Source organism: Acanthochromis polyacanthus, chromosome 5, assembly GCF_021347895.1.
Source record: "Acanthochromis polyacanthus isolate Apoly-LR-REF ecotype Palm Island chromosome 5, KAUST_Apoly_ChrSc, whole genome shotgun sequence".
In the NCBI taxonomy this organism is placed as follows: Eukaryota; Metazoa; Chordata; class Actinopteri; family Pomacentridae; genus Acanthochromis; species Acanthochromis polyacanthus.
This window is the reverse complement of record NC_067117.1, coordinates 5,793,459-6,211,969: the sequence shown is the minus strand read 5'-3', so window position 1 is coordinate 6,211,969 and position 418,511 is coordinate 5,793,459. Positions and strand designations below refer to the sequence as shown.

General features: G+C 38.8%; 4 protein-coding genes and 1 pseudogene across 4 annotated transcripts; 4 read left to right on the top strand and 1 right to left on the bottom strand.

Moving 5' to 3' along the window:
- Window positions 1-24,709: 24,709 nt before the first annotated feature.
- Window positions 24,710-356,267, top strand: dcc (DCC netrin 1 receptor). Its single transcript, XM_051948843.1, is given in 30 exon segments — window positions 24,710-25,307; window positions 127,166-127,528; window positions 148,379-148,666; window positions 159,531-159,681; window positions 161,201-161,337; window positions 185,757-185,911; window positions 187,876-187,996; window positions 211,538-211,697; window positions 218,159-218,313; window positions 218,981-219,129; window positions 219,221-219,359; window positions 227,388-227,437; window positions 249,936-250,077; window positions 252,871-252,981; window positions 254,413-254,607; window positions 257,035-257,130; window positions 264,975-265,213; window positions 267,544-267,682; window positions 274,301-274,408; window positions 275,221-275,415; window positions 275,500-275,532; window positions 281,462-281,527; window positions 289,751-289,913; window positions 292,027-292,250; window positions 293,471-293,587; window positions 300,630-300,731; window positions 300,734-300,778; window positions 311,852-312,157; window positions 330,612-330,760; window positions 345,183-356,267. Coding segments are annotated over 30 exon segments (4,521 nt in total). The 5' UTR covers window positions 24,710-25,174; the 3' UTR covers window positions 345,273-356,267.
- LOC110967165 (tripartite motif-containing protein 16-like) lies at window positions 294,219-296,854 on the bottom strand. Its single transcript, XM_051948846.1, has one exon. The coding sequence runs from the start codon at window positions 296,558-296,560 to the stop codon at window positions 294,884-294,886; it is 1,677 nt and encodes a 558-aa protein (XP_051804806.1). The 5' UTR covers window positions 296,561-296,854; the 3' UTR covers window positions 294,219-294,883.
- Window positions 356,268-364,545: 8,278 nt separating the features above from the next.
- On the top strand, window positions 364,546-367,950 carry LOC127534239 (tripartite motif-containing protein 16-like). The gene has a single exon (XM_051948847.1). The coding sequence runs from the start codon at window positions 364,777-364,779 to the stop codon at window positions 366,448-366,450; it is 1,674 nt and encodes a 557-aa protein (XP_051804807.1). The 5' UTR covers window positions 364,546-364,776; the 3' UTR covers window positions 366,451-367,950.
- Window positions 367,951-376,279: 8,329 nt separating this feature from the next.
- Window positions 376,280-382,234, top strand: LOC127534161 (tripartite motif-containing protein 16-like; annotated as a pseudogene).
- A 10,877-nt stretch (window positions 382,235-393,111) lies between these two features.
- LOC127534160 (E3 ubiquitin/ISG15 ligase TRIM25-like) lies at window positions 393,112-398,521 on the top strand. The gene is given in 5 exon segments (XM_051948670.1): window positions 393,112-393,173; window positions 396,611-396,713; window positions 396,748-397,052; window positions 397,329-397,518; window positions 397,520-398,521. Coding segments are annotated over 5 exon segments (1,101 nt in total). The 3' UTR covers window positions 397,961-398,521.
- The last annotated feature ends 19,990 nt before the right edge of the window (window positions 398,522-418,511 follow it).

Genomic DNA, 418,511 nt, shown 5'->3' with positions numbered 1-418,511 from the left:
GTGAGGCCAGTAGCCTACGCGAGCCGAGGTTTGCGGCCCACCGAGAGGAACATGGCAAATTATAGCTCCATGAAGTTGGAGTTTTTGGCCCTTAAGTGGGCTCTGACGGAAAAGTTCAGGGAATATTTGTTGGGTCATAAGTGTGTTGTCTACACGGACAACAACCCATTGAGTCATCTGTCCTCCGCTAAATTGGGCGCCACCGAGCAGCGGTGGGCAGCCCAACTTGCTGCATTTGACTTTGAAATAAAGTACCGGTCGGGGAGGAGTAATAAAAATGCAGACGCCCTCTCCCGTCAGCACCCACCTGGCCCTCAGGATGTGGGAGCTATGCTCCCAGGTACTGTCATTCCAACTGCGTTGCAACAAGCTTTGGCATCAAAAGAGGTTGAGGTAAATTTAAATGCAATTTCTGCCTTACCGCAACACACTCCTTCTGACATTTGTGCCCTTCAGCAGGCTGACCCTGTTATTGAGGAGCTGTTGAGGTTTTGGAGGCGAAGGCAACGTCCCAGCCACGAGGAGCGCAACAGTTGTCGCTACCTGCGTTGGCTCTGCTCCGGCAGTGGGACCGCCTCATTGAGAAGGATGGTGTTCTTTATCGCCAAGTGTTTCGTTCAGACGGTGGTGAAGCTGTGCTGCAGTTATTGCTACCAGTGGCACTGACCGACGAGGTTTTGACTCAGCTTCACCAGGAGCATGGCCATCAAGGGGTGGAGCGAACGCTGGCCCTCCTGCGGGCTAGGTGTTATTGGCCTGGCATGTCCTCTGCTGTTGCTCAGTGGTGCCAGACCTGTGAGCGGTGTCAGGTTGCAAAGGATGTCCACCCAATAGCTCGCAGCTTTTTGGGGCATCTGTTGGCATCACGCCCAAATGAGATCCTGGCAGTTGATTACACCTGTCTCGAGCCTGCCCAGAACGGCATGGAAAACATCTTGGTGATGACAGATGTTTTTAGTAAGTATACCGTAGCTGTCCCCACCCGCGATCAGCGTGCCTCCACTGTGGCCAAGGTCCTTGTGTCTGAGTGGTTTTATAAGTTTGGCGTACCTGCTCGGTTACACTCAGACCAGGGTCGTAATTTTGAGAGCGCTTTGATCCAACAGCTTTGCAGCCTGTATGGTATTGTTAAATCGCGCACTACCCCGTACCACCCAGCTGGCAATGGTCAGTGTGAGCGATTTAACCGCACCCTCCACAACTTGCTGCGCACTTTGCCAGTCTCCCGGAAAAGGGACTGGAATTCATGTTTGCCTCAGGTTCTGTACTGTTATAACACCACTCCCCATCAGAGCACTGGAGAGTCGCCCTTCCTCCTGATGTTTGGCCAGGAACCGAGGCTCCCAGTGGACTTCCTCTTGGGTCGAGTTGAGAACCCGGTGAGTGGCACCGTTCATGAGTGGGTCCAGGAGCATCAGGCCCGCTTGCAGGTGGCCTTTGATGGAGCCAGAGGACACTTGCAACAGGCAGCTGATCGTAGAAAGAGAAACCACGACCAGCATGTGAAAGATGTGCCTTTGAGTGAGGGTCAGTTGGTGTATGTGCGTGATTTCAGTGCGAGAGGTCCCCATAAGATCCGGGACCGGTGGAGCTCTGCAAGGTACCAGGTGTTGAGAGCCCCTAGGGGAGGTGGTGCTGTATACACCATTGTGCAGATGGATGATCAGTCCAGGGTCAGGCAGGTCCATCGCTCGATGTTGAGGGCTGTGGTTGGGGTGGATCCACCTGCCTCTGTCTCTGTGTCCGTTTCACCACCGGTCAGAGCGTCATCCTCCGAAGATGGGAGTTTGGACTGTGACTTGATGGTTCTGAGGCAAGAGACCCCTGGGCCCCCAACTGTCGTGCCCTCCACTCGACCAACTGCAGTGACCCCTACTACACTCCAGTACTGGTGTCACCATACGACCGAGACATTTCAGAGGGTGGTCCGTTGGCAGTACCACCGTCCGAAGCATCAGCGCCTTTAGGTCTCCCCTCCAGAGAACCATGCTGGGCCTGTGGTGTTTGTCCCGCGCAGGACTGCAAGGTCCACTGCCGGCCACCACCCTAATCCCCACCGTCTCCCACAGCCAGTTAGACAGGAGGTGGTTGCTCCTCCTGTGGTTGTGTCAAATGCGGCTTTCGCTTTGTTTCAGCCTTGGAATTAGCGACCGATGCTGGCATTGATTCGTCCATCGTCGGGCGACGATGCAAGGAGGAGGGATAGAATGTGGCAGTACAGGCATCAGTGGGTGGTCATGCCTAATTGGCAATGACCTAGCCAACCACCCGAGGCGCACCCACTTATAAGAGGGGCGATCCCTACCTGCCATCTCTCTCTCGCTGCTCCTGACAGGTGATGTCATTTCCGGGACCGGACGCTTTGCTTCGGACAGGTAACGCGGCTTGTCTGCTCACCTGATGCTTTGTCTCGCGTAGCAGGGAGCTAATGATTTTGTTGTTGTGCTACAGAGTGGCCGACTTGGTGGCTCTCCAGGCTCATGTGTGTGTGTCATCTGAATGGCCTGCTGTGGTGAGTGTCTTCCTCTCTGCCTGTTACACGGCTGATAATTACCCGTGGCTAAATTATAGCCTGATTGTAGGTGGACGCTGGTAGCTGTGCGGTACCCTCTCCCTCTTTCGTGGTGTGTGTGTCATACTGGTTGACCTGTATGGTAGGTAGTTTCCTGCACTCTCTGATTTTTGTATACAAACGCGAACTCATTAATGACAGATTCGTCGGGTCCTCAGATCCCTCTGCTTAATGGTGCGAGTGACGTCTGCAAATGGTGCGTGAGTGACGTCAGCATCTGCTGACCAGGTTTGCGGCCAGAACTCGAAACTACATAGCCACCAGCTACGGGGGACCGCTGCTGCTTTGTCTTGTTTCCTTTTATGCTGCTTTTGCTTTTGTTTTGTCTCTTGGTTGTTGCTTTTGCACCAAGGTTTTAATTGGCATTTAATGTAGGTATTTTAATGTGGCGATTGTGAATAGTGGGGTTAGATCCCTCTCCACATTTGTTTATTTCTTTCGTTTTTGTTCTCATTAGTTACTTTATTCAGTTTCTCTGCCTGTTTGCTTAATTTGTTATCTAATTTCTTTTGGTTTTGATATTTTGTCTGGGCAGAGGTTATTATTTTTGTTAATTGAATTGTGTTAATGTGACCCCACTAATTTCTTTTGTTGTTGTCCCTTTAGTTGCTGAGGTCCGGTGGTGGTGGAGGTGACCTGGTGGCGGGGTTCCCCCCCCCCTTCTTGTGTGCTGTGCTTCCCTGGGTTCTAGGTCTCCTCACTGAGTGTGTGCTGTGTGTGACTGTCACGTGTGCCTGGGTGCTTATATTTTGGTTGGGATTCTCCACCAACCTGTAGCCTACACACCCCGGTAAGCCTCAGCGTTAATTTAGTTTCCCCCGTTCATTTGTCCCTGTGTGAATGGTATTTTAGTGTTTTAACTGTTGTTAAATAAAGAATATGTTTTTTTTTGAATGGAAACGTGTCTCCTCGCCCCTGAGTAAAACGAACTTGTTGTGCCTTAAGGGTGAACTTGATTGAAAACTTACTTCCTGGGGCGAAATTCCCAGGTGGCGTTGTCGGTAACAATTATAGTTAGTGTATGATTTGACCAAGACTGTCATACTACAGCCGCTCCGTAACACCCCCTCGTCTCGCCAATTTACATTCCAGTTTTCCTTGTCTGTCTTGTTTGTGTTGGTTTTCATGCCTCTTCTGGAGAGTTTTTGTCATTTTTTCGGGGGGGGTGTCTTGGTTTTTATTGGGGTTTTTGTGTCATTTTGTGTCATACGCGTTTTGTGATATTTTGTGTCTTGTTCTTTTTGTGTCTCATTTTGGTGGTTTCTGTCTCATTTCGTTTTTTGCCTTATTTTTGTCATTTGTGTCTTTCTGTCCTGTTTTGTGTCAATTTTTTGTCGTTTTTTCTCAGTTAGATCATATTTCATAGCTGATTTATCTTTTTGTTATGTCACACGCACTTTGTCTTGTTTTTGTCAATTTTGTGTCTTGTTTGTGTTAATTTTAGATACAATTTCTTTTCTGTCTTGTTTGTGTTGTTTCATGTCATTTTGGGAGAACTTTGTCTCATTTTATTTGACATTGTGTTTGTGTCTTTTCATTCATTTTGTGTCTGGTTTTATTCATGTTGTGTCCCCTTTTGTAGTATTTTTTCTAGTTTTGTCATATGTGTTGTGTCTTTTTTCATTGTATCTTGCTTGTGTCTCGTTTGTGTTTCTCTTTGTGTCTCTGTGTTCTTTGAGTCATTTGTGCCGTTTTGTGTTTCTTTCTGCCACTCATTCTTGCTATTGGCTCCATTAAAGCTTCAGATTTGACACTTTTAAACAGTATTTTGGGGGAAAAAACAACAAACTGAACACTTGTGGAGAATCTGTCTGTATTTTTAAGGTAATTTATTAAGTGGACTTTCTGAGCAGAATGCTTCTATACCTGTTAGATTTATAAATACATAATGCTATAAAAATCAGTTAGAATAAATCAGAGTTAACCTTTACAGAACTCCAGGACCAGCTTCAGTGTTTCTGTTTAGCTTTAGTGGAAGAACCGATGAGCTGTAAATCTGACATTTCCATCCAGAAACCCCTCAGTGAGCTGATAAAGGAGACATTGTGTCTTATCTGAGGTTTTATCAGTTTGGTGCTTTATGTCCTCTTGGTTTATTGCTTTATTCTACATTTGTAAGTATTTCTGTCAGCTGGATAAAATACAGCTTTTATATGATTTATGGTCTCTCTTATTGTGGTCGTTGTGGAGGTTTTTGACACTTTTATTAACTTTAACGTCTTCACACCCGCCTCATATTGTTATTCTACGTACTGCTGCGGTTTTAACCTGAAGTCATTGAATTCTTTGTGTTGTAAGTTGACTATTGGAATTATAATTTCAGTCAGTCTGTCCATATAAGAGGAATCCCTCGAGCTTTATTTGTTGTTTAGTTTATTTTCTTATCTAAGTTTTTGAGACTGAATATTGAGGTCTGGACTCCAGAACTTCCACCTCGTTGTCTATTTAAACCATTTCTGAGGATCTTTGTCTGTTTACCTCGACTCATTATCTGGATGGGAAAACTGATCTTATCATGATGCTGCCTCCACCATGCTTCACAGTGGAGACAGTGTTCAGTGTTTGGTGTCCATCAAACATATCATCTACTCTGATGGACATAAAGCTCCATCCTGGTCTCCTCAGACCAAAGAACTTCTTCCAGGTTGTCTTCAGAGTCTCCACACGTCTTCTGGTGAACTCTAGTCCACATTTAATTGGAGCTTTTTCCATCAGAGTCTTTCTCTTTGTTTCCATGAAGCTTTGACTGGTGAAGACAGACAACAGTTGTTGGATGAACAGTCTCTAACATCTCAGCTGCTGAAGCGGGACTCCTTCATAGGAGTCATAGGAGTCTTGGTTTCCTCCCTCTTAGTCTCTTCTTCTCAGTCTGTCAGGTCTCGAGGACGTCCTGCTCTAGTCAGATTTATTCATGTTCCATCTTCCTCCATTTTCTTAATGATGGATTTAACTGGACTCCAGGAGATCTTCAGGAACTTTAAATGTTCTTGTATCGTCCTGACTGATGCTTTTCTCACAGTTTCTTGGTTCTTTAGTCTTCATGGTGTAGTTCTATCCAGGAGTTCTGATCCACCAGAGACTGGACCTTCCAGATCCAGGAGTCTTTATCCTACAATCAACTGACCTCAGATCATCTCCATTTCTTATTTTCATGCCTCTGTGCTTAAAACCAAATGGTATTAATGAGAATCGTACGTAACTTAATGGAGCTGTCATGTCTTTTTAGTCTATATAAGCTGAATGAGACTTAAGCTGAAGCGATGAAGCTGAAAGATGCTGGAAACGCTTCAGATTTGTATGCTGCATTTCTTCATTGAATTGATTTAATCTGGATGTCAGCAGCTTTAAAGACCTCAGTTCTGCTTGATTTTATTTGACTTTTAGTTGTTTTATAATGTCTCCATCCTTTCCTGTGAATCTTTTTTTCTTGTTTATCCAATTTGAATCACTGGAACCGTGGACTCCACCAGTGACTATAATCACACAGTCGGGTTCTGGCCGAGGAACCACAAATAGAATCCAAGAAGAGAACGATGAGCTGTGAATTCATATCTTTTGTTCTGGCGTCTCTCGTTTTATTTCTACCATTCTGATGCAGTTTTATGTTGTGTCATTTTGTGTCAGATTTGTCGATTTATATCTTGTTATGAATAGACTGGTCATTTGTCTCATTTTTTTGCTTTGTCTCGTTTTTGTTGTTTTGCCTAATTTTTGTTATTTGATGTCGTTTTTATTGTTTGTCTCGTTTGTGTTGTATGGGATATTTTGTCTTTATGTCTCATTTTTGTCGATTTATGTCTTGTCATAAATTGTTTGTTGCCATTTTTTGTCTCTTTGTTGTCATTTGTATCTTGTGCCAGTTTATGTCTCTTTTTTGGCATTTTGTGTCAGATTTTTATGGATTTGTGTCACCATAAATCAATTGCTTTAAATCGTTTTTGGCGTTTTGTTTTAGATTTTTGTCTTTTGTGTCTCACTTTTTGGTGTTTTTTGTCGATTTATGTCTTGTCATAAATCAATTGTGTCATTTTGTGTCTTGTTGTTGTTTTGTGGTCTTTTTGTGTCTCGTTTTTGTGGTTTTGGGTCTCACTTTTTGTAGCTTTGAGTCTTGCTTTTTGTTTCTAGTGTCTCTCGTTGGGTTATTTCTACCGTTCTGATGGAGTTCTTCCCTTCGTTTCCATCACTGTCTTCCTCTCTCACATCTCCTTCAGTCTTTTCGATGCTCTCTCCACCAGCGACCACATGCCGCCTCGGGCTCTCATTAAGTCTTCATATTAGCGCCACGTCTCACTGACGTCGCTGTAATGACTGCGGGAACTCGTCGTATCTCTTCATTTGCTTTCAGGTCGATTCTCTACGCTTTACGTCCTCATTTCCCCTCCATATGTCCCCGGCAGGGATTTATTAGCATCTATCGGTGGCTCTACTGTATCCGTGACACAGCCGGGGCTCGTTTGAACTGTAAAAGCAAGGCTGGGAGAGCCAAATCTGCCCACATGTAAAGGCTTAATCCACATTGATCTGCAGATAGAACCCAGATCAGAGGCAGATTAGATAAGGCTTGTTCACCAAAGATCCGACCACCAACCCCCGCAGCCGCCCGGCTTCCTGCTTCATCAGCCGGCTCTGCAGCTGGAGATGAAGGCAAACATGAGGCTCGTCTCACAGCTGGAGCTTTGTGAAGACGAAACTGCTGGAAGAACAATAACCTTCAGCCGTCGGAAAATACAGGCGACAAACTCCTTCAGAGGAGTCGTAAGAGAACAGAAGAGACGACAGTGAAGTTTTAGGATCAGTTTCTTTATCAGCAGGCCAGAGTCAGGGTTGAAAAACGGAAGCAAAAATGTATGTTTTTACCTCCGCTTAAATCAAAGACTCAATGTCAGTGATGCAGAATTTACAGAAGATGTTCAAAAATTTAGTCCTCCAGGATTTCTCTACACTTTTGTTGCATTTATTTAACCTCTAACTTACAAGCCTTCCAAGACCTGCTGCTGAGGAACATCATGATGCTGCCACCACCATGCTTCATCATGATGCTGCCACCACCATGCTTCACATTCATGATGCTGCCACCACCATGCTTCACATCATGATGCTGCCACCACCATGCTTCATCATGATGCTGCCACCACCATGCTTCACGTCATGATGCTTCCACCACCATGCTTCATCATGATGCTGCCACCACCATGCTTCACGTCATGATGCTTTCCACCACCATGCTTCATCATGATGCTGCCACCAGCGTGCTTCACGTCATGATGCTGGCCACCAGCGTGCTTCACATCATGATGCTGCCACCCACCATGCTTCATCATTGATGCTGCCACCACCATGCTTCACGTCATGATGCTTCCACCACCATGCTTCATCATGATGCTGCCACCAGCGTGCTTCACGTCATGATGCTGCCACCAGCGTGCTTCACATCATGATGCTGCCACCACCATGCCTTCATCATGATGCTGCCACCACCGTGCTTCATCATGATGCTGCCACCAGCGTGCTTCATCATGATGCTGCCACCACCATGCTTCATCATGATGCTGCCACCACCATGCTTCACATCATGATGCTTCCACCACCATGCTTCATCATGATGCTGCCACCACCGTGCTTCACGTCATGTGCTTCCACCACCGTGCTTCACGTCATGATGCTTCCACCACCATGCTTCATCATGATGCTGCACCAGCGTGCTTCACGTCATGAGTGCTGCCACACCATGCTTCACATCATGATGCTGCCACCAGCGTGCTTCACGTCATGATGCTGCCACCACCATGCTTCAGAGGAGTCATAGGGTCTTGGTGACCTCCCTCACTTGTCTCTTTTCATGTGACTTCTTATATTTAAATAATTATAATTTTGCTAATTTAAGACAGTAAAAACAATGCAATTTTACCCTATTCACTAAAAAAATGACCATTTATGTTCATCGTTCTAAAATGGTTGTATTTATATAGCGCTTTTATCCAAAGCACTTTACATGATTGATATGTCACATTTACCCATTCACACACACACACACATTCACACACTGATGGCGGGAGCTGCCCATGCAAGGTGCTAACCACAACCCACCAGGAGCAATTAGGGGTTAGGTGTCCTTGCTCAGGACACCTCAACATGAGCACAACAGGCGAGGATCGAACCGGCAACCTTCCAGTTACAAGACGGCCACTCTTACCCACTGAGCCATGCACCCTGGTTGTTTTCTTCAGGGTTAACATGTAAATTAATTCTTTTTTCTGTGATTTCTTTTAATATATCTGTAATTTAACAAAACTGAAAATAAAAATCGAGAAAATAACACAAGAGTTATTTCCCATTTTTCAATTCCTAAAATAACACAATTTATTCTCGAATAAAACTCATGAACCTTTTAAACCCGGAGTCATGCGGAGTTCACGAGGTGGTGAACTAGCAGAAGATGAGATGAACCGACACTGACCTCAATGTCAGAGCATTAGCAGCCGCTGTGTCTGTTTCCAGATGTAGTAGAAGTAACACAGCGTGGCGTTTATTCTGTCCTGCAGGTTTACAGTGGTACAGTTGGACTGTGTGCAGAGATGAAAGACGGCACTTTCTGTTCTCAGATCCAAACTGACACAGTCAATAAGAAATGCTTTCCTGTGAAACGGAATAACAGGCGTCCTGCTGCTTCACTTTAATAATGAAACAAACATCACATGCCGACTGTGTCCAAACATCAGGCCTGCTGAGGTTGTGTCAGCAAAAAAGTATGTTTTATCACAAATAAATACAAAGTAAGCTTGAAGACAAGAACTGTGACAGCATGTTTTACATTTTTTATCAGCAATGATGCATGAATAGATGAGGACAGTTGGGGAAACAAATCCTTCTAGAAAAAAAATACTGGAAAATCTGGCTTTGAATGGAGCCAGCAAAAAAATGATAAACTGTTGAAACTGTGATAACAAACTAAAACACTGAAAAGAATCTGAAACTGTCTTTAAAACAAGCTATTTAATCCAGTAAAAAATATATATATGAGTGCTGTCAAATGATTAAAATGTTTAATCAGATTATCACAGGGCAGCTGTGGATTAATTTATTTAGTATTAGTAGAATTTATAGTAATTTCAATTAATTAAAATACATATCATTCATTTTTAATCTATACTAATCAGGTTTCATTTTGATGAGTAACAGTCATGAAAGTAGAGAATATAGATGTACTTAAGGTGTGTATTAAATGCATTTAAAGATTATCACTGCTTCGTGTAATGTGGGACTTTTAATTCTGGAAGTGCTCAGTAAAACAACCTCCTTCTGCAGTGTTCATATTATGAATGTTGGGTCCACGTCTTGGAGTTTTTGTATTCGATTTCCCACCAGAGGGCCAACCGTGATTTTAGTAGGATCCGGTCCGATCAATTTAAAAAGTATATAAAGAATAAAATAATTTATTTTTTGGTCCCTTAAAGCCACAACAACAAAGACATGAATTACAGGCAGAACATTTCACTGTTGCACTATACTTTATCATTTAAAATCAGTTTAACTTTACCACCAGAGAGGAATTTCCAAGTATAAAACAGCAACAAAGCATTAAACCTCTGGGAAATTATAGACCCTTAAAAAAACGAGTCAATCTATAAATGAGTTTGCAAAAATACATCTGGTCTAGTCCTGCTTGTTTTTTTATATATATATATATATGTATACAGTTTGTGTATGTGTGATGGTACAGGTTAGCTTACAGTATTGTACTTTTTGTTATGATTGTCTATGCTGACTGATTTTGGTGTTATGAAGAGAAATAAATCATGTTTTCAGTAGTCTGCAGCATCGATCCTGTGTTGTTTGGTGAATTCACCATGTTGTATATTTGTTACTTTCTCTGTGTACTTCACTGACAGTAATCTAACCACTGAGAGGTAAGAAATGCTCAAAGGGTTTTAAGTTAAACACAGCAGTAAGTGCTTCAGACAGAATTAAGCCTTATGAAAGGTGTGGTGGTTTCAGATGGTAACAGAATCATTTTTATAAATGTGTTTCCTTGTGCACAGGATCTGAGTGTGTTCTGAATATGATGTGTGTGATTGTTTTAATTGTGTTGTTTTCAAAATTGTTGTGAAGCAATCGTTTTTTGATACTTATAATTATTAGATTTTCGTTTATCCAACAGTATATCCGTACATAGAGTGGCAAAAGGAATAAATCATGCACCCCACCATTCACCCACTCCACCTCCCCTAGGCCATCCCACCATAATCCCTCAATTTCCAACACAATAAAAAAAAAAAAAAAAAGTTCCATACATTATATGATCCAACACATGTCATTGATCCATACATGTCCAGTTTTTTTACGATTGCTTCACAACATGGACATGTTGTGAAGCATCGTAAAAAAACTGTAAACACACAAGGACATCATTCAACAGCATTTAATGTTTTATGAGAAATAAGAGTATATCGATGTTTAATCAGAAAACTCCATTCGATGATGTATTGTGAAAGTAGCTGTGATCAAGACAGCCCGATTAATCAGTCACCATTTACCGTCTCATGTGGGAGCTGCTTAGTTCTGCCAGATCAACTGAACATGCATGATGCTATGCTAGTGGTTAGCCATTTTTGTATATTTTCTTGCATGTATATTTAAATATGTTGACATTTTTGTTTCAGTTCATGTGACATATTTATATTATATGTGACATGCATCTCCATTTGTATAAAACTGATGATGTTTAGAATTCTGTTTTACGGTCAGATTTAGTGATTTCTGTCTGATTTCGAACACACTTTAAGTTTATTAAAATCAGATTTCGGTGCGACAGACTGGTGACCTGTCCAGGGTGTCCCCTGCCTTCGCCTAAGTCAGCTGGGATAGACTCCAGCACCCCCATGACCCTAGTGAGGATAAAGCGGTGTATAGAGAATGGATGGGTGGATATTTCGGTGCATTTGTGTTTCTGCAGCAGCGTAAATGTCAGAGCGGCTGCAGAAGATCTTCATTCCAGATGTGACTGAGCTTCACCAACACACAGACTTAGTTTCCATCAGTCTGCTTCATCTTCTGGCTCTTCGTTCAGCTGCTGCTGTTTCCCTATTTCCCTCTGCACTGACCTCCTTCGCTGCCGTTAATCCTCTCAGAGAAAACACTCGACGAGGTGGACGCCTGTCGACGCTTCTGCTGTCGTCTCTGAATGAGTTGGAATATGAAAAGAGAAACAAAGCGGTCATGAAAAGTCCTGTCTTTGAGCTCACATTAACAAAAAAAATGATAGTACTCCATCAGTGATGAACCAACAGACGAGAGAAAACATTTATCCATCCATGACATAGTTTATTAAAAGATCTACGTCTAAACAGACCTCTTCATCTGTTATTTATCATGGGAGGAAACAGAAAGATCAATACATAACATCCATATTTATTCATCACCATGTATTGATCTGCCAGTCTATGATAGATGGATGTTTAGAAGAGAGAATTATATTGAATTAATTGCATTTAAACAGATGTTTTTCACAAATGTTACAACGAACCATCTACCTGTTATAAGAAACTGTGGGGGAAAAAGAAAACACAGTCAATCCTAGAAACAAACGGTGAGTTTTCATGTTGCAACGCGATGTTGTCTTGATTATATATGAACATGATTCATGTAACTTGATGTTTTTTAAATTATTCTGCCCCAAACCTAAATGTGTTTGACTCATGTTGTATTGTGATCCAGCGGTGTGGTTTCTCCAGATGTTTGGGATTGAAGTTTACCCTTTTCTGATTGATTCAACAACTTTCAGCAAAATAAAACAAACAGACACAGGTAGAAGATGCTTTCATTTTATAGAATTGCAGCTGCTGTCTTATTTCTTCTGCTTGTGCATTTGTACCAAACAGAACTACAATAGTACATTAATCTTGATAAAAATCTGTTAGAATGTTTAGTTTTTATTTTAGAATATTTAGTTCACCACATAAAATCTGCAGCATCTCTGCTAAACTATGCTAGCTATCTTTCTGAACTACTTTTTATACTTTTATTTCTATTTCTAGGCTTAAAAAATGTCTCTTTTTACTTACATGATACTTGTTAGCTTAGAAATACTAGTGGCTATCCTAAGAATGTTATCTGTTAGACTAGGGATGCTAGTGGTTTGTATAGAGATGCTATTTGTTAGCTTGGTAAAGCTAGTTGTTAGTCTATGATTCAGATGTTAGTGACTATCCTAGCAATGCTATTTGCTAGCCTACGCATGCTAGTTGTAAGCAGAGTGATGCTAGTTGTCAGCCTCAGGATGCTAGTTGTTAGCCTAGAGGTGCTAGTGACTATGCTAGGAATTTTATTTGGTAGCCTAGGGATGCCAGTTGTTAGCAGAGTGATGTTAGCTTTTAGCCTATGGATGCTAGTTGTTACCTTATGGATGCTAGTTGTTAGCTTAGAGATGCTAGTTGTTAACCAAGGGATGCAAGTTGTTAGCCTAGAGATGCTAGCTTTTAGCCTATGGATGCTGGTTGTTACCTTAGAGGTGCTATTTGCTAGCTCAGAAATGAAAGTTGTTAGCTTAGGGATGCTAGTTTTTAGTCTAAGGATGCTAGTTGGTGTGGTTTCTCCAGATGCTTGGGATTGTAGTTTCATTTTTTTATGGATTGCTTTAAACAATTATTTAAACAGCAACAGGTAGAAGATGGCGTCCAAACATGCAAATTCCTGTGACTACAGCTTCACATTCAGTGAATTTTTTTGTTAAGAAGTAAAAAATATTTGCTGAAAAAAACAGTAAAATTTACAAGAAAAGGTTTGCAGTTTGAAGAATTTTAGGCGTTCCTTGCAAAACTTTGATTTTAGAGAATTACAGCAACTGTTTCTTCTGTTTTTTCTCAAACTGTGAGAAAAACCTTCACAATTGTCAGATTTCTCAGATTTTGCTTATCCTGTAACAAACAGCAGCAACAATAAAAGCAGTTATTACTGTAAATCCACCTGTTTCCCCAGAAAATAAGCCAGTATTTGTGTTATTTCTCGTCCTGAATGCAGTGAAGTGACGGCTCCTCCAGAAAAGCTGTAATTTTGGGCCATCTGCGGCATTAATGTTTCACTTGAACATTGTCGGTTTTAAACCTGCAGGATCTGTGACAGCCTGTAATCACAGTCTGACACTGAAATTCACCCAGAACCGACTCGTCTGTCAAACAGCCCAGAATTACCGCTGTCACTGACGATGACGACTAGAGAAGAGAAGAAAATGATTCTGATGGACGGACGGCAGAGTCTGACTGACGGACGCTCACCCTCAGTTTGTTCTGCTCTGAAGGTTTTTCAACAAACATCCTGGAAAACATTCAGTTTTTAACAGATTTCTGAATATTTTGTATTAAGTCACAAATAAATGTTGTAAAATCACAGGAAAATATGATTATTTACATGTTAACTCTAAATCTCCACATTAAAATCTGTTTTTGTACAAACATAAACTCATTATTTTTATATATTATTGTGTAGACGATGGCAATTTAGTAGATTTTCTTGCCAAGTTGCCAAGAGATGCTATTTGGTAACTTAGAGACAGTAGCTGCTAGCTCAGGAAATGTCACTAGCCTAAAAATACTACTAGTTAGCCTAAGTACACTAACTACTACTGAGATAGGGCAGTTTCTGGTGTAGAGATGTTAGTGACAAGAGTAGGAATGCTATTTACTATCCTAGACATGCTAATCACCAAGCCAAGGGATGGTAGTGTCTCGCCTGGGTGATTAGCTTAGTAATGCTAGTTGTTAGTCTAGTGACATGTCTATGGATGCTAGTGATTAACTTAGGAATGCTAACCTTAGGTCACTAACTCAAGAATGATAATTCGGTAGTTGAGGAATGCTTTTTACTAGCATAGGGAGGCTAGTCACTAGCATAGGGTTGCTAGAATAGTGATGGCAGTTACTAGGTGGTAATGCAATTTGCTCGCCTCGATATGCTAGTTGCTCACATAGAGATGCTACTTGCTTACCAAAGGATCCTAGTGGTTAGTGTAGGAACGGCAAAAAAAAAAAAAATAGTTGAGGGAATATTAGTGGCTAGCCTAGAAATGCTAGTTGCTAGTGTAGGGTTGCAAGCCTAGGGTTGCTAGTGACTATCCTAGAAATGGTATTTGTTAACTTGTTGGATGTTACTTGTTAGTCTAGAGATGCTAGTGACTATCCAAAGATTATCATTAGTTAGCATAGGGATGCTAGTGACTATCCTAGGAATGTTATTTGGTAGCCTAGGGATGCTAGTGGTTAGCCTAGGTATGCTAGTGACTATCCTAGGAATGTTATTTGCTATCCTAGAGATGCTAGTTGTTAGCCCAAGAATGCTAGTTGTTAGCCTAGGTTCCTCTGAATGAATCTTCAGACTCAGTAAACTGGTGTCTGATTGGTCAGTAATGAGGAAGTGAAGCTGTGAGTTTCCACCAATCAGGAGCTGCATCAGAGGTTTGTCTTTTAGCAGCAGGTTGGCGCTGCTGGTTTTAAAATGACAAATTCTAACATGGGGGTAATGTTTGGACGTCTGCTGCAGTTTAATTTGAACATAATTATCGTTGAGTTAACGGAGTATCAAAGCTCAGCGACTTCTTCTGCTCCTCGTTATTCTGGCCTTCGGCTGCTTCTCAGTCTCTCCACGTCGCCTCGGCCGGCTGTTCGATGAGAACATTCAGCTAAATGTCTGATCGATAGACGCTGGCAGCGCTGCCTGATGCTGCTGCTGAATACTGACGAGGTTTGAAGCATCAGGAGACGGGAGCTGCTGTCGGTACGTCGGCTGAACTCTGACTGCACCTTCAACTCCACATCCTCACCGTCTGGATCCACTTAATCCGAACACAAACGCCACACACGCCTTTTATTCTCATCCAGCTTCATGTTGCATCTTTTTAGGATCCACATGTTGATATAAAACATCGTAATGAGTCACCTGCAGACTTTCCTTCTGTTGTTTTCTGCTAAAATACAACAAATACACTCACAAATCTGGTTTTCAGCTTTATCTGGTGAGTCGTTGCTAATACACTGATAACACTCCGACTATTGACTCGTCCTGCAGCCTCATAATCACCAGCAGGAGGAAGTTTCAGCTGCAGGAGGCTTTTACATGTCGGAAAATACGAACCACAAACCTGAATATTCCTCATTTCTGCTCAATATTTAAATAAGCACACAGCACAGCAGGTTTTAAACTGATTTCTGTTGGTTTCATCCATCTGTTTCATTCATTGATCTATGGAGACTTTGCCTCACGACACCTAAAGGATTTGCCACTGTCCTGGTGTTGCACACCTTGGTCCAGTGGGTCAGAACTGTTCTGTTGGTATGAGATGGATTTACCCAGTCTTTAACCAGTGGCTTTAATGTTGTGGCTGATTGGTGTCTATACTTTCTGTGGTGCAGTTAAATTTGATCACAAGTGTTGTGGAACTTCAACTTGAAGTTCAACTTGTCTTGATTTGGACTAAACCCTTAAGTTTGTGTCTTGTTCTTGAACTCTCTGGTTTTTGGTCGTCACTTGAGGTTTCTTGACCTTCAGCACTAGTCCAGATATAAATATGAATTAGAAATAATTTAAGACCGTTTTTGAGTATGTTGCTAACAGACAGACGACAGACGCAGATTGTCACATGACTTGTCCGAGGCTCCGCTTCTTTGGCAAAGAAAAATCAAGTTTTTTTACAGTCCAAAAACAGGGTTTATTCCTCAAAATATGTATATTCATGACTAAAACACACCATATTTGATGCACACAATGCATTAAAACATCCAAACCAAGACAAAAATATGATTAACGATGTCTTCACTGGATTTCTGATTCATTTATTGTATGTTCATTGAAAAACTGCTTTTCCTTCAACATTGAGGACATTTCTAAGTGACTCCAAACTTTTGAACGGTACTGTAGGTAACTGTGTTTAAAGAGCAGCTGTTCAACAACTGTGTTGAATTTCTCAGCTCAGGAATCAGTAAATGCAGAAACAATTTCCATAAACGTCTACAAATGTCTTACAGGAGAATGTTCTAAGTTGTGTTCTGTCAACAAAAAGGTGAAATGTTCCACCTTCAAGCCATCCCCTTTACAGGACGTCTTCTACAGAAAGTTTCTTCCTTCTGAGATGAACTCTCCTCTGAGTTTGAACTCCAGTTGAACATTTAAATGTTTTACAGCTTCATAAAGGTTGTTTATTAGTATGAATATTTATTATAATTTGTCTTCAGACTGAATAATTCTGTGACTTCTAAACTAAAGCAGAACTGGACTCATAAAGACAGAGCAGAAAAGTTTGGAGTCGGTCTGTGACATTTAGAGATGGAAATCACTGATTGTTGTGTTAATTAACGAGGTGAAGTCTTTATTTGCTCTTAATGAGTTCTTCTGTCTGAATAAACAGAAAGGTTCTGAATTGGCACTGAAATGTTTAAACATCCTCACAGAGATGTTAAAGTCCAGACTCCTTTATTCTGACCAGACGAGCAGACTTTTCTCTTTAATTAGAGGATCCACATCCATTAGTTTACATTCATATTTCATATATCTGTTGTATGTGTTGACACCGTTATGAATAAAGGTAAATATCTGAACAATAGTGATATTTAACTGATAAAACAAAGCTAAACATTATTTGTAATTCTGATGTGGACGTTATTTACAGTTTGATCTGTTGTTTTATTTATTGTTTTCAGTGAACAAATATTTGATTTCATTTTATGTGTGATTGTTATCTTCATTTAACAAAACTGTGGAAACCTAAACATATGATCATTTTAAGATGATTTCATGCAGTAAAAATAGTTTATTTTGCATTCAAAATAGCATTTATAAAATAGAGATGTTATTTATAGTTTTTTGCCTGTTAACATGTAAATTAATGTGTTTTTTTTAAACCAGGTATTTAAATTAATTTAACAAAACAGGAAAAATCTGTAAAATAAACGTAAATGAATACAAAAATGACATTTAAAACTCTTTTGAAAAAATATCTGCATTGAATGATTAAGATATTATTTTTAACAATATTTATTTTGTTTGAAAGGAAAATGATTTATTTAGGGATTGAAAAGGACAGTATTTCTTATTGTGATTATATTGTGACATACAGATGTTTCTGTCTTCTCCTCCAGCAGCAGTCCTTTCTTTCTCTTTCTCTTTCTCTTTCTCTCTGTCTGTGTGATCTCCTCTAACCTGGATTTTAATTTCCCGTCTGACATTAATTCCGTCCTCGGCGACGTTTCATTTTGTTCAGCTGCTGATGGAAACACAAGAGAGAAAAGATCCGACACGAGAGCAGAAAACCAGATGTAGAAATCATCATTTACAGCCTTTTGTTCTGTTAGAATGTGTAAATGTGTTTCCGTAGTTAATGTTGATGTCCAGCATTTATGTTTGGTTTTTGGTGCTTCAGTATTCAATTGTGATGTTTTTATGTTCTGTTGTGTTTCGGTTGTGACAGTTATCTGTTGTTTGGTCTCGTTTTTGTTGTGTTTTGTTGTGTTTTGTGTCTCGTTTTTGTGGTTTTGTGGGTGTTTTTGTTGTCGTTTTTCATTTGGTTTGTGTTGTTTTGTGTCACTTTCATGTCGTTTTGTCTCCTTTCCAGCATTTTTGTCTTTTTGTCTCACTTTTTGTCGTTTTATGCCTCATTTGTGTGCCATTGTGTGTCTTATTCGAATAATTTTCTGATTTGTGTGTCTGTAACAATTTTGCCTCTTTTCCAGCATTTTGAGTCTTAATTTTTTATATTTTTGTGTCCCTTTTGCATCCTTTTATGATTCATTTGTGTCGTTTTGTGTCTCATTTTCCTTTGTGACATTTTGTTTGTCATTTGATTATTTTTGTCATTTTGAGTCTGATTTTTGCAGTTTGTGTCTCATTTCTGTCATTTTGTCTCAATGTTTTGTCATCCTGTCTCTGTTTGTGCTGTTTTGTTTGTTTGTTTGCTTGTTTTTGTCTTGTTTATGTAGTTTCAAGTCTCCGTTTTGTCTTCTTTCTAACGTTTTACATCTTCTTTCATCATGTTGTGTCATTTTTCTTTGTGTCATTTTATAGTTTTTTCTATTTTCTGTCTGTTTTTTTTCATTTTGTGTCTTTATTTAGGTTTGTGTGTATTTTTTGTCGTGTTATGTTTCCTTCATGCTATTGTATCTCTTGCCTGTGTTGCTTTCTGTCTGTTTTTGTCGTTCTGTGTCTCATTTTCAGCCTCAGTTTCTACATCTTCCTGTTTGTTAACGTTCATTCCTGATTGTTGGCTCTGAAAAACCTTCAGATTTTACAGCTTTTTACCAGATTTTGGAGAAACAGAACACTGCAGTTAGACTTAATCTGCATTTTACAGTAATTCATTACAGTTTAGACCAACGACAACATATTGAGCAAACAGAAACACAGACTGCTCTGAGGGAAGGCAGCAGCCTGATAAATACATGCTATCAGCTGCATTGTGCTCTAATTGGCTGCTATTGGAGGCTTTTCAATGTGGAACACACACACACACACACACACACACACACACACACACACACACACACACACACACACACACACACACACACACACACACACACACAGTTCAGTCTGCAGTGAGTTCACAGTCTGATAATCAGTAATTAGGTAATTGTGTGTGGTTTGTTATCAGCTGATCGGACTCACACTGACAGCACAAACACACACTAATGATCTGAGTTGTGTTGATTTTCCACCTGAGCTTTGTGCGTCTCTGGAGGTGTGTTTGTGTGCGGCAGTAAAGGTTGCCAACTTTCTCGGAAAGTTTCCAGAGCCGAAGGTGTTTCCTGTCAGACGTTTAAAGCTGAAGCCATAAATCAGGAGTTAAACACCCAGAACACCTGAAACAGAACACCTGAACCAGAACCAGAACACCTGAACCAGAACCAGAACAACTGAACCAGAACACCTGAAACAGAACACCTGAACCAGAACCAGAACACCTGAACCAGAACACCTGAAACAGAACACCTGAAACAGAACACCTGAACCAGAACCAGAACACCTGAACCAGAACACCTGAAACAGAACACCTGAACCAGAACACCTGACTCTGAGCGACTTCCTGTCAGACACTCAGGAAGTTACATCACTTCCCTTTCAGTCCAAACCCAGGACAGAGACCCACCGTCAATGTGTTTAATATCCTGAAGATAATGGATGCGTTAATAAGAATAAAACCGTCCAGTCGTTCTTTTATTCAGCGTCCAGCTGACTGTCAACATTTTCATGGTTCCTCAAGCTGGAAGGAACATCTAATGCTGCTCAGCACTGAATTAGGGCCAATTATGTTCGGCTTTTTGGACGAGAATATCCACAAAAATGTTCAGATTTCTACAAAACCAGACATAAAATTGAATATTCAACCCCTTAAAGTCAACTATGGTTTCGTAGATGTATCTCTGGTTGTAATCGAAGAACTTCCACCTTGTAGCCTAGCCGCGCTAGACAACCCACGGCAACGAATTTAATTCTCTGCCAGGGTGGGTCTAGTTACCCTCCATAAGCCTCGAGGTTGGATGCTCCTAAAACTGGCCGGACCAATCACCATGAAGTGTAGAGTCAGAAGGCGGGCGTAACTAAGTAACGACAGAGGCGCGACGATTCTGACAGAAACAACCGGCGCACAATAAACAGTTATCTTTCGACTCGGCTTTGGCCACAGCCCTTAAAGATTTGAAGCTAAAATTCAACTTGAAAGATAAACAAAGGACGGCACTGAAGTGTTTCATTGAGAAGAAAGACGTATTTGGACTTATGCTGACGGGATATGGCAAATCCTTAATATACCAGTTGGCTCCGCTGGTTGGTAAGCTAATGGGACTTAGCCACAATCCGGCGCTCTAGGAACTACGTCAGCCTATTCGTTGCACTGATTGGTTGTATACCTACCCAATTGCTGCAGAGTGATTTGATAGACAACCTTTTAGCCCGCCTCCCTCCCTGTCGAGAGTTCCTAGACCCTTGTGTCTTAAGAGCTGGGTCTAGCTGGGTCTAGGCTATCCACCTTGTTGTCTTTGAACCATTTCTTTGGAGCTTTGGCTGTTTACCTCGACTCACCGTCTGGATGGAAAACTGATCTTTACGTCCTAATGCTGCCACCACCGTGCTTTAAGGTGAAAGTTGGTTTGATGAAAAACTAAGTTCAAGGCAATTTAACATCTGATCTAATGTTGCAACAAACGAACTTTTAAAAGATTGCAGTTTGTATTCCTGAGAGATCCTGCGACCATGACTGTAGAAAATTCCATTTTCATCCGATAATGAAATAACTGACAGGACGAGTCATTCTTACTGGATCTAAACACATGACCAAACAGTTTCTCACATCATCCGGTTGTCTTTAGCATCATGTCAGGTCTGTGCTGAAGAACTTTGATCCGGTTTGACAATAATGTGAGTTTTTTGAATCATCATTTTACCGTCTCAAACATACAGTCTATTTTAACTTTAAAAGACTCTCTAACCTTTTCACAGGCTTTTATTTCTTCAAGGTTAAACTATTAATATCTGCCTGAAAGAAAAAATCTGTCAGTCGACTTCAGTTCATTCAAAACCCAGCTGCCAGCCTTTAGAATTTATTTTTTCCTTGAATCTTCTTGTTTTTCTCTCAATAATGTTTCTACCTCTTTGAACACTGTTGGTTCATACACCGTGTTGTGTTTTTATGATTATTATTGTTATTAATTTGGTTCCTCTCCTGGTAGAAGCTCAGTGACTGTAACGGTATAAATTCATGAGGGTCACTGTGACTGAAATAAAGGGATGAGGGTCCATCGACTCGTGATGAATATCTTGAACCTATTATCTGCTGCACCGGAGCCACAGGCAACGAATAATTTAGATTAGGAGGAAACTCCAGTGCATTGTGGGGCATATGAAACTGGAGTTAGCTTGGGGACATTATATTGTGATTTAGACTGCTGAGATAGGGGCTGATAACGTATGAAGCAGTATTACTCAGAAACTAAGTAGACAGTAGCAAAGTGGTTGAGGATATTTGGCTTTTTGAAAAGAATTTCTAAAAAAAATACTCTTTTGTGTCAAAGTGAAAACGTATTTCTACAAAGTAATGCCAATAATTCAAAATATAAAATGTAAAATAGGTGAATATTAACTCCCTTTAAAGTGATTAACTGAACTCAGTTGAAGACAGTTGGTTCTAGAAGTCAGCAGTCAGTAAATGGATGATCTGAGGTCAGTGGTTGCAGGATAAAGACTCCTGGATCTGGAAGGTCCAGTCTCTGGCGGATCAGAACTCCTGGATAGAACTACACCATGAAGACTAAAGAAAACTCCAAGAAACTCTGAGAAAAGGTTGTTGAAAAGCATCAGTCAGGACGATACAAGAACATTTCCAAGTTCCTGAAGATCTCTTGGAGTCCAGTTAAATCCATCATTAAGAAATGGAAGGAAGATGGAACATGAATAAATCTGACTAGAGCAGGACGTCCTCAAGACCTGAGAGACCGAGAAGAAAGAGACTAGTGAGGGAGGCCACCAAGACTCCTATGAGTCCTCTGAAGGAGTAGATGTCATGTTTGTTTACTGGACACCAGTATCACAAACACCACCCTCATTGTGAAGCACGGTGGTGGCAGCAACCTCAGATGATTTGTCTGAATCCTAAAGCCATTGATGCCTCTTAGTACCACAAAAAAACTAAATGTTGTTCAATATTCTGTCAGAGAATCAAGTCACACAAGAGAACCAACAGTTCTCAGTGATAGTTCGGCATCTTTAAAGTCACATCTCTAACAAACAAGGTCCTCTTCTGATCTTATGGTGCCAACGTCTGCATTGGACTTCCTCCAATTGTCTTCAGATGGGATGTGTTTCTCATGGATGTAATGCAGTGATTTAATGCTACCTGCCTGTATGAGTCATTTCCTTGAAGGTTGAAATTACTTCCTGTTTTCTAGAGAACTGGTCATTCTTGTAGTTTAAGGTGAGCTTTGAAGATTTTCTTGTGTCTTTTCTTGCATTTGAGCAGCTCAGTGTGAAATCTGAGCTTTTGTGTGGGAGGATACTTTTGCCAATCTGACAGAAAGACGTTAATACAACATGTTGGAAACTGAATATTTAAAATGGTATCTGTGTAGTTTTAGATTGACGTCAGATACCTTTAGAGATGAGTTTATTTGATTTTATTTCAGCTGTTTTTTAACTTCCCACTTTAAATTTGAGTCTGTTTGAACAACAACATCTGAGGAACTACTAAAGATAAAAGCTGAGACTTTGGTCTTGAGGGTTTATTTCTGATGGTACAGAATGCAGATCATTTTATTCGAGCGATTTTGAGAATAATTTTACCAGTAAAGTCAAAAGTACATAAAGTTAAACTTAAATATATGTCAAATTTTGAATGAAATCCCAACAGATCTACGCATTTGGTTCTATTCCTTCAAACAAATGCCTACAAATTAAATCTGATTATAAAAAATATCCCCAATTCTAAAAATATTTTTCTTCCTCATTACTCTAAAGAATCATTTCTAAACTCCAGAGCTCTGCTTGGATCAGATTATCTTCTAATATTTTAGTTTTTGTGGGTCAAACCTGCTCACTCATGTATAAAAGTTCAACTAAAATCACTTTTGTTGGAAGAATCTTGAGAAACCCACATTTAGCTGCTGTCTGTCAACTTCCTGCTTGGGCTCTGATCTGATTGGCCAGTTTGAAGTGGGAGAGTGGGCCACTTCCTCGTATGTATTCTGGGAGCAAACTGGGAGAGAAATGGAGGACTGGTGTGTCCTGGAGGCAGCACAGAAAAGCTGCTTCAAGCTCTGTTTCCCTTTTGGATGCTGCTGGTTGTTTGGAAGCTGCAGATCAACAGATTCTTGGCTCTCCGGCTCGTTTCTTTTCACCAGAATCATGTTTTGTCGTCCACATTCATCACTGTGCAACAACAACAACAACAAAGAAGACAGAAACAGGTTATAGATCCAGATGTTCACCAGTCCAGAGGTTGGAGATGTTGAAGTGCTACACCAACGGCAGGTGAGTGTTTAAAACTCCTCATGTGTGAATGAGAACCTTGATCAGGTTAGACGATGCTGCGCAAAGACAACATTTTGTTTTTTCCCTGTTGGCTGACTTAAAAATACTGTTACATTTTTAGGAAATCTGCAAATACTAAGTAGACACCGAGTATGTAGTGTATGCATTAACAGAATCTCAGACCTGTGATTGGATTTTTGTGTTATTTTACTTTCACTTTCACCCCATTGTGATGTGCCGGTTTAAAAATGGGCCTTTTCCATGCATTTCACTGAATTTTCCTGCATTTTACAGCAGTTTCACCTCCACTTTCACCATAAATAAGGAGTTTTGTTGTACTATTCAGGTTTGCATTGCTAGTTTACTTGTTTTCTAACTTAAAAATGTTATTTTTAATTCAACATTTATGGAAAAAAAACTGCAAATCTACAGAGTATGTTGTGTACTGAGTAACCCAATCTCCCAGCTGTGATTGGATTTTTGGTGCCATTTTACTTTCATTTCCACCTGAAACATCCAAAACTATGATATAGTTGTGTTGTTCGTGTGTTTCAGTGTTTTTTTTCTGTATTATACAGCTGTTTCACCTCCATTTTCACCTTAAATAATGAGTTTTTGAAGGCGTTATTAAAGTTAAAGTTGCCAATTTACTTGCTAACAAACTTAAAGGCACCATTTTTATTAATGTGTTCTTGAAAAAATATGCAAATCCTAAATAGATTCATAAAATGCTGCTTGCTAATGAACCCAATCTCCCAGCTGTAATTGGATTTTTTAGAGAATCTCCTCATTGGAAAGCCTAAAAGTATTATTATGATAATACTGGCCTTATTTTAAAAAATCCCGACTTTTAACATCACGTTTTTAAAAATCTGCATATGTTAAAAAAACACACAGCTCCTGCTCTGTGCTGATGGAGTGATGACTAAAACGTCCCACCTGTGGTTAAAGTGTAAAAGTTCCGGCTGCGACCAGAGAGGGCAGGAGAGTTCAGCTAATCTCTCCCCGCCGCCGAGCCTCCTCTGCCGGCTGCAGCTGCCGCTCCGCCCCGCTCCTCTCTGGAAGTCCCGCTCCGGGCTTTAGCTGCAGCCTCTTTAGATCAATGGCTCCATTCAGCCTCTGTGTCTCTCTACCATCCCTCCCTCACTCCCTCTCTCTCTCTCTCCAGCTGGAGCTCCGGCTCTCTTCCGACCCTCTCCATCCTCCTCCCCGGCAGACGGAGCGGACCTCCGGGAAGGCAGCGTGGATCGGACCGCTCCGTGCCTCTCAGTGACCGGGACCCAGCAGCAGGAGCCGCAGCGGTGATGGAGACTCCGCCTGCATAGTTCTGGAACTTATTTCAGCCGTCAGAGGAGGAGAGTGACCTGCTGTTGGGGAGATCTACCTTCTTTTTTCTTTTCTTTTTGGTGTTTTTTGTGGATCCTGCAGCCCAGGTTGGGTTGTTTTTTTGGGGAGGTTTTCTTTGAGCCTCCTCATCCTCCTGACTCATCACCTCTGGAGGATTTATCACCTGTGATTTTCATTTTCGGCTTTTTCCCCCCTCCACTAATAAAGAGTTGAGTGGAGGGTCTGGAGCCAGAGGACAGAGGGTTTGCTGGAGACAGCATGGAGCTGGCCGGGTTTGGATGTAGGGCTGCTGTTTGGGGGATGCTGGTTCCGAGGAGGAGGAGGAGGAGGACCGGTGGAGCGGACCTGCTGCTGCTCTGCTGCCTGCTGGCTGCTCGCTGCTCGGTGCACGGTGAGTGTCTGCGGGTCGCTGCCTGCTCTGGTTGCTCTGGTTGCTCTGGTTGCTGCAACACAAACGAGGATTGACACATTTGTTGCGTCTCCCGGTTTGCTGACCTGCAGGCTTTGACGGCTCCTGCAGGTTCCTCTGGGCTTCTGCTGCTGCTTTTGGTGGATTTTACTGCATTTTCGTTGCTTTTTTTTTTTTTTTACCTTTAAAATCATCTCAAACTCCTCCAACCTGCAGGTGTGTCTGGGTTTCATATGTTTTTGTGCTACACTCCTCTGTCTGTGTGTTTTAGTGAGTTTTTCTGGATTTTCCAGCTGTTTCACCTTCATTTACACCCTGAATATGATGAGTTATAATGATTTGGGTTGCCAGATCAGACCTTTACTGGTTATCTTGCAGGATTTTACTGCAGTTTCTTCCAGAAAGATCAGATTCAAGCTGTGGGTTGCCAGGTTGGAGCAGGTTTATGTGCTGATCCTGAGCTCTGCTGCTCCTCTGGTCAGATTTTAGTGAATTTTACAGAATTTTTGTTGCTCTTTTACCCTTAAAATCACCCAAAATACCTCCAACATGCAGGTCTGACTCCATTTTCCCCCTCATTTAAGATTTTTAAAGGCTTGGGTTGCCAGATCAGACCTTTGCTGGTTATTTTACAGAATTTTGCTGCAGTTTCTTCCAGAATGATCAGGTTCAGGCTATGGGTTGCCAGGTTGGAGAAGGTTTAAATGGATTTAGCAGAGCTCTTCTGCTCCTTTCGTCAGGTTTTAAGGTATTTTACAGATTTTTTTGTTGCTTTTTTATCCTTAAAATCTGGGTTTCACCAGGTTGATGTGTTTTCTTGTCTTATTCCATCTTTTTCAACTCCATTTTTGCCCTCAGTGACAAGTTTTGAAGGTTTAGGTTGCCAGATCAGAACTTTGCTGCTTATCTTGCAGGACCTTCCTGTTGTTTCTTCCAGAATGATCAGGTTCATGTTGCCAGGTTGGAGCAGGTTTATATGAATCTCGTTGGGTGATCATGAGCTCTGTTGCTCCTTTGCACAGGTTCTAGTGGATTTTACTGCATTTTTTTTTTTTACCTTTAAAATCATCCAGAACCTCTCCAACCTGCAGGTGTGACTGGGTTTGGATTCATTTTCACACTGATGGTCTGGGTTGCCACATCAGCTTGGTTATTAGTGAATTTTGCAAGATTTTACAGCTGTTTCTTCCAGAATGATCAGGTTCTGGGTGTGGGTTGCCAGGTTGGAGCTAGTTTAATAGATTTTTGCAGATCCCTGTCGCTTCTCTGCTCAGGTTTTAGTGAAATTTGTTTCCTCTTAGCCTAAAATTCCTTCAACCTGCAGGTCTGACTGGGCTTTATTTGGTTGTTCAGGCAGTGGGTTGCCAGGTTGGAGGACTTTTGCAGAGCTCTGCTGCTCCTCTGCTCAGGTTTTAATAAATTTTACTGGAGTTTTGTTGCTCTTTTACCCTTTAAACCATGTGTTTTGCTGAGATTTTGTGTTTTATCTTCAGTTATATCCTAAATGTTTAGTTGTGATGCTTTGGGTTGCCAGATCAGACTGATTATCAGTAAGTCTTACAGAATGCTGCAGCTGTTTCTCCCAGAATAATGATATTTATTGAGGCCTGTCAGGTTTTGGCTGGATTTTTGTTGAGTTTTTACCTTTTAAAATCCTCCTAAACTCCTCCAACCTGCAGGTCTGACTGGGCTTCATGCGGTGTTTGTGCTCCACTCTTTTGTTCATGTGTTTTAGTGACTTTTTCTGGACTTTCCAGCTGTTTCACCTTCATTTCTATGCCGAATATGATGTGTTTTGATGGCACTGTTCAGGTTTGGGTTGCCAGATCAGGCTGTGGATTTTACTGCAGTTTCTTCCAGGATGATCAGGTTCAGGCTTTGGGTTGCCAGGTTGGAACAAGTCTATATGATGATCATGAGCTCTGCTGCTCCTCTGGTCAGGCTTTAGTGAATTTTACTGGATTTTTCTTGCTTTTTTACCTTTAAAATCATCTAAAACTCCTTCTACCTGCAGGTCTAGCTGGGCTTCATTTGGTTTTAGTGATTTTTTTCCCTACATTTTCCAGCTGTTTCACCTCCATTTAGACCCTGAATATGATGAGTTTTGAAGGTTTGGGTTGCCAGATCAGAGCTTTGCTGCTTGTCTTGCAGGACCTTCCTGTTGTTTCTTCCAGGATGATCGGGTTCAGGCTGTGGGTTGCCAGGTTGGAGCAGGTTTAAATGGATCTCAATGGACGATCATGAGCTCTGCTGCTCTTCTGGTCAGGCTTTAGTGAATTTTAGTGGATTTTTGTTGCTTTTTTACTCTTAAAATCACCCAAATTATTTCCAATATGGAGGCCTGACTGAGTTTCATTTGGTTATTGTAAGTTTGACTGAATGTTTGTGGGTTTTCCAGTGGCTTCATCTTCACCATGAATGCTGGGTTTTGAGGGTTCGGGTTGCCAGATCAGACTGGCTATCAGTGAATCTTGGTGGATTTTGCTGCTGTTTCTCCCACAGTGATGTTTTTTATTGAACCCTGTCAGGTTCAGGCTGGATTTTTCTTGCGTCGAGGCTGTATGTTGCCAACGTTTACTCGGTTTTTGTTGCTATTTTACCCGAGAACCTCTACCATGATCTATTACACAGAAGAAACCCTTTAAACAGGAATTTTGTTGAGTTTCTTGGATTTTCCAGCTGTTTCACCTTCAATTACACCCTGAATTTGATGCGTTTTGATGGAACTGTTTGCATTTGGGTTGCCAGTGAGATGAATTTGTACAGGTTTTCTTGTATTTTACCCATAATTACCGCCTACTGCAATCTGTTGGATAGACGACTCTTTAAAACTGAGTTTTTTTTTCTGCATTTTTCAGCCGTTTCATCTTCATTTCCACCCTGAATGTTTTGTTTTCATGGTTTGGGTTGCCAGATCAGAGTGGATATCTGTGAATCGTGCAGAATTTTTGCTGCCATTTCCTCCAGAATGATCCGGTTCAGGTTATGGGTTGCCAGGTTGGAGCAGGTTAAAATGCATTTCCCTCTGCTGCTCTTCCACTGAATTTTACCTGATTTTTTGCTGTTCTTCATTTTCATTTTCACCCTGGTTGTTTAGTTTTGATGGTTTGGGTTGCCAGATCGGACTGTGTGTCTTTCTCTTTGCTGTTATTGGTAAATCTTTTCTTAGTTTCTCCTTTGATGATGTTTTTTTACCACAAATGAACAGGTTCAGGCTGTGGGTTGCCAGGTTCTGTTGAATTTTACTTCATTTTTGTTGCTATTTTACCTCTAAAAGTGCCTTAAATCCCCTATCTAATGATCTGTTGGACAAAATCAAACTTTAAATTATGTATTTTAGTGAGTTTTTCTTCATTTTCCAGCTGTTTCATCTTCATTTCCTCCCTGGGTGTTTAGTTGTGATGGTTTGGGTTGCCAGATCTGACTGGTTATCGTTGACTCTTTGGGGTTTCTCTGCTGTTTTTCTCAGGTTGGTGGGATTTACTGAGTGTGTTGCCAGGTTGGGGCAGGTTTAAGTGGATTTCTCAGGCTCTGATCAGGCGTTTTGCTGCTGATTTTCCTGAATCTTCCAGGATTTCTCTGCTGCTCGTTAAGTTTCCGACTGAATCTCTGGAGGTTTTACTGCAGCTTCAGGTTAAAGCTTCTCTTCAAACTGATCCAGGAGAACGATTGATCGGAGGAAAAGTTACAGCAGACGGGTCACATAAGCCCAAAGAAGAAGAAAAATCAAACATTAAAGCTCAATAAATGGAGTTTAAAGCCTCAAATTAGAACTTTAATCCTTAAATCTAACGACTGGAGTGAAGATCGATGGAGCCCAAAGGCTTTATTGGTAGAAACAAATGCTGAAGCTACTAACAGGGCTGAGTAGTTTGGACAAATCTGAAGTCATTTTGAGTCATTTTTGACAAGTTTTAGGTAGTTTTTGATGAGTTTTCACTCCTTTTAAGTCATTTTTTAATCATATTTTAAGTCACTTTGGACACGTTTGAGGTCATTTTGAGAAATCTTGGACAGGCATTATGTCAAAAACGACCATTTCTGGGACACTCTGACACACTCTGACACAGTTTTTGGTAATTTAAGTCATTTTAAATCATCATTGACAGGTTTTGAGTCACCTGGACCAAAGTTGTAGTCATGAATCAAACTTTTAGGTGGTTTTGGATGAGTTATACGCCACTTTTAACAGGTGTTTATGTATTTTAAATAGTTTTGGACAAGTTTGTGTCATTTTAAGGAATCTTGCAGAAAATTCAAGTCATTTGGGACAATTTTTGAATAATCTTTGGCAGTTTTCAGTCATTTGGGATCATTTTTAGGTCATTTGGAACAATTTCTGGATAATTTTGGACAAATTAGAAGTTATTTTAAGCCTTTTTCAGTAATCTTGGACAAGTTTTGCTTCATTTGGGATCATTTTGGGCAAGTTTTAAGTAGTTTTAGACAGTTTATAAGTAATATTTTCACTAATTATGAATAATTTTGGACCCATTTTAAGTCATTTTGAGGAATCCTGGACACATTTCGTTGTTTGGAACATTTGGAGAATAATTTTGGAAAAGTTTTGAGTCATTTGGGTCAATTTTTGAGTTACTTCAGAAGTTTTTTTGTCATTTGGAACATATTTAAGTAATTTTGAATGCATTTTAGGCAATTTTGGACAAATTATCAAGTCATTGTGAGGAATTTTTGAAGAGGTTTTGTGTCATTTAGGATTTTGAACAGGTTTTGAGTCATTTTTGACATAGAATTAGTAATCATTTTGGGTCATTTTCCACAAATTTTAAGTTATTTTTTGGCATATTTTAAGACATTTTTGATCAATCATTCAGAATTTAAGTCCTTTTGAGTAATCTTGAACAAGTTTTGTGTCATCTGGAATGATTTTTGATCTTTTTCAACAAGTGTTAGGTAGTTTTGGGCAAATTCTAAGTCATATTTTGACTAATTATGAGTCATTTTGAACCTGTTTTCAGTCATTTCGAGGAATCTTGGACACAATTTGTTATGTGGAACCATTTAGAGGCCATTTGGAACATTTTAAAAACAATTTTGGGCAAGTTATGAGTAATGTGGGACAATTTTTGAGTTATTTCAGACTGTGTCATTTGGAAATTTATTGAGTCACTTTGAAAAAGTTTATTTCAACAAATTTTATGACATTTCATCAAATCTTTAGCAATTTAAGTCATTTTTAATAATCTTGGACACGTTTTGTGTCATTTTGGATCACTTTTGGGTCATTTTGTACAAGTTATAGGTAGTTTTGCGCAGGTTCAGGTAATGTTTTGACTAATTATTAGTCATTTTGTACCTATTTTAAGTAATTCTGAGGAATCTTGGACACACTGATATTTGGAATCATTTCGAGGTTGTTTGGAACATTTTTGAAACAATTTTGGGCAAATTCTGAGTAATTTTGGACAACTTTTGAGCCATTTTGAGGAGTCTTGGACAATTTTTGAGTAATTTCTGACAGATTTTGAGTCATTTTTAGTAATCGTTCTCTCTCCGTCTTCATGCTTGTTCTGTTTCCGTGGAGCTGCAGGAGTTTAGATTGCAGAGAAAAAGTGAGCAAAGATGTGAATAAAAAACAGCAGAAAGTGCTGCTTGGAGTTCAGAGGCGACCACTTACTTTAACTCGTACAAAACCGGAACGATTTAAAAGAACTGTTGAGTTTGGCAGAACTGATGATTATTAAGCCACAGTCCAATTTGACTGATTAAAGCCCGCTGAAGGAGGTGAAAGCTTCCGTTTCTATGGAGACATTGATCCTGTGGACACGTCTGGAGGTTCTGCTGGCTAATTGCTGCTGCTGCTGCTTCTCCTTTGTTAGTCTTTCAGGTGGCTTTCATTTCACCGTTTTCTGCAGATATTTCTGCTTTCTGCAGGATCGTCACGAATGTTAGGAGTTGGTTTGTTAAATAAACAACTGGAGGAGCCTGAAGTCACAAAACTCTGCCGAAAAGGAGCTCAAACATTTCAGAAAAGCCGAATAGAAATCCTGTTTGTTCCTCGTCTGACTTTGAGAAAGGTCACAGTTTCTGAAGTTTGTGTCGTCGTTTATTATTCACTGAGGCTGTTTCTGTCTAAAAAAGGTTTGGGTTGTTCAAAGTTTCTGGAAGTTTACTCGGTTTTTGTGCATAAAAAACAGGTTTGTTTTCGATGTTTGTTCTACTTGACTGGAAACTGGAAAAGTTCATGCAGTTTTGTTTATAAAAGGAAGTTCGTGATGATTTTACAGCTTAGAAATGTCCTGAAGTCAACATTAAAGCGTCATAAAACACGTGGAAAATATACGTGTTATAGCACAGATTTATGAAGTTACAGATAATAACAGGAAAAGTCCCAGAAAATGTGCATTATTTACATTTTAACTCTGGAAAACAGGCTGAGTCTGTATTTTTACAAATAGTGTACACAATGTTTGACCGTAAAAACACACTTTTTTAATTTACTGTGTTTAAATCAGTAAAAATCTAATAATTCTACAGACATTTGTTGTTGTTTGAAAGATAAATCGTGGATACTAAGGATCAAAATGCTCAATAATTTTACAGATTTTTCTAGTTTTGTTACATTACTGTTAATATCTCAAAAAATGACAAAAAAGTATTAATTTCCAAATTTACCCTAAAAACAGGCTGAAATTGTAAATATTTACATCAAATATCTGTATTTTTACACACGTCAGATGATTCTTTGACAGTGTTTAACTATTTATATGTTCTTTATATAAATTAGCAAAAAAATATTGTTGTTTTACAGTTTTCTGAAAATTATTTACATTTTTTTCTTTTAAAAAAGGTAAATAAGTTCAGTGCAGTCATCGTTTTGTCTTTTTTTTTGTGTAATTCTTGGTCATTTTGTGTGTATTTGTTTCCAAAAGGCGTCAGATTCTACAGTTTTTAGTCGTACTCTGAAAAAACAACACAAAATTTCCGTTTTTACAGTAACTTATTACAGACACTGAACGCCTCACATGCAGACACTCCAATTTACTGAAGTTCCCTAAACGCCTCAATTAAAGCTTCTGGTTTCCATCTGCAGCTCAAAAAGCACCTTCTAACGAGTCTAACAAGATGATTTAATGTCAGATTTAACTGAAATAAAAGCAGATTTCACACCAACAGAAACAATAAACTGGAATCAGAGCTTCTCATTCACATGGTGGACTGAAATATTTCACTTTGGAGCCTCAACGAGGAAAAAAAAAAGGTTCAAATGAAGTAAAACAAGAAGGAAAATGTGTCAGGATGCGACATTCAATTAAAGGATTTCATACAACAGAAAAACATAAAAACATGTCGAATCTTCAGCAGAACATAGAAACAAAAGCAGATTTTTTCATTTCATGTCACACGCCTAAAATAAATCCAGCCGAGGATCAAAGTTCTAATAATCCTCAGAGAAAATAATCAAATAAAAGCAGAGAGAGGATTGAAGATGTCGTCAGTGGAGCAGAAAAACACTGAATTTAGATCAGAACACATCAAATATTTTATATATTATATTCTTTAATTTGAGCCGTTGGTTCTTTAAAAGTCTTCAAAACTGAAATCACAACATGCTGATAACTCCTCCTCTTCCTCTTCCTCCTCCTGATCTATTTCTGCTCTAACTGGAATAAATGGAGGCTCCTTCTGATCAATACCTCCTCCCATCAGTGATAGGTTATCGATCGGCTCTGGGAGAAGCTGCTGATCAAACTGCTGCTGCTGGAAATCATTCTAATTTTTCTGCTGATATCAGAGTATTGATCAGAACCATCTTCCTCCTATCAGTCTGAGCCGATCAATGGCTTTGATCAGAGGATTCTGATCAGATAAAAAGATCACAGGATGAAAGGTTCGGTTTGAAATGAAGCAGCAGGTTCAGGTCATTTGTAAATCTCTGGATCTGACGGTTTTTGAAATTTCCACCTCAAATAAATGCTCAGTTATTTCTGCTCAACCATCTCTGATTGGATGAAAAATCTTGCATAATAAAATCTGAATATTTCTACAGATATCTGTGAATTTTTTGCTTCATATATCAAATACTTACTGAGATATTTTTTAGTAAAAATCACCCATCCACCCACTTTTTCACATTTAAATCTGAGTCAATTTGAACAACAATATCTGAGGAACTACTAAAGATGAAAACCTGAAATTTTCTCTCTTATTTCTCCTCATGTCTTTGATTTAGAATCTATAATACTGGATAAATAGATCAAATAACCTCTGATTACCGAGGAGAAGAAATTAAATCCAGAAATGTGATGGGAGGAGGTTGGGGTGGATGGACGGGTCAGCAAAACGTTGGACTTTATTTATCTGTAACGTTGGACAGGTGGATCAAATATGGAAAAAACAGACTGAAAAGTTCCATCTTTGAGCTAATTAACTAGGGCTCCAGCTAACGAAGCCTCGAGTAATCATTTGAGCACGATACGTCATCAAAAGCGGAAGTCAGTGCGCAATGCAACAGGAATCACCGTCTGACTGGAGTGCAGAACACGGACGGACGTCGGCGCTGCATCGTGCATATATTATGTACGCATGATGCAGCGCCGATGTCCGCGATGTATCGCAAGCGTGGATGTCAGCGTTTATTATACAGCTGTATCTAAACGCGCACATCCGCGCTGCATCGTGCATACATAATATAGCATCGATGTCCGTCCGTGTTCCGTGCTCCAGTCGGACGCTGATTTCTGTTGCATTGCGCGCTCACTTCCACTTTTGATGACGTATCGTGCTCAGACGATTAGTCGACGCGTCGTTAGCTGCAGCCCTATCATTAACAAAAGAAATTAATAATCCACAAGTCAACCAGTGATGTTTTCTGATCCACATGTAGCTGCAGGTCACAATAATAAAAAACTAAACATGTAGAATACTTTAATATGAAATACTTGGTGAGAAACATGGCAATAATGTTTCATAGCTGATTCAGCATTTTTGATGAGTTGTAGCACAAAAAGCTCAAAGATGGAACTTTTCAATTAGTTTTCCATATTTAAAGCACTTTTTGTTGACCCGTCCATCCACCCCAACCTCCTCCCAACACATTTCTGGCTTTAATTTCTTCCCCTCCATAACCACAGATTATCTGATCTACTATCCAATATTCCAGATTCTGAATCAATGACATGATGAGAAATAACTGTGACACTTTCAGGTTTTTATCTTTAATAGTTCCTCAGATGTTGCTGAAGTAACCAGTAGACTTTGTAGGGTACGTATACTGGTGGTGGAGATTGTCCTGTTTAAAAACATCTAAAAACACACAAAAATACATGAAACACACTTGTTAAAGTCTAGTAGTTCCTCAGATGTTGACGCAGATTTAATGTGAGACAAAACCTGATAAAAGCGAGTCTACAAATGATTTCTACAAATGTTTACCTCAGGCAGTATTGCATATATGTAGATTGCATTTTATATATTCATAGTTTGTTATGAAGACGTTTCAAGCCAGTCAGAGATGGTTGAGGTGGAAGAACCTGATTAAAACTGTACATTAGAGGGCAAAAACATCAAACACTGATGCTATTAAACCCATTTCCTGTCATACTCAAACGTGAGTCAGAATAAATCCCTCTTTAATGGAAGCAGATTTAAGAACAACTTATCAGTGAATGTGCTGAAAAAGCAGCAGGTTGGTTGTTTTAATAATAGATGTTTGTGTTCCCAGTGTTTGGACCTCCATAGTGGACGGATCAGCTCTGGAAATATTCATGAAGATCTGTATTAGTGCAGTAATTATCCAGAGGTTTCTGCTTTATGCATCTCTGGTGCTTTTAGAAAGGGGGAAAAAAAGAAATGATTCCAGCCTTGATTAAGAGTCTTTGAGCTTCTGCAGAAAGTCACAAAGCTGCAGCGGCAAAAACAACAAACAGTGGAAGCAAGAGGGAGCGAAATTTAATCAAGAATCACATTAAAGCTAAAAGCTCAAAGCAGTAGAACCTTTTCATTAATACGCCGAGCTGAATAATAAAGTCAGAGACGATCCATTAGAGACACAGCAGGCTTTTAACACCAAGGAGATGTTCATTTACACCTCAGCCTCCCACTATCCACGCCGCTACGCTAATTGTGTACGAAGGAGAAAATACCTGAGTAATTAGTCCACATGAGATTCTTCCATGTTTTAAGTTCCTGTTCAGTAAAACATTTCTAGGCTGGAATTAAACTTAAATAGTCTTTTTTTAGGGTGAGATTGAGAATAAAATTAGCAGAACCTCACGTTGATTTTTGGAACCACAGGCTAACTTAACTGGGTTTTCAATTATGTTTTGCAGGAAATGTGTTTTCTGTTGGTTTGTGTCACAAATATGTTTCTCATCCACATATTTATACTCCTGGTGCTTCAAATGTGCCATAAAAGAGTCAGATTTTAACCCAGACCAGGACGGTTTCCTAAACTCTAACCGAGTAATTTTGGTACCGACCTTGTTGATTTTGACTTGAGACTTTATTTGGGATTTTTCTTTCTTGTCTTGAACCTCAGTTTGATTTTTTCCTCTCACCTTCTCGAACTCGACTTGAAATTTGTTTCATTGTTTGTTTTTTTTGTAAGAATTGACATAAACTAGTAGATCCTGATTTGGGACTCATTGATGTTGACTTAGATGGTTGATCCTGATTTGGTTCTTGTTGGTTTTTTGTTGAGAAGTTTCATGGAACTAGTTCATTTTGACTTGGGACTGCCATGTCTTTTCATGAAGTGCAATCCTGACTTGAGTCTCATTAGTCTTGGTCTGGGTCGCGATGATCTTGACTTAGATTATTGATGTGGGTCTTGTCAGTCTTTTGCTAACAATTTACATGCAATTAGTTACTTTGTCTTGTCAACAAACTTAATTCCAACCCAACAGCTTCTTGATCCTGATTTAGATTTTTGATCTTGACTTCTGACTTGTTGGTCTTTTGCTAAGAATCTACATGAATGTAGTCAACCTTGACTTGGGACTGCCATGTTTTGTCCGACAACTCAATCTTAACTTGGGTCTCATTAATCACGACTTTGATTTTATGATCCTGCTTAGGTCTTGTTAGTCATTTGGTGGAAAATTGCATGGAACTAGTTAATATTGACTTGGGACTGCCACATCTTTTTAGGGTCTTGAAACTCAATCCTGACTTGGGGATTGTTGGTCTTTTGCTAAAAATGTACATGGAACTATTTAATCTTGACTTGGGACTACTATGTTTTGTCTTGAAACGTATTCCTCCACATCTTGTCTTGAAACTCAATCGTGACTTGGATCTAGTTAGTCTTGACTTAGTTTGTTGATCCTGACTTGGGTCTTTTTAGTCTTTTGCCAGGAATTTACATAGAATCAGTTAATCTTGACTTGTGACTACCATGATTTGTCTTGAAACTTTATCCTAGCTTGGTTTTCATTGATCTTAACTTAGATTGTTGATCCACACTTGGTTCTTGTTGATCTTGACTTAGATTGTTAATCCAAACTTTAATCTTGCTGGTCTTTTGCTCAGAATTTACTTGGAATGAGTAAATGTTGACTTGAGACTGCCATGTTTTGTCTTGAAACTTAATCCTGTCTTGGGTTTCCTTGAACCTGACTTGGTTCTTGTAGGTCTTTACTAGGTTCTTGTTGATCCTGACTTGGGTGATCAAGATCAAAACTGTTAGATTCTCAGTGAAAGTATTAAATAATATGAATATATAACATTTTTGTGACAAGTTTTCTTTTATATGAGAACATTTTTATCCTTAATGTCGTCTTTTCAGAGCATTTTTGCTGAAACTGCTGCAGGGATCGATGCAGATTTGAGCTATGAAGTTGCAGACAGAAAATAACCTTAACAGACTCCACTTTTAAAGCATAAAAACCCAATAAAACGTTGTGCTTCAGGTGCAGGAGGCCGAAATGTAAGCAGGTCTGTTCGTACACAAGGAGACTGATCATGAATCATGAAAAAACTCTCAAGTTTAAAAAAAAAAGTTATTTTCTGCTCTAACAAGGATGTGTTTTTTGTCCAACCTGGATTTGTTTACAGCCCGAGAGCTTCGCCGTGGATTTTAATTAAGTCTGTTTCTGTCTCTGCATTATTCACATGAAAGGATGAAAAAATGAAACACTAAACAAAAAGGTCGGTGAGTAATTTACAGAAAGATAATTTGCCTCGGCTCTGAACATTAGCGTTTCATTTACGTCCTGAGCTCTGTCTATATTTAACATCAGCTGCTCACATTCATGAATTATTCATGTTGAACCTGCCGCAGGTTTCTGCTGCATCCTTCACCTCTGAATCCACTCATTAATACTCCTAGAGGCTTTTACATTAATTGCTTTTTACTTATTTTATTCCTTCCTGCCGTGTTTGTAAAAATTATTTCCTGCTTTGCGGCTTTTTGTTGTGCTTTTCATTTTTTTTGTCCGATGAAAAATTAGGAGCTGATTAAAATGTCGAGATGAAAAGTGAACACATAATAAACATCTCCACAACTGGTTGGTTGGTTGATTGGTTGGTTGGTTTGCTGGTTTGTTTGTTGATTTGTTGGTTGGTTTGCTGGTTTGTTTGTTTGTTGGTTGGTTGGTTGGTTGGGTGGTTTGCTTGCTGGTTTGATGGTTGGTTGGTTTGCTGGTTGGTTGGTTGGTTGGTTGGTTGGTTGGTTGGTTGGTTGGTTGGTTGGTTGGTTGGTTGGTTTGGTTGGTTGGTTTGCTTGCTGGTTGGATGGCTGGTTGGTGGACTTCTGGGGAATATATTCATCACAAGAAGTGTGAAGGAAGCTTTCTGCAGAATTGGATAAAAACATGGTGAACAGAGTTGCGTCTTTAAAAGTTAAGAATTGATTATTCCACCCCTCTGGTATGGAAGATGCTGTTCTGGGTGGAAGCGGACCATAACTGTGTGTTTGAAGGTTTGTTAGGGTTCAGTGCAGACGAGGAGCAAATATTTGCTTTAAATCCTGGAATCTAACTGGAAAACTACTTTATTAACACTCACTCCAGAAAGTGGTGAAATCTGTGATTTTGTTCACCAACATACTGAGATCTTCATGAAGCAGCAGCACTTTTCAATGTAATAAGCAATAATCAGGAACAACATTAAAACTACAGACAGGTACTGTCAATAAACTCAAGTTAATGTTATTTATTTCATCCATTTAAAGAAAATGTGGTTGCTTTCTAGCAGAGAATTAAAAGTGACATTAAAAATGGACCTAACAACTTTAAATACTAGCATTAGAAGAAGAAATGGAAGGTTGTCCACTAATCCCTAGAACCAAACTGGTGACAAGTTGAAGTTTAAGTGGAAAACTGTGACTTGAGGTCCAAATCTGAGCCACTTTTAGAAAACATCTGTCAGTTTGCAGCACAACTTTCACTTCCAGATCCACTGTAGGTGGAAAAACAGAACACAATGTTTATTTCAGTCCCATTAAATGTGACCTTGCAGCGTCTAATTATCTGTAATTTGCATCCAGAACACAATAGGTGACAGAAATAGTAGTAAACAGGAGGCTGTTCTCTTAGCCTCAAATTACTCCTGGAATAACTGCACTCAGATGATAATAATAATAATATATAATCATAATAATGACTGCTGATCCCTGCTGTAGGGAGGTAAATGGATATATAGTATCTGCAGAACACCGTGATATTTCTTTGTTTCTGTGACATTTTGCAGCTCTGTTGGCATTGTTGGACCAACCTAAAGAAATCTCCTCAGTTAGTACCACACAGCTGAATTACATTTATCCAGATTAAGTTCATAAGTAATATTAATGTAGCCCGTTTAGGTTAGATCTGCAGAAAAACTTTCAATTCCGCTTGATTCCTCTTAATTTGAAGGAAAGTCAACTTTAGGTTTTAAGCTTTTCTAAGTACCCAGATAGCAAACTATGGGTGAATCAATGTTGAATCTATGTTGAGACCTAATGTAGAAATTATACAGAAAGCGCAAGGTTGATAAAATGTTGAGTCAACGTTTACTTACATAGATTACATGTTTGCAAACATAGATTCAACATTAATTAAACATTGACCTGTCAAACATTTTAATTAAACCAAAATACAACGTAGATTCAATGGCATCTTTTAAACACAAACTTCAATGTTGACAAAATGTTGTTGAATCAATGTTGATCCAACCATCAGTCTTCAACCGTAACCACAATTCAACCTTCTTAACCCTAATTCAACATTGATTTAACATGTTTTGCTATCTGGGTAAAGTGTGATTTATGGTTGAAAAGCAAATGTTGACTCAACATTTTATCAACCTTGCGCTTTCTGTATAATTTCGACGTTAGGTCTCAACATAGATTCAACATTGATTCACCCATAGTTTGCTATCTGGGTATTGACTTCACCCAAAAGTAAAAAGTACAACGTGGTTCTGTCATTGGATTTACTGTTTTTTCCTTTATCTTTACTCTGTGATCGTACTTGAAGAACTTGAACAAACATGGACGACGTTAAAGAAGAAGTAAACCTAATTTTCACATTTCTACTTAAGTAAGAATACGAGTTTTAAAGACAAGCAGGATTTATTTGAAATACTGCTCCAGTGCGTGCTTAAACTCAGCTCTAAAGATTATTGGATTTCCCAGCTTGGTGTGGAAAACGTGAGAACCAGACCTCGTCACCCGACATCAGAGCTGTTGTTTGGGAATGAAAGTCTCTGCAGCAGCTTCAGCATCTGAACCATAAGCAGAATAATGAGTTTGGCACTTCTTACTTTCAGTTTTCTGGTTCAGTTTTGTCACACAGTGTGGTTGAGGTTTTAGGAAAATATCAGACTTTTTTCATCACTTTTACACCTTAGAAGCATGGTGAAGGTTTGACACCAACATTATGTGGGTAGAGTTTGGAAAAACGTCATAGTTTGGGTTAAAATTTGACTCTTTCACTACACGTTTTAAGCTTTTCCTCCATTTTCTGGGTTACCATGGTAGCAAATATGATTGGTGAAGCAGATAAAAACATAGTAAAGACACGTGAATTAGAAATATATCTGTGAAACACTGCAAACAAACCAAATCTGATGAAAGAAGGTGCAAAGTGAAACTGAGAATGCTGTTAAATTGTACAGTAACGTAATTTTGTTTAAACTGAGTTGTATCTTCAGACTTGACATGAAACTTTGTGGACTTTATTTAGGGTCCTGATTCTGTTTTTCCCTCTCAGGCTGTTGATCTCAACTCAGGTCTTGTTGCTCTTGCTCCAACAATTAACATGAAAAGAGATGATCTTGCCTTGGAACAGCCGTGTCTTGTCTCGAATCTCAATCCTGACTTAGATTGTTGATCCTGACTTGGGTGTCATTGATCTTACTCCAACAATTTACATGAAACTAATTCATCTTGACTTGGGACTGTGATATTTTGTTTTGAAGTTCAATCCTAAATTAGATTTTTGATCCTGACTTGGGTTTTGTTGGTCTTTTGATAAGAATATACATGACAGTTAATCATGACCTGAGACTGTCATGTTCTGTCTGGAATCTCAATGCTGACTTTGGGTTTGTTGATGCTGACTTAGATTGTTTATCCCGCCTTGGGTGTCATTGATTTTGCCCCAAGAATTCACATGAAATGAGTTAATCTTGATTTGGGACTGTCATGTGACTTTGGGTTTGTTGATCTTGACCCAGGACTTGTTGGTCTTTTGCTAAGAATTTACATGGAACTAGTTGATGCTGACTTGGGAGTACCACGTCTAGCCTTGAAGCTCAATCCTGTCTTTGGGTTTGTTGATCCTGGCTTGGATGTAGTTCACCTTGACTTAGCTCGCAGATCCTGACTTGGGGGTCTTTGGTCTTTCCTCAAGAATTTGCATGAAACCAGTTAATGTTGACTTCAGATTGTCATGTTTTGTATTGAAGCTTTATCCTGACTTAGATTGTTCATCCTGACTTGGGTTTTGTTGGTCTTTTGCTAAGAATTTACTCAGGACTAAGTGATGCTGACTTGGCACTACCATATCTAGCCTTGAAAGTCAATCCTGACTTTGGGTTTGTTGATCCTGACTTCATGAAACAGTAAAAATGAATGGCAAAGAAAATGATTAGAAACTATTCGTGATATAATACAAACATAATCTGGTGGAAAAAGCTTCAGCACACAGGAGGCAGTTTAGTCGCATAGGAACATAATTTTGCGTTTGAAACTTGGTTGCTGAAAGAAACCTCAAACCTTTAGGAACATTTTCAACCTAAAAACACTGAAATGTCTGCAAGTCTCTCAGAAAATCCATTATATCTTACTGAAGTATTCTTAAAAACATCCCTGAGACTCTATGAAAGCTGTGATTACTGAGCTCTTCATCAGCAGTAATTAAAAACCTAAAGGCGTAAGATGCAAACCGCCATGAAAGCAGATAATACATAAGAGTTCCTGTGGAAGAACAAACCCCAGCCGGCTTCCTGCCTGCGCTACAAACTGCTGCTGCTGTTTTTTTAAAGCAGAATTCATCTCATTTTTATTCTCCTGGAGTCCCATCTAGCTGTAAACAAACGGCCCAATCTGGGGTCCGGAGATGACAGACTGTCGGCCATGTTGGAGGGAGTCCAGGAAACATCTCGCACGGCGCGAGGCTCGACGGCTTCCCGTGCAGCGCCGCAGACCAGATGAATCGGCCCAACTGCAGCAGTTTCCCCTCATAAATATTCATGTGGCGAGGCGTGGCGTCATGCGAGCGAGCGATGAACCCTGAACACCCCACCCTGCAGTCGCCGCAACAGCCAGCTGGATTTATGGCCACTTATAAAGATTAGTGATGCATCCTGATGCAGCTCACACACTGGAACCGCAGGCGGAGGAAACCTGGTATCTCCGTTGATGTAAAGTCTTTGTTTTGGTGATTTATTTCCTCCCCGTCCTGCTGCAGGCCTCATCGACCCACTGAGCGTCCAGCGGAGGTCAAACACATGTCGCCGTTAAACGGTTAAAATGTTCTGTGCTATTGGTTAATGTGCTGGTTTTGTGTTGCTTTTGGTGGTTTGGTGCAGAAGAATTAAAGAACAACACAAAGAAATGTTCAGCGAGGCGCTAATTGGACTTCCAGAGAGAAACACCAGGGAATGAACAAACCTGTCAGGAGTTATTGTGTTTTATTTTGAAGACAGGTGTGCTTTCAACGTCTTCGGTTTGTCTCTTCATTAAATACAAACAGAATGATTAAATGTTGTTTTCCTCAGTTCTGCTTTTTTAAAACAAACACCTGAGACTCAGCTTTGGTTGCTTTTCTTGTCTAACTCTGCTGTTTTTTGTTTGTGCTGTTTGACTTTTGTCAGCAGTTTCTACAGACTGCTACAGATTAGGCTGCAGTTTTTGGTCAAAGAACAAATCAAATTCTGGATTAGCAACAAAGATCTTGATGTTTTTAGACATATTTAACTTTTAACTCCTTCCTTCTGCCCTCAGCTAAAGAACAAATAAAATAATACTGCAGCTTATTTTGACCAGTAGTTAGATTTATATTAAGAGGTGGATGGACGGACCAATGAAACACTGAACTATGGTTCTGTGGGTTGATTTCTTGAAAAATGTTCTTCTGCCTTTGAGTTGCAGGTTTGGCTGCTTGATTTTTCGTGTCAAATCCTTAAGTTTATTGTTTTGGCTGAATTTCTTTTGTCAGCAGGTGTGTTTTGCAGATTAAAGTGCATTTTATTTTATTTTTTCTGCCCTTAACTAAAGGTCTGACTCATACAATAAAAACATAATGCTCTATGTAGCTTGTGGAACCAGCTACTTTCACCCATAGTTACGTTATTTTGACAGACGGACGAGGTCGAGGTGGATGAATGGACCACCAAAACATTGGACTATGCTTCTGTGTGTCATTTTCTTAAAAAGTGGTTGAAAAAACACCTGAGATGCGGTTTAGCTGGTTGGCTTTCTTGTCCAAGTCTTGAGTTTTTTGTTTTTGCTAAATGATTTGGTGTGTTTGCAGATTTTTTTAATTTTTTTTGTGGAAGAACGAATCAAATTCTGACTTGGATTAGCAACAATTATCTTGATCTTTTTGGGCAGATTGAACTTTTAATTCCTTCTTTCTGGCATTAATGAAAAGACTGACTCATACAATAAAAAATGCTATATATAGTTTGTGGAAGCAGCTTATTTTGACCCATAGTTAGATTTTTATTGACAGAGGAGGAGGTCGAGGTGGAGGGACGGACCAACCAAACATTAGACTACAGTTCTGAGTTTTCCTCGTATATGAAAGCAAAAATTTCTTCTGCCTTTGAAAAAACACCTTAGATGCAGGTTTCACGGTTCCTTTTTTGTTTGTACCAACTGGCATTGGTCAGCAGTTCTTTTTAGGTCAAAACACAAATTCTGGCATGTGTTGGCAACACAAATCTTCTTGATATTTGGGCAGATTAACTCCTTTCCGCCCTTAACTAAAGGACTGATTCATAATTAAATTAATAACACTGCAGGATTTTAGGTAAAGTATAAGAACACTTTTAAACAACACTACAGGGTCTTAACTGCAATGTTCAGTCCTCTTCTTTTTTTAAAAAAATGCAGATATCTATAAAATAATGACATTTTCCTGTTTTAAATACAGTAAAATTACATAATTTTGTGGTCTCACAATGTAAAAGAACAACTTACTGTTGGTAAAATCAAAGATTTTTGCCTGTTTTTCTAAATTCTGATTTGTTTTCTGTGATTTTACTGGATATTATCTGTGAGTTAAAAACGTGACAAATCTGTAAAATAACAGTTGAAAAATATTCCTGTTACTATTTTTGATCTTCAATATATGCATTTTAGAAAATATCTTTAAATGTTATTTTTGCAAATTTAAAACAGTAAAATAATGTCATTGTGACATTTATTTAAAAAACCTGGACTTTTAGAGTGTAATGTAAATTTTTACTATTTTTCCTTCTGATTTTACTAAACAAACAGTTAAAATCTGTAAATTGACAGTAAATTGGCATAAAATCCCAGTTAAAACCTTCATTTTAATGCAGCGTGAGAGAAATAAATGTCATGAATCCGGCCTTCGACCTTGTCAGTCTTCATCATGAGCCAGAAGGTGTGGGAGAGGTTCCAACCTTCAGAGAACCTTCAGAGAACCCGTCGCATGTTTCCAACCAGAACGTCTCCGCTGACCTGGAAAACGTCCACATTTCAGTTTGTTCCAGCAGAAACCAAACTTCAGAGAAATGTCACATCGGTCACACTGGGAGTCGCAGCAGAGCGGCGCCCTCGGCCACTTCGCGGGCTTTTCTCCTCGTATGGCGTTAATTTACGGCCCGGAGCGACGACGTCAAACCGAATCAGCAGCAGGAAGTGACAGCGTGGCTGCAGGATGACACGTTGCTGACATCACACAACGCCTCATCATTACCACTGAGGATGGCGTTTCTCTGACTGAAGATTTGGAATCAACTACAGAATCACCAGAAAATTAGTCTTATACAAAGACAGATTAATGTTCCTGTTGTCTTCATTTACAGGCACCAAAAAATACTGTTTCCTTGTCTGAAAAAAATCCAAAAATTCAGCAAAAAATTCCCTAAATTGCTGAAAATGTGCAAAAACTTCAGGAAGAAAAGTCCAATATTTCCTTAAAAGTTTCCCTTTAAAAAATTATTTTAAAAAATCCCAAAAATTTGGCAAGAAAATTCTTGTAAATATTTTCAACAAATGAGTAAAAATCTTCCCCAAAAAAATCCTAAAAAATACCTAAAGTGATGAGATATATATCAGTAAAAATTCAAATGTTTTTTAAAGAACATTCACAAAAAATCAACCAAAATCCAGCGAATTTCGCTGGATTTTAGTTGATTTTTTTGTGAATGTTCTTAAAGAAACATTTTAAATATTTCTTTTTTACACCAAAAATGTTCAAAAAATTTCCCAAAAATGTTGAAAATGTGGACATCAGAAGCTTCACTGTGGATATATATATTTTTCCCCACATTTTCAAACTTTAAAACGAGTCAATTTTGACCCGCAGGACGACACGAGACTGAAGTGACAAAATCCAAGTTAATAATTAGAGACCAAGCTTTTACCCAGAAGTCCGTAGTTTGTGTCTCATGATGGACAAAATATCGTCATTCTGAGAATTTAACTTCATTTACTTTGTTTTCCCTCGTTACTGGTTCAGTGTATTCACAAAAATGACTTGGTTTAGGCCCCAGTTTGAGTTTTGCTACATGTTTGAAGCATCTTCTCCATTTTCTGGGATGTTCTGTTTGATCTACAAACATTCATGCAGCCCAACATCATCAAACACCCACCTCTGTTCTTCACTGTCAGGACTATGCATTCACTCTGGTAATTTTCATGTTTTTGTTTTTGTTTTTTTGGCTGAAATTCGATTGCCAACCTCCATTTTCTGGGTTACCAGGGTGACAGGTCCATCTAATACATGTTTGGTTGGCTGAAAAGTGACAGTGAAGCAGTTAAATACGTGACAAAGACACGTTGGTTAGAAACGTAGTTGTTACAACCGAGCAACGTCAACCGAAACATCGTCCATCAAAACGTAGCTTACATCGATAGATAATACATTGATGAAATTCGTTATCTATTAGCTGACATGCTATGTTTAAGCTAAAACTGTGCTGCTACAACAACCAGTTGTAGTCATTGTGTGGAGACTGTGTTGGTCCTGGACACCATGAAGCTGAAAGATGTGGTAGAACTTCATCCTGCTGGCAGACGTTTGGTCTTTCTTGGCTGTGAATTCAAAAAGCAAAACTTGTGTCATTGGAATGTGAGCAGGTAGTAAATCTGTGCATATTTCTGATTTCAGTCTGGAATCCAACTGATTTCCACAACTGCTGCTCACATTTCCACTGGTACAGAGGTCATTGGGAACATGACAGAAGGTCCTGTTCACTAAAGGCTGCATCGACCTTCTGCTTACTGTCGGCATTGAGCTGAGAAGAGTTGAACCGTCGGGCGTCAGGAGCTGCAGCGGTTACCGAGTTCAACCCTCATTACAGAGATGGAAGTTATTTATGCATCGCTGAATTAAAATGGCTCTCACCACATAAACCGGTTCTGTCTGGACAGCTGCAAGACACTTTATCACTGAAGAAGCCGACAACGTGTGCAGTAACAGAACATGGATGACGTTTAGCACGTATACAACCTAATTCTGCTTAATAAGTGTCCTTATGGAGGCTTAGTGTTGGTTCTTCTCTAACTATGGAAAGTCATAAAGGTTTTTATGGAGTGGTATTTAGAAGAAACCACTAAAGTACTGCATTACACTACAGTAGCTCATGTATGGATGTAGACATTACAGCTCATTCATGGACCTCCAGACCTCTAAAACTGTTCAGTTCTTCTGCAGCTCCCGATGCTGCACTGATTTACTGTTTATATAGTCGGTAGTTACTCAGAACTTTCCACTCAAACTTGTGCTTCATCCACTATTTGGAACTGGTCGTAGTTTTACTTTGTTCTTCTGTAAAGTCTTGTCTTCTTTGGATGTTCTCCTGCTGGAATATTCCTCTTCTCCATCTAGGTCCAAAACTGAGAAGGTTCTGCTGCTCATAGCTCATTTTAGAACCGTGTTCATGCAGTTAGACTGATTGGAAGTCACAGGTGTACATCTACGCCTCCTGGTTTTCAGCTGCTCACCCTTCTTCTTCTTGGATTCGTGTTTGTGAAGTCTGACAAGCAGAATTTTAAAGTTCCTCCAGCAGTTATTTTCCATGTGGAGCCATGATGCAGACATACACACGTGGACAAAATTGTTGGTACCCCTCAGTTAAAGAAGGAAAAACCCACAATTCTCACTGAAATCACTTGAAACTCACAAAAGTAACAATAAATAAAAATTTATTGAAAATTAAATAATCAAAAACAGCCATCACTTTTGAATTGTTGATTAACATAATTATTTTAAAAAAACAAACTAATGAAATAGGGCTGGACAAAAATGATGGTACCCATAACTTAATATTTTGTTGCACAACCTTTTGAGGCAATCACTGCAATTAAACGATTTCTGTATTTGTCAATGAGCGTTCTGCAGCTGTCAACAGGTATTTTGGCCCACTCCTCATGAGCAAACAGCTCCAGTTGTCTCAGGTTTGATGGGTGTCTTCTCCAAATGGCATGTTTCAGCTCCTTCCACATATGTTCAATGGGATTCAGATCTGGGCTCATAGAAGGCCACTTTAGAATAGTCCAACGCTTTCCTCTCAGCCATTCTTGGGTGTTTTTGGCTGTGTGTTTTGGATCGTTTTCCTGTTGGAAGACCCATGACCTGCGACTGAGACCAAGCTTTCTGACACTAGGCAGCACATTTCTCTCCAGAATGCCTCGATAGTCTTCAGATTTCATCGTACCTTGCACACTTTCAAGACACCCTGTGCCAGATGCAGCAAAGCAGCCCCAAAACATTACTGAGCCTCCTCCATGTTTCACCGTAGGGACAGTGTTCTTTTCTTCGTATGCTGGTTTTTGAGTCTATGAACATAGAGTTGATGTGCCTTACCAAAAAGCTCCAGTTTGGTCTCATCTGTCCAAAGGACATTCTCCCAGAAGCTTTGTGGCTTGTCAACATGCATTTTTGCAAATTCCAGTCTGGCTTTTTTATGAGTTTTTTTCAGCAGTGGTGTCCTCCTTGGTCGTCTCCCATGAAGTCCACTTTGGCTCAAACAACGACGAATGGTGCGATCTGACACTGATGTACCTTGGCCTTGGAGTTCACCTTTAATTTCTTTGGAGGTTGCTCTGGGCTCTTTGGATACAATTCCAATGATCCGTCTCTTCAATTTGTCATCAATTTTCCTCTTGCGGCCACGTCCAGGGAGGTTGGCTACTGTCCCGTGGGTCTTGAACTTCTGAATAATATGAGCCACTGTTGTCACAGGAACTTCAAGCTGTTTAGAGATGGTCTTATAGCCTTTACCTTTAAGATGTTTGTCTATAATTTTTTTTCGGATGTCCTGGGACAATTCTCTCCTTCGCTTTCTGTTGTCCATGTTCAGTGTGGTACACACCTTTTCACCAAACAGCAGGGTGACTACTTGTCTCCCTTTAAATAGGCAGACTGACTGATTATGAGTTTGGAAACACCTGTGATGTCAATTAAATGACACACCTGAGTTAATCATGTCACTCTGGTCAAATAGTTTTCAATCTTTTATAGAGGTACCATCATTTTTGTCCAGGCCTGTTTCATTAGTTTGTTTTTTAAAATAATTATGTTAATCAACAATTCAAAAGTAATGGCTGTTTTTGATTATTTAATTTTCAATAATTTTTTATTTATTGTTACTTTTGTGAGTTTCAAGTGATTTCAGTGAGAATTGTGGGTTTTTCCTTCTTTAACTGAGGGGTACCAACAATTTTGTCCACGTGTGTAGACTACACCCATTGGTCCAAAACTGAGAAGGTTCGGCTGTTTCCATCTCATTTTAGAACCGTTGTGATGCAGTTAGATGGACTGGAAATGACAGGTGTACTTCATCAGTTTACAGTTCCTCTGGTGATTGTCTTCCATGTGGACCTATGATGGACGGTTCAGAGGACCATGTTCAGTCAGACTGCCTGAAGTCACCGGTGTAGTCACTTTAGTTTGGGCCCTGGATTGTTCCTTTATTCTTGTCCAATCTTATTAAGTATTTGTTTTTTATTGTTCATAAGAGGAAGAATAATCCTTCTATTGTGTTGCTGCCAGATTTGTTTTGAATGTCGTATCACAAGAATATATTTGGCAGGAAAATCACCTTTTAAAGTTAAGATATGACTGAACCGGTGCCCGGTTTTTGTGTGTTCTTTCCAGGACTTTTGTGTTTCTTGGAGTAGCGATACAGCAGCCTTCAGGGAGCGTCTGCAGGGTTTTAGTCCGCCGTGGCGTCGCTTTGATCTGGATGCAGTTTTTGTGTATTTTAAGCGTTGTCCTGCTGTTGTGCTTCCACAGCAGCTGGCAGCATTTCTTCCTCCTCCTCCTCCTCCTCCTCACGTTCTGGCTCTGAATCAGATGTTTTCTACGTCTGGATTGGCTTTAATTGCGTCTCCTATAGCTTCCCTCCACGACCCTCATTCACGTTCAACAAACTGCATTTCATCTTTTACAAGTCGTTTAATTTTCCACGCAGACTTCAAATCACATTTATTAAGCTTTCCTTTATTTCCCCTCAGGTGCGATACGAGCGGAGTTCCAGTGAACAGTCCCACATCAAACATCACATTAAAAACAAAATAACACAGATTCCAGCCTCATTAGAACATGCAGAGGAAAGCTTTCAAAGTTCCACCGCTGGCGTTCACGTTGAGCCGATCCGAGGCTGATTTCTGCTTCAGAATTACGGATGTTTGATTATTAACGCCAAGCTCTGACTCAGCCACTCTGCAGCTCTTCGTCTGCAGGTTTCTGACAGATTGGACTCTCTAACGAGCTTTTCCATCCTCCCACGCTGACAGCTGATTGGCCGCCGTCCAGCCTCTGTTTTACCAGGCGGCTCCATTAACGTTTCTGTTTGAGGGACTCTCTCAGCAGGTGATAAAGAGCTGATTCCTGCTTTCAAGTATTAATTATCCAGGAGGATCCGTCAGTCAGGCGCTCGGATAATCTGCTCATCTTTTCAGCTCCAGTTTTTTATGTTTTGATCCAGTTAGAAATCTCAACAGGTACACGGGTCGTTTCAAAGACGGAGCTTGAAGTGTCCTATCTCAGCCGGTGGAGCTCAGATCAGAACATTGTGAGATTCTGATCAGAAAACTTTACTGGTTAGTTTTCTAAGCAAACTTTGATTTTTTTATTTTTTTAAACAAAATGTCCACATAAACCCTCTCTAGTAACTTCTCTGTGTTCTGAAATCATTTGTGATCCTGATCATGTGTGAATCTGCAGGTTTATAATCTGTAAAGTCAAAAATCCACCAGAAATTTACTAACTTCCACGCACTGAAAACACAAATATTGGCCCGACTCTTTAATTAACCCTCTCAAATGAGCATCTTTTATATTTCAAATCCAGGCGACTTGTCTTCTTCCTTGTTGGTCAACATTCAAAGTGACAGAGATTTGAGCTTAACAGCAAAATTTATTCATTTTTTAGATTCTACTGTTATCTAACCTACAGTAATTTGGATGATATTTCTGTTTTTACGAGTTCTGAACCCTAGTCGGAGTGAAAAATCAGTTTTATGTCAGAAAAAAGCAAAGCTATGGCAAGAAACAGAAAAGTTTGCAAAATAATTTGTGAATTTATTCTCACAGAAGAAACCGACTAGAGTCTAGAAACTGTGATGGAAACAACTTCCTCACTGTTTCATTGTCTTTTCAACACTGTTTTCCAAAACTTGAGCTCTTTGAACTCCATCATCGGTTTGGTTGCACCATTTTGGAGGTTTGCTGCCACCAGCTGGATATCTGAATGACGGCGTACTCGTAACTTTGTGGCAAAGTTGACATGAAAAGATGCTAAAAGAAGACAGAAACTGATGTAAATATAGTGGATATGGCTTTTTATTATTTTTGAAAGTATTTTTTTGTAATTTTTTACGTCTTCCCAAGAGACCAATCGCACTAAAGGTTGCACCAACACTAGAAAAGATGGTACACTCGCAACTTTGTGGCAACGTTTGATCAACCTTCTGTTGGTTTAAGGAAACTGACTGAGGTTTACATGTCTGAGGGTCTGAAAGATGCTGAAAGAAGACAGAAATGTAAATATAGTGGCTCTGAGTATTTTTATTTATCTTTGAATAATTTTAGACATTTTTACATCCTCCTAAAACACCCATTAAGGATTGCACCAGCACTAGGAAAATTGGTATACTCATAACTTCCTTATAGTCACATAGCAGCAGCAGATTCATTCAAATTTAATTAAAAACAGAGCAACTGCCTCCACTGTGGTGTCTTAGCGTGGCACAATAACAAACCCTGAACATTAAGAAAGTTTTAAATCTCATCCGGTCTGAACATCTGACCAAGGTTTACATGTCTGAGGGTCCAAAAGATGCTAAAAGAAGTCAAGGACAGAAATAAATGTAGTGGTTTTAAAATCAGGGATCTTCAAATAGACATTCTCCCAAAATAGCAATCGTATGAAGGGTTGCATCAGCACTGGGATAGATGGTATACTCATAACTTTATGGTAACGTTTGATCAACCTTCTGTTGGTTTAAGGAGACTAACCGTGGTTCACATGTCTGAGGCCTCACTGTGGGTCCACAAGATGCTAAAAGAGGACAGAAACAGAAATAAATGTAGTGGCTTTGATTATTTTTTTATTCATTTTTGAGTAATTTTAGGTTTCTCAACATCCTCCCAAAACACAGTCGCATTAAGGGTTGCGCCAGCACTAGAAAAGATGGTATACTTCCTTAAATTCAATAAACAGCAGCAGATTAATTCACGTTTTTCCATGCACATTTCCCGGAAGTTAAAATTCAGTGACATTTGCAGACAGCTGTGCAGACTTGAAGCCATGCAGGGCGCTGAACTCGGTCATTTGTGCAAAGATTGACTGCAGTAGTTGCTTGTAATCGAACATAAATTGCTCCTCTTTGTATGAAGCACATCAGATCATGTGATTCTTTGCACATTTAACTTGAAGATTGATCAATTTTGCATGAATCTCCTTGGCTCACATTATCTGTGGAGTGTTTAAAGCAAAGCAGCAGAGTGAATGGAGCTCGTGTGAGTCGGTGATCTATTAAAAACATCCCGTTAAAGATAGATGAAGAAAAAATCCCAGCATGTGTTTGACCTTTTAGTTTCTCTGTCCTCGTCCTCACTGACACATGTGTGCGTCGTCTTTACGTCGCTGTACATGGGATCTAATGATTTATTTAACACCTGCAGATCATCACGGCTGTAAATCCACGTTAACTACAGCGGACGTTAATGGATCCGTTACATACGTGCTACATTATAGTCCAGAAATGGGATTTATATTTAGCCTATAAGCTGAAACATTTAAACCCGCTGTGGTGTTTTCAGACAGAATGAGGCTCCCTTCAGCTGAAAACAAGAGCTCAGACATCTGTTGAAACTTCATGTTTAAAAGCAGATTGTTCCTCTTTGCTGAAGTGGAAAAGTCCGAATACGTGGAGAGAAAAAGTGATAAAGACCGCTGGAGACAGATTTTCATTTTCTGTTTCATGTAATGTTAATAAAGTATTCATATTCTGCTTTTAGAATGTTTAAAAAGTTAGATGTGGGGGAGAGCTGGCAGCAAACGGTTGTATTGCATGAATAGGGATGACTCTGCATGGAAGTTTAATGAAAAATAGAGCAACTGCCTCCACTGTGGTGTCTTAGCGTGGGACAATAACAAACCCTGAACATCAAGAAAGTTTTAAATCTCATCCGGTCTGAATATCTGACCAAGGTTTGCATGTCTGAGGGTCCAAAAGATGCTAAAATAAGTCAAGACCAGAAACGAATTTAGTGGTTCAAGCAGACATTCTCCCAAAATACCAGTCGCACTAAAGGTTGCACCAACACCGGGACAGATGTTTACTCCTAACTTTATGTCAACGTTTGATCTTGTGTTGGTTTAAGGAGAAATGAGCATCATAATCTGGTCAAAGTTCCAAATTTTCCTCATATTTTGGTTATTTCTGAAAAAATAACCTGCTAAACTAATTGCCTAATACTGTGTGTCTTTTGCTAACTAGCAAATGTTAGCATGCTAACACTAGAAACTAAATTGGTTAAGCTTTTTCCCCTTAACTTTGACATTTATGACAAAATTGTATGCAGAACTAGTGATAATCCCTCATCTGTGCTATGTGTTTTGTGCTAACTAGCAAATGCTAGCATGTTAACACTAGAGACTAAATTCTATGGCAATTTTGGTGAGCTTTGAGTTCCAAAATTTTCCCAGAATTTGGTTGCCTATATCAAAATAATCTGCTAACGAAATTGCTTCTTCTGTACTGTGTGTTTTGTGCTAACAAGCAAATCCTAGCATGCTAGCAGAAGAAACTAAATTGGTTAGTTTTCCCCAATAGTATGATTAATTATGACAAAATATTCTACAAACCTAACAACAGCCCTTTAAGTTTTGTCTGCACTAACAAGTATACGTTAGCATGCTAATATTAAAAATGAAATTAGTCATTATGACTAAGTGAATTTCAAAACCAATTGCCTCATCTGTACTTTGTGTTTTGTGCTAACTAGGAAAAGTTAGCATGCTAACATTAGAAACTATTTTTTCCTCATATTGTGGTTATTGTAACAAAACAACAAGCAAAACTAGTTGTGTCATCTTTGCTTTGTGTTTTGTGCTCATTTATTACTGTTAGCATGCTATAAAAGAAGCTAATTTACTTTGGTTATTTCTGACAGAACAACCTGCAAAGTAAATAATTTTATACTTTGTGTTTTGTGCTTAACTAGCAAGCGTTAGCATGCTAACACAAAAACAACTAGATCGGTTAGCAGTTTTGGTGACCTCTTAGCTTTACATTGAGCATCATAATGTGGTCAAAGCTTTGAAGGCTTGCAGGTTTGAAAGTGATAAAATAATTCAACACAGACACAACTGAGTCCCAGAAGCTTTTTAATCAAACGACAACAAAAAAACTTTGCAGAAAACTCTAGGAAAGCAACAGAAAAGACTCGAGATATGGGCGATAATAACATCCAATGGACATCTTGATGAATTAACTTCCAGTAGTCAGCAGTGGATAGAAACGTGGTTTAATTCAACTTCTCATTTGCAAGTTTTCAGTAGTTACTTGTAAGTGAACTACGTCTGTTAATATGATGCATCTGATGTGTTTTGTGGGTTTGCACATTGAATCAAGATGGATAAAATACCTCCAAAGACTCAATAAAGACACAACAGAGCTGTAGAAGCTTCTAATCAGAGCAGCAACAACCAACTCTGCAGAACAACTCCAGAAAAGCAACAGCACAGGTCCAGGTGGTAAAAATAAAACCCACTATGCTGATGATCATCAACCATTAGTGTGTTGATTAAAAAACAGGATTTAATCACCTTTAATTAACACGTTGGAGCTCCAGCATGAGATTCTCCAGCTGTCACCGCAAAACATTATCAAGCTGAAGGTGTATAACTGTGGAAAAAACAGAAAAACTTCATGTTGCAGGAGGTTCTGGTCTTCAGAGTCACAACTGGACCAGCAGAATCTGCCCAGTGTGTTTTTGTAGTCGCTTTATTTCTAGATTTGGAACATGTTTTTCTTAAACGTTGAACCCAAAGAGCATTTTTTGAAGTTTCTGCCTGAACAAACAGCCCTACCTTCATTGTTTAACAGCTCCACAACTGTGAAGCCAAGTGATCGACCTCTGGATTAAAGGCAAATTAGAAGAAATTTGAAAGGCGGTAAAGTCTTTTAGTCCCCATCGAAAGGCCAGAGGGGGGTTAGAAAATTCAATTTGCATTTTTAATTTGGTTTAATCAACACTAGAGAGCAAATCACAGCCAAAGTAAGAAGGAGTCACTGATGTTTCTGAAGCTGGAGCTGATAGTTCTCACCTGTAACTCCACCAAAGAACCAAAATGTGAGACGCTTTGAACAACAATATCTGAGGAACTATTAAAGGGAAAAAAATGAAATTTTCTCTCTTATTTCTCACATGCCTGTAATTAAAATAAAAATGCATTTTCTTGGTTATATATGGAGAACCACGATGAAACTCAAGAGCATTGTTCTACTTGGATCAAGTAAATACTTTTATTTTTGTGATAAACTTGTCAAACCTGCTCAATGAGCTATGAAAATTCCATGAAAATATCAAATTTTCCATTTTTGTGCCCAGCTATTTCATATTAAAGTGTTCTTTATGTTTAGTTTTGTATTATTGTGACCTGCAGCTACATGTGGTTCAGAAAATATCACTAGTTGACTTGTGGATTATTAATTTTGTTGTTATTAAGCTCAAAGAGGGAACTTTTCAAGGGTTTTTCCCCCCATATTTGAACCACTTGATCAATACTACAGATGGTTAAAGTCCAATGTTTTGTTGACCCGTCCATCCACCCCGACCTCCTCCCGACACATTTCCAGCTTTAGTTTCTTCTCCTCCACAATCAGAGATTATTTGATCTACTGTCCAATATTCCAGATTCTGAATCAATGAGTTGATGAGAAATAAGAGAGAAAATTTCAAGTTTTTATCTTTAATAGTTCCTCAGATGTTGTTGATCAAAAGGTTTTCAATTAAACCTTCTGAAAGTGGGTGGATGGTTTGAGCCATACAATCACAGCTATGAGATCCCTGGTTCAAGTCCTGGTCTTAGCTTGTTAGAGTTTCCATGTTCTTCCTAAGACATTCTGAGGTTGATTGTTGGTTCTAAACTGTAAATGTGAGAGTGTTTGGTTATTTCTCTCCATAGGATGAATCCTGTCTCCATCCTCAGTCAGTTTCAATAGACTTCCGCCCCCACAACCATATAGAGGATTAAGTGCTGTGTAGATAATGGATGGATGGATTTCAGGCTTTGATCTTCAGCAGTTCCTGGGATATTGAAGATCAAACAGCCTCAAATATACATTACTTGCATCTGGTCTTGAAACTGTGGTGTTCGTACGTGTCTAATAGTGAAACCTGTCAATATAATTTTGGTCCTAAATTAGTAGGTCAGCTGTTGTTTAGCTAACGTAGCTGGGAGGCATTTAAATCAACAAAATACTGATTGTTTCATTTAGGTTTCATCTGACACCATTTTAGACACAAATACACAAAAACTAATGTCTGCACAGCAAAAAAGAACAACCAAAAAACAAAAAATCTAGGTTGAGAAATATACTTTGGCTTTAAATTGGAGGTTGTTCAAACTGAGTTTGGTTTGATGAAGGTTATTATCAAAGTTATTGTTATTTTCAGTTCATCTGTGGATTATTTCACTGATTGACCAATTAGTTAGCCAAAAAATGATGGAAAATGTCAGAAGAAGAGGCGGAAAAAACAACAAAACTGATCACATTTAACAAGCTGAAATCAGTGAATTTTCAGTTCATTCGTAAATGATCTTTATCTGAATTTAAACTGGAGGTTTTTCAAATGGAGTTTGGTTTGATGAAGGTTTGTTTTAGGGCTGCTACCAACAATTATTGTCACTGTTGAATAGTTGATCAAAAAATGGTGAAAAATGTCCCCAAGTGTCAAAAGATATTCAATTTATTGCTGCAGAGGAAGAAAAAAACAGAAAATATTCATGTTAAAGAAGCTAAAATCACGAACTATCAACACACTCAAGGAATAGAGACCGGCTGGAATAAAGACCTGTGTGTGTGTGTGTGTCTGTTATAATGTGTGTGTGTGTCTTTTAAATGTGTGTGTTGTAAGCATGTGTGTGTGTCTGTGTTGAAAGGCTTTGCCCTCATCTCCATGACAATCAACACTTGTCGCCCCATCTGTCCGGCACTAACACACACTTAGTGACTTCATACAGCGCTGTTAGTCACACACAGTCAGGGGTTGTGGCAGATGTAGATGATGGAAGATGGAGGGGAGGAGGTCGTTGTTGCCTTCTGACCCCCGCCACACAACAGACACACACAACAGACACACAGCGACTCACACACAGCAGATGGGCTCTCGTTAAAACAAAGACTGGAGCTGCAGCGTCGACTAATAAACTGAGAGCTGCTGTCAGGAGAACTTTATTTAAGCTGATCCCAGTGCAGATGTTTGCAAGCGATGCTGGAACTGTTTGGCCTCAAAGTAACAAAAAAGTCTGCAAAGTAACATCAATTAATTAAAAATATGTAACTTTAAATGAAGATGAAGTACCAGAGTCAGTGACTGGAGGATAGTTGTCTTGGTTTCTCCCTCTCTAGTCTCTTTCTTCTCGGTCTCTCAGGTCTTGAGGACGTCCTGCTCTAGTCAGATCCATTCATGTTCCATCTTCCTTCCATTTCTTAATGATGGATTTAACTGGACTCCAGGAGATCTTCAAGAACTTGGAAATGTTCTTGTATCATCCTGACTGATGCTTTACAACAACCTTTTTTCTTCTTTTTTTGACTTTTTCATGTTTCCAGCCCAAGTACAACAAACAAATAAGCTCTTCTTCTTCTTCTTCTTCCTTGATGTTGATTCACGTCTGAGAACCGGGCAGGTGTTTATATGAAGATTGTGATTTTTTCTTCCTGTCAGATGAGTCATCTTGGACTGACGCACTTTGTGTCATTTACCATGCGGGTCTGTCCTACTGGGCAGCATCATTAACTCAGCAACTCACTGTAACAGGAAGGTGTTTTAACCCAGGAGGAAACGCTTTTGGCAGATGTTGCTCAGAAAATTACAATACGACACAAGAAACGCAGCATCTAGTCAAAAAAACAAGATACTCATGATTCATTCCCCCTTTAATTCCTTAATTCTTCTCATTTAAAGACATTTTTGTTGTAGTCTTGTAATATTAAAGTGTACAATTTTGATTAAAAACTGCTTCAGACAAAAAAACCCAGCACAGATGAAAGAGTGAAACCAAAGCATGGGTTCAAATGGCTTTAAATTACATATCCACAGCCGACACTGCGATCTCTGGATTAAGATTTAACAAAAACCTACATCTGAAACAACATTTTATTCAGCGTTTTCAGAGATTAGGCAAACATTGCTCTTACTCTGCAAACTGTTTTTTCTGAAAATCAGCACTTTACCCAAAAACTGAACGTTTCCCTCAAGGCAGCTACGAATGGAAAAATAAAACCAAGAGAGGAGCAGAAAAAGAAATGACTTTCCTGAATGTGAATCACTGTGAATGTGTTCAACCACATTCGTTTAGCGCCTCATAACTAGTGACAGAGCAAGACTGTTATGTAATGATTCAACCTGATTCATTGACATGAATTAACATTTTAATGGTCACAGGATTCAAATTCATCCTCTGATTCTTCTGTGAAGGAGTTACAAGGTCGACTGTGCATAAAATAGCTGTTGTCTGTTGATGGTACAGTTAAGAAATGGAAGGAAAATAGAACAACAGTAGATCTGACGAGAGCAGGATGCCCTCAAGAACTGAGAAGAAAGAGACTAATGAGGGAGATCACCAAGAAGAATTTATTTGTTTGTTGTAGGGCTGGACCCGAATATCCCAAATATGCAAATATTCGTTAACTACGGCGGTATCCGGATATTAATTTTGGTATCCGAATATTCGCCCCCAGGTCGGACGTTACCGTACGAAACGAATATTCGGCGTTACTGTCTTCCCTTTGCCTTCAACCCTCATCGGCTCATCTCGGCTCATCCATTCGTGTTTCTTACCACCACCCGAATGGCTGGGTTGCTGCTGACTCTGACGTCACGCTTCACTTCGTTGCATAAACACAAGACAAGATGCTAAAGGCCTCCGCTGTTTGGGAATTCTTCAGTTTAACTGAAGACAAAACGAAGACAAAATTTGCGTCCGGGAGACCAGACAATAGATCCGAATATTGGGGCTGTCTCTGCCGCATCCCCCCCCCCCCCGTTGGACGTTACGATGCGGAACGAATATTCGGATGTTAGTCTTTAATAGGGCCCGAATATCCGGAGACCAGAAACCACTATTCAGGCCAGCTCTAGTTTGTTGTACTTTTGCTGGTAAACATGAAAAAGTCCATAGTAGGTGTAGATTACAGTGCAGACATCATGAAACCCTGATTCTGAGCAGTCAAAACTATGAACCGGCCTTAAAAAAACTTCACCATAAGTTGTTTTCTGCAATTATCTGGGTGCCTCTGGCGGAAAAGTTGCGACACAGTGAAGGTTTATTACTGGAACCGTCCCAATGAAAGCCGTTTTTATAATAACGCTCCTCTCCACCCACTGCAGGATTCGCTTAAACACCCTAAACAACGCTAAAGAGCCTGTAGGTCCTCCCAGGACACTAAAACAACCCATTTAGATAATCAAAGGACACTAAAAAAGCAATGCAGCATCAAATCACAGCAAACCAGACCCCAGTGCTGCTCTAATACGTCCACTGGCCTCACAAGTGGAGTCGTTTCTATGTTTATGTAATTTCCAAACACATTAAAAAGTTCTTTTCGCTCCAGCGATAAAGCCCATTAGCCCGCTCGTCTAAATGAAGTCTTTTCTTCTTCTTCTGTGTAAAATAACAACAGTCAGCAGCAGTTGGTTCCCGTGGAAACGGTTCAATTTAACTTTAAATAAGTTTCAGTTCTGCTTCATTATACGTGAAAACAAAAGACGAGACAGTGTGTCGACCAGACTCGGTGTTTTACTGTGACCCATTCACATTTAACGAAACTTAACTGCACTCTGAACTAAGTTTAGAGAGGGTTTTTATTTTGAAATAAATTACATTTGTGAGCTGTGATACAGTGGGAAAGATGAGTTTTTAGGAAAGGTAGTTGGTAGTGATGAGTAGAGTGAAGATCTGCAAGTTCCATGTCAAACATCCCAGAATCTGCTGCTGAGAAACATCCTCACATCATGATAATACCACCACCATGCTTCACATCATGATAATACCACCACCATGCTTCACATCATAATACCACCACCATGCTTCACATCATAATACCACCACCATGCTTCACATCATAATACCACCACCATGCTTCACATCATAATACCACCACCATGCTTCACATCATGATAATACCACCACCGTACTTCACATCATGATAATACCACCACCATGCTTCACATCATAATACCACCACCATGCTTCACATCATGATAATACCACCACCATGCTTCACATCATAATACCACCACCATGCTTCACATCATGATAATACCACCACCATGCTTCACATCATAATACCACCACCATGCTTCACATCATGATAATACCACCACCATGCTTCACATCATGATAATACCACCACCATGCTTCACATCATAATACCACCACCATGCTTCACATCATGATAATACCACCACCATGCTTCACATCATGATAATACCACCACCATGCTTCACATCATGATAATACCACCACCGTACTTCACATCATGATAATACCACCACCATGCTTCACATCATAATACCACCACCATGCTTCACATCATGATAATACCACCACCATGCTTCACATCATAATACCACCACCATGCTTCACATCATGATAATACCACCACCATGCTTCACATCATGATAATACCACCACCATGCTTCACATCATGATAATACCACCACCATGCTTCACATCATGATAATACCACCACCATGCTTCACATCATGATAATACCACCACCATGCTTCACATCATAATACCACCACCATGCTTCACATCATGATAATACCACCACCATGCTTCACATCATGATAATACCACCACCGTACTTCACATCATGATAATACCACCACCATGCTTCACATCATAATACCACCACCATGCTTCACATCATAATACCACCACCATGCTTCACATCATGATAATACCACCACCATGCTTCACATCATGATAATACCACCACCGTACTTCACATCATGATAATACCACCACCATGCTTCACATCATGGTGCTGCCTCCACCGTGCTTCACATCATGATAATACTACCTTCATGCTTAAATTCATTTTTCAATCACACAAGACAACAGAAAACAGCAATTATCAGCAATCAGCAAATAGTTGCAGCTTTAAGCATCTTTCATTTGCAGGTTTGTTTGGTTTAAAGTCATTTATGAGTCACAATTTTAATGTATTTGTGCTTCGCTGCAAAACTCACGAGTAAGAGTGCGGTTCAGCTGCATAGGAAGGTAGCTTTGTGGAGACTGTGTTGTTGTCTCAGCCTCAAAATCCTGATTTCTTAATAAATGTCTCTTTAACTCTTGGATTTCCAGACAGAATTACAGCAGCACAGAGCAGAAGGCAGCAGCTGGACAGTCGACATCTGTTCAGTCTTTTAGAAACGCTGACACTGTGTGTGTGTGTGAAGGATTAATTGTTGACTTGACTTTGTTTGCCCGTGTGTGTGTGTGTGTGTGTGTGTGTGTGTGTGTGTGTGTGTGTGTTGATGGCGGATTAGTTGAATCTGACACTCATGTGTATGCATGCATGTGAGTTAAAGAGTGTGTGTGTTTGTGTGTGTTACAACAATAGGGGCGGGGTGGCGGCTCTCTAAAAATGTCCTTAAACCGTGTTGAACCTCCGTAAGACTTTAATCTCATGTAAATTATAATTTAATTAGAGAATTTGAATAAGAAAGCTTCTGAAGTACAGTCACTGTGTGTGTGTGTTAGCTGCTGACTTCACCGTGTGTGTGTGTGTGTGAGATTAGTTTCTTACTACGTGCATGAGCAGCATTATTATGAGTCACAGTCAGAGTGCGTTCAAAGAGCTCCAGGGAGAGCAGGGGAGGAGGGGGTCCCTGGAAGCCCAGCAGGGCAGCAGGTTCCTGGGCACACAGAGCAGCCTCGCCCCCCTAAACCCTCTGGAGCTCCTCTGACCATCTGCATCAGTCCATTCTATCCTAATGTGCTGCAACATAGTTTTAATGATTATTTTATGTCTTTTCCTTTGTCTGGCTTCAGACTGGCTCAGGAGAGATTATCTGGTCCACAGTGAGATGGAAAATAGCTGAACGTTTATGTGTGTCTTAGTTTGTGTTTTTTATGAAATATCTGTGTTTTGGTGGAGGTCCAGGGACAGCAGGATAGTCGGGGAGTTTCTGGATGAAGACAGTAGTTTTACTGGTCCCACTGAGCAGACTGGTCCCTTGAACTCTTTGGAGGATCTTTGGCTCTTTCTTTATATTGTAGTTCTACTACAGTACATCATAATATGCTATAATGTATTCAACTATATTTAATACATACATTATTTGATATTATTCTATATATGTGTATCATCTTGGTAGTATCATTCTGTACAATACTATACCATAATATAATACATTCTACACATATAAATCATTCTATTCTGTATATACTACATCATGTTAGGCTATACTACATTTTACCATGCTATACTCTGCTATGCTATGCTGTCCTATACTATATTATGCTGTAAGCTTTTGTGCTATATGATACTATATTATGTTATGCTATGCTACAGTATACTATACTACTTCATGCTAAACTATGGCATATTAGGTCATGCTATGCTACACTAGATCACATTATGCTATTTTATGGTATGCTATGCTTTGCTAAATTATACTACACTATTTTTAAATGATACTATACGATGTCATACTGCAGTACTCTATGTAATGCTTTGCTAGCCTAGCCATGCTACACCCATGTTTCTGACGGCACAAGGGTCTAGGGAAGCTCGACAGGGAGGGAGGCGGGCTAAAAGGTTGTCTATCAAATCCCTCTGCAGCAATTGGGTAGGTATACAACCAATCAACGCAACGAATAGGCTGACATAGTTCCGAGCGCACCGGCGGATTGTGGCTAAGTCCCGTTAGCTTCCCAACCAGCGGAGCCGCGGAGCCAACTGGTATATTAAGGATTTGCCATATCCCGTCGGCATAAGTCCAAATACATCTTTCTTCTCAATGAAACACTTCAGTGCCGTCCTTTGTTTATCTTTCAAGTTGAATTTTAGCTTCAAATCTTTAAGGGCTGTGGCCAAAGCCGAGTCGAAAGATAACTGTTTATTGTGCGCCGGTTGTTTCTGTCAGAATCGTCACGCCTCTGTCGTCACTTAGTTACGCCCGCCTTCTGACTCTACACTTCATGGTGATTGGTCCGGCCAGTTTTAGGAGAATCCAGCCTCGAGCCTTATGGAGGGTAACTAGACCCACCCTGGCAGAGAATTAAATTCGTTGCCGTGGGTTGTCTAGCGCGGCTAGGCTAATGCTTTGCTATATTGCAGTATATTATTCTATGCTATACTACAGTATATTATGTAACACTATGCTATGCTATACAACCCAATATTATGCTTTGCAATGCTAAACTATGCTATATTATTCAATAGTGCGCTATATTACACTGTAATGTGCTGTACTATTATATCTTATGCTACATTATGCTACTTAACTTTGTGCTTTGCTATTATGCTATGCTATGCAATTGCCTGTTATCCTTTGCTATACTAAGCCAAATTATATTATGCTATGCTACGCGATACTATACTATATTGTAGCATTCCATACAATGCAAAACTATACTTTATGTGATGCTACACCTAACTAAAACTGACTCCACTGCACTATACTATACTATACTATACTCATAAATGTACCAGGAAGTGAAAAGGGGCTTCTGGACGTCCCACAACCGTCTGCACTCTACTGTCAAATAATACCATATAACACAGTACTTAACTACATTTTACTACCAGGGGATATAAATTATACAGTTTCTGAAACAGTTGAATCTTTTGACTCCAGAAAACTGCCTCCAAAGCGTCGATATCCAGAAGACAGCAGGGGTGTGAAGGATAATGCAGGCGAGACAAAGACTTTCCAGGCGTGTGTGTTTTGGCTGGTGTGTGTGTTTGTGTTGGTGGAGCTCCAGAGACGGCAGGGGGTCCTCTGGACTCACAAAGCCCAGCAGGGCAGCAGATTTTGGGGCGCGCCAAGTGTGCCGACCCGCTGAACCCTCTGGAGGCTCAGAGCCACCATCTGCACCTCAGACAGACAATACCCATTGTACTGCAGTATCACAGCACCAGTACTGCATTTCATATCGGAATATCTGTAATTGCTGTTATTTATAAAGCATATTTCTTGGTTATTGTTAGTAGAGATTTCAACTGTAGCTTAGCATGAAGCTGCCACCAGCGTGCTTCACATCATGATGCTGCCACCACCGTGCTTCACGTCATGATGCTGCCTCCACCGTGCTTCACGTCACGATGCTGCCTCCACCGTGCTTTACATCACGATGCTGCCTCCACCGTGCTTCACGTCATGATGCTGCCACCACCGTGCTTCACGTCATGATGCTGCCTCCACCGTGCTTCACATCATGATGCTGTCACCACCGTGCTTCACGTCATGATGCTGCCACCACCGTGCTTCACGTCATGATGCTGCCACCACCGTGCTTCACGTCATGATGCTGCCTCCACCGTGCTTCACGTCATGATGCTGCCTCCACCGTGCTTCACGTCATGATGCTGCCGCCACAGTGCATATTTGAATTACTGTAATTGCTGTTGTCTATAAAGCATCTTTCTTGCTTGTTTTTGGTAGCTTTAGAAGTTTAAAGATTGAAGGTGAAAATAACCTGCGATCAGTCATTGATCACTGTTTTCTTTTGGTTAATACTTTAAAAACTAAAATCACAAAGATTTGTGCTCCAGTAGGTAGTTTTTCCTTAAAAGAAGTCCCCTCTGGAGGACAGCGTAGTGGTGAAACTGTGAGGAAAAGACTAGACGGTGTGTTGGAGAAGCCTCAGGCAACAGCAGCCTGTTTGTTTCATTCATTCTGTTGGTTTAATAGTTAATCCTGTGGAGAGACAGAGCCAGAGATAGCAGGAAGGCGATGACAAAAACCCCTCAGAAAATCCCCACATTTTTATATTTATCCAACTTTACTGTGTTGCCACACTTTCTGTCTGTTGCTTCGGGTTTTCCACTCGTGTATTATGAAGAAGAATCGCCTCAAACTGAGAAACTGCTGTTAGTTTCTGCTGATGTTTTATTCTTTCTCCCGCCGTGGAAATGACTAGGGTTTTTATCTGATTCCGTGTTGGGATCAGAAATGTCTCGTAATGCAGGTGTAAGAACAACACACAAAAGAGTACTCCATATGGAGAAGGCCTGATTGAGTGCTGTGTGTGTGGATCAGGTGTTCAGCCTCCCTTTTGTTCTCTTGATCCCTTTACTTTCTTTCCAACAAAGGCGGTTAATGAACTGCGGTCTGGGCTCGGGAAGGATCTTTTCAGAGCAGGGAGGAAGTATTACGACGAGCAATTACTCTTTCAAATGGCACGTCTCAGACAAGTGACAAATTCAAGGAAAAAACTCACAATGAGCGTCGTAGTGAGGTTTAAAGGCCATCCAACGTAACGGACTAAAATCTCCCAAAGATGTTGAGTTAAAGGGAGAATTAATAAATGTGAAAGCCAGAGATTGTATCATTTTCACTCACTTCCTGTTTAGGGTTAAAACTACATAGTTCTGTTTTGGAAATATCAAACTTCGCTACACACTTTTACATGTTTAAAGCGAGCTTAGGGTTAGGTAAGACTTTAAATTTGTGGTTCACTACCATGATCAACCATAGGTAGGGACCTGAACAGTTCAGGGTTTTAATGTGGTCCATTATTCTAATAATTTACAGGCCGACCTTTGGTTTAGGGTGTAGTGTGAGCCTTTATTTCATTTAATAATTTTGAAATCTTGGTTTTATTGAGGTCTGGACTCCAGAACTTTCGCCTTGTTGTCTTTAAAACATTTCTGAGGATCTTTGGCCATTTGCTTCGACTCATCGTCTGAGTGGAAAACTGATCTTCTCCAAGTCTTAGTTCACGTCATCATCATGAAGCTGCCACCACCGTGCTTCACATCATGATGCTGCCAAAACTGTGCTTCATATAATAATGCTGCCACCACCATGCTTCATATAATAATGCTGCCACCACCGTGCTTCATATAATAATGCTGCCACCACCATGCTTCATATAATAATGCTGCCACCACCGTGCTTCATATAATAATGCTGCCACCACCATGCTTCATATGATAATGCTGCCACCACTGTGCTTCATATAATAATGCTGCCACCACCGTGCTTCTTATAATAATGCTGCCACCATTGTGCTTCATATAATAATGCTGCCACCACCATGCTTCATATAATAATGCTGCCACCACCGTGCTTCATATAATAATGCTGCCACCATTGTGCTTCATATAATAATGCTGCCACCACCGTGCTTCATATAATAATGCTGCCACCACCGTGCTTCATATAATAATGCTGCCACCACTGTGCTTCATATAATAATGCTGCCACCACCGTGCTTCATATAATAATGCTGCCACCACCATGCTTCATATGATAATGCTGCCACCACTGTGCTTCATATAATAATGCTGCCACCACCGTGCTTCATATAATAATGCTGCCACCACCGTGCTTCATATAATAATGCTGCCACCACCATGCTTCATATAATAATGTTGCCACCACCATGCTTCTTATAATAATGCTGCCACCATTGTGCTTCATATAATAATGCTGCCACCACCATGCTTCATATAATAATGCTGCCACCACCGTGCTTCATATAATAATGCTGCCACCACCATGCTTCATATGATAATGCTGCCACCACTGTGCTTCATATAATAATGCTGCCACCACCGTGCTTCATATAATAATGCTGCCACCACCATGCTTCTTATAATAATGCTGCCTCCACCATGCTTCTTATAATAATGCTGCCACCATTGTGCTTCATATAATAATGCTGCCACCACCATGCTTCTTATAATAATGCTGCCACCACCATGCTTCATATAATAATGTTGCCACCACTGTGCTTCATATAATAATGCTGCCACCATTGTGCTTCATATAATAATGCTGCCACCACCGTGCTTCTTATAATAATGCTGCCACCATTGTGCTTCATATAATAATGCTGCCACCACCATGCTTCATATAATAATGTTGCCACCACTGTGCTTCATATAATAATGCTGCCACCACTGTGCTTCATATAATAATGCTGCCACCATTGTGCTTCATATAATAATGCTGCCACCACCATGCTTCTTATAATAATGCTGCCACCACCATGCTTCATATAATAATGCTGCCACCATTGTGCTTCATATAATAATGCTGCCACCACCGTGCTTCATATAATAATGCTGCCACCACCATGCTTCTTATAATAATGCTGCCACCACCATGCTTCTTATAATAATGCTGCCACCACTGTGCTTCATATAATAATGCTGCCACCACTGTGCCTCTTAGAATAATGCTGCCTCCACCATGCTTCTTATAATAATGCTGCCACCACCATGCTTCATATAATAATGCTGCCACCACCGTGCTTCTTATAATAATGCTGCCACCACTGTGCTTCATATAATAATGTTGCCACCACCATGCTTCTTATAATAATGCTGCCACCACCATGCTTCATATAATAATGTTGCCACCACCATGCTTCTTATAATAATGCTGCCACCACTGTGCTTCATATAATAATGCTGCCACCACTGTGCCTCTTAGAATAATGCTGCCTCCACCATGCTTCTTATAATAATGCTGCCACCACCATGCTTCATATAATAATGTTGCCACCACCGTGCTTCTTATAATAATGCTGCCACCACCATGCTTCATATAATAATGCTGCCACCACCGTGCTTCTTATAATAATGCTGCCACCACTGTGCTTCATATAATAATGTTGCCACCACTGTGCTTCTTATAATAATGCTGCCACCACTGTGCTTCATATAATAATGCTGCCACCACCGTGCTTCTTATAATAATGCTGCCACCACTGTGCTTCATATAATAATGCTGCCACCACCGTGCTTCTTATAATAATGCTGCCACCACTGTGCTTCATATAATAATGCTGCCACCACCGTGCTTCTTATAATAATGCTGCCACCACCATGCTTCATATAATAATGCTGCCACCACCGTGCTTCTTATAATAATGCTGCCACCACTGTGCTTCATATAATAATGCTGCCACCACCGTGCTTCTTATAATAATGCTGCCACCACTGTGCTTCATATAATAATGTTGCCACCACCATGCTTCTTATAATAATGCTGCCACCACCATGCTTCTTATAATAATGCTGCCACCACTGTGCTTCATATAATAATGCTGCCACCACTGTGCTTCTTAGAATAATGCTGCCTCCACCATGCTTCATATAATGATACTGCCTCCACCGTGCTTTCCATCATGATGCTAACCCACCAAACATATCATAGGAGTCATAGGTGTCTTGGTGGCCTCCGTCACTCGTCTCTTTCTTCTTGGTCTCTGTTTTTCAGGACATTCTGCTCTCGTCAAATTTACACGTGTTCCATATTCATATTGACATGAAACAGTCACTTTTCTTTTGTGAATTCCTGTCAAAAATGTCAAAATAAATTGACTGTGATTCAATGTGTTTAAACACAAGAACAGTCAGTCCATTTTATAGGCGCTGTGGCTCCTTTCACTGATGCAAATGCAGCTGAAGGGGTTTAAAGGTGCTGCATAAGTGGGAGCGTACACATAGTTAGGCTTTTATAAAGTAGACCGACTCCCACTGAGTGCACATCACAGGTGTACGGTGTTCCCTTTGAATGCACATAAACAAATCTATGGTGCTGTTTCTGAGGCCTGTAGAGCAGAATAGAGCGACGCCTCCTTTCCATTAGGAGCCTCACAGAAAGGCTGGAACACATTCACAATGAAACTTCTGCAGAGAGGGTGGGTTTTGCTTGAACACCGCTGTTTTGTTTGGGCGAACAGAACCTCGGAGTGGCGAATATCCGGTAATGTATATCCCGCTGACAGCAGCGATAGCAGGCTTTTATCGGAGCTTACAGCAGAAAACTGGTCCGGCTCAGCTGCAGATGCATTTTAAATCAGAGGGAAAACACTGGATTTTATCTTTACACGATGAAGTGTGAATCCTCCCTGAAGATTAGCCTCATTTTCTCGTGTTCTCAGAGTTCCTTCATCCTTCTTGTCATTCAGTCGAGCCGAACCCGAAACATTCACAACTTCATAATCACATCCTGCCGACTTCATTTAACCTCCGAGTCTCTGCGTCCGGCAGCTCTGATTAGGATTCAAACGGAGAGGTGCGTTTCATTTATCTCCCGGGACGGCCTGCAGATTTAAAGGTACACAAGCCAGCGCTCATTTATCCTGATTTACCTTGAACATAGCAGCCGCCAGACACAGGATCAGCAGCCGTTCAGTCGCTTCGAGGGAAAAAAAAGTGAAAAGCAGCCGAACAGAAAGCATAAAGTTTCTCCTCCGCCGGCTGAGAGGTTTTTATTTCTCCCCCAAGGATCGGCAGGAATAATGTTTTTACCGTTTCCACTCAATATAACACTAAAAGCTTCAGCAAGGACAAAGAAGCCACCGCTGCAGCAGATCTTTGTTTACAGCAGACACAAATAATTCTCATATCAAGTGTGAGAGCAATCAGACAAAAGGTGAAGAGAGTCGTGATACGCCGCCTGTCAGACGCTCTTCAAAACAAAAGCACGGCAAAGAAAAGAGGTGAAAAGACTCATCTGTAAGTGGAGCATAAAAATCCTCTTTGTGGTAATAATAAAGCAGACTGCAGCAAGAATAATATCAGTTACACGTCATGAAATGAGTTCAGCTGCTGTAGAACTGAACATTAATGCGCATTTTTAGGTGAGATTCTTGTTTCTATCAAGGTTCATTGAGAAAAGATGGAGGTATTTGGTACAAAAAAAAGGGTAAAAGGGATCATACTAGATAAGAAAATAAAAAAAATAAAGACTTTTTCTGGAGCCTTTGACCGTATCTTAGCATGATGATGCCATCACCGTGCTTTACAGTATAATTATGTGGGGATGTTTGTTGATAATACAGGGAAAAGCTGAAACCATTGCAAACTATTAAAGATAAAATCCTGAATTTTTCATTACTGTTTCTCTCTTTCTGGCAGAAAGTTTGTGTTTTTATATTTGCATTAGCTGCTGAGGTGTCCTTCAGTTTTCCAATACGTACATAATGTGGAGTTCTGAAAATGACAGATTTTTTAAAATTCTTTTTTAGTTGTGGAAAAAAAATCTATAGATGGATAGATGTACCCTTGAAACCAACTGCTGCCATTAAAAATTGACTTGGCAGAAAATAACAATCTTCTCCTCCTTTCGTCTTCCTCTAGTGAATTAATTTACATTCAAGGACGTTCCTTCTTGTCGCTTGGAGTCTGACGGATGCGTTAAGTCGTATTGTCTCTGTGCACCTGTGTGGTGTCGATGTGTGGCACTGGGAGACGTCCTGACTTTCATGTCATACATTAGCATGAGCATCGGCAGCAGAATCACCGCTAACATCTGCACAAATATTAGCATCTCCTCGGTGACTTTAGCTCCTTTAGAGGTGTCCTTCAGAGGAGCTGACGGTGTTTACTGCCGCATCTCCATCAGCTCGCTGTGAAGGCACAGAGACAATGGATTTTGCACATTCTGAAGTGTTGAAATCCATTTACATTTAAATCACTGCATGTAATGTGACTGAAAACCTTGTTTCTCAATGAGTTTCTTGTCACGTTTTGAGCACATGTATGTTATTTCTGAAGCGTAAACATGGTATCATGGTTTAAAATTTTATGAAAGTTTAACCTAATCAGACCAGCTATTTAAAAACTTTGCTGTGTAAATTTGTTACATAAATAGGTTTACCTGCACTTTGACTTAGTGTTTTATTCAGCCATAAATATAACGACAAAAGAGCCTTTGTGTGCAATTGGCAACAAGCAACAAACAGAATTTTTTTGCATAAGTAGCTTTCATTGCAATCAACAGACACCGTATTAGTATTGTTTTTTTTTAAAATTATGTTTGGCAGCCACTAAAAACACACCATCACCATAGTGAAGCACGGAGGTGGTAGCATCATGCAGTACTGAAAGTGACCATCTCATCACCACCTTCACATCATGATGCTGCCACCACCATGCTTCATCATGATGCTGCCACCACTGTGCTTCACATGATGCTGCCACCACCGTGCTTCACATGATGCTGCCACCACCATGCTTCATCATGATGCTGCCACCACTGTGCTTCACATGATGCTGCCACCACCGTGCTTCACATGATGCCGCCACCACCATGCTTCACATGATGCTGCCACCACCATGCTTCACAGTGTTTTTTTTTTTGATGATGATCAGTGTTTGGTCTCCATCAAACATAGCGTCTATTATGATGAACAAAAGGCCAGAAAACTGTTCTAAAAATGTGAGATTTCAGGATGTAAATCACGTTGTGGTTCCAACGTTGGAGCACAACAAGCTGTGCATTTTGTGTATCGTTTCACCTCCTGCTCCTCGGGGAATTTGGTTCAACAAGCTTGCCAAAACAACAAGTCGGTTGATTTTGAAAAGAGGCGTCAGCTGCATGCGGTCGGAGGTCGAGCTCCTGTCGACGCTTCGCTCTGGTTTCATTTCTGCTTTGGCCCCGGAGTCGCCTGCATGCGAGGAACAGAAGATCGGAGTGTTAGGGGCGGTTAAATGGAAAAGACCAGCGAAGCAGACGGGCGGCATTGATATTCAGAACACACTCTCACATATGCATCAACACACACAATCCGGTGCTGCAGCTCATTCTGGCTCCTCCACACATCAGTGGCAGCGTCGAATGAAGATTGAATATCCAGAGAGGGAGACGCTGTGAAATGAGATGTGCTGTCGTCGCCCCGGCCGTCCCAGCCTCGCGATTGGTCGGAGGTGTAAATAAATAAATAAACAAACAACGCGCGGCTGTAATCAGAGCTTCTGATTCCTCTCCGCTGCACTGCTTAATTATGCGTGTTTATGTAAATGCGGAGCGTTGATGAGATGGTAATGGATATCCCAGATTGACTTTAATGGATTCTGGAGAGACTGCAAATTAAAGCAGCCTGTCTATTAAAGGGCACCGAGGTGAAGGAACCCCCCGCCGACGCCCCTGTTCTGGCAGCCATGTTGGAGGGTTTTAGCTCAGTGTGAAGCCAGCGGCGTTTAAGTCTTTTCCAGCCAAGTTCAACAATCAAACCTGATCTGTGCATGTTTGTGATCTGTAGGTTTGTGTTTGAGTTTTCAAAGAGGCACCACAGAGATGCAAAAATGATCAAAAGCAGATGCAAAATGGCCACAAGAGGACACAAAACAACCATGAAGAGATGCAAAAGAACCATCAAGAGGCACAAAATTAGGATTAAAAAAAGCACAAAAAGGTGCAAAACTACCACACACAAAAAAGGTGCAAAAAATTACCATATAGAGGCACAAAGTTTCCATAAAAACATAAAAAGTGACCCCAAAAATGCGCAAAACTACCACAAAATATGTAAAATCACTGCAAGAATATTCAAAATGACAACTAAGGAGATGCCAAATCACTATAAAAAAGCTGCGACACTTTCCACAAAAGATGCAAAAATCACCAAAAAGATGCAAACATGACCATAAAGAGGCACAAAATTACCATTAAAAATGACAGTGACCCACAAAAGATGCAAAACTTTCCACAAAAAATGCAAAAATCAAAAAAAGGTGCAAAAATGACCACAAAGAAGCACAAAACTGCCATTGAAAAAGACAGTGACCTCAAAAAGATGCAGAACTACCACAAAAGATGCAAAATAGTTGCAATAAGATGTTAAAGTCTTCACAAAAAGATGCAAACATGACCATAAAGCGGCACAAAATTACCACTAAAAATAACAAAGTGACCCCAAAAGGTGCAAAACTACCCCAAAATATGCCAAATCACTGCAAAAAGATGCAAAACTTTGCACCAAAATAGGCAAAAATCACCAAAAAGTCAAATGATCTTTATTTCTCAGTGTTTTGAGAGGTTGTGTCTTGAGATTTAACGATTTAAATTTGTACTTTTATGTCGTTAAGGAATAATTGTGGTTGACTGAGGAATGTTTAAAAATTAGGCTTCTTTTTCATGCAAAAAAGGAAGCTTTGAAACTTTTTAAAGCAACATTTAATGGAGATTTGCAAAATGTTTCAGGGAGATTTTAAATACTTTTTTGTCAGGATGAATCAAAGAAGGTTTGAGAGAATAATTCTGGAAGTTTTAGGCTTTGTACCTCCCGAGTGAGAATTCTTCGATTGTATTTTAAACCTTGACTCACTGCTTAAAAGCTTCATGATTCAGGAGATATAAATCACTGTCAGGTTGATACCACAGATACTGTAAAGGATTCTTACTTTATAAACGAGCTTCTTACCTTTTCTGACTGCTTTCACAAAAAGAAATCGACAAACACGACTGCACTTTCTGGCTTTTAATGAGTTTTTCTGTACAAAGGGAATTAACGGCTAATTTTTCTGTTTGGATCCTTCAATTAAAATACTGATTTGCTGTATTACCTGTGTTTTCTGTAGCAGAAATGCATCCATGCGTTCTTTAAAGCGAACGGCAGCGGTAAATGAAGTAAATGGCGACTGTGTGAGATGAGCGCTGGGGCAGATTGACAGAGGAATTAGAGGCTGTCTGCCCACACAGAGGACAGGCTGATTACAATCAATAATCTATCAACCACTGCCTGACAAGATGTATTGATCAGAGCATGGAGGGTGGGGGAGGGGGGGGGACGCCATATAAATACACAAAGACCGACAGACTCAAAGCCGAGTGCCGCGAGTCTTTCAGTTTGTTTCAGAGTCGGTTACTGAGTCGAGTCGTTGTGGAGCGACTCGGTTCAAACAGAACGTCCAAACACGGTCAGCTGATTGATTTTTCACACGGTTATTACACAAAGAAGTCCAAATGTCACATACAGATAAAACCTTTTACAAACAAGTCTCCACAAAACGATGTCTCTGTACAGATAAACTCCATTCACGGTTGCTCTGCGAGGAAATTTTCTGCCCCATTCTGAACAAATTCGTTTCCTATCAACACGTATTTTAAGCTGAACTGTTGCTTCTTTTCAGTCAGTCAGTCGTATCTTAGATGGAATGGAACTTGTCACCGTGGTAACCCAGAAAATAAAGGAGCTGCTTCAAACATTTTGGAAGCATGGTGGTGGCAGCATCATGGTGTGAAGCATGGTGGTACAGAATATTGCACATATTTGTCCATAAAAATAACTTTATTGTGTCTGGGAGATGCAACGACAGACAGAATTGCATAAAATACACATAAAATTGCAAAATGGTAACGCAAATCCATTACAAAAACATGTAAAACAGACAAAATTTGACTTTAAACAACCACCAAATGATGTGAAACTGCCAAAATTTGATACAAAACGACCAAAAGAAGATTTAAAACAATCACAGAAAGGTGAATAACGACCACAATTTCATGTGAAGTGACCGCAGTAGGATAGACAACAACCTAAATGTGTAGTAAAATGACCAAAAAGACGAATTAATGATGGAATGACTACAAAAAGACAAAATATGATGCAAAGCAACCACAAAAAGATATAGAATGACCAAAATGTGCTGCAAAACAAAAGGAAAATGACATGAAACAACCGTAATAGCATGAAATTGCCAGAAAAAATCACAAAATCACAAGAAATAAATGCAAAATGGCCTTGAGAAGATGTTAAACCAACCAAACGTGATGCAAAACAACCACAAAAAGATGTAAAATGACCACAATGTGACACAAAACAATCACAAAAGGAGGTAAAATGACAAAAATGTGACACAAAACAACCACAGAAAGACGTACAATGAACAAAATTTACACAAAACAACCACAAAAAGACGTAAAATGATCAAAATGTGAAACAATACAACCATAAAAGGCATAAAATGACCAAAATGTGACACAAGACAACCACAAAAAACACAAAATGACCAAAATGTGACACAAAACAACCACAAAAAACACAAAATGACCAAGATGTGATGCAATACAACCAGAAAGATAAAAAAAAATTACTAAAATCTGACACGATACAAAAGGACAATGACATAAAACAACCAAAATAACGTGAAAAGAGCAGAAAAAGTCGAAAAATCACAGAAATTAGATGCATTACAACCACTAAAACATGTCAAACTAGCCAGAAAAGCAGCTTTTAAACCTTTTCAGGAACAGTTTTTAGTGGATCCTTGACCTTTACGTCATGAATCCTACAAAGTCGTGTGAAGTCGTCGTCTGCAGTGGAGCTCAGGAGTCCGTTCTTGACCTTTCTGACCATCCGGCCGCATGTTAGCCGTCGTTTGATTCCAGTTCTTCCAGTCGGAGGTCTGATTGGACCAAACATATGGTTGGTGTGTGAAGGTCATTAGTTGCTGTCTGCTCTCTGCAGGCGTCCAAAGCCTCGTTGGCTCCACTTCTACCAGATCCGACCAAATTACCACCAACACGGCGCCGGCTGCCAGCAGCCCCGAGCCTCCACCACCTTTCCTCGCCAGCCATACGGTGCTCGCATGGACGGACGGACGGGCTTCAGTTCTCAAGGAAATAATAGAGAAATAAAAGAAGAAGAAGCTGTGATGGTGTTTGGTGGATAAAAACCCCACAGAGGACCATCATTTGTGACATTTAACGGAGATTTGAGGAGAGTTTCGGAACGATTTTTATATTTTATTTAGTCAGGACAACTTTAGGAATGTTTTGAGGCTGTTCTTGAGGAAAAACATTAAATTTATTATATTTATTTTATTATAGTTTCAGAGACATTTGAAGATTTTTCAACCTGATTGAACTAACGCAGATTTGAGAAATATCTTATTAAAATTTTAATATTTTACTTAGTCAGGACGATTTGTATTATTCTGTTTATTCTGTTCTTTTTTATACACTGACATTTAAAAAGTATTTCAGGAAGATTTATTATTATTATTTATTATTATTATTGTTATTATTATTTATTAATGTCAGACAGAATGTTTCAGGAAATGTGAGGCTGTTTTTTAAAAATTAGATTTATTTTATTCTAATTTCAGAGACATTTGAGAATTTTCCAGACAGACTGAAGTATTTGAATTTGTACTTAAATTTTTAATTTAATTTTTTTACAGACAATTTGCAGCTGGTTTGTTGACTTTTTAGTTTGAAGTGGCATTTACGGACATTTGAGAAATATTTCAATATTTATTTTGTCAGGACAATATCAGGAACGTCTGAGAGAATGTTTCACCAAGTTTGAGTTTATTTTTAGTAAACAAATCCCCTCCAACTGTATTCTTTAGTTATACACTGAAATTTAAGAAACGTTATGGGAAGACTAAAATCATTTACTATTTATTTATTTCATTATAATTTCAGAGATGTTTGAGAAATTTTCAGCCAGACTGAAATATTGAATTTGTACTTTAATTTTATGTATATATATATATATATATATATATATATATATATATATATGTATATATATATTTTAGGAAAAATTGTGGTTGATTTTTTTTCGAATTCTCTTTTATTTTGGAGTTTTAAGTGACATTAATGGAGATTTCAGAAATATTTCAGGAAGATTTAAATATTTTATTTTGTCAGGATGATATCAGGAACATCTGAGAGAATGTTTCAGAAAATTTAAAACAGTTTCTGCTCAAAGAAAATCAATTAACTCTTAAATCATTGATGAAACCTCTTGATTCCAGTGACATGAATCATTTAAATGATAATATTTTAACATTAAAACACCGTCAGCAGCTGCAGAGACTCTTCACTTCATAATAAGAATATCTGCAGAGAAAAACTCCCCCCAACCTTTCAATTCTCAGGTAAAATAGTGTAAAACCAGTAAAACCTCCTGAAGGAGAAGCTGCATTTGTGTTTCTTCAGCGTCGCCCGTCGTGATGAAAACCACAGAGGAGAATCGTCACAGCTGGATATTAATGTGTTTCTGCTTGAAAAAACCCCCCAGAATGTTCAATATTTGGAAATTGTGAGGCAGTCGAATCGGAAGAAAATCCAAAAAAGAAGCATGAAAAATGAGAAAGTCAGCTATTAATAAAGGAAAACAAACCGACAGACACACAAAAGGAGACTTCAAACCAGCAGGACGAGATAACGCTCTCTAAGAAGCCATTCATGTGTTTTATTTTGGCGGGATGTCTCCGTCTGGAAGGGCTCCAGCTCTTCCCGCCGAGCCTCCGTCCTCGTCCAGGACGCCCGGGCGGCTCCTCCATATGCCGACAGGACGCTCTGAGCGCGCTCGTTAGGCCTCCATGCCAACTCCAAGGTCAGGAGACGCCTCGTTAGCGGCAGGCCTAACGAGCAGAGATCCTTAACGAAGGAGAAGACGCTAACGAGTCCAACGAGCTTTAAAACGCTGCTGAAGGAGAAGACGTGAAGAGTGATGGATCGGTTTGAGGATGATTAGACACAGTTCAGACGTCAAACACACAACAGTTCCTAATAAATAATATAAGAGCAGGATGTTTAAACACTTATAAAACACAGTTAATATGCAAGAATATCTGAAGTTACGTTTACTCAAATCACCAGCTGCCCTCTGCTCAACCATCTATGACTTTTTATAATAAACTACAGACATTTAAAATGATATTTGTGAATCTTTACCCTATATTGAATGTTTTGTTTTTGAAAACAGCTTTCCTTCCATTTTTAACACAATTTCAGCATTTTTTTTTTGTTTTTGTACATTGAAATTTGACAAATACTATGAAAATATGTTTATTTTCTGGGTTATATTTGGAGAAACGTAAAAACTCCACAAACCTGTTCCACTTAAATCAGACTATCGACCAATATTTTAGTATTTGTGCTTCAACTTGTCAAACCTGCTTGATCAGTTATGAAAATTCAACTAAAAGAGCTAGTTTTAAGTTTGACTTCTGGATTATTCAATATTTTTGTTATGAACAAGTTCAAAGGTGGAAGTTTTCAGTTTTTTTTTTTCCATATCTGAACTACTCGTCCAATATCACAGACGGTTAAAGTCCAACGTTTTGTAGACCCGTCCATCTACCCCGACCTACTACCGACACATTTCTGGCTTTAATTTCTTCTCCTCCATAATCAGAGATTACTGAGCTACTTGTCCAATATTCCAGATTCTGAATCAATGACATGATGAGAAATAAGAGAGAAACTTTCAGGTTTTTATCTTTAATAGTTCCTCAGATGTTGTTGAAGTAACCAGTAGATTTGTAGGGTACGTATACTGGTGGTGGAGATTGTCCTGTTTAAAAACATCTAAAAACACACAAAAGTACATGAAACACACTTGTTTTACCTCAAATGGAAGGTTTACGATGTAATATTTCCCAAAAGAAAGTGTAATAGTTCCTCAGATGTTGTTCAAACAGACTCAGGTTTAAATGTGAGAAAAAATCTGCTGAAAGAGGCTTTTTTCCCCCAAAAAAATCTTGAGTTGACACATCAATCTAAAATTTCACAAATGTCTTTATAAAAATCAACATTTTTTTGCTGTAAAAATTTCAGGCAAATCACAAATGATCTAGATGAAAACTTTTGATGATCTGAGATGCAGTCATGAACATGTTTTCATGCTAATGCTAACACGTAGCGCTGCAGACTTCCAGAGCTGCCGGCATGGAAGTCTCATAACATCCGTTCAGATGGGATTAACATAATATTCCCTGCTGTCTCTTCTAATTTAATTTTCTGTTCTGCATGAGGATTTTAAATTTCACGGACACGAACTTGACTTTTTAACATCCATATTACAACCAGGAGCTGCTAACCGCTAATTCTACAAAGGTATACATACCAACACCTTGAAAGGTCTTGTTTGATCAGTCGATGCATGCTAGAACTGTTTTATGACACTTTATTCATTCACCAAGTACAGTCTGACCTCAAAACTTCAGGAATCCGCATTTAAACACCCCAAATCTGGCTGCATTTGATCAAAACTATTGAAAGTGGTTGCACATGAACAGCAGAAACCATAAAATTTCTAAAGTCTACATGCAGGGAATCGAAATATTGATTCTTATGCATAAATTTGACTATCTTGCACATTGAAAAATGATGTTAAAGCGGTTGTATGTGTGAAAAATATACCTACCAACAACTCTAAAGGTCTTGTTTGTTCAGTCGATACGTGATGGAACTGTTTTATGATAATTTATTCATTCACCAGGTATAGTGTGACCTCTAAGCTTCAGGAATCTGCTCTGGAAACAATCAAATCTGGATGCATTTGGTCAAAAAATGTGAAAATGGTTACACACAGATAGCAGAAAGGGTGAAAAACTCCAAATCTGCAATCAGGGAATCAGAATAATGATTTGTATGGGCCTATTGGATGATCTTGTACACTGATAAACTACGTAAAGGCAGTCGTATGTGTGAAAAGCATACATACCAACAGCCCTAAAGGTCTTGTTTGTTCAGTCGATACATGCTAGGGCTGTTTTTTGACATTGAATCCAGGCTGAATGAACTCTACGGAGCTTCACCTCCTTCATATTCAGTCAATCTGAGGCTACTTCTGTCTCTAGTGTCGCCGTTAAATCTGCTCTCTGATCAGTTTGTTCGGAATTCAGACGGCAGCGGCCTCTTATTAATCAAACGTTTAACGCCACGCTCTCCATCGTCCTCCCGCTGCTTCTCCTCCACTCAGAAGACAGTATCTCTGCCGCCTCATCATCCTTCCTCACCCCCTTCTTCTCCCCCAGCTCCTCCCCTCCCTGCCTCCTCCTCATCCTCCTCCTCGGCCTTGCAGGGAAATAAAAGATTACGGACAGACGAGTCATTATTTTCAGTGATGGCAGCCATACATCACCGAGACTGCACCAGAGTGGGGAGAGAGGCCGAGAGACACCGGCGGTGAATGGGGGGGATGAGGAGAGAGCGAGGGGAGGTGGGTGGATCGAGACCGAAGCAGAATGAAGCCGAGGATGAGCTCAGATCCTTCACCTCTTTGCTTTTCTGCCTCTTCCCCTTCGCTGCTTTGTTCTGCCTCCTTCTCCCCGAACCAGCGTCTGTGAAATTAATGGCTGCTACACTGACCATGGATCAGACGCAAAAAGACTGCAAAATAAAGAACCGACCAGCAGAACGCTCCGTACTGATGATGTGGTTTGTTCAGAATTTACTGTGGTTAATTGACTGGAGACGGACACTTCATTAAGGAGTTGTTTGATTCCATTTATTTTTGACTAGATTTGGGATTTTTTGAGGTCAGACTGTACTTGGTGAATGAATTAAGTGTCAAAAAACAGTTTCGATTGAACAAACAAGACCTTTAGAGTTGTCGGTATGTATACTTTTCACACATACGACTGCCTTTATGTAGTTCTTCAGGACAAATTTCCTAAAATTTTGAGTTGCCAGTTCAAACTACTCCTGGTGAATGAATAAGTTGTCAGAAAACAGTCCTAGCATGTACTGAATGGTCAGACGAGACCTTTAGAGTTTTTGGTATGTCCACTTTTTAGACATACGACTGCTTTTACATAATTTTTCAAGACACAAATGAGCTCAATAGGCCTATACAAATCAATATTCAGAAAAGACTCTAGACACTTCACACTATCTGCTATCTGTGAGAAACCATTTTCAAAAATTTGGACCAGATTTGGAGTGTTTGAGAGCAGATTCCTGAAGTTTTACAGTCGGATTGTACTTCGTGAAGGCATTAAGTCTCAAAAAAACCAGTCCTAGCATGGACTGATTGAGCAAACAAGACCTTTAGAGATGTCTGTGTAGGTTCTCATTCATCCAGGTCATGGTTATCCAAGGTAGTTTAAATCAATCCACTGGACTTTAAGAAAGTTCCTTGAAGACGTTTCACCTCTCATCCATGAGAGGTGAAACATCTTCAAGGAACTTTCTTAAAGTCCAGTGGATTGATTTAAACTGCTTTGGATGACCTTTAGAGTTGTTGGTAGGTATACTTTTCAGACATATAACTGCCTTTACGTAGTTTTTTGGAGTTCCACAGACCTATACAAATCAATATTCCGATTCCCTGCATGTAGACTTTAGAAAGTCCATGCTTTCTGTTATCTGTGTGCAACCATTTTCAAAGTTTTGTAGCAAATTCAGCCAGATCTGGGGTTTTCGAGAGCAGATTGTTGAAGTTTTAAGGTCAGACTACACCTGGTGAATTAATTAAGTGTCAAAAAGCAGTATCAATTGAACAAACAGGACCTTTAGAGTTGTTGGCATGTATACTTTTCAAACATTCGACTGCCTTCACATCTTTTTCAAGTTCGTCCAATAGACCTATACAGATCAATATTCCGATTCCCTGCATGTAGACTTTAGGATTTTCACGCTTTCTGCTATTTGTTTGCAACTATTTTCAAAATTGTTGACAAAATGCTGCCAGATTTGGGGTTTTCAGAACAGATTCCTGAAGTTTTCTGGTCAGACTGTAGTTGGTGAATGAATTAGTTGTCCCAGCATCTATCGATTAATCAAGCAAGACCTTCAGAGTTGCTGCTACTTTACTTTTCACACAGGCGACTGCTTTAACATCATTTTCCAAAGCACAAGGTTGTTCCATAGTCCCAAAAGAATCAGTATTCTGATTCCCTACCTGTAGACTTTGGGTATTTCACGCTTTTGTGAACGTGAAACAACAACAACATCCAAGCAGCAACCTACACGCTTAATTTGGTCCGTTTTGGATCATGCACTAATGCAGCTCTGCTTGGTTCTTTTATGAAATTTTAATGACTTTCTCCCTGCAGGACAATGTTCCACCAAAGCAGCTCCCTCGTTAGCGTTTTACAGGAACGTTGAAGTTGCAATCAAGACAATGCTTAAAGAAACAATCTAGAGTGTGACAGAACTGGTGTTGTGGTGAATATTCTGGCAGCTGAGCGATACACGGGTTTGAATTCATGTCACACAGTCCAACAGTGGATTACTGATGTGTTTTCAACAGTTTGTGGCCAACAACAGAGCTCTATGACGCAGTGGAATATCACATCAGACACATTAGATTGGATTAGATGGAACTTTATGGAGAACTAAGACAACAAAATGCAGTTTAGCATCAAACTGGAAGTGCAAAACAGCAGGAAAGTGAATTATTTATGGCATAAACAATGAACAGCATGGAGAGAATGTTATGCAAACACTAGCATATGAAATTATATGTGTAGATAGAATATAAAAATACATAATCTAAATCTACATGTCCAAATAAATAGTGTTACGAACAGCATAAATAATATATTAGCTGGATATTTTCACTGTTGGTTGTTTTCATTTGTTATCGTCTAAGATTGTTATTGATCTTTTTTTCTAAAAGGGAATCGGATAAGAGTCAAAACTTAATCTAGTGATGAGACAGAGAATGAAGAGTCTCTCTGCGACGTCTTTCACTGTATCGCTGTCGTCATCTTTGACATTTTCCTGACAGTCGGAGCAAAAGGCGCGGCGGTGTCATCATCAAAGGAGCGAGTCGAGGCGGGGGGGAAGCTCGTTTCCGGGCGGAGCAGCTGAAAGGAGGTTACCTGTAGGAGCTCTGTGATGAACGCTTCACACATTCCCTCCTGTTTTCTCCTGGGGAACACCTGCTGGGATAAAATCCACCTGATTGTTTGATGCTGTGCAGAAAGTGAAATTTACCGTGAGGCTCGGTTTTCTAAGCAACAAGTGTGTTTAGGGAGGATGTTTATTTAAGGCTTTTCTGTTTTCCGTATTTGGAATCACAATATGTGCTGAAAAAACTCCCAGTCTTACCAAGTCTGTCTTATTTTTAGTCAACATGTCTCATTCCACTTGATTTAAGATAAATTCACTTAACAAGAGACATTTTAGCAACATGGAGGGACTTGCTTTAAGAGAATGCATCTTAAATATCTCGTTAAGTCAAACAATCTTCAAATTATCTTGTTTTAACCCTCGTTTCAACCTGCGGGTCAAATGTGGAAAACATATATATATTTTCATAGTGAAAACTTCCACATTTTCCAAAACCTTTGAACATTTTTTTTTGTGGAAAAAAAGAAATGTTTAAAAAATATTTCTTTAAGAACATTCATTATTAAAGAAAATATTAGAACTTTTACTAATATATATGGATTTATTTTAGCTATTTTTAGGATGTTTTTTGGAAGATTTTTGTTCATTTTTGAAAATATTTACAAATTTTATTTTTTTTTATTTCCTGCCAAACTTGGGGATTTAAAAAAAAGCTTAAAATGAAAACTTTTAAGGAATTTCCCTAATGAAGATTTTGCAATTTTTTAGAAATTTGGGAATTTTTTTGCCGAATTTTTTGATTTTTTTTCAGAAAAAATTTTTGAACATTTTTTTTTTTTGGAAAAAAATAATTGTTAAAAAATGTGGAACGTTCGGGAAAAAATCCAGCAAATTTCGCTGGATTTTGGTTGATTTTTTCTCCAAATGTTCTTAAAAGAAAATATTAGAACTTTTATTAATATATGTGAAATCAATTTAGATGTTTTTAGGATTTTTTTGGAATGGTTTTTACTCATTTTTTGAAAATATTTGCAATTTTTAGATTTTTTTTCATTTTTATTTTTTTTATTTCTTGCCAAATTTGAATTTTTGGGGTTTTTTTTCAGACAAGGAAACAATATTTTTAACTGCCGTAAATGAAGACAACAGGGGGGTTAAGACACCTAAGGTTGACAATCCTGGTAACATAGAGCTTTAAATAAGTTTCCCAGCTAATTTTAAGATCTTAGTATTCTAAATATCTTATTTCTAGAAATCTTTCTGAGACATTTTTCACTTCTTCTATTGGCAGATTTTTTTCACTCATTTTAGGTAAAAGTTCTTTGAAATAAGTTTGTTTTCTTGTTTTGAGAGGGGCTTTTTTTTTCCAGTGCGTGTTTAAAGTGGTGGTGTTTAGGGGCGTAAATATGGAATGGAAGGATGGACGTTTATTTGAATAACCCCTACACCTGATTCACGGCTCCAGACTGCATCAGATGGAAGCATGTTGGAGGTTTAACGTGAAGCAAAGCAGGTGTAAAATCTGCCAAAGTGTTATCTTAAGCCCCATTTGGACGGGATTTATTCCTCGCTGGGGGGCTGGAGGGATTTTACCTGCCCCCGGTCAGTGATTTTAATCCAGCTGAAATTACTTTGTACTTGTTTTTTAAGTGAATCCGGCTGAGTTTTTTCTCTTTTTTTTTTTCCTCTGCTGTCTCGCTCCTGCATTTTATCTTCTCAGTCTGAAATTCGGCTTTTGTTGTGAAAATGTTGCTGCAGAAACAACATATAGCCTCTTTTGTTGAAACTTTCCTGTAGGCGTGTTATAAATTATGTAAATGTCTGGAGCTGTGTGTGAACAAGCGTTGAACGAGTGAGTAAAATAAATCTGTCTTTCATGGATATACGTATGGGAGCTCCATTTTTAGGCGATGTGCTGAATTTCCATTGTGTGTCTTGACACAGTTCTGAATCTTGAATAACTGAGACGACAGACAGGATTTAAAGCTGATTTATGGGCTGCTTTTAGCCTCGTTTCTTTATGTTCTGTCACATAAAACTGTGTCGGTTGAGGTATTAGTACTTCCTGTTTGTAATGCGCTTATCAGTTCAACGTCACGTGTTTAAAGTGAAAGTGAAAGTAGCATTGTCTAGCTGCAGAAATGACACTACTTTAGTTCTTTAACCTTCTGTTCTATGAGGTTTTTTTAAGATGTGATGGAGTTTGGACATTAAGATCTTTACATGTGAGAAGCAGGATTTTAAATTCTATCCTGGATTTCACTGGAAGCCAATGAAGAGCAGCTAATATGGATTCTTACTGGTTCCCATCAGAACTCTGGGTGCAGTTTTTCAGATAATTATCGGGACATTCTGCTAATAAAGAATTACATAGTCTGGCCTAAAGTTTAGAAATACATGGAGTGGTTTTTCAGCATCATCACCTGCTGAACTTTTAGGGCATTTTCTGAAAAGTACCGCAACAAATGTGCAAATATGAATCTGTAGTAGATAATAGTGCATGTTTGAAGCATCTCCTCAGTTTCCTGTGTTACCATGGCGACGAGTCCATCTAATATGTGATTGATTGGTTGAAAACCCACAGCTACGTTGATTACAAGATAAACATAATAGGTTTTCTTCAAAATGCACTCGAGAATGTGAGTTCATTGTGTTGGAACCTGAATGATCTGAGACTGTTGGTTCCTGACGTGTTTGTTACTGAAAACGTTGGCTTCCGTTTGTCTGAATTTAAAATGTTGCAGGAAGTTTCAGTAAAACAGCTGGTTGACTCTGATTGTGTGTGACATTGACGACAGTTGGGCAGATTCCATTCAACAGATTCAAGAAGAAGGTTTGTTTGTCCTTAAAGCAGAACCTTCTGTCCCGATTTAACGTCTCGCTGCTCTGAACATCCCGTCAAGCCACATCCTCTTCTTTCTCTCTGCTTTTTAAAAACTCTGCTTTTATTTGTCTGAATGTTTACAGCCGAGCGGAAGGTTGGTGGCGTGATGCAGGGATGGCAGCCTGGATGTAAAGTTGTTGGCATGTTTACTTTTGACTGCTTTAATATAACTTTTCAATGTGCAAGATAGTCCCATTTATGTATAAGAATCAGTATTCCGATTCCCTGCATGTAGACTTTGGGTTTTTCACCCTTTCTGCTATCTGTGTGCAAACATTTTCAGAATTGTTGACCAAATGCAGCCAGATTTGGTTGTTTCAAGAGCAGATTCCTGAAGTTTTGATGTGAGACTATACCTGGTAAATAAACGTAGTGCCAAAAAAACAGTCCTAGCATGTATGGATTGATCAGAAAAGACCTTTAGAGTTGTTGGCATGTATATTTTTCATGTATTCGACTGCTTTAATGTCATTTTTCAATATGCAAGATAGCCCACTATGCGTGTAAGAATCAGTCTTGTGATTCGCTAGGTGTAGACTTTACAAATTTAGTGCTTTCTGCTGTCTGTGTGCAACCATTTTCAAAAGTTTTGACCAAATGCAACCAGATTGAGGGTTTTCAAGAGCAGATTCCTGAAGTTTTGAGGTCATACGATACCTGGTGAATGAATATAGTGTCAAAAAACATTTCTAGCATGTATCGTTTGATCAAAGAAGACCTTTATAGTTGCTGGTAGGTACACTTTTCACACATACAACTGCCCTAATGTCGTTTTTCAACATGAAAGATAGTCCACTGTACGTATAAGAGTCAGTATTCTGATTCCCTGCATGTAGACGTTGGACTTTTTTTTTTTTTTTTTTTTAGCATTTTCTGATATATGTGTGGAACCATGTTCAACATTTTTTGACCAAATGCATCCAGATTTGGGTCTTTCAAAAGCGGATTCCTAAAGTTTTGAGGTCAGACTGTACACGATGAATGAATGAATTGTCAAAGAACAGTCCTAGCACTTATCGATTGATTAAAGAAAACCTTTAGAGTTGTTGGTATGTATGCTTTTCATACATACGACTGCTATAACGTCACTTTTCAATCTACAAGGTAGTCCAATAGACCTACACGAATCAATATTTCGATTCCCTTCACATAGACTTTAGAAATCTCACACTTTCTGCTATCTGTGTGCAACCATTTTCACAATTTTTGACCAAATGGATCCAGATTTGATTGTTTCCGGAGCAGATTCTTTACATTTAGAAGCCAGACCATACCTGGTGAATGAATATGCTGTCAGAAAACAGTCCTAGCATGTATTGTTCGATCAAACCAGACCTTTAGAGTTGTTGTTATGTATACTTTTCACACATATGACTTCTTTAACATCTTTTTTCAATGTTCAGATAGTCCACTACGTGTACAAGAATCAGCATGTAGACTTTGGGTTTTACTCGACTCTGAAAAGTCCTTTGGATGGTTTTAAGCAGGCGCTCTCAGATTCATTCCATTAATCTAATCTAAACTAATATCTTTTTTCCTTCCAAATGGCAGAATCATTGGGGGAAGAAAGCCCCATTTTTCATTTTCCAATTTTCGCTTCAGAATAGAACATCGATTTGGATGAAGTTTTTGCAGAATCTTTTCACAGTTTATGTGACTTTTGTGGCTTTTCATATTCAGATGCTTGAAAGAACTCATTTATTCAGCAGCAAAAATCCATGAAACGAGCTGCTAATCCACGTTGGGGCGTCGGTACTGACACAGGAAGGAAAATACATGGAGAATTTATGTTCACAATGCTGTCCTGAGTTCATTCAGCACAAGAAAGACTTTCCAGATCCCGGGTCCTTTCTTTTAGCAGCACGTTGGGATCCTAAAAGCTTCGGCAGGTGGTTTTTATCTTGTAACTGCAGGTGTTAGAAAGCCAAAGCATGTCTGATGACTAATATTAGACGACTGTGTGTCAGCTGGAAGGCCAAGTGCTCGTCAAACGGTGGATATTAATTCTAAAAGCGGCCGGGCGTCCTTTTGAATCAGTCGGAGCTCATCATTAGCGGCCCTGACAGCGCTGCTCTGACATGTTATTGGATGTAAAGACAGGTGGAGTAAAACTGAGAGCTGATGAACCTGCTGCTGCCGTGAGCTTTTCACTTCACTCCATCAAAAAAAAAACAAAAAAAACCACAGCCCAGGAAGGGAAGCAGAACATGTGCTGCCGTGTCTGAGAAAAAGCCCACGAGGGATTTTGAAAACATATTTAAGCAAATTGAAGTTGACAAGTGGACCAGGAGGAAGTGGTTCACATATTTAGATCTCAGCAGTTCTCTGACGGAGGCGGGTGTCTGATCAGTGATGTGACAGTGATTTCTGTTGGCGTTATTATTCCGAGGCGAGTTTGCGGGCGGCTTGTGAAGTCAAACCCAACAAAGCTGAATAATATTTGCTCCTCTGAGCCTGCTGAGGGACGTTCGGGAACAGTTGCACAGGGCCGGGTTTGATTTTTACACTTTTGTCGAGCCGTTATGCTCCAGGGAAAGGTGACAGATACCAGCGGTGCAGAGAGCAAATAACTGGAGGTGAAATTACTCAGTTACCACAGAAATGCTGCATGTTTTATACATTGAGTGTACAGAAGAGTTTCCACCCAAATATGTGCACAAAGTGATGAATCGAACGTGAAAACTGGGCCCGACCACAACCTGATCTGTTTCTGTTGGAAACCACTGGAGCGGTTTGAATGTGGTTTAGCTTTGGTTTGTCTGGTGTTTTCCAATCTGGAGGTCAGGCTCTTCCAAAGGGTGTGGGAGATGATTAATGGGAGAATCAGGAAGAAAAAAGAGTTCAGCTACACATATTTATGCTGATATTTTGGATGTTAATTCTCGTTTTTGCTTTTTTGTGCTAATTTGGTGTCTTTTTCATCCCTAACATGTGATTAAAGGAAATGATGAGAGGAGGTTTGGAGAATGTTCGTTTTTTTTAACCTAAATTTCTTTTCAAAAACTTTGACAATAAAATGTTTTATCAACTTGAAATTTCATGAGTATCGTCATAAACATTGAGGTTTTATGGTGTAAAAATTTGAGGCAAATCAGAAAAGATCCAGAAGGAATTTTTGATGATTTGCGATGCAGTCGTGAACGTGTTTTCATGCTAATGCTAACACTTATCGCAGCTGCTAGCATGAAAGTCTCATGACATGCGTTCAGATGGGATTAGCATAATGCTCCCTGATGTCTCTGCTAATTAAATTTTCGGTTCTGCGTGAGGACAGATTTGACTTTTTGACATTACATTTTATATTTGTATTCAAACAGTGTCAAATTTAATTGTGAGAAAAAAACAACTGAGAGTGAAAACTGGTCCAAACCACAACCTAACCTGTGTCTGTTGGAAACCGACGGAGCAGTTTGAATTTAGTTTAATTTCGGTGTGTCTCGTGGTTTCCAGCCTGGAGGTCAGGCTTTTCCAAAGGGCCGTTTTGAGGGGTTGGGTGAAGAAAAAAGACACACATTTATATTGATGTTTTGGATTGATGTTCTACTCGTTGCCAGTGTTTGTTTGGTGGAAGCTTTCGTCATTCTTTCATCAGTTTTTTTTTCTATCTGAATGTGTTTTACGTTCAATGAAGAGGCTTTGTTTCTGCTGCTTCTTACAGCATTTTAAAAACAGGTTCGGTAGCATCAGTGTCACTCTGTTTGACAGTTTTGAGTGGGCAGAAACGCAAACATGTCAAGTTTTCTTCCAGACTTACTGTATTTCAACATTCTGTCTTGTTGTTCCTTTTCATCTTACAGCTAAAGAATTGACAGTGAGTGAATCTGGAGATGTTGTCTTTGGTGAAAAATTCAAAATACAGCATTTATAAACAGTCTTCTCTCTTAGCTTGAAAAAGTGATATCAAACCTGAATATTTTATTGAAAAAACTGTGGCGCCTGAAGGCTTAAACCTTGATTGGAAATAAATGTATTCATTATTTTTCACAGAAATAAAATGATTTTCTTACATATTCGTAATAACTTGACAACTCCCCACAACCTATTTAGCTGTACTTTAGTTTGTGGGAAGGAAAGTTTCTCATTTCTAGTGATGTAATCATGCATTTGCCGTCATTAGAACCACTTTAACCAGCAGGAATGAGTGTTCCAGTGTCAGATCACATCAAGTCCTTCACTTGTGGTTCTGATGCTGCTGCCTCTAATTAGCGCCTCTTGACATGAATGTAGCTGGAGGTAACAGGGTCAGCCCATACCCAGCTTCATGACACAAGTTACTCAATGTGGCCCATGTTGCACTCAGTGAAGCCCAGCAGAACAATACATCTCACTTTGTGGTACAAGCTGTGGTTTAAAAATAAAAAGCCTCTTCATTGGTGGACGGTGTTGAGGAGCTGACGAAAGTATCTAGGGTAGAATGAAGATGGAAGAAAATCGGTTAATGTTGATTTTGACTTAGGCTGTTGTGATTGTGAACTTGTGGCCAACATAGTCCAATATATGCATAAGAATCAGTATTCTGATTGCCAGGATACAGAAGTTTTGAGGTCAGACTACACCTGGTGAATGAATACATTGTCAAAAAAAACAATCTTGCCGTTTATCGACGGAACAAACAAGACCATTACAGTGGTTGGTATCTATACTTTTCACACATATGACTGCCTTTACACTGGTTTTCAATGCACAAGGTGGTCCAGTAGACCTACACAAATCAATATTGCAATTCCCTGCATGTAGACTTTAGAAATGTCTTGCTTTCGGCTGTCTGTGTGCGACCATTTTCACTATTTTTAACCAAATGCATCCGGATTTGGGGTGTCCGAGTGCAGATTCCTGAAGTTTTGAGGTCAGTCTATACCTAGTGAATGAATAAATTGTCATCAAACAGTCCTAGCATGCATCGATTGATCAAATAAGACCTTCAGAGTTGTTGGTATGTATGCTTTTCAGAGATACAGATGCTTTAACCTAATTTTTCAAGATTCAACATAGTCCACTACATGTATAAGAATCAGTATTCCGACTCCCTGCATGAAGACTTTGTTTTAGTTTTTTTTTTACCATTTCTGCTGTCTGTTTGCAACCGTTGTCAACGTTTTTTGAACAAATGTAGCCAGATTTGGGGTTTTCAGAGCAGATTCCTGAAGTTTGAAGGTCATACTATTCCAAGTGAATGAATACAATGTCAAAAAACAGTCCTAGTGTGCATCGACTGAACAAACAAGACCTTTAGAATTGTCGGTATGTATACTTTTCACACATACGACTGCCTTTATGTCATTTTTCAATGCACAAAGTAGTTGAAAAGACCTTTACAAATAAATATTCCGATTCCCTGCTTGTAGACTTTAGATATCTTATGCTTTCTGCTATCTGTGTGCAACCATTTTCACAATTTTTGGCCAAACGCAGCCAGGTTTGATTGTTTCCAGAGCAGATTCCTGAAGTTTTGAGGTCAGACGACACCTAATGAATGAATAAATTGTCATCAAACAGTCCTACCATACATGAACTGAACAAACAAGACCTTTACAGTTGTTGGTATGTAGACTTTTGACTCATAAATTAAAGCATTAAAATGACCTTGAGAGCTCTGAGACTTAGAGATGACTGTGTCAGGATGAAGCTCTAATTAAAGAACCTGCGGGTGCTGCAGGCCTCCATTCAGAACCAGAACAAACACCGACATCATAGAGTTGTTTACATGTTTGTTCCCTCCTCTGAATCTCTGTCTTGCTGTTCCAACACCTCTGATTAGAAATGAGTTGTGTTTGTTTGTGTCTCCGAGCTGAAGGTGTGCCGCTGATGAATCCCCAACGTCGGTGCTCTAAATGCATATATATCAGCAGCATTTTTACGTTTTTTAACTGTTTACCTTCCGATGTGATCCACTTTCCAGCATCCCGGGGGTTGAGAGCTTCACAGTTGGCGTTGGTGTTGCAGGTTGGCAGGGATCAGGAGGTTTGTGGGGAGCACAGAGGTAGAAATAAGGCTTTCACAGCGGTAGTTTGGTTTCTTTGGTATTTGCAGAGAGGAATTAATGACTCACTCTCGCCTTTTTATTCATGCCCTTTTTAACACACACAAACCAAGAGGTGAAAGATTCATTAAAAATCAAGCTTTATGTTCAGACCTTTTCACTGCAGCTCACTCAGATACTTTCCTGCTAAAATTCCACAGATGTGTCGAGCTCGACTGGATTCCACCTGCTGATTAAACATACATGCATGTCAGATCATTAACTTTAAAGAACAATTTCTGCTCAACCACCTCTGAATTATCTAACAGTTTTATAGCTGAAAATCAGTTCATTTTACACAGATTTAAGTAATTTTGGCCAAATTGAGTGTCTTTTCATATGACTTTTAACCATTTGAGAGAAATTCTGACTGGTTTTGGAGAACTTTCCAGTCATTTTGGACAATTTTCACGTCATTCTGAACACATTTTATGCCATTTTAGATCATTTCTGGGTCAATTTTGGGTCATTTTCAAGTCATTTTGAACACATTTGAATAATTTTGGATAATGTCTGAGGATTCTTGGACAATAAGGGTTTGGAAGCAGAGCTGTGTGACCAAATTTCTGTAGTTTCTGAGAAAAAAACAGTCTTTTCCAGAATGGTCTAACACTGGAAGCGTCACTGTAACGCTGTGTTTGGGTTGTGGGTTAGACCACTCTGAGACTAAAATGTAGACCATAAAATCTTACAGAAATTCTATAAAACTCTGATTTTCTGTGGGCTAGACCACTCTGTTTCTAACTCCCTCATGTCATTCTGCAAGTTTTCAGTCCTTTTTGATCATTTTAGGTTCATTTTGAACAGATTTAATCAATTTTGGTCAACATTTGAGTTTTCGTCATTTCTGACAACTTTTGTGTAATTCGGAACAAATTTTCTGCAATTCTGGATCATTTTCAAGTCATTTCTGGACAAATTTTGCGTCATTTTGAATAATTTTTGAAGCATTTTGGACAAATTTAGTGTCATTCTGTCAATTTTCAGTCATTCTGGATCATTTTTAATCATTTAGGAGAAATTCTGACTGATTTGGATAATTGTCCAGTCATTTTAAACTATTTTCATGTCATTCTGAACAAATTTAGGCCATAAAATATTACAGAGATTATATAAAACTCTGATTTTCTGTGGGTTACACCACTCTGCTTCTAACCCCCTCATCTATCCTTTTATCTCACTCTTGAAAATAAGATAATAAGGTTGAGTTGTTGCTTCAGAAGCAACCTTGTATTGAACAAACATCACATGCTGAGGCTGTTCTCTGAGGTTTCTGAACACATGAAGCCTCCTTATTACTGGTACTCTTTAAAGAACTACATGTGCATATCTGGATTTTCTGGCATCTTCTTTGACTAGAAAGGATTAACGGCGTTTTGTCAGATCAGGGAGTTGGTTCTAAAACAGCTTCTTGTTATAGATTTCAATGCAGCCTGGATGTATTTTGTGTTTCTTGCCATTGAAGTGTGTTTTTTCAGCTCATCTCTTCAAAGCCCCCTTCCGTAAGCAGATAAAATGCTTTTGCGTGAGTCAAACTAAAGGTGCGTCACTCAGAGTTTTGGATCCGTCAGAATCGATTTGCTGCTCTGAGGCGCTCCAGAAACACAGACCCACTTATTTTCTGTTTGTGCGTGATGGATTATATTAACTCCAGCATTCATTTTACATAAAAGTCAGTGTGTCATCACGTTTGTTCCGTGTGTCGGTGTAAATCAGGAGCGTGCGCCGTATGTAGGTCAGAAGCTCCCAGGAAATCTGTGTTCTCCGTTCCAGCGAAGCGAAGCCGTCTGGTTCCTGCATGTTCGGGTCGCGCTCGTTTGTCGGCCCACCAAGAAACAGGCTCATTAGGCTAATTAGTCAGATTAATGCGGAGGTGACCTGCATGGCGGTGGGGGCCCCGGGGCCGAACAGATGGGACGGTAACACCACCAACCTGTCAGTGCTGAGCTCACAGTCGAGGAGTCAACAGTTCAACAACAACAGTGACGAAGAGGTCGAGCAACACAGTGCCCGCCTACGACGTGACGGAGAACCACCACAGCTGAAGGATGATATTCAAACTGCTGTGGAGGAAGCTTTGCACACCCTTGAATAACATAAAAAACACATTCATTGTCTGTGTTTTATCACTGGTAATAATAAAAACAAGAAAAGCACTCAGAGAGTGCAGCACACTAACCTGCTCAGTATCATTTCCATTGTCTGCATTCACACATCTTACAGTTCCAATTTATCTTCCTGTCCTATCTGCTGCAGAGCTTCCATGTAGCATGATGCCGCCGCCACCGTGCCGGCAATGAGCACTGTCTGCTATTAGGCTTTTCTTTGCAACTCCCCCATGATCAGATTATTTAATCTACTTGTCCAATATTCCAGATTCTGAATCAGTGAAAGATGAGAAATAACAGAGGAACTCTCAGGGTTTTTCATCCTTAATAGTTCCTCAGATATTGTTGAAGTAACCAGTAGACCTTGTAGGGCACGTATACTCGTGTACGTCTACTGTTTGGATGGTTTGCGATGCAGCATGTTTTCATGCTAATGCTAACTCTTAGCGCTGTGGCCTGCAGACTTCCAGAGCTGCTAGCATGAACGTCTCATAACATGCATTCAGATGGGATTAACATAATGCTCCCTGATGTATTTGCTAATTGAATTTTCAGTTCTGCATGAGGATTTGAAATTATCCACAGACGTCATTTTAAATATTTGCAGTTTCCGTTCATAAAAATTTCAAGCAAATCACAGCTGGTTTATTAGAAAGTTCCTGATAATTTGAGATAAATTAACCCTTTAACTTCTCAAAGTCAGTGGAAACAGCTGTAGAATAAATAACATTTGCACTCATGACAAGTCCTTTATTTAACCATTCAACATGTTAAAGTTGGATCTTTAATGGTCGTGACCCGTCACAGCAGAACAATGAATCTGCCCTCAGGTAACATATTAATTAACGTATTCATATTTATCTACATTATGTTGTTTTTACATCATGACAGCCTCAGGTTAGAGGCAAATGGCCTTTTCCTCATGGCAGCAGGAGGAGGACGGGTTAATGAATGTCAGCGTTCAAGATAAGGTTGGTGCCCTACAACCCCTAACACGGCAGGGTGCCCTACAACCCCTAACACGGCAGGGTGCCCTACAACCCCTAACACGGCAGGGTGCCCAACAACCCCTAACACGGCAGGGCGCCCTACAACCCCTAACACGGCAGGGCGCCCTACAACCCCTAACACGACAGGGTGCCCTACAACCCCTAACACGGCAGGGTGCCCAACAACCCCTAACACGGCAGGGCGCCCTACAACCCCTAACACGGCAGGGCGCCCTACAACCCCTAACACGACAGGGTGCCCTACAACCCCTAACATGGCAGTTCTTAAAAAACTTCAAGTTATATCTTTAGTTCTGTAAAGGTGTTCCACTATGGGTAAACCAAACAGGAAAAAGATTTCTTTAAAGGTTCAAGAAAGCATTCCCCAAACTGGAAACTCACCAATAAATGACACTTTCCTCAACTCCCTCAACATATATTTGACATTTATTTTACTACTTCACAGCCAACCAGTCAGATATTAGATGGACTTGTCAACATGGTAACACAGAAAATGGAGACGGCGCTTCAAACACGCAGTGAAAGAGTCAAATTTAACGCAAACCAGGATCCATCCATCCATTCTCTATACACCGCTTTATCCTCACTAAGGTCATGGGGGGTGCTGGAGTCTATCCCAGCTGACTCAGGTGAAGACAGGGGACACCCTGGACAGGTCACCAGTCTGTCACAGGGCTACATATACAGACACACAATCACACTCACATTCACACCTACGGACAATTTAGAGTAACCAATTAACCTCAGCATGTTTTTGGACTGTGGGAGGAAGCCGGAGTACCCGGAGAAAACCCACGCATGCACAGGGAGAACATGCAAACTCCATGCAGAAAGATCCCAGGCCGGGATTTAAACCGGGATCTTCTTGCTGCAAGGTGAAAGTGCTAACCACTAGTCCACTGTGCAGCCCACCCAAACCAGGATGTTTTTACAAATTCTAACCAGCTAATGTTGGTGTTAAAGCTTCTATCATGTGAAATAGTCCAACAAAGTGGGATATTTTCCTACCTCTAACCAGAAAATGAGTAAAAACTAAAAGTAAACGACAGAAAATGAAGCTTCATTCTGAGATTGATCAAAGTCTGGCCTCCAAACCTTCAAACATGCAGTGAAAGAGTCAAATTCAACCCAAACCAGGACTTTTTTCCCCAAAATTCTGACCAAGTAATGTTGATGTTTATTTTTAACCGTCCAACATATAAATGTTTCAAACAAAGCCTGATATTAAACCAAAACCAAACGTCAACCTTTATGGTGCCTGAATACTGACAGTAAATGACAGAAGAATTAAACTTTTGGTCTTATTATGGGACCATTCAGTTCCCAAAACATGAGGAGAAACCTCAAACGTAGTGAAAAAGATGGATTTTAATCCAAAACTTGACATTGTTGTTCAAACTTTACCAGGATTCCAACATGTAAAAGTGTCTATAAATTAAAAAGATTTTCTTAGACCTAGTCAGGTAGTTTCGGTGCCTAAACCGAGCCAGAAAGCCAATGAAAACCAAAAGTAAACTACAAAAGAAATCATTACCTAATTCTGATACTTGTGGGTGAAAGTCTGGTCTCTGGTTTATCATAAAATTAAGTTTATTTCGAAATAAAGTTCCCTGAAAAACATAACTGAGAATGCAGGAATGTAATTTTGCAGATACGGCACAAGACTTTTACAATAAAATAAAAAGGTTCTGATGTTTACAGTCTTTCACATGTAGTGAAAAAGTCATATTTTAGCCCAAACAAAGACATTTTTCAAGTCTGATCAACTTATTTTGGTACCTTAACTCAAATAAAAAGCAAATAAAAACCTAACGTGAACTACAACAGAAAGAAAAAATTTAATTCTGAGACTTCTGGGTGAAAACCTGCTCTCTGGTTGATCACAAAATTACATTTATTTCAAAACCAAATTACCTTCAAAACATAGCTGAGAATGCAGGAATGTCATTTTGCAGCTTTTGCTCAAGACTTTTAAAATGAAAAAAACAAACAAACAAAAGTTTCTGTCTTTGATTGTGATTGGCTGATGAACTCACCTCCTCTCTTCTGTCTCTTTACGGTCTTTCACACGTAGTAAAAAAGTCAGATTTTAACCCAAAGACATTTTTCAAACTGTAACCAACTCATTTTTGTGTCTAGACTCAACCAGAAAGTGAATGAAAACCAAACGTAAACTACGTAAGACATCGTTACTTAATTCTGAGACTTCTGAGTGAAAACCTGCTCTCTGGTTTATCACAGATTCCTTTTAAAAATACCTTTAAAAACATCATGGAAAATGCAGCTTAGTCGTACAGGAACATCATTTTGCAGAGACTTCCTTTAAAAAGATGCTTCTTCTCTGCCAAACCCTGTTCCAAGTGCACCGATGAATTAAAAAAACAGAAAAATGTCCATCTTTCCTCTGATTGTGATTGGCTGATGAACCCACCTGTCCTCTTCCTGCTCTTTACGCTCGCTAATTCACCCTCATTTAATTCACATTATTTCCGTTCATGCTGAACACAGAGTCTCCTGTTCCGGAGGTCGCGTTCCTTCGTCATCATCATTATCATCAGTAGTTACTCTGAGGCGACATCCGGACGTTGTTATCTCTGAAGGAGTCGCTGAAATGGACCGATTTCACGTCCTGTTTCTCCTCCTGCACAAGCTGGTTAGCGGTTAGCTTCAGCTACTGGAAAATAATAAGTAGTTGTAGTTAATTAAAGATCAGGTTTATCTGCGCTTTTGTTCCTCGTGTGATGAATCTTCTGCAGATGCTCTTTTGTGTGGAACTCCAGCTTCTATCCACCAGAGCAGATAGATGTTGTGTTCTCGGCTCTTTGGTTAGCGGTTTCCTCCTTGTCATCACTCATAACCTCATTCAGGCCCCACGCTCTGCAGCTTCGTCCTGATTGGTTGTAAATATCTCGCCGTTCTCCCATACGTCTCTATACATCCAGTAGAACAGGAGGGTCAAGCTCATATTAGTTCAGGTTCTGTATTCAGTCCAGTTTGATCTCCAGTGGACCGGATCATTGAAAACAAAGCATAATAACCGAAAAATAACCACAACTCCTCATGTTTCCTTTGTTTTAGTGCAGAAATGTTCACATTTAAGGAACTATCTCTTCACAAAACATCACGAACAACCTGAAATTTCTAAAGAAAAATGAATTCAATTACATCAACATTCATCCTCAGTTTATCATTTCCACATGACAACTTCCAGATCACAGAGTGTCTACAAAGGAACACAACATTTAGTCACATCTGGACCTGAACGACATGGGATTTTACTTAATGATCGAAATGAGAAAAGGCAGACAAAGAAAAACAAAAGCAAGACAAAATTTTATAAAAAAAGAGACACAAAATGGCAAAAATGAGACAAATGACATGAAACATATCAAAAAAAGAGACAAAAAAGCTACAAAGTGACAACAAAATCACATGTTAAAGGAAACAAGACAACAAATATGTGAGCCAAAACGACAAAAATGTCACGGGCTAGGCTGGGCAGACCAACACAGAGAGCACCACTACCAGAACCGGAATGATTGCAAGGATTTATTGAGGGAGGATGAATGTGAAGAGAGTGCAGGGACCAGGGAATGCGGAAGCAGAGGAATGTGGCCGGGTGGGTCCGGAGCCGGGGATCGGCGGTGGTCTGTGGTCCGGGCGGGAGCCGGAGCGTTTGGATGACGGAGTGGATCCCTGGCGGCCAGACTTCAGGGCTGGAAGTCAGCGGAGGAGGCAGAAGGCAGTTCTCTGATGATCCGGGGGGGAGCTGAGGGGTTATCCGTGTCGGCGGGGACGGTGCTTTTGTCGGTGAAGTTCTGAGAAGGGGCTCCGGGAGGCTGAGTGTTGATGGTGTCTGGCCGGTAATGTTCCGGGAGGTGAGTCGGGGGGCCGTGAGCAGGCGGCGTCTGCTGCGGCTTCAGCAGCCGGGAGGAAGGAGGGGTTTCAGGAGGGGGTCCAGGCGGAACAGGGAATCCGAAGGGGCAGGGGACTGGCGCCGAATGGGTTGGGGGGTTCGGGTAAGGGTTCCAGGCAGGGAGGCTCCCGGGCAGCGGGTTCTGAAAGAGGGCAGGAGAAGGAACGTTAGAAAACGTCAAAAACACAATAGACTTCAGGAGGCTAGAAAGTGAACTGACTGAGCAGTATATTTCAACAATCTGGCAGGGTGTGGAGTGCTGAACCGGTATTTATTGCAAGGTGAGTGATCAGGGTGATTTCTTCCAGCTGCCCGGGGCTCGATGAGGAGACTGATTACCCGAGTAGAGACAGCTGTGAAGCCGAGCTCTACTCGGGTGTCGTCCTGTAAGGGAAAACAGGGGAAGAGGGATGGATGGGAGACCAGTGAGCAGACAGAGAGGGAAAACAGGATAGAGGGTAAGGGAGGGGGGTTAGTTTGGGATGCCAGGTGGGGAGGGAAAAGGAGAGGGCCCTGACAAAAAAAACGTGACAAATGAGAAAAAAAGACAAAAAAGAAAAAAAGCATGACAAAAATGAGGCAAACGACATGAAAGAAATCACAAATGAGATGAAAAATGACAAAAAAGAAACAAAATGACAAAATTAGACAAAAAAAATCACAAGAAAGACTAGAAGGAAACACAAGACGACAAAACGAGAAACAAAATGACAAAAACATGAGACAAACGACATAAATCGGACCAAAAACAACAAAAATAAGACAAAATTGTGCAAAAATGAGACACAAAATGACAAAAAATGAGACAAACCACATGAAGCGAAACAAAAAAGGGACCAAAAATTAGACAAAAACGTTCCACAGCGACAAAACAATGGACCCAAATGAGACAATAGATGACAACAAAATGCAAAAAAAAAATAGCCAAAAAATCACACACGAGACAAAAAGGAAACACAAAACAACAAAAGCGAGAAGCAAAATGACAAAACATGAGACAAGTGACAAGTCAGACAAAAAAGAAGACAAAATATGACAAAAATGAGACAAACGACACGAAACAAAACAGAAACGAGACAAAAAATGACAAAAAGGGAACAAAACCACAAAAAAAACACAAGTGAGACAAAAAGGAAACAAAATGACAAAAACAAGGGAGACAAACGACAAGACACAAAATAAAGAAAGAGACTAAAAGTTTCACTGTGGCAAAACAGTGGACACAAATGAGACAATAGATGACAAAAAAGGAACAAAACGACAAAAATAGGCAAAAAACAAACACGCGAGACAAGGAAATAACACAAAACAACAAAATGAGAAACAAAACGACAAAAACAAGGGAGACAAATGACACTACACAAAATAAAGAGACCAAAAGTTCGACAAAAAAGTTTCACTGTGGTAAAACAGTGGACACAAATGAGGCAATAGATGACAAAAAAAGGAACAAAACGACAAAAAATAGGCAAAAACAAACACGCGAGACAAGGAATTAATACAAAACAACAAAATAAGAAACAAAATGACAAAAACATGAGACAAATGACAACAGTCAGACAAAAAAAGACAAAATATTAAAAAAATGAGACACAAAATGACAGAAGAACAATGAACAATCTAGTATTCTAGTTTATTTATTTTAAAAAATGTATAATGTGCAGTTAATGTCTTCTCTGTCATTTTTACACTTTACAAAGTCGTCCCACGGGCCGGATTGGACCCTCTGGAGGGCCGGTTTTGGTCCGCAGGCCGTATGTTTGACTCCCCTGCAGTAGAAGATGACCCTGAAGATAAACAGACTGCAGTGACATGAATTATCGGAAACGTTTCCCAGAGGAACCGTTAGTCCCACGGTCTCCATCCTGAGGCCTTTTCTTTCATTAAAGAAAGAAAGAATTGCATTAAGCAGAACATAAACCCCCGACCTCTGCAGCTTCACACGCTGATTCATCCCACATTTGCTGAACGTTCTTCGGCTCTTTTGAAGACCTCATCGTGACATTCAGTGCCTCGGCAGCTCTTTACTTAAACGATGTGAAGAGGATGCTAGGAAACCTGCTTCTGACCTCTGGAAATGAGAGGAAAATGCTTCTCTAGTGCTTTTAACATCTTTTTTTGAGAATTGCCTGACTTACTACACAGCAGGAGTTCAAAGAGCTCATCAGGTGGGCATCAAATGGCCAGTGGTGGTAACCAAGGTAACACTGCTGTTTGCGAGCTAATCTGTTAGCATTTTTAGAAACGGTGGTGGAAGCTGTTAGAACAGTTGGAGGCCATCCTTGAAGAAAAACCAGAATAGTGACAATATCTTCTAGTAAATGAAGGAATTAGGACTGTTGTTTGTTTTTAGCAAAAGACGAAACCAGGTATTTCAGATAAACAAGGTCAGAACAGAGAGGAGGAGGTTGGGATGCATGAATGGAACCAAAGATAAGGTTTTAACCTGGGAGTTGGTTTAGTGTTTTCTTTCTTACATAAACATTCATGAAGCGGTATAAACTATTTTAAAACTACAGCTACAGAGTTCCTTACATTGTCTGAGTGTGTTGACAGCAAACAGTAGTTTCTTACCTTTTCTATCTTCTATAGAGGCACATACTGACTGAACGGTAATAGATGTACGTTGTTGATAGCAAGCGAGGCCACCAAGACTCCTATGACTCCTCTGAAGGAGTTCCAGCTTCAGACTGTTCATCCAACAACTGTTGTCTGTTCTTCACCAGTCAAAGCTTCATGGAGACAAAGAGAAAGACTCTGATGGAAAAAGCTCCAATTAAATGTGGACTAGAGTTCACCAGAAGACATGTGGAGACTCTGAAGACACCTGGAAGAAGGTTCTTTGGTCTGAGGAGACCAGGATGGAGCTTTATGTCCATCAGACTAGATGATATGTTTGATGGACACCAAACACTGAACATCATCACAAACACACCATCCCGACTGTGAAGCATGGTGGTGGCAGCATCATCATGAGAAGCTTGTAACTCCTTCAGAGGAGTCATAGGAGTCTTGGTGGCCTCCCTCTCTAGTCTCTTTCTTCTCGGTCTCTCAGTTCTTGAGGACGTCCTGCTCTAGTCAGATCCATTAATGATGGATTCAACTGGACTCCATGAGATCTTCAGGAACTTGGAAATGTTCTTGTATCGTCCTGCTTGATGCTTGTAAACAACCTTTTCTCAGAGTTTCTGGGAGTGTTCTTTAGTCTTCATGGTGTAGTTCTATTCAGGAGTTCTGATCCACCAGAGACTGGATCTTCCAGATCCAGGAGTCTTTAGCCTACAATCACTGACCTCAGATCATCCATTTACTGACTGCTGACTTCTAGAACCAACTGAGTTCAATCAGTCATAATAAGATCAAATCGAACAGTCCATAAAAAGGGGGGTTAAATGTTTGTATAGGTTCTGTAACTCTAGTTCTATGTTCACATGAGTAATACAACAACAGACATTGGTCTAAAGGAAGAATTTTACATTTATTTTAAGAGGAGATGTCTGCTGCTTCAGAAGGACATGGACAGGGCAGAAAAAGTGGAATTTGTTTGTCTCAGAGTTCAATCAATGAGCATTTAGACCCACAAAGTAGAGCTTCAGGGTCGCTCACAAGTACCGACCCTGGAGGTTTTCTAACCTGAAAATGGCTCTGAAAGAGGTTCTGCAACTAAAAACTGAGTCTTTAGCTCTAAAATGACATTTGTGTACCTCCAAAGGGTTTTTCTGCCCAGATGATGTTTACCAGAAGCATTTATCCAAGACAGGAAGTGTGATGAGCTTCGAACTCAAGGTTTACGGTTCAGGAAACACGACGAGGAATGTTGTTGGATTTACAGTGACGATCACAAGTCAGTGTTTTAAGCCTCCTGTTGATGTTTCTGTGTCATGTTTAGTCATCCAACAGTGTCCGAAACCAGAAAATCCCAAAAATCATTGTTTACATCTCCATTACTATCAACGGTTCCATGAGGATAATTTACTTGTTTTTCAAAAATGCAACTTGTTTTTATTGTACATTTAAAAGACCTACAGATAAAAGACAATTATACTACATGATAATACTACATGACACGCCTTCTGTTCAGGGTGCAAATATGTGAAATGAACCATTTTATACTTAAGCCAAGCAGAAGAAGTTTCATACCAAAAACGTACTTTTAACAATTATTTTAAAGACTTTTTCAAATTTAAAGTGTGTCAATTTGACTTGCAACACAATAGGAAAGTTAAAACCATCATTTTTTCTGAGAGATTTTGGTGTCCAGATACAACCCTGGAAATGTCTTGAGGTGTTTCTAGCAAATACCGGCGTGAATATTTTGCAGATCCCTTCATTAGAAGTGAGAAAAACCTTCTTCTTCTGCTGCAGCGTCTCTGTCGGGTTATAAATACACCGACATATAAATGTAATTTCTGGGCGACCTGCGAGCTGCTCCGTCTGCTTCGGTGTGTTTTCAGACTCACTCCAGGGACCGAATGAAGCCTGAAGGCCGATCTCACAAATCTGAGACTCCGGAGAGGTTTGAGCTGCAGCCGGATGTGCGCTCGTTGGACTGTGAGGTCTTCACATTGCTGACAGCTACTGCTCAGACTAGCAATAATCCCCGGCAGCACTGTGGCCGGTGTTGGCGTGTTGACCCCTGAATGTACGCTGCAGGGCCCAGCGAGTGTGTTGGTGTGTTTTATTATTCAGTCTGCAGGCGGGGGAAGAGGAAGGAGCACAGATGGACTCCAGCAAAGTGGATAAACTGGAATAAATTTGTTGATAAAGCATCCGATTGGTCAATTTAGCAGCAGGACCAGCGAGAAATTCAAGTTATTTAAACCTGTATGGCCACTTTACACTTCTTTGTTTCAAAAAATATGATATTTATTCCTGTAAAATGTCTTTATTTTCATATATTGTATTTATTTCATGTTTAAAAGGACCAGAATAAAGGCTAAACTTTACTTTTGTAGCTGCTTTCAGAACACTAAATTGTACGAAGCATTAAAAAGCATCAATTCAACCTTTAAAGAAGACGATAAATCATTAGTGCAGTCTTAAAAAGAGCAAAATCACAGCAATGATTATTGAAATATCATCTTATTGGCCCATTTAGCAGCAGGACAAACAATAAATTTAAGTTATTTGACTCTATGTGGTCACTTTACACTTCTTTGTTCCAAAAAAAGTTGTATTTCTCTTAATAAAATGTCTGTATTTTCAGTTTGTTGTACATATATAATTTTAAAAATCTACTTTTATAGCTGCTTTTAGGACAGGAGTTAACATTTAACTTTAAAGACGACAATAAATCATTAGCACAGCCTTAAATGGAGCAGTAGCAGCATTGGAAAAGGTATAAAATATTGCTTAAATGTAAGTCTGTGCAAGTTTTAAGGGCTTTTTGAGCTGACTGAACTGCTCACACAGTAAAAAGGACTTTTTTCCTGCAGCTCTGGGATTAAAATAGTGGAATATTTTATTGTAGTATCATCTGATTGGTCGATTTAGCAGCAGGACCAACAGTAAATTCAAGTTATTCAAACCTACACGGTCACTTTGCACCTGTTTTTTTCCAAAAAATGTTGTATTTATTTCATTAAAATGTTTATGTTCATTCATTCTACATATTTGATGTTGAAAAGGCCCAGAATGAAGATAAACTTTACTTTTATGGCTGCTTTCAGAACAGGAGTTAACATTAAAATATACAAAGCATTAAAAAGCAACAATAAAACCTTTAAAGACGACGATAAAACACTAGTACCGAGCAATAGCAGAGCATCGGAAAAGGAATAAAGTGTTATTTAAATGGCTGTCTCTGAAGGCTTTTAATGCTTTTTGAACTGACTGAGCTGTTCTGACTGTAAGAAGGAGTGTTTTCTACGGTGTTGAGGCTGAAATAAGCTTCCGGTTTGTTGGAAGTCTGAACTGTGGGACTTTTATCGGTGAATAATTGTCAGATCTGAAGGTTTGAGTTGTGAAATGAGGTGTTAAAGCTTCAGAGATGGAGTCAGATTTAAAGATAATCAACAGGAACATAAACTGATTTCTATAATAAAAGGAGAAAATGAGCTGCTCGGTGATGTTTTGGTTTGATCTTTGAGATGTTGGATTGGATTGGATTGGATTGGCCCAGATGTGTTGGTTAAAGTTCAGTTTATGAGTTTCTGGCTGATAGAGGTCTGTTTTTTTTGTTTTGTTTTTTGCAGTCAACATGTAGATTAACACCTTTTTCCTGCTAGTTATTACCTGTAATATTTATGTAAGCGGAGGAAAAAAGTAAAAACTGATGTGAGGAAGAAAAAAATCCTTTAAATTCTGAAGATATAAAAGAAAGGAAGCAGGAAGGAGGAGATCTCTTCATCGTTCCCCACGGCAACGCCCCTCCTCCATCTTCACGCTCCGATGAGTCTGATTGACAGCAACCAACCCCCAAAACACACACACACACACACACACACACACACACACACACACACACACACACACACACACACACACTCTGGTGACTAAACATGGACACTAAATATAAACTGGAAGCCTCTGGGTGTTTGTTGACGATAGTGTGTTTGCGTTGTTTATCAGTGTGTGTTTGTGTTGTTTATCAGTGTGTGTTTGTGTTGCTTATCTGTGTGTTTGTGTGTTGACAGAAAGTGGTGCTAAACCTCTCAGTCTGTGCATTTATGTCCATAAAACATTTATTTTTTACAAACTGCTGCTGTTTGTTTATTTGTCGTTTACATTATTCAGCACAGTTCTCACAACAGACAACAAACGTAGTAAAAAACACGCTTTTGTCTTTTTTCGATGCACATTTCACGCAAATCCTGGTGACTATTGTGAGGACAGATGCTTGCAGTAAAATCCTCACATGTTCCGCTGGTGGTGTAAAAAGAACAAGAAGTTTGTTTTTGGGCCTCATCTGTTGATTTTGATTCACAAATAATAATTAAAACTAAATAAAGAAGAGAAAAATCAGTTTAAGAAATAAAATCTGGGATCATCTGATAGCAGGACGGTCCAAAAAATGCTGTAATACTGTAACATTCATCTGCAAAAAAAATAAAATAAAATAATAACAATGATTTTGATGCTGATTTGAACATAAATAAATGCAGTTTGATTTTACAGTAAAACACTAAAAAATTGGATTCTAATTTGGCAGCTTTGATGTAGACATTGTGTGCAGTTTTATATCTTTTTTTTAGTAAATTAACATTTATTTTTTTCAGATTTTACTTGTATTATTGTTTTTGCAGTTAACAAAACAAATCTATCAAATTACACTTCAATTGTATTTCTTTATTTACCACGTTTAATCCTTAATATACGTAATTTGTAAACATCTGTATGATATGATTTTGTTTTGCTGATTCAAATACAGTAAAACTCCAATTTTATAGTAAAAAAGTGTAAAAGAACAATTTATCTTTGATAAAAAATCAAAATTAAGACTTTTTCTCTCTAAAATTGAATTATTTTTTTCTGTTGTTCAGCAAATTTGTAAAATAACATTTATATTTGATATTTTTAATCTTAAAAATGTGTAATTTTTAATTCCAATAACAGCAAATATCTGTAAAATGACAGTTCCTTGGTTATTGACGTGGACATTATTCAGTTCGGAGGGGATTACTTGTGCAGTGTTCATGTAAAGTATTACCTTTTTTTCTATTATTTTAATAGTTACTGTCTGAAATTTAACAAATCTGTCAAACAATAAATTATTTACAACTTTACAGTAAAAAACTTTAGTTTTAAAAGTGTGGTTCAAGCTTGAGTTGAAGCTACGACAGAAAAGTGACAAACATCAAACTTGTACAAATAAAACGCTTTAAAACCAACATCAGCTGAATATTTACATCCAAATGAATAATAAATCCACCTTCTACTCAATTAGATTCACTGCGACTCTTCAAGGACGTCTCCAGCGCTGACGTCCATTCAGTAAAAAGCTCCACCAATGAGCTTAGAATCATAGAAAAAACATGATTCATGTAGTTTTTCATTAATTTAAAGTCTGTATAAAGGATATTCAGTGATTACTCATCATTCATTTACGAAACTAATTGCAGCAAACACATGAAAACACGTTTCATCCTCTCTATTTACTGAGTTCATCTTAGTTTTAATGAAACGTTACGCTTAAAAACTAGTTTAATGAACTAACAGTTTTAAATTCACTTCATTTTCTCTCCACAGAGTGTTTTCTGTCGACAAAGGCCTTCAGCAGTGAATGAATGAGACGCTCCTTTATGCTGATGACGTCCTTCTTTTCTCATCACAATTTTTAAAAGCTCTCGACCTTCTCTGTCCTCTCCACTCTGTCAAGAGTTTTCTGTGACAAAAACCAGCTGCACAAGTGTTATGTTCAGGGGCTGCTTTGCTGCTGGTGGAACTGTTCAGTTTAGTTTTTGGACTGGTTTAGGTTTGATTTTGGTCCTGGTTTTAGACATTTTAAGGACTATTTTAGGACTGTCTTGGGCAGGTCTTGGACTTTTTAGGAACAGTTTACTTTTGGTTTTGGTCCCAATATTGTACTAGTCTTTGATTTTTTTCAGGAATGGTTCCAGACTGACTTCAGTTCTGGTTTTGGACTGGTTTCTGGCTGGTTCAGAACACTTTTTTGACTGGTTTAGATTTGATTTTGGTCTTGGTTTTAGATCTTTTTAGAACTGGTTTTAGATTGTCTTGGGCGGGTCTTGGATTTTTATTTAGAATTAGCTTAGATTTTGTTTTGGTCCCCATTTGGCACTAGTTTTTGACTTTTGTAGGACCGGTTTCAGGCTGTATTCTGTCTGGTTCTGAACATTTTTTTGACTAGTTTAAGTCTGATTTTGGTCCTGGTTTCAGATCATTTTAGGACTGGTTTAGGACTGTTTTGGGTGGGTCTTTTTTTTTTTAAGCCCAAGAACACCAAACCTGCCATCAAACACGGTGGTGGCAGTATCATGCTCTGTGGAACTGGAGCTTTACACAAAGTAAATAATGAAGAAGGAGGATTACCTCCCCATTCTTCTGGAAAACCTACATTTCACAGCCAGAAGGTTGATCTTGGATGAAATGAACCCAAACACATTGAAAATGAAGAAATGGTTAAATTAGGCTAGAATTACGGTTCTGATCTGGTTATCTTTAAGGTTTAAGTCTTGGGACTTTGTGCTGAAATAAGTCTGAGTCAGAAAGAAAACAGATTTAGCTGAACTGTGAGGAGTCAAAGATGAACCAGAAGCTTGTAGGTGGAAACCAAAAGCACACAATTAAGGTTAAAATGACTTTGTCTATTTTTGACCCAGCAGAATTTGTTGTGTTTCCAGAAGACCTAAAGAACCAACATGAATGATTGTTTCTCGTGCTTCAATGATGGTGTTTTATTATAGAGGGCTTCGACTGGATGAAAGTGTCATTAATGTGTTCTCGTTAGTAAAGCCTATTTCCCCCCTCGGTGTTTCTTCTTTTACACGGCGACCTCTTCCTGCACCCCGGGTCAACACGCCGTTGACCTCCGACCTCCAGTTGCACCTCTTTAGACTTCTTTTTGGCACGCACCCGAACACACTCGGCTTTGTTTGGCGGTTCACCCTGTTGACCTGCAGCACCCAGTTTGTTTCCTGCTTTAATGCGCGACACACACACATTCAGGGCTATTGTGAGGAGGAGGAGGAGGGTCTGGAGGCGATGACTGATGATGGCGAAGAAAGAGCCTCCCTCTGTCTGTTAACACCCATAAACTACCAATCTGTCAGGCCGACACCATATGTGTGCGTGCGCGACATGCTGGCCGTTTTTTTCGTCTCGAGGGACGGCAGTTGGAAAGCCTGTAGCTTCTGTCTCGATTGGTCACGGACGTCTCGCGCACACACTCGGTTTTGTGGTGGCGTTGCGGCGTTTTCCTCGGCAGCAGATGTGTCTGAGCGTTGATGAGTCTTTGGCGTCTGTCGGCGGCAACAAAAGCCCTCGTTTACAGTCGGATAAATAAAGAATAAACACTAAAAAAGCATTGGTTTATTGTGGGAATCGAGATACTGGATGGCAAAATGTAATGAACACTTCTAGAGGAATGAAAAGAGTCAAAAACAGCTCATTCATTAAAACGATAACAACCCAGTGACAGTGATAATGCTACGACTGCAGCTGCTGCTACACGGCTGATATCAGAAGTACCAGAAGAAGGACTAAAAGAAGATTAAGGCTTTAAGACAGGCAGGAAAACAAAAGAAAAAAGTGATTTAGTATGTTTGTAGGGAAGAAGGTGAAGCCTTTAATCTCAACAACACCTTAGCTGCCAAGCATGGTGGTGGCAGCATCATGCTCTGGGGCTGTTTCACCTCCATATTCTTGAGGAAAACTGAAAATCATCAGCCTGAGATTTGGTTTTTGGACACAGTTGGATGTTTCAACGAGACACTGACTCCAAAAACGCATCAAATGTGTTCAAAGAAATGGTTAAATCAAGATAGAATGAAGGTTTTAAACTGTAAAGTCTCCAAAGGTTGTTGATGAGGTTCAAATCTGGACTCTGTGGCTTTGTGCCGAACAAAGAAGACCAACAAATGTAGTTGAACTGCACCAGTTTCATCAGCAGATGTGTCTGAGTGTTGATGAGTCTTTGGCATCTGTCGGTGGCAACAAAAGTCCCCGTTTACAGTCAGGTAAACAGTCTGATAAATAAAGAATAAACGCTAAAATAAACATCGGTTTTATTGTGCTCAGTCACACAATCAAGTTGAGATACTGGATGGCAAAATGTAATGAACACTTCTGGAGGAATAAAAAGAGTCAAAAACAGCTCATTCATTAAAACGATAACAACCCAGTGACAGTGATAATGCTACGACTGCAGCTGCTGCTACACGGCTGATATGAGAGGTACCAGAAGAAGGACAGGCAGGAAAAGAAAAGGAAAACATGATTTACTGTGTTTGTAGGAGAGAAGGTGAAGCCTTTAACCTCAACAACACCTTACAATGTCAGGCACGGTGGTGGCAGTATCATGTTCTGGGGCTGTTTCACCTCCATATTCTTGAGGAAAACTAAAAATCATCAGCCAGAAGGTTGTGTCTTGGACATAGCTGGGTGTTCCAATAAGACACTGACCCCAAACACACATTGAAAGTGGTAAAGAAGCATTTAAACCAGGGTAGAATTCAGGTTTCAGACTGACCCCCCGCTGACAGTGATAATGCTACGACTGCAGCTGCTGCTACACAGCTGGTTTCAGAAATACTAGAATAAGAGCTAAGAAGAAGGAGATTAAGGCTTAAAGGCAGGGAGGAAAAGACTCTGTGGGGCACAATCCAGCCGAGGCTAAAATGATTTAATTTGTTTCATGGAGGGAACACGATACCTGCTGTCAAGCATGGTGGTGGCATTATCATGCTCTGGGGCTATCTAGAAGTGCTTCTGGACTGGTTTCAGACTGTTCGTTGGACTGATTCTGAACATTTTTTGGACTGGTTTAGGTATAATTTTGGTCCTGACTTTAGACCTCTTTAGGACTGTCGTGGGCGGGTCTTGGACTTTTTTTAGGAGTAGTTTAAGTGTAGTCTTGGTCTCAATTTTGTGCTGGTATTTGACTTTTTTAGGACTGGTTTCAGACTGTCTTGGGTCGGTCTTTTTTTAACCCCAAGAACACCAAACCTAATATCAAGCATGGCGATGGCAGCATCATGCTCTGTGGAACTGGAGCTTCACACAAAGTAAATGGAATAATGAAGAAGGAGGATTACCCCCACATTCTTCAGGAAAACCTAAAACCATCAGCAGAAGGTTGATCTTGGACATAGTTGGATGTTTCAACAAGACAATGAGTCCAAACACACATCAGACATGGTAAAGAAATGGTTCCATCAGGCTGGAATGAAGGCTCTAGACTGGTCTCCCCAAACTCCTGACTGGAACCCATCAAGAACCTGAAGGAATAAGTCTGAGTCAGAAAGGTGACAAATTTAAACTAAATTTGTTGTCTTTCTGTCTCAGACAAGTCAGTTAAATTGATAGTATAACAATACCGCCACCTCCATGCTTGACGGTAGGTATAGTGTCCAGAGGAGTCAAAGATAAACCAGAAGATTGAAACCAAAAGAACCAAACTGAGGTGAAAATGGACCAATTTAACCAAACATTAGCAAAAATATTAACCCAGAGCATGATGCTGCCACCACCATGCTTTGCTGTATGTATATTTTTGACCCAGGTGAGGTCTTAAACTGCAAGAATGCCACACCTATTTTCAAGCATGGTGGTGGTATCATCATAAATGTATGAAAGAACCTAAATTCATGATTGTTTTTTCAACAAAGATTCATGTGTGAGTTATAGGGTTCACTGGAGACTCAAAATGGATGTAAAATTTAGTTCCCAGCTGTACATATAAACTGGTAGTTCCTGAGGTAGTTAAATTGATCGTATAATGATACTGCCACCTCCATGCTTGAGAGTTGGTATAGTCCAGCGGAGTCAAAGATAAACCAGAAGCTTATAGACAGAAACCAAAAGCACAAAATTAAGGTGAAAATGACCAAAAGACATTTACTTTGTCTATTTTTGACCCAACAGAATTTTTCATATCTCCAGAAGACCTAAAGAACCACAATCCATGATTGTTTTTTGTGACAAAGATGCTTCAGTGATCGTGTTTTATTATAGAGAATCATTGGAAACTCAAGATTACCATGTTGAACTCGGTCTTTACAAGTGAAAACGTTACATTTTGAGCATGCAGAGGATGTTAGAAATGGTCTCAAGCTCTGTAACTGGTTTAGAACATGAGATTTATATGCTTTTTTATATATAAATATATAATGTACCGCATAAACACATGCTGCACACACACACCGGCGGTATTTGTCAGGATTTGACAGACAGTGTGATAGTGTGTCTGCTGATCTGTCTGCAGCATCCCCCATCCTGTCACACATACATCTACCGCCGGTATCAGAGGGGTCTCAGCGTTTATACTTTGAGATCAGGAGCATGACATGAGAGGCTTCCCCAGAGACCGAGAGGCTGGTGGGTGAACGGAGGCAGGATTGATTCAGGGAAGAAGCAAAGAGAAGGAGGAGGCAGAGGGAGGATGGGAGATGGAGGATGCCAAGACACCTCCAAAAACACATACAGTCGTTTAATATACAGCTCGGCATTTTAATGGCTTTTCCCGCTCGCTGCCGCTTTGTTTTTGTTTAAATCACCGCCAAGGTTCCATCAACCGATGCTTTAAAAGCCCATTTTTTTTGACAGCAGCACTCTCCGGCGTTATTTAATATTCACGTTTTTAACATATTTGTTTGCCTTGTTTCCTCGCACTGCAACAAAAAGACAATTTATTTATTAATCTTGATCTTGTTTTCCGACTTCAACCTCTATTTCCCAGCTGATTCTCATCTTTTACTCCACGCCTTTGATCATTTCTTACTTGCTTTCTTTGAGGTGTTTTTGTTGCTTTTGAGACAGACCTTCACAATTTCCTTCGTACATGGTGTTTAATGTAAGATTCATTCTGTTTTAAATGTAGAGCGACTCATTTATGATGCACACTTGACTGTTTGATGGTCGAAATCTGACGATGATCAGCGAGGATTTGCACGCATACAGTGTTTATGAAATAACTTTGACTTCTGAGCATGTTTTCAGCAGTGATTGTTTGGTTTATTTGAGCTATTAGCAGAGTTGAGCTTCACTGACGGTGACTCTAATGACCCTAAAACAATGGGCAGCTGAAAACAAGTGGAATTCGTTCTTGAATGAAAACAGTATTTTAGTCAGAGAGGTGAGAATGACTGTGTTAATGGGATTAGAAATGTATCGTGCTCAATTTGTCAGGATAGCAGGTAAACACAGATGAAGGTCGGAGTTTCAAGGAAAAACAACTTTATTTAATGCTTAGTAGCTTTAAAATCGCAAAAACCTGAATAATGACTTCTACTGAAACCATTACAGTCATACATGTCAGAAAATGTGTGATAGGTAGATAGATCGATAGATAGATAGATAAACTTTATTGTCTGTCCCAAAATGGTGACAGAAGTTCTTCTTTGACAGATGTGCTGCAGTTCCTGATTGTTCCACCAGGTGGCGCCTTTTCCTGTTTAATAATGTAGAGACCAGAGGACACACAACTTAGTCTAAAGGTTCATGTTAGCAAGCAGAGAGCATTGTGGGAGTTTAGCTGGTAAAGGGACACCACGACAAAGACTTCTATGGTGGTTAATGCCTTCCACCCGGAATTTGCAAACTGGAATTGACTTGGGTAGCATTTATACAACTGAGTGGCTAATGACACCTGTTTGAGGTGAAAATTAGCCTTATTAGCATGTGAAGCAATAACTGCTTGATGTAGTTTGTTTTATTGATTAATTGATTATTGATTGAGTTGGGAAAATGATTTAAAAGCTGTATATCTACGACCAAACTCGAACTAAAAAGATTTGATGAACACACTATTGTTTAAAAGTTTGGGGTCACTTAGAAATGTCCTTATTTTTGAACGAAAAGCATGTTTTTACAATGAAGATAACATTAAATGAATGATAAATCCAGTGTAGACAGTTAATGTGGTAAATGACTGATTTTTAATGAAATATCTCCATAGGGGTACAGAGGAACATTTCCAGCAACCATCACTCCTGTGTTCTAATGCTACATTGTGTTAGCTAATGGTGTTGAAAGGCTCATTGATGATTAGAAAACCCTTGTGCAGTTATGTTAGCACATGGAAAAAAGTGGGAGTTTTCATGGAAAACATGAAATTGTCTGGGAGACCCCAAACTTTTGAACAGTGATGTATGTTGGAAGAGACTTTCGTTGGTCTCAGAATGACAGTGCTGTAGAAAAGACGAGTTTTCTTGCTAAACTTCTGTCTGGATTCACATATAGTGAAAGATCAAAGACCTGCTGCTGTGTGCAGCTATAGAAAAGGTTGAAAACATTCAGCTTACTGCAGTCAGTCGAAGTCAGATACACCTCCAGGGACACCATTTAATCACTTTGTCAGAGTCACAGGTGCTCTTTCACGAGTCGTACTGTAATCACAGGGTGCAGCTCCATGTAGAGAATAAACCCAGAGCCTCAAAAGGAAGACATCTCAGGCTGAGCGTTCACCCACGTCTCAACGCAAACAGAACAAAACAGCGTCGGTTCATGCAGACGGCAGCAGAGATCCCACACAAAGAGCAGCAGATATGATTTACCGGCTGATTCTCGGCAGTCGATCCAATTTGAAAACATCCCAGCAGCCTGTCGAGTTTAAATCCAGCACAGCTGTTAGCACAGTTTATTTCTGCAGTCGACCCAAGGCTTCACATCATTAAGCAGCAGAAACACACTCGTCTGCAGGGAAACACATGCAAACGGCCTTAAAACGGAAACACATGCAGGCTTTTCGCTGCGGCGTCTCGATCTGTCACCCCTCAGTGAACAGTAAAGTGTAGCCGAGTGTGTTTGTGAATACTTGAAGTGAATTAAAGCCATGGGCTCCATCAAAACAGGCTCCTCTGAACTGTCGTCTGCATTTGTTTCTGGTTTCTGGTTAAATTGATGACCTCAAACTGAGGAGTGTTGACATTTCTGAACCTAAAACAAGTATTTAATTATAACTTGATGCTTATTTTACACAAAATGACTGCATTACCCTTCACGAGTAGACTTTTTAAAAAAAAGATGTAGCACAATGGTCTTTTTTTATTCTACAGCAAGACTTTCTGGAGCTTCAGACCTTAAATCTCAAAGGTTTAGAATGAGTAGAACAAGATCTGGCCTCAAGTTTTCTATGTCAAGGGTTTATACCTGGTCTTGTCTTTGTTCTAGCTGTGAGTTCTTTGTTTTCTACTCAGCCTGGCTCCAGATCTCTTGTCCTTTTCCGTCCTCCCTTTGTCTGTTTTCCCTCCTCTTTTGATTTGCAATTACGACTTTCACTTGTATCTTGTCTATAATCAGTGTCTTTCCTTTTAGCTGCTTGGTTCTCCACATGTTCCTCAATAGATTCTGATTTGTGATTTTACTTTTATGAATCCTGTCTCCATGTTCACTAGTCTACCAGTCTTTACGGCTTCGTGGATTATTTCTTTACTTTTGGACCTATTTGAATCACCATCCACCCTTTGTTTGTTCACCTATTTATCTCATATTTTGGACGATTTTTGGACATTTCTAGACATTTTTAAAAGCTATAATCTTAAAGGCGGTAATGCCGAGAAACCTCAAGTCTGGAAAGAATGTACAGCAGGCATGGATGATCAAAAGTTATGAAAATGCTCTGCAAAAGTCTAATGGCCTGGAAATGGTGGCCCCATTTCCTTCCTCCCCTTGCCTGTTTTCCCTCCTCTTTTGACTTGTGATGGTTAGTTTCACTTCTGTCTCGTCTCTGAGATCAGTTCTGTCTCTGGGTTGGGTTTTATGGATTGTTTCACACTAGTTTTGCATTGTTTAGGATAAAACAGAACCATTTTTCAAGGAAGTAGTGCAAACGTTTTTAATATAATTAATCTTTTATGTGTTTTATGTGATTTACCAGAATAGTGTATTTGTTTGTGTTTGGAGTTGTTGCACAATCGTCAATCAAAAAGTTCCAATACAACAAAAAAACCCAAAAACACAAATTTTGCACAGGCAAAGGAAAAATATGCAACCAGGAACCCTTCAAAATAAATCTCCACTTAGCTATTTATCATTTTATTTTACATAAATTAATTCTGCTCTTTTTATGATTTAAAACAACAAAAGGCTACTGAATGATAAAATTTTCTTTCAAATGAAGCAAGAATACATCTACAGTGAACAAATAACAGCCAAAACTAAATATTTTCAGCTTTGTATTTGGGTTTCTCTTGAACTATAATATATAAAATCTTAATTTTAGGAAGTCTAGCCGGCCAGCCGGACCTTAATTTGTGTAGAATACAGCTATATTTGTTTCTAAACATATTTGATGAAGCACTTTAGCAGAACGTAAATCTAGAGGGAGGATTTCATGTCCAACCATTTCATGCCATCACGCTCTGACGGCTCTGGTTCAAATGTGAAGCTCTTTACAGGCTTTTATTTTGGTCATGGAAACTCATCGGCGCTGAAACGTGCAGCCAGAGGTTGAATTTACATAAATCATTTATGCGAGAGGCTCATTTCCATTTTACTGCCCATGTGTGTGTGAACATGTGAGCAAATAAGGTCAAAATCTCAACGTTTCTGCGTTTTATTCTCATTAAATCCAAAACGGGTCAATGCATGCAAGCAGTGAACAGCTTGGAATCAATGTGCAAACTCTTACAGCAACAAACACGCATGTAAATTCAGACAAACACAAAACAACAGCCGCAGCAGAACTGGTTAGAAGGAGACTCGGAGTTCTGATCGATAGTATTGATCGACTCCGAAGGCCGACACTGTGAGGTAATCAGGGTTATGGCTGCACGCTGAAAAGACAGATGGAGGGAAGAACGGATTAGAGGCTGAAGGAAAGGGAAGAAGGAAGCAGAAATAATGTTAGCAAAGACAGGAAATTAAGAAAAAATAACAGGATCTGTGTAATAAATCACTTTAGAGGCTGCAGTTATTGAAACATCGCAGCTAAATGTTGGTTCTCTCAGCTTATCGTCCTCTAGGAGTAAGAAAAGGACAATAAATGGGACAAAAATCCAACCACAAAATGCTGGAAAGGATTCAGCAATCGGATAAAAATTGAACTAATTTCATCAAGCACTCATTGCTTTCAGTTCTTGATCTTCTAGCATGTTATAGCCATAGTTTGTGTCGTATCTTTCTACTTCCAGCTGGTCTTTGTTTTAGATCTACAGTAAGATGTACTATGTGTTGTAGCTCCAGACTTCGTTAACTCAGTTTCACCTTTTGAGACTTGCTCCACAACTTCCTGTCTCCATCTTAGGCCTTCTCGTAGTAGCTGTTCTGTTTGGTGTATCTGTAGGACTTTGTCATTGTTGTAGCTCTGGAACAGTTTGAGTTCTTTGGTTTCTACTCAGTCTGGCTCTAGATCTCTGGTCGTTTTCCTTCCTCCCTTTGTCTGTTTTCCCTCCTCTTTTGACTCACAATTATTAGTTTTACTTCTGTCCTGGTTCTCCTCATGTTTCTCAACAGATTCTGCTTTGTGATTTTAGTTTTTTTTTAAATCCTGTCTCCATGTTTACTCGTCTAAAAGCCCTTGTGACTTCTTGCTGTCTGAACTGTTGTTTTTTTTAAGGATTATTTCTTCACTTTTGGACCGATTTTACCCTAAATCACCATCCACTCTTTGTTTGTTCGCCTGTTTACCTCCCAGTAAATGTCAAGAATTGTCCTTTTTGCCACAGTCGTGCTAATGTTTTTAACCTTTACGTCTCATTTCACTTGGTTTTTCTTGGCCGTCGAGCATTTTTAGTCCTAGTTGTTGTTTTAGCTGCAGTCGTTTGGTCATCTTTTGGGGATCTATAGACTTTTTGTAGCTCCAGACCTAAAATAAATAATGTTTAGATTGAGTAGAACAAGACCTAGACAAAGGTTTTAAACTGGTCTTTGTTCTAGCTGTGATTTCTTTGGTTTCTACTCAGTCTGGATCCTCCCTTTGTGTGTTTTCCCTCCTCTTTTGATGACTGATAATTAGTTTCATTCTGTCCTGTCTCTCTAATCAATCTTTTCTTTCACCTGCCTGGTTCTTCTCATGTTCCTCAACAGATTCTGGTCTGTGATTTTTGTTTTTTGAATAATGTCTCTATGTTTACTCGTCTACCAGCGCTTGTAGCTTCATGTTTTCTGGACTATGTTGGGTTTTTATGGATTTTTCTTCACTTTCAGGCTTATTTTACCCTGAATCATCGTCCACCCTTTGATTGTTCACCTGTTAATCTCCCAGTCCTTCAGTCTTGTTGGTGTTTTCACTCTTCTTGACCTTTTAGCATTTTTATCCCTAGCTGCTGTTGTAGTCCTTCCAGCTGCAGTCATTTGGTCTTTTTGTTGGGTCTACAGCAAGACTTTTTGTAGCTTCAGACTTTAAATCCAAAGGTTTAGAATGAGTAGAACAAGATCCAGACTCCGTTTTTCTACATTAAGGGTTTTAATCTGGTCTTGTCTTCGTTCTAGTTGTGAATTCTTTGGTTTCTACTGTGGATTTTGTGGTAATTGCCGTCCTTAAGTCCTTGTATTGTCCTAATCTCGACATTTCCTCGTCGCCGCTGGCCCTGTAGCCGTCGTATCTGCAGGTCTGTCAGCATTCCCCGGCTCTCGGGCCTCGTCTTTAAGCCACGTTGACCTTTTTCCCGCCGCTCTGGAGGGTTTGTGACGGCGTTCAGATGGAGGCAGATTGCTGCAGCGTCCGACTGATCCGCCGACCTTCCACCTCTGGAAATGGTTTCCAGCTGAAAGACATTTTCTCGGCAACATGGAACCAATTTCTCTTCCTTCCTGTTCGGGGTTTTCTCAGAGACAGAAACTCGACCTGAGATGGAATCTGCGGTTTTACTCTGAAATCATTCACGTGTCCTTAAGACTGACGAGTTTCTGAATAGTCGTTTCTTTGATGAATCTTGAACCACTCGACTTTTAAAGAAGCAAACATGAGAGTAAACAAAGAGCAGGAAAACAAAGATAATAGAAGGAAGGAGGGGTGAAGATTAAAGGAACTCTGAGGAATCTGCGGCTTTCTAGTGAAAAGCGTCGTCTTCTCTGCCTCCTCCTCCCTCGATGATACTTCTTTTCATCCTGATCTTTCTTTTCATCCTGCAGCTTTTAGCCGCCGTGTTTTATTTCTCCAGGAAGAGAATCTGTGATCAAAGACCAATAAGAAACTGCTCTGACACCGTTTTTCACTTCATACTGCAGATTTTATCCTGGAAGAAAACCTCATTCCTCCATCTGAGATCAAACTGATCGACCGGATCGTATTGATTATCAGTGATTATTGCAGAAACTCATTATTGCGTTCTGCGAATATGCAAAACGAAATCATAACGGGGTTAAATAATGAGTTTAGTTGGTTAGTTTTAGCCACAATCAAGAGAAAATAGCTAAAAGGTTTGTTTTTATTACCTTCAAATGACACTAAAAAGTCATTAAGTACAAGAAAAAAAATCGTTTTTTAAATTTAGATCAACTTGTTAAGTTAAAAACATGATTGTAGTGACATGTGTTGATGTAATAATTTTAATTATTGCATCAAGATAATATTTTGTGTAATTTTTATACTGAGATTTCTGCATTTATTGATATTAAACAAGATTTAAGTTGTAGTAATTTAAGTAAAAATAACTTGATAATTGATATTATTATTAAATAACTAAATAAAATATAATTATTGAAGTAAAAATGTATAAGAACAACAACAACAAACACAGCACTAATAATAATAATAATAATAATAATAATAATAATAATAAGAAGAAGAAGAAGAAGAAGAAGAAGAATAAAAAGGCTTATTTTTACAAGTAAACAGTTTTAGGTAGTTAAACTTTAAAAAGTTGCAGCCTTTTAAATTGATAAATAAATGAAATTATTTAGTTTTTTCTGTGATTTTACTCGTTTATAATTTCACAACAGCAAGACAAAAAAATAAAATAACAGTTAAAATAATCTTAAAGTTTTCAGTGTAATGACAGTTGTAAAAAGTTTTAAAAAAATAAATAAAATAAAAACTAACAAACAAAAAACAAGAAGAAGTAAACTTGATAGTTAAAAATGGTTTAAAAACAAATATATAAAATTGATTAATAGTTAAAAAAGGCTTAAAAGTAAATAAATAAATGTATTTATTAATAGGTACAAATAATTCAAGAGTAAGAAATTATGAATATTTCAAACATGATTTAAAAATAAATAAAATTGATGAATTAAAAAAAGATTAAAAACACCTAAATATAATAACTAAATAAAATTGATAAATTGTTTTAAATATTGGCTTCAAAATAAATAAATAGATAGTTACAGTTGATAAATTCAACAATAAAACATTTATTGTGTCAAATTTTAAAAGAACAATATGAGCTGTTTAAAATATATGTTTTTATTTTATAAAATTAAATTTGTAAAATATTAATATTTTTTAAATATGTGTTTGGAGAACTGTTTTTATTTTTGTGCAGCAGATACTTTAATCCTCCACCAATATAAAAATATAATTTTTCTGCCTTGTTTTGTGACATAAATATAAAATTAAAATTATTAAATTGCAGAATATTTAAATAAACCTTCATATCGACTGAGATTAAAGATTAAAGTAAAAATAACTTAAAAAAACCTTCATTTAACCTCAGTTTGCATCTTACAGATCTGATAAATATTCTGACCTTTAGCCTTTACTGAATCTGAAGCTGAAGTAAATTCCAGTTTTTAAAGCGGATCGTTAATAATGAATGCTCTGCTCTGATCTGACGCTTAATTAACGACCTTCTCTGACAGCTGCTCCTTCTAATTGGCTGATTTCGTCTGACAGCGAAGGTCTCCGTTAAGTCGCCGTTTACTGGAGGTTTTAACCTGCAAACAGAAAATTATGGGATTCGTCTCCGGGGACGACGTGTCACGACCGAGTCTGGAGGCAGTTTGACAGAAACACACACAGACGGACCCTTTTCTCTTCGTTTAAACTGAATTATTCATGATTTATTCTCCTTATTCTGTCGTTTTCTGAACTTATTTCAACAACAACAACCAGAACCCGCCTCCTAATGACAGAAATGTGTCATAAAATCAAAGAAATGTACCAAGATACTGATAGAAACGTCAGAAAGAGGCAGAATTATTCATTCATTTTCACTTTTCTGAAGTGTTTTCATGAGAATCTACAGTCATACACTTGATTGTTTCCATGGCGACACTGAACAAATGTCATAGTTATTTAAAATGGCAAAATTATGACTTTGATATGACTCTAAAAATAACCAAAAACATAAATAGTGAAACTATAAAACAGAAAAAATTAAATAAAATCAGCATTTTGTTTTTTGCTTTTAGAATAATTTCACCTCTGATTTGCCTGATTTTTAAAGCATAAAATCTGGATATTTATAAAGATACTTGTGATTTTTTATAAATAAATAATATTAATAACAATAATAATAAATGATTTTTAAAATATTATTTTTTAAAACAAATATTTGTATTTTTTAATTTATTTTCCAACTTAATAGAATTCCAACATTTTCATTTATTAGTTTTATTTTAATTTATTCTATTCTTTTTATGGCACACTTGCTGCCAGATCTTTGCAGTTTATTTATTTATTTATTATTATTATTATTACAATTGTTCTGTGACAAATTAAAGACCACAGACCCTAAACGAAGTAATAAAATGTCTAAAATCATTTGTTAAAGTTGACTTTTCTGTGTTTTTGTCTCTGAAAATAGAAACCTGCTGAATCAAGCGTCACTTTATGAGCTCTAAAGGCTCATAAAGACGTTAATTATCATATTTACCTCGTGTTAGTTTTATTTAAACCAACAGAAATAATAAAAGAACTGAAAAGATCCGAGCATCTGCTGCCGTTAATTGAATTTGTGTCATTAAAAGAAGCGGCTGATTGGCTGTGATGACGGTAATTAGCAGGAGCTCAGCGAGGCGCTAATTAAAGCCGCCCGGTGCAAACAGAGTCACAGTTTGTTTTCTAAAATCAGGTTTGACTGAATGAACGACGAGACGCTGCAAGAAAAGTAGAAATATAATAAAGAGACGCTGAGAATCTCTGCTGGGACGGAAATGAAACTGTTTTAATGCACTCTAATCAGCTTAAAGTGAATTATGCTACAGATAGTTTACTTTATTTAAATGGAAATTATGAAAAATATTAACTGTTATACACACATGAAATAATTGAACAATTTTAAACCTCGTTATTAAGTTAAATTAGCTTAACGTAATCTTTAATTTACTGTTATTTCACAAGAATCTTTCAGGATTTTTTTCCAAATTTGTTCTTTTCTAAACATTTGACGATAAAATGAAGTTACTAAATAAACATTATTTTATGTGTATTTGCTGTTATTTGAAGTAAAAAAGAAAATGGCAAAGAAAGAAAATATTAAATGCAGTTTTAACTGTTATTTAAAATTTTTAATTTATTTTTTGCTATTTTTAATGTTCATTAAATTTATAATTTGTCATTTTAAATGGTTAATTTTCAATATTTGCTATTTGTGTTACGTCTTAACTGTTAATTTTTGTTAATTGAATTTTTTCTTGAATTTTTGTTTTTTTAATATTTTTTTAATTTGCTTTTTTGTCATTTTTAACGTGAATTTTCTGGTTTGTGAAATTACAAATAATATCGAGTAAAGTGACAGGAAAAGTAAAATATTAATATATTTTGTGAGTTAACTGTAAAAATAAAAACTTAACTAATATCCTCAACAAAAATCTTTTCATTTATAAATGAATAATTTGTTCTTCTATACAGTTTTACTCTTTTTAAATCAGCTAAAACTGCAATATTTTATGGATTTTTTAAACATTTTTTTGGCAGTAAAAGTGAATAGACTGAAGAATAAAATAGAATAAATTTTGTTGAGTAAAATCACAGATCATATCCACTTAAGTTACAGAAAAATGTATTTATTTACATATTACTTGCAAAAAAAACCAATTTATTTATCAAAAATCATTGATTTATCAGCAAAAACCCAACAAATCCCTGCTTTCTTTACACATTTTAATGGAAATAAATCAGATGTCCTTTAATGGTACTGAAAATTGTGTTAGAAAATTTAGAAATGTTTTGAAGATATTTGATAAAATCCAACAGAGGGACGTTCAAAACATCGAAATGAGATCCAGATATTTAATTCAGTTTTTATAGTTTTTCCTCCACTTAATTTAGAAAGAAAATTTTATAGGAAACATCTTGAAATTAAGAAATCATTGATGTTTAAGCAATAGGACCAACAAATCTTTTAAATGGGAGAATTTGTACATTTTAATGGGAATAAATTGAGCATCTTTTAATCTTTGGACTGTTGGGAAAACAAAATAAGACTATTAAGTCGAGCATTTTTCAGTTTTTCTACCATTTTATTGACCAAATTAGATGAATAATGTTGGTTCTGACTAGAAAACAAAATGAAATCGTCCAACTTTACAGTTTTTCTGGTTTTTCTGCTTTTGCTGCAACTTCAATTCAGGATTTTTCAGCAGAAAATGTGTTTCAGGATCAGCTCTGGATATAATTTCTGTGAACAAACAGTCCTGATTGTTTTTAATCAGAGAACTTCAGAGTTTTTCTGCAGATTTGTGCTTCTTCAGAGCTTCTTCTCATCACAAACGTCTGAACCAGAATCAGAGACTCTTTATGCTCTGTTTATTTCTCTTTCATGAGGTTTTTTTTCACGTTTTCTTCTGAATCTTTTCACACCTGAAACTGTTGCATCAGGAAACAAGAAGCAAAGACGACGACAGAAACCAGGAGATCGATTTCCATCAGGATGAAAGACTGAATGCAGAAAAGTACAAAGACTGAATAAAACAGGAAGGATTCGCTTCAACCTGCAGGATTTCAGAGCTTCCACTTCTCTGGTTTTTGGAAATATCTCACATTTTACAGTAAAATTATGAAGAAATTTGTATTTATTCCCATTAAAATATGAAAATTCTCCAATTTAAGAATCAGGAACCAGAAATTTGTTGGTCTTATTGCTGATAAATCAAGGATTTCTTAATAATTTTAGGACGTTTCCAATGGAAATTTGATATAAAATCAATATAACTTCGATTTATTTCTAGTAAAATGTAAAAATTCTCCAATTGAAGAATCAGAAACCAGAGATTTGTTGTTTTTTTTGTTGATGAATCAATGATTTCTTAATCATTTTATGATGTTTGCTGTAAAATCAACATAAATTAGATTCATTTCTTGTAAAATGTTCAAATTTTTCAATTTAAGAATCAGAAACCAGAAATTTGTTGGTGTTTTTGCTGAAACATAAATGATTTCTAAATGATTTCAGGATGTTTCCTAGAAAAAAATGCTTTCTTTGAAATTAAATAGAAGAAAAACTGTAAAAATGTAATTAAGAATGAAGTTTTCCTGCAGATTCTGGTTCTTATTATGAAACATTTACAATTTTTCTGACCAAATTTTGCTGTAAAATCTAAATAAATTCAAAATATTACCACTAAAATGTTCAAATTCTCCAATTTTGGAATCAGAAACCAGAGATTTGTTGGTCTTTTTTCTCAAACATGAATGATTTTTAATAATTTCAGTGTTTCCTGAGAAAAAAACAAAACATTGAACAAAGTGTGACAGAATGAATTTGCACCAATAAATTCCACAATATTTTCTAGAGTTTGATTCATGATTTACTCAGATTTCAAACAGATGTTGGATTTTTTCTCTTTTTCTGAGCTACAATCATCAAAATTAGAGTACAGAAAATCAAAAATTTCTACTTTCTTGAATATTTATTAAAATTTACGACATTATTCTATTTTTCTGAGATGCACTAATGTATTTTCACCTTTTTTTTGGTGGTTTTTCTGGATGTTTTCTGAGCAGAAATGAATGGTAAATCAGTGAAAGGAGGAGGTTTGGTTCTGAGATGCAGCAGCGACGGTTTGTGAATAAAAGTGGAGTTGGAGGCGGTGAAGGAGCAGCGCAGTGATACGATCAAACGCTGCAGGACGAGGCGGGACAAGGACACGCTGATGAAGTGACGGCCCGAGAATACAGATAGAGCTGTCAGACGGTGATTTACTGATAGAGCCGGACGCTGCAGGCCAATCAATGAGCAGGAAACCAGCAAGGAAGACAGAGGGGCAGCAGAGGATTCTGGGAGTTCTGCAGGTTAACGCGATGGAGGAGGGAGTTCCAGGGTTTAGTCATAGCCCTGACGGTCGTAGAGATAAATAAGAGGCATTTTTAGTCGTTTTAACTCATTTTCAGTTCATTCTGAGCAGATTTAAGAAATATGGGTTAATTTTTGAGCCATTTTGGGAAGATTTTCTGCAATTTGGGATCATCTTCAAGTGATTTTAGACAAATTTGGAGTCATTTTGGATCATTTTCCAGTCATTTTATATTATTTTCATGTCATTCTGAATTTTTTTTGTCATTTTAGATCATTTCTGGACATTTTTCTGTAATTCTGGATCATTTTCCAGTCATTTTGGACACATCTGGAGTCATTTTTGGATGACTTTTACATCATTTTGGTGTCATTCTGCAAATTTTCAATCAATCTGGGTCATTTGTAATCATCTGGGAGAAATTCTGACTGATTTCGGATAATTTTTCAGTCATTTAACACTATTTTCCTGTTATAACTCATAACATATTACAGGAATTATATAAAAGGTCAGATTTTTGGTTGGTTGGACCACTCTACTTCTAACCTCCTCATGTCGTTTTGCAAGTTTTCAGTCCTTTTTAATCATTTTCAGTTAATTCGAAACAGATTGAAATAATTTTGGTAAATTTTCGAGTCATTTTAGGAAGATTTTTGTCATTTCTGACAACTTTACTGTAATTCTGGACAAATTTTCTGCAATTTTGGTCTTTTTGAAAGTATTGTAGACAAATTTTGTGTCATTGTGTAAATTTCCAGTCATACTGGATCATTTTGAGTAATTTTGAATCATTTTCGTTCATTTTTGAAGCATCTTGGACAATAAATGTTTGGAAGCAGAGTGGTCTGATCCACTTTCTGTCATTTTTGAGATAAATCTGTGTATTCCAGAATGGTCTAACATTCCACTGTAACGCTGTATTTGGGTTGTGGGTTAGACACTAAAATGTAGACCATGAAATATTTCAGAAATGATATAAAACTCAGATTTTCTGTGGGTTAGACTGCTCTGCTTCTAACCCAGTCAAGTTTACCATGGCTTTTATTTATTTATACAACCGCAAGAAGTCGCTGACTGTATCAGGATGGACGATAACTTTTCTACTGAACCTCCTGGGATGTTGAGGAGATGCATAGGTGTAGAAAATATTAGCGATCATGCTGAATCATTCTTTGGCCCGATAACTTTTGAATCTGGTGACCGAGCACCGTTTTAACCCAACAAACCTTCTGATGACATTAGTATATTAGTAGAACATTTGAATTCACACCTGAACTCGTTTAAATTTAGACCGTGGGGCCGTACAGAGACTTTCTCATGTCTTTATTCCAGCTGGGTTTAGTTTGAAACCTGATGTTTCATCTCATCCTGCAGGACAAAGTGCAGCTGTGAAGTTTTTAAAAAAGAAACATTCATAAAAATCAAATAAAACAGCCAAAAAAAGAACATCTGCTGGGCTTCAAAGTCAACTCCAGGTCCTCGGTTTTTCAGACTTTCCAGTAACGACGGCGAACGTTGACTGAACAACCCGCCGCTCTGATGGGGATGAAAGTGTTTTACTTCAAAGATGACGCCGCCACCGTTCACCGCCGTCGGAGCCTCTCACAAGATTAAACACGCCTTAAAACATGAAAACAAAGAACACAACCAGTCGCAGCCGCTTTGATAGCGGTGATGAGTTATCGAGAGGAAAAAACGAGCCGTCGGGTTGGAGGTTAAAGTCTCTGAGTCACGTTCCCTGATGGGAAGAGACGGAACTGACAGAAATAATGACAAACATGAATAAATATGTAAACCAGAGATAAGTAAACAGATAGAAGCAGGAGTTCCAGTCAGAAAGAGCAAAGGGAAGGCATTACAGGTTTGACTGCACCTGTAAACTCGACTGTTTTGTGTGAAAAAGACGAAATCAGAAATCCAAACATCGTCAGGAGAAACTGACAGAAAAATCGAAGCAATTTATGTGTAATCATAGAATTGATCATCATTTTGATTTGGTGCAAGTTTTTAATCATTTATAGCATGCAAATGGATCAAAACCCACGCAAAAGTCACAAAACAGGCTTATTAAAGAAAGTTTGAAGTCTTAAAGAAGCATTGTAGGGAGGAGGTTGGGTTGGATGGACGGGTCAACAAAACATACCAATATTTATCCTGATCTTTAAATTTCATCCTGGACAAGCCATCCCGTTTTCAAGAAATCCAAATATAAGATCAGAAATGGTTGAGTAGAATGTTTGAGATGGAATAAATCAGAGTGGAGACCAAAAAACGCTCAATTAGCTGCTGATCTTCTCTAGTTTTGACCAAAGTTCTGCCATGAACCGTTGATGCATTCATGTTGTAGGTTTCCCCCATTGTTGGAAAATTGGTTTCTGATGGTATTCCACCATAATTAGAGCCAGATTTACCTGCTATATTTGGATAGAATCAACATACCATGACTTCATTCCTTGAGTAAATACGCCTCAACCCAGGACACACCCTTAGCTCCTGTTGTAGTGCGAATACTCGCCCAAATTAGCAAATAATCGGGTTGCTGACATGGAATGATTACAAGTCTCTGGGGCCTGTGGCTGTCAGGTTATGCTGATTGTTTCTGATGTCACATTATGAGAGCAACTGATTTATTCTATTTTCTTGTGATTTATTGTGTCTTGTATTGGATGTGGCACCTCCCCCAGTGGAATCCATTACTGTTAAAAACCCACCTGAGTTCGGTTGCAGCTTGGTTTGTGTGATAGCGAGAGGGTTTGTTTGGATGTTTACCTATTTTGTTGAGCTTTAATCTCATTTCTGACCATATTAGTTGTCTTTGTTAAGCAACCATTAGCAGAGTGCTTGTAGGGAAGAGGTCGGGTTGGATGGACGGGTCAACAAAACATTGCAACATCTTCTACTGATCTTTAGATTTCATCTTAGATAAGCCTGTTACGCCATCCTGCTTAAAGAAACAGTTCATCTGATCTTGTCAAAGTAATTTACATCCAAGGTAGGCGTTGCATAGAAAGCTTATTTTTCTCTGCAGCTTTCTTTATTTGTTTGTGCCTTTTTGTTAAGCAAACTCAAAGAAAGTCCTTGTTGGGAGGAGGTTGGGTTGGATGGATGGGTCAACAAAACATCACAACATCTTATTTTCATCTTTAGGTTTAATGTTGGATAAGCTGTTACGCTCTCTTGTTTTAAGGATATCCATATATATTAGCAAGGAGATATATGTAGGATACAGTATTTTGTTAACCTAAATGAAGACCTGCAACACGATATGCCATGATCAAGACTTCCATCTAACTCGTGTTTTTGCTCTTCCTGCAGCCTCAGATGCCTCCACATCTCCCTCCTCCTCCTCATCCAGCCTCGGAGGTTTCGTGGACTTCACCTTCACCCAGGAGCCTCAGGATTCGGTGACGGTTCGCGGTGGTACGTTGCAGCTGGACTGTCAGGCTCAGTCGGACGTGGCAGCGGCCGGACCTCCAGCCATCACGTGGCGTAAGGACGGCGTTCTGCTGAGCACCGTGGTGGACGAGCGGCGGCAGCAGCTGGCTAACGGCTCGCTGCTGGTTCAGAACGTGGTGCATTCACGGCACCATCGGCCCGATGAGGGGGAATACCAGTGCCTCGCCACGCTGGATGGACTGGGCAGCATCGTGAGCCGGACGGCGAAGGTCACTGTGGCCGGTAAGGAACCGCTCTGCTCTGCCGTCTTGTTGAATAGTCCTGATGAGACGATTCATGGGAACCAAACCAACACTTTGTTACACTTTAACCCATGTGCCTCATGCCACCAAAACAGCTCTGACCAATCAGAGCATGGACACTGGATGTCTTTTCTGGTGACCTGTGGTGTTTGGGCACCAGGACATTGACCCTTTAGGTCCTGTAAGTCATTGGGTTAAACCTCCATGGATCAGGCTCGATCCAGCACCCCCTATACACGATTAATTCAATCAGTTCTGAGGAGTTTGGAATCCAAGTCAATCAATCAGTCAATCAATCAGACTTTATCTGCGCAGTACTTTTCATGCAAATGGAATAGAGCAAATGTTATGTCATAAATGAAGGACTCAATAAAACAGGAAAAGAGGAAAGGCTGTCATAACTAAATGAAACAAGGAAACACCAGAAACAGCTCGAATCTATAAAATTAAAATATGACAATAATGATAAAAAGGGGAAGTGATCAAAGATAAACAAGACATACTAAAATGTATGTCAAAGTTCATCAAAGAAAAATGAAAAAATAATGAAATATTCTGTGGTAAAAAACACAAAGAATCAACTAAAATGTAAGTCAGTATTTGTAATAGTGAAATGACAGAATAATGAAAAGTAGATGTTGAAAGATGAATTAAATGTAGGTTGAAATTAAATAAAATATGAAAATAATGAAAAATGAGAAGATAAAATAGACAAAAAATAAACTATTGAAATAATTATTAATAATAATAACAATAGCAACAACAATAATAGATAAATAGAATCATTCAAATGCCAGAATAAAACAGCAGGTATTGAGTTTACAGCTGCCTCATTATGGGATTTTTTCTTATATTTGGTTTAATCAAAAGGCCGCTACACGAAAAGCTGAAAAAAACAGAAAAACTGGAAAAAAGATAAAGTAAAACCGCTTTTATCATTTAATTTATGGTAGCCCAAGTGATAAATTAAATGTAATTTTCAAGCCAGTGACCAGATTTTCACTCAGAAAACCAGAGTTTGTGTCGTGCAATCGAAAAAGATCATCAGTCCCAGGATTAAGTTTCGCTTTCTGTCGCTCTCTGCTTCGGTTTTGGAATATATCACACTTTGTTGGACACTTTCACATGTTAGAAGCTCAGTTAAGGATAGATCTTAAAACTACATGTTTGGGGTTTGGATGAATGTCCCAATTTGGGTTAAAATGCGACTCTTTGACTACACATTTGAAGTGTTTCCTCCATTTTTCTGGGTTGATTAGAAACATATTTGTGGTACGTTTCTTGACTAATGTAATCCATCAGAAAATGGATTTCCCATTAAAGATAACTGAGAATGCAGTTTATTTGAATAGAAACGTGATTTTGTCAAGACTGGGTTCAAACTTCGTGGTTTTCTGTTTTATTCTCTCCATTGAAACCTGCTATTAATAATATGTAATTAACTGTGGCGTCCCTCAGGGCTCGACTTCTGGTCCTCTTCTTTTTAGTGATTGTATGGTCTCAGCACAATATCTCAGGAATGATTAAAGATAAAAATCTGAAATTTTCACTGTTGTTTCTCACCATGTCATTGATTCAGAATCTGTAATATTGGATAGGTGGATCAAATAATCTCTGATTTTGACCGAGTTGAAATATGAATAAAAAAACATGAAAAGTTCCATCTGAGCTCAAATTAACGAAAAACAAACAACAAAAAGAAGAAAAAACCATGATAATCCAGAGGTTAACCAGTTATATTTTCTGAGGCACATGTAGATACAGGTTATAATAATACAAAACTAAACATGTAGAATACTTTAATAGGAAGTAGTGAGTCAGAAAAATGGCAAGAAAGTGATTTCAGTTGAACTTTCATAACTCATTGAGCAGATTTGACAAGTTGTAGCACAAAAACAAAACGTCCTTTTTTGGCATATTTTAACTGTGGCGTCCCTCAGGGCCCAACTGTCGATCATTTTCTTTTATAGTTTCAGAAATTTGCGACTATGATTCTGCACAATATATACAGCAAATGTTTTATAAAAGAGAAAGTGATATTTCTTCATTCATCATGAATAATTCTCAGCTGTATCTGAGCACCTGAACCGTGAATGGTGTCTTTATACAACATAATAGAGCTGCACTGTGTTCTTTGGCCTTATGAGGGAAAATCGATGCATTTTCTACCAAACTGAATAAATGTTGAGCAGCAGTGAAAGAAGGAAACGTTAAATAAAGAGGAAAGGTTGTTTCTCATTCACAGTAATGTTCCCACAACTCCTTGACCCGTCCTTAACACGCAGAGACGCTTCATATCTCTGAGCTTCCTCCATTTATTTCACTCCTCATATTTATTTAATAGAAGCAGAGTAATTCACCTGTAATGTAATTTGGCAAATGGAGTGTGGCTTAAGATCAATAGAGTTTATGGAAGACATTAATAGACAGAGCGGCTTTAACTGCATCACTGTCATCAACGGGATGAAACGTTTCCTCATTTTACGACCAAAAACCCGATCAATCAATCAATTATTCATCAGCGGAGCCACAAATAGAGACAAGTTTACACTCACTACATAGAACATCCCATAACTGTCAACAGTGTTTGTTTTACAAATATTCTACAACAAAAAAAAGGAAAATTCAACCTCTACTTTGTTTAGTAGCAGCTTGAAGCTTAATATTTACATTCTTTATCCACAGTTCTGTTCTCACATTAAATCTGAGTCTGTTTGAACAACAACATCTGAGGAACTATTGAAGATAAAAACCTGAAAGTTTCTCTCTTATTTCTCATCATGTCAGTGATTCAGAATCTGGAATATTGAACAGTAGATCAGATAATCTCTGATTATGGGTGAGTTGAAGTATGGAAAAAATCATGAAAAGTTCCATTTTTGTGCTCAAATTAACTAAAACATAAACCATAAGTAAACCAGTGAAATTTTCTGAACCACATGTAGCTGCAGGTCACAATAATACAAAACTAAACATCTACAATACTTTATTATGAAATATTTGAACTTTCATAACTTTATTGAGCCGATTTGACAAGTTGTAGCACAAAAGCATATTGCATGTTTAAACTCCTCTAAAATCAGAGATTATTTGATCTGCTTGTCCAATATTTCAGATTCTGAATCAATGACATGATGAGAAATAAGAGAGAAACTTTCAGGTTTTTATCTTTAATAGTTCCTCAGATATTGTTGTTCAGACTCAGATTTCCATGGATACCATTTAAAATATTCATAGTTTATGATCAAAAACGTTTCAGAGCTGGTCAAGCAGAAGGACTCTGATGTTTCGAGATTGAAAAAACACTTTCTAATATAAAGTACTTGATGAGAAAAATGAGAAAAAAACTCATGCATTTTGCAGTTGTGCTCTCAGGCGCTTTCGAGTGTCTCGTGTTCAGCTGGCGGATGGACAGATAAAATATTCCGACCTGGTCGCTGCTGAGCCTCTGATAATGAGGTCGTAGATCCACGGCGAGTATCAGCTGGACGTCCCCTCGGCTTGCTCAGCCCTTTGAGTGTTTTGGTCTCTGGAGTGACTCTCCATCCTCCCAGTCAATTAGAGCCGTTAGAGACAGGAGGCCGGCAGCTGCAGGCTTCTGACGGGAGCAGCACCTGTCCACAAGCACTTTTATCCAGCCGGACAAAAGAAACGGAACAAAAATCAACAACAGCAGATGTAGTCCTACAGCCAAACCAGCACCTAAACAATCACAAGATCACCTAAGATTCTGCATTCATACCATCTTTCTATGTCTCAGTCTGAACAACAGAAAGGCGGCATGATGAGGGGTTCTAGTCAGTGTTTTAGAATGTGTTCTCTGTGCAAAAGAAGATTCAGTTTCAACACCACAACAACTTCTAACCAGCATTTCAATAACCACCAGATCAATTGAGATTCTGCATTCATACCAACTTCATTCGACCCAGTCTGAACAACAAAAAGGCGGCATAATGAGAGGACTTTATAGCTGCTTTATAGCCTGATTTCTTAAATCAACAGCAGTGGATGTAGTCCTGCAGCCGCACCAGTGTCTAAACAACCAGGAGATCACCTGAGATTCTGCGTTTATACCAACTTCATCCATCTAAAAAAAACCAACTAAAGGTGGCATAATGAAGTGTTCGTTTAGCTGCTTTAGAACCTGATTTCTGTGCAAAAAAAGATTTAGTTTCAGCACCACAACATCTTCTAACTCTTTTTATTCTGCAGAAACTCAAAAATCAACAGCAGTAGATGTAGTCCTGCAGCCGCACCAGTGTCTAAATAACCAGGAGATCACCTGAGATTCTGCATTTATACCAACTTTATGCAACTCATTCAGAACAACACAAAGGCGCATAATGAGAGGACTTTATAGCTGTTTTATAGCCTGATCTCTGTGTGCAAGAGGGTTCAGTTTCAGCACCACAACATCTTCTAACTTAACAAAAATCAACTGAGGCAGTTGTAGTCCTGCAGCCAAACTAGCATCTAAACGACCAGGAGATCAGTTGAGATTCTGAATTCATTTCAACTTAATTTGGCCTTGAAGAAGAAAAGGTGCATAATGAGAGGACTTTTTTATAACCCGATCAGTTTCAGCACCACGACGTCTTCTAACTCTTTTTATTCTGCAGGGGCTTATAAAAAAAAATCAAAAGAGACAAATGTTTTACTGCAGCCAAACCAATGTTTAAATGATCAGATCTCTCTTGAGATTCTACGTTTATACCAACTTAGTCTGAACGACGAAAGGCAGCATAATGAGGGGACTTTTTAGCTGTTTTAAAATATGACTAGAACTGGAAAGTAAGACATAATCCTGGCAAATACTGAGGTAGTAAAACTACATCACAGAAGAAAATGAAATGTTGCAAATGAAACTGAGATATTGCAGATGATAATAAAATAGTGAAAATATAATCAAAGTATTTCAAATGAAATTAGAATACTGCATCTGAAAAATCACACAATATACTGAAAAAATAGATTTAGGACTTAAAAAAACTGTTAAAGTGCTGATTGAAGTTGAGATTTTGATCCAAAATAGTTTCTATAGCTGACGGCTTTGAGTTGGTTTTGCTTCATGATGAGGAGTTTTGTTGTCTCAAATTTTAGAGATATAAATCTGTGAGTCATCGGCGTAACGCCAGTAGAAAACTGGTAAAACGGCGAATAAAAATGGAAAAACACAGGGAAAAGGATCCTACAAGACATGGGAAGTTAAATAAGCAAAATTTTCATTGAGTAACTTCCTGTTTGATGAGATAAAAGAGAGAGCAGTGAATCATCGGCGTAACATAGGAAGAAAACGGGTAAAACGACAAATGAAAATGGAGCAAAACAAGGCAAAGGACTGAATCCTGTTGGATCCTACAAGGCATGAGAAGTTAAAAAGGGAAAGTTTATAGTGAGTAACTTTCTTTTTGATGAGGTAAAAAAAGTGAGCAGTGAGTCGCCGGCGTAACGTTGGTAGAAAATTGGTAAAACGAATAAAAACTGAACAAAACAGGGCAAAGAACTGAATTCTATTGAATCCTACAAGACATGAGAAGTTAACGAGGGAAAGTTTATCGTGAGTAACTTTGTAGTTGATAAGATAAAAGAGAGAGCAGTGAGTCGTTGGCGTAACATTGGTAGCAAACGGGTGAAACGACAAATATAAATTGAACAAAACAAGGTAAAAGACTGAATCCTGTCGGCTCTTAAAAGACATGAGACGTCAAAGAAGTAAAGTTTTCATTGAGTAACTTCCTGTTTGATAAAAAGAGAGGAATTTCACCTCGACCAAACCAGCTCCTGTTCAGGAGAAATGGTCTGTTGATATCAAAAGGTCCAAGAGAGTGAGAATAATGAGATAAATGACTCATTAAGACGCCATTTGTTACTCAGAGTGGAGCTCTTTCTGCTCTGTGGTTCTTTCTAAAGCCAGGTGGGGATTGATCAAACCTGTTATTTCCCTCTATCATCCCTAAAAGCTGCTCAGAAACCACCTTTTCAGCAGTTTTTGGACGTTTTAGTTGGACGTAAACCAGGTTTCTTATGGAGACTCTGGATGCGGGCCTGTTTAAAGTCGTCTGGGTTCATTCCAGATGGAAGACAGTCATCCACAGCGCCGAGAAGCCAAAGAGGCAATGACTGTAAGAGGGACAATATCAGATTTACAAGCAGTTCGATGGGAGTTAATGGGAATAAACAGATCCTGCAGATAAAAGCGGCCTTTCAGTCGACTTTGTGCTGCGTCTTACTGTTGATCACAGCGCGACTGTTATTGTTTGATCTCACCAAATACTGTTTACTGAGCCGATATCAAAGAATCCTCCCGAGACGCTGACGCCTCATGTTCTGTCACAAATACAAACTGTGGAGCGTGGATGTAAATGAGAATTATACGGGCTGTGAAATCTGACATGTTTACATGTTTCTACACGTTCCTGCATAAAAGTACAAGACGGAGCTTTAAAAACCAGCCATTGTGACATAATACGAGTACAAAAAGAGCTTTAGATGGCGTGATTTAGTGTTTTTAGGGGGAACATTGAAACTGAATGACATCAGAGCAGATTAGAATCACCCACAAGACAAATGTGAGCTTTATTGAAAACACGCGAAACAGACGGAGACAAGTTTGTGTCAAAACGCCCACGAGGTCGAGATGAGTCAGAAGTAAAGCAGCATGATACGAGTCAAAGCACATCAACAGGAGCGACGACGGCGAAAACATGGAGACGAGACGGAAAGCCGAGCAGACGGAGACGACTTAGAGCCAAAACATGTCGAAATGTGATACAAATCTGAGTCCAAACATCCAAAATTAGAGTCAATCTGTGGTAAAATATCCTCAAAACGAGTCTGACACGAGTCAAAACACAGAAATGATAGAACTCTATTAATCCTAAAAGATAGCCTCGTGTCAGATATTGTTTAAAAAATGACAACATGAGAATAAATGCAGCGCTAAATAGAAAAGCAACGCGATGGAAGCATGACCCATTACTAAAATAAATAAAAAACAAAGAAAAAAGAGCTAAAAATAAGACTGCAGGAGGAAATAAATGTGAAATATTACAAATTAAATGTGATAAAACTGTACATAAAAATTAAATGTTGCAAATGAAAATCAGAAGTTACACATTATACTGAAATATGACACATTAAGCCGAAATATTGCAAATGAAAATGGAATATTGCACATTGAAAACAAAATATTAGACAGGAAATTGAAAAATTACACACGATAATAAAATGCTGCGCATGAAGCAAAAAAAAAAAAAATACACACAATTAAAGATTGCAAGAAATTGCAAATAAAACTGGAATATTATCCACAATAAATAAATATTGGACTTTAAAATAAAAAAGTTACGCATGAAAATAAAACACTGCACACAAAAAATGAAATATTAGGCATTAAAATGAAGAATCAATAATAATGAAAAACTGCAAATAAAATTGGAATATTAGGGACAATAAATAATTATCAGACATTTAAATGAAAAAACATTTAAAATTAAAAATCACAATTAAAATTGTAATTTTGCACATGAAAATAAAAGAAAATACACATAATAATAAAAATTGCAAAAAAAAGCAAATAATTAATATTAGCCACAATAAATAAATATTGGACTTTGAAAATGAAAAGGTATGCACGACAATAAAAAAATCACAAATAAAACTGTAATATCAACAACAAAAAATCACACATATTAATGAAAAATTGCAAATAAAAGTGGAATATTAACCACAGTAAATAAATATTGTGCTTTAACATGAAAAGTTGTGTGTGATAATAAAATATTACACACAAAAATTGAAATAATTGAAAACATTAAGCATTTAGATTAAAAATCGCCAATAAAATTGTAAAAATACTCACCAAATAAATGTGAAATATTCCACAAGATACTAAAACTGAACCTATCCTGAAAATTAATATAGCAAATAATCACAAATATCTGTGAAATAATCATATTTTTGCTTAATTTAAATCCAGTCAAAAAGAATGGTGTCATTTTACGGTCAAACATCTGCATTAGAACACATTGGCATCAGTAAAAATCCAGATGTTCCACTGGTTTTTTTTTAAACTTTTTTCTTTATATGTTGTTTGTAATTTAACAAACAGGAAACATCTGTGAAATAACCGGAAATTACTGAAGGAATTTCATCAAAAAACTGTCATAATATGTTCTTTTTTATACAGAAATGACTCAGCTACATCCAAGTATTACAGTAAACACACACACACACACACACACACACACACACACACACACACACACACACACACATTAACGAACAACAGCGGCTTAAAGAATTCAATTAGCAGCGAAGCCGTGGGTCCGGAGACGACCGTAAACTGTGAATTAATTAGAAGCAGTGAGGAGAGAATTCAGCAGAAACACGACTGAAGACGGAGATAAAGAAGAAAGACGAGGATCTGGAGCTGAGAGCGACTAAAGAGACGTCACACTGGGAACAAAGACGAGCCAGACAGCAGCAGAAAGTACAGGAAGAGCTGGATTTAAACCTGCTTTTATTTACTATTCTCTGGAACAACGACACAGCTGAAGAGTTTGGAGAAATTTAGGGTCGTTTTCTTTTCTAATGCTGAGAATTCAAACTGTAAAATGCACTTTTTGGGTTAAAACTAGTCGTGAATATGAATCATATGCTTTTTTCTAGTTAAATCACGGACGATGATAATCATTTTTGGTGTTTTTATGGATCAAAAACTCAAATTTGTCAACAAGCTACTACAGAAAATTGTTAGTTTCTCCAGAAAAAAAGCCAATTAGTTCATAAATTCATGAATTTACACTTAACATATTAGTTGGTCCATTTAAACCCATCATAACTGCTGCTTTAGGTTTGTTATTTACCACCTAATTATTCTGTTCTACCATCGACATAATTGTAAATTAGAGCACCCAGGATTTAAATAAAGGTTAAATGAAAGCAATCAACCAATTAAATCAGAAAGGCATTGCAATCTGTCCTGATTTGAATGAATGCAACTTAAAAATGAACTCATTCTGCACACAATAATCTGTTCTTTTGGGGAAAATCTGCAAGAAAGTGCAGCTAAAATGGAAAATCGACGTGTTAATAGACATAAAATGCAACAAAAACCAATGTAAACCACTTCTCATCTTAGTAGAGTCCCTTCATTTTGTATTTTTTTATTGATATCCAATTGGTAGAAGACCCAGAACCCTATGGAAGGGTTATAAATCTCATCAACCAGGAGATCTCTTAAGCTAATGAACTAATTCTGCACATAATAATCTATTCTTTTGGGGAGAATCTGCAAGAAATTGGAGCTAAAATGGACAGATAAGCATGCTTATAGACGGAAAACAACAAAATGCAATGTAAACAGCTTCTTCTCTTGTTAGAATCCCTTCATTTGATGCTTTTTCATGGATATCCAACTGGTAGAAGACCCAGAACTCTACGGAGGGATCATTTATCTCATCCGACCCGGGAACACCTCAGGATTCCATGTGAGAAACCATAACTGAACTAAAAGTAGTGGATTCTATGAGGATGAAAGTGCCAGATTTAAAGAGTCCCACTGAAAACCAAACAAGAAAACACAAACGCCGCTAAGCTAATGCTAGCATAGTTCAGTCAGAGCTGCTTGGGTTCGACTTGTGCATTTAACGATGCACCTTTTAGCTCTGAATGATGCATTTTTGTGTTTTAATGCACAGAATTCGACATCCAACTCTTCAAAAGGACAAACCCTGATTTTTTTGTTTGTTTTAAGTGAGATTTTGATACAGAATTATGCAAAATGTGCAAATTTTAAGCTACTTTCAAGTAATTGTAAAGAAAAAAACCTGAAAAAGCTCCAATCTAATGTAAAATAATGTCTGATTGAACATGATTAACTCTAGATGTTTGCTAATTACTGCATTAAAGCTGCTGTCCGGAGTTTGAATCGCAGCGTCTCCCAAAACACTGTTGGTCCCTCCCTCTGATTTCGCCCCTTTATTTGTGCACGCGTGCAGTACATGAGAGAAGTGCCCGGAGTGCTGCAGCATCTCGCCTGTTTTGCTGTTTTCCCCTCTTCTACATTTAGTACATTTAGTAAATAATAATGGAATTACGTTAGAATGCTGTATTGAGTCTAACTTGTCCTAATACCAAAATAACATGAATCTGCTAGGACGAACGAGTAAAGTTTCAATATGTGATTACACTCGTGTATCCCTCTGGATGACGTTGTTTATCAGACTTAGTGCATTTACGCGTGTATATGTGTTACATTGTTTATTTATTTCTATCTGGAGTTCAGAATTGCATGACTCCTCTGACGAAGAGTATGTCCCAGACGCCCCAACATCTTCCTCCAGAGGTCGGGCATCTAAACGAAGCCGTCAGGCGGGCTATGGAGGCCGTGGTCAGGGAGCGACGCGAGCACCCCGAGCCAAAAAACGTCCTGCAGTCTCTTGGCCTGACAAGCCGTGGGATTGGTAACTTTTCTGGAAGTTGCTGATCCCTGATGCTCTCTCCTCCACAAGCAAAACAAATGTGCTCGCGGTTGCGTAGTGCGTAGCTCGCCCACCTCTGCATGGGCTTGCTTGCTGTGCGCGTAACCGTTGATTGACAGCATGACAAAGCTGAAGCTCGAACTTGATTGGTCGGCAGCAACCGGCGCTTTTTGGAATAACATGGGGGTCTATGAGAGGAAGGCGGAGCTCAGGAATAAATTTTCATATCACGTCATACTAACATTATATTATAGTATCGAACTAGACTAACACATTTAAGCTTTGTTAAACAATGATACATAAATTGAAAACAAACGGAAACTCCGGACAGCAGCTTTAATGTTGATGATTGTCTAGCTGCTTATTTCATGCTAAACCTTGAGAGTTCTGTTGTTTCTCCAGCTATCGTTGTTAAACTTCCAAATTCTCGGCGGTGAAACTAAAGACAAACTCGGTCCCCAATTAGCCGTCGACTCTCTGAGGATTTGGACAAAATCCCAATTAATGGCTGTCGTTCTTCAACCACCAGAAGTGGGACTATAATTGCCCCCAAGGCGAAGATCCGGAGCAGAACGTCCCTTAAACCCGTCTGCTGGTCGCCGGTTTGCTCAGATTTGCATGTGATTATGTGGCGGCTGAAACAGCAGCGAGGTGTTCGGTCGGTCAGGACGCTGGAGTGACTTCCTGCTGAGTTCAGGCTCCAAGCTTGTCCTTTTCTTTCTGCCTCAGTCCCGGTGGTTTGACCCACTTTCTTCTCCTCTGACTCTCCATCCTGCTGTGTTCCTTCATTTTCCTCTTTTTATTCTGTTTGATCAGAGCTTTGTCTCCGGCTGAGGATTCCTGAGAACTCTGGTTTATCTCTTTCAGACAACATGTTCTAAAATCATATCGCACAGAGATGCTTCTCTGGACAAAATGATCTTACACATATTACACATTTTTAATTAAATCTGTGGTAGATTTAGCTATGTTTTCTATTATTAGTAGTATTTTTATTAGATGTTATATATTTATATTTTGTTTTCATTTTAGTTTTATTAAATGTAATGCATTTTATTATATTAATCAGTTTATTTTATTTTATCTATTAATATTGTTGCCATTATAGTTATTATTATTATTCAATATTTATTTTTTATACTTATTTTTATTTTGCAAATATGTTAAATATGTCAGCCCTGCTCTGGGGGTCATGAACCAAAACACCAAAAACCTTCAAAGATCCACAAAATAAAAACACATATTACATCATCATCTATTTTGTCGTCATCATCATCATCATCATCATCATTGTTATTATTATTGTTATTATTATTATTATTATTATTATTATGTGTTTATTTTTAAAAAAGCATTTCTTTTTTTTATTTGAAGCATTTTTAAGTACTGGGCAGGGGTCATTAACCACCACATAACTCCCTGTCATGGTGGATTGTTGCTAGCTAAACAAAAAAAATCTAATTTCAAGCACAACAAAATTTCAATAACAAACACAAAACTACTATTGTAACAGTTTGAACATTAACTGTTCGATTGCTGACTGTTCTAAAATAGAACTGCGATGATATTAAACAGCAAACAAACGGCGGTCGTCCGTCTCATTTAACAGTAAGAGGCTCCACCTGCTGGAACAACCCGGTACTGCAGCTAATCTTTCAGACATACATCACCTTCTTTTTCTTCTGCTTTATCGGCTAATGGGGTTTTAATTGTTTAAAATATTCATGATGATTATTATATAGCTGAATATTCATCAAGATGCTGAGAATTTCCTCCAAAAGTCCTGCTTAAAACCAACTAAAAGCACAAATATTTATACAGTCCTGATTTATTGTGCATTTTTGCAGGGTGACCTCCTGTTAACTGCATTTTTTCAGGGGCTTCTCTTATCCAGCAGAGTGAACAAGGAAATCTGGGTTACAGAATGCAGTAAACAAACTGAAGTCATGCACTCATTAAACATTTAGGGCCAACGGAGTGTTCCAGCTAATTTATAATACAGCTTCTGACATGCATGACCTTCTTCTTCTTCTTCTGCCTCACCGCCTAATGTTTTTAATCAATGAAATCATTAAAAACCATAATATTATATATGATATTATGAATATCTACAATAGGTATCTACAATAAGTCTTGATTTGCAGTTTTTCAGCTTCAACCTGATTTTTTTCAGGACTCTTTAGTCAAACCGACTCCAGAAAATGAGCCGAAGCAGCAAAAATGACACTCAGAACCCAACACAGAATCACTATTTATACCCTTAAACCACTGGAAAACAGACTGAGAAGCATAGGAATTCTGGGTTCTATTTACAGGGAGAAAGTACTGTGGCTGCTGCTTCACATTTATTCAGCGATTTCCAAATGGGTCAACTGCTGCTTCCACCGACGGCTGGAGAAACCAGTCGGAGCTTCAGCGAGTAAATTCTGATCTCAGACAGTGATGGATTTGTTGCATAACCAGCAGAAATATGGAAACAAGTGTGGATGAGATGGATGAAAGCTGCATTAAGCTACAGGTCCTTCTCAAAAAATTAGCATATTGTGATAAAGTTCAGTATTTTCTGTAATGTACTGATAAACATTAGACTTTCATATATGTTAGATTCATTACACACAACTGAAGTAGTTCAAGCCTTTTATTGTTTTAATATTGATGATATTGGCCAAAAAGTAAAGAAAAACCAAAAATCCCCATCTAAAAAAATTAGCATATTCCATCCGACCAATAAAAGTGTTTTTAATACAAAAAAAGTCAACCTTCAAATAATTATGTTCACTTATGCACTCAATACTTGGTCGGGAATCCTTTTGCAGAAATGACTGCTTCAATGCGGCGTGGCATGGAGGCAATCAGCCTGTGGCACTGCTGAGGTGTTATGGAGGCCCAGGATGCTTCGATAGCGGCCTTAAGCTCATCCACAGTGGTGGGTCTGGTGACTCTCAACTTCCTCTTCACAATATCCCACAGATTCTCTGTGGGCTTCAGGTCAGGAGAGTTGGCAGGCCAATTGAGCACAGCAGTACCATGGTCAGTAAACCATTTACCAGTGGTTCTGGCACTGTGAGCAGGTGCCAGGTCGTGCTGAAAAATGAAATCTTCATCTCCATAAAGCTTTTCAGCAGATGCGAGCATGAAGTGCTCCAAAATCTCCTGATAGCCAGCTGCATTGACCCTGCCCTTGATAAAACACAGTGGACCACCACCAGCAGCTGACATGGCACCCCAGACCATCGCTGATTGTGGGTACTTGACACTGGACTTCAGGCATTTTGGCATTTCCTTCTCCCCAGTCTTCCTCCAGACTCTGGCACCTTGATTTCCGAATGACATGCAAAATTTGCTTTCATCCGAAAAAAGTACTTTGGACCACTGAGCAACAGTCCAGTGCTGCTTCTCTGTAGCCCAGGTCAGGCGCTTCTGCCGCTGTTTCTGGTTCAAAAGTGGCTTGACCTGGGGAATGCGGCACCTGTAGCCCATTTCCTGCACACGCCTGTGCACAGTGGCTCTGGATGTTTCTACTCCAGACTCAGTCCAATGCTTCCGCAGGTCCCCCAAAGTCTGGAATTGGCCCTTCTCCACAATCTTCCTCAGGGTCCGGTCACCTCTTGTAGTTGTGCAGCATTTTCTGCCACACTTTTTCCTTCCCACAGACTTCCCACTGAGGTGCCTTGATACAGCACTCTGGGAACAGCCTATTCGCTCAGAAATTTCTTTCTGTGTCTTACCCTCTTGCTTGAGGGTGTCAATGATGGCCTTCTGGACAGCAGTCAGGTCGGCAGTCTTACCCATGATTGCGGTTTTGAGTAATGAACCAGGCTGGGAGTTTTTAAAGGCCTCAGGAATCTTTTGCAGGTGTTTAGAGTTAACTCGTTGATTCAGATGATCAGGTTGATAGCTCGTTTAGAGTACATTTTCATAATATGCTAATTTTTTGAGATAGCGATTTTTGGTTTTTCTTTACTTTTTGGCCAATATCATCAATATTAAAACAATAAAAGGCTTGAACTACTTCAGTTGTGTGTAATGAATCTAACATATATGAAAGTCTAATGTTTATCAGTACATTACAGAAAATACTGAACTTTATCACAATATGCTAATTTTTTGAGAAGGACCTGTAACTTCTACCAACAACCAGCTTCTTTCTAGACCAATAGTTTGGCCAAAACAATAAAAAGACAGACAGGAAGACCAGTTTTATGGTGTTGAATTAAAAATATTGATGCCATACTGTGATCAAACAACATTAAATCAGTCAACTCCACAAGCCACAATGAACGAGTTGGGTTATTATCGTCAAATTCTTTGGAAAATCTCTGCTCAGGTGTCTCTGATCTGCCTGAAACTTTAATGGCGTAAAATATGGATGTTTACAAAGATATCTGGGAAATCTGAGCTTCATTTGCTACAGATTTCCCAACATAAAGGGTTTTAAAAGTCTTTCTATCAACAAACTTTCAGCAGGTTTTTACTTAAATTTGAATCTGAACAACATCTAAGGAACTATTAGCCTTTTTTTGGAAAGTATGAGATCTTAAACCTTCCATTTGAGGTAAAACAAGTGTGATTCGTGTATTTTTGTGTGTTTTTAGATGTTTTTAAATAGGACAATCTCCACCACCAGCATACGTACCCTACAAAGTCTACTGGTTACTTCAACAACATCTGAGGAACTATTAAAGATAAAAACCTGAAAGTTTCTCTCTTATTTCTCATCATGTCATTGATTCAGAATCTGGAATATTGGACAGTAGATCAAATAATAACTGATTATGGAGGAGAAGAAATTAAAGCCATAAATGTGATGGGAGGAGGTTGGGGTGGATGGACGGGTCAACAAAACGCTGGACTTTAACCATCTGTAATGTCGGACAAGTGGTTCAAATACGGAAAAAACTAATTGAAAAGTTCCATCTTTGAGCTCATTATCAATCAAACTGATAATCCAGAAGTCAACTAGTGATGTTTTCTGAACCACATGCAGCTGCAGGTCACAATAATACAAAACTAAACTTATAAAATATTTTGATATGGAATACTTGGCTAGAAAAATGAAAAAAAAACCTGTTAATTTCTTTGAACTTTCATAGCCGATGGAGCAAATTTGACTCGTTTTACCACAAAAGCTAAAATCTTAACCTGATTCAAGTCGAGCTCTAGAGTTTCAAACCGGCTCTCAAAGTATGATTTAGGAAATAATTGCATTATTTTGAGCATATTTTCCATTTTTGAACCAAGCAGAAGCCTCCTGATTTAATACTTCTGAGGGCAAACTGAAGCTCCACCACGTATTTAAAGGCTGATGCTGAGATGAAAACAGCTGATTTAAGCTTTCTGCTTCCCACCGGTTGCAGTTTAGTTGAAGTTTCACCTGCAGGAGTAAAACCTGCGTCACCGCTGAGCCTCGGATGTGATGAAAGCTGGAATGTTTTGTGGCTGCAGGCGGCGGTTTGACGCTCACAGCGGCAGACAGCGGCTCGGCTTACATAAGACCAAGAGTCCAGATCGGCGTTTCCGTCGCCTCCGATATCTGTGATGTCACAGGAGGAAGCTGCGTCCAGCGGCGACCAATCAGGAGCTGGTCTGAGCCGCTGTGATGTCATAGAACAGATTCAAACCGGCGTGAAAACATGAAACGTCTCCGCCGGGACTTAAGGCTCCGGGGATTCTGGGAACTTGTTCAAAACTCTGCTTTAAAGTTTAAAACAGCAGAAAATCAACAGATTCTAGACAGAGGAGGCTGGAATTTAGATTTCTGAGACAGAAGGTTCACGAAAGGTGTTAAACAAGCTTCAAGAACACAATTTTTAAACAAATAAAGTCAAGGATTTCAAGTTCCAGGTGTTCTGGTTAACATTTTAGACATCTGTTTAATTAAAAGTTGTCAAATATTGACTAAAATCACTCAAATATGAAACTAAATAACTTAGAGATTTGCCTAAAATGACTTCAATCTGTCAGAAATTACTCACAAACGGTGTCTAAAATGAACCTGATGTTCTCAAAAATGACTGAAAATGAAATATAATGACATAAAAATTCAACAAAATAGCCTCAGACAGTGCAAAAAATGACACGGATGTGACTCAAAAATGCTTGAAATGACCAAAGAAATGTTCTAAAAAACACAAAATTTGCCTAAAACGACAACAAAGTAAACAAAAGAACTTGAAAGTTGCCCTAAATTACTCCAAATTTGTCCAAATCACTCAAAAAGGGTCCAAAATGAATAAAATGTGCTAGCAATGTTTGTTTATTTTTTAGTTTAAGGAACTGACTGTGTATTAAAAAAGATAAATTACCTTCTAGTCAACATTTTGGACAACTTTAGGGACATTTTAGACACGTATTTTATCACTTTGAACAATATTTTAATCATTTCACACAGATTTTGAATCCTTTCAGGAAAATTTTTGTCATTTTCAACAACATTGGTGCCATTTTGGTCGTAATTTTTGAGTAATTTCTGCCAGATTTGAGATATTTTAGACAAATCTCTGACATATTGAACACTTTTTTGAGGTAATTTTTTGAGAAATTGAGTTATTTCAGACACATTTCTGTCATTTAGGACAACATTGAAGCTATTCCGTCCAGTTTTTGTGTCATTTCAGGCCATTTGTAGATTTTTTAAATTAGTTATTTCTTTTGGACAATACTTTGTCATTGTGAGTAGTGTTTTGTCACTTTCAAGTCATTTTAGTTTTGTGTAATTCTGAGTGAGCTTCCTGTCTATTTGCACAGCGTCTGAGTCCTTCGGATGACATTTGCATCATTTTTTGCCACGTTTTTGTCGCTTTAAACGAGTTTCAAGTCATTTTGCTGAACGGTTTTTACTGTTGGGTTTTTTTTTGTCACTTAGGGAAACTTTCAACTCATTTTAGTTCATTTCTTTAATTCAATCTGTCAATTTGCAGAATATTTGAGTAGTTTGGACGACATTTGCATCATCTTGCTACATTTTTTGCCACATTTTTCGAAGCTTTAAACAATGTTTGAGCAAGATCTATGTGCAGGAACCAGCAGCACAACAGCTAGTGAAATGACAGAAAGTCGACTGGCTGAAACTGGGGAAATAATTTCATTTTATGGATGTTTTTAGGTCCCAGTTTTATATGATAGTGAAGTCAAACTGTGGGGCTGATTAAAGACATTTAAACAAACATTTTATAGATTTAAACACATTTCTCACTTATTAAAGGCACTAATTGAACAAAAATAGAAACATTAAGCGTGATCAGACAACATTTGGAGTGAAGCTCAGTACAAAGTGGATTTTAGAGCTAAAACCTGGAACATGAAGCACCAGCACCCAAATTAGCATGAGATTTGCAATTCTGATCTAAATGATGTGGACGTAGATGACATGGAGCAAACCTGGAGCTCCCTCTGCTTCAGGGTCTCTGTTCTATCGTTAGGAGGAGTTTGGCAGCTGTCTGTGTAAATAAAAGAAAACTCTAAATCTGTTCACTGTTATCTGCTGAATTACCACCTTTAAGCAGTGAGTCTGTAAAAATGGTTTATGAGAGAGAAAAACTGGTTTCATGCTTTGCTGTTGGTGAAGCTGAATGGTGAGCTTCTTTTAGGAAACTGTTTTATTCTCTTTTTATAAATGGCAGTATGTTTTTTTCATGGTTGAAAACTTCCTCAGTCATTCAAAATGACTCAAAATTCAATCAAATTATTAAAAATTAGTCCAACATGATGCAAAACAACTCCAGATTCCACTAAAATTACTCACAATTTGTCCACAATTACTCAAAATCTCTGATCTCCAACTGCAAGATTGTACAAAATGATGCAAAACCACTGACAGTGCTTCTAAAATGACTCAAGGTTTGTCCAGAATCACTCAAAGATGGTCCAAAATTATCCCAAATGACTCAAAATCTGTCCAGAGGCACCCAAAAATGATCTGAAATGACCCTAAATGGTCCAGAATGACTCAAATATTGTTCAAAATCACTCAAAAGCAGTCCAGAATTATTCTAAATGGCTCAAAATTTGTCCAAAATCACTCAAAAAAAAGCACCAAAATTACCATAAATGATCCAAAAATGATTTACCATTTGTCCAAAATCACTTAAAAATGATCCCAAATGACTCAAAATGTGTCCAAAACCACTCTAACATGGTCAAAAATAACTCAAAATGTGTCTGGTATCACTCTAAAATGGTCCAATATGACCCTATGTGGTCCAAAATTACTCAAAAGATTGTCCAAAATCAGTCAAAAATGGCTCCAAAATATCCTAAATGATTTAAAATTAGTCCAGTATCACTCTAAAATGGTCCAAGATGACTCAAAATCTGTTCAAAAACCACTAAAAAATGGTCCAAATGTTTCAAAAATTACTTGAAACTCAACAAATGTGACCTGAAGGATGTGTGGATGATTTAATCCAGTTCTATCAGTAGAAGCAGTCTGGCAGCTCTCTGTGTCTGTTTTGTGCTTGTAAATAATATAAAACTCTAAAACTGTTCAGTGTTTTTTGGTAAAGCACTGAGAGTCTTAACGAACAGTTTATAGGTGAGAAAACCTGTTGGTGTTTACAAAAACACTATGAATGGATTGTTGTTGTTGCTTCATGTAGGAAACTGACTGACATCAGTCTGATCATTGTGTTAAAGCAGCTTCCTGCAAACAAACAGCTAAACTCTGTGGATCCTCAACAAACGTGTCGAACACATTCGTCTCTCAGAAAACATTTGCAAACCTGTTTTTTAAAACCCGCCGTTGTTTGCTTCAGTCTTTACTAGTCTGCAGGATTCATCTTTGGCAGGTTCAGAGAGAAGAAAGCAAACAAAACAGCAACAAAAACAGCAGAAAACCAGCTCCGTAGTGCTGCAAAAATAAGAACAAATGCAACAGTTTGCATCATTTTGTTAAGTGAAAAGGAATTATTTTAAATTTATCTTCAACCGACAAAGTAGAGTCAGAGGAATAAACTTTTCCTCTTCAGTCAAAGGTGTTTTTAATGAACACGTTTAGTTTGTTCCAAAATTACTGAAATATCATCCAGAATAACTCAGAATTCATCTAACATGACTTAAATGTTGTTCAGAATGAGGTAAACTGGTCCAAACAAGGTTAGAATAGTCCAAAATGACATTTACAAAACTCTAATTTGTTCAACATTCCTTGAAATTTGTTGAAAATCACAAAATAATGTTTCCACAGTGACTCAAAATTTGTCCAGAATGACTTAAAAACTCTCCAGAATGACCTAAAACACCCAAATCACTTTTAAAAAATTCATTATAACTCGAAATTTCTCTGAAATTATTCCAAAATGGTGCAACATGACTAAAAAGTCGCTAAATTTCTCCAAACTCAAAACTGTCATTTAAAAGTATCCAAAATTTGTGTCAAATGGTCTAAAATTGATCCAAGATGACTCAGAATCTGAAATCTCCAAACGCAAAACAAGCTCATCCAAAATCACTGACGAGACTTCTAAATTTATCCAAAATTATTCAAAATTTGTCCAAAATGACTCTGAATTTACTCAGTTTATTTAAAATTTGTCTAATATGAGACAAACTTTTTTGAAAATGACTCCAGACTGATGCAAAACTCCTCCAAACTCACTGACAATGCTTCTTAAATTACTCAAAATATGTCCAAAATTACTCTGAATGGTCCAAAATGATCGAAATTGGCTCAGTTATTTTCCAAAATCATCAGAATATGAGCTGAAACTGTCCAAAGTGGCTGTTTTTAGCGTTCTAGAGTCCAGTTATTCTCTCTGGATCCTCCATGTTGCTCAAACAGGAGCTCCTTCTGCAGCGTTTCCAGTCTAAACCAGTGAAACCAGCAGCCAGCAGGCTCTCAGGCTGTTTGTTGTTGCGGTGGATGTGATCAGACAGGAAGCAGTGCAGGTCCTGAACACTCGTCCTCCTGCTGCTCACCATCCAACCGTCCTCTGTTTCCACATCTTCACCTGCTGAGCTTCCATCCTCTTTACTTTTCTTCTTCCTGTTGGCCTGAAAACCTCGGCTGTCGGCTCAGCTCTTCCTCTGAAGCGTCCTGCTGCTGCTGCCTTTACCAGCAGCTAAATGCAGGAACAGAAGCTCTGGGTCCAGTTTTATAAGATAACAGGATGTGAAATGCAGAAACCACTCTGGTGTCATCACGTTTTATGGAACTGTTCATTTCTTTAAACATGACTGTATTAGAAAAACATTTTGCCACAGACTGAACCGTGTTTGGTACCAAATGTGTCATAAAAAGATCTGCTGAGGCTCAGAAATGATGGAAAGAGTCCATTGAAGTGAGGATGGACCCTCCTCTATGGATTTCAACATAAAACTCATTTCTCTGTCTCTTCGTCTCCTCTCAGGTCCCCTTAAGGTGGTGGTCCCCACTGAGTCGGTGTCCTCGTACCTCGGGGACACCGCTCTGCTGCGCTGTGAGGTCTCCGGCGACCCGACGCCCGTCATCCGCTGGCAGAAGAACCGGGAGGATCTGCCGCCGACCTTCGAGCCCGAGTCCCGCCTCGCCGTGCTGCCGTCCGGTTCGCTGCAGGTCAGCCGAGTCCAGCCGCCCGACTCGGCAACGTACCGATGTCTGGCCGACAACCCCGGCAGCACCAGGACCGGGACGGACGCCGAGCTACGAGTCCTTCCAGGTAACCGATCCAACACATGGCGGCAGGTTTTCTAGTCAGCTGACCAACATGGGATCGCCTGAGGTCACCTGTTTGCTCAAATGTGTCCCAAACAAGCTAAAAAATTACCAAAATGACTCAGAATGTGTCTAAAATGACTGAAAATGTGTCCACAATGACCTGATGAGTCCAAAAATAACTTCAAATTCATCCACAATGAATAAAAATTTGCCCAGATTGACCCAAAATGCTTCCAAAACTAATTGAAAGTTTACCAGAAACACACAAAAATTGCCCAAAATGACTCAAAATTTGTCCAAAAAAAGTTAAAAATGGCCCCAAAAGACTTCAAACTCATACAAAATTACCCAAGATTTGCAAAGTCAGTTAAAATGTACCATAATGACTCAAAATCTGTCTAAAATTACTAAAAATGTGTCCACAATGACTTGATAAGTCCAATAATAACTTAAAATTCATCCACAGTGACTGTGAATTTATCCAAAGCAAGTGAAAAACTGACCATAATGACTAAGAATGTGTCCTAAATGACTGAAAATGTATCCAAAGCAAGATAAAAATTCTCCAAAATGATTCAAAACTTCTACAAAATGAATCAAAAATGGTCCAGAATGACCAGAACTGGCCAAATTACTCAAAATTCATCCAAGGTTCCACAAAATGTGTCCAAAATTAGTAGAAAATGGTCAACGGTGGCTCACAATGTCTTCAAAATAAGCTAAAAGTTGTGCAAAATGACTTAAAATGTGAAAGATTTACCAAAATGACTGAAAAAATTCTCAAAATATCTTGATGTTTATCCAAAAGAAGTTGAAACATAACCTACAAGACTCAGAATTGTCCAAAATAACTTAATGTGTGGCCAAACTAAGTCAAAGTTCATCCAAAAATACATCAAAGAACTTAAAATGTGTCCCAAATGAGTTAAAGTTGTCCAAAATAACTCAGTTTGTCCAAAAGAAGTGAAAAATTGGCCAAATTGACTCAAAACGTCTGCAAAAATAATCAAAAATGGTCCTTCAAACTAACCCAAAGTTACACAAGATTTGTCCAAAATGAGTTAAAAAAGGTAAAAAGTGACTTAAAATGTGTCGATAATGAGTTAAAATGGTCCAAAATTACCTGAAATTTGGTTAAATAATTCAAAATTCATTTAAAGTTACACAAAATTTGCCCAAGACGAGTTCAAAATGGTAAAAAGTGACTAAAAAATGTGTCCAAAATGAGCTAAATGACTTCAAACTAGTCCAAGATGACTCAAAATGAATCCAAAACTAATGAAAGTCCTTCCAAACTGTCCAAAATTTGCTTAAAATCAGTAAAAATTTGGAGAAAAGCTCCTCAGAATCCATCCTGAAAACGCCACAGCTGCAGTCCAGAGCAGTAAAGTGAAAGAAAAACCAAACATCTGGAGCATATTTAAGTTTCTAGAGCTGCACAGTGAACAAACGCTGGTCTTAATAAATTTGTGCATTTGCAGAAACGTTGCACGACAACGTTTTCTAAACATAAACCCACTTAAGAACACGAGGAAGTTGACCACCAGGCAGTTTTTCATCCTTTAATGGACGGTCTGTGTGATGGGAACACGTCATCGCCGTGGAGACGGAACAACAGAACCTCACTAAGCTTCTTTTTCAGAACCTGTCAAATCTCTTTTCTTTTTAAATCTGTCGCAGTTTAAACCTTTCCTCCTCTTTGTAATCCTCTTTTCTCTTTGATGCGTATAAAGTTTTAATGGATCACATGATTAAGGTTTAATGATTCCGACCACATTACGATTTCATTAACTCTGACTTCATGAAGCTTTTATTAGACCGAGCCGTCAGAGGGACTCCAGGTCAGAAGTCGCAGATTATCAGATGGAAACGTCCAGAAAACGGCTTTCTGTTGGTGCTTTGATCGACGCTCTGCTGCAGATTAATGATGGAAAACAGTAGACTGAAACAGAAAAACCTCGAGTACACATACAATGTACAACAATATACAACAGTATCTGAGGAACTACTGAAGAATGTTAGACAAATAGACCGACTACTCTAGATTATGGCTGATAATTAACAAAAAACTGCTAATTAGAAGTTGAGTAGTGATATTTTCTGAACCACGTGTAGCTGCAGGTCACAATATTACAAAACTAAAGATGTAAAATAACGTTTAAATCTGAAATATCTAATTTTTTATGGGTACATTTTAGGTTTATGTAAAGAAAGTGGCGACTAAAATTGAAAACTGCACCGAGAAAACCGACAAAATGAAGTTCGTTTACAAATAAACTGCATTCTCAGTTATGTTTGCCAACATTAATACCACTCATCAGGTACTTATAATGCACTCCTGAGATTCCTCACCAGGCAGTTTCACCACTATTAACATTGCACATCAGATACTTATAGTCCAGTCTTGAGCCTACTGACCGCGTAGTTTCACCACTACTAACACTACTTATCAGAAACTTACAAAGCTGTCCTGAGGCCCCCCACCAGGCAGTTTCCTTACCATGAACACTGCTTATGAGACACTTATAGAACAGTCCCAAGATGCCACTTCCACCACCATTAACACCATTTATCAGACACCTTTAACACAGCCCTGAGCTCCCTCACCTGGCAGTTTAGCCCCAAATAACACTTCATTCTAATGATACAGTCCAGAAGTCCCTCACCAGGCAGTTTTATCATCGTTAATACCGTTAATCAGGTACTTATAAGTTTGTCCTGGGACTAAGTACTAATTATGGAGTCCTGGACTGCCTCTCCAGACAGTTTCACCACCACTTCTCAATGCTGTCCTGTGATCCCTCACCAGCTAGTTTCAGTACAATTAACACCACTTACTGGGTTCTTAAAATGCAGTCCCTGACCAGACAGTTTTTCTACCACTGACACCACTTATATTGTATTGCTGTAATGAACTCCCCCACCAGGTATTTTCACCACCATCAACACTTTTTACAGTTTTTACAATAAAGTCTTGACCTCACTCACCAGGCAGTTTCACCACCAGTAACACCACTTACCAGGCACTTATGTTGCAGCCCTGACCTCACTCACCAGTCAGCTTCAAAACGATTAACATCAGTCATCAGGTACTCCTAATGCAGCCTTGACACCCCCACCAGGCAGTTTCCCTACCATTGACACCACTTGTCAGATATTTATAGAACAGTGCTGAGATTCCAGTTTCACCACCACTAACATCAGGTTCTTATAATGAAGTCCTAGGAAGTTTTACTACCATGAACACGGCTTATTAGGTACTTATAATGTTGTCTTGAGATCCCTCACCAGTTTCCTCAATATTAACACTACTAATCTGGTCCTTATAATACTGTCTTCAGCCAACTCACCAGGCAGTTTCACCACCATTGATACCACTCATTAGGTATCTATAACACAGTCCTGATCCCCCCACCAGGCAGTTTAGCACCTATAAACTCCATTTATCAGGCACTAATAATGGATTCCAGAGACCCCTCACCAGGCAGTTTCACCTTCATTAATACCACTTATCAGGTACTTATAATGCAGACATGAGACCCCTCACCAGGCAGCCTCATTACCATCCACTCCTTGTTTTACGTGAGTCTGTAAACTGTGTGGTTTTGAATCGAAACCTGAGAACTCCCCACTGGTCAGTTAGAAGCCTTCTGGATAATTTAAAGAACCAAAACACTGAAGCACGTCGGATTGTCTTGACCTGAATAAGTAAGAATCAACCCAAGGCCGACGATTAAACTCCGTAAAAACCTCAGCTAAAATTTCAGCAGTTTAAACCCACCGACCTTGGAAATGTGTTTAGAATGTAAAGATGTGATTCACAGCCAAACCGAGGAGCTTTAGACGTGCACTGTTTAAGCTACAAACCAAACCAAACTCTTCTTTTTTCAGTCCCAGCTTTGCATCTTCTCATTTTCTCCACGTTTCCTGTAAAGAGTGATGCTGATGGACGGTTAAATGCTGTAATGAAGTGATATAAGAACATGATTCTTCATTCCAGAGGATCAGAAGCTGAATATTCGGTTCCTTTCTGTGCATATTTTGTGTTCGGCTACTTCCTCATTGTGATGCGAGCGGCGTCTCGGCGTCGTCTGATTTGCTGACGGCCTCCTTTGGCGACGTGTTGCTGAAAATATTAAAGCAGCTCCACAGTGGAAGCTTGCATCTCTGTGATCCCACGACTTCAAGATAAAAATCTGCTGCGTGGACGATTCTAGATCAGACTGCTTCACGCCTGATTGGTCGTTTGCTTGTGAGGCGTTTACAGGAAATGAGTTCAGTAAAATATATAAACATCTGAATAGATTATTGAATAATGTAATTTAGAAGACCTATAGAAAAAATATATGTTACTGGTCATTATTGATTTAATAAAATTTAAATAAAGAGAATAGAAACAAACAAAGAATAAAACAAATCTGAAAAATATTAAAATTCAGAAAATAAAGTATTCATGTGATTAATTTGTATTAAATAAATTACAATAATACTATATTTATATTTTATGTTATTATTATTATTATTACATTTGTATATTAAATTTGATAGATAGATAGATAGATAGATAGATAGATAGATAGATAGATTGATTGATTGATTGATTTACATACTTTCATGTAAGCTCCCACTTTTTTTCATGTGCTAACATAACTGCACAAGGGTTTTCTAACCATCAGTGAGCCTTTCAACACCATTAGCTAACACAATGTAGCATTAGAACACAGGAGTGATGGTTGCTGGAAATGTTCCTCTGTACCCCTATGGAGATATTCCATTAAAAATCAGCTGTTTACAGCTACAATAGTCATTTAGCACATTAACTATGTCTACACTGGATTTATCATTCATTTAATGTTATCTTCATTGGAAAAAAAACTGCTTTTCTTTCAAAAATAAGGACATTTCTAAGTGACCCCAAACTTCTGAACTACCATTCTACCATTCTCAGACTGGTGCGGTATGTTCATATATTTATATGTGTGTAAACCTTGTTTTAATTTGATTTTCATAGCCTATTTTAAATTAATTCTGTTATCTTATTATATTTGTGCTTCAGAAATGACGAATGAAACACTTCTTTATAGTCAGATTTAAAGGAAGATTATTCGTTTTTAGGTCAAAGGTTTGTGTGTGTGTGTGTGAGTGTGTATGTGTGTGTGCATTTCGTTGCCACGGGGATGATGATGATGATGATGATGATGATGCAACTTCCTGTCTCTTGAAGGAAATCATCTCGTCGCTCTTTGAGGAACCTTCCAGCCCTCAGGCAGACCTGAGGCTGAACCACCCTGACCCAGAGAGAGTGTGTGTTAAAGTGTGTGTGTGTGTGTGTGTGTGTGTGTGTGTGTGTGTGTGTGTGTGTGTGTGTGTGTGTGTGTGTGTGTGTGTGTGTGTGTGTGTGTGTGTGTGTGTGTGTGTGTGTGTGTGTGTTAAAGTGTGTGTTTTCCCCCTCAGGCTTTAGTTTTTATTCCATAAGATCTGGTTGAAAATGTGAATCTGAAAACTTTAAATCTTCATCGTCAAAGTCAAACCGTCAGACTTTCATTCGGCAGCATTACGTCGTCGGTTTGTTCTCCAGGGAAACCATCAGGGTGAATTTCTGGTCGATTCTGGAGGTTTTTAATGCAGCTACATTCATACTGTATGAACATGCCAAGGTTAAAGACTTTGATGTGCCCAAATGATTTAAACTGGTTTTATGTGAGAAAATGAAGGATCTAAAATCATCAACAGTTTCTGCTCATCATCTCTGTTTTGTCTGAAATGTTTATAGCTTAAAATATGGATATTTATAAAGATATCTGTGGAATTTTAGCTTCATATATCAAACACTTTTTGAGATATTTGTTTAAAAATCACCCATCGGTTCACTTTCAGCAGTTTTTTATTGTTTAAACAACAATATCTGAGGAACTATTACAGATAAAAACCTCTTATTTCTCATCATGACATGACAAATAGATCAAATAACCTCTGATTATGGGGGAGAAGAAATGAAAGCCAGAAATGTGTCGGGCGGAGGTTGGGGTGGATGGACGGGTCAACAAAAGGTGCTTCAGATGTGGAAAACAAACTGAAAAGTCCCATATTCCAGTTCAGTTCATCAAAGAACTGATAATCCAGAAGCCAACCAGTGATATTTTCTGAACCACAGGCAGCTGCAGGTCACAATAATACAAAACTAAACCTGTACAATGCTTTAATATGAAATACTTGGTCAGAAAAATGGAGAAAAAACAAAACAAGCTGTTTTCATTGAACTTTAATACCTGATTAAGCAGGTTTGACAAGTTAAGCACAAAGGCTAAACATTAGTAGTCTAGTCCAAGCAGAGTTCATTCTTGGTTTGTAGCTGTCCTGTCATGTACTTCTGTGCATTTTTAAATATAATTTACATCTTTAGGATGACTGAATGCGTTGATGTTACAGATGTTGTCCAAACATGGTCTTAGACTTAAAAAAAAAGGCTCCACAAACAATGTTTGAAAGGAATTATCTCGGAAAGTATTTGATATATTGAATTAAAATGACACAAATATCTTCAGAAAAAACCTATTTTATGCTACAAAAATATGCAGCAGAGCAGAGATGTTTGGGCAGAAACTGCTGGATTCTCTCAGTGAGTCGCTGCTGCTTGGTGTAATAAAAAACCATCCAAAGCTGTCGGATTAAAAAGCCTCCTGGGTCATTTCGTCCAGCCGGGAGCAACCTGAGGGTCGACCTGAACCCACCAGAGGGATTATACATCTCATCTGGCCTCTGGTTCCCCCAGGAGGAACCGCAGAACGTCTGGACGACCTCCTTAACCCTCCTGCTGCCGTGAACAGACTCCTCATCAAAATGACCCAAAAAATGACTCATGGTGTGTCAGAACTACCCAGAACTACAAATGACACGAAGCCTGTCCACGGTTCCTCAAATTTACTAAAATATATTCAGGATGACTTAAATGTGTTGAAAATGTCCAAGATTTGTTAAAAAATGGTTCCAAATGACACAAATCTTGTCCAAGATGACTCAAAATTACTTTAAACTTCTTCAAAATTATTTAAAATGCGCTCAGAATTACTTAAATTTGTCTAAAATGTTCAAGATTCCTTGAAATTACTTGTGAAAATTGTCCAAGATGACTTAAAATGGTTTAAATCACTAAAACTGGCTCCAAAATGGCTCAAAATGTGTTCGGATTGCTCCAAAATTGCTCTAAATATCCTATAAATCATCCCAAATGACATGAAACTGTCCAAACTTTCTCAAAAGGACTTAACACTTGTACAAAATGACTCAAAACTTGTTTAAACCTGCCTCAGACTTGTCCAAATGATTAAAAATTTGTTCAAATAACCTGAAAGTTGTCCCAAATACCTTGTGTCGAAGATTCTTCCAAATGACTCAAATTCTGTTGAAAACTGTTCCAAAAGCCTTGAAAATTACTTATAGCATATGTAAAATTACTTAAAACTTCTCCAAAGTGATTAAAAATGACAGAAAAATTGTCCCAAATTGCACAAGACCTGTTCAAGATTCTTCATATTTACTTAAAATATGTTCAGAATGACTTAAAAGTGTTGAAAATGGCTCCAAACCTTTGAAGAATGACTCAAATATTCCTCCAAATGACCAAACATTAGTCAAAGATGACTTGAAATGACCTATATTACTAAAAATGACTCCAAAATGAGTCATGACGTGTCAAAAATGAGTGTAAACTTGTCCAAAACTACCTAAATATATATATGATATATATGACCTCCAAACAATCCCAAATGACACAAAACTTGTCCAAGATTTCTGAAAATGAATTAAAATTTCCTCAAAAATACTTAAATGTGTTCAAAATGTCCAAGATTGGTTTAAAATCATTTCTAAAACTTGTCAAAAATGACTAAAAAATGTTTCCAAATGAGTGAAAATATTCCAAAATGACTCAAAATCTGCTCCAAAATTGCCCTAAATACCCCATAAATCCCAGATGACATGCAGCACATCCATAATTTCTCAAAAGGACTTGAGACTTTTACAAAATGACTTAAATGTGTCAAAAATGACTCATAACTTGTTAAAAACACGACTAATACCTCAAACTCGTTTAGAATGACGAAAAACGTGTAAAAAAATGACTCTAAAAATTGTTCCAAACTACCCAGAAATTGTCTCTAATGACTTGAAACCTGTCTGAAATTGCTCAAAATGACTAAAATTACCAAAAAATTGCCCAAAATGTCTTTAAATGTGTCCAAAATGTCTCATAATTTGTTGCAAAATGGCTCATAACTCATTCAAAACGACCTCAAACTCTTTGACATGATTAAATATTTGTCCAAAATTGTCCCAAAGACCTTGACATGTCTAGAAGATTCCTCAGAATTACTCAAAAATCGTTCTAAAAGACTCAAAAATGGTTCAAGATGACGTCTGATTGGACAAAGAAAACCGCTGGAGGGAATCTTTACGGGTTAAATTAAAACTCCAGCACAGAACTTTGGGAAGCAGCTCTGAAACTCGGGCATTTTTTCGTCTCATCAGCGTTTCCCAAACACAATTCCAGGAACTCCTCCTGCATGCAGACTTGGAAATGTGGAAGCGAAAGCAGAAGCGCTGACAGCAGCTTCACCGGGATTCCTTTCATGTTCCTGCAGCAGAAAAAACTGCAAAGGTTTCTGCAGGTGAACGGTTGAATTTAAAGGCTTTTGTTTGCAGAAAGAACCTCCAACATTTCTGGTATAAGTTAGACTCGTGTGTGGAGATTTTCTGCTCATGTTTGACCTCAGAACCCACCGTCCCTGCAGCTAATATCCACCAGCCAACCTGCTCTCATCAGATGGAAATCAGGTCATTTATTTCATTTCTCGCCTTCAGGTGTTTTCCCACTGAACCTGGAAGCTTCAGGTTCTCACCTCTCCCTGCTTCAGCATGACAGCGGTCTCCTGCACAAAGCCAGGCCTCTAAAAAGAAAAAAGAAAATGCTTTAGTGCAGAAGAACCTGAAACCTCTGGGATGAGCTGGACCTGACCAGCGTTCTTTCTGCTCAATGCTTACAGCAGCACATTGATCCTCTGAACTCCAAGCAGCACTTTCTGGTGCTTTTTCTCACATTTTTCACTGTCTCATAAAGCTCTGTGGAAACACAACAACCACAAAGGAGAGAGAAGCCAATGTCTTGAAATGTGTCCAAGATTCCTCAAAATGACTCAAAAATTGTCTGAAATTATTGATAACTTATCCAAAATGGTTCAAAAAATGTCCAAGATTTCTCAAAATTACTTAAAATGTGTCTAAAATAAGTTCTAATTGTCAAAAACTACTTAGAACATATCCAGAATGACTTCATATCCATTAAAAATGATTGAATTATGCCCCAAATAGCACAAAATGAGTCCGAGATTCCTCAAAAATGAAGTGAAACTGGTTCCAAAAGTCCAAAAACTACTTCAAACTCCTTCAAAAATAATTCTAGACTTCTTCAAATAGTTCTAAAGACGCAAATTTTGTTCAGAATCACTCAGAAGTGGTCCAAAATTAACCTAAATGACTCAATCTGTGTCCAAAATGATCCTAAATGGTCCAAGATGACTCAACATATCCTAACTCCAACTGCAAAACAAGTTTAAAATTCTACATGATGCAAAACACATCCAAAATCTCCAATAATGTTTCAAAAATGACTCAAAATTTGTCTGAAATCACTCAACGATTGTCCAAAATGATCCTAAATGGTCCAAGATGACTCAAAATCTATTAACTCTAACTCCAAAACAAGTTTAAAATTCTGCAACATGATGCAAAACGCATCAAAAATGACCAATAATGCTTCAAAAATGACTCAAAATTTGTCTGAAATCACTCAGCAATTGTCCAAAATGATCCTAAATGGTCCAAGATGACTCAACATATCCTAACTCCAACTGCAAAATGAGTTTAAAATTGTGCAAAATGATGCAGAACTCGTCCAAAACTCGCAGACAGTGCTTCTAAAATGACTCAAAGTGTCGTGGCCCCTCCCTCCTCTGTGCTACCAGCGCTCAGTCCTGGTGAGAGCACAGCTGAGTCCAATCAGTTAAAGCCTGTCTGGCCCCACAACTCCCCACTGGATCATTGCTTCTGCTGGGGCTCCGTCTGCCCCTCTGTCCTGGTCTGACACAGCTCTGGATCCCCCCGCCTGCTCTGTCCTGCCCGGCCTGGTTTTGGAGCCTTCCCCCTCTGCCACTGCCCCGGTCCTCGCTGCACTCCGGTAGCTGCCTGTTTCTGCTGCTCGTCGGCAGCCCGGCCGTGCGCCTCGTTAGCCTGTCGGCTTCCGTACCGGTCCTCCGCCCCTCCCTGTTTGGACTTCAGAGTTGTGAGTCCAGCCGTTTGTTTTAATTTAGGTCCTGAAGCCCGTGTTGTGGCCAGTTTAGTTGTAGTTCTTTATTATTTTAGGGTACTGTTTGGTTTTGGTTTAAATGACCGTTTTCTGTATGGACTTTGGCTTACGTGGGTTTTTCTTGTGAAATAAAGTCCTTGGTTAAGAGTTGTTTTTTGCCTCCTGTGTGCCTGCACTCGTGACACAAAGTTTGTCCAAAATCACTCAGAAATGGTCTAAAATGATGCAAAAATCACTGACAGTGTTTCCAAAATGACTCAATTTGTCCATAATCACTCTAAAATGGTCTAAAATCATCCTAAATGGTTAAAAATGACTCACAATATCCTAACTCCAAATGACTAATGCTGGCCCCAAAATGACTGAAAACGTCTTCAAATGACTCCAAAATTCTTCCAAATGACTCATAAATGGTCCTGAATGACACTAAACTTGTCGCTGCCCGTCTGAGATCGTCCTCCACCAGGTTCCACCTTTAACCCCACCTTTATTTCTCTTCTTCCAGAACCCGGAGTGACCAGAAACCTCCAGTTCCTGCAGCGTCCGTCCAGAGTCTCGGCTCTGCTGGGAACCGACGCCGTTCTGGAATGTTCCGCCTCCGGATACCCGACTCCCAGCATCCAGTGGAGGAGAGGAGAGGAGCTGATCCAGAGCTGGTCAGGAAATAACGTTATTAATATTTGTACCAGTTATTCCTGCACAACAGTCAAAGTTTTTTAGAACCCCAGAGACGTAAAAGTACAGGAAAGTCAATATAAATCCCAAACTCTGAACAAAACTAGCCGTGCAGCATCAGTTACCATGGTGATGTGGCTGTGCGGCATCTGTTACCATGGTGATGTGGCTGAGCGGCATCTGTTACCATGGTGATGATGTGGCTGAGCGGCATCAGTTACCATGGTGATGTGGCTGAGCAGCCTCAGTTACCATGGTGATGTGGCTGTGCGGCATCTGTTACCATGGTGATGTGGCTGAGCAGCCTCAGTTACCATGGTGATGTGGCTGAGCGGCATCAGTTACCATGGTGATGTGGCTGAGCGGCATCAGTTACCATGGTGATGTAGCAGGTTAACAGAAAGCCGCCTTTGTGACTCTAAAAATTCAGATTATTGACTGAACATAACCCTTAAATTTCGCTTCACAGTTCCACCTTGAAGGTATTTTTTAAAAAATCTTGTAAGCTTTATTTGGAAATTTTGACTTTATTTTTTCTTTTTGACATCTTTTTAACAATTACGTAAACATGTAGGGCTAATAAATCAGGAAAATCTAAGAGTATTGACAGTCAGACTAACACATTGCTAAATTCTGCTGTTTTAAATTCTTGACATTAAATAAATCTAAAGAAAATAAGAAATTTCTCCAAGATGACTCAAAATAACTTAAACTCTTTTTTAAAGAATTCGAAAATTCTTCCAGATGACTCAAAATGGCTTAAATTACCCCAGAAATTTCCAAAATATCTTGAAATGTGTCCAACATGACTCAAAACTTGTTCAAAATAACTAAAAATGATCCCAAGCAGCTCAAAACTGATCCAAAATTCTTCCAAATGATTTAAATGCCTGAAATGTCTTGAATTGTGTCCAAACTGACTCAAAGTTTACAAAATTACTCCGAAAATTGTTCTGACTCGTAACTTGCCAGAGATCATTCAAAATTACTAAAATTACCCGAGAATTGCCCAAAATGTCATAAGATGTGTCCAAAATGACTCAAACCTTGCTCAAAATGACAAAGATTTTTCCAAACGACTTGAAACTTAACTTAAATTTGGTCCAAAATGACTTCAATTACAAAAAAAAATCCCTAAAATGTCCTAAATTTGGTCTAAAATGACTAAAAGCTTGTCAAAAATTTCTCAATTTTTTCCTAATGACCCCAAAATTGTTCCAGATGACTACCAGCTTGTCAGAGATCACTCAAAATGACTAAAATTACCAAAACATTCCCCAAAAACCTTAAAAAGTGTCAGAAAAGCCTCAAAATTTGCTCAAAATGACAAATGTTTTAAATGACTTGAAACCTCACCAAAATTACTAAAAAATGTCTTAAATTTTGTCCAAAATGACTAAAAACTTGTGAAAAAGCCGACTTATCCTTCAAATATCAAAGCTAGATTAAGGAACACACCCTTCCTGATAGTGTTTCTAAACTTTCGTCCTTCCTCTGCAGGAATAAGAAGTACTCTCTGCTGGCCGGCAGTAATCTGGTCATCAGGAGCGTCACTGACGACGACTCCGGCGGCTACAGCTGCAGCGCCTCCAACAAGAACCACAACATCACGGCACAGGCAGAACTCAGCGTTCTGGGTAAGAAAAATAACGAAAACCTGCATATTCTGAGGTGTTGGGGGCTATTTTGATGGAGGCAGTGAATGCACAAAGGCTTCCAGTCAGACGGGAACACACGAGCAGCTTCATAAACCGGTTTTAACCCATAAATACCCTTCAACCCTGAAATGTTCTCTCTGGTTTAATCCTACATGAACCAACACTGCTCCCCTGAAGAGTAGAAAATAGCAACACTCCATCTGTGCTGGTGGAAAATAAAAGAATAAAGTCGCTTCTCAGAGCTCCAGAGGGAAATGAATAATATAATAAAATAAATGGAACCCGACTGGAAGCTCTTAACAGTGTGACATCCAGCGAAACCAAAGAAATAAATATACCCGGAGACGAAGCGGTGGTTCGACAGAAGCTCTGCTGTCTGCTCAGACTGTCCAAGACACCGAATCACATCCAGAATCAAAATGCGGTCATGAAATATGAAGCTGCGGCCGTCTGTTTGCTCCGGGAGGTTGTCATAAATAAGGAATGTTGGTATTTATTGTCTGACTGCTCCTCAGCTGCTCCAGAAACCTGGTTGGAGGCGATTAGCTTCAAAAAACACCAAACTAGCTCTGAAATATCTGAAAAGTTTCATCAGATTTCTGAGCGGTGACCGTCCTCCGACTGTTATTCTGCAGAAAAACCCTTCACTGAACCCCAAAACTGCATTTTTTTTTTTTTTTCAGAAGCCCAAAATTAAACCGTGTTGAGTCCCAGATTGATTCTCTGATGCTAAGGATCGACGCTGGCTCTTTATGACCCACTGTAGTTTAAATTTTGTAAGAAATTCAACATCTGACGTCCTGAAACTCTTGTACTGTTGCTAGTCCCTGCTGTTGGTGGAGGACTGATCAGAAAACTTCCTGCAGAGCTAAAATAATGAGGTTTTACGCTTTAAAAACATGTGTAATTTGTTGATATCCCGTCCTAAGTAAGATATTATCTGGTCATTTTAGTGTCATGTCATTTCATACGTCTTCTTAATTTACTAGAATGTATGAAACCCGTCAAATTTCTCAAAAGGACTGAACACTTGTATATTTATTGAGGAAATAAAGGTGTCCAGTAGGTCACACGTGTTGCATTTTAGAAAAATAAACAAATGAATGTGCAACAAACATGCAAATCCTGCTGGTCGAAGAAATAAGGCGCAACAATAGTTTGTATTAACAATAAAAAAAGTGTTAAGAAGACAAAGGAACTGCATTAAGCATCTAACTACATCTATTTAAACAACACTTTTACAGGTTTTCTCAGTAAATCAGATGAAAATGATGCATAGATTTACCAAATGTTGGGTCTTACAAGGTTCAAGACCTCCTTTAGTGGATTTCTTTACCTTGCTATCGTAGTAAATTGGGGTTTTTATATCTTATGGAAGACATATTGTGAGCAAAATAAGCAGTAAACACTGTTGTGGAGCATTTCTACTTTGAAATCTTGTGATTTGTAGTTTTTTTTTAATGTAAAAACACCAAAGGAACCAATCCTGGGTGGAGTTTTCTGTATCGCTATTGATGTTAAACATTTCTACACAACACTCTTCATTGTGTTGCGTACAGTAGTTTGGTGTGCTTGAGTTGCAGCGAGAGGCATTTTAAGACAGAAAGGAACTATTTTTCAAGGAAAATTGTGACTTTAATGCACACACAAAAAAAGTTTTTAGTGGTTTAATCGTTGATTTTAACCCTAAAAATGCAGGTTTACACAGTTTTACATTCAAGAAAGCTCCCACCAGCTTCCTGGCCTTGAATCTAAACACAGAAACCATCTTTGTTTCCGGTCTGATCACATCTGCACTGCCGCCGTGGTGCAGCCAAACACAAAGTCAGCACAATGTCCGGTTCAGCTCAAAGCACATGAAGTCCCTGAACGCCACCTCAGGAGCAGCTCTGGGCTGGAAGGCTTGTCATGGCCGCAGTCAGAATTAGGTCAAACGACGCCCACTGGGCCAAAAATACTTCATCTTTTCCTCCCAACACACACACAAAAAGAGCTGTCGGTGCCAGTAACAGCGAATTAATTTGTGTCACGAGCAGTTAAACATGAGCGTGGCAGCGGCTTATTTTTGTGGCGTTCGTGTTTGTGGGGAGTCGGAGAGAAATCGGCCAGAGGAGGCGTTCGTGGGATGTTTGACGAAAGACCGCTGAAACACAAACGCTGCTGACAAATGACCGCCACTCACAAATTACAGACTGCTACACTCCCTGATGAGTTAAAAGTGACAAAATTAGAACAGGAGCAGACGATCTGATGCTGCAAATGAAGCTGATCATAAACAGCTAAACTGCTTTATTCAAACTATTCACCCACTCAGGGAGTTTACTACTTTTATTGCTCGTCAACATTAAATGGTGGTCAATTTAATTTGGCTTTTCAACAAAACAGACTCCAGCGTTTGTCCTGTTGGTCTCAGTCAGCCTGAACATCTGGATGCTGCAGTTTTACCTCATTCTTCTTCATAAAACTGATCAAACTCTGTCAGGTTCCACAGGGATCACGAGTGAACAGAACTTTTCAGATATAATTCTCAGTTGGATTGAGGTCAGGAATCCAGAACTTTCACCTCGTTATCTTCAAACCATTTCTGAGGATCTTTGTCTGTTGACCTCGACTCATCATCTGGATGGAAAACTGATCTTATCATGATGCTGCCTCCACCGTGCTTCACAGTGGGGATGGTGCATATGTGATGATGTTCAGTGTCCATCAAACACATCATCTAGTCTGATGGGCTTAAAGCTCCATCCTGGTCCCCTCAGACCAAAGAACCTTCTTCCAGGTGTCTTCAGAGTCTCCACATGTCTTCTGGTGAACTCTAGTCCACATTTAATTGGAGCTTTTTCCATCAGAGTCTTTCTCCCTGTCTCCCATAAATCTAAAGTTTCCTTCAGAGGAGTCATAGTTGTCTTGCTGGCCTCTCTAGTCTCTGTCTTCTCGATCTCTCAGTTCTTGAGGACGTCCTGCTCTAGTCAGATTTATTCATGTTCCATCTTCCTTCCATTTCTTAATGATGGATTTAACTGGACTCCAAGAGATCTTCAGGAACTCGGAAATGTTCTTGTATCGTCCTGACTGATGCTTTTCAACAACCTTTTCTCAGAGTTTCTTGGTTCTTTAGTCTTCATGGTGTAGTTCTATCCAGGAGCTCTGATCCACCAGAGACTGGACCTTCCAGATCCAGGAGTCTTTAGACTACAACCTCTGACTGCTGACTTCTAGAACCAACTGAGTTCAGTTAGTCACTTTAAAGGGAGTGGATATTTATGCAATCACTTATTTTACATTTTATATTTTTAAAGAATGGACATTACTTGTACAAATTTGTCTTTTTTTTAAATTCTTGTCAAAAATACCAAATTAATCAGACCATGATTCCAATGAGACATAAAATACAATCCAGGAAGTCCAATATGATTGAAGATTTTTGAATCTGACAGATTTCATTCATTTTCAATTTAAACAGTAGAAATCCTGTTTTCATGCAGCAGAATAACCCGACTCCTACATTCTGTGGCCATATGGCTGCAGTCTGCAGAAGTTGCAGAACTTTTCCGGCCTGATGACCCGATGTTCTCCTGTAGAAACCTTGCACGTCAGCAGCCTCCCTGCGTTGGCGGATCGGCCTCATTCAATTAGCGGTTTCTTGGCTGCGGGTCGAGGTTAGACTGAACCTGGCCCATAAATAAACCAGGCAGCTTTACTTTCTGCCACTCCTGACTTCACACTCACTTTAGATTTCCTCCCCTGCAGACTGGATCCTGGTTTGTAGCTTTAATGAAACCAGTCGACGGCGTTTCCTCGTGCATGCAGACGAGCTTGAAATCAAACAGAAGCAGCTGTTGTTTGTTCGACTCTCAGGAGAAAATCTGCAAATTAACCTTCGGGTGTTTTTTTTTTTTTTTAGTCCCTTTCCAGCTGGGCCTCTCTCCGCTCGTCTCGGCGCTTTCATGTCTTTGTCTCGGCGTCCCCTCGGAGTCTCTCCTCTGTGTTCTCGTCACATTCGTATTCTGTTTACACGCCGCTCAGACAGCCGCCGCCCGCAAACATGGCATGATGTTCACAATAAACAGGAGGAGCCTCCGATCAGACGATCCTGTGTTCTGACATGCAGACATCAGTGGAACGTCTCCAGAAAACGTGGTTCTGAAAAGGACCACAACTAAAATAAAAACACATAAAAAAAACTCTCTTCTTCGTTGTTTTTCTTTTTTTTTGTTTTTACTGCAGCATGGAACAGGAATGTGTGAAGAGTCAAAGTTTAGCTCCGATTTTTGAAAAACAAGCTTATAAAACCTTTCCGAGAACTATTTCTTCAGCACGATTAGGGACTAAAAACGAAGATAAAATCTTGTCTTTTCACTGTTTTTTGTTCATTTCATCCAATACAGTACTGCTCATAAGTTTACATACCGTGGCAGAATTAGTGAAATGGGTCGTTCCAGAACTGGAGTTCATTTTACCCGTCAAATTTCAAATAATCCTAAAACATGCAGTTGTTTTGTAAATGTTCTTGTCCTGAGACCAAATCTAAACAAACTAGAAGAAAAGAATGTTTGAAAATGTTTATAAAACTACCAAATAAGTCTGGAGTTCCCCATAAATGCCATTTTTCTCTTGTCCCACCCCCCTGATGACCAAAGTGAGTCTCTAATAAAACGGTTCAAATGAAATTTAATTCTCCTTTTTAAAGTATTATTTGTTTCATTGATTTCTCTTGTAATTGTGGAAACATTTGTTTTAATCATCATCCATCCATCCATTCTCTGTACACCGCTTTATCCTCACTAGGGTTGCGGGGGGTGCTGGAGCCTATTTAATCATCATAATATTTGAAATAATAATTATCATGCCTAGAACGTGTGTCCCACAACATGTTAGCATAACCTCTTAATGACGTTTTTGTCATTTTGTGTCTTGTTTCTTATATTTTCTCTCTCGTTTTGTCATTTTGTCTTGTTTCTGTTATTTTCTGTCTGGTTTTTGTTGTTTTCTGTCTCGTTTTGTTGCTTTGTGACTTGTTTTTGTCGTTTTATGTCTTGCTTTTGTCGTTAACATCAACAGTTGTCCTAAAGAATGGGTAGAGCAACACTATGTGCTCTCTTCTAGTTTTCAGCTTTTCATCCATTGTCAGCCTTGATTGAACGTCTCTCTCTGCCTCATATTATCAGGATCAGACTCATTCTTTGGACTGTTTTCCATCAGTGGTCAGCAGTAACAGCTAGCTAAATATCTAGCTTCTACTGCTGAGAGAAAGATCACATTAGCATGGATTAGAGTAGGGTTAGCAAACACAGAAACATGGAATAAAAATGCTCCCACTGATGTGTAATCTGAGTCAGTCAAGTCTTTGATAGTTTATTGCCTATTATTGATTAATATGGAGCAGAAAACTGTAAAAGAGAAGGTTTATTTTTTAAACAGCCCAAATGTCCTCCAGTTCTGGAATGATCTTCATTTTTTTCTTTCAGAAAACATGTTTGATCATGGAAAAACTTCCATGAAAACTACCAACTCAACCAATTTTAGGGGCTAAAAAAAGCCGATAAAAATGTTTTTTTTTCTTTTACTGCAGCAGCCTTCCACTAATATGTAGAAATACTTCGGCTGCACTGGGTCGAACATCATTACTGATGTTTTTAGGCAAAGAAAACATTCAGAAGTTCCTAATTTAAGCCTCAATTTGCTACTGAAACACTAATTCTTATCAAACCTCACTCTGCAGGTTTCAGAATTACATTAGTCGTTTCCAAACGTTAAACAACATGAAACAATACGTGTCTGTCCACATGTTTATTCTCACTTAGCAGATATGAAATGAAAGGAATCAATAAGGTGCCAAAGTGTGACGCTGTGACACATTTCCTCTCTGATGCAGAAATAATTTGAAGCCACTGTTTGGCCACTAATATATATCGACCCGTCTGCGTTTCTGGGATAAATCTCAGGAGGGAGGCCAAAATATAAAGAAATCTAGGGTGTTCATGTTTGAGGTTTGACAGACTTCACTGAACAAACAAAACAAAGTTTCTTTATATTTAAACTATTTTCCCAGTTTTAGGTGTGAGTGTAGCATAATTACTGACTTTATGAGGTGTTGTTTTGGTTGCATGAGGCAACAAATGCATAAACTGCACCAGAGCTGGTAGGAGGAGGTTGGGGTGGATGGTGGGGTTGCAGAAATGCGCATCATGCCCTTAACGTCATATTTTCCATTGAAATTTGACCAATAAATTTAAGTTTAATGATGAGTAGTATTGTGCAATTTTAGGCCTATAACTGGACCACTCCAGTCTACACTGGTCGCTAACTAGTCCAGATATTATTACATGGACATTTAAAATGGTTGGTAATCCAGATTCTGTGCAAAAGTTTGTGAACAAAAGTTGCCATCTACTAGTAAAGACCATAAATATCATGTCAGTCCTGAGTTTCCAATGACTCTTATAACTCTGAACCTTCTATGATGGAACCGTTGAAACACATGGATCATTGTCACAATAAAGCAGTCATGTATTTTGGTTCTTCCATAGATTTATTAAAGGTCTTCTAGAAATATGGCAGAATCTGCTGGGTCAAAAATAAACATACAGCAACTTCAATTATCAATCTGGGTGATGTAGGAAGCTGTCTAATCAAATTTTCTTCGTTTCATGACCTCTTAACTTTGATTATTTGACTACAGCTGCTGACTCCTCTGATCCAGTTTAAATAGAACCCATTAGATCCACTGATTAGACTCAAACTCTACAGTGGGAAAATCTGAGGAGCTCAGCAAAGATCTGAAAAAGCAAATCAGTTACTTGAACAAGTCAGAAAGTCACTGGGAGCCGTTTCAAAGCAGCTTCAGATCCTAAAATCATCCATGCATCTGTGTTTTGGTGCCACTGGAACTGGTGTTTTACAGAAAGTAAATGGAATAATACATTTATTTAGGAGACGGTTGATATCAGACACAGTTGGATGTTTCAACAAGACAATGAGTCCAAACTTGTCATACATGGAGCGGGTTGGACCCGAGCAGAGAGCCACGCATCCAAGACCAGAGGAGATGCAGAATGATTTATTGGAGGGGATGAATAATGGCGGATGGGGAAAGCCAGGGTGCAGGAGCGGGGGTTCCAGGCAGGAGTGGGGGTCCAGGCAGGAGTGGGGGTCCAGGCAGGAGTGGGGGTCCAGGCAGGGGAAACCGGTGACGACTGTCGGGGGGGAGCCGGAGGGGAATGAGGATGGCGGGGGATCCCGGACAGCAGAACTGAGGACGAGGAGCAGGAAAAAACAACGTTAGAAAACAGGCAGAAGCTCAAACGGATTTGTTAAAAGGGCTCGAGAGCAAACTGAACTGCATGGTTCTGGCAGGGAGTGGAAGGCTGAGCCGGTCTTTATTGCAGAGGTGAGTCGTTAGTGAATGATCGTCAGCTGTCCGGGAGCCGTGCAGGTAGTTGATTGCCTGAGTGGAGTCAGCTGAGAAGCTAGACTCCACTCAGGCACCGAGCTGTAGGGGGAGAGACAGGGCAGAGGAGCGGACGGGAGACAACCAGACAAACAGGACAGAGGAGCGGACGGGAGACAACCAGACAGACAGGACAGAGGAGCGGACGGGAGACAACCAGACAAACAGACAGACAGGACAGAGGAGCGGAACTGTGACAAAACTCACATCAGACGTGGTAAAGAAATGGTTCCATCAGGCTGGAATGAAGGTTCTAGACTGGTTAGTCTTGACTTAAACCATCAAGAACCCAAAGGAACAAGTTGGTTAAACTGATAGTATAATGATACTGCCACCTCCATGCTTGATGGTCGGTATAGTGTCCAGAGGAGTCAAAGTGAACCCAGAAGAACCAAAGTGAAGCAGAAATGGACAAACTTAACCACATTTTAGCATTTCTAAATGTATATCTATGACCCAGCAGATTTTGTAGATTTTTATTAAATCTATGAAAAAAACAAAATATGTGATTGTTTATTGTGAAAAAGATTCACGTTTCAAATGTTAAAGGAGTCATTGGAAACTGAAGACCAGCATGTTTTCTATGATCTTTACAGGTGGATGGGAGCTTTCATTCACCACTCTATCTTTGCATTTGCACATTCGTACTGCTTTTTCCAGTTCTAAGTAGCTGTAGATGAATATAAACTGGACGATAATCAGGTTTTGGCAGACGCCAATCACTTTGAGGTGTTTACACCGAAACGGTAATTTCAGATGCACCAGAAGTCATTTAGTTCTGGAACCAGTTCTGCTCTCCAGAGACCGGACTCCCGTCTCTGGTTTATTCAGGCAACAGAAGCACTTTGTTTAACCCCTGAAGCCCTAAACTAGTTTAAAAAATGTCCATCTGGATGAAGTCAGTCGGAGCTCTCCACAGCTGGAGGGATGAAACCTTGGACTGAATGTGAAAAGAGACACTTGGGAGGGTTTTGAAATGCAGCAAGTCTCTGTGAACACCAGAACACCAGCAGGCCGGGATGGATTTTAAAAAACCTCAGCAAAAACTTCACTTTTTCACAATCTAACTGGAATTCATAATTTTAGAGAGTGAAAAACAGACTTGTAGCACCGAGATGCTAATGAACCTGTTGGAAAATAAACCAACTGAAGCAAAACAGACGAGAAACGATGACAGAACCTCCAACTATGACCAGACACATGGACAAATACAAACTATTATGAATGGAAATCACAATTAATCTGCAGATGTTCGACTTTTTTCACTGAACTGCATTAATATATGACTAAAATGCTGTTAAAGTTGGAGACTGGCTGTAAAGAAAGCAGACACTAAAAAGTCAAGACGAGATGATGTTTTCTCCACTTCCTGCGGTTTAATCTGTCTCCGTGTCACTTCCTGCCTTTAAACGTTTTTTTTTTTTTTTGATAAAACATTTCAGAGCTTTTAAACGGAGATTCCTCTTATCATGTCGAGCCTCCAGCTATCTGGGATTTATTTATTCATCCCCCCGCCCCCAGTGTGTCTGCTTCCTTTTATCTGCATCCGCCTCATCTGCAAATTAAATATATTCGATAAGGGGAACAGTTTACTCGCTCGCATCATTTGCACACTTTTCTCTGCATATGTATGGACCGTTGTGAGGAGATAACGAACGTACACATGGAGAGGAAATGTAAAGAGTGTCAGAGCAGCAGCAAATTTACCACCAGGAGTCATCTTATTTTACACAAACGCTGTTCTGATTCACTTCTAATCATTTCTACTGTGAAGCTGTTCTGAAGGATGCTTGTCAGGTCCTACATAGAAGAAGAGTTTTATTCGTCTCTACAAGTTTCCGTTGAGGTAATCTGCAAAACTAAATTCCTGTACAGCTCAGCCGCCTTCTAAAATGCTTTATGAAGGGAAGGTGACCTGGTTTGATGATCTGTGATGTGGTTGGGAAGACATTCAGTTTGAAAAAGCAACAATATTTAAGTAAATATGTGTAAACGAGAAATGGAACGTTTGCCTAGAAGACCGTCAGTCTCAGAATTAGTGTCATTTTCTGTCTTTGTTTACTTTCAGTTATTCAGTCATAAAAGAAGAGTTTTATTGCCTTTACGTGCATCTACCAGGTTCAGTTCAGGTAATCTGCAAAACTACCTTCTTGTACGGCAAACTGCATTCTAGAAAATGTTATGAGGGAGATGTGACTTTGGTTTTTGATCTGTAATGTGGTTGGAGAGGCAGCCAGCTTGGAAAAGCAGCAAAACTCAAGTAAATACGTATAAATGAGCTTGGTTCACGTTCAGCACCAAAATTACTTGGTTAAAGTTTGGAAGAATGTCCTGGTTTAGGGTTTGAATTGATTGTTGTTGAAGCAAGCTAATAGAAAACACAACTGTGAACTCTTGGCATCTACCGGGTTCAGTTCAGGTAACTCACAAACCAGCTTTCCTGTACAACTAAACAGCTTTCTAAAATGCTTTATGAAGGGAAGGTAACCTGGTTTGATGATCTATAATCCAGGTTGAGAAGACATTCAGTTTGAAAAAGCGACAAAATTTAGGGATGTACGTATAGACGAGAAACCGAACTTTCCTTGAGAAGACCGTCAGTCTCACAATTGTCATTTTCTGTCTTGCTTCCATTTTCATTTGCTTTCCAGATCAGGTTAGGCCTTATTTTTATCCTCAAAGCAAGCTTCATGTCCAAATTCACATCCCCTCTTCTCAGTTGAATCGCTATCAAAGTTTTTATTGCAGTAAAATTTTGCGATCGTCAAATGAAAGTGGACAGCTTGACCTTTCTGACCAAACCAGTCATTTGTCTGTGTGACGAAGTGCGAGCAAGTAAAATTAGTTAGAATTTACATTAAATTTAATCAGCTAAAACCTGTATCACCTCCAAATATACAACTCCTGTTTGAATTAAGAAAAGAAAGGCCTTTTATGAATCATATCAGCATATTTTATGATGATAAACACCTAAAAACACAACAATTTCAGAATGTAGTTTTGTTTTCTCTCTTGATTTAAATGCTAACGTATAAAAAGCTGCATAAATTAGCATATCCAATGATTAGAGACATGGATAGCAGAAAAAAAAACACATACATAGCATGTGTGGGCAGACCTGATAATCACCAAAATAAGAGCTTAAAAAGTAAAGTAGCATTGCCCTCTGAGGTCAAAGCAAATGGACAGTCGAGGGCTTGTGCATCATAACTAACAGTTTTTTCTTCTTTTATTCGACATAAATTTATGCCATCGGTCCACATTCAGCCTACAACTCTGTCATTTAAACGTCGCATTAATTGAGAAACTGAGAGGGTTGGTGCATCATAATTAGCACTTTATTCCACTTCCCATACATAAATTCATGACGGCAGCCTCCACATTCAACCTGTACCTCCGTCATCTGGCGCCTATAAATGCTGCATGTATTTCACATCGCTACCTGGTCATTAGTTTCAGGAGTTTTGCAATTAGAGCTCATTATTTAAGCCCTTTACATGTGTTATTTTAGTCCATATGGGGAACACGCAGTCCCCAGTGCTTGTTTCAGTGTTGAATATATTCTGAATATTAAAAAAATAAACGATGTGGCGGTTGTCTGGCCGGCTTCAGTCCCCGTCCTGCATTTACATGAAATGAAGACATCCGACGCGTTGTGCTAATATGGCCCATTACGCTTTGTTTTTGCCAAACGGAGGCAGTTAGGAGCTGATGAATATCGGCGGCCGGGTGATGTATGGAGATGTGCGTGTTCTGACTCCACAGGGCAGCGACCGTGATTAGATGATTAGGATAACGAATGTGTGTGTTGTTTTCCATAATAACGAGTGCAGCCCGGCTCATTAGCCACTTCCTGTTAGCGGCCTAATGAAAGCGGCGAGAAACGAAGCCGCCGCCGCAGCTATCGGTCATGTTGGCTGTCGGCACGGCCAGCGAGGACGCTGATGGAGGAAAGAAGTCATGCAGGCCGGACCGAAAGTTATCCTACAGCCAACGAAGGTTTGGTTCATACGTCAGACCACATCTACGCATAGCAAAGACTGGTGTTAGAAGACTGCTAATACTCTGCTGTATGCATCAACTTTCTATTTGTCTGAATTTTTTAGAGCTTAAAATATGTATATTTATGAAGGTATCTGTCCAATTTTAGCTCCATAAATCAAGCATTTTCTGAGATAATTGAGTTAAAAAAAAACTTTCAGTAAGTTTTTTTTCTCACAACTGAACTGCTTTCTAGTAAATGTTATGAAGGGGATCTGACTTTGGTTTTTGATCTGTAAGGAGGTCGGAGAGACGGGTAGCTTGGAAAAAGCGACATCTAAGTAACAACGTATAAACCAGAAAACAAATGTTTGCCCAGACGACCGTCAGTCTCAGAATTAAGTCATTTTCTGTCTTTGTTTGCTTTCAGTTATTCAGTCATAAAAGAGGAGTTTTATTGCATCCACAAGGTTCAGTTAAAGTTCATTTTCAGCAGGTTGTCTCTCACATCTGAACTGTGAAAATGTATGTCAAAATGAGGGCACTATTAATGCAAATCTAAAACTAACACGATAAAAACACTAAATGGAAAGTTGATTGCAGGTGTGAGGAATATTTGAGTCAGAGTAGCCACCCTGCATTATTTACATTTCCTGCTGTAAAAACGATGGTTTTTGCAGTCAGAACACACAGAAAAGCTCCTGGACTGTTACTGCATCCACAGAATCCTGCAAACCGTCTGATTAGCAATAATTTGAGGTTCCTCTTTGTCACAAATCGTTTAGCTGATAAAACTTTTCCACCGAATCGTCACAAATAAATGTATTTAGATGTCAGCTGTTTAGATTAATCTGAAGCTTTCATCGTGCAAAATTAATCGGTCCGTTTTTGAGTAAAAAATTCTGACTTTCAGTTAGAAGTTTTCAAAGTTCAGCTGAATGAAGATTTTCTCATAAAAAACACACAAAATAAACACATTTTTCAATAAGCCAGAAGACAAAGTAGAGTTTGCAGTAGCAGCGATGAAATGAACCCTAATTAACAGAACTGTACGGGTTTGCAGCTACAACAAAACAGCACTGAGTCATTAGAAAAACTAAAAATAACCTGGTGCTGTGTGAGAACCAGAATAAATGAAGATATTCAGGGAGTCGCTGCTGTAAAAGTACAAACTGGTCATGATGTACGTCTGAACCGGAGCTGTGAGTTTAAAACGCAGCGAAATATTCACTGCAGTCAAATAAACACACACACACACACACACACACACACACACACACACACACATTAACACACACACAAAGTAATTCACAGCAATAAAACAAAGATTGGTTTATTCTCAGTGGTCTGCGGTGATTGTCTCAGTTTGCTGTAGAATCATTAAGTTTCTCAATAAGACACACACTAACACACATTAACACACACACACACACATTAACACACACACCCTCCTGGTTGAGCCTGCGGGGCTCCTCTCCTGATTAATTACCGGCTCTGTGAATTACTGTGGGTGTTTTAGAAAACATTTAACAAGCTGCCAAACTCCCCCGCTGAGCCGCCGCCGCTCCAACAGACCGACGGGCAAGAAAGACGGCGAGGAGATGGCGAGGGGGCGGGGTCAGCGAGCTCCTGTGGAGAGAGGGAAGTCTTCACTAAAGCAGAGGAGAGCAGCCAAGAAAGACCAGAACGTTTCTACAGCGTCAGCATCAGGAAGCTGCCAGGAAGTCCTCCTCGATGGCACATATTTAAAATCCCCTGTCCCCACGACGACGGTCCATGTCGGATAAAAACAGTTTAATACAGAAATAGCACTAATTTGAAGTTTCACAGCTGAAGGGAACAGCGAGAGGAGGAAGTGTTGAAGCAAACTAATAGAAAACACAACTGTGAACTCTGGGCGTCTACCAGGTTCAGTTCAGGTAACTCACAAACCCGCTTTCCTGTACAGCTAAACTACATTCTAAAATGCCTTATGAAGGGAAGGTAACCTGGTTTGATGATCTGTAATGTGGTTGGGAAGACATGCAGTTTGAAAAAGCAACAACCTAAGGAAGGACGTATGGACGAGAAACCAAACTTTCATTGAGAAGACCGTCAGTCTCAGAATTACGTGTCATTTTCTGTCCTGGTTTACTGTCCGTTTCATTCCCTTTGTGGTTGAGTTTAGGCACCAAAACTACCTGTTTTAATATATTTAGCTTTAGGAAAATATCATTTTTATATGCTGGAGGCTTGGTTATGGTTCAGCACTAAAATTGCGTGGTTATGGTTTGGAGCTGGAGGGAACAGTGGGAGGAAGTGTTGAAGCAAGCTAATAGAAAATACAACTGTGAATCCAGTAAAATATTTTAAAAAGCTGTTAAAAATAGGTCAAACATGTAAATAATGTCAAAAATGTAATGTTTTTTCAATCGTAATTAGTTCTTTTAAATAGTTATGTTGCAATACCAAAAAATGGTGCTGTCTTAATGCATTTAAATGAGCTAAAATATTATTTTCACTGTAAAGATGGTAAAAAATCCTGCAGAGAAAACTCCTGACTCATGTCTTCACACCTAAAGGACAGAATAGTAGCCTAGCCGCGCTAGACAACCCAACGACTTTAATTCTGTGCCAGGGTGGGTCTAGTTACCCTCCATAAGGCTCGAGGCTGGATTCTCCTAAAACTGGCCAGACCAATCACCATGAAGTGTAGAGTCAGAAGGCGGGCGTAACGAAGTGACGACAGAGGCGTGACGATTCTGACAGAAACAACCGGTGCACAATAAACAGTTATCTTTGGACTCGGCTTTGGCCACAGCCCTTAAAGATTTGAAGCTAAAATTCAACTTGAAAGATAAACAAAGGACGGCACTGAAGTGTTTCATTGAGAAGAAAGACGTATTTGGACTTATGCCGACGGGATATGGCAAATCCTTAATATACCAGTTGGCTCCGCGGCTCCGCTGGTTGGGAAGCTAACGGGACTTAGCCACAATCCGCCGGTGCTCTAGGAACTACGTCAGCCTATTCGTTGCACTGATTGGTTGTATACCTACCCAATTGCTGCCGAGGGATTTGATAGACAACCTTTTAGCCCGCCTCCCTCCCTGTCGAGCGGTCCTAGATAGACCCTTGCGTCTTCAGAACATGGGTCTAGCGCGGCGAGGCTAACAGAATCGGTCATCTGTCAATAACTTCACAAATTTAAACGACATGAGTCTCTGCACATCTAATGTAGAACAGACTTTCTGCTGGATTCCGTCTGTCTGTATTTCAAAAGCATTTTTAATCAGCATGTCTTTGCCATTTAGCTTCAAACATGCAGTGAAAGAGTCACATTTTAACCCAAACCCGGACATTTTTCCTGATTTTAACCGAGTAGTTTTGGTGTCGAACCTTAACTAAACTTTTAACGTAAAAATGTCAAACAAAACATCATATTTTACTTAAAACTAAACAACAAAAAAAACTTAATTCTGAGACTGCGTTAAGGCTTAAACAATCATGGTAGTCATTTTTTCCCCTAATTTTTTTTTAATTACAGAAAGCATGCTGTAAAATCTCCAGGGAAATAAATACATTAATTTACGTATTAAAGGAAAAAACCGTAAATTCTGTTCATATCAAAAATTTCACTCATAATAATCAGTCCTTTAGCTCTTTAACCTTACAATGACTCTAGTTTTACTGTTAGTCAGCAAATTATTATTATTATCTTATAGATATTTGCTGTTTTTAAAAAGACAAGACCCCAACTGAATTTGTTCACATATTTTTAACTGGTGTTTTACAATTTTACAGACAATGTCATGAAATCAAAGAAAAAATATTAATGCACATGTTGCATGTAAAGAAAAAGCATCCATAGCTGCAAATATAGATCCAAAACCTGTATTTTTACTAAATGTACTCAGATTTTTTACTATATGTATTTAAAATTGTCATTATTTCAGATATTTGTTGTTGTTTTTTTCACTGTTTTTACGCTTTTTGAACCTCCCCGCCTCTTTCAACATGTATTTTCTGACTCTCACTGGCAGACTTTCGCCGTTCTTTTCCTGATCTCTGCTGTAGATTTGACTCGTCACTTCAGAAACGCTGCAGTGTTTATCCTCCTCTGTGTCGCCCTTTCACCCCGTCCTTTGTTAAAACCTCCTCCTCGGTTAATCAGCGTTTTCTTTGTGCACAAACCATCCGGTGCTGCAGATTAAAGCGCCGGCCGGCCGGCCTTTGGTCACGTATGTTCAGACTGTTTAATCCGCTGCAGCTCTTTAATGCAGCCTCCGAGGCAGACGAATCAAATCGACCTGACCGTCCTTTGTCTCTTAAGCTTCGTAATCCCAGATTTAAGCCCAAATCAAAACACGGACGACGCAAAAGGAAAAATGGACTTCATGCGACTTCTTCGCCAAATGTTCCCGGTGAAAGTTAAAAACCAAACATCTGTCAGTTTCCTGCAGATTGTTTGAGAACGGAGAGATTCCTGGTTTCCGTCCTTAATCCTCCATCTGGAACCGATCTGATGAAAAGTGAAGGTGCTTTGAGAGCTTTTTAAATCTGTTAAAGAACTGATATTTCTAACTGATCTAAATGAACAGAACTGTGTATTTTTGCAGAGCAAAGACAGAAAAGCAGCACTGTATACACAATTTACTTCTATTTTACAGATATTTCCATGTTTTAGATGTAGATGGATACTTTAATAATCCAGAGGGAAATTCAATTTCTTTCTTTTTTGCTTTGTTAAAATACAGATGACATCTAGTTTTAAAAAGTATGAATTTACAATAAAACAGGAAAGAAAAAACAGGCCAAAACTGTGAATGTATCTACAGTTTTACAAGTAATGTTCTCAAAAAACAGCAATTTTATCAGTTATTCAACAGATTTTCCCGTGTTTTGTAGAATTACAGATAAATAGTCTTTGATTGCACGTTAACTTGTAAAAAAAAAAAACTGGTCAAATCTGTAAATAATTCTATAATTTTGCAAGTAATAAATTATTTTTTAAAAAGCAGCAATTTTGAGTTATTTTACAGATTTCCCATGTTTTGTTAAATCACAGGTGATATCTAGTTTTAAAAGTGTAAATTTACTCGCTAACTGTAAAAACAGGTCAAAGTTATAAATAAATTTACAGTTTTGCAAGTAATAAATCATTTGTTTAAAAGAAAGCAACAATTTTATCAGTTATTTTACAGATTTCCCATGTTTTGTTAAATTACAGATAATACCTAGTCTTAAGTAACAAGCTAACTGTAAATAAACCGCCTAGTTTGAAGATTTTTCCCGTTTTTGTTACTTTACAGAGGAAAGTATAAGTAATATCACAGAGAAAACTACTAATTTCCACCTTACAGGACCAAACTGTAAATAATGTTCACATCAACAATCTAAAGTTTTACAAATAAAATATTTTGTGTGGTCATTAAACTATTCCTTTTATTTTAAATCAGTCAAAAAAAGTAATTATTTTTCAAATATTTATGCGAATTATGTACATTAAGCACTGAAATACAGTGATAAATGTCATTTTACAGATTTAGTTTTGTTAAATTGCAGATAAGTAAAATTGTGACAAAAGTAATAATTCACATGAAAAGAACACAAAGATTTTATTGTAAATAAGGAAAATGTTATTATTTAGCAGATATTTGCTTTTATTTTGAAGGAAACTTGTATAGACTAAGGACTAAAAATGCTTTTTAATACTGGTGTGACACTTTTTGGGGGGTAAAATACAGAAAATATCTAATAAAAACAAAGAGTATTAATTTAAAAATCTAAGCTATCAGCAAACCAAACCAGGTTGTGTTTTCCATCTTCAACCGTCCAGAGCTTCGTATTTTCATTTCATCCAGATCAGCAGCTTCAGAAACGCTCAACATTCGTCAGCTTCAATGTCGCTGGGTTTTTTTTTTAACGTTTGATGTGAACGTTAAGTGAAGCTGCTGAGCTGCATCTGCAGGATTTTATGCGTGACTGGCTGATTACAGCGGGAACAAACGACTTTTCTGCTGTTTCATGAGTCACGCTGAAGAAGCTTCACACAGATTTAATGTTTGTCTGCAGCTTTACAGCACAACATTTATGTCATTTATCACCGCCACGCTTTTATTAAAGTTTGACACTTCAGCTTAATGAAGAAACAGGATTTTTCACTTTTAAACTTTGACTTTTTTAGGCACAAATTGAAAATATACATAAAAACAGCTGGATGTTGCAGTATTTAGTAGGAGATGAATGAAATATCTGAATTCTACAAAACTTCATTAAGCTTAAAGTATGATTGCATAAAAACTGTAAAAGATGTGAATGCACACATTTAAATGAAAAACCTTCAGAGTCCTGTGAGTCTTTTAAACTTTAAATTAAGTTTCTACAGTAGAATCTTCCAGAGCTGGAGGATTCCAAAGATGTTGGTTTTTACAGTTGTCCAGCCGACATCCCATTCATCTCAATGGGGATCTTTAGTGCTACTTTCTTGAAAATTTCATAAAAAACGTACGAAGAATCACTACCAAAAGTTAGAACACCATTCATGATCGCGGTGCATGTTTTGATATACAGTTTTCTGCTTTATTTATGTAATTTATCTCCTTCCGTTTGGTTTTCATTGATGCTTTTGTTGAACTTTCACCCTTCAGGTTGAAAAATATTCACCAAACAGCGTGTGGATGTTGCAGGATTCCTTCTGCAGAATCCACATTGTGCTGGATTTACAGTAGGAGGTGTTAAATTTGCAGCCAGCAGCGTTTAAAAACGGGAGCAAACCCTTTAAACGGAGTGATTTCTTAATAAAATGCGGCTCGAGTCGCCTCCGGAGTGCAGCTGAATAAAAAGCAGTTTCCTCCTTCACGGGTTTGTTTGTTCGCCGCCGCTGTGACCTTCAGGGCTGCTGTAATCACTCCTCGCTGCTCTCTTTGTGATGAAAAATCATTTTCACAGTAATTCTGTCCACAGAGGAGATTTTCCTTTGGAATAATCTCGTCTGATATTTAAAACTGTCCCCTTAAAAGGCGTTTTTCAGAGTCACCTTGATTTCTGTGGCGGTGGTGACGAAACTTGACTGCAGTTTTGATTAGTTAGATATTTTTCACCCGTTTTTCCTCTAATAACGTCTTTAATGCGGTAGTGTGTCGACGGTGAGAACATGGAGCTAACAGAACTCTGATGGTTTGGGCGTCTTGGGGACGGACGCCGTCAGTTTTCCCCTTTCGTTGCACGTCTCAATTTGCAAATTGATTACCTCTCCAATCTGCTTTGTGCTCACTCAGTAATTCTGTCCAAAATGAGTCCTCTTGTGAAAGAGAGAGAAATAAAAGAAAGGAGAAGACGTGGCCGTAATGAATCCGTCTTGGTTTGAGGGAAGGTTTTGTTTGTTTTCGACGTCAGCAGCATCCGACAGATAAAAAGGTGTTTCGCCGACAAGTTTCCTCTGCTTCTGAAAGCGGAATAAAAGCAGCGGCGTACAGTAGACGACGGGGCATGAAGAGCAGCTGTCCACGCCATCTGTTGTTGAATAATTCACACTTTCTCTAAAGTATACATTTAACTGTCACAGCTGTCTAAAAAAACAAACTAGTTTTCATTGTAATTGTTTGAATAATTTGCTCTTTGTTTTACAGTGTTTCTCCATTTAGTAAAAAGTTGTTAATTTAGACGATGACTGTCAAAAAAAAGCAACATAAAAAAACAGAAAACCTCATTAACCCCTTTTTTTATGTACAGTATGTATTTTTAATACTGGATCACTTCCATTTTGCATCTGTCTCCACAACTTTATGGAAGTACACTGGACTGAAAAGAGAGGCCACCAAGACTCCTATGACTCCTCTGAAGGAGTTCCAGCTTCAGACTGTTCATCCAACAACTGTTGTCTGTTCTTCACCAGTCAAAGCTTCATGGAGACAAAGAGAAAGACTCTGATGGAAAAAGCTCCAATTAAATGTGGACTAGAGTTCACCAGAAGACATGTGGAGACTCTGAAGACACCTGGAAGAAGGTTCTTTGGTCTGAGGAGACCAGGATGGAGCTTTATGTCCATCAGATGAGATGATATGTTTGATGGACACCAAACACTGAAGATCATCACAAACACACCATCCCTACTGTGAAGCACGGTGGTGAATACCAGCTTGTAAGTCCTTCAGAGGAGTCATAGGAGTCTTGGTTTCATCCCTCTCTAGTCTCTTTCTTCTCGGTCTCTCAGGTCTTGAGGACGTCCTGCTCTAGTTACATTTATTCATGTTCCATCTTCCTTCCTTTTCTTAATGATGGATTTAACTGGACTCCAGGAGATCTTCAGGAACTTGGAAATGTTCTTGTATCGTCCTGATTGATGCTTTTCTCAGAATTTCTTAGTGTTCTTTAGTCTTCATGGTGTAGTTCTATCCAGGACTTCTGATCCACCAGAGACGTTATTTTGTTGAATTCACGTTGAGATTAAAGAGACTTCTTAGGTAATTTCTTGCCAAAAAAAGCCAAATTAAATTCAAAATTTTAGAGCAAAAATAAAAAGGAACAGCTGAAACCTTCCATCTACTGTATCTGGCTGAACTGCTCCACTTTAATAAAAAATGAGGTGAATATTACGAAAGATGTAGAAATCAAGGTCAGCTTTGGTGGATTCGGGATGAAAATTAGGTGCTAAATGTGTTTAGCGTCCGGCGGCTGCGGCGTTAGCGCTCCGCCGCTGAGCGATAGCAGCTTCACAGCCCATTAGCTGTTTGAGACACCTCGTGGATGATAAGGTGCGAGAGCAGCCGGCCTCCATGGGTGCACTTAATGACTAATAATTGGCGGTTAAGTGCAGCCTGAAAGAGGCTCGCTAACGAGAGCGTCTGAGTTTAACTCGCAGCGAGTGGGTTTAAAGCAGAGTGTAAATGTCCTTCACTGGATGGTATCATCATCACAAAAACACACAGCGACACACACACACACAGCCAGCAGATGTTCATTGAAACGAACGATGGAGCTGATTTCCATTTGAATGCTGAGTGGAAGTTATTAGATGCAGAGAAACCGCATCACTGATACCGAGTGTGGGAAAATGGAAGAGACTGAGAGAAAACTCTGCTCATGTGCTCGGAAATGTGGATTTAGCTTCTTGTATCGTTTTCTCTTTCGTTCTTTCTTTCCTTTGTTTCTTTTTCTATCTCTCTTTATATACTTTCTTCTTTTTCTTCATCTTTCGTTCTTTGTAATCTTTCTTTCCTTTTGTTTTTTCTTTGCTTCATTTTTCTTTTAATTCCTTTGTTCTTTCTTTCATTTTTTCTATTCTTTCTCTTTTTATTCATCTTTTATTATCTTTGTCTTCATTACTTTTCATTCTTTCTTTCTGTCCTTTGTTGTCTTCTTTCTTTCTGTCTTTTATGTATTTGTTCCTTTGTTTCTTTCTTTCCTTCATTTCTTTCTTTCTTTTTGGCCTTTCTTTCTGTCTTTAATTTGTTCATTTCTTTTATTCCTTCTTTCATTTTATTCTTTTTTGTTTAAATGCTCTCTGTCTGTGTTCCTTTCATTTTCTTTCTTGTTCTACTTCATTCATCATCTTTCCCCCTTTCCTCTTTCATTTGTTGTCTTTTTCTTGTTTTCTTCCACTATCCTTCTGTTTTTCCCCATTTATTTCTAAACTAAAACCCTTAATTCTGTCATTCTACCAAATATTTCCAGTAATTTACCAAAACAGGGAAAATCTGAACTAAAAGTCGAATTTTCAAAAAGAAAACAAGTTAAAACCTTCACTTTTTAAAGCGGAATATCAATCTATCTGCTGCTGTTGTAGAAAACGAGTCACACAAAGACAACGTTTTTGTTCATTTTATCTTTTTCTGACCTCTTTCTTTCCATTAAATGTCTGTTTTTTGCTCTTTTTATCCTCCAGTTCTTTCTTTATTATCTGCCTCATATCAACATGTCCTGTCAGTAATAATAATGATGATATGAGGCAGATAAAGCTGAGTTGAGTCCGTCTGGTTCGGTCTTCTCAGCAGCTAGTTGTTGAAGCGTCTCATTACCACATGAATAGCGGCTCTCAGCCGGCAGGAAGTAGAATCGCATTAATACCACGTCGCTTCCAGGAAACACAACCGCTTTGTAAACACGTCTCCTCAGATGACCAGGTAATCAGTGTTCCACTGGCAGAAAGAAAAAAAAATCCAAACAATCGGTGGACGCTGAGGGAATTCTCCCAGCACAACAAAGGCGGCTGGGTAATCGCTGACGGGGGAGAACCTTCCTCTTTATTCTGTGTTTTTATTAAAAGACTTGTCAGAAACTGGATTATCACCTTGTTTATGATGAATTCATCCACCTAGTCTGGTATTATTCCATCCACAGCTTGTATAATCTGCAGATGTAAAGTATGGAAGCCCAGAGGAGCCAAATAAGTACCTAAAGAGTTTGATAATACGACCTAATTCCAGATCACTCAGTGATTCCTCACATTTTGCCTTTCGTTGAGGTAATTCTAGCGTTTCAAAAAGCTGTCTGCTGATGAGCGTTTTCACCAATTAGAAAATAAATTAACCAATCAGAGCTGGTGTTGCGTTTCCATCATGTGGAAGGAAAATAAGGACGGCAACTACTATAAGACCAAAATGGAGCTTTTTGTTCATCAGACTAGACACTGAAAGCATGGTGGTGGCAGCATCATTATATGAAGCTGGTTCCCAGCAGCAGTCCTTTTTATCCCCCCCTCAGGGTCTGTATGTCAAAGAGAAAAGGATGCTCGGTGTGCTATCATGTTAGCATTATTTGATAGTGATTTTATAGGATTTTACCTAAAAAAAAGCTTCACATCATGATGCTGAAACCAAAAGAAGCTTCCCAGAAACTACTGGGATCCTGAAAAAAAATTAGGGTTTTGCTGTGAAATGAAACTCTGGTTAGCATTGTTGCTAACTTTAGCCACAGAAGCTTAACTGCTAAGAGGAACAACAGCAAAAAAAATTCTGTAATCTCAAGGAAGTAGTGTGGAATTTAAACTTGTTTTGTAAAAACTGTAAGTGCATATATGAGTTTTCCCGACCACTGTAATACATGTATCGTCTAGTGGCTGGTAGAGGAACTGCAGGTGAATGTCTTTTTTTGTTTTTGCTTTTGCTGCTGGTGTTGAGGTTTGTTACTGGTTTGTGCAGTGTCTATGGGCTCAGAGTAATTGCTGCTGTGCTGCTGTGTGAGGCTGATACGTGTGGTGTCTAGGGGCTCAGACTAATTCCTGCTGTGCTGCTGTGTGAGGCTGTTGTCCCGTTAAAGGAAATCGTTGTCTCTTAATTAGAGCATTACTGCTGTGATAAAGTTACACCTCCAGATAATGACGTATCGACGGACGCCTCGCTCCTCCGCTAACTTCCTCCTCTGGCCTCCTCTACTTTCTTTCATCCATATTTCTTTTTCTTTCTTCACTGCTGACTTTCATTCTCTTCTTCCTCTCATCCCTCTTCATCTTCTCTTTCTCTTGTCATTGTATCCCTTCATTGCATCTGTTTGTCTTTCCGCTCGTATTTAAAGTACGAAGCTTTTCCTTTCTTCTCTCTTTCTGTTCCTGATTTCCTTTTTCATTGCTTCTTATGCAGCAATTTCTTTTTTCCTCTCACCAACTCTTTCTTTCTTTCTTTCTTTCTTTCTTGTTCTAGTTGTTTGTTCTTTTTTTGTTGATTTTCTGCATTTCTTTTTTGTTTTTCCTTTTCGTTGTTTTTCTTTCGTCTTTCCTTTTTGTTGTTTTTCATATTTTCTTTCTTGTTTTTTCTCTTTCTTCCACTATCCTTCTTTTGCTTTTTTTCCACATTTTTGTACAAATTAACACCTTTAATTCTGTAATTTTACTAAATATTTTCCGTAATTTACCAAAGCAGGGACAATGTGTCAAATAAAAGTAGAATTTTGGCTTAATTTTTTACAGCGTACCATTAAACTCTCCTCTGCTGCTGCTGTAGAAAATGAGTCACACAAAGACGACGAGTATCACAGGAAAGAAGCTGAAGCTAAATCCTCTTTAGCAGATTATGAGAGTGTCACTTTGATTGACTCTGAAAAGAAAGTGCTAACAATAATAATAATCTGCTTACAGAAAGCTTCAGACCTGCTGCAAACACAAAACCCTTCAAACACAACGTTTACACAAAGAATGAATCACTAAAATATTACAACCCGTCATTGTTGGTGGTGTTGAGTTCACAAAGCTGCATGTTGGAGCAACAAAGGAGATATTTTAAAGCAGGCAGAGATTATTTACATGGAAAGCAAACATGTAAATATGAAACTATGAGCCGCAAACAAGAGATTCTCGGGCTTAACAAAGGACTGGAGTGGGATTTTTTTTTGAGAAGTGCTTCATAAACTCCTTTTTTTTTTTTTTTTGCCATGCTTCACATTATAATGCTACCACCAAAAGAAGCTTCCCAGAAATGACTGAAAATCGGAAAATTTTTTTAGGGTTTCGATGTTTAGAATTCCTGATTTGCTGCTGCATTGAAATGGAACTCTGGTTAGCATTGTAGCTAACTTTAGCCAGTTCAGTCAGCTTTCGGTCTCCACGACTCCTGAACAATCCGAGTTGGGTTTTAAGATTCCCCTGTGCAATGTCCGGCCAAAAACATACACCAGAAGTCACACCAGACCTAATTAATCAAAACTGTTGATGTTGTGCTAATTCAGTTAGCCTGTTAGCGGAGGTTGAAAACAGCAGCAACTCCCCCAATAAACACCTGAAAATGTCAAATGAATCAGCAGCCGTCTGCGGGGTGATGAATGTTAATGATCCTCAGAGGGTAATGAGATCAAAAACATTTAGCTCCTTAGTAATAAGCTGCCGGCTTAGTTGGTAATCGTGTTAATTAGTTTGTAATTAACTGCAGAGACTTGCTAATGTGAGAGACAATCCTGAAGGAAAAGGATAAAGGAGCTGAATACTGGGAAAGAGAATTCAACACCAAAGAAGACCTTGTTGTTTATTTGATCTGTTGTTTTTTGTGTTTCTTTGCAGTTCCACCTCAGTTCCTCAACTACCCGACCAACACTTATGCCTACGAGTCCACCGACATCGAGCTGGAGTGTGCCGTGACGGGAAACCCGCCGCCGACCGTCCGCTGGATGAAGAACGGGGAGGAAGTCATCCCCAGTGACTACTTCCAGATCGTGGTGAGACTTTTTCAACTATTTTCAACAATGTACAACAGCACTGAGGACTCCCAACTTTACTTTTTAGTATCTGCTGTTTAATATTGGTGAGCAGAGAGCATTACGGGGGTTTATCTATTAAAGGGACACCGTGATGAAGACTTCTGTGATGCTTAATGATGTCCAGCAAGCACAAATGGTCAAATTATGTTCCAGTAGTATTATCTAACACCTGCTTTTATGGTCCTTATCATGTGTCTTAATATAAATCAGCATTCTAAGAACAAGACAAATGTCCAGTGTGCTCAAGTTGTGTGATACATTCATCCATTTTAATCTTAGACTCTTGCAAGCGCATGTTTGTGATCTAAACGTGTAAGTGTTTAATGAAAAGCAAGGAATACGTCACATCTGCCTCCTCAAACACTGAGAAATAATGCGAAAGACTGTAAGGGAGGCCACCAAGACAGTTATGACTCCTCTAAAGGAGTTACATGTTAGAATACACCACCGTGCTTCATGTCATGATGCTGCCACCACCATGCTTCATATCATGATGCTGCCACCACCGTGCTTCATGTCATGATGCTGCCTCCACCGTGCTTCACATCAGGATGCTGCCACCACCGTGCTTCATGTCATGATGCTGCCACCACCGTGCTTCACATCATGATGCTGCCACCACCGTGCTTCACGTCATGATGCTGCCACCACCGTGCTTCATGTCATGATGCTGCCACCACCGTGCTTCACATCATGATGCTACCACCACCGTGCTTCACATCATGATGCTGCCTCCACCGTGCTTCATGTCATGATGCTGCCACCACCGTGCTTCACATCATGATGCTGCCACCACCGTGCTTCACATCATGATGCTACCACCACCGTGCTTCACGTCATGATGCTGCCACCACCGTGCTTCACATCATGATGCTGCCACCACCGTGCTTCACATCATGATGCTGCCACCACCGTGCTTCATGTCATGATGCTGCCACCACCGTGCTTCACATCATGATGCTACCACCACCGTGCTTCACATCATGATGCTGCCTCCACCGTGCTTCATGTCATGATGCTGCCACCACCGTGCTTCACATCATGATGCTACCACCACCGTGCTTCACGTCATGATGCTGCCACCACCGTGCTTCACGTCATGATGCTGCCACCACCGTGCTTCACATCATGATGCTGCCACCACCGTGCTTCACGTCATGATGATGCCACCGCCATGCTTCACATCATGATGCTGCCTCCACCGTGCTTCACGTCATGATGCTGCCACCACCGTGCTTCACATCATGATGCTACCACCACCGTGCTTCACATCATGATGCTGCCACCACCGTGCTTCACGTCATGATGATGCCACCACCATGCTTCACATCATGATGCTGCCACCACCGTGCTTCACCTCATGATGATGCCACCACCATGCTTCACATTGGGGATGATGTATTTGTGATGATGTGCAGTGTCTTAGTAAAAAGTCAAATTACAGTGACCATAATTCAATGATGAAAAGCAACGAAAGAGGTGAACTTCCAACTCTGTGATCTCAGTGTTTTCACTCCACGCTAACAGCTTTAAGGCTTTTGTTTAGCTTTCTAAAGTGGAAATTGATGTTTACCTTTCAAATAAACAAAAAGCAGAGAATCACATGCAGAAAATCAATGAGAAGAAGCCGTCAGTTAGGTCCTGGTGTACATATTTAAATGTGAATCATCTTTATAAAGCACAAAACATGTAAAGCTGAAGGGGTTGGAATTAATGAGGTGAGGATAACACGACTCTGCTGCTGTATAATCTGGATATCGCTCATAATCTTTAATCCCATTTTCTACTGGCAAGCGAACACAAACAGAGTTATTTGTTGAGGCTTATTTGATATTTTCTGGCTGGTGTTAAGCTCTGAGCCACTCAGTTGTTTGTTTTTATTGATTATTTTGACTCGTTGTTTGTCTTTGTTTGTCTCCCAGGACGGCAGCAACCTTCAGATTTTGGGTTTGGTGAAGTCGGATGAAGGATTCTATCAGTGCATCGCCGAGAATTCGGCTGGCAGCTCGCAGGCGATGGCTCAGCTGCTGCTCCGAGAACCAGGTAGGAAAACACAAACAAACATAAACAACACGTGTGTCGCCGTACACAAAGAAAACACAACCTGCTACCATCACCTGTCGTCCTCATTTCTGTCGTGACTTCATTTCCTCTGCAAAGTTTTCTTTATGTCTCGTTGTAACATTAACTGCCATGATGCTGCCACCGCCGTGCTTCATAATGATGAGGCATGGTGGCGGCATTATGATACGGCAGTGAATAATTTCTGCTTTTTTTGTGGTGTTGAGTTGAGACTGCAAACTGGGTCAGACACTAAGGGAAGTTTTTAATGCTAAAGCTAGCTAACGTTAGCATGTACAACTAATTTAATCCCATTTATCTGTACGTATGCATTTAGAATGAGTCCATTTTGTTTTGTTTCCTGCGTTTATATTCGTGAGACTGAAAATATGAGGTTGTAAACAATTTCCAAATCATAACTGGAGGAAAATTAATGCAAACCACAGCAGCAGTGATTTAGTTTCTGTTGGAGTTTAGTTAATTGGTTGCAATGTTATTCTGTATACATATATTATTTATATGTTGGTACACCTCGAGGAACAACATGAACACATCTACTCTAATTAATTACTAAGATTTGCTTATGTCTGACCTCTGTGTTTCAGTATGTTTAAGAGGTTATTCTATTATTTTACAGATCAAGATTGTGGGTATAAATATGCAGACGCTAATTACTGGCTATAGAAGTCATAGTTTACAGAAAGTTAAGTAGCAGAAGTTGTGATTAAGAGTCCAGGAAGAAATAATTACGACTTATGGAGGTCGTGAGCTGAAGTTATCAACGTGATAAACACAGATGGAAGTCGTCATTATGCGAGGATTCAGCCTGAACTATTGAAGAAAAACTCTAAAATCAAAGTGTACAAACATTAAAATAAAGATTTAATATCAGTTTTAATGAGTTTCAATTATTTCATCTTTAAGGTCCTGATTTTACATTTAAATTAGAAAATTCCCACTAAAATACATATATTTGCCAAAATTCACTAAATATAAATGAACACTGGCCAAAATGATCAGACTGCATGAGGGCTGCTTTAAACAGACAGAAACTGGATAATAATGGCATTTAGATGCATCAGCATTGGTTTTCCATGCAGGCTGTGTTTAACTTCCTGGAACTGGGCCTGGACAGCTGGTTCTGTGTTCAAACTGGAGACCAGACTTGGAAAAGAAACACAATCGGCGGGAGGTTTGGAGGTTCCTCATCCAGAATCATATAATACTAATTTAAAAATCAATTTCCTGCATTTTCTCACCAGCCTGAGCTGTGGGTTTAGTTCAAGAAACAACCACCTGGGAGTCGTGAGAAACTTTCAGCTTCCCCGTTACCATAGAAACTCCATCCCACTCCATCCATTCTGCTGATGGAGCTTCCTCTGAGCTGCATGTCTGGGAATAAATTAGAATAAAGCAGATTTGAAGATATTTTTCGTTTTCCTCTCAATGATGGGACAGAATGAGCTTCTTAGTTTTTAACTTTGAGATGCTCAGAGAGACTGAAAAGTGTTGGTTGATTGAGTTTCATGGAGAATTCATGAGTTTAAATAATAATAAATCTCTATAGCCACATAATAGTATGTTATTAGCTTTGTTTTATTGTGAAAGCAGCTAATAAATGCTTGTTTCTTACTTCTCAAACTGTCAGACTGCTATGTGGATTGGATCAGTCCATTGAGTTTAATGGATCTGCCTCAAATCATCACATTTTTAGTAAAATTTCAACTCCACTATTTCAGATTTGTCTGAAATTGAGGTAGCATAAAGCATGGATATTTATACAGACACTTTTGAAATTTTAACTTCATATGTCAAGTGGTTTTTAAGATATTTCCTCTTAAATTTAGCCATTGAGCCACTTTCTTTAGTTTTTTTTTGTCACATTAAATCAGTCTGTTTGAGCAACAATATCTGAGGAACTATTAAAGATAAATAATCCAATATTCCAGATTCTGAATCAATGACATGATGAGAAATAAGAGAAAAATTTGCAGGTTTTTCTTTAATAATTCCTCAGACATTAGAAAGTTCTCACATTGACATTTGAAGCTGTTTGGACAACAACATTGGAGGGACTAATAAAAATAAAAATAATTATTGAGCTGACATCATACTATCAACCAGTATTTTAGTTTTTGTGCTACAACGTGTCAAACCTGCTCAATCAGTTGTGAAAGTTAACTTTAAATAACTTTATTTCTAATTGTGTGAACAAGTATTTCCTATTAAAGTATTCTACATGTTTAGTTTTATATTTCTGTGACCTGCAGCTACATGTGGTTCAGAAAATATCACTGGTTGACTTCTAGATTTGTGTTCAAAGATGAAACTTTTCCGTGTTTTTTTTCCCCATATTTGAACCACTTGTCCGATATTACAGATGATTAAAGTCAACGTTTTGTTGACCCGTCCATCCACCCCGACCTCCTCCCTACACATTTTTGGCTTTCATTTCTTCTCCCCCATGATCAGAGATTATTTGATCTATTTGTCCAACATTCCAGATTCTGAATCAATGACATGATGAGAAATAAGAGAGAAACTTTCAGGTTTTTATCTTCAATTGTTCCTCAGATGTTGTTGTTCAAACAGATTCAGATTTCAATAAAAACCTGATGAAGGTGGGTCAAGTGGCGATTTTTAAATACGTGTATCTCAGAAAGTGTTTAATTTATGAAGCTAAAAGTTCACAGATGCCTTTTTTAGTATTCATAGTTGATGATGAACACATTTCAAGTAAATCAGGGATGGTTGAGGAGAGGGACCCTGCAGATTTAAGGTGGAATAACTCCACTTAAGAGTGTTTTCGTGAAAATAAGTTTATTTTTAAAGGACTAAAGGCAAGATAGAGAAACCACAACATTGTTCTCTTTAAGTGAATGTTCTAGATGTATTTTCTCCACCTGTGATCTCAGCTAATCAGCCTGCATCAGTTCAATTAGATCAGCCGGTCTGTTTCTGTTGTCCAGCAACGATATCGACTTTCCACTAATAGCGTCCAAAGATCTGACCGTCTCTGAACCCTGAGTGTCGTTCTGCTGCGACGTTCGGTTGCTCAGTAATCAGATTACAGTTTTGGACGTAGGAACAGCGGGAGGTTCTGGCAAAGAGTCGCTGTTTGTTGTGCAGCGGTGGTGTTAGAATCCAGTTAGTCATGTGGTGGTGGTGGGGGGTGACAGCAGCTACACACACACACTTGCACACACACACACACTTACAAACACAAACACACAAGCAGATGAAGATGCGAACAGCTCAGCCTCTCTGCAGAACACCTGAGTCAGCAAAGTGGAATCACTCTGCATCTAAATGGACCAGTGTGTGTGTGTGTGTGTGTGTGTGTGTGTGTGTGTGTGTGTGTGTGTGTGTGTGTGTGTGTGTGTGTGTGTGAGAATGAATAAGCACTCCAAACAGTGAGCGCAGCTATATTCATAATGTGAGTTATTGTGTTTGTGGATCCAGAGGCTGCAGATAAAACATGGACTTTCTGCTCTGTGGACTAAACTAAGCAGTGATCCTGTTACTGCATTCACAAAGTCAGACATTTTCATAAAAATACAGGAAGAAATGTGCAAATTTAAAGTATCAAAACAGAGTAGAAAAGTTGAAAACGGTCATGAAACCTATTAAACCCATTAAACAGTAGCTTAAGTGATGCTGCTAATTGCCTATCCAATGTGAAAGGAATGATTTGAAGGAAAAAAAACTGCAGAAACTACATACATGATGCATTTGCATGTAAACATGTGCAGGTTTAGTAAATAATGACAAAGTGCGTAAAGGAAAGCAGGAGTAAAGATGTCGATATCTGCAGATTTTGTAAATCTAACAGTAAGTTGTGGAAGAAGTCAGCAAGATTTAGCTTTTCTGGACAGACTTTAATCAAACTAGCTAAATAAATAAAGACATAAATACATAAGCCAATAAATAAAGACATTAGTTAATTAGCATGTAAATAAATAAATGAATAAAGACATAAAAAAATAATATACATTTTAAGTTGACAGATGAGCATACATGATGTGGACGTTATCTTTATCTACAGTTTTGGACATTTTTTGTTTTGTTTTTTATGTCGACCTGTAAATAAACACTTTATATCTTTTTGGGACTTTATTGGAAAAAAGTATATAAATGCTAAGAATTTACAAAGCAGGAAAAATCTGTAAAATGTGTAAAAAAATAAAATAATAAAAAATAATAATAATTTTAAAAATTCTACACGTCAAAGATTGAGGAAACTGATTTTCCGGATTTAAGTACATTGTAGAAAGTGTAATTTCATAGTAAAACATGGTTTAAGAACAAATGAACATGAATAAAGAGCAGAATTTTGACGTGAACAGTTCTGGCGTGTTGTTATATATGAATTGATTTTAATTGTTTTTCAGTCTGCTAATTTAGACTTTATCTAGGATTTAACACACACAATAAACTGTGGAACACCCGCTTAAAGAAACACAACTTTATTTATTAAAAATGATTTAAAAGTTAAGCTTTACTGGAGCAGTTAAGCAGCTGTGTGATGAAAACGGCGTTAAACTCGTTCAAAACTAACTCCAGTGTTCTTCAGGAGGAGAACATTTGCTGTGTTCCGTAAGAACCTCTGTCACCTGGACGTCTCACCTGTTCGTCTCTTTGTCTGGACTTTAATCACCGACAGCAGCACAGATGGTCACTGTCATCGCTTGGTTACCGTCGCCACGGGAACCCCAGCATCCCAGCAGGCCCACAGCGGCCAATCAGAGGTTCCCATGAGAAATCACGGCGGGAAACGGGCGTGTGTGTGTGTGTGTAATTGTCAGATGTCACCCCGTTGCCCTTGGCGACGTCGGGCCTCTTGATCCTTGAAGTGACTCCTCTCAGACACACGATTATACCACAGTTTTGTTCTCCGACGTGCTTCAAAAACTCTCCAGCGGACTCCATTTACACCTAAACACACTCACTCACACACACACACAGACACAGACACAGGCACACACACACACACACACACACACACACACACACACACACACACACACACACACACACACACACACACACACACACACACACACACACACACACGCTTCCATTTATACATGCAGGTGATGATCTGATCTGACTCCAAAACATTTAAAATCTGCACAGAATGACTGTTCTACCTGAAACTTTTATAGCATCAACTATGAATATTTATAAACATATCTGTGAAGTTTTAGCTTCACATATTAAACACTTTCTGAGATAAATGTATTTAAAGACGGTCCATCGACTCACTTTGGGCTGTTTTTGATTGAAATCTGAGTCTGTTTGAACAACAACATCTGAGGAACTACTAAAGATAAAACCCTGAAAGTTTCTCTCTTACTTCTCATCATGTCACTGATTCAGAATCTGGAATGTTGGATTATTTGTCTTTAATAGTTGAACAGGTGAAGCTCACTTGTTTGACCTCAATGGAAGGTTTAAAGATTAATATTTCCCAAAAGAAAATCTAATCGTTCCTCAGAAGTCGTTGTTCAAACAGACTCAGATTAAAATGTTGGACAGAAATGAGCTAAAAGTCTAAAAGACGACGTTCTAGAAGGTGGCAGGAATCAGCAGGATCATTTGATGCTCTGTTTTCTCAAATACTGACAATTTCAAGAGTTCTGAAACATTTGGCGTGGAATTTTAAGTAATAATGGGTTAAAACAAAACTAGACACAATGTGTCACTAACATCTGAACTTGATTGTCTTTTTATATTTACAGACACTTTATGTAGATAGGTAGACGAGTGATTTTTCATAAATAAATCATATTTTAGAAAAGCTTTTTCTTCTCCTTAAACACTTCTTTTAAAAGAAAATGCAAAAAAAATCTACCTCAAATGAGCTTAAAAACTTAAATTCTGGACATTTTTCCAAATTTTGCTGTTTCAAATCCAACTTTTTCTACAAATGTGCTCAAAAATCCACATTAAACCGACATAATTCAGTCGTTAACCCTCTGACACTAAAAATACATTCATATTTCCTATTCGTTCAGTGTTCTCGTGTATAGTTTTCTGTATTTCTTATGTTTAGCAGCCAACAGGATGATTTTCGTGCTGCTTTACAGCCACAACGACAGATGGAGGTTGATGCTGCGTCGGCACTGTTTGGTTTTTATGATGATTTGTTCTCAGATGATCAGAAAAGAGTTAAAGCCTGGTCTGGGTCTGGATCTAAACCTCAGCTCACCTCTGTGTTCCATCTTTTCCTGCTTTCTTTTCCTTCTTATCTCCTTCAGAATCTCACACCGAGCAGTTTTTATTCTTCTCTGACCTCTGCTTTTGTTTGGGCTGAATTAGGATTCTGGTCGTTTTCTCAGCTGATTACTGATAAATTATTGCAGCAGATTCTGGATGGAAGCAGATTCTGTGTGTCTGCAGCTGTTTAACTTTGAGTTTCTGACCATTTAATGAAGGATAATTTGCAATTATACTCATTTAAATTTACGTTTTAGCCTTGAATTAGGTTCAGATTAGTTTTAGGTTTGGGTTCTATCCAGGTAAACGTTTAGATTACGGTCATACGGCCAGGTCTTCCAGCATAAAATATGGATATTTACAAGATATTTGTTCAATTTGAGCTGATATATTCCAACTAAACCAGTCAAATCTGCAAATTAACCGTTAAAAATGTTTATTTACCGTACATACATAATGTACACTATTTTCCTTTAAATAAATATCTGTAAAATAATTGTATTTTTTTCGTTTAAAGCTGGTCTTTTTGTTTTGTGCTTATTTTATTATGTAAGTTTTCACGTTTCTTTGCATCTTTAATTCAGTAAAATAACATCCAGAAAAGACAGAAAAGCTCATTTCTGAAGCGCTGGAGGAGAGAAAAGGTAGCGAGAGGATCAGGATGGATGGAGAGAGAGAGAGAGAGAGAGAATTCAATCAGCTGCACGATGCTGAGGAGAGAAAAGATGGAAGGAAAAAGACAAAGAAGAAGAAGAGGGTCAAGCGAAGGGCAGCGAAACTGAGAGAGAGAGAGGAAGTGTGTCAGCCATGACAGATTTGTATTCCAGAGTGAGACTCTGACCTTAGAAACCATCACAACACACACAATAAAACACACACACACACACTGAAATAGTTTTACTCCATCACCTCAGTGTATATAGGAAGGGGGGATGTCTGTTGCCACGGCGACCACAGCCTCCTCCTCCAGACGAGGGTGTGTGACAGGTGGAGATATATAGTAAGTGTTTGAAATGAGAAAGACGACCAGAAGGACCAGTGGGACCAGTTGAACTAGTAAGACCAGTAGAACTAGTAGAACCAGTAGGACCAGTAAGACCAGTGGGACCAGTGGAACCAGTAAGACCAGTGGAACTAGTAAGACCAGTAAGACCAGTGGAACCAGTAAGACCAGTAGGACCAGTGGAACCAGTAAGACCAGTAGGACCAGTGGGACCAGTTTATACCTACACCTGGGAGCTAAAGTTCACATCCATGTTGAGCCTCCACTGAACCCTGTAACTCACACATGAATCTTTGTCACTAAAAACATCATGAATTTAGGTTCTTTCATTCATTTATGATGCTGCCACCACCATGCTTGATAATGGGTTTGGTGTTCTTGGGGTTTAAAGCTTCTCCTGGGTCACAAATATACATACAGCAAAGCACGGTGGTGGCAGTATCATGCTTTGGGTTCATATTTTTGCTGGTATTTGGTTACGTTTGTCCATTTCCACCTCAGTTTGGTTCTTTTGGTTTCAACCTTCTGGTTTCTCTTTCACTCCTCTGGACACTTTACCTATTGTCAGGCATGGAGGTAGCGGTATCATTAGACTATCAATTTAACTGACTCAGACTGACTAAATTTGTCATCTTTCTGTCTCAGATTTGTTTCTTCATCAGTCCACAGGTTTTGTTGAGTTTAAGTCAGATTATATCTGCAGCTGGGAGCTAAAGTTTACAGCAGGGGTGTTAAACATGCGGCCCGCAGACCAAAACTGGTCCTCCAGAGGGTGCAAAAGTGTAAAAATTCCTCAAAGTGTAAAAATTACAGAGAAGATATTAACTGCAGATTAAAAATTAGTAAAACTCTATTTTTAATTTAAATTTCTAGACCATGACAAGTTGTTCCGATCATGAAGTAGAATACTAGATTGTTCTTTTTTCGTTTTCTGTCTTGTTTTTGTAAAATTTTGTAAAATTTTGTCTTTTTTGTCGTTTTGTGTCTCTTTTGTGTCATTTTTCTTATTTTTGCAGTATTTTGTCTTGTTTTTGTCTGACTTTTGTATCCTGTTTTTGTCATTTTGTTTCTCGCTTTCATCATTTTTTGTCTCATTTTTGTCGCTTGTCTCATTTTTTGTCAATTTGTGTCTTGTTTTTGTTGTTTTGCTTCTCATTTTTGTAATATTTTATCTTGTTTGTGTTGTTTTTTGTCTGACTTGTCTGACTTGTCTGTCATGTTTTTGTCATTGTGTTTCTTGTATTTGTTGTTTGTTGTCTCACTTGTGTCATTTCTTCATCTTGTTTTTGTCACTGTAAATTTTGTCTCATTTTTTGTCCATTTTTTGTTTTGATTTTGTTGTTTGTCTAACTTTTGGTCATTTTGTTTTTCGCTTTTCATCTCATTTTTGTAATATGTCTTGTTGTTGTTTGTTGTCTCATTTATGTCATTTCATGTATCATTTTTGTAATATTTTTTGTCATTTTTGTAATATTTTGTATTGTTTCTGTTGTTTTTTTGTTGTTTGGATAATGAAGTAAAATATCATAGTGATCAGTTCCAGATTCCTGTAGCTAAAAGTTTCGTGTCGTTCTGTAGATTCACTGTGGTGTAAATTGTGATTCCATCAAAAAGGAAAATATTTTCCATGTATATGAAGGAAATCTTTCAGTTTCATTTTCATGTTAAAATCAGTTTCGCTGCTGCCTGGACGATGCTTTCTTTTCTTTTCTCGTCGTTTTGTTGTCTGCAGATTCTCTCTCCTCCTCTTCACTCGTCTTCCTGGTCATTTTCTTCTCCTCTTTCTCGCCTCCATCTCTCTCTCCTCCTCTTCATGTCCTGCGGTGACAGATTCTTCTTTTCTCTTCTTATTTATTTCTTTTCGGTGACAGACACTTTCTGCTGCGACTCTAAAAACAACAACCTCCAACACGACAAAACAAACCCAGACGTCTGCCGAGTGTCGTTTCAATCCACGGCGAGCGGCGACCTGCAGACGCCTTCAGAGCTCCGGATTTAATGAAATTCAGCTCAATAACACTTGTTTGATTTCCAGATAGAGAGAGAGAAACACAAACAGACAAACAACCAGACAGCTGCAGCTGTGAGGTCTGGGTTTTCTCTCTGAGCGTTTTATCAGGAGCAACAGAAGAAACGCAAATATTTCTAAAAGATTCTGCTTTATTCTTATTTTTCAAACATTTTATTGATCATGTCTGCACATATTATTCATGTTTTTCAGGCATTTAAAAGTCTTTTTTGACAACATTTGACGTTTTACTCATATTGCTGTATTTTTTAACATTTATTTAAACATTTTTTACATTTTAGTAATGCTTTATGGGCGTTTGAATCATATTTTGTTGACATTTTACGATTGCTATTTTTAAAAAAATGTTTTTTTTAGATATTCCAAAGAAATAAACAATCATTGTTTTCTTAACAATATATTTTTTAAACTTTTATTAATTATTTTCTAAGAATTAAAAAACATGTTCAGAACTGTCACTAAAAAAAAAACACCAATGAAAAGTATGTTAAAATCAATAATGTCTAAAAAGATATTTAGTAAAATGTCAGAATCATAAATAAAATGTAATTAAAACAAATAATAAAAAGATCTGATAAACAGTAATGCATCAAAAATAATATCTCCAAACAAGGAACTAATAAAAATCTTAAAAAATATTAGAAACATAAATAATTAAATAATACTAAATTGTAAAAATTCTAACAAATAAAGGTCTAAAAATCATATCAAAAATCATGCAAAATATGAGCATGAGTCAAAAACAAAACCATATGTATTTTTTACATTTTTATATTTAAATATCTACAAAAATCACAACATTTAAAAGCCAAATAAATCAATAAATGTATAAAATTTTAAAAATATCAAAAATGACAGAAAATATGAGCATTAGTCCAAAATAATAGTAAAATAAATGTAAAAAAAAATAGTTACATATCCAAGAAATGTTACTAAAAACAAACTAATAAATAAGTAAATAAATAACTAAAAATCACAAAAAGAATATTAAAAAATGAATCAAAAATTTGAAAAATATATTTTAAAAAAAAATATCCAGAAAATATTAGTTCAAAATGAAAGTAAAGTAAAATACCTCAAAATTATTACAAAAATGTTGAAAAAAATAACAAAGAATGAACAAAAGAATGACAGTTTCAAAAAGTCAGGAAAATAAATCAAAAAATGACAAAACAAATGTCAGCAAAACTGTTGGAAATGTATTATTTAAAATGTATTTAATATATAATATATTTTACCAGTCAGACTTCTGTCTTCTGCAGCTTCAGCAGCAAACAGCAATAAAAGACTTAAAACGTAAATATAGTCAGAAAAAAGGAGAGAATCAGTAAAAAAAGTCTGTTCTGAGGTGAATAAAGAAGCTGAACATTATTATTTCTGTTTTCACGTCTGTTTGCTCTCCACACTTTAGAATCATTTTCCTCTTTCTGCGTCGCTCCGCATAATAAAAATAATAATAAATACAGAAAGAAGAGGAAAATATTTATCTTCTCTCCTCTCATAGCTGATGTTTCTGCGACGTCGGCTTTTATCGACCGAAGAAACTGGAAGGTCGTCCGAACGTGTGAATATCGACCAGTTAGAGGCTGGAGGTGTGTGTGTGTGTGTGTGTGTGTGTGTGTGTGTGTGTGTGTGTGTGTGTGTGTGTGTGTGTGTGTGTGTGTGTGTGTGTGTTGTCACCTCCAGCATTGATCCCCTTTGTGATGAAACACCTTCCCATCAGCCCCTTCATCATCACCCAGCAGGAAGGGAAGCCGCAGTCGTTATTGAATAAATCCTGCAGAGTGAAAAATATTTCTTTAAAAATGCATTTTACAAAAAATAAATAAATAAAAAAAAACACACCTGTTTAACCTGTTTGTGTTTCTTGGGCACATGTCGGTTTGTAAATCAACTTTTAAGTGAGACTGTGGCCGCTCTGTGACGAAAAACCATAAAAATGTAACTGGACACCTGCTGCTTGGGTAGTGGATATTTCCTGGAGTTAATGGTGTATTTTCTGGATGTTCAGCTGGTGTCTATTTCCTGGAAAAAGGCAGCCAGTGGTGGTTCCTTCAGAGCAATGAGCGGTTGATTATTCCAAGCAGTGTTAAATTGCAGAAGGTGGTGGATAATTCCTGGATTGTGCACACTTGGTTGATTATTCACAGATAACTGAGCAACGTGTGGTGGATCTCTACTGGATAAGGACTTCGGTTCATTGCATTGTTAATCTATAATTCCTAGACAGCTGTAGCTCCTACTTATTCATACAGGGTAGTGGATAATTCCTGGATGTTTAGTAGCATTTGTGGTACAACTTGGGTTTGTTTTTATCGGTACATATATTGGTAGTAGATATTTGCTGGATGACATGGTAGAGGATAATTCCTGTTTTGCTGAAGCTCAGTTGGTTTTTGTTGGACAACTGCAGCTCGCGGTTGTTTTTGAAAATGCGGTATGATTCCTGGAAAACTGCAGGGTGCTAGATATTTACTGGAACCTGCTGCTTGCACACATTTATACCAAGAAATCCATATTCCCTGGACAGCTGCAGTAGATGGTCCCCATTTATACAGGGCAGTATAATTCCTGGAAAACTGCAGTTTATCCAGAGCAGTTGATGTTGGCTGCAACTTGTGCACAGTGCCTCGGGCAATGGGTATTTCTTGGAAACTAAAGCTTGTATATGCAGAGCCTTGGGTGATGGATATTTACTGGTTCTTATTTATAATCGCCAATTTATGCTGCCTAGACCGCTGTAGTAGCTTGTGTCCATTTATACAAGGTAGACGATAATTCCAGTTGGTTATCCTTGGACAACTGCAACTAGTGTTAGTTTTAACAGGACAGGCGGTGGGTATTTTCTGAAAACTGCAGTTTTGTGTCAATTTATGCAGGGTAGAGGATTATTCCTGGATGGTGGATGCCCGGTTTTAATCAAAGTAGGTATTTGCTAGATGGGGACAGTGAGTATTTCTGAAAATTGCAGTTTGTACCAATTTATACAGGGTCATGAATAATTCCTGGATTGCTTTCAATTAGTAGGTTATTTTTCGACAATTGCAACCCATGTTCATTTTGACAGGCAGGTATAATTCATGGAAAACTACAGCCAATCCTGGTTCATTCAGAGCAACGGGTCGTGGATATTTTCTGGTTGATGGCTGGAACTTGTGCTTATTGCATCGGACAGTGGGTATTTTCTGGAATATGCTCTCATTTATAAGAGCCAATCTATAATTCCTGGACAGCTGTACCCCCTTATGCCTATTTATACAGGGCAGAGGATAATTCCTGGATGGTGCCTGTGATTTGTTTCACGTTGACGGGTCTGTATAATTCCTGGAGCAGCATGTGCTTTATTATTCATGTGAGTGGATGTGCACCTGGCTGCTCATTCATGCATGACGACGAATAATTCCCAGAAGGCTGCTGTTCATGCTCATCCATACTGGGCCGTGGTTAGTTCCTGGATGACGGCGGCTCTTTGCTCGTTTATTTGCCTGTTTGCAGCACACGGTGATGGACACCGCCGCTACCCACGATGCATTTCTTTCTTCTTTAAGTCACACAGAGAATGTGAAACAGATTTTACATTCCTGCAGACGTTTCATTGCATCAGAAGCTCGGACTCACTGCTGTGTTTGGGTTTTATCTCGTGCTGTCAGTCCTTCAGCAAGACTTTTTTTTCTCGTCTACAAAGTGATTTTTGTGGCGAAATTATTCAAAACACGAGGTGCTAAAAACATGGAGCGTGATAAGACGTGACGGCTTCACATCTGCTGGGAAGCCGAGATAGACGGAGGCGAAAACATGAGAGGAAGTGAGATGAAGCCGGATAAATCTGCTGCCACGGCCCGAAAAATCTCTCTCTGCTCCATCCTTTATTCACAGTTTTACTCAGATTAAACATCCAAACTAACGCAGGTCAGAGGAAAGTTCTGCAGCCTCGACACGATGAACCTGAACCGATAAAAACGGAACATTTTCAGCAAAGACTCTAAGAATAGACCTAAAACACCGAACATAAGAATACGTCAAAGCTGCAAAGAAAAAGAATTTAAAGAGACTAGTGAGGGAGGCCATCAAGACTCCTGTGACTCCTCTGAAGGAGTTAGAATCTTCTTATAGCAACATTCGTTGTCCAGTTGTTCTATTTCTGGTATAAATTCCTACTTCCTGTTTAGTTTCTGGTATAAACTCCTACTTCCTGTTTAGTTTCTGGTATAAACTTCTACTTCCTGTTTAGTTTCTGGTATAAAATTCTACTTCCTGTTTAGTTTCTGGTATAAATTCCTACTTCCTGTTTAGTTTCTGGTATAAACTTCTACTTCCTGTTTAGTTTCTGGTATAAATTCCTACTTCCTGTTTAGTTTCTGGTATAAATTCCTACTTCCTGTTTAGTTTCTGTTATAAACGCCTACTTTCTGTTTAGTTTCTGGTATAAATTCCTACTTCCTGTTTAGTTTCTGGTATAAACTTCTACTTCCTGTTTAGTTTCTGGTATAAATTCCTACTTCCTGTTTAGTTTCTGGTATAAATTCCTACTTCGTGTTTAGTTTCTGGTATAAACTTCTACTTCCTGTTTAGTTTCTATAATTCTGGTGTTTTAAGTCGTCAACATGGAGGAAAATGAGTCGTGTTTTGTGTAACCAGGTTAACTATGTTGCCGTGGTTACTCTGAGGTAGCGCTTATTATGGGATGTCCAGCATCTGTCAGGTCACCTCGGGTGTTTTCAGAGTTCTCTTCTGTTTCCTGCTCGGTGGCAACAACATGACAGAAAAGCACCTGGAATTACTGCAGTAACATTCGGCTTTTACTGCAAATGACAGGCAGAAACAGCAGCAGCTCTCAGGGTAAATTACTGCCAGCAGACAGACGGCAGAAAACACACTGTGGAGGAAAGTTCAGCCTCATCTAGAAGCATTTTATCAGAGAACAGTCACAGAGAACTGAAACCTGCTTCATGTCCGTCTGATCAGCTGCTTTCTAAAACACATACATGGAATAAAACACATTAAATAATGCAGTTTATGCTCCACATCTCAGACACTGCAAAAGAAAAATGTCACAGAATACATAAAATACACAAATTAAATCAGAATAAAATCACCTGAAGCAGCTGATTTCTGATTTTATGTGACACAAATGAGAATAAAGATGAAGCAGCAAAAACGGGTCATACAGAAAACTAATGTTATTATTATTGTATGAAATGTTTAGCTTTTTACATTTTTAATTGACATTCTTTTCCTTTTTAACATGGAATTAATACATTTTTCCCCTGAAATTTACTTGATTTTATTTGTAGTCTAGCAGAACAGGGACACAGTGTTTATACTAGCATTTTAAATCCATAATATGAATAATTTAGCATCCAAATTACAGCAAATATCTGTAAAATAACGATTTTTTTTACACTAATCTAAACAGTAAAACAAAAATTAAAATTAAAAAAATTATATTCGGGCCTGTATTGTGTCAGTAATAATTATACAAAAAAATAAATACACATTTTTTTTATGTGGACATTATTAATAGTTATGGCCCTGTTTTTTTTAATTAATTTAATTAATGTGTATGTTAAAAACATGTAAAAATGTTCTCTTTTACTAATTATTTTCTGTAATTTAACAAAACAAGAATACATTTATTAAATCATTACTAAATATTTATGCTATTTTTAAAAAATAAAGTACAGATTTTTCTTCCAAACAACCAATATCTGTAATTAATTAATTAGATATTTCATTTATTTATGTATTTATTTATTTTTGCTGCTTTGAAAATTGTAAATAAATAACGTAATTTTACATTTTTTGTTTTTTTTACAGTTAATTTTGAAGTGGGATATTATTATATTATTTTTTTCTCTCTAATTTTGCTGGATGTTATCTGTAATTTAACAAAACAGTGAATATCTGTGAATATCAGTGAATTATTTAAGAAATACTTAGCTTTTCCAGCGTCCACATGGGATCTTTTAACAGTACAGAAAATTAAACACCAGCAGCTTTAAACTATTTGACAGATAACAGAAAAAAAACAGGATTCTAAAAGAAACTCCTGTTTTATTTCAGGGTGTCTACGTGACTTTCTCCAGCTTTCGGTCATTAAAGTCGCTTTAAAGCTTCGAGTCTCTCAAATGTACTTAAGATGCAGCAGATTCTGGAGCAGATTTCCAGGAATAAAAATCCATCTGAGAGGAATTCCAGGCCGAGCCGGGCTGCGTTTCTCCGGCGGTTTTAACGGCAGCTAGCTGAAATGAGGCCTGAAATTGAGTTCAGGAAGAGAGAAAGGCTGAGAGAGCGAGGTCAGCAGTCTGGTTCTGCATAAATAGAGGTTAAAAGAGACGCAGGGCGAGGATATGGAGAATATTTATAGCAGAGGATCTATTCTACATATCAGAAGCCTCCGTAATGTATTTATGCTGCATTAGTGCTCCAGACAGTGGAGGTGTGTGGACGGATATTTCAGCTTCTACAGAGTTTAACTTGGATTCACCAGCAGCTGCAGCAGGAATTAGACTAAAATTAAAAGTTTATTTTAGTATTTTAGCAAGAAATAAAGATGAAAATTGCAGTTCCTCAAATGTCCACTAGAGGTTGCCATTAAAAACAAATAAATCCCCATAAATGTCAGTGTTAAATGTTGAACTTTGCAGCAAAAAATGTACACGTTTACAGCCAGATTTAAAAACATTTTTGGTCTCTATAGCTAATTTAGTATTTCATTACGACTGTACAGAGGGTCAATTTTTTTATATAACTCCTCCGTTTCAATTTTCTTAAGATTTAAATCACAGAGATTTAAGACAACATCCATAACAAATGAGTGGCTAACTGCAGAGATGAAAAGTAAAACCAATATGTTACTGCCAAAACGTAACTGCAGTTCCTCAAATGTCCACTAGAGGCTGCACCAACCATCTCCATAGACCTCCATGTTAAAATGTTCAACTTTGCAGTAGAAAAATACACGTTTAAAACTGGATACAGAAACAGTTTTGGTCTCTATAGCTACGTTTTCTGTTCATGACGACCATACAGGAAGTAAATTTATATATAACTCCTCTGTTAAGTTTTATTAAGGCTAAAATCACATATAATTCAGACCGTAGCTGCTTTGAGTGCCAAAACCTGCAATTTCTCAAATGTCCACTAGAGGCTGCACCCACCATCTCCATAGGCATCAATGTTAAAATGTCCAACTTTACAGTACAAATAACCATGTTCAAAGCCTGATATAAAACAGATTTTTGTCTCCAAAGCTACATTTCCAAGTCAGGACAAATGTAGAGGAAGTGAATTTTTATATAACTTCTGTTTAAATTGCATTAAAGCTTAAAATTGTGTAGAATTATGAGCGTGGCTTAAAAACAGTAAAAAATTGCGTATTTTGCAGCATTTGCATCATTTTGCTTACAGTTTTGTTAGTTTTTGTAACAGTTAACATGTAAAATAATGCTTTTTTCTGTCATTTCAATAGATTTTATCTGTACTTTAACAAAAACAATGAAATAACAGTAAAATATTATGGTTAAAAGATGTTTTTACAGAGTTACATGTTAAAAACTCCAATTTTACAGCAGAAGTAACATACTTATGGTGTGACATGAATAGAATAATACAGTTTTGATCTCTTTAATAGAAGAGAGAGGCTTAAAGTTCTGAAATCAGATGGACAGATGCTCAGATATCTGCTTTTTCATGTGATCTTCTGCTGTGACATAAAACATAAATAAATCCCTTTGAAATGATCAGAATTCAGCCTCCAAGCTGCTCTTTACCTGACAGATGACGTTTATTTCCCACAGACAGCCTTTAATGTCTGTGTTTAAATTCATTTCAAAGCCGGAAAACAAGAAATGGTGCAGCAGGTGAGACGTTGTCGGCTTTGATAGGAGCCGAGCGCGCAGCTTTTTCCTGCCTATGTAGAACTTCTAATTCTCCAGAGCATTCAAATAAATAAATAAATGAATAAAAAACAGAGAAAGAGAGAAAAAAAATGTGATTTGTTGGCTGCAGAGCTGAAAACAAACAAAAAAAACAACTCTCCTAAAGATCACCCAGGCAGCAGAAACAATATAAATGCAGATGTGTGTGTGTGTGTGTTTTATCGTGTGTGTGTGTGTGTGTGTGTGTGTGTGTGTGTGTGTGTGTGTGTGTGTGTGTGTGTGTGTGTGTGTGTGTGTGTGCAGGTATCATCTGTCGCCGGGCAGACTACCCTGCGGTGTAATTTTCGTCTCTCATCCAGATTGTTTTCTTCTTCGCTGGTGTCTGACTCTGTTATTTAGGCGGCCGTGTTTTTCGGCAGTGAGCCACGCTTTACTGCTCGGCTCTCCGGGTCGCCGAGCAGCGTCCAATCAGCACCTCACACCCGGAAACCTCATTTCAGAGCCCAGAGGAGGCGTGTTAACTCCTCCGTCTCTACGTCCTCCATCCTTATTCAGCATTTTACTTCCATTTCTTTCTACTTCCTCTTCTTTTACGTCCATCTCTTTCTATTTCCTGTTCTTTTTACCTCCGTCTATTTCTACTTCCTATTCTTTTTACCTCCATCTCTTGATACTTCCTGTTCTTTTTACGTCCAACCCTTTCTACTTCCTGTTCTTTTTACCTTCGTCTATTTCTACTTCCTGTTCTTTTTACTTCCATCTCTTTCTACCTCCTGTTCTTTTTACCTCCGTCTATTTCTACTTCCTATTCTTTTTACCTCCATCTCTTGATACTTCCTGTTCTTTTTACTTCCATCTCTTTCTACCTCCTGTTCTTTTACCTCCGTCTATTTCTACTTCCTGTTCTTTTTACTTCCATCTCTTTCTACCTCCTGTTCTTTTTACCTCCGTCTATTTCTGCTTCCTGTTCTTTTTACCTCCGTCTATTTCTGCTTCCTGTTCTTTTTACCTCTGTCTATTTCTGCTTATTGTTCTTTTTACCTCCGTCTATTTCTGCTTCCTGTTCTTTTTACCTCCGTCTATTTCTGCTTATTGTTCTTTTTACCTCCGTCTATTTCTGCTTCCTGTTGTTTTTACCTCCGTCTCTTTCTGCTTATTGTTCTTTTTACCTCCGTCTATTTCTGCTTCCTGTTCTTTTTACTTCCATCTCTTTCTACCTCCTGTTCTTTTTACCTCCGTCTATTTCTACTTCCTGTTCTTTATACTTCCATCTCTTTCTACTTCATCTTCTTTTTACCTCCATCTTGTTGTACTTCCTGTTCTTTTTACTTCCATCTCTTTCTACTTCATCTTCTTTTTACCTTCCTCTCTTCTTACTTCCTGTTTTTTTTAACCCTTGTTTTCCTGCATCTGTTTGTCTTTTTCCCCATTTCTGTTTCATCTAGACCAGGGGTCGGCAATTGGATGTGGCTTCGGGCCAAAATTTGTGTAAACAATCGAACAGCGGGCCAACCTGCGGGGGGTGGGGGGGGGGGGTGCACTCCGATCCCGGAGCGTCTATAGCTGATCGCCGCTGCTTGGGACACACGTCTCAATTCTGATCACAGATGTATTAAAAATGACTCCTGAGACACACATGTTTTGCATACACTGTTGCTCAGTGAAATCTGGCTGGTACAACCGTGTCTGACCAGTAGCGCAAACGCGGAAATGCCCGGCAGCAGCCGACCACGAGAGTTTCGTGTTACGGTGACGGACTGGCTTGGCTCCGTGCCAGTGGAAACCAAACTGGTTTTTAGAATGAACCAACTAAGCTCTGAACTAGCACTAGCTCCTGGAGCCAGTGGGCGGAAACACAGTATATGGGTGCGATCGATTCTTCATTTTTAATAATCTCAAACATTGAAAAAATAAATCAAATTTTCAGAATCATCTGGCGGGCCAAATATTCCTGACGGGCCAGTTTTGGCCCGCAGGCCGCCAATTGCTGACCACTGATCTAGACCTTCCATTTTCTTCTTCCATCTTTGTTTTCTCCATCCTTCTCCTCCTCTTCTTACTATTTTCTTTCTCATTAACTTTTCTCATCTCTTTCTTTTCTTCATCCATCTCTTTCTACTGCATTGTATTTTTCTTTTTCTGTATTTTCTGTCTTCTTCATGCCAATCCCAGTTTCTCCTCTTCCTCCATTTCCTTCCTTTCACTTCCTCCTCTCCTTTCCCATATTTACTCCTTTGTGCTGTCCTGTTTTCACCTCTATCGCCTCGTTTCGTCGCATCATAAAGTGTGAAATCGTGTGAATTCGCTGAAGCTTTATTGACACGAACAGATGGACAGAAGCGTTTTAAAGACTCGACCTCTGACCACAAGCAGAAATTGGATTTTTCCCGGCTTGTGGCGGAGGACAGTCGATGGTGTTGGTTTGGTTTTAAATGACAGTTTTCCATAGTTACTCTTCACACACGTGGAAACAGAGATCACAACTGATGACTTTCTGTACTTTCAGCGTTGAAGCTTTTATTAAAACATAACTAGAGTGTTTCTGTCTCTGTGAGGACTGTTTCTAGTCTCAGACATGAGAATTGAGGAGATTTTTGGAATATTTTAGGGTTTTCCAGTGGCTGTTTGAGGGTTTAATGGTTGACTTTATGACAGAGTTTGGTTTCTTAGAGCGAATTTGCATGAAATCAAATGTGTTTGTTGTTAAAAATGCTTCATACATGTAGTGAAAGAGTCGCATTTAACCCAAAACATTTTTCCGAAACAGCCAAGTAATTTTGGAATCAAACCTTCACTTTAAACATCTGAATATAGTGAAGAATAAGTACTTATATAGTAATATATAGTATATATTTTTGGTTAATGGTTTACACCAGTAATGTTCCCTACAAGTATGCAGGATCCATTTCGTTGTTACTGCAAATTTCCTGATTGTTGGATTAATAAACGAGTATTTTAACTTCTAACATGGAAAAGTATCTAAGAAATCGTGATATTTTCCTAAACCGAATCAGTTTTTGCATCTAAACCAAACCAGAAAGTGACACCAAAAATAAACAAGGACAGAAAACTCATCGTAACCACCCAACCTAATGAGGACTTTGTCTTTCATCATCAATAAAACCCTTTAAAACTGATTCGAGAATCATACAGGAGCATAATTTTTTGGTGACTTGGTTGCATCTGTTAGTATGTTTTTCCATCTTCCAACTCTACCAGCCTGCATTTCTATTCTTAACTGCCTCAAGGAGACCGTTGGGCTTTTCCGTCCACCACATTACTGTAAACTTCCCGGCAGCTTACAGCACTTCTTGTACCAATAAACAGGTGTGAAAATGTTCCTTGGTGGTTGTAAGCTGCTGTGTATAAAACTGTGATCTCGGTGGGTTGCAACAAGAGCTTCAGCTTCCTGTAAAGTTACATCTCAGCGGTATATAATAAAAGAACAAATGGAGCAGAACTCATACTGACAGCTGAAAGTCAGAGTACAAGACATTAAACTGCACTTTTGCACTTGACAGGAGATCTAACCAGATTATTAAAATGAATCTTCTGGAACATGCAAATACGGTTTCTTCCGGTTCGAAACCCCTAATGTTAGTTGTATTATTTATATTCCCAGGAAGTTAGGAACAGATTTCCCAAAATAAAAGTCAAATTAATGCTAAATCTGTCCTGAACACAGATGATTACCAAGAAAAATGTGAAATTATTCTAGGAAAATGCAAAGAAACCTGCACACCAGGTCCAGTCAGCAGGTTTTCTTTTTGTCTTTCCATTTTCTTAAGTTTTTCGTCCTGATCAGAACACTCCATTTGTAACAAATTGACCAGGAGATATTGATTTACATTTTTAGAGTCGGTAAAGTGGCGACATAAATGACTAAATATTTGTGGAGGACATCTTAAATGGATCAGGAGCGAGTTAATAATAAAACTGATTCGATGCTTAGTTTGGTGACATCTAAAAAAGAGAAACTCCTCCTGGTATCTTAAGATGACCCCTTACAAAAGGAAAAATAAATTCTCAACTTGCAAAACCAGATTCTGCATTAGCATTAGCATCCTATCCTCTCTCCTGGCTCTGATTAAATTCTCACAATAAAAAGGTTTGTTCAAAGCAGTGTTTAAATCTGAAAGAAAACCAACTCATTACAGAGGTTCATGTTTTGGTTCAGAGGATCCACAAACAGCAGCTCCTCTGATAAATAAATTCCAAATTTACTAAAAGCAAACCATTTTGAACTCGCTGGGTTTGAAGAGAGGCCAGAGAGTCCAACAGGGAGGATCCTGCTGAAGCCTGTTAGCCACGTTTTGCCTCCTGAATAAACCGTGTGACCTTTTTATTCCATTAGAGACCAAGATAACAACCTTCTAACTGCCGGTTTTCTCGCTCACGCTGAAAAGTCTTTCCTCCAATTCCTTATTGAATTAAGCGATGCTGAGAACACAATGCTGTGGAAAATACATGGTTCAGACATTCTTGGTTTACTCCGCTAACTTTAGCTGTCTGCAAACAAACCCTCCAAACAAGTGGTCCATACATCAATAAGTTTCTTAAATGGGCAAATTCTATAAGGATCCATAGTTACCCTAACATGGTCCCTTGTAAGGTTCTATAAAGTTTTTCTATGTGGGATTGTTGGGAAGCTCAGGCAATCAGATTTGTTTGTAGAATGTTTAACAATGTCGGGTGCAATCAAATGTCGTTACAACCCAGATACTGGCACAAAAAGAGCAACAGTGAAGTAAAATAAATGGCAAAGATATATTGGCTAGTAAAGTATTTTTTAAAAAACAAACAGAATCCGACCGGAAATCTGTTTCAGTGAAAATGTAATGTAAATCTGAGTTATCCTGCAATCAAAGACTGGACTGTAGTTAGTTTCTCACAACTGAAAACAGGTTTAATATATGACTGGTTGGCTATAAAGAACCAACAGTATAGCAGTAAAATAAATGTCAAAGACACATTGATTAGAAACGTATTACATACAAACAAATGTAATGTGGGTTGTCCTGCAATCCTGCCAACCTGCAATCAAGGCCTGGATTGCTGCTAAAAAATAAAACCAAAGTCATGATTATTTCTTCCAGCCATATCTAATGTATGATTGGTTGGCTGAAAAGGGGCGACAGTGAAGCAGTAAAATGCATATTTGTTATGAGCAAACAAAATCTCGGTTGTTCTGCAATCCTGCCTCCCTGCAATCGCGGGCTGGGCTACAGGAGTTTCTCACAACTGGCTACAGATTAAACTGAAATCCTGATTATTGGTCCTGACCATATCTAATATGTGACTGGTTGGATATAAAGACACAACAGTGTAGTAGTACTGTCTAAATGGCAAAAATTTGTTGATTAGAAACATATTTCTTACAAGCAAATGTAAGCTGGGTTGATCCGCAATCCGATCTCCCTGCAATCACGGCCTGGATTGATGCTCATTCCTTACATCTGACAACAGATAAAACAGAAGTCTTGATTTTTGGTCCAAAACCATAAAATATGTGATTGTATGTAATCTCGGTCACTCTGCAATCCTGCTTTCCTGCAATCAAGCATCGGATTGCAGCAAATTTCTCACAATTGGCTATAGATTTAACTGAAGTTCTGACTATTGGTCTTGATCATATTTAGTATGACTGGTTGGCTGTAAAGAAGCAACAGTATAGCAGTAAAATAGAGCTACTTTGATTAGCTCAGCAATACTGCCTACCTGCAATCAAGGACTGGATTGCAGCGAATTTCTTGTAACTGAAGTCCTGATCATTGGTCCTGATCATATCTAGTATATGATTAGCTGCCTGAAAAGGAAGCAGTAAGATACTTTCTTTTTAACAAACGGAGGTAATCTTGGTTGTTCTGCAATCCTGCCTCCCTGCAATCAAGGGCTGGATTGCAGCTGGTTTACTACAGCTGACTACAGATCAAACTGAGAATGCCTTGATGTAATTCTGTGTCTGTTTTCACCGTGTTTACCTCAAAATGTGTGAAGTAAAACAGCATCTGTGTTGTGATGTGAGGGCGGCAGCAGCCTATAACACGACTGATATCTAAATGACTAAACTTCTTCAGATGCTCTTTTGCCGCTTTTTTCTTCCTGCCTGTGATCTTTCTTTACCGCTCTTCTTCCTCCTTTTTTCTTCCTTCTTGTCTCTTCCACGTCTTCCTTTATCTGCTCATCTCATCCGTCCTTTTTGCTCTTTTTCTTTGCTTCGCCGCCTGCACCTCCCCTCCACCACCACCTCCTCCTACCCCACTCCTGTCGTCCCTGCTTCTCCCCCCCCCCTCCTCCCCCTGTAATAGAGCCCACGCCCAGTCAGTTTAGCCCCACCCACACTCCTTCTGGCACCCCTTTGACTTACTCCTCCTCCTCTGATCCCCCACCAGTGTCCCCCAGCCCAGGCGTTGCCCTCCCCTCTGCCCCCCGCGACCTGGTCCCTGTCCTAGTGTCCAGCCGATTCGTCCGACTCAGCTGGCGCCCCCCGCAGGAGGCCGGAGGAGCCGTACAGACTTACGGCGTTTACTACTCCCAGGACGGGGTGGAGAGGTAAGACAACACTCTTTTTTTCCTGTTTTTTGATTGGTCTGACGTTGCTTATAAATCCATCTTTAAGGTCGTTTTGGTTGTTGTTTTTTGGCATCTAAGTTCTAATTCAGTATACTTACTCATCTGCTCACAAACCATAAAATATATACCGTAACATATTTTATAAAATGCTCTTTGCAACTGCTTTTTCACTTCCTGTTGGATGCTAAGCTGCATTTTTTTTTTTTTTTTGCCGTAGTGCAGGGGTGTCAAACTCATTTTCATCTAGCTCAATTTGATCTCAAATAGGTCAAATCAATAAAGTCATAGAGTAATAACCTATTAAGAACCACAACTCCAAATGTTTCCATTTGTTTTAGTGCAAAAAAGTCCAAGTACATTCCACTAGTGTTTTCTATGGCAGGATTTATTGGCAATCTGGCTACTGGTTCACATTAAATCTTAAATATGAGCTTCAAGGTGATGGGTGAAGAGTCAGTGGATCACTAAGGCTATTCAGATACATCCTATGGGAACCATGAACATGAAGTTTTCATAGCAATTAAATGAGAGGTTTTTGTACATGTTGGAATAAAGGATACACAACCTTAACTTCCACTTCCAAAGGGGCAACAGCTGATGAGTAATGGATTAAAATATCAAATATTTCTCTCTAAAATGTTGAGTTGATCTAGTATCAAAGTATTACGGTCATGAAATAAATATGGGATTTCCAGCAAAATTAGTTGACTGACATGTCAAAAAGCAAAGACTTGTATTAAAAGATTTCATCAACAGCGCCATGATGTTGTACCAAAGCTCAGTGTACAAAGATTAAATAAACAAGTTGGTAGTTACTGTTCTTTGAAAATAGCAGTTGTAAAGTGGTGCTGAAAAGTTGGTATACTCATAGAAAGTGCTCCCTCCTCAGTTGGGACTTTCTGGACTTTATTTACAGCCTGGTTCCTTTGGTGGAAATGCAGTTAGAAGAACAGAGTTAGTATTTATTATTTGTGGAAGATTCCTGCAGTAGACATGCATCTATAGTTTCAGGGCAGTTGGGGAGCAGTGCTCTGAGGTTCTGAAAAAGTCATAGTACTGATTTGTTCTTGGATTGTAAAGGCATCGGCTCGAGCGGTTTTGATTTCTAGGTTACATGATGGATCATAAACCGCTGCTGCCACACGTGTGTTTTTACAGTCCATCAGTTTGCGGTGTTTACTTTGGAAGGGACTCACGGTAATGATTTTTAAAGTACATCACAGAGGATGTTGGAACATACGACATGCAACATTAACTTTGACTTCCAAAGGGGCATCAGCTGAGGTATGGTGTGGAGTAGTGGAGTATTTCCCTCTAAAATGTTGTTGTGGAGCAGTGTTATTGTCTTGAAATGTAAAATACTCAAGTAAATACTCAAAATGTTTCAGAAATATACTTCACTATGTTCCACTAAAGCTTTCTGTGGTTGGGTTTATTGGCAATCTGGTTTCTCGTTCACCCAAAATCCCAAAGATGGAACCTTATGGTGCCAGATGAAGATTCAGGGTATCACTAAAACTGTTCAGATTCATCCTCTGGGAATAATAAACTTGGAAATTTAATAGCAATCCAATGAGAAGTTGTTGGACATGCTGGAATAAAGGATACATAACATTAACTTCCACTTCCAAAGGGGCATCAGCTGATAAATAGTGGAGTAAAATATCTAATATTTCTCTCTAAAATGTTGTCGAGTTGATCTAGTATCAAAATATTATGGTCATAAAATGGCAATACTCAAGTAAATACTCAAAGTTTTGAGTGAAACAGCAGATTTCATGGCAATCTGGCTACTCCTGTGCCCAAAATCACAAATATGAGCTTCATGGCACCAGATGAAGACTCAGTGTATCACTACAGCTGTTCAGATTCATCCTCTGGGAACCACGAACTTGATATTTTATAGCAATTCAATGAGAAGTTGTTGTACATGTCGCAATAAAGGATATATAACAGTAAGTACCACTTCAAAAGCGGCATCGGCTGAGTTCGAGATGCGGAAAAGTCGAAAACATCATCTAATATTTCTATCTAGCATGTTGTTGAGTAGTTGTAGTAATAGTATCACTGTAATGATATGGAATTACTCAAGTATACAGTACAGATACTTCAAATTTATAGATACACCAACTTTTTTACAGTAAGATTTCATGGCAATGTAGCAACTAGTTCACACCAAATCACAAATCTAAGCCTTATGGCATCAGATTAAAAGTCAGTGGATACCTAAGGCCTGTTCTGATTCATCCTCTGGGAACCATGATTGTCTAGATATAATTTCTTGACAATTAGATAAGAAGCTGTTGAGATATTTTAGTGCTGCATTGATCTGCATGCTGCTTACATGTCTGGTAAAGGTTGATGAAACCGCGTTGTCGTTATGAAGGTGTTTTTTTTGTTTTTTTTACTTTAATCTGCTTTTGCTTTAATGCTCAAATAGAAGTGGAAACTCTCGACTTGTTGGAGGAATGAAAACCTGTAAACTAACAGCATGTCAAAGACAACACTTCTTCCCTCAGATCACAGCTCTGCGGAAGAAAAAAAAGCTGTGGGTGACACATCGGCGGCTCCCCTGCCGATGTTAAATGGTAACCTCTGACAGTCGGCGCTCCGGCTGAAGGCTTTCACAACCAGCCTTTTAAGCTTTTTTACCTCGGGGACGAACCGGCTTCTCGGGCTCCGGACGAAAAAAGAGCCACTGAAGTTGTGTGACGAGGCGATGCGATGGAGAGATTCTGTCAGTCCTAATGACTTACAGAAGGAACCGAGGCAGCGGTGTTGTCAGTTCTAATGACTCCGAGAAAAATAACCGAGATGGGTTTTGTCAGCGCTAATAACTCGCAGAAAATGAGAAAGGAGGGAGACTGAGAGAGAAAACAATGAAAGATTACAAGAGGAAAGAAATCAGGGAGATGGCCAGAAAAGAGTTTTTTTTGAACACTTGTAATGACTTCTAAGAAATATGACAGAAATATTGAGACATATCAAGAGATCAAGAGAGACAAATGGTCAAAGAAAGAAAGCAGAAGGAATTAGATGGATGAAAAGATGAGTTTTCACTGTCAGGAAACTTTTGGTGGATTCATTTCCAGAATCTGTTCGGGTTCTCTTTATTTTCACTCAGATATCAGTGCTTTGGACCCAATTAGCAGTAAAATGAGACATACTATGTTCTTAGAACTCGATGCACATGTGAACATGCAACCCAACAGTCAATGGCAGGAAGTAGCTTTAATTGACTTACCTAAAAACTGAAGCAACTGATGATGTTGTACAGCATCTATCTTTAAGGATTTGAGGTTTGTAGATTATAAATGACCCTGCAGACCTTCAAATATCCACGTTTTATGAACTGTAACCCTCAAGTTTTCCCTACTTTTAACCAGATGTAGTGTTGCTATGACTGTACCACTCGAGGTCTTTGCCAATCCTTAATAGGATCATAACTACGTAAGTGCATATCATTTTAAAATGAAGACTAAGTTTGGATTTTGGACTGGATTTAAATATCAACAGTCATGCTAGCATCTCTGTGAGGCTCTACCAAGCTACCGGGATGAGGAAATTCCAGAGAACCAGGTCTTGGGACTTCCTTCCTGTTGGTTCCACATATAGCTAAACGTCTTGATGTCCGTTTGTAGATGTCTTTGCTAAGTGTTCTTTGGGTTTGTTAGGTGGTGTTTGTCACTGGTTTTCATAAAGTATATGAAGAGTTCATTTGCAAAAACAGGTAACTCCATTTTCAGAAAACTCATTTTTTTATTGTTGACTTGAGATAATAATAATAATAACACTAATAATTTATTTTCTTCTCTATTTTGTCATGTATTTTCTACTGAGTAAAATCCACTCAACTTCAGTTTGTTTGATATTATCTCAAGGAAACAATTTTTAAAAAAAAAATCTGAAAATTTTTCAAAACGGAGTTATCTGTTTTTGCAAATGAACTCTTCATATGCAGTCCAGGGCCATCTTCATCCAGTTTCTTCTTTGACTAGTAATTGTTTTTAACCATATATAGATTAAAAATAACACTGCAGACTTTCAGACTTCAGCTTTTTATGAACTTTAAGCCTTAAGATTCCCCTAATCTTAACTTAATGTAGTGTTGCTATGATTGTACCTCTCAAGGTCTTTGCCAGTCCTTAATGGTATCATAACTGCAGATGTGCATGTTGTGTTAAAATTAAGACAAAGTTTAGATTCTCAGTTTGATTTAAAGATCTAAAGTCATGCTAACGTCTCTGTGAAGCAGTGCTGAGGTATCTGAACAAGGGAAGACCAGAGAACCAGGTCTTGGGATTTCCTGCTTGTTGGTTCCATGTATACCTAAACGTCTTGATGTCCGTCAGTAGATCTCTTTTCTAGTTGTTCTTTGGGTTTGTCTGGTGGTGTTTTTCACTGGTTTTCATAAAATATACCCAATACATCTTGCAGTTTCTTCCTCTATTGGTAATTGTTGTGTTTTCAACCATAGATCATTGTTACTGATCTTACCTGGCTACTGTGTCTTGGGGATCTTTCTTAAGCAGTTGTTAATGAAGGTCCTGTGGTGTTTTCAGGTAAATGATGCTAACACACTTCTACTTGTGATGCATTTATTCTCGCAGACATTATGTTTGCGGTATCTGGAACTGTACCACAAAGGGACATAGATGGAAACTAGCTTTGGAGATATTTAGATGTACATGAAAGTGCTGGATGCATTTTGAGTAGATGATGGTACAGGAAGAGAAGGGTGAATTTGCATCCATGTCAGTCCATCTAATAGCTGTTTAAGGACATCAAAGTCGAAGGGACAAGTGTCAGCCTCATGGCAACACTAAAGAAAAAGTCAGGGGATCAAAAATATCCTTAAAGACACAGGAAAAACACATTGAAACAATGGTGAAGTCCATGCTCAGAGGTCGGACTGGTGGTATTAGAATTAAATTCTGTGTTTTTGTGGTTTATTTTCAAATTTTATTCAGCTTCTGGTTGGGTTTAGACACCAAACTACACAGAGCTGCATATAAAAGACCAACAAACATAATCCAAGGCAAAATACACATTACTCAAAACATAACTGAGAATGTAATTTAGATGTATAGAAACTTAATTATTTTTTGTAGACTGGGTTGGAACAGTATCTGAGCCCAGAACAATGTGAATTTATAGGATTAGGCAAAATACTCGAAGAAAAATTAACCATGCACCAACAAACTTAATTGAATTTGTGCCGCTGTATTGCAAGACTGTAGTTGATGACATTAGGGTGAAAATGAAAGTCAGGAAGTTACAGAAAGAGTCATAAAAGCAGAACAAGATGAGACAGTCTGACCAACAACAGGAAGGAAAAACCAGGTCATGAGTGAAGCTGTAACCGGAGAAAGAAGCATCTCTGTCCGACGGCGGTTTTCTTCCTTTTCAAGCCGCCTCGGTGACCTCCGACGTTGGCCTTCTGAAGGACAAACAGGGTTCACGCTGGGAAACAGCATCCAGAATGCTGCTAAGCTCGACATCGCTGCCTTTTCCTCAGCAGCCCAGAGGAAAGTATAGATCCACAAACCCCGAGAAGTCCAATCACCTTTTGTGTTTTCTTCAACCTTTGCTGCTTATTTGCTGCTCCGTCAGGTCACCATGAAATTTGCTGTGGTGAAGTTTCCCAGCAGAACATTCTTCAGTGCTGCGGCTGATCTGTGCAGTTTGAATTAAGGAGGAAACTCAGGGAAATGCTGCGTTTGAGGCTCTTTAAACCTGAGCAGACGTGCACACTGAACCCGCTGATGAGCACTAATTATGATTCATTCGTCAACCCCCCTGGCAGCAGCTTCATATTTACAGCAGATTTTCTTGCACAGTCCTCATCCTTCTTTCTGTTTGAATTAACTTGCAATTTTCACAACAAGAAAATGTTGTGAAAATCATTGTTTTTATCAATTCCTTCCAAAGCAGAACCAAATTACATCCAGTTTAAAGCTTCCTTTTGTTGTTTTGTCTGCAGGAATACCTTCAAAACCAGGTATAAAAACTGTTTCGGAGAGATATGTTCTTTGTCATCATGTATATTCGATGCTGTGGTGGCGACATGCTAATCGTCGCAGCTGGGTTTGTCTCGTCTGTGATCTGGTGATTAGTCAGCATGCTGCAGAGGTGCAGTAATCTGAGGATTAGCTGCAGACACTGAGGGATTACACAGATTGTGGCTGATTACAGCTGCGATTATCTGTGCTGTTACAAAGTAAAGATGGGTTTCTCTTTTAAATACAGTGGATCACCTCTAAATCTAAAGCTTTTTTGCTAGAAAACCCTCAATTAATAGACAATAGGGACTGTGCTCAATGAGTTTCTCGTTCAACGCATTGAAATGAAAAATTACATGCTATGATTAATTAAAAGTTGTTTGTATTTGGATATATGGTGGTATTTTTTTGCTTAATGTTGTGTTTTTTCCACCTCAGGGAGCGGTCAGTGAATGTCTCAGAGCCGGAATCACTGGAATTAACGGTTTCCAATCTGAAACCTGAAGAGAGCTACAGCTTCAGGGTTATCGCCTACAACGACATCGGACCCGGAGAAAGCTCCGCCCCCCTCAAGATCACCACCAAACCCGACCGTAAGACACACAACACATATAAAAAATGTTTTATTATCATAAAATAGATTTAAGATGAAGATAAATGTGGCCTCCAGGTCTGAAAATTAAAGTGAAATCAATGCAGATGTGCTTAAAACCTGCATTCTTTCGAACAGCCAGCAGGGGGTGGCTCCTCTGGTTAGATTGTATCGAAGTCTATTACATAATGACCCATTTTCTCACTTGATTTATTACCCCAGTAAACACAATCTTAAAAAAGTTTTTGGCTTTAATTGCTTCTTTAGCGTCTCCTTCAACACAAAATAATGTTAATTTAATAGATTATGGTCCTATTTTAAGTAAAATAGGCAATAAAGCTGGACGTGTTTTTGTGATTGAGGGGTCAAAAAGCATCTTAAATATACACGTATTGGTCACAAACATGGTGTCAAGCTAAATGCTAATTGACTAAAGTTGCAAATCTTTGGCAAAAGTAAATATTTAATAGCCCATGTAGAAGATATAGAAATAAAGACTTGCATAGCTCTCGTATTGCAGTTAGCACGTTTAGCATATGTCACATATTTTAAACAGTCTTTCTCACTTTTAAAGAAACAAGAGAAGACTCCTGCACTGAAAAATGTGTGTTTGGTAAACAGTATTAGCAGTATTTGTGAGCAGTATTTTGTCTCGTTGTGTACTACAGTCCAGGTTCCCAGCCGAGTGGAGTCTCTTCGAGCTGGATCTTTGTCTCCGACCTCCGTCCAGGTGAACTGGGAGCCTCCCAGTCTTCCCAATGGCCCGGTGCTGGGATACCGCCTGCTGTGGACCGAGAGTCCGTCCGGCAAGGAGCAGGTCAGTACCGATCCAGTAGATAAAAAAACATCACAAGTTTAGAAACAGCTTTTTTAAAATATAAAGTCTAATGGTTCTTGTCTATGTTCAGAGCGTGGAGGTCAACGGACTCAACTACAAGATGGAAGGACTCAACAAGTTCACCGAGTACACGGTTCGAGTTTTAGCCATCAACCGCTACGGACCAGGAACCGCCTCAGAACCCCTCAGCATCACGACCCAATCTGACGGTGAGCTGGAATCTAATTATTTACTCTAATAAACTTACTGTAGATGTATCAGTGCTCATCAGGTTTTACTGATGGGGAAACTCAAACCTCATTGTATTTCTGTCCAAAACTGAATGCCTGTTGGTTTTGAAGGATCTTAAATATTATCCATGATCACAGGCAGGACTTTAAAATGCAGAGGTTCTTCTTTGAGATATGTTGGAACTGTTTTTCTGCCATACATTGATTCCAAAGACTAACCAACAGGCTTGCAGCTATAGAACCACATCATTTCAAGGAAGTTGTAGAATTGTGTATAGATTCAGAACATCCAAGACAAAGCTGAAGATAAAGTACAAACCGGGTCGGTTAATGTCAGCATTTCTGCTCCACAAGATCAGATTTTATTCAGAGACCATTTATTTGTTATTTGGAACCCAAAACTAAGTTCTGCGTAAAATATTTTTGCCTGAATTTTAGTATTTTTACCCTCAAAAGACCCAGGAAACCATATCAAAATTATCAGTTCAATAATGTAATTCCCATACCCATGATATTTGCTACTTTTTTCCATTTCAAGGGGAAATTGTTTCAAATTCAATGGTTTGGATCCGCTCGACGCTAGTTTGTTTGTGTTCTCACCCAATTTCATGGCTGTTATTGATATGATATTTGAGAAATTTTTAGCTTGATGTATCAAATAATTTAGGAGATCTTAATTTTAACCGCCTGTTAAAATGTCAGGATGTTCAAACAACAATATCTGAGGAACTATTAAAGATAAAAACCTGACATTTTTTCTGTTATTTCTCATCATGTCTTTGATTCAGAATCTGTAATATCGGACAAGTAGATCAAATAATCTGTGGTTATGGGTGAGTTGAGAAATTAAGGAAAAAACTGAAGTCTTCATGAAAAGTTCCATCTTTGAGCTCACATTAACAAAAAAATGATTATCCAGAAGTTAACTAGTGATGTTTTCTGAAACACATGGAGGTGCAGATCACAATAATACAAAACTAAACATATAGAAGACTTTTAATATGAAATAATTGGTCACAAAAATGAAAAGAAACATTATTTGTGTTGACTTTTCGTAATGGATTGAGCAGGATTGACAGGTTGTACCAAAAGCTCAAAGTTGGGATTTAAGTCGATCATTATTTCGCCGTTTTTGATCTCTATGTCTGATATTACAGATTCTCAACCAATGACATGATGAGACATAGCAGTGATAATTTCAGGTTTTGTCTTTAACAGTTCCTCAGATATTGTTGTTCAAACAGACTCAGATTTCAATGAGAGAAAAAAATCTGATGAAAGTGAGTCGACGGGATCTCAGAATGTACTCAATTTTTAATGTAAACTTTCACAGATACCATTTCAAACAGACATATTTTCTGATAAAAAGGTTTCTACAGAATCTAAAGTGGTCGAGCAGAAGGACCCTGAAGGTTTGAGATGGAAGAACCCCCATAAAAACCAACATGCAGAGGGGCGTTGGGTAATGGAGGAGATTTATAACCAGAAGAGCTGAACAGCTGTAACCTGCTCTTTAGCTGCTGTCATAGAAACCCCCCACCGTCAGGCCTTCATTAGGGGATGTGGGCCTCCTTAATTAAGCAGCAGGAGGACGGAGCTGATTCCTTTTAGCTTTAATACAGTCCTGACACGCTTTATCCTGCACAGATCTCTGGGTTGGAATGGAATAAAGACACAGAGAAGGAGTAGATGAAGTAATTAGTGATAAAAATCAGTATACATGCCAAATACTATGTGGTAATGTATTCAAAATGCTCCAGGTTATATAGGCCTAACAGACATGTTTGCTATATTCAAGCACAATATATATGGATGGAAATGGTGACCAGATGTTTTGTTGAGTTGAGACACAAAATTGTTAAAGTGATGGAAATAAAACGCATGAAATATATTTTTAAAAAATGTTTGATGTTTGAGTCAGAGAAATTCCACAAAAATGACATTAGGATAACAAAATGTATGGTAACAGTAGAACTAAACCAATAATTATTTCTCTATTTCAAGGAAATCTCAGAACTCTCGTCCTGGAGTTTGGCAAATTGAAGTTGCCTTTTCTAAATTTCCCCAGCGTAGGACCAATAAAGTTAATCTGAATCAACATGAATACAATTTAAAAGTAGCTCTCTTACAATGAATAAAGAACAGACTGAAATACATGATTACAGAGATAGTGTGAGAGATGCATTCAACAGACGTACTCCAACGGAATCATCTGTTTTATTGATTCGACCTTAATCCGTCCTCTGCAGACAGAAATGAAACCAGGAAGTTCAAACTGACACCATTCACTTAATGAGCTAATACAGATATTAAAGAGCTTCTATCACATAACAGATGTTGGTGTGATTTAAACTCCCTGAACTCCAAACTGTTTTAGTCACCGTGGGCTCATTTTTCACTGCAAAATCATGGAAAAATAAAAACAGCAGGGCTACAAGATTTAAATCCTCTGCAAAAGTTGACATTTTTAGTGTGGAAGCTGGTTAAAGGGGAGGAAAAGCCACATAAAGTCCAATGCCAGGCTCGTATCTGCAGTCTACATCTGGTAAATCAGGCAAAACTAGTTAAAGGCTTAAAAAAAGCCCATAAATTTCTCAAAAATTCAAATAAAAAGAAACTTTTACAAGGAATGCAAGTCAAAATGTTGAGAAATGTTCTATTCCATGACTGTACGTTTTGCATTTAGCTACAAATATCAAGCTGCTAGTTTCACTTTATGCTATATTCATATGTCAGTAGTTGACTATTGTACTCTGAAATATTACAACAGGTAAAACTGAAGCTTCCTGTCTTGTGGTTTTGCTGGTTAAGTCTCCACAACATTCCCAGAGAACTAAATTGTGCATTCTTAATTATGCTTTAGATGAATCTGGAATAATTTATGTGCTGTGATGGAGCATCTGACCAATGACAGACTTAGTTATAGAATATGAACATAAGTCACAAGAGAAACATGGAAATGATCAAGTGTGTTGCAGGTTTTTTACAGAAACAGCAGGTTTTTCCCCGTATTTGGGGTAGTTTGAATTAAGATTCTAAAGATAACGGAAGTCTGAGACTAGATTTTCAGTCATCCAGGTCACGGGGATCTGAGGAGCTTCACTAGAAAGCTAATAGATTTCTCTTTTTGAAGACCTCCATCCAAGAAGATTCTTCAGTTCTGAGTCTATGCCTGCAAATATTAAACTGAAATGTGGTTTTCCGTCTTTGCTGTGTATGCAGGATGTATACGAAAGTCAAAATTATTTTTACTCCACTTTCCTTTCACGGGAATGCTCGATTATTTCCAAAATTAAACAAAAGAAGAGAGAAAATTTGTAATTGGTGCTTGTAAAAATCCTGTTTAGACGACGTACAAAATGAAAACTTGACCTTTTTTTAAATGAAAGGCATCTAAACAGAACTATAAAATGATCCAGCAAACTAGCCCACAACCCAAATGTTCCCCAATTAAGTTCACCTGGAGCTGATTTGTTTTTAAATGGATCTCCCCATTTATGACCGGCATCAAAGTCAACAGGAGGTTGTTGGGGTGGACGGTGGGCGGATAAAACACCAGTTTCTGGGTTTCACAACCAGACACCATCGGTGGTTTTGAGTCCATCCTATCTCATATGATGTAAAATCTATGCATGTTTTCTGTTATTTCTGACCATTTAATGAACAAATATATCACTAATACTGGAGTTAATGACACTACATTCAGGAAAACTGGTTACAAAGCTTTTTTTTTTTGTCATTTTTGTGCTAGTCAAAAACCTCCAACACTTCCAAAAGACCTTTACCATATCTGAGTTTCTGAAAAGAACCAAACTCATGGAACAGCCTTAATGACAATCTCAAAATGGTGAAAACAAGAAAAGACAGCTTGAAAATAAATCTAATAATGCTGAACAGTAAAGGTGTTCTTGGGGTTTCTTCAGAGACATTAAAGGTTTGACACGAGCAGGAAACAGTAAGATATCAGTCTTACCTTGTTTGACCAAAATCTGTGTGTTTCCTGTTATTGCTGATCATTTAATGAGCAAAAATATCAGGAATACTTGAGTAAATGACATCTCGATTAGGAAAACAAGCCAATTTCTGTTAATTTTTCCTTTAATTACTGCTAGCTAAAAAACCTCCAACACCTCCAAAAGACCTTTGCCATTTTTCTCAAACCCTGTGAAAGACTGTGAAAGACACAAAAAACATAAAACTTATTAATAATTCTGTCACTACAAGCAGGCAATTTGGGAAAAACCTCACAGCAACAACCTCAAACATGCTTTTAAAGATAAATCTTGTTGAACTGAGAACTCAAAACCAATGCAAAAAACAAAAAAGCCAACACTCCCATTTAGCTAAATCACATCTAATATGTTTAGTACTCTTGTTTACTTTCTTCAACTCTTACATCAGTTGCTAGGCTTCACAGTCAGACACTTTAATTAAATGTAGTTCACTCATTCATGCTTTGTTGGACCTTTTCACATGCTAGAAGCAGCATTGGGTTTAGCTCTTTCACTACATGGTTAAAGCCTCCATTTATTGGGTTTCCAGGGCAACAAGTCCCACCTCATCTAACATAGGATTGGTTGGCTGAAAAGGAGCAACAGTAAAAAATCCGTGGATGCAGAAGGATGCTGCCGTTAATAAACTTCCAGTGAAGACCGATCGGAGGCGTCCGTCCAGCCGCGGCAGCATTAACACTAACGTGAAGCGACACATGCTGCATTGTGCGTCTTCCGGCTGCGTCTCGGCGATAACGGCTGACTTGTGGGCTAATTGAATCCACAATAAAACACACACAGGCACCCAGCAGCTGAATCAATAGATAAGCTGCAGACAGTTAATCAGGCATCTGATTGGATGACTCACTCAAACAGGACCACTTCCTAACGTCGCACTTCGTCTCCGCCGACATCATCTTATTTTTTTATGTCTCCGTCTTCCTGGTTTGTCTTTGTCTTGTGTTTACCCCGTCCGGTATTTTGCCGTTTTTCCTTTGCGTTTTTGTTTTTGTCTGCAGCTCCTATTTCTTTCTTCCATCTTCTTCTTTCTTACTCTTTTCCATCATTTCTACTGTCTTCTTCTTCCTTGCTTCCTTCTTAATCGTCTTATTCTTTATTTTGTGTTTGTTTGGGGTCGTTCTTGTGAAGTAGAGTCAGATTTTTAAGATCTTGAAACCGGGACCGACTTCAGAAAATGTCAAACTGCTTCAGACGGATGTGGTTTGTGTGTTTTTTTTAGCGACACCTGTCATGCCTGCGTCGCTAATCTTGTTTTGCTGCAGCGACACGCTCAGATCTCAGTGGCTGAACGCTGTCACGGCGTCCGTCCATCCACTTCCTGTCTGTCCTGATGTCATCACAATGATTGATTGACATCAGTGAGCTGACGCCAAACAAAGTCGGCTCAGCACTCAGCCAACACTGTAAAAAAAAAAAACAATAGAAAAAGCTAATGTTTATGATGTTCTCAGGCCCACAGTGATGCATGATGGTGTTCTATAGGTGCAGTCTGTGATATGGTTAGCCTAGCTTAGCATAAAGACTGAAAGTAGGGGGACACTGCTAGCCCAGCTACAGGGAAACAGAAAAGCATCAGTCTTCAACAGCTCCAAAACTGTTTTTATTTATTTATGTGCTTCAGATTTAGGTAAACAAGAATATGTCCTTGAAAAAAAACATTAGCATCCTCTCCATCCAGGACCAGCCTCAAATGTTTTTAGAACATGAAATGAAGCCTGATGAATACTGGGAGCTCATTCTTTGGTTTAATAAAACCAAGATGTATTCATCGATGCTCACAATTAGTCCAGCATGTTTGCTGACAACCACAGTGAATGGATAGTCCTGACAGTGAAGAACAAAATAAAAAGCTGTGACCTGGGCAAACATATTACCTTCCTTGAACCGAAACAGAATACCTTTGTAGTATTTTAAAGAGAAAAAAATAATAAACAAGCTACCCCTTTATGAGGTCCAGACTGACACATTAAATTTTCATAGGTTTAGGCTGTGAAATGGTTAGCCTAGCTTAGCATAAAGACTGAAGATAGGGGGAAACTGCTAGCATAGCTACATGGAAACAGAAAAACATACATCTTCGACAACTTCCTAACTGTTTTGTATATATTTCTATCCTTAAGATGGGAGTAAACCAGAGATTTCCTAGAACAAATTAAACATTTGCATGGTCTATATCATCCATCCAGACTATTTGTTGACTACCACAGTGAATGAATAGTCCTAACAGTGAAGCACAAAGTGAAAACTATGACCTCAGCGAGTACCTGAACCCAATCAAACAAATTTGGGGCATTTAAAAGAGGAAAAAAGTTAGTCTAAAGACTGAAAATAGGGAGACACTGCTCGACCAGCTCATTCAAAACAGAAAAGCATCAATCTTTGACAACTCTAAGTTTTTACTTAGTTATGTGCTTCAGATGAGTTTAAATGGGAGAATTTCCTTGAACAAGCAAACATTTGCATGACAAATTACATACGAAATGGAAATAAATGCCATCAAACATTTACATAATTCATATCAGCATCTACATCCAAGAAAAGAATACCTCTTGTTTGCTATTAAACTGTAAACACTGCTAAAGAACACGTATGTTGGGTACATGTTATTTAATTGGATAAAAACAAAATAACTCGTTGTACTCAGATAGAGTCCAGCATGTTTGTTGACCACCACAGTGAATGCATGAATCGTCCTGACAGTGAAGAACAAAGGAGGAAAATGTGACCTAAATGGTTGTATTTATATAGCACTTTTATCCAAAGCGCTTTACATGATACATCACATTCACCCATTCACGGCGGGAGCTGCCATGCAAGGCGCTAACCACAACCCACCAGGAGCAATTAGGGGTTAGGTGTCTTGCTCAGGGACACCTCGACATGAGCACGACGGGCCGAGGATCGAACCGCAACCCTCCGGTTGCGAGACGGCCACTCTACCCACTGAACCATGCCGCCCCTTAGGAACAAACATGTTGTTTGACGTGAACCAAAACTGAACACCTTTGTGGTATTTTAAAGGGAAAAAACAATAAAATCTCGAAGAATGGAGGAACATTTTTGCAGAAATCCTGTAACCAAAGAATATCGTTTCCTTGTCTGTAAAAAAAAAAAAAAAAAAATCTAAAAATTCAGCAAAAAATTCCCCAAATTTCAGAAAATTTGCAAAACCTTCAGGAGGAAAATTCCAATAATTCCTTAAAAGTTTCCCTGAAAAGTTATATTTTTAAAAATCCCCCAAATTTGGCAGAAAATTCTTGTAAATAGTTTCAAAAAATTAATAAAAATCTTCCAAAAAATATCCTAAAAATATCTAAAGTGACTACATATATATCAGTAAAACTTATATTTTCTTTGAGAACATTCACATAAGAATCAACCAAAATCCAGTGAAATTCACTGGATTTTGGTTGATTCTTTTTGTGAATGTTCTTAAACATTTTTAACATTTCTTTTTTTCCACCAAAAAATATTCAAAGATTTCCCATAAATGTTGAAAATGTGGACATCAGAAGTTTCACTGTGAAAACATGTATTTTTCCACATTTTCAAACTTTCAAACGGATCAGTTTTGACCCGCAGGACGACAGGAGGGTTAATCAGAACGAGCAGTGGAACAGTTGTCAATTTTCATCAGTTTCCTGATTAATGGTTGAATAAATGAAATTATAAACAGCATTATCATTTGGATTACATGAATAATAGCCTATCATTACTACAGGATAAATTCTGATAATTTTTTTACATATTTTTTTTACCCCAATGGTTCATCAGATTAAAATGTGTTTTGGTCTCCTTGATAAGGAGGTTTGGTATCAGTGTTTTCAGAATGTGTACGTATGAGACGTATGACATTCTGTACATGTATGCCACAATTTCCATGTTTAATTTGCCTCACATCCTGTAAGTGAGCTAATGTTGGTTTTGCTTTTGGTTTCTGTGTTTTAGTTTTAGTTTTTCTAACCGTTTTTCTGTGGGTTTTTTTTGTCTGCAGTTCCCAGCGCTGCTCCTCAGAACATCACCTTAGAGGTTGTCCTGTCCAGGGTGAGTTCAGACTTTCATACTTCTATCTGAACAAACTGCTCCATTCATGGTGAAAAAGCAGCTTTTATCATCTGGAAACTGTCTCACTTCGGGTCTTTGTTGGCTCATTTTAAGATGGATGTTTTGTCGTTTCCCTCGGCGGCCTGAGCCTTTGCAGAACTCTGCGTTTCATGGCGGATTTCCCAGGTTTCCTCGTCCTGAAAGTGACTGATTGCTGTTTATTCTGACACACATCTGACTGGTGACACTTCCATCAGTCAGCTGTTGCTCTCTGGCGATCTGGCCTCATTTTACTGATTGATGGGAACCTAAAACGTGCATAAATACATTTTTTTTAAACGCTCACATTCCCAGCTCATTTAGCTTTCCTGTGTTTACTGTCCAAGCTGCTGGTGTGATTTATGTGACGGAGGCAGCGTGGAGGACGAGGCGGCTAATTTTCATGGTCTAATTCACACATATTCCACACAAAAACAGACATTTTTAGTCGTAAAACAAAAGTAATGACCACAAAAGACACCAACAAAGAAGACAAATGAAGCATTCTGGGATTTGTGCCGCGACATAAAGTTGGTTTTTGTAGATAAAACTGAGAATCATCGTGTTTTAAGTTGTAATTTTAGGGAAAACTTGTCTTGCAGCAGCGACTAAAAGTACTACAGTAGAGTATGAATACAAATGAACATAATTAAAATCAGACTAACTTCCCAATTAGCTCAAACCGGTGGTTGGATTGGTCTTCTGTTATTTCTGACCATTTAATGAACAAAATGATACCTCGATTAGGAAAAATGGTTTAAAAAAAAAGCTAAGTTTTGGTGCCTTTAGTGCTAGCTAAAACACTTTCAGAAGAGCTTTACCATTTTTCTCAAACCTTGTGAAAGATGAGTTTTTGAACAGAACCAAACTAAACAAAATGACAAAACAATTAAAGAATATTTACAAAAAAAACTTATGTTGAACAAGGAAGGTGTTCTTTTGGTTTCTTAAGAGGTAGAAAAGGTTTGATGCAAACAGGAAACAGTAAGATGTACGGACATGTAGAAGTCGGTAAGCTAACTTCCTCCTCGTCAATTTCAGTTTTATTTGTGTTTATTTTTTTTCATTATGAGTTTTTATTTTTTAATTTTTTGCCTTTGTGATACTGCTGAATGTCTGAAATGCACAAAAACATAAAATTAATTAATTCTGTCACTACAAGCAGCTACTTTGGGAAAAAGCTCACAGCGACAACCTCAAAAAGCAGAACCAGCTCTCCCATTTAGCTAAATTCAGTCTAATCTGCTTAGTATCCATGTTTGGTTTCCTCTGAATGGAGCTCCTGCTGAGCTGTGGAGCAGAAACACCTTCTAGTCCTCTCTGAAAGCCTCCACTTCGACTTTCTGCTCAGGTATTTTCAGAAATCACCTTCTTTCAGCCGGTTTCATCAGATGTTTGTGTAATCAGCTTCCACTCTGAAGGCAGCAGCAGCAGAAAATGATGAATGTTTGGGAGCGAGCGGCTCATAATTTATGTCGGTAAATAGAAGCCTCGGACCGTCTGTGGAGAGTTGACCTCATTTAGTTTCTGTCCGGCGTCAGATTGATATTTCTGCCATCAGGTCGAGGCTGATCGATCGCTGATGTCAGAGCTGAGAGACTCATGATAAGTGAGAGCTGGAGATGTACTGTACGTCAATCCTGGTGTTAGATAAAGGTCCACATGACTGGATTCTAGTATGTTCAACAGCTAGAACGTTTCAGTAATGTGTGCAGTGGGAGGGTTTCTTTTAGTTCCTGGAAAGTTCTTATTTAAGGTCGGATAACTAAACATGTTGTGAAAATGTTGGTTAATAACTTTATTAGAGTGTTACCCAGGCAGAGTTATTGGTTCTGAAAATGTTCTAAGGAAGTTCTCTGAGGTTCTAATGGTGTTTACAGGAGTAGGTTTTCTTTTAGTTCCAACAAAATTCTTCTTAAAGGTCAGATAACTAAAGACATTCTAAAAATCTTTGGTTATAACATTACACCCAATTAGATTTTCCTTTTTCAATAAACGTTTTAAGAAGGTTCTGGAAGATTCTGGTAGTGTTTCCAGTGAAAGGGTTTGTTTTAGATCCCGGAATGTTCCTCTTTAAGATCAGATAACTAAAGACCTTATAAACAGAATTTTTGGTTCTGAAAATGTTCTGATAAAGTTCTGAGAAGTTCTAGTGATTTTTGCAGTAGTAGTTTTTCTTTTAGGTCATAGAATGTTCTTCTTAAAGGTAGGATAACCAAAGATGTTCCAAAAATCTTTGATGATACCATTGTTTGACGGTTTACCAACCAGAATTTTTTTGTTCTCAGAAAATTCTGAGAAGTTCTAGTCATGTTTTCAGTGGGAAGTTTTCTCTTATTTCCTTGAAAGTTCTTAAAGGTTGGATAACTATAGATGTTCCATAAATCTTTTCCTGATAACATTGTTTGACAGTTACTCAGCCACACGTTTTCTGTTCTAACAATGTTCTAAGAAGGTTCTCTGAAGTTCTAATGGTTTTGACAGTGGGTAGAACAACTATAGATGTTGTAAAAATATTGTAGACCATCCCAAGCTAGATTCTTTTGTTTTGTTCTAGAAATGTTCTAAGAAAGTTCTCTGAAGTTCTAAGGACGTTTTCAATGGGAAGTTTTCTCTTAGTTCTAGAAAGTTCTTCATAAATTTTTAGTTCCTAGAATGTTCTTCTTAAAGGTGGAATGACTAAACATGTTCCAAAAATCTTTGGTGGTAACGTTATTAGACTGTTACCCAATTACCCCCCCCCCCCCCTTTTTTTTCACAAAACTTCATTTTATTTAATAATATGAAGCTGAAATCTATCCTTAGTCTATTTTACTGTAATTCAAAAACATACAGAACCTCATGTTCTCAGTGTAGCTCATTATTCTTCATGGAACATTACAGTTTTTTGGGGTGGTTATGTCCTGTTGTTCTACAGTAGTTTTTGAAGCTCTAACTGCCAGAAAATCACAGCTTTTCAAATTAGTTCCAGTTGGTATTGAGTGAAATTCTGTTCCTGTCATGCTGTACAGTAATTTACCAACATACAGAACCCTATGTTCTCATTGTAAAGTGGATGTTCTTGATGATGGAACGGCTGGAGAACATCCACACGTCTTTTGTTGTATTTTTAATGGCGCTGCAGGAGAATTTCCTTCTGCGGGACAATGAAGTGGAGCGAACTCTCTTTAAGCTGTTGGCTGCCTTCAAGGCGACTCTGCCGTTTGTGATGTATAATGTAGACGCAGAGTGGAAGATCTGAGGCTCTGGATGGGCAGATGAAGGAGGTAGAACCGGATCTGGAGGGAGGTTTAAACAGAAAAAACACTGGTTCTGAGGAGGTTCTGCTCTGTTTTTCCTAATTATAAATCTAATGTTTGTTTTCCTGCTGCTGCCCCTGACAGAACTTCTTACTTTGTGTCTTCAATTATAAAGTTTCTGCTTCTGTGTGGAGGTTAAAAGTCAGAAAACAAAGCCGGCAAGGATTCAATATTCTGCCTCCTGCAGCGTCTTTATGTTGGTATTCAGCTTCCATTTACAGTAACAAAGACAGTTTTAGTTAAATTGAAGAGAAAACCTCCTCACATGAAGGAGAATTTCAAGAAACAAAATCTTCAAAGAATCAAAACATTCCCAACTAGGAATATTTTAGTTCTAGTAATGTTCTGAGAGAGTTCTGGTAGTGTTTTCACACAAAGACAGAATAACGTTCTCTAGAGACTTTCTACAATTGCTCTTAAGACACTTTTTGAATGTTACATTTTTGGCTCTAACGAACGATGTCCCAGAAGGCTTTGGTGCCAGCACAGTTTAACTGCTCTCCAACCACACCTTTCTTGTTTTAAAGACATTTTACAAACGTTCAGAGAAGTTCTAGTAGCATTTTCAGTGGGAAGTTTATTTTTAGGATGTTCTTCTTTAAGGCATGATAAAGTTCTCTGAAGATATTCTAAAAATGGTTTTAGATTATTGCCACTTATTGCATGGAGAACGTTTTTCCTTTGTTATGTATCGTTATGAGAACATTTTATAGAAGAACGTTCTCAACAGCAACATCAACAAAACATTCTCGGAACATTGCAAGCAAAATGTTCCACTTTTGATAATTTATCAGGAACCTTTTCTGAAAACAGATTCTGTCTTCTAAGACCTCAAAAACGTCTGGAACCATTTGTTGAATGTTTCATTGAGAATGTCCTTCCTTTGTGGATTATGTATTGTGGGAACCTTTTATAGAAGAATGCTGTCAAGCGCAACATCAACAAAACATCCTCAGAATGTTGCAAGCAAAATGTTCTCTTTTGTTACGGAAGCGTTTTATAAAAACAGACTCTGTCTTCTGAGAGATTAAGAACATCTTAGCCTTTTCTTGAATGTTGCACTGAGAACGTCCTTCCTTTGTTATTATAAAACATTGTTGGAACATTTTATAGAGCAACATCAGTAAAACATCCTCAGAACACTGTAGACAAAATGTTCCACTTCTGTTAATTTATCACAGGAACCTTTTACAAAAACAGATTCTGTCTTCTGAGGCCTTGAGAACATCTTGAAAACATCTTTTGAATGTTGTTTTTTCTTTTGTTATTGTAGAACATAAGCAGACAACATCCTTCAAACATCCTCTGAATGTTAAAACATATTATCTTCGTCAACTTTTAACCTTGTGGGTCTAAAACGTTCTCTTTAAGACTTTATTAGAACTGACCAGTTCTTGGTTTGTCACTGCAGGAACTTGGAGGCCGTTTTCTTGCACCCTGAACCTCCTTCAGGTCTTTCTTAAGGGGATAAATGCCTCCTCTAGTGTCGGTGTTTCTGTTTATTTCTGAAAAACTGCTGATTAGTTCAACTTGGAGAAGACAAGAAGATGTATTCCTCCTCCTTCTTGATGTCTCCATGGAGTTCCAGCCTTCTCTTCTCTAAAAATCACCATTAAACAAACCTCTGTTGTTATATTTCACTGCAGCCAACAGCCTGCATTTACTTTATTATCATATTAAAGTGCATGTAAACATCTGACCTCGTCACTCCACAGCATGGAAACTCCAAGCTCAACTCAACAGGGGGCGAATATAATAACTTATCCTGCGGGGGAACCCAGATCCAGAGTCAGACTAATGAAACGCTACGAGCACCGACGGCTAAAACCTGCTAATAATGCAAAGTGCGTCTTGGAAGAACTGCCTGAACCGGCCGGCGGGGTTGTTTCACTTCAATCGGCTCTTATGTTTGGTGTCGTCACTCCAACTATCAGAATACGAAGCTCTGAGCGGCGGGGAGTCGTAGTGACAATAATAATTGGAGGATGAAGATGCAGCAGATTTAAAGTTGTGTTGTAGTAGCAGCTCAGGGCGATGGACTGAACTAGTTTTTGTTGGTTTTGCTTCAACACTCAGATTGACTGTTATTAGTGCTATTCAAAACTTAAAGGCAGAAACACTACTGTCTAATCATCAGTGAGCCTTTCAACGCCATTAGCTAACACAATGTGGCATTAGAATACAGGAGTGATGGTTGCTGGAAATGTTCCTCTGTACCCCTATGGAGATATTCCATGCTAGTTTTTTCAGATAGTATTTGTCTCAAAACAAAAAAGACATTCAAGACATAAAAACACGTCAGATCTTCTTTCTTCTTAATAAAGCATAATAATGATGAGGTGTATTCAGACCATTCTACAGAGTCAGTCCTATGGAATGGTCTGATTGTGTGAGACTAATACACTACCATACAAATGTTTGGGGTCACCCAAACAATTCCATGTTTTCCATGAAAACTCACACTTTTATTCATGTCTAATCATCTGTGAGCCTTTCAACACCATTAGCTAACACAATGTAGCATTAGAACACAGGAGTGATGGTTGCTGGAAATGTTCCTCTGTACCCCTATGGAGATATTCCATTAAAAATCAGCCATTTCCAGCTAGCATAGTTATTTAGCACATTAACAAAGTCTACACTAGATTTATCATTCATTTAATGCTATTTTCATTGAAAAAAATTGTTTTCTTTTAGAAATAAGGACATTTCTAAGTGACCCCAAACTTTTGAACGGTAATGTATGTTGATATATTGCTAGTTTGACTTACTAGAAGTAGATTATGGGGATAGGTCTTTCTTTTTTACTGATGAATGAACAACAACCTCCAAGAAGCAATGTAGCACACTGAAAATTGCAAGTTTTGCTGAAGGTTAGTATTGTAATTAGCAACCATGCTAGTTTTTTCAGACAGTACTTACCTCAAAACAAACAGAAAACTATTCCCATACCATTGTTTAGGTTCAACATTATATTCTTAGCCCTGTCCAAGTTGGGTTCGGCTAAAATTTCAAACATATCATTTTAAATATCTGTAGTGGATGATAAAGATGTTTCCAGTAAATCAGAGGTGGTTGAGACAAAGGAATCTGAAGATTTGAGGTGGAATAACTCAACTCAAAAGGTTGTTTTTCTCAGCTGACTTTGTGAGAATATTTTTTAAGCCAAAAACAAGATAGAGAAACCACAACATTGTATCTTCCATCATGAGAAATAACAGAGAAGATTTCAGGTTTTTATCTTTAATAGTTCCTCAGATATTGTTGTTCAGACAGACTCAGATTTCAACATGAGAAAAAAAACTGCTGAAAGTGGGTCAACGGGGAGATTTCAATAGCATTCATCTTAGAAAGTATTTGATAAATGATGCTAAAATCTCACAGATATCATTTTAAACATCTGTAGTTGATGATAAAGATGTTTCAAGCAAATCAGAGGTGGTCAAACAGAAGGAACCTGAAGATTTAAGATGAAATAACTCCACGCAAGTGGTTGTTTTTGTCAGTGAAAGTCACAAAGTGAGATAGAGAAACCATTGCAATGTACCTCCATGATGAGAGAGAAATAACAGAAAATTTCAAGTTTTTATCTTTAGTAGTTCCACAGATGTTGTTGTTCAAACAGATTCAGATTTCGGTGTGATAAAAAAATGCTGAATTTCAGGCAAATCAGAGCAGAAGTTGTTCTAAGAATGTGATGATTTGAGACGGAACCACCCAATAATAAATAAATGTGATGATCAGGGAAAGGAAATAGTCAAAAGTGAATCCTGTTAGCAGTAGTTGTGCTAATTTAGTTGATACCTTAAGGACTCCACAGCAGGAATTAGTTCATTTTAGTGGTAAAATCTCTAAAAACTACAGCATTCGGATCTCTGTTTAACTGTGACAGTCATGCACAGTGCACGTGAGAGTGCACGTGTCGTCCTCAGTTTCTCTGCCGCTTGTTGCTGAAATAGAAAATGTGAATCTGTTTTTTTTCTCACTCGTCAACTTTTTGCTGTCAGACCGACTTTCCAGACAAACGTGACATTTCCTGAGCTCCTGCGGTGGATCGTTCCAGTTGGTGAGCTGCTTGACGCTCGGCTGAGCACAGAGTCAGACTGGAGGTTCTACCAGGTTCCACCGGGTTCTAGGAGCAGACGGATGATACAACAGCAGGCAGGGAACGTTCCCTCAACATCAGATAACATTACCTATGAGTTCTAATGATCATTTAAAGAAAATGTTTGAATGAAATGATCAAAAAAGAGCATTTTTTCCCAACTCATGTTCTATAATAACAAAAGGAGGAGCGCTGTCAAACCAACATTCAGATTTTCCAGATGTTGTTGAGGTTTCGGATGATTTTATAAGATGTTTCTGTACTGTGACATATTAACAAAAGTGGAACATTTGGCCTCTCGTGTTCTAAGGATGTTTGGAGGATGTTTATGAGGGAACACGTGATGTAACATTCTATAAAACATTTGCATAATGTTTCATGACAACAAGTAAGGAAGGTTCTCAACCCAACATCCTGAAGATGTTTTTTCAGATGTTATGGAGGCCTCAGATGGCAGAACAACAACATTCTACCTCCAATGTTGTGAGGGTGTTCATGAGGGAACACAATAGGATGTTCTTCTTTAAAACATTTACACAGTGTTCCTTCATAATAGAGGAGGAACGTTCTCAAACCAACCCTCACAAAACATTTTCCAGATGTTCCTGAGACCTCAGATGACGTTCTATATGAAATATTTCTGTACTGTGACATAGGTAGAACATTCTGCCTCCGATGTTATGAGGATGCTTGGGGATGTTCTTGAAGGAACATGTGATAAAATGTTCTTCTATAAAACATTTGCGTAATTTTCCCTGACAACAAGTAAGGAAGGTTCTCAACCCAACATCTAAAACATTTTCCAGATGTTATGGAGGATGACAGAACAACAGCTTTCTGCCTCCAATGTTCTGAGGATGCTTTGGGGGATGTTTTTGAGGGAACACGTGATAGGATGTTCTTCTTTAATATATTTACACAGTGTTCCTTCATAATGGAGGAGGAACGTTCTCAAACCAACCCTCGCAAAACATTTTCCAGGTGTTCCTGAGACCTCAGATGGCAGCATTCTTATAAAGCATTCCTGTACTATGTAATTTTAACAAAGGTGGAACATTCTGCCTCTGATGTTCTGAGGGTGTTTTGGGGATGTTCTTGAGGGAACGCATTATAGAACGTTCCTCTCTAAAATATTCACATAATATTTCATGACGACAACTGACAACTATTCTTAAAGCAGGTTTAAAACAAAGTCTGCCTGTAATGTTCTGAGGATGTTTTGAGGATGTTCTTGAGGAACACATGATTAACACTCAAATGATGGAGACCTTAGATGTTAGAACGTTCTTTAGAAGATGTTCCTGTACTGCAACATATTAACATAGGTGGAACATTCTGGCTACTATGTTCTCAGGATATTGTTGAGGAATATTGTTTAATAAAACATTTGCATAATGTATTGTAACAAAGAACAAAAATTCTCAAACCAGTGTTTCAAAGAACGTTTTCCAGTTGTTATCAAGGCCTCAGAGGATAGAACGTTTTAAAACATTCCTGTAATGTGATACAAGAAAAGTGGAACATTTTCCAATTTTGTTGAGGGAACATATTAGAGAACGTTCTCCTATAAGATGTGACATGATAACAAAGGTGGAACATTTCCTTTTAACATTATGAAGATATTTTGGGAACATTATAGAATGTTCTTCTATAAAACATCCAGAACATTCTCAAAAAAACATTCAAAAAGGTGTTATCAAGGATACAAATGACGGAATGATTTTGTGCAGAACATTTTAGAACTTTCTTGTGATGTGACATATTAAAGGTGGAACACATTAGAATGTTTTTCTATAGAATATTCACAGAATGTTTCAAAAATAACAACAGAGGAACATTCTCAAACTAATTTTATACAAAATGTTCCTGAAGGGTGATATGTTAAAGGTAGAACATTTCACCTTTTTGTTGAACAACCTCATTTTTAGAACGTTCTTCAATGAGACATTTCAACAATGACAACAGAGAAGTGATGTTCTTGATGCAACGTTCAGGCACTAGGACATTATTAAGACCTCAGATAACAGAACGTTCTTTGTAAGAAGTTCCTGTAACGTGATATATTTACTAAGGTGGAACGTTACTTCCTCCTACACATTCTAGATTGATAACAGAAGAATGTTCTCAAACCCTCAGAGCAAAACAGTCCAACAGTGTTATGAGCAAACATTTTTAGAACATCTTTCGTTGTACAACCTTTAAGAAGAACATTCTGGAAAATAATAGAAAATGTCCCGCTGAAAACATCAGTAGAACTTTGCAGAAACTGCTGCTCCAACAGCATCTTTAAAGAGAGATTAAACCTCTCGGTGCGTCTCTGCAGGAATCAGATGAGTTTGTCTGGAGCACCTGAAGACTAAATATTAATTAAAAGAACCGGCTGTGAAGAGTCCAGCTGAGCTCAGTGTGAAACATTCATTATGAAAACGTCCACTTAATGTGCTCTACAGAGGGCTGTTCTCGACGGAACCCATCCAGAACCTCTGAACATCCTGTCACAAGTACACTTTTACAGACCGACATGTTTGAATTTTCATCTCCAGTACATATGTTTACATGTTTTCCATTTATAGTCAATGGGATCCAACAATCTAATAATCTGTCTGGTTTTAACCTGGAAATAATGGGAACGTTTGAACGTTTAAGTGTTCCAAAGTGTTCATTACCTGTTAGAATTCCGACTTTGTGAAGTTTCCAGAAGAACATTTCCCCAAAAAGTGTGACAGTAGGAAGCATGAACTGAATAAAGACGCCAGAAGTCTATTGTTATTCTGAACAAAGCAGCAAAATCACAGCTGGAATGAAGGTTTTTGAGGAAGCAGTGCAAGAAATGCCTCGTGGAACCTCCATCAGTTGCATCCAAACTTCACCATCAGGCTTTAAAAGATAATAAAATGCTTTATCGCAACACAAAAATTACTAAATAAAGAAAATAAGACTCCAATCAGCTGCACAGTAGAATAGTGGTTAGCACTTTTGCCTTGCAGCAAGAAGATCCCCGGTTCGAGTCCCGGCATGGGCCTGGGATCTTTCTGCATGGAGTTTGCATGTTCTCCCTGTGCATGCGTGGGTTTTCTCCGGGTACTCCGGCTTCCTCCCACAGTCCAAAAACATGCTGAGGTTAATTGGTTACTCTAAATTGTCCGTAGGTGTGAATGTGAGTGTGATTGTGTGTCTGTATATGTAGCCCTGTGACAGACTGGTGACCTGTCCAGGGTGTCCCCTGTCTTCACCCGAGTCAGCTGGAATAGACTCCAGCACCCCCCATGACCCGAGTGAGGATAAAGCGGTGTATAGAGAATGGATGGATGAAGACTCCAATCAACAAACGTTCAATCAGAAGTGGCATCTCTAAATCACTTCCCAGGTTGGGAAACCAGATAAGACTTGGATGGACTAAAGCAACCCTGTCTCCACAATAAAGAGATGGCTGATAGATACTTTAATCATTATTATTGGGGAAATTCAAGGCATTCAGTAGCTCACACGTTACATTTTTTTTTAAAAAATAAGGAAATGAATGTACAAAAGACTGTGCAATTAACATGCAAATGGTACTGGTTGAAGAAATATAGTTGCAAAAATGTAGTATTTACAATAAAACGAGTAGTAAGTAATCTAAGTTAGTATAAACATAGAAATATTGTAAGTCACTTGGGTCCTGGTAGACACAGCTGAGTTGGCCAATATGACGTTTCTATACCACTAAACTTCAGAACATGGTTTTATTTTTAAATAAATGTCATATCTGACATGTATGTAGTAGGAAAAGGTGGCCAGATTGAAAAAAGTCCAATTAAGGAGGCTGGAGAAGTGGTTGGTGGCATGAACCAGACTTTCAATCAGAAGATAAGACCGTCATCCATCCATCCATCCATCCATTCTCTATACAGCGCTTTATCCTCACTAGGGTCATGGGGGGTGCTGGAGCCTATCCCAGCTGACTCGGGTGAAGGCAGGGGACACCCTGGACAGGTCACCAGTCTGTCACAGGGCTACATATACAGACACACAATCACACTCACACCTACGGACAATTTAGAGTAACCAATTAACCTCAGCATGTTTTTGGACTGTGGGAGGAAGCCGGAGTACCCGGAGAAAACCCACGCATGCACAGGGAGAACATGCAAACTCCATGCAGAAAGATCCCAGGCCCAGGCCGGGATTTGAACTGGGGATCTTCTTGCTGCAAGGTGAAAGTGCTAACCAGTACGAGTACTGATTTTCACTCTTTCTCAGCTTCAATATAGGAAAATATCCCACTTTGACATTTTTACATATTAGAAGTTTAGTGAAGGTTCGACACCAACATTTCTTGGTTAAAGTTAAAGAGAAATTCTCAAGATTTGTGTTAAAATGCAACTCCTTTAGTTCATATTTGAAGAATCTCTTCCATTTTCTGGGTTTTTGGGGGCGAGATTGGCACCAAGACACCTATGACTCCCTCCGACCTCCTTACCATGGTGAAAAGTCCATCTAATATATGATTGGTTGGCTGGTTTAACTGAAAATGCAGTTTAGTTGCATAAAAACATAATTTTGTGGCGACTCGATTGTCTAAGACAAAAAAGCATCTCTCAATTGATGGAAAAACGTCATATTTACAGGTAAAACCCAACATTAGTGACAGTAAGAGTCAGGTACATGCAGTAAGACCAACGTCGCTCTATGAACTCCCTAAAAATGGAAGTTTTCCAGTGGGACTTTTGTATTGAACGCCTATCATTAGTCGCTAGTTGCTAAAGGCGATGCTAGCAGGCGGCTTTTAAGTTAGCAAATTTCCACATAGTACTTTTTTGCTGCAATTTAAGCTACAATCAGTTCAGTTTTTGTGATTGGATCAAAAGAAAGAACTGATTATTCTTGTATTTTACATGTTGTAACCTGGTTTCTATCGGTTTAATTCAGCCAAATACAGATCGTTGACTCTATGATGTGAACTCTGCCGGGGTCATTTCATTTCAGAAGATATTCCTTTATGGTTCCCCAGAGAGAAACAAGATTCAAAATAAGAGCTCCTCTTTTTCCCCAGACAGAACTGAGCTAAATATAACATCAGTAGCAGATCCTGACCAATTTCTTTTCCGTCTTACATTCAGCTCCAGAGGAATAATTTATCTTAAAGGGTTTTTCTCCTTCTCCTGCTGCACTGATCTTTATTTGTGTGAAATAATCGGTGCTTCAGATAAGAGTCAGATACAAAAGAGAACTTAAATTGGCCGTTAAATGAGCCCACACAATGTTAGAAACCTCAAGTCGCTTTAAGATCTGCGTAGAAACTTCAATTTCATGTCAACTTGTCACGAATCTCAATAATAGATGCAGGAATCTGTTCTTCACATACCGACTGCGATACATACAGTCTGTTGAGCAGTTGTTGGGTGTTTTTTTTTGATGATTTCAGAGTTCAGCCGCTGACTCTGATGTCTGCTTTTGCCGATTCTATTACCATAGATTGAATATGGAATATGAAATATTGTTTACTGCTGTTCTAAAGTTTCCAGTTGGTCTCCCATCCAAACCAGAACATTTTTTCTCGACCAGTTATCTTCACACTGCTGAAGATAGCGTTATGGTTGCCAAACACAAAGTTTTCATCTTAAAAGACCTGTCTTGTTTGATTGAAAGCAAAAACAAAACAAAAACAAACAAAAAAACACAAGAAAACATCTTAAGTATGTAAGCTAAACATATTAACTATTTTCCATATTGAGGTCTTTTGTTGCCTTAGCCATTTAGCATTTAGCTCGATAGCATATATGGAGCCAACAAGTGCACATCTAAGACTGTTTTTTGAACCGTTATAATCTATTTTACCCCAAACTATAGCATGAATTCCAAAACAAACATCATATTCAGAAAGTCTTAAAACTGCCATCGAAGACCAGGAACGAACTCAGAAAATGTGTATCGTGGTAACAAATCAAGTAAGAATTCTAACATTTTCAATCAGATTTCTACAAAATCAGACGTCTTTTTGTAACTGGAGGTGTCGCCCCCTGCTTGCCGTTGAAAAGAAAGCAGTTTTAAGACACTGAGATTTGTTTATAGTAATCTATCAGGCAATCTTTTATGTATCTGTGATTGTCACAGCTAAATAAAAACAGAGGAAATACTGCTGTTATGCTCAAAACACTTTTTTAGTTTTGTTTTCAGTGCAGATCTGTTTGGAAAGAAGTTTTATTCACATTGCTTTTGATTTTATAGTAAAAAAAAGTCCAACTTTCTACATTATCAGATGGTATTTTATTCTCATTCGTCCATGTTTTGCTCCATAAACTTGGTAAGGATCAAACCAGCAACTGCTTTTCATTTTATTTACAATAGGATCGAATCATTTGACTTTTTAGCTTCTTATTTCTTTTAAAACAGGTCAATAAGAAGATGAATTATCCGAAAAGATGATTATCTGAAGGGTTTAAGAATCCAATCGTCTAAAATGTGCTTGAACTTTTGCACATTCTTGTATATTTTATAGTCAACATAGGTCTTGGTTTCCTTCTGTCTTCTTGTCCAGTTCACCAACATTGACAAACTCTCTTCTCAGATCAGTTTTGGTTTCGGACTCGAAGCTGAAAAAATTTTAAACTCTAAACGTGAACACGCAGCAGTTCGTTCTTCAGCCATAAAAAGATCTAAAAGTTCTACTTTACACCAAGACACAAAAATGACCTTTTTTCTACACTTTTTTTTCTTAACTGAGTGGATTTAGTTAATTAAAACTGTTCCATTTTCTGTCCAAAGTTAATTCTTGTCAAGACAGAATATCCTCAGGGGTTTTATTTTAATTTTAATACAGTAGTTTAATAGAATCTTGTTTTTGACGTTGTGATAAAAACATAAAGCAGCAGAGAGCAGATGTTTAAAGAAAGTTCCGACAGACGTGACCTTTACTGAGGCAAGAGAAATATGGACCTTCACAATAAAACACTCTACTTCCTGTTTAGCACAGCTTACAATCAGATCACATTCTGTCATTCTGAAACTCATCAGTGATGTCTGGAATGGAAATACTCCATAAAATATTATGTGTAGACAAAGAACCGACGGCTCAGATGCTCCTCGGTGTGCATTTTTCACGTAGTTCGCTCCAAACCTGAACAACCGTTTGGTTTTTCTCCAACAAACACAATGAATAGTGTGTGTGCTGCTGCATGTTGTTGTGTTGCAGAGCAAATAGAGACGTTCTGCCCTCCGTGTGATTGCTTCTTTTACCCCGAGGGCATTAAAACATACGCACGCACGCACGCACGCACGCACGCACACGCACGCACACACAAACACACGAACGCACATGCACACACACAGTCAATGTGATTGCAGCTCTCACCCAGAGGACATGAACAAACAATCACAGATTGAATTCAGGGAGTGTTTACCCACCTGGTCTTTTGTGTGTGTGTGTGTGTGTGTGTGTGTGTGTGTGTGTGTTGTGTGTATTGTGTGTGTAGGTCACAGTGTAGATGCAGTGTTCTGTATGCAGCACTCACACTGCAGGAAAAAAGGAGAAACCTGCTGAATTAATTCCACTTTCAGTTAAAAGTTTTTGTTTCTCCTCGAAGCTTTTTCTCGCCCATCGATCGCACAAACCTTCTCGGCAGCACAAAGAGTCAGAGTACAGCTGGAAAATACAATAACACCCACTGTACTTGTAAATTAAATGCACTCGCGCCGCTGCGTTTCATGCATCGGCAGCATGAGCTTCCAAATGCCTCCTTTGGCATTCAGAACAGGAGCAGAAAGTCTCCAGTTTCCTTCATTAATTTGTGGTTTTGTTCTAGGACAGGAATCCTTTATTGTTTCAGATTAGATAAAATCACTACAACAAACTAAACAGTCACATTCTGCAACATCTTTGAGGTTAACCGATAAAGAGTCTGACTCAGTTACAGCCCTAAACAACTAAACTATGTTCTCCAGTGTGTTTTAAAGTGGGAACAGGCTTTTATTGTGAAAAATAAAGTGTAATATGAACTATACTTCATAGTTGGAAAGATGAGAATTAACAATTAAATGGATATTTACGACAATAGTTTGCATGCCATGATGGACGAGAACCCATCGGTTATAAAATTCCCTGCATCCTGGGCTGAGCACATCCCAAGATGACTGTAATTGGTTTACAAGTGTTTTTCCATCCATAGCAGACTGATAATGAGGTGCAGTGAGATCATTCTACCCTGCACCATGTAGATAAGTTCGGTTGTGTGAGATCAGCCGATATAAATGGGGAAAAAATAGTATGTTTTGAAGAAACGGTTGGGACACCATCCCTGCATCCTGGGCTGAGCATCGCCCAAGATGATGGCAACTGGAACTACAAGCCAGAGTGATTTCCCCTGTACTGGAATGATAATAAGGTGCTGTCAGACCATTCGACTCTGCATTGTTGAGACGAGTTGAAACTAATGGGGAAAGAATCGCAATTTTCTGTCCTTGCTTACTTTGAATTTTTACACGCTTCTGTCTGCTACATATTTCAAAAATCCCTGTTTAAATAACTCAAAAAAAGGCAAATTTTGAGAAGACTTGGAACACCCTGCATCCTGGGTTGAACGATGCACAAGATGATTGTGATTGGTTTGTAATTGTTTTTCCTTCCATAGCAGAATGCTAATAAGGTGCAGTCAGACCATTCTACACTACGCTATGCTGATATGTTGGACTAACTGAAATCAGCGCAAAAAAAATAGGGGGAAAATGGCAGTTTTCTTCTTTGTTTACTTTCAGGTAGTTCAGCTTTTTTTTTTTTTTTTTTTACTGAAATAGACATATATTTCTATCATTTATAATATCTTCAAATACAGGAACAAGTCATTTACTGCTTACTGTCACCACTTACCTAAAAAATGTAGTATTTTAGCAAAGTTTCTGCAAACTAATAAGGTATTAGATTGAATATAATAGACTATGCATGCACTGTAGTTCATTATTTTCCTTTCTAAAGCTACAGATCATTTAAAAAGAAGAAATTTCTTCCCAGAAGCACCTCCAAGGACTCACTGACTTTCATTAAATTAACAGCTTAGTCTTGGTTTAACGAAGGTTTTACTTTCAATAATAGTTGATTTCCGTTGCTTATTTGCAGTATTAGTTTCCGTTCCATTCCTTTACAGTAGCAGTATTAGCATTAGCAGTGTTTTCTGGTGGTAATAGTGATAGTACTGCTGTAGAAAAGGTACTTGTTTGTCCTCATTGACTTTCTGTTATACATGTCTGCTTCCTGTGATCATTAACGTCATTATGCTGGATTATTATCAGCCTCATCTCCATCAGCTTTCTGGAGATCCTTCTCCTCGCGTCCTCTGAGGGAAAATTAAAAGAGACGGAGGCTCTGGGGCCGTTTGAAGCCGGAGAATGAGGCCGAGGCTTCGGCTGCTCCTCGCCGTCAGTTTGCTTCTGAATACAAAGCAGCTGCAGGATGGAATTTCTGTTCTCTATTCCGCTCAGATTGAAAGAATAAAACACTGAGAAATGATTCAGGGTTCAGTACAGCCTCGGGCCACTTCACCTCCGAATCACACGAAACCCTGATGGCCGATTAATGGTTCCATGGAGCTCGTCTAGTTCAGAAAGAGACGAAAGCAGCAATGAACAGAGCAGGCTGTGATTCAGCAGATCTGACATAAGAGAAAGACAACGTTTAATTTAGACTCTAACGGGCATAATAGTAGCATTAGCATTAGCATCAGAAGCCCTAGTATTCATGTTAAAAGCTTCCCGTCAGTGTTAAACAATCCAACATGATTTATTAGAGTTCATTCAACTAATTTTCACAGGTTGGTTTCAGTTATTTTAAGAATATTGATTTAATTAAGTTAATCTAAATGATGACTTATCACTGCAAACATGCTTTTTCTTTTTTAAAATAACCTCCATGGAATAGCTTATTTTGTTTGTGCTGAGTCAACATAATTTATTAGAGTTCATTCAACTTAATTTATTTCAGATTGAACCAACTAATTTTATAGTGTTAGAAATTCTATTTGAAGTGTTTTCACGTCATAAAATAGATTTCCTTCAGCTGTAAGGAATTTTGTTGGGCCAACTTAAGGTACTTCTGTTGATTCAACATCATTTTTAAGAGTTGATTCAACTTATTTCCACAAGGTGGATCCAACTAATTCAACTGCATTGATTTAATTAATCCAAATGATAACTTAATCCAACTTAATTTTTATACAGGTTCAGTCAGCTAGTTTTACATTTTTTAAAACTACACTATAAATGCATTTGAGTATTGAGGTATTTTGACATATGAAATAGATTTCATTCAGCGTTAACCAATTTTGTTGGTCCAACTTAAAGTACTTGTGTTGATTCAACATAATTGATTTGGGTTAATTCAACACAGGTTTGCTGAAGCATAATTTAATGAGACTGAGCCATCTAATTGGCCGTACTGCGTCAGTCCAGTCACCAGGATCTTCATGAAGAAGCCCAGCGGCTCCATCGTCACCTACAGGGTGCTCATCAGTAAAATTATACTATATAATAAGTTGAGTACTTAAGTTGACTTATTGATGAAAAGCAGCTTTCAATCACACAGAAATATTTAAGAAGTGCAAAATCTTTTAAACTTAATTCAACTTATTTTTACAGGTTAGATCCAACTTAATTTAATCAGGTTGGTCCAACTACTGTGGTATCAAAAATGTAATTGTTGCTATGAAGTGTCAGTTTGTTTTTGTGTTCATAAGTACACAGTCAGTTATGAAAGTTCCAAATTCTGACCAAGTATCCGATATTTAAAGTACTAGACATGTTTAGTTTTGTATTACTGTGACCTGTGGTTAAAAAAAAATCACTAGTTGACTCCTGGATTATCAGTTTTGTTGTTAATGAGATTAAAGATGGAACTTTTCAGTTATTTTTCCATATTTGAACCACTAATATTCCAGATGGTTAAAGTCCAGTGTTTTGTTGACCCGTCCATCCACCCCGACCTCCTCCCTACACATTTCTGTCTTTAATTTCTTCTCCTCCATAATCAGAGATTATTGATCTACTTGTCCAATATTCCAGATTCTGAATCAATGACATGAGAAATAACAGAGAAAATATCAGGTTTTTATCTTTAATAGTTCCTCAGATATTGTTGTTCAAACAGACTCGGATTTCAATCAAACCCGCTGAAAGTGGTGAAATTTCCTATTTTATCCTGGAAAGTATTTGATAAGTGAAGCTAAAATTTGGCAGGACCCATTTTAAACATGTTTAGTTTATGCTGAAACAGCTTCCAGCCAATCAGAGAAGGTTTTGCAGAAGCTCCCCGCTGGTTTTAATGGAACAAACCTGACATTAGCGCTACTGTTAGCAGCTAGCATCATGTTGCTGCAGCAGGTTTCTCCCTGTAGACCTTCTCTGGCGTCGTGCTCCTTCACGGATGGTTTCCGTCGTCGTCTCCGTGGGAGTTGTCGCGACACAGAGTTCGATTCCTGCGTCATTTCCACGGAGACCTCGCATCCATAACATCGTCCCGTCGACGCGGCCAATCAGCTAATGAGTCGGTGGAGGAATCTGGCTGACTCGCACGTTTATTCAATTTGTCCTCCACACCTCCCCCCGCCAACCGCCATCCCATAATCAGTTCTGCTGTAATCAATTAGCAGGACGAGCAGCAGCAGAGGGAACAGGTGCAGCTAAATGTTAATGAATTCCTTGGCGGCCGTCGTCACAGAAACGCCGGATGAATGTTCAAAGCGCTGGTTGGCCGGACGACTTCCAGAGAGTCGATCTGATGAAACGGCACGAGTCAGAGAGTTACCGGGATTAAATCACAACACAATTCATGTTAAAAAAAAAAGAATCTGAACAGTTAATTAGGATTAATTAATGAAAAGGATTCAGTCAATCTTCTTCTCACTGCTACACCGCTATTAACCAATTAAACCTGAAAAATGGGATTATTTCTGATGATTACAGAGAATATTGATTAAAATCACAGAAATACATGAATTAATTTACATGATGACACATAAAATACCTATGTAGCAATTTATTCTTTATTATTTTACTATTTATTAATATATTATATTAATTTATGTATTTATTTAAATCCATAAAATATTGTTATTTTACAGATATTTGTTGTTATTTTTGTCATTATTTTTCTTTTGTGAAATTACACATAATATCTAATAAAATCACAGAAAATCAAAGCTATTAATTTACATGTTGGCTCATAAAAAATCAGTTTTTCCTAAATATTAATTAATTCTATATTTTCTTATTTTGCTGTTGACTCATTAATTAATTCATTTAATTTATTTATTTACTGTATTTAAATCAGTAAAACAATATTGTTATTAAACAGATATTTCTAATTACTTGAAAGGAAAATGATGATTTCATGGCTATGTTAAATTACAGAAAATATATTGTAAAATCACAGAAAATAAAGTTATTCATTTACATGATGACATAAAATATATATTCAGAAATAGTAATTTATTCATGTTTTATTTTTATGTTACTTACTAGTTATTTTTATGTTTATGTTTATTTAATGTTTTTAAATTGGTAAATATACTATTTTAACAGATATTTACTGTTATTTGAAAGGTGAAAACTGCTGAAAACTTCATAATTTTCTCAATGTTTGACTATAAAATTAAAATAAACACAGTAAAAATGAATTTATTATATTATATTTTTCTTATTTGAAAGAAGAAAAGGACAGAAATCTTGCATAAATAAGAGTTTGTTCTACAATGTTTTGGTGTATTTAAATCAGCTAAAATATCTTTTTTCACAGATATTTGCCTTTTTAAAAGATATTAAATACTGAAAAATAATAAATCACCTTTTAACTGTTTAAGTCTTTACAAATTTTTCCTATTTTTGCTAATTTACAGATAATATCTAATAAAATCTGAGAAAAATACATATAATTTAAATGTTTACCATAAAAATAGGAATAAATCTACATTAAAAAGTAATATTTTTACAACATGTGAGTTTAAAATGAAACTCAATTCAGCGATAAAAGTTGTTATTTTACAGATATTTGCTGTTGTTTTAAAGAAAAATTATTGAGGATTGAACATTTATAAATAACATATTTAACTCTTATTCTACAGACTTTCTTAAATTACAAAAAATATCTCATAAAATCTCAAATAAAAGTATGAATTCACATAGTCTTAAGTCTCTTCTTCAAATCTTTCAAAACATAAATGAAAATGCATTTTAACTGCTTAGAAACGTCATTTTGTGAGACGGCATTACACATTTAAATCGGCCTCATAAATGCGCTTATTTTAAAATCTTAAACTGTATTTTGACATGCTCTGGTGTTTTCAGTCCTCACATCACACATTAAACCACAATAAAAGCTTCTCTTCCTGTTGGATCATAATTTAAAAAGAAACCTTTTTTCTGGCCGGAGAACATCAGTCTGACTGCAGCCCATTTATCAAACACAGACCTGCGATCTAACTGTAATTTATATTTACAGAAAAAATGTAGCGAACCCCCCAAAAAACGTAGCAGGAGAAGTTGCGAGGAGGTTAACTGATGAGACGATGAAGACTTTCCTCACTTTCCTGATTCATTAATCTTCATTCATTAACGCCGAGCCACCTGACATGCAGCGTTAGAGCATCAGGACACACTGGAGACTCTGCAAACATCTGCTGTGTGTGTCAGAGGTGGGCTGTTAACATGCAAATAACGCAATTAAAATTCATGCAACACGCAGCCAGGCGCGCGCACGTACGGGCATGCACTCGTTCAGACGCACAAAGAGCTGCAGCAGGAACACAACAGAAGCCTCGCGAGCGTCTCGGCTGTAAAAAAAAAAAAACAACAACAAACGCAGAAACGCTCAGAAACGATCCACAATTCACGTCATGTCTGAGTCTGACAGCAGGTGGTTCCGGTTTTCCTCTCAGGTGTCGTTTCATAACTTTCTGATTGCAGTTTCAAATTAATTTTTTAAAATCTTAAACTGTTTGTAATTCCAAACCACTAAAGAGCTCCTAAATGCTGCATATCTGGTAGAAACAGGCCCAAAAGTACCACAAAGGCACGTAATCTAAACACAAACCTGCAATAATGAGACAGAATACAGCGAGAAAAACAGCCAAGACTAAATAAAGAGACGTAAAATTACCAAAATGAGATGGAAAATAACTGTGAAGAGTCACAAAATAACCACAAATGACTCAAAATGACCATGAAGATACACAAAGAGACAAGAAACTGATGACAAAAAGACCAAAAAATGACAACAAACAACTCCAGAGCAGTGCAATGACTACAAAAAAACACAGTATGACCATAAAATGAACCAAAATTACAATAAATTTAACACAGAGAGGCAAAATGACCACTATGACACTCAAAGAATATCAATGAGACATGAAATGACCTGAAACAGACAATAATGACAGCAAAGTGTCACAAAACGACCAAAAATTACCACAAAACCACACCAAAGAGACTTAAAATGACCATAAATGGATGCCACATAACTACAAAGAGAAACAAACAATTTCCAAAAGACATAAAATGAACAGAAACAGACCTAAAAGGACCTCAAATTATCCAAAATGACCACAAATAGACCCAAAATTACTATAAACAGACCCAAAATGGTAACAAATAGATCCAAAACGACCACAAACACACCCAAATGACCACAAACAAACACAAAATGGCTACAAACAGATCCAAAATGTCCACAAATGGACCCAAAATGGCCACTAACAGATACAAAATGACCACTAACAGACTGAAAATGACAACAAACAGTACCAAAATGTCCACAAATGAACCAAAAATGAGTACAGACACAAAATGACCACTGATACACCCAAAATGACCACAAACACAGCAACAATGACAGGAAAACGACCCAAAATGACCACAAATGGACACAAAATGACATCAAACAGACACAAAAAGGCCACAAACAGACCCAAAATGTAGACAAATGGACCCAAAATGACATCAAACGGACACAAAATGTCCCCTTCCTATTGCTCTATGACCCTCGTATTGTTTTGCAGACTAATACAGTTTTTCTTCTGCTGTTTTTGTCTTTCAGAGCATCAAGGTTTCCTGGCAACCACCTCCACGTGGAGCTCAGAACGGCCTCATCACCGCTTACAAGATCAAATACAGGAAGACGGGTCGCCGTGGAGACCAGGAGGCCATTGAACCCAACAACTTCTGGTACCTGTTCACAGGTAAGGAGGCGTGTTTGTTCAAATCTGGATGTTAATTTACTTTTACATATTTAAAACCAAGCCAGATTCTTTATCTTGTTCAGGAAATTGAATTCAAGGAATTTTAAAGAAAACACAAATGGATGTTTTCACCGAGACTGACAGGTTTGAATTATGTAAATGTGCAAATATTGACAAAGAGAAGATTAAAATCCTCCAGATATCTGTATGTGGGCAGGTGACACATTGGTCTGTTGTTTTTTTTCCCTTCCATTTGCATTAAACCTCTGCAGATGTGTGTGTGTTTGTAGATGTGTGTGTTCCTGCATCCAAACTGCCACCAGCTATTATTTCAATTTGAGGTTTGCGGGATTTGAATGAAACTGATCTTCCTTTTCATTAGTTTCCACTGATGGCTATCTCTCAGCAGAATTCATTCCCCAGTGGCAGAACGCTGGTTTTTCTGTGTGTGTGTTTGGAATCTGATCTGCCCACTGAGAGCCTGCTGTCAGGAGGAATCACCGCTTCCTGCTGTCTGATGGCAAAACTATAAAAAATACATTTAATGCAGCTTCACTGTAGACAACAAGAACAGCGGGTTAAAGTTTCATTTTATTGCCTTGTTGGTATGTTGTTACTTAAATCCCAGGACTAGAATAACTTAGTCTCAGGTATAGTCCCATTTTATGACCAACAAATCTAGTCGCAGGTCATGAAGAACTAGCCCTAAGTCAAGACAAACAGGTCCCAAGTCTAGTCCCATTGCCAGACCAACAAGTCTAGACCAAAGTCACGTCCAAAAAATGTAGTTCCTGGCTAAAACCAAAAAATCTAGTCCCAAGATGAACTAACAAGGTCCAAGTCAAGCCATGCACGTCTCTGTCAAGACACCAGGTGTCATTTCCATTACAAAACCAACAAATCTAGCCACAGGTCTAGAAGAGCCAGTCCCTGGTCTAGTCCCATTGCCGGACCAACAAATCTAGACAAAAGTCAGGACCAGCAAATGTAGTTCCAGATGGAGACAAGAAAGAAAAGTTGATTCAAAAGACAAGACCAAAGAGTTCAGTCTCAGGCCAAGATCAACAAGTTCCGAGTCGAGACATGCAAGCCTCAGTCAAGACAAGCAGTCCTATTTCCATTTTATTTTATCAAGGCTAAAGCCAACACATGTTTTACTGGATTGAAACTAAGTAGTCTAGTCCCAAAACAAACAAACCATCTATTCACAGGCCATGAAGAACTTGTCCTAAGTCAAGACAAACAAGTCCCTAGAATAATCCCATTGCAGGACCAACAAATCTAAACCAAAATCATGTCCAGCAAATGTAGGTCCTGGTTGAAACCAAGAAGTCTAGACCCAAGATGAACCAACAAGCTCCAAATGAAGACATACGAGTCTCTGTCAAGACACCAGATATCTTTTCTATTTCAAAACCATCAAATCAAGACACGGGTCAAGAAGAACCAGTCCCAGGTCTAGTCCCATTGCCAACCAACAAATCTAGCCCAAAGTCAGGACAAGATAGACAAGTCGATTCAAAAGACAAAAGCAAAGAGTTCAGTCCCAGGCCAAGATCAACCAGTTCCAAGCCAAGACATGCAAGTCTCAGTCAAGACACTCGGTCTAATTTCCATTTCAAAACCAACAAATCAAGACATAAGTCAAGAAAAACCAAGACAAGCAAGTCTCAGTTCTAGTTCAATGGAAACAAGTCTTAAGTCAAGATGAGCAAGCCAACAAGTGTAGTTCCAGGGTGAGACTAAGAAGTGTAGTATCAAGATATAACCAAAGAGATTAGTCCCAGGCCAAGACCAGCAGCCTCCAAGATGAGACAAGTATACATAAAGACAGGCATGTCTCTAGTCTAGTGGATGGGCACCAAGTCTGAAAGTCAAGGTGAGTAAACCTCAGATTTAATCCCAAGACAAGACCTACAACCTCCAATTTAAGAGAAGCAAGTCTCATGTCTATTTCCATGTCAAGACCAACAAATCTAGTCACAGGTCAAGACAAGCAAGTCTCTGGTCTAGTCCCAGGGCCAAACTAATGGGTCTAAGCCCATGATAAAGCCATTAAGTGTAGTCCCAGGCTCAGGTCAAATAGTTTAGTCCTAGGCCAAGATCCACAAGCTCCAAATCAAATTAAGTGTAGTCTGAGGTCAGCAAGTCCTAAGTCAGGACAAGTCAAATCTAGTTTTAGGGTCAGACCAGCAAGTCTAGCCACGATGTCCAGTAAGTTCCAAGTCTCAGTCAAGAGAAGTGTGTCTCAAGTCCAGTTCCAGGTCAATACCAGTGAGCCTCAAAACCTGTCCCCAGTCAAGTTCCAAGTTGAGGAAGTCTTAAATCTAATCCCAAGACAAGACAAACAAGATCCAAGTCTATCAGTGAATCAGCACTTGATTGTTGCAGTTGGAACTCTTATTTTGCTGGCTTTCATTTTAGGACACTGCGTGTTTATGCCACATGACCTGTAGAGCTTACTTCATGTGGTCCTTGTTATTCCTGCTGCTAGCTGGCGTTTCTCTATAAAATATGAGTCATGTTAGCTAGCAAGTCCTGACTGGTGTTTACTTAAAGTGGCAGGAGTTTACAAAAGAGTGACTTTAAACAGTAATTTAAATGATTTCAAGCAAGTTTCTTTTTCGTGAAATCCAGAAAATGTTTATATAAATAAGCAAATCTGCCTGTACGACCTGCAGAAATACTATTGTTTAGCAGCACAGGTATCCGGCACCTGTGTAGTTAACATATGAATAAATAAAGGTAGCTGGATGTCAGGTACAATGATGTTGTCTCTCTTTCTGTTTCCAGGTTTAGAGAAGGGCAGTCAGTACAGTTTCCAGGTGGCAGCCATGACGGTGAATGGAACCGGTCCGGCCAGTGAGTGGTTCACCGCCGAGACTCCAGAAAACGATCTGGACGGTAAAGACTGAGAGAGTGTGATAGCAGTGATCTATACAACAGCATGTAACTGCCTCCACTGTCCCAACACACATAAATATTTAACCAGTTAAAGGCTGAGGAGGGTGTATGGAGGGGAGGTTTGTCTCCAGGGATGGAGGAGGTGTAGGAATAGTGGAGGCAGGAGGGGGAGGTGGAAGAAAGAAGGAAAAATAAAAGAAAGGAACCGTGTGTGGCAGAATGTTGTTCAATTATAAAAAGTACAGTCATTAAACTCACCTTCGGGGTATTTATAAGTAGTGTATAAACATAAAAAATGCTTCATGAGGGCACAGATCAAGAAAGGCAAACTTTCTGTAGTTCCAAAGTAGTGGCAGAAAAAGATCCCACTTAATGACATTTGAATACATTTTCGCTTTGGGTTCCGAGAGGGAAAAGCTACTTTTTCTCCCTCTGCTTTCTTCTGTTATGTAAATGAAACAACACACTGTTGCGACTCAGAAGTGCATATGCTGTTTCACATTCAAATTAGGCTGGTTCATAATGTATATAATGGATGTGAGTGTGCAGCTATTACGTCTTCTGTACGCATTCATATTCCATGTCAAATTTATTTTACAGTAGTTCCTTGTAAATATTGTACATTGACAAGTGTTTAAAATGTCTCTACATCAGCTGCTATAGTGTTTTATAAATTATGAATAAACTGCTGATGTTTTGATATATAGTCAGATGAATTAAACCGCCCTGGTCACATAGTACTTCTCAGCAGAATAATTAGAAAAGCTGACCTCAGGCTGAAGCTCGGCACCAAGATGTTCTGGTCAGAAGGAAACTGTCAAGATAGAAACAACAAACACATCCATGCTAACTGTGTTTTCAGCCCGGGACACAGGGAGAGGCAAATCTGGTTTCAATGGATTATCACTCAATAAAGTGATATGAAATGTCTTCCCCTGAGGACTGAGAGCACTCTAATCTGATCTAATCTGATGCTGACGAATAATAAAAAGTGTCAGGGCTTGTTGTGGCTTAATACACAGCTAACAGGGTTAGCAATTGTTAGCCGCGGAAGCACTAAGTGGCTGCTTCTGTTGACACTAACGTGGTTAGCTTCAAAACTGCTGCTGCTGCTGGAGCACAATAGGAATGAGCAGCTCTTATGTCTATTTATCTCAAGGCATCTCAACATGTCAGCTCCATGTCTGAGTGATGAGTCACATCTAGTCGTATTTCTATAACACAGCACAAATCTGAACTGCACGGTCACATTAATAGAAAAGCAGAAACAACAGTACATTGAGCTGTTTTGAATAATTTGCAGAAGCCAATTCTGGCCCAAAAATATTTTTCTCATTCATCATGCTCTACAATCTGACATCGATTACAAATTGAAATGTCCATAAAATGGTATCTTCTTCTTTGATGTGACGTTTCATTGTTTTTTTGCAGAGAGCCAGGTGCCCGACCAGCCGAGCTCTCTCCATGTCAGGCCACTCCCCAACAGCATCATTATGTCCTGGACTCCACCCCTCAGTCCCAACATCCTGGTCCGAGGCTACATCATTGGTTACGGAGTGGGAAGTCCCTATGCTGAGACGGTCCGGGTGGACAGCAAGCAGAGATACTACTCTATTGAGAACCTAGGTATGAAGTCAGGATGGGGCGGGAAGTGAACTCAGTCAGAGTCTGATAAAATATAAGATACCACTTTCATCCAGGACATGTTTAGCTTAGCTTAGCTGGTTGGAACTGAAGCTGTCCAGAACTGTCTGATTTGTGTTACCATCATCCATCCATTCCATCCATTTTCTTCTGGTTATCTGGGGTTGGGTTGTAAAGGCAGCCTCCCTTTGCACCTCAACCTGGAGGATCTCAAGGTGTCTCCAGGCCAGATGAGATACATAAACCCTCCAACAAGTTCGGGGTGAGTCTCCAGGGAATTCCCCTAGCTAAATGTATCTGAAAACTTTCAAAAGGAAGTCAGGAAATCAGACGTCAGAACCACCTCAGCTAGTTCCTTCTGATGCATGGAACGGCATTTCCATGAGCTCCCTCCGTATATCCAAACTACTGACCTTATCTTTAAGACTAAACCCAGTCATCCTTTGGCTGTTTGTATCCGCAAAGTCATTCTCTTAGTCACTACCCAGAGCTTATGATTATTGGTGGAGGTTAGAACATAGATCAACTTATACATCTTCACCACAGCAGTCCAGTTTTTGTGTAAGAGGCTAATAGTAAACTTACCTAAAGCAGTAGACATGACTCCATCACTAAAATGCAAAACTGCAAAAGGGTTGATCTCTGATGGCTGAAAATTACCAGCTTTTCAGACATAAAAAATACAGGATGAAAACCAGCAATGGCATTAGTAATGTAGGAAAATTATATACCACTTCAAAATTTGGCACAGATTTGACCCTTTACAGCAATTTGGTAAGTCTGAGAAAACACAAAAATTCATTGTAAGGGTGTAGTGTGTAAAAAAAAAAAAAAAAAAAAAAAAAGCCCATTATTATTATTACTGTTAGGGAACTTTTAAATGATTCAATGATTTCAAATAAGCCTCAGTGGGTTAGCTTTAAACTGTATGTTAATCAGTGATGGACAAACTCTGTTGTTGGTACCACAACAACACAGTTTCATGACAAAGACTGATGAATATCTCCAATTTTTAAGTTCTTGGTTGTGTAAGTCTTCTGTTTCTGTGCATGTCAAGCATGGACATGTTACGTGCTAGAAGTTGGTATTAAATGAAGCCAAAACTGAACTTTACATTTGGCAACTGTGCAGGAGGCCTCCAAAGTCCCAACCCTGCAAACCCCACCAACTTTCATAAACATTCGGATTTCAATAATTTAGGTCTAGTGGAGGAATACTGGATCCTTTGGCCCAAACTTGGTAACACTTTCACTTATTTACCCTCCATGTGGCAGTTTTTAAATGCGTAATTTGGACTCCAAAGTTGCTGAAACCTCCCAAATTCCCAAACAAACAGTGACGACACGTTCCAGCTATTTGTTGCCACAAAGGCCCCAAGGTTTACTCAGGTTCACTTGGGTTTTACAACAGTTTCTGGCAATGAAAATGAACCAAAAATGTGCCAGAGGAACTTGCGTTACCTGATTTTGGCTTAAATGAGCACAGTATTCTTGCTTCAGAAACTTGGCGCCTCACCATGAATTTTAAAATGTTCTGGATCTGCTCAGTGCCTTGCTAAAGGGCCAACTGGCAATGATGGTTCTGCAGAGTTATGAGGAAAATTATGTCAGAATCTTCCTCTACATCTCAGGCACCTACTTAATATGTTCATCCTTCATGAATCCAGCTGCTGCTGCTGCTGCCGACAAACTGCCAATATTGACACGGCGCTCCCCTCTTCCATTAATTCATTACGATGATGAAATCCCTATTTAATTACAATCAATAATTTAAGAGAATTTAATAAGAAAGCCGCTCGAGGTGGAAATCTAATTGTGAAAGGTCGAAAAAAGAGAAAACATCCTCCCCGGCGAGAGCAACAAGCAATTTGCATGCCAAAGAAGACAATAACAAATTGGGTGAATTTTTTATACGCGGCTGAAAATTCCCATCTCAAGTCTCATAATGGAGGAGTAATGAAAAAATAAAACCCGGCCGTTGTGTTGCACGCACGCTGGGGAGCGAGCGCACATATGTACACGGCATCTATAATTCATGGCGATCATTAATTCATGCGGCGGTGGCGTCTGGGGAGCAGAGCGGGCATGTTTGCTTAACCGATGCAACGCTTTGACGCCACATGTGGAGAACATGCGGCATCGAGAGCGACAAGTGTCTGAAGTTTGCGACCATCACATCTTTTCTGGATCTCTGCAGCCCTTCATGTGTCAAGTCAGGACTGAGGGGAAAAACATCCTTAAAACTGGCGGGAACATCCTGTCAAAGTCAAGGAGAAAGTTGCCAGAGTTGACTTTTGCTCACGTCAAGTCACTTCCGTCAAACTGGGCTTGACCTTTCAGTCTTTCCAGCATCATCAGTTACATCTTAAACCGATGATCCGCTATGCCGAATGTCTCTTCTGTCTTTCAGAGCCGAGTTCGCACTACGTGATTTCCCTGAAGGCCTTCAATAATGCCGGGGAGGGAGTTCCTCTGTACGAGAGCGCCGTCACTCGATCCCTGACAGGTAGGATCATTATTACCGCTGATGAAATCCCAGTAATACGTGTTTACAGGATGATAATGTTGTGTTATGTGATGTGTGGTTCTCTGCAGACATAATAACAGATCATTTGTGTCAACGTCAGTGAATAAAACTGAACATTTAAGAATATAATACCAGAAAAAGCAGCTCTACTATTGCTATCACTGGTTGTAGCAATATTAGGAATAAGAGTAGCAGTAAAGAACGTTGTGGAAAACCATCAATAATCGTATTGCAGACCATAACAGAAGCAAGAGTAGCACTATTAACACTTCTTTTATTAGCTCAGTACACAGACAAAGGTATTGTTCAGAAGTTTTAGTCACAGTATTGGTTGTAGTAGTTGTAGCAGCAGCAGTTATACGGAAAGCAGCTGTAGCATTAGCAGTTGGTTAAAGTCCATTAAAAACAATGCAACAGGCAAATCTGCAGGTAAGATATAAGCAATAATGAAAGGAAATAGGAGTGTCAGTAGTATCAGGTGTGGCCAAAACAGTATTAGTAGCGGTTTTAGCATCGTTAGTTTTTGTGGCCTCAGTAGAAGTATGAGTATCTACAGAATAGTAGCAGTAGAGGAAGAACTATGTAGAAAAGCATTTGTACCAGTAGCAGTTTGTATTAGTAGTGGTAGAAGTGCTAACAATAGCAGCTGCTTTAGCAATAGCATCATTTTTGGAAATAGCATCAGGACTAGTGGTAGCATTATGTCACATTCATGTTGTCTCAAATCATATCAATAGTAGCAAAAGTAGCACTAGTACTAGCCATATTAGCAGCTTTACCTGTATCAGCAATAGCAATAACACAGCGGTAACACTAGCTTCAACAAACGAGATAGATTTAGCAGCTACAGCCAGTATTAGTAACAGTGGTAGTGTTGTAGGGTTTGGGTAAAAATATATTTGTACCAGCAGCACTGTAAGTAATAGTGCTACTAGCTGGAGTCGCTGAATTAGCTGTTGTCGGCTAATAGCATTAGCAACATTAGCGATAGAAGTAGAGGCAGCAGCAGCTTTAGCAGATGTAGAGTTCTTAAAATGGATAAAGACAATCTCTACTGGCTGAGTTTGAGTTGATACAGATGAAGAAAGTGCAATTTTGCAACTTATAATCAGAAGAAAATCATTCTGGGGAGGTTCTGACAGTTTGTTCTGAAATATTCATACTGAACATGCATGTGATGGGTGTAGCATGTATGAATGTATGTAACTGTACGATTACAATCTGACTGAGCGTCTGTGGGCTGCTGGGAACCGCTACTTAAATCCACAGAGGCCCTGCTGCTAACATGCTGGTGCCTGATACCAGCAGAAACCTTTAGAAGCGTCTTCAGAGCTGCTCTGGCTGCAAAAAGGTGGACTTAGACAACATTACTGAGGTGGTTTTAATGTTGCGGCTGACCGGTTTTTATTGATATGTTCTGTATGATGGCTTGCCACCGCCGTTACTTTATGTGTGCGTGTTTGTGAGAGAGACTCATTAGCTCTTCCGGCAGACGACGAGCTGGAGGAGTGAGATAAATGAAACGCATCCAACTCTCAGCCAAGTTTCATCTTATGAATTAAACAGCCGACCCTTCTCTGCTCAGCCGGCTGCCTGCAGCTGACATAAATCCTTTATTACTCTCATAAAAACGCCACATTTCTGAGGTTTTCCAGCCTTCGTGATGTGATGATAGTCAGAGGAAAAACCAGCGAGACGACTCGGTTCGGTTTCTTAACCTCCGTCGGCTCAAAACAAAAAAAAGAGGTTATTTTAAACTTTTGTCTTGTTGTCTTTGATTGAGATTTCTTTAAGAGGAGTTGGTAGGAAAGAAAAGCAGAAGAGGGAAAATGAAGGCGGGATGAGGATCTGACTTAGAGATAAACAGCAGAAGGGGGCCAGAGAGAGACATTTGACGGACTTTAATGTAAGTTTGTGGAGAAAAGGAGGAAAAGAAGAATATATGAAATCCTGGGGCATCGGATTCTATCCCACTGACAGTGGTTCATAATCTAGTCCAGAATTAATACACAAGTACTAATAGACACTCACACCAGCACTGACACATTCAGGGTCACGTTGGCATTCAGACAGAAAAGCAACAGCGCTGGTCTTTTTGTAAAACAGCTGATAGTTCTATATCAGTATAAATACATGTGGACATTCTAGACTAATGTGTCGGGTGTTCTTAGATGTACAACAGCACATCTGGAGCTCTCTAGATCTTTGGAAACACATCTGGAGTTCTGTAGATCTACAAAAACACATTCGGTTTTGTACAGATTCATATACACACCAAAAATCCAAAAGCAATGTGTTGTCACTGAGCTACAGAGACACATCTTGAATTCTCAAGAGATGCATAGAAATCTGGAGTTTTCTAGAGATATGTAGACACATCTGGAGTTCTGGAGAGATGTGAGGGCACATCTGGACTTTGACAGGGAAACATTGGTACGTTTTATATTCTCTCTATATACATTGAGACATCGGTAGTTTTCTGCAAAGTTGTAGAGATATGAGGACGTGGAATTCTGGAGAGATATGGAGACACATCTGGACTTCAGTAGAGAAATATAGGTGTTCTCTACAAATACATATACACATCTGGTGTTTTGTACACATGTAGAAACATCTGGACTTACATAGACAGATCTGGGAATCTGTATTAAACAGATATCTGTGTTCTCTAGAAATATGTAGACACGTGGAATTCTCAAGACATACGTTCAAATGTCAGAGCTTCTCTGAAGATATTTAGACACATCTGAGGTTGTCTTGACAAATGAGGACACATCTGTGTTCTCCAGATATACTTGGAAACATTTTGGCCTCTTTAGAAATATGTAGACGAATCTGGAGTTCTGCAGATATACACAGAAACATCTGGGGTTCTCTAAGCACGCACAGACACATCTGGTGTGTTTAAACATACATAGAAACATCTGTCATTCTCTAGAGATATGTAGATATATCTGGAGTTCTTTAGGCATACATAACAAACATTGTTGGTTCTCTAAATACAGACAGACACATCTGGATTTCAATGGACATTTACAGAAACATCTGGAGGTTTATGTAGATGTGAAGACACCTCTGCGGTTCTAGACACATCTGTATTCTCTAGACGTGCATAGACACACCTAGGGTTCTCGAGATATATGTAGAAACATCTGGAGTTCTCAAGACATACATGGAAACACCTGAAAGTTTGTGGTGATACATAGACACATCTGAGATTCTTTATCAATACATACACGCATCTGTATTTTCTTGACATACATAGACACATCTGGACTTCTTTAGAGATATACCGACACATCTGTGTACTCTAGAAATATGTAGAAACATCTGGAATTCTCTATACTTGGACACATCTGGAGTTGTCTAGACATCCATAAAACATCTGGAGTTTTGTGAGAATATATTGACACATATGGGATTCTGTAAAAATACAGCTTCCTCTGTACATTCGTTCACACATCTGGAGTTCTCTATACATTCATCAACATATCTGGAATTTGCTAGACATTCGTAGACACATCTGGAGTTCTGTAGACATTCATAGTTCTCTTGGAAAGTCCATTTCTGTCTATACATTTGTGGTGATACACACACTTCCTGAGTTTTCTGGAGCTACATAGACACACATTGAGTTCTGAGGAGGAACTCAGTCACATCTGGAGGTCTTTAGAGATATTTACAGTCCGACACGGAGCTGTAGTGTGACAGTGGGAGTTGATAAGCTGAGACCCTGAGGGCTGAGACAGAAACTAAAACCATTACTTTTGTGAGAAGGTCGACAGCAGTGACAAACACACACCTACACTCACTCACTGTCGGGGCTGCGGTGGAGGCAGCCTGCTGGAGAGTTTTTTTTCTTTTACGAGGGCTTTAAAAAACGCCTCGTTAACGGTGGGATCCTCGTTAATATACTGCCTCGTCCTCGCCTCGCCGCCCGCCTGCTGCAGAGGCTGAACTGATCCCCGCCAACCGCCACGCTGCCGTTTGATCAACGAGTGGAAGGACCGCTGAGAGACAGGCGGCGACGTGAGGCGGGGATAAGTGGAATGAGAAGGGAGGAAAAAGGAGATGGAAGTGTGGCTGGAAGAGGTAGTGGAAGGTTAGCGAGAAGGGATCATGGTAGTGAGAAGGTAGCAGAAAAATGCGGAAAAGGAGGCAGCGAAGTGAGTGCATGGATTAGGGATGTAGAGGCGATAAAGGGTGGAGGGAGTGCAGTGGAGGAGGAGGCGTGTCCTGCGTCCTCATCAGTATTCTGTCCTGACTGGAGCTTTATTGTGATGCTGGACGACCACTTTAACCACGACACCGGCTGCTGCAGCTCCCAGCGCCTCCTTCATCAATCTCTCTCTCCTCCCTCCATCAGTCTCGCTCTCTCTGCTGGCCTGAAGCTGTACATCTCTCTTCAACGGCGGCACATTAGATGTCACTGTTGATTCTCTCAGCGGCCTCGTTTACACTGAAGACACAAAATACCGGCCTGCCTCACCTGCGACACGCTGCACCTGATGTTCCAGTAGTTAAATCATACACTTTAGACTTACTCCTCAGTTCCTCCTCACGCAGATTTTCTTTAGATGGAGGTGACACATCTGCAATAGGTAAGAAATCAGACAGTCAGTAAATGGATGATCTGAGGTCAGTGAAAGGGTGTCAGTGATAAAGACTCTGCGATCTGGAAGGTTCAGTCTCTGGTGGATTAGTACTCCTGGATAGAACTACACCATGAACACTAAAGAACCAAGAAACTCTGAGCAAAGGTTGTTGAAAAGCATCAATCAGGACGATACAAGAACATTTCCAAGTTCCTGAAGATCTCCTGGAATCCAGTTAAATCCATCATTAAGACAAGGAGGGAAGATGGAAAATTAATAAATCTGACTAGAGCAGGACGTCCTCAAGATCTGAGAGACCGCGATGAAAGAGACTAGAGAGGGAGGCCACCAAGACACCTATAGCTCCTCTGAAGGAGTTCCAGCTTCAGCAGCTGAGATGTTAGAGACTGTTCATCCAACAACTGTTGTCTGTTCTTCACCAGTCAAAGCTTCATGGAGACAAAGAGAAAGACTCTGATGGAAAACGCTCCAATTAAATCTGGACTAGAGTTCACCAGAAGACATGTGGAGACTCTGAAGACACCTGGAAGAAGGTTCTTTGGTCTGAGGAGACCAGGATGGAGCTTCTTGACCGTCACACTATAAGCTATGTTTGGCAGACACCAAACACTGAACATGATCTCAAACACACCATCTCCACTGTGAAGCATGGTGATGAAGAGCAGCTTGTAAGTCCTTGAGAGGAGCCATAGGTGTCTTGGTGGCCTCCCTCACGAGTTCCTTATTTTGCAGAATGATTTTTTTTTCAGGTTGAGTGTTGTTGTTTTTTTTTATTTAATGTTGAATGCAGTTAAACAGCAAAACCTCAGTATGGAGTGAATAATTTTGAAAGGGATTACATATATATTTGACTTCAATTCATATAAATATTCATACCAATGTTTGTTTCCATGGCATTTTTTCCCTTTGTATTTATTTATTTAAGAAAAAAAAGGAACATTCCAGGACCACTTGGTTGGATAATTTTGACTATTTCCAATTCACCGAGGTCACTACTGGTCGGCGTCAGTGTTTATCATCAGTGTAGTTTTGTGTTTTGTGCAAAGATCCCACTTAAACCAGCGGCTCAGCCTGACGCTATATCAGTGGCGATGGTGCAGTCGGTGGATTTAAGGGCCAATGATGGATCCTGAAGTTACAGATGATTTGTTCCATTCCTAACATCTGTGTGAGTTTCAGGCAGCGAATGCATGTAAGTGGGTGTCGAGGCATTGAGATAAAAATAGATGTTAGAATCAGATTTTTCTTTAGAAGACACTTGCAGAGGGACATTCAGGGATCAGTACCCTCTGGTCTTATTTCACAGAACTGGAGCTTTATCTGTCCTCATTTTATACTAAAAGAAGTGGAGCAACATTTAAATAAACAATTGCGTGTTTTTCCTTAAATATATTCTCATATTTAAATTTTTTTATGTGTCTCTGTACTGTTTTGTATTCTTTTTTTTAGCTGTTTAGTTGCAGCATTCTTTAACTTTCCTTCCTCTTATGTAATCTCAAAAACATTTCGGTACGCCGTTAAATCTGTGCCAAACCTCTCGCAGATTTTCCAGCATTACAAACGCTCGTCTTTAGCTGCCCCAAAGGCTGTTCCGCTTATTTAACGCACAAGAATGCAACGTCTAAGTTCCCCGTCTGTGGCTTTGCAGTGAACCAGAAAACAGTGTCGCTGACTTTCACTAACTGTGTTTCTGCTTCCAGTAGGTTCAGCTGTCAGTAGATCAGAGGTCACAGAGCTCAAACCAGCAGAGAGGCTTTTATTTTGCTAAATCTTCAGCTCATTGTGTCCAACTCTGCTCGTTCCAGCTCTCCATTAGCATCTGTTAGTGTCTTCTTCCACATCGTGCTGCCTTCAGGTGCTCCTCCAGCCTTTACTTCCTGGTTCAGCAGTCACATTTATTCACCCTGTGAGGCTTTCAGGGTCAACAAAGTCCAAGTCATGTGGTCGCGAACAAACTTAAACCCTGACAAAATACATTTCTGTCAAAAAATGTAGCTGAGAATCCAGTTTAATGACACAAAAATGTCATTTTTTTAGAGATCAGGGCTGATGTCAGACACCTTAACGGACTCTAAAGTTCAAGACATGTTTTAAATAATCTAAAAAGTGATTATTTTTAACTGAAGTTGTTACCTGTAATGTATAATTTTTCCACCATACATAGCATCCACATCAAAAATCTGTATTTGCACAAATAGTAGTTTGTCCTTTTACAATGCTTCATGATGAAATTACACAGTTTTTGTCTTTATATCAGCTAAAAATATCAATATTTCATAGATATTTGCCATTTTTCAAGAAAAATGTGCAGATTAAGTGCTGAAAATGGTCAATCTATCTTTACTGTTAAATTACAGATAATGTCTAATAAAATCATTGAAAAAAGTATTACATTGAAATGGAATTCTGTATGTATGTAAATAGTAAAAATAAATTGAAAAATATAAATATTTTCAGATATTTCTTGAGGTCACATTTTTCCCCAGTTTTTCTAGATTACAGTATTTTTCCATATTTTATGAACTCATTTTAAATTTTAAGATTTAAAAAAAAAAAATTCATACTTATACATTCTAGTTTACCTTTCTTAGAAAATCAGAAGCACTGTGTTTTAAAAGCTACAATAAACTTACAAACAATTTGAATACAAATACACAAACGAAAATAAAATAAGAATTTAACATCCCAACATTTTCTTTTACTTTAATGTTTTGTGTCACATTTCTGAAAGCACCTGAAGGTAGCATCTGCTCTCTAATTGGAGCCACAGGCCCATAAATATCACTTTCATTTGTTTAAATGAACAATATTGTTTCTTTTTCTTTTAGTTTATGAGAGTTTATTTAGTTTTTTCTGGGTTTTTTGGTTTCATTTTGGCCTGACGTCTGTGGATCTGTGGCTCCACTTCCTGTTTAGATTGATGTCTTTTGTCTCTCACAGTTTTCTTACTCTTTGTCCTTTTCTCCTCCCTTTTCTCTCCTGTTTTTCACTTCCTCATACATCCTCTTCTCTAAAACCAACATGGCTTCCTGCTGCATGTTACCTCCATACTTGCATGCCACCTTACTTGCCTATTATTTACCTCAACATATGCTTGTGGAACTCACGCCTCCACATATAAACCTTCATTATTGCACTTTCATTACATTGTATGATTTGGTTGAACGCCCACAAACCCACCTGGTTGCCGTTAACGACCCCCCTCAGACCCCATAGACCCATCTGAAGACGACCTCTTCCACCTCTTTGATAAATACCCCACTCCCATGCCAGACACCAGCACTCCCATGATCCCTCCAGTGGGGGTCCAAGCCGTGGCGCTGTCCTCCGATTCGGTCCGGGTCTCCTGGGCCGACAACTCGATGACCAAGAACCAGAAGGCGTCTGAGGTCCGGTACTACTCGGTCAAGTGGAAGACCAGCTACTCCACCAGTGGAAAGTACAAGGTAAAGATTGGATTAAAGTCATGCATCTTTAGACCGCATTTGGTGAAATTAGAAGACTTAACTTTGACAACCGTATCTCAACTTAAAACTTTACCTGGAACCTGTCTGTCTTGACATGGGACTTCTTCTTGGTGCTTGAGCTTGAACTTTTGACTTTGGAAAGATTTGATGTCATCCACAGGACTAAACAGTGATGGCTTTTAAACAGATTGACTTGGAATCAGTGTTTACTTGTTCATGACTTGCACATGTTGATATTTTTTTTTTAAGGAAACTTATAGTTTAAAGCTTGGACTTGACTTAGGACTAACCTGCTAAAACTTGGTATTACCTTAGGTATCAACTTAAAATCTTCACTTGGGACTTTACAGGATATTCGTTGGTTCTAAATTGGAATTTGAAATGAAACTTGACTTGGGACTTACAGAACGGTGGCAAACTGAAGAATACACAGATTTCTTGACCTCTAACATGAAGGGATCTGGTTTCTTGGCAAGGGGTATTTTGCTGCAGTTTTTTTGGTCCACTCACTCTTTTGCAGGGAAGGTTCACTGTACATCAATACAAAGTTGTTCTGAGTTTATCTTATGATGAAACACTTCTATCTTGATGGGGGTGATAAATGTTCCCATCACAAGAGATCTCTATTTCAACGAAAATGATATGAATTATTGTCTATGTCCTTCACAATCACCCAACCCAACTGAACATCTACAGGAGATTTTGGACCAAACTGTTGGATAACACCATCTTAAAAGCACAATGTGAGGGAATATCTTCAGAGGAATGAGCTTCCATCCCTCCAGTAGAGTTGCAGAGATTTGGAGAATCAATGCCGATTAGATATGAAGCTGTTCTGGATGACCCAACACCCAAGACACTTTAGATTGTTTTTTTCCTTTAATTTGCGACCTATCTTGACTTGGTGCTTAACTGGACTTGACAGTTGCCTGTAAAATTATGATTTGCATAGTGTAAAAGTCAACCTTGGACTTTCTTAATGGGGGACTTGACAAAAACAGCAACTTGGTTATTTACACTTTGAGAAAAGCCAACCGAGTACAACAACAAACTAAATGCAGAGTTGAGTCTACATGGATTTTAAAGTCAACCACTGTGACGTCAACCATTATTTAAATAAAACTGACCTGAACTGACTTGGGACTATTGGTTTTGACTCTCACCCTTCTTGTCCTGAATTGGAAAATGACTTTGAATGTGTAGGTGTTGACTTAAGGCTTAATCTGTGCTTACTTGGTACTTGCATCATTCGATTTAACTATAACCTGCAGAACATATACTTAACCCTCCTGTGATGTCTTACAAGCTCAACACTTTAAAATTGTCAGAAAAACACTATATGTTGCTTCGTACTGCCTTGTTTCTGCTTCACCTAAGGAATATTTCTCTCCTGAATAAGAAGTGTCACCCCTGCAGCTCCACCACCTCCTGATAGCGATTAAACATTACGCCTGCAACCTCCTATGTTAACTGCATTTAGTCAGTAGCATATTGGCAGGGGTCCACTCATTTCCCGCTGCACAGCATGACTACAATGAGCAAAGCCATTACTAACAGTACTTATGGATAATCAAGAGGCTTTCACAGCACTCTGAGCAGACTATAATATACTCATTTCTTTACTTCCTTTTGTCAGCAAGAAATCTTTTGAAAGTATTATTCTCAGTTGACAGGTACAGTTTAGATGGTTTAGCGGTTGTAGTGAAACGAGATAAAGTTCTTCACTGATCTTGTCATGTTTTTATACTCACCTAGTGAAACTTCTTCCAACCAAACTCTCGACTTGAGTGGGAAAAAAAAAACCCTTGACAATAATCTGAGCCATGCTTCAAAAACACTGGAAATAGGAAATCTATACAAGGGCAGACAGACTCTTCACCTTAATAAAGAGCAGACAGAGGGGAGGCATAGACAGAAGTCTTACCTTCCTCTTTTCTTTCCATCACATCCTGAAAACGAGACATTTTCTATGTGCCACAAGGACAAACAGAAGTCTGGTCTTAAAGTGAAAACGCAACAAAGTTCACTCTGCCGCTGGGGTTTGTTATGCCCTCTGATGTCAAAGATAGAAGTCAGAAACCATCTTTTAAGTGCAAACGCAAGGACAGTCATGCAAGAAGTACGATGCATTTGCAAAGTTTGCAAACTCTGAAGGCGTTCTTCATTTCATCCTTATTTCTTACATCTTCACAGACAGACATCTCTGTGTTGTATGAGCCATATATTTATTTATATGTATGTTATACTGTAACAGCCGCTTTAGTCTTGTCTTTTTAGGTTTTAGACTAAAAAATATGTCATTTCTCCAGTCTGCAGACACCACAGCACTCAGCCACACCGTCACCGGCCTCAAACCCAACACCATGTATGAGTTCGCCGTCATGGTAACCAAAGGTCGCAAGTCCAGCACCTGGAGTATGACGGCGCATGCTACGACGTATGAAGCAGGTACGTCTTTTAGATACACAATGCTTTTGGTTTTTTGAGAAACAAACTCTGACTGTAACCTAAGCCAAATTCGGATCGCACAACCCCCGAACAACACTTTATTCTTGTGGTGCCTTCCATTTCACTGTTCCTCAAGCTGTCAGCCTCCACTCTGATGTTCCTCTCAAGACGTTCTGATCTTTAGGTTGTACCAGCACATTGTTGAACAGTTTCTGGAAAGCCCTACATACCAAGTCAAGTCTTGAAAATGTTGGTGGGTGTACATTTCAGTATACCTTTAGGTTGGAAGAACAGGTTCTACTTTTCAACGAAGACCTAAAGCATCTGCATAGAAACTGAAATCCTGTTCAGAACAAATCCCAACTCGCATTTGGTGATACGGAACCAGAGAGCTTTAGGTTTTCCCAGTTTCTTGTAAGTCCTATGTACCAGTTCTAGTGTTCTTATGATTAATTTAGGGCAAGTCCCTCTACCACCAAAGTTAAGTCTTGAAAATGTTGGTATGTGTGCATTTAGGTATACCTTTAGGTTGGAAGAACAGGTTCTACTATTCTGTAAAGACTTAAAGCATCTGCACAGAAACTGAAATCCTGTTCAGAACAAATCCCAACTGGCATTTGGTGATACAGAACCAGAGAGCTTTAGGTCGTACTGATTTCTAGTAAGTCCTACATGCCAGTAGGAGTGCTCTTTAAGGCTGCAACGAATGACGCATCGACTAATCGTCTGAGCACAATACGTCATCAAAAGTGGAAGTGAGCACACAGTGCAACAGAAATCAGCATCCGAGCGGAGCACGGAACACGGGACAGATGTCGGCGCTGCATCGTGGATGTATTATGTATGCACGATGCAGCGCGGATGTCCGCGTTTAGATACAGCTGTATAGTAAACGCTGACATCCGTGTTTACGATAGATCGCGGATGTCCGCGCTGTATTGTGCATACATAATATATGCATGATGCAGCGCCGATGTCCGTCCGTGCTCCGCGCTCCGGTTGGACGGTGATTTCTGTTGCATTGCGCGCTCACTTCCGATTTTGATGACGTATCGTGCTCAGACGATTAGTCGATGCGTCATTAGTTGCAGCCCTAGTGCTCTTATGATTAATTTAAGACAAAGTCCATTCATTGCCAAAGTTAAGTCACGAAAATGTTGGTAGGTACACATATACATTTAGGTTGGAAGAACAGATTTTGCATTTCGATGAAAAGCATCTGCAAAGAAACTGGGATCCTGTTCAGAATGAATCCCACCTCCCATTTAGTGATTCGGAACCAGAGGTAGTTGTAAATCTGCAGGAATCTTAAAATTAAAGCAGCAATCCCTACAGCCTGGTGCCTAATGAGGGGGTTGGGATGGTTGAGAGAGCTGCAGCAGCAAATGAGGGGAGTAATGGTAAGAAATGTCTGCTCATAATGACCATGCACATGCATGTGATTGGAGGTTCATTGGGATGATGAATCGACTTCCACACTCACAACTGTGTTTACTTTTATAGCGTAAGAGTAGGTGGACGATGTGGGTTTTGTTCCGAAGATTTATTCAAACCAATTTTTGGAAAAGCAGGCATACGGTGCAGGAGTTCAGGAAACGTGGGTGCACCAAAACACCAAGGTGGATAACGTTTTTAATTCCTTCCCCTCCTGGAGCAGCAATTACTTTTAATAAGAAGTTTAACAACGGACAGATTTCGTGTTTCGGTTCAATGAAGAGTCATCGAGAATCTCCGCTCTCCCCCTCAACAACACAACAACTGTCTGCAACAATGGAGGCCTAACCGCAGACCCGAATCAAAATGTCAAGGTATCCCTTTCAGGATGTTTACAATCATGTTTGCCGGATTTGTCACCCAATTAAGCGTGAACGACATTACGCCACCGGCTCCCCGGGGCCCGTTGGAATACATTGACATTCAGAGTGAGCAGACGGACTGAGCCCACTCAGTCCCTGCAGTGATCCACCGACTCCAGACCAACAAACTGACCGCATTATCACAACAAAACGCACACTTTCATCGTTTCTACACATTTCCGCCGCCTTTGTTGCAGCTCTGCCTTAACGTAAAAAAAAATCGCCCGCTGAGTGTACAAGACGCCAGCTGAGAAACTTCAGAAAGCGGAGATATTGGTTCCCTCACACAACCATTAAACTCAGCATCTCAACTAGTGCCGCTCCCCAGAGGATGAACCCTGAGATTTCGGTGACCTTTCCTCTTTCACCGCCGTCAAAAACAACAAAATTTCCACTTACAGCAGTTAAAAATGTCAAATTTAATTGCCAATACGGTTCCTGTCCGACCCTCAGATGTGAGACGTCATGTGGAGACGGGTGATATGTGAGAGGAACTGCAAGAACAAACATATTTGAGCTGTCAGTTACAGTCAGAGACGGTAGGAGAAAAGAAAGAAGTTCGACAATGTGGTAAAATGGTGCAGTTAGCTATAATTTCTGCAGTTTAGTTCGTGAAGGCTGCAGTGTTTGGAGGTAGAGAACCATAAAATGACCAAAATTAGACACAAAATTCACAGAAAACATCCAGAAATGACAAAAAAACATCTTAAAGTAAGGAAATCAACGACAAAGAGATGTGAGAGGACCAAACTGAGAGATAAAATGGTGCAAAAACCACCCAGTTCCCTCAAATAAAAGAGAAAAGCATGTCATTTTTATGGCTGTCATAGTACTGTAACATTCTGAAATCAATTCTCGTCATTTTCTGTCTTTGTGTGTCTTTTTTTTCTCATAGTCCGTCCTCATTCCTGTGTTGTTATCTTTAATTTCCTTTCATCACTTTCTGGTCCTTTTTTTTAAATGTTTTTGCCGTTTTGTCTCTGTTTTGTCTTTTCCTGTCTATCTCTTTGTTGTCATTTTCTACTACTTTAGTATGCTTTGTAGTAATCTGTGTATCATTTTAGTCACTTTCTGGTATTGGTTTGTGATTTTTTTTGGGTTGTTTAAAGTGTAATTCCAGTAATTTTTTGTCATTTTCCGGTGGTTGAATGTCTCATTTTAGTCGTTTTCTGTCTTTATGTGGCAGTTTTATGGTCATTTTGTGTAGCCTTTTGGTCGTTTTAAAGTTGTTTTGTCTTATTTTGGTCGCTTTCTGGTCATTTGTTTTGTTTGTCAGTCATTTTTACATCTAATTTTAGTCATTTTCTACCATTTTGTCTTTATTTGGTCCATTATTTCTTGGTCCATATTTCTTCCAGATGTTTTTTTTTGTCACTTTGTGCTCGTTTGTGTCTCAGTTTAATCAAATTCTGTCATTGTACCACAGTTTTATGGCCATTTTATGTTTCCGTTTGGTTATTTTCTGTCATTTTGTGGTTGTTTTACATCTAATTTTAGTAATTTTAGCCATTTTCTGTTTCTCATAATTTGGTCCTATTTCATCTCTTTGCTGTTTTCCATTTCTTTGACATGTTTTTTTTTGTCATTTTGTGGTAATTTCTGTCTAATTTTAATCATTTTCTGTCATTGTGTGGCAGTTTATGGTCATTCTGATTATTTTCTGTCCTTTCCTGGTTGTTTTGTGTCTTCTTTTCATCATTTTTTGTGAATGTTTTAGGTGTCATTTTAGTCATTTTCTACTATTTCGTCTTTCAATTTGGTCCCTTTCCATCTCTTTTGGTGTTGTTTTCCATTTATTTAAGATGTTTTTTGTCAGTTTGTGATCATTTGGGTCTCGTTTTAGTCATTTTCTGTCTTTATATGGTTGTTTTGTGTCTTTATTTTGTCATTTTGTAGATGTTTTAGGTCTTATTTTAGTCATTTTTGTCATTGTGCAGCAGTTTTACAGTAATTTCATGTATCATTTTGGTCTTGTTTTGTCATGTGGTTGTTTTTCTTCTAATTTTTGTCATTTTAGGTGATTTTGTGGTGGTTTTATGTCCAATTTAAACCATTTTAGTTATTTTCAGTCACTTTTCCTCATTATTTGATCCATTCCCATCTGTATTTAGTGATTTTTCATGTCTTTAACATGTTTTTTGTCACTTTGTGGTCTCGTTTTAGTCATTTTCTGTCTTTTTGTGGCAGTTCTATGGTCAATTTGTGTATCATTTAGGTCATTTTCTGGTTGATTCATGTCTTATTTTGGTCATTTTCTATCATTTTCTGGTTGTTTTCGGTCAGAGTTTAGTCATTTTGTGGTGATTTCATATCTTTTTTCAGTCATTTTGCACATATATCTCCAAACACTGAACTGTAAAAATTTAGCCCATTTGCACCGTTTTACTACTGTCTCTAGCTGCTTGTTGCGGAGGTGTTTGATGCCTTATTTGAAACCCCGCTTTTTTTTAAAACTCAGAATTATTATTTATTCTTATGTTGCTGATGCAGATCAGGCTGAGCAGTCAGTAGCATTGATTACAAACCGAACACGGTTTTAACTAAATACGTTTTCAGCGCTGGCGTCTACTCCCCCCAGCAGGTACTTTCAGGAGTATTTTCCCGTCAGTATTTATTAAAATACAGGTTGTCAGCGCCACTAAAAGGCTCAGCTGGAACTTGTAATTTTCTGCGGCGCGTGGTGTCACATTTAACAAGCGGTTTCATTAGCCGACTCCGAGGCGAGAGGCTTTCACTTCGGTCCTGGTGTGAAACTTAAGAACTCGTCTTTAATCACACGCTGGCCGCTTAGTTTCCATGGCAACAGACGAGGAGGATATAAAGAAGAAGAGGCCGAGCGCTTGACATTTTCACAACAGGAGCGATGCGACGGGGCAGCTTGTCTGTTGGGTTGAGTCCAGTTCAAACAGAATGGAATGAAGGAAGTAACTCTGTGGGGGTTAAAACCAGGAGTTCAGCTGCATTTTCAGGACTTCTACTGGAATGTTTCTGCTCTAAAATGTCACTAAGCTAATAGTCAGTCCTTACATCTGATAATGTAAACGTAAGAGTTTGATGAGCACTGATTGGACGACGCTTTTGCTGTTTACTTCCTGGTTCTACTTCCTGGTTCTGACTCCCATGTGACAACCACAACCAATCAGAGTCCTGAAAAGGCAAAAATGAAACAACTGGGATCTCAAATGTCTGAAAGAGAGAAAAGCATGAAGTAGAATATATTATAAAATAATTTACCACTAATGTGTAAACGCTGAATACATTTAAATGTGTAAATGACATTTTCTGTCATTTTGTGATTGTTTTAAATATTTTTATTTCACATGTTTTTTGGTTTAATGCATCATTTTAGTCATTTTCTGTCAGTTTGTGGTAATTTTGATACTCATTTTGGTCATTTTATGTCATTTTGTGTTGGTTTTTTTTTGGAATTTTGTTTCTTTTTTCAGTTTTTTGTCATCTTTCATCAATTTGTGGTAATTTTGTTGATGTTGTTTTATTTCTCTCATTTTATGTCATTTTTTGTCTCATTTTTCTCATTTTATGTCATTTTGTGGCAGTTTTTTTCTAATCTTATGTCAGTTTGTGGCTGTTTTTTCTAATTTTATATCATGTTATGCCTATTTTTTGGATTTCTTTTATCTATGTTTTGTCATTTTGCAACAATCTGTGGTCACTTTGTGTCTCATTTTCCTCATTTTATGTCATTTTTCTTCTTTTTCTCATGTCATTTTGTGTCTTTTTTTGCATTCTGTGTTCATTTTTCTATTGTGTCACTTTTCCATCACTGTTGTCATTTTGTCTCATTTTTCTCAGTTTATGTTATTTTATGTCTCTTTTTTTAAATTTTGTGTTTCTTTTCTCTTTTTGTTGTTTTCATCACTTGGTGGTCACTTTGTGTCTCATTTTGATCATTTTCTGTTATTTTTTTCCTCTTAATTTAATAATTTTTCTGTGTTTTCACTGTTGTTTTCCATTTGTTTTGGGATTTTTTGTGTCCCATTTGAGTTATTTTGTGCCTAATATTGGTCATTTGTGTTTCTCTTTGGTCAATTTCGGTAATTTTGTGTTTCAATTTGATCATTTACCATCCGTTTGTTGCTGTTTTCCATTTCTTCAGGATGTTTTTGGTCACTTTTTTGGTGATTTTCTGTCTATTTGCCCATTTTTCATCATTTCTCAGATGTTTTCAGATTAAGTACAATTGTTGCTGTCATTTCTCATTTTTGTGTCTCATTTTCATCGTTCCTTTCATTTTGTGGTTGTTTTATATCTCATTTTAGTTATTTTCTGTCATTTTGTAGCAGTTTTGTGTCTAATTTTGGTGAAATTCTGTCACTTTGCTTCTTAATTTGGTCCTTTCCCATCTCTTTTTTGTTCTTTTCTCTTTGAGATGTTTTTTTGTCACTTTGCTGTAATTTTTTGTCTCTTTTTGGTGTTTTATTTTGTTATGTTGTGGATGTTTTATGTCCCATTTGAGTCATTTTCTGTTATTTTTTGCTATACTGTGCCTAGTTTTGGTCTTTTTCTCTCATTTTGTGTGTCTCTTTTGTCCATTTGTATCTTTGTTGTTATTTTCCATTTCTTTAATGATGTTTCTTGTCCCTTTGTGTCTCATTTTACTAATTTTCTGTCATTTTATTGTTGTTTAATATCTCTTTTTGGTCCAGGCAAACAGTGCAGCCTTCATGAACTAACCTGTAATTCACTGAAATTTAAGCTAATCTCAACCTTTTCTTCTTCTCTGTCCTATTTTAATCACCAGCTCCAAGCTCCGCCCCCAAAGACCTGACGGTGATCAGTCGCGAAGGTCGACCTCGAGCCATTTTAATCAGCTGGCAGCCGCCGATGGAGGCCAACGGACGGATCACAGGTGAGCACAAACACACCTGTACACATCAACTTCACTTATTCTGACTCCTGATTGACTTCCTGATTATTTTTCTCTGTTGATGGATCAATCCTTCATCTGTAGTCGGTGTCATTTTGGGGTCCTTTGGTGTCTAGTTTTAGGCATTTTGTGCAAATTTGTTGTAATTTCTTTTTTGTTGTTTTATGTCAGTATGTGTCTGATATTAGTCATTTTAAGTCATTTTGTCTCTTAATTTGGTCCTTTCCCATTTCTTTGTCGTTGTTTTCTACACAAAGTGATGTTTTTCATCACTTTGCGATACTTTTAAATGTCTTTGTTATCATTTTATGTAATTTTGTGGTATTTTCTTCTCATTTTGGTCATTTTGTGTCACATTTTGTTTGTTTTGTGGTCATTTTGTGCCTTTTTATTGCCATTTTACTTCTTTTTTGGTCGTTTTGTGTCCTATTTTGCTCATTTTCTGTCATTCAGTCATTTTGTTGCTAACTTTTGTCTCTTTTTGGTCATTTTGTGCTATTTGTGTCTCAATTTGGTAATTTTGTGTCATCTTTTGTCTCTTTTAGTCATTTTCTGTCATTTTTCTCTCTGTTTGGTCGTTTTCCATTTCTTTGTTGTTTTTTCTGTATCTTTAAGATATTTTCATTACTTGATGATCATTTTGGGACTCCTTTTAATCTTTTTTTGGTCATTATGTGGTCACTTTCTGTCTTCTTTTTGTCACTTAAGTCAGTCCTATCATTCTGTCTGAGCTCGCTGTCCTGTAGGACACTCTTTAAACTCTTCTTCTGTATAATTCCTCGCCATCCTTACAGGTTACATCCTGTACTACACGCTGGATAAGAACATGCCGATAGACGACTGGGTGATGGAGGCCATCAGCGGCGACAGACTCACCCACCAGGTGGTGGATCTGAACCTGGACACCGTTTATTACTTCAGGATTCAGGCCAAGAACGCCAAAGGAGTCGGTCCTCTGTCGGAGCCGATCCACTTCAGGACCGCCAAAGGTCTGGCAGACATCAAGACCAAGTCCTCAAGATGATTTCTTAGTTTTCTTTTTCATAAAACTCTCTCTTCTTTCTTTCTTCCAGTAGAACATCCGGACAAGATGGCCAACGATCAAGGTAAGAGTTGTTGTCCCTCAGATCTGAATTATTCCAAAATAATCACAGATATTCAGAGATTTTTCCAATCAGGTCTAAGTTTCCAAAGCACTTAGGTCATTTTGTGCGTAGTTTTGGCCATTTTGTGTCTCAATTTGGTCTTTTCTCATTCATTTGTTGCCATTTTCTATTTCTTTGAGATGTTTTTGTCACTTTGTGGTCATTTTCTGTCTGTTTTTGCCCATTTCTGTCCTTCAAGGAAGTTTTCTTTCCACCTGAGGCAGCATTTTCTATATAATTTAACCAAAAACCAAGAGAAAATTTAAGAAATATCAACAGAACTCCACTATATTTACACAAACAAGCGCATATCACTGAGGTGAAGAAAAGTCATTTGCTAATTGCAAGTTCTGTTGGCCATTGTCATTTTGTGGTCATTTTTCTGTCTTCATCTAGTTGTTTTATGTCATTATGAATGTCTCATATTGGTCATTTTCTCTTATTTTGTCTCTTAATTTGGTCCTTTCTCATTTCTTTGTCATTGTTTTTCACACAAAGTGATGTTTTTCATCACTTTGTGGTCATTTTGAGTCTCTTTGTCATCATTTTACGTCATTCTGTGGTCATCTTGTGTCTCAGTTTGCTCATTTTCTGTTATTCAGGCATTTTGTTGAACATTTCTGTCTCTTTTCAGTAATTTTGTGGTCATTTAGTGAGACTTTATTGTCATTTGATGTCATTTTGGGATGTTTTTGTCACATTTTGGTCATATTGTGTCTCATTTTATAAGTACAATAAAAGTAATGTGACCAATTAAACGTCTCAATAATGAAAAAGTTGATGACCACCATTGCCACCACCATTGTGATTGGTTTTTAGGTTTTGTTGACCTGGATATCACAAAGAAAATCTGGATATATTAAACTTGCTTCATCTTTTTGCCCAAACTACAACTTAAATGATTGACTGTTTAAAAACTCTATCAAGGAAGATTTTGTTTTACCTGAGGCAGCATTTTCTACATAATTTAACCAAAAACCAACAAAAAATGGAAGAAATATAGATGGAACGCCGCTGTCTTTACACCAACAAGAACGTATCACTGAGCTGAAGAGAAGCCATTTGCTAACTGCAAGTTTAAAAAGGAAAGTAAAGAATAGAAGAGTCTTCTGTAATTATTAATGCCGTCACATGGGAGCTGTTAACCGTATTTAAGTTTATTAAATTAACTGAGACGTAATTAAGACTCCGTTCAGAGCTTCTATTCATCCCACAGCAGAAGGGACACTAATGAACCAAACTGAAAAACTTCTTTTATTCAAATTTCAATCAATTTCGGCTCAGAAGGCGCAAAGCTTGATGCTTTTAATGTTGAGTTTTATTATTCAAAAGCCTCCAAATGTAAAATTAGTGAAACAGATGAAATGTTTCTCCAGAGAAACAGAAATCTGCGCTAACATTCACAGTGTTTCAGGTGTTATTGTTGGTGTAAAGCTCTGGAAAGTTGTGTTAGTGACGCTGAGTCCAGATAAAAACCACCAGAAACCAGAGAGAGTTTTGCAGAATGAAGTCGCAGCTTCTTTTACTGTTGTCAGATGTCTTTCGAGTGAAGACGGAAGCAGTAATATTGGACTAACGGATCCTCTAGCGTTGTTAATTGAAGAGCGATTCAACGTTTTCAAGAAGGTTCTGACTTTGGTCAATAGAGCTGCATTGTCACTGCACTTCTTTCGCTTCAAACATGCAGAGAAAGAGTCGAATTTTTACCGAAACAAAGACTTTTTCTAAACTCTAACCCGGTGATGTTGGTGTTGAGCATTAACCAGGCTTCTAACATGTAAACAGTCCAACAAAGTGGGATATTTTCTTACCTCTAACCAGGAAAACGAGTGAAAACTGAATGTAAACTACAGAAAATGAAACTTGATTCTGAGATTGATGAAAGTTTGGTCTTCAAACCTTCAAACTTGTCAAATTTAACCAACGAGGCACATTTAACCCAAACCAGGACATTTTTCTAAACTCTACCAAGTAATGTTGGTATTCAACCTTACCAAGCTTTTACATGTACAATAGTCCAACAAAGTGTGATATGTTACAAAACCACACCAGAAAAATATGATAACTGGAAATAATCAACAACAAAAACTAAAGTCTGATCTTCAAACTTTCAAACTTGTTGTAGAAGAGTCGAATTTAAACCCAAACCGGGACTTTTTCCAGACTCTTACCAGTTAATGTTGGTGGTTAACCTTTTCCAGACTGCTAGCATGTAAAATAGTCCAACAAAATGAGATGTTTTCCAAAACCAAATCAGAATGAAGTGAAAACTGAAAATAATCAACAGAAAATTAACGTCTGATCTTCAAACCTTCAAACTTTTTGTAGAAGAGTCGAATTTAAATACAAACCAGGACTTTTTTCCAAGCTCTAACCAGGCAATGTTGGTACTTAGCCTTTGCCAAGCTTTTAACGTGTAGTTAACGTTGCAAAAATGTCAACCAAAGACTATATTTTCCCAGTTAACCATGTAATTTTGGTACCTAAAGCTAAAGTAAACAACTTCAACCTCCATCCTTCCCACTAAAAGCTCCATCTATTGGTTTATAGATTTAAATGAAGATGCAATTTAGTTTTTATGGGGATATTTGGGAGACAAGGTAGGAAATTTTTGTAGGATCTCAAAACAGCCAGACTTCTTCGTTAGAGGTCTTTTCGAGTCCATTTCTTACCAAAGTGGAGCTGTTTTCACAGCAATGAAGCTCCAACAGCGTATTATGCAGGAACATTCATAACGTGTTGGGTTAGTAGATTGGTGTTTGCACTTTAACTTTATATTTTAAGACGAGTGGAACAAGAAAACATGCTAATCCTGACTTTCTAAGATTGGACTTTAAATGGTATTTGAATTGTTGCATCCTGAGCAGAGTATGTATACAATAACGATCTTAAATTGCATTTTAATTCTTCTCTTTCGAGCTACAGTGCAAATTTACTGCCCTATTCTAGACAAATGTATTAATCCATAGGAGAAAAAAGTCTTCTTTAACTTCAATTAACGTATTCAGGTTCATTTTACTGTTCTGGTTCAGTTTTCAGTCGTTAGGAACCACATCAGTGAATTCTCAGTACGTTATTTTTATTATAATAAACCGACAGCGTTTGGTTGTGGAGCTCAGGGAATATCTTTAGTGCAACTGGACGTAAGTGCATTGAAGCGATTCCGGCATTTGGACCCAGCTCTGGTGTCAGAGTGTTAAATGGTGCTGTTTGTCACTGACAGCCGAGCGTGCACGTGACATCCGTGCACGCTCCCCTCCGTATAAATCTGAGGTGTCGGAAAGATTGATGCTGGGCCCCGTTATACACCGCAAACACACCCAGAGACCGACGGGAAAGAAGCCGAGTGTGTGAAGAATTTTAACTTTAATCAAGAAAAAACAACCAGAAACATCAGATCTGTTTCATATTTCAAAAGTCACCAAAGAACAACCGGCTTTTAGCTCTGAAATGCACCACAATTATGTATGTGGTGTGGCTTTCAGTGAATTTGTGACTGAGGTCTTTGGCTTCCTGATGGGCTTTTGAAAATCTCTTTCATCAGTTTCCAGTCAGTCGTGTGTTTGCAGCCTCCGTGATGATCTGATGCTTCAGTCAGGAGGGAAATCTGAGGAAAAACTAGTAAAATGGGTGTGCTTCATGTCCTAATCATGCACAACGAAAAGCATAAAAATACCAGAAACTGGATTTTAATCAAGAAGGTTTATTTTGGTTTCCCTTTCTGGTTCGTTCTCGGCACAAAAACTGTGTCAAATTTAGGACAATATCAGAATTTGTTCAACTCTTTACATGTTGGAAGCTTTGGTAAGGTTCGGCATCAAAATACTTGATTAGCATTTGGAAAAACGTCACTAAATTTTTTCAATACTTTTTGGCAAAAACAAAAACATTGCCATCAAAACTTAACAGAAAATGTAGTTTTTTTTTCATATCAGAACTTAATTTTGTGGAAACCCGATTGCCAAATTCAATTTTATTAATATAGCAGAAAAAAATATACAGTGAGATCTCCAGTTGTTCTTCTAACAGAGGAAACATTCATCAACTGACACCAACATGAAGCTAATCTTTAAAAGCTGAACGAAGTGGATTGTGATTCAGGGATCTGAATCTGTTTCGCCAGCGTGAATCTCTGCTCTGGTTCCAGCTTGAGAACAATTCCTTTTTCCCAAGTTGTTTGTGATGAAAGTTATTGGTGAATGTGAGACCCCATGAACTGTTAACATGCTTCGTTGTGTCCTGAAAACACGTAGATGGAGGAACTGTGCAAGGCCATCGTTTAAAGAGCTGTAATAGTAAATAGTTGCTACCAGAGTTTAGATTTGCTACGTTCTTTCCATCAGTGGTGCCCAAAGACAACGGAAAGTTCTCCAGGTATCTTGTGCTAGCAGCTTTCACGAACATCAACTGTCCATTTTGTTTTTAAATTTTTTAAACTCGATTGTGATTCACGGGTCTGTAAACTAGGATGAGGTTGTACTCTACTGAAAAACACTGATTCCACCTTGTGGCAAATTCATGTTTTCAAAGTTCTTCGTGATGGTAAATTCTTTCCGAATTTGTGGCCATGTGAACCGTTAGCATGTTAAGTTGCACCACCTTGTAAGATGGAGAAACTGTGCAAGAAGATTCTTGGTCGTCCACATCTCTACAAGTCGGTGTCTTTGGAAAACTTTTGATTTGAAGATTCTTTCCATCGACGGTGCCCAAGAACAATGTAAAGTTCTCAGGTATCCTGTGCTAAAGCTGATGCTATAAAGCATGCAAAATCACAGCTTTTCAGGAACGTCAACAGGAGTTCTTTGTTTTTTATGTGTTGAATATGAAGGAAAATGTGACTGTTTAAGACTCTATGTATATGTACCATCACATAATAGGTGCCATTATTTAGACACAAAATACAATACTTCTTCAATTTTCTAATCAATAAACTGACCTCAGGTGTAAATTTAATTCAATTTAAAATTCAACTTAATGTCAGATTATCCTGAATGTTGAGCTCAGTATACATTAAAACAAGGATTTTTGTACTTATGTCTCCTTCTAATGGTCACCTAAAGTCTAATTAAGTTGAAAATTGAAATCTAAATGGTTCAAAATTTTTGATCAGATTTAAACGTAATCAGTTTTAATTCAAATTTGAACTTTGCATAATTGCACATGTTTAGCACGGACTTTCAGCGTCATTAGTGTTATCGCTAATATTTTTTTGTATGCTATAAAAATTACCCTCAAACTAAAAAGGTTCTTCCATTTTTAAACAATAAACTGGTCTAGGGTGTAAAAAAAAAACCTGTCAAATGACTTTCCAGTGTCATTAGCATTAGCATTATTGCAGTGGTTTATATAGATTCTGTGTAATACATCTGTAAACATGATAGATTCAGTATTTACCCACAAAATAAAATAAAAAAAACCTTCGATTTTAAACAATTTACTACAAAACAAAGGTTTTAATAGTTTATTTGCACTTGTGTCTCCTTCTAATTGTCACCCTGACATCTGATTAAACTGAAATTGAACTCTAAAGGTTCAATTTCTCATCAAATCTGACCTTAATTAAACAGTTTTTAAAACCCCACGGCCTTTGACCTTTTTGCGATCCAGTCCTCCTCATGTAATCAACAAACCTCCTCCAGTTGTCCGACGCTGTTAATGCTCTCCGGGGGTTACCGTGGCAACCATTTAAAGCGTCCAATTCAGGCATCGGGGTCCGGACAGGCGGGATGAAACTTGAAGATCCCAGCTAAACCTGCCCTAACAAAGTAATTTATCTCCTAAGAAGGAAGCAATCTCTTTGTGGGATTCCTCCATCCGGCAACTAAATGACTCCATTTTCTGTCCTTTTTCTGTGTTTTTTATTCCTGATTTGTCTCGTTTCCTGTTTCAGGTCGGGGAGGAGATCATGCCTACTGGCCGTCCGACACCAACCTCATCGACAGAAGCAGCATCAACGGTAAAATCTCCCTTTTTTGGCTTCTTATTGGCTTGAAGCTCTTCTGTGTCACATTCTGTCGTATCATCACACGTTTCTCCTCTAATCACTCGTCTAAACTTCCTCTAATGATGGCGGGGCTGATTTGCAGTCCGTTAGCGTCGCTTCCTGTTGCCGTGGCGTCGCCTCTGGCAGGGAAAAAATTAATTAGATTCACTATCTCGCCATCAATCAGTGTTTCTACAAACTGCAGAAAATAATCATCCTCATGGAGAAACAGATTAAAAGAGCGCAGCGGCGGATAAATCTTCAGCTTTCAGGGGAATTTTTTAACGTAATGACAAGAGCGGTGGCGTTATTGGGTGTAATTTGACGGCACAGGAAGACAAATGTTGAGCGTTAGTTTTTAATGAAACAACCACAAACCGCCGAGTCCGTCAAACTTCAGCGCAATTACTCAATAATGAATAACAATCCGTTATTTAGTGAATTTCTTACTAAGGAAAAACAGCACGCATGTTATTTCTTATATTAGCCGCAACTCATACTAATGCCACTGGTTGATGCTAAAGACAAAGTGAACGGCTAAACTGACATAAATTAACCTTTTTACCCATGATGACATTCAAAGAATATTTCAGAAACAAAAAAGCAAATTAAAACAAGCTAATAGTAACATTAATACAAGTATTGATAAAAATATAACATAATGCAATGCAAGTAACAGTTATTCTTATGCTACTGTTGATGCTAACGACAAAATTAACGGCTAAACTAACTTAATTCACCTTTTACCAATGATAACATTCAAAGTAATATTCAGAAGCTAAAAATCAAGTTAATTTTTTGCTAATGCTCATTCGATAATACCAACAGTATGAATGATGCTAATTCCAAATGAAATCATGTTAAAGTTGTATATAGAAGGCTATACTCTGTAAATACGTGTTCAAAACAAGGCTAACATTAACTCCAATATTGACAAAAATATACATTTAATGTTGATGGTAATGCTCATCCGAAGTCTAATGCTAATACACATGCTAATGCTAATCAACAGTCATTCTGCTGCTACTGTTGATGCTAAAGATGATACTGACAGTAAAGCTAACACCAATTTTATTTTTCCCGTAATAAAATTCCCAATAACATTAATTTAAAGGTTAAAATCTAGTTAATATCATTCTAATGCTCATTTTTATAATAATGCCAATTATATGCTAATGTAATGCTGCTAATGCTAATGGAAATCATGGCAAAGTTGGTAGTATTAAAGGCTATGCACATGCTAATGTATTTATTCTGAACTGTCCTTAAACTATTTTTCTCTCATTTGGAGCTGCTGTAACAGTGAACTTTCCCCATTGTGGGATCAACAGAGCTGATTTATCTTATCTAAAGCCATAAAAAAACACTGAATTACACTGTTTTACTGTGTTTAAATCAGTAAAAGCAGGATTATTTTACAAAATTTGCTGTTATTTCAGCGTTTTCATAGTTTTACAGCCATATTTTGTTTTCTGGCACTTAGCTGCCCAGATTTTTTTTGTGGAGCTTTCTTCTGCTTCCTGTTTGATCTGTTGCTCCAACTCTCTGATCCTGATTCTGATTACACTAATGTTCCTGCTGAGGAAATAACTGTAAAAGTTCAGAATCACAACCCGAAGCTGCTCGTCCAATCAGAGGTCAGAGGTCAGGGTCGGTGCCAGCAGTGATTCATTGGAGGGAAGCAGAGCATTATGGGAAGGACGGGACCCCCGTAAATCCGTCCTGGCGACCTCCGGCCTCGTCCGGTTTTACGGCGGCAGTATTTCACCTTTAACGGCCCGAGGAAGCAGATCCTCCGTCGGGTTTGTTGTCTGGACGTCGGGCTGCTGCAGAGTTCTTTCATTTCTTCCTCCAGAGAAGGTTGAAGCTGAGAGGCCTGTAATTAAAGATAAAAATACCTGAAAGGAAATAACATCTGAAGAAGATATGAACATCTTCAACAATCCCCAGGAACTCCACCTGAAGTGGATCAAAAAGCTCTGATTCCTGCACAGAAATAGAAACCACAGTTTATTACTTCCTGTTTAGTGATAGAAGCAGGAATTTAAACTGCATTTTATTCATGTTTTCATTTAGTGAATATACATTATAAACATAATAAAATCCTGAAAGAAAATGATGTGAAAGTCATGTAAACAAGGCAAACACCATAATATTAATGCTAATTCTATTTATTTATTTTTTTTACAATGGCATAAATGTTGCTAACGGACAGATGCTAATGCTACTGACAAACAAAGTCATGTTAAAACTGTTATAACATTAAAGGCTACATTCGTGTTAATATGAATCTAAATATATATAAAACTATGTTGATAATTATCCTCAAAACAAGTGAACATAAATATTATTATGCCAATACACCTGCTAATGCTAATGACACTGAAAGTCATGTTAAAACTGAATAACGTTAAAGGCTACATTTGTGTTAATATGAATCTAAATATATATAAAACTATCAAAAAAGAGGGTAAAAGAGGAACGCTTCCTGGACATCCACTGAGTAAATATTCACAAAACAGAGGTGCTCTTTGGTAGGGGAAAAATCGTAATAAAAGCATAAAACACCAAGGCACTCTCTGGGTGAATAAAATGCCTTTAATACTACATGGCAAGTCAAAAAAGGAGACAAAAAGCCCCGACGCGTTTCAGCCTACAAGGCTTTCCTCAGGGGGACAAACAGAGTAAAAGGACACACCATGTGGTCCTTATAATCAAAAGAACCAACCAATAGAAATCCTCCACCTGTCAAGGAGGAAGTGGAGAGAGTAACCAGTGCTTGCAAGCACTAAAAACAAACCAGATGAGAATGTGAATACCGCTCCAAAAAAAAAAAAAAAAAAAAAAAAAATTCAAAGAAAAACAGAATAATCAATATCCTCATTCAGTCCAGGGTATTTCGTAGCTTGTAATTTATATATCCAGAAGGTCTCACGTTGTCTTAGTTTTTTCAATCTATTTCCTTTTTGTATTGAGTCCTGTATATGTTCAATTCCATGTATTTGGAGAGAAGATGGGTTACTATTGTGGAGGTCCAAGAAATGTCTAGCCATAGGATAATTGGTGTTAGCTGTACGGATAGCATATTTATGTTCAGCCAATCTGTCCTGCAGTCGTCTCTTAGTCATCCCTATGTAGAAGACTTGACATGTTGGGCAGACCAGTCTATAGATGACAAAAGTAGTTTTACAATTAATGAAGTGCTTAATTGAAAACTCCTGGCCTGAATGAAGATCCAAAAAGGTTTTTGTATTCAGAACATTAGTGCAATGATTACAGTTTTGACATTTGTATGAACCAATAGGTTTAAAGTCAAGCCAAGTTCTTTTACAGGAAGAAGGTTGATAACTATGAACCAGTTTGTCTTTAAGGGTGGGGCATTTTTTAAAACAAAATAAAGGAGGCTTTGGGAAAATTTGTCTCAGAGTTTCATCACTGTTAATAATATCCCAGTTCTTTTGATAATGTTTCTAATACCATTAGCCTCAATGCTGTATGTAGTGCAAAAAACAACACCTTCCCTAGAATCCTTGGGGGATTTCTTACCAAAAGCATATCCCTATTCAAGTTTTGTACCCTTAGATAAGCCTTTTGCAGAGTCTTTCTGTTATATCCTCTTTCCTCAAATCTGGAAATCATCTCCTTAGATTTAATCTCAAAATCAGCAAAGAAAAAGTTAATTTTTTGGATATGACAATTATAAAGATCATTTGGGTAATCTACACACAACTCTATTCAGAAAATAACTGACAGGAACACCATTTTGCACAATAAAAGCTGTCATCCTAATTGGTTGAAAGAGAATATTCCATATGGACAGTTACAAAGAGTCAGAAGAATATGTGATGACGATAATGATTTTGAGATTAAATCTAAGGAGATGATTTCCAGATTTGAGGAAAGAGGATATAACAGAAAGACTCTGCAAAAGGCTTATCTAAGGGTACAAAACTTGAATAGGGATATGCTTTTGGTAAGAAATCCCCCAAGGATTCTAGGGAAGGTGTTGTTTTTGCACTACATACAGCGTTGAGGCTAATGGTATTAGAAACATTATCAAAAAGAACTGGGATATTATTAACAGTGATGAAACTCTGAGACAATTTTCCCAAAGCCTCCTTTATTTTGTTTTAAAAATGGCCCACCCTTAAAGACAAACTGGTTCATAGTTATCAACCTTCTTCCTGTAAAAGAACTTGGCTTGACTTTAACCTATTGGTTCATACAAATGTCAAACTGTAATCATTGCACTAATGTTCTGAATACAAAACCTTTTTGGATCTTCATTCAGGCCAGGAGTTTTCAATTAAGCACTTCATTAATTGTAAAACTACTTTTGTCATCTATAGACTGGTCTGCCCAACATGTCAAGTCTTCTACATAGGGATGACTAAGAGACGACTGCAGGACAGACTGGCTGAACATAAATATGCTATCCGTACAGCTAACACCAATTATCCTATGGCCAGACATTTCTTGGACCTCCACAATAGTAACCCATCTTCTCTCCAAATACATGGAATTGAACATATACAGGACTCAATACAAAAAGGAAATAGATTGAAAAAACTAAGACAACGTGAGACCTTCTGGATATATAAATTACAAGCTACGAAATACCCTGGACTGAATGAGGATATTGATTATTCTGTTTTTCTTTGAATTTTTTTTTTTTTTTTTTTTTTTTTTTGGAGCGGTATTCACATTCTCATCTGGTTTTGTTTTTAGTGCTTGCAAGCACTGGTTACTCTCTCCACTTCCTCCTTGACAGGTGGAGGATTTCTATTGGTTGGTTCTTTTGATTATAAGGACCACATGGTGTGTCCTTTTACTCTGTTTGTCCCCCTGAGGAAAGCCTTGTAGGCTGAAACGCGTCGGGGGCTTTTTGTCTCCTTTTTTGACTTGCCATGTAGTATTAAAGGCATTTTATTCACCCAGAGAGTGCCTTGGTGTTTTATGCTTTTATATATAAAACTATGTTGATAATTATCCTTAAAAACACGCTAACGTAAATACTATAATGCTAGTACACGTGCTAATGCTAATGACACTGAAAGTCATGTTGAAATTGTATATAATTAAGGGCTACACTCGTGCTAACATGAATCCCATTATACAAAATTATGTTCATTATTATCCTCAAAACAAGCTAACATAATATTCTAAGGCTAATACATATGCTAATGCTAATTAACAATCATTGTACTTCTGCTGTGGATCCTAAAGATGATCTTAGCAGTGAAGCTAACGCAATTTTTTTCCAAATTATAATATTCTTTATAATGGTAATTCAAAGGATAAAGTATAATTAATACTCATGCTAATGCTTATTTTATGATAATGCCAAAATGTTGCTAGTGGAAAGATGCTATGCTAATGCTAATGACACTGACAGTCATGTTAAAACTATATAACATTAAAAGTTACACTCATGCTAATATAAATTAACATGTTTTTTCCCCTGCATTTATTTTCTGTAATGAGAAAATGTTTAGAACAAGAACTTATTATAAAAAGATTTAAATGACACTTAAATATTCTTTTTTAGTGTCTAAACAGAAAATTTTGTCTATAGAGTCTACAGTTGTGCTCCATGAGGCTCTTTGTAGCTACAGTGTGTTGAGCTAAATGTTAGCATCAATGCTAACATGCTAACACTAACAATGTAAAAAAATATGTTTCACTTAAAAGTGTAAGCAAGAATACAGTTCAGTTTTATGGAAAGGTAGTTTTGTGCAGACTGGGTTGCAAGCAGAGAGCATTGTGATGGTTTAGCTTGCAACGGGACACCATGACAAAGACTTGTGTGGTTGTTAATGACTTCTGAACAGAGCATGAATAATAAAAACGAGAACGGCATTTCTTGGGCTCAGTGACAAACTAAACTGCTTTGTTTTGGCTAAAAATAGCTTCATTAGTTTTAATGATGAACAATGCAGATTATTGGCTATAAAAATTGTTTTAGTTTGTGTCCGTACTTTAGAGCTCTTATTATTTAAATTAAATTAAATGGCCTCATCACTACACTTTTGACCACTAACTAACCTTTTTAACAGAATGTATGTTCACTTTTCTCTTGGCAGCAGCAACATATTTGGAATTAATGACTTTATCTATGACACATGCTAAGCGCTAAATGCTAAGTGCTTGTTTGTTCGGTTTCATTTCCCACCTGCTGCTGTTCAGAGGATGTTTGCTTTTCTGATGTTCATTTGGGGGATTTAAATACTCGCAGGCTGACAGGAAAACAGAATTAAGGATGTGATCAAACACGTCGACGGATGTTTGCGATGTTCAGATCGCAGCCTCGCCGTTTCCTTCCTCGTTTTTGTTTTCAGATTTTTTTCTTTGCCCAGCCCTCGTCTTTGATTCGTCCCTCCGTCGCTGCAGGTTTTCATGTTCCTCAGAATAAATATGTAAAGTGAAAATTAGCGGGAGTCGGTTAGCTTTTTGTTTGAGCCGTTTTCTCTTTGAAGCTTCGTTTTCCTGCTGGACTTTTTTTTTCTTTTCTGCACTTTCTTTCAGTTTGTTGACTTTAAACCGACTCGGCTGCAGAAGGATTGTGATTTATTTCCGTCTCTCTGAGCGCCGCTGGAAGCTTCGTCTTTGCTCAAGGGCGTCTCAGCAGAGGTTGTTAACACGCATTTAGCTGGGCTTTGACTTCCTGCTTAACGTGTGGCCTCGTTTTTACAAATTACGCTTCATAAAAATTACATTTACTGGACAAAATTAGTCTCGCTTTGATGCCAAACTATCATTGTAGTGATTATTTGTGCCGCAAATCCTTTTATTTCTGCTTTTTAGACTTAAAAAAGCAGCTTTTTGAGACATTTTAATAAAATAATGAACTGCCAAGAGGCTGCTCTAATCTCCACTAATTTCAGGAACTGTGTCGGAGCTTTTCCCTCTAATTAGGACCAAATTACACAGTTTGTTTCCAGGAAAAACTTCAAGGAATTGGTTAAGAAAAGCCAGAAACGTCAAGTTTCCAAATGGGATGTTGGGTTCAAAGCTGTTTTCACGCTGCCAGGAACCGAAATTAAGCAAGAATCACACATTTATCTAGTAAATAATGCATTTCAAAGCTTAATAAAAGTACTTTGTGTGAATGTATTGCATCTACAAACACTAAAAATATAAACAATCTCCATTTACTTGCTGCTTTCTCATAGACTGAGGGTCAGAAGTTCACTTTTCCTGTACAATTACGATTTCTTCCTTAGAAAATTAGTAGCTTTCTTTCTTTCTTTCTTTCTTTCTTTCTTTCTTTCTTTCTTTCTTTCTTTCTTTCTTTCTTTCTGTTTAGCGTCTTGTGTCAACCTCAAAAAACTTAAAGATGTACTGTGAAGGTTCTGTAAAGAACTTTGTAAACCTGTTTTTTTTTTTTAAAGATATGAAGACTTTGATCTTCTTTCATGTTGTTGTAAAATGCTCGATAAATACATTTTGATTTATGGAATAGGATAAATAAAGCTATTATTCAACAAAATTATTACTAATTGTAAATAAGAAGAAAAACTGTCTGTTTTTGTAATAAATCCGCCACATGTTTACTAATTTCCTTGTCACTCTTGAGATTTATGATATTTTCAAACCTATTTCTGTTTTTGTCTCTTTGGAATTTTTTTCTGTCACTTAGGTTTTTGTGTCTCTGAACTTGTTTTGCGTCTCTTAAAGTAGTTTAATGTCTTTTTGAAGTTGTTGTGCAACTCTTTAATGTTTACTGTGCTTTTGAGGATGTTTTTTGTCTCTTGAAAGTCATTTTGTGCCTTTTTGAGATTGTTTTTTGTGCCTTTGAGGTTACGTTGTGTCTCTTTAAGGTTGTTTTGTGTCTGACATTGTTTTGTGTCTGTTTTATGTTTTTGTTTGCTTGATGTTTTTTTGCATCTTTTTGTGGTTGTTTTAGTAACTTAAAAGTTGTTTTGTCTGTCTTTGAACTTGTTTTGGATGTCTTTAAGGTTGATTTGTGTCTTTGACGTTGTTTCGCGTCTCGTTTCAACCTCAAGAAACGTAATGATGTCCTGTGAAAGTTCTGTAAAGAACTTAGTAACCTCTTTTTTAAAAAAAAAAATGCTATGAAAATCAAAGTTATTACTGTTTCTGTAATAAATCCGCCACATATTTGCTGATCTCCTTGTCGCTCTTGAGATTTGCGATGATATTTTCTGACTTTTTCTGTTTTTTTCTGTCTTCCAGAGTCTCCCATCGGTCAGATGCGACCTCCCCACGGCAGCGCCACCCCCCAGAAGAACAGCAACCTGCTGGTGATCATCGTGGTGTCGGTGGGCGCCGTCACTGTGGTCGTGGTCGTGATCGTAGCGCTCATCTGCACCCGACGCTCGTCCGCCCAGCAGAGGAAGTAAGACGCTTCATTTGTCAGTAAACAGCTGCTGCAGTAATGAGGCAGATGCTTAATGAGCGCTTGTTTTTTTTATTCCAGAGGTGTAGTTTCAAACAAACGCTCCTGCCAGCTGACACAATTTGTACCAAATCAAAAATGACCCGAGCTGGAGCGGGGTTCATTTTCTTGCTCTTGTGTCGTGTCTCTTTGTCAGTTTCTTTTCCTGGTCGCTGTTGTTTTTCTCCTGGGGTCGGTTCGTCTGAAACCTGTGGTTCACTGCGGTTTAATACAAGAGCTGCTGCTTTGTCAGGAACAACAACAGCTTGTTTACAGCACAGCCAAACAAATTTGCATCCTCCAAATTACGACTGTTTTTTTTTTTTTTCTGGAGACGCATGTGTTGTCGCTGCAGCACTAATCACACTGACAAATATATTCCTGTGACTGCTCCACTAATTAAAGCCGCCCATGTCAAGCAGCAGCAGCTCTGACACGAAGGGAACATGAAGCTGATGTTAATGGTATCAAATTGGGAACATTTAAAAAAAGAGTTATGTGGATATAATTACAGGATGTGAGTAAACAGAATGGGGGAAAAATATGATAATAAATAGTATTAATAACGGGTTTGACTTTATAAAGAAAGAAGACATGAGAAACAACTTCAAAAGACCTTGGAAACAACTTCAGGGACATACAAAACAACATCGAAGATACAAGTTCACAGAAACCAATACAACGTAAAACACAAGGCACCACCAAAGACACATGAAAGAACCTCAAAGAGACACAAAACAACTTCAAAGACGGACAAAACTATTTCAGTGACAAATAAAGCAACTTTTAAGATACCAAAACAACCGCAAAAAGGACATAAAATAACCACAAACACACAAAGCAACCTAAAAGACACACAAAACAGCTTCCAAGATATACAAAACAATCAGAAAGAAATTTAAAATGGCCTCAAAGAGACACAAAACCACTTCAAAGAGACGGAAATCAACTTTAAAAAGATGCAAAACAACCTCAAAGACACAAAAAACGTCAAAGAGACATAAAAGAACAACGTCAAAGTGACAGAAAACAACCTCACAGAGACACATAACAACCTCAGACACACAAAGCAATGTTAAAGAGACACAAGACAGCCTCAAAGAGACACAAAACAACTTTCGACACACGAAACAACCTCAGACATGCAAAGCAATGCTAAAGAGACACAAAACAGCCTCAAAGAGACACAAAACAACTTTCGACACACGAAACAACCTCAGCGACACTCAAAATAACTTCCAAGAGACGCAAAACAACCTGAAAGAGATTCAAAACAACCTCAAAGAGTCGCATAACAACCTTAATGACACAACAAAACACCTAAAAGAGACACATAACAACCTCAATGACACATAACAACCTCAATGACACATAACAACGTCAATGACACAAAAAACAACCTAAAAGAGATGACAAACTATCTCAAAAAGACACAAAACAACCTTAAAGAGACACAAAATATCTTTAAAGAGATGCAGATTAACTTCAAAAGGACTAAAATTTACACAAAACAACCTCAAAGAAACATAACACAAGTTACTTAAGGTTGTTTTGTGTCTTTTTGAGGTTGTTTATGACTTTTTGATGTCGTTTTGCATCTCTGACTTTGCTTTGCATCTCTTTTGGGGCAGTTTTGAGTCTCTTTGAGGTTGTTTTATGTCTCTTCAAGGTTATTTTCTGTCGCTTTAAGGTTGTGTTGTGTGTCTTTAAGGTCGTTTTTTTTGTGCCTTTTAGGTTGTTTTATATCGCTTCGAGGTAATTTTGTGTCTTTTTGAGGTTGTTTTATGTATTTTTGATGTGTTGTGTGCCTAAGGTTGTTTTATATCTTTAGAGATTGTTTTGTATCTTTTTAAGGTTGTTTTGTATCATTTTGAGGTTGTTTATGTCTTTGTGAGTTTATTTTGTGTCTCTTGCATCAACCTCGTAGAACTACAGATGCTCTGTGAGCTCTCCAGGTTTGGTCGGGGCTTCAAAATTCAAGATCACTAGATTTACCAAAAACAAAGAGTGCTCAGAAACAAACCTCTTTCTTGGCTGCCTGCTGACTTCCTCGTCTTCGTGTTTCTCTGAACAGGAAGCGAGCGAGCCACAGCGCCAGTAAGAGGAAGGGCAGCCAGAAGGACCTCCGGCCTCCAGACCTCTGGATCCACCACGAGGAGATGGAGATGAAGAACATGGAAAAGGCTCCGAGCGTCGCCCCGTCAGGTCGAGATTCTCCGATCCAGTCCTGCCAGGACCTTCCTCAGGTGGCTCACAGCCAATCGGAGAGCCAGATGGGCAGCAAGAGCAGCCACTCGGGTAGAATAACGCTTTATGTCAATATTTCATGACTTTTATTCATTTTAATTTGGTGCTTCTGCTTCAGTCAAGTGAGAATCTGTCACCAGAACCATTTGATTTGACAGTTCAATGTTCAAGTTGCAGGATGAATGATTGTTATTTACTTCATTTCTGTGGTGCGGATTAGTGACTTTCTGCCTATTATCGGTATGAATTAAATCAGGCCTTTATTCAATAGATGCTTTTGTTCAATTTGATGTATTTTTATGTAATTTCATTTTTGCTTTGATTTATGTTACTTTATTTAAATTAAATTAAATTTTATTCTATTTTATTTTAATTGTGCATCACCCTATTCTATTTTTATTTTTGTTTAATTTTATTAATTTTATTTTATTTACTTTTAGTTCAGTGTTTTTGTTTAATTTCTTTTAACATTGTAAAAATATTTACTTTGATTTGTCTAATTTTATATATTTTAGTTTCATTGATAATATTTTCTAATTATTAAATTTTTTGCTTTATTTTTATTTTGTCCTACTTTATTGTAATAATTTATTTTATTTTTATTGTAACTTCCCTTATTCTATTTTGTTTGGTCTGGTTTTATTTATTTTATTCGAAACTTATTTCTATTTTGTTTCTTTTTCCTTTTTGAAATATTGTTTTTATGTTACTTTATTTCATTTTATTTTTATTTTATTTTGTTTGTGTTATTTTATTTTATATTTCTACCTATTTACATGTTTTGCTTTATTTTTATTTTATTTCGTCTTTATTGTATTTAATTTGTTTTATTTTATTTGAATTGGATGTTACCTTATTCTGTTTTATTTGGCTTAGTTTTATTCGTTTTATTTTAGTTTAGTTTAGACTAAGTTTTATTACATTTCTTTTTCCCTTTTAAAGTAATATTATTTCATGTTACATTTTTTTTTTGGTATTTCTTTTATTTTTGTTTATATAATTTTCTCAGATATTTTTTCCTTTTTGCTTTATTTTTTTGTCTTTATTTTATTAAATTATTTGATTTACAGTACTTTTTAGCATTTTCTTTTTTGGGTTGTACAGTTATCAGTCTGCATGAAATTAGACCTGAATCATCAATAATGTTGAAAAAAATCTAACATATAAAGTGAAAATGTGATCATTTGTCCAGATGGAAAGCCCAAACTGATCTGGTTTTCAGGTTATCTGTGGAAAAGAAAATGTCTGATTAAATAATTTTTTTTTTTTAGGAGCCGACGCTGACGAGGCCTCCAGCAGTATTTCCACTCTGGAGCGATCGATGGCCGCCAGGAGAGGAACTCGAGGAAAAATGATGATTCCTATGGACTCACAGCCGAGCAACACTCGTAAGTAGATCAGAAAGAGTCGAATGTCGAAGAAAAAGTACACGGATTTACAGAATTCAGTTTTGTTTTAATGACAGAAGCACTCGAGGTGCATCGAGTCCAACAGTGAGTTCTCCCAGAAAGGCCACTGTTAGATTTTGTGCGTTATGAGGACATGAAGGTTTACAGGGACATAGAGATGGAAAATTCATATTCAGCATCTGATCCTGTTTTTAAAGTGTTTTAAGGTGTTTTTGAGTGTTTAAAAGTGTTTTAAAACTGTTTTAGGGTTTTAAAAAAATTTTTGTTAACATATTTTAAGGTGTTTTAAAGCGTTTTTGACATATTCTAATGTATTTTAAAATGTTTTAATGCATTCTTAGGCGTCGTAAAGTGTTTTTAAAGTATTTTAAGATGTTTAAAGGTGTTTTAAATGTATTTTTTAGGTGTTTTATAGTGTTTTTAAAGCATTTTAAAGCTCAGTTAACTCCCTCCTTAGAAACTTTCAGTCCAGCAGTATTTTAACTTTTCCTTAAGGATAATACTAATTGTAATAATAATCATAATAATAATAATAATAATCCAGGCTGTGTTCATTGAGTCGTTTATTTGCAGATTAACATGAAGCTGAATCATATCTAAACAAAACACATCAACAAAATTAAAAATCACCAAGTCAGATTATTAAATGACGACTGACTGCAATAAAATGTCGTTATTTGTCCCCAGAAAAAACAAATAAAATACAAATCCAACACATTCTCTACATATATATCCCTGTGAAAGAGAAATGAAGTGCACATTTGAAGAAAAAGCTGATTTTTCCTTCACCTCAGCTGGTTCCTTAAATGCATCACTAAACATGAGGTTGAAGAAACATGAATGTAAATGAAAGGAAAGCAAAGAGCAGATTGAGAAGGACGTTAAAAGTCCTTCACTGTTACATTTTCAGGACATTTTTAAGCTGCTAAATAGTTTGTGAGAAGGTGAAATGAGAAAACAGGGAAATATTTAGAAAAGAAGAAAAGCACTCAGAGATCAGTCCTCCTCCAAGGCTGCTCATTCCCCCATATGGCATTGTCAGAAATGCAGCATTTGATTATTAGTTATTGATGATCAGAAATCACAGCAACATAGAATGTGTCCATTTAATACAGATGAACCCACAAACACAATGACCTTGAGCTGAGCACAGGCGTGTGTCATGCATGTGGACAAATCAGGACATTTCTCAGTGATCCAGACTTCTGAACGGTCGTGTGTCGTGAACTTAAATCAGGGCTGAACATGAACCGACCCTCAGACTCTAGAATTACTCTATTTGACTTTAAGGAACTCTGCAGTGGCTCCATCATCATCTGAAAGACAAACTCCAGCATGTATGGGCTCAGTGAATGTGGTCTGGACTCTGTGGAGGAGAGTCATGGTTTCAGAGACGCTGTAGAAAGACAGAAAACCTGCTCTGTGATCCAGATAGACTCCGATTCTGGAGGACTGAGGACCAGAGACGTCAGTGGAGATGTTGTTGTACCAAAATTCATAACTGTTGGTGTCACAATCTAAAGACCAAGATTTGTCATTACATCCAAATCCACATTCATCTGAGTCTCCTTCTCTGCAGATATTCTTCTTTGCGACTGATACTTCAACTCCTCCTCCTCTCCACTCCACCTCCCAGTAACAACGTCCAGTCAGACTCTCTTTACTCAGAACCTGAAACCAAAAAGTGAATCTCTCTGGATGATCAGGATAAGGTTGTTCTTTTTCCATTAATGTTACTTTTTTGTTCCCTTCAGATAATAACAGATATCTGTTTGCTGTGTTTGGATCCAGAGTGATTTCTCTTGAATACTTTAAGAATCCATCTCTGGTCTCTGGTTCTGGTTGTGGCAATAGAACATCCACTTCAGTGATTGCCAGTGAGATGTTTGTCCACGTGTCCCTCAGAATGTCCTGTAGATGATCTCTGAGCTCTTTCACAGCTGCTGTCACGTCCTCAAAGTGTCTCAGAGGACGGATGATGACATTGGATAAGGGTTTGGACTCACTGAGTGCTGACACTGAGGGGTAGTTGTGGAGGAAGTGGCTGTGATCTGGTGTATCTGAGAGCTGCTTCAGCTCAGCGTCTTTCCTCTTCAGATCCCTGATCTCCTGCTCCAGCTTCTCCTCAAGCTCTTTGACTCGTCTCTCTTCCATCTTCTGCTGGGATCTGATCTGCTGCTCCACATCTCGCCGTCTGTTCTGGAGGAGATGGATCATCTGGGTGAACATCTCCTGACTGTCCTCCACTGTTTTATCAGCAGAGACTCTGATGACTTCCAGCTCCTGTTGAAGCAGCTCCACGTCTTTCTGTCTGTCCTGGATTCTCTGCTGGACCTTCAGTCGACTCACCTCCACCTCCTTCTGCTTCTTCATCCTTTCTGCTGCTGCTGAGACGGTTTTGTGTCCTTCATGTTCATATTTTGTGCAGAGAAAACAAATCAACTGTTGGTCAGTGAGACAGAAAATCTCCATCATCTTATCATGACGAGAGCAGATGTTCTCCTGGAGGTTCTTGGAGGGCTCCACCAGCTGGTGTTTCTTAAAAGCAGCAGATTGATAGTGAGGCTGGAGGTGTTGCTGACAGAAAGAGACCAGACACTGCAGACAGGACTTGACAGCTTTCAGTTTCCTCCCAGTGCAGGAATCACAGGACACATCTCCAGGTCCAGCATAGCAGAGATCTTCAGCAGCAGCTTGGAGTCTGGTCTTCTTCAGATCCTCCACTAAATCTGCCAACGTGACATTTTTTTCCACTTCAGGCCTCGGTATGAAAGTCTTCCTGCACTGAGGGCAGCTGTAGATTCTCTTCCCATCCTCTCCATCCCAGTGTGTTTTAATACAGTCCATGCAGTAGCTGTGTCCACAGGAAGTAGAGATCGGATCCTTCAGTAGATCCAGACAGATGGAACAAGAGAGTTTCTCTGAATCCGACTGATTTCTTTGCTGCTCCATTTCTCCTCTGGCTACCTCAGACTGTTTGACTTTCGCTTCCTCTTACATGAGACTAGACTGAGCTCTGATCTCCAAATCATGTGTTCCTGCAGTGAACGGGTTCCTGTCAGCTTCTTCCAGCCGTCTGCAGAGTGCAGATCTGAAGGGAGGAACCAGGAAATGTGTGTTTGTAGAGCAGGAAGGAGAGGAGGGTTATCAGGCTGGGCTTCATTCCAGGAAGAAACCTAGAAAAACAACCCAACAAAACAAAAGAATACAGCAAAAATAAATAGAATGACATAGAACATGAAATGGAATAAAAGTTACAGCTCTTCCTGGGGATCACGAGGTGTTCCCAGGCCAGATGAGATATATAATCCCTCCAGCGTGTTCTGGGCAGACCCAGAACACGCTGGAGGGAATATATATCTCCAGCATGTTCTGGGTCTGCCCCGGGGTCTCCTCCTAGGTGGATGTGTTCGGAAAACCTTCAGAGGAAGTCTCCCCGGAGGCATCCGAATCAGATGTCCAAACCACTTCAACTGGTTCCCTTTAGAGGTGTAGGATCTCTACTCTCTACTCTGAGTTCCCTCCAGATGTCTGATCTTCTCACCCTATCTCTAAGGCTGAGCCCAACCACCCTATGGAGGAAGCTCATTTCACCCGCTTTTATCCATGATCTCATTCTTTGAGTCACTACCCAGAGCTCATGACAATAGGTGAGGATTGGAACGTAGATGGATGGTAAATGGAGAGCTTCTCCTTACAACTCAGCTCCCTCTTCACCACCACAGTTTGGTACAATGCCTTCATTACTGTTGATGCTGCACCAATCCTCCTCTCCATCTCACACTCCATTTTCCCATCATTTGTGAACAAGATCCCGAGATACTTGAACTCCTTCACTTGGGGAAGCAACTTCCCCCAACCCAGAGGGGGCAATCCACAGGTTTCCATCAGAGAACCATGGCCTCGGACTTGGAGGTGCTGATCGACGTCTCTGCCGCTTCACACTCGGCTGCAAACCGCTCCAGTGCTGCTGAAAGTCCAAGGAAGCCAACAGAACCACGCCATCTGCAAAAATCAGAGATGCGATCCTGAGGTTGCTCCTCACCTCCTCACCTCGGCTGCACCTTAAGACCCTGTCCATGAAGACCACAAACAGGATCGGAGACAAGGGACAGCCCTGGCGGAGTCCAGCACCCACTGGAAACGAGTTTGCCTTTGTGCCGAGTATGCGGACACAGCTCTCACTTTGGTTGTACAGAGACCTAATGGCTCATATCAGCGAGCCCGGTACCCCATACTCCTGTAGTACCCCTCAACAGAGCCCCTTGGGGTACATGGTCATAGACCTTCTCCAGATCCACAAAGCATGCAGACTGGCAGGTCGAACTCCCATGATCCCCTCAGCAGCCCTGCAACGGTAAAGAGCTGGTCCACTGTTCCACAGCTGGGGAAAGAATCCGCATTGCTCCTCCTGAATCCGAGGTTCGACAATCGGTCAGAGCCTCCTTTTCAGCACCCTAGAGGAAACTTTCTGGGGAGGCTGAGAAGTGTGATACCCCAGTAGTTGAAACACACTCTCCTGTCCCCCTTTTTAAAAATGGGAACCACGAACCCGGTCTGCCACTTCACAGGTACCATACCCGATGCCCACACTACATTGTATAGATGTGTCAGCCAAGACAGTCCAACAATGTCCAGAGCCTTCAGCATCTCAGGGCGAATCTCGTCCACACCTGTCGCCTTGCCACTGAGGAGCTTCTTAACTACCTCGGCAACCTCTGCCACGGATATGGACGAAGATTTCCCCAAGTCTTCCACGGAAGATGTGTTCACTGGATTCAGGAGTTCTTCAAAGTGCTGCTTCCACCGCCTGACAATGTCCCCAGTGTGGGTCAACAGTTCTCCACCCCGACTGTACACAGCCTGAGCAGAACCCTGCCTCCCCTTCCTGAGGTGTCGAACGGTTTGCCAGAACTTCCTCAAGTCCGACCGAAAGTCCTTCTCCATGGCCTCTCTGAACTCCTCCCACACCCGAGTTTGAGCTTCCACAACTGCAGCTGCCAACTTTTGGCTGACCGGTACCTGTCAGCTGCTTCGGGAGACCCTCGAGCCAGCCAGGCCCAATAAGCTTCCTTTTTCAACCTGATGGCTTCCCTCACCGCTGGTGTCCACCAGCGGGTTCTTGAGTTGCCACCGTGATAGGCACCAGTGACCTTCAGACCACAGCTCCTAACAGCTGTTTCTGCAATTGAGGCTTTGAACATGGACCACTCAGACTCCATGACCCCAACCTCCCCTGGGATGTAGGAGAAACTCTTCTGGAGGTGGGAGTTGAAAACCCCACAGACAGGGTCCTCCACCAGACATTCCAAGTTTGCTGTCACTACAGGTTTGGGTTTACCAGGTCTGTCCAGCAGCCTTCCCCTCCATCAGATCCAACTCAGCACCAGGTGGTGATCAGTTGACAGCTCTGCTCCTCTTTTCACCCGAGTGTCCAAAACATACGGCCGCAGGTCTGACGATACGACTATGAAGTCGATCATCGATCTTTGACCTCAGGTGCTCTGGTACCAAGTACACTTATGAGCAGCCTTATGCTCGAACATGGTGTTTGTCATGACCAGTCCATGACTAGCACAGAAATCCAATAACAAAACATCACTTGGGTTCGGCTCGGGCAGGTTGTTCCTCCCAATCACCCCCTTCCAGGTTTCTCCATCGTTGCCCACATGAGCATTGAAGTCCCCAGGAGAACTATGGAGTCTCTGGGTGGTAGCTCTTCCAGGACACCACCAATAGACTCCAAGAAGGCTGCGTAGTCTGAACTGCCGTTCGGTGCATAAGCACAAACAACAGTCAGAGTTTTCCTCTCTGCAACATGAAGTCACAGAGAGGCGACCCTCTCGTTCTCAGGGGAGAACTCCAACAAAGCGGCACTCAGCACCTGCACCCGCCTGGCGCCTCTCATCCTGGGCAACTCCGGAAAAGGAGAGAGTCCAACTCCTCTCCAGGATTCTGGTTCCAGAATCTTTGCTGTGCGTGGAGGTGAGCCCAACTATATCTAGCCGGTATCACTCCACCTCCCACACCAGCTCGGGTTCCTTCCCCGCCAGTCAGGTGAAGTTCCACATCCCAAGAGCTAGTCTACGCCACCAGGGGGTGGTGTGCATAGACGACCACTCTTGCCTACCGCCTGGTGGGAATAGCACCCGACTCTGATTTCCTGCCCGGTGGGTGGTGGGCCCACGGGGCAGAAAGTAAATCCTGTACTTTACAAATTTTAGAATAAAAAAACAATCTAATTTAAAAAGTAGATAAATAAAATGTTATAAAGAAAATAATATAGACCAAAGAAAAATAAATCTAATTAAGTTGGATGCTTTTTTGTTCTGATTTTTGATTTGTCTCTTTTTTTCCCCGTTTTCTCCTGAAGTTTACTGGTTTTTAAAATCACTTATTTGTTGTTTTTGGCTCCCACATTTCAGAACTGTATCAAACCGATCAATGATCCTGATCGATTGGTTAGTGATCGGACAAAACTCGTCTCTGCTATGATCAAAACTGCTTCTGTTAAAACAACACAAACCAAAGCTGCTGATCACAGACCTGCTCTGATCAATAGCCTCTCATCAATAATGGCATTGATCAATGACAGCATTGATCAATAAAGTTATTGATGAGAGTTTGGAACAATCAGAGCCAGAAGGAGAAAAAGAGAATCTAATTAAAATCCTTTGTGAAGAAAATTCAAAATATCCAGTCAGAAGTAATTAGAAAACAGAGGATGTCATGTTAGAACAAAGGAGGATAATTCTGTAAATGTTCTCCAGATGTTACGCCTAAAGCTGGCATCTAAACACCATATTAACCTGAGTCAGTAGAACCCACTAGAACCTCTCGACTGTCCCAAACCCAAGTTCTAGTTCCTCCTCATTTCTCAGATCTTCAGCAGAAATCATTTAAGTAGCTGTTTTGAGTTCTTGAAGACGTTCTGTAGTTCTACCTGGTTCTAACTCTGGTTCTAATTGTGGCTCCTTCTGGTTCTAACTGGTTCTAACTGTGGTTCCTCTGTGTGTTCCAGCGGTGGTCAGTGCCATCCCAGTTCCAGCTCTGGACTCCTCCCAGTATCCAGGAATTCTTCCATCTCCTTCCTGTGGATTTTCCCACAACAAGTTCAGCCTCAGACGATGCCGTTCCCCAGCCTGACGGTGGACCGAGGATACACACCAGGTACTGGCAGTACTAGTCGTAGTACTACTGAGGATACACACCAGGTACTGCAGTACTAGTAGTAGTAGTACTGAGGATACACACCAGGTACTGCAGTACTAGTCGTAGTACTACTGAGGATACACACCAGGTACTGCAGTACTAGTAGTAGTACTACTGAGGATACACACCAGGTACTGCAGTACTAGTAGTAGTACTACTGAGGATACACACCAGGTACTGCAGTACTAGTCGTAGTACTACTGAGGATACACACCAGGTACTGCAGTACTAGTAGTAGTACTACTGAGGATACACACCAGGTACTGCAGTACTAGTAGTAGTACTACTGAGGATACACACCAGGTACTGCAGTACTAGTAGTAGTACTACTGAGGATACACACCAGGTACTGCAGTACTAGTAGTAGTACTACTGAGGATACACACCAGGTACTGCAGTACTAGTAGTAGTACTACTGAGGATACACACCAGGTACTGCAGTACTAGTCGTAGTACTACTGAGGATACACACCAGGTACTGCAGTACTAGTAGTAGTACTACTGAGGATACACACCAGGTACTGCAGTACTAGTAGTAGTACTACCGAGGATACACACCAGGTACTGCAGTACTAGTAGTAGTACTAGGTTGTACACCAGGACACAAACCAGACAAAAAAGCATCATGCTAAGGAAACATGACTAAAAGCGACACAAACTTGACACAGCACGACCAAAATGCGGCAAAAAGACGCAAATACGATAGAAAACGACAAAAAAGAAACCAAAACAACACAAGAGACCCAGAGTGACAAAAATCAGACATAAAACCAGACAAAATAACAAAAATTCACACAACCCAAAACGACAAAAGAGAGATCCAATAAACACAAAAACAAGACAAAATGACATAAGCTCAACACAAAACAGCCAAAAAATTAAGCAAAAGACACACAAGAGACCCAAAAGCAACAGAAAATACAAGAATGAAGCCACAAAAAGACAAAAAGGAGACACTAAAACCAAACAAAATGAGACAAAGCAGCAGAAACGAATTAAAAAAAAAACCTGAAATGTCGCCAGTGAGACACAAAAAAACACCCAGTTGTCGTATTTTACTGTAACTTTACAGGAACATTTGTTTTGTTTTCTCTTTTTTTCGTGTTTTTGGTCCAGAATTTAATTTCAAATTCTCACTGAGATCCCAAAGTTCCAAACGGAGAAAGAAAATCCAAATGAATTTAGATGAAATGCTTCCAAACGTCCCGGTAGGTCAAATAAAGCCTTCAAACTGAACTTTACTGTATAAGCAGTGAGTCAAGCAGCCTTTAAGGGACAAGCTCACTGTAACTTTTCCATTTTCTATTCATAATCTAGTAAAACATGCTCATTATTTCCATCCTGGCCGTATACATTAATACATTACTGCATGTGAATAGACGGTGAAGAATGACATAAAAGGACTAAAAGGGGAGGCGTGGAGCAGCGTTCTGTAGGAGAACAGCTGAATAGAATCATTACGTTAATAGAACCAGAGCCTCTTTAACTCTGCAGCTTTAATGCACCTTATTCACATTTCCTCTGCATGCTGGAGGTCGTCAGGTGTAAATATGTAACGGCAGCTCCTGATGTGGTTAGAACGAGATAAAACTGACATAAAAGAGAAAAATGAAGCACAAGCAACAAAAGCAAGACACAAAATAACACAAAAAGACACAAAACAATATCAGTGAGACAAAAAAGAGAGAAAACAACCAATAAACAAGGCAAAAAGATGCAAATCAGATAGAAAACGCCAAATAAAACAAACCCAAAGCAACACAAACAAGACACAAAAGCAAACAAAACATTGCAAAATAACAGAGGAAACGCAAACCATACAGAAATCAACCACAAAATGAGGCAAAAAGACACAAATGAGATAGAAAACAACAAAAAATAGACCCAAAAAAACACAAGTAAGACACAAAAACAGACCCAACATGACAAAAGATGAGACAAAACAACACAAAATAATAAAGAGGAAACACAAGCCAGATACAAAACAACCAAAAACTGAGGCAAAAAGATGCAAATGAGATGGAAAACAACAAAAAACAGACCTAAAACAACACGAACAAGACCAAAAAAAAGAGACAGCAAATGACAATGAGAAAAAACTACACAAACCAGGTAAAAAGCAACTAGAAAATGAGGCAAAAAGACGCAAACAAGATAGAAAATGAAAAAAATAGACCTGAAACGACAAACAAGGCACAAAAACAGACCCCAAATGACAAAAACGACACAAAACAACACAAATCAGACAAAAAGGAACCAAAAAGTGAAGCAAAAGACACAAATGAGAATTAAAAAAATGATTAAAAAAGACTCATTTTTTGGTTGTTTTATGTCTGGTTGTGTTTCCTCTGTTACTTTGTGCTATTTTGTCTGTTTTTGTGTGTTGGTTGTGTTGTGTTGTTTTGGGTCTATTTTTGTCATTCTCTATCTGATTTGCATGTTTTTGCCTCGTTTTATGGTTGTTTTTGTCTTGTTTGTGTCATTTTGTCTATTTTTGTCATTTTTGTGGTTTTCGGTCTGTTTTTATCATCTTCCCTCTCATTTGTGTTTTTTGCCTAGTTTTTTGAATGTTTTGTGTCGCCTTTTGTCTGTTTTTTCCTCATGTCGTTTCCTCTCATTTATGTTGTTTTGCGTCTAGCTCATGTTGTTTGTGTTGGTTTGCGTGTTGTTTTGTTGCTCTTGTCTCAATTTCCTCTTTTGTTGTTTTGTCTGGTTTTGCCAGTGTTGTCCGGTTTTGCGTCTGGTTAGTCTCATTTTTCTCAAGCAGCCATATTATCGCCGCACACCTACATCACAACACTTTCCATCCAGCTGCTGTGAATCACCGGCTGACCGGTTGCTCTCAGAAAGTGCATCTCTTGTGATTTACAGCCACTCAGACCGACAGAAACACAACACAGAGGCTGTTTAGCGGCAGCGACGGAGGCATGTTGTCGTGTAGGACGGCCGGGCGGCGCTAATGGAAGGTGGAGGACTGGATGCAGATCATATCAGAGCTGTCAGATCTCATATCTATCACTCTGTATTTCTTCTTCGCTGTCGCTTTTATGTTCTCCTGCATCCTCCTCGGTGTGGCTGACCCCTCATATATAACCTCAGATAGATGCAGAGTGCTTCTTCGATCTCAATAACAGCACGAGTTGGAGACATTTTCTTACTTGTCTTGCATCAGAGCAGAAACAGAAATGTGTTTTCAGAAAATATAAGGTTGGTTCCAGCCTGGATTCCAGTAAAGCACAGGCTATAATTTACATTTTAGTTTAAAGATTTTGCATGATTTATGGTGGGTTAGCTGGTTCTTTTGGAAGTAAGTGCTGGTTGAAGGTCATTTACCCCTACAAAAGTCTCTGTCATGGTAATCCGTCGTTAGCTAAACAATGTTCTCACACCTGACAAACACCAAAAACCACCTCACCCACTCACAACAATCAAAAAAAGTTTACAAATCCGTCTCAGAGCATGATACTGCCACCTCCATGCTTGATGGTAGGTTTGGTGTTCGTGAGGTTAAAGAACCTAGGGCAAAAATATGCATACAGTAAAGCATGGTGGTGGCAGTATCATGCTGTGGATTAATATTTGTGCTAATATTTGCTTAAATTTGTCTTTTTCTATCTCAGACAAGTTCTTCTGGTTTCAATCTTCTGCTTTATCTTTGACTCCTCTGGAGAGAATTGGTTCAGTTCAACTAAATTTGTCGTCTTTCTGTCTCAGACTTGTTCCTTCAGCTTCTTGATGGCTTTAAGTCAGGACTTTGGGGAGACCAGTCTAGAACCTCCATTCCAGCCTGATGGAACCATTTCTTTACCCTGTCTGATGTGTGTTTGGGCTCATTGTCTTGTTGAAACATTAAACCCTGTCCAAGATCAACCTTCTGCTGATGGTTTTAGGTTTTCCTGAAGAACATGGAGGAAATCTTCTTTCTTCATTATTCCATTTACTTTGTGTAAAGCTCCAGTTCCACAGAGCATGATACTGCCACCACCATGCTTGATGGTAGGTTTGGGTTCTTGGGGTTAAAGAAATTCCAAAACCTGCCTGAGACAGACTGAAACCAGTCCTGAAAATGTCAAAAAACCAGGACTGAAATCAAACCTAAACTGCTCTCAAAAAAGTCCAACACCTGCCCTAAACAGTCCTAAACCAGTCCTCATCCAGGACCAGATCCAGAGTAAAATAAATCCTAAACCAACTTCAAATCACATCCAAACGAGGAGAACAACCAAGACTAAAACCAAACATAAACCAGTCTCAAGAAGTCCAGAAACAGTTCAACATCCAGTCTGAAACCAGTCCAGAAGCACTTCCAGAAAGCCCAGAGCATGATACTGCCACCTCCATGCTTGATGGTAAGTTTGGTGTTCTTGGGGTTAAAGGCCTCACCTTCTCTCCGACGAACATATTTCTGCTCAGTTTTTCTTCCATCTGACCACAGAACTTTCCTCCAGAAGGTCTTTTCTTTGTCCATGAGATCAGCGGCAGACTTGAGTGGAGCTTTAAGGTTCTGCTTCTAGAGGAAACTAAGCCAATTTGATTAACAGAACTTTCTATATCAACAAAGCTGATAACCAAGTTGCTGTAAGTAAATTTATGACCCAACAAATTTTGTCATATTTCTAGAAGACCTTTAATAAATCTATGAAAGAACCAAAATCCATGATCGTTATGTTGTGATGAAGAATCATGTTCTATTGACTTCATCATAGAAGATTCAGTAATAGGAGTCACTAGAACCTGTAGACTGCCATGATATGCATGGTCATTACTGTTTATATATCTTTCTATATACATATATCAATCAGCAACAATCCTTACTAGTTGGATCTTTAACAACTTTTAAAGGTTGTTTCCCTTCTTCTCAGGTGCTGGGATGTTACAGATTTGTGCTGCCCGATAATCAGACAGGATTGCCATTTCATTTTAGCTAATTGCCCCAACCAGTCAGCAGGGAGTGAAGGATCTGTCCCTCTCAGGTTCCTTATTCTCAGCGGTTCCTCTCGTCGTCCCGGCTGGTTAATGAACACACAGTGACCTCGGCTGTAATTACCGGCTGTCTTCTCCCTCTCATGCTCTCTCCCATCACAGCGAGTGAAGCTCATCGTTTTCGCCTCTCGTATCGCAGCACAGCCGGAACACTATTCATTCTCTTTTGATCCGGTCTAATGTTGTGGTAATGCCAGCTAATTTCTAACAGACAGAGGTGGCGCTTGGTTGTGAGTGACATACAGTTGCGTATGCATCGCTTGACACCATTTTCTGTTGCAGTTAGAGGAAGCTCCCTTTGAAGGAAAATCAACATCTTGTAATTAACCCCAATAGACCAAATCTGTTTATCATTTTAGGTACAGAGGAAAGGTTGTTTGTTTTGGTTCATAGTTGTGGAACCATTACTGACTATATTTGGGGGTTGTTCAGGGAAAAATGCAGATATATAACAGTTTTTGTACACTTTTTTCCTGACATAATACTGCCGCTACTATGCTTGAAAGTAGGTTTAGTGTTCTTGGATGGGTTTAAGTCAGGACTTTGTGGAGACCAATCTAAAACTTTCATTCCAGCCTGATGGAAGCATTTCTTTACCACGTCTGATGTGTGGTTTGGGCTCATTGTCTTGTTGATTTTAGGTTTTCCTGAAGAACATGGGAGTAATCCTCCTTCTTCATTATCAACATATACTTTGTGTAAAGCTCCAGTTCCACAGAGCATGATACTGCCACCACCATGCTTGATGGTAGGTTTGGTTTTCTTGGTGGTTAATGTTCCTCCAAACGTATTTTATAATTTTCAACAGTTTTACTTCAAGAAACCCCCGGATTCAGTCGGTAACATCTCCGCAACTATGGACCCAAAACAAACAACCCTTTCTCTATAGATAAAAGAACTTAGACTTCAGACTCGATTACAGAAAGTATCAGTGTTCGAAATCTCATTTTGTCTCATATAGTCATATAGTTGTGAACAAAAGTTAACAAAAGACCCCAGAGCATGATACTACTAACACCATGCTTGGCAGTAGGTTGATGTTCTTGGGGTTAAAGGCCTCACCTTCTCTCCTCCAAAGATAATTTTGTAATTTTTAGTTGAAGAAACACCCAGATACAGTTGTTAACAGCTCCGTAACTTAGTATAGTCAGTGAATATAGAATATTGTCAAAAAGAAAAGTTTACAAAAGGCCTCAGAGCATGGTACTGCCACCACCATTCCTGGCAGTAGGTTTGGTGTTTCTTGCAGTTAAAGGCCTCAACTTTCTCCTCCTAAGCACTTTTTGACTTGATTAGAGTAAGTCTTTAATTTGGTTCATAGTTTCAGAGTCAGACCATTCTCTAATCACTGACACAAAGCTGTGGAATGGTCTGACTGCACCTTGTTATCATTTTGCAATCAAAAATGATGTGTGAAACTTAAAATTTTTATCTAAATGAATTAACTAGAGTTTTATCCTGCGACCACACATTTAAGAAGTGTTGGGAATTGTTCTATTTACTTCCAATAATATCTTTGGTGGTCATTTTTCTGTTAATGCATACCACGAGTATACAGACTTGTGACAATTTAAAGGAAACCTGGTGTCGAACCACAAACACCACTTCAGTGCATCTCGCCATTGATTCTTAGAGTTTGTGGAGCTCTGCTGGAGGACGAAACAGCGATCTTCTCAAAGACATTCCTTCATTTTTATGTTTTGATGATGTGGGAGGCTGTCTACGTCTTATCTTCCTTCCCTCTGAGATTTTAGAAATCTTTCATTGGTGCGTCTTTATTCTCTTTCCCCTCCCGTCTTCACTTTTCCTCCCCGTCACCTCGGTCTTCAGCTGGTTTCTTGTCTTTGCCGTTTAGCAGGGCAGCTCTGCATGTAATTACCAGCCATCGTTCTCCTCCTATGTTCCTTGATCATGCCGGCGTAGCTACATGAGGAGTTTCATCTCTCATGTCACATCAGAGGCGTGTTTCTCACACAGTCAGGAGGTTTTTCTTCTGCTTTTCTTTCAGCGGGAAGTTCCTCTTCGTCTTCCTCCTCCTTTCTGTCGCATGTATCTCTGACAAGAATAAATGGGATTTCTCACAGTGGGAAGAAATTCAACCAACATAGAAACATTGGCAAGAAAAAAATTCACACTCAACAAAGACAGAAAATACTGCAAGCCTGGAAAAGCTCATTACACTGAATCATTGTTTGTTTTCATGGTAGGAAAACCAAAGACTGTAGTAAAATTGTATATACACGTATATCCACTACTTAGCCAAAGTAAATGGACAGGTAAATCGTTCAGCCATATACAGTTTATATGGTATTGGCTCAAAGACTGTCCGAATACTTTTGGTCATATACACTTTGCACCCCCTGTCAAAAGATTTGAGATGGGTTCTAATTTATTTGAATGAGAAAGTGTCTCAAAACTTTTGACAGGGGGTGTATGTGCTAATTTCCCTGCAACAAATACACCAATCTGCCAAAAGTATGTGGACAGTTGAGTGTTGTAGCCATATGTAATATATCTACCATTCACCCCAAGGATGTCCGGATACTTCTGACTATATACACTTTATGTGTTGACTTGGCCAAAAGAAAGTGGACTGGTGAAGTTGCAGGTATATATGAATGGTACGAGTTGGCTCTAAAGGATGTCTGAATACTTTTGTTATATGCTGTGCACACTTTGAGACATGATTTCTCTGCAACAAACACACCACTTGGACAAAAGTGTGTGGACAATTGCATGTTGTAGCATTTGGAATTAATATGGTATTAACTCCAAGATTTTCCAAAAAACTTTTGGCCATTTGGTGTTATAATTAAACACTAAGACATTATTTATATGGAACAAATATGCCATTTGGCCAAAAGTATGTGGACACTTGAGTGTTGCAAGTATATATGAGTAATATGGCATTGGTCCCAATAGATGACCAAATACTTTTGGTCATATACTCTTTATGTGTTGATATCTCTGCAACAAATACACTATTTGCTCAAAAGTAATTGGACAGTTCAAGTTGCAGCCATATATATTTAATGTAGCATTGGCCCAAAGATTGTCCAAATACTTTTGACCATGTACTGTATAAGTAAATGCTTGAAGACATGGTTTATCTGGAACAAATACACCACTTGGCCAAAAATATGTGGACAGCTTAAGTTGTAGTTACTGCATAAATAAACACTTTATCTGCTGACTTCTTTGGAACAAATACATCAATTTGCCCAAAAATATGTGAATAAGTAAGCATTGCATCTATATGCAATTAATACCGGCACTATGGTGATCGGTGTCCACATACTTATGGCTAAATTTAAGCAGACATACACAGAAATATGCTGACTTCTCTGCAACAAACATACCACTTGGTCAAAAGTATTTGGACAGCTGAAAGTTCCACCATACATAATTAACATGGCATCGGCCCCAAAGGGTGTCCGAATACTTTTGGCCGTGTATTGTATGTATGTAGGTACATGGACGCCTGCTGATGTTTTAAACTGGACTTAATGGGGTCATTTTAAACAAATTTCCTGCATTTTCACACTACTGAACCTCTGGGAAACCTCTAGAAACAGTGACATTGCCAGTTCAGAATGAGGCTGCTATATAAAAAAAAACTAGGAATGTGTCTAGAAGAGATTATGGGGTAGATCAGGAAGACTGAGGGCATCTCTGTAACCATAGAAACCCTCACTCCTGCCTCAGAGCTTGCAGCAGGACTGAAAGATGTTGTGTAGCTGCCAGAAGAGCTGCTGACTGAGAAAACTGTCAGCAGCACGAATGGAAATAAACCACAATACAGATCTGTGGTTATAACTTCTGTCCTTTTACTGGTCTGCAGAAGTTGCTGCTGCTCAATGTTTTCAGCGTCAATGTCAAACATACAATGTGTAAAGTTTAGCTGCATCGGCGGGTCAAACGGTTCATTCTACATATTCTGTCCGAACACTTACGACCAGTGGGGTTTAAATTGACAGATATCCAAGTTTTTGTGTGTGTTTCTACTCATTTCAAGCTTCCTGTTGGATATCAGTACAGCAAAGCTTTCTTTAACAGTGTTGGCAAAAATGACAATGGTTGTGTTGGACAGATGGTTATAAAATACATTGAAATAGAAGAATGTCATCGGCAAAGAGTTTTGTAGAACAATGTCTGGGTTCACTAAAGGCTTGTGATCGGGCCTCATTCTCAACAAAACTACCATTTTAAACAACTAAGCTTCACTTTCAATTATGTTTTGAAAGGAATATCATTTAGTTTTATAATAAATGTCAACATTCAGATGTAGAAGATGAAGTGTTTTGGCATAAACTTGCGACTTGTTGGGCTTTCACCCCAAAGATCAGGGTTTGCGTCTGTTTGGTTTCAGTTTTCACTCGTTTTCTGGTTCAGTTTAGGAAATTATCCCACTTTGTTAGGCAGTTTTACATGTTGGGAAGCTTGGTTAAGGTTCAGCCACCACAATGATGGTGAGGGTGTGGGAAAAATGTCCCGTTTGGGTTAAAATACCACTTAAACTTTTGGTTTTCACTCAGTTTCTGGTTCAGTTTAGGCATAAAAAGACATTTAGGAGAACATTCAAAGATGTCAGAAGCTTGGTAAAGTTTAGGCGGGTTTGGAAAAATGTCCTGGTTTGGGTTCAAATTGATTCTTTCACAACATGTTTGAAGCTTCTAGTCAATTGTCTGGGTTACCATGGTGACAGCTCCATCAATACATGATTGGTTTCCCTCCAAATGCAACTGAAAATACACTTTAGTTGTATTGAAACTTGCTGTAACTTCTGATGCCATTCCAGATTTCTTCAATGCCATTTTACCACTAAATCTCAAATTACATTTTCACTAAACAGAATTCCAGTTAGAGATATCTACAAGTAAATTCTGTGTAATACCAGTATTTCTACTCATGCAGTATTGTTGTTTTCATACATCGACATGTGCAATTTTGGTGTTTTCCACATCTAGAGGAATCTGTGCACACACATAAGGAAGAATTGGTACAATATCAACAGTACTTAGGCATATTTCTTGTTTCCCACATTTTTGTAACATCCCACTTGCTGCTCTAATGCTGAAATTTCTCGACTGTGGGACTTCTTCAGGACTACCTTTCCTATCTCAAGAAGGTCAATCTTAAATTGAAGGGAATTAAAGACATCTTGAACTAGACGTATGACTAGTCAGAGTTAAACTGTAGATATCTCTAATTTGGATTACTAGTCAGCTGCAGATATCTTCCAGGTAAATTGTGGATATCTGTAGTAAGAAACTTCAAAAACATGGATGGTTAAAAAGACCTCATTTGTTCTGCAGGAATGACAATGTAGAGACCTGAAATGTTCTTTTTGACGAATATCCGCAATATGTATCCAATCTAACCAATAAATATTTCTCACTTTTGTGAAGAATCTCTACTGAACCAACTCTAAGGATGGTGCATTTTTTTAATAATCATTTGCTGGTAATAGTAAAACAATCATTGATGTATGCAGTTTAAATCCAACCACCCGATGGTTCGACTGAATGATGCTTGGATTACTTTAAAAAAGACAAAAATCTAAGTAGAAAAGCAGAACTTTGCTCCACTGCTCAGACACCTATGCATAACTAAACAATAATCTGATCTAATGGTGGTGTTTGAACACATTTTGAATGATCTCCAGTGCGGCCTGTATTTACATTTACATTCCTGGCAGAAGCCCATGAAGCCCTGTGGCCTTCATGCAGCAGCAGTAATTTACACAATAGTGGCACATTCTCTCAGCGTATTACTGCTGCATCAAAGCGTACACCATCTACGAAAAAAAACATGAAAACACACAAGCTCTCTAGCAGAAAATTCACACTTTTGAAGTCGGGGTGTTTGTTTTTTTATGTATTCACTGTGCGTTCATCTTTTCTCAAAATACGTCTTTACAAATGACACTGTGATTCAGACTAATTGGATGTTTTGTTTTTGTCCTTGTCTTTCTAAATCCCTCCCTAGCATGGCTTTCTCTCATTCTCCTACCAATTATTTTTACTTCTTTCCTTCTGCTTACCTCAGCGATGCCTTCAGATGCCTCCACCAACCCGCTCCTCCAGCAGCAGCCTCCACCCCAGCCGGCCGCTCCGCTCCTCCCAGGTTCCTCAGCTCCTCCTGGGGAACACGTCCCCACGGTCGGCCCTGTTCCTGGAGCTCCGGCCGCCGCCGCCGTCGTGGGTGAGGACGCTCAGGCCGGCAGCAGTCGGACCATCCCGACCGCCTGTGTCCGGCCCAGCCACCCACTACGAAGCTTCACCAATCCACTGCTGCCTCCACCGATGGGGACCATCGACCCGAAGGTGTACACCTCCATGCTGCCACAGTCCAGTGAGTAAAAGCAGGCGTTCTACGTCCAAGAGTTGATTTTTTGTTGCTTTATATGGTTGTGATAGATCCCCGGTAGCCCTGATACATCACTGCTGGTTCAACTCCAAGTTTGTAGGGTTTGGTTCTGTACCATCTTACCCCAACATAGATTCCATACAACCTGTCCTCCAATTCATACGACCGCATCGGTCGTTTGCACCGTGCACCGGAATACGACCTATGCGGTCGTATAAACGTTTGCGCCCCTACGGGGAAAACGAACGCATTACGGGATTTAATTCGCGAAACGGCTTTTCCGTCGCAAAACGGCTTTTTTTCTCACTTTCCCAACACGTTTTTAGGGTTATGGTTAAGGTTAGGGTTAGGGATAGGGACAGGGATAGTGTTAGATAAAAGTTTGTTCATGATGACGTTTCACCTGCGACTCCAGAGTGTCGATATTTACTCAACCGCCAGAGGTCGCATAGTCAAAACGTAACACTGGGTCGTAATACGGGCGTGTACAGACGACCTATGTGGTCGTTTTTGGTTTGAGGACAGGCTCATTCCATAAACTGCTGAAACTAGAGTCTGGTAAACTCACCTAGCTTCTGACTGCCTTCATCCAGACACCTACCCTAGTAATCTGATGGTTGACCCAACCAGGATGCCTAGTTAGCGGAGTTAGCCACAAATGATCTTGGCTCTTGGTCAGATGCTAGTTTATGTTTCGAGGTCAGGAAACAAACCCCAAGGATAGATTGGTGATTCTGTAATCTTATTGGCTACAATAAGCTTCATGAACCACTAAAAATGTCATGATTGCCGTAGTTTTTACTTCAAGAAACCAAGGCATGTTTTCATGGAGATTTTTGTGTTTTGCAGCCTTTCAGTCGTGTTTGGTTGTCTATACAGGGAGGATCAAAGCTGAAAACCAGTATGTTGATGCCAAAATTAGGGAAACGAAACAATCATATTGCAAATATTTTGACTAACTGCGATATGAGTCACAGTTTACCAAACAGACAACCAAAATATGGCACTTTATTGCCATATCGCAATTTTGGTAAATTCTTCAGCCCTAGCCAACACATGATATACGACATATCATGACAAAATTCACAGCACATCACAATGACAATAAAGATATTCTATTGTAAGAAAGTTGAAGATTACATGAAGAAAATATAACTACATACAAATTATAAGGAGAGACTGACCAAAAATGACTATTTGGCATACAAAAAATTGCTGTAAGTGAGATGTTGTGCCACCCCAATGTTAACAATGGTCTCAGCCTGGCTTCTAATATACAGTCATGGCCATAAGTTTGGACACAAGTACCATGACAAGTACCAAAATGAAATATATTTCATTTTGGTTGATGGCTATGACTGGTATTTATATTGTAAGTGACAATTTTGTGGTATTTTCTAAGATTCACAAGCGTCATGGTACTTGTGTCCAAACTTATGACCATGGCTGTAATAAATATCTGACTCCACCACTGTGTTAAAACAAAACTTAAAGCAGGAAAATTTTGATTCATGCACCATTTAAACATCTTTCCTTCAACTGTTTCGTCTCTAAAACAGTTTTCAGCACTTTAACAGATCCTTGGTTTAGTCTCCATCGATGTCTTCACCGGTCACATGACCCTGAGTTTCCGTGTTATTTAGCCTAGCATTAGCTTAGCATAAAGCTATGTAATCCAGCCTTCAACATCTCTACTGCTTTCATTTAGATTCAACCCATTATTCTTATTTTTTTTCCAGTGAACTAAAAGAAACAATGAACTAATCCTGACTTACCTGGTGTTTCTCTCACAGTCTGTCTTTTAGTTTATATTCCTTGTTGTAACAGACAGTAAACAAAAAGGTAAACTACAGTAAGTTTGTCCTTTACTAGCTAGCCTTCCGCTGTTTCTTTTTCTGTCTTCAGTCTGTTTCTGCAGTTAACTTTCACCACCTTACACCCAGCATGTCCTGTATATCTGCTAAGCCACCAGCCAGCTTTCCTCCTTCGCTATTTTTACATCATCACGTTAGGAGATCCAGAGCTGCAGCTCTAAGTTTAGTCTGGAAATGCAATGTGAAAACACTCAAGGGAAATTAATCCTCATTCAACAGGTGCAGCAGCACCAACAGATAGGACGGCTGTTAACACATGAGCCAACCACTAAACAACCAGCTTACAGGTCGCTGTGTTGAGTCCTTCTGCAGCTTGAAACATACATTAAACAAGTGGAAGCTCCACCTTCAGACACGAGTCTCACTGACGGGCAGTCGGCCAAATAATGCAAAGACCGGGAAACACTTCGGTATAGAATTACAAACGTGAGTTTATTGTCACACTGTCTGACAGATGGATGTAAAACATCTGCACAGCTGTTTAAGAAAATAACTGGAAGGACAGAATGGATCTTACAGAGTTTGAACGCTTTGAATTTACATCATTAAAACCATCAGATGAAAGCTTAACAAGCAACCAAGGCTCCACAAATTTTTGTTCCTATGTTCTCAAATGTATTTTTTTAACTGAATTGTTTGTATCAGGAATGCATTTTGCTCATTTTCAGCCAACCAATCATATATTGGATGGACTTGTCAACTCAGAAAATGGAGGAAGCACTTCAGAGATGTAGTAAAAAGAGTCATATTTTAACCCAAATCATGACGTTTTTTCAAACTAACTGATTCATTTTGGTGTTGAACCAAGAATCTAACTTGAACAAACATGATATTTTCCTAAAACAAACAGGAAAGCATCTGAAAAATGAAAGTAAACAACTGAAAATTAAACTTAATCTTCACACTGATGGACTCTGGTATTCGGGGTGAGGTTGTGGTCACTGATTTATGGACTTGTCACCTCAAAAATGTCGTAAAAGAGTCATCCAAACTGTGATCCCAAACTAACCAATTTAACCTTTCGACAAAGCCATAGGCAAAAAAAAAAAAAAAAAAAAATAGTTATTGAGATTTCCTATGTGTCCAGACTTTAGGGACACCCTGTATTTTGTCTGGAGAACTTGATTTGTAGACTCTGTAGCACCTCAATGCTTAATCACAATAGTATGTTTAGCTAAAAATTTCAGTTCCTACAACTGAAATATTACTGAGTAATACTTTGAGTAATTGTGCAGCCCTAGTCAAAATGTGACATATCATGACATAACTCAACAAGACTTAACATAAACATATGAATCATAAATTGACGTACCAATTAGTTTAACAGATATTAGGCTTATGAGTCATGATTCACCAAACAGGTTTGTTCTATTTTCTGGAGAATCTGATTTATAGACTCTTTGTAGCATCAAAATGCTTCATCACAGTGGTTTGTTTATGCAAAAATTACAGCTTGCATTTATTTAGGATATACGTAGTAACTAATGTCGTAGTAGTGGGTGTGTTAAAGGGGGAAAGTACCGTTTTAACGCTCAAATAACATAGTAAATCACAATAATTTGCATTGTATAACATGTCATGACATAATGTAATCTGATTTGATGAGATATAATGTGACCTAACACATTAATGTGGTTAAAGGTGAGACTTTGTGCCATACTGTGAGTTAATAATTCATACTAATGCAGATTCATGTGTCCGCTGCTATAACTGAATTCCACTGAAGCGTGCGTAGAAAAGCGTTTCTTCTATTGTACGAGATGCAGACAGCCTTGCATCACTGCTCGGCTGATGTGAGATCAGCAGAATAAGTGAGGTTTATCTCACATGATGACAGAAACAGTGTTTTTAAATTCCCCTCCTGGTCGGACTCGGCGGAGTCGTTCCTGAAAGATGTTGTTGACGGTTTTGTCAGATTCCTGTGATTCTTTGTTTGAGCTGGATTCTCTCCGCACTTTGTTTAATATTTTATTCAGCAAAGTTAAACGCATTAGCCCCAGGCTGCTGCACACTGAGTGTGAGTGAGTGTTTGTACAGAGAAACGCTATAACTGCTGTTGACGTTAGCCAGAGGGTTGGATGTGATCCGGACTGACCTCCTTCTGTTCTCCAGCTCTGTCTTTATGTTACCTGTCTGTCTCTGCAGATGGCCAACCCTTCCTTCTTTCTATATATCTGAAAAAACATCCCTCGGTCTCGTTGAAATCAGACTCCCATCAGTTGTCCTGCTTATTTTTAGTCCTTAAATATCTCATATTGAAATATCAAGAGGATTGCTTTGAAATGTAGTGCAGATATTAGAAACCTTTTGGCTGTGCTGGTTTCCCATCTGTTTCAATTAATTGGTTGTTGTAACTGCGGATCATTCCCTTAACAACTGAGTGATCGAGCAAGAAAGAGACTAGTGAAGGAGGCCACCAAGACACCTATGATTCCTCTGAAGTAAGAGACTATGACTGAAATGTTGCACTTACAAAGACAAACAAAATCCCAAATTTGAAAGTTCAACGTGTTGAAGATCAGTGGACTTACACTGAGGAGACTTCAGTGCGAGTTCCATCTCAGAACATAATTATAGTTTCACGATCTCGTGTCTGTTTACTTGCATTCCCAGTCGATGTTTGTCTAAGTTAAGGTACCAGCACTACTTGGTTAGATTTGGAAAACGATCAAAGTTTCCAGAATGACAACCGATATTTTATGTACGCTAATTCACACGACAACAAGACGTTGTCAGTGCTGTCAGAGTTATTTTTTGTCTGTCATTGATCAGAATGGATGATAGCGGTCATCTAGTGGACTGGTCATGTTCAGGTGGATTCTCCAGTTTTTCTTCCTTTAGTCCAGGGGTGTCAAACTCAGTTCCTGGAGGGCCACTATCCTGCATGTTTTAGATGTTTCCCTCTTCCAACACACCTGATTCAAATGATCAGCTTATCATCAAGCTCAGCAGAAGCCTGATAACGAGCCTGATCATTTGAATCAGGTGTGTTGGAAGAGGGAAACATCTAAAACATGCAGGATAGTGGCCCTCCAGGAACTGAGTTTGACACCCCTGCTTTAGTCCCATCATTGAATCAAGATGTCCAACTTTTTCCTACTTTAGTTTATGATGAGATAACTAACCCTGATTCCCTGAACATCATCTGGAGAAGCAGTGAACCAGTCAGAGCTTTGTAGGTGCTACTAAGAACAGGGACATTGTCTTCCTTCACAGCTGGCTGGACACAAAGCTACATTCATTTAAAAATAAAACAAAGTTGGACAGAGAGCTGCTCTGAGCCTTATGTTCCCTTGTAATTTGAAAGTCTGAGGCTACTTTCATGTTCAGTCAACAAGATCACACATTTATCCCAACCCAGTCTCCACAAAATTATACTCCTATACACCTTGACTGCATTCTCGATTGTGTTTTGTGAGGAAACATATTTTCTGATGGATTCCGTATCACAGGCAACCCAGAAAGTGGTAGAGATGTGTCCTACTTTAACCTAAAACATGGCATTTTTCTTCATTCTAACCAAGCCATTCTGGTGCCTGAATGTGAACCAAGCTTCTAACATGTAAATCTGTCTAACCAGGCATTATATTTTGCTAAACCGAACCAGAAAGCAAGTAAAAACCAAAAGCAAAAACGGAGCTTAAGGTCTCTTGTCCATTGTGGCAAACTCTGGTCACTACTTTATACCTCCATCTTCCTTTTCTGTCCCCAATTATGTTTATTTCTGAGCTAATTGCAGTTTAGTTGTAAGGGATCATCATCTTGCGTAGACGAGGTTGAAAGTTCCATGTATACTCGTGTCTTCTTGAAACCCCTCAGCCTGAAAAGTGTAGCCCGCAAGGCAAAAAAAGAAAAGGAACACCATTCTTCTTAGATATTCTCTTATTCCCTCTCTGTCTTCCTTACTTTTCTCTTCCTTTTGTCCTTTACATTCTCCTCCCACCGTCTCGTTAAGATCTTTCCATCTCCTTCCCCTCCCTCGGCGGCTCGTCCTGTCGTAGCGTCTCTGATAGCCTGCAGCCATGTGAGCGGAAAACAAAACACTCTCCGACTGCACCGCGATCCCTGGGCAGTGTGTTAGCGGCGTGTTGGTTGTGTGCTAGCGGTGTGTTGTGTTGCGTCTTTGTGTGGGTGTGCATCACCTCGGTGTGTTGTGCGTGGGTGTGTACAGTTCCATTATGGCTCTGTTTACATGCCCAGGTGGCCTCAGATTAACATTGATTTTTCGGCTCCTGGAAACCTTTCGCTCAGAAATAGCGAGCCCGAGGCGACAGCTCCCAGAGACCCCCCACTCGCCCTGTGACCCCCTTCCTCCCTCGAACACTCAGAGCCCGGCCAGCCTCACCTCCATCAGCCTCCCCCCCATCCTCCCCTCCATCCTCTCGAGAGGAAAGAAAAAACCAGACCGGTGAGCGATGGCGTTTGATGTTCATTGTTGGTCTTGTTTGTGTGTTTATCCGGGCCTGAATGACTCCCTCGGTGGAAAGAATGAGATGTTTTCATGGTTTAATTGGATTCTTTTGGTGAGAGAGAGACACTGAGGTTTGGTACTCGACTTCGGAAGATGGATAGAAAACTGTGTGACCAAAAAAAGCTTTACCTGATGTCGAATCAGGTGTTAAAACAGACCAACAAAGAAAACTCGACTTCCAGAGGTTTTCTCAGGGTTGTTCTTTCTTGAACATTATGTTTTTAATGGTCGTATCTGTGAAGTGTTTACTGTCAACGCATTTCATTAAGTTTTCTACAATATTGGCTTCTGGGAACTGAAGCAAGATGAATTTTTTATGTTTTTTGTTGAGGCAACTGACAAAACTTGGCGATGGTTTTGGGAAAAACAAGAGAGTCTGGAAGACGGGATGAGTTACATTTCAATATTTAACAAAGAAACGATCCCTCTTTAATCTTTAAGGAGATCTTTTGTTTAAAAATTGCCCACTTTAAGCACGTTTGTTCGCATATAATCGCACATAACCGTTTTTGAAATTCCAGAACTCAATTCTTCTTGCATCAGATTATCTACTAATATCTTCATTTTTGTGGAACAACTTGTGAAATCTGCTCAATCAGTTACGAAAGTTAAACAAAACTTTCATTTTTGTCTTCATATTAACATACTGTGACATGCAGCAACATACAGCTCAGAAAATATCACTAGCTGACTTCATTATTCTTTTTTTCTTTATTAATGTGAGCTCAAAAATGGAACTTTTCAAGACAGCTTCAATTATTTTCATTTTTCTCAGTATTTGATCTACAATATTGCTTTGACTTGGACTTGAGACTCTTTTTTTTGGACATTTTATCCATTGTTGGTGCTAAAAGTGAAGATATTTAGGCCTCCTATGCTTCTGCTGCTGGTTATATTTTATTTACTGAAACCAGTGTGGAGTGAAAACATGATATGTTTCTAAAGTCTAAACTTAACAATAAATGGCACATAGAACCTAAACTCTCTGCAGCTTTTGTGCATTCTGCTGTTAAAAACAATGTTGTTGAGCTATAAATTACGTTTCCACCAAACATAACTGACAGTACAACTTAGAAGAATAAACATATTTTGAGAGGGTTTGGTTGCCACCCTGTTGAGATCCAATTATGAAACCAGGAACTCTGCAAAATGAAAGAATCCAAAGTGGAACAAATGGAACTACAGTCAAGTGAAAAATGAATCCATTGGAAATTGTTGACTTTTTTAAACAAATGAAAACAGATGAAGGAGAGATAGTCAAATTAATGAAACATAAAATTAACGTTTTGTGTTGTTTTCCCTATTTAAGCCAATAAAAAAAAACAGATCAGTCGCATGGAAAAGTTCACCCCTGAATTCTTTCACCTTTAGGGGTTCAGATTGGAACTTCCTGCAGTAGTGACTGTTAGATCCAAGAGCTTTCTAAGACTTTTAGATTAAAGGTTGTGGAGGTCTCTGAGTTAAGAAAGGGACTGGTTAAGATACGTCTCAAAATTAGATGAAATAAATGGTTCTGTTGTTTGAAAATCATCTATTTCTGGCATACATTTTAAACAAATCCAGTTTGTCCAAGGTTCTGACCTCGGAGCTGAAAATTTTGGGTAAAAATGAGTCCAAAAACACCTAATTTCATCTCAAAATCTGCAGGTAACTGTTGTAACTGTTGGTGTTAAAGTACACGTGTCCATAATCACATAAATCTGGGACAACAGTGACATGTTTGGGGATTTAAACAGACCAGACATGCAAGAAAACTCTTAAACTTCTTGCAAAATGAAGGAATTTTGCATTGGACCATGGTCAGAAATTCTCCAGAGAGCTCTCTTAAGACTTTCAGATAAAACGTTGTGGAAACCTATGAGATGGAAAGAAGACTGATAATGAATTATTCCCCACTGTTAGGACTGATCGCTTTAGAAATCCAGACCATGTGGTGCTAAAATAAAAGTGAGAATCTGCACATAAATCTGCCAGCTGTTGGTGTCAAAGTGCATGAGTCTGCAATTAGACCAATTTAGAGAAATGTGATATGTTTGGGAATCTAAAACTGGCAGTACAAGCAAGAAAACCCTCAAACTTCTTGCAAATTAAGGAATTTTGTATTAAAGAGTGGCCAAAAATATTAAACCTTTGTCATTTGGTGTCATTTGATCATGTCAGCTTCTAATGAGACCTTTAGACCAAAGGTTGTGGACACCTAGGACTTGGGCAGGGGGTTTATTTTAAAATTTAAAAATCCAGAACCCAGAGGTAGAACATTTAGTGCAAAAATATGTTCAAGAATCCTAAAATTTCCACAAATTTGACCCATTTGGGGATCTGAAGCAAGAAGTACATGCAAGAAAACTCTTTAAACATCTTGCAAATGAAGGAATTTTGCATTAAAGAGTTGTCAGAAACTTCAAACTTCAATTATCTGTTGTGGTTTCATCATTACAACATCTAAGGAGCCCTCTAAGACCTTCAGACAAAAGGTTGTAGAAACCTAGGAGTTAGATAGAGGATTTATTTTAAAATTTAAGGATGTAGAACCCAAAAGTAGAAAACCAACCATCTCAAAATTTCAGGAAATTTGACCTGTTTGTGATCTGAAACAGGACGTACATGCAAGAAACCGTTTAAACATCTCACAATTGAAGAACTTTTGCATTTACGAATGGGAGACTAGTGGACGGTTACACCAAACACCTACCAGAACTTATTTCTGCTAAAATGGCCAGTAGTGTTGTTACATTTACCTCTTTAGATTCGAAATATCTTGTCATATTTCTGTTTAAAATGATTGAAAATGACGACTTCTATCAGCTAGAATCAGGACTGAACACTATCTGCAGCATCTATTTCTATTTTCTTCAGCTTCAAAGCAGAAACTTCCATTCCAGCCTCCGTTATTTTAGATCAGCTTATAAAGCGAGACCTCCTCCTCTTTTTCAATCGAGTCTCCGAAGCCGTCCGTGGCGCAAAGTGTGATGGTGGGCAGTTACTCACCTAAATTGGCCTGAATGTGTGCTTTAATGCTGGAAGCTGTAATGGGATTGTCTGACTCAATGTCTGATACCGAGGAAAAACATTAGAGCCACAGCTGGAGGCAGACACTCAGCCAGCTGTGATGGATGTTTCCCAGCGTATGCCGCCGAGGAAATGCGTTATTACCAATGAAAAGCTTTAAGATGGTTTAAAACGGTTATCTGTAGCGTTCGGACGACCGCGAGTGAAGAAGGTTGGTATTACTTCATCCTCAAATGGAGCTTTTGACTTACTTTCTGGAGGTTACAATAGTCATTTACCCGGCCGGATACAAAAGCCCTACTAGTCTTCATTAGAAGTGAATATGTAGCACGAAAAATAAAGAAAATATCGTCGATGGCAGAGTGAAAAAATGTGAAATAATTCACATCGTCACATAATTATTACAATGAGCAGAGCAGCAGATAAATCCAGGTGAAGCTCTGATCTCGTATTCATACGAGCAGGTGGAAGATGAAGGAAAGAAGATGTTTCTACCTGCAGGCGTGGAGAAGAAGAGTCGCTGTTGAATCTGTAGTTTGATCAGACGTGAAGAAGTGATCAGAATTTTACAGCGAGGCTTCGAACTTCAAAGCTCTGCAGACCCGGTTCTCTGCATCACATTACGGAGTTTTAATAAAGTTCCTGCTTTATTTTAGTGAGGCCTGTTTCTGTCAGACAAAGAACTCAGTTAAACTTTGTTTCATACAGTTTGTTAGAGATGAACTCATCAGAGAGATCAATGGAACAATGCACTAAATAGAAACTATGACATCATCAACGTGTAAAAGTTTTAATTACTTTAAAAAGTTAGGAGGTGATGCAAATAAATTATGCAGTACAATGAAAAACTCATGTATAGTATAGGATAGTACAGTATAATACAGTAGCGTACAGTATACCATAATATAGATAGTATTGTAAAGTATAGAGATAGTGTAATCTAGTATAATACAGTGTAGTCTATAGTATAGAGATAGCAAGCAAATATTTTGGAAAGTGAGAATTTTAAATACTTAAATCCAAATTATGCATCAAAATTCAGGCTCAGTGAGTCAAAGATAAATGAGGATTATGAGTCAAATAATATAGTGAGTCAAAAACCATGGAGGAAATATGCAAGCACTGATTTTTTTTTTTGTTCCAGATGAAACTGTTTTCACACATGGTCTCGCTGTAACGCTATATTTGAGTCATTTCGGGAAGATTTTTGTCATTTCTGACAACTTCTGTGTAATTCTGGACAAATTTTCAAGTCATTTATACACATTTGAAATCATTTTGAATTGTTTTTAAAGCATCTTGGACAGATTTGGACACATTTTCAGTCATTCTGGATCATTTTTAATCATTTGAGAGAAATTCCGACTGTTCTTGGATCATTTTCCAGTCATTTTAGACTATGTTCATGTCATTCTGGAAAAATTTTCATATTTTAGATAATTTCTGGAGAATTTTTCTGTAATTCTGGATCACTTTCAAGTCAGTTTAGGTCATGTTAGAGGTCAACTCACTGTATTCCCATTATGTCTTATATTTTGTTAACTGCTAGTGAACATTTTTAGATCTCTTCTTGGCCTCCATAGGTTTTTCTAGTAAATGAAAGCAATCCAAGTGTGAAACAAACATCTTTTGGGGCTTTTGTGTAGCATGTTTGTATGTGTCACAGCTTGGTGAAAAAAAACATCCCTGACCTGCTTCTGCTGCTCTCCGATCAGGTGAATCTTTGCAGGTCAGACAGACAGAAAGTTTAAAAGCCGGTAACCGAGCAGACAAAGAAGCCGCTGAGACGTCGTCCGTCTCCGGGGACTCGACGTTTCATCTCTAGCGGTGTTTACTTCACAGCGTTGAGGGGATCGATAGCTCCGCCTCCTCCATCCTCACCTCCCATCGCTGCAGATCTTTCCATCTCGGAGTCAGACGCTGTGATGTGACCCCCGGCGGGCGTTTCACACCTCCATCCAGCCCGTCTGGTGAACACATCCCCCTCTGACGAAGCCCCCGAGGCCGAGCCAGGCACCATGAAACTCTCTTTCATGGCTTCCTCCTCTCTGGATGTGTAACCTTTGCTTCGGTGGCTCATTCTAGGCTTTTTTCCTTCCCTTTCTGCAGCTCAGTGCAGCGTGGATCCGCTCTGACAGCAGCCTGCTGAGAAGTCGTACAAACACATTTGGTTGTGCTTCAGTTGGAAATGAAGCTGGCAGGAATTTCTTTACCAAAACACTCTGACATTCAGAGCTGCACAAGGTCAGAGCCGGTGTGGAAATAAAGCTCAGAGACAACATAGTGAGCATCCACAGAGGAAAAAATGGACAAAAATAGATTTAGCTGCCTTTTTTTCTCATACATGCAAATTGCTACCGATCTTTTAGCAATTCGGGCTCGATCAGGTTGCCAAGAGTCACCAAAAAAAAAAACACATTTTGTACAAGTAGAAGATGCAAAAAAACTGATTTCAACCTGAACCTTCCTTGCTATGATTTGACAGCACCAAACACTGCAGTTTCAATTCTCATATCTCATTCTATTGATATTCGAGTACCAGCTGCCCTTTTTTATTTGCTTTTTGAACATGCGATTTTCTCAGACATTTAAGTTTTCATGCTTTGACAAACGTGCCGTACTGTCACGTTATGTTTTGGTGTATCTGAAGGGTTTGGAAGCAGAGCGGTCTGAGCCACGGCCTGTAGATTCTGAGAACACTGGTGTTTTCCAGAATGATCTGACATTGGAAGCACCACTGTAACGCTCTCTTTGAGTCATTGTGGAAAGATTTTTGTCAATTCTGACAGCTTTCGTGTAATTTTGGAAGGATTCTCTGCAATTTTGGGTCATTTTCAAGCGTTTTTGCACCTTTAGTGTCATTCTGACTAATGGTGGATAACTTTACAGTCATTCTGAACAAATATTTGTTATTTTTTGATCATTTCTGGAAAATTTTCTTTAATTATGGATAACTTTCAAGTAATTTTGACTCAGTGTTGAAGCATCTTGGACAATAAGGGTTTGGAAGCAGAGCGGTCTGACTCACTTCCTGTAGTTTCTGAGAAAATTGGTGTTTTCCAGAATGATCTGACATTGGAAGCTCCACTGTAATGCTGTTTGAGTCATTTTGGCAAGTTTTTTTGTCATTTCTGACAACTTCTGTGTAATTTTGGACAAATTTTCTGCAATTTTGGATCATTTTCAAGTCATTTTAGACTAATTTTGAGTCATTGTGGATGATTTTAAAGCACCTTGGACACATTTAGTGTCATTCTGACTAATTGTGGATAACTTTACAGTCATTCTGGATAATTTTCATGTCATTCTGAACAAATATTTGTCATTTTAGATCATTTCTGGAAAATTTCCTTTAATTATGGATGACCTTCAAGTAATTCTGGCTCAGTGTTGAGGCATCTTGGACAATAAGGGTTTGGAAGCAGAGTGGTCTGACTCACTTCCTGTAGTTTCTGAGAAAATGTTGTGTTTTGAAGAATGGTCTGATATTCCACTGTAACGCTGTATTTGGGTTGTGGATTAGACCATTCTGACACTAAAATCTAGAACTTAAAATATGACAGAAATTATATAAAAGGTTGGATTTTTTTGTTTTGGAGGGTTAGACCATTCTGCTTCTAACCCCCTCATGTCTATTCTACAAGTTTTCAGTCATTTTAAATAATTTTCAACTCATTCTGAATAATTTAATCAATTTTGGTCAGTTTTTGAGTCATTTTGGGAAAATCTTTTGTCATTTCTGACAACTTTTGTGTAATTCTGGACAAATTTTCTGCAATTTTGGATCATTTTCAAGTCATTCTAGACTAATTTCGAGCTTCTGTGACAAATTTAGTGTCGTTGCAACATTCCAAAAATGTTTTCTGGATGGTATCGGGCCCTCAGGCTTTCAGAGATATTAAAGATATTAAATGTGGAAGATGTTGCTTTTTTATTGCAGGAACCTATTATAGAACGTTCTCCTGTAAGATGCTTCTGCAACAACAACAAAGGAAGAACGTTCACAAAACAACTGTCAGTGTTTGAAAATGTTTTCAGGATGTTATTGAGACCTGAGAACAAAACGTTCATTAAAAAATGTTCCTGTAATATGACCGCAAAGGTGGAACATTCTGTCTGCGACTTTCTCATGACGCTGATGAGAGAACATGGTATAGAATCTGTAGAACGTTCTCACAATGTTCCATGATGACAAAGGAAGAACGTTCTCAATGTGACAATCAAAAAACTTTTTTTAGATGTTACTGAGACCTCAGATTATAAAACATTCTTCATGAAACGTTCCTGAACTGTGAAGTATCAACAAAGACGGAACATTCTCACAATGTTCCACCTCGTATGAGATTTAATTACGTGTATATGTTAACTACACTCTTCAGTAGAAGAACTGCTGGGACGTATTCGTGTTCTCTGCTGGAGAGAATCCTTTGGACGGTGGAAAAAGAAGTTTTACTCTCAGCAGGAGAACTCGAAGCTCCTTTTTTCATGAGGTCTTAAGAGGACAAACCTGATTCAAAGCGTGCAGGAACCTGTGTCGCCGTCTGAAGGTAGATTTTCCAGAGTGCTGACGGAGGCGAAGGGAAGTTCAGACTTTTATACTCTGTAGAAAATCAAATTACAAACCGTTCTGTGCTTCTGAAAGGCAGGAATTCTTCCAGGAACAGTTTCGGCGAGTCAGGACTTTCTAACGAGAAGCGAATCAGATCAGGCTGTTTTCTTTGCATTAGGAGGTAAACTGGGACTTACCATGTGGTTTCAGGGTCGTCATGTGGGAAGAGGCTAAGGCTTAAATGTTAATTAAAGAGTAGATCTTTCCTTAATTTAATACATAAACTATAAATAGACCCAAGTTAACCCCTTAAAAACCCATGAAGTCAGTCTCCTAAGTCTTGATTCCAATGAAGTAGCGGCTGCTTTTTGATGAATTTGATGGAACATGTTCAAGAGTTTTAATTTTTGTCTGTCTTTTGATGTACAATAACATCTGAAATATATTCTTTCACTATATTCTTAAGATTTATTGAAAACTTTTGAGTTTTTCTGTCTTTAAATCATCCGGTTCCTTCTGTTTGACCATCTCAGATTTACCTGAAACTTTTCTAAAATCTTAAAATACAGATATTTAAAATGGTACCTGTACAATTTTAGACTGATATATCGAGTACTTTCTGAGACACAGTATTTTTACATGTTCTAGAAGGCAACTTGTCGGATTTTCACCGTTTAAAGCTTATTTTTTTAGAAGTTCTTCAGTTTTTACAGTGCATGTTTTGGACCATTCTCTTCCTTCTTTAACTTAATATTAAGAGGCCATATTTAAATAGTCACCATAAAGCTCAAATTGTGTTTTATTTTAAATTGAATGCACTGCAGAAACAAAGTGATATAAACATTTCAAACAACATAAAGAGCGTCTGAGGGGTGAAACTCCCCTACAGTACGACCGTTTTCACTGAGTTCAGACTGTCTTTTGGGAAATATTACATCATAGATTATTTGATACACATATGTCCGATATTCCAGATTCTGAATCAATGATATGTTGAGAAATAAGAGAGAAACTTTCAGGTTTTTATCTTTAATAGTTCCTCAGATGTTGTTGAAGTAACCAGTAGACTTTGTAGGGTACGTATACTGGTGGTGGAGATTGTCCTGTTTAAAAACATCTAAAAACACACAAAAATACATGAAACACACTAGTTTTACCTCAATGGAAGGTTTAAGATCTAATGTTTCCCAAAAGAAAGTCTAATAGTTCCTCAGATGTTGTTGTTCAAACAGACTCAGATTTACATGTATGGAAAAAGCTGCCGAAAGTGAATTCAAGTGGATTTTTAAACAGATTTATCTAAGAAAGTATTTAATATGTGAAGCTAAGGTTTCCCAGCTATCTTTATAAATAGTCGCCCTTTTTTGTATCAAAGGTTCAGGCAAATCAGACATGGCTGGGCTGAAATTATTAGTGAAAAACTGATGATTTCTGATTAAATGAAGCATAAAGGGGATTGTTCTGTTCGACCTTTTAGTCCCTGATCTTTTTACTGTTTCATTAAAAGCCTGAATCATTCTAAAAGTCAACATGTGGAAAGTTTTTGACTTTATGTTAACTTATTTCGAACAGACAGTCCTTAGACACTCTGGTTTTTGTTGGAAGAAACTAAGGTTTGTCCATTCTTTCTGCTCAGGTGTCTTCAGATTTCCCACTTTAACACTGAGGTGAAGTTGTTCTGGACCCTTTACTGAACTGTGCATCTGAAAATCCATTTTAGTTTTGGAACATAATGATAACATTCTTTCAATGAGCTTCTTTTCCTCCTGTCTAAGCAGTGTTTCCCCTGTTGCTGTTTTCACTGTTTTAGTGCTTCAATTATAAGAAACAGAACACATTTTGCAGTTTTTTTTAATTACAGGGGTGTTTTTTCCACACAGAAAAGGAATCTGTCTTTTCTTACAAGTTATTTTTCCACGTTGTGAAGGTTTTAAAGCCGTCTCTTTCTGATTCTCTGGTGTAACCCGCTGCTGTTCCAGGTGTTTTGTTTCTCGGGGGGTAGAATGGATGTTTATCGATCAGGAAGTGAAGTGGAGGAGGGGATTGAGGGTAAAGAAAGCCTCGGGATGTGTGGAACAAACAGACATCCCTCTATTGTCTGATATTTTTCCTTCTTCACATTGTTTTACTTTCACTTTCATTTTCTCGAAGATGTTTCCATTGTTGGGACTAAACTGCGTTTGTTGGTTTCTTTCCTTGTGTATTCATTCGTTTGGTCCATTGCTTGGATTTCTGGTGTCTTCTGTGATGTTTCCTGGTTGGTTTTGTTCATCCATGTGCTGTTTGAAGGTGTCTGAAGGACGTGATGATGAACGGATGGTTTGACAAGATGACTGGATGAATCAGGTTCAGATCTGTTTCCTGTTTGATGACTAACAGTTTAGATTTACTGTTTTAAAACCAAAGCCAGTCCACATTTAACTTTCTGTTCCCTGATCGTACTCGGTGTTCTTTCCCTGGAATAATCAGTTACACCTGCTCCTCTGGATCATTAATTCCACCTGCATATTCTTTCTCTAAAAACCATCAATTATAGAAATACAGATGACGCTTTGTTTTCTGTCTCTGACTCCACTGATTTATCTAAATATGTGGTCTCTAAAATTGCTGATTGTACTCACATTCTGTCCCTGCAAACATTTATCTCATTCTGGCTTCCTAAATCATCATTATTCTCACTGTTCTGTCTCCAGAATTACTGATCACACTCAGATATTCAGTGTTTAACATCATCTTTTATGCCTATGATACAGCCTCTGGAATTATCAATGACACTAAACATTATAAAGATCAATCAGTAAAGCTCAAACCTCCATGAAACCATTCATCAGAACACCAAATATCAGTTATATCAGTTGTTTGTCATTTATCTACAATTTGCATAAATGTTAAAACTTTCCCCAAGAAGAAAACCAATGAATCATCTTAAGTTTGTCCAACATGTCCCTATATGACCTTTAGAAACAGGGATGCTAGCTTAAGCCCCAAAGAAATGGCACATTTTTACAGTTCTGTTTCGAAAATCCTCGATTATTCTCATATTTTCAGTCTTTAACAGACCTAATATACAGTCTCTTGGAAATATAAATGGAAACGACCATCAAAAAGACCAATCAGTAACAATCAACCCTCCATAAAACCATCTCAAGTGAGTCCATCCTCACATTTTCAGTCTTTAACTGACCTATTACACAGTCTCTGGAGTTATAAATGACAATGATCATCATCAAGACCAATCAGTAACACTCAACCCTCTACGAAAGCTGAATAATTTATCAGGACACCAAATATCAGTTCTATCAGATGTTTTCGTCATTTATCTACAACTTGCATAAACGTTAAAAAGAAGAAAACTAATGAATCCATCTTGAGTTTATCCCCAAATGTCCCAATATGACCCTTAGAAACAGGGATGCTGGCTTAAACCCAAAGAAACACCACATTCTTTTGGTTTTGTCTCAAAAATCCTGGATTATTCTCATGTTTTTAGTTTTAAACAGGCCTGTTATACAATCTCTGCAGTTAAAAATTAAACTAAACATCATCAAGACCAATCAGTAACAATCAAGCCTCCATGGAACCGTCTCAAGCAAATCTGTCCCAAAATGTCCCAATATGAGCCTTAAAAACCGAGCTGCTGCCTTAAACCGAAAAAAAACATCGCATTTTTATGGTTCTGTCTCGAAAGTCCTGGATTATTCTCACATTTTCAGTCTTTAACAGACCCGTTATAAAGCCTCTGGAATTGCAAATGACACCAGACATCATCAAAACCAGTCAGTGACACTCAAACCTCCATGAGACGTGAATAATTTATCAGGACACCAGATATCACTGATACGAGATGTCTTTCTCGTTTATCTACAAGTTGCGTAAATGTTAAAACTGTTCGACAAAACAAACCTTAATCAATCTATCTCAAGCAAGTTTGTCCCAAACTGTCCCGATATGACCCTTACGCTCAAAAAACGTGACATTTTTACGTTTCTGTCTCTAAAATCCTGAATTATTCTCATATTTTTAGTCTTTAACTGATCTATTACACAGTCTCTGGAGTTATAAATGACACGAAACATCATCAACACTAATCAGTAACACTCCACCCTTCATGAGACCTGAATAATTTATCAGGACACCAAATATCAGTTATATCAGATGTTTTTGTCATTTATCTACAAGTTGTGCAGAAGTTTGAACTGTTCCACAAAGCAAACTTTAATCTATCTCAAGAAAGTTTTGCCCCAAAATGTCCCAATAAGACCCTTAAACTCAAAGAATGATGGTTCTGTCTCTAAAATCCTGGATTATTCTCATATTTTCCGTCTTTAATAGTCCTATTATCCAGCCTCTTGAGTTATAAATGGCAACGACCATCATCAAGACCAATCAGTAACGCTCCACCCTCCATGAGACCTGAATAATTTACCAGGACACTAAGACCAAAGCAGCATCTAAAACGAGGACTGTCACAGCGTTTCCTGTTCTCAACTCAAAGTTTAAAAATGAGATCTTTTTCTGTTTTTTTTTTCCATCCAGGTGCGAGCCTCCCAAAGCCCCAGGTGAAGACGGCGTCCCTCGGCCAGGCCGGTAAAGCTCGGTCTCCTCTGCTTCCCGTCTCGGTACCCACGGCGCCGGATTTACCGGAGGAAGGAGGAACGAAACCTGCCGAGGATTCAGCCGCAAACGTGAGTCTAATGTCCACGTCCAACGCGTTCTGATGATTTTTGCTTTACGTTGCTTCCTTTCTGAGAAGTTTACAGCAATATTTTACTAAAACGTGACTTTAAAACATTGATTTTACACAACTGGGTAATTTATTTAATCGGTAAGATCCAGTAATATTTATAAAATCGAAGGTTTAGATCGTCTGAGTGATTTAGTTTGTGAATAGAATCAACTTAGAGTACTTCTTCTTCTTCAGACTATTTTCCCTTAATAGTAGCTGCTGTTTGCAGGCGTCTCCGTGGACACATGAGCCACCAACAGAGAGCTTAATTGGTTTTATCAGCTGTCGTTGTCACTTATCGTACACGGTGCATAAATGTTGAAGTGTTCCACAAACTAATTAATTCATCTCTGGCTTTTCTCAGCACAGTTGAGAGTTTGTTTCCGTTATTTAAAAAAAGGCTGAGAAAAAACTGCAGTTTCAGAGAAGATTGTGGACAGAAATCGATGCATAACTCTTCGGTCTTAACTTGAATTTGGATTTGGCCACAAAAAAGACCTAACTTTTAGTATTTTATCTTATATTTAAGTAATGAGTTACTGGTGTCACAAGTTGTTGCTTTTAAAAGTTGGTTGAAATGTGGCGCCACTTCAAAGATGGTCGATCTTCTTTTAAACCCGATCTCCATGAAATTCTGATCCTTTAAGGCAAAACTGCATTCTCAAGTACATTCTAAAGGAATTTTGTGGTGAAATAAACCTAATTTTTGACCTGTGGTCAGATCAGTAGTTGGTTAATTATATAAAAGAAATATTCATTTATATGTCAACTTTAAATAATAATTAAAAAACAGCCAAATGGAAAAAAATGTACCTCAATTTTTTTAAATTCTATTTATATATTTTATTCTTTTCAAATTCAGCTAAAAATATATAAACTCTCTTTTACTGAAGACTTTTATCAAATTTAAATGAGCTAAATATCCAAAAATTCTCCAGATTTCTTTACCATTAGTTACTAATATTTTACAGATTTTTATTGTTTTGTTACAACAAAGATAACATTGAGTAAAATCACAAAAAATTATTAATATGCATGTTGAAACTGTAAATAATCCAAAGAAATAATTGTGAATCTGTATTGAAATAATGAGTAATTTTATTCTTTTACAACATGGGACCATAGAATTCCACAGTCTTAGTTACTGCATTGAAATACATAAATAAATACATTATTTTACAGATTTATGGAATTTTATTGATCAATTTGCTCAGATTTGACACCCAGGCCATCAGATAGCTACACTTTTTTTTAAACCAGGATTTTTATCATTTTCGGTTTTTTATCACATTCTTCAGCCCATTTTTCCTTCTTCTATCACAACAAGTTGAAGAAGCGACTGTTCACCTGCTGCCTGATAATTACCAGCCTCCTGACAGACTCCATTGTAAGGAGATAATCGGTGTTATTCGCCAACGCCGAGGCCGATCACTGTGCGTCAAATAACACACACATTTCTGCACTACAACATGAAAAAGACCAAACCCCGGAGGCAACAAACCTCCATAAAAACCGCGAATGAGGAGGTTTAATTTCATTGTCAGTGTCAGACGTGGCAGGAGTTGTGTCAAACTGTTCTTAAATATAAGATGAAAAAGGACCCAAAGAGTAAAATAGAAGCTTTGTCACCCGCTTCTTTCCCTCCAGTGTGTCGGTGGCCTTTCAGCTGTGGAATAAAACACAGTTATTAGCGACTGAAACTAAATGAAAGGAAAAGGAATGAAGAGGTGAAGGAGGGGAGGGCAGGAGGGAGAAAATGGAAAGTGAAAGTAGACGACAATTAAAGGAGGAGGAGTGGATGATGGTGGAGAGTAGAAGAAGATATAGAGCAGAGTTGAGGACAAAAGTTTAGATCTACTTGTAAAATGTTTCCAATGACTCCTATGAATCAGAATTTTGTATGATGTGTGATCTTTGTCACAGAAAAAAAATCATGTACTTGGGTCAAAAATGTACAAACAGCAACTTCAATTATTAGTTTTGGTCATTTAGAAAGAGATGTTAATGAAGTTTACTTAGTTTCATGACCTCTTAACTTCTCCTGAGTGATTACAGTCGACTGCAGCTGCTGACTCTGATCCAGTTTAAACAGAACCCATTAGATCCACTCATTAGAATCAAACTCTACAGTGGGGAAGTCTGAGGAGTTCAGCAAAGATCTTTTTGACTTGAACAAATCAGAAAGTCAGTTGCAGCCATTTCAAAGCAGCTTCAGATCCAGAATCATCAGTTTGTCAGAATAAAGTTCATGGTCCAGTTGTGTTACTGCCACCATCAGGAAGAAAACACAAACTATCACCTGCTGCTGAGAGACCATGGGTCAGGATGGTCAAGAGACAAGCAAGAACCATCAGAAAGCAGGTCTGAATGAATGAGAAGCTGCTGGAACACAGCTGTCAGTGTCCACAGGGTTTTACATCAACATGAGCTAAGAGGATCCATGAAGAAGGAAGTTCTTCCTCTAGAAGCAGAACCTTAAAGCTCCACTCAAGTCTGCTGCTGATCACATGGACAAAGAAAAGACCTTCTGGAGGAAAGTTCTGTGGTCAGATGGAAGAAAAACTGAGCAGAAATATGTTTGTAGGAGAGAAGGTGAGGCCTTTAACCCCAAGAACCCCAAATCTACCATCAAGCATGGTGGTGGCAGTATCATGCTCTATGGAACTGGAGCTTTACTCAAAGTTAATGGAATAATGAAGATGGAGGATTAGCTCCACATTCTTCAGGAAAACCTAAAACTATCAGCAGAAGGTTGATCTTGGACACAGTTTAATGTGTCAACAAGACAATGAGTCCAAACTCACATCAGACGTGGTAAAGAAATGGTTCCATCAGGCTGGAATGAAGGTTCTAGACTGGTCTCCCCAAAGTCCTGACTTAAACCGTCAAGAACCTGAAGAACCAAGTCTGAACCAGTTCTGTCCAGAGGAGTCAAAGACAAACCAGAAGATTGAAACCAGAAAAACCAAACTGAGGTGGAAATGGACAAATTTAACTAAATATTATGATACAAACCTGACTTTATGTATATTGTTGACCCTGCAGACTTAGCTGTGTTTCCAGAACACCTTTAATAAATTTGTGAAAGAACAAAAATCGAGTCGGTGATTTGCTCTTTCAGATCTTTTCTGAGCTCCTCAGACTGTGTTTGAGTCTAATGAGTGGATCTAATGGGTTCTGTTTTAACTGGATCAGAATCAGCAGCTGTAGTCGATCGTAATCATTGAAGAAAAGTTAAGAGGCCATGAAAGTAAGAAAACTTGATTAACGACTTTCTACATCCCCAAAGCTATAAGACACCAAGACTTTTAATAAATCTATGAAAGAATTAGAATACAGGATTGTTTTCAGTGACAAAGATTCATGTGTTTCAATGACTTAACAGAACATTCAGAGTTATAAGAGTCACTGGAAATTCAAGGCTATACATGGTCTTTAGGAGTTGATGGAAACTTTTGTTCTCGACGATAAAGGATGCTGAGAAGAATGAAGGAATGAAGAGCAGATGGTGGGATCAGTAGTGGATATGAGTGTTATAGAACAAGGGAGTAATGAGAAGGAAGAGGAAGGGTAATGAAGAGAGCGCAGAAGGTGTAATTTGACGAAAGAAAAAAATGCCGATAAGAGCAATAAGAAGGAGATAAGATGAAGGAAAGAGGAGTGAGAAACGTAAAAGTGAAGAAAGAGGTGAGGAAGAGGGGAGGAACATGATTGAGAGGAGGAGAGATAAACGACAGAAGATGATGTGGAGGGATGTCGGACGCCGGGGCTCGTTAAATATTCATATGTGACTCAATGACAATAGGACGAGAGGAGGAGGAGGTGTCGCCACGGCAACAGAAAAAAGAAGGAGAGAGGAAGAAGAAGAGGTGAGGGGTAAATGGAGGAGAGAGGAAAAGAGTGGTGGAAGGAAGGAAGGAAAGAAGGTGAGGAGGAGGCAGGGGAGAGGGTTGCCATGACGACAGAAGGGGAAGGATGCTTTAAGGAGGAGGGAGGTGGGAAAAAATGAAGAGGAGGAGGATGACGATGAAGACGAGAGAGAGAGGGGAGAAAAAAAATCATCGGAGCGGCAATAACGGCGATAAGGACGAGTGGAGAAAATGAGATGGAAGGATGGTCGCAGGAAAGAAAGCAAGAAAGAGGAGGAGGAGGAGGAGGAGGAAGGTGTTAAAGGTCAGCAGGTCCGTCCCTTCATCTGCTGCTCTATCTCTGTAATTGATCTAGTCTTTTCCCATCAGCCCCCTGGCCGATCCATCACACACAGACGCCACTTAATAGACTGCGACACCGGGCCACTGAATCATGTACGGCAGCGCAATAGTGCTTTTTATTATGTTGTTACACCGCTGAAGTAGAACAGGAGGAGGCAAACAAGACTGTGGCCTCGAAGACGGACATTTCCGGGGACTATTTTAGGCAGCGCATTAATCTGTGGGGGGATAGAAATAGAAATGTCAGAGGTTCAGAATGTTAATATTTAATTAGGATGAACAACATAAAATTAGGTCAGCATTAGCATCATGTTTTGTCATACTTGTAGTTTTAATGTATTAATCTGTCGTCTCCAATCTAAATTAGTCCAATTTTAGCTAATGTTAGCTTAGCCAGTTAGCTTTCCCAGTTAGTCACACCACAGATAATCACTTAAAATTTGCATCCCTGTTACCATTTTAATCTTTCAGAAAAAAAATGTACAATGTTCAAATAAAACGAAGGTTCAGAGGGTTAAAATGCTATTTAATTAAGATTTCTAAGAAAAACTTTGGTCAGCATTAGCATCATATTTTGTCATGTTTGTACTTTTAATGTGTGAATATGGCATCTTCAGTCTCAGCCAGTCTAATGTTAGCTTAGCCAGTTAGCTTGCTCAGCCACACCACCAGCTATCACTTAAGAATAGTTTAAAATTTGCATCCTTGGCAGAATTAGGATAAGTTTTTGTCTCATTTGTAGTTTTAATGTGTTGATCTGACATCAAGTCTGTATGGCCTCCTTTACTCTTCAATCTAGCCAGTTAGCTTGCCCAGTTAGCCACACTGCTGATTATCGGTTATGAATTGTTTAAAATTTGCCTCCCGACTAGTACTTTAAGCAACAGATTAATCTATGGAGGGATATAAATAAAACTGTCAGAAGTTCAGAGGGTTTAAATTTTATATAATTATTATAAAGAAATCAAATTACGTCAGCATTAGCATCATGTTTTTTCATGTTTGCAGCTTTAATGTTTTAATCTGATGTCTTCAATCTCACCTGGTCTGTTTTTAGTAAACATTAGCTTTGCCAGTTAGCTTGCCCAGTTAGCCACACTGCAAATTATCACTTAAGAATTGTTTAAATTTTGCATCCCTGGCAGAATTAACATAATACTTTGCCTCATTTGTAGTTCTAATGTGCGTCAAGTCTATATGACTCCTTCAGACTTCAATCTAAACTGATCACATTTGAGCTAACATTCACTTCTCCCGTTAGCTTGTCCAGTTAGGTGTTCACGAACTGTTTAAGTTGTTTAAGGTGCCATTTCACGGTAGTTAGCTAGTCCTGCTAACCTTGTTGTAATATACAGATAAATGGCAAACTAGCTTCTTTTATTGTGCTACGCATTTGTATCCGGCAAAAACAAGTCCCACCAAAAAAATGTAAAACAAAAATCAGTCTATAATTTCCATCAAAATCACAAAGGTCCATCCCTAATACCCTTAAGAACAAACCAAATTGTTGCATTGATTCAAATGAACTGCTTGAATTGATTAGCACAAATAAAATAGCCAAATTAAGTGAACAAGTAATAAATAGTGGATACTGGTTCTTAATTTTAAGGGAAGTCAGCTTAAAGTTCTCAATTCAGTTCTACTCAAATGTAAAACAACATTTTTACTGTGTAATCCCAGTCAAATAGTAAGGTATAAATCTAATGTAATCTTGACTTCAGACTTGGTATGTACGGTGGAAACTCTTAATTCAGTGGCACATAAATCCTGCTTTAGTAAAAAAGATGTTAAGTCTTCAGTCATTCTTTATCAAGCAACGTGTAGACCTACATTTCACAGATAAATGGCCGTTGAGCAACTCAGCAGCTAATGGTGTTGGTTAGAAAGCGTTCAAAACCTCCATTTACTGCCCACTGAATGAGTTGGGCTTCACGCAGAACCACATTTTCCTCCCGTAATAGCTCATTCCACATTTCGACCGTTGGCTCGATGCAGCAGAAAGCCTGTCGATCAGCTCCTTTATATTGCATTCGCTTGTCTGTTAAATGGCACCGCGTCTGAGTGCAACTTTCCGCCCGACTCCGACGTCTAACAGGTTCTGCATTTCAATGGCAAGCCTGCAGAAAAGGTGAAACATGTGGACAGAATGCTACTGAGTTTACATCTGCTCGCTCTGCCGTGTTGGGATGAATCCGACAGATTACAGAGGATGTGAATTCAGGTCAGCAGGCCGGCGGAGATAACAGGACATCAGAGAGAAAGTCGGCGCATCGACGGGGCGTTTTATTCCATCGACGGAGCGTTTACCGACTCACTGAAACTCGCTGTTACGGGTCAACAAATGAGATCAAGAGGTCACTGGGCATTGGCGGGGGGTTTTTTATACGCTGCTATGATTTTTATGGAGGCCTTTCTGCCCGTGTAAAGTGGAAAATCTCTGGCAGCGACGGGCTTCTAGATGAGCTTTTATGGGCTCCTTGAGAATGAAAGTGGAAGGTCGGGAGGTCAAACCGAGCATTGTGTGTATTACACCGATAAAGAACAACCTTACGGCCGCTGTTTGTCCTTTTCTTTCCCTTAATGTGAATCTCCTCAGCAGTTTACGTCTGAAGGGGGATTTATGTCACCTGTTGAAAAGCCTCAAGGGAGGGCTTTAAGGTGGAACAAGACTCATATTTGACAAAATATGTTATGTATGTGCTAATTTAAGCCAAAATCTATTAAAAGCTGGATTTCAAATAGTATTTAAAGGAAGATACAACAGATTAAATACCACAGGCTTGACGAAAATCCATAAAATAGAAAAATATGCAACACAGAAATGATTGCAGTAGAAGCCAGGAACATTACTTGTTGAGGAACTGTTGGGTTTTTGCTGAATTTGAGGACATATCAGATGTTTCCACCAATTTAGATCAATTTGAACAATGTATTGATGAGCTACTGTCCATTGACAACTTTTCCATTTGCACCAAATCTGACTTGATGTCATTTAGAACAGCTGTTGGCGACTTTAAAGTGTTTTTTTCCGCTGATGCTGCACAAATGAAGATGAAAGTCAGGAATATTTAATTACATCCATCCATCCTCTATCCACTGCTTTATCCTCACTTGGGTCGCGGGGGGTGCTGGAGCCTATTCCAGCTGTCTCGGGCGAAGGCAGGGGACACCCTGGACAGGTCACCAGTCTGTCACAGGGCTACATATACAGACACACAATCACACTCACATTCACACCTACGGACAATTTAGAGTAATCAATTAACCTCAGCATGTTTTTGGACTGTGGGAGGAAGCCGGAGTACCCGGAGAAAACCCACACATGCACAGGAAGAACATGCAAACTCCATGCAGAAAGATCCCAGGCCCAGGCCAGGATTTGAACCGGGGATCTTCTTGCTGCAAGGCAAAAGTGCTAACCACTACACAACTGAGCAGCCCTATTTAATTACATTATAGCTAAAAAAAAAAGTCCAAGTATCGACATTGCTGCTGTGTTTTAATACAACTTTTTCTCTTTGGAGCGTTCATATGAATCCTGCTACAGATATTGATGATTTTAACTGAAAACTTTTTAAAAGCGAGACTTTGAATCTCACCGGCATTACCAAAACCATAAAATACAACAATATCCAACACTCAATAGATTGCAGTAGAAGCCAGGAACATTACTTCATGAGGAATTGTTGGATTTTTATCAAATTTCTTACAAAAGGAAGACATATTGGATGGTTCTACCAATTTCAGGGTGATTTGAACAATATATTGATGAGCTACTGTCATTGACAACTTTTCCGTTTGGACTAAGTATGAATTGGTGTTATTTGAAGGAATTTTTGGAGACTTCAACGTTACTTTCTACTGACTCTACACAAAAGAAGATGAAAGTTGGGAATATTTAAGTATAATATAGACAAATATGACATATTTCTGGCTAAAACATCCAAGTAATGAAGTTGCTGCTGTGTTTACGTACTTATTTAAAGGTGGTTTTAACCTAAATCTTTTTATGAGCTCGACTTTGAATTTACATTAGCCATGAGATTGAATCTCACAGGCATTACCAAACTCATAAAATAAACAATACACAACACACAAATGATTGCGGTAGAAGGTTGGAACTTTACTTGGTGAGGAATTTTTGGATTTTTACCAAATTTCTTACAAAAGAAGGACATACTGCGTGGTTCTGCCAGTTTCAGGTAAATTTGAACAAAGTATTGAGGAGCTACTGTCATTGACAACTTTTGGATTTGCACCAAATTGGTGTCATTTGAAGCAAAAGTCATGGAGCAATATTTAAAACCTGATTTTTTTTTAACTCAGTCTCCACAAAATTATGTTCTAATACAATTAAACTGCATTTTCACTTTCAGTTTTGAAGGAAGTGTATTTTCTGCCTCATTACATTTATTTCACTGCTCAGTTGTGTTTCTTTGCAGCCAACAAATCACATATTAGTTGGACTTGTCACCATTGGAACCCAGAAAATGGAGGAGAAGCTTCAAACATACAGTAAAACGGTTGTATTTTAACCCAAACCAGGACATCTTTCTGAACTCAAAGGTAGTTTTGGTGGCTAAACCTAACCAAGCTTCCAATATGTAGAGGTGTTTAACAAAGTTTGACAATTCCCTAAACCCAATCATGTAGCTTTGATGCCAAAACTGAACCAAAAACAACAATGACAGAGAGCAAAATGTGATTCTGAGAAACAAACTGTGGTCATCTCCCCTCAGAACATAATCAAGAATGCAGTTTAGTTGTATAGAAAAGTAATTTTGTGAAGACTGAGTTGAATATTTTTAGCATTTCAGAGACAAACAAAACCCCTACATGTTCAAAATATTGAAGTTGCTGCTGTGTTTAAATGCATCTCGCTCTCTTTGGAGATGCTTATATGGATTCTGCTGCTGTCTAATTCTTTAGGTATTAATTAAACTTAGAGGAAATAGTCCTTAACAGCTGGAAGCGGCCAACTAAACTTCAGCTGCTGCAGGCATTTTGAGGTCTGAATTTTTATCTTCTGGAACTCTACAGGCACAAACTGAGTCTTTTGCTTCTCTGCAATGTTCATAGACAACTGTTCAGCCAACTGCTTGCTACTACAAATAGCCGTTATGTCGTCTAATGTCGCTTTCACTACTAAAACATTGGCAGGTATGGGGTCATAAGCGGTCGTTTGGATTACTGATCTAATAATATTTGGATTATGAAAAGTCACTGACGTTATTATGCTTTTAAATTTTATATAAAACCAAATTTTAATGCAATTCTCTACAGTGTTTGAGACATATTTCAGTCTAGCTCAATAGAGTGGACCAACAACTGTCGCAAAAACTCTAGATATAAAACTAAATGAAGGTAACGGATGACTACCAGGATGTAATAAATGAATAAAACACTCAAAGATCTACTCAAAAGATTGCACTGTCAACACATTTCACAGGTCTTAGTTGACTTTGTGTTCAATATTCTTGGTGTTTGTTGATATCTGCTAAACTGGCTGCTGCTGGTGGATCGTGATGTTTGCTAGCTGTTACCATGCCGCTTTGATTTGCCCCCGCTGATGGTTTAAATGGAGGCAGCAAAAAAAATCTATAAATGGCTGGAGGCGGCGTTAAGCTGTCTCGAGGCATAAACTGGTCAAAAACTGATCCTACGTGACTCTGTGGTCGGGTTAAAAGCTTTAACCGGACCAGGCTGGGGTTTGATTTTCTGATGAAGATCGGCAGGTTCAGGGACCTCTGGAGGGAATCGGGTTTCTAAATTTAAAAAAGAACCTAAATGCCGGAAGGAATAGTCCAAATTTCCCAAACAAAAATGTAAAAACCATTCATTTTCAGCTTTCAGCGGGTCCTTCAAGGGTGATTACATTGATTATGTTTGCATTAGAGGATAAATAATGTACATTTTGTAATATTAGTGTCACTTTATCAGGGTGGAATCTGAAGCTGTTGAGGTCAGACGCAATTTATTGGTCAATCATGTGAGTTTGCAAGAGAAAGATAGATATAAAATGGAAATAATTATAATAATAATACATTTTATTTGTAATGCACATTTAAGCAAAATGTCGAAGTGCTATATTAAATATACAAAAGGGTAAAACAAAACAATCAGGTAAAATAATGAAAAAATAGAAATTTCAGGGACTCGTTTAATTATGAGCTTTGTTAGAAAGAAAGGTCTTTCAGCCTTTTAAAAAAAAAACTACAACAGATTACACATAATTTTACATAAATATGGTATTCAATTTTTAAACATCAAGGGTAAATGAGATAAATCTTATTTTTCAGTATGAAACAGCAACACTCTTATCCATAACTGCAGTTATTAATTCCATCGCTGTTTACTTTGCAGTTACATTCATTATCATCTTTTTTTTTGTTTATAAAATATCAAAAATAGTGAGAAACCCTGATGATATCATGGATGCCTTGTAAAATTCAACATTACTTTTATGCATATAATTAGTGCTGATATTTAAACTCCATTTCAGTGTAAAGAAAAAAGGCAAATTCTGCTCTTTAAAGCTTTCTCTAAAAATAGCATCGCTGTTAATTGATCAACTTTTTGGTTACTTGATGCATCCTAGTCATATTTTAGCTGGCCAAATTGCTGCTTTACTGTGTCCTATGTGATATTTACCAAATTATATTTAAGCTTTGGACACAACAACGCTTTTATTTCTACACTGGTTCAATAAAATAAGCAACAGCTAAACCATGCAACCCTCTCTGGCCTCATTTAAACCCCCAAATCTAAAGATTCTGTGCAGCTTCGCCGTCATATTTATGTAAAATCATTGCAGCATAATGAAGGACCCGACTGTGTGCAACACGAGTGCTTTACTAGTACACGAAGAAGGCCTCGGACATCGACACAAAAAACTTTCGATTCAAGTGTGAGAAATATTTCCACCGAGCCTTTATCGGTTTTCCACGGCACGCTGAGGAGAATATTGAATATCCAACAGCAAGGACAAACTCTGCATGAAGGCCACGCTCAATATAACACAATGGGAGAGTGTGTGTGTGCGTGGAAGACGTGCACTTGACTGCCGAACACACACTCGTACAGATGGAAGCACTCAAGTCGACCCACTTGGAGGTGACAGTTTGTCGAGCCGGACCGAACACGCCATTACACAGTGATCACAGAGTATCTGCAGGATTAAAGTGCAGCTCTTTGACTGTGTCCTGTCCTTTGAAACGCTCGCAGACCGGCAACAACTCCACAACGTTTGATGCGGTCAAACTGCTATCCAACCCGATGTGACACAGTCTGCGAACACGGGTATTATACTCGATTTCGCCCATTAAACTAGGAATCCTGTGAACTTTGCATTCCCGTTGATCGCTTTCCAACTTGTTGTTGTTGTGACTTCCTTCCCCCAGGCTGCCATTGGTTTCAGATCAGTCAAACCGCGGGGACTCGAAACTTGCCGCTCATAGATAATCCGTCAGAGTCAACATGAAGTCACCTTTTTTATTTCGCTCCATTGTAAGCGCATACTGAAAAGCCTGCAATGCACTGCTAGGCAACAATAACCGAACTCTGACAGAAAGAAAAATCAAGCATGACGTTCATTGTGATAGATTAGGTATTTGCAGCAACTCACGACTCTACGCAAGTTGACTTGCACCAAAATGAACGAACGAGTCAGAGGATGTGGGAGAAACGCATTAAAAATCTAAAAAGCATGACCGGGAAGTGGTTGGCAGCTCTGAGACCGATGTGATTTATGTCCCTTCTCTATTGGTTTGGTGCAGTAAGTTGTAGCGGCGTCGCCGCCTGAATATTTGCTTTTTTCCCGGCTGGTTCAACTGTGTCAACCTGTGATATCAAACCACAACAGGCTCGTTATGTTTCCATATTCATGCCATGCCAAAAGACATGTTGATGCATACATTAAACACTGAAACCCCTCGAGTTTTTACAACCTCAAACACAAAACTAGAGAAACCCAGCACCTAGCAACTCAAATTAATGGAACGGGAGGAAAGGATTATCACATAAAACAGAAGACGAAGTGATAAGATCCCTCCTGTTTCTCTTCTTTGTTGTATTTATTAGCTTCCTCCTCCACTGACTTCTCCTCATCTCAGTTACTGTGACTGTATCTCACTTATTTTTCCACTTCAACCCTTCTTCAGGGCTCAGTGTCACCTGCTGTCCATTCTCCAACAGGCCAATCTGGGTTTGAAGATGGCCTAAGGTGGAACCAGAGCTCTGTCTGTGCTGGGGTTGAGTTTGTTTGGTTTCTACTGGTTTCGGCTAGTATCCACTGGGACCGGGATTGGATAGAAGGGAATTAAACAGAGGATAAACACTACAGCAGCACAACATCAACTCCAAGAACAGGACTCGTGTTGAAGGACTTCTTTAGGAGTTCAAACTGAAACTGTTTTCGGTTTGGGTATTCCAACTTTGTGCATTTACAGGATGTGTATATGGTTTGAAAATGCATCTTCAGCCACCAAAGTTTCACCAAAACTTTCTTTTATTTTATGCGGATCCGAGGTTGCCTGTTGGTGGAGACGCGAGGTGATCTTCTGTGGAATTTCTAGTTTATTTTCCTCACTATCTCATTTGTTCCCCACTGTCTTTAACAAAACAGTTTGATTTCACTGAGCCACCCATAACCCATGTAGCCCTTTCCCCTCCTGGATCTAAGGAATAAATAAACATAAAGGTACTAAAATTGTGAAGAATCTGCAAGACTGGTTGGAATCACGTGGATCTGGATCAAACTTACTCTATTCTTACAGAACTGCATAAAAACCTCTATAGACTCCCACAGTCTGAGTTGTACCTCACTTATTTTTCATGGTCCCTTCTCTATTGGTTTGGTGTAGTAAGTTGCAGCAGCATTGTCGCCTGAATATGTGCTTTATCCCGGCTGGTTCACCTGTGCTGACCTGTGATATCAATCCACAATAGGCTCGTTATGTTTGACATGTCATGTCATGTCGATACATATGTTAAACGCTGGATAAACCGAGCTGAAAGTGGAGGGTTTTTTAGGCATCTAGGTGTTGTCAGAGTTGCCTTTTAGGTGTCGTTGTGCATCTCACATTCTACCTAGCTATCAAAAATGTGCATTCAGGTTGTGGTTTAGTAATAAAACCCTTAACGCACCGCCGAATCTCCTCTTTTGCGAGGCTGCTAACAGTGCTGTCAGCTGAAGTGGCAATCACATTGGCGCTACCTCGGCCTGGTTCGGGAGCAGTTCAGCCATTTTCACTCGGAGCTTAGAGCATCAGAGCAGCGAGCACATTGCAGAGAGTAAATTGCATGCAAATTATACCGCTGCTGCTACACTGACTATACATCAGTGTGTTGTCAGGATCTGCCTCATGCTGAAATACAGACACTGGAATGCAGTTGAATACAGCACAGTTAATGTTTACGTACAGATACGAGAAGCAAACATAACAAAACAAACTTCCAGTACAGGTTTCATTCCTTTCAATATATTCAACAACATTCACATTCGGTATAGATGTCTTTTGATGCTAAATCTACTGGAGGGAGGAGTAGCTCATTTAAAAGCTGCTGTGGAACGTATGGGTTTCATTTCTCTTCTGATCTTCAGCTAACTGACAGCAGCCTCACTGTTTTCTGTTCTGCCAAAGCTGTAAAGTAGTCTGTTAAATTGGAATTTTTCACTATTATTCTGTCAAGGAGTTTGTTTGTTCGTGAGCTGAGGAAGAACAATAGAAAGGCAGTTGCTGTGAACTAATTAGACAAAGAACGGTAGCATCAGTTGCGTCATTTCAGACCTTGAACCTGGGGTGGTGAACCTTTTTCCTATGGTGTGGATGAACAGTTGTCGGTATAGAAATAGAATAATGAGTAAATTCAAAACAGCAACAAATAGTTTCATTAGTTTTTAGTTCTAGTAACAGTTACATCTTTGTTCTTATGAAACTTTTTTTACATATCAGCAATTCACAGCAAATGTCAGCTCATAGCACTTCACACAGTAAGATGAAGACCTTACAAATTGGAAACAAAGAAACCAACAAATCCAAAGTTCCCTTCAGATTCCCTTTGAGAAAGTACTTGGGGACAATGGGAAGGAACCAAAAGACTCTTCTTATTTGCTGAAGTAGTTTTTTTAAAGGTTGCCATAATGTAACCTCTACTCTTTTATCCTTTTAGGTTTACGAGCAAGATGACCTGTCAGAGCAGATGGCCAGTCTAGAAGGGCTGATGAAGCAGCTCAACGCCATCACTGGCTCCGCCTTCTAACCTCTGAGCCCGGCCCAGCCCAGTCATGAGCCACGGTCCAGTCTGGAACCCTTCTTCAAGCCTTGACGCCACCTGCTGTCCATTCTCCAACAGGTCAATCCGGGTTTGAAGATGGCCTACATCGAACCAGACCTCTGTCTGTGCTGGGGTTGAGTTTGTTTGGTTTCTACTGGTCTCTGCTCGTATCCACTGGGACCGGGATTGGATAGAAGGGAATTAAACAGAGGATGAAAACGACAGCAGCACAGCATCAACTCCAAGAACAGGACTCGTGTTGAAGGACTTCTTTGGGAGTTCAAACTGAAACCCTTCTAGACTCTTCAACCTCAAACACAAAACTAGAGAAACCCAATACCTAGCGCCTCCACTTAATGGAACAGGAGGAAAGGATTTTCACAAAAAAAGAAGACAGCTATAAGATCCCTCCTGTTTCTCTTATTTGTGGTATTTATTAGCATCCTCCTCCGCTGAGTTCTCTTCAACTCAGTTACTGTGACTGTACCTCACTTATTTTTCATGGTTGCTGTTGGAAATATTCGTTTCGTCTTTTGTTTTTAGTTTGGGTATTCCAATTTTGTGCATTCACAGGATGTGTATATGGTTTGAAAATGCTTTGGGAAGCTACAGTAAGAAACAAAAAACACATCTTCAGCCACCAAAGTTTCACCAAAACTTTCTTTTTTTTATGTGGATCCGAGGTTGCCTGTTGGTGGAGACGTGAGGTGATCTTCTCTGGAATTTCCAGTCTATTTTCTTCAGTGTCTTTTGTTTTCCCCACTCTTTAACAAAAGAGTCTGATTTCTCTGAACCAGCTATCACCCATAACCCATGTAGCCCTTACACCTCCTGGATCTTAGGAATAAAAAAAAAACAAAGGGATTAAATTTGTTAAGAATCTGCAAGGCCGGTTGGAATCATGTGGATCTGGATCCAGCTAACTCTGTTCTTACGGGACTGTATAAAAACCTCTATAGACTCCCACAGTCTGTTGCTGCTCTTGACCAAGCCTTTACTCTCCCGAGCCCAGAAAAACTTCAATCTTTACCCACGAGGACTTGTGTCGTTGCCAAATTCTCATCTTGGAAAGCTTATTGTAACTTTCTTTATTTAGCTGTTCAAGTCTGTTTCAGTCCCCAACGTGGACTGGAAGGCAGTGAAGAAGATTTTCTTTAAGGAACAAATGTGTCGGGGATGCTGGAGTTGTATTGGTGGGACCAGTCCTATCTCCGAACAAAGGAAATGTTGGTCCAATGGTCATATCAGAAACATGTTCAGATCAACTCTCAATATGTCATTTTTGCAATTTGTCCAGTTGACACTTACTGAATCAAAGTTATGGTTTAAAAATCCATCAAATAACCATTTATTGTCTTGGGGAAAAGATGTGCCATGATTGCAAGAAACAAACATCCAAACAAAGTATGTACATCAGTCAGCCACAACTTTAGAAACCACCTACATTTTGGATCTTTTGGTTCCTGGAGGTTTGCTGATTGGGACCTCTATGAATCTGACTGTTTCCGGCATATCCCGTCAATCCTTAATCAGATTTAAATGTGGGGATTTTGGAGGCCAGATTGACACCTTTGTCTCTTTTTTGAGCAGTTATTGAATTCTTGCTGGAGAAGGCTACTGACATTGGACAGTGATGTTGCCATAGGTGGGAAGAAGGTTTACATGGGTGGTACATGTCAAAAATACGACCTCATGAATGACCCAGTGTTTCCCAGCAAAACATTGCATCACGACTAGATGATTAGTGGTTTCACTTTACCTGTCAGTGGTTTTTCAAGTTGTGACTGACCTTAACAACTTCAATCCAAGAGAGGGCGCTGTGTCGCTCCTGTCAAATGTGGACGAAATGGAAATTTGACGTTACCTTGATGGTAAATTGAGAATGAGGTGTTACAGCAACAGGACTAAGGTATTATTATTATTACTGAGAGTAGAGATGTTGGGTTGGCCAATGATGTTGGGAATGGGATAGATCTCCACTGTTGTTTATTTTTTCAGTACATTTGGTCGAAGGTGAGCGTGTTGTTTTTGGGCCTGCTTTTGATGAATCCGTATTTATTTTTCATGAGACAAACACACGTGTACCTCTGTTGACCTTGATCGCCCACGTGGGGAAATTGCAAAACCGCCAGCTTCACTTTGAGTTTACTTCAGGGGGTTTTGGTTTTTTTATACAAAAAATACGACAAAAATTAACAAAAAAGATACATGCAAATAATGCATATTCCACAAAGTATATTTTTACATTCGGTGTCCTGTCAGAGCTGTGTTTTTTCCAGATCAGGTTTTTTTAAAACACATTTCCGCAGAGAGCTACTTTAACCGCGATGAGAAACGATAACCTACAGCCTTTGAACGCATCACACACAATTGCATTTTGTTGAAAATTCTGTCATTCGCTGATATAAACAGACACTTCGTGCCATTTTCAGTTTTACTATAAGCAGCCTTTTAAAAAATGGACTGAGGGAAGAGTTTTCAGGGGAACCTGCGGCATCTTTGGGTTTCAGGATGACCTCTGCGATACGAGGCCGGTCAGGATCCGCCCTTCTGCTCTTTCAAACAACTAGATTTGCATTGACAGCAGGGCAAGGAATCTGATTTTGAGAATTAGAATGAGATTAGATCTGTTGGGATGTTTTTGTTACTCTTTGTAAAAATAGATTTGTGAACTGTGGTGGTGGGGAGTGAGAAAGGTGTACACTGTAAAAAAAATGTTTTAAAAAAAGGAAAGAAAAGATCCTTAAAGGTTGATTGAGTTTTACAGACAAGTGAAGTGATAACCGGGCAAAGATCTCACTTGTCTTTTTATACTGCTGCAGCAATTCATTTTGCATAATGTCAACTGTCCATTTTACGACATAATTGGAAATAAGTGCGATTCCACCTCTTAATTTGACAAAAAAGTCAAAAAATGGAGGCAGAGTGTATGAAGAAATGATTTGTAAAGGTGGATACTTTTTGTGTTAGTGCAGAAATGCAGGGACTTAAAATGACAAATGATTCATCCGTCAGCTCGGAAAGGAGAAAAAGAAACAGGCCATCAGTATGCTCCATATTTGACTGTGTCACCCCAGTCACCATATTGTAATTTGCAGACCTTTATCTTTCTGTGATGAAAGGGGAAAAAGCCTGAGGGAGACAGAGGGAGCAGAGGCAGTGGAGGTGGATTGATATGCAGGGGTTGGTTTGTATGTGCAGAGCTGGGGCACAGAGGAATGAGGCCGTGAATTCATTATAACGCCGTTCTCAAATATTATGATTCAAGCTCACGCTCGCTGGGCCGTTACAACAGCGGAGAAAAGTCCCGGGGACGGAGGGGATGGAAAGGTAACGTCTCAGCAGTGCGAACGCTGGGATGAAAGGTTGAATCTGTGAAGGCAGGCGGGCGGTTCGGGGGATCAAACTCATCAGCGAACTCCGAGAGACACATCCATCCAGTTCGAGGCTTTCAAATTCGCTCAGAGACACTTTTTCCTCTCCTCCTTCAGAGAGCTGAACCATCCACAGACTGAAATTTGATTTAGAGAGAGAAAATCTGATTTTGAAAAGGTAAATACTAAATTAAATGGCCTGGTGACACAAGGGATTTGTTCTTGTCAGTATCAAAGGGGGAACGACAGAAGATACAAGAAAGGAGTGAGTTAAATGGTCGTACTGGTGTTTTTTTAGCCCGTTAAATAGGAATTATCCATCAGCTCTTACATCAACCGCTTCCTCTCTGGAATTTGTTTCATTTCTGAAAATCAACTTGCAGACACTAGAAACGCTCAGTGATTCAAATAGGTGCGATGTTACACGCACCAGAGCAAATCATAGCTTTGTTGGTCGGATTAAGATTGAGGACGCAGCAAAACATCACCACAAAATTGTTGCAGAGCGTGAATGAGAAAGGAAGTCAGTTTTTAGAAATAACTCCTAAAGCATCAATTCTTAGACCAACATAGCACCCAGAAGAATAAAATGGCTAATCTGACAGCAGAACTACTGTACTGAAACCCGCTTTACTTTATTTTAGTCGACGTTACATAATACGTCCTTCTGACAACTATTTGAAAACCGGATTCTCTGACTGCCTGCTGAACCATGGCATCCATGGTCCCATCTGTTGGGTTTCCAGAGCTTTTCACTGCTTTCGAAGCTCATGAACACCAGCAAATTGGTTTTCTTTTTTGAAAAATGTGTGGGTTTGTAACAGCATTTCCACACAGCTATAGCATAACTCCCCTTTTGTCTGCTCCCATTCTCCTTTTCTTTTTTCAATTCTTACAAAAACCCAAGTGGGATAAATCCTGGTGTACATGTGATTTAAACTTCTGCTGAAGCTTCTGCTTGGCAAAGGAGACAAAAAGTCCAATCAGTGAGGCCACTAGTGATTGTGGTAATTATTTCAGGGCTAAACAAGGCCTATATCTGACAAAACTATGATGGAATATATAATGTACTCAAACTGAAGGAACCAAACACCTCGACAGTGATTCACATCGAAATGACACTACTGTTCAAAAGTTTGGGGTCACTTGGAAATGTCCTTATTTTTGAAAGAAAAGCTTTTTTTCAATGAAGATAACATTAAATAAATAATAAATCCAGTTCAGACATTGTTAATGTGGTAAATGACTATTGTAGCTGTAAACGTCTGATTTTTAATGGAATATCTCCATAGGGGTACAGAGGAACATTTCCAGCAACCATCACTCCTGTGTTCTAATGCTACATTGTGTTAGCTAATGCTGTTGAAAGGCTCATTGATGATTAGAAAACCCTTGTGCAGCAATGTTAGCACATGAATAAAAGTGTGAGGTTTAATGAAAAAAACATTTAATTATTGTCTGAGTGACCCCAAACTTTTGAATAGTAGTGTATATTCTGACTGAAATCTGATTGAGAAAAGGTTCTGTTGGGTCACTTGGAGTTCTCCGACTTAATGGACTCCAAAGTGGGTCGTCTCTCAAAGACATAAACTAATCGAATCAAAAAACTGATGGAGGATCTTGAAAATGATGAGCAGGACTGAAAAGTTTGCTAAAACATGAAACACCAGCTCATGTTTAAACTGACTGCCGGTGTTTCCGTGGAACATTTGAGCATTTTAAAGATGTACGTCTCAGAGGCTGGTTGATTCTGTTCGTGGATGCTGTTTCCCTGCAACTGTCAAAACTTCTCTTGATCTGATGATTTGAGTTCAGATGCTAGACATTAAAATGCAACATCTTCCTGTCCATATATCTCACTAATGTTCTCCAGAGGCCAAACGTGTCAAATGTTGTATTTAGCACATTTACTTGTCCTCACATGTTTTTTATTTGTTGCCTTCGAGATAAATGAGACATCCTACGTGCCTTTACTTTCCACCGCAGCTTTCTTTCTCCATATTTAGCCTCTTTATCTGAAGCCTTTGTGAAATGTAAAAATGAGCTCTGTGTTATGTTAATTTGTTCCTCCTGCAGATGAGACGAGCCGCTCTACTGAGGGCTTTCCCCAAAAGCGCCGTGTCGCTTTTAAAAGCCAGAGCCTCAAAAGAAAGTTTCACTGCAGCGGCACAGATGCGGCTTTTCCACAGCTGTCTGGAAACACAGTTGACACATCAGACGTAGTAGATCTACCGATGGCAGTGATAGTAGATTGGCCTATGGTTCTAATATCACCCCTTGGATCCACAAAACGGCCAATGTGAACATCAAAGTTTCCCAGAGCAGGAAGCTAAATCCTCGAATGGCTCAATCGGTGACACATATTGTAAGAAAGTTGTTATTTACGCTTTGATTCAGGCCAAAATATGTTTTTATTTGGACAACGAAGATCTTTTCACCTGATTTTTATAAAAATATCTGTAACTTAAGAAAACACAGAAAAAAATACAGAAGTGAGTTAATGTGTATCAGAAGTTTAGGGCGTAATGCCAGAAATTTTGCTTGTTCAAGAAGTTTTCTTTTCAATAACAATGCTGCAAGACTTGAGAGACAATACATTTAAGGGTTTGTCTATTAGTCATTAACTGTAGCACGATATGCAGGAGGTTTACTCTGCTTTATTCGGACAGTTGCAGGGAAGTAACATCCACGTAGATCACCTGTTTGAAGATTTTTACAGTAAAAACGCCTATTAGGTCATGAGATGACACAGCGGTGATAATGGCCACAACCCACCAATGACATTACCTTAAAGTGCTTGCATTTGCAGTATTACTCAAAGGGTGTTGGTGGGGACATTTCTACGTGATATTCCTTCTACTCTTTTCAATTCAGGGCCCAGAAAATTCTGAAATGCAGACTTTCAAAACGGTCACTTTAAACCACTACTCAGTATGACTCAGTTCCTGCCTTTCATCACTAGATGTCACACTTTTACACATTAGTCCAATCACTGAAGGTGAGAACTTGCATTAGTTATTGGACCAAAAGGAAAAAAATAGTTCTAGTCATTCTTCAATGAAAATCAACTTATTGAGACTTGGTTATCAGATCATCTAACAGGAATATCATTCAGCCTATTTTTCGAACACGTCTTTAATCAAGCAACAATGCAAAACATTTGTTGTCTGTTACAGAAAACTGATTGTTTTAAGGTCTTACTTTGTTGGCATTTAGGAAATTGTGATGGACATTTGGTTGCAGTTTCACATTTCAAAGTCCAATTGGCCATCGATTAAGTCATCCCGTTGTTAATTGCAGTCTCACTTGATTGTGTCGCTGTTAACTAGTAAAAAAAAAAAAAATCAATCAAACTGTAATTAGACAAAACCACTGCAGGTAACTTGTGCAAGGAGCTCATTAAAATCCGTAGTGATATTTTGTCATGGCAGTGCCCTCTAGTGGCCATAAACAAGTGCAAACAGGTATGAAGACAAAGTAGGCCCAAGGAGGAGGTTGGGGTTGACGGATGGGTTGGCAAAACATTGGATTTACCTTTACTTTACTGTTCTCAATGGGATCTGCCGTTATTTTCAACACCGACTGAACCACAACAGGAACTATGACAACAAATACCAACCTGTCTGCAGAAAATTACATCCCTATTTGTTGCCCACCAATCATGTACTAGATGGGGCTGGACTTGTCACCATGTCAATCCGAAAAATGGACTCCAAACATGTGGTTAAAGACTCTTATTCTAACCCACACTTTGAGATTTTGTCTGAACCCCAACCAAACATTGTTGAAGCCTAACCTTCTCCAAGCTTTTGACATGTAAAAGCATCTAATGAAGAGAAATATTCTCCTAAACAGAACCAGAAATACAAAAAGTACATCAGAAAATGAAACTTAATTGTGAGACAGACGTCCAAATGACTGGTTTACACCTTCGACTTCTCGTTCTTCATCCAAACTAGGACTTTTTTGTTCTTTAAAACCGGCTGCCTTTCCAAAACAAAACTACCTTCAAAATGTAACTGAGAATACAGTCCAGGTGTATAAGAACCTAATTTTGTGGAGACTTGGTTAGAAGAGTTGCTGTCAGGATATGAAATAAAAAGAAGAATAAACTCAAACGAGTTCATCCAAGTCGAGAGCAAGTTGATTTTGAAATGAGATAAAAATCCAGAGACTTTCAAAGGGAATTAATCTCCAAACAAATGGAAAACATAAAGTAAGAGCATGTACATTCTCAAATAATGGGCTGAAATATCCAAAAACACCGATGTTCTTCTTTAACTGGTGCCAGAACAGAAACATCTTTCCACCTTCTTTCATTCCATTACAAAGCTTCCAGTTCCATTTCATCAACTTTTAATTTAAAGTTTTTACAGGAAGAATAAAGGGAAATGGAAAGTTTTAAGTAAAAAGGGAACTTTTTCTTTGGCACTGACCAGCACAGATGTGTATTTTTTCTTTTATTTTGGTTGAACTTTACACTTAAAGCTTTCCTTCAGCAGTCCGACCCACCTTCTAACAGATAAGAGTGGGTTTTTATTTAGTTTCCTGTTGGCTCTACATGTGTGTTTTACTGTGGAGAGAAGCGTTGATGCAGCAGAACTACATGAAGAAAGCTGCTTTTTTACAGTGTACAGTTCCACTAGAGTAGTAGTAACTTTTTATAATCAAATTTAATATATTATTATTATTATTATGACTTCATTTTGAGTGCTCTTTAAAACTATTATTTATATCTATGTGATATTTCTGCAAATGTACATTTAGTTTAGCAAAGAACAAAATGAAAAAGAGGACTGAAGCGCTGTTTTGTTTTTTGTTTTTAGTTCATTGCCTTTAAAGGTTTCAGTATTTTTTTAAGATAATATTGTAGATTATTTTACAAACAGTTGAATGGAAGCCAGTTTCGCTACGAGGGGACACGGTCACCACCATTTTCTCTTTTTTATTTTCAGTGTAAAATCTGTAGATCGGGACTCTGATCGCATCTATGCAGTTCTTCTTTATAAATAAACCCTGTTTGAAACAACAGACGTGTCCGTTCGGTTCTGAGACGCTCTGAAGTCCGGAGTTTTGACGCTAGAGTTGGTGAGGAGCCGGAGGTCGAGTGTGGAAATAATGTGAAAATACAGATTTTGAACATTTCTGCAGAGGCTTTCTTGCGTTTTTCGAAGGTAATGCGACTGAAAGCAGCTTTTTTGGTGCGTTTAAAGGTGAAAAACACTTCTAAGTCTTAAAAACTTGCATCTTCTTGTGCATTTCTATTATGTTTTGTGACAGTAATGCTCAAACTTTGCCAATGTAATGTTGAAATTGCTTACATACTTTTCGATTTGGACCTTTTAAAACTGCAAAAACAAACTTGCCAAGCGTTAAATTCAATAAAGAAGACGAAATAATCATATAAATAGAGAAAACAAACACCCATCAGCCACTTTATTACATAAATGTGTCATTTAAGCAATCAAATACATCAGTTTTTCCATAAATTCTACGTTTTTGAAGCTCCTCCATTGGTGTTCTTGGCTTATAGTGTTTTACTGGACTGTGTTACGTTTAAAATGTTCCCAAATATATGTTAATTGGGCGGACAAAATATTCAGAACACTATTAAATCAATCCAGACAAATGCAACACCACCATCATCCACTAACAGCTCAATAACAGGAAGTAGAATCATCGCCTGAACCACTAAAAGCTTTTAAAAATAGAATTGATGGAAAAGTTGCTTTTTAAGCTGACATTTGATTGCACAAGTGAGTTGATATCCCAACCCGGTCTCACGGGGATTCGTGAAACTGTCACGTAAGTTTTAGTTTCGGTTTCGTGCGCACCAACACGATTTCGTCATGTTTTTCGTGCCGCTCACCACGAAATGTTTTTCGCTGTGGTAATCACATCTGAAAGTGGTTTATACCGGCGGATTCATGATGATCTAAGCTGTCCATCGGCGTATACTGCTTGTATGATCGCGTTTGCGGCCGCCGGCCGCCGGACATTCTTGAAATTCCTATGCAAATTGGTAAGTGTACCACCGGCTTATGGTTAGGGTTATGGTTAGGGTTATGGTTAGGTTATGGTTAGGGTTATGGTTAGGGACGATGTCATGCAAAATATAGCGTTGGATTCGCCACGGTTTTACATTAAAAATATAATACACACATTCTTTTGAAATACGTTCTGAGTGGCACGAAAAGTCCGCCGTTTAAAATACATTGGTGCGCATTTCGTGGTGAGCGGCACGAAAAACATGACGAAATCGTGTTGGTGCGCACGAAGCCGAAACAAAAATTTACGTGACAGTTTCACGAATCCTCGTGAGATCGGGCTGGATATCCACATGATGAAAATATAAAATACGAAAAAATGGCTTTCCTTTTTTAAATTCAGGTCATTACTATACAATATTACAGGATTTATTGCACCTTATTGTGTTTAATTCCAGCAGTTTTGGTTCTAAAATGTTGCTATCTGATGCTTTAATATCAATTAGTTTTCCTGAATTCTGTTTTCAGGACTTAAAACATAATTTCTGATAAATCATCATGTATGCATATCTGGGGTTCTCTAATCTCAACCAGAAATATTGGTCTCTAACTGTCCTGTAGCCTGCAGATGTTGTGTTTTTGTTTGTTTTTTAAATAAGATGCTAAATGAAGGTGTCCCTAAACGCAGCATCAGTGTTAAATGCTTTCAGCTGCATTACCACGCGGCGTCAGCATCATTCTCTGCATGAAGGTGGTGCTAAACTGCTGCCTGGGAGGCTGGAAATCAGTGTGAAAGTGTAAAAGATGCTCCGCGGAAACGTAAACGTTCTTTGTAGTTAATGAAGCAAAATGTGCACAAACGCACCAGGAAAGTCCTGTAAGAACAGCCCGTCCTCCATCAGTGGAGGCTCCTCGTGAACCAGCGGTGACTGTGTGAAACTCTGAAACGCCGATAAGATGGAAACTGGGGGAGGCTCGGCTCCTGCATTTCAAAGAGAAACTCGACTTCATTAACTTCTTTCTTTGGGCGCTTCGCTCCTGTGTGGGAACCATTGAGGATCAAAAAAGGGACAAATTACACGGTTTAGAAAAAATACAAAAAAAAGGAGGGTCAGAAAATAGAAATAGCAGAATGAAGGTGGACGGGGATGACTTTGGAAGAGGCCTGATGTGGTCAGTCTGAGCTTAGAGAAGGGAAATAAAAAGACTGATTTGGGGTGAAAGGGGCTAAATTAAAGCGACCTTATCTCCTCTCACACAGACAATTACTTCATTTTCAGAACATCGTCGTTGGACAGACGAGCCGACAGATTCCCAGTAAATACTGTTTGACTTCATCCTTTAAAAAAAAGAAGCCTAGAGTCATTATAACCAAATTAGCTTAGTGACTGCAATATTTAAGAGTGTACATTTTGTTCATTTGGGGAAGGATGATGAGGATGAGGATGATGAGGACGTATCTCAGACGAAGCAAAGCGAAGTTTCTATCCACAATGTTGTATACAATTGCTGGTTTTGTAATGCACTGTAGAACAGTCCCATGTTCCTTTTTTATAGAAATGTTATTTCAATGGTGCATTCTTTTTGTTTGATAAATAAAGTTTTGATACAAAAGCAAACGTAATTATGAGTCTCTGTTTTATGGGAGTCGAAAAACCAGCGAAGACACAAAGAGGAAGCAGAATAAAGACGTGAATGATTAATTAATGAATACTAAATATCTTTAATGTATCCAGAGAAACGCCCTTAACTCCTCTGCATTAAGACGGAACTGGTCCAGCATTAAAATAACATAAAAATTAAAACTTCAGATGCTCTATTCCAGGGGATATTATTATTATTTAGATACAGGGGGTCCTCGATTTACAACTTTCTCAACCTATGACATTTTGTTGTTACACCAGAACTGGTTAAGTGAAACTAAAGCAGACGAATAGGTCGTCACAGCGCTATAAGACGGCTTTGTTTCCATTCTGCAGTTGTACACCAGCTTGGACTGTGTCACAAAAACGTCATAGTTTAGTATGTCGTACAAAATGTGACGAAAACGTGATAGTTTAGTATGTCGTCCAAAATGTTACAAAAACATTATAGTATAGGATGTCGTCCAAAATATCACTGAAGTGTCATAATTTTGTATGTCGTCCAATATCTGGAAAAAGACATCGCAGCTTACTGTGTTGTCCAAAATGAGGAAAAAATGTCATAGTTTAGTATGTCGTCCAAAATATGACATAAACATCATAGTTTAGTAATGATGTCGTAGTAGATAAACTATACCGCTATTAATCCCACAGCAGGGCAGTTTGATGAAATCATTCCCATACCAGGAGTCGAACCCAGGCCACTTGGGTGAGAACTAGGAATCCTAACCACTAGACCACATGTGACATACTACAGCAGTTTGTCCAAAAAACAAAAAAATTTCATAGTTTAGTATATCGTCCAAAAAGTGACAAAAATGTCAGAGTCTATTATGTCGTCCAAAAAAATTACAAAAACGTCATAGTTGAGTATGTCGTCCAAAATATGACCAAAACATCATAGTTTAGTATGTCATCCAAAATATGACAATAATGTCATGGTAGATAGATTAGATCCCTATTAATCCCACAGCGGGGCAATTTACAAAGAAGTCGTTCCCATACTGGGAGTTGAACCCAGGCCACCTAAATGAGAACAAGGAATCCTAACCTAACCGCGAGACCATATGAGACACACTTCAGTATGTTGTCCAAAAAACGAAAAAAGTACATCATTTAGTATGTTGTCCAAAATATGACAAAAACGTCATGCTTTGGTATGTCGCCAAAAAAATGAAAAAAATATCATAGTTTAGTATGTCGTCCAAAATATGACAATAATGCTGGGGAGATAGATTAGACCTCTATTAATCCCACAGCAGGGCAATTTACAAAGAAGTCATTCCCATACCAGGAGACAAACCCAGGTCCCTTGGGTGAAAGCAAGGAATCCTAACCGCTAGACCATATGAGACATACTTCATTATATTGTCCAAAAAACAAAAAAGTTCGTAGTTTAGTATGTCGTCCGAAATATGACAAAAACGTCATAGTTTAGTATGTCGTCCAAAATATGACAAAAACCTCATAGTTTAGTATGTCATCCAAAATATGACAAAAACCTCATAGTTTAGTATGTCATCCAAAATATGACAAAAACGTCATAGTTTAGAATGTCGTCCAAAATGTGACAAAAACGTCATAGTTTAGTATGTCGTCCAAAATATGACAAAAATGTCAGAGTTCAGTATGTCGTCCAAAATTTCAAAAAAAACCTCATAGTTTAGTATGTTGTCAAAAATATGACAAAAAATGTCATAATTAAGTATGTCGTCCTATAAAATGAAAAAAACATCATAGTTTAGTATGTTGTCCAAAATATTACAAAGATGTCATAATTAAGTATGTCGTCCAAAATATTACAAAAATGTCATAATTTAGTATGTCGTCCAAAAAAGTGATAAATATGTCATGGTTTAGTATGTCGTCCAAAAAGTGACAAAATTGTCATAGTTCAGGATGTCATCCAAAATTTGACAAAAACGTCATAGTTTAGCATGTCATCCAAAAAAATGACACAAACGTCATAGTATACTATGTCGTCCAAAATATGACAAAAACGTCATAGTTTAGTATGTCGTCCAAAATATCACAAAAACGTCATAGTTTCGCATGTAGTCCAAAATATGCAGAAAATGTCATAGTTTAGTATGTCGTTCAAAATACGGAAGAAATATCATAGTTTAATATGTCGTCTAAAATATGACAAAAACGTCATAGTGTAGTATGTTATCCAAAATACGGAAGACATAAAATAGTTTAGTATGTGGTCCAAAATATGCCAAAAACATCATAGTTTACCATGTCATACAAAATGTCGGAAAAAAGTGACAGTTTCGTATGTTGTCCAAATACCACAAAAATGTCATAGTTTCGTATGTCATCCAAAAAAGTGACAAAAATGTCATAGTTTAGTATGTCGTCCAAAAAGTGACAAATATGTCATAGTTCAGTATGTCATCCAAAATTTGACATAAACGTCGTAGTTTAGTATGTCGTCCAAAAAAAATGACAAAAACATCATAGTTTAGTATGTCGTCCAAAATTTGAAAAAAAAAACGTCATAGTTTAGTATGTCGTCCAAAATGTGACAAAAATGTCAGAGTTTAGTATGTCATCCAAAATTTGACAAAAATGTCATAGTTTAGTATGTCGTCAAAAATATGACAAAAACGTCATAGTTTAGTATGTCGTCCAAAATTTGACAAAAATGTCATAGTTTAGTATGTCGTCAAAAATATGACAAAAACGTCATAGTTTAGTATGTCGTCCAAAATTTGAAAAAAAACCTCATAGTTTAGTATGTCGTCCAAAATATGACAAAAATGTCAGAGTTCAGTATGTCGTCCAAAATTTCAAAAAAAACCTCATAGTTTAGTATGTTGTCAAAAATATGACAAAAAATGTCATAATTAAGTATGTCGTCCTATAAAATGAAAAAAACATCATAGTTTAGTATGTTGTCCAAAATATTACAAAGATGTCATAATTAAGTATGTCGTCCAAAATATTACAAAAATGTCATAATTTAGTATGTCGTCCAAAAAAGTGATAAATATGTCATGGTTTAGTATGTCGTCCAAAAAGTGACAAAATTGTCATAGTTCAGGATGTCATCCAAAATTTGACAAAAACGTCATAGTTTAGCATGTCATCCAAAAAAATGACACAAACGTCATAGTATACTATGTCGTCCAAAATATGACAAAAACGTCATAGTTTAGTATGTCGTCCAAAATATCACAAAAACGTCATAGTTTCGCATGTAGTCCAAAATATGCAGAAAATGTCATAGTTTAGTATGTCGTTCAAAATACGGAAGAAATATCATAGTTTAATATGTCGTCTAAAATATGACAAAAACGTCATAGTGTAGTATGTTATCCAAAATACGGAAGACATAAAATAGTTTAGTATGCGGTCCAAAATATGCCAAAAACATCATAGTTTACCATGTCATACAAAATGTCGGAAAAAAGTGACAGTTTAGTATGTTGTCCAAAATACCACAAAAACGTCATAGTTTCGTATGTTGTCCAAAATATCACAAAAACGTCATAGTTTTGCATGTAGTCCAAAATATGCAGAAAATGTCATAGTTTAGTATGTCGTTCAAAATACGGAAGAAATATCATAGTTTAATATGTCGTCTAAAATATGACAAAAACGTCATAGTGTAGTATGTTATCCAAAATACGGAAGACATAAAATAGTTTAGTATGTGGTCCAAAATATGCCAAAAACATCATAGTTTACCATGTCATACAAAATGTCGGAAAAAAGTGACAGTTTCGTATGTTGTCCAAAATACCACAAAAATGTCATAGTTTCGTATGTCATCCAAAAAAGTGACAAAAATGTCATAGTTTAGTATGTCGTCCAAAAAGTGACAAATATGTCATAGTTCAGTATGTCATCCAAAATTTGACATAAACGTCGTAGTTTAGTATGTCGTCCAAAAAAAATGACAAAAACATCATAGTTTAGTATGTCGTCCAAAATTTGAAAAAAAAAACGTCATAGTTTAGTATGTCGTCCAAAATGTGACAAAAATGTCAGAGTTTAGTATGTCATCCAAAATTTGACAAAAATGTCATAGTTTAGTATGTCGTCAAAAATATGACAAAAACGTCATAGTTTAGTATGTCGTCCAAAATTTGACAAAAATGTCATAGTTTAGTATGTCGTCAAAAATATGACAAAAACGTCATAGTTTAGTATGTCGTCCAAAATTTGAAAAAAAACCTCATAGTTTAGTATGTCGTCCAAAAAAGTGACAAAATTGTCATAGTTCAGGATGTCGTCCAAAATTTGACAAAAACGTCATAGTTTAGTATGTCGTCCAAAAAAGTGACAAAATTGTCATAGTTCAGGATGTCGTCCAAAATTTGACAAAAACGTCATAGTTTAGTATGTCGTCCAAAATATGACAAAAAACTCATAGTTTAGTATGTCATCAAAAATATGACAAAAAATGTCATATTTAGTATGTCATCCAATAAAAGGACAAAAACGTCATAGTTTAATATGTCGTCCAAAATATGACATAAACGTCATAGTTTACTATGTCGACGAAAATATCATAGTTTAGTAATGATGTCGTAGTAGATAAACTATACCACTATTAACCCCACAGCAGGGCAGTTTACGATGAAATCATTCCCATACCAGGAGTCGAACCCAGGACACCTGGGTAAGAACTAGGAATCCTAACCACTAGACCACATGCGACATACTACAGCAGTTTGTCCAAAAAACAAAAAAATTTCATAGTTTAGTATGTCGTCCAAAATATGACAAAAAATGTCATAATTAAGTATGTCGTCCAAAAAAGTGATAAATATGTCATGGTTTAGTATGTCGTCCAAAAAGTGACAAAATTGTCATAGTTCAGGATGTCATCCAAAATATGACAAAAAACGTCATAGTTTAGAATGTCGTCCAAAATGTGACAAAAACGTCATAGTTGAGTATGTCGTCCAAAATGTGACAAAAACATTATAGTTTAGTATGTCGTCCAAAATTTGACCAAAACATCAAAGTTTAGTATGTCATCCAAAACATGACAAAAATGTCATAGTTTAGCATGTCGTCCAAATACGGAAAAAATATCATAGTTTTGTAAGTCATCCAAAATATGACAAAAATGTCATACCTTAGTATGCCGTCAAAAAAAGACATTCTTCTCAGAGTAGATAGATTAGACCTTTTTTAATCCCACAGCAGGGCAATTTACAAAGAATTTGATCCCATACCAGAAGTTGAACCCAGGCTGCCTGGGTGAAAACCAGCAATCATAACCGCTAGACGTTATGAGACATACCAAAAACTGTTCATAGTTTAGTATGTTGTCCAAAATATGACAAAAATGTCATAGTTTAGTATGTCGTCCAAAATGTCACTAAAACAGACTGATTTCAGACTGACTTGGGTGAGTCTTGGACTTTTTTAGGAGTAGTTAGGTTAGTTATTGTTCCTGATTCTGTCCTGGTTGTTGATTTTTTTTAGTGCTTGTTTCAGGCTGTATTCTGACTGGTTCTGAATACTTTTTGGATTGGTTTTGGTTTGATTTTGGTTCTGGTTTTAGACCTTTTCTGGATTGGTTTTGGAATGGTTTCAGACTGTCTTGGTTGGGTCTTTTTTTTTAACCCCAAGAACACCAAACCTACCATCAAGCATGGTGGAGGCAGTATCATGCTCTGTAGAACTGGAGCTTTACACAAAGTAAATGGAATAATGAAGAAGGAGGATTACCTCCATGTTCTTCAGGAAAACCTAAAAACATCAGCAGAAGGTTGATCTTGGACACAGTTGGATGTTTCAACAAGACAATGAGCCCAAACACACATCAGACGTGGTTCCATCAGGCTGGAATTCAAGAACCTTTGGATGAAGGTTCTAGACTGGTGTCCCCAAAGTCCTGACATAAACCCATCAAGAACCTGTGGACTGATGAAGAAACAAATTTAGGGGAATTGCACCAGAATTGGTGCAGTTTCACGAAATTTGTTGTCTTTCTGACTCAGACTTGAATAATTTAAATTGATAGTACAATGATACTGCCACCTCCATGCTTGATGGTAAGCATAGGTCAAATCTAACCAAATATTAGCAAAATCATTAACCCAGAGCATGATGCTGCCAACACCATGCATTTCTGTATGCATATGTTTGACCCAAGTGAGGCCTTTAACCCCAAGAACGCCAAACCTGCCATCAAGCATGGAGGTGGCAGTATCATGCTCTATGGAATTGGAGCTTTACACTGATGGGGATAAACTAAAGTAATATAAGCAGCATATATTCAGTGTTTGATAGAGTGAGGTGAATATGTTGGAGTTTAAACTTTATTTTTGTACTATTTTGTGGCAGAATTCACATCATCTGACAGCTTAATAACTTTTAAAAGTAAAACCAGGTTTCCTTTGTACGCTGTCGGTTTATCCATATATTAATAAACTATTTTCATATTTAAAACCAGAGTCTATATTGAGAACATCTATTAATGAGAAGTGGGACAATCATTATTTTTTCATCTTGCCTGAATACTGATTTTAGATTTTCCTCAATTTTTATCGACCATGTTTGTTGTTTTTGGACTCAATGTTTTCATTTTTTCTCATTTAGACAGTTCGGGTTAGTAGAGCATACTGAGCTTGCTAAAAAAAAAAAAAAAAAAAAAGCTTCATCAGTGCAGTACGACTTCGGGGGAAACCGAATTAGAAGCAAGTTGAGCTGGTAACCGAGTTCAAAAGAGAGTTATCAAAGCCCCCCAGAGGCATTCAGACAGCTGTAGGATGCAAATTTAACATCGCTGTAGCATAAGTCAGAGCATATTAAGACTCAGTAAATTCTGCAGCTTATTAAAGGTTGTGTATCTGTCAGCAGTAAAGCTCCAGGGGGACGATATGACCAGCAGTAATGAACTATTAGAGGGTTTAAACACGGTCTCCAATAATGAACCTCAGGGGAATGTTTTCAGTATTTATTCTGTTCAAAAAATGTCTTTTTAACACTTTTTAAAAGGTAATCATTATTTAGATTTTCTGTTTTGTGAGCTTATACATAATGTTGAGTAAAATCACAGAAAAAACATGTTCAATGTTACAAACTAGACAAAAACTGTAAAATCTGGATTTTTATTAGTAATGATTTAACATTTAACGATGAAAAACAACTTTACTATTTTTAATGGATGTAAATTTATTTTAAGGACAAAAAGGGACCAAATTTTTAAATTTTCTTACTTATTTACAGATGTTTTTCTTCTTTATTTAGTATGTTTTTGTTAAATTAAGGGTAATAACCCATAAAATCACAGGATAAATATATTAATTTACATGTTTTAAACTTTAAATCATGTCCACATGAAAAATCTGTATTTTTACATGTTTGACTGTAAAATATTCAATATTCAAATTTATTAAATATATTTAAATCTGACAAAAATATAATTTTACAGATAATCGCAATTATTTCAGCAACAGAAATTGGATGATAAGGACTGAAAACTGGTAAATATTTGTTATTTTTGTTTTACAGATTTTCTCTAAAATACAGATAATATCTAGCAAAATCGCAGAAAAAATAATCAGACAATAAATGAATAACCACCGAAAATGAAAATACAAAAGACCAAAACTGTAAATAACATTTTTAGAAAATTTGGATTTTCAGAAAATCAGTAATTTCTTCAACATTTAACTCTGAAAAAAACACCATTACTACTGTAAATAAATAAATTACAGAAAATATCTCGTAAAATCACAGAAAAATGATCATTTGCATGTTAACTGTTTTGTTCCCATTTTATAGGAACTAAATTTATTAAACATTAAAGAAGTTCTGAAACAAAATAAGCAGTTTTTGAAATCATTTTACCATTTTATTACATTTATTACATTATTTTATTTTTGTTTTTACTTTTTATTCTTATTATTTTTTTAGGCTCTATCTATTTAGTATTTACAGAAAGTTTGACAAAAGCATCATGATTTCTCCCCTATAGAGTTCAAATATTCCACTCAGTTTCATGTCTCTTGATTAAAGTTGACCTTAGACTGCTGTAAATGCATGTTGTTCAAGCTCCCACACTTTTTATGGATTTACTGCAAGCAGATAAGATGTGAGCAAATGGTAAAATGTGTCCACCCTGTGGAGGACAAAGTCAAAGAGAAGAAATCCAGTTTTAGAACATCCTGATTAGAAAATGTACATTTTCACAAAGCTCTGGGTTCTGGCTAACTTTTATTCCATTTCATGTTCTATGTCATTCTATTTATTTCTGTTGTATTCTTTTGTTTTGTTGGGTTGTTTTTCTAGGTTTCTTCCTGAATGAAGCCCAGCCTGATAACCCTCCTCTCCTTCCTGCTCTACAAACACACATTTCCTGGTTCCTCCCTTCAGATCTGCACTCTGCAGACGGCTGGAAGAAGCTGACAGGAACCCGTTCACTGCAGGAACACATGATTTGGAGATCAGAGCTCAGACTAGTCTCATGTAAGAGGAAGTGGAAGTCAAACAGTCTGTGTGAGCCAGAGGAGAAATGGAGCAGCAAAGAAATCAGTCGGATTCAGAGAAACTCTCTTGTTCCATCTGTCTGGATCTACTGAAGGATCCGGTCTCTACTTCCTGTGGACACAGCTACTGCATGGACTGTATTAAAACACACTGGGATGGAGAGGATGGGAAGAGAATCTACAGCTGCCCTCAGTGCAGGAAGATTTTCATATCGAGGCCTGAACTGAAAAAAAACGTCACGTTGGCAGATTTAGTGGAGGATCTGAAGAAGACCAGACTCCAAGCTGCTGCTGAAGATCTCTGCTATGCTGGACCTGGAGATGTGTCCTGTGATTCCTGCACTGGGAGGAAACTGAAAGCTGTCAAGTCCTGTCTGCAGTGTCTGGTCTCTTTCTGTCAGCAACACCTCCAGCCTCACTATCAATCTGCTGCTTTTAAGAAACACCAGCTGGTGGAGCCCTCCAAGAACCTCCAGGAGAACATCTGCTCTCATCATGATAAGATGATGGAGATTTTCTGTCTCACTGATCAACAGTTGATCTGTTTTCTCTGCACAATGGATGAACATGAAGGACACAAAACCATCTCAGCAGCAGCAGAAAGGAAGAAGAAGCAGAAGGAGGTGGAGGTGAGTCGACTGAAGGTCCAGCAGAGAATCCAGGACAGACAGAAAGACGTGGAGCTGCTTCAACAGGAGCTGGAGGCCATCAGAGTCTCTGCTGATAAAACAGTGGAGGACAGTCAGGAGATGTTCACCCAGATGATCCATCTCCTCCAGAACAGACGGCGAGATGTGGAGCAGCAGATCAGATCCCAGCAGAAGACGGAAGAGAGACGAGTCAAAGAGCTTGAGGAGAAGCTGGAGCAGGAGATCAGGGATCTGGAGAGGAAAGACGCTGAGCTGAAGCAGCTCTCAGATACACCAGATCACAGCCACTTCCTCCACAACTACCCCTCAGTGTCAGCACTCAGTGAGTCCAAACCCTTATCCAACGTCATCATCCGTCCTCGGAGACACTTTGAGGACGTGACAGCAGCTGTGAAAGAGCTCAGAGATCATCTACAGGACATTCTGAGGGACATGTGGACAAACATCTCACTGGCAATCACTGAAGTGGATGTTCTACTGTCAGAACCAGAACCAGAGACCAGAGATGGATTCTTAAAGTATTCAAGAGAAATCACTCTGGATCCAAACACAGCAAACAAACAGCTGTTATTATCTGAAGGGAACAGAAAAGTAACATTTATGAGAGAAGACCAACGTTATCCTGATCATCCAGACAGATTTACTTATTGGGATCAGGTTCTGAGTAAAGAGAGTCTGACTGGACGTTGTTACTGGGAGGTGGAGTGGAGAGAAGGAGGAGTTGAAGTATCAGTGGCAAAGAAGAATATCTGCAGAGAAGGAGACTCAGATGAAAGTTCATTTGGAAGAAATGACAAATCTTGGTCTTTAGATTGTTCCACCAACAGTTATGAATTTTGGTACAACAACATCTCCATTCCAGTCTCTGGTCCTCAGTCCTCCAGAATCGGAGTCTATCTGGATCACAGAGCAGGTATTCTGTCTTTCTACAGCGTCTCTGAAACCATGACTCTCCTCCACAGAGTCCAGACCACATTCACTGAACCCATACATGCTGGAGTTTGGATTTATGGTGATGGAACCACTGCAGAGTTCCTTAAAGTCAAATAGAGTAATTCCAGAGTCTGAGGGTCGGTTCATGTTCAGCCCTGATTTAAATTCATGATTTGGGTCAATCCAGAATTGCAGAACATTTGGGCTTCGAAATATTTATCATTTACAGTTTTCTGCTACATATTCATCAATAGGTAATAAATTATCAAAGTCATGATTGGCTCAGCTTACACATCAATGGTAGCATGTTTATTCCATGTTTTCTGTGTTTGCTAACCCTACTCTACTCACAGTAACAGGGTTGCTAATCCATGCTAATGTGATCTTTTTCTCAGCAGTAGAAGCTACATATTTAGCTAGCTGTTACTGCTGACCAAGAGGACAAACTGACTGATGAAATAAAGTAAAACAAATGAGTCTGATCCTGATAATATGGGGCAGAGTGAGACATTCAGTCACATTTCATTTGAACTGTTTTATTTGAGATTCAATTTGGTCATCAGTGGGGTGGGACAAGAGAAAAATGTCATTTTAGGTGGAACTCCAGACTTATTTGGCAATTCTAAAAACATTTCAAACATTCTTTTCCATTATTTTTTAGATTTGGTCTGAGGGTAAGTAAATTTACACAACAACTGCATGTTTTAGTGTTTTGGATTATTTGAAAGTTGTTGTAAAATGTCCTCCAGTTCTGGAATGACCCTTACATACAGTTTACTTCCATTAATCAGTGAGATGATGACGGAACTGTTTGGTTCTTTGATATTTTAGTCATTTTTAAATCTGCTGTCAGCTTTTAAAACATGAACATCTGGCCTTCATGTGGCACCAGGATGCCAGTATAACCTGCCTGTATCCTCATTCTAATAGTCTTTGGCCTTCATGTGGCACCAGGATGACAACATTTGAACATTAAGGATGTGATGTTGACTTTCATAAAGGTGGAACTTCACGGTGAGGATGATGTTTTTGGTTCAGCAGCATGTTGAGTCTCATTTTACAGCATCGGGACACAATAACAGATGTTTGATGGAAGTTTATGTTGTTTCCTGACAAGTTTTCTGTCTGAACTGCTGAGTGACAGTTTTTACAGGTGAAATATTCAAACATCAACGACAAACAGAAAATGTGCATCTGAATCAGCTGGACGCATGAACTCACTAAATTCACATTTTATTCTTTGTATTTTATTGTAAATATTTCCCTGTTTTCTCATTTCACCTTCTCACAAACTATTTAGCAGCTTAAAAATGTCCTGAAAATGTAACAGTGAAGGACTTTTAACGTCCTTCTGAATCTGCTCTTTGCTTTCCTTTCATTTACATTCATGTTTCTTCAACCTCATGTTTAGTGATGCATTTAAGGAACCAGCTGAGGTGAAGGAAAAATCAGCTTTTTCTTCAAATGTGCACTTCATTTCTCTTTCTCAGGGATATATATGTAGAGAATGTGTTGGATTTGTACTTTATTAGTTTTTTCTGGGGACAAATAACGACATTTTATTGCAGTCAGTCGTCATTTAATAATCTGACTTGGTGATTTTTAATTTTGTTGGTGTGTTTGTTTAGTTTGTGATTCAGCTTCATGTTAATCTACAAATAAAGGACATTAAATGAACACAGCCTGGATTATTATTATTATTATTATTATTATTATTATTATTAAAGTCTCAAGTGAGGTTTTTCTTCATTTTAATTTCATTATATAATAAAAATAATAATAACAACATCATGTAAACAAACTGCCATTTAAATGATTTCATCCTAAAACTTAACAAATATTTATTTGTTGTGATCAGGACTGATTTTGGTTTCAAAACAAAAATGTATTAATTTACGAAGCAAGAGTAGAAAAATAACATAAATATCTAATTTTTTACGTCCTGAAGTTTGTCAGTCTGAGTTTGTTTGTTGATAAAACATCAGAATCAACGTCAGTAATCTTTGATATGTTCCTGATTGTGATCATCAAAAGACAGAATCTATAGTTTACCACTGATCATATTAAAAATAAGGATTTTTAGGTTTGTTTTCATAATAACTAACAGTGAAGTTACAGAAACAAACTGGAATTTAAAGCGTTAAAATTTGTCAGTTTGTTTTATCTCATGTTTTACTTTTTTATTTTTTGTATTTTCTAATTTAATTTAATTTTCTTTTATTTTGTTTGATTTATTTTATTGTTGTTTGGTCTATATTTTTTAGTGATTTTAATTTAAAATCATCTAATTTGTTTATTAGATTTTTTTCCCTAAAAGTGAAAAAGTTCAGGATTTACTGCAACTTTTATTCTATTTTATGTTTTACTGAATTTTTAAATTTTATTTTTAATTCATTTAGTTTTTGGTTGGTCTATTCTTTTAATGTCATTCTATTTTACTTTATCTAAGTTTTTAAAAAAATGTAATTAAAGAAAAGGAAAAGTGCAGGATTTACTGCAACCTTTATTCTATTTTATGTTCTAGGGTATTTTATTGTTGAATTGTGCTTGTATTTGATTACATTTAATATAATTTAATCAAATCAAATTAACCCTTAGATGCATCAGTGGGTCTAAAATGACCCGGAGAGTCACAGTGACATCACTTCTCTTTAGCCGTGCTAGCAGCTAGCATCAAGCAGGAATCCTGTGATCATGTAATGACAGAAAGCCCCGCCCACTGCAATTTGATTGACAGCTCAGTCCATCAAATCAAAGCAAAGGAAAGACAGACAAGGAAAAGACAAGAGGAAAAAATAAAAGGAAAAAACAAAGGGAAAATGGAAAATCAAAGACTAAATTTAACTTTTTCTTTCTTTCTTTCTTTCTTTCTTTCTTTTGTCTTTCATTTGTTTATTTATTTAATTATTCTTTTATATTCATCTTTATATTTACACATTTATTTCCTCAATTTTAAACAGATTTATCTTTTATTATGGCACTCTGTGACTCCATATGACGGTTCAAAAGCGGTTAAACAGGATATTAGTAGTTTTATCTAACAGTCACACTTTGGCCTCACAGTGTATTCTATTATTGTTCGGAGAAAAATAGGTTTGAAAGAAGTTAATGTTGATAACTTTATAGTGTTAATGTTCTACTGTGTACTTCTGAATCATTGTCTGTCTTCATTACCTGTAGTACCACTTTGTTCTACTCTTATGACTGTTACTGTGCATTAAAAATAACATTTAATCAGTATTCTATTGGAGGAACATCTGAAGAAACCCAGATCCTCACTGACTGCTGGGAGACTCCACAGACAGAACATCAGCAGCTCCATCTTCAGCATCTGGACCAGCAGGATCCTGTTCATGAAACTGAAGGATAGAAAATGTTCAGAGCATCCACAAGTCCTGGTGATCTCATTAAAGTGTAGTGATGTTTGTGTATCTGTCAGACTATAAAGCTCTGGATGCTGGAGGACAAACAGCAGCTCTGGATGTAGAATGTAGACTCATGGATTTTAGTGATGGTAATAATAAACTGTAAACCATCCATCCTGTTTAGGAACTCTATTCAGATAAAACTCATGCTTCTATAAACAGTCCTGCATTATGAGGCGTCCTCCTGAAGGTTTACTGTTTTTCACTGATCAGTTTGTGAAAAGTTTTAGTGGATCCACTGATAGAACTGAGAATGAGACGCTTCACTTCAACTACAGCTGTCAATAAATCAACGCCTCTAAAACATGAAATAAACATTTAGAAGCATCTTACAAACCTGAATATATCTATACAGGAACTGTTTTTATATTAAACGTGAACATGCAGGGCTGTGTTTTTCTATCTGATTCCATTTCATTGTTTTCACGGTAAAGATAACCGGAGCAGATGAACCGAGGCGGTGACGTCATCAAGCACGCTGGTGTTCCACCTGAACGTTAACAGAGATGAGTTCTGGTGGACTTCAGAGTCGGACCTGCAAGTCTGAACTCACCAAGTACTCGAGTACAGACGTGTACTTGGAATTCTTCTTCCTGGAATGAAGTCCAGCCTGATAACCCTCCTCTCATTCCTGCTCTACAAGCACACATTTCCTGGTTCCTCCCTTCAGATCTGCACAAGCTAGCTAACAGCTAGCTAGCTAACATACTCTTGTGTGAAAGAGTGTGTCATTATTATGTATCATTAAACTAGCTTACTTTATAGTTAGCTAGCGAGTGAAAGAGTGTCTTCACTAGCTAGCTAAGCTAACTAGCTAGCATGCTCTTGTGTGAGTGTGTAATTATTATGCATTATCTATTACATTTGTCAATTTGTTCTATTTTATGTTCAACTTTATTTTGTTGTATTTTCTTATTCAGTTTAATTTTGTTTTGTTTGTTTCATTTTATTTTTGTTTAATCTATATTATATTTCATTTGATTTTATTTCACAGACTTTTTAAATTAGATTTTTTTTCTTGTAAAGGTCCTTACACACCCGGTGCGTTTTTTTCAGACGTCAATATTTTTTTTCAAACCTGTATCCTGTCAATACACGCGTTCACATCGGCAACGTTTTCTCGCTCAGCGATTTTGCGGCATTTATTTTTTCGGATCATGGTCGATTTTTCTAAAGTTTCGCATTGCGTGTTGTTGCGACGTCCCATTCACTGGCATACAACATACTTTTCACTGTCAATTGCGTTGATGTCACAGTCATCAATTAGGTCTCGGTTGTTACCTTACGTTTATGGATTATAGTTTAATGTTGTGCTTACCCGGTACTGGCCCCAACTCACATTACAGTACATGAGATCAAGACAGAAAGACATAGCAACACGTCTAATCAGAACTGAAAATAATCCGTCTGGTGTTGTGTTTTCTGCTTTTAGTATCTGTGGCATATGGTAGATTGTAGTGCCGAAGAACAGGAGTCTGAGGCGGAGTGTCAAAAGCAGGTGCTAACCTCTTTACTGACATCAGTTGACACAAGAAGAAGACACACTCAGTACATGTGGAACGTAACTTAACAACATGAAGAGTAACAACCTAAACAATCCGTGTTCACACACAACCACCACTCCCAACGTTCCGTGGGTGAATTATGTAAACCCACTACACAAGCCCCCCCAGAATTCACCCATAGTCAAAGTCCGCGCGCCGAGGAGGGACAACGGCCCGACCCCGACGAGTACGCACAGCAGAGGCGGGGAGGGAGGGAAAAAGGGGAACGGCGGGCGAAACAAAACAATCCACCGGACCGGGAGGCAACGATCCCGAAGAGGAAACGGGGACCGGGTCGGGGCGGGGAAGAGGGGGGCGGCCCTGCGCGGAGCCCGAGCCAACTCCAACGGCCCAGAGACGTCCACATGGGCGGGCTTAACCCTGTCAACAGACACAGTCTCAGCCCGTCCACCAACGTCCACAACCAGAGTCTTACCCCCGTGTCGCAGGACCTTGAACGGGCCATCGTAGGGGGGCGCAGAGGCCCCCGGTGGGCATCATGGCGAACGAACACAAAACCCGCCGAACGCAGGGCGGGAGGTACACAGGAGGCAGGAGTGCCGTGCTGCGATGTGGGGAACAGGCGCGAAAGCACCTGCGGCCTCCAACAGGGAGGACCGCTGCCTGGCAGCCGACCAAGCGGACGTGGCCTCCGGAATGAAGTCCCGGGGACTCGAAGCACTTGTCCATAGACGAGCTCGGCCGACGAGGCCTGCAGGTCTTCTTTGGGGGCGGTCCTGAGACCGAGCATGACCCAGGGAAGTCTGTCCACCCAACCGCCGTCCGTCAGACTGGCACGTAGGGCAGCCTTCATAGAGCGATGGAACCGTTCACACAACCCGTTAGCCTGAGGGTGATAGGCCGTCGTGCGGTGCAACTTGACCCCCAGGCCGTCGGCCACCGCGTTCCAGATCTCTGAGGTGAACTGCGCGCCCCGGTCTGAGGAGAGGTCGGAGGGGGTTCCGAAGCGCGCGACCCACGTCCCGATGAACGCACGGGCCACGTCCGCGGACAAGGTTGAAGTGAGGGGCACGGCTTCAGGCCAACGGGTCGTCCTATCCACCATGGTAAGGAGGTAGGTGAAACCATGGGAGGGGGGAAGGGGGCCTACAAGGTCGACATTAACGTGGTCGAACCTCCTGGCAGGACGGCAAACGGCTCTAACGGGGCTTTGGTGTGGCGATGCACCTTGGCACGTTGGCAAGCCACGCACGAATCGACCCATGATCGCACGTCCTTCTTCAGCCCTTCCAGACGAACTTCTGAGCCACCAGTCGCACAGACGCCTTCCTGCCAGGATGGGAGAGGCCGTGCACAGCCTCAAAACAGCCCGCCGCCAACCAACAGGAACAAGCGGCCTGGGCTGGTCAGTGGAAAGGTCACACCATAACCGGGCACCCGAGTCACCGACCGCGACCTCCTTTAAGCGCAGCCCCGTGTCCGAGGCTTTCAGGCTCCGAATCTCATGGTCGGAAGCCTGCTCCGCCCCCATGCGGGCGTAGTCCAGCCCTAAATGGACTGTGCTGACAAACGCTCTGGAGAGGCAGTCCGCGACCACATTGGACTTGCCAGAGATGTGGCGGATGTCTGTGGTATATTCGGAAATGAAAGACAGCTGCCGCTGCTGGCGGGCAGACCAAGGTTCGGTAGACTTGGACATAGAGAACGTGAGGGGCTTGTGGTCAACAAAGACCGCAAACTCACGGCCCTCCAGAAGGAACCGGAAGTGGCGGACTGCCAGCCAGACGCCGAGCAGCTCCCTGTCGAACGTGCTGTATTTGCGCTCCCTCGGGACCAACTGCCGGCTGAAAAGGCGAGTGGTTGCCAGGCACCCCTGACCCGCTGCTCCAGCACAGCGCCAACGGCAAAGTCAGATGCGTCGGTGGTGAGGGCGATCGGGGCGCGGGAGCAGGGTGGGCAAGCAAAGCGGCCTGACACAGCGCAGTCTTAATGTCCTCGAACGCCCTCGACCTCTCGGACGTCCAGTCAATGTCCTGGTTCGGACTCTTGTGCCTAAGGGCTTCATACAGTGGGCGTAAGATATGCGCAGCCCGTCGGATGAACCGATGATAGAATGTGACCATCCCGAGGAACTCTCGAAGTCCCCGGGCCGAACGTGGGCGGGGAAATCCCGACACAGCCTCCACCTTCGACGGAAGGGGGGCGGCCCCATCTCTATTGATGAGGTGACCGAGGAACTGGATAACCGGCACCCCAAAAACACACTTCGCCGAGTTAATAATGAGGCCGTGCTGGTCCAACCTCGTAAACAGGGTCCGTAGATGAGCCAAGTGCTCCTCCTCGGAAGAGCTGGCGATGAGGATATCATCTAAGTAAACGAAAACAAAAGGCATGTCTCTCAACACTGAGTCCATCAGCCGCTGGAACGACTGGGCCGCGTTCTTAAGTCCAAAAGGCATTCTCAGGAACTCAAACAAACCGAAAGGCGTCACAACCGCCGTCTTCGGAACATCCTCAGGGCGAACGGGAACCTGGTGGTATCCCCGTACCAGGTCCACCTTGGAAAACACCTGTTTCCCCGCCAGGTGTCCAGAAAGTCTTGAATGTGGGGGACGGGGTAGCGGTCGGGCGTGGTGGCGTCGTTGAGACGGCGGTAATCACCGCATGGGCGCCAACCGCCCTCCGACTTCGGGACCATGTGAAGCGGCGAAGCCCACGGGCTGTCCGAACGGCGGATGATCCCGAGGCGCTCCATGTTGGCGAACTCTGACTTAGCCGCTGCCAACCTCACCGGGTCGAGCCGCCTGGGTCTGGCGTAGATAGGAGGTCCCTCGGTGACGATGTGGTGTTCCACTCCGTGTCCCGTCGCTGCGGCAGAAAAGGTGGGCCGAGTAAGGCCGGGGAACTCACTCAGCAGCTGTTGGTAACTGTCCCCCACAGAGAGTGCGCCGGAAAGGCCGTTGTACGTCCCCACATCTCGGACGCACTCCAGGGAGGAGAAAGTCAGTGCGTCCACCAGGCGCTCGTTCTTGACGTCCACGAGCAACCCGTGGGCACACAAAAAATCAGCACCGAGTAGGGGAAAAGAAACGTCCGCTGTAACGAAGTCCCATGTGAAACGTTGACCGTTGAAGCACAAGACCACAGTCCTTAGGCCATACGTCCGTATGGGGGCGTCGTTGGCAGATGTTAACGGCGGGCCGTGTGTTCCGCCAGCCGCGTCGTCCGCCGAGGCCGGAATCACGCTCCTCTGGGCGCCCGTGTCACAGAGGAATTTGCGCCCGGAGAGAGTGTCTCTGATGAAAAGCAGCCGGTTCGTTGGACCTGCACTCACGGCCACTACTGAGTGCAGGTCTTGTCGTTTCCCCCGTGCCGTAGTTGCAAGGGGAACGGCATCTCTTAGCCTTTGCGCCGAAACGTGCGTGGAAGTAGCACAGGCCTGTGCCTGCACGGCTGTCAGTGGTGGCGCGGCTCCTACCGGCGGGCGCGCCGGCGCTCGGCGGCGCGTGGCTGCGCGTTGGGGCCAGAACCTCCGGGGCGAAGCGCTGGGTCGCCAAGAAGAATCGGTCCGCCTCCTCGGCCAGCGCGCGAGGCTCCGTGATAGCCGTGTTAGCAAGCGCCGTCTGGACGTGCGGCGGCAAGTGTCTCAAAAACAGTTCGATAAAAAGGAAATTCGGCTCCTCCGCGCCCAGTAGGTTCAGCATCATCTCCATGTGCTCAGAAGGCTTTCGGTCCCCCAAGCCCTGGATAGCCAGGAGACGTCGTGCTCGTTCCGAGCGTGACAGTTCAAAAAGCCGCAGGAGGTAAGCTTTCAGCCCAGCATATTTTTCTTGGGCGGGGGGAGCCGTAATGAAACTCACCGCTCTGGCCGCAGTGGAGCTCCCGAGCGCTGACACGACGTGGTAGTAGCGTGAGTCGTCGTCAGTAATCCCCCGGAGGGCAAACTGAGCCTCCGCCTGCGCGAACCATGTGGCTGCAGACGTCTCCCAAAACTCCGGCAGTCTCAGGATGGCGGGGTTAGCCATGCCGAAATGTTCGAAAGTCAGTATAGTCTCTGAAACTTCAGCGGGACTGACGTCGGGGTCACCAATGTAGTGCCGAAGAACAGGAGTCTGAGGCGGAGTGTCAAAAGCAGGTGCTAACCTCTTTACTGACATCAGTTGACACAAGAAGAAGACACACTCAGTACATGTGGAACGTAACTTAACAACATGAAGAGTAACAACCTAAACAATCCGTGTTCACACACAACCACCACTCCCAACGTTCCGTGGGTGAATTATGTAAACCCACTACAAGATATTATTATTATTATTCATACTTTATAGTTGAAGAAGTGAAGAAGATGTGGAGGAATTTGAGGGACACGTACGTGAGAAAGAAGAGAGAGGAGGGAGAAATGACGAGGAGTGGCCAGGCAGGTGGAAAACAGAAGAAGAGGTGGAAATACATTACGGCAACGTCTTCCTCCCCTTCGGAAAGTCGCAAAATCGCATCGTGCTTGATATGTATGGACAGGTGCGTCAAAACTGGCATCCGAATATTTCGCAATTTTGCATCGTTTATTCGCATCGCTCCCGGTGTGTAAGAACCTTAAAGGTTAAAAAGTACATTATTTACTGTAACTTTTGTTTGATTTTATGTTGTAGTTATTGAATAGAATTTTCATTGAATTCAGTTTAATCAAATTAAATCAAATTAAATTATGTTGTGTTTTTTCATTTCAGTCTCATGTCATACTGTCCCATGGTCTGCTTAATTTTTATTTTATTTGTTGATTTATTTTATTTAATTTATTTCATTTTTATTTGGACTGAAATATTTCTTATTTCATTTAATTTTATTTTATCTTCTTTTTGAATTAGATTTTTTTATTCTATAGATGATAAAGTTCAGGATTTACCATAACTTTTATTCCATTTCATATTCTATGTCATTCTGTTTATTTCTGTTGTATTCTTTTGTTTTGTTGTGTTGTTTTTCTAGGTTTCTTCCTGAATGAAGTCCAGCCTGATAACCCTCCTCTCCTTCCTGCTCTACAAACACACATTTCCTGGTTCCTCCCTTCAGATCTGCACTCTGCAGACGGCTGGAAGAAGCTGACAGGAACCCGTTCACTGCAGGAACACATGATTTGGAGATCAGAGCTCAGACTGGTCTCATGTAAGAGGAAGTGAAAGTCAAACAGTCTGTGTGAGCCAGAGGAGAAATGGAGCAGCAAAGAAATCAGTCGGATTCAGAGAAACTCTCTTGTTCCATCTGTCTGGATCTACTGAAGGACTGAAAACTGGTAAATCATTTCTACTTTATTTCAGTTTTACAGATTTTCTCTAAATAACAGACAATATCTCGTAAAATCACAGAAAAATAATCAACTCCAGCTTCAGCTTTTTTGTCATTCAGCAGTGAACGTAGCACACAGTTAAAGTAAATGAGGTTTCTGACATCCATTACAGTGCAGAAATGAGGTTAAAGCTACAAAAAGTTAAGAATAAATATGAGATAAAACTAAATATGAGGTCATTTTAAAAAGACTAAAGTGGATAAAAGAGCAAAACAAAAGCACAAGCAAACTTCAGACACAATCATACTCACTACTGGGCTGATAATGGGGGAGATTAATCAAAGAAATAAATACATCCATCCATTCTCTGTGCACTGCTTTATCCTCACTAGGGTCATGGGGGGTACTGGAGTCTATCCCAGCTGACTCAGGTGAAGGCAGGGGACACCCTGGACAGGTCACCAGTCTGTCACAGGGCTACATATACAGACACACAATCACACTCACATTCACACCTACGGGCAATTTAGAGTAACCAATTAACCTCAGCATATTTTTGGACTGTGGGAGGAAGCCGGAGTACCCGGAGAAAACCCACGCATGCACAGGGAGAACATGCAAACTCCATGCAGAAAGATCCCAGGCCCAGGCCGTGATTTGAACCGGGGATCTTCTTGCGGCAAGGCGAAAGTGCTAAACACTGTGCAGCCCTAAATAAATACATAACAACTGAAAATAAAAAATAAAAATAGATCAAAATTGTAAACAACATTTTTTAAAACCTGAATTTTAAGAAATAGTAATTTCTTCAACATTTAACTTTGAAAAAACATTATAACTGGTTGTGAAATTATTTTAGGGGCTAAAAAGAAGTAATTTTTAGATTTGTTTTTAATTCAACACAGATTTTATTCTTATTTTATTATTTTGTTAAATTACAGGTAATAACCAGTAAAATCACATATAAATATACAGTGCCTTGTGAAAGTATTCGGCCCCCTTGAACTTTTCAACTTTTCGCCACATTTCAGGCTTCAAACATAAAGATATAAAATTTTAATTTTTTGTCAAGAATCAACAACAAGTGGGACACAATCGTGAAGTGGAACGAAATTTATTGGATATTTTAAACTTTTTTAACAAATTAAAACCTGAAAAGTGTGGCGTGCAATATTATTGGGCCCCCTTGCATTAATACTTTGTAGCGCCACCTTTTGCTGCAATTACAGCTGCAAGTCGCTTGGGGTATGTCTATCAGTTTTGCACATCAAGAGACTGAAATTCTTGCCCATTCTTCCTTGCATAACAGCTCCAGCTCAGTGAGGTTGGATGGAGAGCGTTTGTGAACAGCAGTCTTCAGCTCTGCCCACAGATTCTGGATTGGATTCAGGTCTGGACTTTGACTTGGCCATTCTAACACCTGGATATGTTTATTTGTGAACCATTCCATTGTAGATTTGGCTTTATGTTTTGGATCATTGTCCTGTTGGAAGATAAATCTCCGTCCCAGTCTCAGGTCTTTTGCAGACTCCAACAGGTTTTCTTCCAGAATGCTCCTGTATTTGGTTCCATTCATCTTCCCATCAATTTTAACCATCTTCCCTGTCCCTGCTGAAGAAAAGCAGGCCCAAACCATGAGGCTGCCACCACCATGTTTGACAGTGGGGATGGTGTGTTCAGGGTGATGAGCTGTGTTGCCTTTACGCCAAACATATCGTTTTGCATTGTGGCCAAAAAGTTCCATTTTGGTTTCATCTGACCAGAGCACCTTCTTCCACATGTTTGGTGTGTCTCCCAGGTGGCTTGTGGCAAACTTCAAACCAGACTTTTTATGGATATCTTTGAGAAATGACTTTCTTCTTGCCACTCTTCCATAAAGGCCAGATTTGTGCAGTGTACGACTGATTGTTGTCCTATGGACAGACTCTCCCACCTCAGCTGTAGATCTCTGCAGTTCATCCAGAGTGATCATGGGCCTCTTGGCTGCATCTCTGATCAGTCTTCTCCTTGTTGGAGGTGAAAGTTTAGAGGGACGGCCGGGTCTTGGTAGATTTGCAGTGGTCTGATACTCCTTCCATTTCAATATGATTGCTTGCACAGTGCTCCTTGAGATGTTTAAAGCTTGGGAAATCTTTTTGTATCCAAATCCGGCTTTAAACTTCTCCACAACAGTATCTGGGACCTGCCTGGTGTGTTCCTTGGTCTTCATGATGCTCTCTGCACTTTAAACAGAACCCTGAGACTATCACAGAGCAGGTGCATTTATACGGAGACTTGATTACACACAGGTGGATTCTATTTATCATCATCAGTCATTTAGGACAACATTGGATCATTCAGAGATCCTCACTGAACTTCTGGAGTGAGTTTGCTGCACTGAAAGTAAAGGGGCCCAATAATATTACACGCCCCACTTTTCAGTTTTTTATTTGTTAAAAAAGTATAAAATATCCAATAAATTTCATTCCACTTCACGATTTTGTCCCACTTGTTGTTGATTCTTGACAAAAAAATTAAAATTTTATATCTTTATGTTTGAAGCCTGAAATGTGGCGAAAGGTTGAAAAGTTCAAGGGGGCCAAATACTTTCACAAGACACTGTATGTATTAATTTACATGTTTTAAACTATAAATACTGTCCACATGAAAAATGTGTATTTTTACAAGTTTGACTATCAAATTAAACTAATTTTACTGTGTTTAAATCACCAAAAAAATTAACAGATAACTGTAATTGCTTAAGAGAAAAAATATGAATATTTAGGATTGGAAACTGGTAATTAATTTTTATTTTTGTTTAACAGATTTAAATTACAGATAATATTGAGTAAAATCAAAAAAAAATTATAATTTACATGTTAACTGTTTTGTTCTTATTTTATATACCGTAAACATTTTCTTCACATTATAGAAGCTCCTAAACAAAACAGGCAGTTTTAAAAAATAATTTTACCATATAATTATATTTATTTTATTATTCTATTTCTCTTTTTGCTTTATTATTATTATTATTATTATTATTAATATAATATCATTTTAATATCAATCTATTTAGTATTTCTAGAAATTTTACAAAGTATTATAGAAGCGTTATTGAGGCATCATGATTTCTCCCCCAAGAGTTAAAATGTTCCACTCAGTTTCATGTCCCTTGATGCAAAAATGAATTGTCAAATAAAGGACAATTCCGAATTTTAAGGGAAGGGTAGCAACTCGACATTACAGTAGTCTACTTTATAGTTAGCTAACACTAGTTAGCTAATTGGCTAACATACTCTTGTGTGAAAAAGTGTGTGTTTATTATTATGTATCATCAAATTTGCCTTCTCTATAGTAAGCTCACACTAGCTAGCTAACTAGTGAACATAGCCATGTGTGAAAGAGTGTGTTATTAAATTTCAGCAAATTAGCCTACTTTATAGCTAGCTAACACGAGTTGAGTCAATATCAGTAAAAAGCACCACTGAGGCATCATGATTTCTCCCCTATAGAGTTCAAATGTTCCACTCAGTTTCATGTCTCTTGATTAAAGTTGACCTTAGACTGCTGTAAATGCATGTTGTTCAAGCTCCCACACTTTTTATGGATTTACTGCAAGCAGATAAAATGTGAGCAAATGGTGAAATGTGTCCACCCTGTGGAGGACAAAGTCTAAGAGAAGAAATCCAGTTTTAGAACATCCTGATTAGAAAATGTACATTTTCACAAAGCTCTGGGTTCTGGCTAACTTTTATTCCATTTCATGTTTATTTTTTTTTTTTTTTTTTTTTTTTTTTTTCCCCTATGTCATTCTATTTATTTCTGTTGTATTCTTTTGTTTTGTTGGGTTGTTTTTCTAGGTTTCTTCCTGGAATGAAGCCCAGCCTGATAACCCTCCTCTCCTTCCTGCTCTACAAACACACATTTCCTGGTTCCTCCCTTCAGATCTGCACTCTGCAGACGGCTGGAAGAAGCTGACAGGAACCCGTTCACTGCAGGAACACATGATTTGGAGATCAGAGCTCAGACTAGTCTCATGTAAGAGGAAGTGAAAGTCAAACAGTCTGTGTGAGCCAGAGGAGAAATGGAGCAGCAAAGAAATCAGTCGGATTCAGAGAAACTCTCTTGTTCCATCTGTCTGGATCTACTGAAGGATCCGGTCTCTACTTCCTGTGGACACAGCTACTGCATGGACTGTATTAAAACACACTGGGATGGAGAGGATGGGAAGAGAATCTACAGCTGCCCTCAGTGCAGGAAGATTTTCACACCGAGGCCTGAAGTGCAGAAAAACGTCACGTTGGCAGATTTAGTGGAGGATCTGAAGAAGACCAGACTCCAAGCTGCTGCTGAAGATCTCTGCTATGCTGGACCTGGAGATGTGTCCTGTGATTCCTGCACTGGGAGGAAACTGAAAGCTGTCAAGTCCTGTCTGCAGTGTCTGGTCTCTTTCTGTCAGCAACACCTCCAGCCTCACTATCAATCTGCTGCTTTTAAGAAACACCAGCTGGTGGAGCCCTCCAAGAACCTCCAGGAGAACATCTGCTCTCATCATGATAAGATGATGGAGATTTTCTGTCTCACTGACCAACAGTTGATCTGTTTCTCTGCACAATTATGAACATAAAGGACATGAAACCGTCTCAGCAGCAGCAGAAAGGAAGAAGAAGCAGAAGGAGGTGGAGGTGAGTCGACTGAAGGTCCAGCAGAGAATCCAGGACAGACAGAAAGACGTGGAGCTGCTTCAACAGGAGCTGGAGGCCATCAGAGTCTCTGCTGATAAAACAGTGGAGGACAGTCAGGAGATGTTCACCCAGATGATCCATCTCCTCCAGAACAGACGGCGAGATGTGGAGCAGCAGATCAGATCCCAGCAGAAGACGGAAGAGAGACGAGTCAAAGAGCTTGAGGAGAAGCTGGAGCAGGAGATCAGGGATCTGAAGAGGAAAGACGCTGAGCTGAAGCAGCTCTCAGATACACCAGATCACAGCCACTTCCTCCACAACTACCCCTCAGTGTCAGCACTCAGTGAGTCCAAACCCTTATCCAACGTCATCATCCGTCCTCGGAGACACTTTGAGGACGTGACAGCAGCTGTGAAAGAGCTCAGAGATCATCTACAGGACATTCTGAGGGACACGTGGACAAACATCTCACTGGCAATCACTGAAGTGGATGTTCTACTGTCAGAACCAGAACCAGAGACCAGAGATGGATTCTTAAAGTATTCAAGAGAAATCACTCTGGATCCAAACACAGCAAACAGAATCTGTTATTATCTGAAGGGAACAGAAAAGTAACATTAATGGAAGAAGACCAACGTTATCCTGATCATCCAGACAGATTCACTTTTGGTCAGGTTCTGAGTAAAGAGAGTCTGACTGGACGTTGTTACTGGGAGGTGGAGTGGAGAGGAGAGAGTTGATATCAGTCGCAAAGAAGAATATCTGCAGAGAAGGAGACTCAGATGAATGTGTATTTGGAAGAAATGACAAATCTTGGTCTTTAGTTTGTTCACCAACAGTTATATTTTGGTACAACAACATCTCCATCCAGTCTCTGGTCCTCAGTCCTCCAGAATCGGAGTCTATCTGGATCACAGAGCAGGTATTCTGTCTTTCTACAGCGTCTCTGAAACCATGACTCTCCTCCACAGAGTCCAGACCACATTCACTGAGCCCATACATGCTGGAGTTTTCTTTAGATGATGTGGAACCACTGCAGAGTTCCTTAAAGTCAAATAGAGTAATTCCAGAGTCTGAGGGTCGGTTCATGTTCAGCCCTGATTTAAGTTCACGACACACGACCGTTCAAAAGTCTGGATCACTGAGAAATGTCCTGATTTTAGACAGAAAAGAAGTTTTTGATTCAACTTTGACTCATTTAGAGCAACTTTTGCTCATTTAGAGCAGCTTTAACCCATATAGAACAACTAGGGTTTTATGACTGCCATCCTTTCCGGTAGAATGCTACATATTTAGGTCACGTGATCCGGTATCTGTACATAAAGTCTACATGCATGACACACGCCTGTGCTCAGCTCAAGGTCAACCGAGACCAGATTTACTGTAAAAGTCAATCAGATTTCAATAACACCAGCTCGATTCTTCTACAAACTGAGCTGAAACTGAAGCTAAATTATGTTTTTTTTAATAAGTTCCATCTAGAACAGTTTGTTTTCAAAACTTTCTGAGAAATTCTGCAGAGTTCTGCAACGTTCTAGTAATATTTTAGCAGGAATGGCTGTTTTTACTCCAAGAATGTTTCTTTAAATGTTAAGTTCTGTGAAGACGCTCTAAAAATGTTCCTAAAACACATCTGAATGCTGCATTGATAACGTTCTTCTTTGTTGAGAACCTTCTGCTTCTGTTGTCATTAGAGTTCATTTTTAACCCCAGAAGGACATTATTTGAAATGATATATATTCCAAAAACTTTGATTGAACAATAGATTGAAACAGTATTAGAATGTTATTAGAACTTTTGGGTAATGTTTGTCAGTTTTAAGGGAACTTTACCTACTTTCTGGAAAGTTTGTGTCAGTTAACCCCAACTAAAATTTCGCTTGTTTTAGAAACGTTCTGAGAAAGTTCTGCAACGTTCTAGTCACATTTTTTTCTATGGGAAATGGTTGTTTTAACTCCACAAATGTTCCTTTAAAGGCTTCAAGTTCTCAGAAGAAGTCTGGATCACTGAGAAATGTCCTGATGTTAGAAAGAAAAGCAGTTTTGTTTCAACTTTAACTCATTTATTCTGGAATGACCTTACATACATTTTACTTCTGTAGATGCAGCCATTAATCAGTGAGATGATGATGGAACTGTTTGATTCTTCAATATTTAGTCATTTTAAATCTGTTGTCAGCTTTTAACACACGACATTCAAAAGTCTGGATCACTGAGAGATGTCTTGATTTTTTGACAGAAAAACAATTTTTGTTTCAACTTTTGCTCATTTAGAACAACTTTAACTCGTTTAGAACAACTTTAACTCATTTAGAACAACTTTAACTCACTGAGAACAACTTAAACTCGTTTACAGCAACTGGGGGTGTTTCTGAGTTCCATCCATTCCCTCCGCTACATATTTAGGTCACGTGATCCGGTATCCGTACATAACGTCCACATGCATGACACACGCCTGTGCTCAGCTCAAGGTCATTGTGTTTGTGGGTTCATCTGTATTAAATGGACACATTCTATGTTGCTGTGATTTCTGATCATCAATAACTAATAATCAAATGCTGCATTTCTGACAATGCCATATGGGGGAATGAGCAGCCTTGGAGGAGGACTGATCTCTGACTGCTTTCTTCTTTTCTAAATATTTCCCTGTTTTCTCATTTCACCTTCTCACAAACTATTTAGCAGCTTAAAAATGTCCTGAAAATGTAACAGTGAAGGACTTTTAACGTCCTTCTCAATCTGCTCTTTGCTTTCCTTTCATTTACATTCATGTTTCTTCAACCTCATGTTTAGTGATGCATTTAAGGAACCAGCTGAGGTGAAGGAAAAATCAGCTTTTTCTTCAAATGTGCACTTCATTTCTCTTTCACAGGGATATATATGTAGAGAATGTGTTGGATTTGTATTTTATTTGTTTTTTCTGGGGACAAATAACGACATTTTATTGCAGTCGTCATTTAATAATCTGACTTGGTGATTTTTAATTTTGTTGTGTTGTTGAGAAGCATGGAGATATAGGATCCCACACTTGGCAGAGATTCTGGCAGAAATACAGCTAAATAAGGGAACACATTGTGATATTGTCACATGTGATTTATAACCAAATTATGGTATAACCAATGAGTGTACTTAAGCTAACTTGAATACTTATTTCATAAACTTTGTTTAAAAGTAACTAAATCAAAATAGTAACTCACTGAACAGTGATAGTTTTGATTCTTATTTCTGTAATCTTTGTTAAAAAGAAGTAACTGAATTGCAAGATTGACTTACTGTAATAAATGATGTTTTTCATTATTTTTGAATACTTATTTTATAATCTTTGTTTCAGAAGTAACCAGGTCAGAACTGCAACTCACTGTGAAAAGTGTGTGTTTTGGTTACCAGGTGAAACTGATGTTTTAAATAGAACTGATTCATATGAAAATGCTGTTAAAGGAACTGATGCTTTTTGAAATGGCAATGCTTTCAAGAGTTTTGATCACCCTGTTAAACTAAGAAGTGTTTTGCTTAGTAAAGAAAAGATAAGAAGTCAAGAGCTAAGGTGAACTAGGGTCACGTGTTCACTGTAAAGGTTGATAAACTCAAAATAGACTTCAAGGATTTTTGTAAGTCTGTGCACATTGAGCACAAGGATGCACAATAGGATGTTAGTGACAGTTAGATGCTGACATCTGCTTCTCTGTTTCCAGATCGGAGGCCTGCTCTGAGTTACAGACAGGAGAGATGGGGATGGGGGGTGGCTAACTAGACAGTCCAAAACAGATAGTTTTAGTTCTTCAAGCATGGAGATGTCTTATGATTGATGAGGGAGAGAGCATGAAGTCATTGTTTATGTTAATTAAGTACGAGATCATTGCATATGTAAAATCTGAATGGGGTTCAGTTTAGATAAATACACCTGATAGAGAAGCAACTTGGGAGTTGTTGCGAGGTAACCACTCGGAGTAAGTCGTCTGAGTGGCTCCAAGTGGCAACAGGTCTGATCTGAGAGGATTTTACCACACAGTTTTGGAAGGGTGATTCAACATGATCTGCAAAGAATATCTGTTCCACTGGAATACTGGACGAAAGGACTGCTCTTTCTGAACTGTTTGAGGATTACAAGAGACTGTGATCTATCAATAACACTGACTGAAGGAACATTACTGAACTCTATTATTTCCGCATGGAACAACACCAGAGTGGATTATGACAAAGTTTTTATTGGTCCAAACAACAACAAAAAAAGGATTCAAGCAGCTCAAAATCTGGCCAGAACACTCCCCACTCCCCCGAGCCGGTGAGCCCTGGAGGCTCGTTGGTCTTGAGGTGAGCAGCTGGTTGTGGTCACACGATTGCTCTCTCCCTCCAAATTACGTAATCTGGGTGATTATTACTTTTCTCATATGAAAGCATAGTTCCATTCATGAGTCGCATTAACCAGTAGGAATATTAATGTTGTGTTTTAAATCAGTCTCATTGAGTGTTGTGATTTAAAAAGCTTATGCTGCCTCTGCTAAAATGTTATAATAAACATTTATCCTGCAATTAAAGTTAACGGATTGGAAATTCAGTTTTCCCAATCACATTGATTAATCATGTGTATATATATATATATATATATATATATATAATATATAATATATAATTCTCTAGTGGTAAAAAGTCAGGATAATGTGTACATTACAATTAAAGAGTTGTGAACGGTTACATAAGTCTTTGGGGCCATGGTGGCCTTGTTTAAACTTCTCAATGGGTTATTCATTGTCCAGTCCTCTAAATTTTAAATCTAGCAGTTTACCAAATGTCAACCCATTAAGAAGAAAGCTGCCATTAACGGACGTGACTGGTGATTAATTTAACCACTTAAAAGTTAAACTGATTCAGTTAAACTAATCAGATGAAGCAGGACAGGTGTCTGGAAGAAGGCAGAGAGCAGCTAGACGAATTTCCTCGCCGACCAGCTTTAACGTTCCTCAGATCACCTGGGTTAGAACCCTCTGGGCTGCAGGAACCTTGACCAGCCAGATGGAGAACTCGTCCAGTGATTCTCTGACAATTAATTGGATTATTTTAAGAGATAGCTGCCCCTATTTGGATTTAAGCAGTACAGAATGTGTTGGATTTGTATTTTATTTGTTTTTCTGCGAACAAATAACGACATTTTATTGCAGTCAGTCGTCATTTAATAATCTAACGATTTTAATTTTGTTGGAGTGTTTTGTTTGTTGTGATTCAGCTTCATGTTAATCTGAAAATAAAAGACAATAAATGAACACAGCTTTGATTATTATTATTATTACCATTATTATTATTAGTAGGAGTAGTATTAAGGTCTCAACTGAGGTTTTTCATTCATTTTAATTTCATTAAATAATTATAACAATAACATCATGGAAAAACTGCCATTAAAATGGTTTGATCCTAAAACTTAATGAATATTTATTGTGATCAGGACTGATTTTGATTTAAAATAAAAGTGAATTAATTCAGGAAGCAAAATTACAAAAATAATATAAATATCTATTTTTTTCCATTCTGAAGTTTCTCAGTCTGAGTTTCTTGGTTGATAAAACATCAGAATCAATGTCAGTATTCTTTGATATGTTCCTGATTGTGATCATCAAAAGACAGAATCTATAGTTTCCACCGATTACATTAAAAGTAAGTATTTTAAAGTTTATTTTCATAATAAGTGACAGTGATGTTACATAAACAATCTGGCATTTCAATGGTTAAATTGTCTGTTTGTTTAATTTTATTTTCTATTTCTTTGATTTTTTTCCTACTTTGATTTATTTATTTTTGTTTTTTATGATTTTCGTTGATCTGTATATTTTTTATTTTATTTTATTTATCTAATTTTTATTAGATTTTTTAAAACTAAAAGTGGAAGGTGCAGTATTTACTGTAATTTTTATTCTATTTTACGTTCGATTTCATTTTTTATTGTTCTTTTAACAATCACTGGCTCATGAAGATAACTATCTAGCATGCTCTTGTGTGAAAGAGCGTGTGTTATTATTACGCATCATCAAATTAATCTACCTCATAGTTAGCTAACACTTGATCGCTAACTGAACAAACATAGGCTACTCGTGTGAAAAACTGTGTTATGTATCATCAAATTAGCCTACTTTATAGTTAACTAACACTACCTAGCTAGCTGGTTAACACACCTTTTTGTGAAAGAATGTGTTTTTATTATGTATGATCAAATTAGCCTACTTTGTCGTCAGCTAACACTAACTCGCCAACTAAACTAACTAGTCAACATACTCTTGTGTAAAACAGTCTGTGTAAATACCATCTTTCATCAAATTAGCCTACTTTATAAGTAGCTAAAACTAGATAGCTAACTGAGCTAACATACTCTTGTGTGAAAGACTGTGTTATGTATCATCAATGTCAGGCCCGCTGCTGTGAGGTCCAGATAGTGCTCTCCCCTTCCCCCGTCCTTACTGTTTTCTTCTAGGTGTGATTGTAATCAATAATCAGCATCAGCTGAGGCAGGAGCAGGTGGAGCTCATCCAATCAAGAACCATCCCTGCTGCATAAAATCAGACGCCACTCACCACTCGTCGCCAGACCGTTGAACAATCAGTAGTCAGTTCTCTGCACCATTCTCTCCAGCCCTTGAGCTTTCTGGAAACTCCTGGTTACTGTGTTTTTGCTTCTTTCTAGTCTGGCTTCCACCTGTTCCTGCTCTTGTCTACCTGGTTCATCCTATTACTTGGCCAAACTGCTCATCTGCACACTCTCCACCTGTATTTGCTTCCCAACCTGGATTCAATTCATCTGGACCATTTGACCACCACCTCTGGCAAGCCTGTCACTGCAGTCTCTGAATCCTGGAGTCCTTTCCTCCTACCACACACCATGTCTGCTCCTGATCCTCATACCTCGACAAGAAGATCCTCTGGTTCTCAGTCCCTGTTCCCTTCCAGTTAGCTCAGCTGAGTCTCAGTCCGAGCATCCCAGCTTCTTGTAGGTTTCGAGCTTCTTAGTGTATTGCCCTTCTGTGTAGTGAAGTCTGTGCCTAGTTCTCTTGTTCCATTAGGTGAATATTTCAGGTTCGTATTTAATTCCTGTAAATTCTGTGAAAGCACATCTCACTTCCGCGTAAAGAAATTAGTCTCCGGTCGTTTTTGTAATTTGTCACGTAGTCGTCAGGTTAGTATCTACTTATTTGTTATTTCCTGAATCTGTCGTTCCTCCTATCTTTCCTGCCTATGTTATATTTTCCGCAGGTCAGTTTCAGGGCCGTACAGAGACCTTTGGAGGTGCTCAAAGTTAAAAGGGGCACATGGAGCATGAACTTGAAATACTATACAGAAACATACCGTACAATATAACTGGTTGAATTGTAGCAACCCATATTCATAAAGAATGTAACATGGAATCACAACTTACCATATGATCAGGGCTGCACATAAGTGGTCCACATGCGTGCTTGCGTACTGAACGTGGACGAATGCGCTGGGCTTCAAAGGCTTTTATACACTTTTGCGTACCGACGGATCTGACGCCACCAAAAAAAAGAGCTTTTGCCAAAAGCTCTTTTTTTCGGTGGCTCCGGTGACGACTCTGTCGGATTTTTTGTGAAGGGGGTGGAAGAACACGAAAATAATTACTTAGCGGGGCCTGCCTCTTTGACATTTTGAGAAGTCCTTTTCCTCGTGGTCAGAGCCGTCGGTACACAAAAGCGTATGAAAGCCTTTGAAGCCCAGCGCATTCGTTTTCATCCACGTTCAGTACGCAAGTGTGCATGTGGACCACTTATGTGCAGCCCTGCATATGATTGTCCACACCTCATATCTTTGTTAGGTGCAGTCTATATTTGACCTGATGGGTTCATTAACAACTTCTGTTGAGAAGGTTGGTGATAGTGATGATGATGATGATAATAATATCGCTGGAGGTGGGCTCTGAGAGTGTAGATGCTGAAAAGAGCATGGGAGAGATAGTAGCTGATTAAACAAGTGTTATGTGATCATGACAAGATGCACAGATAACTGACACTGAAAATGTCTGACTGTGACCTGCCATCCTGCTGATTGTTTGTAGGAGACTCCAAGGCTGACTGTTGGAACTAAACACAACTAGTTGCTGATCTGTAAACTGAAATGGAGGGACCAGAATAACAGGGGTGGAGGTACAGCATAAATCCACAAAGCCATAATTCAAGCTGCATTCATTTAGAATATAGGAAGATGATGTATTAAGTTGAATTCAGATCACCATCAGACACTGGACTGTTTAACTGTGGCTGCTCTTCCTGGAGCCCTTGCTTTGAAATATCATACCTTTTCCAGACATATACTGTATAGACATGAATTTTCTCCATGGTGCTGATTCATAATCTGACCTTTATTAATCATAGTGCTAAAAACAAAGTCTAAAAAATTAAATGATACAGAAATCATGTATTCAAATGTATTTGTGCTTTTATTCACTTTGATTATCCACTTTGCGCAAGACAGCAAGGCTATAAAAGTGACATATTTTATATTTATGCATATTATATTTAATTTGTGTCTATAAATACAATTGTTATAAGTACTGATATGTTTAATGAGGATGAGAAAATCACAATTCAAATTCTAATTATTATTGTTATTGTATTTATACTCCAAAATTGTGTGAAGATGCATGTACATTGAGTGAAATAAATAACCTCTGCCTCATTACCTCTAGAAACAGGAAACACACTTCAGCTCACTAACAGTAAAATAATACATCTGTCTGATGCACTTTGATCACGACAAGAGAAAAGAAGCCTGTTATACCTCATCCTCTCAGCACACTGTGGTTAACTGTGTGGTTAACTAGCAGCTATAACTTATGAGAGGTGTGTTAGAGTCAGACACACACACAGGATGCTCATTTCACTTTGTCAGTCATCTAGAATACACCGTACACAAACTAATCCTGCTGCAGAACCTCCTCACTGGACAAACAGCAGCTCTGGATGTAGAATGTAGACTCATGTATTTTAGTGATGGTCATAATAAAACTGTTTAGAAGCTCTATTCACATAAAACTCGTGCTTCTATAAACAGTCCTGCATTATGAGGTGTCCTCCTGAAGGTTTACTGTTTTTCACTGATCAGTTTGTAAAAAGTTTTTGTGGATCCACTGATAGAATGAGACGCTTCACTTCAACTAGTGTTGTAGTCGAGACCACCTAAACCGAGACAAAGACATGGCCGAGACCACAGTGTATCGAGACCGAGACAAGGCCAACACTTTGAGGGGTCGAGACCGAGACCAAGATAAAGTGAGACTGAGTTGAGACCGAGATCATAGTAAATTTAACTTAACCATTTTATTCAGTACTTATTCAACATAGTTTTCAGGCAAGTGTAAGGTTGCCTGTAATACTCTTGTCTGCAACAAGAACCAACCATTCAATATGGAGCATATCAAACAAATATTTAATACTTGCGTCTTCATTTTTGTCTTGTTTTCAAAACAATATCAAGCTATGCACAAATGTACAATTTTCTCCAACACATCTAAATCTAGAACAGTGCGCCTCTATTTCTATTACACCACAAATATTTCTTGTTTGATAAACTGGATATAGCTGAACTTGGGTGAATTTTTTTTTTTTAAAGTGTGTCATTGTCTAAGAAAAATCCAGAGAACCACTATTCCATAACATAGAATGAAAAAACAATGTCAAATATCAGCATCTAAAATGCAATGAAATATAAAATGTCAGTGTATCTTCAAAGAAATCAAACACTGAAAGGCCAAAATACAAGTGTTTCCCTGACAAACTGCTCAGACAAAATACTTTGTTATTCAAAGCTCACCACAAGGAGAGACACATGAAAGGGTCATTTCTAAACACTACAACAACATAGCCCCTAAAAATTACATAATGGGAAGTAAGTTTAAAGTAGAGTTTGGTTGCATTTTAGAAGCATGAGAAACTGCAACATTTTGTGGCCTAAATGTGCACGATGGGGTCCCATTATAATGCCCCCTCTGCTAAAGACCCTCTCCACTGGTGCTGAAGAGGCAGGGACTGTCAGCACCTTCAGTGCCAATTTGTGCAGCTGAGGAAATCTGTCTCTGTTTTTTGCCCAAAAGACAAGTGCATTGTCAGTGTCAGAGTCTTGGATGGCTTCAAAGTATTTTCCAGTCTGCGTTACAGTACTTGAATCCTGGGTCGAGTTGCGTTTCTTGTGAGCCTTGTAGCGAGACAGAAGGCGGGGGCATTTGGCTGGTGGTGAATCACTGGGTGGATGAACATTCATGGCTCCTGATTCTGCTGCATCTTCTTCACTGTTCATTATGTTCTCCACTTCTGTGGTCAAAGTGTCTGAAAAACATGAGCAAACACATACAAAAATATTAAAGTTTTGTACGTTAAATATAAAGACCATGTCAGATTCAGGTGATCAACAATTTTGTTTTTATGACAAAAAATGAATATAGTAAAAACACCATGAATTTCATTTTAAGACTACTTAAGGCTTTTTAAATGGGAAGATATTTTTCAAAAGTATAAAAATGTATACTAACCTGTCAGTGACTTCTTCACTTCATCTCTTGCCTTCACTGATGTTGCATTTCCTCCAACGGTATCATCCAGATCCACCCAACTTAGGCCAAACTGCGGATCCAACATAGTAGCCAAAAAGTACATTTTATAGCCAAAAGGTTCCTCTCTTTCACTTTCTTTTGCCATGTTTATTTTTGTAAAATTCTAGAGAATCTTTTCATCAGAGACTGCCGGAAGGCCTTGACTAAAGGCTGGCATTGCATTCGGGTTTCCTCCATCTTGAGAAGGTGTGTATTTAAATCCAAAACAGTTGGAACCACCATGCTTATCGTAACACGTCTCTCCCTCGGTTAGATCTGTTGCCTCAGAGAATGGTGCAAGAACTGTGCAGAGCTCCTTCAGCTGGTTCCACTCACGGGGACTAAATGTCACATCCTCAGTCTTTGCTGCACATTTCAGTCAGGGCTTTGTGGTCTAGAGCTGTGAGGGACTGTACTTGTTTGAAAGTGCTGTTCCAGCGAGTGTTTGCTGCTGGAATAGTCTTACTATTGTCAAACATAGCCTCAAACTTATCTTTGAACTGCTATATAACAGTAGTGAATTGCGATGTTTTGGCTATGGTGCAAGAGACAGCCCTAACTTCCTTCATTCACAACTAACTGCAGAGAGTGGGCAAAGCTGGAAAGACATTCACCTGAAGACCAGGGTAATTCTGTGTCTTCCACTGAAGTCACGTCTTCCCACAAGTGTTCATCTAAATTCTCCTCCTCACTCTCACTGTCATCAGACTGCCGTTGTGGCATGTGAACTTTGAAAGCACATTTCATATTGGCAGCATTGTCCATAATTATATAACTTATCTTCTGACGGATGCCATATTCCTCTGTGATCTCCTCAAAAGCAGAAGCAATTCATTCCCCATTATGTCTGCCTGTAAAACGCATACAGTCCAGGAGGTACGATTCAAGTGCATAGGAGTCGTTTTGCAGCACATATGAGCAGTCACTCCAAGGAAGGAGCGTAGCCTGCGATCAGACCAGAGATCAGTTGTTAATGACACAGATGACTGTCATACAACCGGATTGCGAACCCAAGCAGCAGACACAGATAGGTGGGTGAAATTAAACAATGATTTAATGACAGACAAGAATATTCATGAACAGAAATGCTAAATTAAGGGAGCCGGAGGGAGACAACGGGAAGGAGGGAAAAAACTAAACCAAACAGAAAGCGGACCCGAGGGCCGAAATAAAACTGAACATTATTTATTCAAAAACAAAAGGGAAGGTGGCTTACAGAAAGTCCAGTCCAGTGTCAGAGGTGTGGATGTGGGGGAGAGCCGGCAGAGAAACAGGCAGAGCAGTCTGAGGGAGAGGCAGAGTTCAGAAGACAACGTGCGGGAGATGGTGAACGGAGTGAGGGATTCCAAAACTGAGTGCGTCGTGGTATGGACAGCGGAACAAGGGTGAGCAGTGTAGCAGGGAGGTCCATTCAATGATACGGCATTGGCATGGTGGAGAGAGCCAGGCTTTAAGCAGCGCTGATTGTTCATCAGGATCTGCTGTGCACTCAACACAGCCGCTCGTGGTTGCGCTGATGAGCCAGCTAGTAAACTATGAGTCAGTTTTCAATGTTAGCTTATACTTTGTCTGTGTCACATATCCTGTCATGCATGTATTCAAATGTGTGTTGTGTTTTCCTTGCTTTCTCACCCCTCCCTCTTCTCCCATCCCTCCCCCTTGCCCTCTTCTGTCCTTCTCAACCCGCCCGGCCAGCAGGCAGATGGGTCCCCCCTATTTGAGCCGGGTTCTGCTCGAGGTTTCTTCCCTGTTAAAAGGGTGTTTTTCCTTGCCACTGTCGCCTTTGGGCTTGCTCTGGGGTCAGGCATATGGGTTCTGTAAAGCGTCTTGAGACGATTTGACTGTAATTGACGCTATATAAATAAAATTGAATTGAATTGAATTGAATTGAATTGACAGTTGACTGTGTATCCAGCTTCTCCAAAACAGTTTCCTTGACTTTTTTTTACCAACATTGGTATCCACTTCTCACAAATTGTCCTTCTGGAGACTGGTATATATATATTTGCAATCCATAATCTCAAGAAAGTGTCTAAAAAGTCCATTTTCCACAAATGAAAGCGGCAGACTACATCCAACTATCAAGTCTTTGACAATGGCTTCAGTGATGGCTTGCTGCCTTGGTGAATGTAGACTGTAGACCTGAACCTTCTGTGTAAAGGACTGCATAGTTGGCTGTTTGATATCTTTCTCCAGCCCTGCCTTGTACTCCAAGAATCTGTAAATCATAAAGACATCTGGTCATATAACAATGAATCATATCAAAAAACAATCTTATTTACAGTGTAAAATGAACAGAAAAGAAAACTTTATTAATTTAGGAAGCATCTATACATATGGGTGAATCAGCACAATGCATGCATGACAGGAGCATTATGGCAACCAAGTTTTTCAAATAGTTACACAAAAATATTTTATTAAATGACCACACCAGTTCATTTTCTTACTTTAACACTGGCATTACAGTCATTTTCAGAATGTGTGTGTTTTTTTCTTTTAAGTACACCCAGTGTGGGAAAGATTGTGATTAACCAAGTCATTGAAGAGGGAGCTTCCGTGAGCGTGCAGAATTTGCATATAGCGCTGTGTTTTCTTTTTGACGTTGATTTACAGATAAACTGTTTATGGTTAGAAAAACCAAACTTTATTACAGCAGAGTTAACTGACATCTTTACCCAGGGGCAGACTCCTTCTTCCGTCTCCCGCATTCACTGCGGTGGACTACGTGTGGAGAGGGGCGGGGTAGGTGACAGGTGATAGCCCGTAAAAATAATCCAAATTAAAAATCAATTAAGTTATTGGTTACATTCGAAGCGGGAAGTTTTGTATCCAATCACGACAAAGCTGTTACGAAACAAATGAGACAGTTGAGAGGCAGATCAGTGCTGTCTGCTATGCTGTCTGCAGCCATGGTCTCGGTTGGTCTTGCAGTAAAATCCCGAGTCCTCTGTGCCCGAGACCAAGACAAGACCGAGTAAAAATGCGGTCGAGTGCGAGACGAGACTGAGATCTTCAAAAAGTGGTCTTGAGACCGGTCTCGAGACCGAGACCGATCTCGTGTACTACAACACTAACTTCAACTACAGCTGTCAATAAATCAACGGCTCGAAAAAATAAAGTAAACATTTAGAAGTATCTTACAAACCTGAATATATCTATACAGGAACTGTTTTTATATTAAAACGTGAACATGCAGGGCTGTGTTTTTCTATCTGATTCCATTTCATTGTTTTTCACGGTAAAGATAACCGGAGCAGATGAACCGAGGCGGTGACGTCATCAAGTACGCTGGTGTTCCACCTGAACGTTAACAGAGATGAGTTCTGGTGGACTTCAGAGTCGGACCTGCAAGTCTGAACTCACCAAGTACTCGAGTACAGACGTGTACTTGGAATTATTCTTCCTGGAATGAAGCCCAGCCTGATAACCCTCCTCTCCTTCCTGCTCTACAAACACAACATTTCTGGTTCCTCCCTTCAGATCTGCACAGCTAGCTAATGACCTAACTAGCTAGCAAACTCTGGTGTGAAAGAGTGTGTGTTCTTATTATGTATCATCAAATTAGCGTACTTTATGGCTAGCTCACACTAGGTAGCTAACTTTCGAACATACTCTTGTGTGAAATAGTGTGCTATGTATCACAAAATTAACCTACTTTATAGTTAGCTAACACTAGCTAGCTAACAAATCTAACATACTCTTGTGTCAAAGGCTGTATCATCAAATTAGCCTACTTTATAGTTGGGCTAACACAAGTTACTAACTAGGCTAACTAGCTAGCATACTCTTGCGTGAAAGAGTGTGTGTTCTTATTATACATCATCAAATTAGCCTACTTTTAGCTAGCTAACACAGTGAGTCAATATCAATAAAAAGTGCCATTGAGGCCGTCATGATTTCTCCCCTATAAGAGTTCAAATGTTCCACTCAGTTTCATGTCTCTTGATTAAAGTTGACCTTAGACTGCTGTAAATGCATGTTGTTCAAGCTCCCACACTTTTTATGGATTTACTGCAAGCAGATAAGATGTGAGCAAATGGTTAAAATGTGTCCACCCTGTGGAGGACAAAGTCAAGAGAAGAAATCCAGTTTTAGAACATCCTGATTAGAAAATGTACATTTTCACAAAGCTCTGGGTTCTGGCTAACTTTTATTCCATTTCATGTTCTATGTCATTCTGTTTATTTCTATTGTATTCTTTTGTTTTGTTGAGTTGTTTTCTTGGTTTCATCCTGGAATGAAGCCCAGCCTGATAACCCTCCTCGTCTTCCTGCTCTACAAACACACATTTCCTGGTTCCTCCCTTCAGATCTGCACTCTGCAGACGGCTGGAAGAAGCTGACAGGAACCCGTTCCACTGCAGGAACACATGATTTGGAGATCAGAGCTCAGACTAGTCTCATGTAAGAGGAAGTGGAAGTCAAACAGTCTGTGTGGGCCAGAGGAGAAATGGAGCAGCAAAGAAATCAGTCGGATTCAGAGAAACTCTCTTTTCCATCTGTCTGGATCTACTGAAGGATCCGGTCTCTACTTCCTGTGGACACAGCTACTGCATGGACTGTATTAAAACACACTGGGATGGAGAGGATGGGAAGAGAATCTACAGCTGCCCTCAGTGCAGGAAGATTTTCACACCGAGGCCTGAAGTGCAGAAAAACATCACGTTGGCAGATTAGTGGAGGATCTGAAGAAGACCAGACTCCAAGCTGCTTGCTGAAGATCTCTGCTATGCTGGACCTGGAGATGTGTCCTGTGATTCCTGCACTGGGAGGAACTGAAAGCTGTCAAGTCCTGTCTGCAGTGTCTGGTCTCTTTCTGTCAGCAACACCTCCAGCCTCACTATCCAATCTGCTGCTTTTAAGAAACACCAGCTGGTGGAGCCCTTCAAGAACCTCCAGGAGAACATCTGCTCTCAACATGATGAGGTGATGAAGAATTTTCTGTCTAACTGACCAACAGTTGATCTGTTCTCTGTGTTCCTTGGATGAACATAAAGGTCATGAAACCGTCTCAGCAGCAGCAGAAAGGAAGAAGAAGCAGAAGAAGTTGGAGGTGAGTCGACTGAGGTCCAGCAGAGAATCCAGGACAGACAGGAAAGACGTGGAGCTGCTTCAACAGGAGCTGGAGGCCATCAGAGTCTCTGCTGATAAAACAGTGGAGGACAGTCAGGAGATGTTCACCCAGATAGATCCATCTCCTCCAAACAGACGGCGAGATGTGGAGCAGGCAGATCAGATCCCAGCAGAAGACGGAAGAGAGGACGAGTCAAAGAGCTTGAGGAGAAGCTGGAGCAGGAGATCAGGGATCTGAAGAGGAAAGACGCTGAGCTGAAGCAGCTCTCAGATACACCAGATCACAGCCACTTCCTCCACAACTACCCCTCAGTGTCAGCACTCAGTGAGTCCAAACCTTTATCCAACGTCATCATCCGTCCTCGAGACACTTTGAGGACGTGACAGCAGCTGTGAAAGAGCTCAGAGATCATCTACAGGACATTCTGAGGGACACGTGGACAAACATCTCACTGGCAATCACTGAAGTGGATGTTCTCTGTCAGAACCAGAACCAGAGACCAGAGATGGATTCTTAAAGTATTCAAGAGAAATCACTCTGGATCCAAACACAGCACACAGAGAGCTGTTATTATCTGAAGGGAACAGAAAAGTAACAAGAATGGAAGAAGACCAACGTTATCCTGATCATCCAGACAGATTCAGTTTTTTGGCCTCAGGTTCTGAGTAAAGAGAGTCTGACTGGACGTTGTTACTGGGAGGTGGAGTTGAGAGGAGGAGGAGTTTGTGTATCAGTCGCAAAGAAGAATATCAGCAGAAAAGGAGACTCATATGAATTTGTATTTGGAAGAAATGACAAATCTTGGTCTTTAGATTGTGACACCAACAGTTATAAATTTTGGTACAACAGAATCCAAACTCCCGTCTCTGGTCCTCAGTCCTCCAGAATCGGAGTCTATCTGGATCACAGAGCAGGTATTCTGTCTTTCTACAGCGTCTCTGAAACCATGACTCTCCTCCACAGAGTCCAGACCACATTCACTGAGCCCATACATGCTGGAGTTTATGTTTATACTGGAACCACTGCAGAGTTCCTTAAGTCAAATAGAGTAATTCCAGAGTCTGAGGGTCGGTTCATGTTCAGCCCTGATTTAAATTGACGACACATGACCGTTCAAAACTCTGGATCACTGAGAAATGTCCTGATTTTAGACAGAAAAGAAGTTTTTGTTTCAACTTTAACTCATTTAGATCAACTTTAACTCATTTAGACCAACTTTAACTCATTTAGATCAATTTCAACTCATTTAGAACAACTTTAACTCGTTTAGAACAACTTTAACTCATTTAGAACAACTTTAACTCATTTAGAACAACTGGGGGTGTTTCTGAGTTCCATCCATTCCCTCCTGCTACATATTTAGGTCACGTGATCCGGTATTCGTACATAACGTCCACATGCATGACACACGCCTGTGCTCAGCTCAAGGTCATTGTGCTTGTGGGTTCATCTGTATTAAATGGACACATTCTATGTTGCTGTGATTTCTGATTTGGCCTGCACGGTTCAGGAAAAAATATGAACCTCGATTTTTTAGCTTTGAATGGAAATCACGATTTTCTTCCACGATTTTTTTTCCACAAAATGAAATGTTTATTATACATCATGAATGAAAAAAAATCACCTTACCGTGGCTACAGTAATGGAAGTCATCTCTTCAGCCAGTCTGGTTTAAGTGTGGCTCTCTTCTTGTCGCTGACGTAGGTCCTTTTGAACCGAGGATCAATGCTGGTGGCTATGTCGAGGAGATCCTGAGTGCTCGGGTCACTTTTATTTATCTTGGAGATATTTCAGGATGTTTGACTTGACTTTTTTGTGAGTTCGGTGTCATCATCTTTCACAACCAAAACTGAAGTCTTGAAAAGGTGGAGAACTGGCTTCACAGAGGATATGCTGACATATAGCTCTCCAGAGAGAGCATCGATGAAGTCAGCCAGGGGACTTAGGTGCTGTTGAGTGTCTCAAGGACTTCTACATCCTGATATCCAGGAACCAGATGTCTAACCTTTCGATCGCTGGAGAAAACCCGGGTAATGGCTGGAAGCTGTTTCCAGGATCCTCTGAACCATTGCCTGCCTTGATCCCCATATTGTAGGGCATTCAGTTTTCAGTTGATGCTCAGGGAGTTTGAGCTCTTTCTGAGCTGTGGTAAGGTCTCTCCTCCGTTTCCAGCTGTGACTAAATGCACCCACGATCTTCTTGCAGAGTCCCATGACACGGTCAATTCGTGAATCCTTCATGGCATTTTCTAGAGGAAAAATACAACATAAATCAGTACAACATGAACTACTACTCTGAATGTAATCTTTAATGTCGTAGAAGTAGCCTATGTCTGACAGTTTAAGGGGAAGAAAAAAAAAGCAGCTTACCAATGGCCAGATGTAGCCGATGGCCAAAACATTGCAGCCTGGTCCACTCGTTGATGGAGATTGTCTTCACTATGTTTTGTCCGTTGTCTGCTGTTACACACATCATTTCTCCTCTTCTAAACTCCAAGATGCTAGGGCATCCTTTAGCCCCTGTGCCAAGATCTCACCCATGTGGTCTTCAGGAAAAAAAGATGTTTGAAGGCACTTGCTCTTCATGGTGAAGTCGGTCGCAATGAAGTGGACAGTAAGACTCATATATGGCTCCGTCGTCCGACTGGACCATAAATCAGTTGTTGCAGCAAAATAGTCCGCTTCTCGCACTTCTGTCTGTATTGTGGCTCGCAGATTATTGTACATAGCTGGCAGTGCAACGTAGGAAAAGTAGTTTCGGGAGGGTACAGCGTAGCGTTTGTCTAGCATTTGAATCATTTTTTGAAATCCAGCACATTCTACCGTGTTATGGGGACCATATCTTTTGCTAAGTGGTTAGCTATGGCTTCTGTTATTTCCTTACTTCTCCGGGAGTTAGATGGGTATGGCGTTGCGTTGTACAAGGTTGCCGTTATCGATGTCTGCACTGTCGGACGACTTTCAGACTTTTTGCCTTTTACGGCTTCATCATATTGCAGCTTATGGTGACGTTGGAGGTGCTGGTAAAGATTGGTGGTGTTTCCTTTCGTTGTTGCAATGACAGTCAAGCATTCCTTACACAGCACATCGGACTGACTCTCGTCGTCGTCTCTGAAACCAAAGTAGTTCCACACCATTGAAGTACCACCTTTTTTAGGAACGAGGTCAGGTTGGGTGGTGGGCTGACTATCCGCGCTACCTGGGCTTTCAGCAACATCCATCTTGCGTTCATTTGTTCACTGGGGTGTGACCAAAAGCCACTTTGTTATTGAACGAGGGAGAAGCCTTGGAGCGCTTGTTCACAACTCCAACACATGCCGCCAGGCACCGGCACTCGGGAAAGAACAAAAAATCGACGTAATTTAGAAATGAAATCGCTTGTAGGGGTGAATCGACATCAAGGTTCAAAAACGATTAATCATGCAGGCCTATTTCTGATCATCAATAACTAATAATCAAATGCTGCATTTCTGACAATGCCATATGGGGGAATGAGCAGTCTTGGAGGAGGACTGATCTCTGACTGCTTTTCTTCTTTTCTAAATATTTCCCTGTTTTCTCATTTCACCTTCTCACAAACTATTTAGCAGCTTAAAATGTCCTGAAAATGTAACAGTGAAGGACTTTTAACGTCCTTCTGAATCTGCTCTTTGCTTTCCTTTCATTTACATTCATGTTTCTTCAACCTCATGTTTAGTGATGCATTTAAGGAACCAGCTGAGGTGAAGGAAAAATCAGCTTTTTCTTCAAATGTGCACTTCATTTCTCTTTCACAGGGATATATATGTACAGAATGTTTTGGATTTGTATTTTATTAGTTTTTTCTGGGGACAAATAACGACATTTTATTGCAGTCAGTCGTCATTTAATAATCTGACTTGGTGATTTTTAATTTTGTTGGTGTGTTTTGTTTAGTTTGTGATTCAGCTTCATGTTAATCTGCAAATAAAGGACAATAAATGAACACAGCCTGGATTATTATTATTATAATTGTTATTATCACCATTATTATTGCTACTATTTATATTTATTATTATTATTATTATTATTATTAAGGTCAAATAAAGTTTTTTATTCATGTTCATTTCATTAAATAATAATAATAATAACAACATCATGTAAACAAACTGCCATTTAAATGATTTAATCCTAAAAATTAACAAATATTTATTTGTTGTGATCAGGACTGATTTTGGTTTAAAAACAAAAATTAATTAATTTATGAATCAAGAGTAGAAAAATAAAAATCGATCATTTTATCCGTCCTGAAGTTTCTCGGTCTGAGTTTGTTGATAAAACATCAGAATCAACGTCAGTAATCTTTGATATGTTCCTGATTGTGATCATCAAAAGACAGAATCTATAGTTTACCACTGATCATATTAAAAATAAGGATTTTTAGGTTTGTTTTCATAATAAGTAACAGTGATGTTACAGAAACAAACTGGCATTCTCTATCCACCGTTTTATCCTCACTAGGGTCATGGGGGGTGCTGGAGTCTATCCCAGCTGACTCAAGTGAAGGCAGGGGACACCCTGGACAGGTCACCAGTCTGTCACAGGGCTACTATCTATCTATCTATCTATACTCACACGCAAAAGAAACGCAAGTTTCTTTTACCCGATGAAAAATTAAATTTGGTTTCCCAAAACAAAAATGCATTTGGTACACACGTGGACAAAATTGTTGGTACCCCCCAGTTAAAGAAGGAAAAACCCACAATTCTCACTGAAATCACTTGAAACTCACAAAAGTAACAATAAATAAAAATTTATTGAAAATCAAATAATCAAAATCAGCCATCACTTTTGAATTGTTGATTAACATAATTATTTAAAAAAAACAAACTAATGAAATAGGCCTGGACAAAAATGATGGTACCCATAACTTAATATTTTGTTGCACAACCTTTTGAGGCAATCACTGCAGTTAAACGATTTCTGTGTTTGTCAATGAGCGTTCTGCAGCTGTCAACAGGTATTTTGGCCCACTCCTCATGAGCAAACAGCTCCAGTTGTCTCAGGTTTGATGGGTGTCTTCTCCAAATGGCATGTTTCAGCTCCTTCCACATATGTTCAATGGGATTCAGATCTGGGCTCATAGAAGGCCACTTTAGAATAGTCCAACGCTTTTCTCTCAGCCATTCTTGGGTGTTTTTGGCTGTGTGTTTTGGATCGTTGTCCTGTTGGAAGACCCATGACCTGCGACTGAGACCAAGCTTTCTGACACTAGGCAGCACATTTCTCTCCAGAATGCCTTGATAGTCTTCAGATTTCATCGTACCTTGCACACTTTCAAGACACCCTGTGCCAGATGCAGCAAAGCAGCCCCAAAACATTACTGAGCCTCCTCCATGTTTCACCGTAGGGACAGTGTTCTTTTCTTCGTATGCTTGGTTTTTGAGTCTATGAACATAGAGTTGATGTGCCTTAGCAAAAAGCTCCAGTTTGGTCTCATCTGTCCAAAGGACATTCTCCCAGAAGCTTTGTGGCTTGTCAACATGCATTTTTGCAAATTCCAGTCTCGCTTTTTTATGAGTTTTTTTCAGCAGTGGTGTCCTCCTTGGTCGTCTCCCATGAAGTCCACTTTGGCTCAAACAACGACCAATGGTGCGATCTGACACTGATGTACCTTGGCCTTGGAGTTCACCTTTAATTTCTTTGGAGGTTGCTCTGGGCTCTTTGGATACAATTCCAACGATCCGTCTCTTCAATTTGTCATCAATTTTCCTCTTGCGGCCACGTCCAGGGAGGTTGGCTACTGTCCCGTGGGTCTTGAACTTCTGAATAATATGAGCCACTGTTGTCACAGGAACTTCAAGCTGTTTAGAGATGGTCTTATAGCCTTTACCTTTAAGATGTTTGTCTATAATTTTTTTTCGGATGTCCTGGGACAATTCTCTCCTTCGCTTTCTGTTGTCCATGTTCAGTGTGGTACACACCTTTTCACCAAACAGCAGGGTGACTACTTGTCTCCCTTTAAATAGGCAGACTGACTGATTATGAGTTTGGAAACACCTGTGATGTCAATTAAATGACACACCTGAGTTAATCATGTCACTCTGGTCAAATAGTTTTCAATCTTTTATAGAGGTACCATCATTTTTGTCCAGGCCTGTTTCATTAGTTTGTTTTTTTAAATAATTATGTTAATCAACAATTCAAAAGTGATGGCTGATTTTGATTATTTGATTTTCAATAAATTTTTATTTATTGTTACTTTTGTGAGTTTCAAGTGATTTCAGTGAGAATTGTGGGTTTTTCCTTCTTTAACTGAGGGGTACCAACAATTTTGTCCACGTGTGTACTTTGTGGTGCATGGTGTGTTCTTAACATTTTCTGTTGCGTTTTGTAAGGTTGGTGTGAAAACCGAAAACGGAAAACGAATCGTCGCAATACACCAATGCATTGATGATGTGGACATGATTCACACTTTGCACGTGCAATTGAATATGCACGATTTATCGACACCTTCAGTGGGTATAAATTTCATTCAAGATCATAGGCATTTCCCTTGCTGTTTAACTATGCCACACTTAAACCAAATTGAGAGGAACCAAGCCATCGGACGTCTGCAAGCTGGAGAGTCTGTCCGAGACATTGCCCGTCACTTTAATGTCAACATCACCACCATTTACCGTCTCCAGCGTCGATACAACACCACACAGAGCACCGATGACCTTTCCCGAAGCGGACAGACTCTCCAGCTTGCAGATGTCCGATGTCTTGGTTCCTCTCAGTTTGGTTTAAGTGTGGCATAGTTAAACAGCAAGTGAAATGCCTATGATCTTGAATGAAATTTATACCCACCGAAGGTGTCGATAAATCGTGCATATTCAATTGCACGTGCAAACTGTGAATCATGTCCACATCATCAATGCATTGGTGTATTGCGACGATTCGTTTTCGGTTTTCACACCAACCTTACAAAACGCAACAGAAAATGTTAAGAACACACCATGCACCACAAAGTACCAAATGCATTTTTGTTTTGGGAAACCAAATTTAATTTTTCATCGGGTAAAAGAAACTTGCGTTTCTTTTGCGTGTGAGTATATCTATCTATCTATCTATCTATCTATCTATCTATCTATCTATCTATCTATCTATCTATCTATCTATCTCTCTCTCTCTCTCTCTCTCTCTATATATATATATATATATGTATACAGTGTCTTGTGAAAGTATTCGGCCCCCTTGAACTTTTCAACCTTTCGCCACATTTCAGGCTTCAAACATAAAGATATAAAATTTAAATTTTTTTTCAAGAATCAACAACAATTGGGACACAATCATGAAGTGGAATGAAATTTATTGGATATTTTATACTTTTTTAACAAATAAAAAACTGAAAAGTGGGGTGTTCAATATTATTCGGCCCCTTTACTTTCAGTGCAGCAAACTCACTCCAGAAGTTCAGTGAGGATCTCTGAATGATCCAATGTTGTCCTAAATGACTGATGATGATAAATAGAATCCACCTGTGTGTAATCAAGTCTCCGTATAAATGCACCTGCTCTGTGATAGTCTCAGGGTTCTGTTTAAAGTGCAGAGAGCATCATGAAGACCAAGGAACACACCAGGCAGGTCCAAGATACTGTTGTGGAGAAGTTTAAAGCTGGATTTGGATACAAAAAGATTTCCCAAGCTTTAAATATCTCAAGGAGCACTGTGCAAGCAATCATATTGAAATGGAAGGAGTATCAGACCACTGCAAATCTACCAAGATCCGGCCGTCCCTCTAAACTTTCACCTCGAACAAGGAGAAGACTGATCAGAGATGCAGCCAAGAGGCCCATGATCACTCTGGATGAACTGCAGAGATCTACAGCTGAGGTGGGAGAGTCTGTCCATAGGACAACAATCAGTCGTACACTGCACAAATCTGGCCTTTATGGAAGAGTGGCAAGAAGAAAGCCATTTCTCAAAGAAATCCATAAAAAGTCTCGTTTGAAGTTTGCCACAAGCCACCTGGGAGACACACCAAACATGTGGAAGAAGGTGCTCTGGTCAGATGAAACCAAAATGGAACTTTTTGGCCACAATGCAAAACGATATGTTTGGCGTAAAAGCAACACAGCTCATCACCCTGAACACACCATCCCCACTGTCAAACATGGTGGTGGCAGCCTCATGGTTTGGGCCTGCTTTTCTTCAGCAGGGACAGGGAAGATGGTTAAAATTGATGGGAAGATGAATGGAGCCAAATACAGGACCATTCTGGAAGAAAACCTGTTGGAGTCTGCAAAAGACCTGAGACTGGGACGGAGATTTATCTTCCAACAGGACAATGATCCAAAACATAAAGCCAAATCTACAATGGAATGGTTCACAAATAAACGTATCCAGGTGTTAGAATGGCCAAGTCAAAGTCCAGACCTGAATCCAATGGAGAATCTTTGGGCAGAGCTGAAGACTGCTGTTCACTGAGCTCCAGCTGTTTTGCAAGGAAGAATGGGCAAGAATTTCAGTCTCTCCATGTGCAAAACTGATAGAGACATACCCCAAGCGACTTGCAGCTGTAATTGCAGCAAAAGGTGGCGCTACAAAGTATTAATGCAAGGGGGCCGAATAATATTGCACGGCCCGCTTTTCAGGTTTTTATTTGTTAAAAAAGTTTAAAATATCCAATAAATTTTGTTCCACTTCACGATTGTGTCCCACTTATTGTTGATTCTTGACAAAAAATTCAAATTTTATATCTTTATGTTTGAAGCCTGAAATGTGGCGAAAGGTTGAAAAGTTCAAGGGGGCCGAATACTTTCACAAGGCACTGTAAATATGGAGTGCTTATCTGGTTGCCCCAAATTTTATTCCATATATTCAGACCTTTATTTTTACTTTCATTATTATTGTTGTTATATTTGTTGTTGTTGCTAATATAGTTATTATCTGTAATTTAATAAATCAAGACAAAATTAGCAAAATAACAATTTTACACCTTCAATATTCATTAATCCTGAACAGTAATGACATGTGTAAAATAATGAGTTTTTTTTTTTTTTTTTTGCTCATTTGGATCCAGTTGAAACTGTGTAATTGTAGAACAAATTAGCATTTATAAAAGTTCTTGATTCGGAAATTATTTGCAGTTTTTGTCTGTTTTTTTATGGTGACATATAATTTTTTTTTCTGTGACTAAACTAGGTATCATTTGTAATTTAACGTTAGTAAATCAGTAAAATACCACAATTTTTTGTTAAAAAAAAAAACAGTTAAACTAAACAAAGCCTAATAACCTTGTTTATCTCCATGTCATTAAAAACTATTCTCACATTTTTATCTCCTTTCATTTCTACTCAACCAATCGTCTCATTTTTGACGTTTTCACAGAGATAATGTCGATTTCACCTCCATTTTTCGCTCACATCTGATTTGCAGCATTCAGATCTTTGTTTTTTTTTTTACTTCTCTGTGAACTTCAGGACGATGGGAGTCCTGGCGGAGGAGTTCTGGACGGGTTCCACAGCGTTCTGTTGGGTTCTTCTGTCTTCAGGCTGCTGACGGAGATGAATGAGGCCTGTGGTGAGTCGGTGGTTAGCTGCAGGATAAACTGTCTGACGGCTCGTCTTCTTCCTCCATCTGCTGCTGACAAGCGGCCACGCTGATCAGATCCTAACGAAGACGAGGAGAAACCTTAAAGATCGGATCCAGACAGCAGAAACCGACAGGAGCTGAATATTCAGACGAGTTTGACGGTCTGGAGTCAGGAAAGGTTTGGTTCTCGCAAAGTTTTTTCAAGAAGAATTAGATATTTTACTCATTAATCTTAATATTTATACATGTTAACCGTAAGAACATGTTTATTATCAGGACAAAAGTCAACAGAGACCAGAAGTACTGGAAAACCTTGTCAGATTTCAATAACACCATTTTTTTCTTCTGAAAACTGAGCAGAAACTGAAACTAAAATGTGTGTTTTTAACAAGCTCCACCTAGAACAGTTCTGTTGTTCAAACTTTCTGAGAAGCTTCTGCAGAGTTCTGCAAAGTTGTAGTAACATTTTAACAGGAAATGATTGTTTTAACTCCAATAATGCTCTTTTAAAGGCTTAGAGTTCTCTAAAGACGCTCTAAAATGTTGTCAAAGCATCTTCTGAATGCTGCATTGATAACGTTCTTCCTTTGTTGAGAACCTTCTGCTTCTGTTGTCATTAGAGTTCACTTTTAACCTCAGAAGAACGTTATTTGAAATGATAAATATCCCTAAAGCTTGGATTGAATAATAAATTGAAACAGTATTGGAACGTTATTACAACCTTTGGGTAATGTTTGTCAGTGTTAAGGGAACTTTACCTATTTCCTGGGAAGTTTGTCACAGTTAACCCCAACGAGAATTTAGTTTGTTCTACAAACGTTCTGAGAAGGTTCTGAAAAGTTATAGTCACATTTTATTGGGAAATGGCAGTTTCAACTCCAAGAATGTTCTTTTAAAGGCTTCAAGTTCTCTAAAGACACTGTTCTTTAAAATATTTTCCAAATGTTGCATTGAGAACGTTCTTCCTTTGTTTGAACCTTCTCCTTCTGTTGTCATTGGAGTTCACTTTCAACCTCTGAGGAACGTTATTTAAATGATAAATATCCCTAAAACGTTTCTAGAACGTTAGATTGAAACAGATTTTTAAAACTTGTAGGTAATGTTTGCCAATGTTGTCGGAACGTTCCCTACTTTCTGGGAAGTCTTTTGGTTCTAAAAATAGTCTGAGAAGGTTCTGTAAAGTTCTAGTCTATTTTAATTCTCAGAATGTTCTTTTAAAGGCTTTTAAAGTTTCTCTCAAGACGCTCTAAAAATGTTCTCCAAGCATTTTCTAAATGATGTTGATGGTTTGTTCTTTTGTTCTCATAATCTGGCAACGTCCTCCAAACATCCTCTGAATGTTAAAACATTCTGTCTTAGTTCATTTTTAACCTCACAGGAACATTGTTTGAAATGATAAATATCCTTAAAATGTTCTTAAAACATTAGCTGTTTTGTTTGAAGCATTGTTAGAACTTGTTGGTGATGTTGTGGCAACGTTCCCTCCTTACTATGAAATCTCTCAAAATTCGAATAATCTTTGTACCAAGAAGGTTTAAGTGTTGCTGATTGGTCTTGTCGATGGTCTTTTTCATTTATAATTTCAGAAACTGTATAAAAGGCCTGTTAAAGACTGAACATGTGGGAAGAATCCAGGATTTTCAAGATAGAACCGTTCATTCCCTGTTTTATCCTCTGCAGCTCTTTAAAAAAATGGTTTGAATGTGTTTTAACCCCAGATAGATCCTGGTTCTAGCTGTTTATTCTGGATTAAAATAGGTTCAAGACTTCAGTCGACTTCCATGGATGTGACCAAACCCAGAAAACTTGCTGTAAATTCTTCCTCTTCAACATTTGCTGAAATAAATCTCCTATTTTGTTGCCTCTGTGGACTTTGAGTGAACTTATAAATGGAACATGAGCAGGTTTCTGAGACGCTCTTCTACTTCCTGTGTTTACTTTCAGTTTATCATCATGTCTGAAGTGCGTTCCATTAAACCCACAGTGTGAACAAACCGATGAAGACTCCTACGATTGAGGTGAAAAGTTCATCTTGTTTCCACATGCTAGAATAAAAAAGTATAAAAAGAGCCCAACAAACAATAAAAAACATCCAAGCCCTGCTAAATCTTCTTCCTCTGGGCTCCGTTAGTGTATTAAACTGGTTAAAAACACATTCAGTCTGCTGCATGTGTCTCGATTAGCATGAACATTTGAGTTTATTGTGATTTAATTCACTGTCCTGCTGACAGAAATGTTGGAGCTCTGGATGTGGATTCATCTGCTGCCGCTGAAAAGCTTCAGTTTCTTTGGGTATAAAAACGTCAGAAACATCTCCTGGCAGTTTCGTGGCAAGAGTGAAGGAAGAGCAGTCGGACGAGATTCCAGGAGGATAATTGGCCTCATTGGCTGTCAGACAAACCGCCAGCGAAGCTTGAAGAAAATAAATGTTTGTTTCATCTGCTGATGAAGAGCGGGTGAGTCACCGACACGAGTTTCCACTAAACGAAACACTGCAGTGATTATTTGTCTTCTGCAGAACAGATGCAGGAGTTTGTTCAGGCAGATGGTTTCATCTTTGGCCTTTTCCCTCCGTCAAACCCGACATAAGATGAGTTTTAATTGGACAAAAAAAACCCAAATTATTAGTTACATTACATTCACAGTTTAAGTACTTACCTGAAGGACCACGGCATGAAAACTGACTGAAATTTTAACTTTAAAATGTTGTTTTTCTATCTAAAACCATCTGCTCACTCCTTCTGCCTGCAGGCTTTTTGATCTTCTGAACTCAAAAACCACCTGGTGGAAAGGTGGCATCTTTATTTAAAAATGCTAGAAATACATAATTTAACAGCAATAAATTGTGGGGAAAATGCCAAAATTGTTGGATTATCAGCTGTCAAACTATTCTTCAATGAATCAAATGTGGCAGATAGTTTTATCAGCAAAAAAACCCAAATATCTCCTTAAAATGGTAAAAATCATTTAGCAAAAATAAACCCAAGTTGTATTAAAATCTAAAAATTCTGCACTCATCAGATCAACAAATAATCCAAGATTAATTCAGCTGCAGCCAACAGTGACGAGGCAAAAATTCAGAGTCCAGAGTTTTTTTTCTTTAAGTTGAAGTGCAGGCAGTGTTTTCACAAAATAAATGCAGCATGGCTCAGAAACAGTGAACAGAGCAGCAAGTTGTTGGAGATACATTCAGCATGGTGAAACGTCTTCCTATATTCATTTTATACCAAATGTGAGTCATTTTGAACTACTTTCATGTAACAGTGGAGAGTTTTCAAGTTGCTTTGACCAAAATTTGAGGCCATTTTGGACATTTTTTGATATTTTGGGCAAAATTTCTGTTATTTTTGAGAAGTTTTTAGTCATTTTAGACAGTTTATGAGATGTTTTGGGTGATTCATGAGTAGATTTTCAGCCATCTGTCATATTTTCTGTTACTCTGGACAAAATTTTAGTTAATTTAGACACTTTTATATTACATTGAACTAATTATAAGTTGTTTTACACACATTTTTTTTGTCATTTTGGACAGTTTTTTGACACTCAGACTGAGAGTGAAGTGTAGCAAAAACATTGAAAATAGGAGCAAGTTGTTGGAAGATAGTTAGAACATATGGACCTATTTTTTTAAACATTAGTAATGTTTTCTATCTGTTAAAGCCCAGTACTAATACTTTAAAGTGACTCCTCAGCTGCTACTTCATTTGGGAAATCCACCATATTCTGGAAAAAGATCCTTCGAGACCAAACCTGGTCCAAGTTCAGGAAAAAGACAGCAGCATTTTATGGCCGAATTTAAAAGAACCTTTAAAACCGAATGTGATGTATTATAATTATAATTATTTGATGAACAAAATCGGTGAAAAATGGAAGAAAATATGGAAAACACCAACATCTTGGTGAAAAATTAATCCCTTTCCAGATGCAAAATGGTAAAAATGAATAAAGAAGTCCCAAATAATCCATAAAACTGCAACCAAACTTTGTTAAATCTTGTTCATCTGCAGTATCTGTGCTCTAATATTATATAAAACCAGTTAAAAACACATTACTGATTCATACTACTGCTTGGACCTCGATTAGCATGAAAGCCGAAGTTTGTTTTGGTTAAATTCATTGTCCTGCTGCCAGAAACCCTCAAATTGTAGATCAATCTGCTGCTGAAACCTGGATTATAGTTTGGTTCAGTTTAGCAAAACCAGATAAGGATAAGATATCTCGGATATATTGAACCTGAAGTTAAGGCCTCAAGTTTGGAGTTGTACCTGGTAATAAGTGAACTGAAGAGATAAGCCAAAAGTTACCTTGATAACCTCAAATCCTGCTTCATAGTACAAACCTTTGATGTGGAGCCGAATCCCAAGACTGAACCAAACTCTGCTCAGTCTAATCAGATCACGTAAGGTCCTTTTTTTCCCCTTACCATCATGGGTTGGATTATTTTGATCTTTTGAATCTTCTTCTTTATTATCACTACTACATTGCTGTTCTTTCCCACCTCAACTGTCCAGGCCTCTTTGGGTTGACTGGGTCTCTTTTGGATGAGGTTCTTGGTATGTAAACACATGAACTGTCAGGTTCAGGTTGAGTTTTCACAGGTCTGATTCGGATCACTTCTTAGATTCTGGACCTGAACTCCTCTGAAAATCCATCAAAGTTGGATGAGTTGAGGTTATTTGCAGCTACAGGATGTCATGTTCCATCCGGAGAGAGAAAAACCTGACGTCTGACTGAAATGAAAGCAGAGAAACTCAACGACAGCTCGAAATGATGATGAGGCTAAACGATGCAAATGAATGCTGAACATCCCCGTTGTCAAAGTCTCACATTTCCTGCTCTGTGTTTGTACACAGTGGTGTTTTCTAACAAAGACTGACAACGAGAAGCTCATTTTTCTCTCGACTTAACAGCGACGACAACAGCTGTCAGAGACGGCGAAACTCAGAACAACTCCACTGGTTCAGTGTTCTGGTTTCTCTTTAATAGCTTCCAATGACGGGAACATCTCTCAAATTTAAATTCAGAATACAGAAGAGTGTGTTTGGATCCTGAAACAACGTGAGTTTGCTTTGATGGCTCGGCAGCCTGACGAGGTTTTAAATTGAATTAAAGATGAATTGGTCGGATTTGACAACGTCTGTTTTTCTGTTGGCTTCTTCTTTCTTTCACTCTGTGCTGGAGTCGCCCACGCATGCAGCCCAGGAGTGTTTGTATCCGCCGAAAATGGAAATGAAAGTGGCATTTAAGTGATGAAATTAGCTCTGGCAGGGGCTTGTTTCATTTTGCTGCAGAGTTCACCTCAGATAGTAAATGATAGACTAGAAAACTGACAGAAGATGAAACCTTGAACTTGTTCTCAACTCTTAAATTGTCTTAAATATAGAAATGATCTTTAACCAGCTCTGATTGGATTGAAACTTTTTCATCATAAACTGTGAATGTTTAAAACAGTATCTGCCACATTTTCAGCTTCATGCATTTAATATTTTCTGACATAAATTATTTTGAATATCGCCCATCGACTCACTTCCAGCAGGTTTTATTTCTCCCATTAAGATCTGGGTCTGTTTGAATGACAATATCTGAAGAAGTATTAAAGATAAAAACCTGAAATTTTCACCCATTTCTCATCATCATTTGTTTTTACTAAGTTCAGACCTTACACACAAGGTAAAACAAGGGTGCTTCATGTATTTTTGTGCATTTTAAGATGTTTTTAAACAGAAAAAACTACACCACGAGTATACGTACCCTACTAAGTGTTATGCCTACTTCAACAGTCGCACATTAAAATAGAGTCTGTTTGAACAACAATATCTGAGAAACTGTTAAAGATAGAAAGCTGGAATTTTCTCTCTTATTTCTCATCATGTCGTTGATTCAGAATCTGGAATATTGGACAGTAGATCAAATAATCTCTGACGATGGCTGAGTTGAATATGAGAAAACATCGAAGACGTCATGGTCAACTTCAATCGTCATTTAGTTTTTTATGTCTGGGTTTGTGCTTTTTTTGTGTGTTATTTTTCTTGTTTTATGCATTTTATGTCACTTTTGGGTCTCACTTGTGTCATTTCATGTACTGTTTTGTTGTTGGTTTGTTTTCTCGTTTGCATGCCATTTTTTTGTCATTTTATGTCTCGTTCTTTGGGCGGGTTGAAATCAATGAAAGGTCTCTTGAAAAGTCAACTAGTGTTATTTTCTGAACCACATGTAGCTGCAAGTCACAACAATACAAAATTAAACATATAGAATACTTTTAATATGAAGTACTTGGACACAAAAATGGAAAACAAGTTATTTTCATTGAACTTTCATACCTGATTGAGCATATTTGAGAGGTTGCACCACAAAAACTAAAATATTGGTAGACAGTTTGATCCAAGTGGAGTTCTGGAGTTTCAAAATGGTTCCCCAAATAAGAAGGAAACTTTTTAAAACTTTAAATTGTGATGTACAAATGATGAAAGCACTTCTTTACATCTCATAAACATCAGGAGGCACAATCCAACTATTATACAAATTTATGGAAATGAAGCAAAACTAGGCGTTAAGTTATTTTCACTTTCTGCTAATTATGTTTTCTGACGTGAAGTTGTGGTATCATTGAGGTTTTGCAGGTGCATCATAGTGTAACAGGCAATATTTGTATGAAAACAACAGATTAATTGGTGAAAATATGATGGTTCTGCAGCAGTCTGCAGACTCTGACAGCCTCCCAGTCGGTCCGAACACATTAATAAAGCAGTTAAAGCGTCTCTGGCGGTGACTGATTGTGTCGTGTGTGTTCAGCTGCCCGGACTTCATATTTACAGACTCCATCCGTCGCTCTCTGCGCTCTTTAACGTCCATCTGGGAGCTCTAACTGTCTGAGAGGGAAACACAGCTCAGGACTTATTATTACTGTTATTACTGCTGCTGCTGCTGTTTCTGCTGAATGACAGGTAGGAGGCAAGGGGAGCTCACTGCACCGGTTAGCGTTTTATTAGATCTGTCTTGATGTGGTGTCTTACAGGAAATACAAGCATAAATATGAGCTCTGTCACAAACTTTAGATGTATAAAATACTAAAATGTTTGGAAAAGCCTACTCATGATGTTAATTTTTACTGTTTTCTACATCAAAACTATAAATTAACACATAAAAACTGTAAAAAGCACATTAAGATACAAACTTTGTTCAGTTTTTATTCCCCATCAAGCTTCATGAGGCTGTCAAATGGAGTTTTTCCAACAGTTTTGAAGGAGTTCCTACAAGTTCTTCAAGCATCTCAGCTGGGTTTAGGTTGGTGGTCCTGGTCAAACAGTCCTTAAAGAACCTGGAGGTGTTTTGGTTAATTGCCCTGATGGAAACTTAATGATGCTCCCACTAAGTTTAAACCAGATGGGACATCGTGGTTGACCTTCTGGAACCATAAACCTCAAACATGGACTAAATAAGTCCAGACTTTTGCTTGTTTAAAGTCCATTCTTTGTGTTTCTTGGTCCAAGCAGTTTTCATCTTCTTGCTGGTCTCATATGTACTTACAGGTCTGGGCTTACATCTAGTTACTCTAATTTTTTTTCAGGAAAAACTTCATGAGGAACAATTTTTCTATGACTGTTGTTCCCATTAAGGTGAATTTTAGCAGCACAACATCCCCTAAATGTCATATTGAGCTTTTTCAACAGTTTAGAAGGAGGTCACACAAGTTGTTCAAGCATCTCAGCTAGATTTAGGTTGGTGGTCCTGGTCAAACACTCCTTAAAGAACCTGGAGGTGTTTTGGTTCATTGTCCTTGAGATTGTTGGTTGGTTGGTTGGTTGGTTGGTTGGTTGGTTGGTTGGTTGGTTGGTTGGTTGGTAAGTTGAGATTGTTGGTTGGTTGGTTGGTTGGTTAGTAAGTTGAGATTGTTGGTTGGTCGGTTTGTTGGTTGGTTGGTTGGTTGGTTGATTGGTTGGTTGGTTGGTTGGTAAGTTGAGATTGTTGGTTGGCTGGTTGGTTGGTTGGTTGGTAAGTTGAGATTGTTGGTTGGTTGGTTGGTAGGTAGGTAGGTAGGTAGGTAGGTAGGTAGGTTGTTTGGTTGGTAAGTTGAGATTGTTGGTTGATTGGTTGGTTGGTTGGTTGGTTGGTTGGTACTTCTTAGTTGTTGTTGGTGGCTGTTCCATAAAGTTTATTTGCTGATTGGTTAACAGTTGGTTGGCTGCGGTTGCTGGCTGTTAATTCCCTAACATTTTTGCCCTTTATCACCAAAGTAACCTGAAATCTTAAAGACATTTTCTTATCGTACTCTTGAAGCCAATGTGCAGTACTTGGTGAATAACATTAGCATAAACTTTGGATTTTTGAGGCTTGAGGTTGTTTGAACAACAATATCTCAGGAACTAATAAACACTCTTCGACCAGTTCTGATTTGCTTGGAAATGCTTTATCATAAACAAAAGATATTTAAAATGGTATCTGCCAAATTTTAGAGTGATATGTCAAAAACTTTGTGGCATAAATTTGTTCAAATCTGCTTACTGACTCACTTTCAGCAGGTTTTTTCTCACATTGAAATTTGAGTCGGTTTGAACAACAATATCTGAGGAACTATGAAGATAAAAGAACCTGAAGGTTTCACTGTTTTGCAGTATCTGCAACACTGAAGCAGATCAAACACTCTCTGATTGTCGGTGAAAACTGAAGCCGTCATGAAAAGTTCCATCTTTGAGCTCATACTAACAAAAACATTGATAATCCAGAAGCCAACTAGTACCGTAATATTTTCAGAACCACATGTAGCTGCAGGTCACAATAATACAAAACTAAACATGTAGAATACTTTAATATGAAATAATTGGTCACAAAAATGAAAAACTGTTATTTTCCTCGAACTTTCATAACTGACTGAGCATGTTTTTTTTGTTTGTTTGTTTTTTTTTTGCTTCTTATCTGCGATTGATCAAAAATGGAACAATGTGTAAAACAACGGTAAACTTTTAATTCTTTTTACTGTGTACACCTGCACCAACTTTTGCTTGTTTCTTTTCTTGTAATATCAAAGCAAGAAAAGGCAGCTTTGTTGTTGTGTTTCTTTCCTGTATCTTCCACTGACTGTCATTAAACATAACTGATGGCAAAAGACAGAACAGAAGCAAAGCGGAACACAGGAAAGTAGAAAGACGGAGAAACAAAATGTACAACATGAAGAGCTGTGGAAGAAGAAGAAGAAGAAGAAGAAGAAGACAGGAAGAAGCTGTCAAAGAAGAAAACTCATTTCAGGGCAAGTTTGTTTATCAAAACAGAAATCAATTAACTCCTCACGCATATACAGAGTGGATGTTTACATGAGTCACCGTCGCCCGGCAACCATGGAGATGAGCTGCCGCTAATGAGCTGCAGCCAAACAGATGCACGAAGCGAAGAGCCTTTAAACACCGTTTGTGTGTGTCGATGAAGAGTCTGTGTAGGTGGTTTGAATGCTTTGGGTGGAACTGACAGCGTGCACGAGAATGTGTGATTGCTTTCGGATTCCTGCGTCTCCGAGGACTTTGTAGAGATGTCGATGGATGCACCTTGTAGCAGCGACTGGTTTAAACATGTACATCTCTGTCTGAACTTCAAAGAAATCGAGTATTTGGAGTGTCAGGGAGTGTTCAGGTAAGGACCAATACTCTCACTTCTTTCTCAACAAAAGACAAAACTTTGACTGAAAAAAGAATGGCTGGTAATTCAGGTCAAAGTAAGTCAATTTCTGATAAAAGTAATCCAAAAACAACAGGAAATTACAGTAACTCTGACTTTCTTCCTGTTTCGATTGCCTTTTTGATTGTTTTTCGAGTTCTTTGTGTATCTAAAAGGTGTGCAGAGTCTTTATTATATCTTTATTCTTTGTCTTATTGTACTCTTACAATTCTTGTCCTGCTTCTTCCATGCCCCATCTGTATCTAGCTGCTGTAACATACATATAATCTTTGAAGGTTCTATAAAGCTTATCTTGTCTTATCTTAATACAAAAAACAGGAAAACACAAGGGCAGTAGTTGGAAAGATGGAAAAGATCAAACAATCAGACTCACAAACCCGAATCTGATGAGTGACTTGAGTGGAACCAGGCTGGTGACCATCGTGGTGCCAAACAGGAAGTCAAAACAGGACGAAATGGTGGAAAACAAAAGAAGACGTAACAGTATGTATCCCCGAGAAACTAATCAGGGCAGTCAAAAAAGGAGGGAAAACTGACAAAGGGTTAAAGTAAAACAGCAAAACACAAACAAGGACTAGGATCTTTACAAAATAAAAACAGGAAACACTGAACAAAGGGCTCGTCCTGCTTCTTTAATTTGAATCTAGCTGCTGTAACATGAACATTTCAATAAGGTTTATCTTATCTTGATCTAAAAAACAACTTAAAAAGATGAGGGCAGCGAGTAGGAAGACAGACAGGATTCAACAACTAAACTCATAATAAACCAGAATCTGATGAAGAACATGTGGAGAACCAGACTGGTGACCATCCTTGCAGCAAACAGGAAGTCAAAACAGGACAAAATGGTGGAAAACAAAGGATGAGGTAACAGTATGTATACTTGCGAAACTAAAAGGGAGACAACACATGAGTGAAACTAACCAGGGCAGTCAAAAAAGGAGGGAAAACTGACAAAGGATGGAAGTCAAACAGAAAAAAACAAGCAAGGACTAGGATCTTTACAAAATAAAACAGGAAATAACCAAACAAAACTGAAGACCACAACACTGGGTTAGTAAGTACCTTTCATGAGTGCAGTGCAAAGTGACATGGTGTATATTACGCTGTAAGCAACGTAAAGAAAATAGAAATCTAGAGATGTTTCAGCCAAATTTGATAGAAAGAATCACATTGTTGGTATAATGTGCACATTAATTTCACAGGAAATAAGCCAAAATCTACTGACTACTAGTAGAAGAGTCAAATGTTTCAGTAAAAAATAAAAAATAATAACAATACAATCTACTCTACCTCTGGTACATGAACATTTATCCGTCTGGGAGTTAGTTTGGCAACAAAACAGCCAAAAGGTGAACACTTTAGGTTCAACACAGTGCTCTAAAAATCTGCAAGATCAGAGTTTAAAATAAAAGAAGTGTTAAATAACATTTTTACTGATTTATATAATGTAAAGCTTTAGTTTAGACACCAAAAATAAGGTTAGGAACCAAAAAATGACTTGATTAGACCTTTTTACTACATGCTTCGAGCTTCTTCTCCATCTTCTGGGTTACCATGGTGACTGGTCCATCTAACGTATGATTGGTTGGCTGAGAAGGAGCGACAGTGAAGCTGTAAAGTACATGTTGATGATAAAAGTAGCTGTGATACGTTACAATCAAGCACAATCCAACAGAAAGTATGTTTCCTTCATTGTGTAGAAGCATGTTTTGGTGGCGTGTTACACGTTTCTGCCCCGAGATCAACGGTCGTCACGCTTTGAACACGTATGCTGCCCGGGAGTTGAAGCCTCCGAGGACCAGAGGATGTCCAGGAGGAAGAACAGACCACTGCTGAATACTGGAGGTTTGATAAATGAATGGATTCAGCTTCCAGCCTCTGGTCGACCAGGACGAGGTTCTTCTTCTCTGCCTGGAAACCCTTCAAACAGGAAGAAACAGCCGGAGTCGGTCCAGATCCTGAGGTTGGCAATGGAGGTTTGTTTGGAAAGATGAAGAGAAAATGCAGCCTCTGGTATCTTCGGTTTCATTTCCATACCACAAACACACACCTGTACATTATTTCCAGTGTTTTTCACCAGAAAACTTTTTGACTTCACACCGTCGTGTTAAATATAGACACGATTATATGATTACAGCAAGTGGAAGTAATTAAAGGAGAATGAAAACAACAGGAAGACAAGCTGAGAAACATTTAGAGCTGCATCTGATAATCGAGATCCTTCAGAAAACTCAGCTGGTTCTTCCGTCATATCCCAGTGGTTTGTCTGGTTCTCGTCCTCACAGAAAAGTGCAGGTTTTTCAGTTGCATAAAATACGGATGTTTTTCAGAAATTTGCCCGTCGACCCACTTTCAGCAGGCTTTTTCTCACGTTTAAATCTGAGTCTGTTTGAACAACAATATCTGAGGAACTATTAAAGATAAAACCCTGAAGTTTTCTCTGTT

Coding starts and splice junctions, on each gene's coding strand:
- LOC110967165 (XM_051948846.1), bottom strand. CDS start 296,560: ATGGAGCAGCAAAGAAATCAGTCGGATTCAGAGAAACTCTCTTGTTCC.
- LOC127534239 (XM_051948847.1), top strand. CDS start 364,777: ATGGAGCAGCAAAGAAATCAGTCGGATTCAGAGAAACTCTCTTGTTCC.